The sequence below is a fragment of the Manis javanica genome, chromosome 7, assembly GCF_040802235.1.
Source record: "Manis javanica isolate MJ-LG chromosome 7, MJ_LKY, whole genome shotgun sequence".
Classification (NCBI taxonomy): Eukaryota; Metazoa; Chordata; class Mammalia; order Pholidota; family Manidae; genus Manis; species Manis javanica.
In genome coordinates, this window is record NC_133162.1 from 24,766,497 (window position 1) to 25,313,433 (window position 546,937).

The 546,937-nt window shown below is 40.1% G+C and overlaps 10 protein-coding genes and 4 long non-coding RNA genes across 57 annotated transcripts; 6 read left to right on the plus strand and 8 right to left on the minus strand.

Annotated features, from left to right (window-relative positions):
- The first annotated feature begins 686 nt into the window (after window positions 1-686).
- Window positions 687-31,415, plus strand: PCGF6 (polycomb group ring finger 6). The gene is made up of 10 exons (XM_073240485.1): window positions 687-1,152; window positions 1,842-1,941; window positions 2,032-2,128; window positions 2,904-2,959; window positions 3,060-3,119; window positions 6,472-6,580; window positions 11,056-11,083; window positions 16,109-16,207; window positions 24,552-24,638; window positions 30,237-31,415. Exons 1-10 carry the CDS (start codon window positions 781-783, stop codon window positions 30,291-30,293), a joined length of 1,065 nt encoding a protein of 354 aa, XP_073096586.1. The 5' UTR covers window positions 687-780; the 3' UTR covers window positions 30,294-31,415.
- A 7,443-nt stretch (window positions 31,416-38,858) lies between these two features.
- On the minus strand, window positions 38,859-49,643 carry INA (internexin neuronal intermediate filament protein alpha). Its single transcript, XM_017660098.3, has 3 exons — window positions 48,579-49,643; window positions 41,771-41,895; window positions 38,859-40,500 (listed from the first exon to the last, which is right to left on the minus strand). Exons 1-3 carry the CDS (start codon window positions 49,641-49,643, stop codon window positions 40,191-40,193), a joined length of 1,500 nt encoding a protein of 499 aa, XP_017515587.1. The 3' UTR covers window positions 38,859-40,190.
- Window positions 49,560-196,504, plus strand: NT5C2 (5'-nucleotidase, cytosolic II). 12 transcript variants are annotated; one of them, XM_037001339.2, is made up of 19 exons: window positions 49,560-49,699; window positions 124,850-124,971; window positions 155,705-155,778; window positions 181,221-181,338; window positions 182,136-182,231; window positions 182,556-182,579; window positions 186,257-186,348; window positions 186,480-186,537; window positions 187,566-187,659; window positions 188,247-188,300; window positions 189,826-189,909; window positions 190,897-190,938; window positions 192,037-192,144; window positions 192,422-192,488; window positions 193,209-193,379; window positions 194,760-194,811; window positions 194,930-194,990; window positions 195,104-195,280; window positions 195,753-196,504. In XM_037001339.2, the coding sequence occupies exons 2-19, from the start codon at window positions 124,874-124,876 to the stop codon at window positions 195,987-195,989; spliced, it is 1,707 nt and encodes a 568-aa protein (XP_036857234.1). In that variant the 5' UTR covers window positions 49,560-49,699; window positions 124,850-124,873; the 3' UTR covers window positions 195,990-196,504. The 12 variants fall into 12 exon arrangements, with proteins under 12 accessions (XP_036857234.1, XP_036857235.1, XP_036857236.1 ...); XM_037001340.1 differs by lacking the exon at window positions 49,560-49,699 and adding an exon at window positions 111,040-111,120; XM_073240487.1 differs by lacking the exon at window positions 49,560-49,699 and adding an exon at window positions 111,563-111,693.
- On the minus strand, window positions 98,460-102,205 carry LOC140850567 (uncharacterized). The gene is made up of 3 exons (XR_012133506.1): window positions 101,428-102,205; window positions 99,998-100,067; window positions 98,460-99,011 (listed from the first exon to the last, which is right to left on the minus strand). It is a non-coding gene; the product is annotated as an uncharacterized lncRNA (long non-coding RNA).
- On the minus strand, window positions 109,873-111,562 carry LOC140850361 (uncharacterized). The gene is made up of 2 exons (XR_012133055.1): window positions 111,453-111,562; window positions 109,873-110,133 (listed from the first exon to the last, which is right to left on the minus strand). It is a non-coding gene; the product is annotated as an uncharacterized lncRNA (long non-coding RNA).
- Window positions 196,505-197,020: 516 nt separating the features above from the next.
- Window positions 197,021-336,159, minus strand: CNNM2 (cyclin and CBS domain divalent metal cation transport mediator 2). Of its 8 annotated transcripts, XM_037001330.2 has the most exons (8): window positions 331,505-336,159; window positions 230,141-230,284; window positions 227,443-227,580; window positions 225,258-225,427; window positions 215,247-215,340; window positions 212,415-212,480; window positions 208,522-208,706; window positions 197,021-207,829 (listed from the first exon to the last, which is right to left on the minus strand). In XM_037001330.2, the coding sequence occupies exons 1-8, from the start codon at window positions 333,123-333,125 to the stop codon at window positions 207,620-207,622; spliced, it is 2,628 nt and encodes an 875-aa protein (XP_036857225.1). In that variant the 5' UTR covers window positions 333,126-336,159; the 3' UTR covers window positions 197,021-207,619. The 8 variants fall into 8 exon arrangements, 6 of the variants coding, with proteins under 6 accessions (XP_036857225.1, XP_036857226.1, XP_036857227.1 ...); XM_037001331.2 differs by lacking the exon at window positions 212,415-212,480; XM_037001332.2 differs by lacking the exons at window positions 197,021-207,829; window positions 208,522-208,706; window positions 212,415-212,480; window positions 215,247-215,340; window positions 225,258-225,427 and adding an exon at window positions 225,443-227,237 and having other exon boundaries at window positions 331,505-336,157.
- LOC140850362 (uncharacterized) lies at window positions 218,303-225,079 on the plus strand. The gene is made up of 3 exons (XR_012133056.1): window positions 218,303-218,798; window positions 219,568-219,729; window positions 224,489-225,079. It is a non-coding gene; the product is annotated as an uncharacterized lncRNA (long non-coding RNA).
- A 1,392-nt stretch (window positions 336,160-337,551) lies between the features above and the next one.
- AS3MT (arsenite methyltransferase) lies at window positions 337,552-377,736 on the minus strand. Of its 3 annotated transcripts, none has more exons than XM_017655835.3 (11): window positions 373,198-377,733; window positions 372,954-372,994; window positions 372,518-372,645; window positions 371,416-371,566; window positions 370,764-370,900; window positions 369,951-370,020; window positions 368,709-368,790; window positions 367,382-367,513; window positions 366,914-367,056; window positions 362,979-363,113; window positions 337,552-338,423 (listed from the first exon to the last, which is right to left on the minus strand). In XM_017655835.3, coding segments are annotated over exons 1-11 (1,026 nt in total). In that variant the 5' UTR covers window positions 373,199-377,733; the 3' UTR covers window positions 337,552-338,417. The 3 variants fall into 3 exon arrangements, with proteins under 3 accessions (XP_017511324.3, XP_073096591.1, XP_073096592.1); XM_073240490.1 differs by lacking the exon at window positions 337,552-338,423 and adding an exon at window positions 351,852-353,512 and having other exon boundaries at window positions 373,198-377,731; XM_073240491.1 differs by lacking the exons at window positions 337,552-338,423; window positions 362,979-363,113 and adding an exon at window positions 351,852-353,512 and having other exon boundaries at window positions 373,198-377,736.
- A 2,102-nt stretch (window positions 377,737-379,838) lies between these two features.
- BORCS7 (BLOC-1 related complex subunit 7) lies at window positions 379,839-409,222 on the minus strand. Of its 2 annotated transcripts, XR_012133054.1 has the most exons (6): window positions 409,026-409,222; window positions 384,078-384,140; window positions 383,933-383,976; window positions 382,943-382,963; window positions 382,278-382,407; window positions 379,839-380,538 (listed from the first exon to the last, which is right to left on the minus strand). XR_012133054.1 is itself a non-coding variant. In XM_037001216.2 (5 exons), the coding sequence occupies exons 1-5, from the start codon at window positions 409,161-409,163 to the stop codon at window positions 382,356-382,358; spliced, it is 318 nt and encodes a 105-aa protein (XP_036857111.1). In that variant the 5' UTR covers window positions 409,164-409,217; the 3' UTR covers window positions 379,839-382,355. The 2 variants fall into 2 exon arrangements, 1 of the variants encoding a protein (XP_036857111.1); XM_037001216.2 differs by having other exon boundaries at window positions 379,839-382,407; window positions 409,026-409,217.
- A 12,613-nt stretch (window positions 409,223-421,835) lies between these two features.
- Window positions 421,836-427,710, plus strand: CYP17A1 (cytochrome P450 family 17 subfamily A member 1). Its single transcript, XM_017681285.3, has 8 exons — window positions 421,836-422,241; window positions 423,670-423,808; window positions 424,036-424,265; window positions 424,943-425,029; window positions 425,420-425,635; window positions 425,942-426,111; window positions 426,688-426,791; window positions 427,257-427,710. The coding sequence occupies exons 1-8, from the start codon at window positions 421,945-421,947 to the stop codon at window positions 427,538-427,540; spliced, it is 1,527 nt and encodes a 508-aa protein (XP_017536774.1). The 5' UTR covers window positions 421,836-421,944; the 3' UTR covers window positions 427,541-427,710.
- A 6,763-nt stretch (window positions 427,711-434,473) lies between these two features.
- WBP1L (WW domain binding protein 1 like) lies at window positions 434,474-485,485 on the minus strand. 9 transcript variants are annotated; one of them, XM_073240493.1, is made up of 6 exons: window positions 485,297-485,485; window positions 451,036-451,107; window positions 450,262-450,378; window positions 448,781-448,883; window positions 439,969-440,130; window positions 434,474-438,085 (listed from the first exon to the last, which is right to left on the minus strand). In XM_073240493.1, exons 1-6 carry the CDS (start codon window positions 485,384-485,386, stop codon window positions 437,349-437,351), a joined length of 1,281 nt encoding a protein of 426 aa, XP_073096594.1. In that variant the 5' UTR covers window positions 485,387-485,485; the 3' UTR covers window positions 434,474-437,348. The 9 variants fall into 9 exon arrangements, with proteins under 9 accessions (XP_073096594.1, XP_073096593.1, XP_073096596.1 ...); XM_073240492.1 differs by having other exon boundaries at window positions 451,036-451,110; XM_073240495.1 differs by lacking the exons at window positions 450,262-450,378; window positions 451,036-451,107 and adding exons at window positions 467,062-467,240; window positions 467,589-467,748 and having other exon boundaries at window positions 485,297-485,483.
- Window positions 457,724-461,074, plus strand: LOC140850363 (uncharacterized). The gene is made up of 2 exons (XR_012133057.1): window positions 457,724-460,121; window positions 460,513-461,074. It is a non-coding gene; the product is annotated as an uncharacterized lncRNA (long non-coding RNA).
- Window positions 485,486-490,725: 5,240 nt separating the features above from the next.
- Window positions 490,726-509,583, minus strand: SFXN2 (sideroflexin 2). Of its 12 annotated transcripts, XM_037001257.2 has the most exons (13): window positions 509,290-509,363; window positions 504,276-504,336; window positions 500,554-500,738; window positions 500,164-500,388; window positions 498,763-498,861; window positions 497,926-498,001; window positions 497,532-497,617; window positions 496,211-496,271; window positions 495,759-495,825; window positions 495,061-495,110; window positions 494,683-494,732; window positions 492,541-492,744; window positions 490,726-491,918 (listed from the first exon to the last, which is right to left on the minus strand). In XM_037001257.2, exons 3-13 carry the CDS (start codon window positions 500,721-500,723, stop codon window positions 491,819-491,821), a joined length of 1,188 nt encoding a protein of 395 aa, XP_036857152.1. In that variant the 5' UTR covers window positions 500,724-500,738; window positions 504,276-504,336; window positions 509,290-509,363; the 3' UTR covers window positions 490,726-491,818. The 12 variants fall into 12 exon arrangements, 9 of the variants coding, with proteins under 9 accessions (XP_036857152.1, XP_036857148.2, XP_036857153.1 ...); XM_037001253.2 differs by lacking the exon at window positions 504,276-504,336 and having other exon boundaries at window positions 509,290-509,421; XM_037001258.2 differs by lacking the exon at window positions 504,276-504,336 and having other exon boundaries at window positions 500,554-500,731; window positions 509,290-509,360.
- ARL3 (ARF like GTPase 3) lies at window positions 509,583-541,425 on the plus strand. Of its 4 annotated transcripts, XM_037001262.2 has the most exons (8): window positions 509,583-509,723; window positions 515,711-515,854; window positions 518,970-519,086; window positions 530,698-530,748; window positions 532,376-532,561; window positions 539,235-539,355; window positions 540,513-540,603; window positions 541,148-541,197. In XM_037001262.2, the coding sequence occupies exons 1-7, from the start codon at window positions 509,721-509,723 to the stop codon at window positions 540,518-540,520; spliced, it is 630 nt and encodes a 209-aa protein (XP_036857157.1). In that variant the 5' UTR covers window positions 509,583-509,720; the 3' UTR covers window positions 540,521-540,603; window positions 541,148-541,197. The 4 variants fall into 4 exon arrangements, with proteins under 4 accessions (XP_036857157.1, XP_036857156.1, XP_073096598.1 ...); XM_037001261.2 differs by lacking the exon at window positions 540,513-540,603 and having other exon boundaries at window positions 541,148-541,425; XM_073240497.1 differs by lacking the exon at window positions 539,235-539,355 and having other exon boundaries at window positions 541,148-541,425.
- Window positions 541,426-546,937: the final 5,512 nt, after the last annotated feature.

Consider the following 546,937-nt stretch of genomic DNA (forward strand, 5'->3'; position numbering starts at 1 on the left):
TCCTCTCTCAAATGTAATTTTTGCCCCTCCACCCCACCCCACATAATCATTAAGGAGACTTTGACTTCCTCCAAAATCTGGCTTGCAAGCCTCATGACATTAGCTGGCATTATCTTAGTCATCAATGACAAAGTATGCCAACTCCAAATCTCTCTCTTAATAAAATTAGAGGGTGGGAGTATGTAGGTAGGTCTAAGTTCCTGCTAACAGTAGACCCTTAATAAATGTTTATTGAACTAAATGACTTTCCTTTATGTGGTTGGGGAATTGTGGATGGTCTTTGGGGACGAAATTTCCATATTGTGACAATACAAGATTTAATTCCTGCAAATAAATTAATTTACATATTTCAAAACAGAAATTTCATACTTCCTAATGGAAATAATCTCGGACGGAAGAAACGCATAATTGGTACTGAAACTGAAATCATTATTATTTGTAATGCAATATCAGTATAGCAACTATTTCAGGGCTCTCTTCGCATCAATCGATGCAGACAGAATATTGTTGTGTGAAAAGGCACTCATTTCGTCGTTTTTAAAAGGCAGTGGAGAGAGCATCAGCCTTTCAAAGGAAAAGGTCGATGAGATTCCTCAGACTGGACCCGCAAGCCCCGCCCAATATACATGAGCGGCGGCGCTCAGCCAGGTTCAGGTGAGGAGTAGCGAACCACATTTCCCAGCAGGCCCTGCAGGTCTCCAGCGCCTGCGCCCTAGCAGCGTAGGCAGCACCGCGGAACTCCCGCGCTACCCAGGCACTGGGTCTTCTCTTGCCCTGGGCATGGAGGGGGTCCCGGTGGTGGCGACAGGCTGCGCGGGCGCTGCCACAACCGAGGGAGCAGCAGCCGTGCTGCCCCCGCCTGCGGTCTCCCCGCCTGCCCTCACACCAGCGCCCGCAGCGGGTGAGGCGGCTCTACCGCCTTTGCCTGAGGCGGGGGCTCCCGGCTGCTCAGGCTCCCGGCCCCCTGAGCTAGAGCCGGAGCGCAGCCTGGGCCGCTTGAGGGGCCGCTTCGAGGACGAGGACGGGGAGTTGGAAGAGGATGAGGAGCTGGAGGAGGACGAAGAGGAGGAGGAGGAGGAGGAAGAGGAGGAGATGAGCCACTTCTCGCTGAGGCTGGAGGGGGGCCGGCCGGACTCGGAGGACGAGGAGGAGGTATTTCTGCCCAGCAGCCGAGGGGCCTCCTGGCCGGGACGGAGCCGGCCCCGCCCGCCGCCGCAGCCTGGCACTTGAGCCGACCACCAGCCCTCCGCACCCTGCCTGCCTAGGCATGCGGCGCGGACAGGCTTTCTGCCCCGGCTGATTCCCTGCCGACCCATTTTGTGAGGTTCCTGCAGATCGCAGGCTCTCCAGGGCCGACTCACTCCTTCTGTAGTTATTGAAGCTCCTGCGTGCCGGGCAGATAGGCGCCTTCTAGGAGCTTGCAGTTAACGGGGAAAACAGCCCATTTCTGCTGGGTGTTCAGAGAATGGTAAACCCTTCCCACCTAGTCAGTCGCTAATTGGGAAGTTTTTGTTTTGTTTTTATGTGGTAGCGCATACTTCAAGCTAGGTAATACGCCCAGCCAGTCAGAATTAATGCATTAAACACCACTATCTGGAAAGTTAACCCATTTTGTAATTCATAAGATGCCCCTCATCTAGCAATATACAATATATACAAAACAATGAGATCTTTCCGAAACATTAGTTTATATTATGTTATTGTAACTTTCAGAAGTATTTTAACATTTCCATGTTGTAAAATAAGTTACAGATTGTTTACAATGAAATTTTAGGATTTTGGTTAAAGAATCTGAGCAGGCAAGGACTTATATTTTTAAACTATTTCCATTCCGTTTGCAGCGCCTGATTAATCTCTCTGAGCTGACTCCATACATCTTGTGTTCCATTTGCAAAGGTTACTTAATAGATGCAACTACCATTACAGAATGCCTTCATACTTGTAAGCATATAGTTCACATTTCAGAATAATATATTCAATTTTTGAAATGTCTTGTAAGCATCCTAACTTAAGCATTTTCTTTCTCAACAGTTTGTAAAAGCTGCATTGTAAGACATTTTTACTACAGCAACAGATGTCCAAAATGCAACATAGTAGTACATCAGACACAACCTCTTTATAACATAAGGTAAGAGGACTATATAAGGAGAAGGTATATCTTAAGTATACTTTTTGTGAAAGCTTCAAGTTGTGTGGTTGGGAGAAAATTCTTGACCTGTCTTAAAATTAGAAGAAAGGGAACTACATATTCTTTGAAGAAATACATATAGAGCACTTACTGTGTACCAGGCACTGTGGTATCTGCTGGGGACATAAAAAAAAAAAAGGCATAGGCTTCTTTTCCTGAGTATTTTAATTCTATAACTCAAGTTAATGAGGCTTGTCATTTTCTGTATATTTAGAATTCTATTTTTTAAAAATAATACCTGAAACAACTGACCTCTTTTGAAAAGCCTGTCATAGGGCATTGTGGCTTATTAATCACATTTTCAGTTCATGGTTAATTTCCTAAGGGAAGAAAAATACTTAAAGTGGATTGCTTTCATTCATTCAGCAAAAACTGTTATGTTTTTACTACCTTCATAGCAGAATGCTTTGCAGATGATACACAGAAGTTCAAAATACAATCTCTGCCCATAAACTCATTCTCATCAAGGGAATAATACCAGTACACGTGAAACAATTTAGCAAACTGTTCAAGAATCTATGGTTACTTTTAAGTACATATAATTACTTGAGCTTCTCTCAGGTGAGAACCATGAGTGCTACCTAAAAGTAACTCACCTCTGAGAAAGGAGATATTCTCCTAAGAGAAAACATTTAACTTAGAAAGAGCATCATTCACTCTGTACAAAATGCGTTTTTCTGAATTTGAGGTGTTCTCCATCCTTTCCTTTTATTAGGTTGGACCGACAGTTACAAGACATAGTGTACAAATTAGTGATCAATCTAGAGGAAAGTAAGTTAATTTTATTACATAGTTTTGAATCCCAGAATCTCTGCTGACTCTACTAGTTACATTTTAAGTGTAATTTAGTCTGTGTTTTATCATTTTTTAGGAGAAAAAAAGCAAATGCATGATTTCTATAAAGAAAGAGGTCTAGAAGTACCTAAACCTGGTAAGTTTGGGTGTATACCATAATGTATTTATAGATTAAAGTATACTGACTTAATAAAATTTACTCCTTTTGAGATTCTTTTGGTGATAGCTGGTTATTTTATGATCAGAGAGAGATTTTAAAGGTAATGATGTAGTGTAATCCAATTTAATTATTTTTAAGAAGAGAGTACAGACTCAGGAACTAGACTCTGAGTTTGATCCTACCTTTGCCACTTTATTAGCTGTATGACTGGCAAATTACTTCAATGACTTAGTTTCCTCATCTATGAAATAAAGATAATGATAACACTTAATGACATTTTTGTAAAGATAAACTGAATAATACAAAGCACTAAAAACAGTGCCTGGAACATAGTAACTGCTCAAACAGTCGTTTTTTTGTTTTTTTTTTTGAGAGGGCATCTCTCATATTTATTGATCAAATGGTTGTTAACAACAATAAAATTCTGTATAGGGGGGTCAATGCTCAATGCACAGTCATTAATCCATCTCAAGCCTAGTTCTCTTCAGTCTCCAATCTTTTGAAGCATAACGAACAAGTTCTTACATGGTGAACGAATTCTTACATAGTGAATAAGTTCTTACATGGTGAACAGTACAAGGGCAGTCATCACAGAAACTTTCGGTTTTGATCACACATTATGAACTATAAACAATCAGGTCAAATATGAATATTCGTTTGATTTTTATACTTGATTTATATGTGGATCCCACATTTCTCCCTTTATTATTATTTTTATTTTTAATAAACTGCTGAAGTGGTAGGTAGATGCAAGATAAAGGTAGAAAACATAGTTTAGTGTTGTAAGAGAGCAATTGTAGATGATCAGGTGTGTGCCTGTATACTATGTGCTAATCCGAGCTAGACAAGGGCAATAAAACATCCATGGATGCAGAAGCTTTCTCTCAACACGGGGGGGGGGGGGGTGAGGTTCTAAGCTTCACCACTGTTGTTCCCCAATTTCTCACCTGATGGTTCCCCTGTGACTGTGCCTGTCTTAGGTTGTTCCTCCCTTGAGGAATCTTACCCGTCTCTGGCTAACCAGTCATCTTCCAGGGTCATACAGGGAAATGTAAAGTTGGTGAGAGAGAAGCCATATTGTTTGAAAAGGTTAGCTTTTTACTTCTTTGCAGATTTATGCCCTGTGGCTTCTATGCCCAGCACTTGTCTCGAGGTATCTTTACCACCTGGAGGAATTATGATACTCAGTAAATTCAATATGAGGCACGAATTCTATTTAAGGGTTGTAATTAGGAAGGAAGAAGAAAAGCTATAGAGGTAGCATATGGAAGAAAACATGGGAGGATTGATTATTTCTTTGACATATCTTCTTGTAGAGTACCTTAAGCATGTATAGGTTTTAAACTACTAACTAACTTGCGCACACATATTAACATAATAGGAATACGGTGACATAAACAAAGCAAATCTATAATTACCAGCCATCTCCAGTGAAGCCAAGAAAACCATTTAGGCACCCTAGGCATTTGTGAAAATTAGTCTATGATATGATGGATATTGTCCAACTGTACTTGAACAGTCTGAGAGAAGTCAGACAAATTAAAGCAACCCATTTCTGGGATCTGTTCACATCCCATATGTTCTTTTAACAGTAGATAGTCTATAGTCGTAAGATTTTGGAGTGCTACAACTTGCACCCCTCCCAACTCCTGATTGAGTTCCAACAGTACAGATCCGGTCAAATTCGTTGTCTCACTGTATGCACATGCCAGCCTAGACATCTCCCTCCTCATTCCAATGGCGAGTCCAGGAAACGGAGGGGTGGACGCAGCCACAACCGCAGCATCGCCCAGATCCCTGTGGAGGCTTTTTGATGATCATCCCCCGGCACTAGTCCTCCAGAGAGTGCTGATGCTGGAAGCTCCTCCTCATATCGTATCTTAGTTCATTTTCTGGGTAGCCAAGCTAGGCCTTGATCTTCTGCATAGAAACAAACAGACCCTTTGCCCACACTTTGACATGCCCTCTATACCACTGTGTAGAACTCATTGGAGGTCAGCACACAGGAACTGATTTTTTTTTTTTAATCTTTAATCTACACTTACATGAAGAATACTATGTTTACTATGCTCTCCCCTATATCAGGTCCCCCCTAAAAACCACATTACGGTCACTGTCCATCAGCATAGCAAAATGTAGAATCACTACTTGTCCTCTCTGTGTTGTACAGCCCTCCCTCCCCTTTCTCCCTCCCCCCCACTATGCATGCTAATTTTAATATCCCCCTTCTTCTTCCCCCCTCTTATCCCCCCCTGCCCACCCATCCTCCCCAGTTCCTTTCCCTTTGGTACCTGTTAGTCCATTTTTGGGTTCTGTAATTCTGCTGCTGTTTTGTTCCTTCAGTTTTTCCTTTGTTCTTATACTCCTCAGATGAGTGTAATCATTTGGTATTTCTCTTTCTCTGCTTGGCTTATTTCACTGAGCATAATACTCTCCAGCTCCATCCATGTTGCTGCAAATGGTAGAATTTTTCCTCTTCTTATGGCTGAGTAGTATTCCATTGTGTATATGTACCACATCTTCTTTATCCATTCATCTACCGATGGACATTTAGGTTGCTTCCAATTCTTGGCTATTGTAAATAGCGCTGCGGTAAACATAAGGGTGCATCTGTCTTTCTCAAACTTGATTGCTGCGTTCTTAGGGTAAATTCCTAGGAGTGGAATTCCTGGGTCAAATGGTAGGTCTGTTTTGAGCATTTTGATGAACCTCCATACTGCTTTCCACAATGGTTGAACTAATTTACATTCCCACCAGCAGTGTAGGAGAGTTCCCCTTTCTCCACAGCCTCGCCAACATTTGTTGTTGTTCAAACAGTCGTTTTTATGGTGATGGTAATCTCATGGTATGGAGGTTAGCTTTGGGTTTAGATTCTCGTTCTTCCCCTGACTGCATGGGTGACCTTAGGCAAATTGCCTAATCTCACTAAACTGTAATCTCAGTTTCTTTACAGTTTAAAAAGAAAAGCAGTACCTATGTCATGGGATTAGTTTAAATGAAATGGTGCAGGTAAAGTGCTGAGCATGAGCCCTGAGCCCTGGCTATAGTAATGTTTGTTAAGGGTTATCTGCAGTGTTGCTATTAGGATGAGCTCTCTGTGGCCCTGATAAACCATACTTGTCTGCCTTCCATGGTGGACTAGTCCACAGGCTTGCCTCTGATGTCACTGGCTTTGACAAATCAGCTGATGTTATTGAAGAAAGGGAGAGTGAGACTTTACGATCTTTTAAATAGTCAGTACAATTATAATATCTGTAATTGTTTTTCAGAGATCTCAATTTATGAAATTTTTATTCTAACTCAACTTTTTTGTTTGGCTATCAAATAGCTGTTCCACAGCCAGTCCCTTCAAGCAAAGGAAGATCTAAGAAAGTTTTAGAATCAGTGTTTCGTATTCCACCTGAACTTGATATGTCTTTATTACTAGAGTTCATTGGGTGAGTAACCTAAACTTCTACCTCTTGACCTTAAAATAAAGAATTCCTTAACTCCCAGCAGTTATGAAATCAACCTGAACTCAGATAAAATCAACTTTTTTTCCTATCCTTTGAAAAATTATGGAATTTCTAAGACTTAGAAAAAGGTCTAAAGAATAGTATAATAAATAACCACTTGTATCGTCATCATCTGGCTTAAGAAATAAACCATGCTAATAAGGCAGAAACCTCTTGGCTACTTCTTCCTGTTCACTCTTCCTTCCCTTTGAGGTTAATAACCACACTCTTAAAAGTAATAATTGTCATTCCCATGCATTTTAAGAATATGTTACTACATATGTATTTATTCCTAAGCAATATGTAGAATTGTTTTTGTCCATTAGAAACTTAAAGTTGGTATCATACTACAAATGTTTTCCAACTTGGTTTTTTTTAACTCAGCATTGTGTGACTCATCCATGTTGAAATGTGTAGCTCTAGCTCATTCATTTTCACCACTGCCTGGTATTCCTTTAAAATAGATATACCATAATTTATGTTTTCTTATAATGTTGAACATTTAGTTTCCAGTTCCTTTGCTATTATAAACAGTGTTCCTTTAAACAGTTTTGTACATAATTCCTTACCTATATGCAAGATAGTTCTCTAAGAGTGCAGATTTGCAAGTCTTAGGATATGTTTATCTTCAACTTCACTTGTTTTTTGCCAAATTATTTTCCAAAATAGTTGGATATCATTTGAATTCATGTAAAATGCTTCTTTCAAACTTTGTATGTAACATGTGATGCACTCTGTTATACAGCAGCATTGAAACAGACTCTCATGATGGCAGAGTGTATCAGTAAATACATAGTTACCAGAATAAACTATAATGCCATTCTTGGAAAATCTAGATTTTCTGTTTATGTCATTTATTAGACTATTTTACTTCTCAGTCACTTCTTCCTTATAATTTTATGTTACCTGTGTCATTTGTTTAATATCTAGCTTGTGCTGTGTTGTATTTATTTTTATGTATTTGTCCTGGGTTCTCAAATATTAAGGACCCAAAAGAGGTGAGAGGACTTTTTTATGCCTCTACAAAGCCCACGCAACAGTGGATGATGCTAGTGAAATGAAGATCTCTCTGGAGTAATAAGAAGAAACCATGTAATACCAAACTTTAAACCAGCAATTTGTTATTAAAAACAATGTTTTCCAACCTAACTATCCAAAAGGGGATTGGTTCAATAATGGTGTATAGCAAATGAATATGTGCTAGTATAATAACATATGCTAATGTGGAACAATCTCCAAAGTGTCTCAAGTGAAAAGAGCAGAATGCAGAAGAGAATATATAGCATATGCCCATTTATGTTTTTTTAAAAAGAGGGTAATAGAAAATATGTGTATATACTTATGTGTTTTATATGCATGGACCATTTCTGAAAGGACATATGGGAAAATGTTAATGACAGTTGCCTTTAGGAAAGGGCACTGGAGTATGTGAGTCTAGGTTGATGAAAAGTCTTGCTTCTCATTGTATTTGAATTTTTACCATATAACTTTATGTATAATGAGTTCGGTTAATTAAAACTTGAAAATTGAGAATAATTTTATTTCTAAAATTTATTTTGGGGAAATGTAACATTTTCCACAAATGCCCAATAGGAACTGACAATACGTTTTTTTATACCTTTCTTGAAAAGTGGCATGGATGCACTTTGAGAAGTGGCAGTAATGCAAAGATGGCATATATGTGATGGGTGTGCCACCAGTACCTCTTTGCCCACAGCAGAAATCAATAATTAATCATGGCAAGCTTTCCTAATGAGAGAGACTTGACCACAGTGCTCAAGGCAGTCATTACCACTTACCAAAGTTGTTGTATTAATAACATACATCTTACTGTAGAAAAAAAGAGCCTCCCCCTTGGAATAAGGAAATCAAAATTTAAGTCCTAGCCCCTGTGTTACCTAGCTTTGTAAACTTGAATGAATTGCTTTTTGTTTATTCATTAGATGTTAGTCCCTGCTGTGTACCAGCAGAACGCTCTGCTAGCTGCCAGGAATATAGTTTGAATAAGTCAGCCATGGCTCTTCCTCTTATGGAACTTTTAGTTTTAACTTCTCAGAGCTTTAGCTTCTCTATCTGTAAAACAAGAGAATTGTACCTTACATGTTGATGATTATGATGGGTGGTCTGTCTTACCTCATAATATAGTCCTTTATCTGTTTTAAAATGATTAAGGGGTAGAAAACTTCAAGTTTCTACCCTTTATCTGTTTTCAAATGGTTAAGGGGTAGAAAACTTCAAGTGGCAAAGAGTCCTTTTGAAATTCCCAGTTCCCAGAGTTAAATCCCCACATTTTTAGTACATGGAAAAGCTTTATGTTACCACAAAATTTAGGCAACTGAGGGTAACCCATAGGAAGCTCTTTCATGGCAGGACAAGTGGCAGATGAAGTTTAACCTGATGCAAGTGTAAAGGCAAATTTGGTCGAGCTGGTGGTGATCCTGTGTGGTTGCAGGAGCAAAAAAAACTGAGGTAGTTTCAGCCTGCAGACTGTAATTTTTCAACCATTGCAATATGAAATTAAATTCCCCTCTCCCCCAAATTGGGTATGATGCTGTGTGATCTTAAGATAGTCTCATATTTCTCCTTTTAATTCTTCATTTCTGATGTGTAAAGTAGAAGATTGTGAAAAGAAAGAGCCTCAGACAGGCAGTATAATGTGTATAGAAAGAACACAGGTTTTGAAGAGTCTAACTCAAGGTACGTAACCCTTGGGATGTAGCTTAATTTCTCTGATCATCAGTTTCCATATTTCTAAATTGGGGATTATAATAGCAATTCACAGGATTGTTGTCAGTCAGCATAATGGTAATCCTAACATGTCTACACTATTTCAACATGTGAATATTGACATAATGCAGGGTCGTTCAAAAATAAAGGTTTAAGTAGTCCATGGTGCTGTAATATGTACAGCGTCTGCCTAGTAAACAAAATGGACTCTCATGAGGTAAGTGTGATATGGCAAAATCTAATGCAGTCTTAAACTCAGTGGTGTTTAGTGAACCAGGGAGGTGATATCCCACTCTACGCTGTGTTAATCCAACTAGAATATTATGTTCAGCTCTGGGTTACTACCTTTTAAAAGAGATGTTGGTAAACAGATATAACCAGAATAGTAAATGGTTGGAAAACTATGTCATGTGTGGTAGAAGAAGAAACAAAAGTATTAAATCTGAAAAAGACAAAATAGTCATAAGCCCCTCAAGTCAATTTCAAATCTTTGGAGGCTTATCACATTAAAGAAAGATTAGATCTAATTCATAAGAGTGCCAAAAGGCAAAACTAGGACCAATGGGTATAAATTACAGGGAGAAACATAATCAGTGCAATTAAGCAATTTCTAACAAAATTGCTCACAAGTAAAATGAACTGACTTGTTAGTTAAGAAGCTTTATCTCTTTAGGTATTGAGGCAGATGCCAAATGCCCCATACATCATGGATTCATTAATGATAATTCTTGTAATGAATAGGATATTTTATAACTCTAAGATTATGTTATATTTATATATAATATGTATATATAAATTTATATTTTATATTTGTTAATTACTAAATTGTATAAAACATTCATAACATGTTATATCTTAATGTATTTTACTATTACATTTATATTATAAGAACACTTGTAGGTGATACAGTTGTGATCTTGCCTGTTCACAGTGTGATAGGGAAGAAAGAACATGGGCCTTTGATGCTGAGTACACCTAAGTTTGAATCCCAGCTTTATCCCTTATTGGCTCTGTGCCCTTAAGCAAGTTATTAAACTCTGAGCTTAATTTTGCTCATTTGTAGAATGGGAATACTAATACCTGATTTGCAGGGCTTTTGTGAGAACTAAATGAAAAACCCATAATATATGAAGACCTAATATAATACCTGGTACATAGTAGATGCTCAGCAAAAGTTAGTGCCCCGTGTCACCTCATGATATAAAATTGATTTAATCAAGAAATATCCCTGCACTTCTAGACAAAAAGCAAACTGAGTAAATTATGCTCAGGTGATTGTTACAAATGAAACAATAGGAACTATAGTAGACTTCTTGTAAGAAATCTGTCTTATAAAGGTTACTATAGAGAAAAAATTACATTAAGTATGATATAAAAATAAAAAAGTTTTACTTTAAGCTGGAAATGTTAGAATCCTACATGGGGGGAAATCTAAATTCTAAGAATACACTTTTAACTCCTGAAAGTAAGTATACTAAGTAGTATAAAATACTGGGTAAAACTGCCTTTGCCTTACCACTAGGTGGCAGAAATGATAATTAACTACATTTGGTTATTTCATTAAGGATAAGTGGCCTTGTTTTAAAATTACATTAATTTTCCTCAAATATTTATATTTGTGTTATTTTTCTATTATATGACTAACATACAGTTTAAAACATTTTATTGATTAATTTTCTTTATTTTTTCAGTGCTAATGAAGGTACAGGACATTTTAAGGTATTTTATTTTTCATTTACTTCACAAGAGGATCTTATAGCACACAAATAAGAGTCAGATTAAAGTTGTTGAAATATGAAGTACATTAATAATATTCTCATAATAGGCTTATGAGAAAAGAGTTATTAAGTAAGAATTTGCTATTAATTCAGAACAGTGCTCTAAAGAAAAATGGGTGAGTAGTTTTTAAAACTCTAAAACCAAATGCTATGTTAATTTGGTGATAAAATATTTCAAAGCATTTTTTGCATAGTTGGTATTTATAATTAAATATGAGCTTAAAATTTTATTTGCATGTAACATTTCTGGCTCACAAATGTTACTTAAATTGTTTACTGAACTTGAGAGGTAAGAATGAACTTCGTAACATACTTAAGTTCAAAGTTCTCTCAGGTTTGAGACATTAAATTTTCAGTTGTAACTGATGATACAGATGTTAATTTGCAGGCTTTATGTCTGAGAGGTGATGAATGTATTGTTTCAGAAACAAATGATCCTATTTTGTATTTTGTGACTACTTTTACTTTGCTAAAACAGTCTTTTATACTTTCTTAATTAACAAATCAGCAATCTTATTTTTCTTTTAATTCTGTATAATGGAGTTCAAGTTACATCTTTTGATATTATAGCTTAGTATTCTCTACTAAAAAAACTGTATTTAAATCTTATATTTGAGTTCAAATAAATGTGTCTGACTAGGATGATGCCTGGTTGTTAAAGTATGTAGGCCTGTGGCATGAAAATCATAAACCCTATTTCGTATATTCAATTTAAAAGTTAGTAATATAGTCCCGAAAATTTTTCCCAGGAGTCATTTTTTTAACTTTTAGTTATGAAAAATTTTAAACATACTGAGAAGTAGGCAGAATAAAACCTCCAGGTATCTGTCACCCAGTTTTACCAATTAACTAATGGCTAGTGAAGTAGACAGAATAAAACCTTCAGGTATTTGTCACCCAGTTTTACCAATTAACTAATGGCCAGTTTAATTTCTTCTATACCTCCATCCACTTACCTTCTAATATTATTCTGAAACAAATCCCCAGCATTTTGCCACTTCATCTGTAAATATTTTGGTATTCTTAAAAGATAAGTTTCTATTAATGACCGTGTATCATACCAAAAAAAAGAAAAATGTCAATGTCATAAGAGATAAAAATAAAGTGGCAGAACTATTACAGATTAAAGGAGACTACAGAAACATGATAACAAAATGCGATGTGTAATCCATTAGATCCTGAATTGAGATAAGAATAACTTGTAAAATACATTATTAGAACAACTGTAGAAGTTTGAATTTGGACCTATTTAGATAGTTGCATTGTCGTAATGTTAAATTTCCTGATAATTATATTGTAGTTACATAGGAGAATCCTTTATTCTGAGAAGTTAACTGCTGATACGTTTAGGTAAAATATCTCAATGTCTGCAAATAAATCTCAAATGATGCAAGAGAAAATATATATACACATATATACACACACATATATATTGGAAGAGAAGACAAATGTAGCAATATATTAACAGTTGATATAACAATTTATGAAAGGCTGTGGGTCTTTATTGTACTGTTCTTAGAATCTCATTGTAAATTTGTCTTTTTTTTCAAGAGGTTGAGGGTGGTAAATTAAAAAAATTAAAAGTTTCTTACTATCAGGTACATAGTTGGTGTTTGGACCTTTAATTGTCTTAATCGTAGTGGTTTTTTTTTTTTAACACTTTTAAGTCAGAATCCAAATAAAGTTCACACATTGTGATTGGTTGACAGGTCTTTAAATCTGTAAGTTTTCCATTTCTTTTTTCTAGCAATTGATTGTTGATGGTACTGAGTCATTTTTCCTGTTTCCTACGGATTGGGTTTTGATGCATCTGTGGAAAATTTAACATGTTTTTCTCTGTCTTATCCGTAAACTGGTAGTTAAGTCTGAGTGTTGATCAGGCATGCTTGATTTGGGGATAGTGAGAATACTTCATAGGTGGTGGTGTTTTTGTCCTTCTGGAGGCACGTGATGTCTGATTGTCTCTTTATAATGTTAGCAGCCATTGGTGCTAAGGCTGTTAATAGGGTTTGGAAAATGATTCTGTCATTCCTTCTTTTATTAGTTGAAATCATTCTGTAAAGAGTAATTTACCTTTGTCTATTTGGTTGGCCAGAGGTATAGTTCATATAGAAAAGACAGGTTAAGTGCCTGGTTCTTTCCCTTTACTTACCATGTTCAAAATAATGAGTTGGTTCATGAGTATTCTCCAGTCATGGCTGATTAGGTATTGCTTTTTTTTGTTTTTACTTTAAATATATTTGTGCTTTAAACCCATTTCAGTTATTATCCTTATTGATGTTCATATTGTCCTGTCATAGATACTATAGTCTGTGATAGCTCCCTTGCTGTCTGATATGATAAGATGTTCCGTATTCAACTTGTACATCTTTTGTTGTAGACATGGAATCATTCATTTCTATAAGGCATCCTAGTTCCTTTGGTATTTCAAAGTCATTGTTTGATTGCTAGAGATTCACCTTGCTACTGGGTTGGTAACTGTTTCTAGGCCTTTTTAGTTGACAGAGGTAGGAATTTTTCAAGGTAAAATATAATTATGAGTTGATATCTTTTTTTTGGTATCATGAATCTACAACTACATGAGTTGATATCTTTTTAAAAGACATTTTTAGTGGTATATATTATTTAAAGACAGTAAATAACCCAGTGTCTTTTAAATCTCCCTACAGATCTTAAATTAGCTTATTATTTCAACTTATCAAATTGTCCTTTTGTGTTACAGTTAGCAGGGAAGATTGCCATGGTTAATTTCAAATAAGTATAATTCAGTGGAATTTTTTTCCATTTATTTGTGGGTGGTAGGAGGCTATTAGGTGTAGAGGAAAAATAAGGAGTTGACCCTTTACATGGGAACTGGTTTTTTAGCATTAAGCAAAAAAAAACCCAAAAAACAGATTGTCTTCTAAAAGGGCTAGGTCTGAATTATATGGGGGAAAATCCTGTTAACTTGTGATCCTGAGATATGAAAACTAAGGTTAACCACATGAGAACCCTAACTTTTAAAGCCAATTTTCTTCTTTCAAATATGAGCAGATCTCATAGTTCTGTTCTGGGTCATTGTATTAAAAAGTACAGCAGTATTGATAACTTTAGCTAAATTGGACTAATTTTAACAAACACATGTGGTGAGATGCTCACCAGGAATTTGGAAATGAGGGAGATTGGACTGTCCTCTTCTGGTATACTTGGAGCCTACTATTAAAGTGGTAAGACCAGGAAATTGACCTTCAGTAATGCACTGATTGCCAGGCAGGCAGCTAGATAGACAGTCCAAAAGAGCAGATCCAGAATAGCAGTTTCTCAAGGCACTTGATGGGATTTCTCTTGTTAATAGGTACTGCTGCTTACAAAGAGTTCCCTTCATGGGACTCAACTGGGGCACTGCTATAGCCCCTTAGAGAGACTGGTTTAGGTTAATGAGATTATTCCTATACCTGCCTTAAAGGATGGTGGAACTGCCGTTTTTGTCTAGATTATTTATGTCCATGATGATAATTAGGCCCTCTGTAAGAGTTAAATTCCTTCACAGAAATAGCCAAATGGTCACAATACACCAGTAATAACTTTAAGTGCTTACTGTGTGCCAGGAATTGTTAATAGTTACATATATTAACCCACTTTCCTCATGATAATTCTATGAGGTAAATGCTATTATTATCTCCGTCTTACAAATGGAGACATTTGTAATGTCCGATACAGAAAGGTTCAAGGATTTGCCCAAAGACTTGCGGCTGGAAAATGACAGAACAAAGGTTTAAACTCGGGCAGTCTGTCTATGGAATACCTGCATGTAACACCTATGCCATCTGCTACACTATAGTAATAAAGGATAGATCTTTTGTCAGGAAAGGTCTTGAGAAACCAAACTACAGATAAGAAAGCTGAGCTCTGTTATATGAGAAAAATCTGTGCCTAACCTGCCCGGGTCTTCTTGGTAGCCATTCTCGGTGCCCTCTCTGTAACACTAGAAATATACCATGCAAGTTTTCCTAGAAAGTACTCTCTTTGTTTTGATTATCTCAGCTTTTCATTTGGATCAGATAGCAGTATCCTTAAAATTGCCTCAGAGAGGAAAGTGGTTGGGTGGTAAGCATTAGTTTCTACTTTAAAACTCTGTGGTCTCTGCACCTATTACCTCAGACCATTGGATCAGAGGCTAGCCACATATGGCTAAATGTTAATCTTTTTATTTTCCACTTAAGAAAGAAAACTGTTTATTATGGGAAATTTCAAACTCATACAAAAGTAGAAAGAACAGTGAAATGAACAGCCATGTACACATCACTCAACTTCAATAATTGTAAACTTAAGGCAAATCTCATTTCTTCTATACCTGTACCACTTCTCTTCTGATACAATTTTGAAGCAAATCCCAGAGTATTTATTATTCAATCTATAAATAATTCAGTTTGTTTCTAAAAGGACTTCTTATAAACATAATACTATAATTTAAAAAACAAGAATTCTTTAATCAAATATCCATATACTATTTAAGTTTCCAAGATTGTCTTAATGACAATTGTTTTATAATTTGTTTAAATCAGGACCCAAATAAGATCTATACATTGTAATTGATTGAGATGTATCTAATTTGTTTATAGGCCTTAAATCTTTTTCAAGTCTAGGAGTTCCTCCTTCTTGTTCTTTTTTCTTGCAGTTTGTTTGAAGAAACCAGTTGTGTTAGACATTTAATCTTGGATAGTCTTTATCTGTCAATAAATTTTACTCTTACATTTTATTTTTGATGAGGTATTAAACTAGTAAACCTTTCCATTAAAAAAAGTTGTTGACATACTTTTCAGAGAGGGGACGCTAAGAAATTCTTTTATTAACTCAAATTTTACAGTTATTTTTCTTTCATAAATCTGTTGAATCGTCTGCTATAAAATTTGTTTTTAAGGTTCATACATTTTATATATATATTTAATATGAAAATGTTTATTTATCTGTTTATTTATTTTTGTAGCCATTGGAAAAGAAATTTGTCCGAGTTTCAGGAGAAGCAACTATTGGACATGTAGAAAAATTCCTCAGAAGAAAAATGGGTCTTGATCCTGCTTGCCAGGTAGAGTACATGTATATAAAAAGACAGGTGAAGTTGTGAAATTACCTTTAGCCTATTGAAGAATGAACCATCTCTAGGATTTCAAGCTGTGGCTTTTGTTTTATGATAGTAGGTGTTGTAATTGTTAATTGAATATTGATACACTGATTCTCATCCTCAGCTTTAATCACATTTGACTTACTGTCTGCTCTTTGCTGCCATTGATGATTATCTGTAGATGTAAGAGAAAAGCTGATATAAGAACTATAGAAGAGCTGCTGGGGTCTCAGTTCCAGCTCTTTCCTTTCTGCTAGTAGAGCAAAAGATTACTTGTAATCCATCCAGTCCTCTTCAGAGGACATCCTTGCATTTATCAGTTCCTCAAGTATAACAAGCTAGCTCCAGACATCTAGAAGGGTGAACTTTCTATCTAATATAGACCCTATTAGTTTTTTAAGGATTGAAAAAGATCTCCCATTGTAGCTATTCAATATTTTCCTGTTATAAGATAGAAACCTCAAACCTCATCTATTGTTGAATATAAAGTGTAAATATACTCCTGGTTCTAGTAATGTGAACTACTGAAAATGTACATTTATATAGTCTTGTTGCTTTTTTATTAGTCAAATTTAAGAGATTTTTCTTATTCTCCATTTATAAAATTTCAGAATAATTTTTATCTAAAATACCTATTTGCTGTTGATTGTTGACAAATACTTAAAGTCAGCTGAAATTTTGCTAATGTTTTTAGTACCATTGTTAAATATACAGTTGACCCTTGAACAAAGTGGGGGGTTAGTAATACTGACTCCCTAGCAGTCAAAAATTCACATGTAACTTTCAACTACCCAAAAAAGTTAAGTACTAATAGCTTACTGTTGACCAAAAGCCTTACTGATAAAATAAATAGTTGATTAACACATATTTTGTATGTATATGTATTATATACTGTATATTATACTCTGAATAAAATAAGCTATAGAAAAAAATGTTTTTTCAAATTGTCACAAATCTCAAAAAAATTTTCCAGTATATTTATTGAAAATGTTCTCATGTAAGTGGACCTACATAGTTCAAACCTGTGTTCAAGGGTCAACTGTATATTAAATCTAATGAAATGTGACTTCTCTTACTGAGCTTGACATATGCTGGCTATATCTTAATGGCAACTGAAAACTGGAAGTGACTAATTTATCATCTTGTAGCCATAGCATACCTGACTGTATTCTTAGTCTTTGTTAAAAATTAGGTAGGTGCTTAGAGACTTTTGTACAAAGATTATGAGTGATCCCATAACAGTTTATTATTTCTGAAACCAGAAGTCAGAAAATTGGGTATCACTAAGTGGCACCCAGGAGAGCCTGCTTTCTCTAGGATATAGATTTCTTCTTCTGTGACCAGATATTGATCAGAGCACAATTCGCATTTGTAAGTTTCACATCTGGTGTTCTAAGAATTTGGTTGCCAAAGCTCTGAATTCGTTTTAGTGTGTAAAAATGTGAGTTTATTTTTTCTCATATCATAGAATTTCAGGCTTTTAGAATTTTGAAATCAAAATGATATAAAATTTGGTTCAGCCTTTAATTTTCTGTCAACTGTTGTCTCTCTAGGTAAATATTCCTTTCCTGTTCAGGTTCTGTATAGCTGATAACATTTGTAAGTTACTATTTCACCAAAATGTTAAGTAATTGAACAGAGAATTATCAAATATGCAGATCCATTAATTTGTGACTAAAATTGTTTAAGCTTTCTAAATCCAAGAGCAAAAACAAAAATACAAACAAAACATTGAGCTAGTTAACCATTGTCCAAATAAAATCCTTGGTGTAGCCAGTTACTTGAGCCTGCTATGCTGACTTTTAAACCAGTTAGTCCCAGGTAGGAAATGTGTGTTTTGTTTACAGATATTTGACCTTCACATATGGTTATTTACTAGCAGGAATGAATGATTACTAGAAGACTGTTAAATGATAAACTTACCTTTGAAGTTATTTGTGGCAGATCAAAATGAAAAAGCAAGACAGTTCTGAAAGATAAAAAAATACAGATCATATGTTCTTTAAAGAGATTTAAGTTAATTTAGAATCAGAAGTCAATAATTACCTGAATAGATTTCTTTCACATAAAGATCCCAGTGCCTCTGGATTGCCACAGTTGATTTAGTGATATTTTGAACTCATTTATGTCTTACTGTATTTTGTGTTATAGTTACTCTTGCATATCTTCATTGTACATTTTTTGATCTTTGGAGCTTATTTTGCCATTATGAAATGAAATTTAGAAAGTATACATCACATTGATCACTAAAAATTCTTCATAAAAGATGTGATATTAGATTTTGTTGTTAAGCCTGCCATAACTAATTCCATGTAAAAGATAGGTCCTTTTTTTATTATTATTTATTTAGTATATGACCTTGGCCCTACTATTAAATTGTTTCCAAATCAGTTTTTGAAGAGATTCTAATGTATTATATGGTATATCCCTACCATTCATTTATTATCTTATGATACAAATTGAGCATCTGTGTACTTGGCCTTAGGAGTACAAAGATGAGACAGACAATTCATGCTGTCAGGGGACTCAAAGAGTTGTGGGGGAAAGATATACAAATAAACAACTGAATGACAGTAGGACATAATAAGTACAACAAGAGCACAAGAGTGAATGATTTAACTCAGAAGGGGTCAAAAAAATGGATTTGTAGAATGGATAGGAATTTGCCAGACAACGGAAAAAATTTACTATTAAAAGAATATGTATGAACACAGTATGTATGTGTCACTGGTTCATTCTGTTAAAAATTCTATTTTGGAAGCTATAGTGTGATCTTGCTTTTAAAAAGGTAGAAGAGTTTTTCCTCCCTTCTTAAAACCACCCTCTCATTCTGATTTCTGCTCTAAAGTTCAGAAATATTATAGTTATCTTTCTGTTTAAGACTTGATACTCGAGGGCAGAAAGATTATGTAAGAAAGAGTTAACAAAGCAGACCTAAGGCTACCATCTTTAGAAGGGCCTGCTTATAAGGTTGGCTGCTGCCTGAGATACAGGAATGTGGCTTGTAAAAAGTTACCTACATGAATATGAAAAGTTCCCTAACTGATAAGAATGTTTCACTGCACCTAAACTGAACAAACAATGGATATACGATGGATATCTGTTTTTCTTCTGGGAGTCTGGAATTCGGTAGGTCATAGGCAGAGAATGACAGCATAACTAGTCCTCAATAAAAACCTTAAACTCTAAGCTTCAGTGGGCTTCCCTGGACAGAAATATTGCACAAGTTGGTTGTAGTTCCATTGGTAGAGGAAGTGGTACTATGGGTATATATCCTAGACTGGGAGGGGAGAGCATAGGAAGCCTGTGTATAGGTTTCTCTAGATTCCCCCTGTCTTTTTTTTCTCTTACTGATTTGGCTATGTGTCCTTGCTGTGTTGCTATAATAAATCATAGCTGTGATCATGCTGAGTTCTCTGGGTCCTTCTGGCAAATTACCAAATATGTGGGTCATATTTGGGGGCCCTCAAAGATGTGGCTGTTTGAATGAAGTAATTTATGAAATATTTATAATCAAGTAACTTTTAAAAATCAGCATGTAAAATCAGAAGCAATTTAATTGTTTATCAGAAATGTATATATAAATTGTAATACATCCATACAATGGAACACAATGCAGCTATTAACAAGAGAGCTACGTACTCCAAAAGATATCCATGTTATATTAAGATTTTGCATTTTAAAAAAGCAAGAATTGTAGGACAATATATGTGGCATAATCCCAGTTTTATAAAAACAAAAACAAAAACAAAACCCCAAATGCACACATAGCACCTAGCACCAAATTATTAGCAACTGGCCAACCTCTGGGGGTTAAGATTAAGTTGAAAAGAAAAATATACTAATCAAACATAAATGTATATCTTATGGTGAAGCCCACCAAGAGTGGTGGTCTCTGGATTGTTGAATACTTAATAAAAACATAACAGGTGTTCACATTTTTAATTTTTCGTGGATCTAAAATTCTGTGCACATGATCTGCTATCATTGCTTTCAGGTCATTTTGCAAACAAGTTGCTCTGTCAGTTTTAAAACTAGAAGGGTAAAACACAAAAGTTGTTACTAATAAGAGATTATGCATTATGAGATAGCACAAAGGTTGACAAACTGTATAACCCATGGGCCAAATCTAGCCTCCATCTGTTTTTATAAATAAAGTTTTACTAGAGCACAGCCATACGGTGGCTGCTTTCATGCTATAATAGCAGAATTGAGTAGATGTGACAAAGATCCTATGGCTCACAAAGCCTAAAATATTTATTATCTAGCCCTCTACAGAGAAAGTTTGCCAACTCCTGATAAGCACTTAGGCTTTGGAGAGAGAATGGGGGACAGGCCTGGGCTCAGATCTGGACCTTGCTGCTTATTAGCTTTGTAACTTCAGGAATGCTTAATATCTACACTTCTTGGTATCACTGTCTGTAAAACGGGAGTTAAAATACCCAGTTCACAGGAATATGAAGATAAGGTGAACATACGTCAAATACATAGTATAATACAGAGTATACATAGTGGCTGCTCAATTAAATACAACTGCTTTTACTACTACTCCCCAATCATACTGAAGTAAAACCTTCATTTAACATGTTGGCAGTATATAGATAGGACTTTTATTTTTTATTTATTTTATTTAGTTTTTTTCTTGGTTTGGCTGCTGGCCTTGAGAGGCTTTTTTTTTTTAAGGTATCATTGCTATACAATCTTATGAAGGTTTCACATGAGTAACATTGTGGTTATTACGTTCATCCATATTATCAATTCCCCCCCACACACCCCATTGCAGTCACTGTCCATCAGCATATTAAGATGCTATAGAGTCACTACTTGTCTTCTCTGTGCTGTACTGCCATCCCCGTGACCCCCCTATCTTATGTATGCTAATCATAATGCCCCTTAATCCCCTTCTTCCTCCCTCCCTATGCCCTTCCCTTTGGTAACCACTCATCCCTTCTTGGAGTCTGTGAGTCTGCTGCTGTTTTGTTCCTTCAGTTTTTGTTGTTGTTGTTGTCTTTTTTTGGTATCATTAATCTACAATTACATGGCAACATTATGGTTACTAGATTCCTCCCATCATCAAGTCCCCACCACATACCCCATTACAGTCACTGTCCATCAGTGTAGTAAGATGCTATAGAATCACTACTTGTCTTCTCTGTGTTGTACTGCCTTCCCCGTGCCCCCTCACATTATGTCTCCTAATCATAGTGCCCTTTTTTCCCCCTTACCCCTCCCTTCCCACCCACCCTCCTTAGTCCCTTTCCCTTTTGTAACTGTTAGTCCATTCTTGGGTTCTGTGACTCTGCTGTTGTTTTGTTCCTTCAATTGTATTTTCTTTGTTCTTATACTCCACATATGAGTGAAATCATTTGGTACTTGTCTCTCTCCACGTGGCTTATTTCACTGAGCATAATACCCTCTAGCTCCATCCATGTTGCTGCAAATGGTAGGATTTGTTTTCTTCTTTTTTTTATTTTATTTATTTTGGTATCATTAATCTACAATTACATGAAGAACATTATGTTTACTAGGCTCCCCCCTTTACCAAGTCCCCCCCACATCCCCATTCACAGTCACTGTCCATCAACATAGTAAGATGCTGTAAAATCACTACTTGTCACCAAGTTCACAGTCACAGTCCTTCAACATAGTAAGATGCTGTAGAATCACTACTTGTCTTCTCTGTGTTGCACAGCCCTCCCCGTGCCCCTCCAACACTATACATGCTAATCGTAATGCCCCCTTTCTTTTCTTCCCGCCCTTATCCCTCCCTTCCCAGCTGTCCTCCCCAGTCCCTTTCCCTTTGGTAACTATTAGTCCATTCTTGGGTTCTGTGATTCTGCTGCTGTTTTGTTCCTTCAGTTTTCTTTTGTTCTTATACTCCACATGTGAGTGAGATCATTTGGTACTTGTCTTTCTCAGCCTGGCTTATTTCACTGAGCATAATACCCTCTAGATCCATCCATGTTGTTGCGAATGGTAGGATTTGTTTTTTTCTTAGGGCTGCGTAATATTCCATTGTGTATATGTACCACATCTTCTTTATCCATTCATCTACTGATGGAACACTTAGGTTGCTTCCATTTCTTGGCTATTGTAAATAGTGCTGCAATAAACATAGGGGTGTATCTGTTTTTTTCAAACTGGGCTGCTGCATTCTTAGGGTAAATTCCTAGGAGTGGAATTCCTGGGTCAAATGTTATTTCTATTTTGAGTTTTTTGAGGAACCTCTATACTGCTTTCCACAATGGTTGAACTAATTTACATTCCCACCAGCAGTGTAGGAGGGTTCCCGTTTCTCCACATCCTCGTCAACATTTGTTGTTGTCTTTTGGATGTTGGCCATCCTAACTGGTGTGAGGTGATATCTCATTGTGGTTTTAATTTTCATTTCCCTGATAATTAGCGATGTGGAGCATCTCTTCATGTGCCTGTTGGCCATTTGAATTTCTTCTTTAGAGAAGTGTCTATTCATATTCTCTGCCCATTTTTTAAAAATTTTTATTAAGGTATGATTAATATACACTCTTATGAACATTTCACATGAAAAAACAACGTGTTTACTACATTCACCCTCATTATCAAGTCCCCACCCATACCCCAGTGCAGTCACTGTCCATCAGTGCAGCAAGTTGCCAGAGATCTACTATGTCCTTTCTCTGTGATACAGTGTTCCACCCATGATCTCCCACACCATGTGTACTAAACATAATACCCCTCAGTCCCCTTCTCCCTCCCTCCCCACCTGCTCTCCCATACCCCTCCCCTTTGGTAACCACTAGTTCATTCTTGGAGTCTCTGAGTCTGCTGCCATTTTGTTCCTTCAGTTTTGCTTCATTATTATAGTCCACGAATGAGGGAAATCATTTCTCCGCCCATTTTTTTAATAGAGTTATTTGCTTTTTGGGTGTTGAGGTGTGTGAGTTCTTTATATATTCTGGATGTTAACTAACCCCTTATTGGATATGTCGTTTAGAAAGATATTCTCCCATACTATAGGATGCCTTTTTGTTCTGCTGATGGTGTCCTTTGCTGTACAGAAGCTTTTTAGTTTGATATAGTCCCATTTGTTCATTATTGCTTTGGTTACCCTTGCCCAAGGAGATGCGTTCACAAAAAAGTTGCTCATGTTTATATTCAAGAGATTTTTGCCTGTTTTCTTCTAAGAGTTTTATGGTTTCATGACTTACATTCAGGTCTTTGATCCATTTCGAGTTTGCTTTTGTGTATGGAGTTAGAGAGTAATCCAGTTTCATTCTCTTACATGTAGCTGTCCAGTTTTGCCTACACCAGTTGTTGAAGAGGCTGTCATTTCCTCATTGTATGTCCATGGCTCCTAGATAGGACTTTTAAAATAAACAGAATTTGAGGGTAAGAAATCTGTTTAGGTGGTGATTTCAGTAGTTTAGGTCCAGGGACAACAGCGAAATGATACGAACGTAGGAGAGCTGTGATGAAAGGGCAACAGGACTTGGCAATGGATTGCATGTGAGAGGAAGGGAAAGGAGAAATAGCAGTCAGGTGATGTTCTGGTTTAGAGGACAAGGAGAAATTTCATTCCATAAATTAAATAGGGATGTTAGGAGATGGAGCCAATTAAGTAATAGATATTAATAAAATAATGAGGACCTGATCCCATTTTAAGTCAATGGGAAAGGAACATTCAGTGAAAGACAGAGAGATTAAAGATTTGCACTTCTATAGTAAACTGGAATCTTATTACAATATAATATATAACTATAAAACAATATCCTTCTTTCTAGAGCATTCTGTATAAAAGTAGATTTATATTAGAGCTTTGATATTACTAAAAGGCTGAAAAGACCTTGTGAAGACTGTTCCATCCATAAAACAGTTCCCTTAGTGTGTACTTTACATCAGTGTTAGACTTTCCGTTGTTGGAAAATGAGGGAGTCGTTATAAGAGAATTATTCAAATAACTAAGGATTGCCTTTTTAAGCATTATATACCCTTTTAATCATTTTATCATAGAACTATTTTTTAAAAATGTGCCTTCCTGTGTCTTCTTATGCTGAGTATATTAAATGTAATTTAACTTTTTATCAGAGATTTAAGGGAATAATTTTGATTATCAGCTATGCTGGGCTATTCTCTTGCTACATCCTCTTGTGCTCTATTTTACTTTATTTACTTTAGTATAAAGTTTTAAAAATCTTTCTTGAGAGTGTTGAATCAGTCTAAGAATAGCAAGGTCTAGTCTGGAAATAGTTATCTTGACTTTTCATAATTTTTTCAAATGGTTTTTTGAAGCAGAAACGCAGTCTGATTTGATCCTCTTTTCTGCCCACAGGTAGATATCATCTGTGGCGATCACTTGTTGGAGCGGTATCAAACTCTGAGGGAAATACGGCGTGTAATAGGTGATGCAGCAATGCAGGTAGCTCTTAGATATTATCATCCTTATGTCTGTTAGCAAGTTATTTAATGAAAGAAAAAGGTTCCATGTTATCAGTTAAGTTTTAATAAACATTCTACAGTGTTCTTAAAATTACCAGACTAAAAATAATAAAGCTAATATTTATTTAATGTTTACTGTGCATCAGGCACTTTTCTAAATGGTTTATAAGAAATTGTTCTTTTATTCCTCATAATTCTATGAGCTAGATATTCTTTTATCCCCCGTTTTAAAGATAAGAAAATTGAGGTACAGAAAGGCCATGTAATTTGCCCACAGTAAGCCAATAGGTGAGCCAGAGCTCACACCTCAGGCAGCTTGATTTTAGAGGCCTAGCTCTTTTTTTCTCTGTCCAGTACTATAGGAGCTTTGAAGACTACTGGACAAATATATCTACAAGGGCATTTCTGTAAGGAAAATTTGCAGCTATTCATTAGGCTTTAGAGCTTCACATACCATTTCCTGGTCAGTTGGTAAGATGCACCATGATAACTATTTTGATGTTTTAATTCGTCTGTAATGTGAATGGGAATATAATGTGAAATCTCCTTGTCAGGATAAATGAAAAGCAAGATAGGATCTACAGTTTTAATGAGGAGAAAAGCAAGATCCACATATTCTAGCATACCACTGAACCTAGAGTGGTAAATTGTTTTAGGAGCTGAATGGCCTGGAGTACTAATAAAGATTTGATGAGCAGCTTTCAGCTAAACAAATTTTTGTTTAGTTTGTTAAAAATGTAATTCTTTGTTTTGGTAAAATTGCCTGTGCTCAGTGAACAACTACTTAAAAAAAGATGCAGACTATTAATGAAAAGCTGGAACACTACTGTCACCGCCATAAATTAGTTTTCCTGTTTTTTTTCATTAGCAGTTTTATTGAGATACAATTAACATACTATACATTTGAAGTATACAATTCAATGGTTTTTAGTATATTTACAGTTGTGAAACTAATATCACAATCAATGTTAGAACATATTTATCACCCCAAAAAGAAACTCCATACCTATTAGTCCTCATTCCTCATATAACTCCACTCCCCCAGCCTTTGTCAGCCACTATATTTTCTGTCTCTGTGGATTTATCTATTCAGGACATTTCATATAAATGGAGTCACACATAAGTGGTCCTTTGTGACTGGCTTCTTTTACTTACAATGGTTTTAAGGTTCATCCATTTTGTAATATGTATCAGTACTCTATTCCTTTTTGTGGTGAATAACATTCCATTATATGGATATGCAATACTACATTTTCTTTATTCATCAGTTGATGGATATTTGGGTCGTTTACATTTTTTGGCTAATGTGAATGGTGCTGCTGTGAATATTCATCTGTGAGTTTTTGTGTGGACATGTTTTTATGTCTGTTTGGTATATACCTAGGAGTGGAATTGATGAGTCATACAATACCCCTATGTTTAACCTTTTAAAGTACTGCCAGACTGTTTCCAAAGCAACTTCACCATTTTATATTCCAAGGAGTGTGTAAGTGTTCCAATTTCTCTACATCCTCACCAGTATCTCTTATCTTCTTGATTATAGTCGTCTTTTTGGGTGTGTAGTGGTAACATTGTGGTTTTGATTTCATTTCCCTGATTACTGATCATGTTGAACAACTTTTCATGTGTTTATTGGCTATTTGTATATCTTGGGAGAAATTTCTATTCAGATCCTTTGCCCACTTTTAAAAATCGGGGTTTTTGTGTTTTTATGATTGAATTACAAGAGTTCTTCATATATTTTAAGTACTAGTCCCTTATTAGATACATGATTTGTGAAAACCTTCTCCCATTCATTGGGTTGTCTTTTCACTTTCTTCATGATGATCTTTGAAGCACAAAAGCTTTTAATTTTAATAAAGTCCAATTTATCTCTTTTTCCTTTTGTTCCCTGTGCTTTTGGTGTATATCTAAGAAACCACTGCCTAATCCAGGGTCATTAAATTTTTGTGATTTTGCTAATAAAACTTGTGTGTGAGTATTGGAAAGATGTTCCAGAGCTAATTGTTCTTTACTGCAATATTATAGGTTGTAGTTACCTTTCAGTTATAGGCACACTTATGTGATAACAATCAATTTGTCAGAGTAGCAAAAATAATTAGCAATAAAGTGATTAAAGACCATCATTTTATTAAATGGCTATCCATTAATTTATATTTCATATGATTTAAAAAGGAGAAGATTTAATCATCTTTCTTTTTAAGAGTAACTGGCTTTTCCATTTAACAACAGTTCTATTTCCAAAAAGAACATAACGAAGCATGAAATGTAATTATTTTTACAGTACAGCCCACATAGTGATAGAATGAGATGATATTAGGATTTAGTGAAAAAATTCTTCAAGCAATTTGTATTGGAAAGTGAACAGAAAAAGGAAAATCTATTTATCAACATGCAGGTTAATTGAGGAACAACAAATGTATGATATGCAATTGCTTATAACTAGGAGAAGGACAACATTAATAATAACTAACATTTCTTATATGTCACATACTGTATTCGAAGTGCAAAACGACATGTGTTACTTTGTGTAAGCCTCACAACAACCTTAAAAGATAAGAACAATTATCCCCTTTTTCTTTTTTAAAATATTATTGTAAAATAACTTAAGACTTAGAGAAAAGTTACAAAAATAATACTGAGAGCTCTATGTAGGTATCCTCCAGCATCCTTTAAAATTAACATCTTGCATAACTATGATACGCTCAGCAAAAAATTAACATTGCTACAGTATTATTAATAAAACTGCTGACATTTGGATTTTGCCCGTTTTCCTATGTTGTCCTTTATCTGTCTCAGGATCCAAATCCAGATTCCATGTTGTGTTTAGTAATCACGTCTCCTTGTCTTTTCCCAATCCTCTGATACATCCTTGTTTTTCATGACTTTGATGACTGGACAGTTATTTTATAGACTATTCCTCAATTTGAGTTTGTCAGATGTGTTCTCATGGCTAGATTGAAATTATGTGTTTTGGGCAGGAATGCCATAGAAGTAATGTGTCCCCATAGTATCATATCAAGAGGTACATAAGGTCAGTATATATTAATATTGGTAGCTTTTCCTCTTTGTAATTAATATCTTGGGGGGAGATACTTTGAAACTGTGCAGATATCCTGTTTCTCCTCAAACTTTGCCTTTTTATTCTAACATCCAGTTGTGACATTCTGTGGAAACCTGCGTAAAGAGGTTAAGTAACTTGCCCAAGGTCACTTGGTGAATTAGTGGTAGAATTCAGAAGTTGAACTTAAAGCTCAAGCTCTTAACAGAGGGGCAGCCAAATACTTTTCTGAGGGATTATTTGATTTATTGCTATTCATTTTTAGATATACAGCTCCTTACCAATGATCTCTATATTGTAAAAAGAAACAGTTCAAAAGAATCTTTATAAAATATGAAAGCAAGTTTATTTCTGGTTAAGTAAAGCATACTTAGAGATATAAACAAAACATTTTCTAAGAATTTTATAAGGTCAAATTTTAGAAATCTTAGAGAATGATTGTCTTTTTAAAAATTAAGCTTGATTAGCAATGTAAGAATGTAGGAGTAAAATTCCAAAGTCAGTGGGGTAGGTAGAAAATACGACCTCAACTCAGAAAAATACTTACAGAGGTCTATTCTACACACATGGGAGATTCAAAGATGAACAAGTCCCAAAACTTAAATAGCCCATAATATAATTAAAATCCTCTTTGATAACAGTGTAAGTTTCTTGGAATCTCAGGACCTCTTTGCTAAATGAATAACACATCTCCTCAGTGGGAAAGCTGGGATGTACTAAGTGAAGTAGAGAATGGTTAGGAGGTGGGATCTGGGCAGTCGGAATAAAACTATGTAGGATTTTATATGCAGTAGTATGAGCTTTGGATTCTAATTGAGTAAGGTGGGAAACTATTGATTGGAGAGATTTGAGCAAAGGACAAGTGACATAATCTGACTTACATTTTAGAAGACTCACTCTGGTTTAAGAAGCCATGAATGTAGACATCTAAATAATAGATAAATAGTTTTTATATATATTCATATTTATATAGGATATAAATATAATAGACATAGGTATAAATTTGAATTATAAATAATCATTTCATAAAATGTGATTTTATACATGTATTAAAGTTTTGAGATTTTGAAACAGCTTGTGAGCTATACTTCCAGTTTTTTATCTTGGTATATCAATACTGTTTTGCAAATGATGTTTTCATTTCTGAAACAACTATATGCAAAAAATTAACAGTATGTAAAATGTAACTTGTATTCATGTAAAAATGTTAATAGTGTGTTTCTCTTTGTATCATAATACAAATTCGTTTACTTTGATTAGTCTTAATTATTCTAGAACAGATCTGATGGTCCATGGACTAAACACAGTATGGGATTAAGATTTATTTGGCTTATTCTGAATTTCAAATATTTCTGAGTTTAAATTCCTTTAGTTAGGCATCTGCACTCAGATTTACCACTGGTCTCAACATTCCCTGTTGACTGACATACCTAAGTCAAATATTCATTCATGTTACTTTCCTGACCCTTGTGGGCATCTGAATTTGTGAACCCTTTTCTAGAATTCTGGTGTATTTTTGCTAGAGTTGCCAGGAACAGAAGCCAGATTGCAATGAGTTGTGTAGTGAATGAGAAATGAGGAAGTGGAGCCATGGAAAAGCTTAGCACAGAAGGAAGATTAATAAATAGCTAGAGCCGAATTGCAAATGCAAGTCATGCATAGCACCACTCTGTCTCTGTGTTGCTCAAAGTAGGCCTTTTGCTGTGGCACACTTCCCCAATGAGTCTTCCTCTTTAGCTAGTTTTCCAGTTCATAGTAGATTAGAAATAGCTCCTTAAAAAGTAGATTGCTCACTCGATGCAGCCTTGGTGAGAACACAGAGGATTAAGATGTAATATCAAGAGAGGTGACAGAAACCCTAAAAGCAGATAAAAAGAAACATGGTATCTGGAGTCATTTAGTATAGAGTTAAGTTGCCCAACAACCTATGAGAACATCACTGTTTTACAGCACAGTAAAGTTACTGTTATAATGATGACTTGGGATATCAAAGAAAGGTTAAATTGTATTGAATAGTCTTTTAAGGAGGAATAAAATGTATGATACATTAAATGAGTAAGAGTTCCACAATTTTCTCACTTGTAATAGCAATGAAGTGCACTTATGTGGAAATTTATGTTTCATCTCTAGCAGATCCATGGTGCTTTCTGACAATTGAGTCTTTTTTTTTATAGGGAATCACAATGCTTGGGTGGTCAATTAAGTAGTCTGTGCAGAAGGAAAGATGTATCTCTTTTAGATCTTTTCAGAGAACTGTTTAACCATAAACAACTTTGCCAAAGTACGGATACCTGGTAGTTTCAGAATTGTCTCCTGAGAGTCATTAAAAAGGCACATTAACAGGGAGTGTTTGGTGATGAGGTGAGTAAATAAGCAAGTTTATCTTGGACCCTTTGTTCTCTTTAAATCAAAGAATTTCACCTTAGTGTTAGTTTATGAAAAATAAACTGTCTTTGACTTGATCGTTTACATAACTGATACTCAAAAATAATGCGGAACGCCTCTTCTTCTTCTCAGGATGGCCTGCTGGTCCTTCATTATGGTCTTGTGGTTTCTCCTCTGAAAATCACTTGAAGATGTGAGGACTATTATGAGGCAGGAAACAAAACAAGGAGGCCTCTGCAGGATCACAGCTCACCAAAGATTTCCACAACACATGTATTACTACCACTTTGTGCTGTTTGAGACATAACTTACCTGTTTTCAGCACCAAGAATCATAGCATTTATAGGTACAACTTGGAAATGATGGGATGCATCTGTTTTACTAGAGATTGTATGTAAAAAGCATCCATAGCTCAGGGGAAAAATTTCAAAGCATTGAAGAATTTTTTAATTCCTTGTGATTTCAAATACTTTAACAATGATTTTGTTTCCTTATCTTTGAGGTAAATTGGTTACTGTTTTCTTCCTTGTTGAGCCATTTCCCTTTCAAATTGGTGGTTAGGACTCTGCTTTCTGGAATGGTATCAGTTGGGCAGTCATCCTTTTGGGAAAAAAGTATGCTTTTTAACTGAAGATTCAAAGCCAGTTTTTGTTAAACTATAGAGTGTACCTTAGACAAAGACCAAAACTATTGGCCACTTTTGTATGTTGCCATCATATTTTGAACTTCTCATTTTTTTTTTTTTTTACCAGCAATACTACTACAGATTGTTATTCACTTCTAAAAGGGATGAATTATCATTACTCTGTGTGAAGAAACTGTCTCCCATAGGGCTTATGGCTCATACCATAAGCCTTCAGTGTAAGACTTCTTTAACATATCTTACAACAAGGGGTGCCTCTTTGCAATAATATTATTTGAGTACATAGTGTGATTGTTGGTATCTTGTAGAGGCACTGCTTCTGAAAATAATAAATTTGAGAAGTTTACAGAATATTCATTGTTTCTTCAATAAGTCAGTTTAAGTATTTTTTCCAATTACTTTGTTACTGGAATAAAGAATACAGGTGTTTGAGATCTCATTTGCATGCAAAAATTTCAGTTTAAACATTATTTTACCTAAAATTAGCATTGTGATGCTTTCTTAAAGAAATATTTTGTAGACCCTGTTTCACTGCAAAATTGCCAGGTCTGCTTAGAAATGATTACAATTGGATATGAATTGGCAGTTATTTTGTAAGGAATTTGTGAATTGTGTATCTCTTCTAACATTTAATAAAAAAATTTTTGATAAAAATTTATTTTAACCTATTTTGAAATGTTTGTGTTTATTGCAGATTATAAAAAATAACCAACTGTAAACAGAGACAAGGTATCTGATTCAAAGTTAAATTTTGCCATCAATAGATATTTTGTAAACATCTTTACCTTTATTGATCATGCTAAATGCTGTTATTTGACAATGGACAGGATAGCAACTATTCATTGCCTTTTTAATGTTGTTTGCACAAATTACTTAATATATTCTTGTCTCATGTTAACGTAACTGTGTTGGGGATTCCCAAGACCACTCTCAGGTTCAGTGGTTCACTAGAAAGATTCATGGGACCTAGAAAAGCAACTATACTCATGGTTATAGTTTATTACAGTGAAAAGATACTGATCAAAATTAGCAAAGGGCAAAGATGTATAGGGCGGAGTCCAGGAGAAACCAGACACAAGCTCCAGTTGTTCTCTCTCAGTAGACACACAGAGACAGTGTTTAATTCTCCTAGCAATGATATGTGATACGTGAAGTGTTACCAGCCAGTGTCTGGAGTTTTTACTGGGAGTCACATAGACATATAGTGCCCATGTAATTGACTAGCCACTGAGGCTCTAGCACCTGCCCAAAGGTCAAACTGATGGAGCATGCCCTAGGACCCCAGGTATACAGAATTAGGTATTCACCATAAATCACACTGTTAGCATAAACCATTGGGTGTGGCCCAAAGTCTCAGACATACAAAGACAAGGTATTACAAGGGCTCAGAAGTTATGATTTATAGTAACACAAATAATTTTTTAAGTGGAATATTAAATTATTTATTTGATGACACTTCTGCAATGAGCAAGTCAAAAGAATTTATACTTGTTAGACAGTGTGTGGGAAAAATTAAAGAGGGTGATCTTTTAAGGAACTGAGTCTATGGGAAGAACACACATCTTGCAAAATCTTAGCAAAAGGCAGATACTGGTAAATGCTACAAATGTCACAAAGAACTCTAGCCTTTCTTTTTCCCTCCCTCCTGGTCTTTACCTTCAAAAATCCCAAAGAACTAAGTTTTATCTGGTTATATCTATTTGGCCAATTACCATCAGGCAGTAAACTAAGTAAAAATGCTGATTGATTAGTTTATAAATATGTACCCACACACACACCAATGTGATCATGGGCTACATTAACAGAAATACAGTTTCAGATCAAAGGAATTAATACTTCTAATCTCCAGTGCATCTTGTGTCCTGTGTTGGGTAACATATCTCAAAGATACTGATAGATGGGAGGGCAATGAAATAGTGAACAGTCGGAGTGAGAGACCCAGAAACCAACACCAAAAACAAAACAAGAGCAAGGGTTCTTGCTAACTTGGAGGCCAAAAACTTAGGGGTGAGGAGGCAATTCATAGTAGCTGTCTTCAGGTAACCAGAAGGTCAAAGACTTAGATGAGGGAAAAGCACAAGCAAGAACAAACCAATGCAGTCTGCTGCCCTGGGTCTGCCTTGCTGCCAAGAGCAGCAGCATGCATTTAGTTTGGTTGAGATAAGATGAAAACTTTTTCAAAAGTAATTTTTACTAGGAACATAAAGCAGAAACAAAAGTACTCAAATCTGCAGGGATCTGTACTGTGTCCTCTTGGAAGCCTCTGATAATAGTATATGAAGTACACATTCCAGAGCCAACTTCAATGGCTAAAAAAGAAAGATTGTTTGATTGGCACAACCCTCAGGAACCTTTGTTCCTCTCTGAGGTGATACTAAGCAAAGATGCCCAAAGGGATAGTTTGTGGTAGCTGTAGTTTTAACAGAATGTGTGCTTGGCAGGTTCCTCCCTGAAATGCCATCCAGTCTTTTGTATTGGCGTAGTATAGGCTCAGGTCATTTCCTCTGACCCTGGACTTCACTGAGCTTCCTCTCTATTTCCATGGCATTGCCCTTTCCTCTTGATTCAGTAAGATAGATCCTTAACCAGTCTCTAACAATCCTCCTCCAGAGGAGGAGCTAATGTAGACCTTGCGCATAGTGACTTCTGTAATGACTTTGGCTTTGAATTCTTAAAAGTAATGCCTCTGACCCATTTATTTGTTCTATTTGGCTTCCTCAAAGTATATAATCTGTGATTCAATCCTAGATGAATATTTCTGTAGGATCACCAAGTGATAATTGCGTATCAGATGTATATGTGACTAATTAAACATCTTCCACTACAGTTCTAATAGCTGTAACCTCTGAGGTGTACTTTGTCATCTTGGAAACCTCTGATAATAAAGAACATTCAAGCAGATGCTGATTCTGAATGGTCGTCTGTGTTTTCTTTAGTAGATCATGAGTGAAAAAGAAGTCCTCACTTTTATCCTTTTTCAGTATGTTCTGTTATAGATGAGTTTGATTATTGGTCTTTCTTCAAAACCGATGAAATCTAAATTTTACTACCTATTGAAATTAATAGTCATTTCATAAATGAAATGCAATATTGATCTCCTGAAATCCTGCCAGATATTTACTTACACGGAATGGATATTATGGTTTGAAATTTACTGCATTTTTATTTTGTTCTGATGATGTCTGGTTTTACAGAAGTTCTTATTGTGATACTATTTTCATTTAAATGAAAAAAGATTTTTTTCTTCTAATGTTTCTACAAAAACATTTTCCCAAGAGAAAAGCTGATTGAATGATATTTTAAATTGATTGATAAGACAAAGGTTGCCATGAACAGATATTCTTTTTTCCCAGAAAAACACGGTATTGCTAGTGTTTAAGGACAGGAATTGTAAAGACAGTCTGCATAGTTTTTTTAACCCCTAGCTTTGCTACGTGAAAGCTTGGGCTTGTTATAGAACTTCCCTGAGCTTTAGTTTTTCTTACCTGCAAATGGGAACAATGGTCTGTAACTCAGACTTGTTAGGAAAATTAATAAGTATATGAAGCCCTCAGAACAGTGCCTGGCATACAGTCAAGTCTATTACCAAGTTCAAATATGGTCCCTATGTAGTTGCTTCTTAGATTACTTTTCTGAATTAGTTCATATGTAATGAATAAAGGGGGTCCATTAAAATTAAATAATTAATGTTGAACCATGTAATTTTTCTTTTTTCTTAAATACTTTCTTCATCCCCTTCTATCAATAACTGGGAGGAAGTTGGGAATACAAGCTCTGAAGTTGGACCTGGACTCTGCTTTCACCCTAATTCTAATCTTCCCTCCACTGCTTCTGCTTTGCAGACTAGGTTAGTCAATGGACAGTTTCAGTTGCCAGAAAGAAATTCCTTTGTTGAGCTCAAATCTGGTTTAAGTTAAAGATTAAAAATAAATAAAGAATATCAAGAATGCTATTTGTCATCTATTTATCCTTATGCAAGGAAATCATGGGAGATGGAAGTCACACCTCACATATCCATACTTAACAATATAACAGAAGAACCGAAGTGAGTTAAATTTGTTTTAAAAGCAATTCTAAGGAAAAATGCTTTTTTTGTCCTGTGTAATAATCATCAATTAACTAGACTTGCCACTGATTGTATGCCAAAACTCCAGCCCTTATGGTAGTAATTTTGGTTACACTCTGCTGAGCATTCTATAACTGCTAAGAGCATGTGACAGAGCTGGAATGAAATGTCTCAGACTTAATTAGAACAGAAACCATCAGCCTCACTAGGGGAGAGAGTAGCCATGTGGTGATCTACAGTAATTAATCAATGAGGAAGCGAGCCTGGAGACCCCTCCAAGATCGATCTTCATTTTTCTTTGTAGCCTGAACTTTCTCTATTTTGTTTTATTCAAAATCACTGATGCACTATAGAAACGTAAATCTTTAGATATCTGCAGCATGGCTCACTCTGTTTTATTACAATTTTGGGTGTGAAGATATTGTAAGAAAGAATTTACAAATTTTAGCTGTCTTAACCCCCAACTAGTAAGCTTGTAAAATATCAGCATAAAACATGAGGGCAATTAAATCATCTTCTAGGCAACTGTTGGAGGAGGAAAGAAGCTCTTTGATCTACATAGTAACCATTCTTTTCACCCTTTAAGAGTGTATAGCAGAGGATGGTAATGTAATAACAGTCCTTTGTTTGGCTGGATTCAGGTACACTCACCCCATTGCAAATGGCATCTCCATGTGAGATACTTGAAACAGCAAAAGGCCTGATGGCATCAATTTAACCTGTACATTTAATTTAAACATGCAGCAAAGCCATTAATATATGTTCTATAAAGAAAAGTAAAATTTCATATATGAACTCTATGTTAAGATCTTACAAAGCCTCCCTCAGTTATTGTCATTTAAGATTACTGTGCTTTCAGGCATACCAATTTAGTTTCTAAGGAAAAAAATGTATTCTCACGATTTAGATGTTTTTCAGGACCTTACAGATTTCTGATGATATGCTAATATTAGATATATACTATGTACAGATGATATGCTAATAAAAATAACATTAGTTGGAAATGAGTGATGGGTGCTCATGAACAAGCAACATTTCTGGCTATTCTTTCTTTTGCTTATGTGCAGGAAGATTTCTGTTTTTTTTCTCCGAGCTCTGTTTTGAAATCAATACTCTTATTAGATCTGGCTTATGTTGTCCTAATGGATTTGTTCTAACGGTGTGTGACCCAGGTGGCTATACATAATATATCATAGTGGCCTCAGCTGGAACATGGTAGTAGACTTCGTAATTATATTTTTCTGATAGTTGCATAAGTTCTCTGTAAGTGGATTTTTTAAAATTGAGTTAAAATTTACATGACATAAAATTATTTGAAGGTGAACAATTCAGTGGCATTTAGTACATTCACAATGTTGTGCAGCCACTGCCTCTATCTAATTCTAAAACATTCCCATCATTCCAAAATAAAACCTCATATCCATTGACTGGTTAATACCTTCTTTCCCTTCTCTCCAGCCCTGGCAACTAGTCTGCTTTCCATTCTAATGGTTTTAAAAATACATCTTAAAAACGGTTGCATGTTTGCCTTTAGAGCTATGAATGGTGGTTCTGGGCTCCCTGCTTGTGTTCACAGATAAGTTCTAGAAGCTTATCCCCAGGATGCTGTGACCTGCATTATCTCTGGAGCTAACATTTGGACTCTAATTTCCAGACAATCACTCAAATCTTGCTCTTCCTCTTTAGCCAGTGCAGTAAAATGGACTCTAAGTATCCTGAATTTATTACCTCTTAAAGAAGTGTCCCTTCTGTCATACTCCCTCATTTCCAGGCCCTTTGATACTGAACTACAGAATTTCTTTTCAAAATTATTTAAAAAAAATTTTTTTTTAAAAAACAGGTGAATAGTACCCAATTCTACTTTGTTTTTAGCAGAAGCTGAGGTGACTCAGGGTGGGATGGGTCCAGAGCTGTTTTGATCTGTCACCACCTCACTGCAATGCCGGAAGGCCACAGGCTCAGGGAGTCTGCCACGGGTAGCAGTTGGCCTATGGGACTTGGTGTTGCCAAGGGCTTCTGGGGCAGAGACACCTTAACTGAAACTTGGTGAGAAAGGGGTGAAAAAGAAGATAAAGGTTCCTACTCCTTCAAGTGAAGGGACTTTATGTAGAGAGGCAACAGAGGAAAGAAAAGCAAGCACTGCAGAATCAGAGGACCAAGGGTCAACTCCCAATCCTGTTACAGACTGTGTGACATCAGACAAGGGTTTTAACTTGGTTGTTCCAAGGCTCTATTCCTCCATTTGTGAAGTGGGTACACAAATGTTACGTTTAAGGAGTGTTATGAGGTCTAAATGAGATAATTCTGTTTACTGCCTAGTATAGTGTCTGACACCATAAGTGGGGGTTGAGTGAATTACAGCTATTTTACTAAGTCTCAGGATGCAGAGGATCTCATTGTCTAGTTAATCGGAAAGTTCTGTTGGATATCGTTAATGTGCTTTGTGGACTGCTTTCCCCACAATGTCAGACTCCCTTTGTTGTCCTGTTCTGTCCTAACAGTTGATGTCGCTTCCCTTCCCTTCTCCTCCCGCCTTAGGATTCCGAACGCCATGTTTCCCTGGTTTTGTAATTGTTCTGATTTAAAATTTATGAACTCCATACAATGCTTTTAATGTCTCTTTTATAAAGGAGCTCATGGCAATTAGTGGCAACTCATTGAAAACAGAAGATACAAGTTAGAGCCAGAGATTATATAAATGGAACAAAAAGATTTTGGTTTCGCATAGACAAGATTCCATTAACCAATAGTATTCTTAGAAGTGCCAACCAATGTCTATATAGCAAACCAATGTATTGATGAGACTATAATTCCTCAATAGGCCCTAAAAGATGTTTTGGTTACTATTGTTATTGTTAGTACACAACTAACAGATCTCTTTTCACCAGCAATACCATTAATGTATCTTTGAGTGGCATGCAAGTGCCCTTAGCCAGATGCACTGAGAATGGCAGTTTGTTCAGGATTCAGCAAGCCCCAGCTTCTACCTCCAGCGTCAGCTGTGAGATGCATCCACAGATCCCCTCATTTGCAATCTCCATCCTGGAGCCTGGCATGGCATTAGGAAATCTCAACTTGGCATCCATGGCTTCTGGGCACCAGAAATAGATAGCCCTAGAGGGGTCACAAGCCCCTTAATCTGTACATAGTTTCATATATTTTTCTGGGAAAAGGGTCCAGAGGCTATCTCCAAAGTGTCTGTACTCCGCAAAAAATTAATCATCACAGTAGAAGAAAATTCTGTTACTGCCATCCATGTTCTTCCTAAACATCTGGGTTCCACAGAAGTGTAACCCCATTTTCAAAGAAGGAAAAGATTTTTATTGTTTCAAAGGACTTTCTGTCATGTGCATTCTGCCTTTCTCAGAAATGTTCACCAAGCTAGTGAAATCATTATCTAGGCACAGAATGCAGTCTTTCATCATTTGATTGATTCCCCCACTACCTGCTGTGAATTGTCCACATAGTGCAGTACGTGTTTCAGACCAGGCAGTCTGAAATAAATGCAGTTTATTGCCCCAAGGTTTTGGCAGGGGGAAAAAAACCCTAAATGTGGATGTACAGAGCAGAGAACATACAATTTGTGAATTATTTGGGGTACAGTCTCTCACTAACCAAAACAGCGCATCTCTTTGTTGAAGCAGCAAAAACCACAGAACACAAGTTATGTTTGTGGGATTCATGTGATTTTTAATGCTTATTTTACTAATGTTTTACAGTAAGTGTGGGGAGTAAAGATAGGGTGGAGTAAGGGAAAGGAAAAAGAGAAAAGTATCTTTCAAGGTCCTTGAACTATTGAAGCACGTGCTAGGATAAGAAAGTTCGGTAAAAGCATCATCTCCTTATCACCACAGAGCTCTTAATGGAGATGTGTGTCTGACATGGCAACTCTGTAGCTCTGGGGAAAGCGACCGTTGACAGAGACATGATCCTACATCAAGGCTGGCACCCGTGGAAGACTGGGCAATGCAGCTGCTACACAGTTGGGCAAATGAAAAGCTGGCTTTCCAGAATCTGCTCTCTAGAATGTGAGTAGGAGCATGTGTGCCCCTTCTCTGGTCTGAGTGTCTCCTCCCCAGCTGGGAAGGGAGACCATGTCAACCATGCAGCAGTGGGAAAACTGTTGGGCAAGACTCTTTTAGACAAGAGAAAGATTCTTTTTTCATATTTGCTGGTGGTGTTGATTTCACCAGAAGTGACTTTTTTACTTCTGGGCAGTAGCATTGTGTCCTGATGATAACATAATCTACACTTAGCACTCTTAAAAGCCACAGGAGAGTGAAAACGAGGCCTCTTTAAGACCTAGACTCGTGGGAAGGGGAATATATAGATTCTTCCTAAGGGTAAGTCAGGGCACGAAACAGCTAATTGTATATCACAATGAACTGGCACAGATAAATGAGACCTTGGCTTTTTCCATTCATACGAGTACTCACCTTTTCTAGCTTACACTACTAAACCTAAGGTCAGCTTAACCACAGCTTGGGGTAACTACTACTGTGCTTCTAAAATTAGGGTGAAATGCTACATTCTTAATAAAGTAGATTTTTTCCCTAATTAAATGGATCTCAATAAGCCAAAAGCCTAAAATCTAGGGACTCTTTTCATTATTGTATGTGTTGGGGGCAACCTCTAAAACTTACCACTGCCATGTTTTTAAACTTACAGACTTGGAGGGTTATGGAATGGGCAGGAAGATGTCATTACATGAATCAGAGAAATGGTCAACATGCATCTAATTTTACCCATTGAGCGAAGAGTGCTAAAGGGAGCAAGTTCTTTTGAGAAGAACCTAAATGTGTTTAAAAGGGAAGAATACTACACTAGTATTTTTTTTTCCTGAATTGAAAAAAGGACACATGGGATTGATCGATGGGGGTGAAGGGAAAGTGTCCATTAAACACCCATCATTTGTGAAACAGTTCTATCAGAGAGGTGTCAGGTGTGGACCCTGGTTTACCTTTTGGCAGTGATTTTATGATTCAGGTCTCTGGAGTGAGGTTATATACCTGCATAATGGTGGGGTATGGTGAGCTAACATAGGTTTTAATTCCAATGCACAGCAAATGATGACAATCACAGATTTAGCACCTTAGTCTGCACTTCCTCTGTATCTGTGTCATCTATTGCTGTGAAGCCTGAGCTTCAGGAAAGAAAGCTGTATTCTTAGATAACTCCTTTGTGATTGCTCTAGGATTGCTGTTTGCTTCCATCTAAGGGGTAGTTTTCTTATTAGAGAAAGTAAGTATTCAATGGTAGATATGAGCCTTGTAGACGTTTTATAGTGGTGACAGGTGTTTTGGTTCAGGAAAAGCCTCTTTAACATGTCAAATGCATTATTATCCCCTTAAGCATTAACTATTTTTAAGCAGAAGAATTACATTTTGGGGCTTGAAATGGTGCTTTCTTCTATATTTGATTTCTCTGTTTTCTTAGTAGATATTACTGTCTCCTCCAATATTTCTTCAAAACTTTCCCCTATCTGGGAGGTTTTCTTAGAGGCTACCTTAGAAGCTTCTTCCTCCTCCTCCTCCTTCTTCAGAGACAGCCCAGAGGCTGAGACTTTGGAGGTTGTAGAACTGAGGATTCTAGGTGGGAGCAGATAACCTGGATTGGGAACTGGATTCAGCCCTGAAATGCTCAATCCACTAGTGCTAAAACGTGTCTCTTCGCCTTCCAGCAGTTTCCTGTAAATCCAATAGAGAGAAACTCTCAGGAGGTTAACTCAAAACTTTTTTTGAAGAATTTAACCCTCTAGCAGCTATTCATTTCAGAAAGATTCCACAAAGTTTTGCAATTTCTTCATGAGATTGAGATACATAAATATTGAATTCCAAGGCTCAAAGAAATGGAGTTTATCCAACACACGCACATGCATGTACACATGCATGCACACACATTATCACATATCTTTAGCCCTGGCTGTGTTTAAAGCATGGTCAAAGGAAAACCTATCCTATTCACAAATACACTCAAAAAGGAAAAAACCTACAACTCTCGCCACCACACCCATTTTGGGCTCTTAGAGTCTACAAAGCTCTAGGGAGAAGTAATTTTACTAAATAAAACCTTAAGCGCAAAGGGATAAGGAGGTGAGAAGTACACAAAGGAGGAAAGAGCTGTCTAATTCAGCCTGAATTTGAGATTTGTGCTTTTTCCATATATAAGAGCTATAAAGGGAATGTAACCATCAATAACAAAAACCAGTAAATGAAACTGTTTCAGACACCAGACTGTTTCTCAGCCTGGCCTAAACAGGATCCTAAAAGAGTGGCCCCCATACTTTGTTTCTCATCAACTCTAATAATTTTTATCATCCTTTCTTTAAAACGAGAGACTCAAGACACTACCAAATATTTTTGGAGTTTTGTGTTGAAGTAGTACATATAGTGTAAAGAAAAAAAAATTCTCAGACAAATCTGGTGTTGAATCTGAGCTCTTCCACTTACCACCACTGTGACTTACAGCAAGTTACAGTTAGTTTCTGGTTCAAGTTTCCTCATCTGCAAGATGGGAATAATATGATCTGATACCTGGACAATTTATATGCCGTGTCCAATATCGTGCTGTCATTCAAAAAATAGTAGCTCTTCTTTATCATTACTTTTTAAAGATAATGATCACATGAACATTTCTTGAGAAGGAATCCAGGGGGATACCTCACCTATTAGGATGTTCTTTGTTGTATAAACCCTGTTTTTAAAGTTACAGTGCAACGGATATTTCAATCTCTGGGTACTCCTAGGATTTAAGGATATAGACTACTGCAGGGCTAATAAGGTGGAGGGGGCTATAACCAAGTTGAAGGACAGAGGGGTCAGCTCACCTGGAAGGGACCAGTGATGTTCTTCCTCATCCCCTCTCACCAATAAGAAATGGGAAAGACTAAAATCACTTATTTAGGTAGTGTTGCCCCACGTGACTGGACCTGCTTCGGTACGCATGCCCCTTAAGTACCTGTAAGCAGCTATTTCAATGTCAAGAGCCATTTTGACATTGAGCAAGTCCTGGTATTCTCGAAGGTGGCGTGCCATCTCACTCTTGGTGTTCCTCAGATCATTCTCCAGCTGCCCAATACTATCCTGAAAAGAGACATATTCAACTTATTTGAACCAGTTAAAATTCATCCAGAGTTCCACAAAGTAAGGATTCTCAACCCTGACAACACATAAAAAATCCAGGTCTGCCCCCAGCTCAGATTCGGATTCCTCTATTCTGGGGTGGGGTCCTGGCATCTGCATTTTTTCACAAAGGGCCCCAGAAGATGTGGAGGCTCGTGAGGGTTGAGAACCTCCACCACAGGGCACACGGTTCTCAACTGAACACTGGGGAGATAATGTTTTTTTTACTGACTTACCATCACTCCCTTGCTTGTTGACAGATAAGGAGGAAGCAGAAATACTCTGTGGAATTTTAAGAAATCCAAATAAAAGAATGCAAGTATAATTTTTTAAAAGAAACTAGGTTCATAAAACAGTTTTGCTCCAAATTCTTCTAGGCACAAACCCAGGCATAGAAGAAAAATATGCCAGATACTTAAGCAGCCAGAGGATCTTTTAAAAAACACAACAGATCATGTTGCTCACCTGCTTAAAACCTTCCAACAGCTTTGGAATCAAGTCCGAACTGTTGGGTATGGCCTCTGTGTGTTTCAGCAACCCTGGCTTCTCTTTCGCTCCTTAAACTTACCAAGTTCATTGCTGCCCCAGGCCGTGCCGGCTGTTTCCTCATTTGGAATGCACAGCGGCCTCTGTGTCATACAAGATTCAGTTCAAATATTCTCTACTCAGGTCTTTGTTGACATCCAATTTAAGTACCCTCTCCATACCAATGTAGCACATTATTTTACTTCAAGCCTGGGCAGCTACTAGCCCATGAAGGAACTTCATGCAAATTAGAAAAAGGCACTCCAGCGGGAGGACAAATTAGAAAAAAGCACCCACTTGAATGCAGGTGCTCTGCTGTGAGCTCTTATCATCTGAAGTTACCTCATTCACTTATTAGTTGATTATTTTTCTGCCACCTTCCTCTATCCCAGGGATTTCCAACCTGGGTACTACTGCCACCTGGCGGTAGATAATCCTTTGTTGTGGGGCTGGCTTGCAAGTTGTACTATATTTAGCAGCCTCCTGGCCTCCACCCACTGTACTTTCCCTCCCTCCCAGTTGTGATAACCAGCTGTCTCCAGACATTGTTAAACGTTCCCTAGAGGGCAGTTGCTCTCTAGAGAACTTCTGCTCTAGAATGTAATGTGTATGGGAGCAGGCGCCCTCTCTGTCTAGTCCACCCCAGAAGCCCAGAGCCTAGCACAATGCACACTGTAGATGCTCAATGAGTATCTGTTGAATGAATGATGCTACATACGCACTTCTTGTCTTATGACCTGAAAAGGTGAGCAAATAGTCCATAGAATTCAGGCGTAACTTTGTGAACATTAAGAGTGCAGTGAGAGTTATTTTTCTGAAATTATGATGCAGGTAACCATATCAGAAATCTCAGGGAAGTGCTGAGGGGCCCTTGTAACTTCCCTTGTGTGGGGATGACGAAGCAATGGTAAAGGGCAAGGCTGATACATCAGGGGGTGTGAACTTCCAAATCAAGAGTATCTGCAGAAAGAATTAAAATTCATACCACCTACCTGTTCTATAAATATTGACAGGAATACTGCAAAGGAGAGACTCAGTTAACTGAAGCGTACAGAGCAAGAAAGGATAAGCAGTAGGAAAAATACCTATTATACTGGATGGTGGTGGAAATATTTCAAAGTATGCTAAGAGATCATAAAGGCTTACAAGAAATTTCACTTGATAGTTGCTTTGAAGTTAAACTGACCTACACACAAGTTTGCTAATGATGCATTAGTGCTATGAGAATCATCATTACTGTGGTAAGGGGGAAAAGAGCTAGGGTGGTTAGGGGGAGAAAAAAAGGAGGAGGCATTCTCTATGCAAAGGAGCCAGAGAAATATATAAAGAAAAGAGGAGAATTTCATTGGGATCTTTGGGCTGTATTGTAATGTTTATTCTTCTATGAGGTGTTCCAAGATGCTGAAGTTAGGGTTCCAATTTGGTGTACTTCACATTATTATATGAGTCTATTATCTGTCCAATTAGATAACAGGCCTTAGAACAGCACCTGTCACATGGGAACTGCTCAATAAATGTTAGTTATTTTTATTATTGTTAATATAATACCCTTTTTATCATATGGACAAATTAATCATGAGCCCTCCCTTCAACCCCTAAGATTACTAAAGAAAGCAATGTATGATAAACTTCAATATTGGGTAGTCAGAGGTACATTCTTTCAAACATCAGATTTTTTTTTAAATAACAATTTTGAATAAAAACCTTTCTAAAGTGGCTTGTACCACTCTTAATTAAGGCATTAGTCATAATGTAACCTTTCTTAGCAACTACAGGTATGATAATGATAAATTATTTTCCTATAATTCTGGCATGTCTTTTATCTTTTAAGTCAACTGAGGTATATCAGACTGTTTATTTCCAACTACAGGTTATGATAATGATAAATTATTTTCCTGTAATTTTGGGATGTCTTTTATCTTTTAAGTCAACTGAGGTATATCAGACTGTTTATTTCTGCCCTAAATGGCCCCAAAGAAAAGTGTTTGAGTTAGTGTTTGCGATTTACTGGTTTGGTTTTCTTTGTCCTGAAAGTGGAACTGATCTGCATCTACTCATTCCTGACAATGCCCGACTCTAATATCCCTCTTCTCTATCTTGCAGCTGGCTTGAAATCCAAATGGCAGAGTGTTTTAGAATTATGTAAAGAATGAACAGGCTGGGGCCATCAGAGGGGCCAATTTCCTAATATATGATTTAGAGGTAGGTATTTTGTCTCATCAGCAGGTTAATCAAGTCCTTTATAAAACATTGTTTTTGTTTCAGAACTGTGTTCTTTGAGTAAGAGGTTGTTGGGGAGCTGAGTTCCAGTTAGATGAGATTTCCTTGAATTTTTACGCTACACATTTCGCAAGTCTATTTTATGGATCAAAATGGTCAGAAAAGCATGAATCTGCTCCATTCAGTTGGAATGGGGCTAACTGCTGACTACTGCTCTCCAGGGTCTAGTCTCTTTGTTAGCACTGTCTTCCCCACACCAGGCTGTGTCTTGCACTGCCTTTCAAAAGCCTGCCAAAGATGGCCTCCAGCTCGGATACTGAGCTGTGTGCTGCAGTCTGCCCCCGCCCCCAACCACGCAGCTGCTGATGGCTTAGCCTGAGGGAAGTGGAGAGAGGTATTCCCAGCTCCAGCTGGGGTCTCTTCTGGAGTAGTAGCCAAGACCAGCGCTGAGCTTCCTCAGGGATGGAAGGATGTAGGCTGTGGTTAAGACAAAGAACTGGCCACACGAGCATCTGCAGTGGAGAAAAGGAGAGACAAACTATGCTATGGATTTCACCACTTGTAGGGGCCCTCAGCCAGGGGAACAGAACTGGGGGCAGCACAATCTGACTGAAAGAGGCCATCCAGAATTACTGCTCTGTGTAACACACGTAGGCTGGGAAGAGGATTTTTATGTGGTCCATCCGTATACCTTATTCTCCCTCCTGTCTTTGCTTCATTCCCATTTTTGTTTTCTTTTTCTTTTTTTCCTATCATAGTTTAAAATCCTGCATTATATGAGCTGGTTCACACTGGGAAATGTGGATTAAGTCAGTGCACTCCAAAATGAGTCCGAGGAACAAGACCTGGTGCTTTTATGGAAAACGCATATTTCTGGGCCCTACCTGGGAACCCTTATCTTTGGGAATGGGCCTGAGAATATTTCTGTTAAGCCCCCAAATTGACCTTGGTGGGTCAGTGGGTTTAGGAATGACTAGTTTAAATTAATTTCCTTAAAGGAGCTACCATAGTGGCCCAGGTGACAGTAACATAACACAGTGGGGCAGAAAGGGGCAAAAACAAAACAAAAAACACATGAAAGACTTAGAAAGAAAAAAGGCCAAATGTAGTTTTTAAAATTCTGGTTTCAGAAATGGATCTATCAAGTTATATATTTATATGCACCCACGGCCACCCCCAATCTCCCAGGCGCCAGCCCCTTTTTGCTATTTCATTAGGCTATACTCCAATCTCATAGTGGAGACAAGAGGGCAGACTTGGCTCATCTCCCCAGAGAGCATTAACTAATAATGGTGATCTTGATTATTCAGCAAGGTCTTTCAAGAAAAGCGTGAGCTTTCTAAGACTGACGATAGTACTGGGCCAGTGTCCCCAGTATCCTTCAAAAATGTCCTTAGAGATCGTTGGCAGAACAGGGACAATAATGGTGAAGTTGTGGCTATGCAAGAACCAGGATTGCCCTGTGTCAAAAATGAAAAAGCCTTCAGCTAAAGAGGGTGGCTGCATTTGGCTTTTTGAAGCCAACAGCTCTACTAGCTCTTCACAATTTCTCCTGCTGGCTGATTCAGACTCTCATACACCATTGTGTACTTGCTATGTCACCTTGAATCATTCTTTACCCTTTCAAAAGTGTAAGAAGCTTTGCTTCCTCAAAAAGGCTGTCCATATTCTGGGGCAGGGAAAACATGACTTTAATGGGGTCTTGCTTTGCCTCTTAGAGGGTGGCAAGCTTGCAAAGGAAAATGTGCCTTTCATTAACCTCTGAAGCAGAAGAGAACAGCCTCCCATTACTGCAGTGAAAGGGGAGGAGGAAGGAGGTGAGAGGGCAAGCAAACAATGGCTGAATCTCACTGTGGAGGAGGAGGCTTTTCCTCCTGGTCAACACTGCTAAGATTGGTAGGGAGCACAACCAGAAGACACCCTTATGACTTCAGGCCTTTAGGATCAGCAGTTGAAGATATGAGCCCCTTCTTAGCCTTATGTTCCAAGGAATAGGCAATTGCTTTCCGTTGTCTGATCTCTTCCACCCTCCCAGCAGGTCCACTAAGGCTTTCAAAGCTGGAGGCAGCACTGCAGGGCTGCGGATGCCGCAGTTTCTGGTTTTCGTTTCCTGCGGACTGTGTCTGGATGACCCTACCATTGTCTAACACTGAAGGCCTTTTAAAGCAAACGAAACAAGCCAGACAATACTGTCACTACCCCTTAGAATGCAGGGATGTAACAAGCAAACAGAGAATATGGCAAAGTCCAATTCAGATGGCAGTTGTGGGTGTTACCTTTTTTTGTAGAAATACTGAGCTAGCCCCAGTAGAAGACCACCTAGTTCATCCTTTGAGGGTTCTAGAAGGAAACATGAAGTCTCAATTAACTAAAGGCAGTGAAAACTTCAATTTACAGATTTTAAAGTAGAATAGAAATATTTATTTGAATAGTAACATAATTCCAAACTAACCAAAATAAATGGTCTAAGCAAGCTTTATTCCTTTGTCAAAGGGAGTCACTTATAATGAACAGCAACTATCTACACACCAATAATAATTCTTTAGCTCCAGACTAAAATAGCAATTTTTAGGTTTCACTCCTTTCTTGGTTGTATTTTATTATGTTCCCAAACCCTATTAATTTCATCAAATGTAAACTTTGATCTTGGCTTGAATGAATTATTGCAAATTTCTGAATAGCCAGCATTCTATTGAATGGACTTTTATTGCACCTTGAAACTAAGCCGTGGTATTTAGATTCTTTTCTACACTTTTCTCCTTCCTCTGTGCACTTTGTGGTCATAATCCCAGAATGTCCTATATAGTAAAACTGAAGTTGCAGTGGCCTTTAGAGAGAAAAGTAAGAAAGAGTCAATCAACACCTTTGCAGGAGCTTAAAGGGCAGGTGAAGATGGAAGAAAATAAGTGGCCTATAGCAAAGACAGAACCAATCTCTATGGTTTATCACATGTACTTATGATGGAAAAGTGTTAAGGGGATGGGCATTTCCAAGTGGGACATCTCACTGCTGCTGAGCAGATTTGAGTGGTCTTTGTTAAGTGCTAAGCCATCCATGAAAGTGAAAATTGACGCTGTCCACGAGGTGACCTCTAACTGCAGGTAGCCAAGACCGATGTGTTGGTGTTGCAGGAAAAAAAAAATCAAAGCAGTTAATTGCCTAGAGAGTCATAACTGGGACATGAGACAGGATCAGCACCGAGGACAGCGCCCTGACCGTTCCCGTTCGCTAACAAACGTAAAGCTTCCTTTAGGAATAAGTATCACCGGTTGGCAAGGCAACAGAGAGAGAGAGAGAGAAAGTCGGTACAACATAGGCGTTGTTAGTAGTCCAATCACCCAGCTCGTTGCTTCCCAATCTCTACTCCTTTGAGGGCAAAAGTCAAGAAAATGGGGTAGAACCCTTCCCAGTTCAGGCCAGCATTCTTCCCCAACCCTATATCAGAACATACTCCATAAATATCAATTCCAAGGACTCACAGACAGCCTTTTAAAGTCAACCAAACAGGCCAGACAGTCAAGACACCACCCCCAACTACGGAGAGGCTGAAACCCACCCTTTAGGGCTCACTCCTACTTTGGGGTGGGGGCTGTTTTTCAGGTTATGCCTACTTGCTGACAGGGAGGTCTTGGTTAGATTTTCAGACTCCGAAGAATATTCGCTTATGAGCTTCTTTGTTAGAAGGGCTCAGACAGGGACGTGAGGGACAGGGCAAGTGGGCACGCAGGCCCCTAAAATTAATGTTGGAGACTCGAGGGCTTTTTGTTTGCCAACGCTTCCAGTCGGGGCTCCTCCTTTACCCTCCCCTAGGTTCTAGGGCCCAAATTTGCGGGAATGCGCAGGTAGTACGCCGGGCAGAAGACTGGGCAGCCCTCCCTGGGCAGCATTCCAGCCCATACCTGGTAGCTGGCCACCTCAGCACCGTGCCGCTCCTCCAGTTCCAGGATCTGCCTCTCCAAAGACTCGTTGGCTCCGCGCAGCCCCTCAATCTCGATGGTGCGTGCCTGCAGCTGGCGCCGGTACTCGTGGATCTCCTCGCGACTGGCCCGGATGGCCTCGGTGCTGCGCGCCGCCTGCTCGTTCAGGTTGGCGAACTTGGACTTGTACCACTCCTCGGCCGACTGCAGGTTCTTGGCGGCCAGGGACTCATACTGGGCGCGGATCTCCCGCAGCGCCGAAGTCAGGTCTGGTTTAGCCACAGCCACGTCCACCTCGGCGGCGGCCTGCGACGACGCCTGCAGCGTGGCCAGCAGCTCGGCCACCTCCTCGTCGTGCACCTGGCGCACGAAGGCGAGCTCGTCCAGCAGCGACTCCACCTTCTTCTCCAGGTCGAGGCGGGCCAGCGTGGCACCGTCCACGTCGCGCTGCTGCGCCTTCAGGGCGCGCTCGGCGTCTTCGCGCCCCCGGCTCTCCTCCTCGCAACGCGCCCGCAAGCGCTGCACCTCCTCCGCCAGCCCGTCCCGCTCCAGCAGGGCCTGCGAACGCGCCGAGCTCGCCTCCTCCAGCTGCGCGCGCAGCTCGCGCAGCTCGCGCTGGAAGAGCTCGCCAACGCGCGACGGCTCGGCGTGGCGCTGCCGCAGCGCGGAAAGCTCGGTCTCCAGCGCGCGGTTCTGCGTCTCCAGCTGGTGCACCTTTTCGATGAACACCGCGAAGCGGTCGTTGAGGCCCTGCAGCTGCTCCTTCTCGTTGGTGCGGATGATCTTGTACTCGTTGGTGCGCGCCGCAGCCTGACTCAGGTCCAGCCCGTCGGTTGCTGGAGGCCGGCGGTAGGCCAGGCCCAGGCCGAGGGACGGGGCCGAGGAGCAGGCGGCCGAAGAGGCCACATTGCTGCGGGACAGCGACTGCGAGCGGAAGCTACCCGCGCCACCAGCGCCGGAGAGGCGCGAGGACAGGCGAGAGCTCTCTCCGAACACCCTGCGGTAGGAGGAGGCGGCGCACAGGTAGTGCTCCGAGCCGAAGCTCATGGTGCCGGGTCCAGGGCAGAGAGCGGCTGCAGCAGGAGCTCCGAAGGAGAAAAGAGGTGCACCAAACTGGGCGCGGCCGGGCGTTGTGCACTGGGTTTTAAGGCGAGGGTGCTGGGGCGGCGCGCTGGGGGCGGAGCTCCTGCTCCGGGTCTGGAGGAGAGAGGGAAGGGGGGCATCGAGGAGCGGGGGCGGGGAAGCGCAGTGACTACGGCAACGGTGCGCGCGGCGGACCTAGGGCGCGGGGACAAAGCCATATGCGTAGGAGCCGCACCCTGTCCGCAGCTTCCCTCTCCGAGAATCGTCTGGTTTGGAAGTGACTCGAGCGGAGGGAAGCCTAAACGATTGGAGTTTCCCATCCGGAAACGACACGGCTCTGTCGCATCCCTTAACTCTGTCCTCCTCAGCCCCCTTTAACTCAGCGGACGGTTAAGGTTTTTGGGGGGAGGTGTCCCGTTCTTCCGTCCCTGTTTTTCCAGTTTGAGTGGGGACCTGCAGGGTAAGGCTTTGTCCCCTCCCTCAGCCCGCCTATTTTTCCCAGGGGAAAAATGGGTCTATGTCAGAGAGCATCTCTTTTCTGCTTGCTCTTCCTCTGCAGCTCATGGGTGCCCCTGGGGTGGGTGGCTGTGTCGAATGCTTGGGAAGCCCCAGGAAGAGAAAAGAGGTAGGTAAAGAATGTGGGCTTGAGCTGCAGAGAGTGGGAAGAAGCGGAGAGGAAGAGCTGGGATGGCCTCAGTGGGCGGAGCTGAGGTGCGCTTGCCATTGTGTAACTGTATTCTGTTCACCACAGTCCCCACGGCCCTGCATTGAATCAGGCCCACCTTCATAATTCATTTACTTTACCTGTCTGGCCCTGTAGGCATTTGAGATTTAAGTCTGTGTAAATCCTCATCTAGTTTAGAAGGGCCCCTTCATGTGGAGATCTATTTTCGGTCAAAAGAGTTCTCTGCAAACAGATTAAATTTCAGGAGTGGGGAATAGTGCTGGTTACTGAGCTGGCCTCCTTTACCACCCGTTGGGTGGAGTCAAATAGCGGGATCCGGAAAGATGGAGGCTGGAAGGAGTCAATGTGGGATCTGTAGCATGCACTCACCTTCAAGCCTACAATAGCTTTGGGGATGTGGCTATAGCTTTGGAGAGGGAGTAGGACGAACTCTTTAGTAGATTCCAGAATTCCAGACACAAGGCCTTTCTTGATCTTGGAATCTCAGAGATGTAGTTCTAGGATAAGTTTTAACCTTATGAGGGAAAATATTTCTTGAGGTAGGCCACTAAAGGAAGGGGAAAAGGGAGTCTTATGGGACTCTAGAGCATATCTCTTGGCTTTGTGTTTGATGTCATAGAGGATGGTCAGGCCCTGCCACAGCCTGTTCCCCTAGTTCCTTATCACAGACCAAGACCTGAGCTAGAGAGACTCAATTTCGAGTTCACTGGGCTCAGAAAAACGAGATTAAGGGGCAAACACTGCTGAGTAGTTACTCTCTGCTAAGCATTATGCCAGGACTTTTGCGTAAGTTTACCTCCTTCTGACCACTCTTCAAGGTGGCCTTTCTCCCCATTTTGCTGATAAGAGCAAAGCGCAGCTGCAGCACTGTGCAGGCGGTCACTAGCAAGCAAACATACATTCTTTCCTCACTACTTAATTCTGCTTCTTAGAGCAAAGGGTCTCATTAATTTCCATGCAGCCAGAATAAGGCTAAGGGGGTTTTAGAAGAGTTGTGGCCAGTAACAACGTAGCAGCTGGTTTGTAACTCAGAAAATTGGAGGGGATGGGTTTGAATTGTGGCTTGTGCTACTTACTAAGCATGTGGGAATAACAACACCTACCTCTCCAAGGGCATGAAAGACTGAGTTGTTGGATGGGAAGATGCTGAGTAAACTCTACAGGTATAAGGGGTTATTGTAATCATTGCCCTTGCATTTGCTGTCCCTTCTACCTGGAATGCATGGGTTACTCCTTTAAGGCTGTGCTCAAATGTTACTACATCATCTTGTCACACCAAATTAGAAAAATAGCCCTCCTCCCACCATTCTGTATCCCTCTCAACTGGATTCATTTTTTTTGCCATAACATTTAATGCCATCTGACATTGCATATTTACTTGTTATATATATTACACATTTTATTATTACCTGTTTCCTCTACTGGAATGTATACTCAGAAAGGTAGGAACCTTGTCTGTTTTATTCACAGTTGCATCTTCAGCAGAAAGAACAGTGCTTAGCTCTCGGTAGGTGCTAAAAAAATTTGTTGGGTAAATAAATGAAACATGATGTGAACAATGAAAAAAATGTCCTTTGAAAATAAAGGAATATTGCTTTGAATCTACCATCAACAGGATATGAGTTGGATTTAGTGATGGGATTACAGGAAACTGTCACAGGCCTGGAGGCTGCCCTTGGAATAAGAACACAGCCATCCTTGATTGTAGTACCAGGGGCCAGTGTGGCCAGTGTGGAGTGTGACTAAGTAGAAGCAACCACAGATAATTAGAAGATCTTTCTTCCGGGCTAAGATTCCAACCTCATTTCAGCCAGGTTATTCAGCAAAAAAACCAGCAAAATGTCATAGTTGGAGTTTTACCTTTCCTTCTCTTTCCATCCTCTTGTAGAAGCCGTACTCCGAAGGCAAAACACACATAGAGCAGAAGGAAGTGGGGCAAAAGGTCTGAATAATCCAACAAAGGGCCCTGGAGAATCTACAGTGCGCTGCATTTTGCAATTTCTGAACAGCTTACGTGAGATCCCAAAGAGATTTACCAGTGGGACTTAAACCTCTGCTTTCTTGGCATACCACCCCACAGGCCCAGATGTTTCGGCTTTAGTAATTTTAGCACAAAGCTGTACTACCAAGGAGTGATCTTGGCTTAGCCTCAAACCACAACTCCTTCCAACTGGCCGGGTCTCCTGAGGGAGTGCCCTGCCCTATGCCAAGGGCTGAATCTTCATCTTCCGGCAACCTCGGACTCAGGCCCTGCAGACACGTTGGCTGGTCATCCCCAGGTTCTCTCTTGTGCCAGTCCTCTGTGGCCTCTCTGGCAATTTGGCAGTGCTCACTACTCTACTTCATTTCAAGCATTCAGTTTTTGGCCTGCTGCTCTTCCCTCTTAAACTCTTTTTATATATATATATAATGTCTCCTCCCAGAGGCAGGGAGGCTTGTGGTAAAGTTTTGTCCCTCAGAGATCTAGTTTCACATCAATTTACAATTTACAATATTACTATCAAGTTACACAAATTACTATTAATTGGTGAACCTTAGTTTCTTCATGTGTAAAATTTTAATGAAACTATCCATCTGAGTGGTCTCTAAACCTGACTGCTCATTAGAGGTACCTGGAAACTTAAATTCAGATTCCCAGGCCTATCCGAGATCATTATATTTAGGTTTGGAAATCCTTTACCTACTACTCATGAGGTTCCTGTGAAGTTGAAATGAGATTATTTATACAAAGCAGGTATCACAGTGCCTATTGTGTGCTTACTCAATTAAATATCCTCCCTTCTCCAGAAAGTTTGGAGCATGTTCTTCCCCACCTGCCTTAGTAATATACTCATGCAAGCATCTTTTTATGGAGGTTAAGGAATGGGGTTATTAAAGTATTAACTTCTTTACTTAATTCATTCAAAATATTTACTGAGTGCAGGGCACTGGACTGGGTGCTAGGGATAAGGCAGATGTGAGCTCTGCCTCCATGGGGCTAGAATTCTAGCAAGAGACAGAGATTAAACAACTAATCACAGTTCATTGTTAGTTATAATTCTGACACGGGCTATGATGGAGACCACAAGTGCTGTGGGGCATATAACAAAATGCCTGAACTATACCCATGATTCCCAACTTACTATTTTCTGATTTCCAACTCCAAATTCACACATCCTATTACTTGTGGGACATCTCCTCATGAATGCTTGATGGTCTTCAAGTACTATACATCTTAAAGTGAATTTATAATTTCCCTCTAGCCTCTCCACCCCAGCCCACTTTTTTTTTTTTTAATTAGAGTATCACTGATATACAATCTTAGGAAGGTTTCGCATGAACAACATTGTGGTTTCAACATTCACCCATATTATCAAGTCCTCACCCTCCCTATTGCAGTCACTGTCTGTCAGTGTAGTAAGATGCTATAGAGTCCTTACTTGTCTTCTCCATGCCATACTTCCTCCCAGCCCATTTCTTGATCTTGAATTTTCTGCCTCACACCATTCCTCTCTTTGTACAGTTCTCTCTTCCTGGAATTTCTTCCTCTGCCCTCACTTCACCTGTTGAAATCCTTAAATAGATAAAGTAAGCAAAAAAGTAAGCAAAAAAACCTAGGATTGAACCAATGATGTTCAATCTAATGTTCTCCCAACTTCATCTGCTTGAAAGGTCTCTCTCCCCCTTCCCTCCTGCGTAGCAACAGGAAAATCTTGCTTATTCTTGAGTAATAGAAAAAAAGGTCAGAATTCACACTTTGTTGAGAGTATTTCAAGTGCTACTCAGAGTCCATGGTGTTACCTTAGTCATTAACAAACATTTACTGAACCTTGGCTATATGCCAGCTACTGGAATTACAGTGATGAATTTAGCTAGAAATGATTTTTTAAAAGTGTCACTTTTCTCAGCTTTATTTAAACTGTTATAAATATACAATCATATGCATTTTACATAGTGTTCTGCAGACTTCTTTTTTTACTTCAAAAATTGTAGCCATTTTCCCACATCAGTTATATGGATCTATTTACTTTTTACAACTTAGTGTTCTGTTATTTGGATGTGCCATAATTCATTTACTCAATCTCTTGTTGGAGTTTTAGGTTGTTTCTAGTTTTCCTCTGTGAAAAACACCCTCATTTTTTAAAAAAGAGAAAAAGAAACTGCATTACCTGAGTGAAATCCACCCTCCATCTCTACTTTGCCTTAAGCAGTCAACCAATCAACATTTATTGAACACTTACTGTGAGTCCAGCCGCATATCTGGTGCTGTTTGTGTGTTTGTGTGTTTGTGTGGGAGAAGATACGAGTCATGGTCAGTAACCCCAAGGAGCTCACAATTAGAGAGTTATGGCTAACTTGAGGTCCTAATTTAAGGACTACCATAGGGCAGTATGTGTTTGACTCCAGACTATATGTGCTAAGTACTCAGAGGGAAGCCCACCCTTTTTCTGTACCTGGCTTTAGAGTAGTTATTTTTTCAGCCATATTTCTTTGAACTCCATAAAAAATGCTTGCATGAGCATATTAGTAAGGCAGGTGGGGAAGAACATGCTCCAAACTTTCTGGAGAAGGGGGGATATTTTTTAACAAAGGCGCATGAAACAACATGAAATGAACTTACGTAATACTCCTATTTGTCCTCTGTTCATAAAAATTAAACTGTCTCTATCTACACAGAAGATAAAAGTAAAGACCTGTGAGACGTTTGGTATGGTTCAGTTGACGGTGACACATCATTTTATGTGGTTGTGGTTTTGTTCACAAATTTCTGTTTACACAGTTCTGCATTTCATTGTTTAATGCACAGCTTTCTCCATCTTTCTCTTGGTCTATATTTTTGCTTAGGGCATTTGTGGTTTCTTTGTGACTATTCTTATTTAAAAATAAAATAAAAACTAAAGTTTCTATGTTTTGGCTTTAACAGTTCCTCCACCTTTATAAGACTATCCAAAATGCTCTGTGTATTTGTGTACTTCTGTCTCTCATCCTTTCCTCATTCCCAGAAGTACCTCTTTATTCACCTCTTCCAAATTAGAATTTAGGCTGAACCGGAGTTGCCAGAGCCCCAGAATTAGGAGAAACAGGGAGGCTTACCCGTTAGCCACAGTTCAGGACCTCGGACAGCTCCCCGGTCTTCTTGGTTTGGGAACTTTTCCGTCTTCACAAAATAAAATGTCAGGATGTAATCAGATTTGAGACACCATTTGGTCCACCCCCTGCCTTTTGCTGATGCCCAGAGAAAGGATCCCAGCCAGCAAAATACTTTAGGATTATAAACTTCCTGGCCCTAGGAAATACAAAGGGCTTTGAGGGCTCCTTCTCCCCCCAGCATTTCTAATACCTATCTGTCTGCTGATGCCTGAAATATTCTTTAGTTCAACTCAGAAAATTTACAGGGATCAAGCTTTTTCCTCCCTGGAAAGAGACACAGCCTAAAACAGATACACTTTGGGAAGGAGAACAAAGGGACTCCAGTTTGAATGAGTCCACTGGGACTAGAGAAAGAAAGCACTAGGGCCTTGAGGCTGGAGAAGGAATGGCAGAATGCAATGGAGAAGAGGCGCATTCCGGGTTTCTGATGGGAAATGTGGTGAGCTTCACATTATTCACACCAGTGTGTCCTGAGCACACAGCCAACGGAGAAACCTCACCTTCCTAAATTGAGAATACAGGCGTCTGTGGTCTCTGCTTCCAAATACCCATAGCAAGAGTCACTGTACTCATTTTCAAATGATATTTATGTAATGATGCATTTTGTCTTCATTTTTCCTCACCAGAAACTTAGAAAGGATTTTATTATCCCTTTCTCAGTGAACAAACTGGGACACTGAGAGTAAATTTGGTAAATTGCCCAAAGTGACGTGGTTAGAAAATGGCAGGGCTGGGTCTTGATCCCAGTTTCTCTGATTCCAAGCTGGTGTTCTTTCCATCACACTGCACCCCAAATAGGGTCTTTCTGTGTGTGTGGGAAAATATACTAGTATGAATTTTACTATTTTAGCCATTTCAAAGTGAACAATTCAGTGGCATTAAGTACATTCACAATGTTTTGTGATCATCACCACTGTCTATTTCTCAAACTTTTCATCACCTCAAACAGAAACTCTGTAAGCATTAAGTAATAACTCCCCATTCCCCTGGCCCCCAGCCCCTGGTGATTTCTATTCTACATTCTGTCGATTTTATTTTTCACTATTCTAAGTACCTCATGTAAATGGAATGCCTTTTGTTCTTTTGCATCTGACTTATTTTATTTAGCTTGTTTTCAAGGTTCATCTATGTTCCAACATGTACTGCAACTTCATTTCTTTTTATGGCCTAATGGGGTCTGTGGTTGCAAAGGACAGGTTCACTCAAACCACCAGAACTGAAGAGGGGTTACTGTAAACAACTTTACAGAATTAAGGAAGACAGAAATTTCTGCCACAAGATTAGAAGTTCAGGAATATCCATATGACTGGGCTTTTGGGGGACTTAAATGCAATTTGGAATCCTATCAGCATAGCTCCAGGGACCAAATATCTCATTGCCCATTTAGTGTCAGGAATTTGCTGTTTTCTGATACTTAGCTGTTTTGCCAACTTAGTAATATTCTGCTTCCACAGCTCCTGTATGTTCTGGCAGGCACTACCAGCTACCTGCTTCTTACTCTGTGAAAAGCAGCGCTCTCTTTGGCTGACTCCAGATTTCTGCTATTTCAATGATATGCTATTTTCTCCCTCTGTACCATTCATCTCCTGTGCCCACTGTCAACTGGCAAACTCTCTCCAGAAATTTCTGATTTTGTTTTCTGATTGGCCTGGTTAGTTCCCAGTCATCTCATACTGCACCACCTCATAAGCCACCTAGAAATTAGCGCCTTTGAGTCAAGCATGTTTTCCTGCTCCAAACAGTTGTGGCCAGGGTGATAATTCACATGATACTGAATAAGTTTCTTAATGGTAAAGGTCTGCCTCTCTCAGGAGGCGATTGGAAGCATGGCAGGCAGGCACCCAGAGAGTCACTGACTTCATCCTTCTAATCAGCTCTCCCATACTCTGCTATGAGGCTGTCTATTCTACTTTAACCCTGTGGCCTGCATCTAATTCTGTGACTTCACAAGTCAAGGAACAGAGGTGTATATGTCTGAGTTGATATGTACTGTGTGAATATTTCTGCATGTAATTTTAGATTATACAAGTAATTGCCATATGGTGATACATAGTTTGGAGTTGCTTGAAATATCCCCAGCATACATCAAGCTGCCTACTTACAGTTTCTGAATAGGGTTTTTTCTCTCAAGACTGAAAATCTGTTTTTAGTTCTCCTGCCAAATCTTCAGGAACAGGAAGATAATCAACACAGGGTACACTGAGGTGTTAGCAAATCCATGAAGTAGGTTGACTTGCTAAAAACTGTAGGAAAAAGGACTGGATTATCTGACTCAGTCCATTTCTAGTTCTATAACAGTGACAAAGAATGTAGTGCTTACCAAATAGCAAAAAAAAAATCTCTTACCCACTCTCTTCCCACTCTACTCTTAAGTCTTCTTTGTAGCTAGGCTGGGGCATTGACTAATTCTGACCAAAAGACTGTGAGAGGAAGTGATACATGTTCTTTACACTTTGTCTTCCTGAAAGGTATGAATTGAATTGGCAGAACCCACAATAGCAGAGTGGGTCCCTGAGTCATCATTTGGAATGGTGCTCCCTGTGGGGGTCTCCTGGCCTGCAGAGGACGTTTTGGAGGAGGGGGTTTACAGAATCACTGTTACTGCAGCATAGCCTAGTCACCCTGACTAGTATAGTCACAAACTAACAGTGTGAGCTTGGACAAATAACAGTGTCTTTAGGCCTCATCTTTCTCTTCTGAAACAAAAGATAAATTCAAAGGTCACATTCTAAGATTCTCTGACTCCTGTGTGACCTCGTCCTGTTGACGTTTCCTGGGTGAGGTTTCTGTCCCCTTCTTTCCATTCTTATTGTCATGAGGTATGTTATTTCTCACTTAAGCCATTCCAAAAGACTTCTGATTGCTCCCCATGGGTCCCGGCTCATGCATTTCAACCTTCCCACTTCCTCAGTATAGATTATGTCAACTTCTTCCTCAGAATCCTTCAGTAGCCACCCACTGCCTGCTGAACAAAGCCCATTTGCTGTCTGACATTTGAAGTCCTTGATAACATCTAGTTGGTTATTTGTGCAGAGCTTTCTCCCACAATGGTACTCTAGGCTCCTTGAGATTCAGTGCCATGCATGTCTGATTCCGTTTATAACCTCCCAAACACTTATTGCCTTTTGAAATGGAAAGTCAAATATTTCCAAACTAGAACTGAAGGCCTAATAAAATGACAGAAATCACCAAGTGAATTTCAGTGATGATGTTTGCCATCAGCATGCCTATGTTCTGCACAGTGATAACATGCAGAACCTGTGTGTGTTAGAGCACAGAATATGTGTCAAAATTCACATCCAAGGTCCAGCGAAGACTATCTGAAAGGCATTGTGCAGTAAGCGAGACAAGGGAGTTATGAAGATGCAAGGCACGGTCCCTGCCATCCAGGGGGTAAGGGGCATGGGGGAAATGTGTGCAGGAAGCAGTCTACTGAGAACAGCAAAGGAGTCTGTAGTGGCTTCCTGAGGACAGCAACACAAGGAAACTAGTTATTTGGACTGGCCCTGGTGCAGCCTTCCTTCAAAGAAGTGCTGTGACTCAGACCCCACTGGCTTCACCCTTAGTATCACGGGGGACCCCTGGTGGGCCTAAGACACAGACAGAGAAGTAAAAATGTAGAAGATGAAAAGAGGAAGGGAAGAGGGGAAGAAGAAAAGTGAAGAATGAAATGAGAGTGAAGGAAGTGTGTTACTTAGCTCCGGGTGGAGGCGTTCCCAGCAAGTTCAGTATGAATTTGGTGAGACCAAATAATGACAATGGAACGTTTTAGGTAAAAAGGGGCTCATACCAAGCCTTATTCTCACAGTGGTCACCCGGCTGTCTACAAGCAGCAAGCCCACCTCTGCCTCTGGCCCCAGCTCCAGGCTCTGCCCCAGGCACTGCCTCTGCTCTGCTCCCTCCTGCTCTCTTCTCTGGGCTCCCTTCTGTCTCTCTAGCAGGGGGCTCTGCTGCTTCCCTTTTCCTTAGGCTCTGCTCTCCTGCTTCCCTCTGCTCCTAGTGCTGAGCAGAACTCTTCTTAAAGCAAAATCCATTGTGAATAGCTTACCGCCAACGAGCATGCGAGTAGGTGCCTGTGCAGCAGGCTAAGTATTAACTCATCGCACATATGCAGTGGGTAAGATTAGAATCAAGTGAGAATCCTGACATGAAATTTCTATTTTCTGTACAATTACCTAACAGTCTAACTTTTGCATCCTACTTCTTAGTTCAAACAGCATTTTTGCAAGAATCCTATGAGGTGGCTCTTAACATTTTTATTCTGCTGATGAGCAAAAACAATGGGAGGTCAAGGGACTTGCCCAGGGTCACAAATCCAGGCTTCTACCTCCAAACCTTTTACTGTGTTTTCCATTGCCTCCACTGCCTCTTCACCAAGAGAAAGTACCTCAACTCCTGTACCATGAAGTAAATTATGATAGTAATAGATTATGACCCAGAGAATAAAATAATCCATGAACTCATACTTATCTAATTAAAATATTGAATAAGTAAATAAATGGGGCAGAAGGAACAAATCTCCCTTACAGAAGAATCCCAATTAATACATGCAAAATGAATGAAACAGAACATCAGTGTTAGAGCACCACAGTAATAATTGCTGCAGGTAAGATCTACTGCTGAGGCTTATATTAGTGGGCAAAACTTTAAGGAGAAACAGGACATTTGCATAGCTTCAAAGTACATATAGACCCCAAAATATTTATTATCTTGTTTTTGACATATGTCCAAAAATGCTTTGATACTCCCCACACAATGTAAAGAAAGCTTAGTTCCTCTCCCTTTACACGTGGGCTAGATTTAGTGATGCTTCTGACAAATAGAGTAGGAGTCAACAAAGAGCCAAATAAGAACTATACTAGTCTCTGAGCCATACAAGCTCTTTTGCAACAACTCTGCTGTTGTAGCATGGAAGCAGCCACAGAAAATATGTAAATAAATGAGCGTGGCTGCATAACAATAAGACTTTATTTACAAAAACAGGCAGCAAGGTGATTCCGCCTTCCAGCCACAGTTTGCTGACCTCTGGAATTGCAAATAGAAAGGAAAAAATAGTAACTTTGCAACATGGAAACCTGGCAGACACCATCTTAACCAATGATTAAGGTTAACATTACCAATAATAAGTCATATTGAAGTAATGTCAGTGAAACAGCAGAGTAAGAAACTCCAAAAGTTCATCCCTTCATAATAATATCAGAAGAGGTGGCAAAAACTGCCAGAATCTATTTTTTCAGAACACTGGACACAAACCAAAAGCCTGCAACTACCAGGGGAATGCTTTCAAGGAAAACGAACTGTCCTAGCCACGGCAATTAGACAAAACAAAGAAATACAAGGAATCCAGATTGGTAAAGAAGAAGTTAAACTGTCACTATTTGCAGATGACATGATATTGTACATAAAAAACCCTAAAGACTCCAGTCTGAAACTACTAGAGCTAATATTGGAATTCAGCAAAGTTGCAGGATACAAAATTAACACACAGAAATCTGTGGCTTTCCTATACACTAACAATGAACTAATAGAAAGAGAAATCAGGAAGACAATTCCATTCACAATAGCTCAAAAAGAATAAAATACCTAGGAATAAATCTAACCAAGGAAGTGAAAGACCTATACCCTGAAAACTACAAGACACTCCTAAAAGAAATTAAAGAGGTCACTAACAAATGGAAACTCATCCCATACTCTTGGCTAGGAAGAATTAATATTGTCAAAATGGCCATCCTGCCTAAAGCAATCTACATATCCAATGCAATCCCTATCAAAATACCAACAGCATTCTTCAACGAACTGGAACAAATAGTTCAAAAATTCAGATGGAAACACCAAAGACCCCGAATAGCCAAAGCAATCCTGAGAAGGAAGAATAAAGTGGGGTGGGGGGGATCTCACTCCCCAACTTTAAGCTCTACTACAAAGCCACAGTAATCAAGACAATTTGGTACTGGCACAAGAACAGAGCCACAGACCAGTGGAACAGAATAGAGACTCCAGACATTAACCAAACATATACGGTCAATTAATATATGATAAAGGAGCCATGGACATACAATGGGGAAATGACAGTCCCTCCAACAGATAGTGCTGGCAAAACTGGACAGCTACATGTAAGAGAATGAAACTGGATCACTGTCTAACCCCATACACAAAAGTAAATTAGAAATGGATCAAAGACCTGAATGTAAGTCATGAAACCAAAGATCTCTTAGAGAAAAACATAGGCAAAAATCTCTTGGACATAAACATGAGCGACTTCTTCATGAATATATATCCCTGGGCAAGGGAAACAAAAGCAAAAATGTACAAGTGGGACTATATCAAGCTGAAAAGCTTCTGTACAGCAAAGGACACATCAATAGAACAAAAAGACCTCCTACAGTATGGGAGAATATATTCATAAATAACAGATCTGATAAAGGGCTGACATCCAAAATATATAAAGAGCTCACACACCTCAACAAACAAAAAGCAAATAATCCAATTAAAAAGTGGGCAGAGGAGCTGAACGGACAGTTCTCCAAAGAAGAAATTCAGGTGGCCAACAGACACATGAAAAGATGCTCAACGTCGCTTGTCATTAGAGAAATACAAATTAAAACCACAATGAGATATCACTGCACACCAGTAAGGATCGCCACCATCGAAAAGACAAACAACAACAAATATTGGCGAGGTTGTGGAGAAAGGGGAACCCTCCTACACTGCTGGTGGGAATGTAAATTAGTTCAACCATTGTGGAAAGCAGTATGGAGGTTCCTCAAAAAGCTCAAAATAGAAATACCATTTGACCCAGGACTTCCACTTCTAGGAATTTACCCTAAGAATGCAGCACTCCAGTTTGAAAAAGACAGGTGCACCCCTATGTTTATTGCAGCACTATTTACAATAGCCAAGAAATGGAAGCAACCTAAATGTCCATCAGTAGATGAATGGATAAAGAAGATGTGGTACATAAACACAATGGAATATTACTCCGCCATAAGAAAAAAACAGATCCTACCATTTGCAACAACATGGAAGGAGCTAGAGGGTATTATGCTCAGTGAAATAAGCCAGGCGGAGAAAGACAAGTACCAAATGATTTCAATAAGCCAGGCAGAAAAAGACAAGTACCAAATGATTTCACTCCAAATGATATATGCGGAATATAAGAATAAAGAAAAACTGAAGGAACAAAACAGCAGCAGAGTCACAGAACCCAAGAATGGACTAACGGTTACCGAAGGGAAAGGGACTGAGCAGGAGGGGTGGGAAGGGAGGGATAAGGGCAGGGAAAAAGAAAGGGGGCACTACGATTAGCATGTATAATGTAGGAGGGGCATAGGGAGGGATGTTCAACACAGAGAAGACAAGTAGTGAGTCTACAGCATCTTACTACACTGATGGACAGGACTGTAATGGGGTTGGGGGGGACTTGGTGAAGGGGGGAGTCCAGTAACCATAATGTTCTTCATGTAATTGTAGATTAATGATAATAAAATAAATATTAAAAAATAAATAAAATAAATAATAAAAAAACATAAATAAAAGAGCTCATGTACCTCAACAAACAAAAAGCAGATAATCCAATTAAAAAATAGGCAGAGGAGCTGAACAGACAGTTCTCCAAGGAAGAAATTCAGATGGCCAACAGACACATGAAAAGATGCTCCACATCACTAGTCATCAGAGAAATAAAAATTAAAACCACAATGAGATATCACCTCATACCAGTAAGGATTGCTACCATCCAAAAGACAAACAACACATGTTGGCGAGGTTGTGGATAAAGGGGAACCCTCCTACACTGCTGGTGGTAATGTAAATTAGTTCAACCATTGTGGAAAGCAGTATGGAGGTTCCTCAAAAAGCTCAAAATAGAAATACCACTTGACCCAGGACTTCCACTTCTAGGAATTTACCCTAAGAATGCAGCACTCCAGTTTGAAAAAGACAGGTTCACGCCTATGTTTATTGCAGCACTATTTACAATAGCCAAGAAATGGAAGCAACCTAAATGTCCATCAGTAGATGAATGGATAAAGAAGATGTGGTACATAAACACAATGGAATATTACTCCGCCATAAGAAAAAAACAGATCCTACCATTTGCAACAACGTGGAAGGAGCTAGAGGGTAATATGCTCAGTGAAATAAGCCAGGTGGAGAAAGACAAGTATCAAATTATTTCACTCATATGTGGATATAAGAATAAAGAAAAACTGAAGGAACAAAACAGCAGCAGAATCACAGAACCCAAGAATGGACTAACAGTTACAAAAGGGAAAGGGACTGGGGAGGATGGGAGGGAAGGGAGGGATAAGGTGGGGAAAAAGAAAGGGGGTATTACAATTAGCATGTATAATTAGCATGTAGGGAGGGGCATGAGGAGGGCTGTGCAACAGTGAAAACAAGTAGTGATTCTACAGCATCTTACTACACTGATGGACAGTGACTGTAATGGGGTGTTGGAGGGGGGAACTCGGTGAAAGGGGAAGCCTAGTAAACAATGTTCTGCATGTAATTGTAGATTATTGATAACAAAATTTTAAAAAAGCAAGACCCATCTATATACTGCTTACAGGAGATCCACCTCAAACCCAAAGATATACACAGACTAAAAGTGAAGGGATGGAAAAAGATATTTCATGGAAACAATAGGGAGAAAAAAGGAGGAGTTGCATTACTTGTATCAGACAAAATAAACTTCAAAACAAAGAAAGTAACAAGAGATAAAGAAGGACATTACATAATGATAAAGGGATCAGTCCAACAAGAGAATATAACCATTATAAATATATATGCACCCAACACAGGAGCACTGACATATGTGAAACAAATACTAACAGAATTAAAGGAGGAAATAGAATGCAATGCATTCATTTTAGGAGACTTCAACACACCACTCACTCCAAAGGACAGATCCACCAGACAGAAAATAAGTAAGGACAGAGAGGCACTGAATAACACACTAGAATGGATGGACTGACAGACATCTACAAAACTCTACACCCAGAAGCAGCAGGGTACACATTCTTCTCATGTGCACATGGAAGATTTTCCAGAATAGACCACATACTAGACCACAAAAAGAGCCTCAGTAAATTTAAAAAGATTGAAATTCTACCAACCAACTTCTTAGACCACAAAGGCATAAAACTAGAAATAAATTGTACAATGAAAACAAAAAGGCTCACAAACACATGGAGGCTGAACAATATGCTCCTAAATAATCAATGGCTCAATGACCAAATTAAAACCGAGATCAAGCAATACATGGAGACAAATGACAACAACACCACAAAGCCCCAACTTCTGTGGGACCCAGCAAAGGCAGTTCTAAGAGGAAAGTATATAGAAATCCAGGCCTGTTTAAAGAAGGAAGAACAGTCCCAAATGAATAGTCTAAAGTCACAATTATTGAAACTGGCAAAAGAAGAACAAATGAGGTCCAAAGTCAGCAGAAGAAGGGACATAATAAAGATCAGAGAAGAAATAAATAAATTCCAGAAGAATAAAACAATAGAAAAAATCAATGCAACCAAGAGCTGATTCTTTGAGAAAATAAAGACAACAGATAAACCGCTAGCCAGACTCATTAAGAGAAAAAAAGAATCTACACACATAAACAGAATCAGACCTGAGAAAGGAAAAATTACGACAGACCCCACAGAAGTACAAAGAATTATTAGAGAGTACTATGAAAATCTATATGCTAACAAGCTGGAAAACCTAGAAGAAATGGACAACTTCCTAGAAAAAAACAACCTTCCAAGACTGACCAAGGAAGAAACAGAAAATCCAAACAGACCAATTACCAGCAATTAAATTGAATCGGTAATCAAAAAACTTTCCAAGAACAAAGTTCCCGGGGCAGATGGATTCACCACTGAATTTTATCAGACATTGAGTGAAGACCTAGTACCCATTCTCCTTAAAGTTTTCCAAAAAATAGAAGAGGAGGGAATACTTCCAAACTCATTCTATGAAGCGGGCATCACTAATACCAAAACCATGCAAGGACACCACCAAAAAAGAAAATTACAGACCAATATCCCTGATGAACATAGATGCAAAAATACTCAACAAAATATTAGCAAACTGGATTCAAAAATACATCAAGAGGATCATACACCATGATCAAGTGGGATTCATCTCAGGGATGCAAAGATGGTACAGCATTTGAAAATCCATCAACATCATCCACTACATCAACAAAAAGAAGGACAAAAACCAAATGATCATCTCCATAGATGCTGAAAAAGCATTTGACGAAATTCAACATCCATTCATAATAAAAACTCAACAAAATGGGTATAGAAGGCAATTACCTCAACATAATAAAGGCCATATATGACAAACCCACAGTCAACATCATCCTTAACAGTGAGAAGCTGGAAACTTTTCACCTAAGATCAGGATGCCCACTCTCCCCACTGTTATTCAACATAGTACTGGAAGTCTTAGCCATGGCAGTCAGGGAAAACAAAGAAATAAAAAGCATACAGATTGGCAAGTAAGAAGTCAAAACTGTCACTATCTGCTGATGACATAATATTGTACATAAAAAATCCTAAAGACTCCACTCCAAAACTACTAGAATTAATATCTGAATTCAGCAAAGTTGCAGGATACAAAATTAATACCCAGAAATCTGTTGCTTTCCTATACACTAATGATAAGCTAACAGAAAGAGAAATCAGAAAAACAATTCCATTCACAATTGCATCAAAAAGAATAAAATACCTAGGAATAAATCTAACCAAGGAAGTGAAAGACCTATACCCTGAAAACTACAAGACACTCCTAAAAGAAATTAAAGAGGTCACTAACAAATGGAAACTCATCCCATGCTCTTGGCTAGGAAGAATTAATATTGTCAAAATGGCCATCCTGCCTAAAGCAATCCACATATCCAATGCAATCCCTATCAAAATACCAACAGCATTCTTCAACGAACTGGAACAAATAGTTCTAAAATTCATATGGAACGACAAAAGACCCCAGATAGCCAAATCAATCCTGAGAAGGAAGAATAAAGCAGGGGGGATCTGACTTGCCAACTTCAAGCTCTACTAAAAAGCCACAGTAATCAAGACAATTTGGTACTGGCACAAGAACAGACCCACACCAGTGGAACAGAATAGAGAGTGACAATATTAACCCAAACATATACGGTCAATTAATATATGATAAAGGATCCATGGATATACAATGGGGAAATGACAGCCTCTTCAACAGCTGGTGTTGGCAAAACTGGACAGCTACATATAAGAGACTGAAACTGGATCATTGTCTAACCCCATACACAAAAGTAAATTCAAAATGGATCAGAGACCTGAATGTAAGTTATGAAACATAAAACTCTTAGAAAAAAACATAGGCAAAAATCTCTTGGACGTAAACATGAGCAACTTCTTCATGAACATATCTCCCCAGGCAAGGAAAATAAAAGTAAAAATGAACAAGTGGGACTATATCAAGCTGAAAAGCTTCTGTACAGCAAAGGACACCATCAACAGAACAAAAAGACATCCTACAGTATGGGAGAATATATTCATAAATTACATATCTGATAAAGAATTGACATCCAATATATATAAAGAGCTCACACACCTCAACAAACAAAAAGCAAATAGTCCAATTAAAAAATGGGCAGAGGGTCCGAACAGACACTTCTCCAAAGAAGAAATTCAGATGGCCAACAGTCACATAAAAAGATGCTCTACATCGCTAATCATCAAAGAAATGCAAATTAAGACCACAATGAGATATTACCTCACACCAGTAAGGATGGCCACCATCCAAAAGACAAACAACAACAAATGTTGGTGAGGTTGTGGAGAAAGGGGAACCCTCCTACACTGCTGGTGGGAATGTAAATTAGTTCAACCATTGTGGAAAGCAGTATGGAGGCTCCTCAAAAAACTCAAAATAGATATACCATTTGACTCAGGAATTCCACTCCTAGGAATTTACCCTAAGAATGCAGCAGCCCAGTTTGGAAAAGGCATATGTACCCCTATGTTTATCGCAGCACTATTTACAATAGCCCAGAAATGGAAGCAACATAAGTGTCCATCAGTAGATGGATGGATAAAGAAGATGTGGTACATATACACAATTGAATATTATTCAGCCATAAGAAGAAAATATCCGACCATTTGCAACAACATGGATGGAGCTAGAGGGTATTATGCTCAGTGAAATAAGCCAGGTGGGAAAAGGCAAGTATCAAATGATTTCACTCATCTGTGGAGTATAAGAACAAAGAAAAAAACTGAAGGAACAAAACAGCAACATACTCACAGAACCCAAGAATGAACTAACAGTTACCAAGGGAAAGGGATTTGGGAGGGTAAGTGGGAAGGGAGGGATAAGGGGGAAAAGGGGGCACTACAATTAGCAGACATAATGTAGTGGGGGTAATGGGGAGAGCTGTACAACACAGAGAAGACAAGTAGTGATTCTATGGCATCTTACTATGTTGATGGACAGTGACTGTAATGGGGTATGTGGTGGGGAGTTGATGATGGGGGGAGACTAGTAACCATAATGTTGCTCATGTAATTGTAGATTGATACAAAAAAAATAAGAATTCTTAGAAATAAATTTAAGAAAAGAAATCCAAGACATACACTGAAAACTGCAAAACATAATTGAAAGAAATTAAAGATCTAACTAAATGTAAAGACATCCCATGTTCATGTATTGGAATACTTAATGTTCTTATGATGGCAATATTCCCCAAAGTGACCTACAAATTCAGTGCAATCTTTATCAAAATCCATGAAATTGGACATGGGCACACTGATTCTGAAACTCATATAGTATTACAGTGGACCCTGAATAGAGATAGAGAGGCCTCTGTTAGTTCCTATTTTTGCTAACCAAAAGAAATCCACAGAGGATTTTCACTTTTATGAAAAGTGGTGAAAATAAAAAATAGTTTCTGCATTTGTTTTTTTGCACCAAGCCCTTGTAGAGGCAGTGCACACTTGGAGAAGCAAGAGTGGCCCCACCAAGCTCCTTTCTTGAGGACCACATTCAAACTTTGAATTTAGAGCTTTGAATTGTTGTCTGTGAGGACCTGTGCTTCATCTTGATTTATTTTGTACATCTGTTAGCAAGGGGTGTCCTAAGGTAACAGAAAAACCTAAAAGAGGTTATTTTTGGAGTCTGGGAATGCACAAAGATTTTTCCATCTAAGTTGATGGGAATTGCTTCTTTGTTTTATGCCTTTTTGATAGATTTCATAGGCATACTCTATGTTTGGATAATGGTGGAAACCTGTATTTCTTTCCCTGTTTCTTTGGATAGCAGGACTAGGATAGTGGAAAACAAGAATCCTAAAGTACCTAGAAGGGCCCTTATCATTAATCAAGAATTATCACTGTACCCTACTATGGATCTTAGTATTCTTGAAAAAGAAACCATGCTCCATTCCTGCTCACCACAAATAGATGATTTTCTCATCACTTGAGAGAGTTTGCTTCTCAGCCTTTCCATCCTTATTGCTGCTTCTCAGTCTCCACAGGTGGATCCATTCTGAGTGTTCTTAATGAATGCTTAGCGATCCATCATTTATAGTGCTCAAATAAATTCATTTTTAAGAAATTAATTAGGATGGATTATTCCTGCTCTCGGACCTCATAATTAATGACTTGGTGCATTTACAGTGTTTCCTGGACATGCAGGCGGTGTCCGGACCTAATTTAAAGGCTTTTTTTTTTTCTGTTTCTTCATTTAGAACAACATATTTTCTTTCTCACATAAAAATAGGTTCAGAATAAGTAGGTAGGTTATAGCTATTCCTTCAGAGATTTTTCTCAGAATTAGGGCTCTTGTGATAATTAGAGAAATGCGTCTCAAGCTGAGCTTCCATCCAGCCTTGTGAAAAGAACAAAAATATATTTTTCCCTCTTGATTTTTTATTATAATTCTGTAGTATGCTTTTTTAAATTTAACTTTTATTTCCTATTTCTCATGTTGCTATACCATCCTCAAATATTTAAAAAATTATTCTCAGTTTTCACTTTTAATAGCTGCATTATAGCCCACCAAGTTAGCGTAATTTCTGTCATTCCTCAATAGCTAAACATTTAGATGTTTTTGTTCTCCAGTTTTTACCATTGTAAAAAACACTGCAGTGAATATTTTTCTATTTTTTTTCTTTTCAGTTATCTACTTAAGGCAAATTCCCAGAAGCAAGATCACTGTATTAAAGTGCACAGACATGGTGCAAAATTGTTTTATAAAACAGTTGCACCAATTTATCACTTGGGATTTATTAGAGTATTTATTTTGCCATACTCTCACCAACATGGAACCCTATAGTTTTAAAACTTTGCTAACTAGAATATATATATTTTTAATCCTGACTTTTTATTTCAAAATATTTCAGCTCTTCAGAAAATTTATTTGTAATATTGTCTTGCCTGAGGATTCCAGCCCCTGGCAAGTTCACTATGGATTTGGTGAGACCAAGAAATGGCAGTGGGATGATCTGGGGTAAAAAGGTTTATACCCGGCTTTATTCTTATGGTGGTAGGTTGAGCACTAGAATCACATCTGCATCCATCAGTCTGCAGGTCTGTAATCCTCCTCCGTCTCTGCCTCTGCCCAGAGCACTGGGAAGAGCTTTTTATATAGTGATTCAGACAATAATAGCTCATTGCCTGTGGATGTGGAAGCAATAGCCTACCAGTAGGTCAATTACATCATCAAGTAGTTTAGGGTCAGGTGAGGATCCTGGCAATAGGAACTTCTGCTTTCCCCACAAATACAATGAACTTTCCTTTCCGTAGGCTGAATGTTAATGTTTTGCCATACTTGCTTTAACTCACTATACAGATATATATACATACATACCCTTTTCCTAAACCATTTGAATTAGTTGTTGGTGTCATGCCACTTCATTCCTAAATACTTTAGCTAGTGTCTCCTAAGATCATGGGTGCTTTCCTACATAGCCACAACATGATTATCACCCTTCAACACTGGGAAATTTGACACTGATACAGTTTTATATCTAATATAGATCCATATTCAAATTCCCCTCATTTTCCTTTATAGCTGTTTTTGTTTTTTGTTTTTGGACCATACATTACATTTTGTTGTTGTATCTCTTCTATCTACATTACTCTAAGTTTTTCACTCTTTTTTAGTATTTTTTACATTGATATTTGAAACATCCAGTCTAGTTGTTTTGTCTGATTCTTTCTTCATGCTTAGATTCAAGATAGATACTTTTTTTTTTTTGAGAGGGCATCTCTCATATTGATAATATGGTTGTTAACAACAATAAAATTCTGTATAGGGGACTCAATTCACAATCATTAATCAGCCCCAAGCCTAATTCTCAACAGTCTCCAATCTTCTGAAGCATAATGAACAAGTTTCAAGATAGATACTTTTGGCAGGAATATCACATAGACAATATTGTTTTCTTCCTAGTGTATTACATTAGGAGGCTAGTGATATCAGATGGTCTTGTGATTTTAAAGCTTTATTTTTGCAATAGTTTTGACATACGCTTATTATTTCCTCGGAAGGCTAATACCCCCTCCAAACTACTGGCTGAGAGGAATCAGGCTCTGTTTCTAAAGGGAACAGAAAGGGAAGTAATGCCAGTTTAGCACTTACTGTATTCCAGGCAAAGTGCCAAAGGTGTTTATAGATTTAATCCCATTAAATCCTCTTTACAACCCAGTGGTTATTATCTACATTTCACACATATGGAATATAAGGCTTCAAGAGGCCAAGTAAGAGCTCAAAGTTCCAGAAACTGACGGAACTGAATTTTAATACAGGTCAGTCTTATGTTAAAGCTAATGTTTGTTCAATAGAACATGCCTTCTTAAAACCACATTCAGAATAAGGTGGAGTATCTTCCCATAGGCCCATCTAGCATAGTGGAATCAACAGGTGACAAATACAAGGCTTGTACATCACCGCTTTCAATGCCTCACTCATGGCAGACATTACTAATCAAACCCACCATTTATCCCTTTAAGCCAGATTGTTGTGAATTCTTTCCCAAGTCACTGTTCCAGGCAGATGCTAACAGTTGGAGGAGTTGGCATAGGAAATGAAATTTATTCTTTGTAATTTGTAATCAGGCACACATGAGTTCAAACCCAGACTGCCAGCTACTACCTGTATGACTTTGGGCAAGTCATTTAAACCTTTCTGAGGTTCAATTTTGTCTTTATATTGAGATAATACCTAATCTGCAGTAAAGTTGCATTAGAATTGTCATGAGGATTTGTGGAGTATAACAACAAAGCCAAACTGAAGGAACAAAACATCAACAGACTCACAAACTCCAAGAAGGGACTAGCGGTTACCAAAGGGGAGGGATGGGGGAAGGCAGGTGGGGAGGGAGGGAGAAGGGGATTGAGGGGTATTATGATTAGTATACATGGTGTGGGGGGGTCATGGGGAAGGCAGTGCAGCACAGAGAAGACAAGTAGTGACTCTGTGGCATCTTACTGCACTGATGGACAGTGATTGCAATGGGGCATGAGGGGGGTACTTGATAATATAGGTGAATGTAGTAACCACATTGTTTTTCATGTGAAACCTTTGTAAGAGTATATATCAATGATACCTTAATAAAAAAATTGTCATGAGGATTGAAGGAATGTTTGTAAAAGTACCCAGTGCTGTATTTGGCCCAAATTAGGCACTCAGAATGTACAGATTTTAAAGGAGCCCCTTAACAGGAGCCCTGTTGATCAATTCAGTTGATGCTCTGAAGAGCATGGGAAGGAAACATTAAGAAAACCAGGAAGTTACACCAAGGAACCAACGTTTGGAGAGACTGCATACAGCAAATAATCAAGTACAGGCTGTGAGTTCTATAGAGGTTAAAGGAAAGGAGTAGGGGAGAGCCTGGCTGGTGTGCTCCAGAGAGGTTTTCTGAGGAGGTGGGATTGAAGGAGTTTTAGGGTTCGAACACTAATGGGGAAATGGAAGCGCATGAGCCAAAGTATAAGAAAAAGTTAAGAGTACAGAACAGGGACTGATTCCTGTGGAACAGGGAGCCTTAGCTGGAGAACATCTGAGGATAATGAGCGTGTTCAGGTGAGAAGGGAAAGACCCTTGCGGTGGGAACTTTGGGATTCCCTGCCTGTCTGCTGCTGATCTTAACCTTATAATCAGCCCCCAAAGCACCCAGGAAGCCAGAGACTCTGCATGTTTCTTTCTAAACACCAGGGGGCAGTATGGCCCAACAACTTGGCGCTTCCCTGATTAGTTTTAGAACTTTTTTTGTTCCAGTCTCTACCAAGAGCTGAGCTAAAAGGTTTCTGTCCGTCAGTCTAAGGGTCTGATGTTTGTGGAATGCTTTGTGTGGAGGTTGTAATGTACTTCCCCTCAGTGATCTTGTCTAATACAACCCAGTGTGGTCTCTACAATGTATTAGCCTCATCCCCATGGAGGACCTGATGTTGAAGATTTTAAAATGAATTACTCAAGTTCAAATAGACTGTGAGGAATCCATCTGAATTTGAATCCAGGGCTATACTCTCCATTCTTTGCCCTCCACTACAACCTACAGCCTTTGTCAAGGAGATAGGAGCACAAAAATATTTAGCATAATGATAAGAGTTATATTAATAATTATTAAAAGCCAATGGCAGAATTTCATTTTGAGAAGAGAAAGTTCTGGAGAATGAATGGTGGTAATGGTTGCACAACAATGTGAATGTGTTTCATGCCACTTAACTGTACACTTAAAAATGGTTAAAATGGTAAATTTTATGTTAGGTGTATGTTAACATTTAAAAAATGACAACTATTATATAGCATTCATTAATAATCATTATTAATATTATATATTAGTAGCTGTCCTTTCAAAGCATTTATGAATTTATTAATCATTTAATTCTCACAGCCACCACTTGAGGTAGGTACTATTATTTTTTCCAGCTAACAAATAATGTAATCAGTAGTCCTGTTCTTACTCCCCACTACTCCAACAACTCCAGGATAGGATGTGATCTGTGCCTAAACGATCCTTGGTTGATCAGCATTGTGAATTGTGACCAAATGGAAAGACCATGGCCTTTGGAGCTGACTGACCTGGAGCTGATATGGACTCCTGCTTTGCTAGCTGAACATTCTTGGGCCAGTTACTTCATCTCACTGAACCTCAGTTTTTTCATTTGTGAAATAAATATAATAATAGTACCTACTTCATAGGATTGTTGTAATGAACAAATAGGACAGTATAAATGTAAAATGCTTAGCATAGTGCTGGTATGTAATAAGCACTGGAAAATGTTGGCTTTTCTTATTTGCATATAGTAGAGTGCTCTGAAAATAGTAAATAAATGGATGTGTGTCTTTGGAGAACTTAAATAGGATTTTGACCCTGCTTGGGGTATTGGAGGGAGAAGTCACACAGCAGGAGGGTATTCAGCCCAATTAGCTTAGCTCATAGAATGATAAGACTGGAAAAGGTTCTTTGAGTACAGCTCCCATCATTTTAAAGAGGAGACTGAAGCCCAAAAAAAGGGAGTAGTCTTGCACAAGGTCACTTCTTTATACCAATCAACCAGGAAGTTCCTCTGAGAAGCATTCTGGTGTGGTGAGAGACCCTCCCTGGGAGGCAGGCCTGTGTTTACAGACCTGTAAACATTAGATGGCATGGGCCTCTCCCAGGAACCACACAGGTTATCATCAAGCCTCTCTGGCCTAAGATCTCTTCTGAGAGGTGCTCACCTCTGCCTTCTTTCTGTAGGAGTGGCCAAAAGGATCATGAAACTGGGAAATCAGCAGTTTATCCCAGCTTTTACAACAGGGAAAAGCTGAGAGAGGCAAGGGGAGCGGCCGTAGGTGCTTAGCCTTAGCAGCACCTATGGTGAATATTTATTCTTTCTCCTTCCTTGGCCTAGAAACCAAGGGGAAGCTGAGCAGCGCCTTGTGAAGCAAGATCCAAGGGGCTCTGAGGAGCTTTTTCCTGTGAGAGATGACTCAGCACAGGTCTCAGAACCACAGGGAGCATCCCCCAGCCTGGATTCTGTATAGGCCCGATATGTGGGCTACCGCGGATGTGGCTGTTCATCTGTTCAGGGGGATTTGGTCTCCTAGGATCCTGAGGATGTCCTGGCAGCTCCGCCAGGACATCATTAGTCAGGGGCCTTGTTGTGGTTTGATCTCTGAATAATACACTTGCCCTTGAAGAAACCCCTTATGTCTTGCCTGGATGAAGGCAAGCCTCCTTCTCTCCAGGCTCTTGTGAGTACTACCTCCAGACTGGGCTTTGTAAAAACATATGTCATCTGGGCACTTCTAAAGGGTATCTAACTGCCTATAAATTGAGCTCCAAACTCCATAGCACAATGTGGTCCTGACCAAAATTTGTCAGCACTGTGCTTCAGCCCAGTGCCCTCTCCTTCCTCCCATCATGCACCTATACTCTAGCCCAGGGTTTCTCAGTGTTGTCTCTGGACCACCTTCTTCAAAGTCACTGAAGACACTTGTTTTAAAACACAGGTTCCTGGATCTACCGAATCAGTTACTCCTAGGGCCAGAGAATCTGCATTTTAGTGATAGGGATTCTTATATAGACTGCTGTGTAAGAACGACTGTTCTGCCACCAGACTGTTAAGATTCCCAACTCTCTAGGCCCTCAGTGCCCTTTCGCATGCTGTTCCTCTTCCTAGAATGCCCTTCCGGCATTTCCCAGCCTGGTGCACTCTGCACCTTTTTAAAGGTTTGTCTCACCCATCAGCTCTTCTCTGCTGCTTCCCCCAAATCCAGGTTCCTTTCTTTGTGTTCACATAACCACACTGTACTTTCTACCTATCTCTACTCTAGAATTTTCATATGTGTCAGGGTTGACTCCTATACATGTTTGTGAGCTCCCAAAAGACCATAGAGGAGGATTCATTTTGAATCCGTAGGGCCTAGGGAAATACCTGGAAGAAAGAAGGCATGTTTGCTGAATGAATGAGTGGATGGAGACCAGGCCCTAGTCTAATTAAGAAAGGTAGGTTTAACCAACTTGGTAGCTGAGGTAGCCAGCATTTATTGTGCAGCTGCCTACTTCACAGTTTCAGTCTGTTCAGTCTAAACATTTGGTCTGCTCTTGAGGAAGCTATGGGTTTTCATTTTGGCTAAAGGTATTTAGATATCAGCCATGAGTTAGGACTTAGAATTATTTTTAAAGATCCCAAAATGTGATTCTGTGTTAGGCTAAGGAGTTGCTTTCTCTTGATCTCTTTGACGGTAGAGCCCACCAGACTTCTTCTCCACCTCAGATCTGTTCCTGATAATTACACATGTCAAAATTCTTGACCTTTTACCTGTAGTGATTTAATTGCCACCTCAGCCGGGCACACCCTGGACCTTGTCATGACTGTTCCAGCTCAGAAATGCCAACATATCAGACTCTGGCCAGGACTTCCTTGCTTCGGCTTGCTCACATCCTCTACCCCCAGTTGACCTGCTCTCTGACTCTGACATCATGGATCTACGTGTCTTCTTACTAAGCCATGAGTGGCCTTTCTTCCCCCTTTTCCATAGGGAGGTGCCCCTCCTCCTGTCTGAGGCAATTCCTCACCTCTGCAATCGTCATTACCTCCCTTTGCTCCATCTTCAGTCTCCTCTGACTCTTTCCCTATCATATATAAACACAGTCAAGTTCCTCTCACCTTTATGGCTGTCTTCTTCCAGTTATTTGCCAGTCAAGATTGTGGGGATTTCCTCACACCACCAAGCAATTCTTGGACACCAGCAGGGTGTTCTACATTTTGACTCAATTCTGACACTATCTACCTGGAGACAGCATCAGATTCCAGCTAAAGGGCTCAGTCCCACAAGTTCCTCGGCCCTCACTTCCCCCACTTTCAGGTGCCAATGAGAAGCCCAGGTTGTTATCTGTGCTTCTGACCATTTGGTTGTAAATCAGAAGTTCCCAGGACCCCTCCTTCTACAGGTACTCACAGAACTCAGAGAAACATTTTACTTACTAGATTTCTGGTTTATTATAAAAGGATATAACTCAGAGTAAGCCAGATAGGAGAGATGTATAGGGCAAGGTATGGGGACAGGGTGCAGAGCTTCCATGCCCTCTCTGAGCATGCCACCCTTCTCAAATTTCCACATGTTCACCAGCCCAGAAGCTCTCTGAACCCTGTCCTTTTGGGTTTTACTGGAGGTTTTAGTTCATAGGCATGATTGATGAAATCATTGTTCTTGTCAATTGATTGAACCTCCAGTCCCTCTTCCCTCCCCAGAGGTCAGGGAATAGGGAGGCTAGACAGTGGGACTGAAGTTGTAACCCTTCAATCGCATGGTTGGTTCCTCTGGTGACCAGCCCCCATCCAAAGCCACCTCATTAACATAACAAAGGCACATGGCTCTCTCTTCAGTTAGGAAATTACAAGGGTATTTGGAGCTCTGTGCCATAAACAGAACAAGACCAAATATATATTTCGTATTATGGTCACAATATTACACCAAATCTTTCAAGTTCCCTTCACAGCATAGCTTATCAGAAGAGTGGGCCCCATCTGCCACAGCCCCTTTTCTGTTCTCACCACTCCAGTGGTTCTTCCCAAGACCGCACTAAACCCCATTGTCTACCAAAGATACAAACTTTAAAAAAATAACCACAATACTATTTTCATACTTTATTTAAAAATATGATCTTTTGAGATGGATTTGTACATCTGATTCCTATGAGATGTTGCCATCTGGATGTTCCCCAGGTACTTCAGACTCAACTCATCCAAAACTGTACTCACCACTTCCTTGGAAACCTGTTCCTCCCTCACCAAACTTGTGGTCCACATAGTGATGGATATCACCGCTCATCAGTCCCTCAGGTCAGGACTTTGGGAGTAGCGTTTGGATCCTCATTCCCCTTCACACCCTTTCTAGAAATCTCTAGTATCTGTCCCATATGTCTCCCTTGCCACTGTCTTACATCATTAGTCTCTTATTGGGTCTTTGCCCCTAGACGTTAGCTTTTTTTTTTTTTTGAGAGGGCGTCTCTCATATTTATTGATCAAATGGTTGTTAACAACAATAAAATTCTGTATAGGGGGTCAATGTTCAATGCACAATCATTAATCCATCTCAAGCCTAATTCTTGTCAGTCTCCAATCTTCTGAAGCATAACAAACAAGTTCTTACATGGTGAACAGTACAAGGGCATTCATCAAAGAAACTTTCGGTTTTGATCACGCATTATGAACTATAAACAGTCAGATCAAATATGAATATTCGTTTGATTTTTAAACTTGATTTATATGTCGATCCCACATTTCTCCCTTTATTATTATTATTATTATTTTTATTTTTAATAAAATGCTGAAGTGGTAGGTAGATGCAAGATAAAGTTAGAAAACATAGTTTAGTGTTGTAAGAGAGCAATTGTAGATGATCAGGTGTGTGCCTGTAGACTATGTGCTGATCCGAGCTAGACAAGGGCAATAAAACATCCACGGATGCAGAAGCTTTCTCTCAAAACAGGGGGGGTGAGGTTCTAAGCTTCACCACTGTTGTTCCCCGATTTCTCACCTGATGGCCCCCCTGTGACTGTGCCTGTCTTAGGTTGTTCCTCCCTTGAGGAATCTTACCCGTCTCTGGCTAACCAGTCATCTTCCGGGGCCATACAGGGAAATGTAAAGTTAGTAAGTGAGAGAGAAGCCATATTGTTTGAAAAGGTTAGCTTTTTACTTCTTTGCAGATTTATGCCCTGTGGCTTCTATGCCCAGCATTTGTCTTGAGGTATCTTTACCACCTGGAGGAATTATGATACTCGGTAAATTCGATATGAGGCACGAATTCTATTTAAGGGTTGTAATTAGGAAGGAAGAAGAAAAGCTATAGAGGTAGCATATGGAAGAAAACATGGGAGGATTGATTATTTCTTTGACATATCTTCTTATAGAGTACCTTAAGCATGTATAGGTTTTAAACTACTAACTAACTTGCACACACATATTAACATAATAGGAATACGGTGACATAAACAAAGCAAATCTATAATACCAGCCATCTCCAGTGAAGCCAAGAAAACCATTTAGGCACCCTAGACATTTGTGAAAATTAGTCTATGATATGATGGATATTGTCCAACTGTACTTGAACAGTCTGAGAGAAATCAGACAAATTAAAGCAACCCATTTCTGGGATCTGTTCACATCCCATATGTTCTTTTAACCGTAGATAGTCTATAGTCATAAGATTTTGGAGTGCTACAACTTGCACCACTCCCAACTCCTGGTTGAGTTCCAACAGTACAGATCTGGTCAAATTCGTTGTCTCACTGTATGCACATGCCAGCCTAGACATCTCCCTCCTCATTCCTATGGCAAGTCCAGGAAACGGTGGGATGGACGCAGCCACAACTGCAGCATCGCCTGGATCCCTGTGGAGGCTTTTTGATGATCATCCCCCGGCACGAGTCCTCCAGAGAGTGCTGATGCCGGAAGCTCCTCCTCATATCATATCTTAGTTCATTTTCTGGGTAGCCAAGCTAGGCCTTGATCTTCTGCATAGAAACAAACAGACCATTTGCCCACACTTTGACATGCCCTCTATACCACTGTGTAGAACTCATTGGAGGTCAGCACACAGGAACTGCTTTTTTTTTTTTTTTATTAAGAGAAAGGCATATTATCAGAAAAGAATACCTCCATAACCGATCATCTGACACCCTTTAAGTGATCAACATTAAGGATATTTAAAGCATGTGTTAATCTTTGACGTACCAATAGTTTTATCCTATCAAGGAGTAATCCCCCTTTTCTTTCTTTTTTTTTTTTTAAAATCTTTAATCTACACTTACATGAAGAATACTATGTTTACTATGCTCTCCCCTATATCAGGTCCCCCCTAAAAACCACATTACGGTTACTGTCCATCAGCATAGCAAAATGTTGTAGAATCACTACTTGTCCTCTCTGTGTTGTGCAGCCCACCCTCCCCTTTCTCCCTCCCCCATGCATGCTAATCTTAATACCCCCCTTCTTCCCCCCCCCTTATCCCTCCCTGCCCACCCATCCTCCCCACTTCCTTTCCCTTTGGTCCATTTTTGGGTTCTGTAATTCTGCTGCTGTTTTGTTCCTTCAGTTTTTCCTTTGTTCTCGTACTCCTCAGATGAGTGAAATCATTTGGTATTTCTCTTTCACCTCTTGGCTTATTTCACTGAGCATAATACTCTCCAGCTCCATCTATGTTGCTGCAAATGGTAGGATTTTTCCGCCTCTTATGGCTGAGTAGTATTCCATTGTGTATATGTACCACGTCTTCTTTATCCATTCATCTACTGATGGACATTTAGGTTGCTTCCAATTCTTGGCTATTGTAAATAGTGCTGCGATAAACATAGAGGTGCATCTGTCTTTCTCAAACTTGATTGCTGCGTTCTTAGGGTAAATTCCTAGGAGTGGAATTCCTGGGTCAAATGGTAGGTCTGTTTTGAGCATTTTGATGAACCTCCATACTGCTTTCCACAATGGTTGAACTAATTTACATTCCCACCAACAGTATAGGAGGGTTCCCCTTTCTCCACGGCCTCGCCAACATTTGTTGTTGTTTGTCTTTTGGATGGCAGCTATCCTTACTGGTGTGAGGTGATACCTCATTGTAGTTCTAATTTGCATTTCTCTGATAATTAGCGATGTGGAGCATCTTTTCATGTGTCTGTTGGCCATCTGTATTTCTTTTTTAGAGAACTGTCTGTTCAGTTCCTCTGCCCATTTTTTAATTGGGTTATTTGTTTTTTGTTTGTTGAGGTGTGTGAGCTCTTTATATATTCTGGACGTCAAGCCTTTATCGGATCTGTCATTTTCAAATATATTCTCCCATACTGTAGGGTTCCTTTTTGTTCTATTGATGGTGTCCTTTGCTGTACAGAAGCTTTTCAGCTTAATGTAGTCCCACTTGCTCATTTTTGCTGTTGTTTTCCTTGCCCGGGGAGATATGTTCAAGAAGAGGTCACTCATGTTTATGTCTAAGAGGTTTTTGCCTATGTTTTTTTCCAAGAGTTTAATGGTTTCATGACTTACATTCAGGTCTTTGATCCATTTTGAGTTTACCTTTGTATATGGGGTTAGACAATGGTCCAGTTTCATTCTCCTACATGTAGCTGTCCAGTTTTGCCATCACCATCTGTTGAAGAGACTGTCATTTTGCCATTGTATGTCCATGGCTCCTTTATCAAATATTAATTGAGCATATATGTTTGGGTTAATTTCTGGAGTCTCTAATCTGTTCCACTGGTCTGTGGCTCTGTTCTTGTGCCAGTACCATATTGTCTTGATTACTATGGCTTTGTAGTAGAGCTTGAAGTTGGGGAGTGAGATCCCCCCTACTTTATTCTTCTTTTTCAGGATTGCTTTGGCTATTCGGGGTCTTTGGTGTTTCCATATGAATTTTTGAATTATTTGTTCCAGTTCATTGAAGAATGTTGCTGGTAATTTGAGAGGGATTGCATCAAATCTGTATATTGCTTTGGGCAGGATGGCCATTTTGACGATACTAATTCTTCCTAGCCATGAGCATGGGGTGAGTTTCCATTTATTAGTGTCCCCTTTAATTTCTCTTAAGAGTGACTTGTAGTTTTCAGAGTATAAGTCTTTCACTTCTTTGGTTAGGTTTATTCCTAGGTATTTTATTCTTTTTGATGCAATGGTGAATGGAATTGTTTTCCTGATTTCTCTTTCTATTGGTTCATTGTTAGTGTATAGGAAAGCTACAGATTTCTGTGTGTTAATTTTGTATCCTGCAACTTTGCTGTATTCTGATTTCAGTTCTAGTAGTTTTGGAGTGGAGTCTTTTGGGTTTTTTATGTACAGTATCATATCAGCTGCAAATAGTGACAGTTTAACTTCTTCTTTACCAATCTGGATTCCTTGTATTTCTTTGTTTTGTCTGATTGCCGTGGCTAGGACCTCCAGTACTATGTTAAATAACAGTGGGGAGAGTGGGCATCTCTGTCTGGTTCCCTATCTCAGAGGAAATGCTTTCAGCTTCTCGCTGTTCAGTATAATGCTGGCTGTGGGTTTATCATATATGGCCTTTATTATGTTGAGGTACTTGCCCTCTATTCCCATTTTGCTGAGAGTTTTTATCATGAATGGATGTTGAATTTTGTCAAATGCTTTTTCAACATCTATGGAGATGATCATGTGGTTTTTGTCTTTCTTTTTGTTGATGTGGTGGATGATGTTGATGGATTTTTGAATGTTGTACCATCCTTGCATCCCTGGGATGAATCCCACTTGGTCATGGTGTATGATCCTTTTGATATACTGTTGAATTCTGTTTGCTAATATTTTATTGAGTATTTTTGCATCTACATTCATCAGGGATATTGGTCTGTAATTTTCTTTTTTGGTGGGGTCTTTGCCTGGTTTTGGTATTAGGGTGATGTTGGCTTCATAGAATGAGTTTGGGAGTATTCCCTCTTCTTCTATTTTTTGGAACACTTTAAGGAGAATGGGTATTATGTCTTCTCTGTGTGTCTGATAAAATTCCGAGGTAAATCCGTCCGGCCCCGGGGTTTTGTTCTTGGGTAGTTTTTTGATTACTGTTTCAATTTCTTTGCTCGTAATTGGTTTGTTTAACTTTTGTGTTTCTTCCTTGGTCAGTCTTGGGAGGTTGTATTTTTCTAGGAAGTTGTCCATTTCTTCTAGGTTTTCCAGCTTGTTGGCATATAGGTTTTCATAGTAGTCTTTAATAATTCTCTGTATTTCTGTGGAGTCTGTCGTGATTTTTCCATTCTCATTTCTGATTCTGTTGATTTGTGTTGATTCTCTTTTTCTCTTAATAAGTTGGGCTAGAGGCTTATCTATTTTGTTTATTTTCTCAAAGAACCAGCTCTTGGTTTCATTGATTTTTGCTATTGTTTTATTCTTCTCAATTTTGTTTACTTCTTCTCTGATCTTTATTATGTCCCTCCTTCTGCTGACTTTAGGCCTCATTTGTTCTTCTTTTTCCAATTTTGATAATTGTGATGTTAGACTATTCATTTGGGATTGTTCTTCCTTCTTCAGGTGTGCTTGGATTGCTATATACTTTCCTCTTAAGACTGCTTTCGCTGCATCCCACAGAATTTGGGGCTTTGTGTTGTTGTTGTCATTTGTTTTTATATATTCCTTGATCTCTATTTTGATTTGTTCATTGATCCATTGATTATTTAGAAGCATGTTGTTAAGCCTCCTTGTGTTTGTGAGCCTTTTTGTTTTCTTTGTAGAATTTATTTCTAGTTTTATACCTTTGTGGTCTGAAAAATTGGTTGGTAGAATTTCAATATTTTGGAATTTACTGAGGCTCTTTTTGTGAGCTAGTATGTGGTCTATTCTGGAGAATGTTCCATGTGCACTTGAGGAGAATGTATAACCTGTTGCTTTTGGATGTAGAGTTCTATAGATGTCTATTAGGTCCATCTGTTCTAGTGTGTTGTTCAGTGCCTGTGTATCCTTACTTATTTTCTGCCCGGTGGATCTATCCTTTGGGGTGAGTGGTGTGTTGAAGTCTCCTAAAATGAATGCATTGCAGTCTATTTCCCTCTTTAGTTCTGCTGGTATTTGTTTCACAAATGCTGGTGCTCCTATGTTGGGTGCATATATATTTAGAATGGTTATATCCTCTTGTTGGACTGAGCCCTTTATCATTATGTAGTGTCCTTCTTTATCTCCTTTACTTTCTTTGTTTTGAAGTCTATTTTGTCTGATATTAGTACTGCAACCCCTGCTTTCTTCTCACTGTTGTTTGCCTGAAATATGTTCTTCCATCCCTTTACTTTTAGTCTGTGCTTGTCTTTGGGTTTGAAGTGAGTTTCTTGTAAGCAGCATATAGATGGATCTTGCTTTTTTATCCATTCTATTACTCTGTGTCGTTTGATTGGTGCATTAAGTCCATTTACATTTAGGGTGACTATTGAGAGATATGTACTTATTGACATTGCAGACTTTAGATTCGTGGTTACCAAAGGTTCAAGGTTAGCTTCTTTAGTATCTTACTGCCTAACTTAGCTCGCTTATTGAGCTGTTATATACACTGTCTGGAGATTCTTTTCTTCTCTTCCTTCTTATTCCTCCTCCTCTATTCTTCATATGTTGTGTGTTTTGTTCTGTGCTCTTTTTAGGAGTGCTCCCATCTAGAGCAGTCCCTGTAGGATGCCCTGTAGAGGTGGTTTGTGGGAAGCAAATTCCCTCAGCTTTTGCTTGTGTGGAAATTGTTTAATCCCACCATCAGATTTAAATGATAGTTGTGCTGGATACAGTATCCTTGGTTCAGGGCCCTTCTGTTTCATTGCATTAAATATATCATGCCATTCTCTTCTGGCCTGTAGGGTTTCTGTCGAGAAGTCTGTTGTTAGCCTGTTGGGTTTTCCTTTATAGGTGACCTTTTTCTCTCTAGCTGCCTTTAAAACTCTTTCCTTGTCCTTGATCCTTGCCATTTTAATTACTATGTGTCTTGGTGTTGTCCTCCTTGGAGGTGCTGGGTTCTTGCAGGTGTGGATGTGGTTTGGATGTTGTCCTGTGTCCTCTGGTCTCTATTTTAGGAAGAGTTTTCTTTGTTATATTTTCATAGATCTATGTGGTTTTGGGAGGAGATTTCCACTGCTCTACTCACACCGCCATCTTGGCTCCCTTCCTAGACATTAGCTTTTTAACTGGTCTCTTCATTGAGTCTTTCACCCTGTAATCTACTAACACTATTGACAATAATTTTTTTCTAATAATTTTTTTTATTGTGGTGAAATATACATAAAATTTACCATTTAACCTGGATGGTTCAGCGATATCAAGTATATTCATGTTGTTATGCAATCATCACCACCATCCATCACTAGAACCTTTTTCATTATCCCAGATTGAAACTCTATACCCATTAAACAATAAATCTCCATTCTGTGCTCCATTCCCTAGCTCCTGGCAACCACCATTCTACTTTCTGTCTCTGAATTTGACAACTCTCAGTATCGTAAAGTAAGTGGAATCATACAGTATTTGTTCTCTTGTGACTAGCTTATTTCACTGAGCCAAATAAAGTTCAGGGTTCATCCATGTTGTAGCATGTGCCAGAATTCCTTCCTTTTTAAGGCTAAATAATATTGTATTTTATGTAAATGCAGGTTTTCCCTGCTATCTAAAAGTAGGATGCTCCTATGAAAATTTTTGTAAGCTAAATAGCATAAAGTGAAGAAGCAATTGTCATTAATTTATATGGAAAATTTTTGATTGTCCCCAGACCCCCAAAATAACCTCTTTTAGGCTTTTCTGATACCTTAGGACACATCTTGCTAACAGATGAACAAAATAAATTGAAATGAAGCACAGATGCTGATAGACACAGCTCAACGCTTTGATGGCTTGATGCCGAGATGGTGAATGTAGTTCCTGAGGAAGGAGCTTAATGGGGCCACTCTCACTACCCTGGGAGTGTGCTGCCTCTATAAGGGTCCACTGCAAAAGAAATGCTGAATACTACTTTGGATTTTCACCTTTTTTTGTAAAAGTGAAAATCCTTTTCAAATTTCAGTGAAACAGTTAAGCAGGTCTTTTGTAAAAGCAAAGTAGTGGAATGTGAACTTTCAAAAAGCAGGGAATACCTGTATTACATTTTGTTTATTCATTTACCTGTCACTTGGGTTTGCTTTTGCCTTTTGGCTATTATGAATAATGTTGCTGTGAACATAAGTCTGTAAACATTTCTTTGGATACATACCCAGTGGAATTTCTAGGTCATATGGTAATTCTATTTTTAAGTTTGTAAGGAGTCACCCAACTGTTTTCCATAGCAGCTGCACTATTTTACATTCCCTCCAGCAACTGGAACAAGGGTTCCAATTTTTCTACATTATCACCAACATTTGTTATTTTCTATTTTTTTGATAATAGCCATCCTACTGGCTGTGAGGTGATATCTCATTCTGCTTTTGAGTTGCATTTCCCTAATGATTAGTGGTGTTAACATGTTTTCATGAGCTTACTGTCCATTTGTACATCTGCTTTGGGGTATGTACTTTCAAGTCCTTTGCCCAAGTTTTTGAATTGGGTTGTTTTCTTTGTTGTCAAGTTGTAGGAGTTCTTTATATATTGTTTTAATAATCCCTTATTAGATATATGATTTGCAAATATTTTCTCCCATTCCATTGGTCATCCTTTTACTCTGTTAATAGTGTGCTTTGATGCATAGAAGTTTTTAATTTGGATATAGTCCACTTTTTTTCTTTTGTTGACTGTGCTTTTGGTATCATATCCTCCAGTAATCTTTTAAACACACACATTTATATCCTTTCACTGTCCAGTTTATAATCTTTTGATGATCTGGTCTCTACTTCTTCAGTCTTCCCTTTTGCTAATAGTTCCACCCAAGTGTACTTATCTAGTCATTCTGAATTATTACATAACTCTTGAGCATTTAACATGCTCTTTGACATCACCATGTCTTTACACTACTAGACTCACTTCTCCCTCTTCGCTTTTCATTTTTATTCATTCATTCATCTTTTAAGGCTTCTTATTTAAGACCTTTCATTCATCTTTTAAGACTTCTTCAAGTACCTTCTCCTCAGAGAAGACTTCTTTGACTTGTCCCAGAGTTAAGTGACTTCCTTGGCCTTCCATTGTTTACTTATACTGTAAAGGCTTATCAGATTGTGTTTAGTTGTTGGCTCACCTGTTTTTTGTCCCTCCAGGTAAACTATAAATTCCTTAAGGGCAAGGTCCCTATCTCTATCTTGTCATCTGCATGCTGCTCAAACTTCAATAATTGAACTGGGATTTCTGCAGCTGTTTAGTTGCTTTGACCTTTAACAAACTCGTCAAACTCTCTAGGCCTTGGTTTTCTCAGATTATTGTGATGATTAATTGAGATTATGTTTGTAAGATTGTTGTGATGATTAATTGAGATTATGTTTGTAAAGTACTTGGTGCTAACTCTGGCCTAGAGTAAATGCTTAACAAAAATTAGCTGTTACCATCAACTTGTTGAATTGATATCCCAAACTCTAGTCAGTTGTGTGACTGGACAAAATTCTCAAAACTCCTGGGGCCTCAGGCCTTTCCTTCTGTAAAATGAGGTGTTTGACCTAGATCATCTATAGCAGTGGTTCTCAAATGAGGCTGCATTTTGCAATCATCTGGGAAGCTTTAAAAATACTGATACTCAGATCCCTCCCCAAAAGATTCTGATTTAATTGGTGTAAGGTACAGCTAGGCATGGGGATTTTTCAGAAGCTTTCCTGCTGATTGTAACGTCCAACCAGAATTGAGAACCACTGATCTAAAGTTTCTGCCAGATGTAACAACTGGAAAGTTGAGCTGCTAGGATTCTTTGGAGGCACAGACGTAACACACTGGAAAGTTGAGCTGCTAGGATTCTTTGGAGGCAGGGGAAAGGAATGTCTCCCAGCATTCTTCTGCTATCACCCTTTATTAGCAGGCTCACTAAGCTGGAGTTCTGAGAGTATTTTGGATTCCTGAGTGTCTAATACTTTGCAGCTCACTCCATCCTGGAAGGACCTGGGGATTGGGGCTCTGACAAATAGAAAAAATTGGCTCTTCCCTACTCCACTGCTATAACCCAAGGCCTAGGAGTCTACCTGAGAGCAATATGCTATGGAGTCCCAGTCAGGCTGAAGGAGAGGGTGGAGGGAATATCCTTCATATAAACTTTAGTAGGGGAACTTGGGACCCTGACTAGAAGGGTGGGGGCTAAAAGTTACTCATACTGATTCCTTACAGTACTTTAACAGCAGATTGACAGCCATTACTAATTTGATTCCAAAAACAACACTGAGAAATGCAGAGCAGTAATAAACTGCTTCCCTTTTGCCCTGGAGAAAAACAAGGCTCTGAATGGTTAAGGTCCTCATAAAAAATTACGTAGTGGTTAGCAGCAGGGTCAACATGACAGCACCTGTGTCCTGACTCCGTGTCCTGGTCTCTCTCAGTGTCTGAGATGAAAACCTGTGCACATCCAGTGTGAGATAATAGAAGATATATATTGGTCTCTTTCCTTGGTTCCCAGCACAGAGCTCCTGAATCCCTTGGAATTTTCTGGGTGATAGGAGTGTCTTTTGTTCTAATGAGGTGACTCTGGGTGGGCTCCTGGATGAGAGCTGATCATTGGAAAGACCAAGTCTTGATTAGTAGTTTGGAGTTTCAGCCCAGCCTCCCATTGTCTTAAGAAAGGAGAAGGACTGGAAATGGAGTTAATGATCTATCATGCCTATGTGATAAAGCTTCCATAAAAAGCTCAAAAGTGTGGGGTTCAGGGAGCCTTCCATATTGGTGAAGACATCCATGTACCAGGAGGGTAACACAATCCCAACTCCATGGGGACAGGTGCCCCTGTGTGAAGACCCTTCCAGACCTTGTCCTGTGCACCTCTTCTTCTGGCTGTTCACCTATATTTTTTATCATATCCTTTAATAAATTGGTAAACATAAGTGTTTTCCTGAGTTCTGTGATCCACTCTAGCATATAATTGAATTCAAGGGGGAGGAGGTCATGGGAACCTATAATTTATAGCTAAGTCAGACAGAAGTTGTGGGTAACCTACTTGCTGCTTGTGATTGGCATCTGAAAGGGGCAGTCTCAAGGGATGAAGCCCTTACCATATGGGATCTGTTAAAAAGAATAACACAGGCCCCACATGGGGTCACTTCTCCTAGGCCAAGACACCAAACTGGGGCTTAATGCCCAACCTAATTGCAGTTTCAGACTCTCCCAGGAGTGGAATTTTAAACCAGTCAGCCTGGAACTTCCTAGTGAAGTCATCAGCATAAGCCCCCATTACCCCCCTAAGGGAGGGTGACCTTACTTGAAACAATCTCTAATATCTTCTTTTGATAGTGACTTTTTGCCCCACTCTCTTCCATACTGTACAACTCCTTGGAGCATTTCTCTACTTGCTAGAGGGGATGCTGCCTGATTCATGAATCACTTAATAAAACCAATTAGATCTTCAAATTTACTTGTACGAATTTTGTTTTTAAACAGATTTGATGCTGTCTCCAGGTAGATAGTGTCAGGATTGAGTTACATTGTAGGACACCCAGCTGAAATCACAGAGAAGTGATTGGTGTGGGGAAAACCCCACACATCTGGAGTCAGAAGTGTGGTGAGTGTGATAATAATGTGAGAGTGAAGAAAGAAACAAGAGGAAAGACTGGAGGTTTTTCCTAAAGCACCCAGGTAGCTCGGAGCTCAGAGTCCTTCTTGAAAAATTGGAATAGAGGCAGTGTTCTAAATGGCCCCATCAAATGCTACAGGAAACAAAATGACTCCACCCAGTTCCCCTGTGGTCCACCCACCTTTGAGCATAGCCACACTCTCTGGGATCATTCCCCAAAGCCTGCTGTGTTATAGTTTGGGGTATTCAGTACTAGCTTTGGGGCTTGGACATTCAGGAAGGTTAGAATGTCCAGTTATGTGCAGGAACACTCAGAGGGCCACATAGAGCAGTGTTAGCCAAATGCTGGGTCATAGACAGAGGTTGGCCCTTGATCACTGACTGGCTCAAGATGAAATGGAAAAACCAGGAAAGGGTAGTGATTTTTTACTAAGCTCAGTTTAATTTAAAGCTGTCTTTTATTCCAAGATTATGTCCTTCTAATTTTTTTTTAATGTTAAAATTGCCTTTCTTGGATAGTAATGATAGTAATTAAACAGTAATGATAGCAGATGGCAGTTTATTTTAATGTTCTCAATGGCATAGTTAAAAGATGGCCACCCTGTGTGAATTCCCAAAATTGCTTTTGAAATGTTAGTGATCCAAGGAATCCCAAATCTGATGCCCATATGACCGTAATTCCCCATGGGTGTGGGAGGCCACAGAGAGAGCCTCACCTTGAGAGCAGTGGTGAAACATCACCAATAAAATAATTAAAATGCCTGGAGTTGGGCTTTGCCACCCATAAGTTCATGTAGAAAGAAAAGTGCCAATGCCACTTTGGTTTTATTTCACAAACACTTAGAGCTGACTAGATGCCCAGCTCTGTCTCAAATGTTATACCAATATGATCTCACTTAATCCTCATCAAGCCTATAAGGTAGGTGTTATTATCTTCACCTCCTCTTTAAAGATGAAGAAACTAAGACATGAGGGTATTGAGAAACTTGTCCAAGATCACAGCTAGTTAGCAGCAGAGCCCGAAGTTGAAGCCAGGGAGTCTGGCTTTGTAGTCCATGCTCATAATCCCTACACCATGCTGACTGGTTAGAAGCAATTTTAAACCTTTTGTGGCATGTCATGATCTATTTTCAGCCTCTGATTCCATAGACAAGCTGCCTGTGGACTAAGCTGTCACTGATCTCTTTTGAGCCCTTTCCACAACACCACTGGAAGAATCAGAGTAGGTGGATGGCCCTTTGGCAGTCTGACAAGACAACAATGGCAGAAGCCATTAACTTTGGATAAGATCAGCAAGCCCTTGTAGTCTGCAACCTGTATATGAATTTGGCTTATCAAAATCTAATTTTTTAAAAATCCTGCAGATTTTCTGAATAGGTTACCTGTTCAAAGGCAAAGTTTCTGGAAAGCTCATAGGATGAAGGGTTTTGCCTAGGCCACCATTAGAGAAAAGGGTATATGGCACTGACTCAGAATGCCCACATCTGTTCGACTCTCTAGTTTATATCTGTTTCTAGCCTTCTTTCCTACCCCCTGTGTATTAGTTTACTGTTGCTGATGTAACAAATTACTACAAATTTAGTGGCTTAAAATAGCACAAAAGTATTGTTTTACTGTCTGGAGGTTAGAAGTCTGAAGTGAACTGCAGTGAGTTAAAATTGTGGTGTCACAGGGCTGTGTTCCTGTGTTCCTTCTGGAGGCTGTAGGGGAGAATCAGTTTTCTTGCCTTTTCCAGCTTTTAGAGGCTGTAGGCAATTCCTGGATCCTGACCCCCTTCCATCTTCATGGAGGCAATGGCCAGTCCAGTCCAGTCTTTCTCATATCGTGTCTGTATTACCTGAGGGCTTCAGCCCCGGGCAAGTTCACTATGGATTCAGTGAGACCGAGAAATGACAATGGAATGTTCTTGGGGTTAAAGGGTTTATACCTGGTTTTATTATCCCAGCAGTAGTTCAAGCACTAGAATCATGTCTGCATCCAACAGTCTGCAGGTCTGTAATCCTCCTCCATCTCTGCCTCTGCCCAGAGCACTGGGCAGAGCTCCTTATATAATGACTCAGTCAATAATAGCTCATTGCCTATGGGTGTGGAAGCAGTAGCCTAGCAGCAGGCCAGTTACATCATCAAGTAGTTTAGGTTCAGGTGAGGATCCTGGCCATAGGAACTTCTTTTTTTCCCACACTCCACCTCTCCGGGATTTTTGCCTCACAGTGTACACACCCTCAATCTTCTGTGATGGTCCCTGTGCAAGAAAGCTGAAGCATTGTAATCAGATTCCACAAACAGCAGCAGAGGATAATAACAACGTACAGATAATAACAAAAATTATGATACAGGGAACAAAACTTATAATATTCCTCAAGCTTGAGGAGATCAGTTGCCACCAAGTGGTCATCCCAGCTTTAGTCAAACCTGCTCTACTCAGATGAGTTCATGACCCACACTTTCTACAGGAGAAATCAATCTTTTGCAATGGTCACTGTGCAAGAAAACTGGAACCTTGTAACAAACAAAAATTAGAATAATAGTTATCCTCAAGCCTGAGGAGATTGATTGCCACCAAGCGGTCTTCCCAGCTATATTCAAACCAGTCCCAAATTTGCATTTTCCACAGGAGGCCAGTGGCAGTACTGTTAGGGAGCTCCATGCACCCCAACAAGTAGCAGTTTTTTGCTAGGGTGTGTGCCCAATCCACAAAGACGTTAGAGGAGATTAACCTTAAATGCAGTAAGACACATGTTTTAATGACACTGATTTAGGCAAATCTTGTCCATCAGGTAGGATGCATGCAAGAGAGTGGTCCTGTGATAGGACTGTGGCAGGAAGGTGATCCCGTCCAGGTCTAATATACCATACCTTTACCCCTCTCCCTGTTGGGGTTACTGAGGGGTCTATATATAGTGCTACTAGAGGTGCATGCACTGGCCATAATGATAAAACAAAGTTCCCCCATAGATCTCCTACCTTCTGGCTGTTTAGGATATATTATGGTGATCTTTGGGGGCTACTCTACTGTTACTTCAGGAATACACATGAGGCCAGCTTCCAGGCCTTGTCCCCAAGGTGCCAGGAGGGCCAGCCATTGTTGGTCCACGTGTCAAAATGTCCAAGGCCACATCCACTGAATGGAGTCACCAGAATTTATCGCAGTTGGTGCCGGCAGCAAAATATTCTGGTGGCCAAATATAGGCTTTAACGATTTCTCTATGGTTTGTACTTATAGTTGTATAAGAGAGGCAACAATGTGTGTTAGCATGTCTACAGGGCTCAATGCCCCCTTCCAGGGCTTCTCATTCAAATGCTGTAGCACTGTCCATTAAGTGGACTGACCATCCCCCATAGACCATTTGTGCCTTACTTTAGGCCAGATTTTAACAAAGCATTGTTCCTCTCTATCATGCCCGCCCTGGTAGAATTATATGTTATATGAAACTTCCATTTTTATCCCTAATTGTTGCACCCATTCTTATAGTGCATATCCAATAAAGTGGATGCCTTAATCACTCTCAATGATCTGAGGTCAGCCATAGGCTGCAAAGGAACTCTCCAGGGCTCTTTTGGTCATCCGTTGGTCTGCACAATGCATAGGAAAAGCAACCAAAAGTCCAGTAGCTGTGTCCACACAAGTCATGGCATATGGTACCCTTCTGACGTGGGCAGAGGTTCAGTATAGTCTATCTGCCACATGATGAGGGTTATCAGCCTCTTAGCTCTTGTCCCATGTTGCTGTGGGACTTGTTGTAAATCCCTTTTAGAGCCTACATTGCACTCGGTCCGGGCTCTGCTGACTTCTTCAAAGGTCAAAGGTGGGCTCCATCAATGGGGTACAGCCCACATTGTCTTTTGCCCTGCATTCAACAAACATTGATGTAGCCACTGGGCCACATTAGAGGCAGGCTTTCCTTCCAACCAACGTATATGGGCTAATTCATCTGCTTCTTCGCTTCCTGGGGATGCCAGTGGCAAATGGCCTGTTACATGATGTACTGTTACTGTTTTAGTTTGACCAGAGGCCCATAAGTCTTGCCACAACTCTTGCCTCCACAGGGGTTGGTGACCAACCAACCAGTTGGAATGGTACCATGGTGGTAGCCAGAAAGCAAGCCTTGATAGATAGCCCAGCTGCCAGTACAGACAACTACTGGGGAGGGCTCCTGGCTGATCACAAGCCACACTGCCCACAACTCTGCCCATTGACTGCTCTTCCAGTCACCATCTTCTGTCCATATTATCTCAGTCTTAGAATGGAAAGCTATGGCCCTCCATTTCAGGGGCTGCCTATGGCTGGAGCCGTCTGTGTACCATTTATCTTCAGGTATAGGGGCTTTTCCCTCCTGATAAGGGCTTTCTGCCACTAATGGCTCTAAAGAAAATTCTTCCTGCCTTTCACTGGCGTGTCACTGGACCCAGTAAACATTGGAGTTCTTCACTCAAGGGGTGAGCAGAGGGGCTACTAACTGCTGTAGGTATGCACCCTACTTGGCCAGTGTAGGCTTCTGTGCCATGCCACTCCATGGCTTTTGGATCCAGTCTCATACCCACACCGTGATGAGATAGGTGGTTATTACCTTCATTGGGACTGTTCCAGTGATGAGCTCTGTAGCCAGAAAAATGTGGCACATGGCAGCCGATTATTTCTCTGTTAAGATGTGCTGTACCTATGCTCCTTTCCAGAGTTGCAACCAGAATCCAATAGGTTGGTGAATTCATTCAAGCCACTTCCAGAGACTCCAACAACTGTCTTCAGTTACATGAACATCCAACTCACAGGGCCTTGATGGATCTATCACACTCAAGACCTGCAGAGCCTTGACTGCCCATTTTGCTGCAGTAAAAGCAGATGCACATGTCTCACCCCAGTCCCACCTATACACTTTCATACCAAATGATATCAGGGCTTCAGAATTTGTGCCAAGTAAGGGATGAACACTCTCCAGTAGCCTAAAAGACCCAAAAGCTCCTATAACAATGCCACCGTTGTAAGGATAGGGAAGGCCTGGACTTTATCTATGACTGCTTCTGGGATAACTTTAGTTTTACCTGACCAGATGACCCCCAAGAGTTTAACAAACCAGATCCCTAAATCTTGGTACTATTCACAGCCTATCCTCTTCCCTGTAGATGTTGCAGCAGTCTAGGTGCTACACCTTCTAGATCTGAAAGAGAATCAGATGTGAACATGATATCATCAATATAAAGGTACAGCCACACCGTTGGTAGTTTCTCCCATGCTGCCGAGTCCTGTGCTATGAGTCCATGACAGATGGTGGGACTGTGAAGGTACTGTTGTGGAAGGACAGTGAAAGTCCATTGCCATCCATCCCACGTGAAGACAAAGCTGTCGACGGATGCTTAGCATGTCCCCTCAGAACTGCCTTCACCACATGTGTCCTTAGTCTGAACTCACCTGCAGTGGTTTGCAGCCATAGGCCCTGTGGGATATCTATCCCAAAAATATACTCAGGGATGGGAGAGATACACACAGTATACTCCTTTGGGGGTAGATGCCCCCTATCCCCAATGGGATTTGGGCTTGTTTCACTCTGATAACCTTACCCTCATATCCATCTATAAGAGTGGGGGTCCTGGGAAACTGCCCAGAGTTTTTCATAAATCAGTGAACATTCAGCTCCTCTGTCTACCAGAGCGAGGACACATTTACATTCACTGGGAACCAATGAATTGATACTTCAACATGTGGCCTCCAATCCTCCCCTGGTCCCTTCCCTCAGTCAAACCATATGTACCTATCATCTTCCTGTGCAGGTTCAGGCAAGGTCATCTCACTCTCCAGAAGTCTTGCAAACACACAGGCCAGATTTGTGGCTCTGTCTCTGACCTCCATTTCTTGCTCCTCAGTGGCCAGAACTGCTGCTCCAGTTTCAGTTGTTTCCATAGCTCCCGTAAGATTCTACTTGACTTCCCATCCAGTTTCTCTGTCTGCTCCTGCCCCTATAAAATCAACCCCATTTGGATCCTCATGACCTTCATGGGGCCCTTTAAACTCTTCCTTTGAGTAATGGATTGTATTTCCTTCTGTACTATCATTGTTTCAGCATCTCCCAAGTCTGCTACCATATGGGTAACCTCACTTATGGGTTGCCCATAATGGCCACTAGGGACCCAAAGAGTGACATGTGAGCCATTTGAAGCACCATGTTTCTCCTCCCTGCAGTAAAGGGCTCCTCATCTGGACCATAATTCTCTGGAGTATAAATGGCATTTTTCATGTTTAACTTCCATAACACCTGTTGGAGCTCAGCATTTGTCTGCCATCTAGCAGGGGAGGATGGTAAATCATCCTGATTGGGCTATACAGCATGAAGTGTAGCCATAAGCCAATTGAGGAGGGTGTGATTTTCTGGGGTTTGATATGCATTTTGTAATCACTGCCTCAAGGCAGGATGAACTGTTAGGGAAGCCAGCTTTCCCATCTCTGATCCAGACAGAACGGCCCCAGGAAGATTCACTATGGATTTGGTGAGACCAAGAAATGACAATTCCATCCCTCCCCTCCACCCCACCACATCCCACAGATGCAGGAGCCAAGCTCATATCCACTTCAAGGTCTTCTGCTGAAACCAGGAGCCCAAATCCACCAGCTCACCTTGACTATAGTGGGGGAGCATAGAGTGCTCCATGACCTGGGGAGGGGGCTGCATCTCTCCCAGAGGAACCTGTAGTTGCTGCATCATTATTTTCTTGACTACAACTGGATGGGCTTTCAATAGAAGAAGGCTTCATCCTTCATTGGCTCCTCCTCCATTTCCAGGGCTGAGGCATCTTTCTCCTCCAAGCGCCTCCTCTGCTACATCCTTAACTATTCTACAGTGCTTCGCAACAATGCTAGCTCAGTCTTCAACACCTCTCTTACCTTCACCTCAGTGCGCTGCAGCTGGCATTCTCATGCTGCCTCTTCTTGTGCTTCTGGCAGGAGTACATCCTTCTCCTTCATGGCCTTTGCCCCTTCCACAGTGCCTTGCTGCACCACTGTCTCATTCTGCAAAGAATCATTTACGTCCTCCTCAGCACCTTGCATGCCTCTTCTTTTGCCTCTTCACGAGTATGTCCCTCTCCTCCGTGGCCTTTACCTCTTACACAGTGCTTTGCAGCAAGCCATTTCATTCTTCAACAAATCCACAGCACTTCTCAGCTTGTATTATTGTGCTACCATTTTCATGTCTCTTGCAGGAACACATTTCTCTCATCTGTAGCCTTTTTTAATACTGTGAGAAACAACTAGTCCATGGTTTCCATTGCCTTGTGGGAACTCTGTTTCTCAAAGACCTTATTATTATGCCAAGAGCCAATTCTACTGCCTCCTCTCCAACTGATTCTACTTCATCACCTCCACCTACCCCCAGTCCTGGGGAGGGACCCAGTCTTCTAGGAGGCAAGCCACCTCAGACCACATGCCCACTGGGGAACACTGGAATGTCTCCCTGTCCATAGGGGCAGACCACTGAAGCACCCCTCCCATGAGAGCAGCCTGTTCCATTCTTTGGTCTACAGCAAATCCTGTCAACTACACCAATTTTCTTGCCTGAGAGTTTCGGCCCCAGGAAAACTCACTGTGGATTTGGTGAGACCAAGAAATGACAATGGAACCTTCTTGGGGTAAAAGGGTTTATACCTGGTGTCTTGCCAGTAGGTTTCAGCCCTGGACAAGTTCACTATGGATTCAATGAGACTGAAAAAAATGACAATGGAACATTCTTGGGGTGAAAGGGTTTATACCCAACTTTATTCCCACAGTGGCAGGTCAATCACTAGAATCCCGTCCACTAAGAGCAAGTCTGCATGCAGCAAGCCAGTCTCTGCCTCTGGGCCTCTCTGCCCCAACAGCCACTCTCAGTCTCTTCCTTTGGCACTGCTACCACTCCAGTCTCTGCTCTCCTGCAGCCGTGCAGCCCTGCAGCCAATGCAGCTGTCCAGAGCACTGGGCAGAGCTCTGTATATAATTGAGTAACAACATTGCCCACATGTGTGTAGTAAGCAAGCGTACCAGGGCCAGGTGAGACTTCTGGCCATGGGAACTGTCACTTTCTCCACACCTGGTTTTATTCTCACAATGGTAGGCCGAGCACTAGAATCATGTCTGCAGCCAGCAGTCTGCAGGTCTGTAATCCACCTCTGTCTCTTCCTCTACCCAAAGCACTGGGCAGAGTTCTTTGTATAGGGACTCAGTCAGTAATAGTTCATTGCTAACGGGTATGGAAGCATTAGCCTAGCTGTAGGCCAATTACATCATCAAATAGTTCAGGGTCAGTGGAGGATCCTGGTCATAGGAACTTCTATTTTCCCCACAGTGCCCCTCTGACACTGACTCTTATCCTTCTCTCTTCTACATTCTGGGATCCTTGTAATTATATTGGATCCACCTGGAAAATTCAGGCTACTCTCCCTATATAAGGTCAACTAATTAGCAAACTTAATTCCATCTGCTGTCTTAATTCTCCTTTGCCATGTCACTGTAATTTACTCACAGGAGGTTCTCAGAATTAGGCCATTATTTTCTTTACCACACCTGCAAGTATTAGATGCAGATTCTAGGACTTAATAATTATCTCCTATTGGCATGGATTTTCCTTCAGATAGTATCTGGCTAAAAAAAAAATGGTTGAAAATAACTCTTTTGGGTTTTCTGAAAGTATAAGTAATGAATTCAACTACCATCCTCAAATGAGAGAAGATTTTATTTACTTTTTTAACCCAATAGGACACTTGTTCAAGAGTTCTATAGGTGCCAGTAAGGGAGCACTCCAGTTTGTGGCCCGCTTGGAAAACTGTCTGGGTCCTGGGACTACACCCTATTCATGCCAATGAAATGTAGTCATTGAGGGCTAGTATATGACATCTGCAGTGAAACCAAGAAAGAGGAGTAAGAGACTTGTGTTCTGAAGGTGAAGTGACAGGAATTTATTGTCCCTGATCTTGAGTCAGTTTCTTTGTTTGGGTCAGTTATATAGTTTCTGCTATCAGACGACTGTTTTTTCACAATGGCTCCTTGCATTGGTGAACAAGAAAAGTCACTTGTTGTCTGGGCAGCAGGCAGCAGGAGGTGGCTCAGATTGACTGCTGCCATAGCAACATTGTCACATGCAGGCATGAGTAGAATTAGCATTGTCAGAGAACACATGGACCACCTGCATCAGAATAACCTGGGGAGTTTGTTTAAATTTAAAATTTAGTCTGCCAAAGACTAGGAGAGGGCCTGGAATCTGCCTTTTAGAAAGCTCCCCAGGCAATCCTTATTCTTGGTAAAGATTGAGAACCATTGGTTGAAGAAAATAATGCATTCCTGTTACAAATCCCTGTGTATATCTTTGCATGAGACCTCATCTCTTGGTCTGAGACCCAGAGCCACTTTCTTGCTTACAAAGGCCCAGCCTTAGAAACAAAAAGTAGCTGCACTATCTCAGGAATTATGATGTCACATACTCAAGTTGTGTTGAGTGCTAAGAGTTAAGTAGGCCTTTCATGATTTCCTCAAGAATGGAACTTTTTAAAAAAAGGAATATCTATTAACAACTTACAGAACTACTTTGGGACTCCCGAAGTAAATTTCCCAAATTGGGAAATGCTATGCAGGACTAAGTCTTTGATACTATTGGGAGATACCATTCTCTCTATAGGAAAATGGGACTGTAGTGCATAAAGAACACTACCAAGAATGCAGGCTTCCTTATATTTCTGCTGTCATGAGCCATTGTTGCTGATGAGAGTGTGTTCTTACCCCTATGTGGTTTAAGAATAAGTGGATTAGTGGATGTTCAAAGTGTTGTTTTTGTATTTTTCGAATACGATTGTTGTAAGATAAATTTTAGCTGAAATAAGCAGGCGAAGAGAGGCAACAAAGGGCCAGGTAGTTTATTTGAATGCCACTCCTGGGTGATGTTCCATGGCCTGAAACACAGGCCAGGGAAGTCACACCCAGTCAGGGAGGTGGGGGCTCATAAGGGATTAGGAGGGGAAGGAGTGGGCAAGCTATCCTAGGGGGTTGGAGAGGTATAATTGGCTAAAGGTTACATAATAGACAACTAGAAACTTTTTTTCCTTCCAAGAGGGAGGAGGCTGACATCTGGGTCTTAGTTGGCACATCAGGATGGAATTCAGGGAGAGCTGTCCCCTTTCCATATAAGGCATGGACTTTGGGGTCTGGTCTGTTCTCCCCCTATGGCATCTCTGTTCTGTTCGCATGTCCTTGTTTTTCCTTCCTCCAACCTAACATTCCAGCCTTTTGGTCATAATGGGCAATGACTCGATCTGGCTACTTCTGGCTGACAAGGGGCATCATGGGGGTTTGAGGCTGGTATTAGGCCGAAGGAGGGGGTTCAGTGGGAAGAGGTGCATAATGGTGAAGTAACATCTGGTTGGTGGCGACCCAGGTTATCTGGGTTAACTGCTGTTGGAGGAACCTGAGGACACAAGGGGTAACCACAAACTGTTATTAAGGGGCCCAGTAGGGGCATTAGCCAGGCCATTATGGGGAACTGGAATTCTGGATCAAGTTTACATCTCAATGACTAGTATTAGAATTTAGTATAGATAAGACTGCATTATTGAAACAGTACTTTTCTCTAAAATCACCTTTATTTGTACAAGTAGCCAGATTAAGAAAATAATTAATACTTGGCTCTATTATTTGCATAAGTGCAGCAAGAAGAGCAATTGATTACATAGGCTCTTTTAAATGTGGTTTGTTGGAACTTTTTGTAAGGAATTTCAGATTGAACTTTTAAAGGCCTCTCGAGGCCTGAAAGCCAAGTAAGACTTGCCATCAAGTTTTGCCTGCAGTACCTGTAGATTTGGGTGATTCCTCTCTTCTCGAGGTCCCCAAGACATCTTGAGGTTCCTGCACCTGCCAGGAAGTGACTTTCCTTACTCACCTGGTAAGACTGCTGGGAACCCTGTAAGCAAGGTACCAGGCCAGTTCTTCCAAGGGGCTTTGTTGGCTATATAAAGTCAACCATAGTTCCTTAAAGCTGTTCATATCTGAGCTTTATGCACATGTCTCTCAGGTATGACATTCCAGTCAAAGCCTTGGTAGTATAATCTGTCTTTAATTGGTCCTCTTACAAGGAAAGCAGGTTCTTATTGAACTTATGCAAATACTGCCATGAAATATAAAAATACTCATTGAGAGTTTTTAAATTCTGGAGGGATCAGGTAGAAAGATAAATGTTTCAATTCTGCTTATAAAGGTATGGTCATTTACTAAACTATTGTCAGCTTAAGAGAAAAAGCTTAAAACACTTTATCAACAACATTTGAAACAAAAAGCCACAAAATTATCTTCCTTAGTTTACTTAATCCTATGTAACTAATACTTGTTCTGTTGAAATCTAGTTTTTTACTAGCTTAAGAGTAATAAAACAATGACTGTAAATAATAAAAGACTTACAAATGACAATGGTTAAAGATCTGATGAGAGCTTACTGTAAGACAGTTGACATAAGGAAATTCTGATATTTCTGTAACAGAAAACATTCAGTAACAAAGTTTAGTATTATTCTTTTTGACAGCGCTTTCTAGGTAATTAAGCAGGTAATTATATATCAGATAAATAAGTTAAATTAGCCAAATACTTTCTCCAATAAGAAAAAGTTCTTCTGACACATTCCAGGGGCCCTCTGGAAAATATCAGAGTTAACTAGAGGTAAAAGTACCTTTTTGAATTTGAAGAAGAAAGTTTCTTTGGCACTTGCATAAATAGGATTATAGGTTGCCATGAAGCAATACTTACCCAGTTAACTAGAATGACAATAAAGTACTTCAAAGGCAAATAAAGAAGGTTACACAGTTGTTAGCAAAGTTTAGCTTTTAGTCCTTTTAATATTAAGATCTCATTTTCTTAAAGACTCCGACAACTCACTGAGACTATAAGGATAAGAAACTGCTTTGATAAAACATTTAGAAGAACTCTCTGCAATCTTTCAATATTAAGAGCAGACTAACAGTTAAGAAAACTTTGTCTTTTTAACTGAAAACAAAATTCTAATTTTGCTGTGTACTTGGTACTGAGACTCATTTGCTTTAATTTTATTTAGCATGACCATATTAAATTCTTCTACAAACTTTTTATAACTTTCTTTTATCAAAAGACATATCTTTTAGCATGCAGAAATGTTTTCCTTGCTACTTTAAGTAGTTTTGATTAGAACTTAAAATTATTACTTTAACCTTCAGTGAACACTGAAAAATAGGCTACTGTTAACTGTTACACTAGCATTCTTCAGATTGATACATCTATGAATGTATATTATTATTTTTGGAAATGTGCTTTATAGCACAATTTCTTATTAGGCACAAAATATGTCTATATAATTTATCAAACTTTAAGAATTTTGGTTACTACAAAAATTCTCAGGCTGTTTGCATATATATACACTGTTATACATTAATATAATATTATTATTAAGATATTTATTTGCTAGGCTTGTTTACTTATTTTTAGCAACTATGCTAGATTACTTACAAAACCTTTACTGAATATTAGACAAAGCCAAGCCTTTAAGCATTTTATTCTTAAAAGATTTAGAGACAACATTGACTTAAATGACCTTAGGTAAACTTAGGCAGCTGATAAAGGACATGCTCACCTCAGCCAAACTCAAATTAGCATTAATGCTTAATATTTTTATCAGATTTTCTGGAAGTTTTAGAATGCCCAATTTTCACAAGCGCTTGTTTTTAAATAAAATATTTTTCATCTATACACTTAGACACACAAACACATAAACTGAGATACGACGACTACAGTCAGCAACACCCCCCACACAAAAACATATACACAGACAGACAAACCGATATAAAGACTTGAGTCACTGATACCTAATTGCCTTCCCTCTCTTCAGCTTCTAGAACCAGAGGGTGGGAGGAGTGCGTTCTGGTGGGGGAAGAGGGTGGTAAAGGTGGAAGGAGAGAGGGAGGGGTGGTGCAGCCACAGGAAGAGGAGAGCAGGACAACGGCATGGTTGAGAATGCAGGACTTTAAGATGGCAGCGACACGTGTGAAGACAAAGGACTTAAAGATGGTGGTGGAGAGAAGGGGAGAGGATCGTGAGCTGAGGGAGGTGGGCGCCTGAGGTCTTCTGGCAGATCTGAAAAGGAAGAAGGACTGGGCAGAGTAAGAGGCTGACAATCTTTAACTGGAGATCGGACCAGGAGAACCTGAGTCATTGAACACAACATAAAGGTCTGGACGGGAGTGCAAAGTCCAAAAAGCCTGCACATATGGGATTTCACTCTACTCTCCACTCCAGTGGCAATAATTAATCAAGGTGGTGAGGAGGCTAAAATTGAAAGTTCCCTCAGGGGACCAGCGAGATTGATTGTCCAAGGGATACTGAGGCCCGGCCTCAGAGCAAAGAAAGACTAGCTTCTATTTGCAAACTTCCCGGGACAAATATAGAGTAGCCAAATTAGAAATGAGACACCACAGCGGGGTCTGAGCCTCTACTTTTGAGGGCTGGTTCTCCATGTCTGTGCCACTCCCCAACTAATCCCGCTGAGAGGAGCACCCAGCATCCCAAGTGCACCAAGTCAGGGAAGACGTCCTGGGAGCCTGGGTGAAGGACGTCTCCCCCACTGCAGGGCCAGGGGCGGGCCGGATGCCCGAAGACATCCTGGGGCCTGGGATAGGGACATCTCCCATACCGCAGGGCCAGGGGCAGGCCGGATGCCCGCAGAGGGTGGGCCACCTGGACGTACGTATGATTTCTAATGGATCAGGTGAAACGGAGTTAGGGAGGGAAACAGACCGGGGGAAACTGAGGGACTCACCAGTAAATAGTCCATATAGCGGAGAGCAGTCTGAGGAAAGGGTCAGGGATAGAGGGGGCAGAGCCACCAGTGGCCGGTTGGGGCTTCGCACTCACACTCCTTCCCAGGTTTTTTGGCACCAAATGTAAGATAAATTTTAGCTGAAATAAGCAGGCGAAGAGAGGCAACAAAGGGCCAGGTAGTTTATTTGAATGCCACTCCCTGGTGATGTTCCGTGACCTGAAACAGGCCAGGGAAGTCACACTCGGTCAGGGAGGTGGGGGCTTATAAGGGATTAGGAGGGGGAGGAGTGGGCAAGCTATCCTAGGGGGCGTGGAGAGGTATGATTGGCTAAAGGTGACATAATAGACAACTAGAAACTTTCCTTCCTTCCAAGAGGGAGGAGGCTGACATCCAGGTCTTAGTTGGCGCATCAGAAGAATGGAATTCAGGAAGAGCTGTCCCCTTTCCATATAAGGCATGGACTTTGGGGTCTGGTCTGTTCTCCCCCTATGGCATCTCTGTTCTGTTTGCATGTCCTTATTTTTCCTTCCTCCAACCTAACACTTGTACCTCAAGGTCTGGGTAGTATGGTTTGCTAGTTGTAGTGGACAGTATTGACTGCTTACTTAGCATCCATTCTCTACCCCTTTTCCCTGTCAAAAATCCCAGTTTTGCTCAGATATCCTCTCCATCCCAAACCCAGGGACAACATCTGATTACCAGTGTATGATCCTTTGTGTTGTTTGAGGAGAATTGCCCCTGGGCAAGTTCACTCTGGATTATTCAGTGACACTGAGTAACAACAACGGAATGTTAGGGGTAAAGGGTTTATACCAAGCTTTATTGTCACAGTGGCAGATCGAGTGCTGTAATGACGTCTGCCTCTGAGGCAGTCTGCATGCAGCAAGCTTGTCTCTGTCTCTGGGCAGAGCACTGGGCGGAGCTCTTTATATAGTAACACCAACAATAATGGCTCATTGCCAACAGGCGTGTAAGCATCAGCCTATCAGTAGGACAGTTACATCATCAAGTAGTTTAGGATCAGGTGAGGATCCTAGTCATAAAATCTTTCATTTTCCCTACATCCTTTCTTGACAATGATTATTGGTCTAGAAGGCCTGCATGTGTTCTAATACATTTTAATTATGTTGATAGAAAGAACTTAGAGTTTGTGGTCAAGGAGGGGTCTCTCTTTTTATTCTTTTTATTAAGATATCATTGATATACCTTATCCATACAAGATATATCTTATAAAGGTTCCACATGAGCAACATTCTGGTTATTACATTCACCCATATTATCAAGACCCCCCCAACCCATTGCAGTCATTGTCCATCAGTGTAGTAAGATGCTATAGAGTCACTACTTGTCTTCTCTGTGCTATACTGCCTTCCCCGTGACCCCCTATATTATGTGTGCTAAGCATAATGCCCCTTAATTCCCTTCTCCCTACCTCCCCACCCACCCTCCTCACCTCCTTCCCTTTGATAACCACTAGTCCCTTCTTGGAGTCTATGACTCTGCTTTTGTTTCGTTTCTTCAGTTTTGCTTTGTTGTTATAGAGTGAAATCATTTGGTACATGTCTTTCCCTGCCTGGCTTATTTCACTGAGCATAATACCCTTTAGCTCCATCCATGTTGCTGCAAATGGTAGGATTTGTTTTCTTCTTATAGCTGAATAATATTCCACTGTGTATATGTACCACATCTTCTTTATCCATTCATCTACTGATGGACACTTGGGTTGCTTCCATATTTTGGCTATTGTAAATAAAGCTATGATAAACATAGGGGTTATGGGGAAGTTGGGGTTCCTATGGCCAGGATCCTCACTGAACTTAAACCACCTGATGATGTAACTGGCCTGTTGCTAGGCTACCGCTTTCACACCTTTAGGCAATAAGCTATTATTGTGCTATATAGAGAGCTCAGCTCAGTGCTCTGAGCAGAGGCAGAGATGTTAGTGCTCAACCTACTGCCGGGAGAACAAGCCGGGTAATAAACCTTTCACCCCAAAGAACGTTTTGCTGTCAATTTCTTTGGTCACACTGAATCCATAGAGAACTTGCCTGGGGCTGAAACCCATTGGCAAGACAGGGTGCATAGGTCTTTTTGAATCTGGGATCTTGTTTTCTTTGGGTAAATTCCTAGGAGTGGAATTCCTGGGTCAAATAGTATTTCTATTTTTAGTTTTTTGAGGAACCCCCATATTGCTTTCCACAATGGTTGAAATAATTTACATTCCCACCAACAGTGTAGGAGGGTTCCCTTTTCTCTGCATCCTCACCAGCATTTGTTGTTCCTTGTCTTTTGGATGTTGGCTATCCTAACCGATGTGAGGTGATATCTCATTGTGGTTTTAATTTGCATTTCCCTGATAATTAGTGATGTGGGCACTCATATTCCCATCACATTCATTTATTTATTTAAAAATATATATGGAACCCCCAGTGTGCCAGATCCTGGACAAAGTGCTGTATCCCTTCTCAGTGGACAAGACAGACACTGCCCTCCTGGAGCTTACAGCCTAATGTGGAGGCTGTTATAAAAGACACAATTGCACAAATACTTAATTGCAATTGAGGGAAAGGACTAGCAGGGAAGGGACAGAGCAGTATGAAAGAAAATGCTAGGGTAGGGAGATTGGGAAGGCCTCTCTGAGTAACATTTGTTCTAAAGCCTAAAGGATGGATAGAGTTCAAAAGGTGCTTTTCAGGAAGAGGAAACAATATATGTGGGACATGGGTTCCAGAAACTGAAAAGTGGCAATTTAGAAAGATCCCAGTGGATATGGGAGAACTGGTTCTATTGATGTGTTTGATTCGTTTTTTAAAAAGTTTTTTGAATTTATTTTTCTGTGATTAAAAATATATATATATAAAAATTTGCCACTTTAACCAATTTTAGCTGTACAGTTCAGGGATACTAAGTACATTTACAAAGTTGTGCAACCGTCACTGCTATTTTCAAAAGTTTGTCATCATCCCAAGCAGAAACTCTGTACCCCTTGAGCAATAATTCTCCATTCTTCCCCTTAGCTCCTGGCAACCTCTGATCTACCTTCTGTCTCTGTGAATTTGCCTATTGTAGCTATTTCACATAAGTGAAATCATATTTGTCTTTTTGTGTCTGGCTTAATTTACTTTGCATAATGTTGTCAAGGTTAATCCATATTGTAGCAGGCACAAGCATTTCATTTGTGTGGCTGAATAATACTCCATTATATGTATGCACCATATTTTATCCACTTATGTTGATGGACAGTTGGGTTGCTTCCCCCTTTTGGCTACTGTGAATAATGCTACTGTGAACATTGGGATACAAGTATTTGTGTGAGTCCGTTTTCAATTCTTTTGGGTATATACCCAGAAGTGGAATTGCTGGGTCAGTGGTAGTTCTGTTTAGCTTTTGAGGAATCACCAAACTGTTTTCCACAGAAGCTGCACCATTTTACATTTCTACCAGCAATGCAGGAGGGTTCCAGTTTCTGTACATCCTTGCCAACACTTATCTCCCCTAATTTCCATTATAGCTATCCTAATAGTGAAGTAGTATTTCTATGCATTTGATTCTGACTCCTCTGTCTCCTCAGAAATCCATCTCTCCTGAAGCTCTGAAGCTCTTTGGGGTCACTGATCTGGCATGGGGCTTATAATGACCTACTTTCTTCATATCTTACTCAAGTGCCTAATTTCCCCAGTAGACGTTCACAACTCTGGGGTAAAGTGTGGGTGGGGGATCATTTCGAATCTCCAGTGCTTACCACCTGGTAGGTGTTCAGTAAATAAAATGAATTGTGATAAAGGCTGCAGGTCTTGTGTCTTTCACATTGTAAACACCCAAAGCAAGTTTCCAACAGGCACCTAAGAGATTTTTCTTGATTCAAATGAATTAATTTTCATGCATGTATTAGGCAATTGCTTGGTTGTTTACATTCCATTTATTTAAACTGCAGATCTGATCCGTGCCACTCTTCTGCTTTATGTCCTCAATTACAGTTGACCCTTGAATAACACAGGGTGACTGGCACTGACTCTTGTTTAAGTGATAATCCATGTATAACTTTTTACTCCCTAAAAACTTAACTACTAAAGCCTCCTGTTGACTGGAAGCCTTAATTGGTAACATAACGGTTGGTTGCAGATCTCCAAAAAATATTCTAGTATATTTATTGAAAAAAATCCCCATTTTACTGGACTTGCACAGTTCAAACCTGTATTGTTTAAGGGTCAGCTGTGCTCTCCGGTGAATTTATGGCAAGATTCCAGATTATTTATATGGTCTACAATGCCTTCGAGATCTGGCCCTGCCTCTTCGCAGGACCTTTTTGCCACTTTTTCCCTTTCTCTCTAGGCTTCTGGTCATTCTGCAAGAGCACAAGGCTCATCCCTACTTTAAGGCTTTTGTACTTACCATTACATCTTTTAGGAATTCTCCACTCTGCCAAGCAAACCCCTCTCTCACTTTTCTGTTTAAGTCCTATTCATCCTTCAGGTCTCAGCTGAGACGTTATTTCTTCAGGGCAATGTTTCCTGACCGTCTCCCTACCTCAAAATCTAGCCCCTATTTTTTTTTCTCCCTCGTAGCTCCTTCTGCTTTTCCTGCAAAGCACTTAATGAAAATTGTAGTAAAATTATTATTTGTTTATTTAAAGCCCATCTTCCCAAGCAGTCAGAAACCTCTGGGAGGGCAGAAACTCATGTCTCTATTGATCAGTGTCAGGCACATGGTAGGAGCTCAGTACATATTTTTGAAGAGACATAGATGCTCCTGAGTCTTACATAGATGTCCTGTCTCTGAATGTTTTCTGATTGTCTCCTCGCATAGTGCCTTGTACTGGCATTTATCACAGTTAACTGATGACCCTTTGCTGTTAGAGAAAGAAGGCTGAAAAAAGAGAAGAGACCTCCAAGGTGGCTGATTGGATCTAAGACTGAAAGCTTCCTTGGAGAAAGATTTTTAGACAGCAGGAGGCTGTTTCTAGGTCGCAGGCCAGTGTGTTGAGCAATGTTTATGTCTTTCAGAGCTGCTAAGGATGAGAAAATTGATGAGTGAATGCTGCTCAGATTCTGGGGAAAATAGTTAATCAAAGGGGTGGGACAGCCGTGTAAGTGCTTGGGCAGGAAGTTCGGTGAGAGGCCATCCAAGGCCACTGTAGGATGTCAGCCTTGCCAAACGCTGCTCCGGCTTTTCAGCCAATATCAAGTTAGAGACCCCAAGCAAGCCACTTAAGGCTCCTCATTGCTTCTTTAGGCTCCCCAACTTGTTAGAAGGTTGTTTCATTGTTGGCGTGGCTTGTCCTATTCCTGAAAGTTGTGTGGCAAAATGTCCTGTCTTTTTCTTTCTTTTGCATTAAAAAAAATTTTTTTGGTTGCAAAAGCAATACATGAGTACATTTATCTTCTAAAACATTGAAACTAAAGCTAATACTCCCTTTGAACATTACCCCCAATTTTAGTCTTTAGAGAGAACATTTGATAAGAGTTTGGCATGTAGCTTTATAATCTGTTTAAAAAAAGAATGTATGAACTTCATGTGTGATTGTCTTAGTTTGGGCTGGTATAACAGAATCCCAGAGACTGGGTGGCCTGTAAACAACAGACATTTATTTCTCACGGTTCTGGAGGTGAGAAAGTCCAAGAGCACCGGCATCATCAGATTCAGTGGCTGGTGAGGGCCCACATCCTAGTTCAGAGGCAGCCATCTCCTTGCTGGGTCCTCACAGAGTGGAAGGAGACAGGGAGGTCTCTGGAGGTCTCTTTTATAAGGGTACTAACGCCATTTATAAGGGCTCTACCTTCATGACCTAATTACCTTCCCAACCAAGGCCACACCTCCAAATATACCATCATATTAGGGATTAGGTTTCAACATATGAATTTAGAGGGGACACAAACGTTGTCTATAGCAATAATGACAACAAATAACAGTATTTATGTTGGTGTTTTAACTTTTTATTTGAAATAATTTTAGATATACAAAGAGTTATAAGGATACAGTACAGAAAGCTTTGGTAAACCTTTCTTTGACTCAGGCTCTCCTAATAAAAACAGCTTACATAACTGGCTCATTGATCAAAACTAAGAAATTAACATTGCTACAATACTTTAAACTATAAGCTTTATGAGAACTTTACCTGTTTTTCCACTAATGCCTTCCTGGTGTTCCAGGATCCCACACTGCATTTAGTTGTCTTGTCTCTTAAGTCTCCTCCAGTCTGTGACAGTTCTCAGTCTTATCTTGGCTTTCATGATCTTAATACTTTTGAAGAGTCCAGGCCAGGTATTTTGTAGAATATCCCTCCATTTAGGTGTGTCTGATGAATTTTTTCATGATTAGACTGAAGTTACGCATTTTGGGGAAGAATTCTTTAAAAAATATCAAATATATATATATATATACATATAAAAAGCTGGAGTTTGCTCTTTCCATTCAACAATATGATTTTGAGATACATTTATATTAATATATAGATCAAAATCACTTCTTTTAAATTCTCTACAAAATCCCATTATATGAGTATTCTACATTTTATTTAGTCATTCCTCTGTTGGTGGGTATTTAGGGTGATTCCAAATTTCTTTATTAGCAATACTGTAGTAATTATCCTTGTGCATATCCCCATATGCACATGGAGTTATGGCGGATAACTAGAAGTGGTATTGCTGAGACATGGATTTAATACATGTTCAGTTGCTCTATGAAGTGGCTGTACCAATTCCAATTTACATTCTCTTACTATTATGAAGCTTGAAATTGTTACCAACCTCAGTTTTAATTTCCATTTCCTTGGTTCCTACTGAGGTTTGGCATCTTCTTTGTGCTGATTGGCAACTTGTATTTCCTTGCCTATTTATATTTTTCCCCATTTTTCTACAAGATTATTTTCCTTATTGATTTTTTAAGAGTCATTTATATGTTCTAGACACAAATTTTAAAAAATATATTACAAATGTTTTCTCCTAGGCTGTTATCTCTTAACTTTGCTTCCCATTTTTTTGTTAGTCCATCTCTCTGATTTTTAAAATTATTTTCTTCTGATTTATTTATTTTTTGAAACAAAGTTCTTGATTTTAAAAGTAATATAAAACAATGTAGAAAATCTGGGAAATTTATGGAAATTATAAAGAAGAAAAACCACTCCAAGTCTTGTTACCAAGAGAAAACCACTGTTAACATACTCTGTGTGTACATGCATACTTTTTTGCTCAGTTGAGATCACATTATATATATATATAATATATTTATTCAGTACCTTGGTCTTTAGACACAAACCTTGGCTTTTTTCCATATGCATCTAGTTTAAAGGTTGTGTTAGACTAAAGGAACCCAACTCCCATTCCTTTTTCCCACAGATCCTGAAAAATCTAGGTGAGAGGCCCAAGGCCTGTCCTCAGCTGACCTGAACTAAGTTGGCTCAAAAACACAAGAGAGGGTAGAAATGCTCTAGCAGAGCACTTACTAAGAAGTCTTGGAAGTTTTAGTTGACTACAAGCTCAGTGAGTCAATACTGCAGGTGCCAAGAACTTTATTGCATGAACGCAAGGCAGTTAAGTCCTACAAGGAGGAAGCTACGGCCTGTTTTGCTTTGATGGTACCACAGGCATTTGGTTCAGGCTTGAGTGACATGCTCCAAAGGAGCCACAATAAAAAAATCTAGGTGCATAGAAGAGTAAGGACAAAGACCCTCAAACCAGGGCATAGGAAGAACAATGGAAGGATTGGGAGATCATGGTTTCAGGTAAGAAGACCTTGGGCAGAAGTCTTCAAGTATCTGAAAAGTAGAAGGTTGAAGAGAGATTAGACCTGTTTTTTCCCCTAAAACTCCAAGAGATAGAATTTGGGCCAGAGAATGGGAGCTTCAGAAACACTTCCATCTAGTTACTTACTAGTTAAACACTACAACTAGGGTTAGCTTTAGGGTTAGGGTTAGAGACCAAGCAATGTATTGCTGAGACCAAGGAATGTATTGCTCTGAACATTGTGGGCTTTCTGTCGCTGAGGAGCCATCTTTCAGAGCAAACTGGTGGTGGATGGCTTGATATATCTAACATGTTTGAATGCTATGTGCCAGGACTGTGCTGAGGACCTTTCTCTATTATCTTATTTCATCCTATCAACAGCCTAAGGAGTAGGCACTATTGTTATCTATTTCTGCATTACAGATGAGGTGACTGGGTATAGTGAGGTCAGGTGGACTCACCCAATCTCGTATAATTTGTAAGTGGTAGAACTGGGATTCTAACTTGTTCTGACAAACTCCAAAGCCCGTACTTTCAGTCATCAGTGGGATTCAGGAGTGACATGGGGATCTGGACCAGAGGAGCCTTGAGGTCCGTTAGTCTAGAATATTCCGTGACTGTGAAAAGAATCTCCCCCTACTCCAACCCCTCCCCCGGTATACACGGAGAAGCACCGCGAGGTGGTCTGGCCTTTATTGAGGCGCCAGGGCAGAAGGCCAAGGATTGGAGACCTAAAGGCGATGGAATGGTTGTCAACGTGCGTCACCAACAGCTCGGCAACAACTGATACTGTTTGTGTGAAGATTCCCAAACCCGCGAGACGGACCGAGAGGCTCAGTCCAGCAGCGCAGCCAGGGAGCGACGCCGCGGTGTTCTGCGGCGGAGCTGGGGTACGCAACAGCGCGCCGGTCCCTGACTGGGCGCAAGCTGGGGGCGGCGCCGGGGCGGCGGGCGGGAGGAGCGCGCGCCTAGCGGCTGCGGCAGTTACACGCAAGGATCGCTGCCGTGCGGCGGGGCTGGTGAGTGCGGCAGGACCCGCGGACGCGCGGGGAAGGAGCGGGCCGGCCGGCAAGCGAGGGAGCCAGGAAGGGGGCGTGCGGCCCAGCGCGCGACCTGGGGCGGGGGTCGCCGCCTCCCCCTCCCCGGCCCCACCCAGACCGCCGCACCCCTCAGGCCCCTCTCCTTGGTCCGGGCGCCAGCGGACCCTGCGTCCGCGTTTCTGCACGCCCCCAGCCCCGGGTCGCCCCCGCCTGGCGCAGCCCCTTCCTCCGCGCCGTGGCGACGCCCTTGGCCCCGCGTCACGCTCGCGCCTTTGTTTCCCAGCGGGGGGGCTCACCGGCACCCGCCTTACCCTCGGAGCGCGGCCCTCGGCCACCCCGGAGCAAGCCTCGCCGCGTTCCGTGCTTTTCTCTCACCCGTGGTTGCATGCCCCGTCCCGCCTCAGACGAACACCCTTTTACTCAGTTCTTATTTTTTCCGGCCGACGTCGGGCTTCTCTTCCCGTCCGCACCCGAGGCCAGCCTTTCCGCCCCTCTCGATGGGCCTCACCTCTGCGCGTTCCCGTTTGACCCGGAGGAACAGCGGCCACTGTGGTAGGATGCAAGGCTGACCGCGTTTTAGCAAGAACCATTAGAAATTGCCAACTTGATAGCCCATATGCCAGTTTTGTTGTTTGCAACACTTCCTGGAAAGCTCACAACGAATTGCAAGCCTCCTCAAAAAAAAAAAAAAAAAAAAAAGCTCGTTATTTCCAAATAGCTTCGAAGTCAGGGGTCAGCTGTCCGGTGGCGGTCTGTTCCTTTCCTTTTCCTGTGGATCCCTGGAGCCAGTGAGAGCTGAGGTGAGATGCAGCTCGGAGGCCTGCATCGTCAGTTGTAAGCAGAACGTTTGGGGAGGGGGTGGGGATTGACAACGGTAGGCCTCAGCTTTTAAATCAGTTGGTAGAGCTTGGTGTCAGTCAGATATGTTGTTTTTCCATGCTGTCGGCTTTAGGGCCGTTATGCTTGCGAGATGCAGTATTGTAAAGTACCGTTCTCTGCAATTTCTAGTCACCAATATAGGGTGGTATATGTGTGTGCGCACGCGCGTGTACGTGTCCGGGTGCGCATAGGTTCTTGGTTGAACCGTACTTGTTTCATGTCTACACACTTCTTTTTGCCTCCTAAAGCAGTGTATGCAAACTGCTGCCTGTAATGTGAAAGGGAGAATATTGGAACAGTAACGTTTACTATGGAAACTTAATGTTATTAGGGTTTATTTTTAGATATTTACTACGACACTTTCCAGAAATGGTTAGACTTTATCCTGATAAAGACATCCAGGCCTGAAGAGGTTAAGTTCAAGAAGATACAACTAGTTAGTAATTAAAATCAAAACTATACATGCTGAGCTGATGGGTAGCACACAGACTTTATTTCTGAAATGCATTCTTATTGGGATATAAGCCACTACATTTTAGCACTATGGGTTGCTGCATTACTCTCATTAAACCAATTTAGATTTTAGAATTTAGTAATCAACTGATCTGTAAAACGAGAGGGCTGTAGGAGATGGTCTGCAAGGCTTCATTCAGTTCTTAGATTTGATTCCATGGTATGAAAATTGCAGTCAGCTACAAGTTTCCAAAAGTTTATAATTGTTAGGATTTATATAGATATTTATGGTATCATCAGGGCTTACTGGTAACATTAAGTGTATCTTCCAAAGAAAACCAAATTACAGTGGAATGTTAAGAGGATGGATGTACTTACATCAGTCTTTAGGCTGTTTCTACTGTTTTATGGGGAAAGAAAGGAACACACAAAATGTGTGTTTTTGGAGTATGTCTTGATTGCTTAACTCTCTTACCAAAAGATCTACAACTTTTCTTTTTCAATGCAATAGTAAAAAACCAAATATCGTATTTTTTATAATAGTGCTCTTTTCCAGTTCTTATCCAAACATAGTTTTTATGTAGATAAGATTGCTGTGTATGTATTAATTTTGTACTGACATATCTGGGAAGTTGGTGTATGTAGAGAATTCATCTACTCTAAATTTGTAGAGGCTCAAATGCATACGAGGCTTTCAGTACATTTTTGTTGAATGAATGTAGTGTTTTGAGCTGCTGAGATAACATCCACAAACATAAAATGTTAAATATTACAGGGCATATGTTAAGTGAAATATAAACAGTAAAGGCAGGCTAAAACTTCGAACCAGAAAACAGCATCGTATCTGTTGAAGAGCCTGGGTTTTGTAGTCTGGTTTTGAGACCTGGTTTGCCACTTACCATCCGTGCAGCTTTGGAGAACTTTAACCTTGAGAGCCTCACTCAGTTTCTCTCACTGTGAAAAAGGGAAACAGAGCAAATTTCACAAGTTTATGTGGGTTAAATGGGATAATTCCATTGAAGCAATACTGGCATACATTAAGTTCTCCATAAATGCTGGTTTAATACTGTTTCTTGGTTCAGAGTGGAGAGGTTACTGTCTGTTGGTGAGATCAGGGAAAACATCATAGACAGGGACATACTTAAGAGTAGGGAGAAGGTGCAAAAATTGACATAATTAGAGTTTAAGGAATAAAATGCTCTCACTAAAAGGGTTTGGTAGAGCAATAGTAGGAGATAAAGCTGGAGAGAAATTCTGATAAGCTTTTTACAAGATATGTTACACGAATTTTTTGCAGATAGAGCAGAATTAATGAAGTGAGATAACTTTTTAAATAAATAGTTGGTATTTGTTTTGTTTTTTAGGTTCAGACCTGAAAAAGTTACGGCTTTAAAGAAGTTAATAGCAAATTGTTATGGAGTGCTAAGGTCTTTACCATTTTATGCAGTAAATCTTGCAACTTTTAACCGTTTGAATTTTGTGTTTTGTGATTGCTTATAAAAATTTGCAGTGGCTGTTTTTTTTGTTGGAAGAACAATCTTATCAGCAAGCCAATAAAAATAGCAAAATTGCCAGCAGTGCAGCAAAACTGCCCTCTCTTTAGGCAGAATACAGAATCAGAAGGATTAAATTGACTTGGAGGGTGTTGAACTATTTGTTCCTACCTTTCTATGTCCCTCTTGGTTGTGAAGTATTGTTAAAAGTGTGATAAAACCCTGCTCTGTCAGGGTCTGCTTGGAAAAAGAGACTGAGTCTGGTGCCTGAAATTTAATGGCTAAAAAAAAAGTGTGTGTGTGTGTGTATATGTATATTAATATGTTTGTTTTAAATGTCCAGCGGAATGCATGTTTTTAAAAGCTGCTTGGTTCAGTTTCATGGGATTTCTTTAATGTCTTTAAATTAAAGAAATTCTTAAATAAATTTAAATTTTATTTTAAAATGTGAAATAATTCAAACATTCAGAAGATAATGTAATCATCTAAATATAGACTATTATGTTTACCTTTACTTTGTGTATGTGTGTTTTTCCATTTTCTAATTATGTGGTCTCTTTTACATATTTTTCAAAGGGATAAAATTACAGATGTAATTGAGGCCTGTATGAATCCTTGCTAATCCTATCCCCCTCTTGCTGTCTCCTAGAGGTAAACATGGTCATGAATTCATTATCCTTCCCATTGTATTTTTATACTTTTACTAATTTGCATATGTTTCTCTAAGTGCATATGTTCATCTTTAACATGTCATACATATGATTCTTTTATATTCAACATTGCCTTTGATATATATCCATGTTAATAGAGGTACCTTCATTTCATTCATTTTAGTTCTATAGTATTGCGTTATATGAATAAAACTGTTTATGCATATTTAGGTGTTTTTTTACTTTTCTGCTATTATTAACAATACTGTAATAAGCATTCTTGAGTATGTCATCTTGCTTACTAGATGAGAGAATTCTAAGCCTAGAGAATTCTTAGGTTCTAGGGTTTGAGGATCTTTAACTTTATTAGGTAATACCAAATTATTTTCCAAAATGGTAAGTAAATACAAAATACCCATCATCAGGTTATTTCCATTTTGCCATATCCATACAAACATCTAATTGTCAGATTTTCAAATTTAAAATAAAGTGAAATTTCATTTTAATTTTCTTTTTCTGGGTTATAAGTGAGATTAAACTTCCTTATATCCATAAATTGTTGTAAGGTTTTCTTTTCTGTAAGTTGCTGTTTATATCCTTCATTAGTTTGTAGCTGTCTTTATACTAATAATCTCTCAGATGGTATCGCAAATATCTTCGCAGTGTTTTGTTTCTCTTTTTGATGTGCAAAAGTTTTACATTTCTACTCCAACTTTTTATTTGAAAATTTTCAGTCCTACAGAAAAGTGCATTAATAGTTCAGTGAGTACCCTTATTTACCCTTTGCCTGGATTCACCAATTAACATTTTGTTACATTTACTTAATCTTTCATATATAAGTTTTTTCCTGAACTATTTTAAAAGTTGCAGATATTGTGACACTTCACCCTAAAAAAATCTACTTGAATATTCTAAAAACAGGGATGTCCTACAAACTGCAATAGTTATCATGTTTACATTGATGCAACATTATTATCTAATATTGGTGTATATTTAAAAACTTCACAGTTGTACCAAAAATGACCTTTAGAGCTATTCTCCAACCCCACCTTGGTCAAGAGATCATGAAATGCATTTAGTTGCCATGTCCCTTCAGTTAACTTTTTCCACAATAGGTCCCCAGCTTTTTGTTTGTTTTCTTAATATTGATACATTTGATGAGTCCAGACCAGTTTTCTGAGACTCCCTCAATTTGTATTTGTCGGATCATTTCCTTTAGTTTAGATTCAGATTAAATGTTTTTGTTGAAAAATTACTGTTAAAAGCAGGAATAAGCTTTAAATTTTAACATAATCAAGTTTATCCATCTCTTCCTTTATGGTCTGTGTTGCTTTATCCAAGAAAGCCCTCCTTACCTTGATGTCATTATAAAGCTCTACATCTTTATTTTTTTCTAAAAGTTACATAGTTTTGCTTTTCATATTTAGGTTTATGGACGCTTTTTATTTTTTCTGCTTAGTCTACCTTTAATATAATGTTCAGTTAACATTAGTGTTACACATTCTTTTTCTACCATTGTGTTTTTCATAAAATTCATAAGGAGAGGCAGCTTTTGTTATTCTAAATTTGGGCTAGAACATCATAGAAAGTGAAAATTTTGAGTTTTTATAGTCTAAACACTTTACACCACAGATTTCCATTACTCTATAGTATTTTGTCTAGTTTGTCTGTAAAGATGTGTATTACATGTATTTGACTATTATCCTTGAAAAATGGCAATTTTTTAAAACTGATCATGTTAGAGTTTAGTTGGGCATTTGTATGTGTATATCTAGCTTATGTTTTAAGAGCTCTAGGTAAACAAGGTAAAAGTGTGTAGGTTGAAATAGCTCAAACATTCTGTATCAAAATTATAAGAATTTTAAGATATAACTATAAGAATTTAACTGGTATCATGCTGTAAATAAGGCCAAGATCTAACTTAAAGAGTAAACATGGGAATCTTCCACAAATCTGAGGTCAGTAAATGCCATATTTTTAGCCTTGAGCTATTTACTTTTGTTGTGCCCAAAGTCACGAATCCCAGAAGACCACCAAGGAGCCAACACCGATGCAAAAGCAAACAGCCTTTATTCGAGCTAGCAAGCTAGCTCCAGCTCAATCTCTCATCTACACCAACGCAGTGGCAAGATGCCAGAGAAAGAGAGCGCGTTTTCCCTAGAACAAAGGTTTCATGGGTTTCCAGGGTGGTTTGGGAGGGTGATGGTCGTGGCCCTGGCTGATTGGCTGGGCCTGGGGGTAGTTGGGGGGTGATGAGTCATGGCTTTGGTCAGTTGGCAGGGTCCAGGGGTGGTGGGTGTTCTTGCTGACTGGAGGGGAGAGAGGGACTAAGCTCCAATTGGGTGAAATAGGATCCAGGTCCCAATTGGCTGAAATGGAATCTGGGAGCTTGCCCTTTCACTTTTGTAGTAGGTTTGATGAGATAATTCTATGTGGAACTAAGAACTTTAAAGAAAAAAAAAACCCTGTAGACAGTAGATTAGATGTGGATATTTAGGTTGATATGAAAAAAATTGTGAAATTGTGTAGCCTTTGGAACACAGTGAACACTCTCAAGTTTTGACTCAGAAAGTAGAAACCTGTTGTAACATTTCATCCAAACATAAAGGACAGCAGTCGTTCCTTATCTATAGGGCATAGTTCCAAGACCCCCAGTGGCTGCCTGAAACCATGGATAAATATTGAACTCTATGTATACTATGTTTCTTACTATACATACATAACTTCTGATAAAGTTTAATTTATAAATTAGGTACAGTAATAGATTAACACTAATAATAAAATAGAAAAATTATAATAGCAGACTTATAAAAATTATGTGAATATGGTCTGTCTCAAAATATGCTAGCATTTTTACCCTTCTTATTTTGATGTGAGATGATAAAATGCCTATAGGAGATAAAGTGAGGTGAATGATGTAGACATTGAGATGTAGGTATAGGCTACTGTTGACCTTCTGAAGGAGGATCTTCTGCTTCTGGGGACCAGGGTTGACCAGTGCATGACTGGAACTGTGGAAAGCGAAACTATGAATAAGAGGGGACTTCTGTATTACATTGTGCAGAGGCCACAGGTATTAAACGTTGTGGGCTCTAGCATTATAAATAATAATTGTTAAGCACTATGTGTTAGCCGTTGTTCTTGTCACCTTGCACTTATTAATGTGTAAATCCATGTTCCAACTCTGGCCATTTTGGAGTGGGAGAAACTGAAGTGATTGTATAATTTGCTCAGGCATAGAGCTGATTAGTTTTGGAGCCAGGTTTTGACCCCAACACAGTATAGTTCCAGAATCTGTACTTTTCACCACAAGTATAATTTTATGACCTTGGCCAAGTTATTTAACTCAATAAATGTTAGCTGCTGCTGTTATTAAAGCATTGAACTTATGTGTATCTCTGAATTTTTATCAAGTGGATTAAAATATAAATATGAATTTATATACAGAAAAAATGGAAGTACTATGTTGATTATTTCTGCCTTTCTGATTTTTATGTCTATTATTTTTTTAAGAGGGAAGAAAACAGCTGAAATAAAGTTAATGGTGAGCCAAGAGTTCATTGATAAGAAAATGAGCTCTTTTTAAAATAAAGGCAGAATTTTTTACCTGCTTTTAAAAGAATATTCAAGAGTTATTACTGAAGTTGCAAAGTATTATATATTGGTTGAATATAAAAACTGTTCAGCTGTTACCTTTATGCTTTTGAAAAACCATAGTTAATTGTAGGAGTGTTTTGAAGAAAAGGATTCATATGCTCAAGTTCAATTATTTAAAATACTTTCTTTACATGCTTTCTTATTCCTTTGTGTCAATAACTATGTTATTGCTGAAAGTCTGGTATTGCTCCAAACATTCAGTCAGAAGCAACCTTCATACGTTGATGTAGAACAAACAGCATTCTGTGTGAGACTGCAGAGGTAATGGACTCTAGGAGTAGCCGCAGTAGAATGTTCAGGAGAACATAGCAAATTCATGTCTTTTTTGTATATTATTGAAACTGAAGGAACATACAAAATTATATTTTCCAGTTACAGTTTCAGACTAGAGGTTGGAGTATGTTCTTGCTTGAAGGAGAAAAACAAATTGTCAAAGCAACAGGTACTGCATTTGTCACTTGACAAGGTGCCTTCTCAGTTTTGTTATTTTCCATCAGAGAACAAGGAACCTTTTGTTCCAAGGCCTGATGTCAAAATACCAGCAAAGTATTACATTTATCAAGCCAAGAATCTTACATGTTTCTGAACAAAGAGTAAGACTTCACACAAGATCCATTTAGAGCATTATAGGGAACTTGGATAATATTCTTGCATTTTTGGACTTACATCAGAATTAGCTTCTGAAAAGCAAAGTGCTGCAAATGTAGAGGTTGGAGTTCATTTATTTCTGCCTGTATGTATCAAGTCTACTGTTCAAGGAACTGGGGATACAGCAGCAAACAAAACAAGTCTCACCCTCATGGAGCTTATATTTTAGAGAAGGGATTGACAGTATGCAAACTGTCAAATATATTCTGTCTGGAAGTGTTAATGTCCAAAAAAAGAAGAAAGCAGGGTAAAAGAATATAGCAACTGATATGTGTGGGTATGTAAGTGCAATTTTATTAGTTGAAATTTGTTAGCCATCTGCATCACTTGCAAACTATGAATGTGGAATGTGCAGTACGGCTTGGGTAAATGATATAAAGAACTCTGAATAAAAATAAACAAATGAACAAAAAACTGTCATGAACTACTAAAAGATAAGAGGTAATGAAACATACAGCAGTTTTAAAATTTGATAATTTGTAAATTGATTTTTGGAAAAATTGATACTCCCTCGACTTAAAAGGTTTTATATAATTTCCTTCAGTGTATTTTATGATTAAAAGGAGCAAAGGTTACAAAAATACTTTGAAAGCTATCTGTTTCAAAATGTTGTTCTTGAGTTAGAGGTAGCACTATTAACTAGAGACACTATTATTTAGATTTTCAGCAGTACAGTTAGGCCGTTCATCTGAACTTGGATCTGTCTCATTTTCCAGGGAATGCATTTGTAAGTAAGTAGATTTGTGGCTGTGTTACAGAGGAGACCCTTGGCTGCAACATAATGATAAAACCAACTGACCACTGTATTTTCTTTTTTTTCCTTTTTTCTTTTTTATTAAGGTATTATTTATATACACTCTTACAAAGGTTTCACATGAAAAAACAATTGACCACTGTGTTTTCATGGTTTTACTTGTTTATCTGTTAAGGATTACCATTGTAAAGGGCTATGTGTAAAATGTGCCTATTTAGTACTGTAGCAGGCATACAGATGGAGGATATAGCTTTAACTTTTCTTTTTCCATAAACTAAAACCTCCTTAATATGTGTAATATGCAATTAAGGTTGTATTTATGAAAATTAAAATAAATTTCAGGCTGGTGAGAAAATCTGAAGAAACCATTCAGAAATTTTCCTTTTCATTCATATTTCAGAACAGTGGTCAGTGTTCTTAGAATGAGGATGGTTGATTAAAAAATTTATAAATTTCAAGTTTTATATTTTAAATACAAAATAAATTCCAGTGAGATTCAGTAAAACACTGAGTGTTCATATTACTTACTGTAATCATTACCCCATAATCTATGTTGACACACTTACTTCATTGAAAAATGAGTATTTGATTCACACTGCCACTTGGTAGACCTGGGCTACACATTTTAAGTCAGCTCACCTTTCTCAGTGAATTACTGACATGACCTGAAATGGCTTTGCTAACCAGGCTGGAGATTGCTAACCAGGCTTACCCTACTTCAGTTACTCTTTGCTTCCTGTTTTCAGCAGTTGCCTCCAGTTGTTGGAGCAGCTGGTTTCCCTTTTTTGGGGGAAGGGTGATGTTAGTGGTAAAAGGAACTGTGTATGTTTTGCCTATGAAATATTTTTAAAGGGTGAAACAATATTTAAGTCCTTGAAAATTCATTTAATTTGTTACTTTTCAGGTACATTATTTTGCAGGCTGGATATTTTATATCAAGACAAAGAATATAACTACTACTTGATATATATATAGATAGATAGATTTAAGCTTCTTGTTCAGTATTAGTCACTGTTGTACTTTACTAAAAAAACTCTCAAGTTCAACAGTAAATGGGTGACACATGAAATGTTTACCTATTTTTTTATTCCAGGTGATCATCATTAAATAAAACATTGATTTTATGTCACTGAAAAATAGTGAAGCTTTAGATAGAATAATTCTGTGGATAAAGTTAAAAAGTCTGGCATAGTAACACAGATATGTTAGATAAGATCATAGGAAAACTGTCCTATGAGGAATTGTTTGAAGGTGGCGATTTAAGGAAATCTCACCCCTTTTACCTTCATTTAACTGCATAGACTTCATGGCAGATTTTATCCCATGTTAGTGATAATATAGTTACTTATCATTTGCATACACATTTTTAGTTTGAATAAAGTTTTGTTACCTTTGCTGAGACTACAAGTTTTTTTTAATTTTTAATTTTATTTTTTAAATTAAGGTATCATTGATATACACTCTTATGAAGGTTTCACATGAAAAACATTGTGGTTACTACAATGTTTATTATCAAGTCCCCCCTACAGCCCATTGAAGTCACTGTCCATCAGCGTAGTAAGGTGCCACAGAGTTACTGCTTGTCTTTGTGCTACACTGTCTTCCCCATGACCCCACACACACCATGTGCACCAATCATAATACCCCTCAATCCTCTTCTCCCTCCCTCCCCATGCACCCTCCCCTCTTCCCTTTTGGTGACTTCTAATCCCTTCTTGGAGTCTTTGAGTCTACTGCTGTTTTGTTCCTTCAGTTTTTTTTTTGTGTGTGTGTGTGTGTGATTTATAAAAATGTTTTATTTTAGACATATACCACATCTGCACTCACATCTTGGTATAAAAACTTTAAGAATAAGAAGTGACAAGCATAAACACATACTTGAACAGGGAGGGAGCCTAGAGATCATTCTAGAACAACCTCATTTTGCAGATAAAAAATGTTCAGAATGGAAAGTGACTTATATGTAGAGAAAATGCAGTTTGGAGAAGACAAGGAAAAAATTAAGGGCAGTGGAGGGGGGAAGAGTGAAAAAGGTAAAAGCAACAACTACATACAGTAGATGTGTATATGTATGATAAAAGGCAGGAAGGCAACAACTAGAGGGTGGAAAAGTTACCAGTAGGCCTACAGAATGGCTGCGTTAGGTTTCATAAATTGTCCTGTACATCTATCCTGGTATTTATCCTATCCAAGGCATAGATCTATCAGATTTTGACCCTTGTAGCTCCAGAGGAAGGTACAGCCTTTCAAGTCCCAGAGATTCATGCTAAACCAGATCTTTATCTACGAACTGAGTATAGAACATTGCTTAAAAAAGAAAATGGGACTACGCTGATGGACAGTGACTGTAATGGGGTTTGGGGGGGGGGGAACTTGATGAAGGGGGGAGTCTAGTAAACATAATGTTCCTCATGTCATTGTAGATCAATGATACCAAAAAAAAAAAAAAAAGAAAATGGGGTCATATTGGCTTTTTCTAGTTTCTACATAAAAAGTACATTGAAAGATAATTTGTTTAGATTGTACTGATTTTTTTCTTTTTATTCAGGAGCTCATCTTTAAGTATCAATTGAGAATTTTCAATTTGTTCCTTCAGTTTTGCTTTGTTGTTTTACTCCACAAATGAGGGAAATCATTTGGTACTTGTCTTTCTCTGCCTGGCTTATTTCACTGAGCATAATACCCTCTAGCTCCATCCATGTTGCAAATGGTAGGATTTGTTTTCTTCTTATGGCTGAGTAATGTTCAACTGTGTATACCACAACTTCTTTATCCATTCATCTACTGATGGACACTTAGGATGCTTCCATATCTTGGTTAGCAGCATATAGATGGGTCTTGTTTTTTATCCATTCAGTAAGTCTGTATCTTTTGATTGGTGCATTCAGACCATTTACATTTAGGGTGATTATCAGTAGGTATGTACTTATTGCCATTGCAGGCTTTAGATTCGTGGTTACCAAAGGTTCAAGGGTAGCTTTACTATCTAACAGTCTAACTTAACTCACTTAATATGCTATTACAAACACCATCTAAAGGTGTTTTTTTTTCCTCCTTTTTCTTCTTCCTCCATTTTATATTAGGTATCACATTCTGTACTCTGTGTATCCCTTGACTGACTTTGTGGGTAGTTGATTTAATTTTGCATTTGCTTAGTAATTAGTTGATCTACTTCCTTTATGGTGGTTTTATTTTCTCTGGTGACAGCTATTTAGCCATAGGAATACTTCCGTCTATAGCAGTCCCTCCAAAATGCACTGTAGAGACGGTTTGTGGGTGGTAAATTCTCTCAACTTTTGCTTATCTGGAAACTGTTTACTCTCTCCTTCAAATTTAAATGATAATCTTGCTAGGTAGAGTATTCTTGGTTTGAGGCCCTTCTATTTCATTGCATTAAATATATCATGCCACTCCTTTCTGGCCTGTAAGGTTTCTGTTAAGAAGTCTGATGGTAGCCTCATGGGTTTTCCTTTGTATGTGATCTTTTTTCTCTCTCTGGCTGCTTTTAATACTCTGTTCTTATCCTTGATCTTTGCCATTTTAATTATTATATGTCTTGGTGTTGTCTTCCTTGGGTCCCTTGTGTTGGGAGATCTGTGCACCTCCTAGGCCTGAGAGACTGTCTCCTCAGATCGGGGAAGTTTTCAGCAATTACCTCCCCCAAAACACTGTCCCTTTCTCTCTCTTCTTCTTCTTCTTCTTCTTCTTTTTCTGGTACCCTTATATTGCAAATATTGTTCCATTTGGATTGGTTACACAGTTTTCTTAATATTTTTTTGTTCCTAGAGATCCTTTTTTTCTCTCTGTGCCTCAGCTTCTTTGTATTCCCTTTCTCCAATTTCTGTTTCATTTACCATCTCCTCTACTTCACTAATCTGCTTTTAAATCCCTCCATTGTATGTTTCATTTTGGAGACTGTATTTTTCAAAGTTTCTGTCTGTTTCTTGAATTCCTCCTTGAGGTCTTGAATATTTTTTCAGTAGCTCCATGAGCATGTTTATTATTTTTATTTTGAAATGTTTATCAGGAAGATGGGTGATTTTAGTTTCACTTATCCCTCTTTCTGGTGTTTGTGGGATTTTGGCTTGTAGCAGGTTCTTTTGACGTTTCATATTTGTAAAAATAACTTGGTGTAGGCAGTGCCCTCTAGTGCCCAGAAGCTCTACTCTCTGGATCTGCTCAGCCACTGGAGCAATGGCGGGGGTTACAGGCAAGCGGCGCTGGTGTCTTCTGGGAGAAAAGAGCTCTTTCTGGTTCCTGGCTGCATTGCCAGGGCCAGTGGGCCGAGTGCACAGGGAGGAGCCTCTACACCATGCACTTGTTGCTGCTGTAGGTGGAGCCACCCTCTGGCTGGCCTGGTTCAGTGGTGAGGGGCAGCAGGTTTGCAAGCTGGTGCTGGCCAGGAGGAAGGAGCGGCAGGCTGTGATTACAGTGGGGGACCTCAGAGCTGTGTTTCCAGCCAGAGGGATGGAGCACCTGAGGCTCCTGAAAGTTCCCAGCCTGCTGGGCTGAGTGTGCCGGGACAAGTGTATCCACCTGTCCTTTCTCCTGAGCAGCAAGCTCTGTGCAATCCTTGTCCCTTTAGCAGCCCTCTTGCTGTTGGGAATTCTGTCAGAGTGCCTGCCTCTCTTTTGTCCCAGAGCAGTAGGTTGTGGGTTCCTGTTCTCCACCAACGACTGAAATCTCAGTTTATTTCTTTTTCTAGTCTGTAGTTTTTAATACCAGCTGAAAGATGATTTATTATGGAAAAATATAAAAGCATGATATATTTAGGAATCATACATTCATTACTTGTACTGAGCATAGCATGTTGATCAGAATTAAAAAGTTGCTCACTTCAGACATTTTGAAACACCTGTTAACTGAAAATTATGTATTTTCACAAATCTGTAATCTCATAGAATGAGGATTAAAGTTATTGTTGGCAATCATGCTTAATTATTCGTGATATATATGATCTTTCTGGATAGAAATTACCATATGAAATCATGTTTCCTAAATTTAAATAGTTTAGAATGTCAGTATAGTTTTTCAGTATATTTACCATATTCAATATATTTAAATTGATAATTAGGCAATTTACAAGTTAAGAGTTTTTCTAATTAAAAAAAAAATCAGATGTGACTATATAGACACCAGTATTAAGCTACTAAATTACTGATTTTGTTTTTCAGAACTCAGCATAAAATTAAAATAAAATGACTTCTTGGAGTGATCGGTTACAGAATGCAGCAGATATGCCTGCTAACATGGATAAGCATGCCCTAAAAAAGTACCGGAGAGAAGCCTATCATCGGTAAGTATTTTGCCTGTTTAATTCTCAAAACAGCTCTATAAAGTGGGCAGATATTATCTTCATTTTACAGATGATGAAATTAATTCTCAGAGAAATTAGGTGATTTATGCTAATTCATATAGCTAGTTCATGGTTCAAACCCAGTCCTAACTCCAGACTTTTGGCTAGTAGGACACCACTGCTGCTGCTTTTTAAAAAAAATTCTTAACTACTGCTTGTATTTACTAATAAAAGTCCTTACAAGATATTTTCAAGTGAAATTTCATCTTAGTTGTAATAATGAAATTTTTAACTGACATTTATCACAAACTGATTGTAGTTTTTCAATAGATTTTAAAAATTGTGTCTACTGGCTATTGTTAGAATAATGCTAGATTGAATGTGGGTAACTTTGGGTGTTAGCAACATTTCCTTATATTTTAAGACTTCAGTTTTCTCTGAATCATTTTTCCTTTAAAAGTTTAAAATGTAAATATTTTCAATTTATTTGTCACTTTTAATAGATTCAACTAAATGGCTGCTTTTATCTAACTCCAAATAGCTAGGAGACTTGGAATAGGTACTGCGTTTAGGTATCATCTGTTTTTTTTCATAGAAATTAGAAGTTTACACTTTCCTTGAATTTACAGGATAGAGAGATCTGGGTTCTGCTAGAACCATCTCTTCCTCCAGTCCTGGGGATCCCAGAAATAAGTAGAAATGCTGATGTACTGGTAGTGCTAAAAAGTTGCATGGGAACTCCAGGAAGTCTACAACAATTCATAATTACTCATCTGTTCGTGGACTAGAGGAAAGAGGAAATATGACTTCTAAAATCATACTGAAAGTATGATTAAATTAGTTTATACAGATAAGGTTTTGTAAGCAGACAAAAAAATATTCTGATTCCATTTTTCTCTTGGTAGTAAAGCTAGGTCAGAATTAGGTAACATATTAGTTGTTCAGTAAGTATTTATATTGTGAAGAAAATAGTTACTTAAAATTGAATGTTTTGAAAGTTAATTTATCAATAGTTGATTTTTAAAGTAGGCTGGTGACATTTGCCTGACAGTAGGTCACTCATGTCGCACTTTTTTTCTGATTTACCACAATACTTAACTAATGTTAAAGTTACGAAAAAAATTAATGTAATATGAGAACAAATACTGTAAATACTACTTGTTATCCTATATAATAATCTTTTGGAAACTTGTATCAAGAGGTAGTTCAAGACACAAAATTGAAAACCGACTTCCAAAAGCAAAAAGCATTATATTCATATTAATTAACTCATGATATATACAAACTTTAATCACTTTTAGGTGAGAACCACACCTTCCTTCCAACCTGTGTCACATTGTTAGAGGGATGCAAAGGTGAACCCTGAACCTCACAAAATGTGCAAATTTTTGTAGTCTTGAGTTTAAAACATAGGTTACTGCCTTTCTAAATTCCAAATTATGTTTTATTCTGCTTTTTATTTTTGCATGTTAGGTTCATTGGGAGCACTCATAACTTCTACGTTCTTGATTTGACTTGGTCAAAGGGGTTTACAACAATTTCGAATGTTTTTTAAATGGGTTGAACAACAACTTCATGCAGTGGAAACCATCCTTTTTCATGAGCTTCATCTAATGTATATTTATATTTCACATACTCCTGGTGCTCAAGAATATGACCACAGTTAAACACATGAGATGATAACAAATCTGTCTTGGCAAGGTGGAATCTCCAGTCCCTCCCACTGTAGGCAGATGTAACCATTTACCTTGTTTCATGGCCTCCACCACAAGTTTTCTGTTTTGATCCCTTAGTGGTACAAATCTAGCAGGGAAAGAAAAATAAACCATATTTATACTAGTGGTATACTTAAAGGAACCAAAAAATTTTCTATTGTATCTTTGTATATAATTTTAATAAGCAAGATCTGTAGGAAATGCACACACCTGATTTTTATCTACTTTAAAAATGTAAAAATATCAGAGTCAGAGAATTTCTAATACACTCAGCCTGGGGACATTAATGAAAATGACAAAATACAAGATTGTAAGACCTCTCTGAAATTAGTTTTAAGCAGTGAAAAAGGAGTAAACAGTTGGAGTCAGAGAGTGCTGGGTTAAGGTTTTGTGATACTATGATCCTGGGGATCCAGTTAATCTCTCTAGGTGGTGGTTTCCTCATGTGTAAAATAATAGAGTTAAATAGTAAGATCTGTAAGGCATCTCCCAACTTTAAAAGACTGTGCTCAATAAGTGTTTGTTGCTTTGAACTTAATTGCTTTCTTGTGAGTTTACCCATACTGCATGGTAAAGTCTTTAATCAACTGATCCACAAGTGAAAATAGGCTCAACATACACTGAATAAACTAATCACTGGGCCAGCAAGTCATGATTTCAACGCTTATGGCAATTCTCTGGTGTGTGTGTGTTTATTCAAAGGGTTCAAGGTATTTCATGACAAACTGCTTTAACTATTAAGCAGAAACATCTGTTAACTATGTAGCATTTCTAGATGTTTAGGCTGCTGTTATTCCTTAAACATTGAAAAAGTAAAAAATGTATCAGGTTCTTGTCAAGGTATGAAGACTGAAAGTCAGTCATTGGGTACTAATGATCCTCTGAAATATGTGAGACATGTTAGATATGCATGGGAACTAAAATGTAAAATGCAGTGTTTTGTGTATCTATATAAATAAAACATAACACATACATTTAGAAGAGATATATAGAGAGGTGTTTTATACTTTCTGTTCAATTATTTGCTTAGTTTTTATGCAATAAAGTATATATTTGATTGTGATACAACCTTTGTCAGTGGAAACAAGGGCTAGAATTATGCAATGAAGAGAGATCATCTAGTAAACATTGAGTGTCTTAATTGTATTTAACATGGCAGCCTGAGTGTACTTCTGATTCATTTGGAATGATATTTCCTAGAAGATTTTAGACAGGCTCTGTACCCTACATTTTTCATATAATAGAGTGTAATCTGAAATAATAGAAACAGTAGAAAAAGCATCTTCAAGGTTTTGAAGTTTTAGATCATTTAAAGCTATCCCCCCTTTTTTTGTGGTAAAGTACACATTACATAAAATCTGCCATCTTTCTGTTTTTAAGTGTGTGTGATTCAGTGGTAGTACATACATTTATTGTGCAGCCATCACCACCATCCATCCCTGTAACTCTTCATCTGGTAAAATGGAACTTTATGCCTGTTAACTAATAACTCCCCTTTCTCCCTTTCCCGATCCCTTGGCATGGCAACCAACCATCATTATACTTTCTGTCTTTATGGTTTTATGATTTTAACTAACTACCCCATATAAGTAAAGTTATATAGTATTTGTCTTTTAATGACTGGCTTATTTCACTTAACATAATGTCCTCAAGGTTTAGCCATGTTGTAGCGTATTACAGGATTGCTTTTTAATAGAAAAAATGGGTTTCTTAAACTCTTGCAGTATTTGCTTTTGTTAATTCAATATTTTAACTAGAAGCCACTTAGAAGAAATTTATTTTAGTTTTCTAGTTAAGTCAATTTGTAGAGTGTTCTGTTTCCAGGGCTTTTTATTAAAGACATTTATTGGAGTTGGTATTTATCATTGGTTAAATTAGGCAAATTATGGTGGTCATTTATCATAAATTGTACATTGTATGTGATGCTTTAACATTCCCTTTTTAGAAGAAGCTAAATATTTTTAGTTAAGTAAATAGATATCTAACTTCCAGCCTTTTTCTTGCATAAGATTAATCTTCTAAATTTCCATATGAAAATAGTGGTCATGTGTCATTAAGAAACTGGCCTTCACCATGTATGACTGTTGTTCTTCCATTTCCTTATTATGGTTGTTGAGTCTTCTAGGCTGAGGATAGTCATCAGGCCAAACCCTTCATTGGAATATGTTTAGCTATGTGGTGAGAAGAAAGGATGAGCTGCTCAGATGTTCATAGAGGCTTGAAGGAGGCAGGTTAGAGAATTACCTCTTAAGTAGTTACTTGTTTAACGTCTGGACTTTTGACAGTGATCAGTACGGATCAGAATTTGTTATCTACCAAATCCAAGAATGGAACAATTAGATTTTTCATCTGCCGTCGATGTTGACGGTGCCCAGGAAGCTGAAGTCAGGTATTTGGTTTTTACCTTTGAAGTTTTGATGATTACAGTATAGAATTTCTGTAAGTGTATTGGCTCTTTCTTTATGAACACAGCTTTGAATTCAATGTTTTTTATCATGTTGAACTGAAATTATAAGTAATTGGATTTGTGAATTTTTGGTTAACCAGTCTTTTGCCTTATTTTAAAAGATACTGCAATCATTTTGTCTTTAACGTTTTTGTATATTTATCTGAAAAATTTTTTAATTGAAATTTAGGTCTCCACAACCATACCAGTGTTTATTTAAGCCTATTGAATAGTAGCTTTGCCAGTCTAAATAAATGTATAATATATGTTTAAGGAATAAAAGGAATTTGTGAACATATATAAAATTATTTTATAGTACCTATAGCTTGACACACTAGTAGAATTAGAAATGTTTATGGTTTATTGGAATCTCAAATTAAAAACAGGATCCAGACATCATACAGAGACTGCCAGATTGATAAATTTTAATTTCTTTTTCAATTAAGCACCTGTGAGTATAACATGAATGTCATTCAGCCTTTTAGTTGTGTCATTATCCAAGCTGAATTAGATTGTTATTTTAATATGGGTTCAAATATTCATATGGATAAATTGTTAAAATTTCAATTGCCATCTTATAAATTGAAAATCAAATGGAAGATAAGATGTTCTCAGGAATACCAAGGAGCCATATTCCTTAAATAATGTACAGATGGCATATATCTTACCAGAATAAGAAGAGTGGAGTATCAGAAGTATGTTGAAAATTTTTGTTAGTATATCGTTCTAATGCTTTAATTAGTGTTTCACATTCTTAAGGAATGCCAGGTCAGGATTCAGGGACTAGTAAGACTTTTTTTTTTTTTTTTTTTTTTTTTTAGTTTTATGTTGGTATCATTAATCTACAGTTACATGAAGGACATTATGTTTACTAGGCTCCCCCCTTCACCAAGTCCCCCCCACATACCCGTTCACAGTCACTGTCCATCAACATAGTATGATGCTGTAAAATCACTATTTGTCTTCTCTGTGTTGCACAGCCCTCCCCGTGCCCTCCCCCCACACTATACATGTTAATCATAATGCCCCCTTTCTTTTTCCCACCCTTATCCCTTCCTTCCCACCCGTCCTCCCCAGTCCCTTTCCCTTTGGTAACTTTTAGTCCATTCTTGGGTTCTGTGCTTCTGCTGCTGTTTTGTTCCTTTAGTTTTCTTTTGTTCTTATACTCCACATCTGAGTGAAATCATTTGGTACTTGTCTTTCTATGCCTGGCTTATTTCACTGAGCATAATACCCTCTAGCTCCATCCATGTTGTTGCAAATGGTAGGATCTGTTTTTTTCTTATAGCTGAGTAATATTCCATTGTGTATATGTATCACATCATCTTTATCCATTCATCTACTGATTGACATTTAGGTTGCTTCCATTTCTTGGCTATTGTAAATAGTGCAGTGATAAACATAGGGGTGCATCTGTCTTTTTCAAACTGGAGTGCTGCATTCTTGGGGTAAATTCCTAGAAGTGGAATTCCTGGGTCAAATGGTATTTCTATTTTGAGCATTTTGAGGAACCTCCATACTGCTTTCCACAATGGTTGAACTAACTTACATTCCTACCAGCAGTGTAGGAGGGTTCTCCTTTCTCCACAACCTCGCCAACATTTGTTGTTGTTTGTCTTTTGGATGATAGCCATCCTTGGTAAGATTTCTTTAGTCTATTTTTTTCACCCAAAACATTTGATCTATGGAATATTACTCAGCAATAAAAAGGAATGAAATGAAACACACAACTTCAGTATGTCAAGAAAGTTATGCTGAGTTAATAAACCAATCTCATATGGTTCCATGTCTGTTACATTCTTGAAGTGACAGAATTGTGGAGGTTGAGAACAGAGTAGTGGTTACTTTGGGTTAGGGTTGGGTTGAGTAGAGGGATGTGAGTATAGCTATAAAACAGTGATGCAGGGAATCCTTGTAATGGAACTGTTTTGTATCTTGACTCCAGTGGTAATTACACGAATCTACACATACAAATGTGTGCATGTGAAACTGGTGAAATCTGAATAAGGTTGGTAAATTGTATCAAGATCAATTTCCTGGTTATGATACTATACTATATTTACACAAGGTGTTCCCTTTGGGGGCAACTGGGTGAATGGTACAGGGCATCTGTCTGTATTATTTCTTACTACTGCATGTGAGTCAAATAATTATTTCAACATAAAAAGTTTTAATTTAAAGAATTCTCTTGGTGACATACCTTTTCTTACATCATAGGTGTTCCTGGTCTGTTCTAGATGCAAATGTTCTTTATAATGGTTGGTAATACTACTCTATGGAGTGCAAATTCTCTAAACTCTATTGTTTAAAAGAAGGTACTGGATACTAAAATATTCTCAATTTGTTTTTCTGCCACCATTTCTTCTATGCTGCTTACAAGAACAATATACCTTAAAGTAAAATTAAATAGAAAAGTAGTGGTTGTTGTGTTGGCAAGGAAGAGAAAGAATGAAAGATAGCAGATCCTTGATTTAATGAAACCTGTAATAAGAACCTCAGGTTGGAATGTTCATGTGTAGGCAGGGTATTTCATCACTGAGGACTCTCTTGTGTATGGCTTCTTTTATTCAATGTAAGTCTGATAGATTCATTCATGTTTTTGTGTATATGAGTAATTTGTTCTTACTTATTACTATGTGGCATTCCATCGTATCCATATATCACAATTTATTCTTTTTCTGTTGATGGACCTTTGGGCTTTTTTAACTTCTTAGCTGTTAAGTATAAAGCTACTACAGACTGAGAAAATATTTGTAAATCACACATCTGATAAAGGACTTCTGTCTACATTATATAAAGAATTTTTAAAATTAAACTATTTGCAAACAGTCCAATGAAGAAATGGGCAAAAGACTGGCCAGAGGATATATGGATGACCTAAAAGCACATCACTAGCCATTGGGGAAATGCAAATTAAAACCATGATGTAAATGCCTATTAAAATAGCTGGAATAAAAAATACTGACAATACCAAGTGTTACCAAGGATGTAGAGCAGAAACTCTGATACATTGCTGGTAAAAAGGCAAAACAGTACAGCCATTCTGCAAAACAGTTTGGTAGTTTCTTATAGTTAGAGACACTTAGCATTTGACCCAGAAATCTTATTCCTGCTAGATATTTACCCTACAGAAATGAAAACTTAGGTTCACACAAAAAAGTTGTACATATGTAATGCTTTTTTGTATCTCTATTTATAATTGCCTCAAACTAGAAACAACCCAAATATCCTTCAGTGGGTGAATGCATAAGTAAAATGCAATAAATCCACACAGTGAAACAAAACTCAGGAAAAAGGAACAAACTATTGATAACACACAGCAACTTGGATGACTCTCAGAGACATAATGCTCAAAGAAGCTAGTCTTAAAAGGTTTCATACTGTATGATTATATGACATTCTCAAAGACAAAACTAGTAATGGAGAACTCATCAGTAAGCTCTAGGACTTGTCAAAGGAGGGCAAATGTGACTACAAAAGGATAAATGGATGATGAAACTGTTTGATTCCAGATTCTGGTGATTATTACATGAATCTATAAATGTGTTAAAATTCATAGACATGCACAACCAAAAAGTTCAATTTTTATTTTAATTAAAAAGAATAATTCTTATTCTTACTCTTATTCTTGAACATGTCTTTTGGTGGATATATGTATTCGTTTCTCTTGGTTTATACCTAGGAATGAAATTGCTGGGCCATAGGGTAGGTACTGCAAAATAGAAGTTTCCCAGGAAGTTACTCTGATTTACATTGCTACGTACAATGTATGAGAGCAATGTCACCAACACTTTAATATTTAAAGTATTATGCTAGATATGTAGTAGCATCTCGTTTATTTTTTATTTTTTTTGGTGAATAATTAAGTTGATCACCTCTTTATTAACTAGCCATTTGGATATCCTCTTTGGTGACTTGCTATTCAAGTCATTTGCTAATTGTGTTGTTTTTTTTCTGATTGATTTGCCTTCTTTATTATTCTAAAAAAGACCAGCTTTATTTGTATATAATTAACATCAGTTAGCAGTATACAGTTCATTGGTATTGACAGAGTTGTGTAACCATCACGACTATCTAATTCCAAAACATTTTCATCATCCCAAAAATAAAATCCTGTACCCATTCCCTTTTCTCCCCAACCGTAGTAACCACTAATTTACTTTCTGTCTCTATTGAATTGCCTGTTTTGGACATTTCATATGTATGGAATCATATAGTGTGTGGTCTTCTGTGTCTGGCTTCTTTCACTTAGCCTAAAGTTTTAAGATTTATCTGTGTTTTAGGTATCAGTACTTAATTTGTTTTTATTGCCAAATTAATACTCCATTATGGATTTGTCACATTTTGTTTCCATTGATGGACATTCGGGTTGTTTCCATATTTGGGCTATTATGAATAGTGCTGCTGTGAACATTTGTATATGAGTTTTTGTGTGCATACTTATATACCTTGTGGACACAAGTTATTTATCAAATATATTTGTGATTGTCCCAGTCTTTGTCTTGCTTTTTATCCCAAGTAATCTTTTGACTAAATGTTGTTCTTAACTTTTAAAATTATTTTTTTTTATTAAGACAAAATACGCATGGAATAAAACTCACTCTTATAAAGTGTGCAGCTTAGTGGTTTTGGTGTATTCACAAGATTATGCAGTCACCACCGTTAATTCCAGAACGTTTTCATCAACCTCATAATGAGTAGGAATGTCATTCCCCTAGGAATGACTCTCCGTTCCCTCCTCCTCTTGGCAACTACTGATCTACTTTCTGTCTGTGTGGAATTGCCTATTCTGGACATTTTATACGAGTGGAATCCTACAATAGGTGGCCTTTTTTATGTCTGGCTTTTGACTTAACATAATGTTTTTAAGATTCACCCATGTTGTAGCATAAGTCAGTATTTAATCCCTTTTTTACTGAATAATATTCCATTGTATGGGTATACCACACTTGGTTTATCCATTTATTGCTTAGTATTTGGACCATTCCTACTTTTTGGCTGTTATGCATAATGCTACTATGAACATTTGTGTACAAGTTTATTGGACATGTTTTCAATTTTGGTGGGTATATAACTAGCAGTGGCATTTGCTGGGTCATGTGGTAACTTTATGTTTAACTTACTGAAGATTTGTCAAGCTGTTTTCCAATGTGGGTGCATCATTTTACATTCCCTCCAGCCATGTATGAGGGTTCCAATTTATGAACATCCTCACAATAACACTTGCTAGTTCTTTTTTTTTTTATAGCTATCTTAGTGTGTGTAAAGTGCTATCTCATTGTGGCTTTGATTTGCATTACCCTTATGATTAATGATGATGAGCATTATTTTATGTTCTTACTGGCCATTTGTGTATCTTCTTTCAAGAAATGTCTATTCAGATCCTTTGCCTGTTTTTTAATTTGGCTTTTGGTTGAGTTGTATAAGTTCTTTATGTAATATATTTTAGATACTACACGTTTGTCCAATAAATGATTTTGAAATATTTTTTCCCATTGTGTGGTTGTATTTTTACCTTCATAGTGAAGCAGGGATTTTTTTAATATTGGTAAAGTCCAAATGATCTATGTTTTCTTTTGTTGCTTATGCTTTGGCTGTCACATTAAAGAAACAATTGCTTAATGTAAGGTCACAAAAACTTACACTTACGTTTTCTTTTGAGAGTTTTATAGTTTTATGTTTTTGACCTGTTTTGAGTTAATTTTTGTATATGGTGCAAGATACTGTACCAAATCCACTCCTTTGCATGTTTATGTCCAATTATCCTAGCAGTATTTGTTGAATCCACATTAACTGATTTTGATACTCTTGTCAAAAATCAGTTGGTCATAGATGTCTGTGCTTATTGCTGGACTCTGAATTGTATTACATTGATCTATTTGCCTATCCTAATGTCAGTACTACACAGCCTTGATTGCTATAGCTTTGTATTAAGTTCTGAAATCATGATGCGAGCCCAATTTTGCTCTTCCTTTTAAAGATTATTCTGGTTATTCTGGGGCCCTTCTGTGTACCTGAGAATTTTAGGATCAGCTTGTAAATTTCAAGAAAAAAGCCAGCTGGGATTTTGATAGGGATTATATTGAGTCTATATATCAATTGTAGGAGTATTCCCATCTCAACAATACAATTTTTTTTTAATTTTGGTATTCTTAATCTACAATTACATGAGCAACATTATGGTTACTAGACTCCCCCATTATCAAGTTCCCACCACATACCCCATTACAGTCACTGTCCATCAGCATAGTAAAAGGCTATAGAATCACTACTTGTCTTCTGTGTGTTGTACAGCCTTCTCCATGCCCTCTCCACATTATATATGCTAAGTATAATACCCCTTTTCCCCCCTTATTCCTCCCTTACCACCCATCCTCTCCAGTCCCTTTCCCTTTGGCAACTGTTAGTCCATTCTTGGGTTCTGTGAATCTGCTGCTGTTTTGTTTCTTCAGTTTTTTTCTTTGTTTTTATACTCCACAGAGGAAGAAAATCATCTGATACTTGTCTTTCTCTGCCTGGCTTATTTCACTGAGCATAATACCCTCTAGCTCCATCCATGTTGCAAATGGTAGGATTTATTTTCTTCTTATGGCTGAATAATATTCCATTGTGTATATGTACCACCTCTTCTTTATCAATTCATCTACTGATGGACACTTGGGTTGCTTCCATTTCTTGGCTATTGTAAATAGTGCTGCAATAAATATAGGGGTGCATCTGTCTTTTTCAAACAGGGCTGCTGCATTCTTTGGGTAAATTCCTAGGAGTGGAATTCCTGGGTCAAATGGTATTTCTATTTTGAGTTTTTTGAGAGACCTCCATACTGCTTTCCACAGTGGTTGAACTCTTTTACATTCCCAACAGCAGGGTAGGAGGGTTTCCCTTTCTCCACATCCTCACCAACATTTGTTGTTGTTTGTCTTTTGGATGGTGGCCATCCTAACTGGTGTGAGGTGGTATCTCATTGTGATTTTAATTTGCATTTCTCTCATAATTAACGACATGGAGCATCTTTTCGTGTGCCTGTCGGCCATCTGAATTTCTTCTTTGGAGAATTTTCTGTTCAGCTCCTCTGCCCATTTTTTAATTGGTTTATTTGCTTTTTGTTTGTTGAGATGGGTGAGGTCTTTATGTAGTTTGGATGTCAACCCCTTATCGGATATGTCATTTATGAATATATTCTCCCATACTGTAGGATGTCTTTTTGTTCTACTGATGTTGTCTTTTGCTGTACAGAAGCTATTTAGTTTGATATAGTCCCACTTGTTCATTTTTCCTTTCGTTTCCCTTGCCTGGGAAGATATGTTCATGAAGAAGTCGCTCATGTTTATGTCCAAGAGATTTTTGCCTGTGTTTTTTTTTTTTCTGAGAGTTTTATGGTTTCATTCAGGTCTTTGATCCATTTTGTGTTTACTTTTGTGTTCATTCTCTTACATGTAGCTGTCCAGTTTTGCCAACACCAGCTGTTGAAGTGGCTGTCATTTCCCTATTGTATATCCATGGCTCCTTTATCGTATATTAATTGACCATATACACCTGGGTTTATATTAGGACTTTCTAGTCTGTTCCCTTGGTCTATGGGTCTGTTTTATGGCAGTATCAAATTGTCTTGATTACTGTGGCTTTGTAGTAGAGCTTGAAGTCAGGGAGCATAATTCCCCTGCTTTATTCTTCCTTCTCAGGATTGCTTTGGCTATTCACAGTCTTTTGTGGTTCCATATGAATTTTAGAACTATTTGCGCTAGTTCATTGAAGAATGCTGTTGGTATTTTGATAGGGATTGCATTGAATCTGTAGATTGCTTTAGGTAGGATGACCATTTTGACAATATTAATTCTCCCTATCCATGAGCATGGGATGTGTTTCCATTTATTGGTATATTCTTTAGTTTCTCTCATGAGTGTCTTGTAGTTTTCAGAGTATAAGTCTTTCACTTCCTTAGTTATATTCCTAGGTATTTTATTCTTTTGGATGCAATTGTGAATGGAATTGTTTTCCTGATTTCTCTTTCTGCTAGTTCATTGTTAGTGATGCAACAGATTTCTGTGTATTAATTTTGTATCCTACAACTTTGCTGAATTCAGATATTAGATCTAGTAGTTTTGGAGTGGATTCTTTAGGGTTTTTTATGTACAATAATCATGTCATCTGCAAACAGGGGAGTTTGACTTCTTCCTTGACAATCTGGATGCCTTTTATTTCTTTGTGTTGTCTGATTGCCATGGCTAGGACCTCTAGCACTATGTTGAATAAAAGTGGGGAGAGTGGGCATCCTTGTCTTTTTCCTGATCTTAAAGGAAAAGCTTTCAACTTCTCGCTGTTAAATATGATGTTGGCTGTGGGTTTGTCATACATGGCCTTTATTATGTTGAGGTACTTGCCCTCTATACCCATTTTGTTGAGAGTTTTTATCATGAATGGATGTTGAATTTTGTCGAATGCTTTTTCAACATCAGTGGAAATGATGATGTGGTTTTTGTCCTTTTTGTTAATGTGTTTGATGATGTTGATGGATTTTCGAATGTTGTATCATCCTTACATCCCTCGGATGAATCACACTTGATCATGATGATCTTTTTGATGTATTTTTGAATTTGGTTTGCTAATATTTTGTTGAGTATTTTTACATCTATGTTCATCAGGGATATTGGTCTGTCATTTTCTTTGTGGTGTCTTTGCCTGTTTTTAGTATTAGAGTGATGTTGGCCTTGTAGAATGATTTTGGGAGTATCCCCTCCTCTTCTACTTTTTGGAAAACTTTAAGGAGGATGGGAATTAGGTCTTCACTAAATGTTTGATAAAATTCAGCAGTGAAGCCGTCTGGTCCAGGAGTTTTGTTCTTCGGTGAGTTTTTTGATTCAATTTCTTTGCTGGTAATTGGTCTATTCAGATTTTCTGTTTCTTCCTGGGTCAGCCTTGGAAGGTTGTATTTTTCTAGGAAGTCCGTTTCTTCTAGGTTATCCAGTTTGTTACCATATAATTTTTCACAGTGTTCTCTCATAATTCTTTGTATTTCTGTGATGACCGTAGTGATTTTTCCTTTGTCATTTCTCATTCTGTTTATGTGTGTAGACTCTCTTTTTTTCTTGATAAGTCTGGCTAATTTTGTTTATTTTCTCAAAGAACCATCTCCCATGTTCATTGATTCTTTCTCTTGTTTTATTCTTCTCAATTTTTTAAAAAATCTCTGCCTGCATCTTTATTATGTCCCTCCTTCTACTGACTTTGGGCCTCATTTGTTCTTCCTTTTCTGGTTTCATTAATTGTGAGTTTAGACTGTTCATTTGGGACTGTTCTTCTTTCCTGAGGTAAGCCTGTATTGTAATATATTTCCCTTTTAGCTGGCCTTCTTGCCCACAGATTTGTGTTGTTGCATTATTGTTGTCATTTGTCTCCATATATTGCTTGATCTCTGTTTTTATTTGGTCATTGGTCCATTGATTATTCAGGAGCATGTTATTAAGCTTCCATTGTGGGCCTTTTGTTTTCTTTGTATGATTTATTTCTAGTTTCATACCTTTGTGATCTGAGAGGCTGGTTGGTACAATTTCAATTTTTTTGAATTTACTGAGGTTCTTTTTGTGGCCTAGTGTATCATCTGTTCTTGAAAATGTTCCATGTGCAGTTGAGAAGAATGGTTGTCCTGTTGCTTTTGGATGGAGTGTTCTGTAGATGTCCATTAGGTCCATCTGTTCTAATATGTTGTTCAGTGCCTCTGTCTTTTTACTTATTTTTTGTCTGGTTGATTTGTCCTTTGGAGTCAGTGGTGTGTTGAAGTCTCTGGAAATGAATGCATTGCATTCTAGTTCCTCCTTTAATTCTGTTAGCATTTGTTTCACATATGTTGGTGCTCCTGTGTTGGGTGCATAGATATTTATAATAGTTACATCCTCTTGTTGAACTGATCCCTTTATCATTATGTAATGTCCTTCTTTGTCTTTTGTTACTTTCTTTGTTTTGAAGTCTATTTTGTCTGATACAAGTACTGCAACTCCTGCTCTTTTCTCCCTATTAGTTGTATGAAATATCTTTTTCCATCCCTTTACTTTCAGTCTGTGTATGTCTTTGGGTTTGAAGTGAGTCTCTTGTAGGCAGCCTATAGTTGGGTCTTGTTTTTTTATCCATTCAGTGACTCTATGTCTTTTGATTGGTGCATTCAGTCCATTTACATTTAAGGTGATTATCAATAAGTATGTATTTATTGCCATTGCAGGCTTTAGATTCATGGTTACCAAAGGTTCAAGGGTAATTCCTTTACTATCTAACAGTCTAATTTAACTCACTTCATATGCTAGTACAAACACTACCTAAAGGTTCTTTTTTCTTTGTCCTCCTTTTTCTTCCTCCTCCATTCTTTGTATGTTATGAATCATGTTCTGTACTCTTTGTCTATCCCTTGGGTGACATCTGTTTAGCCTTAGGTATACTTCTATCTATAGGAGTCCCTCCAAAATGCACTGTAGAGATAGTTTGTGGGAGGTAAATTCCCTGAGGTTTTGCTTATCTGAAAATTGTTTAATCTCTTCTTCAAATTTAAGTAACATTGCTGGGTAGAGTATTCTTGGTTCAAGGCCCTTCTACTTCATTGCATTAAATATATCATGCCACTCCCTTCTGGTCTGTAAGGTTTCTGTTGAGAAATCTGATGATAGCCTGATGGGTTTTCCTTTGTATGTGATCATTTTTCTCTCTCTAGTTGCTTTTAAAAGTCTTTCTTTATCCTTGATCTTTGCCATTTTAATTATTATATGTCTTGATGTTGTCTTCCTTGGGTCCCTTGTGTTGGGAGATCTGTGTACCTCCATGGCTTGAGAGATTATCTCCTTCCCCAGATTGGGGAAGTTTTCAGCAATTACCTCCTCCGTGACACTTTCTATCCCTTTTTCTCTCTATTCTTCTTCTGATACCCCTATTATGCGAATATTGTTCCTTTTGGATTGGTCACAGTTCTCTCAATATTTTTTCATTCAGAGATTTTTTTTTCTCTCTATGCCTCAGTTTCTTTGTATTCCTCTTCTGTAATTTCTATTCCATTTACTGTCTTTCTACTATATCTGATCTGCTTTTAAATCCCTCCATTGTATGCTTCATTTAAGATATGGAATTTCTTAATGAGTGAATCTGTCTTAAATTCATTCCTGAGTTGTTGAATATTTTTCTGTACCTCCATAAGCAGGTTTATGATTTTTATTATTCCTCTTTCAGGAAGATTGGTGAGTTCAGTTTCATCTGGCCCTTTTTCTGGGGTTTGTGAGATTTTGGTCTGAACTATGTTCTTTTGACGTTTCATATTTCTCTGTGGTGCCCTCTAGTGCCCAGAAGCTCTATTCTCTGGAGCTGCTCAGCCCCTAGAGGTTGGGGGTCATAGGGGAGTGGAGCTTGTGCCTGGGGGGAGGAAAGATCTGTTTCCTGTTTCCCGTTTGCCATGCCTGTCTCTGGTATCGGAGCCAGTGGGCCGAGCACCCGGGTGTAAGCCTCTGTGGTTTGGTCTCTAGCTGTTGTAGGTGGGGCCTCTCTCTGGCTGGTTTGACGCCAGTGCCACCAGGCCAGGAGGAAGGCTCGGCAGACTGTGTGTCACAGTGGGGGGCCTTGGAGCTGAATAGGTCGCCAGGGGGATGGAGTGCCTGAAGCTCCTCAAAGTTCCCAATCTGCTGGGCACAGTACACCCAGACAACCTTGTCCCCCTATCCCTTCTCCTGCGCAGCAAGCTTATTTCAGACCCTGCCCCATCAGTAGCCCTCTTGCTGCTATAAAGCCTCTCAGCCTCTGCTGTCTGCCTTACCTCTGACACAGAGCGGCCCAGTGTGGATCCCGTCTTCCACAAACAGCCAGAATCTGTCTTTCAAGCACTCTGCCTGTCCCAGCCCCCCTACCTCCAGAGCACCACACAATGTAGGTTTCTGCTTGCAAAGCAGACCTCCAGGGCTGGGTGTTCATCAGTTTCAGGCTTCTACCCCCCTCCCCGCTCTGTTTCTCTTCCTTCTGCCAGTGAGCTGGGGTGGGGGAAGGGCTCGGGTCCCACCCGATAAAGGCTTTGATAAGTTACCCTGTTTTGTGAAGTCTGCTGTGTTCGTGAGGTCTGTATGCAGGTACAGCCTTCTTTCCTGTTGCGGGTTAGTTGTATTAACTATATTTTCATACTATTTGTGGTTTTGGAAGGAGTTCTGTGTCTTACTTGTCACACCACCATCTTGAATCCCAATTTTCACTTTGGGTTTCTTTTTATTTATCTTGCTTGGAATTTATTGGAGTTCTTGGTTCTCTGCTTGTCTTTAATTGGTTTTGTAAATTGTTAGTCATTACCCTTTCATACATTGTCCTTGTTCTATTCTCTTTCTCATCTCCTTCTGAATACTAATAAACGTATGTTAGACTTTATAATTAATACTGTGTCCTCTTCTCTCTTACCCTTTCTTTTGCATTTTCCATCCTTTTTTTCTCTCCATGTTACATTATGGAAGGTTTTTCCTGACTCACCTGTGAGTTCACTAATTTTCTTTTTAGTTGACTTTTAGGTGAATTCATGTCTTTTAGATGAATTTGTTCATATTTTTAATTTTGGCTTTTATAGTTTTATAGTTTAAGAATTTCATTTTGGAATTCTTATCTCAAATATGCTATTTTACTTTTTAACTTCCAGTTATACATTAAGCATTTAAATCTTAATGAACTTTGTTTTGGGAGCCGAAATACCTGAAGTACATTCCTGGCTTTATTCCCAACTGTCTTCTTTTAAAAGCTTTTTAAAGAGAACTTTAATTGTTGCCACATCTAGTCAGAAGTTAAACCATCTCTGAATATGACTACCATAAATCCAAGAAATGGAGAGTAATAAAAATATCAGTGCCAAATTTTAATCTAATTGAAGTGTTTAAAATCGGGTAATATATGAGTACATTCTTACTGTGCAGTATTCAGGAATATAGAAACATATATAGTCAAATGTGAGAGTTACCCTTCATTCACCCTTTCACCCCACTCCTTTTCTCATAGGTAATCACCATTAGTAGTTTGGAGATTATCCTCCTAGTCCCTTTTCAATCCATATTAAAGCACATACTTTAATATGAACCTGATAATAATTTCTAGATTCAGGCCTTTTTTTTTATTCCTGATAATACTATCCAGACTCTGGTCATCACTGTCTTGGATTACTACACTAGTCCCTTAGGTCTCTCTGCCTTCAGCTTTGTCTTCAAATCCATTTTTTAAATCATGCTGTATCACCCTGCTTGAAACCTTCAAGGGTGGGCATCACATCCATTGTGCTGTAGGATGAATTCTAAGCCCCTTAACATAGCACTTAAGGTGCTGTAAGACTGATTCTTTCCTTTTCACTTTTCATCTTGAGCAGCTCCCTTCCTCAAACTACTCCATCAATTCTGAACTGTGTTTGGTTTTTCACACATCATGTCTGTATCACTCTGCCTTTCATTCATAGTTCCTCTATTGAAATGTTCTCCACCCCCTCTCTTCCTCTTAGACTGATTAACACCTGCTGATCCTTTGAGCATGGTAGTTAAGAGATTGGGCCTTGGGTCAGCATTTTGGATCATGCCATCTAATTTCTTTAGACTCAGTATTTAACTTCTGTAAACTTTAATCATTTGTGAAATTGGAATAATTTCTACCTCATAGAAGTTATTTGAGGATTAAAAAAATAGATATATAAAGTGTTTAGTACAGTGTCAGTTTAAATTTAGACATCCTGTCTTTCAGTAAGACTCAGCCAAGAGAATATAGATGCCCCTCTCTGTTGTGCATATCTCTAATATTATAATTACACACTACTTTTAAACTGCTTGTGAGTGGGCCTGCTTCATTAGACTTTGAACTTCTTAAAATCAAGGACTGCCATGTTTGTCTTTGTATTACTGGTACCAGACACATGTAGACTTAGTAAATATTCCTTGAATGTATGAATGGAGTTTGAAAGAGCCAATCATCTTCAGACAATGCAGTACGTTTTACACAAGAAGCTCACATGTAGGTTACATTGTGCACATGTAAGTGTATATGCCCTCTGTTCAAGTGAGAATTTTTGTTTTCCTTTTTCTTTGCCAAGTTAGTAAACTCTTAAAATAGTAATTACTTTTATATCCACCACACTGATCTGTGATGCCAGAAGCTGAAAATCCAGAGAAGCCACAGGAAATTGGCACTCTCAACAATTAGATCATTTCTCCATATTCAGTATTCTTGTATTTATGGAATTTTGTTTGAGGAGAGTCAGTGAAAGTCCTTCATATTCATATACAACTTGGATTTTGAGAAAATGTTTTCCAAGAGACATTTTGGTGAGGTAATGCTTGACAATCTAGTACCTTCCCTGGTACCTCCACATTCCAAGTTATAGTAGTTCTTTGAGTGCTTACAAATGGCAGACAATAACCCTACCAGATGTTACGTCTTCTCTAAATCAAAAAATTTTAGGCTAAGGTTAAGTAACTTACTCAGAGTTTCAGAGCCAGAAAGTGGAGAAGCTGTGATTTAAACCTATTTGCTCTAGTGGTTATTCTCTTTAATCATACCATTCTGCTGTTCTAAGTCAACTGAAAATAATTTTAGTTGAGTTTTTAGTGTTAAATAGTACCTTTAGTTACTTGGATGACTATTTAAACATTTTAACAACTAATAGAAACCTTTATGGTAAGATATTTAGATAATATTTAAAAATAAAGTTGTTTTTGCAATTAAACTCTTAATTCAAGTAGCAGTTCTTTAATGTGTATTTTATTTTTAATTTGAATCACCACTAGGAGGATTTACTTTCCATCTCAGTGCTCTTAAGACTTTAGCACACTTGTTTATTTCTTCCCCTGTTACATAATGCCTATGCATTATATTGGTCAAGAGGCAGGAATGTTGCAGATGTTTTTCTTTCAAATTTCAGCTTGCTCTAACACTTGGAATGAAGCTTTAGCATGTTCTGAATTTATTCCCCATATGCCAAAGATGTGTAAATTTCTTTTCACAAGCTGAAGTTTTTGGACAATTGAGTAACATTTGTGAACACAGATGTTTTCCTTAAAAGCAGTTAGTGATCAGAAAAAAAAAAAACCTTAGTGTGGAAATACTTTTAGGTTCCTCATGTAATATAACCAGCACATAAGTACTTCCTTCTCTTACATTGTTCATTTTCAAAGGGCAGAAATAACTAAACTGATAATTAAAACATAGAATTTTTTTATCCACTTGATTTTTTTTCTCCTTCTAGAGTGAACTGAAAATGATTTGGACTGACTAGAGCTGTTTCAGTCTGTGAAACTCACTTTGTTTGTGTACTGTTGGCTGGCCTCACGAGGGGGTAAATTTGCTTTTTCTGTGTGTTTGCCAGTAACGATTCTAGGAAATTGCCATTTGGATTCTCTTTCCTAAACAAGTCATTCTCAGACAGTTCAGACCATAGTTATTTTTCCTGCTCTGCATTTTGCTTTTCTGTTTTTCTCACGTTTTCAAGTATTTAAAGCCAAGGATATTGGGCATTGAGATATTGCCTGGCTAGGGTTCAGCATTTTGCCCGAATTTGTTGGGCCTCCCAGGGCCTGAGTTCTCTGTGCTTTAACAAACGAGCTACAGTTCTCAAGAGATCAGTGAAGCTTGTTTGTTGATCCTGTATTCTCATCCAGAGGAAGTAGATCTTTGAGAATGCCTAAGGAAGGGTGAGTTTATTATTATTTTTCATCATTTTTCTCATCAAAGAGATGTTCTAGTCTGAGTTAATTGGAAGATTAAAAAGCATTGCTACTAGTCTGAGTGGTGGAGTTAGAGGGAGAGATTGAAGGAAATTCAGCCTAAAGTTTACATTGTTAGTGTTTCACATGTAATATACCAGAAAGTTAAAGTTGCTGTTTTTAAAGACAGCACTGAGTATGGATATAATCTTAATAGGAAAAGTGAAATATAAGCACCTTGTTTACCCTGTGGTAAACTCATTTTGTTCTTTTGGTAGAAAGTGTTTATGAAGATTGGAAGCAAACAGTGGTATCTTCTTACCAAAGAATTTTACATAGAAACGAGTGAATTTTAGAAATTCAAAGGCATTTTAAAATAACTTGTATGTTTACAAAATGGTGTGAAAGACTGAGTGAAAAGCAGCCTGTGATTTTGTTTCTTTCTATGAAGTATAGGCAAAAAATAATTCCAAGTAGAATTCTATATTCCCCTTTACTTTGCAAATATAAAATAGTTATGTGTTAGATTTTTAAATCATTTTTGTATTATTTTCTCTAATGCTTCAGTCTGAATTGTTAATGATGTTCTTTTTGTGACCACTGTAACAGGTGATATGTAAATTAATGACTGCAGTCTGTTAGCTATCTCATTTCTAGCCTTCAAGCATAACTAGACCTTAATTTCAGAAGTTGATTTAATAAGACATAGATCTCTCAAAAAAATCTTTAAAAATACAGTAAAACTTTTACTTCTGATTTTTTTTCTGGAAGCTCCTAATTCTTTTTCTAGTTCTTCTGTTAGAAATTTTGAGTTAGCTTCAGAGCCCTGAGTTTATAGTTTATTTTAAATAATTACATCACATTTTGGTTATGAGCAAAATAAAATTGGTCTAGTTTACTGATATTTTTAAATCTCACTAATGGCAAAAGAGAACAACCATGGGCATAAATAATTCCATATTATTTTTAGACCTCTCATGACATCACTAGAATTTTGAGGTTTCTTTAAATGTGAAATTTATGAAAGGCCTGCCTTTTTGTGTGTTTTCTTTCCTTCCAGCACTGGCCAACAATTTGCAGTTGTTAGACAATTCTTATGATAAAAGATTATCACAGATGCTGGTAGATTTGTCAGTTTTGTACACGTGGTTGTTTATAAAGCTGGTTTAATAGATTTAAGTTGTTTCTAGATGCAGTCAAAATTCTTGGGAATGTATTAGGACTGGTTTTCCCCCTGTGGGAAAGCATATGTCAAATTGGTTAGTTAGAAAGAGATCTACATAAACCAGAGGATAGTGTAAGGGCTGAGACATTAGGTTTATTTCTATTAGGGTTATTTCTGTTGCTCTAGGGCAATTCCTATACTGTCTGAATGGGTAATGAGCTAGCATATTTGAAATGCATGAGTGATACAGATGAAAGCAGTTAACTTTTATTCTCTTTTGATGCCTTTAGAAATAAATGAATAAATTTTATACCTTAGGATGAAAAGAATTTTATATTCACAGTTTTTATATGTGTGATATTTTGACAGTACAGTCTGTCATTTGAAATCTATGAAATATATCCCTAATAGTAATAGGAAAGGATTGTTACTAGAATGAAATCACCAAAGGGTGTTCTTGAGCTTTACATAACCTATGATAATCGAGACAGTGTGGCAGTAGTGTAAGGACAGACATAGGTAGATTATGAAACCTAACAGAGTCCATAAACCCACATGCATACAGTCATTCAGTTTTCACCAACAAGGCCAAGATAATTCATGGCAAAAAGTTAGTCTATTTAGCAGATGGACTGGAACAACTTAACATTCATATAGAATAAAATGAACTTCAACATTTACCTCAGACTGTATATAAAAATTAACACAAAGTGGATCACAGACCTGAATATGAAAATTAAAAGTGTAAGTGAAAATTTTGTTAACTTGAATTAGGTGAGAATTTCTTAGATACATAAAAATGTGAAAGGCAGAATTGATAAACTGGGTTTCATCAAAATTTTAAAAAATCCAAAACTCTGCTTTCTTGAAAGACATCATTAGGAAAATGAAAAGGCAAGTTGAAACAACATGGACTAACCTAGAAGTTATTATGTTACGTGAAATAAGCCAAGCAGAGAAAGACAAATACCATATGATTTCACTTACTTGTGGAATCTAAAAACAAAGCAAAAATGAACAAAACAGCAGTAGACTCAGACACTGAGAAGTGACTGGTAGTTGCCGTGAGGGAGGAGTTGGATGGATGATGGGTAGGAGGGATAAAGAGGCACAAAATCTCAATCGTCTATAAGTTGGTCACGGGATGGTAGGGCAGCATCGAGAATATAGCCAATGATTCTGTAACGTATTTGTATGTTGACGGATAGTAACTACACTAGTTGGCGTGAGAATTTAATAATGTGTGTGACTGTTGAACCACTGTGTAGTATACATGTAACCAGTATATCAACTGTACTTCAAAAAAAAAAGAAAATGAAAAAGCAAACCACAGACTGGGAGGAAATAATTTCAGTGCATATGTATCTGATAAAGGACTTAAATCTAAAATATTTGAAGAATTCTTACAACACAATAATAAGACAAACAGCCAAGTTTAAAAATGGGCAAAAGGTTTGTATATGTAGTTGACACACACAAAGATATGGCAGTAAGCACTTGAAAAGATGCTCTACATCATTAGTCATTAGGATATACAAATTAAAACCATAGTGAGATACCACTGCTGACCCACTAGAATGACTAACATATAAAACACTGGCAATGTGGAGAAACTGGAACTCTTACATTACTGGTGAGAATGCAAAATAGAAAACAGTTTTGACAATGTCTTTTAAAGTTAAACATACACTTACCAAATGACCTGGTAATTCCACTTTTAGGTATTTACTCAAGAGAAATGAAAGTGTATGTCCACACAGATTTGTATGACTGTTCATAGCAGCATAATAGTAAAAAACTTGAATAATCTAAAATATCCATTAGACTGAATGGATAAACATTATCTCTATGCAGTGGAATACTACTTAGGGATAAAAGAACTGTGATACATACAACAACATGAACGAATCCCAGAAATATGCTAAGAAAAAGGGGCCAGACGCAAACTACGTGATGTCTGGTTCCATTTATGTGAAATTGTAGTGATAGAAAGCATAGATCAGTGGTAGTTTGGGGCCAGGAGTTAGGGAGGGTGTTGCAAAAGGACATGAAGGAATACTTTGGGTTGATTATGGTAATTGTTACATAACTGGATAATTCTTAGTATTTTGCCAGAACTCACCAAACTTTACATTTAAATTGGTGAATTTTATTTTAAGTAAATTATACCTCAGTAAAGTTGGTGGTGGAATAACATCTGAGAAGCTCCTCAGTTTGCTTATTTAAAATTTTATAAGTAAAAAGGTTGTTTATTCATATTAAAGGAAATATATTTGAGGATATATATGTGTTCTAGGATGTGTAGTGCAGGAAGAAAATGCACTCTCCTTTCAGTGTCATGATTTAACCTTATTCCTCTAGAGTTGTTAGAATGCCTTTTTATTACTTGAGCTGCTGTCTTTTAGATAAGAGGCCAAAATAAGTTTTATTGTTTGTTTTTATTTTCAGTGCTCAATTTTGACCTTTCTGTTTCATTATAGGCACAGTCTTTATACTTGTTAAGTTGGCCTAACAATAACATGAATAATCATATTTTCTTATCTAATTTTTGTCCACAGAATTCAGCCTTAATATTTTGTTGCATTTTATAAATTATTGTCTATACATTGGTCTTTACTTTAAAAAGTTAGGGAGAAAAAGTGAAAAAGCATTTAGAGGAAATAGGATAAAAGGGTTTGGAACCTGTGTTTAATTAGATTGAGGTTTTGAAATAGTAAGTTTATTTTCCAAAGTACTGATATTGTCCCTTAGCTTGTGTATTCTTCTGTTAGTTCTGTCTTTTAATCCCTACCATCCTGCTCTCATTACTGCAGTTTCTTGATTTGAGAAGGAAGGTGAAGGGAATTTTAATGTCTCTTCCTCAAAGAGAACTGCCTTACAAAAGTATGCTTTGAAATCTTTGGTGCAAAGATAGTATTGTCAATATTCTTAGTATTTTATCACTTTTAAGATACACATTTTCACATCTCTGAAATTGGGCTGCATCTAGCCCCAAGTAGCCCATCTAGAATTAATTTGAGTTCCAGAGAGGATTTCATTTATTTCAGTCACCTAAGGGCAGTACTTGCCATCGTACTTGAATAAATTCAGACCACAAACCTACATGACTTAGTTGTTCAAATTCTCTGGGTTTTTCCCCGCTTCCTGGACACAGTGTCAAGTCAAAGATGTACAAATTTCCTTATGTGCTCCCTCTGTGTTGCATATTCATTTCTTCTTTTTCCTCATATTGTGGGTATAACCTTTTAATATCTTAGCTTTATGAGGCTCTAATATTTCTTGGGCATTTCCTCCCCTTTCTTTCTGGCACATAATATGGGTGAGTTTTACAATTGGTGGCATCTTAAATTTTAACCATCTTTAATTTTGTGCTATTCCTCCATATTCACTTCTTTTCACTGGAACTTTTTAATATTGAGTTGAATGAGAAAAATAAGTATTATAATTGATTTATGTTTTATTTCAGAAATTATAATATGCTTATTGCTCAGACTTCTACTAAAGTATAGGCTGCTGTTCTTCTGGAATAATCTGATAAACAAAATGTATTCCTCTTGAGGAAGTTCCTCAGAGAAAATACTCAAACAAACTAGTAAGAAGTTACTGGCTGGGATTTATGGAGACAGAAACTAATACACTTTTGCTTTTTATAATCTAGTCTAAAATTTCATTGAGTCTGTTTATCTTGGCATTTGAACTTTTAACTTTTTAAGCATCCATTTCATAAATGTAAGAAGTTCTTACCTATTTTTTTTAGATCACTAAGCATACCTTTTACTGATAGGGACATAAGGCGGACTGAGGGCTTGCCATTACATTTTTTAAGTAACAGCTTTATTGAAATATAATTTACATGCCATTTAATTCACTCTTCTAAGGTGTATAACTCAGTGGTTTTAGTGTATTCGCAGAGTTGTGCACTCAACACCACTGTCTAATTTTAGAACATTTTCATTACCACATTAGCAGGAACTCACTCTGGCAACCACTAACTGCTACTAAGTTTTCAGTTTAAATTTTAGTTCAGTTAATTATTGTGTCTTCTCTTCACAGGACCCTATGCTAGGTGTTGGGAAGGCAAATCCTGGCCTCAAAGTTTATAATCCAATAAAGAATAAGAGAACCACCACCTATTTTATGTATATGACAAAATAATAGTGTCAAAATAAAGAATTTTGAACAGTCAGAACTCTCACATAAATCATAGCTTTGTAAGAATTTTAGTTGTTGGTGAAATCTCTTTCATTAGGTAGAAAAGATAAGTGAGACCCAGAGGCATCATTGTCACATAGTTCTGTGACACAGCCAAAATAGTTTCTTGAAAAAATCACTTGGGATTGTGAGTCTTGAAAAATAGTATAGATAACTGAGGAGGATATTTCAGGTATAGGGAACAGCATTAATAAAGCCTCGGGGCAGCTTTAGAAACTAGGAAGTAGTTCATTTTGATTATGAGCAAAAGGTCCATGATATGGAGCAACGTGAGATAAAGCAGATTTTGGAAAAATGGTGAAAAGCTTTGAACTCCTTAAATATACAAAAAGTTCATTAGTTTGGTTAAGTAGTTGAGGAATGTCGAAAGGTTATTGAGTGGGAGAGCAAGATGATTAGAGCTAGGCTCTAGGACAGTGCTTCTCAAACTGATGGGACCAGCTTTTTAAAAATTGTTCTAATCTGTTTCAAATTGATACATTTATAAAGAATAATAAAAATGGATTACTAGAAAAATGAGGACTTAAAATTAAGTTCACATTTTTTATTACATTCAACAGACAAAACTCAATTGCTATAAAAGTTTTTAAATATTTGCAATTTCTGTATATATCATGTCTTGGATTATAACTGTTCACAGACCCACATTGGTCTGCGGGCCACACTTTGAGTAGCACTACGTCAAAGCAGATACTTTGGCATTAGTGTGCAGGCAGAGCTATTGGGAGATGATTGCTGAAGAGTTCATGAGGACCTAGACAAGATGTTAGCAGTGTGAATTGAGTGAAAGATGTGAATTTAGAGACATGTAGAAATGTAAATGAAGGCCTGTGATTGTGAGATGATGTGACTTTGAGGAAGAGGAAAGACTCAAAAGATAATAACTAGATGTTAGGCTTGAGTGGGAAAATGAGAATGCCAGTAACAGAAGTAGAAACTAGTTTGAGGAGATACAAAATTAGGTTTTCAAAAAAAAAAATCCACATTATAGCATTTTTCTATTTAGTGAAAATACACAAACACAGACATTTCATTTGGTTCATAAAATAAATTTGCACTCTCAAAAAAGCACTTAAAACTTTTCCTTAATTGTAACAAATTTTGAGTGTGTAATTTCACAAACCCAAAAGCCCAAGAAGATTTTATACTTGTATCCTTAGTTTCATTTGTTGTTTTAGTAACTGTTGCTGGGCAGTTGGCCAGGAAATTGTGACTCCTAGGCAGAAGGAGGAGCTAGGGATAAGTTGACCATTGCCAAAGAAATTCTGTTCCAAATGGATTTGTGTGGAGCAACAGTGATATCCAATGACAAGTTAAATTAGACACAGAGGTGTTTTTTCCAACACTGTCTCAGAAGATACATGCTGTTGAGGGGCCTGGTTAAGACTAAAACAGTCTTTGAAAGTCATATACAAAAAATTATACTAGGAACTTGAAGAAGAATTTTGTTATGTGACTTCAACATCTAACTGACTCAGTTTCACATTTCGCAGAACGGCAACCAGTGACAGATGAGGTAATGTTGCTTTAAGTTATGAGTTAAATCTCAAAACTATTAAGAATATACTGTTAACATAATTCTAGACTTAGTAAATTGCATGTTCATGTTCTTTAAGTTTGAGAATATTAGATCTCTATTTTTAAAGTACATATTAATAGTCTTATTTCTTGTGGTTAATATCTATATTTATTTGGATAGAATTTCCTCAGATTTCATACCTTACTGAAGTGGGATATGATAGCAAAAACTGTTAAATTTGTCTTTGTGTCGAAGTCTGTCTGGTTTTATAGTGTCCCTCTGTCCTGTCTCCTAAAGATTGCTTCTCTTGTTAAATGCTCAAGTCTGTATCTTGCAAATCACTTGTATGTAGGCGTTTCTGGCTGATCGTTGCATTTTAAGATTGGATGCTTAAGTTTAGTCATGCTTTTTTAGTGCAGCGACTTTGTGCTTTAAACAAGCTTTGGAAAGTTAATTTCACAAACATATTCAACTCTTGAAGATAGAGGTGGAGTATGTTCCACTGGTTAATAATTTAGAAAAGTGGTACAAGTAAACTGGCATTGGCAAAGATAAAGTCAAGATGCTAGGACCAATAGAAATTTTTGGTTTCCCCAAGTAGGTGTGATCTTTTTGTTTGAAATACACTGAGTCATCTTTTAATTGATATAGTACCCAACACTTTCTTTTGTTACAACAGTAAAGAATAGCATTAATTTGAGGGCAGGAGATTAGTTTCTCTTGAAGACTGTATCCTGACTGGAGACACAGTATTTCTGACTCAAGGCTGCCTCTCTGCTGATCAGTGCGTACTTTCAGCATTTGGATGTTTATTAGCTTTGTAAATCTTAGTATATGTATTGTTGCAGCCCTGTAACGGCAGCAGTTGAATTTTGTCATTATAACTGTGCTTATGCACGTTAGATATTTGTTTCCCTATTGCCCCCTTTCCATGTTTTGTAGCATAAATGAGGCAAAGAAAAGGAGAGATAAGAATATAGGTAAGTTTTTTTTTTGTTTGTTTCATAATAGGAATGAATTAGAAGGGGAGACAGAGGAGTGATTGTTTCTTTTTTAAGTTCAGAAATTGCTTCTGTGAGTGAGGGAACTTATTTTGCAGGAAAATGAAAAGACAAAGGATATTTGGTGGAAGGTCTTCATAGGAAAGTGTCTTATTTCCTTATTTTAGGCATCTAGAAAGTCCTAGCTCTAGCTACTCCCTGAAGGATAGTCGTGTACTGTATGTCATAACATGGTTCCTCCTTTGTAGTGGGCTTTCAGTGTATGTGTTAACTGAATAAAGTGGTTTACCTTAGAGAGGGAAGAGTGCAATTTGATGGATATTTTGTAGTGATTATTTTGGCAAAAACAGCAGATTTTCATATTCTTTATATGTGTCATTCCCAGAGAATTTGTATGGATAACACCTAAGGTGCATTATGATCTTTTATTTATTTATTTATTTATTTTTGCTATCGTTGATCTACAGTTACATGAAGAACATTATGTTTACCGGGCTCCCCCCTCACCAAGGCCCCCCACACACACCCCACTACAGTCACTGTCCATCAGCGTAGCAAGATGCTGTATAATCACCACCTGTCTTCTCTGTGTTGTACAACTCTCGCATTATGATCTTTATACCCTTAAAACAATGTAAGGAATACAGGCTTAATCTCTCTTCTGGCCAAGAAAGAAACTGGTGAAACTCTATTTCTGGGTCTGTTAATAGTTTCTTTCAACTTTTAGCACTGATTGAGTGATATTAGCAAAAAGTCTCTTTTCCTGTGATTTTAACTGTGCCTGAAACCAGCTCGCACCATTCTTAAATCAGAGTAAAGCTGTTTATTTTACTATATGACCCCATATATATCCCTCCTGGATTGTATCACAAGCAAGAAAAATCTTGCCAGTCTGTTCCTGAATTCCTGTAGAATATTTTAGGCATGTCAGCTGTTTGGGCTAGGGCTCTAACCAAGGATTTGATCCAGCTGGCCCCCTAGCCTGAATTCAGAGTGTGTTTGAAAAGCCTAAAACTGCAGTGACATTTAGTTTCCGAGTTAGAACCATTACTTTTTATATTTTGTCCCTCTTATGCCTTCAAAGGGATTTATGCAATTGAGCTAAGGTGGCAAAAAGATTCTCTTGTCAGTAAAAGCAGAGTGAAGTTTGGCAGAAGTGGTAAAGGGTTTATGATGATACTGGGGCTGAGGGGGTTTTAAAAACCATTTGTGTGGGTGTAATTTATCCTCTAGTCCTTTGTGTCTTTCAGCTGTCCATTACTCTTCTCCCCCTCCCACCTATTATTAACACAGGATAAAGTAAATACTGATTTTTCCAGAAGAACAGGTTTTCTTAGGTAAAGAAGTCTAAGTATTTTATATAGCATCTCTGTTAGGAACTAAGAGGTTAATAAAGTTAATTGCGGTATAAGGAATGAGTTTCATATTTTTCAGAAATGAGTAGTTCTAAATTTAAGGGCCTGTTGATTTTAAGTACTCAAAAGTATTTTTAAGCAAATATTTTACTATTTGCATTAAAATTGGTGATACACTCTGAGATGAGAGAAAAAGTTTTTCATTAAAATTTAAAAATAGTAATAGAGTTTTTACCTAGATCAGTGACTACCAAATTCTTAAATATTCTACTGGTTGGAATATGGAACATTCATCCCTATATGTTTATTCATAAATTACCTATTCTCCTGTCCATGTTTATATATAGTAGGAAACATACACAAATTAGACACTTCTAAATGATGCAGTAAATATCAGTAGAAGATAAAATATTTTCTTGTATCCCAGTAGATTCTTCTGCATCCCTTGGGTCACTCTGCTTTGGAGACTACTGACCTAGATCATTAATGGGGGAACCCAGCCCAGGCATCCTTATTTTTACCAAGTTTCCTAGGTGATTAGTAGCATTCGAATTTCTCAAAGTTACTTATGAAATGAAAGCAAGAAAAAGTTTGGTAATAAGAAGACAAACTACCCAGTAATTTTGGCCATCAAGGTGACGATCAGATGGAAAGAGTATCCTTATTTTCACAGATGATTTAAAGTTACACTGAAACATCATCATGGTGATAATCTACCAGACTCATATGTCTAGTGTCTTCATAGCGATCTTTCTGAAATTTTAATCTAGTTATTTTGCCTGCAGGATAGAATCCAAACTTGCTTAATGTCTTCATGATTCTGACCCCAACTCCTGCTCCTTTGCAAGACCTTCTTTTGAAAAAACAAACAAAAAAGCAAAACCAAAAATAACTCATCAGCTCCAACTGATGATAAATGTTTTATAGTTCACAGTAAACCTTGTCCTTGCCTGGTTATTCTGTCTGGATTGCCTTTCTTGCTTTGTCCTCCTACTGGAAAACTGCTGATTAAGATTCAACTCAGACATCTTGCTTAGTCTCTAAACAACTGCTCCTCTCTCCTCAATGTTATTTTGTAGTATTTATTGAAATTGCTCAAATTATTTACTTGTAAGTCTCTCTCCTGCTGGGCCAAATTCCTCCAGGGTAGAAACTGTAAGTTAAAATGTAAGTTCCATGAGGGCACATACTCTTGCACTGTCCAATCACAGTACCTGGCATAGAGTAGGCACTCAATAAGTATTTGCTGAATGGATCTATTTGTATTTATGTCTTAAGTATCTGGCATATGGTAGACTTTAAATGAGCCTCTGTTTATTAAATAAATTACAAATGAATGAATAATAAAATCTCAGAAATAAATTTATTTTGTGGAGTCAGACTTAGAAAAGGTGAAAAGGGGAGCGGATTCTCTGAAAATTTAAATACATAGCATTGTTAATAACAAGACGCAATAAGAAAATCCACATTTTGTTGGTATAATATCTGATTTCATTTATGGTATAAGAAGAACTTGAATAATTTTCATTGCAAATCTTAGTATTTAAATAAGAAGATATAGAAAGATAGCCAAATAATTCCACTAAACTTATGAATTTTTTTGTTTCAGTGTTAACTGAGATGTCATTTTTTTCTCCTTTCTTTAGGGTGTTTGTAAATCGAAGTTTAGCCATGGAAAAAATTAAGTGTTTTGGTTTTGATATGGATTATACACTTGCTGGTAAGTAGCACTTTTCTGATTGCTCAAGAACTACTGCTTTGGATGTAACACAGTGGGTCCTCAGACTGTTCAATAAACACTAGTTGATTTAATCATACATTCAGCTGTCAGAAGCTTTTATCAAACTGCTCCATTGAGATTTGTGAATATTGAAATTACCTGATATCCTTGGGATTTAGATTGTACCAATAGGTAGAACAAGTGCTGAATTATTTTAGAGACCCTGGTAAGAAATGGTATGGTTAAATCATACATTAATGTGTATTTTGGGCCATTTTTGGCTTTTACTGTTATTAAGCTGTTCTTAAAGGATGTACTTTTGATTCTCTAACTCTACTACAAGGTAGACTTTTTATCAGTTAAAAATTTTAATGTTTTTCTTAGGACAAATGGAGAATGTGTTCCTTTTCCAGTAAAAACAATTGCACACATACTGTTTAGAGACTTTTTAAAAACTAAAGCTGTTAGCTTTGTTCATTATCAGATAGACCTTAAACACCAGCATTGTGTTGTTTTCCATTTCTATCTCTGAGAAATATTGGAAATAATCAATGTATTAGTCAGTAGTTGCAACATCTTTTCAAAAATTGTGGTTTTTATTAAAATATTTGCAATCTGGTGAAAATATCATTTAATTTTAGAGTAATAGGGAAGAAGGATTGAGTTGAACATGTGTACATATATGTATGTGCATGCATGTGTATACACCTATGACGCTCAGAATCTTTCAGAAGTTTTCTCCATAAAATACTATCTTTAAGGACACAAAAACTTTAAAATGTATAAATACATTTATCTTCAGAAACCTTTTATATATACAGTATTAGAAAACTGACTTCTGTCTCAAATTAGACAAATCTCATTTTGGTATTCAATTTAGACTACAAATATAAATAAATACTCTTAAGTATACAAAAGTGAATGCATGTAGTTTACAGGTATTTGCCTTGTAGATGTAGCCATATTTACCAAACAAGCTATATATTAAAAATCTACACTGGCTTGATTTGAATTTCTTTTTCTTCCCTCCATACTCTGTTATTTATTTAGTTTTCTACTACCTGAAAGCTGTTTTTGCATCATTTTGATTCTTCCATATTTTCCTAATTGGACACAGAGACTTTTAGGAGCACTTACCAAAATGCAGGTAGAAATACTATACTTTCTCAGTGTATATCTTGCTGTCCATATTGGGAGAAAATCCTGCAATCCCTCTCCTTCTAGAATTCTAACTCTCCAGGGGAAGGAATGGTTAGGTAGTTTGACAGCTGAAAGGTATTATCTAAAACAGGAATAGAAGTTAATGGGGTCAAAAAGTGACAAACTTTTCCCTTGGTTTACTAAGACAATATCTTTGTATTGAAATAGTTGAATAAGTATCTACTGAAACTCTGTAATGTGCTCAGCACATTTTATTACTGAGCATTGAGATAACTATATATTCCCACAAAATAATGAAAATATGAATTCTCTAATGTAGTGAAAAAGGCCTTGAGTCTTCACCTCTAAACTTTAAATATACCTTATGATTTCTTCTTTTTATTTGATTTTTTGTAAATCCCACTTTATATAATGTTTACTCTTAGTCTAGACACTAATAGCCTTCCTTATAAGTACCTATTATATGCCAAGCCCTGTTCTGTTTTATACAGATGATTTCATTCAATACTGGATTAGCTCATTCATATCACTTTTTTTTTTTTAATTTTTATTTTTTTTGAGAGGGCATCTCTCATATTTATTGATCAAATGGTTGTTAACAACAATAAAATTCTGTATAGGGGACTCAATGCACAATCATTAATCAACCCCAAGCCTAATTCTCAACAGTCTCCAATCTTCTGAAGCATAACGAACAAGTTCTTACATGGTGAACAAGTTCTTACATAGTGAATAAGTTCTTACATGGTGAACAATGCAAGGGCAGTCATCACAGAAACTTTCGGTTTTGATCACACATTATGAACTATGAACAATCAGGTCAAATATGAATATTCGTTTGATTTTTATAATTGATTTATATGTGATTCCCACATTTCTCCCTTATTATTATTATTATTTTTTAAATAAAATGCTGAAGTGGTAGGTAGGTGCAAGATAAAGGTAGAAAACATAGTTTAGTGCTGTTAGAGGGCAAATGTAGATGATCAGGTCTGTGCCTATAGACTAAGTATTAATCCAAGCTAGACAAGGGCAACAAAACATCCATGGATGCAGAAGATTTCTCTCAAAACAGGGGGGCGGGGTGAGGTTCTAAGCCTCACCTCTGTTGATCCCCAATTTCTCACCCGATGTTCCCCCTGTGACTGTGCCTCATTCATATCACTTTTTACAAAAACCTTATGAGGCAGATACTACTATTATTGTCTTCATTTTACAGATAACTCTAAGACATTAAGGACTTTGTCCAAGTACATTTAGCTATGATACAGCTAAACTAAGATTCAAGCCTAAGCATATGTGTGTGTATAGTAAGTTTAAATTACCATTTTGAATAATGACAACCTACAGTGTGGAATAATTTCAAAGTAATAAGCCTCCCCCACTTAAAATGAGTAAACCAGGATTTAAGCACTCAAAAGGGCAAAGGCCTTTAAAGTAGTCTCCTTGAGAGTCTATACATTATTCCATCAATTTTGTGCTGGTTGAAAAACATTGTTAGTCTCTTGTTGCCTTCACCTCCTAAAAGCACACAGGAAAACAAGTTTATTGACTTTATACTTGTACTTGTTTTCCAGAATGGTATTCATTAAATTTATCTGTGAGTAACTTTTGGCTATGTAAACAAAGAGACTATGCTATTGATGTGCTAAGGACTTTCCGTCAGAAAAATTTGCCATGAAGTACAGAGATAAGACTAAAAGAGGTGTTTTTGAAAGCATTGAGTATTTGGGATAGATATCCCTGCAGTAAAGACAAGTCCTTGGAACAGGTCTGTATTCTTTCCGAAAGCTTCCCTGGGACATTGTCATCTCTCTGAAGTCCTAACACGTTGGTACATCATTACCTCAGACAACTTGTATGTCAGTTTCACCTTTAGTTTACTTGCTTATCTCCCCATTGGCCTGTGAATTCCTCTAGGGCAAAAACTTTCTGTTCACGTGTATATCCTATGTGTTGCTTAAAGCCTCCATATAGTAAGTAGATGCCCAGTGAACAGTTACTGAATGAACAATTTGGGTGCATAAGTTTTAATATGTAAGTTTAAGGATCAACTGAGGTACTTTAGTTATGCATAAAATACACACCAATTATTCAAGTGAAATACTTTTAAATATGTACTTTTAAAATTTTAATAAACTTTCTTGAGGGATAAGTTACATGCAATAAAACACATGCATTTTAATTGTGTAGAGTCTGACAAAATGTATACACCTGTGTAACCACCACCCCGATCAAGATACACCATTATCTTTATTTGGTTTATATTTTTATTAGGACCTATGTAGTAACCACTTTCATTTTTTACTATAATTTTTAGGTTTGATTGTTTTGCTTCTGTGTTGTAACAGTACCATTAACATGTGGTTAACCTACTTTTTTGTTTTAAGTGATGGAAAATGCCAGTTTTCTGTGCAGAATGAAATGTGGCTCAATGCATTTTTGCATTTTTTTCCCCTGTATATTTTGCCTTTGTAATTTGAGGGATTCAGAGAAGAATTGTTTTCTTAATTTTTTAAATTTTTAGCTCATTTTATTAATTGCTTAATAAATAGTTGTTACAATAAATGGTGACTTTCTTTGTGTACTACTATTCCTATCACAGAAAAGACATTCAATAAAAATTTGATTTTTTAACTCGGAGAAGGAATAACCCAGTAAATATTAATTTTCTGAAATGAAATAATTAAATATGCTATGAAACTGCTATCTGGCATAGTCTGATTTGGCTATTCTGGCAAACAGTATTTTGAGTGATGTGGAGTTACCTTTTACAGCATAGAGGGGATTATTAGTTTTCAGAGTTAGAATGTAGTGAAATTGATAGGCTAGGGTTAATGCTTCTCAAGTATCTGGATCATATCTCAGATGGCAGTCATGTTTTAAATGGTACATTTATTGGGAGAAAGTGGTTGTTGGCTCAGGCCTACCTATCACATTGTAAACTTTACCTAAATTTGTTCTGAGAAAACATACAGGTTTTCTCAGAGTTTCTTTTCCCTCGTTTTCAAGTGGGAAATGTATTTGACTTTTTTATGGAAAATGTTGGGGGGTGGGATCCCATTTCAGAGATTTTTCCAGAGAAGATCCCTTTATGATCAGCTATTCCTGTAATTAGAGAAAGCTATGCATTTTTAACATTTTTATGAATTTGTTTACAGGATTTCTATGTAAGATTGACATGTTTTTATATAAAATAAAAACAACCCCAAAACAGAACATTTGTCTATTGACAGAAACTAATTTTTCCTGATGGTCTTGGACCTAAACTCAGTTTTAATCCTGAATTCTGTCTATAGCATTAATGCCAGTATTGGTATTTAGCTCCTTACCTCTGTAATATTATAGATTAACACTTTCTTTAATGGAATTATGTATATCATTATGATTTAGCTAGTTTGTCTCCTAAGTGCAGATGAATTTATATGTGAAAGTTAATGTTTAGATTCTTGGTAATACTGAGTCTTAATATATCAGCTTTGCCATTGACCAATGGTGGACTTGCTTTCTGTAAAAAGTACCTATCAGGCCTATTTATAATTCCTCTCTTACGCCGTATTACTTTAGCAGTGTTTTTTGTGAATGATGTATAGTAGAAACTGATCCTTTGCATTTTTGGCTTCCTCTGTAGGTAACGTGTTTTTCTTTTCTCTTTCCTTGAGGCTTTTTCCTCCCTCAATTAGACTTATTGGGTGCTCTGGTTTCCTATTTTTCTAAGTTGCCCTAATGTAGGTGTTCTCTAGACCCCAGATTTTGTGTCTTTGGTGTTTATCTGGGAGCAGCCTTTAACGTTTTTATGCTTATGTGAGACAGACAGATGGGTCAGAATGGTAAGAGTGCCCAGGACAAAGCAAGCCAAAAAAGATCTAAAAGTCAGCCTAAGGTTAGGTCTTGGGACTTGTGAGAGAACAAGAAAATAAAAAGCCTGGCTCTAACCTCTCCTCAGGGTGAAGGGACTAATCTCTACTATCTGTGAATTTTGTTTCTTTGGTTTTGTGTGCATAGAGGAGTGCTAAAAATGTTATGTTGCTGAATTTATTGTTACTAGCAGTGGATAGTAGAATGAAAATAGAAAACAATTGGCATTTTTTAGGTTGTTTAGTGCTTGCTCATTTTTCAGGTGACATAAGCATAAACAGATTTGTATATTCCATTGCTCTTAGTTTTCTGTTAGTTTTATAATACTGTATCCAGAAATTTATTGCTGAGGATTCAAATGAAAAATTCTTTTCTGATTAAGTGAGTGATGCAAAGTACTTGTATCACCTCCTCATGGTTTTAGATCACTATCTGACAGACTGCTAATATACAAAATATGGTTTCTTTAACAAGCAAAATGTTAGCCAGTAGCTGTTAATTGAGAGTAATGAGTGCAAAAAAATGATTAAAAGAAGCCAGAATAATCCTGTTTCTTATTTAAAGGATAAGCTCCATACAGTCTTGAGTTTAGGCCCAGTCTTATTTTTATCTTTACCTCTGAGACTATGTGGTCAGAAAAAAAGCAGAAACCTCAGAGCATGTGTGATTGACTTGGGTTTGTATCCCAGCTCTACCTTCTACTCGCTCTTGGCCACCAGCATGTTACTTAACCTCCCTGAGTCTCAGTTTATTTATTTAATCCAAAAAAAAAAAGGGTGTGGTGTGGTGGTGGAGATAAACTGTTGGTATAGGTTTAAATGAAATAATGTATATAAAATAATGCAATGGAAGTAGTTCTCTTGCTCTGACTTGTGATACCAAAGTATTAATACTTCATACTGAATTTGAGCTCTAAGGTAAACATCTAAGGAATAAGAAGAAAAATACCAATATTAAACTCATTTACACTCCTAGATATTATGGAAAAACCTGGAATGCTAGACAAATGGCAGTGGAATAGTTAGTCACTCTTTTGTTTTTGAATTTTCTTCTTAAGTATTGCAGATAATCATAAACTTAATAGAAAGTTAAAGTTCTTTTCTGAGGAGATTATTAATGTCAAGGTGTATTTCTGTAGAAATTAAGCAGTGTTTCCAGTGAAGGGTTATTTCTTAATAGGATTATGCTGAAGGAATAGCTTTCTAAGGAAAGGTCCTGATTTAAATTTTAAAACTTTCCTTTATGATAAAGGTATCACTGATATACTTCTAATATGTGCAAGAAGAGTTACTTGTTTTTTGAAACAGTAAGAAACTTAAGTAGAAAGAAGTAGTTGACATTTGTGGTTGCATGGAAGACCTAAACATGCTGTAAGTTCTGTGACATTAACATCAAAATTCTGTATGTAGAAATGTTAAATTTTCAAGTCTTTATCCTAATGGAGAATAGGGCAACATTTTTGGCCAGGGGGAAGGTTTATTAATATTTATTTAATGCCCTTCATACAAATATAGAATGACTCTTGGTTCAGCATTATGAAAATATATTATTTCTGACTTAGTTTATTTAGGAAACCATCTTGATTTTTCTTTTCTGCAATTAAGTCTGCTTTTCTTCTGGAAGGAGGGAGCTTTTGGGCTCAAAGATCCAAAAAGAGACACATTTCAATGTTTTCCAGCTCCAATACCTTTTAGGTTTTGAGCCATTTTAGTAAGTCCAGCAATAAGTTCCTTATTTCTGTCACCATTTTCGTACTAGTGGATGCCATGGCTAGTGTCCAATTGCTCCTATTTTTTTGAGACATTGTCAGGAGGTAGAGGACAAAGATATATTAAGCATTTACTATTATGTGCTAGAAAATGTACTTTACACAGTGTACCTTTTAATCCTCACAACAGCCCACTGAGGTAGGGATTACTAGCTCCATTTTACAAATAAGACCACCAAATCAAGAGGTAGAATAACTTGTGCATAGCTAGCAATTGACTGAAGACTCACAGCTAGAATTTAAGCCCAGGTCATTTCCCATTTCTCATGCTGCTCTAACCATCAGAAGAACAGAAGTGATTTCACTAAACTCTAGATGAGAAATCAGTAAGAGAAAAAGCTCATGAACAAAAAAGATAATCATCCTGCATATTTTTTCCCAAAATGGAAATTCTCCATAGGGCAAAATGCATCTTTCTCTTATATTTGAGTGTAATCCAATATAACAGTTTTGCACAATTTTTCTTTTGTTTAATTTTTAGAAATCTTAAGAGAATGAAGCCTCAAGAATACTGTATACATGTTCTATTTTAAGTATTTTTAGAATTCTAGAATTGTGTGGGGTTTTTTTCCAATTAAAAAATCTTGAGAGGGTTTGAGAATATATTTTAGACTCCCCTTTTGAGTTTTCCTGTCCTCCTCTCCTTTCTCTAGGCCGTATTAACCATTAGAGATGAAATCCAGTTATTCCAAACTTAAGCACTTTGCATTAACAAGTCTAAAGTGGGGAGAAAAGATAGAATAAAGCTATAAGAATACTAGGAAAGAAATAAAGAGAAACTAGATCTTAATGTTGGTAAATCAGAGTTATCCTGCCGCTTGTATAAGCATCTCAGGACCTTTGGTCTGTTGTCCTGTCTTCTCATTCATAGCAGATGCACTGATCTTGTTTTGTTGTTGCTGGAATTGACTCAACTCAATTGGCATTTAAGCTAACATTTTTTTGCATGTGTATTTACTTAGACTAAAGTCCAGGGCAGTCAAATCATATTTCTGTCAGGCATTATATATCCTCACCAAACTTATTGGCATTAGAGGCATTTAAAGGTGTGAGAGAAAAACTTAAAAGTATTATACAGTATTGGTATAATTTCACTGAAGACACCCCCAAGGCAAAGTACCTTTTTCCTCCTTTTTAAAAATATTGTCAATTATATATAACAAAAAATTGCTATTTCATCTATTTTTAAGTGTATAATTGAATGGCATTAAGTCCATCCAGTGTTGTGCAAGCCTCACCACTGTCCGTTTCCAGAAATTGCTGATCATCTCGAATAGAAACTCTATCCATTAAGGAGTAACTTCCCAATCTCAATAACCCCCTCAAGCCCTATAACCACTGATCTGCTTTCTGTCTCTGTGAAATTACCTATTCTAGATACTTCATATAAGCAGAATCATACAGTATTTGTCCTTTTGTGCCTAGCTGATGTCTCTTAACATGTTTTCCAGTTTTGTCCATGATCATGATGTAGCATGTATCAAAATTTCATTCCTTATATTATATGTATTCCATTAGATGTCTGCACCACATTTTGTTTATCCATCATCCACTGGATACTTCAGTTACTTCCACCTTTTGGCTGTTATGAATAATGCTGCTGTGAACACTGATAATATAAGTATCTGTGTGAGTCCTTACTTTCATTTCTTCTGGGTATATACCCTAGAATGGAAATGATGAATTATATGGTAATTCTGTGTTTAACTTACTGTTTTCCACAGTGGCTACACCATTTTATATTCACACCAGCAAAACATGAGGGTTCCAGTTTCTTCACATTCTTGGCAATACTTAATATTTTCAGTGTTTTGTTGTTGTTTTGTTAATAGTCATTCTAATAGGTATGAAGTGGTTTCTCATGTGGTTTTGATTTACATTTCCCTAGTGGCTGGTGATGTTGAACATCTTTCATGTGCTTATTAGCCATTTGTATATCTTTTTTTGTGTGTGTGTGAGAAATGTCTAGTCCTTTGTCCATTTTTAACTGAATTATTTGGTTTATTTTGAGTTGTAGGAGCTCTTTAAATATTCTTGATATTAATCTCTTATCAGATATACAATTCACAAATACTGTCTTTCTGTGGTTTGTCTTTTCACTCTTAGGAAACAGAAAAGTTGTTAAGTTTTAATTAAGTCCAGTTTATTTTTCTTTTGTTACCTGTGCTTTTGTTGTCATATCTAAGAAGTACCATTGCCGAATCCAATATAATGAAGAGTTTTATAGTGTTAACTTTTATGTTTAGGTCTTTGATCCATTTTTTAGTTACCTTTTGTATGTGGTGTATAAGGTAAGGGTCCAAATTCATTCTTTTACATGCTGATATACAGATTTTTTCAACACCATTGAAAAGAAGATTACACTTTCCTCACTGAATGGTCTTGGTATCCTTATAAAAAATCATTTGACCATCTGTGTGGGGAGAGAGCACTTCTTAAAAAAATGAAACATCTGATAGATGTATGACTTCTGTGTCTGTGCTTCAGCATTTCTTCTTCAAGAAAGATGAGGTTCCTTGCAACAGTGATGCATTAAATTAATACTGGAAGATCATCTCAGTTGAACTTAACTGTGTGGTTAGTGTATAAACTGGATGTATCTGTGTGAAGTTCTTAGTGTGATAACAAGGTCTCTTAAAGGAGAGTATTTTATTGAAAGGTTTTTGGTACAAACCAAGGAAGATAACCTTCATCAGAAAAGCCAGATAAATTCTCACAGTCCCAAGTTCCAAGAGAGTACTCAGGGCATCCTTCTTACAACTTGGAAAAAGTCTGTCTGACTTGCACAATGTCTTACTCTGTAGTCCTCCACTAACAGATTGTCTATATACAAGATATTTTTGTGTTAGGGAATGAGCTCTTTCAAGTCAGTTATTAAGTTATTAACCTTTATCTGTCCTCTGACTTGTTCTGAGGGATTTATCAGTTTGTGAGTGGACCAAATGTGTACAATTGATGATTAAAGGAATACAAAAATAGGTGTACTTTGGTGAGTAAAATGTAGTCATTATCCCCCTTAGTGATCTTTTTTCTCCTTAAACCAGTTTTTTAACTGGGTTTTTTTCTTTTATTTCTGAAAAAGTAGAAAAAAGGGATAAGCTGAGTGTTTGAACAGAGAACATAGGGTAACAGATAAAAAGAAAAAAAAATGCAAAAGGAGTTGATCCTTTCCCAAAAAGGAAAAAAATTAGGATTGTAGTTTATAAAATTATTAATAAAAATAACATCAAACAAAATAAAAGTATAACCAGAATATTACACAAGCATAATATATATATCTAATGTATATTGCCTCAGGAAGTGATTATTTTAGACAGGAGAAGACTTGTTCTATTTGTCCTCAACTCAGAAAAGTTGTGAAGATAAAAAGTGATAATTTATTTAGTACTAGAATCCAATCATGATTTGTATCAAGGATCCAGTTTGAATAAGCTGAACTTGTTAGGGCCTGTGGTTAAATGAATTTATATATGGGGAAGGTTTGCTATTTATAGTTTTGGCTATAAACAATAAAATAAACCTTTAAGTAAAATCCCCAAAAGAGATTTGAGGTGACTTGCAAAACTAAACACATAAAATGGGTTAAAAGACTAAATTTTTTGTAAAGCCCATAACAAAATATGCTTCCAAGTAGATACTATCCTTCATATAGTCACCTTATAAGGGAAAATGTATTCCAATATTGCTATCATTTCTTAGACCTTTTAGTAATTCTGTTGGAATTGTTTCACAGCCAGTTTATAAACCGACAAGAAAACCTGTGTCACTGCTTTAAGTAGTCACACCTGCTTTTTTTGTTGTTGTTATCATTAATCTACAATTACATGAGGAACATTATGTTTACTAGACTCCTCCCTTCACCAAGTCCCCCCCACAAACCCCATTACAGTCACTGTCCATCAGTGTAGTAAGATGCTGTAAAATCATTACTTGTCTTCTCTATGTTGCACAGCCCTCCCTGTGCCCCCCTGACATTATACATGCTAATCGTAAGGCCCCCTTTCTTCTCCCCCCCTTCTCCCTCCCTTCCCACCCATCCTCCCCAGTCCCTTTCCCTTTGGTAACTGTTAGTCCCTTCTTGGGTTCTGTGATTCTGCTGCTGTTTTGTTCCTTCAGTTTCTCCTTTGTTCTTATATTCCACATATGAGTGAAATATAACTGCTTTTTATAATTTAATTTTTAAAATTAAAGTATCATTAATGAACAGTCATATGTTGGTTTCAGATGTACATCATAGTGGTTCAACAGACCCTGTGGTCAGCTTCTATCATGATTGGGACTTTGTGTGCTCTTTTATCTTTTATCCTCCTCCCCTCACCTGCTCTAACCACTCCTCCTTGGTAACCACTAGTCACCTCTCAGTGTCTGAGTCTAATGTTGTTTTGTTTCTTCTGTTTTGCTTTGTTGTGTTTTATTTATTTATTTATTTATTTATTTATTTATTTTGGTATAATTAATATACAATTACATGAGTAACATTGTGGTTACTAGACTCCCCCCATTATCAAGTCCCCACCATATACCCTATTACAGTCACTGTCCATCAGCGTAGTAAGATGCTATAGAATCACTACTTGTCTTCTTTGTGCTATACTGCCTTCCCTGTGCCCCCCCGCCACATTATGTATGCTAATAGTAATGCCCCTTATTCCCCTTCTCCCTCCCTTCCCACCCACCCCTGCCCAGTCCCTTTCCCTTTGGCAACTGTTAGTTCATTCTTGGGTTCTGTGAGTCTACTGCTGTATTGTTCCTTCAGTTTTTACTTTGTTCTTATGCTCCACAGATGAGTGAAATCATTTGGTGCTTGTCTTTCTCCTCCTGGCTCATTTCACTGAGCATAATACCCTCTAGATCCATCCATGTTGTTGCAAATGGTAGGATTTGTTTTCTTCTTATGGGTGAATAATATTCTATAGTGTATATGTACCACATCTTCTTTATCCATTCATCTACTGATGGGCACTTAGGTTGCTTCCATTTCTTGGCTATTGTATATAGTGCTGTGAAAAACATAGGGGTGCATCTGTCTTTTTGAATCTGTGATCCTGTATTCTTAGTGTAAATTCCTAGGAGTGGAATTCCTGGATCAAATGGTATTTCTATTTTGAGTTTTTTGAGGAACCTCCATACTGCTTTCCACAATGGTTGAACTAATTTACATCCCTACCAGCAATGTAGGAGGTTCCCCTTTCTCCACATCCTCGCCAGCATTTGTTGTTCCTATTCTTTTCTATGTTGGCCATCCTAACTGGTGTGAGGTGATATCTCATTGTGGTTTTAATTTGCATTTTGATGATTAATGATGTGGAGCATCTTTTCATGTGCCTGTTGGCCATTTGAATTTCTTCTTTGGAGAAGTGTCTGTTTAGATCTTTTGCCCATTTTTTAATTGGGTTATTTGTTTTTTGGGTGATAAAGCATATGAGTTCTTTATGTATTTTGGATGTTAACCCCTTATCAGATAAGTTGTTTATATTCTCCCACACTGTATAATGCCTTTTTTGTTCTGCTGATGGTGTCCTTTACTGTACAGAAGCTTTTTTGTTTGATGTAGTCCCATTTGTTCATTTGTACTTTTGTTTCCCTTGCCTGTGATGTGTTCAGGAAAAAGTTGCTCATTTATATTCAAGAGATTTTTGCCTATGTTCTCTTATATGAGTTTTATGGTTTCACGACTTACATTTAGATCTTTGATCCATTATGGAGTTACACAATAATCCAATTTCATTCTCTTATATGTAGCTGTCTACTTTTGCCAACACCATTTGTTGAAGAAGCTGTCTTTTACCCATTGTATATCCAGGGCTCCTTTATCATTTATTAATTGGCTTTATATGTGTGGGATTACATCTGGGCTAACTATTCTTTTCCATTTATCTGTGGGTCTGTTCTTGTTCCAGTACCAAATTGTTTTGATTAGTAAGGCTTTGTAATAGAGCTTGAAGATGAGGAGTGTAATCCCCCCAGCTTTATTCTTCCTTCTCAGGATTGCTTTGGCTATTCAGGGTCTTTTCTGGTTCCATATGAATTTTAGAGCTATTTGTTCTAGTTCATTGAAGAATGCTGTTGGTATTTTGATAGGGATTGCATTGTATCTGTTAATTGCTTTGGACAGGATGACCATTTTGATATTAATTCTTCCCATGAGCATGGGATATATTTCTATTTATTGGTGTCTTTAATTTCTCTAATGAGCATTGTATAGTCTTCAGAGTTGGTTAGGTTTATTCCTAGGTATTTTATTCTCTTTGATGCCATTGTAAATGGAGTTGTTTTCCTGATTTCTCTTTCTGCTAGTTCATCATTAGTATAGAGGAATGCAATAGATTTCTGTGTATTAATTTTGTATCCTGCAACTTTGCTTAATTCATTTATTAGTTCTAGTAGTTTTGGGGTGGATTCTTTAGGGTTTTTTTTATATACAGTGTCATGTCATCTGCTAACAATGACAGTTTAACTTCTTCCTTACCAATCTGAATGCCTTTTATTTCTCTGTGTTGTCTGATTGCCATGGCTAGGACCTCCAGTACTGTGTTGAATAAAAGTGGTGAGAGTAGACATCCTTGTCTTGTTCCCGATCTTAGTGGAAAAGCTTTCAGCTTTTCACTGTTAAGTATGATGTTGGCTGTGGGTTTGTTGTATATGGCCTTTATTATATTGAGGTACTTGCCCTCTATATCCATTTTGTTGAGAGTTTTTATCATGAATGGATGTTGAATTTTGTCAAATGCTTTTTCAACATCTATTGAGATGATCATGTTATTTTTGTCCTTTTTGTTAATGTGGTGTATGATGTTGATGGATTTTCGAATATAGTACCATCCCTGGAGTAAATCCCACTTGATTGATCATGATGGATGATGTTTTTGATGTGTTTTTGAATTTGGTTTGCTAATATTTTGTGTTGAGTATTTTTGCATCTATGTTCATCAGGGCTATTGGTCTGTAATTTTCTTTTTTTGTGGTATCTTTGTCTGGTTTTTGTATTAGAGTGATGCTGGCCTCATAGAATGAGTGGTAGTATTCCTTACTCTTCTACAGTTTGGAAAACTTTAAGGAGGATTGGTATTAGGTCTTCTCTAAATGTTTGATAAAATTCAGCAGTGAAGCCATCTGGTTCAGAAATTTTTTTTCTAAATAGTTTTCTGATTGCCAGTTCAATTTCATTGCTGGTAATTGGTCTGTTCAGATTTTCTGTTTTTTTCTTGGGTCAGTCTTGAAAGGTTGTATTTTTCTAGAAAGTTGTCTATTTTGTCTAGGTTATCCAATATATTGGCATACAGTTTTTCATAGTATTCTCTAATAATTCTTTGTATTTCTGTGGTGTCCATAGTGATTTTTCCTTTCTCATTTCTGATTCTGTTTATGTGTGGACACTGTTTTTTTCTTGATAAGTCTAGCTAGGGGTTTATGTATTTTGTTTATTTTCTCAAAAAACCAGCTCCTGGTTTCATTGATCCTTTTGTTGTTTTATTCTTCTCAGTTTTATTTAGTTCTGCTCTGATCTTTATTATGTCCCTCCTTCTACTGATTTGGGCCTCATTTGTTCTTCTTTTTCTAGTTTCATTAATTGTGAGTTTAGACTGTTCATTTGGGATTGTCCTTTCTTGAGGTAAGCCTGCATTGCAATGTACTTTCTGCTTAGAACTGCCTTCACTGTATCCCACAGGTTTTTGGGCTTTTGTGTTGCTGTTTTCATTTGTCTCCATATATTGCTTGATCTCTTTTAATTTGGTCTTTGATCCATTGATTCTTTAGGAGCATGTTGTTAAGTGTCCAAGTGTCATGGGTTTTTCTTGTTTTCCTTGCATAATTTATTTCTGATTTCATACCTTTGTGGTCTGAGAAGCTGATTGGCACAGTTTCAATCTTTTTGAATTTACTGAAGCTCTTTGTGTGGCCTAGTATGTGATCTATTCTGGATGGAACCTGTTCCCTGTACACTTGAGAAGAATGTGTATCTTGCTGCTTTTTTGTTGTGTAGATGTCTGTTAGGTCCATCTCTTCTAATGTGTTGTTCAGTGCCTCTGTCTCCTTACTTATTTTCTGTCGATTAATCTATCCTTTGAAGTGAGTGGTGTGTTGGTCTCCTAAAATGAATGTATTACATTCTATTTCCCCCTTTAATTCTGTTAGCATTTGTTTCATATATTTAAGTGCTCCTCCATTGGGTGCATAGATATTTGTAATAGTCATTTCCTCTTGTTGGACTGACCCCTTTATCATTATGTAATGTCCTTCTTTATCTCTTCTTACTTTCTTTGTTTTGAAGTCTATTCTGTCTGACATAAGTACTGCTACTTCTGCTTTTTTCTCCCTGTTATTTTTGTGAAATATCTTTTTCCATTCCTTCACTTTAAGTCTGTGTATGTCTTTGGGTTTGAAGTGAGTCTTTTGTAGGCAGATGGGTCCTTTTTTTTTTTTACCCATTGTGTAATCTGTGTTTTTTGATTGGTGCATCCGTTTGCATTTAAGGTAACTTTCGATAATGTGCTTATTGCCATTGTAGGCTTTAGATTCATGGTTACCAAAGGTTCAAGGGCAGCTTCCTTACTACCTAACAGTCTATCTTAACTCACTTATTAAAGTATTTCAAAGAAATCTAAATGTTCTTTTTTTTTCTCTCCTTCCTTCTCCTCCTCCACTCTTCGTATATGAGGTGTCATATTCTGTACTCTTTGACTAACTTTGTGAGTACTTAGTTTAATTTTGTATTTGCTTAGTACTTAATTGGTCTACTTCCCTTACTGTGGTTTTATTTTCTCTGGTGACGGCTATTTAGTCTTAGGAGCACTTCCATCTAGAGCAGTCCCTTTAAGATACACTGCAGAGACGGTTTGTTGGTGGTGAATTCCCTCAACTTTTGCTTATCTGGAAATTGTTTAATCACTGCTTCAAATTTAAATGATAATCTTTCTGGGTAGTGTTTCTTGGTTTGAGCCCCTTCTTTTTCATTGCATTAAATGTGTCATGCCACTCCCTTCTGTCCTGAAAGGTTTCTCCTGAGAAGTCTGCTGATAATGTGATGGTTTTCCTTTATAAGTGTTCTTTTTCTCTCTCTGGCTGCTTTCAGTATTCTGTCCTTGTCCTTGATCTTTGCCATTTTAATCACTATGTATTGGTGTTGGTTTCCCAGGGTTCCTTGTATTGGGAGATCTCTGCACTTCCATGACCTGAGAAGCTCTTTCCTTCCCCAGATTGTGGAAATTTTCAGCAATTATTTCATCAAAGAGACTTTCTATCCCTTTTTCTCTCTCTTGTTATTCTGGTACCCCTATAATGCAAGTATTGTTCCATTTGGATTGATCGCACAGCTCTCTTATTATTCTTTGATTCCTGGCGATCCATTTTCTCTCTGTGCCTCAGTTTCTTTGGTTTTCTGTTCTCTAATTTCTGTTTCATTTACCATCTCCTCTACCTCATCTAATCTACTTTTAAGTCCCTCCATTGTATGTTTCATTTCATATATGTACTTTTCAAAGTTTCTTTCTCTTTGTTGAAGTCCTCCCTGAGATCTTGTGTATTTTCTGTAGCTCCATGAGCATGTTTTATGACTTTTATTTTGAAATCTCTGTCAAGATGATGGGTGATGTCAGTTTCATTGAGCCCTCTTTCTGGCATTTTTCCCTGCAATTTTGTTTGGACCAAATTCTTTTGCCCTTTCATTTTTAAGTGTTTCCTATGGAATAATAACTGTGTACACAGCTCCCTCTGGTGCCTAGAAGCTCTGCTCTCTGGTGCTGCCGAGCACCTGCAGCAATGACGGGGGTCGCAGGCAAGCAGAACCAGCACCTGCCTAGAGGAAAGAGCTAGTATGGGAGGGTTTCCTGCCTTCCAGCTGTAATGCTGCCTCCACTGCCAGGTCCAGTGGGGCAAGCAGGCAGTGGGGGGCCTCAGGGCTGTGTCGCCAGCCAGGGGTATAGAGCATCTGATGCTCCTGAGAGTTCCCAAACTGCTGGGCTGAGCATGCCTGGACGATTTTGTCCACCTACCTGTTCTCCTGAGCAGCGAGCTGTGTGTAATCTTTGCCCCTTTAGCACCCCTCTGGCTGCTGGGAAGTCTTTCAAACTGCCTGCCTTTTTTTTGGCCCAGGGGTGCATGTTGTGCGTATCTGTTCTTCACAAGCGGCTGGAATCTGTTTCACCAAGTTCTGCCCATCTTTGTTTTCCAAACCCACTAATCTCCAGAAAACCATGTAATGTGGGTTCATGCTGCTGGACCAGATCTCCAGGGGTGGGTGGTTAGCAATCCTGGGCTTCTACTCCCTACCCACCCTCTTTCTCTTCCTCCTGCCTGTTGGCTGGGGTTGGGGGAATTCTTGGGTCCTGCCTGATGGAGGCTTTGCTACTTTACCCATTTCTGTGAGGTCTTCTCTTTTCCCCAGATGTAGGCAGTCTCTTCTGCAATCTTTGGGTTACTTTTTCAGGGTTAGTTGTATTTGCTGTATTTTCATGTTTTATGTGATTCTGGAAGGAGGTTTGTGCTTCACTTCTCATGCTGCCATCTTTTTTTCCCCCCTTGAGATACAATCTTTATATTAGCCACTTTTACTGCTTTTTTATGAACTTAAGGATTTTTTATACTATCTTTCTCAGGAAATGAAATACTGTTTTCTACAACCAAATGTTCGTTTGAGATGGTCTATGTTAGGAAAGAATTTAAAAAGGAGTAATACTACAGTGCATTACCTTACTTGTGGAAAAAAGTTCTTTGTATTAGTTGAGATAAATACCCTTAAGACTATTATTTTTAGATATATATTTATATTACATATAATACCTATTTTAGATATTGATTACTTTAAAGTAACTCTATTAAATATATATTTATATTTGAAGTCAAATTTATTACATATTATATATATTTATTATATATATTATATATATTATAAATAAATATTAATTTATAATTAAATATAAATAAGTGTGTGTGTGTATATTAGTCTGCACTTAATTTCCAAGCGTTGCTTCTCTTTATATCATTTCTGTATTACAGTTAGGGTTTTCACTGACTTTAAATTCATTTCTCTGACTATAGTCAATGATTTTGTAACATCTTTCTAAGTTGATAGTAACTGCACTGTAGAGGTTGAAGATTTAATAATATGGGTAACTGTTGAACTGCTGTGTTGTACATTTGAAACCAGTATAATATTGTGTATCAATACTTTAATTAAAAAAAAGATTTCTCTGAATTGGAGTATGTGGTTTGTTCCTAGGTAATTAGAGAATGTAAAAGATTGCTTAATAAAATGCAATTCCATCTCCTCCATTACATGGTGAGTGATAGAAATAATTAACCAATTATCAGTGTATGATCTTTACTTGCCATTGCCAGTCATAAAAACATTCAGAAGTAAGCCAGATGTTTTTTAGGACTGTCGTGAAGTATTAGTACATCACTAAAATTACTAAAGTATATCTTCCTTTTAATACTGTAGGACATTTTCTTCATGGGTAAACTTTTTTTTTTAAATTTTTTATTAAGGTATGATTGATATACACTCTTATGAAGGTTTCACATGAAAAAACAATGTGGTTACTACATTTATCCATATTATCAAGTCCCCATACATGGATAAACTTTTATCGAAATAACACTAACATAATTGCAAACTGATTTATAATCCCTTTTCTACTTCCACTTTCGATGAATGTTTGCTTTATCATGGAGTTAATGGGCACTGAGAAAAGGATGAATGATAATGGAGTCAAGCTGAATAGTGAAGGTTCAGGTTAAACATTAAAGTTAAAACCTGCTGGGTCAGGGAACTCCAACAGTTACATAGGCAGACTATGAAGTGATTATGATTCTTTATCACTAGGAACATTTGGTTTGACAGTCATGTAAAGGAATCAGATTCATGTAATTATAATTGTTATAGCATTATGATAGGGGACAAAATTAGGTGACTACATAAAGATTCCTTTATTTCTTAAGTTCTTTATCTACCCCCTCAACTTTTCATTTAGATGAATAAAATAACATTATCTAGGATACCCTGTGGTTATTGAAGAATGAATTTTTTCCACCTGGATTTCTAATTAATTAAGTTCCTAAATTCTGTTTACTTTTTAAAGACTTTTTAAAGACTTCAAATTTTCTGTTTGAAGAAGAGGGTAGCCAAAACATTACAGTTAGATAGGAGAATTCATGTGGAATTATGTGACCTAAAATATACACTAGAAGTTGCACACTGGTGGCCCATGGACCCAGCTCAGATCACAGACTACGGTTTGGCTCACATAGAATTTGTTGGTTTTTTAAATTGAGTCAGTAGTTAAAAATTGGGAAAGTGAAAATCTAGGCTGGTCTTTATTGCACGGTTGACAACATTTGCCTCTCATTTCCCGGGGAAAGTCAGCTACAGCTGAATAGCTATTTCCCCTTTTAGGCAGACACACACCAACACTTAGCCCATTTCACACATTAATTAACTTGCCTGACACTGTTATAGGTGTTTGGAACGTATTACCTGAATCTGAATCTCAGAAAGTTTGTCTGGAAACTTTATAGTACCTAGAAGAGACTGGTTATAAAAATGAATTATCTGTATAAACTCAAGTAAATTCATGTGTGGTTTTTAAGAAGACTTCCTGAGCTGGGTTAATTGGGTGCTTATTCTGTCCCTCTATGTATACCTTCTTAGTCAAATTATGTTATTTTGATCTAGAATTTATTATAAATATCTACTTGTATATTCCTGTAGTGCACTATGAGCTTCTTTAGGCCGAGGACCAGTTTTTGTTCTCAGCATTTAGTATCTGGTATACAGTAGTCACCCAAATGTTTGTTGAATTGCTCTAACTTTAATACAGGTATTTGAGTGCAATGAGCTGTTCTTATTTTTGGAAAAAATGTATATATATTAGCTATTCCAATTTTTTTTTTTTTTACTACAGGGAGCTCCTTTGGTTAAAGAGAATTTTTAAAGTTATGTCAGTAATTATCAGTTTTCCTGTTTTAAATTAAAATACATATTTATAGTAAGTGTACATGTTCTCAAAGGGAGAAATTTTGAGTTTGTTACCATTCTAATACTCTTAACATTAAAAAAATATTTCTTAATTACCATTTAATTTTGCTTTTGCAATGAATTGAAATTGGCAGTCTTTCAAACTCCTATTGTTTATATATCCAGCCATTTGGGAGTTGGTTTTATTTTATGTTACTAGTATTGCATAGTATCTAGCTTTTGTATTTTAAGTAAATTAAGACCATTTTTAGAAAATTTCAGTATCTTTTTTTGGATCGTTTGTGATCTCTTGGTTTACAAATAAATTCTTTTACTACATCTATGTTATTATTTTAGTATTTTCAAATAGTTCTGAAAAGCGGAAAAAGTCTGCTGGTATCTGTTTATATGAGAATTGGGAATATTTTATTTAAATTTTCCTTAATGAAAATGTGAAGTTACTACCTTTCTAGTTAGTCTCAGAACCAGCATCACATAGCCTAAATAAATAGAGAACATCGATGTTGATGACATTCATGGCATAAAAGTAAATAAACTGTTTTCGGGTGGTTGAGTTGGACTTTTCACATTTCTTTGTGGTAGGTTCTCCTTTTGTAATGTTTATAGGACTTGTAGACATTATATTTGGTCATTTTTGCTCTTCTGTTTAGTACCACAAAAAAAAAAAGTTGGAGGAGTGTAACTATGTTTTCAGAAACTAAACATCTACGGAAAATGACTCCCTATAAAGTTAAATATAATGCATATCTTAAAACTGTCATTATCTTAAGGATGTATGTATCTTCAAGTCAGTTATTTTGCTGGTAGGTAGTTTAACTTTATGAAAGTAGAATAATATGACTCCTTAGTAAGGGCAAATATCCACTGACAGATCAAAATAAACATTTTTTCCTTCTGTTCCATATCAGACATCTGGTTAGATTTTTAGCAGCATGAAGTTGGTTCTTGTCTCTTATCAGTATGACAAATTTTAGGTGTTGGATTAGATACAGGTAGACTTAATCTAAATGGGTACTTAAAAGCAAGATGAAACTCCTCTAGGTTATTCTTGTATCCTTTATTTAGTCTGTTTTATTTACTATAGTTAAATTTTAAACACTGTTTACCAGCTGCATTCAGTTTCTATCACATAAAACTGAAATGTACTAGAGAAAATAAACTAAGACCAAATAAATTAATTTTTCTGTTTGTCTTTTGTCTTAACATTTCAAGATCAGACTTGGCTTGTATTTCAGGCTCAGGGTGCAAGAAAAGTTAAATAATGCTCAATATTTAGGCTTATTTTTAATACCCTTGTTTTGTTAATGGCCACTTATAGTGTTTATTAGAGGCTTCTAAATAGAAGGGCAGTAACTCCTGTAACTACCAATTTCCAAATGGTGTCTCTCTGTTTCAGCCCATCACAACAGTTTTAAAACCAGTTTTTGTTTTTTTGTTTTTGTTTTGTTGCTTTGTTTTGTTTTTTTAACAGGAGAGCCAGTGTAACTCCTTCAAGACTGGAGTGACACTCTGCATCTGCGTCTGCCTCATGTGAGTTCTCATTTTGGCAGCAGTACTCTGCTAGGCTGGAACCTCTGTAGAGGTTTGCCCTTCCTTTTTCTAAATTCTGTGAACTACTACACAGTGAGTCTTGATGGCAAAGGGAAAAAGTGCATGAGAATTCCAGACTTCCCAGCGGAAAGTTTTAGGCTCACTTCAAAGAAACTGTCTCCTCTAATGAAGGTTCTATCTCGTATGAATAGCATTTACTCAAAACAGAGCCCACAACTTTCATTCCCACAGCGTGCAGTTGATATTTTTTGTAGAGCTGTTCTTTCCTTGCAGATACTGGAATAAAGAGTATCTTTAAATGCTCTCGTAGTTTCAGCTTTCAAAACTTTGGTTGTTCTCTTTATAGTCTAGTTGCGTGACTTGAGAACACTGTGTGCTGCCCTAGTGGCTGAGACAGCACTAGGACTCTGACCCTTAAAATAACTTCTTTCTTTGTCTTTGGATATTAGGTAAATTAAGATAGACCAATGGACTTTCTTGAAGAAGCAATAAGCAGTGAATGGGTGAGGTTAAGTTTACTCTGAAACTATTGGCCGTATTTTGGAAGTCAGTTGTAAGAATTGAACTTGAAGCTATGCATCATTTACTCTCCAGTTTTGTGAAAGAAGATGAAATTACAGCCTTTGCAGCTGTGGAGAGGCATAGAGCTGTACTGTTTGAGGTGGTATATATGGTTCTCCACTGTTGTCAAAACTAGCTTTGAAGGACATTGTTGATTAAAAAAAATTTTTTGCTTTCCCTCACTCTCCCTAAGGAGTAGTGGTACTTTGTAGACTTTAAGAATAGTCATTTTGCAGTAAGTCAGAAAAAATTGTGATTATTCCCAAGGGACACTTAGAATAAAACATCTACATGCTCTGTGCAGCTGCAATTCAGCTTCTCCAGCCCTGGGTGTACTGCATAGTTTTCTAGCAGATGATGTAATGGCCTAGGAATTTGTGTTACTGAAATGATTACCCAGGAAGCTTATGAGAAAATGTCAATAGCTTGTAGGTCTTACTGATTAACATGGAGCTTAGTGAAATAGATTGTGTTGTCAAAGTGGAACTTGGACTCTCTTTGCTAAATCCATTCCCACCTGTGACAGAAGCAGGTTTTTTTTTGATTAGGTGAAAGAATCTGGAGGGAGAGTAGTATGTTTCAGCACCCAAACTTAAATTCTGATGGTTTGTGTAATCTAGAAATTCATTTTTAACTGTGATAATATACCCCCCCAACAAAGAGCTTTGGATGAGTCTCAAACCTCAATTCTGGCTTTAGCTGATACTGTACATGCTATGTAACTTAAGGTCAGCAAATAGAGAAAATACATCATATTTTTGGGAAGTACCTAAACTCATTTAGAGAAAGGAAATTTGAAGTTTTTTTTATAGGTGAAATTTCTAGGTCACCTCAGTTGAATACTTGGGAAGTTCTGCCCTGGAATAAACATAGTGTGGCAAGTGTACAGTGTTTTTATTTTTCTGCTATCCTAGTGTTTGTGCTGGCAAAATGAGGATTTGAGAATTTCCCTCTTTTTTTTTTTCACTAAAAATTCAGAATAAATTGATTTGGGTTTCAATCCAAATTTTCTCATAGACACAGGTTTTAATCACCATTATATCATCACTGTATAATTACCTGATTTCTAACTAGGGAAAATTGTTCATTTAGGGGTGAGCTGGAGGGGGGTGATTAAGGTTTTTTTTTTTTTGGTCTCCCATTCTTAAGGCATATCCAGCAAATAATGCTTCTGAAAAATTAATAACTGCAAACATTTTATATAGCGCCACATCCTATAAGAATCAGTGTCAATGTATTATCCAAACTACTTAGCTATACTGGAATTTTGTTTCATTTAATTTGTTTGCAATAAGTGGGGCTTTGTTAGGATTGAAAATGATGTTTGTTTTATGGAAATTTTGTTAAAATGAGATTTATTTTCAACTGGGTGGAAGCACAGGGTTTGGTGAAAGGTGTTATTTTGTATTCTCAAAATAATTCAAATTGACAGCAGTGGATGCTGTGCTCTCCTGGTTTTGTGGTAATGCATCAGATCTTACTGTTAGAGTGTATGAATATATAGCACTTCCTTTACCACAGGGTACATCTTCTAGCTTTAAGGATTCCAAACTTAAAACTTCAAAAAGTTTTATTAGCGGGTGGGGGAAAGATGAGGCTGCAATTGAGAGGAGGAAAAAAAAAGAACCTATTTTGAAAATGTTAGCTGGGGTTAGCATTAACATTACATTATTATTACCTCTGAGACAACAAAAGAAATGATAGCTTCTTTTGGTAACTGTTCTGATGAGATGACTCACACATTTCCTGAAGGACCTTCAAAATTTTAGTCTTTTTAAATACGGCATGTTTAAAGGATTTCAAAAGCTTACCCTGCTTTTTAAATTTTTTGATTTAATTAAAAAGAATAAGTAAATACATTAATATGTTACAAGTTTGAAAGGTATAAAAGAAGGTCTCCTTCATTTCCCTGTTCCTTATCCACTCAATTCCCTACTGTGGAGGCAATCATTATTACAGGTTTCTTTTCTGTACTTCCAGAAATATTCTGAAGGATTGTTTTTAGAAAGGGAGAAAGGGAAACTTGCACTTATTATAATATTAGTACTAACTAGATAGGCAGACTAATTGCAATGAAAAGTCAATTTGAGCCACAGCCACAGGCTGGCTGTATGTGAATCCTAGAGAGAACTGTAATATTATAATAGTAGTTGCATTATTATGAGACATAAGAATAGAATGGATTTTTTTTTGGCCTTATTTCGTATTTAGCAAGATTGCAGGTCTTTTTATTATTTTTAATATTGCTTACCCTCTCCTAGAGACTTGTGGAAGGATGCTTACCTAAACATTGCATTTGGAAAAAAACCTGTTTAGAGGAGCAGAATTTTTGCAATGATGATTCTAAGAAGTTTTTTAATTATGGAAAATTTCAGATACATACAATAATAGAAAGAAATCCCCATGCTTTATTTTACCTGTAACTGACTCAGTATGATGCTTAGGCAGAAAAGGAGATCTGTTTATTTTATACACACTTGCACATATACCCATCCTTCTGTAATCACATCTAATAAAATGAGTCATAATTTAATTCTCTTTTTTAATGCTTTTTTCCAGTTTTATTGAGAAATAATTGACATACATCACTGTATAAATTTAAGGCATACAGCATGATTGTTTGGTTTACATATATAGTGAAATGATTACCCCAGTGCAGTTAACATCCACCTCTCCATATAGGTATCAATAAGAGACAGAAAAAAAAATAAAGGAAAAACAGTTTTTTCCTTGTGATGAGAGAGAGAACTCTTAGGATTCACTCTCTTAACAGTAGTTTAGCTATAGTTGTCATGCTGTACATTACATCCCTAGTACTCATTTATAACTGGAAGTTTATACCTTTTGACCACCTCCCTTCAACCCCCCTCCCTTACCCCTAGACATAATACTTTAATGTGTAATTCTCAGTTCACATCCAAATTTCCTTAATTGTCTCAGACATGTTCTTTTATGGTTGATTTTGCAGGAGTAACTTGTAAAGTGTAGTTTTGATGACTGTAATGTTGTTAGGGCTGATAAGAAAACAAGTTAATCCTGACAAATAAAATTATGCTGATTGGAGGAGTATAAAGCAGATACCAAGCCAAATAGGAATTCCAAAAATAGACTGGTTTCTTTAAAAAGCTCAGTTTGAAAGATTCCTGCACCAATTGTGCACATCAGTGAAGCCTTCAGCATACATAGACCTCTCTAGTTTTCTATTTAGTTATATTCTCACTCATATCACAGCTGTGCATATTGGGTTTTTTTCTGCCTGTAGATGGTGAGCATGAAAGAACAAAGAAATAAAAATGTTTGGACTTGGTTTCCTAAGAATGAAGGAACTGTTCTGAAATGTCTGATAATTCATCTTGTTGCTGCTGCTCCAACTAAAATATGACCTCTTTCCACAGACTAACAGTGCAGTTCTGTAATTACTCCGGGCAGTACAGAACATGGAGTTTTGGGGGGAAAGAAAAATGTCAGATTTAGGAAGAGGGAGGAACTAAGAAATAGTAGAAATTCACTCACTTGCCTTCTATTTTAACTGGCTTTTCTTTTAATGAGAGCCTCCTCTTTGTGCAGTGTACAAGTCCCCAGAGTATGAGTCCCTTGGCTTTGAACTTACTGTGGAGAGATTAGTTTCTATTGGCTATCCTCAGGAGCTGCTCAGCTTTGCTTATGATTCTACGTTCCCTACCAGGTAATGTTTCAAAAATTTTTTTGGGGTTAAGATCCCTCCCTCTGTCCTCAAAATTAATAATTCTAAGTATATACCTGGTCCAAAAAATAAAAAATATATATATATATGTTTGTTTTGGTTGATGTTGATTCTAAAACTACAATGGACTTTTCATGTACACCATATCTTTTGTTTTCTTGACTTGAGCTTAGTTTATTGTTTCTAAGGAAGATTCACTAATGGGAAAGAAAAGGAATTAATTATTCAAACTGACGGACAGTAATTACAGATGCTCCTGCCTTTGGCTATTGGAGAGCAGTTACATATTTTGCTACTACGTTTAACTTGGTCATCAGGAGCTTTCTTGGTAGTTTGTATTTCTTGATTTGATAGGAAATATTTGAGATTAAGAAAGATGATGTTTATTTGAGGTACCATCATATATGTCTTGTATACAACAGTTAAACAGAGGAAAATACAAGCTAGCTCAGTTGTCCAAGGAAGTTAAGACACTTAGAATGGAACCAGCAGTATTAAGAGGAATCATAGTTTATACTGTGTTTGATTAAGCTCTTACTTCTTTCAGAAATCAGTTGTGATATTTATCTGGCCAGAGTAAAAATTTTTTAGTTGTTCTTGGATTAATTTTTAAGATTTTATTCACTCACTTTAGCCTCAAGGGTTATATTGTTTTGGGGACATTCCTTGAGTTGCCATAATGCTTGAATAAGATAAGGTTGGTTCATGGTGATTGAGACTGCATAAGATTATTGCCTGTATTACTTTGCATTATTGACTATGTCTTCATTTTCACATAGGGGACTTGTCTTTGATACATTATATGGAAATCTTTTGAAAGTTGATGCTTATGGAAACCTCTTGGTCTGTGCACATGGATTTAACTTCATAAGGGGGTGCGTATGAAGAACCTTTAGCCTCTTTCTAGTGTTTTTATAGTAAAAAAACATGAATATGACATTGTCTCCCCAGATATAATATACTTTCCTATTTCCTCATCACTAAAGAGCAATTCCTTTTCAAAAGGATATTCAACAATTATTTATTAGGCAGTTAGGACCCAAACTGACTTATAGTTAGCACTTAGATTTTGTTTAAATTAAGTGCCTTCTAATTATATATCTTCTAACAAAACTAATCTTGAACTTGCCCAGAAAGAACTGTAGTGGCTTTGACTTACTTGAAATTCTAAGATTTTTATTTTCTCCTTTTTAATACAGTTCTCAGATAGCTGCTCAGAAGAGGTATGTACAAATACATAAAGTACTTTAAAATTTTAATACTACAGCAATGTATATGATTAAGATTTTTAACAGCTAATACATTATTTTTTATATTTTAATGAATAGCTTCAGATATTTGGTCATGTGGTTAAAATTTTTTAAAACATGGGGTTAAGAATGAAAACAGGGTGGTAATATTTAAAACAAGGATAAGCTTTATCTTCATATCAGAATATTTCCACTATTCTCACTAATTTGGACTTTCCACCCTAACAAACAGCAGATAAAATTTAGTGTCCATTATTTTTTGGTGAAACATTCCAATTTTTTCCTCAGAAATCACAATACCACATTGGACAATTTCTATAATTGTGGCTTTACAATTACACATTTTCTCTATTATACTACCTAATTTACTACTGATACTGTATTAGGGTCAGAACAATTCTTTAAACCAAAATAGGTTATGTGTCAGTCTCTTGTGTAACTTTTCCATACATTATTCATTCTCAGTGGTAAAGTAATAAAACTGCACTTCTACATTGAAATTGTTAAGGAGGCATTGTCTTTTTGGTTATGACAAGAGGCATAGTAAACTAACCGAAATTCTACCAGTTTCCTTTAAATCTGAGGTCACAGCAATGCTCTATTTGGAATTGAAGTATCTGATACAGGACTCTTCAACTGTAATTAAACAGGCTCAAAGATTTCCACGTATGCATAGTCAGAACAGTGTGAAGTAAACACCTCCACCTGACACATCTGGGCAGGCCAGTGGTTATGCCTGCCTTTTCACTGTTCCTTTCATGAGGGGTTTGTTAAACACCATGAATATGAGGAGGCAAGATTAAAACAAGAAGTGATTGCAAATAGCACTAGCAATGTAGGCTATTTACATATAGACATTGTCACTGTAATTCAGAATCCCAGTGAAGATGAACCAAGGTTCTATTTAATGTCTAAAAAGGGATTTTTATGTTACAGGGGAGGGGTAGTCAGAGAAGAAAAGGAAGAGAAACAGTTATATAAATTAGTATTACAGTTAGATTTACTAACCCAAAATCCACAGACCTCTTGTCTTCCCCCAAATAAGCCAGTAAAATTTGCAAATAGTTCCTTTGGAAGTATGTTTCCAAAAAAAAGTCATTTATGAATAAATGCAGAATCATTCAAACAGTTCTTAGCACTGTACAGTATTTAGGGTCAAAAGGAAAAGTTTGTGGAGAAGAGAGACTGAAGCTGGAGGGAAAGAGAGACACTGAAGTGGTGGTGAACATGGCTGGGAGGGAAGTTAGGCTCCAGCAGACATCACCTTACATGCCTTACTAATGAGTTGGGGCCTCTCTTTTGGACAATGGCAAGGGCCTTTAAAGATTTAGAATAGGATAATACTGATGTCAAGTCTTTGTTCTGTGGGTCGCAGAAAGTTAGCAGTAGTGTGGAATACAACTATTTTCCTCCCAAGACCCTGTCTAGCATTCCTTCTTTTATGATACATTTCCTCCCTCCACAAATTAATTTTTATTTTAAATATATACTAGCATGATTTGACAATTTAAACAAAATATAATTGCTAACTATAAATAAGTAAACAAATCTTTATATTTGAATTGCCTAATACATAACTGTTAACTCCTTATGTAAAGCAATTACTCTTGAATGGTGGAGGGATTCAGAAAGTCTGTTGTATTTAAGGGGACAATGTCATCTCACTAAACCTGACTAAGGAAAGCATATCATTACTATTCCCTTCTGCCTTAACTTTCATTATAGAAAATCTTGGAAGTCTAGATGGTGAGATAGTCTACAAAGTTTTCTTTTTTGGGAACTCTTATATCAGGAGGGTGACTAAACCAGGGAGCTAATGTAATTTTATATTCCTAACTAGAGTTTATGTCATTTGTGGTTAACAAACCCAAGCAGGAATTCACCCCAATTACTCTGAGTATGAACTTTAAATTTGGTGTCCTTTGTTTAGATTAATCTCCATATTTCACCATGAGAATTGTGCATTTTTCTATTTTAGTTTTTTTCCCTTTTGGTTTCTCTGTAATGCACTTATTAATACTATTCTCTTCTTCCTCATTCAGTGTTTCATTTCACTCTCCAAGGTTCTTGTGCATCTCTAACAACTTGTATTCATTTGATTGGCTTTCTTCTTTTAAACCCTAAATGTTCTCCATGGATCTGTTGATTAATTTTCAGTCTTTCCTTCTATTTTTGCACTCTAAGGGACTTCATCATTACATGTGCATAGATCACAGTGATGTCTTAAGTCTGAACCTTTGATTTAAATTCTTGACCTTTGTTTCTAATTGTCTGTAAAAACCTGTTTATTTTGAGCAAAACAAAACTCCTCTTACATCTACTTTTCCAATTTTCTTATTTCTGTTAATGGTACTGCCACGCTTTCAGGGACTCCTTAGTGTGAGCAGCATCACCTTTGACTCTTACGTTCCTCCCTCATCTGCCACATCCAGTCTTTTGCCTGGTCTTGTTCATGTTACCTTGGCAATTCTATTGAATAATTCTTCCCTTTAATTTCCTTTGCTACCACTCTATGACGGCCCCTACTCTTCTCATCTGGGCTACTACAATAATCATTTAACTGATTTCCCAGGTCTTTGTCTCTGTTGCACTTAGCTTTTGCTGTGTAATAAGCTACTTCAAAACTCAGCAGCTTAAAACAGTGGCTACTTCATTTAAAATGCTCAAAATTCTGGGAGTCAGCTGGGCAGTTCTGGGGTTGCTCAGTCCATCTAGAATGGCCTCACTCACATGTCTGGCAGTTGGGCAGTCTGTTGCCTGGGTGCCTCATCTCTGTATGTAACTTTTCACCTCTAGCAAATTATCTCACTCTGATTCACATAGTAGTCTCAGAGTTCCAAGTGCAGCAAGAGACAAACTCCCAACATACAAGTGTTTTCTAAGTCTCTGTCTGCTTAGATCCCATTTGCTGCTGTTCAAGCTTGTGTTCAAGGATGGAGAAATAGAGTGAGCCTCTTACTCAAGAGAAATTGCAAGGTCACATTACAAAGGGATAGGAAGAAATTGTAGCCATTTTTTTAACACATCAAATTTCTTTTTCCATTTTATCCTAAAACTGCAACTAATATTTTTACAATTCAGCTCTGTTGGTTTTATCCCTCTGCTTAAAAAACGGCAGTGGCATCCTGTTGCCCCAAATGAAGTGTAAGAGCAATTAGCATGATCTGCCTCAATTCTTTTTTCTAGCTTTATTTTTCTCTGTTCCCCTTTCACTACTCAAATTGGACTAGTTTCTGAATTGGTCCACCTAGCCTTTAAGGACCGTGTTCATATGCCACCACCTCCATGAACCCTTCCTAGCTTTTCCTTTCTTCACTCCCAGATTTACTTCTCTCTACCCTTCAGTTGAAGTGGCTCCTCTTTCTCTGTTTTCTCATAGCTCTTTGCACCTTTCTTGTGGCAGTTGTGATTTTTTTTTAAATCTTGTTATAATTGTATATGTGAGTCACCTCCCTTCCCAGACTCAGAACTTTTTAAGGGCTAGAATCTGAGCTGGTTCGTCTTCATAGCTGCCTATGTGTAATATTTGGAACCCTGCCTTGCACATAAGCCCCCAAAATATTTGAATGAATTTTTGAATGATGAATATTTCTCAGTTATTATAATGTTAATTTTTTTAATGTCAGTTGATTTTAAATTTTTTCTTTCAGACCAGAGACTAGAGAGCAGTATCCAAATAAATTTATCCAACGAGATGACACTGAAAGATTTTACATTCTGAACACACTGTTCAACCTACCAGGTAGACTCATTCTATGTCTGTCTATACTGATGCTTTCTCTTCTTGTCATCATTATTTGTCTTTGCTCAAGGGAGATAATAAGTTTGAATTATCTCATTATAGCTTATGACTATGTATTCTTCATTTTTCAGAGACCTACCTGTTGGCCTGCCTAGTAGATTTTTTTACTAATTGTCCCAGATATACCAGGTATGTATGTACTATAATTTTCTTTTTTTCCAATTGATTTTTTAAAATTAATGTACAGGGTTTTAGAGAACTGGCCATTGTAGGTCTTTTCTGCTTTTCTGAAGTGAATTTAGTGCTAGTGAGAGATGCCACATTGCCAGCCTGAGAGATGGGACAGCGCCAGCAGCTCCATGCAGGCTCTCACCTCCCACACGGCCCCTCTCCTTGCCAGTGTGCTGCAGCCATGTTTGGAAGGGACCACTTCTGATTGGCTTCTCCTGGGAATGAAGACGGCCAGCAGAGGTGCTAATTGTGACAACTGAGTGGGAGGTTTGTGTGATGATTATCTGTCCAAGCAGAATTACACTAAAACCCCCCAACTCATTTCACAGCAGCTACCCAGGAGCCATTCAGGGATGGTAATTTAGTTTCATTCCCAGGCCCAGCAAGATTTAATTGAGGAATAAATGCCGTTTGTCCTCCCTGAAGTAAAATTTTGCTTAAGTCTTAAGTTATCCTCTCCTTTTTATATAACCACTGCCGAAAGTTCAGCAATAAATGCCAGAGTTTTCTAACTTCTTACCTCTTTAGGCCTTACCTACTTCAAGGCATTAAATTGGTGGATCACTAAGTCACTGAGCTAAGTAGAAAATAGGCAACACCTAGTACCTAGAAACAACAACAGAAAAGTCAGGGTGGGGAGAATCTAAATTACCAATTTTTTAAGTTTTAAATGTTTCTTTGATGGGACCCTATTTCTTAAAAATGTTGAATAAAAGAATTGATATTTTTGGAAGCTGAAAGGCTCAGCTTCCATTCAGCATATTCTTCTATCACTTTGCATTTGTTTACAATCATTGTTTTCCATTGAACACTATAGTCATCTGTGTGGCTAAAAGGATTTTCATGAGGGAATTATTATTTTCTTAATTAGCCACAGCCTTTATCTATGTAATCCTGGAACCTTTGGGTCCCCTGGGCAGTGTCTGATACTCATTTTATTTACTGTCTTTTGGATTCCCTGTCATGTTCTTTTCATCTTTCCATAGCTGTGAAACAGGATTTAAAGATGGGGACCTCTTCATGTCTTACCGGAGTATGTTCCAGGATGTAAGAGACGCTGTTGACTGGGTTCATTACAAGGTACCTAAGTGTGGCTTCTTCACTTGCTCACTCTCTGCCATGTGTTTAATGGTCTGACATTAATGTGAAAGTATAAATAGAGTTGCCCCCCCTCTACTAGCTCTCTAGAATACCTTTGTTCATGTCTTTGGCTGTCCTGCTTTCAAAGGTGATGCTCATCTTTCTTCAGTGATGATGCTTGGCTTCTAGATCTTACTTCAGTTTGCATTTCCCAAACTTACTTAGAAGAGATTTTAGTGTTAAGGATGATTATGGTCCATTTGTTGTTTTGTTTTGTTCCAAATACCTCCCACTTGACTAATAACATTAATTAATATTTATTTACATTAATAGATTATAAATTGTTGCAAATAAAATAGATGCCTTTTGATTTCTAGTTTAAAATAAAAATAGATTTATATTTTAAGTACATTTTGGAGGCAGTGTTACAGCAAGCCACCTCTGCCACTTTATCCTGGCCTTCTCTGGTTTTCCATTTTGGTAAATACTTCAGAAACACATTTGGGTTGATAGTAGCCCAGTTGTTCTTATAAACTGTTAAAAATTGATTGTGTTCTTTTTTTGTATTTCCTTTTTTGTTCCACCAGGGCTCTCTTAAGGAAAAGACAGTTGAAAATCTTGAGAAGTATGTAGTCAAAGATGTAAGTAATAAAGGAGAAAATAGATCTACACGATAGTGTATTTTACCTATTACAGAAATGAATAACAAACCTATTTATAATGAATGGGCAGCGAATATATTTCTTTGGTTTGGCATAATATATGCCATGTATAATCACCAACAGTTTTCAGCCAGAGCATAGGTTTTACTAAGTTTTTTGTCTGTTTGTTGGTAGGCAAAAAGCTCCAGTCAGTAGTATTCATTTGTCCTTTTAGCTCTGATTGTAATAATAGCAGCTAGAGTGATTACTGTGTGCACCTCAGTCTGCTAAGTGATTACACCATTATTAATCTTACATGCATAACTTAATCTTCCATATAACCCTGAGTTTAGGAATTGTTACCTCTGCTTTATAGATGAAGAAACTGGAAGTAGAGGGATTAAATAACTTGCCCAAGTTCATACAGTTAATAAGTTGTAAAGTCAAAAGTCACACCTAAATGTAACTCAGGTCATAACCCCAGCACTAGATCATCTAAAGAATATATATATATATATGACTATTATTTGAATTGTCTATCAAAAAAGGATAATGAGGAAAGTTTTAAAATAGTGGAAAACCTAATAAATTTTTTTAAATCTGTAATTTAGTAACATTGTGCTAGTATTAATTTCTTAGTTTCAATAATTGTATTGTGATTACGAAAGATGTTTATATTAAGAGAAGCTGAATAAAGACTGCATGGGAACCCTCTGTATTATTTTCACAACTTTTCTAAGAGTCTGAAATTATTTCAAAATAAAAAGTAAACATATATACACACAGCCCTAAGATGAGAGACTCCTTCCTTTTCTTGGTAGTAGAATACAGTATTTCCTCAGAGTACTTATGGTTCTCAGTCTCTGTACCTCCTGCTTCCTCTCCACTTCCACCTCCACACTTGTTTCAAGAAAAAATACTGAGGGGTTCAGGAGAATTTGAATGAAGGAACCTATTTACTGTGAGAAAAGGAAAGACCATTTTTCCTCCTGGTCATATCAGAAATTAAAATTTTCGCATATAGTTGCCGATAGGTCTGGGCATTTCTAGGTTGCATCCTGCACACATTTCATTCTGGAAGGTGTCACATAAAATGAAAGAATGCACAATGAAGCTGTATCTAGTGCACTACCTGGAGTATTTTGCTGGTCATTTTTAAAATCAGCTTCTCCTGATCACTAACACACCTAATTCACATAGTTTAAGAAACTGTAACATAATTGCAACTCTTCCCTGAGGCAGGCATGAGGAAGGTAAAGATGTTTTTAATGTACTTATAATCGTGTATATGTATCACTATTTATAAATGTACATATTATATACACAATATATATGACATGTTAATGCTTAATTCATGCATAGCAAAAATGTGGTCTTTTAAATGCAAATTTGTAGTACCAACCAACCCTTAAAGGACATCCCCTATTCCTATTCCAATGGACAGAAATTCAGTATATGACTATACCACAGTGTAAATGAATATATATTTGTATCTTAGTGTTTTCTCATCATCATTATATTTCAGGGAAAACTGCCTTTGCTTTTGAGCCGGATGAAGGAAGTAGGGAAAGTATTTCTTGCCACCAACAGTGACTATAAATATACAGATGTAAGTCCTTAATGTTCATTATTTATACAGAGGAATTATTTTGGCCTAAAGAACTACAAAGAAAATGAGAAGGATGGATATTTAATAGGGTATTTTTTTGCCATTTCATTTTGAAAGCAGAGTGAAAAAAGCAAAATCCGTAGCATAAGGGCTACAGTAGAGTGGTTCTCAAATTTTTCTAAATATTTTCCCTGATTACAATTGACTACTTGAAGGTTTTGGTTTGTGGGTTGTTTAAATCATTTGTGGTGATAAAAATGGCTTCCATGTCTCTTCTTCAGATCCTTTATATAAATGAAAAGTCACACCCTTTATTGCATGTGTACATGCCCTTTTTGCCATTGGAAGCCATCAGCAATATGTTTTGACTCTTAACTATCAAAATTTACCCTGTTAAAGATTTTTTGCCATGATTAAAACATATAGAAAAGCTAGTTTAACTCCTTAACCTCATCTTACTTTTGCTAAGACAGATACAAGTTTATAGTACTAGCAAGCATCTCAGTGCTTCTGAGTCCTCTTTATGTAAAATCTTGATTTAGAAATTTGGTGATTTGGAGTAAGTAACCTTACAAAACCAGTGGTTCATTGGTTTGCTTCGTCTAGGAACAGTAATAGGCCAAGGTGTGTTATTTCCACATGAGTCATTAGTTTTCTCTATGCCCTCACTCAGATGTACCCCTTACCTCCAAATATGTGCTCCAGTCCACTAGCAGAATTGGTTAGGAATATATAGATGGATCTGTACAAAAACAGCTCCTAGGAGAACCCTGTGTCCTCTTGAGCATGTCAGCTTTTGTATGTTATGGTGAAGCATTAATTTCTGGCTTCCACTGCCATAATTTCATAAACTTTAGAGAAAACAAGATGTGATGAATCCTATATTGAAAAAGACATATCTTACAAAGAGTTTATGTGTCATTTTTAGGTGTTAATGTATCTTTTGTAGAAGTAATATATGGACCTTATGTTGGATTTTTTTTCCAGAAAATTATGACTTACCTGTTTGATTTCCCACATGGACCCAAGGTACTATATGTAACTTAGACCATTGCTTTAGTAATAATGAATGCATTTAATTATCCTGGAATATTGAGGGTAAGGAATTGGTCAGGACTTATCCATAAATCTTCATTAACATTAGAAGTAATGCGGGAGCTAGTATAATTTAAAGTCACTAGTAATTTGAAGACTTATTAGAAATAAAAGAGAGATACTTATGTGGTATTTAGTAGGATGGGATCAGAATAATTTCATGCCCAAGAAGTGCTATGCAGAGTCATTAAATTTCTGTGATAAAAGAAGGAATTTTCAGGTTGAGGAAGATACCTGATTCAGAAACAGAGAAAATGTGTATATTCTTGACAACTTCTAGATTCTGCTTTTAGCTATTGCTGAGGTTTGTGCCAGGAGAACAGTTAACCTTGATATTTAGCAGAGAAGTCCTCATTCCTGCAGTTTGGCTGCAGTTAGATTTAAGCAACACTCACTGCAACATCGTTGCACACTTGTGGGATTTTAGTCCTAGGCTTCTTTGAAAAATATCAGTAAATCCCTGTTTTGATATCGCCTGAAAGCTCTGTATGCAGTGCTCTTCAGCTTGGCCTTAAAAGTTAATGCCATGGTTCCATTTCATGATGGAAATAATGCTAATGGGCATAACTTCTACCTTAGTGCTGTGGTTAGGCTGCGATGTGAGCTCAAGGTGAGGGTGCACCTACAGCCATTATCCTGAGAACATAACCAATAACATTTGCTAATGATAGTTCTGATGCAGTTTGCCTGTTAATCTGTCTCTTGAGTACTGGTTTGTATTTCTCCTTGGCCCCTTTGTGCCTGTTTTAGTCCATTTCAGAGTGTGAGCCCACTTTCTTTCATATATTAAATTGCCAAGAAATAAAAGTAGTAGATGCAGTGACTTAAAATATAGAGATTTTACATTTTCACCCTGCCTGGTAACAAAAGGATGTAGCTTATAATAAAACACAATATGTTTTTGATAAAATAGTGGGATCTTCTGGTTCTAAACTTAGTATTTCTACATTCCTTGCATCTGAGTGAGATTGAGTAAGTATTAGTGTCTTAAGGTTAGGAATGTTTCAGTTTTTGCCCTTTCTCCTTCATCAGCCTGGGAGCTCCCATCGACCATGGCAGTCCTATTTTGACCTGATCTTGGTAGATGCACGGAAACCGCTCTTTTTTGGAGAAGGCACAGTACTGCGTCAGGTGGATACTGTAAGTCAAGAGGATGACTTGTCTGCTAGCACATAGTCCTTCATATTTGTGCTTTTCCACTCCCATTCTCTCTAAGGAAACAGGCATTTTTATTTATTATTTATTATTAATCATATCTCTCTCTTGAAATTAAGAGTTTTGGTCTTAGTAGACATAGACAAATAAATCAATGTAATACAAAAGTGCCATTCATTTGGCTGTCTAGCCAGGTAGCATTTTGGGTGGAGATTGTGATAGAATGATAAAGTATTACAAGGTCTGTATTTTCTTCTCATAGAAAACTGGCAAGTTGAAGATTGGTACCTACACAGGCCCTTTACAGTATGGCATTGTCTACTCAGGTGGTGAGTCACAGACTTCCTTATTTAGTGTAAGTCTTTGCTCAGACTTTACTGTGAAAGCTTTGGTGTCCTCCCAGCATAGCGCCACGTATATCTGTAGTCATTCTAAAGATATTGTTTCCATAAGGTAAAAACTTCAGTCATCCATTAATGCAATAGGAGTCAAAGAGAATGGCCGTAAGAAGTCGTTAGTATGTCCTAATGAATCTTTGATTTTCACTAAAAGGACCATTTCCCGCCATCCTTCTTTTACTTATTGGAGGCTGTTTCTGTGTCCTGGAATCATCTGGGGTGGCTCTTACAGGTTCCTCAAGGGGTTTTCCAAGAAGCTATGGACACAGATGGATATTTCACTGGAGTGAGAAACAGCTGAACAAAGCCGGCTTAACAGCAGATCTGAGATGAGGAATGACAGCTGGGCTTCTAGAGGTTATATTCACTACAACTGAGACCTGTAGTTTTGTTGCTCTTGGATTTGGTGATCGAGAGCTCTGGTCAGTACAGTGGACACGAAGGCCTTGTCTTAGAGGCAGTAAAAAGAATCACGAAGAAAGGATGATGGCGCTTGTCTTCTTTTAAGAAAGCTGAGCCCCTTTTCTAGTCTGTTATTTGCACAATTATAAGAATAAAATTAGCATAGTGCTTAATGGTTATGGTACTTGGAATGCTGGTTTTTAACCTGGGGACATCTTTGTTTTCTCACTGTTCATTCTGTTGTCTTAGGTTCATCGGATACAATCTGTGATCTGTTGGGAGCCAAGGGCAAGGACATTTTGTATATTGGAGACCACATTTTTGGAGACATTTTAAAATCAAAGAAACGGCAAGGGTGGCGAACTTTCTTGGTGATTCCTGAACTTGCACAGGAGCTGCATGTCTGGACGGATAAGAGTTGTAAGGAGTCATGACTCTTACTTTATAAATCTTTGACATAGCTAGGTTATATTTAAATGGCCAGCTGTGAATCAGTCCTCTTTGAAAAACTGTTACTTTGCATGCAGCAGAGCAGAGGTGGTTAAGACAGAATGATAATTGGATTCCTTCTTCCCATATAGCCAGATATTTTCACAGAACTCCAGAATTTGAGGAAATATGAAAGGTTATCTTGTTCAGCTGCCTTCTTGAATCCCTTCAAGGTTAAGTACAGAATGTTACTGTCCTCACGTAACAGCAGCAACTGAACTGAACTCTGTAGTCCTGTAGTGGCGCAACCATGCCTGCTAGTTCCTGCCTCCTTGCCACCAGCCCATGTCTGTGATCTGGGGGCCTTGTAGGCTCTGAGTACTAATCACGTCCTAGTGATTTTTACTTGCTCTTCTGAGAAGTAGAGCATGAGGCCAAACTGCATTCTGTGAACTGATCCACACTGTGTGCACTGAATTCAGCTGTGGCTCTCCACCTGGTCCTCGCTAGCCCCACTCAGTGTGGTGAAAGGCCCTGTCTCCCGATACAGCTGCCTTAGTAGTTACCCCGGCCCTGCCACTTAGGATCTTCATGTCCTGAGGCAGGTTACTGAGACACTGTGTGTACCTTGATTTCCTCAAATGTCAGAATGAGGATAGTAATACCTGTCTCATAAAGCTGAAGAGACTTAACCGAGATAAAGTCATATGTTTATAAGGACAGAAGTAACAACCCTTCTCAACCAAGGATTGCAAACCTCGTCATCTAGACCACAGAACAGAGAAATGATTTGAATGACTCATTTCTCCCAAAGACAGTAGATAAAGAAAATGTACTCTGTATGGTGGATATGCATGAGGGCTTCTCTTGGGAGCCCAGGTTGAGAAGGGCTAGAATACACAGAAAGCATGCAGCAGCTGCTGGAGTTTCCTGGCTAGCCGTTTGTCTACATTTTGAATTTTACACATGTGGAATTTTATAACTTTAGTTGATTTGGGTCTCTTTCCTGGACAAGTCACCTAATTCTCACTTTCATCTGAAAATGGAACTGTTAACACTTGGTTTTCTGACACATCTGAGATGGTACTTTGTAAGCTCAAAATCAGCAGCCAGTTGGAAAAGAGAATTGTAATCAGTGGTTAAAGTAGGAAGAAAGGCAGTTAAAGAGGAGTGTGGTATTCATCTGCTGCCAGATACCAAGCAAGGTATGAGTGGGTTTTCCTGAAGGGGGAGAAGGAAGTCATTTTATACACTTGCCTGTAGCTTTACTTTTCAGTTGTATCTGCAACCTTTTAATCTAGTTTCCTCAGCAGTTAAAAACTGGATTTTTTTATTTAAAACATTTTCCTTTTCCTTCCAAACCTTAACTAGCACTTTTCGAGGAGCTTCAGAGCTTGGATATTTTCTTGGCTGAACTCTACAAGTAAGTTTACTAATTCTGAAGGTTTCTTCCCTAAAAACCATTTACCTCTTTGGGAGTTACCTAGATAGTAAGAGGTGTCCTTTCCAGAAATTTTACTGGGTTTTTCTTTTGTCTCCAGGCACCTTGACAGCAGTAGCAATGAACGCCCAGACATTAGTTCCATCCAGAGACGTATTAAGGTATCTTAAAGGAAAACAAAGTTTATGATTTTGTACAGTGACTGGCATATAGCCAGTGTTTAATAAATATTTATTGAACGAGCTGAGAGATTCAATCTTGTTCTTTGTTTTAGAAAGTAACTCATGACATGGACATGTGCTATGGGATGATGGGAAGCCTGTTCCGTAGTGGCTCCCGGCAGACCCTCTTTGCCAGCCAAGTGATGCGATATGCTGATCTCTATGCAGCGTCTTTTATCAATCTGCTGTATTACCCATTCAGCTATCTCTTCAGAGCTGCCCATGTCTTGGTGAGTTAATACAGCCTTAAAGTACTACTTATAGTAAAGATAAACTTTTAAGGCCAAGATCTACAGCCAGCTTTGTGGGATCACACAAAAGAGTTTGGATCATTTCTTTCTAATGTGCAAAAGCCCATGGGCAGGTTACATGGTTGCACAAAAAAGGAGTCCTTTAGAAGTATGATCAAGATGCAATGTTAAAAAGTGTAACTTTACTCTGAAATGAGAAATAATCTCTTCTCTGCCATCTTACTCAATTTCAAGCTATAGTAAATGATCTGGGCAATTTTGAGGGTTGGGGAGGAGAGAAGGAGATAGACAGCTTTAGGTAGTTTTAGGAAGATACTTTAGTACCTAAATTCACTTGACCTGTGGCCCATGATAGACATCCCTCTGCATGGCCACCTAACAGAGAAGGGTTAGGATTGGGGAAACAGCAAATTTGCTCAGCCTCCTTTCTGAACCTGTGCCTTCGTTGTAGATGCCTCATGAATCCACAGTGGAACACACACATGTAGATATCAATGAGATGGAGTCTCCCCTTGCCACCCGGAACCGCACGTCAGTGGATTTCAAAGATACAGACTACAAGCGGCATCAGTTGACACGGTCGATTAGTGAGATTAAACCCCCCAACCTCTTCCCACTGGCGCCCCAGGAAATCACACACTGCCATGACGAAGACGATGATGAGGAGGAGGAGGAAGAGGAAGAATAAGGAGGAAAACGAAAACTCTAAGCATCCATTAAACAAGTTCTGGCAGGACTCACAGGAGCAAAGGATGTTCCTGTTTGGGTTCCAGTTGGGGAGGGTGGTGGGGACCTCCATCAAAGGCACATCTGGAAAGTTTCTGAAGACTTTAAAATATTGTAGTCATAGGGAGACACTTATTTTAGTTCTGTGTGTCTGCCCTCTTTGCAGATGGTTCAAAATTGTAATGGAGTCTGTACTGGAAGAAAGGATAAAGCCAGGCTGAACTGCATGCTGATGGCTCCATTGTGGCTTGTGACACTGTTTTTTCTTGTCTTATTTCATCATCAGTTAATCTTAGTGTATTGGATACACACAGGGTAGTGGAGAGTCTCAGATTGGAGCAAGGAGGAGGATGGGAAGAGGTGATCCAAAAAGGCTGTTCATGTTACAAACTGTGCTCTTACTCCAAAATCTGTCTTTTTCAGTGCATTACATAGTATTGTATATCAGTGGAGAAATACATTGTTTGCATTATCAAATGTAGTCTTCTGTTAAAGTCAAGGTTCCTTTTGCAAGCCTTTTAAGACTGCTGTCTGACAGTGGCTTTGCAGAAGTGTTTCATAGAACACTTCTAGGGCTGGTCTGGAACGGATTGCACCAATTTCACTTTGAGACAAAAGTCTTCATTTCTACATTTTTTTGATTGATAGCAAAAATGCTTGTTATCCAAAAACACTGTCTTTTTCTCATCTGGGATAAGTCTATAGAAAGAATTTAGCTGAAAGAAGATAAAGGAATAAGCCCCCATCCCTTCACCAAAGAAAAGGAGCTTCCTCCTTTTCCTATGACAGCATAACTGGGGGACCTCATTAGCATAGCTCATGCCCCCTAATGCAGCCTGCTTCATCCTCTTAAGTTTATTGCCGTATTTCAAAGTTGAGCATTAGAGGACAGGAAGAGAACTTTGTAAGCCAGAACCTTACTAATCCAGGGGGCACAATCAATCAGTGTGAATACATTCACTTCAGAATCGAAATCACTTGTTTTGAACAAGTACGGATCATTACTGTTCTCTAGGGTAGTACTAACTGCCTCACCAGTACAGTGAAAGTTGTACATTTTCACAGTGGTATGTACTCTTATTTTAACCTTCAGAGTTTCTTCCACTCTTACTGGCATTAGTCCACATGGGTGGGTAGATTAGCTGCTCTTGAATTTAATAAAGTATATTTCAATACAGACTTTGCCCCTTCCTATAGCACATCAGTAATGACTGTTGGTATTCAGGTAGGTTTAGGTTTGGCTTAGGGACATCAATTGGCATTCTCTTCTCTTAAAAGAAATAGAGTCTGGCATGGTTAATGGTTAAATTTGTAACAGTTAAATAGGACTCTTTTTCATAGGAATGTTTTTGGTATAGACTGAGGTGAGGTTTTTTTTTTTAATAGGTAAGGTACACAGCTCAGTAACTTAGCCATATTACCTTGCCACTTCCACTATATATGGCTTTCTAATAGTCACATCAAGAAACACACATTTGAACTAGTGTACCAGAAATATATGCTACTTCTAAGTATCAGATTAGGAATGCTATTGCAAATAGCAATTAGATACTATCCCTGTTCTAAAATTTAGAGTGTGTGTTTGTGGTCACCCCAGGTATTGTTCTCGAATTCAAGGTGGAGATGAAGCCCGGTTTCACCGTCTTAAATTTTCTCAAAGCCTAATAATTTCTAAGTGACTTACTGTAACTACAGAACTAACTTACTATAATCATACTTTATATATTTTCCTTTGTAGAGCAAGGACCAACATGACTACTTAAATTCAGCACACTTTAGTATTGTGTTATCTATGTAAGGTCTTACTACGTAAGAATTTTCTAGCCATTTCTCTCTCCTGCAGTGAGTCCAAAGACTGAGAAAAGCATGCAATTAGGATAAGTAAGGATTCCATAAGAGCCTAAGACCCAGAGCCGAGCGTTGCCTCTGAATATTGCTCCCGTTAGAAGTGTTCTGGGGAGTAAGTAGTCCATGGGTAGGCACTTAGGGCACCTGTATTTGGGCTTGTTAAAACATGAGTTTTTCTCTGCTGCCATTACTTAAGGAAGTTGAACTTAAATGTGCAATTTATTTTTTTAACCTGAGGCATTAGACTGAGAAGATGGCTCTTTGAAGATCTTCTCCCATTATAATCATACTGTACTGAGACTAACATTGAGAAAGCAAGCCCTTCAAGCTACCCTAAGGTACTTTAAGAAGTGGTTCTTAATAAGACTAGAATGACTTTGTGCTACAAGTCCTTTAGTCACATTAGTATTTTTTTTTAAGCAGCCACTTAAAAAAGCCACTTGTGACATGTCAGATTTGAAAGTGCTTTGTCCATGTTTAGTTATTTCTAAAATCAGATTTATTTACTTAAAAAATATTTTGTCAATAACCTTAAAGTCCTGCAATTTTTGCAAGGCTGCAGGAGCATTTAAAAATACCCTGTTTATTCACTGCAAATAGCTTGAGACAAACAACTGCATATCTAAATCTGCTTTAATGGTAGGAGCCTTGTCCACATTCCATGTTATGGAAACTATTTAACCTTTCTTTGATGGTGGGAAAAATGGTAGCTATGATCTAGCCACACAGTTAGCGGCCTGATTCCTCACTTGGTTTAGTAGTTTATCTCATGACATTCTTTATTGGTTAACTACAGAGCAAAGAACTCTTAAAGTTTTTCCTCAAAGGGAACAATGTCAAACCATACACAACTTTGTGAGGCCCTAGAATGAAATTTCTACCTAAGTAGCCTTGAAAATAAAGGAAAAGTGGTACACTACCACCAAAGAGCTGGGAGGACATGCAAACACACGGCAACCAGGCGGCTTCTGGTGACCCACGCCATCCCATCCTGTACCTCCACTAACAGTGGAAAGGGGCTCCAACTGCTCTCACTGCTGAGTATGTAGGAACAGCAGAAAGCAAGTCATCTAAAAGAATGCAGTGGTTTACAAAATGAACAAACCAGCTTTTCTATGTAACCTGGCGATCTCAGCCATTTTTCCATCCTCTGACCCAGTGTCTTCATCCCAAGGCTACAATGATCTGACTTGTTCCAACAAAGGGATATAGTTTGAAATATATAAGTACAGTTAAGTTCCTCTGAAGAGCTTTAACACAAAACAGGACTCCCAAATGAACACATTTTGTCTCAAGCTTGCTGACTCTGGTCCTGCAAGTGTAAGTATTCTATATTTTCCAATTTAAAACAAAATGACCAGTTTTTTAGTCTGGTCTTTTTGTGTTTCTTCCCACAAAATAAGATAAATCTTTTCTCCATTGTATTACTGGAAAAAAGGTGAATCAAATTGCTTCATCAATCAAGTTAGGTACAAATACGTTCCCAGATGCTCTTCTCTCCCACTGAGCTCTTCCCAAAGCCAGTCTGGCCAGGGCTGTAGTCGAGGATGAAGCATCTGAGCCAAGATAAACCTCACCACACTGATTGGAACTCAACATGCTAAGTGCACGTTCTTCTTATGAAAGCAGGAGTCCAAGTCTCACAAGGCCCTGAGATACTTTAGAGGATTTGCCAAGCAAACCTTCCCAACACTGAAAAATGTTTATTAAATAGCCAGTCTTTTTAGAGAGAGGGTTCTCACCAGAAGTAATCTTTGCCTTGTGGGTATGGGTATTTTGAAATCAACTTCATTTTTGGACCTATACCCTCAAGTCAATGTAGCAGAATTGTGGTAGGGAAGCTTGCTCAGTCATGTCTTAGCCTACTGTTGGAGTACCTCACAGTCACTAATACCTTAGCTGGAAAAGCACTTTGACAACAATTCTGGCAACTGATTTCCTCTTGCATGCTTAGGCCTTAAAACTATCTACCAGAGGAGATGGCTCACAATAATTCCCTTGTTCTGGGACTTACCGAAGAGCACAGATGTGAGGACCTTGGAAGGATAATGAATCATACGAAGAAAGGAGAAGAGTTTATAAGCCATCCAGTATAATCCAACCTTTTGGCTTATCTCTTTGTTAAACTACCTTCAAAAAGTATAAAGTTCAGAAATAAACTCCAGGCTATGGAAGGTCATTCAGTTTCTCTACAAGACTGATCACTATCTGTATCCTCAGAATTGCTGAGTTGAGAAGAGGCACTGGGAGACAATTTCTTACAGGAAATAGAAACCCCAGACCTCGTAAGGCTTAGAAATGAGCGTGGGCACCCCACTGATGCAGAGGAAAAACTTAGGTAAATCTCATCTGAGCAGGAGAAAAACCTCTATTTCCTGAGTTGAGCTCAGGGCTTATCTAGACAAAGTGAGGGAAGCAGGAAAAACTAGGCAAAGCAGCAGGGGAAATGATGTGCTGGAGAGTGTCCCTTCCCCATCCTCGCTTGCTGCTTTCTGCTTTGCTTCTAAGGAAACCAGCTAGGCTCTCAAGAAGGTAACATTTTGCTGGAATACAGATCTACTGTGTCCTACTTTCAAGAAGTTGGGAGTATTGATTGGGAAGGTGGGAGTGGTGGCCAGGTCAGACAATGTCTCAAAGCCAATCTTAGTCTTCACAGAAATGTTTCCATCCACAGGACAAGTGTAAGTAAAACAAGCCACAAACAACATAGTTAAACAAAATAACGGAAAATAAGGGACCAGAAATCAAGATGCTCAATTCTCAGAGCATGATCCTCCTTGGAATATAAAATAGAGATATAAGAGTGGAGGAGAAAAACGATTCCAAAAAGATGTGGTCTAGGAATGGCTCACAGAGGGGCTGTGGACCTCAACTGAAATGCTGCAGGGTCTGGTCCTGTAGGAGTGGGATAGGCAAGAAGGAACAGAAGACTTGAAGTGGTGATAGAAGAGGACATGGACCTCACGCTGATCAGGAATGCGATACCCACTGAATCCTGAAGAGCATCTGAACATGACTCACCACTCATGCCTGGTATTTTTAACTTAAAGGTGAACTGTCTCTGCTGCAACCTTTCTCCTCAGCTTCAAATAGCAGAGGATCTGCAGAGCCATTTTCATCTTCAAGAGCCAACTGAGAGGCTTGAATGAAGCCTTTGGTCTTGCCTAGGAAAAAAGACATTTGGCCAGCTGACCTGTGTACACATGACTGAGCAGCAAATGTCTGGGGGCAATTCAGTGGTAGTACATTTCCTTACTGAGAATGAACTCATGGGGCACAGACCACGATCCTTGCAGAGGAGAGCATGCCCCTGGAATTGGCTGTACCAGGCTGTAAGCTGGAGGCACAGTGTGAGCACCCACGTCTCTCTCAATGTAAGACTGTGTGGTGCATGCATGTCAAAGGAGACACCCTGCTTACTGCCATGCTGACAGTCCCAGATTTCCCACCAGTAAAGCCATGGAAGTAGGCAGGGGACCGAAGTTGGTGTTGCATAGGGGAAAGAGGGAACACACATCTGTTAGAAGGGTGAACAGAAAATCGTTTATCTAAATAGAATAGAAATGAACAAAAACCTTTTAAAACAATCACAAGATTTACAAATAAATTGGTACAAAATAAATAGGAAAGATTGCAAATCTACATCATCATTTGAATTATAAAATTCATTATGACAGCTCATGAAACTTACACATGTCATTTGTGCTTATTTAGGTTTATGTACACAGCTCTGAATACTGTGTTCAGAAAACTACTGAAAAGCATGAAATGTACACTATGATACAGTGAGTAAAGGCTAAGACAGATGAAAATCAGACACAAAGCAGGATCTTGAGGGCCAAGGCAATGTTGGCACTGGGCCTCAGAACTAAGGAAAGGCATATTAGAAGCCCAGATAGGCAGGTGGCTTCCATGATCCAGAGAGACGGATTCTGCAATCCAGGTGGGAATTAGAGGCCATCGCTATTGTGGGGCCACGCTGCTGACCTGGTTTGGGAGGGAGGGAGGCTCTGGTCTCACAGCTGTGCTATACCATTATACAGAGAATACACCCAGTAATTCACTACGAAACCACCTCTAAAGTATTTCACGGAGGTACTTGAGAGGCCCTGCCACAAAGCAGGAGACCTGCCTCCATCCTCTTCCAAACACTGGTCCCAGGGAGTAGAGGCGGGTCCAATAAAAGGGAGGGGGATGCTAGGGCCGACATAAGAGCAGCAACCTGTTTAAGACAAAAACAAAACTGCCTTCTCACCCACTTCAAGGGACAACAGAACCCTAGGCTCCATAGATAAGGGGCGCCAGAACAGATCTTGTCTTAGTCATAGACAATGTACTAACAGTAGAGGCGTATGTACATAATAAATAATATAAAATAAAGCATATACATTTGTGGACTTAAAGGACTCCAGGAACAGAATGTCAAGGGACCGATACACTCTACCTTCACAGTAGACTTCAGATGTAGGAAGTAATGACTCAGAAGCTAGGCTTGGGACTCGGAATTGACAGTCCTGGGACCTTGTTCCTCCCCAGTCCCTTCTACTCTGGGAACCTATGACCATTTGTTTATACCCAGTGAGCCTGGGCCTCCAACAAAAAGGGCAGACACCCAAGCCCCACCAAGTTCATTTGATAGTTCTCTCTGGGGTGAGGCTGAAGAGAATTCTGGCCCCAAAAGAATCAATTCCCAAGTGAATCTATTTAGTCAGATGTGAGCACATACCAGAAGATACCAAGGGAGGCAAGACAACACTCCCATTCTTCCAATTTGTTCGTGTTTAATACCCAGTATTACAGCACAAAAACGTACTCAAGTCCTTTTTATAGTATGTGTTGGATGTGTATATATAAACCTTAGCATACAAACTGCTAGAACCTTTTCATGTTGCTTCAAGTACAGCCTGGTATTTCCCATCAAAAGATACTTAAGACAATTCCAGTGAGATGATGTCAGCAACTCCAGCACATACACAAAGAGATCTAACTTGAGCTGAGCCACCGACAAAAGTCTAAGCAGCACAAAAAAAGGTCCTTGGCCCAAGGTGGTAGGAGGAAAGCTGCTCCAGGCTCTACGTTGCTATGAATTGCCATCTCCTCCTCCTGTCCTCAGGGCTGACCAGTGACTCCAGGTTCTCCCAACAGGGGAGAAGCAGACTGAAGAAAAGCCAGTGAGTAAGCACTCACTGCAGCAGAAAGCCTGCGACTGCTCGAGAATGAAGGCCACCGTCAGCCTTGAGGGACAGTGATCCCAGCAAGCTCACGGGTGCACTACGCACCTGCAAAAGGAGGCAAATGGACCTCATGTGAGAATTCTTCACTCCCTCTCCTATCGGCCTACTTGAATACAAAAAAGTATGAAACGATAAAGATCTGCAAATGGCCCTGAGGTATAAAAATCCACTGAGTAGGTTGCTCATTGATAAATTTACATTGGAAAAGTTACTGAATCCCCAAATTGCTTTCATATTGAACTCTCTAAATCCCTCCTAATTCTGAGTTAACCTACAACTCACCCAGATAACCTTGCCAGACAGAAGCACCACTAGGCGGGAGTCCAGAGTGGAACAAAGCCAGACCCAGGGCAAGAGCCTGTGTCCCCAGTTAGAAAGTGAGCACTGGTACCTCAGAAGCTTCCACACCCTAAACTGGCAGCTCAGCCTGGGAGTTTTCCTTAACATCCTGCAAGAAAAATCTTTCTGGGATCAAAGCTGAGAGGGAAGTTTTTCCCACTGCCCATGCCATCAGGGAGCTCGGGTTGGGTCATGTGCACCAAGCAAACTCTCCCTGGCAACTGCTTGCTTAGAATCCTAGGCAACAATGCAGGCGCCTTCCTGTGCCAACCCAGGTGAGCCCTATGCCTAGGACCACTGCTGGGGAACACCAGAAGCCTCTTGGTCCCCGGCCCAGGAAAGGCAAAGATGGCCACAAAGCCTTGGCTGGCTTCCAGAAGATGATAGGATTGAGTTATGGTTTTGTTTCTGACCAGCTAGGACAAAGCTCAATCAGTCAGGGCCTAGATCTGCTCCTCAACCAGAGAATTTGAGGGCAGAAGTTCATGGCCTGTGCTTAGCCCAAATTCCTACTGCTTCATTTCCTAGGGAAAACAATTCTACTTGTATCTACCACTATTTTCCTAGATTTGGAGAAGCTGGTCCTTTAGTCATATGGTACTGGGGCAGCACAGGTAAATAGATTCACAGTTAAATGTTCCATGTCAGAGTGAAGTTCTACATTCAACATTTCCACAAAAGTTCCTTGAAATAACATTTACAAAATGGCAAGATGCCCTACTACCTCCCATTTGGGGAAGTCAACCATGTCAGCATGGCCACTGAGTCCTCTTCTGGAAGTGAGGTGGGGAGGAAGGGAAGAACAGAGTTAAATGGGCTGTCCATTCAAATTCAGATTTTTCAGATTTTGTGAGAACCAAGGTTTAAGCTAGTTGATTAGCCCAAAACCCATGTACGAATCTTTGGAACCTGTTTCCCTAAGAGTTTAAATATATGATTTTGGACTTGCCTAGTGAACATGGAACAGAGAGAAAGAGACCTTGTCAAGCAGTAGGGGAAAAGCCCCTGTCATTTATAAAGAGAAAGCAGACTGTCCCGGGAACATCTGGATACTGGAGATCCAGTTCTAGGTGGAACCTTTGGGATGCCAGAGTGGTTGCTTAAGGGCAGGAGGAGGCCCTGTCTGGTCCCCCAGAGCTGGGCTCACTGAAGCAGCCTCAGAGGCCACTCTGAGGACAGTGAGGCTCTGAGTCTGACAATGGGGGTTCCTGCAGAATTCAGGACCCCAGGACCTACATCTGCCCCACAGCCGACTCCCCCACTCGCTTGCAAAGCAGAGAGGACAGTCCACCTATAGTGCTAAGAATTGGCTAATGCACATCAATATCTCGGCTATTTCATGGTCTTTCTCTGCCTGACTTCCATTTACTTTATAGACATAAACTGTAGCCAAAATCATTCTGCTGCTGCCCCAGAGAAGCAGTAAGCCGGCATTTCTCCTTCAACAGCCTGAAGTTTAGTTTCCAGCGGGAAAGTGTGGCCTGGAAGGAGAATCTGATTGTTCAGAGGTTGAAGGTTATTTGAAGTCTTGAGCTTCCCTGACAGATGTAACTACAGCCAAATTTAGCCCTCATTCCTTCAGGGACCAGACGTTATTTTTGGATTCCCTGTTGTTATAAAATAGTATGACTAACCAAAGGTAAAGAATGACTTGTAGAAAATAAATACAAACTTGGGAGGCTAGAATTTCATCTTCTTCGAGCCCCACCACAAAGCCAGCCTGCCAGCATCTTTAGAAAAAGGACTTTTCAAAAAGCCACCACACTGAATAGGTTAAGTATTGAGCAGTTAACTGTTTCTCCCTGAAGCCAAGGAGCCAGGAGCTGAACACTCTCTCCACTCCCACAGAGCTTTAGGATTCATAAAGGACGGTGGTGCTGTGAAAAAGATCCAACACACTAACTCTCATTGCAGAGGCTCCTGCCAGTAGCAGGGCACAGGGGGAGGACTGTATGTGGAGAAGAGGTCAGCTGGAAAGGCCGACAGGGCCAAGGTCCCGCAGGCCAGAGCAGCCACAGCTTGGCAGGCCAGGCTCCACCAGGGAAGGCAAGTGCCATCGGGCCATGGTGGTTGGGGGAGAAGCCTCTCCCCCTGCAAGGCCCAGGGATTCACTCTGTTATGGGGCACACCCTCCACACAGTCCTAGTTCCCATCACACAGGGGTTGTGCCCAGGTAGATGCATCTTAAGAAAAAGACCTTTTAACTTGAATGGATCTGTTAAATAAAAGGGAATACTCACAGTGCAGGGTCCCACTAACACCATGCACCACAGTGGGGGGCTTCAACCCATGGCAGCAGGCCCCTCAGCCCCCTTAGGGGGCACCCCTGTGACCATCTACCAGGTGAGGCCAGGACTTCCCTCACTGAGGGGTATGGCACCTTCAGAGGAAGACACTCCAGGACCGACGACCCAGAGGAAATACTGTGCTGAGCACGCAGGTGACACCAGAGCCTTCAGACTGCTCCCTGGGGGCAAGGCCAGACTGCTGCTGTTACTCCCCAGCTACAGCACCCAGCCTGGCATGCACTGTACTACCTTGATGAGGGAGAAGAAAGCCGTGGTTTGGCCCAAGGCTTCCCTTCATTCAGTGAGACCCAATAGAGAGAATATCTTCTTGGCTAGTGGCAGGTTGCAACGTGGACCAACAATTCTATATGAAAACTGCGGTATGAATTCATTTCAGGGTACAAATGTTGCTAACAGAATGCACAGACCCCTTGGGCTGACACTTAGCACACAGATAAGATAGTTAAGAGTTCACTCACTCAAGAAATACCTCCTGACATTAATTTCACTACATGTGATGAAACTGGTATTAAAATAAGACAGACACACATTAAATGGCCACAACACACATTTGGTTTCTGAATCCCTGTTTGGGGCCAAGCTGACCCTGGCTGTACAGGCAGCCTCTGGCTTGAGCCGCATCTGAGGCGGGAGGCAGAGGTCCTCGAGTGGGGATACAGCCACTGCTGGGTCTCACAGACCCAAGGACAGGAGAAGAGGGACAGAACTGGCCCCCTGGAAGAAGAGGCAGGGGCTGCCAGTCCCAGAGTTACCTCCTTCAAACACATGGGTCTAGACATGCCTTCTTGGTGGAGCACAGAGCACAGCTGGAAGGACTGGCTCCTCTGACAGCTACTTATGGCTCGGTGGGCAGGGGAGGGGCCTGACCTCCACACCACGTGTTTACTCAAAAGCCCCGTGGAAGATTTCCATTTGGCATTTGTGTAGCAGCATCTTGGGTTAACAAGAACAAGGATGGGGAGGTGGGTGACAGCGCTCCGTAAGCTGGGGCGCTGGGGCAGGGGAGAGGCCTGGCTGCACCAGAGTCCCAGGCTGAAGGAATGTCGGGATGAAGTCACCTTGCCTCTTGCCAATGATAAACCAGGGGTTTAAAAGTCATTAACATTCATCTTGGTGATAAGAATTCCTTAGTGTGGGAGAAAAATCACATTCCAAGCAAATGTTAAACCTGTCTGAGGGAAAGGGACACGGCTAAACATTAACTTAAAACAATGAGCTCAGAGAGGCAACTGCAGGTCCCTGTGCAGGCTCCACCCCGCAGTGCCCACAGACTCGCAGGTCTGCGTCAGCCGGCTTGCTTCATTCATCCTTCAAGTTCAACAGTGACACCCCCTGGGGCACAGAGGAAGGGGGCCCCCCGGGGAAGGTCACTGGAGGGGCAAATCCAGCCTATTAGGGTCACATCAGGGGGGCACAGCAGAGTTCAGACAGGACAACTTAAAACTCTGCTGTTTTAAGACTGTTTTAAAAGACACTTTTCGAAAACATTATCTCTTGAAAAAAAATAAATTGCAACAATTTTCAACTTCATGCAAATCAAGGGAGGAGGAGCATGAGTAATGCTAAAAGGTACAACTGAAAAAATAAACATGATTCTATTAGGGCAGAAGTTTGCCTCCAGAATCTCAAGTGCCACACCCTAGCTGTCGATTCCCTATCTCCAGTCTCCATTCCTACCCTCACTGTCCTTCTCTGCTGTTTCCAGGAAGGGGACAAAGTCTTTGGTCTCAGGATGTTGCAGGATGCAGCGTGGCACACAAGCTCACACTAATGGGATTCACGGTCAGATGGAGGCCAAGGCTGAGCACAGCCTGGCCCGGGGTCTCGGGAGTGGCCGGGGTGAGGGCCGACGGGGGGCCACCCTAGATGGCGCCTTCGTTGTGCAGGCTGTGATTGGCCTTGTTGTGAGTCACACAGTTCTGTTCATTGAGCAGGTTGGCCGTCTCATCTGGCAAACCGTCGTGCAGGTCCGTAAGAGTCAATTCAATTTTAGTGTTTTCACTGTCTGAAGACTGAGGAGTTTTGTCCATCCGGGATGCCATCAAGGCATTTTGGTATTGCTGTCTTGAGATCTGGGGCCAGAAGATGGTACAGAAGACAAACCAAGATCATGCTTATTTTCTTAGGTTTTCTTGTCTCGACATCATATTACACATTAGATGCCCCGAAAAGCCCCTAGGAGTTTCTCTAGGAGAAAATTATCCTCAAGGACAAACTGAGCCACTTTTCAAAGTTCCAGTTGACTCTGGTGAACAAGTCAGTTTTACTGATAGAAGCCATCTCCAAATTTTGTCTCAAAATTTCAGAGAGATTAAAAAATGGAGACAGGCTTCCAATGGCTTAAGCTGGCTTGTTCTCCAAAAAACATCTTTATTCTAGACTAAGAAAAGAAACCTATCTCCAGGGCAGAAGATAAGCAGAGGGTCCTTCCCACCCCATCCTGACAAGTCTTCTCACTCTCCGACCTCAGCCCTTTGGTGCCAACTGGAGTCACTAGAGCTGTGAGCTCGTGAGCACGCATCGAAAAAGGTTTACTCTTTTTCTCACCATCTCCAGCTCTCATTCCCTGAAAAAGCCACATGTGATTTGGCAATTCATTTGATAGAGCCACAGAGATAAATGAGTCGTGGGCACAGCATCTGGAGGCAGGGCCCGCCCAAAATAACTCAGGGCAGGCCCAGCGGCAGGGCTGCAGAGCCGAACCACTTGCTGTGCAAGTTGGCCGCCAACTGCCGGGTCCAGCCAAGCCCCTCTCTTCTCTCACCTTAACGAACTGAAGATCAGAAAGGGCTCGCACTGAGTAATCGGGGATGTAGACTTGGAGGAATGAAGAGCTGAGCTGATTACTGCTGCTCCCCAGCGTCGGTGTTACTGCATCAATCCGGTCACTTCGACTGAGAGAGTCTGAATGATTCAAGCCACATGGGCGTGGAGGGGACTTGTTTTCACCTGGAAAAGGAGAGAAAAGCCCAACAACATTTTAAGTGAGGTAGATACAACCAATAAAAGCTTTCTTTATTTTCCATATAATAAAAAAGTAATAACATACAAGCTCCATATACCAGCTGTAGGCCTGAACTGTCAGAGTGCCCTGCGACACACTCAGTGGCTTCCCGTCAGCAGCGAGTTCCCCTGAGTTCAGCTGCTGTGGCCTCGTTCACATGAACACAGTCCTTCCCAAGTCTCCAATAACAAAGCTCTGCAGCTGCTCCCTGATGTCAGGAGCACCACCAGGCACTAAGAAATGCACAGGCCAAAGGGGCACGAGGCCCACAGCACAGAAGCTACATGACACAAAACCTGGGCCGTGAGAAGGCAGCACTTCGTTACTTTACCAGAAGCAAAAGCAAAGGACTCCAGAATGTTCGTAAATCAGTACGTGTTTTAAAGGGATTGAAATAGTTCTGTCTGCTCGAACCATACCCCCAGCCAAACCTATTATCTTTGTCTCTGATGCCATAAAATCTCCATCAGGCAGCCCAAGGACATCTCAGGACTTCAGGGGCTCTAGAACCACACAACAAACCCTTAAAGGCCTGAGGAAGTCACCTTGGGTGCTACTACGGGCTTCTTCAGGGACCTGGGGAGTACTCTCTCATTAAAACAAAGCGAAAGGAAATTCAGTTAAGTCCATCTGTTGTTGCTCCTAAAGGTAAATTCACAGTAGCTTCTAATATAAATTAAAAAGACAACCTACCCTCTCACCAGTGGTTCCTCCATACTTGCTTTTACAGTCAAAACTATTCTACAAATATTAACTGGGCGCCCACATCGGACAGGTCCTAACTTGATTATGTCAAGGTCTAGGGAGGATCAATTCTCCCAGCTGACAGGTGGCTCCTCTTTGCAATGTGACCCTGACAGATACTCCCACCGAAGAGCTGCCCTCACTAGACCTGCCCTTTAAACTGGAAAGTCTGTTATGGTGCCCACCAAAATCTGCCTTCCCAACTTCAGATACCTGTCTCCCCCGAGCTCTATTCTCCTGGGCGACCGGCATTCCTCTGCCACTTGAAACAGCCCTTATAAGTTTGAAGAGAGTTTTGTTCTCAAGTTTCTTCTTCTCCAGGCTAACACTTCAGCCATTCTTCACCTCCCGTTTTACCAGCCCTCACCCATCCTGACCACCATCCCATTAGGTAAATGTCCCTCTTAAAATTTGACACCCAGAACAAAACATGATGGGTACTTGGGGAACCCCAAATGATGAGTTCACTCTCTCCTAAAATTTTCATGTCAGTTGCCAATTTTCCATTGTTAGTCAAAATTAAACTCAGAGAAACCATCCTCTTGTTGCTTCTACTTTTTCTAAGAAAACAAGGCAAATTAATAATTTATCGGGTGTTTTCTTTTAGCAGAATGGAACTTTGATCAGATGATCCAACTTTTCTAAGCATCAGAGTCCTAATCTATAAAAGGTAGAAAATAGTAGTACCCATCCTTCATTAGGCTTGAAGAGGATTCAAAATGAGGTAATACATAAGGTACTTATTAGCATGGCATCTGACACCGATAAATACCTGATAAATGAGCCGGTTAACATCGCTATATTCTTTCTTGTCAGCTTCACCCCAACCTCTTCACCATGCGCCCCCTCCATATTTGTGATGACTTCACCCAGGCTGACAGATGAAACAGTTCTTTGGAACAAGGGGATCCCACTGTATCCCTGGGCTTTAGCCCCAAATCATATCTCCATTTCTAAAAATACCTTCCAAATAGTGTTTACAGTTTATAAAAACAAAATATTTAAAGGGCACTTTGCTTATCGATCAGCCTCTGTGCATTGGCAGCTAGATGTTGGAGGCCTTAAGTAGAATTTCTGAGTTTCTTGATATTTCCTCCTGAGAAGGATTACAGTACAATTTCTCTGGTCTCCTAAGGTGCCCAGACTCATAGTCAGCTTCCTCCCAACCCACTGCCATCTGTTTTTGTGAGATGGGCCCTCTCCTGTGCCAGGAACACCCTGCCTGGTGTCACAGCCACTTTTTGGAAGCAGACCCTGTTCTCCAGGACGCCTCCTGCAGCTCGCCAGGGACCCGGCACACCTGGCCTTTCATCCACATGCAGTGAGGTGAGTGAGTATTCACACCAGGAGAGCAAAGACTGAGTGGCTGCTCCCACCTCCTCCCAGTTCCCGTCATGGTTTTTTGCCTAGGTGTATGTGCCTAAGTTTTATGACAGTAACTATGAAAAAAACTTGTGCCTCTCAAAATTGTTTCTTTCTGTTTTTTGTCTTGGCCTGTTTTATTCATCCTCCTTCAGAATCCTTTCTTTTTGCTAGTAAGCTAGAGAGATACAAGAAAGAAACTGTTCCAGCCTCTCCTTTGGAACAAGGCATCTTTTGGAAGAGGCTGGAAATCACAGGTTTAGTTCAATCCCCACTTACTACATATCATAATTATTGTAATGCCAGCATCCCCATGGTCTGGACCCACAAAATTCTTTTTTCTATTGCTGGACCAGGTGGAGTGGGCAGAGCTAAGAAATTCTAAGTTCTGTGGAAAAAGCAAAATACAAATGACATATCCATGAGCTTTGTCCAAAAGTCACTTCACTTCAGTACCTGTGATATTTTAAATAGATAGCAGATGCTAGCAAATAATGTGGGGAGAAATGCAAACCTATGCCCATGTACGTGTAAATAAATATTTATGTGTGTATATGTATGTGTATACATGCATGTGCATGTATGTATATTCTGCCTGCTGGTCTGATTCATATAGCTCTGTAAATAACATTTTATCCCCAAACACCCCAAACATTTTAAGAGCAAAGATTTGAGGGAAGATTAACTTCTTTCGAAGTATTTCTTCCTTTATCAAATACCAGCTTTTTAGAGTTTTGCTAAAACTGGATTATGAAGCACAAATTTCATTAGATTTAAAAATATAAGCTGCATGGAACTAAATAAATACAGAAAAGTTGTATTACCAAATAGGAGAGCCCTAAATTTTAATTAAAGAAAGATTAAACCTTTGCCTTTCTTTTTAGCAGCTGGACATACTGGCCAGGCGTGACCAGACTCTCCTGCAGGGCAACAACCAGTGGCTGGTTAGGAATGTGCACAGGGTTAATTTCAAAACAAAGAGGAGGCAACAGGCTAGGCAGGGCCACCTGACAGGGGGCAGAAATACGTGCACCCCATTTACATGGATGCTGGAAAAAGAACTGAAGAAACAGGAACATTGTGGGCCTCTGTGGGTGGGGTGCTTCTGTTCACTAAGAAAAGGTCACAGTCCTGAGGCTTGTGGCTGAATGTGTGTTGTGGAAGTATCCTTGAGTTTTGAGCCCCTGAGGGCCCCTGCAAACTCCACACACCAGGACTTGGCTGAGGTCAGAGAAAGAACAAAAAGAGCACCCTTTTGCTGCTCTGAAAAATCTCAGGTGGGCAGGCAGGAGACCTGAGGATCCATGTCAATCATTTCCCCATTTCCATTTCTCATCACTGTTCCCGTTCCAAGACTCACAGCCTTTTCCCACTGGCTGTGGGCTTATGCTTTCCTGGGTAACTCACCATGAAGTCATAGAAACGTGGGATTTTAGAACTCAAAGAAAAACTGAAAACGGCTTTGACCACATCAAGGGGACAGTCCTGTGGCAGCTAGTCAAGGGAAGCAACGAGAAGAATTATGAAAAGGAAACATGCAGAATTACCTGGAGAACCTGCTGCTAACAACTCTGTTCTGCTGACAACAAAGGTACGAGACAGGGACAAAGGAACTGAAAATGGAGAAAAACAGCATGAGACCGTATCAAAAGGCGAGAAAGGAGATCTCTGTAATCAAGGGACAGGAGTGGATAAATACGTCTTCTACCAATACAAGTATTCAATTCCAGAAATGCAAAAGCCTGTGACCTTATGCAAACAACAGGACAAACACTCCTTTGCAGGCAGAAGACTACAGGGAGGCTGAATCAGGAGAAATCCTGTTCAGATGCTTTTCTAACCCAGAAATCCTTTTGGCCATTAATATCCAATTGGGGTTTAAAGCTGCAAATGTGCTCTTCCTAAGGACACTTAGGTGGTAACCAGCCACACAAAAAGGGAGCTCGACTCAACCGCCGCAAGAGCGCGAGCCAAGGACCCCGTAACTCATGCGCCACATGGCTTCCGGTGCTTCTGAGGCAGGCAATTCTTCAATCATTTACATTCTTAATCAGTCTGACTGTCATTCTGACCCGATGCTCTGAATTGTTTTTGGAATACTCTGAAATTTCAAAGTATTAGAGGACAGAAAGTAAAGAATGAGACAACAGATTTCCTGGGAGTGGGAGACCAAAGCCGTCCTCACCGCTGCTAGGTACTCAGACAGGGAGCTGCGGCTCCGTCTGCTGGAGAAGGCCAGTCAGCACTGCCCTCCTGTGCGGGAGTCAGATTTTCTGGAAAGGGTTTCTTTTTTTTTTTAATTGAAGTATAAGTGATATACAATTGGGTAAGTCCTGATAACTGATTACTGTAGGATTTTTCTAGGCAATCAACATTAAGAAATACAAGTATTATATTGAGGTTATTTTACTAAATGTATCTCTCAATGAATACACAAAGTCCCAAATCCTAGTTGTAAAGTAGAATATTTTGCTTTGTAATGAATAATATGTTATTAATGAAATTCCCTTCCTTCCCAGCATTTCCAAACCAGGTAAAGCCATTGCAGCCCCACAGGTGTTGTATATGGAAGGTCCACTCTTCAATTCCTTTGCAGAATGGGGCTTACCCTTATATGAGTCCATAATTCAATATGAACTGGCTATTATCCAGGTTTTAGTAATCAATAAAAATGTACACCTTACTTTTCTAGCTTTCTTTTCAAAGCCACCTTATGATTCTGATTCCACTAACCTGGGCTAATGTGATATTGGTTGCCAAACAGAAGTCACAATCTCCACACCTGTTACACCAACATTTCCTCTTGTGCTTTAAAGGTTACAAAGCACCTGTGTAAGTGCCATCACGTTCTATTCTTCTAACAAGAGCGTGTATATTCTTTTAATAATGAGGAAGCCAAGGGGCTTTCTCAAAGTCAGGCATCCCCGGGCCTAGTTAAGAATCTCCCTCCCTGTCTCTGCACTAGCAGTGGGAACAGAAGATCACCTCCAAGTTTACAGCAGACGCCTACTAATTAAGTGGGCTTGGAGAGACCCCGTGTTCACTCTGGGTGTTAGCTGGGTGACTCAAAGTTCCACACCAGGATAGTGAAGATGCATCTGGGGCAGGGAGGTTTAGAAATGTGAGAGAATCCTCGATTTCCCTGGTTTCCAACTGTAACATCTTTGGGTGCCTAAGACATAGTGCAGCGCCATACATGAGGCCCAATGTCACAAGAACAGACTGTCTGAGACAGGTTTTGGGATGGGCTATTTTTAAGTTTGAGGTTTATAAAAGTCGTTCCCTAGCACAGCATATTATTTGGTATTGTTGCCACAAGATGGCACTCCAGCACCTCTGTTTACCTGCCTGCCCTGTTCCAGCCAAGACAGCAAGCAAAGCAAAGAGGGACCATTCAAGTCCCATCCCAGAGGTCAGCCAGGGATCTGTGTCCACGTTCCTACAAGCAAGGACAGACACCACTTGATGGCATCTTGTGCTCAGAGCACTCAGCCAATACCCCATGGCACACCCACCCTTAGCTGGCCGACTCAACTGGCCAGCACTCTAGGTAAGAAGAGCTGCCTATAGGCAATAAATATATATATTGACAACCGCATGCATACTTGGGAGAATGCAAATTTAAAGGCCTCCAGAATAGTTGGCATTTAAAAGATTCAACAACATCAAATGGTGAATGTGGAGTAACTAACTGAGGCTCTCCGTCAGCACAGGTAGGAGTGTGTGAACTGCAATAGCCACTGGAAAACTCTTGAGCAGTAGCCACGACAGCTGAAGGCATCATATACCCTAAGGACCCCATAAATCCATCCCAAAAGGAATGTACACGTGTTCGCTGAAAGACACATACAAGTGTTCGCAGCCACACCATTCACAGTTGGTCCCAAACGGCATCCCAGGGTCCATCAGCAATGAAAAGATAAATGCATTGCTGTATATTCACACAGTGAAATAGAACACAGCAATAAGAAGGAGATGCACACACAACACAGATGAATGTAACAAGGAGAAGCCGGACTCAGTGTAACACATCCTGTGTGACCCATTTACGTAAAGGTCAAAGACAGGCAAAATTAGTCTACACGTAGAAGTCCTGACAGCAGTTACTTTTGGGGGATAGTGACCGAAAGGGAGTGTGGTGGCAGGGGTTCTGGGATGGTTTGTGATGTTCCAGCTCTTGATCTGGGTACTAGTTTGCATTGGAGTGCTCAGTTTGTGAAAATTCATGGAGGCATATATACTTATGATTTGTGCAGGGTTTTTTGCATACATACTTCAATAAAAAGTTCAGGAAGTAAATAAATAGGGTTAGCTGGTTACAGAAAGAAAGATGATAGTAAAACATAGCCCTGCCCTAAGAGGCTGAGAAGGAAACTCACCTGGAGAGGCTGTAAGGGCCATTACACCATAGTAAGAAAAAGCACTGGCTTCAAACTTCATACCTTCTTTCCCAGCTTCTACTTCCACTTTCCCCTATGAATAGACAAGGGGAGCATTTTCAGTCCAGTTACATGAACCTATTTGTAAACTCTGTGCAAGATCCGGTCCTCCCACACATATTTGTCTAAATTCCTTTCCCAACAATCCCCAGGAAGCAAAGCTTCAGATAATCTATCTCACTTAGAAGAAAGAGTTAATTCATCTTAAATACAAAAATTGGATTTGGCTGGAGAGGCAGAGATGACAGAGCTGTGATGTAAAATTCTGGCGAGTCTGCTCAGTATTTTCCCAGCTACTTTAGTTACAATTCCTCAGCCCTCCTAGTCAGAAAATGATGGTGCTCTTGCTCCACCAGCGGGACCAACACTGAGAAGATGCTCAGTGGTGGTCACCCTGGCTGTCCTTCAGGCGTCTTGAGTTGGAGCAGAGTCGGGGCAAATGTGGCTTGTAGCCATGGAATAGAGAGGGCTCAGCAGGCTCCCAGGGGCACAGCCGACTCTGGTCTTGCTAGCACGGCATCCTGACCATGCAGCAGACAGTGCCCCGGACCCTCCAGGGGCAATGTGACACCGTGGTGCTTTCTCCTCTCTTGGAAAAGCACCTTAAGAAATCTCCTTCTATCCAATGAAACCTTTCCTAAGGTTTTCCCTTTTCTCCCCTCTTCTAACTTGTCTACAACTTTTCCTTCACTCAGCACCTCCTCTGGGACAGACAGATTCTGCCTTGTTCATTCTGCCGCCTTCAGGTCCACTATAATCCCTTCATGGCGGGTGCTCAGTCTAGTTTTCTGGGCCACCGAAATGCCCTAGTAAGTGAGCTCACGTCTAGATTTCCAAGCCAAGGGTTAGAACAGCTCTTGTCCATACCACCTGTAACTGCTTCTCCAATGAGAGGGCACCTTTCTGGTGCAGCCTTTACAATGGGTCAACAAAAATTAAACTCCCATTTATTGAAGAGGAAATGTGCTAACAATTCATAAGGTTTTATTCATTAGCGCTCAGAAATCTATGAAGCAGACACAACCATCCCCCTTGTGTACATCAGGAGAGTGGAGCTCAGAAAGACTAAGTAACCCAAGAACAAGCTCTTAAGCAATACGCTACACTATGCCACCCACTGACACAGACTATTATTTGATCATTCCCTATTATTCTGTACTAAATTCCCAATTATGGAAGACCTTCCTCAAATCATTTCCTCAGAGAACTGTACTATTGGTTGTCTCTCTTAGGTTTTCATTCACTCAATGGAAAGACAAGTTTTATCAATTCCTAACCAATTCTCTTGTTCTAAGAAAGGAACTGAAAACTCCATCTATAATATAAAGTTAACCTGCGAACAAGTCGGTGCTGAGAAGCCTGAACACACAGGGTCCTAGATGCTGTGGAGCCTTGTGAGAGGCCAGTTCTTGTCCTCCAAGAGCTTACAGTCCCATAGGCAGCATGGGAAAATCAGTGATACAAGGCAGTAAAGCCAAGTCCTACTCCAAGAAAAGGCCAAAAAGAATAAGGAATTCAGAGAAAAAACGTACTTCCTGTTCTTGTATAAACACAAAGTTTATACAGAAGGAAAATCTAAGGGGAAGTAGAACTTTTTTGAGCCAAGAGGAGGGAACAGTGTGAAGGGAGGTCAGAGGTGGGTGACAGCAGATGGCAGGCTTCCCTCTGTCGGGAAGAAGCTGAGACAGGTTTGCAAGAGCCCTCGGGCGAGCAGGTCAGAGTAGGACATCCGTGAAGCCCCGCTAATGAGCCAGGTTCTGGGCAGAGGGCACAGCTTCAGGAAGACGACGTCTGGACATACCGCAGAACGGGAACGACGGGACTGGGGGAAGACTGCTTGAGAGAAGCCACAGATAAGGAATCCACGTAATTTGGTGAAACCATTAAGGAGAAAGAAGTGTAAGGGAGGGGGCGGGGGAGTCCATGAGCCCACGAGACGTTCACTGAGTGACTTGGAAAACGGGGACACTGTGAGTGGAGAGGGCAAGTCGGGAAGGGCTGCATGAGGGCTGGAGGCCAGAAGGAAAGGACAAATCCCCTTTAAGAACAAAGCTTTTTAAGAGTCCATCAGAAAGGCTGAAATGGAAGAACGAAGGTCAGGAGAAAGGTCAGAACTGGAGGTGGGGAATCTGACAGCAGGTTAGAGGAAGTGAGTGGAGAGAGAAGAGACCAAAGGTGCCCAGGAGCAGGAGGAACGGAAACCAGCATGGGGCCCGGGCAGAGAGAGGGAGAACCGGACCTCTGAGGCTGCACAGGAACGGGGAGGGGAGGAGCCTCACGAGGGGGCCAGTCGGCCTCCAGGCGCTTTTCCTGGAGAAGCCGGGACTGGGGGAGGCAGCGCAGGCCGGAGCTGGCACGAGTAGCAGGTGGACAAGGAGAGAACCGCTTTGGGGCGAGGGGGGCAGCCGTTTGGGCCAAATGAAGGCTGCTCAGGATTAGGGAGTCCGAGGCACACACGCACGCAGCAGCAGAGGAGGGTTAGTTAGGGTGGAGGCAGAAGAGGTGGTAATTAAACGAGCAAAAGCCACAGCTGGCAGGGAACAACGGGATTGAAAGCAAAGTGACTGACCTCAGAGGAGGCAGGCTCCTTGAGAAGAGGGGGAAGCGAGGCCGGCTAGGGACACAAGAGATGGTGACCAATATAAATGTTAGTGCCTGATGGCCCTATCTTCTCAATTACTTCACCATTTCTTCGCGGACTAACCTTGATTATGTGTATCAGATGGTTAATATGCAGAAATATGCTACCTGAAATGTCTGTCTCTGTGGCTGTAAGCTCCGAAGTGGCAGCAGGACCATTTCTGTACTCTGAAATTCTAGGCAGAAAATCCGGAGGAGGTTCGAATGCAACTGAGCCTCCTAAGGACTTCCACCTTTACAGATCCCCAGTTGATCTGGATCATTTGTTTTAGAAGGGCCTTTTGTGTTCTGTGTCCTTGCAAATGGGAGTCAGGTCACAGTTCTTTTGTGATCAACTGTCAGAACCAGCAGGGCAATAGTCACTCCCCAAAAAAGACTTCAAATAACAATAGCCGGTCTGTCTCTTGGAAAGGAGCTGTTTGTTCCTCGGGCAGTACTCCTGACCCCCTGCTCAGAACCTCTGTCTAGTAAACTCAAAAGCAGAGATCCCAAACCCTTGCTGTGCACCAGAAACATCAGGGATTTAAAAAAAATACTGATGGCCGGCTACCACTCCCACGCATTCTGATTTAACGAGTGTGGGATGCAACCCCAGCATTAAGATTTTAATAAAGCTCTCTGGATGATTCAAGCACGCAGGGAAGTTTAGGAATCATTGCTTTAAGGCTCTATTTGCTTTAAGACAGCTCCAGCTCTGGAACCTCTGTGTATGCTGGCCTCTCAAGAAACTTCCCCAAAGTCCCAGCAGCCGTGAGTCTGCTACTTCAACAGGACAGCTGCATGGATCCAAAGCTCTAGATTGTAGCCATCTCAGCCCAGCTCTCCTCTCCTTCAAGACAGGCCTGCAGGCAGGTGAATGCTATCTTCCTTCTAAAGTCCACCTAGACTAGATCCATCAGGCTGGAAGGCAGATAGGCTGGGTCAATGGTTCCTGAAAGGTCTGGATTCCAAGAACTAGTAAAATGCACCTCCATCCTCAGAGACAGAGAGAGAGGTGCTAAATTTTTATTTGATAAAATATGTATTTTAAAACATACCAATCTACTGTTACCATCATTTAATGAAAAGACCAGACCCCCAAAACATAGAAAATATATAATTTCAGAATAATAGGTCTTAGAACACATACAGCTTCACGAAAAACTCACTGCAACTGTCTTTATTTTTCTCATTCTGCCTCCAACTGGTGAAAATTTTGTCAAGTACTAGCATTTATGAACCACTGCACTAGACTAATTCTACTTCATTTATAAAACCGCAGTAGATTGGAGGAACCCTGCAGTTCTTTCAGCTTTAACATTCTAAGTTTCTGTGAGTCCAAAAGTTTTAAAAACTGCTCATCTCTTCATCCTTCTCTATGAAGAGAAGCTTTTTTGGTAGGCAAGTTCTGGAAACATCCAGTAAATACCTTTTTTATTCATACATGGGTATTAGTGGCTCCAACTGATTATCATTTTCAAATAAACTTGTCAGTATGCAAAGTAGGGCCACAACTACAGGGAAATGGCTGACCTGATACAAAATCAGCCAGGTGTCTTCTTAGATAATGACTTTTTCCATTAAAGGAAGGAGCTACATACTAATTTTACTTGTGAATGTTCACAAATTTACTGTTCTCTAGCCTATCACCAAAAATATCAAGACAAGGCATGATGGCCTCCCAGAGGGAACTGGGGCTTCCTGCTTGTAAGCTGACTGAAGAGGAGAGGCCTTACCATCCCAAGCAAAGCTGGCTTCCCAAGCAAAGTTCCCATCACAGAATCCTACCTTTCTTCGGAAGAAGGTATTGGGTAACTCTTCTCAAAGTTTCTAAGCATCCACACAGTATTGAACAGTCTCAGGCTATACCTGGCCTTGGTATTTTTCAATCTGGAGCCTGCAGATGTAGTTGGGGGACTCTCAAGTTTGCTTCATTAGTGTTTAATTTTTAAAAAACATTTTGATAGTAAAAACTTAATTTAAACATATTTGGATTATCTTCTAACAAAGTGCTGCCACCAGATGTCAGTGCCAGCATTTGCCTTAGCATCTGCAGCACTACGGACATACTCACTGCTTGAATCATCATGGCTAAGCTTGCTCCTCAATCAACTGGGAGGGGGCTAGAAATGAAGCATTTCAGCCTCCACCCCAGACCTACCAAATCCCCCAGGGATTCCTATGCACACTCAAGTGTGAGAAGCAGATGAAGAAAGGAAAAGAGGAGGCTAAACTCTAAGTAATCCAGTCACACCTGGTGGAGGTCCATAATAACACAACAGACTACATAAACATTTCAAGAAGCTCAGCTGAACAAAAGGCTTGGGGGTGGGGGTCAGTCACCTGGGCCCATGGAGGCCAAGTGGGCTAAAAACCAAGCAGCCTGTCCTAAAATTAGACCTAAAAATTCATAATTGAAAAAAAACTGTTTTAAAATTGTTTAAAACTCCCTGACACGGTACTGGGCCCAGGGGCACCTTCCTATCAGCCAACGATCTCATCTACACATTGAGAATTTAACATTAATTACAAATTCGTTTTGGTTTATAGTTGTATATAAGAGTTCTAAGCTCAAAGAGTTAAAAGAGAGTTAATGCCTAGTTGTGTATTTACACATATTTAAGTATAATTTTTTTAAAAAACAGGGTCAACTCTGGATAACCAAGTTATTATTTTCCTTAAAATGGGTCTGTTATCTTTACTTGACTAGAGATTGAGGATCCATTATTCACTGGGACACATAGACACTGCAACTCAAAAATCTATGAGAAGGTTTAGTATTGAGGCTTAAACTCCTCTCCCAACAATTGATAAAATGGAATTAAGTATTGTCAAGGGCAGTATAAATTCTAAACCACTACCTGCCACAAAAGAACAGATTTCACTCCGTAGGGAACAAACCCTTTCGAATCCATGTCAGAAGCTCTAAAAGAGAGAGTGGATGGGGCAGTTGAACAGCAAATGATCTGAGGCATGAAATTGACAAGTAAGATTAACACCAGAAAAAAAAAGCCCGTTGCTCTCAATCTTAAAATTGGCAAAGAATAAAGCCATTCCTTTTGTTGGCCTATTATTCCTCATATTTACTAAAATCATAATCTGGTCATGTACTGTGGTAGAGCCATCATGTTACTTATTTGCTTAAACATTTTACTCCTCAAAGGACTAACAAATCCTTCACTGTAAATCACCAATTACAGAAATTATAAAGATCATTTATAATAACCATAATTACTGTACACACACTATTTTTACTTGACACATTTTTGTGTATGCTTTGCACTTCTTTCATGACTACTTAATGATCACTCGTTATCATATCAACATTGCATTAGCTTAGACATGTGGACTATTTCTCCTCCTTTATAATTAATAGATTTGCAACAAATTTTTGCATAGATACCTTTATATAACAATGATTTTGTTTGATGCAAGCATATGATGATTCTACATATGTATTCCCAAAAGGAGTGTGCCAGTTTAAGCACAAATGATCTGAGGCATGACTGGTTTGACAGCATTTTTATTTTCTGTTCACTATTGATCATAGATTTTTTACAAGGATTCTTTTGGTTTTTTGGTTTGTTTTCTAAAATCAAGAATGGATGCTTAACTTTGGCAGCTGCCTTTCTAAAATCTTTTGATATGAGCGTAAGGATTTTTTCTTTACTGCTTTCCTAATTAACGTGGCATATTTTGGTTTTGTTGTCCTTCTATTAAACTAGCCCTGCATTCATAAACTAAACCATCTCATGTGAATAACTCCTTGGGTATGTGGTCTCTAATGGCTCAGTAATTCTCCATCAGGGCTGAAGACAGAAACTGGCCCATATGATTAGACTTTAGAGTAAGCCACTTAGTCTTAAAGAATGTACAGGACTCCCAGCTATCTTGTCCCATTTGTAGAATACAGAACCTCAGTTCTTTACAGTTTCAGCTTTTTTTTTTCCAAACAATTTTTTTATTCTAGCTGCTTCATCAGGAAGGGGAGAACTTCTCATTTGGGTTTTTTTCTCTTTTAGCACATTAATTAAGCCAATAGAATACTGACTTTGTTTAACTGTTAAAAGAACCAAATCTTGATTTTACTTATGGATTGCAAGGGTTTTTCATTTTTAAAATTTATTTTCGTGACAATCTTTATTATTTAATTTGATCTTTTTTACTTTGTTGCTTGCTCTTTTTCTAGGTAATTAGATAACAACTTTTCTTATCTAGATACTAGAGGAATGAAATTTCTTAAAATGTTGACATATAGCATATATGGTATTTATATTATTTAAAAAGTCTTTAATGATAGTATATTTATTCCTCCCTAATTCAATTGCTATTTAGGGTTTTTAGTTTGCCACTAATTCTATTTTAAGCAATTATTTACTTATTTAAATAGGTAGTACATACACATAGTAAGAAATTCAAAGTCAAAGAGAGAAACAATTCTCCTTTTACCCTATTCCCAGTCTTCCAAGTCTCCTCCTTTGAGGCAGCCACTTGTACTAGTCTCTCGAGCAAACTTCCAGAGAGATTTCATATGTACACATATATGACTCCTATTTATATATGGATTTCATATATATATGAAATGCAGCTTTTTATGCAAATGAGAGCATATTATACACTGTTCTGCACCTCACATATAAACCTTTAAGAGAACTGATCACAATTTTTAAAAAACTTTTATTCAACTACGGATTTTTATGTCTAATTTTACTTCATTGTGGTCTATACAGGGGGTTCTACAAAATTTCTATCTTTCTGAATTTACTAGAACTTATTACATGTGACATAGTAAATGATCAGTTTTTATGAGTCACAGAACTTTTTTTTAAGTATATTTCCCTGGCTTTGTATTTAATTTTCTCCAAATTCCTGTTGATTTTATTATTTAGTTTAAAACTCCAACTTTTTTTCTTGGTATTCTTGCTCTTTTATGATAGTGGAAAGGAATTTCCACCAAAATTAGGTTCCTGTCCATGTCTGTTTTTATATATTTATTTTATTAAGTTAGGGCATAGAACCAATGAAGTTTTCTTTCGCCATTTACTCTGCTTTTACCACTGCCTTTATTGGCTCCCCAATACATTTTAGCTTAAAAATCTACTTTCTCAGATCAAACTTGAACTTGGAGCCTTTTTATACACATGCAGTGGATAGGTATGTGCTTGGTAACTTAGAGAATATTCTTTTAATTAAGCTTAAATGGTTTGCTTGAATAGACTATTTCATCTAGGATTTAAACTCAAAGTGATGTGTCTCTACTAATAACTATATTCCAAACATCAATTACTTAATAAAAGGATTTTTCCAGCATCTGCAGAAAAGGCCTGTTCACTAGCACTGGGGGCAGGAAGGGAAAGTGGAAGACACTGTGGCTTTTTTCTGATTTTATCCTCTTGAAATGCAGACCAACATGCTTAATGACCGGGCATTAGTGAACTTTCAGGGTGGAATATACTTTGTAAATGATGACAGGTATGCCAGGTTGACAAGGTATTACGGTACTTCATGCTGTTATATACTGGGTACCTTGGGTAATTGGCTGGTCTGCAAGAACATGATTGTCACCAAACTCTGTAGTTTAAACACCCCCATAAATCCTTTTAATACAGCAATACACTATTTATAAAATCCCATGGCATTAACAGTTCTAAAAATGTGTCACACTTATATAGTTAACATGAGATATGTATACAAATACAGGTACACACACATATATATAAATGCCTTATCAAGAATATTCTCATTTTAAATAATTACTTGTAAATAGACAAAGATTATGAAGTCCTTCTTCCACAAACATCTGTTTTTAGATCCATCAGCCAGGAAGGAAGTGCCTTTCTTATATACCAACAGAGCATTACTGAATCACAACTTCATAAATGCTAACTATGTAAAAACTGAAAATTGAAAGCCACAGTTTCTAATATTAGTACTGAAATTCACAATGTCATCCTCAAAGTTCCCCTAAATAACCACCTTTAATGTAGTTCAAAGTTTCTCTCAGTTTAAGGAATATTCAAATCTAGTTTTATGAGAAACATGAATATTTTATTTCCTCACTGCATTAAATAGCATTAATTCCTGACAGCTCTCTCAGAGTTTCAAGCTTGTCTACCTCCAGAGAAAAAGGAAAACACAATTTGGGGCTGAATGAGACCAAAATTAGAGGAATCAGGGTACTGAATTAGAAAACCTGCAAACCGATGTTTCTAAGAAAGGCTGTATGAAAGCAGCATGTAACCAGTTAATCCAGGATTTCCCTATAGGTCCTCACTTCTGCTTCCAGACGTTGCAATACCCAAATGTGGGGCATAAACATTTCACCTTCCAGAGCTTCTCATATCTAGACATCTGATGACAGTTGTTTTCAAAGAAAAAGAACCTTCTTAATTCACTTAGATAATTGAGATCTTGCTGGTCTCATAAATTGTACAGCCTACCAAGTACTAATTTTACTTTTATAATGATACCTCCAGTTCGTATCTAGGAAGTAACTAAGGAATAAGAGAATGTATAAGGGTCTAGTATTCACGTACTGAAATAATTTCCTATTTCCTCTAAAGGTAATTCTTCGATGAAGGGGTACAAGAAGTCAGTAAAAGCAGATCTCCATTCATTGCACTATTCATTTCGGTCTCCCTGCCAGAGACAGTGTTCTGCCCAATGATACTGTGATATAATATAATGAGAGCCTCCTGTCAACTTAAGCACTAAAGCCCCTCAAGGAGGGTTCAGAATGGATGGACCTCCTCATACAGTGGATTATGTTACAGCGAGAAGGAATAAAGTTGCCACTGCCACGAGAGGCCATGATTCTCACATCAGTTCCTCTGTAAAACAGACTGATCAGTAGCCAGGAATGAAAACAATAATAAAGGATTATTTTGATGGTGTTAAGGGAAGAGATAATAAGATATCTCTGGAAAGTTGTGGAAGACCAAGTCCTAATGAGGGGTGGGAGAAGATGATAGAGGCTCCACAGAACTCAAGACACATAAATTTCAAATACCCAGCCAAGATTTGGACATGTACAGGTAATTCCCCAAACTCTTCAAAAAATGACAATTGAATTCACCATTCTTTAAATGAATGCTTCAGTACCTCAGCAATCACTAAGAGCCCTTCAGTACTGGAAATTAAAATAATTAATGACATTGCTTTATACTGAAATTATTTTACAGATATGAAAACAGGGAGATTAAATTCTCCCATGTGTAAGGCTACCCCAGAAGTACGTAAACCTTGACACCCATTCACCTACACCGAGTCTCTGCAGAGCTGAAAGGATGGGTACTCAGTGAGATCAAACAACTATTGAATAATTCTTCTGACCTGCAAAATGAGAACGAAGTAGTCTACAGGTTTGTTTCGCTGGTAGAGGTAGTATTCTGGGGCTTTCTTGTTCTTCTCATCATACTTCAGTTCCTGGATGACATTGGGGTGCTTTAGCAGCCTTAGAAGGATCTTCTCTGACATCTGGGATGGGCTAAATGCTTCTACTTCTATAGATATAAACACAACTTGATATTACACTTCAAGTGGATGGAAAAAATCATACCAGTGATTACGGTGTTGATACAATATGGATTAACGAGACTTCCATTTGGTGATCCATTGGGGGGCAGATTACCTGGGAGAAATAAGAAAATCCTGAATTCTCATATTTGTTTCTTTAAAATTTTTCCTTTTCGACCTGGAATTGGTTTTAGTTCTCATAAAATACCCTACTTTTCTGACTGTTATAAATGAGAATCGACCAGACACAGGCTCCTGACTGCCAGGATGCCCTTTGCCAAGGCCACAATAGTCTGACTGTCCAACAAGAGCCAAAGGAAGAAGCAAAGGTCGGGAAGCATGTAGGTGTGGGTTAGTAGCAGGTGCACAGAGTGCTCCACCTCTCTCTTCCACTCAAATACCCTGAGAAAGCCTGGGAACAAAGGAAGGTAGGGATTCAAGATAAAAGCAAGGCACGTGCACACATCAACATGCACTCCAACTCGCTAAATTAAAAAACAACAACAAAGTAATGCTGATCTGTATTTACAAAGGTATGATTTTTCTTTAAAATAACAAAAACCCAAATTACTGACTTAAGGGTACTATGCTGAAACTGGACCTTGTGGTATCCCAGAGGCAGAGCAGTGTACGCTTGGTTTTAACTTGTGGTTCTTAAATGATGAAGAACAATATTATCAGAATTAGAAAAGAAGTAAGTTAAAGATACTGTTTATACATTTAAAAAATTTTTAATTGTTATATATGAAACCTTAAATAAATTCTATATTAGCTTCTGTGACCTTTCTGTAACAAAAAAAGGGAAATAGTATGTTGCAGAAATTTTAGAAAACACAGAAAAAAATGAAGAGGAAAATTAAATTACCTATAAGCCAACAACTCATAACCACTGTGAGCAATTGGTGAGCACTTCTTTCCAGGACCTTGCCTAGGCATGAGTGCCTGTATATATATTTGTACATACACATGAAAACAGAATGATAATTGTACTGTACACACAATTTTATATATTTTTTCTCACTTTAAATGAGTATTTTCCTATGTCAAAATTCTATTGTGAAAACATTTCTTTGTATTTGAAAACATGATCTTAAAGGGTGTGTAATATTCCATCCCGTGGTGGCTGTCAGCCTTCTTTTCAAAGTATCTTAAGTACACTGCATGCATTTGAAAGCCACTGGCTGCACAGACGTCTTCAACCGGTCTCTGGGTACTTTCAGATTTTCTCACATTTCCCCTGGCCAGCAGAGCTCACCCTTCATCTAAAGAGCCATTCAGGGAGGTGAGAAGGGTTAGTCATTCCCTTTAGTCCATTCAACCTTGACCCCTCTGGAGCGGTCAGTGCCGGCTGGGTTGGTGGCTTTAATAAAGTGAACACTTGCTTCCTGGAATGGCCCGACACAACAGTCTGATCTGAGGGGCCGCCAAGAAATCCATGTCAAAGTTCGTAGAATTTCTGACTTCATTAAAACCATAAAAGGTACAGATTTAATTTTCACAACCTCGTTTTCTTCTTTGCAAATCATAGTGCTTGTGTCACCACTGATGTCCAACCGCTCTTCCAAGGCAAGGTGAAGACAGAATCACTCAGCTGTCCAACACGCAATGAGGTTTGTCTCGTTCGTTCGCGCCGTCAGCCTGCTCCACCAGCTGGCTCTCCCCTGGCCGTGGCTGGGAGCAGGTGACCTGGCCTACTGTTCGCATGCAGTGTGGCACCAACATTCATCCTTACCTTTCAGACCAATTTTAAGTTACTGGTCCACCCCTGGTAAATGTCTCAGAGGGTTCATGCCGACACTGAACACAGGAGAGGAGAGAATTTAAAAAGAAAAGAAAACAAAACAAAACAAACAAAAGAAAAAAACAAAAAACAAAACACAAAAGTGGCATTACTTATCACCCCATTTCCCAGTCTCCACCCCCAGCCTCCCCCAGCCAGGGGTGGGAGAGAAACAGGCTCCAGGGTCCGTAGAGATTGCAAACTGTGATAAGCTGCACTTGCCTGTTGCTAGGAAACGGTGCATGGCCAAGAGAAGCTGTGGTGATATTTTAACCTTCATCTCGCTGTCTGTCTGCTTAAAGGCAGAAAAATCTTGCTTTCTTTCACGATGGGCCACTTTCTTTTTCGTTCTGTTATCGGCTAAGGGAAGAATGGGAAAAGAAAAAAGTAAGGAAATGCATCCCATTAGATCACAGCTCTTTCTGAATGAAAATGACAAAACACATTGGAAAAGCTAGACTCTCTCTCCAGATTATGGACGCGTCACGTACAAACACCACCTGGAAAGAGACACAATCCCCACCGAGTCAGTGCTGCATAGTCAGGACACAGTCCCAAGTAAACAATTAACAGGCAAGCTGATTAGCAGCAACTACAAACATACTTCATGATTTATAAGTACATTACTGGGCAGCCTTGGACAAAACCCTCAGAGAAACTCTGTAAGCCACAGGGAACATAGCTTGGGGTGCACACCAAGTCTCCTGCGGCTCAGTGTCACCCTGCTGCAATGGAGAACCACCACTGTGCTATGGGAGACAGAAGGGAAGGGTATCCCTGCCTTTCAGAGGCTCCCAGCCCCTGCTGGAAACACACAAACAAAACCTCCTGAGAAATGAACAAGACAACTTTCATAGAACAATATAGCAGTAATAATACCTGTTAGCTTCCTTTCCACCCCAGGCCATGAGATCCTTAAGGTCAAGCAAACATGAAGTGATCCAGAATAGAGGTCAGCAAACTTCCACTAGGAGTATTTCAGGCTCTGTGGGCCACAGAGTCTCTGTTGTAACTACTCAACTCGGCTGCTCAGAAAAGCAGCCATTATGTAAGTGAATTAACGTGGCTCTGTTCCAATAAAACTCTATTATGGACATGAAATTTCAATTTCACATCATTTTCACATGGCAGAAAATTATTACTCTTTCGACGTTTTTCAGCAATTAAAAAATCCTTTTAAGAAACAATCTTACCTTGTGGGCCATACAAAAACTGTGGCAAGCACTCATGATCTAGTTTGCCAAGTATTTTTCTGGACAAAGTAATGGTCAAGAAAAAACTGGGTTAAAGACAAGACCACAGTTGCTTGCTCCTTTCCCAGGAATCATGATTTTATGCTGCTGGCAAAAGAAACTGACTACTAGGCTTGTCCTGGGGAGAAGGAGGTCACGACTTATAATTTTCTTCTGTCTCAAATTCTTTTGAGAATCAGATAGTATAAAGCAATAAAAATTTTTTAAAAATTTCTTCTGGCAAAGGCAGTCCTCAGCCCTGATCTCCTGTCTAGATCAAGAATATACCTGAAACCACAAAGTCAGCATTTCCTATCAGTAGTCATGTTAGGCAACACTTCCGTATGAAACCAGTCTAACCACGGTTTAAAAGTTAACCGAAGTAAAAAAAGTAAAATCTCAGAAATGTCTAAATTATCTTTTTTATGATGGGTACTATCCCTGGGGAAACATAAATATAGAGACACTCGCGGTATTAAATAGGCACTGTGATAAAAAGAACAGAAACACAAAACAATATTCCCTATAATGAGAACCCCGACTATTCTCCAAGTGTCAAAAGGATAAAACACACAAGAACTCGTGTTTTTTAAAAACACTATACAGGTGTGAGAAAAAATACAAAAAGCAGGTCCTTACATAAATATAGAATTTATTGTCTTAGGGCGCATGGAAGACTCAAGTTTAAAATGAAACACATTGCCTTCTAGCAGGACTGAATAAAATCACTCTGCTCTGAGCTAGGCTGGCTTTGTCCCAGGTGCCCCAGGCCACCTGAACTGTCCATGTGCCCCTCCAAGTCATGTTTTAAAAGCCAAACGGGACAAACAGAGCCCAGGTGCTCTTTCTCTGACCTTTGAGAACCCCAAGCATATCAGACCTGGGACCATTTCCGACATTAAAAAATCTTGAGTCTTCCTTTGCCAACAGTGAGGCTGAGGAAGAAGATTTAAGCTCCAGTTTTGGACTTTAAAGAAATAAGATTCAATGCTCAGCCTAGGATCAAGCCCACTCCTGGGCAAACAGCTTTGGATCCTCCCCTCCCCCAGCCCTAAGCCAAGCCACCCCTGGCACACATCTACCCCTGTCCCCACAACGAAGGCAGAGAAGGAGAGAAAGGGAAAAGCACATTTTTATTGTGTACCCTTCTTCCCCTGCCCTGCCTCCTGTATCCCCACCTTGCCACCCTTGCCCAGCAAAACTACAGTTGCAAACCTCACCTCTAAACCTGGACCATGCATTCTGGAATAAGAAATGGACACAGTTGCTATCCATCAATTCAATAAATCCCCCTCACTTTTAAGTACTTGAATTATAACCTTAAGTAGAAAAAGTGTGAAAACAATTTGCCTAGATGTGTGAAATGAAAACTTAGTAAAGAATAGTTTTTTTTTCTACATGTAAAATAAATGTAAAAAACCAATAATGGAGTTTTCTGCTCAGGGCAAGTAATGCTCAGATCAATGGTTAGCAGCAGTTGAGTTGATGAACAAATGAAAAAACCACTACCACCTGACATTACAGGAGCTGGCTCCTCTTCTGAGGAAGGGAGTGGAACACTGTACGCCGCCTACGCACATTGCATAATTAGCATCAGAGGCAGACAAGTGCAGAGATAACAGGTGACTCACAGACACGACAAAAAACGCAAAGGCTTCGGGAAATTACACGCAGACAATGCTACTCACTGTATAAATCTGTTTCATCTAGAATCTCAGATTTGATGATTTCTTCAATCACATCTTCTAACGTGACAATTCCCAGAACTTCATAAAATGGATCCCCTTCTCCCTCATTGTTTACTCGCTGCACAATAGCCAGGTGAGATTTACCTTTAAAGAGAAGAAAACAGTTTAAGAGGTAATTTGCTGAATTTCCCCAATGAAGCTTTGAATGATTATGGTTAAAAAAAAAACAATAGCAGCAAACACAGGTAGCAGATTATCGAATCTGCATTTCAGCATTTAAAAATGGGATGGAAATATTACAAATGAAAAGGCTTCATGAGCCCTCAAAAGCAAGACCAGCTAAGCCAGAAGCGCATCATCTTCTGCACACTGCATTGCACCATGTTACATTGCTTCCTAGTGGATCTGGTCTTCAGTAATGTCAGCTCTTCCTTTGTGACCTTTTAGCAACTGCTGCTTTACTTCAGGAGAGCAGTTCTCAAAGCGTGGTCCTCCATGGACCCTAGGGATGCCCAAGACCTTCTTAGGAGGTCAGTGAGGTCAAATTATTTTCTTTAGAATGAAATATTCCTGGCCTTTTTTCACTGTCCTGACACTTGAACCAATGGTACAAAGATGCCTGAGCACAAATCAGTGGTAGGAAAATGTACTAAGTGGCCACCGTGTTCTTTTCTACACCACACACAACAGAAGGGAAAAAGAGCGTCTCTTAAGGAAGTCCTTGAAGCGGTAAAAATTAATTTCATTACATCTTAACCCATCTTTTGACACTGTGACAAAATGTGAAGGTTGCTTCTACTGCATCTCAAGTTCGACAGCTAAGTTGAGGAAAAGCACTTTGGAACCGTGCAACTGTTGGAACTGCAGGCCAGTCTCGCCACTCTTCTCACCAAACATCATTTTCACTTGAAAGAATGACCACCAGAAAAAGTATGGTTATTTAGACTTGGCTCTTTGTCAGACATTTTCTTGAAAATGAACAAAATGGCCTGTTTTATTAAGGAAAACAATAGCAGTGTTTCCTGCCACTGATAAATTCTGGGAAAATGTGAAGTTTGGGAAGCTTGTGTCCACCACTGTGAGCTTGAGAACTTCTCAATGAAGACTTTTCTGTTGAGATGGATGGTGACATTAACAAGTGTGACTTTGAACTATTTGAATAATGAAATGTGCCAACATTTATTTCATAGATCTGCAGAACTCAATGAACGGCTGTTTTTCCAATGACCGTGGCAATCACGCACAGGTCAACGATCTACTCAGAGTGAAAGACCTAACAACACATTTTTTTTAAATAAACTTTTCTTTTGGAATAATTTTAGATCTACAGACAAGTTGTGAAGATAGTACAGAGTTACTGTGCACCCTTTACCCAGTTGCTCCTATTAACACCTGATATTACCACGACATATCTGTCAAAACTAAGAAATTGATACTGACATGGTACTATTAACTCCAGACTTATTTTTCACCATTTTTTCCATCAGTGTCCTCTTTCTGTCCCAGTCTTCAACCAGGAGGCCACCTGGCATTTAGCTGTCACACACCCCAGTCCCCTCTGGCCTCTGACAGCATCTCAGCCTTTCCTTGTTTTTCATGGCCTTGACAGTCAAGGAGCACTAGGCAGGCGCCCTGCAGAAAGCCCGCTGATTTGAGTTTGTCTGATGTTTTCTCATGATTAAATTGGGATTCCGAGTTTTCTAGCTACATCACAGCAGGGCTCACATGACAGCTGCGTGACTTCACAGGCCATGTTCACCTCCACGACTTGATAAAGGTAGTGTTTTCCAAGTTTCTCCGCCTGAAGTCACTGATGTTCTCCTTTCCCTACCTAATTCTAGCCTTGGGGAAGCAAGTCATTAAGTCTGGTCCACCCTCAGGGAGGGGTGAGAAGTAGGAATTTAGCTCTGCCCCCTGAAGTGGGGAAGTATCCAGGTATTTTATTCAAAATTCTTCCATATGGAAGATTTCAGACCATAGGATTTTAATTTAATAGTGTACCAAAAGTTCACTGGTATAGTTACAGATTCTATATCGCAACTAATCTTTAAAAAGCTACCATTTGTGGAGTTTGGGTACAGCATCAAAGGAGAACATCCACAATTGTCCAAAAAGGCTATTAAAATAACCTCACCCTTTTCCAAATACATATATCTACATTAGGCCAGATTTTCTTCATACTTTTTACCTAAAACAGTGTACTGCACAGACTGAATGCAGAAGTTGTGAAAATCAAACTAGATATGCAAAAAGGTAAACCAATGACACTCTTCTATTTCTGTTTTGGAAAAACAAAAAATTTGTTAACATGTAACAGATTTATTATTGTCCATTAAAATTTTTTATGTTAACATGTAATGGATTATTGTCCATTAAAAACTAGGTAAGGAGATGTTTTAAATTCTCCATCTTACTTTAAAATACAGTAATTATCAAAAGAGATAACCCACATGAACAAAAGTTCAAGGATCCTCAAATTTTAAGAGTTTAAAAGGCTCTTAAGCCAAAAAAAAGTTAAGAGCTGCTGCCACAGGAGATGTCCAGAACAGTGAGGGAAGAACACGCCGAGCGGATGGTCTCGGATTTGAACTCCAGCACTGCCACTTACTAGCCATTACTAGCTGTGTGATCATGAGCAAACCACACAGCTTTTCTGAGCCTCAGTCTCATCTCTAAAACTAAGCTTGTACTAACTGCTGCCACACAGGATCACTGTGAATATCAGAGACAATGTTGGTGCCCAGCAACAACAGTGCCTGGGATCCACTGGGTGATGAATGAATGGTGATCAAGCTCTTATCTTCTTAACATTCTTCCTCAATTCTAAGGCTCCATCAACTTATTACCAGCCTTGCAAAAGCCCCACTACATTCAGTGTATACCATGGTTAAAAGATGCATTTCAATTTCAGAAATATCTTTTGAAACACTAAGTGCATCTCTTGGACACCCATATTGGTTTTCCATATCCAAGACACACGAGACATCTACAACATATCCTTGAGTTAAGTCAAGTAGACATGATCTGGAAATTTCATGATCCATTGATGTGTATGCTATTTTTTTAAATAGGGTGGTTGTGAGGTGGGGTGGGGAGTCCCTTAAAGTTTACTTAAGACTTTAAATTGGGTGAGTCCACTCAGACACAACCAGCTAGAAAAACTTAAACTATTCTCTGAAGGCCAGGTTCTCATCAAGTTTCCAGCACTCAGAAACTGGCTCTGGTTCTGTAGGTTTGTTGGTCCATTTCTATTCTGCCTCAGGCCCCTCTACAGGCAATAATGTCGGAAAGCCTAGAAGTTTAGATTGTTAGACAATTAGGCATCCTAACAATTTTCATCCTTAGCATGCTCATGCTCAAAGAATGAAAATATTTTGAGCAAATGAGACTAGGAGGGAAACTTACCAGCGATAGATATAAACTACCCATCAGGTCAAGTCAATGCTAGTCAATTCAGACCACTCAGTGGCTCACATCTGCTTTCCCAAGGACCCAAACATAAGCAGTTAAAAATTCTTGGTGAATGCTGTCTGTCGAAAGTTAAATTCTTTTGCTATTCCCAGCTTGTGATCATTTAAAAGGAATTTTCCAAAGCAAGGTCTAATATTAGACTCAAAATGAAGTTTCCATTCCACTGAGGCGCTATTCTCACCAAAGTAACTACCGCATAATCAGATTGTCTTGGAGCAATTCGTTTAAATGCAGATGGACATACTTGAAATACCAGCCCGACAGCACCAACAGATCTGACTGGAAAGCGCCTTACTCCAGGAGAACTTATGCATGTGAGTTAGGCTTCTTAGACTGAAAATTATTTTCTTCTGAGCTCACTTGCAGTCTTTCACACCCCGATCTCCAATGTTGAAATTTCTGCATCAGTCCCACAGCCACATTCTTTCAGCTTTGCAATTCCTGGTAGGAAGTCCTGTTTTCTGAACCTTCCCGGTAAGCAGAACCAAAAAAATGACACCCTCCTTCTATAATCTTGCTTTGGGAGAAGAGCAAGGCCATGCACATGCCCCCACTTAACCACTCGGTACAGGGAGAACATCTTTGGCCTTATCAATGGAGTGATCAAAAGGAAAATGTAAATAACTTGTCAACACAGAAATTTAAAAACTGAGCTCAAATAGAATCCGTTTTAATCTGGGCATGGGAGGAATTAAGTCAAGATTGAAAGCAGAATAGCAACTCTGGGGAAACTAGTAAAAGACCAAACCAAAAATTTTAAATATTATGAACCTATGGATTCCTAACTTCCAAAGAGAAGAGTAAAACTAAAGCAATCAACAATATACATAATCATAAGCATTAAGTAACACTAAAACTTTTTAATATAAACTAAATAAACATAATAAACCATATATAGAACAAACAAAGCATACTGCTGTCACACTAGAGCTTGGAGAGAGCCCTTTCTGGTGGCTCTAAGAGCTCCTGCAGTGTTCTGGACCTAAATACAAGCCCCCAGCTTCCCTCCTCCTAGTCTGGCCCTAGAAGTGGAGGAAAAGGGATCACTAAGTCAGGTGTAAGAGAACCTAAGCAGGCCTGTTTCCAGAGAACAGGACTCTATGAATACAACTACCTTCAAATCCAGAATCATAAATTATTATAAAAGTAACAAACTAGATTGCTCATCTTTCCGTAACTGCTGTGTGCTCAAGACAGCATGGCTGCACAGTTGAAATTACAAGAACATGTCTTTGTTGTGAGATGGACTGAGGAAATAGATGATCTGTGTGTGGTAAAACTGGGATCAACTTTCTGCCTCTGTCTGCTTCCACTGCTCTCCAACTCCATGTTTATTATTTGCACATTCTCTCTGGATTGGTAAACCAGCCCAGAGAGCAGCAGGCTGACACATTTCCACCTTCTAACCTTACCACAAATTCCAGGCCCAAAATCTGAAAGACAGACACCATCTGTGTGTTGATGGGAATGACCGCCTGGACCACCTGACAAAGGTACCTCCAGCGCGTCATGAAACATGGACTCATGTGCTGGCATACAAAGCTGATGTCAAAGAAGTGAAATGGAACAGCGGACTGATAAACTGAAATAGGTAAGGAAGAAAGCCAAGAGGAGGATGAAGTAGAGTGGAATTAGGAACAATGCAACACGGCTGTGCTCATCAAAAATGATAGTAGCCAAACAGACGAGCACAAGGCAAACAGAGAGTCCGAGGGGTCCTAAAATGTCACTCAAACAGCAGGAAGAAAGCAAGCAGAAGAGTCAATAATGAGAAACTTAAGCCAAACATTTTATAGTCACCATTACTGCTGTGTGGCACAACATGGGGTGTAGGGGCGGGGAGGTGTGCACCATTAGCACAGACAGAACGCCAACACCTAATGGTTCCCCTGAAGTTGCGCAATGCTTGTGACCCCTCACTAACCAAAGACCGGGCAAATAAAGTATTCAATATACCTTTGTTTTAACGGGTTCCCAGTTTATCTAACATAAAAATTAAAATAATTCAGTAAGTAGGAATCAATAAAGCCCCTAAGAGTGAGTTCTATGCAAATAGTGATGAAAGAAGAGCTCTGTAGTCAGAATTAGGGCCCATCTAAATGGGATGGAGGATATCTTTGCATGGCCATCCTTAAGGTCTCCCAAGAAAACCAGTTTGCATATTAGTAGTCAAGGAAGTCAATACACTTTAAATATAACTAGAATTAGACTTATATTTAAGTCTGATTTACACAAAATGAACAAACTGATCAAGTGAGATAATGTACATGAACCTAATTCATAAACCATAAAGTACAATGCTAGGTAAGTATCAGTGAACTAGTCACACAGTTCACTCATTTACTCCATAGATATTTACTGAATGCCTACTATAGACCAGGCTCAAACCTCAGACAACAAAAGAGAGCACCGGTTCTCAAAGAACTTTCTTAGTGAGAGACACACTGAAGGAAACAGACAATAACAAAGCATGTCAGATGGCGTAAAATGTGCTGTGCAGAACAAAATAGTAGGGGCAGAATTATTTAATATAGGATGGTCAGGGACGGTCCCTAATAAGGTGACATCTGGGTAAAGCTTAGGGGCATTAAGGAGCCAAATGAAGCAGAGGAGGGGTTGAGTAGGATATTTCAGGTGCGGGAACAGTAGCAGCCCTAAGCTCTCAGCTTGATGTGCTTGAGGAAAAAGTAAAGAGGCCAGTGTGGCTGGAGCAGTGAGCAAGAGGGGAAAGGGTGGGATGGGGGTGGGCGAGGGGGCGTGCAGATTGCACCACCATTATAAAGGTTTTAGCTTTTACTCTGAGGCAGGAAGTCACTGGAAGCTTCTGGGTCGAAGAGTGACATGATCTATGTAGTTTTAAAAGACATAATTTCAGCAATCCAAGAGAGAGAAGGTGACGCTGGCTCAGACCAGGTGGTAACAGTAGAGTTTGATCAGAGGCACTCATATTCCGGATCCGTGTTTTAGACGGAGCCGATAGGTTTTGCTGATGGACTGAAAGGGGCAGAAGAGAACAAGAAGAGTCAAGGCTAACTAAGGTTTTTGTCGGCCTGAGCGATGGGAAGGCCTGAGTTGCCATTCACTGAAGAGGACTGTGAAAGGTATGAGTTTGGAAGGAAGCAATAGGTTCAGTTTTAGACAGGTTAAGTGTGAGATGCCTAACAGACATGCTAGTGGAAATGTCCAACAGGCAATTACATACGTAAGTTAGGAATTCAAGAGGGCCATGGGGGCTACAGATGGAAACTGGGAATCAGAGTCCAGAGGGTAGCGAAGCTAGCAACTGGGTGCGATCCCTGGACAGCGCAAGGGTCCAGGCACTGAGCCTGGAGCCTGCCAGCACGTTACAGGTTAGGAAGCTGAGAAATAAGCGAACAGGAGGCTGAGGTGTGGCCAGTGGGATGAGCAGAGAATAAAGAGAACAGAGTTGTGGAAGACAAATTTTAAAAACTATTTCAAGAAGCAAAAAGGAGTCAAAAATATCAAATGTAGCCAAAAGGTAGTGAAAGATGATTTGGGTGACCAGTTATGGAGAACCCAAGGACCATCATTTCAGGGCACGCCCCAGTCCCTGTCTGGGGGACTCCACTACAACCCTGCCTGCTGCTAACACTGACACAGGCCTGCTTCTGCCAGGCAGCCTTAAGAAGCGGCCTATGCTTGGGACAGAGTCTGGCTTGTCCTCGCCAAAGTAACACCTCTCTGAGTACCCACTTCTGCAAATGATGCCATTAGATCTCCAATCTCCCAGGCTTAAAACTCTGTAATCATCTTTGCCTTGTCTCTCCCTCATTTCTTCCCATTCTTTTTAATGAAGAATGAATGAATGAACACATACATACATACATACAAGTGTGTAAAATGTGTAAGTCAATGAATCTTTACACAGGTATACACCTGTGGCTACACCGGTGGGAGTGGGGGGCCGGTAGGAGTCACAGCATAACCATAACAATGGTGAATGCGGCAGGTGGCTTGCGGGGGGTGCCAGCATCAGTGAATAGGGAACAGAGGGCGCCAGGAGAAGGGGCTGAGTAGGTTGCGCAGATTATGGGCTCCAAGGTGAATGTGGGCCACTCGGTGGCCTCACTGGAAGGGCCTCCTTTCCCCACCCCCTTCTCTCTGTTGACGGCATGTCCCAAAAGGACAGAGAAATCACACTGGGGTCCAGCAACCTGTTATTTCATGATGATGAAGTGGCAGTACAAAGAACAAAGGCAGCGATTCTCCTGCCATATTTGCCCTTATTTGGAAAATCGTGTTCAGGTCCGGGTCTTATACTTCACACGAAGCAAACCGAGGGGAGGACGACCCAAGACCCTGTGAGATGCGAGCGATGTCCCACGAGGGACCAACAAGGAGGCTGGAGACATTCAGCCAGAGGAGAAATCCGAGCGGGAAACGAGACCCGCAGCCGCCCTCGCGTAGCGAGGCGAGGAGCGGCCGTTTGGCCGCCGCGCCTCCCAGGCCCGCGCGCCCCGGGCCGGCCGTGCGGCCTCTGCCGCGAGCGTAACCGTCCCCCTGACAGGTCGCCACTGCGAGGGGGCCAGGGGGGCCGGGGATCTGTTCCTCCCCGGAGCCTGCTCATCCCCAGCCCCCCGCCAAGTCGGGCACGACTCCTGACACACGGGTCTCGTCCCCTCTCCCGTCCACGCTTGTCAGGCTCACTAAACCGGCAGAACCCTCTCAATCCATTACGCAAAGCTGCTCCTTCCCGTTAACTACCGAATTAAGGAGAACACGTCTCCGAGCGGGGCCCGAAGGCCGTCGGAACCTGGTCACCAGCCTGTCCTTCCAGCCAGGGGTCTCCACCCTCCCCTCGGGTGCTCTTCGTCCGGCCAACCCGGTGACCTGGTTTTCTCCAGCGATGGCCTCCACCGTTTTACTCATCTCATCCCCTGATGCGATGCTCTCCTCACTATCCTTTTTACATTTGAACCCTTGTTAATGTTGCCCTTAATTTACAACTCCATTCCAACATCACCTTTCCCGGGAAGCCGTTCCTGGTCCCCAAAGGTAGTAACTGTCTTTCCCACTTCCAACTCCCATAGCGCTGTCTTATTTTCCCTTAAGGCACTGTCCCTTTCTGCGGCACACACAGGTTTACGAACTTCTCTCCTGCTGGACTGGAAGCTCCTATTTCTCACCCACCTCCCACTCACCCAACCTGATGCCAATCCCACCCCCACAGAACAGGCAGGGAGGAGCCTCTCTCCTCAGGGGATGGTCAACAGCCACAGGGCCCAGCCCCTGCCCTCCTGAGCCCCCTGGGGCTGCCCCACCACACCCGGGCTCTGGGCGTGCCTGGGTCTCTAGGCCCACATTAGTTTCAGTAGGTCCATCTCCCTCGCAATTCCACAGGTCCAAAAGCAAACCAAACCGAACTCAAAACCCTGAATTTCCAGGCACATCACACAAACACATAAAGCCATTTTCACAGAGGTTTTGCAATAACTAAATGTATAAATTTTTATACAAGCCTTGTAGGTCCTTCTGACTGACAGATCTAATATTACAGCATGAGAACAATGGTAAAACTTCCTTAAGGAAAAGCAATATAATTTCATGTAGGGAGCTATCACCGAGCAATTGCTGCACTGTTTAAAGCTAAAATGAAAACAACACACTTCATGTGTGGTTTTTTTTAAGTACTTATTTTACCTTACCATCCCCGCCAGATTTGCTAAATGCATTTTTTCCAATTGACTTTTCCCACCATAAAATACATCAGAAAAATGTGACACAGATCTTAAAATAGCCTTATATAAACAACGCATGGGTATATATATAGAAGCACTTGCTGTATATAGAAATCACTGGTTTTAAATAACTGTTGCTATTCTGGGAGACAAAGCCCCCTTTTACCAAAAGTTTTACTACTTCCAAAAATTCCAATGGCCAGCTACTAAGGCTGACCAAAATCTTCCTGGCAGGACCACTCTTCATCCCAGACAACTGGGGGTCACCTCAGTCATCCCGCTACCTCACTCCCAGGCAGGTCATGTCTGCCAGGAGATCTACTGAGGCCGAACATGGAATCGTGGTTTCCTATAAAAAAAAACACCTCGTTTTTTTGGTGAGAGTAGGGGTTTATCTGACACAAATAATATTGCCTAATAGCACATTTCCTGGATAGAACCCTGACTTTATCTACATTAACTTAGATTTTATCAGCCTTTGGGGAACAGGCCTCCTGTCTGCTGGCTACTCAGACCCTGAAAGTAAGGAGGTAAGCCACTCATGGAGATCCTTAGCTTCCCAGGGACTTTTTTTAAGAAGCAGGGCTGACGCCTTCCCCAAGGTCAGTCCTGGGCACAATACATGGAGTCCCCAGGAGTCAGGCCAGGTTTACTGGGCCCAGCCCCAGCGCTGTGCCTGGAGCTAACCTCTTATTGTCCCAGGCTTCCTTCTATATGCTATAAATATCTGTTTCTTAACCTCTTCTTTTTTTTTTCTTTTTTTGTTTTTTGTTTCTTAACCTCTTAACTGAATTTGGTCCCACTTTCCCATTCTTAACTGCAGTTTTTTATTCTATATCCCTAAAATAGAAATATTTGAAAAAGAAAAAAATTTCAAGTTGAAAATATACTTTAAGACAAGTTTAAAAGAATGGTTGTAGATATCTTTAAAATGCTATTATTTAAATTTTTGTTGGCTGGTTAAATTTCACTTCTCCATAAAAATTTCTCGTGCAGTAAAATCAGAAGTAGCATACACTAAGAAAATCTAATCCAGGTAGGTCTCAGATTTTGCCAGTTGCGTCAGTGGACATCTGGGGTAGGTATGGCTGCCTTCAAGGACATCAACATTTACATGTTAGGGAAGTTCCTGAAATATATTAAAACTACAGATACCTGCCTAGTACACTGTAGGCATGCAAGTACTTTGCTAAACAGATGAAGCCACAATTTATCTAAATCCTTTTAATATATTTTTATTTTCAATCTATAAAACTTCCTGGGCTAAAATGATAATTTGTCCTAAAACCACCTTCTGCACATTGTTAGGTTTTCTCTGGACTTATACCTGATCTTAGATTTTTTAACTACAATCGTCTCTTCCCTCAGTCACCAGCACAGTAGAGTGAAGACTCCCATCTTTTTGCAATATGCCCGGTACTTCATCTGAGAATTCAACCTTAAATTTTACAGAACATTTTTATATTAAACACTACACTCAGTTAGCACTTACAATTTCCCATCAGGCATACTTGTCTTCCACTCATCATATGTACTGAATGTGTACTTTATTCCCAGCACAGGACTAAGTATATATATATATATATATATATATATATATATATAGGCATGCCTCATCTTACTGAGCTACACAGGTAGGCATTTTTGACAAACTGAGGGTTTGTGGCTATGCTGAGTCAAGCAAGTCTATTGGTGTTATTTTTCCAACTGCATCTGCTCACTTTGGGTCATGTCTTAGCAACACTTCAAACCTTATTAGTATTATATTTGTTATGGCAATCTGTGATCATGATCTGCTGAAAGCTCAGATGATGGTTTTTTTGAGCAATAAAATATTTTTGACCAAGGTATATACATTTTCATTTTAGACTTAATGCTACTACACACTTCATAGGCTATAGTGAAACCATAACTTTTATATGCACTGGGACACCAAAAAAATTGTTTGTCTCAGTTTATTTTGTTATTTTCTTTATTGCTATGGCCTGGAACCAAACCCCCAGTATCTCCAAGGTGTGCCTGCAGATAAAGGCGTCCTTGAGAAAACACTTTTAAAACGATGAAGTAGAAAATGACTCTCCGTATTATGGAAGGATTCTTTGTTTTACAAAATGGATCATTTCTAAGTTGGATTTTCATTTTGAGATAATTGTACATTGTTACGCAGTTGCAAGAAGTAACAAAGATCCTGAGTATTTTTACCCTGTTTCCCCCAATGGCAACCACTTTGCAATAATAGGAAGGCACATCACAACCAGAATATTGACAATGATACAGTCACCATACAGAATCTTCCCATCACCACAAGAATCTCTCATGTTGCCTTTTATAGCCACACATACTTTCCCTCCTACCCCCTAAAACAGATCAGTTTAATAACTTCTCTGATGAAGTAAGTGCTTAGTTTTCTACTTGATGGTGATTCTTAAGTTTTAGCTTTTATTTTAGATTTTATCTATTTATTTTTATTTTGGTATCATTAATATACAATCACATGAGCAACATTGTGGTTACTAGATTCTCCCCATTATCAAGTCCCCACCACATACCATTACAATCTCTGTCCATCAGCATAGTAAGATGCTATAGAGTCACTACTTGTCTTCTCTGTGCTATACTGCCTTCCCTGTGCCCCACCCCATGTTATGTGTGCTAATCGTTATGCCCCTTATTCCCCTTCTCCCTCCCTTCCTTCCCTTCCCACCCACCCTCCCCAGTCCCTTTCCTTTTGGTAACTGTTCCATTCTTGGGTTCTGTCAGTCTGCTGCTGTTTCGTTCCTTTGGTTTTTGTTAAGCTTTAGCTTTTAAGTTTACCCAAATATAAAAAAAAAGCTCACAAAACAGTAATCAATGAGAAAACAATTTCAATCAACAAAAATTTGTTTTATATGCAATTTTTGAAAACACAAGAGTGGGGTCCTGACAAGATGAGCCTAACCAGGCTTCCCGGGCTGAGGCGCATTATGGGCAGTTATGTAACTCTGGATGCTCAAACAAGGCTGTTGTTTTTAAAGGACAGCAGAGAAAACAGCCTTGATTTCATAAATGTCTGCAGAGGCACCTCTGTGGTAGAATTATTTTCCAGGCAACTTCTTTCTGGTTTCTCTCAATGTGATGGATTTTTGATGTGTTAGCTTGGATTGGCAAGAGTCCCCAGTTTTTCAATAAACACTAACCTAGGAGCTGTTGTGAAGGGTCTTTTGAAGATATAATTAAAGACCCTAATGGGTTAGCTTTGAGTAAGGGTGATTACCTGGGTGGGCCCAACTTAATTAGATGGAAGGCCTTAAAAGCAGGGTAAAGGCTTTCTAAGGGAAAGAAGAAAGTCCACCTGTCAAAAGCAGGTGAGGCCTGTGGGGTTCCAGCCTGCTCATCACCTTCCTTCCTGATGGCTGCCCGACTGACTTTGGACTTCCTTAGTCCTCACAACTACATCAGCCTGTTCCTTACAGTAAATTCCTTAATGAGTGTGTGTGTGTGTGTGTGTGTGCACGCGCACGCGCACATTTCCAGTTTCTGCTTGCTGAACCACGACTGACAGATTTGGGATCCATACCATAAAGGGATTTAGAAAGCAGATACCAAGAGAAAATTAGGATTAGAATAAGTTCTCATTTCCCAAACTCAAGAGGATGATTGACTGTCTATCATTTCCTGCTAGAAATAGCAAGTAACCTTTTGGAGCAAAAACCCATTAACCTAGACTAAATTATGGTTGTACTTAGAAGACAAGAAGCCTAATCATGTATTTCAACCCATCCAGGTGGACTATTTTATTAAAGATAGCCCTTTGGCCCTCCCACCCAAGTTAGGATTCCAGGCCACAAACAGTGGGCAGGCTCCCATTCCCACACAACCACAGGCTTGTTCTCTTTCTTTTGCTTGTCCTTCAGTCTTGCTGCCAGATCCTTCAGCCAGAAACCCAAAGGGAGGCAATTAATATAAGATTCCAGTCAGTATGTGACTTGCTTAGTGGCCCATCCAAATGATTTGTGAGAAAATCCGTGAACCAACAGAACAGAAACTGAAGAATTTTTTCCATTATTCTTCTCTCCCAGAGTATTTAAAGACTTGGATTTTCCCATCTTTTGGGGAAATATTTTCTTATAAATAGTGAGGCACGCTGGGCATCTCCACTTCATCTTTTTTGGTGGTCTGTAACACTCACTGTACACTCACTGGAATGTTTTCCTAGTAAATGATCAGCAATGGAAAACATGGCTAAGACAAAAGATAGCTTTTAGGCGGAGATGATGGGAACCTTCTCATCTTTCCCAAGAGACAGGTAGTTCTTCTATAGAACTGTGGGGTTTTATTTTAGAACCAATGAATCTATTTCTGTCTTTTGACTTGTAGCCTTCCTGAGTATGATAAATAAGGACTAACTATGCTAGTGAGGTAATAGTCCAACAGATTAGTAAGAGCCCAACATAGCCAGTAATAGGAGATTTCAAAAAGAGAATACCCATCTCCTACTAAGGACAAATATCAGTGTTTTAATTCTACGAGTTGCTCTTCTGGTCCTTCCTTGTGTCTTAGTTTTTGGACCAAGAACCATTTACAACTTTATTTTGCAGTCCAAACCTCTTAATCTCAACTAAACTAAATTCTTGGGTGATTTCTCAACACAGGTCGACAAGATTGGTTATTACATATATATAAAGTCATCCATAAAAACATGGTCTTCTTGTAATTTTCACAATGGACAAGAATTACCTAAGTTTCTGGACAATGTGCTAAAAAAAATACTTCAGATCAAACCACACCATGCATTTGCTTTAGAAGCAGGCATTTTAAGGAGAGGAATGAGGTCATCAGTTCCTTAAGCCTCCTGAAAGGGGAGAAAGTAAGGGTGGTTTTGTTCAAAGAAGAAAGACCTTATCCCCTCATCTTACGCAAGTATCTTCACAAAGTCCTTCCCAATGACCCCAAGGTGAAGTAAGGAAGTGGGATTGCTATTATGTGTTATTACACCATTAATTCAAGTTAAAAATTGTATATTATTACATAGTTAATAAACGTGTGATATGAGGAAAAAGGGCTATCTCAATTACCAAAAGTCACCAAGTCCTGGAAGGGAAAATTAAAAGTTATCTAGTACGAATTCTTATCCAATGTATTAATCCCGATTGCCTATTTGGTGCAAATAATAAACTTGAAAAAAAATGAAGGAGGCAGAAATATTTAGACGTTTTCTTTATTGTCCTGAGATAAAAAGAAGTCCTAGCATTTTGCTCTGCTGCTTCCTGTCCCTGGAAACCTCAAGCACTTCATTGTTGTTTCAGAGCAGAAAAAGGAAGCAATCAGGTATCTTTAAAAACCTAACATGTTCTATTACAAATTCCTTCACAATTCCTTCTCACCATTCCCATTGTGTCTTCGCCTCCCCCCAACCACCACCATCTATTAAAAATGTATTAGGGGTAAAGGAAAGAAGTTTCTCTACTTCTATGAAGAAAAATGTCTCCACCTAAATATCTGTCAATACAGCCTGGTTAAATAAATTCTAGTGTACCCATGCACTGGAATAGTATGCAGCTATTAAAAAGAATCAAAGTTGATTTACACAAACTGTTATGAAAAGTTACCCAAAATACATCACTATTAAGGGGAAAAAAAACCTGGAATGTTATAAATAGTATGATCCCATATGTATAAATTATGTATAAATAGGAAAATCCTGGCAAGAAATAGATAACAGTAAGTAGTATGTTGACTGAAATTTGAAGTACCGTTAAAGTTTTTGCCCTACAAACTGAGTAATTCTGATCAAGCAGCACTTCAAAGTCCTCTAGGCCCCACCACTTACTCCTGCCACAGCCACAGCGGCCTGTTCCCCATGTACCTGGGTTGGCTTCAGGCTTATGCAATCAGTATAGGCAGCGCCACCTCCTGGTACAGCTCTATGCGCCTCTCCCTTCCGCAGTGGGACTTCTGAAACCTACTCTGTAGTTATGCGTATGTAATCCAGTAACAGGGAGGAATTAACGCCCATGGGAGGATATTCCCACCCTTGTATTAAAACACATTTTGAGAGCATTTCAAGGCTTTTCAGAAGGTCCCATGTAGGACAGAACACCTGCTACCTTTAGCCGCAGCCAAAGCACTGTCGCATCCTTGAATTTCCTTCCCTCCTTCCCATTTCACTTTCCTTTTCCTGAACTCCTGGAATCCCATCATCAACATCCCAAATTAACCTCCCTGCATGCAAGCCTTTGTATCAGACCAACATTCAGGCTAAGACATCAACAGATGAGTGGAAAGTTTCTGGCTTCATACATTTCATCCTCTTCTGTTTCCATGACTCCAGCGCGATATGTGTTAAGACACATTCACATCCTGATAACCGTGAATGCTGGTCCTGCACCTTTGTGTCACAATACTGGGAGAGCTTGCACAGAGGGCAGGATTACTTCTCAATGTCATTCCCACACTGGGATTGCTAGCAATAACTATACATCAAAGAGACTGCAAGCCCAGACTAAATGTATTCCCAGCTCAACTTCCCCACAGCCAGATTCCAAAAAATGCCTGGGACCATTCCAACATCATGAGACACAAGAAGGGGAAGAAAGGGTAGTTCAAAGCAGCAAGAGAACAATCTGACCAATTACAGTAAAAATAATCTAGATTTTTCAGATTTTATAAAAACATATATATGACCATATTTGTTTGGGCCCTTTCCCAGTAACATTTGCTAGGGTCCTTTCCAGGGCTCATGCATGTGAGAAGCACTTAAATAAACTTAAATAGCTTTATGGTAAATCTGCTTCTCCCTATATACTAATCAAGTAACTGTAACAAAAAAGACATAAAATATAGACTGAAAACTCTCAAATCTGTATATTGCCACCATCTTCAGTCCAATCTTCCCTCCTAAACTTCAGATATAAAAATATCCCAATTGCCTACTTGATCCTCTTCACTTGTACTATGAGCATCTCAAGTTCACCACATCCAAAATTAAACCTATGATCTTTTTCACCAAACCTGTTCCTCCACATCTATTTCTCTTGCTGACTAATGGCACCATGATATACCAAATGTGAAATAGGAGTCATATTACATTCCTCCTCTTCTAGTTTCATCCTGCTGATGAGAGATTTGTTACCAAACATTGTATTAAGTTCTAGTAAGACCACCTCCTAAATATCTACAGAATATCTCTCCCATATTTCCATTCCCTTAGCTCACCTTAGTTATAGGTCCTCGTTACTTCTCTTCTGAACTGCAACACCCTCCTATCTTCTCTAACTTTAATGTAATCTCCTCAAAGCCATCTCACTGATGCTGTAGTAATCTTTTTGTAATGCAATTCTGACTACATTATTCTCCTCAAATTCCATAACGGCTCCCCTTATAGTTAGGATCATTTAAATGCTTCGGTATGGCCCACAATGATAGTGGTGACAGGATGCCTAGGCTCTTTCTCAAGCCTCACCTCCTACGTCTTTGCTTGTTTCGTGTCAGAGCACACTTTCTGCCATTATCCAAACTAGACATGCTCTTCCACAGTTCCCACTGCCAAGAACACCTTCCTGCTCTCGGCTCCTTACTCAATTCTTCCTCAAAGACGCAGTGCAAGCATCTTCTCACCCTGGACATCCTCCTAAGCTCACTGACGCCAGCTAGGTTTGGTTGGCCTGTCTGTGTTCCCACAGAGAGTTCACCAGCTACATCACAGCAGTTATAATCCTGTATTATAATTTCCTCTCTCCTCTACTAAACTGTAACATTCATGAAGGCAAGAGCTCTCTTTCATATCTAAAGCCTCAGAAGCTACCACAGTGCCTGGTATATAATACTCTCAATAAATGCTGTAAAAATAGCTCAGATTAGTGATAAGAAACTGGAAAGGGGGATGAAGAGTAGGAAAAAAATGGTATCTTTGCAAACTCCTGTCATAAGAGGAAATTGTTTTCTTCCTGGGACACAGTGCAGCAAACGAGGCCAATCAGTGTCCACTGGTTGACTGTAATTTTAGCAACTGTTTCCCAGAAGAGTGACCAATTGTTACCTAATCTAAGGCCTTGTATATAAAAGACTCTCATTTCCTATTTAATTTAATTGTACTGATTTTATTATTTTAACTTCTATTGGCACCAAATTCTAGAAATGTTACAATAGAACTTTGTCCCCAGATGAAGCCAGCTTGAAAAACAAGTAGAAATTAAACCCTGTGCTCCTTCCTGTTGAGCTTGAGAATATCTTCAAAGGAATTTTCATTGTCTTCTTAAAGACATAATATGAATATCACCTGGAAACTGAGACTCAGATACCCAAATATGATGACTTATCAAGTGAAAAAGGGCATGCATTTAGCTAACTGAATGAATGAATGTTCAAAAAAATTCACATTCATTTGCTTATGTAAAGATCTTTAAAAAACAGACCATCCTGTTGAGACATCTACTGATTGATGAAAATGACATCTTAAGATTTCTTAAGACATCTTAAGACACAACTTTCAAAAGATCTAAGTCAACCCGGTTCACTGATTCCTCACCAAAAAAGTCATGGTTTTTAGAGTTCAGATGTGTGTGGGGAACCCTAGAGAATACTGTGAAGTGCTTAAGGGCTTATGCAAAAATCAGACAGACCTGAGTTTGGGTCCCTTGCTTCTGCTGCGTACTAGCTGACAGAGGACAAGCCATTTACCCTCCCTCTCTTGGCCTCCCTCTTCAATCATCTGTAAAATACAGATACATGCTAAATTTACTCTGAAAATGGAATGAAAACAAATTTAGAATTTAACACAGAGCCAGACACATAGTAACTAATCCATAAGTGATAATAATTACGTTACTGATGAACTTTCTCCTGGTTTCGGAACTTCAAAATCATCTCATGCGTACATGTATATGGTACCTTTTAATATGTATAGAAACAGGACCTTGGGGTCACTGGGATTATTCAGCTACGGAGTAGCTTCTTTTAAAATAAAGGTTCTAGGCCTCTATCAAAGAGCATTAATTCTAACACCCGAAAATTCAATCCTACGTAGGCTTGTTTTAAGTCCTTCCATGTAGCAAATCTACAGATCATTCACTCTTCTTCTCAAAACTGTGATCCTGCAGCAAGGTGGATCTGACGGGCCATGGAGATCGTCCTCCCTCCCCTCTCACCTCTAGAAGTAGTTGCACCGCTTACTGGATGAGGCAGTGGGGAGGGCAGCCCATGATGGAAGCTTGTACAGCCACTGCCTTTGTCATATTTCCTCTGTGAAGAAACAGAAGACTTCAGTTCCTGGGATTGGTTAAGCTCTAGAATAGAGAACTAAGGAACTCTTTCGCACCTTCCTAGGAACCTCAGCTCCTGTGCACAGTGCCACTGCAGCTACACTGTTACTCTGTTTTGCATCTTTGTCAGGAAACTGGAATGACAATAAACACAGGTGACTTGCGATACACAACAAACTGAAGGAAGTTGGCACAGAGCAGAGAAAGATTCAAAGACTGAGGGGATGAGATGAGAAAAGAAAAACAATGGAAGAATAAACTACATGCAATGTCCATCCCAGCCCTGACGTTTGCACTGACACTGAGATTACTATGTTTAGGATCAGAATCCACTTGAGGTCAGCATGGGCTCCTCTGGTACTGGTCATGGATACATTCAACAAATATTTCTACTGACCATTCACCACATGCTAGGCACTGTACTAAGTAAGCACTAGAGATTAACACAAAATCACATACAATAAGACTAGTCTTTACTATCAAGAACTGGGAGTCAGTGGAGAAGACAAAATGAGTAAAATTACAATTTGGTAGAATCTCTCTTAAATTGACCTCCATGTAACAACTTGATTAACTGACACTCCATTCTCCCTGTAAAACACATAGACTGAGGTCCCGAACACTGCCTGATTTTGACTAGTAGGCCGCCATCTAGTACTCAACTCCTAGAGTTTAAGAAGGTTTTCTAAGAATGGGTAATTTTTGTTCCCAAAGCTATTTATGACATTTGTACTTGATGCTACAATCACATAATTTAAGTGTCACAGAAACTGGTGGGAATGAAAAGTTATTTCTATGGACACAATGGTGAATATTCTGGAAAGAATCAGCAAAAGCAAGTTGCTTAAAAAAAATCCTCAAAAACTGATAATGAATTAGGAGTTGGCAAGAGAATTATGAAAAGTGAGGAAAAATTTAGAAAGCTCCTGTGCTAGTATTGTTTCAAGATGCTTTGTACTGCTTGCTCCACTTAAACAAAGAAAAGAAAACGTATTGAAGATTTGGAGAGTTAGGAGAGGATTTATTGTGGATACGGTTCAGACAACACTGCAGACACCAGTCAGTGAACCCACACTCAAAGGAAATGCATTGGTCCTACATCAGAAGGATGGCAATACTATTTTCCCCTAATGCCTGTTGGAATAAACTGATTCAGGCAAAGAACATTAGCAGCTACTAAGTAGGGGAAAGGTTGATGGAGAAAAGAATATTCATGTGGTGCCAAAGTATTGCTCCATGGATTACTGGTAATCTCAAAGGGGAAAACATGTATCTACAATGGAGACAACTGGCAGTCACCACCTTCATCAAGGGATCAAATTAAACATCTTTAATAGTGGGAGACCACACTTTATATGCCACTTGATGTAATATGCTCTGAAGTACATTTCATCCTCTCTAAAGGATTTTTGCCAAAAATTTCTAATCAAGAATTTGGATCTAACTTCCAGTGTACAGGAAATACAGGAGATAGAGAAATGAGTTAAATGGTATCACTGAAAACAATCATAGAAACCCAAAATGTAGGACACCGCCAAAGAAAAAGTTTTGTGCCTTTTAAATCATGAAAAAGGTGAATGTATTACTCAAAATATAAATGAAATTAAAATCTATAAATCTCACGACGTGATCCTCTTGAAAGAGTCCTGCTCTTCTCTTACCTTAAGCTGCTAACCTGGTATGTTTGCAGTTAGGCATTCTTGCGTATCATTCCAAGCGTAAGAATTTAAGGTTGACAGCAGCAAACCAGTAAGAAAAGTTCCAAATCAGCACGCCCAGCCGACATGGCAGAGTTGCAGTCTCACAACTCTATCTAGATATAGAGAAGTCAGAATCTTGGCTGCCTTAGTACCCATGATATGGCTCAAATGAAGTCTTTAATCTCTCAGAATGCCACGGTTCACTTGAAAATACATTCATTCAACAAATCTTTACTGAGCACCTTCTATGTATTTAGGCCTAAGAACACAGAGATGAATAGAACACTCTCTTCAACTGTATGGAATTCTAATTTGGCCTTGGAAAGTCTCCATTACTAGGATTATCTAATCTTAGGCAACTATCTTTAGGCTGAAATTACTACTAAAATGCATACACACACATACACACACACGGTAGAAGCAACTCTTAAAGGAACCAATAGTTTCTCATAAATTCGCCAGAAAACACATTCTGTGAAATGAAACCTGTTTGAAACCATAAATTAGAGGTGTATTCTTCTGGGGAAAAAAGTCCCCAGAAAAAGGATAACATTAACATGATTCTTAGATGATTAACAGTGTTAAGTCCAGTTCTCTGCAGGACTCCATGCCTCCAGCAGCAGGAGTCAAGCGAAGCAGCAGAAGGCAAGGAGGAAATGCAACACTTGGAGTTAGACAGTTCCCCTGCAGGCCTCCCCCATTATCAAGGTCAAGTGGGAGCTCCAGGATTCTCTTTCTGGCAAGACACTTGTCTGTCTGCTCCACGATACTCAGAGCCCCTCCACCACTGCCTGCCTTGGAACCATTAGGACTAATTTCATCATGTCCTTAATGCCAGTCCCCACAAGAAGCGCAGGACTCCAAGGCCACCCCTTATTTCTCACCCCCTTGAGTGGCTGCCTCCCACAGATGCATTCAGTAGTACTCTGCTGAAGACTCTGGAGAGCCTTCTGCACATCCCTGGAGCTCTTTCTTCTCCAATATTCTGTGAATTCCAATCTCTTTGGCCTCCCTGACTTCTCAACTCTGTCTCATCAACGCAGGGAGACAGCCAGGCTGTGTTCCGGTCACCCCTCCAGGTAGTAAGCTGGGATAATCACAGGGCTCCTCTTTCTCCACGGCCAGTTTCCTGCACTGCCTGCTGGCCAATGTCTGAAAACCGTTGTTTCAGTTGTTTTGTACAACTGTGCACTTTGCACAATCTTCTGCTTGTTTAAGGAAAGAGGGTAAATCTGGTCCCTGTTACCCCATCATGGGCACAAATGGAAGTCTCTCTCTAATGTTTTTATTTTCCATCCTGACATAGTTAGCTTCTCTTAAACTTGTCCCTCACAATTACTGAAACTCCTCCCTTATCTCAATTCCAAACATCTATCCTCCTACCATTACCTCCTATCTTTTTAGATCCCTGGGGCTGGTATCTCAATCCCAACAGCCCTTCGCCTCACTGCCACTCTGGTGTCCGCTTCCCCTCCCAGTCTGGCTTCAGTTCATTCCCCAGTTATTTTAATTAGATGCTCCACTCCCAGGCTCCACTTGACTCACCTTATTTGCTCGGCAAACCACAACCCAGGTTAAATCTAACTCAGTAAGAAACAGTACAAATATCATATTTTATCTTGCTCACTGTCTTCTATGCCACTAGAAAGAAAGCTCCATGAAGTCAGGGACTCTCATCTGCTTTGCTTACCATTGTATTCCCAAAGCTGAAAATAGTTCCTGACACGTGGAAGACACTCATTAAATGTTTCTTAGTTGGTTTAAATAATAACAATTGCTCAAAGTAAGTACTCAAATTAAAATGCTAAAAGTGAGATGTCCCATCATATCTAGAACACCAAACTGCTTCTTCTGCAGAAGAGGTCACCATTAAAATAGAGACAGAATGTGTGTATACTTGCATCCTTTTTTTTAACGTCTCTTTAATGATTAAAAAAAAGTTATACATGGTTCTGACAACATGACAAACTACAGCAGGCTCCCAGGACAACCTCAGAAATTCCAAAGACAGGGTAATGAAACTGTCACACTTACATCAAAACATGAGAAGAGCCTCGGGCAACCAGGCAACCAGGTTTCAGCAGGCAGGAGAGGCCCAGGCTAGCCCAGAGCAGGTGCCACGGAGGAGACGGGACAGGGGAGAGGTTTCTCCAGGAATGTTTCTTTCTCTATGTGCTTATGCTTCCTTTGCCCCCACTGCTCGCAGCACTCCTGCCCGTTTAGTTCTAACGGCAGTAGTAGGGCGGTATGCTCGAGTGGGCTGGGCAGGGGAGCGGTTAAATATAGGTACACGCAACTGCAAAGCCCTACACATCCCTTCCTCTCCCTACCCACCTTCCCAGCCAAAGCAAGGTGACGCCTGTTGTCAGAGAAAACTCTCAGAGGCACAAACTGGTGCCTAAGCTTTGTCTCGGAGTCCAGGGATCCGTCAACAGATGAGATGGCTAATGTCCCGGAGAAAATGAACTCAAAGAGAAATAGATGAACCTGTCCTAGGGGCTCAAATACTAAGGAGAAAAAACAACAAAACCAAACCACCTCTATCAGCCAAACTCAAGTTATTGGCTCAATATGGAAAAGGATAAATTCATAAATATTTTCAAAGAAGACCTTAACCGGAAACGTGCAAGAAAGCTCAAAATAAGAACCAAAAGAAGTTAACAGTATGCAAATTCCACAATGAGAAGGAACAAAAATAAGAAAAGTGTAAGATCTGATATAAAGATCCCAATAGCAGGGGTGAAGAGCAGGTGAGAAAACTCTCCCCAAAGACATGGGGAAGGGACACAAATATGGAAAATATGAAGAAACACAAAGAGGTGAAGGACTGAATGGACGAGCCAGTGTACCTTCATAACAGGTACCTAGAGGAACAGGGTGGGGAAAACAAGAAGTAATAACCAAGATTTCCCAGATTCAGGAAAAGAGTAAGACCTCAGACTGAATGAACTCATAAAAAGGGAAGAGCAAAGCAAAGTTCACAACTAGCCACAGCATAACAAAATGGAAGAATTACAAGAAGAAAGGAAAAGCTTCAAAAGTTTACAGAAAAAATAAATCCTTTATAAAGGAACACCAAGATTCCGACTGACTCCAGAAAACTCAGCAGCCGCACTGATGCTAAGAAATCAATAGAGCGATATTTTCAAAGGTATGAGGAGAAAACTTCCAACTTAAAATGTACACCTAGTTACATTATCATTTAAACACCAGGGTAAAATCAATACGTTTCAAGTATACAGGCCTCAGAAGTCTTATCACACAAAGACCTTCTTAGAAGTATTCCAGCAAGAAGAAACTTATTTTGGAATACTATCAAATGGGAAAGTTATGTAAATAACTTATTAAGTTTACTATTGTCTAAATAAGGTAAAAAACAAAACAAAAAAGCAAATCCATAGCAATTCCAGAACTAAAATTCTTTAGAATCCAAGCACTTATATTGGGTGCAAGAGACAGAGAGGAAGGGGGGAACATCTAAGATACTTTTTTGAAGTGTGTTTGGGGGAGAAATACAATTACAGGTTTAAAACAGGAAGTTTCAAAGGAAAAACAAACATAAGTATGTACATTATCAAATTAAGAGCTAAAGACAACTACCAAAAGAAGACAGGATTTATGACTTTCAAACTAGGGGAATATTTGACTTATCAATAGGTGGTAGGAAAACAGGAAAGCAGAAATAAACAAAAAACTTTAAATAAAATGGCTTAAAAAGAGAATATATAAAAATATGTTATGATTGATATAAATGGGTTGAGCCCACTGACATATACTCAGAATGACTCTGAAGAAAGATATACACTCACTGTGGAGAAAACATGAGGGAGTAATCTGGAAAGCAGAAAGCAATTAAGAGTCCAGCGAAGAATTAAAAATCACCCATAATCCCATCTTTCAGAGATTTTTCTCTACTGATGCATTACATTTTCTTCCACATAAAAAAAGACTTTTTTGTATTTAAATCTTGAAAATATTTCCATATCAACATAGAACATTATGATCTTTCGTGGCTAAACAGTAGCTCTGTGCTGCACAGCCGTAACTGTTAGATATCGATGCATTTTAATTCCTCTAGGGGAGACATTTCAGTGTTGCCACTGCCTATTTCAAACGTACCAAGTTTGGTGCTTCCCCAGGTAAGCTCCCCTCTCCCACCGCCTCGGCTTCCCCAGGACTAGGAGGCCCCCAGTCACAGGGGAAGGCCGCCCTTCCATCACTGGGCTCGCCAGCTCTGTTGGATAACTCTCCTTACAGCACATTAAAAGCCTGAAATATTTCCCATTTTTAAAACCAAAAAACCAAAACACCTCTCCAGATCCCCGCTTTCCTGCTATCACTCCATTTCTCTACTTCTCTTTATAACAAAACCCTTGAAAACACTCTCTCCAGATCCTCTTTTTTCATTTTCTCGTCAACAAGCTCCAAATTAGCCTTGTCCAATGAAACCACTCATAAAGATCTCCAACAACCTGTCATTTAGGTAAATCCAACGACCGACTCTCAGCCCTCGTCTTGGCCAATGTTTGATCACCCCTTTCTTGAAATAATCTCTCCCTTTGCCTCCACCACACACACCCCGGTTACCCCCAGTGGGCACTCCACCTCAATCTACTTCCTGGTTCTGCTCATTCCCCCAACCTCTGCAAGTCAGAGCACTGAAGCTTCCTTCTTGAATCTCTCTCCTTCTTCGTGGGTACTAACTCATGGATACTAGTGATCTCCCATAGTCTCAACATTTTAAATAGCATCTATATGCTGTTGACCCCAGATCACTCTTCTGAATTCCAGACTTACATATCCAGTTTCCTACTTAACATGTTCACCGGGCTGTCTAACCAAGCACATCAAAATTACTTTCTTTCTCTGAATCTGTCATTCATCCCCGTGCTCACACCAAAAAGTGAAGCCTCATTCTTAACTTTTCTTTTTTTCTCACTTCTAAGCCTCAGAAAAATATCCAGAATTTGATCTTTTCTCACCACTCCCACCTCTGCCCCCTTGGTCCCAGCCACCATAACCTCTCACCCGCCTTGAAGCAACAGCTTACTAACTGGTCTTTCTGCCTTTCTCTCACCTCTCTACAATAAATTCTTCGCAGAAGAGCCAAAGTAATCTTTTTTAAAAAGTCACTAAAATTCTGTCACTCCTCTGCTCAAAACCCCCTAAACTCCCTGTCACATCTAGAGTAAAAACATCCCTTACCACGATCTGCAAGGCCTTGCTGACCCCTGCTGACCTTTGTGACCTTACCCTCCTCTCCTGGGCCTGGCCTACTTTCTCTGGACATTTCTTGCTGTTCTTTAAAGACACCAAACATATTCCTGTCTAAGAATCTTCACTCTCTCCAGTCCCACCTGACCTTCCCTGGATTTTCATGTTATTTCTCCCCCACTTCACTCAGGTCTCTGCCCAATGCCACCTCCTCATGAGGCCACCCCTAACCATCCTACCTAGAACAGCTCCTCCCTGCCTCAATCAATATGTTTCTTTCTATCCACTCATCAATATCTGAGATTGCATTTCATGTCTATTTGTATGCTTAGTATACTCTCCATGTAAAAGAATGCACAAAGGCAGGAACAATATCTCAGTGACACTACATCCTCCGTGTTTAAAACACCATCTGGCACATATCAGGCACCTAATCTTTTTGAAGTACTACTGACTGAACATCCTCAGCCACACATCTTCATGTATTTGTCTATTAAAAGCTAATGTTGCATCTTCTTCTACCCCTCCAAAAACCAAGAGATTCAAGCAATGTAAAAAATGTGTTATTACAAAATATTTCACACATAAACAGTACAAAAGAAAAGAGAACATCTATGTACCTATCACCCAGTTTAAGGAAGAAAACATCCTAAATATAGTTGAGCCCCATGAACACCCACCCAACGAGGCAAGTTGATATCAGGCTGGGAGAAAATGTAAAAGAGAGAAAGGACTTTTTCGATTCACCTCTTTTTTTCCCCACCTGTTTTTTAAAAACGGGAAGTAAAGCTATTTGACAAGTACTAAAGTATTAAAAAAAAGAGAGAGGGAGAAAGAAGTCCCACGTGGCAGTGAGATTTGGGTTTTTGGATGGAGAAAGCAAAAGAAAGGGAGGAAGCAAACCCTAGGGAAAAGGGCAGAAGGCAGCAGAGACGTGGTGGGCGCATGTTCAGGGACACCAAGAGGAGGGCAAGGTCACATTAGGAGCCAGATGCTGGTCTATCCTCCCTGCTAAACGTATGACCACAGAATGATTACAGGCGAAGCCTGGCTGAGGGAGCGGGATCTAATTAGGCACACAGCCAATCACACCAGAAAGTTTAGACAACACTGATGTAACCATGTCACTTGGCACGGCCGCATATATCCCGTCGGTAAGTACATGCGGTATGTGACAGAGGGGAAACAAGCTGCTGGCTCAAAATGAGTGGGAGATGGATGGAATATCTTTTCAATTAAAATAATACTTTAAGGATTAATAAAGTTAGAATTAAACTGGAAATACCATGACCCATTAAAAATAGATCTTTTAAAGCTCTGTCACTAAAAAGCAGTACCAGTAATCCAAAAGAACAATATCATATGTAATCAAATCTCTAACAGGTCTAATAGTATCTAATACTGTTCTGCCACAAAAGCTAGTGGATCCCTAGAGAATATCTGACTCTAGTCCAGGGAGAAAAAAAATCAAGATGGGACTGGAATATCTTGTTTTTTTCCAGAAAGTCTAGAAAGGAGCCAGTTTAAAGGGTCAAATGGCAACTTGGCCATTAATTCTGTGAAAATTCATGAGTCTTAATGATATTCAAAAGGGGAGAAGTCTTATGAGCTACTGGGTACCTGGGGTGAAGAAGGCAAGTGGAGGTTGAGACCCAGCCAGGCTTAGTTAGCTGAATCTTGACCTGGGGGGTCCCTTTTGTGATTATATCCTTGACTGAGAGGGGTAGCTTTCTCTTAATTCACACAAAGGAACTGTTTGTGCTACAGATGGTCCTGAGTATAAGATTCCAAGGTACATGAGTTTCCAATAATATTCATTTTAAAATGTTATGTATCAACCAAACCAAACTACTACATATGACTACTGGGCAAAGTTCTATCAATGCAAATCAAGCAGGAAAGTTGGGGTGGGATCTGCAAAATCTTGTCACCTCTAAAGTAGGTAGGAGGCTATGGTTAAAAACTGGGTAAGTACAACACACAAAAAAGGCACAGGCTTTGACAGCCTATGAAGAGGCTGAGGCCAATAAAAGAAGTCTGGAGTTACTGACACAGATTTGTATCTCCAATCTACAACCCTCTAATAAGTTTGAAGTGGTAATTCTGCCCACCTTGATTGGGTAGATAAATTTGTATGCCCTGAGCAAAGAGATAGTAGTGATATACTTTTGCATGACTCATATTTATACAACTGTAGTAATAACTTTTATAACCATTACACTCATTAGTGTATGCTCTCAAAATGTTTAAAATTCTTAAGAGACTCTGACTTATTAAATTCATATCCTAAAGACTTGCTTGATTTATGAGAAGTTTGAAGTACTTGAAGAAATCAGATATATTAAATTTGTAAGTATGGTTTGAAATGTTTAAGGAACTCTACTTAAGTTTGTAAATGGTATTGCAAATTTCACCTGTTAAATTTAGAAGTATTTGAGCATCAGTAAAAAACTAGCAAGCATGTATTTTAATATTAACACAAATATTGCCAGTGGATAAAAGTTGTGTCTTAAAGGATTAAAGAAAAATATGTTTTTGAAATCATAATAACGTAAACTCTGACCAGAGCAGAAGTAATTCAACGGCTGTCTCGCAGTGGAACCAGAGAGCCTACATTCAAAGACCTGCCCTCCTATGGCACTTTGGGCAAGTTTTTCAAGTTTTGTGCCTCACGGTCTTCATCTATAAAACAAAATAACTATAGTACCTACATCAAAGCCCATGTGAGGACTGAGTTAATATATATAAAGCACTTAAAGCAGTTATGGAATAAGTTTTAAGTGTTCTATAAATTTTAGCTACAGTGATCACTGATTGTTATTACCTGACAAGACTATGAATGCCTTGAGGCCAAGAATAATGTTTATTTGTCTCTATAATCCTAGTATTTAGCACACTGCCTGGACCCACCAGGTACTCAATAAATACTACTTGAATTTAACTGACTCAATTTTAGCTATTAGGTTGGGGGTTGCAAGGTGTGACACATAAAGGGAACCAACATGATAAATGGCAGTAACAAAGATAAGAGGGCTGATAAAAACAAGACCTCAAAATTTTATGTAGTTAAAGACTAGTTTCTCAGAATTTTTTAGTTTTTGTTTTTTATCTTGTTTTATGAGCTTCTCAAGTTTCAAACTGTACTAATGGAAGTTCGATTGGGATTGGATAGAAATAGTTGATCAAAATCTAGATCCTAGATCTAGAATTATACAAATTCAATATTGAATTTGAGATTTCCCAATAAATTTAGCCTAATACAGTTTACTGTAAATTTAATTCCTTCAACTTTTTCCAACCACCAAAACTTGTTTCTGAATTCAAGTATAATACTGTCTTAACCCATTCAATACAGGGTACCCTTCTTATTTTCCATTGCTCTTGGATTTTCCAGTTTAGTCTCATTTGGGTTAATTACCAGTACTCTAGATGGAAAATGTTCCTACTAGGTTGTTCCATTCAGGGCCATTTAGAAAGTGCTGCTTGCGTCAGACTCTGTTTTATGCTTGGAAAGGGGGCTGTTACTTCAAACCCCAATTTTTCTTGGTGTCCCACGGTCACACCTCACTGATTACACCCTGTGCTTGCTTTCTATTAATGACCTTTCAAAGCAAAATACTTTATCTAACCCACCAAGTTAGCAGATTTACCTTTCCTTAGAGCACTGATTAAGTTCAAAGAGGCTATAAAATTCCATCCAGACTTCACGTGGCTGCAGTAATAGTAACAATGATTCACAATTATTGGGGGCCTGTGTATGCCAAGATTATTTGATTATCCAAAAATCCCATGAAGAGGTGATTATTAACTCCATTTTATAAATCACAAAACTGACACTTAAAAAAGCTAACATTCCCTGGGCTTCTATTCTTCTTTCAAGCTTGTAGATCCCTCAAAACAGTTTCCTCTTACAGAACAGGACCCAATGAACTACAGTCCTCACTTCCTAAATTAGGAAAGGGAAGGTCAAAAATTGCATAGCTAAGAAGCATATAGACAGATCTGAATTCCGAATTCCATCTAAGATTCCAAAATCCATATTGTTGACTATTTAGTATGCTATATATACAGTTTAATAAGGCCTTCCATAGAACATCTTTCCAGTCTTAGCTAAGGAATAAACAATCTGCCTGAAATGGCTCTCTTTGTTTTGTATTATACTTGTCTTTATATGTTTGAAGAAAGATGGGGAAAGGAAGAAGACAAAAGGAAATGCTATTGTAACTTTACTTTTCAAAGGGTCTTAAACTCTTGTTTACAACAGCAGACTACACCAAACTGGCTAGAGTCACAGTGAAGTATCATTAAGTACTGAATCCTTTCTAGAACATTCTTTAATGTTTTCAGAATTTCAGGAAACTGCTTGGCTTGCAGGTAAATAGATTCAACCATGTTTTTGAAATTCGACTTAAAAATTTTTAATAGATGAGTCAAGTTATCTGTCTAATGTCTCAAAATCCAGTTACAACAGGTTATTCTGTAACATGTATCATATAATGGTCTATTCAGGTCAGTTTTGATTAATTTGCACTCACTTATTTTTAGAGAATTATTTTCTATAATTCTTCCTAGTTGAATCTTGAAAATGTTTTCTGCCTGGTATTAAATGCTCAATTTAACTCACTTAATAAATTCAAAGTTATACAGGTTATTTCTTAATAATGTCTAGCAAGGTTCTATTGTTTGTTTTGTTTTGTTTTCACTTTTTTAAATGAGCTTAGAATTTAAAATGTGAACTTCAAGGAAAATTCATGTATATTTAGAAATGATCACACTTCTGAGTTCAATAATTTTAATGTCTCCAACAACTAGAAAATTGTATTAAATAGTCCCAATCTGAAACCTGTTTTGCAATAGGTTTGCAAAAACATTGCAATCTAACCTTATACCAAAAAGTGCAGAAGCATCTTCAAATTTACAGCTTAAAAATGTTTTATAAAATTAAGCCAAATAATGTCCTAATTATATAAATTGACACCTCCCTCATTTCGGGAAGGAATGAGATGAAACTTGCTGAGCAATAGTTTTGATATTATGTGTCAATAGCATAAATAAATCTACTACAAATCTATTAGAGAACATTTAAAATAGTCAAGAGAAGGTTTAAAGTTTGGTACATACTGCACCAAACTACTTTCAAGAAAGAGTGCAAGATAAAGTCTGTTTTTTCAAACCCTTTGATTTTGTCGATCTTTATATTTCACTTAATTAAATGTATAAAATATGAGGTCTTGTTTTATTCTGATTACTAGGTTAGATTTAACATAGTTTCATGTTCATTGACTACTGATATTTCTTTTCTTGTCCATATCCTCTAATTCTTCTATTGGTATGTTTATCCCTTTAAAACTTTTATTTAAAAGCTCTTTGTAAATTAAATATTTTGTGCTATCATTTGTTTTGAAAATATGTATCCCAATCCTTGGTTGCCTTTTAACATCATTTACAGGTTATAGCCAAATCTGTCAATCTTTTTCTTCATGAATTCTGGATTGTGTGTAATCCTGGATGGGCTTTCCCCAGTGGGGAGTATGAAAATAACTTATCCTCCTACAGCTGATCCATCTGGAACTGGTTATGGTACAAGACATGGCCACCTGCTTCTTTTGAGTGTCCTATATACCCTAAGTTCTAAAATTCTAAGGCAAGCTGATCAAAAAGTTAGTGTATGCCACATTCGTATTTTCCACAATTAAAAAAATTTCATTATATTTCACCCTCATTAGTTGTCATGTTTTACTGAACAGCGATACTTTTATTTTAACCCAAGTCATCCTCTCAACTGTTTTAATTATCCTTTTCCTACTCGATCATGTTTTTCCCGTATTATTGTATCTAAAACTGAAACCAATACTGCAGATGTAACAAGTAAGATTTTAATACATGATAGGGTGGTGCCTCTGTTAGGTTTCACATTCCCCCTTAACAATTCCCAGGTACTTTCCATCAAACTACACTGAACCATTGTTTTCAGAATATGGGTTACAATAAATCTTAGCATTTATTCCTCTGACAAAAAGTATAGGCTTTATCCTTGTCCACAATGAATCTCATTTGTCAAGAGTTTGATCACTCACATAGGCACATACAACACTTTTGAATATTATCAATGATACCTAGAAAATAAAACAGCAATCCTACTATATATATATATATTTATACACACACACACACATACACACACACATGCACATACACACAGATATACTATTTGGCAATATATACTTTCCACTTGAAGAATATACATGAACATTTCCCTATATTATTAAATACAGTTATTGAAATGTTTTAAATTATTTTAAATCTAAGTAATATGTATGTGATTAAACATCCCCCTTTTCTCTTCTATAATGTTTTAACTTAATTATGAAACTCCTTAAAGTATTTCCACCCCTTTAATCTTTCTACCACTATTTTTTTGAAAATGTATGATTTTAACAAAATAGCCTTTGTTAGTGAAGTTCAATGAGATCCTTGCATTTCATGTCTCTACTGTTAAAAAAAAGGGAGGAAGAAAAAATGAGGCCCAAAGTCAGTAGAAGGAGGGGCATAATAAAGATTAAAGCACAAGTAAATAAAATGGAGAATAAAAAAATAGAAAGAATTAATGAAAGCAGGAGCTGGTTCTTTGAGAAAATAAACAAAATAGATAAACCCCTACCTAGACTTTTCAAGAAAAATGAGAGTCTACATACATAAACAGAATCAGAAATGAGAACAGAAAAATCACTATGGACAGCACAGAAATATAAAGAATTATGAGAGAATACTATGAAAAATTATATGCTAACAAACTGGATAACCTAGAAGAAATGGACAACTTTCTAGAAAAATACAACCTTCCAAGGCTGACCAAGGAAGAAACAGAAAATCTAAACAGACCAATTACCAGCAATGAAATTGAACTGGCTATCGGAAAACTATTTAGAAAAAAAATTCCTGAATCAAAAAACTACCAAAGAACAAAACTCCTGGACCAGATCGCGTTACTGCTGAATTTTATCAACCATTTAATGAAGACCTAATACCCATCCTCTTTCAAGTTTTCCAAAAAGTAGAAGAAGAGGGAATACTCCTAAACTCATTCTACGAGACCAACATCACTCTAATACCAAAACCAGGCAAAGAAACCACAAGAAAAGAAAATTACAGACCAATATCCCTGATGAACATAGATGCAAAAATATTCAACAAAATATTAGCAAACCAAATTCAAAAATACATCAAAAAGATCATGCATCATGATTAAGTGGGATTCATCCCAGGGATGCAAGGATGGTACAACATACGAAAATCCATCAACATCATCCACTACATCAACAAAAAGAAGGATAAAAATCACATGATCATCTCCATAGATGCTGAAAAAGCATTTGAAGTATTTGACAAAATTCAATACCCATTCATGATAAAAACTCTCAACAAAATGGGTATAGAGGGCAAGTACCTCAACATAATAAAGGCCATATATGACAAACTCACAGCCAACATTATACTTAACAGTGAGAAGCTGAAAGCTTTTCCTTTAAGATTGGAAACAACAAAAGGAGGCCCACTCTCCCCACTTTTATTCAACATAGTTCTGGAGGTCCTAGCCATGGCAATCAGACAACACAAAGAAATAAAAGGCATCCAGATTAGTAAGGAAGAAGTCAAACTGTCCCTGTTTGCAGATGACATGATATAGTACATAGAAAACCCTAAAGAATCCACTCCAAAACTACTGGATCTAATATCTGAATTCAGCAAAGTTGTGGGATATAAAATTAATACACAGAACTCTGTTGCATTCCTATACACTAACAATGAACTAGCAGAAAGAGAAATCAGGAAAACAATTCCATTCACAATTGCATCAAAAATAATAAAATACCTAGGAATAAACCTAACCAAGGAAGTGAAAGACCTATACTCTGAAAACTACAAGACACTCATGAGAGAAATTAAAGAAGATAACAATAAATGGAAACACATCCAGTGCTCATGGATAGGAAGAATTAATATTGTCAAAATGGCCATCCTGCCTAAAACAATCTACAGACTCAAAGCAATCCCTATCAAAATATCAACAGCATTCTTCAATGAACTAGAGCAAATAGTTCTAAAATTCATATGGAACCACAAAAGACCCCAAATAGCCAAAGCAATCCTGAGAAGGAAGAATAAAGCAGGGGGAATTATGCTCCCTGACTTCAAGCTCTACTACAAAGCTACAGCAATCAAGACAATTTGGTACTGGCATAAGAACAGACCCATAGACCAATAGAACAGACTAGAGAGCCCAGATATAAACCCAAGCATATATGGTCAAGTAATAAACGATAAAGGAGCCATGGATATACAATGTGGAAATGACAGCCTCTTCAACAGCTGGTGTTGGCAAAACTGGACAGCTATATGTAAGAGAATGAAACTGGATTATTGTCTAACCCCATATACAAAAGTAAACTCAAAATGGATCAAAGACCTGAATGTAAGTCATGAAACCATAAAACTCTTAGAAAAAAACACAGGCAAAAATCTCTTAGACATAAACATGAGCGACTTCTTCATGAACATATCTCCCCTGGCAAGGAAAACAAAAGCAAAAATGAACAAGTGGGACTATATCAAACTAAAAAGCTTCTGTACAGCAAAGGATACCATCAGTAGAACAAAAATACATCCTACAGTTGGGAGAATATATTCATAAATGACATATCCAATAAGGGGTTGACATCCAAATTATATAAAGAGCTCATGCACCTCAACAAACAAAAAGCAAATAAGACAATTAAAAAATGGACAGAGGAGCTGAACAGACACTTCTCCAAAGAAGAAATTCAGATGGCCAACAGGCACATGAAAAGATGCTTCACATCCCTAATCATCAGAGAAATGCAAATTGAAACCACAATGACATATCACCTCACACCAGTTAGGATGGTCAACATCCAAAAGACAAACAACAACAAATGTTGGCAAGGATGTGGAGAAAGGGGAACCCTCCTACACTGTTGGTGGGAATGTAAATTAGTTCAACCATTGTGGAAAGCAGTATAGAGGTAACTCAAAAAACTAAAAATAGAAATACCATTTGACCCAGGAATTCCACTCCTAGGAATTTACCCTAAGAATACAGGATCACAGATTCAAAAAGACATATGCACCCCTATGTTTATCACAGCACTGTCTACAATAGCCAAGAAATGGAAGCTACCTGAGTGTCCATCAGTAGATGAATGGATAAAGAAGATGTGGTACATATACACAATGGAATATTATTCAGCCATAAGAAGAAAACAAATCCTATCATTTGCAAAAACATGGATGGAGCTAGAGGGTATTATGCTCAGTGAAATAAGCCAGGCAGAGAAAGACAAGTTTCAAATGATTTCACTCATTGGTGGAGTATAACAAAGAATAAACTGAAAGAACAAAACAGCAGCAGACTCACAGAACCCAAGAATGGACTAACAACTACCAAAGGGAAAGGGACTGGGGAGGATGGGTGGGAAGGGAGGGATAAGGGGGGAAAAGGGGCATTAACAATACCACAATAAAAAAAATTTTTTAAGGGGAGGGATGGGTGTGCTTAAGCATGTGACAGCTACAGATCCAGACTGTAACAGGTGAGGCATACCTATGACAGCAAATACCTTAAATAGTCATAAACTGTAAATTTCCAAATAAGTAAACAGTTAAAGTCACTATTTCTTGACTTAGCCATTTTAGACACTGTCTTTAGATTTCAATTCACTACAGGCCATTTTGATCTCCTCCCTTCTCTAGTCCTCCATTTCCCGATATACTTTTTATATAATTGTACATCCTTTATTGGTCCCCTCCATAGCCTCGAGTAACAGAATTATACACTTTGCTTTCGTCAACTACAGACAGTATCCTTTGGCTAATCACTTCTAACATAATGATATTGGCACCCATTTTTCTGTTGAGCTCTCTTCCCCTCCTTTTCCCTCTCGCCTTCTCTAATCCAAATCTACTCTTTGATACAGTGGAGTTAATAACACCAGGTACCACAATAATACCATGTACCACTTTTCATTACATACATCACAATTAACCTGATTAAACCTCTACTGAATGTACTGTTCCTGATTTTTTACTCTTAAAAGTAATGCTGCAACATTCTTATATAAACCTTGTGAACTGTCTAGTTTTTTAAGATAAATTCTTAGAAACAGAACTTTCTGAGAGAAAGAAAGGTGAGGTCAAAATATCTTGCAGAAAGATTTACCCACATGAGAATACCAGTATGGATTACTTTTAAAGACTAGCGTTAAAAATTGATTAGAAAAATCATCATCCCTGAACTTCGTATGTTCTTTTATACTTTTCTCCCCCAAAATTGAATTTCATTGAAAGGTCTGGTTCTCATTAAGGGTCATACAGCAAAACTTCATTACTCATTTGCATATGTGTGCATTTGAATAATTCTTCTATACTATTACATTCTGAAAACCAAAACCACAGAAATTAAAATGGTATATTTACACATTTATAAACTGGAGATTTTAACAATTTATATAGAGAAGCCAAACTGGTTTTTTAAACAAAAATCACAATCAGATTTCTGCTCTAAGATATGACATGATTATTAATGCCTAAAATCAGTCTCTGTAGAAAAACTTCAAAGTTGATCAACTAATTTAAACACACACACACATATATATAGACAGACAGAAATATACATGCACACACAGAGACCACGCCTAATGAGACCATGCACTTTTTCTAAGCTTAAGAATACATTTTGCCCAAGGATATTTTTCCTTTAATTGCTGTCTCTAAAATCTAATTACTGAGGGGTACTTCTCTGGTTCAACCCAGTTTTTTAAAGTCTGATCAAATGTCATAAACCAACATGAAATTTCTCCTAGTTATTTGTATAAGTTGGTCATACTTTTAAGAATTCTCAAAATGTTCCCATAGTTGAGTATATCAGGTTGCCTAATCTGGTGGGCATTTAGCTAACATTATAAAAACTGTATAATTATAAATGGAAATTTGAAAAATGATTTTTCAAATGTTTGGAAATATGCATTTCAGAGTCCACATTCATGAAAGTACAACGTGAGCATTTTTAAAAGTCTTAAGAATTTATTTAATTTCTGACAATATTTCTAATTTAAAACTAAGCTACACACAGTGGCAACAGACAGAGATGGCTTTCTGAGCACACAACCTTTGCAGGTGTAACAGGTCCCACACTCCGAAGGGCCCCATGCTTAGTTTAATGCTCTTCTGTGCTGTCTTGAAATTCTTAATAATTTTTTAGCAAGGTATTCCCACATTTTCATTCTGTCTGGCGCTTCACAAATTATACAGCTGATTTGGGGTGAGAGTGAGGCTACCCAATAATTTGAAGCTAAGATAAATAATGTTTCCCTCTAGAATTAAACATGGAAACTAGTTAAAAAAAACAGTTCTGTAGCACATGAAATTGCAAATATGTAACTGAGAAGATATGAACACACAAACCCCCACTCAGTGGGATTCAGAAGCAATCTCAGAGAAACAAAGCATTAATGTGATTATTTTAGTGAAGTGAAATTTAATTATATTATATACAGCTTTATGAACATAGCTGGAAGAGCAATCCCTTAAAGAGGAGTAAGAGAGAAAAAATAAAAATGTCACGTTACACATTTCCAACCATAAATTGTTAGTTAACAAGAATGCCCTCACCACTCACATTTCCCTATCATTGAGGATTCACTGGGTTATCAGAGCTTAAGAACTCAAGAATCAAAATCATATAAATACCTATTTAAATAAAAAGTTAGATATGCCATAAGACAAGTTTCAAAGGACTAAAATCCTGGAGTGTTTTCTCTGATCACAGTCGCATGAACCTACAAAGCAATAATAAAAAGACAACTAGAAAATCCCAGTACAGTTCTGAGTTAGCTATAAGATGAAACTACAAGCAAATTAGAAAATATTTTAAGTAATAATTTAAAAATGAGACATATAAAAACTTGCAGGATGCAGCTAAAACTGTGCTTTAAAGGGAAATGTACAGCCCTAAAAAAGAAGGCTGAAAAGCAGTAATTCTGGTATCCATCTCAAGAAATTAGAATAAGAGCAGCAAATCAAACCCAAAGAAACTAGAAAAAAGGAAATAAAAGAGCAAACAATAATGAATTAGAAAATAACATGCAATAGGGAGATTCAATAAAACCAAAGTTGGTTCTTTGAAAAGACAATGTAATTGGTAAGCATTACATTTTTGTATAAGTTGGTCATACTTTTAAGAATTCTCAAAATGTTCCCATAGTTGAGTATATCAGGTTGCCTAATCTGGTGGGCATTTAGCTAACGAATCAAGAGAAAAACAGAGAGAAACATTAGTTATCAATATCAGGAAAGAAAAAGGCCGTACCTACAGGAAAGAAAAAGATACTTGTGAACATAGTTTGAACAATTTCAAATGTACACTTCAGAATATTTTTAAAAATACATTTGTAAATTTAAACAGATAAATTCCTAGTAAAACACCAAAAACTGATTGAGAAATAGTATAGTCCTATATCAATGAAATACATTAAATCCATAACTAAAAATCTTCCCTCAAAGACAACTCTAGGCCCAGTTGCTTCGCCAGTAAACTCTTCCAATCATTTAGAAAGAAATAATAGCTCTTACATAAACTCTTCCAGAGACAAAAAGTGGAATATTTCCCAATTCATTCTGAGGCCAGCATAAAAATCTGATAAAGATAGAACAAGGAATATCATACACCAGTCTCCCTGATTTACACAGATGCAGTAATTCTTAATACAATAACAGCCAACAAATCCAAAGATATATGTGTGTGTGTGTATATATATATATATAAGAGGGATACTACATACCAAATTCCAAAGTGGAAGGTTGGTTTAAGAATTAAAAACACAACCAATGCAATCCATCATATTAATAAAATAAAGGAGAAAAGTCATGTGGAAACTGATACAAATTGTAAAATTTAGATGAAAATGCACAGGTCCAAGGAAAGCCAAGATAATCTTTGAAGAAGAAATAAAAAGTTTGAGGACTCAGATTAGCAGATATCAAATCTTACATAAAACTAAAGTAATTAAGAGTGTGGTACTGGCGCAAATACAAAACTGATTCATGCAGCCGAAATAGGAAGTCCAGAAACAGACTCACACATACATAAACAAAGATATCCCATACACTGCCGGTAGGAATGCAAACTGACACAATTACTCTGAAAACTGTTTGGCATTATTTCTAACTGAACATAAATATATCCTCTGACTTTCCTACTTAAAGTGTGGTCCAGAACCAGTACAACTAGCATCCCCTTGAGCATGTTAGAAATGCAAACTTCTGGGCCCCATCCCAGATCTACTAGAGTCTGCATTTTAACCGCCCCAGGTGACTGATGTGCCTTACAGTTTGAGAGGCACCACCCTCTGATCCAGCAACTTCACCCACCGTACACACCCATCAGCCCTATATACAGGAGCCCACCAAAAGCATACACAAAAATATTCATAATAACACCTTTAATAATAGCCCTAAACAGAAAACTAAATGCTGAACAATAGGAGGAATAAACTGTGTTATAATTACAAGACAGAGTCCTATTCAGCAATGAGAAGGAACAGTGACAACTCACAGATACAATGCTGTGTAAAAGAACCAGTCCAAAAGAATGTATCTTGTATGTTTTCATTTACACGAAGCCCCCACACAGGGAAACCGACCAATGCTGCAGTCAGGGCGGTGGCTACTACCTTTAAGGGACACAGTGACTAAGAGGGAGTAATGCTGCTCTCTCTTGATACACATAGTTTCACATGACGGGAAAATCCATCAAGCTGTATATCCACATTTTGTGTACCTTTCTGCACATGTTATAATTCAACAACAAAGTTCATTAGAAAGTACTACTAGAAGGTTAAGTGGATCAACTATATAGTATATGAATTACAGCTCAATAAATCCTTTACTTAAAAAAAAAATACTAGAAGGAAATACATCGAAATCCCAAAGAGAGTTATCTCTAGGAAGTGAGATTTATAATGCTTATTTTCTTCTGTTTACTCTTCTATCTCATTTTCTACCACTCAGGACACTAATAGTTTTTTTTAAACAAATTTTGGTGGAGGAAGATCGGGAGATTATCCTTAGTGGTAACTTCCCAAGGGTTTCAGAGAAACTTCTGAATGACACTGAAACAAACCATCCAAAAACTAAATAAATTCTTATTATAACTGAATAAAAACACTCTAATTCTAAAAGCTAATTTATGGCACCTACATGTAAGGCAAATTAAAACAACATTTATTCTATGGCAACTGGAAAACTATGGTAATTTTAAAAGTTCCTAAGGAGAACATGAGCCCAGCTGGTTTAGGAAGAGAAAATGCAAACAATTTGTGAAACCTCAGTTTGAGTCTTTGAAAAAGTCTGTAGTCTTTGAAAAAAAATTTAACCAGGATATACAGTATATTACTTTTATATTGTTCAGCTATAGGCATCTTTTCTGGTCAACACTTTGAGATTCACCTTATCTTCTCTCCCCCTTTTTAAAGCAGCTATGAGATACAATACACATACATCTCACCCATTAAGGTTTACAATACAATGGTTTTAATATATTCAGAGTTGTACAACCATCACCACTAATTCCAGAATTTATTCATCACACCAAAGAAGAAATCCCTAGTAATCATCAGTCACTCCCATGTCCCCGAACCCCCTACCCTCATGATTAAGCACACACTAATTATTTTCTGCATACAGATTAGCCTATTCTGGACATTCAACAGTTTTTTGTAGTTTGCAGAATACAAGTTTCACAATTCTCTTATTAAATTTATTCCTAGGTATTGTGTTCTATTGTAAATGAAACTGTTTCCTAAATTTCATTGTCAGATTTATTGCAAATATATAGAAATACAAGTAACTTCATATACTGCTTTTGTATCCTCCCTGCCATCCTGCTGAGCTCGTTTACTAGTTCTAATAGTTTGGTAGTGGCTTCCTTAGGATTCTGTATGCAAGATCATGTCATCTGCAAACAGAGATGACTTCTTTTCAGTTTGGTTGCCTACAGTATCCCTTTTAAAGGGCTGTATATTACTAGTTCCATTATAACCATAATGATGTTTTAATGACCATCCTGCCCAGAGGCAAGCCAGTATTTCTTAAGTTCTTTGGATTTTTTTGAGTTAGCATATTATACATGAGGGATACATGTAACTTTCTACAATAAACCGGGAGCCTGAGAAAAATATGTTATAGTATAATACATGGAGTTACATTTGATAGCCAAAGAAAAGAGTGGAAAGTACTTATCTTTAAAGGTATTAAGTAGCTTGTCAATTATGCATATTGATGTGGTTAGCCAGGCCTTTCAAATTTCCTTTGCCACTAAATAAAGTCCAGAGGGGCTTCCTTGCTATAGATGCAGGTAAAACTACTCTGCAGATGTAGGAAGTATGTGTTCATGGAGTACCACCCCATTGACTGAAGTCACATTTGTATTACAAGTAAGAAAGTCATGTGTGGTTTCAGTATAAAGAACTAATTCTGCTTTTTCAGGCAGGATACATGCACCATGAAAACAAACTGTGAATGCTGACATAAGGCTATAAAATATGGTGTGTCCTCTTTAGTGCAAGCCATGTTAAACATTTTTTATTCTCAAGGAGGTATTTTCTCTGAATCTTTACAAAGTCTAAAGATAACGTCTCTTTATGTTTTTATTCTTTTAGTGTTTTATTCTTTTAGTTGCTGCACATTATGATACACTCAAGTCATTTTTAAAGGAGAAGAAAGTGAACTATAAAATCATGTTAGGAATCTAATGGGACTGCCAAGAAAATAAAAATAAAAAATAAATGTATCCTTCTTGCTTAATATTGTAGCTTTCTTTATCTCTGGATAAAATACACTACAATGATTTAACTTTATTTCTAACTGCAGAGAAACCACTGGCCTTAAGGAACTTGGATTGTGCCTTGGTAGTAACAGGCTACTGAGGGAATATGGTGCAAACATTCCTTAGATGAGGGATGAGCTCTCCAGGCAGGAGCAAGAATAACCATAATGATGTTTTAAAGACCATCCTGCCCAGAGGCAAGCCAGTATTTCTTAAGTTCCTTGGTAGTAACAGGCTACTGAGCAGATGGCCCCCCTAGGGCTCCAGCACACTCCACTGGCTCTGAGCTGTGCAGGAAACCCTGCTGCTACCACCCCCACCCACCCCTGACCTCCCCCACCACCTTTCTAACTAAATGCTCGACCTCACTTTTACTTACACTAGCTTTCTTCCCTATATGTAGTCCTCAGCTCTATTTACTGCTTCACCAAATGGATCATTGGAGCATTCTAAATTTGTTTCTACTTCCCTACCTGTTGTTTTCATGAGTGGGTTCCAGAACTAGAAAATATGCCTCAGGAACAAAGACCCACCAGGAGGGATCATCAAAATTAAATGTTTCAATACTGTGACAAGTGTTATTTTTCACATAGTTCAAACAGAAACCCAGCCAGCACTGTGCTACTCTTTTGTAATGCAGTGACGCAGAGTCCGCCTAATTTCCTCCCTCTTGGATCTGGGTGACACTACTGACTCACTTGTGACCAACAGAATGGAGCAGAAATGATGCAATTTCTGAGACAAGATCAGAAGAATCCTAGCATTTTCACCTTGCTCTCTTGGGATGCTTGCTCTCTGGACACTCCATCTCCAAAGGCTCCTGTGGGCTCTCCCTCTCAGAATGCAGCCACTACGCTACGTGGATTCAAGTTACATGGAAAGGCCAGCTGGGGGTCTCAGCTGAGCCCAACCTTCCCATCATCCCAGCCCAACCACCAGCTATGAGGGAGAGAAAGTCTCCAGCTGATTCTAGCTCCCAGCTGTCCGAGTCACCATCAGCCTTTCAAGTCTTCTCAGCTGACACCCTACCTAGATTTTGGGGTACAAAGCAAGCCATCTCAGCTACACCCTGCCTGAAGCCCACAGAACTTGTGGGCATGATAAAATAGTTTTCAAGCCATTAACTTTTGGGGTAGTTTGTTATAAAACGATCAGTAACTGTAACAGAGTTCTCATAGTTAACTGAGTTCCAGAAAGAAAACATAAAAGAGAAAGGGGAATACTATTAAAGTATTATTTGGAAAGAACATGCTTTCTCAAACTATGATGGCCTACTAACAGCCAATACAACAAATTTTAAAAGATCTTTATCAAGACATATTATTGTAATTTTTCAAAATACTGAATGTAAAATCAGTTAACTACAATGTAACAAGAAGTAACACAACACTGGCCTCCTCATCATTAAGATTGGATGGTAGCAGATAGTAAAGCAATTCTCAAAGAAGATTCTTTTCATACTAGAATTCCATGCGAACCCATTAGCCACCACATGTGCAGGCTGAATAAAAGGACTCAGGACATGTACTTCCTTGACATCCTTCCATAGGATGGTCCTTAAGTATATATTACATCAAAATCAGGGAGTATATCAAGAAAGGAGAGGATATGGGACCCAGGAAACAATCTAATCTAGGAAAGCAATAATGGTAATTCATAAGATGACTGCTATGAAAAAGACCTAGAGTCAGTCCAGTGTGGAGCAACAATGGGCTCCAGGGACGTTTCGTGGAGGGTAGGGAGAACAGAACTCAACAGAATATATTATAATTGGAGAGTCTGTGGGCATGATAAAATGGGTTTTAAACCACTGACTTTTGGGGTATTTTGTTACACAGTGATCAATAACTGTAAAAGAGTTCCCATAGTTAATTAATTAATAATATATTTAATATATATTTTAATAACACAGTTAATAATATATTTCTTAATATATTATAAAATAACAAAGAATAAAGGCAAACACCTCAAAGGAAAAAACTTTTTAAACACTACATGAGAAAGGGAATGTAATCAAGGTATAGTTTGAGGATGTAAATAATATTTTATAGTCATAATAATTTAAATTATTTTCAACTTTTAGATTCAACCTATACACAAATCAAAAACATCTTAAATGCAGTTACATTGGAGAATAAAATTTTACCAGCTTTGATAATATAAAAGTCCTTTACTTTTTATAATAAAAAGTACTAGGAAAGATATTAGAAGTTGGGAGTACAAGCCAGAAGATGAAATAAAGAGGCACTATTGTTCTAACCAATGAAAACAGAAAACAATGAGAAAAGTCAGTGAATCCAAACTTTGGTTCTTTGAAAAGGTCAATAAAATTGATAAATCTCTAGCAAGGCCAGAATAAAAAAGACATAATACAAATTATATCAGGAATGAAAAGAGGAGATATCACTACAGACCTTAAAAGTATAATTCTGCAAACAATTCTAGAGACATAAATTCAACAATTTAGATGAAATGGAATAATCCTTTCAGAACTACAAGCTATCAAACCTCATCCAAGATGAAATAGATAATCTCAAGAGCCCTAAAACTAATAACAAAATTTAATTGTAGTTGAAAAACTGGAGAAAAAATCTCAAGGCACACTGGTTTTACTAGCGAATTCTACCAAATATTTAAAAAAGAAGAAATACCAATTATATATAATCCCTACAGAAAATAGAAGGTACATTTCCCAACTCATTATGAGACCAGAATCAACCTGAGACAAAAGCTAGACAAAAAACTAAGAAACCTGTATCTATATCCCCTACAAGCCTAGATGCAAAATTCCTCAACAAAATATCAGTGAATCAAATCCAGCAATACAAGAGAATAACAATACATCATGGCTAAGTGGGGTTTATCCCAGGAATGCAAAACTTGTTCAGTATTTGGAGAAAAAAAGAGTACTCCACCAAATTATCAAAAGAAAAAGTACATGATTACATCAATAGATGCAGAAAAAGCATGACAAAATCCAATAAACATTCCTGACAGAAACTCTCAGCAAACTGAAGGTAACTTCCTTAACCTCATAAAAGGCATCTACAAAAAAGTTACAACTAACATCATACTTACTGGTGACAGATTGAATGTTTTCACTAAGATTCAGAATAAGGCAAGGATGACACTCTTATTCAACATCCTACTGAAAATCCTAGTCAATGCAATAAGACAAAAAAGACAAAAAGCACACATGGAAAAAAGAAAAATCATCCCTATTCCTGACAACATGACCGTCTAGGTAGAAAATCCTTATTAAAAAAAAAAAAAAACTAGAGAAGATCATTGGTTGCCAAGGGTTAGGATAGATTTAGGGTATCACTACAAAGGGACAACAGATAGGAGTTTTTCAGGGTGACGGAGCTGTTCTACACCTAAAGCACAGTAGTGTTAAGTGTTAAAGTTCATAGTGTACCAAGTCAATTTTACTGTATGTTAATTTAAAAACTAGAACAGTTACATTCTTCAGTGTTATTATTCAACCATGTTGTCCTAAAGAGATCAGTAGTATAATGAATCACGTCCAGAAACTTTAAACCAATGTGATGCCTACCATTTTTCCCCAACCTTCATCCCTATCAAACATAACACATTTCTAAAAAATTAGTAAAACTAGTAGCTGCAACATAATTAGTAAAAATTAGTAAAACTAGTAGCTGCAAGATAATTAGGAACATCTAATTATCTAATTCTGACTACATATGGTCTACAAAACCTGAAAATGTACCTAATATTTTCTGCAAAAAAGAAGCATTATCGTAAAGGCATAGTTGAGTTAGCAAGAAGGAGAAATCACTAGGTGTCAGAAGAGCAGAGGGAACTAAATAGCAAGTGCATGTGAGCTGCCCCTTTCCTCAGCTGGGAAGGTGGGTAAGGGATAGGGTTTTTTAAACTAAGTGGGAACATGAAAGGAGACTGTGATGATGTGGTGGATTGGCATTCAATATCCTTTTCTTTTTTTTTTGTAGGGTGTCTGCTCGGCACTGCAGAGACTGGAAAGCTAAAAACTGCATTTCCCAGACCCCTTTACAGCTATGGCTCCTGATGTGATTTAGCATGGATTTAAAGGGCAAAACTGAGGAGAAGACCAGATTCTGGGGCTCCTGCCACTTTGGAAAACATCACAGTCAAGACATTTGACCTTTCTGAAGTATCACTAGCAGAGTTCACAGTGTCTAGTAAATAGCTTCATGAATATCAGGAGGCAGGGCACAGATCTTGGTGTGAATCAAAGCATATAAGCATGACTCTGGAGCCAAAAGCATTAGTGGAGGTTTCCTGCTCACGGCAGTTTCCTGGCCGTGGCAATGGTGGCATGGTTCTGGTGTGGCCTTTACATCCCCAACTGAGTAGCTCTGTCATTGGCCCAGTTTTGTGGTGTATCTTTGGGAACTGTTCCTAAAGACTCAACCCAAAAGAATGTAAGCTCCCCAAGGGCAGGGACCTTTGTCTATTTCATTCACTAAGGTGTCTCCCAAGATCCCAGACCAGTGCCGAGCAGACAGTAGATGCTCAACAAATATCTGTGGCTAAAGTGAAGAATCCTAAAATCTATTTCTTGAACCACACCTCCCCCCTAGGAATTTTGTAGACACTTAATACTTTACCATAAATCCTCTCCTGCTTAAGCTAGAGCCTTTATAGGGATACAACTACAGAAAAAGTGTCAGTTATAAAAATATCTGCCCACCAAGCAAAGTGAGATGCTAAGGATGTTTGTCTGCCTCTGGGTAGAAGGGAGGAAACTGTCTACCATGATAATTAACTATGGGACCCGCACCTCACACAGGTTTTAGGTTTAAATTTTTATTACCTGAGTGGCCCTTAGAACCTCTAAGTCAAGACCTTAACAAGAAAAGATACATTCCCAACTAAAGCTACAAGGAATTCCCACAGATAAAGCTCTTCTGAGAACACACACACATGCCCCTCACAAACCAAAATAACAATAGGAGGAAACAATTATAAACAAAAGGCAATAAACAAAACAGAAGCAGAATTCCAAAACTTTTAGATTATAGAATCCTTTTCAAGAAAGTTACACAAAAGCTGCAGCAGTTCAAAACTTTTGAACAATTAAAGGATGAAATCAGATAAACTAGCCCCTGCTAGTTGCTAGTGTATAACTAGGAAAACGTGACCTCTCCTAGGAAACAACTAAAAGACAACCTTCTTCTTAGGAAAAAGTCAGCTTCAGGAAGTCAAACACCAATCTTGAGGAAGTCAGAGACAGATGCCCAGCCAAACATGTCAATAATTCAATCTGGCCATTGGAAATGTACAGGGCACACCATCCTCCACAGTAAATTTTAAACCACACAAGTTTTTCAACACATGTAAGAAGTAAACATAATGATCAGAAATCCAAATACTGTAATAGCTCAAAGGGGAGTAGGCACCATCTATTCATTCAGTTATCACTTCCTGAGTATCAAGTCTATGATCTAGCTACAAAAACAAGGACCACGTCCTAGAACCTACTACATACAAAAAGATATAGATACATATATGTTTTCAGTCAAAAAGTCCTTTTTCAGAAAGACTGATTGTGCGGGTAGATGATAAACTGATCTATCCATCAGTAGGATAAGGATCACCTGTTTTCCACTGTCAAAAATCCCTCCTGGAGTATATATACCCAGTAACACTATAATTATGATCCCCACGGCCAACAGGCACATGAAAAGATGCTCCACAACACTAATCACTAGGGAAATGCAAATCGAAACCACAATGAGATGTCACCTCACACCAGTCAGAATGGTCATTATCTAAAAGACAAGAAATAACAAGTGTTGGCCAGGATGTGAAGAACCAGGAACCCTCCTACACTGTTGGTGGGAATTGTCAATAGGTGCAGCCCCTGTGGAAAACAGTATGGAGGTTCCTCAAAAAATTAAAAATAGAAACACCACTCAACCCAGTAATTCCACTTCTGGGAATTTACCCAAAGAAAACAAAATCCCTGATTTGAAAAGATATATGCACCTCTATGTTTATTGCTGTATTACTTACAATAGCCAAGATATGGAAGCAACCTAAGAATCCATCAATAGATGAATGGATAAAGATGTGGTACATAAACAAAATGGAATATTATTCAGTCACAAAAATAATCCTGCCATTTGCAACAATAAATCTCAATCTAGAGGGTATTGTGCTCAGTGAAATAAGCCAGGCATTGAGAAAGACAAATACCACATGATTTCACTTATTTGTGGAATATAAATACAAAGCAAAACAGAATGAATAAAACAGTAGTAGACTCATAGACACTGAGAAGTGACAGGTGGTTACCATAGGGGGCTGGGGAAGGGGGTGGATGGGGAGCTTGAGGGGGATAAAAAGGCACAAAAATTCTCAATCATAATATAAGTTGTACAGCATGGAGAATATAGTCAATGATTCTATAACATCTTACTATTGACAGTAACTGTGCTAGTTGGGTGAGGATTTAATAGTATGGATAACTGTTGAACCACTGTGCTGTATACTTAAAACTAATATAAGATTGTATATCAATGATACTTAAATTAAAAAAAATTATGATTCCCCACTTTCTAGTTCAGGAAACTGAAGCTTGGAGAGATTCACCTGACTTACTCAAGATAGATCCCACAGCTGGAAAATGATAGTACTGAGGTTCAAATCCACAGCTAACACCAAAGTCCTTGCTTTTAACTACTGTGGTAACAATGTGGCAGGCCAGAGAGTCAGGGACACCCACTCCTGCCCACAAGTAGGTAAACAGTACACAGCTCAACCTAGCAGCCCACTCCTCAACACTCACACCCCTTTCCCATGCATTACTATTGCAAATAGAAAGGAACTGGAGCTCCTCAAACAAGGCTGCCCCACAAGGCAGGTTCTTAAGCAAAGTCTTTGGCAGATACGTTTATTTTGTGAGCAAGAAGAAAAATGCCAAAGCGTGTTATTCTTACCCTCAGAAAGCTCAGTCTAGTTTATACCCAAAGATTATCTGTTCAAATAGTCCACAAATATGTGCTCTAGATTAGGAATTTGACTTGTCTATCCTCACCTCTTTCACTGGCCCTGTGACCCATCCTACTTGAAAGCTTACCAACGTGAAATGTAAAGGGCTGTTACAAATGTTATTATTAAATGATTCTGTTCATATAATCACTAATTATCTTTAATGAGCCAGGAGTCCTACAGTTAAACAAATGAGTGAAGAACATGTTAAAAAACACCCGAAGTATCTTTATTCATTACTCTTAATGCAGTTAATTATTACTCACTTCAATTAAGAACCTGCATAAAGTAAAATATTTTTTCTCTCCTAAAAGAAATGAAAGTTACCTTCTCATTTCTTTTACCCCATCCCCCAATATAAATGGAGAACATTCATTATAGTTGGAGAGTAAGAGATCTCTCAAAACTGAGACCCAATTTTAAAATTTTCTACTGTGGTTCTAGGAAATTTTTAATTTTAAAGCTCAAATAAAAATAAAAATAAAAATAAAAGACTTTTGAGACTACTTCAGCAAATAAAGTATGGAAAGAAAAAGAGGACCTCAGCTAAGTTTTTATAAGAAAATAAAAGTTACTAACTGAATGATGAGTAATTTTCTTCAGGAACTGTTCAAGATGGCTGAAAAGATAAGGGAAGCTTCCCTACTCATCCTGACATTTTGCCAGGGCTTTAGCAACAGTAATTTGCTTATCTACATAGACAGAAGTGAAGAGGGACTGTGAAATTCACTCCTGTTTACCTAACAGAACTCAATATTCAGAATTAAAATTGAACCTGTCTAGTGTATAGAAAAACTAAGAGAACCAGAAAAGAGTAGAACTACACAAAATGCACAGGGCCTTATAAAAAAACCAAGGCTTCCAATATCCCTGTAGGCATAGGACTGTTCCTCCCATCAGGAGGTTGCGTATATTTCCTCCTACGTGAACCTGAGCTGGCCCTTTGACTGGTTTGATCAATGAAATCTGCAGAAGTGCCTGCAGTACCAGTTCTAGGCCTAGGCCCCAGGAGACTCGACAGCTTCCACTCTCTTGGAAACTAGACACCATGTAAAGAAGTCTAGGCTATCCTGCTACAGAGAAGGCCATGTGGAGAGAAAAGCCCTGAGGATCAGTGACCACGTGGCAAGCGAAGACACGGAGAAGCACAGCATTCCAGCTGACAGCCAGCACAAAGGCCTCAGACACGTGAATGAGGCCGCCTCAGAGCTTCCAGCCCTTCCAGCCATCAGAGGAATGTGGCCACATGAGTAAGCCCAACAAACACTATCTACAGAAGTGATAAGCCACCCTGATAAATTCCTTAACTACAGTATCATGACCAATAAAATGGTTGTTGTTTTAAGCAACTAAATTTTGGGGTGGTTTGTTAGGCAGCAATAGATAATAATGGAACAACACCTTAATGAGACTATGCTTTTCACCAAAGTCAGGAATGGTATCTTCTACATTTTTATAACCCTTTATAATGTCTATTATGGTTAGGTAAAAACTAATCATCCAAACAATATCTGATGAATTAATATTTATAAAACTAAATGAGGAAGAGAATTCTGGGAAGATGGCAGACTAGGTAGCAACAGCCATCTGTCTCCCTACCTGGACTATTACACTGGTAGAATCTGTCTGATGTAACTATTCTGCAACTCTAAGTCTCTTGAAGGTTTGCAACTTTCAGGGGAATAATTGGATGGTAAACTGCAGTTAGTTTCAATTTTGGTTTTAGCAGAGTAGGAGCTACCCATTTCTACCACCAGCTCCTTGGCAGGCAACTGTGAGTGTTACTGGAATGGCTTATACACAGCTTGTGGGCGCTAGGGTGGACCTCCAAGTATCAGGGATCTCTTGCTCTGACTGCTGATTGCTGCTTCTGATCAGAGAGCACAGAGGTAAGCAACCATTGTAACTGTACCTCCCCTCATTATTGCAAGCCCCTCCCCTTCTAGCTGAAGTCACTTCTAGGGTATTTAAAGGGCTGGAACCCTTTTCTCCCCCATGTTCTGCTTTTTCCCCTTTTGGGAGGCAGATATTAAAGATTAGGGCATTTGAAAACCACTGCATATATGGAGAAAATTAGAAAGTGACTGTGCATGCCCAAGGAAAGGTTAAGAACTGAGAAGACCTCAAGTTTACATCTCAGGCTGATTATCAGCATACAGATAGCCTACAACTAAAATAATACAAATAGAAATAAACAAAACAATAACTTAAAAAAAGCAAACTTTGGGGAACAGGGAACATCTGATTTCCAGAGTTACCACATTATTAGATTCAAATGTCCAGTGTTCAGCAACAAAATCAAAAGGCATACAAAAACAGGAAAGTATGGTCCATTCAAAAGGGAAAAAAAATCAACAGAAACTGACCTTGAAAAAGGCTTACTAGCAAGTATGCAAACACTTCAAAACAGTAGCCTTAAAGATGCTCACAGAACTAAAGGAAGATGTGGAGAAAGTCAAGAAAATGACATATGAACAAAATGGTAATATCAATAGACAGAAAACCTAAAAAGAACCCAAAAATCTGGAGCTGAAAAGTACAGTAACTAAAATAAAAAATTAATTAGATGATACAAAGGCAGATTTGAACAGAAAGAAGAAAAAATACGCAAACTTGAAGAGAGGACAATGGAAATTGAATCTGAGGAACAGAGGAAAACAAGATGGAAGAAAAGCACAGACTAAGGGAAGTGTAGGACTCCATCAAGTAGAACATGTGCATCACGCGAGTCCCAGAAGGAGAGAGAGAGCGGCAGAGAGAATATCTGAAAAAGTAATGGCTGAGTAACAGTGTATATCAATGATACCTTAATTTAAAAAGAAGAAAAAAAAGAAAAAGTAATGGCTGAAAACTTCCATTTACAAAAGCTAGTATTTTAACAATGGTTTGTAACTGTACTTTTTGTTTCTACATGATTTAAGAGACTAACACCATCAAAGAAAAAGAATGATTATTAGTGTGAAGGCTAGTGTTACTGTAGCTTTGGTTTTTAACTAAAAATCTTATTTTCTACCTAAGGATAATGTGCTTAATAAATAGTTTATGTTTTGGGGCACACATGTACAAAGATGCAATTTTCTAACAACTGAAAGGGTCAGGACAGAGCTGTAAGAATGTAGTTTTGTACACTACTGAAATTAAGTGGGTATTAATTCAAATTAGCATTATAACTTTAGGATATTACATGCAATCCCCACAGTAAATACAATAAAAATAGCTATAGAATATATACCAAATGAATTTAAACATTTCACTATCTAAAAAAATCAACTAAACACACAAGACAGTAATGCAGGAAGTGAAGGACAAAAAAGATGTAAGGCATGTGGAAAACAAATAGCACAATGATAGATGTCCCCCTTATCAAATAATTATTTTAAATGTAAATGGACTAAACTCTCCAATCAAAAAGATAGACTAGCAACATGTATAAAGATACATGATCCAACTGCATACTACCTACAAGAGACTCACTTGAGATCCAGACACAAACAGGTTGAAAGTGAAAGAATAAAAAGATATTCCATGCAAATAGTAATCAAAAGAGAGTAGGGGTGACTATGCTAATATCAGACAAATAGACTTTAAATTAAAAAGTTGGCAAGAGATAAAGAAGGATATTAACAATAAAAGATTTGTATAGGAAGAAAATGTAAGAATTATAAACATTTATGCACCTACTGACAGACCATCAAAACATATGAATCAAAAAGAAGTGAAGGGAGAAAGAAGACAATATTATAATAATAGTTGGAGACTTCAGTATCTCACTCACAATAATAGAATCAGACAGAAGTAAGGAAATACAGGACTTAACACAATAAATTAACTAGTTTTATCAGACATACAAAACACTCTACCCAACAGAAAACACATTCTTCTCAGGTACACATGGAACATTTTCCAGGAATGACCATATGTTATATCACAAATTAAATCTCAATAGGTTTAAAAAGATAATAAAAGCTATCTTCCCTCACTACAACAGGATGAAATTAGACATCAAAATGAAAACAAAAATTCACAAAATTGTAAAAATTAAACACTCGATGGACAAAGAAATCATGAGGAATTAGAAAATTCTTAGAGATAAGTGAATACAAAACACAACATGGCAAAACTTTATGGGACACAGTAAAAATAGTGCTAAGGGAGAAATTTATAGCTGTAAGTGCTTACATTAAATAAAAACCCTCTAGTCAACAACCTAACTTTACAAACTTAAGGAACTGGAAAAAGAACAAACTAAACCAAAGCTAGCAGAAGGATGGAAATAATAAAGATTAGAGCAAAGATAAATAGAATAAAAAGAAAAACAATAAAGGGAAATATAAATAAGTGAAACCAAGAGTTGGTTCTTCAAAAAAAACCAACAAATTTTTAGCTATATGGACTAGAAAAAGAGAGGTCTCAAATCACTAAAATCAGAAATGAAAGTGGGGCTATTACTACTGATTCTATAGAAACAAAAAGGAATATAAGAGAGTACTATGAACAGTTATACACCAACAAATAGATAACCTAGGTGAAATGAACAAATTCCTAGAAACATAAAACCTACCAAGATTAAGTCACAAAGTAGAATATCTGAAGAGACCTATAACTAGTAAGGAGGTTGAATCAGTAATCAAAAATCTCCCAACTCAAAAAAATCCCTGGACCTGATAGTAATACTTTAAATGTATGGCAGAATTCACCAGTGAATCTAGCACCACTCCTTTTCAAACTTTTCCAAGTTGGAAGAGGAATGAACACTTCTACACTCATTCTATGAGGCCAGCATCACCTTGATACCATAGCCAGACAAAGACACTACCAAAAAAAACTATAGACAAATATCTCTTATAAACACTGATGCAAAAATCCTCAACAAAATGCTGGCAAAATGAATTCAGAAGTGCATTAGAAGTACTATACACCACGACCAAGTGGGATTTATTTTGAGACTGCAAGGATGGTTCAACGTACAAAAATCGATCAGTATAATACAACACATCAACAGAATGAAAGAAAAAAAATTATCTGGATGCAGGAAAAGCATTTGGCTAAATTGAATACTCTTTCATGATAAAGACACTCAAACTTGAAATACAAGGAATTTACCTCAACATAATAAAAGCCATATGTGAAAAAACCCACAGCAAATATCATACTTAATAGTGCCAGACTGATCGCATTTCTCTCAGATGAGAAAATAGGCAAAGATGCCCATTTCTGTTATTTCCATTCAACATAGTACTGGAAATTTTAGCCAGAGTAATTAAGCTAGAAAAAAATAAAAGACATCCAAATTGGAAAAGGAGAAGTAAAAATATCTCTGTTTGCAGATGATACAATCTTATAGATAGCAAGCCCTAAAGATTCCACAGAAAAAAATGGTTAGAACAAATGAATTGAATAAAGTAGCAGGATACAAAGCCCCCGACACACACACACTCCAGCTGCTTTTCTATACATGAACAACAAATCTGAAAAGGTTATACAAAAACAATTCCATTCACAATAGCACCAAGAAGAATAAAATATTCAGGAATTAACTTAACCAAGGAAGTGAAAAGACTTGTACAATGAAAACTACAAAACATGGAAAGAATTAGAGAATACATAAAAAAGTGAAAACGTGTTCATGTATTAGAAGACTTATTATTAAAATGTCAATACTAGCCAAAGCGATCTATAGATTCAACACAATCCCTATCAAAACCCCAATAACATTTTTTATGAAAATAGAAAAACCCACCCTAAAATTCATATGGAATCTCAAGGGACCCTGAGTAGCCAAAAGCAATCTTGAAAAAGAACAAAACTGGAGACTCACACTTCCCAATTTCAAAAATTACTATAAAGCCACAGTAATCAAAACAGTGTGGTATTGGCATAAACACCAGCCTTTGTACCTTACTCTATTCTGGTTTTCTTCCTCTCTTTCCTTCAGCAGTTCCACTTCCTGCTTCTACCTCTTAAATATGAGCTTTCATAGTTGACCTTCTGCTCTCCTGGGAACGCCCTCCCTTGGCAATTTCATCTTGCTCACTGACTAACCATCACTAGAAATTTCCTCATCTTGTTCTCATTCTCTGCACTGGTCTGCATCTACTGGACAGTCACACATGAATCAAAAGGTCTCACCATTAGTCTATCACCTAGCCTACCCAACTCATATTCAGTGCCTGCACAAAATCTCTAAAGTTGCTATCTAGCTTCTGCTGAATGACTCCAAGTAATAAAACTATACACATCTGAGGGCAGAACAGAGCATTTTCAAATAACCCCACTTATGTGAAAATTCTACTTATTCTGGTCCCAGTTTGGGCTTCTGAGGTCTCACAAAATGCCACCCACACTCGAAAGGCATGATGACTTTCTTCACGTTAAAAACAGGCCAAGTAAAACAGTTCACGCCCTATAAACCAACAAGGCATTGAACAGTGCAGGTAAATCACAGAACAACATCCAGGAGGTAAGACACAGTTTACATAAGGAGGTGACTCCCATACTTAAAAAACTGTGGGTCTCCAAGTTGATGGATAATACACCAAAATCTGAATGTGCTAACCATCATCATTTAGGTGGTTTCTCCTCAGCTGAAGGGCAAGCTGGCTTTCTGTTTAGAGAAATAGGAAGGTCCTCCTCCTCCATTCTCCCAATCCTGCTTCTACTTACTGTCCCTTGAAGAGCCTGTTATTAAAAGATTACGTTGTAGCTTAAAGAGCTATTCCATCAACAGGTTCGAGTAATTTAAAAACCAAACAAAACCAGAAACATATTCTATTGTAGAGTAAGTCTTAAGTGCTTACCTAACCACTAGGAGCTTCTGGGTAGTCTTCAAGTTCGTGATCATGATGTTGGAGGAGTTGACAGCAAGAAGGAGTATGACTAAGAGCAGCCAGTTAGAACCCAAGGAACAATATGAACTAGGGCAGAGTGACAGTGTCAGCCACGAATATACCCAAAGGTACCAGAGAACGGAAATGAGACAATGGTCTTCCAGCCTGTTTAGGGCCATTCACTTGGAAGCAATGGGCCACAAAGATTTCCTCTATCTAGCTCTGATGGTGAGGAAATTGGTAGAAAAAGAAGCTTTGAGAATTCTAAATAAAGTCTTAAGAAGAATTTTGGCTGTATTGGACAAAATAAGATATGGAGGAGTCCTAATTAAATTAAACATGAGGGTGAGAAGGGGAAAAACATCTTTCAGATAGAAAGAAAAAAGTCAATTACTCAGATGCTTTTGGGAAAAAAACAGACAAAACAAACTAGAAAGAAAAAAGTCAATTACTCAAATGCTTCTGGGAAAAAAACAGACAAAACAAACTAGAGCAATTCAGAATTCTCAAGGTCTGCCAACGTTTTCCTACACAAAGGAAGAATGTTATCAAGTGGCTAAAAAGATTTTCCTTTTCATGTTAGAAAATATTAGCAAAATTCAGTCTTTTTCTGTCCTTAAAAGGGACTGTAATTCAACAGAGAACAAGATTATCACACAATTATATTTAAGTCATATTCTGGCTTTGACTGTCAACAGAACATCTCTTTCTAGAGAGAGTGTTTCCTAAGCCTTTGACACATATTTCTTTAAAGTCACTAATAACATCAATTTTTTTTTTCCAGCAAAAACTTTCTACACATAGAGATTTGGAGCTATTGCTATAGCTTAAAAAGATTACAATTCTCCTACTTGTTGGCTACTGGCAACTATAGAAATTATTTATATCCAGGTTTCTCTGAGTCTGTATCTATGTAATATTTTCTAAAGTCATTTTACTGTTCAGCTTTCTTAAATTGGTCAATTTAGCCTGGCTATTCCACTAATTGTATGATCACAAAAGTTTTAACCTCTCTGCCTTCACTCTTTATCCATAACATTCAATTGTTTATCATTCAACAAGTTTACTTAGCAACTACTTATTATTCAGAATAAGTGAAGAAGCCATCTGAGTGCTATATAAAATGAAAAGGCTACATAAGCTAAGATGTAGTCCCTTTAAGATCTAAAAATTCCATAGTTACATAACATAGCATGTAAAATGACTACTTAATCAGAACATTTTCCAAAAAAGCCAAAAACAAAAGTTTGTCATTATTAAGAAATATAAATAAATATTTAGTTTATATGTGAGCAAGGTCAGTTCCAATCCCAGGAGCAAATTTCTAGCTCTACGACAAGTTCCTGTCCTAATGATTAAAGTCACTATCTGTGTTGAGCAAACAATGCATCACGAAAATATGAATCTCTTTCCAAATTACGAAAGGGCTTTAATGATTAAATAGAACACCACAGATCGAATAGTTATTTAAACCTAAGTAAACTCATGCTTGAGGAATAGTTTTTTATATGAAGTTCTCTAATTCATTTGTAGAATGCTTTCTGTAACTTAGCTTAGTTTCATTAATTTTCCATACATTCAGAAGTTTATACTGTAGTGTAAGTTTACTGAATGCAATCACAAAACTGTACTGCAATTCAGTCACTATGAGTTTAAAAACATGTGCTCCAACCACTTGTCTGAAATAACAATGGAAGTACTGTCCTCTAATTCAGAACTCAACAACAGATATTCACATACACCAGTAGGAACGCTCTTGTTTCCAGATGTTTACAAGTTCCAGAGTCATAATTAATACACTGATGAAAACAATTACTTATATCTGAAAGCCCTGAAGCCACAAGCCACAAAATCTAACTACTAGTCAAAGGTTTATAGTCTTGATTACACAGGGGAATACAGCTCAACCCAGCAAACAGCCCAAAGGGAGCAGTTAATCTCTCTTGCAAATTGGTAATGTTCGTCCTCTCTTGTCTGCCAAGTTCCTGAAGAAGGAACACATTTCACATACAAAGATTCAAAAGAGAATCCTAAAAATACTTCATATTCCTGAGATTTAATCATTTCATTCACCTGAAAAGCACTCATTGTGAACTTACTATTGCAGACCCAATGATAGACCAGACCCTGTCTTCAATGAAGCTTAAGGTCAGTGGGATACACCAACATGAAACAATTAATAACCAGTGTGCTAAACACTGGGAAAGAACAGTAACAGAGTGCTAAAAGAGAGACTGAGGGGAGAACCTAACCAGAGAAGGCAAAGACCTCATTGAGAAAATGACATCTAAACAGACATCTGACTAATGGTAATTATCTTAAATTTTCTTCTCTGCACATCTGCACAGTTAATTTTCTTTGGTCACCAAATAAGTTGACTATAGCTCCAAAAGAGGATGTTTTCCTGAACATGCAGCTGGCATATTTAAAATAAGGAAAGCCTTTATGTGTATATTTGCCCTCCGCCGTCACCATGTGAAAAACACATATTGGCTAGATTGCTTAATCCCCAAAGGGGGATGAAATATATGAAGCAGAGCTAGGTCACCCCCGTCATCCCGCCCAAGACCATCCCAGATCAGCCCAGGGCCAGCCAGCTCCCAAACAAGGTCAACTGAACCCCCAGCCAACCACCCAGACATGGGACCAATGAACAATTATTGTATGCAAATGAGGTTTCTCAATGATCTGTCATGCAGCAATATTATTGCAATAGGTAACTGATAGGCAAGATTCAAAAAGAAAGGAAAGTTACTATTCCTGCATCTTTTTCTCTGGAAACTACTGAAGGATGTGTTCTCCCAAGATAAGTGAGTAAACCAAGAAAGACTCTCATATCCAGAAGTGAAGGATTAACATAGGAGAAGATATGAAGAGACTTTTTAGGTTAGCTTGTGAAGCTAGGTAAGATCCCGGGCCATAGGCCAGCACAGTTCCACATTCTGGTTGGCAGTTGTAGGAGAAATGCCTCCAAAACCACCTACAAAACTGATACATAACCTGATGGGTTTGCTTTAGAATTCTGGTGAAGAACATGGGATAATAAACTAGTGATGTGAAGAACAGTAGCAAACAAAAAAATAAGACTTACAGAAAATTCCAGAGGAAAAAAAAAGTGTGAGACAAGACATGTGATCATAAAAAACATTACTTGGCTCATGGTGAAGAATCTTTCCATGTTCATAATAATGTAAACACTCAACACATTCGTTTGACATGAGAAGTCAGGGAACTCTGCCCTGAGAAAATGACATCTGAAGACATCTGAAAGCATCTCTAAACTTCTGATCATTATATTGGGAGAATAAGGAAGAGAGGTAGGTGTTGCAGCAGAGGGAGGAAGTATAAGAAAAGAAGAACCTTATCTCCCAGGGTAAGAAGCCAATAAGTAAGACCTAACACTGAAATAAAAGAGCAGATTAACTACGAATTTTAGAAATACCAAGTTTAATATCATAAGAAACAACTAAAAGAGGTGAAGGTAGTTAACTTTGGGGAGTGGAAACTAGGAGGAGACAGAGGGTTGCTATTTTTACTCCTAAGAGCAGTGTCTTTTTAAGCTATGTATTCATTTTATAAAAATTAAAATTATTTTTTAAAAAATTAAAATTATTTTTACTCAGTTTTCAACCTCATTTGCCTTACTTTCGTTCTCCCCAAATGTCTATTTTCAAATTTCAAATTTCTAGCTATTTCCTTATAGCTATCACAACTACTCATGTATTCATTCACTTGTTTGGGGGGTAACTACTAATGTCCACTGTTTTTGATGAGAGAGATACGGCAATTAAGAAAAAACAAAGTCCCCAGTGGTGTGGAGGAGACAAATAAGTATATCATATATATGTAAGTCATACATATTTATTTTAGCTATATTCAACACAGACATGTCACATAGTGCTAAGAGGAAAAATAATGTAAGATAAAGGAAGAGAGTGAGATCGGAAGGGCTGTTTTACCTACACTGGTGACATTTAAGCCGACACCTGAATTTAAGCAGGCCATGCAGGCACGAGAGAAGAAGAACAAATGAGGTGGAGAACAGCCAGAACAAAGGCCTTAAGATATAAGTGTGCCTAGAATGTGCAAAGAAAAGTAGGGAGACCAGATTATATAGGGCTTTATATGCCATTATAGCACTTCAGCTATTATTCTGAGTTTGACAAACCACTGTTGAGTTTTCAAATGAGGAGTAACAGGAGTTAACATACATTTTTAAAGAGATCACTTGCTGGGGTATAACCACTTAAATATACATACTGAAATATATGTATATATATATATATATTTAGTAATACATACTGAGGCTGACCCTATACATACCCCACAAACCAGAAATCCCACTTGTAGGTATATACCCAACATAAATGCATACATATATTTGCCAAAAGACATGTACTAGTACGTCCATAGCACCATGATTAATAATAGCCAAAAACTGGGAACTACCTGAATGCCCATCAATAATAGAATGGATAAATAAACCATGGTATACTAACACAATCGATAGTGTACAGCAATGAGAAGAAAACACTATTTCATGCGTCATGGATGCATCTCACACATAATGTTGCATAGAAGAAGCCAGACTCAAATTACACATTGTATAATTCCATTTACATCAAGTACAAAAACAGACAAAGCTAACCTATGCCTTCAGAAGTCAAGACAGTGATCATTTGGTGGAACAGTGACTGGAAGGGAACAAGCATTTGTGGTAATGTTTTGTTTCTTGCTCTAGGGGCCCGTTACATAGGTGTAATCAGTTTATGAAAATTCACTGCAAACTCATAATGTATGCACTTCTCTGTGTTATGTTATTTTATCTCGACAACTGGAAGAACAGTGCCTTCACTGAAATGGAGAAGATCAAAGTATAGATTTGAAAAACATGGGGTGGGGTCGAGTCTAGTTTTAAACATCTTATGTTTGAGATGGCTCCAAGTAGAGCTGTGTTGAACACAGCATTGGTTACATGAACCTGGAGTTCAAGGAAGTGTGGGCTAGAAAATAAATGTAGGAGTTGTCAGCAAAAGCACATAATTTTAAAACCAAGGGAGTGACTACCTCAGCCAAGTGATCGAGGTTAACAACAGTGATTACATCATGTTGAGAGTATGTACCCTTGTTCTGAGGCCATGAAAACAGCACTTTGTGGTATTCCTCCCGAAACCTTTACAAATCATTCTACAAAAATACCTGACCAGTACTCCTGAAAATTGTCAAGATCATCAAAAACCAGGAAAGTCTGAGAAACTGCCACAGCCAATAAAAGCCTGCAAAGACAAGTCTACTAAACATAATGGAGGAGCCTGAACAGGCACCTGGAACAGAAACAAGGACATTAGTTAAAAAATGCACCTGAACATGGACTTCAGTTAATAATAATGTGACAGCATTGGTTCTCAGACTGGCAAGTGTACCATACAAATGGAAGGTGTTTTTAACAGGGGAAACCATGTGCCAGAAGGGTGGTACTAGCACATGGAACTGTCTGTACTATCTTGGCAATTTTTTAGTAAATCTAAAGCTAGAATAGATTAAAAAAGCAAACAGGCCTGGATGAGATCACCTGAGGGAGAGGAGGCAAAAAAAATCTGAGGAAAAACCACCAAAGACAACACAGGTGTGTTCTGGAGATTCTGGGGAGTCTACAGTCGCCCCCTCTTGAGCAGCGCTGTCCAATCGGACTTTACGAGACGATGGGAGGAGATGGTCTATATCCAGGCTGTCTAATACAGCAGCTACGAGGTACAGGTGTCTACTGAGCACTTACAATGGATCGACTGTGACTGAGGATCTGAATTTTTAATTTTATATAACTAACTTCCATTTAAATAGCCACATACAGCTACTGGTTACTATGAGGACAATGCAACTGCAGAGGTCAGGGTCTCCTATTAGATCCTTTCTTTTCCTGACCCTTTTACATACAAGCCATGATGATTCTGACTCTCCACACTTGATTATCTTGGCTCTGGAACATCTTTAAACAATTTACAAAGTCAGACTTCACTTAGCTTTAGTTATCTTTCTATACCTACACAGTATGACTAGAAAAAGGACAGAAGCCCCAGTCCAAATGACAGCCCTCGCTCACTGGCCCGCAGCTCAGGCCTCTGATGCCGCTAACAGATATTCCTGTGAACTTTAGGAGAGTGTTTCTTAAGTGGGAATTGTCAACAAGGGGGAAAAAAGATTCCCAGTGTTAACTATAAAAAGATATTAAAAACTCTACCAAATAAAACATGAAAATGTTCAAATTAATATCAACTTAGTAAGATAGGTAATGTCATTATTCTAAAACTACACTGTATTCACAATGTGGATACGGTATACCAACTCCAGCACACTCCTGCCACCTTCCTCTATTCAAGCAATTATAAAATCTTCATTTATACAATGTGTGTCTTTATAGCCATTAGACATGCAGACAATTCTATTAAGTCCTTTTCTCATTAGCAGTTATGTAATCTGTTACTGACCCAAAAATGAAGTGGCAGGACTTGGTGATACTGTGACCATCCAGAAGGTCCAGAGTATATTTATATTCACTTTGACAGATCACTGAATAAACAAATTTTTTTTTAAAAGTCCATGAGGAACTCAAGGATCCTGAGAATAAGTCCCCAGACCATTAGGGAACTCCAATTTGAGAAACCAAATATTCCCAGTTGAAATACAAACATCCATGATAGAGTAACTAATAAGAGCTGTCATAATTTAGCTATCACATGTTTTCCACCCTGCAGTCTCATGAGAACAGCTCTTCAGAAATTTACATAGGTTAATGTCTTTTTAAATATTTTTATGAGAGAAATAATGTAATAAACCCAACACCCAACTTGACCAAATATCAGCATGCAAAGGTTAAGTTTTATTAGTCAAGACAAGTTGCATGATGAGGCATGTCACCAACAAACAACTCAGTGCCGAGTCTAGGAAGTAATCCAGTGAAAGAGAAGGTAAAGAGGCTCCTATTTATTTGGCCAACAAACGTTTATTAAACCCTTACCATACAGCCAACCCTGAGTGTCCAAAGTCACAAACATGAGCCCTGTCTTCTTGAATCTTACAGTCTAAGGGGTTTGAAAACAACCAATCAACTATGAAGCAGTGCCTTACACAGTACAACAGGCAAAGTACAACACTAGGGTGGGCACCTCCCCCCAGACTTGAGATAGGGGGAAGCCTGAAAGCGTCTGAAACCTGAAGGGTGAGTAGGAACTTGCCAAGGACTATAGTTATGCATTACTCTTCACTAAATTCTTTTCACTAATCATTAGATTTTGTCTACTGTGCTTGTTCTTTTACACATCTACTATCCCTCCAAAGATTTTTGCAAATCTGAAAGAAAATTAGCACAAGCGTGCATGTTTTAGCCTATTTTAGGCTCAGAATGCTTCAAGATCACTGCTAGACCCATCAATCTGCTAATGATCTTATATTCAAACATGCTCATTCATCACACTCTTGTCTTCCAAATTTCTCTCAGGAAGGTCAAGCTTTCTCAATTGAAAGGACCTAGTGAGGTTCTTTCAAGACAAGAGAGAATTTCACTTCAGACCAAAGGTGGCCCATAATAAGAGAGGTTTACCACAAAGAGATTCTCATCTCCCCCGCGGCGAGAACATAATTCAAACTGATGACTTTGTTGTGTTTATGATCTCCAAAGCTATGGCCAAATTTCAGAGTGGCCAATTACAATCCACCTAAATTTTCTCATAATTTAATTGCTCTATAACCCTAAACTGCCAGCACTTATTACAGGACCATATACCAAAGAATTTTACAACTGGATGGAGTCCTGAGATCAATCATGTAGTGCAGTGGTTTGCAGTTTGTTCCAGAGAAGCACTTCATAGGCCCTGCTAACACAGACACTCAAATTTTAACATGCCAAAGAATTCAGTAATTCAGTTTTATGGAGACCTTGGCAGAAAGCTCCTCCTGTCTTCTCAGTGCACACATATTTGCAGGTTCTCATGAATGTGTTGATGAGAAAAGACTGTAACTCTATGGAGGGCTTCTTTTTCTTTTTTCTTTTTTTATATCCCTGTCCTGAACAGTCCACTCAGGTAAACCTGCTCAAGTAGATTCATTATCCAGTTCATGTCACCACTGCTCAGTTCATTATCAAGCAAGGCTGAAGTGCATCTGGCTGGCTCATGCTCTCTAAGAGCATTACCATCAGTTGCAAAACAATAAATGAACTTGATAACAAGTGAGGTCATGACAGTGCATTAAAATTTGAATGCCAACTTCAGGTGCTTATTGCCTTTTCAATTTATTATAAGGAAAAGTGAACAACTGTTAGTGATTCAACTTAAATCCCATAAAACAAGGCTGCCAAATGTTAGTCCACCAATGCTACACACCTCTATCAAGAAAGGCTTACTAGTCCGCTCAATTGTTACATAGCTTTCATTATAAATTATTCCTTAAATTGCGCTGTCTTTCTTCCTGTGGCTTCCATCCACTGGCCTTAGCTCTATTCCTGGATCTAAAAGGTACAAATCTTCTTCCTTTACAAATGTTTTACTGTGGTGTAGCCTCCCCTATGCTCCAGGTTCTATCATCTCCAAACCAAATATTCCTTCAATCATTCTTCCATATACGGCTTCTAGTCCCTGCACCATTCTGTATACTACCTCTGAACATGTTTTAGAATCTGGATTCAATGGTTGTATCCACCCCAGCAGAGAATAAAATAGCATTATCATCTCTTCCAATTCTACATATGCTTTAATAATATACCTGGGATTTGACTTTTTTGTTGCCACATCTCACTATTGACTCACACTCAGCTCTCAACCAATGCCCCGAGGTGCTACTGTACATCCCTCCCACCAACATCCTCCTGGGCTGACTTACACAATTGGTTTTATGGACCAAAACAGTAAACTTCACCTTATCGTAACCACTCCCTCAGCTTAGCTCAATAAAAACAAGACTGAATTCCAATCTGGCCATGTCCATGTCCTCTATATCTACTGTATTTTTTGGTGCTTTTATTGCTCCCTCTCCATTAAGAGAGAAAAGCCTGATCAGGTAGGTTACCTAGCTTCAGGATCACACATCCCTTCCTCCAATATCTTTCTTAAAACTCCAGAGTTCCTACAAAACTTCCCTGTTCCTTTTCAATAGCTATCTTTCACCTCCAGTAACATCAGCAGCAATTGCATGTGGGACATGGATGACAGAGAGGCTGAGCTGTAAAGGATGAGTAGAAATTAAACAGAGATTTGGGGAAAGCAATCCCAGGTAAGGAGTCAATAAGCAAATACGTAAAGGGTGAAAAAAATGGTTGTATGAAAGATACTCTTAGCATAGTGACCAAAAATGGAAATATGTGAAGAAGAGTAAAAGAAGGTTAGAAAGAGAAACTAATATTTCATTCAAAGGGTCTGAAATGTCATGCTGAAAAGTCTGGACTTTCTGTTAAAATCATTTGCTATTAAGTTATTGCATGAAGTAGTGATTCAATCAGAATCATATGATTTGATAACTGATCTACCAGCAGCAGTCTATAAACCTAATTAGAGGGAAGAAACACTAGAGGAGAGACCTCTGAGGAACATGAAGACCAATACAGGAAAAGTTACACAGATGGGCTATAGACACAAAAATGAGAATAGAAAATTATCCCTATTTCACTGAATCTAAGATGATTTTAAGATGTACGATTACTTCATGTACAACTAAGAAAAAAATGATGCCAAATAAATGATGACATACCATCATCCCAATTTCACATGTGTGAAAAATGCACACTTTATAATCAATTAAATGTAGCCCAATAGTTTTTGGTTTGTCTGTGGCAATGCAACTGGCTCAAGATCAAGAAACTTTATTATTTTCAGGGTACAATATACAGCATTTTTCTCCCTATCAAGTGCATGAAATCTCTACTTACTAATTCTCCACACCTAGCATAGGAAGGAATTCAATGAATGTGGGTGAAAGTAACCAACCAGCACCATTGCCTTCATTCTCTCAGAGTGAAAAAAGAAATCTGCTTTACCTACTGTGATGTTTGACCAAGGTTTCACATCAGCATCAGGAGGGGAGCTTCTTCCTCTCCCTTCAAAACAAAACACAGAATTGAACCCTACACCTGACCTACCAAGTAAGAATAGCTTAGTTGGAAACCATAGCTTACATATGGGAAAACATCCCCTCAGTTATCCTGATGCACCTCTGATGAGAAATCACTAAATTAAAAGACAGCTATACTTAAAACACTGAAGCATGGAAACTCTAAGTACAACTCCAAACCCAAAGCTATGAATGTATGGCAGATTTGACAACATAGTAATACGAAACTTTTGTAAGAAAAATTCCAACATCAATAATAGTGCAATAAAAATGATGTTTAAGAAAATACTTGCAGATTATGAGTTAATGTCTATAATACATAAAGAGCTCCAATTAAAAGACACAAACAACCCAAAAGAAAATTCAGCAAATTGCCATAGGCAACTTGCAAAAACACAAAGGGGCTAATAAGTGTAAGAAAATGTTTAGATTCACTTAAAGTGCAAATTATAATAATGAGCTATTTTTTGCTTATCAAGTAGGCAAAGATGTTAAAAGATGAATAATAACCACTGTTAATAAGCTGACTGAGGCATATGAGCATTCTTTCTTCAAGCAAAAACTTAAAATTTCATTAATGGTTGTGTAAATTATGGTAATACCATACAAAGGAACGTTGTGCAGCTGTTTAATATGGCAAACCTATATGTGTGCACGCAGAAAAATGTCCCATATCCTGCACTGAAATTTAAAAAAAGAAACTTTGATTTTACAATATATATAATTTCATTTTTGTAAAAAAAGCCACAAAACCCCGTAAGATTTGTTTATATCTGTAAAGAAAAATGTCTGAAAGTAAACAGACCAAGTTCTTAACAGCAATGACCAAGGCAGGGTACGTTGAGGGGGGCTATGGAGAGACTTAAGTCTTTATATACTTTTTCTATCATTTTAGTTTTCACATTGAGCAAGTTTTAAGTTTCTCAAACTAATTAAAGGGTACCAGCTGTACAACACCACTTTCCAAACTTAACCAAACAGCTAACACGATACCTTCAAGTCTCCAGAAGTTGCACTTCCTACCCCCTTTATTTTCTGGGAGCGTTCCCTGAAAGATCTCTAAGACTAAGTGAACCCCTCTGATTTCAGTCCCTTCCCTTCCCTTCCAGGGCGACAATACACAACCCGGACTTGGCTTTTTAGTAACAAACTGGAGAACCGACACAATACCTGAACCAAAAGGACAGGTGAGTAGTAAAATCTTTTTTGAGTCTAGGGAACATCTGGAATAGGTGAGAGAGAAATCAGACCAGGAGTCAGGAAACATTTCTGTAAAGGACCAGACATATATTTTAGACTTTGCAGGCCATATGGTCTCTGTCTTACTATTCAACTTTTGCCATTATAGCACCAAAGTAGCCATAGATAATATGTAAACAAATAAAGGTAGCTATGTTCTAATCAAAATTTATGACACTGAAATTTGAATTTCATGTTGGCATATGTCACAAAAGAATATTCTTCTGATTTAATTTCAACCATTTAAAAGTGAAAAAATTCTACAGGCATACAAAAGCAAATGGCAGGGCACAGGCAACAGTGTGCATTAGAGAATAACTTTATAAAATCTCAGACAATAAAAAACAAGCAAGGAGGTTCTAATAAAATACTGTCTGGAGTCTTTACACACAAAAATTCTTTCAAGAGCTTTAAAAATAGTTAGTGAACCACAGTACAAACTGTAATGACAGTCACTATTGTAAAAGCAGCTTCTCTCAAATGCCTGATAGAATTTGCAGTATTAAAAGGGATTCCTAGTCATTAGAAAAATGCAAATTAAAATAGCAATAAGATATCACTACACACCATTAGAATGGTTACAATGCAAAAGTATAATAATACGAAGTACTGAAGATGTGCAAAAACAGAATCCTCAAACACTGCTGGTTTGTAAAATGGTACAGCTACTCTGGAGAACAGCTTGGCAGTTTCTTAAAAACTTAAATATATACTTACTATGTGACCCAGCAATTTCTCTGGGTAGCTACCCAAGAGAAATGAAAATATATGTCCACATAACGACACTTAATGCAAATGTCCTTATGAGTGTTATTCATAGTGGCCCCAAACCTGAAATTAACACAGACCTCCATCAATACATAATGCAGTTTATCCATACAAGAGTACAATTAATCAGTAAAAAGGAACAACTACTGATAAAGACAACAAACAACATGGTTGACCCTAAAAAACACTATGTTAAGTGAAAGAAGCCAGACATAAAAGTCTATATAATGTTCTGCACTCAATTCCAGTGTATGAGTTTTCACACACACATCAGGCCATTCTCAGACACCAAGTGGGTGGGTTTCTTACAATTCAACTCAGTTCTGACATTATCTACCCAGAGACAGATTCAGATCTCAGTCCCATAAGGGTTAAGGGCTCAGTCCCATAAGACTGCCCTCCACTTCAGATGCTGCCACTCACAACTCCAAGTTGTGACCTGTGCTTCTGACCAACTGGCTACAATCAGAGGTTCCCCACCACCCACTCTCCTTGGGTTTGATTAATTTGCTAAAGCACCTCACAGAACTCAGGAAAGCAGTTTACTTACTAGGTTACCGGTTTTCTTAAAAAGAATATTAAAAGATATGAATTGACAGCCAGATGAAGAGACACATAGGGTGAGGTCCTGAGCAAAGGAGCTTCTGTCCCCGTGGAGTTTGGGGCCTGGCACAGTGGAACATGGATGGATTCTGATTCACCAACCACAGAATTCTCTGAACCAGTCCTCTGGGGCTCTGCTGGCGGCCTTATTACACAGGCACAACTGATTAACTCATCCGCAACTGGTGATTAAATGTAACATCGAAACCTCTCTCCCCAGAGGGAGGTCAGGGGTGAGCCTGAGAATTCCAGCCCTCCAATCACAAGGCTGGTCCCCTGGCAATCAGCCCCTTCCTTAAGTGCTTTCCAAAACTCACCGCATGAACGGAAACTCAGGTGTGGTCCAAAGAGCACACGAGTAACAAGACCCTCCTTTCCCTTTTAACACTCTGGAGCTGTTTGAGGACAAACGACCCAGTATAACAACAAGAGATTCTCCCATTGCTCTCCCCACTTAGGAAATTACAAGGGTTTTAGGAGCTCTGTGCCAAAAAGAAGAATGAAGACATAATATATATTTCTTATTATATATCACCGTATCACATGATCCCATTTATATGAAATTTCTAGAAAAAGCAAATCTATAGAGACAGAAAGCAGATCAGTGGTCCCTAGGCAAAGGTGTGATAGTTGCACAACTCTTATATTTACTTTAAAAATCACTGACTTGTACACTTACAAGGGGCAGATTTTATGGTATGTAAACTATACCCCAATGTTTTCAAAGTGGGAGGGAGACCCCAGAGCACCCAGTGGGCCTACCAGACTGCTCACAGCTCTCTGCCTCCCCCAGGCACTTCCCTGATTCTGTGCCTTTGCTCTGACACTCCCAGAAGGTCTCCTCAACTGAGAAGCTCCTTCTAGAAATGTTTCCATCCCACCTCACTCCCAAGGAGACTGCTTCTTCCTTTGAACCTCCACAGCACTTTGTGCTCAGCACTTTTTACCTAGACTCCTTTACTCCTAACCTCCTGATGCTGTGATAAATTCCTTGAGGACAGAACTGTGCATCGTGCATCTATCTATTCTTTATTACACCCTACAAGCAGACACTCAGCATTTGTAATATTGAATTACAAAATCTACAGGATTAGATACTGCCTAAACAAACCCTCTTCTACATAAGCATGAAGAGTAGCAAAAATCTGAGCCTTTAAAACATACTCCCCCCTACCTCCCACCCCCTCCTCTAACAAACCATTATCTAAGGCCCTTGCAATTTTTCAGAAAACATTTCTACTTTACTCATTCCAGATTTTTCCAATTTAATCAAGCAAATACAGAAATCACAAACCGCATTTCAATACTGAGCATGATTAAAGTTTTTTCAACTGAGTATGAAACCTGCAAGTGGGAAAGACAGTGGAACTTAATGAGACACGGGAAAATACGGTTCCAGATACCTCAACGAAAGCCAAATTTCAACCAGCATAAAATTTCCAAACCAGAAAGAATATTGTCTCGAAAAGTCTTTTTGGTAAAATCCTGACTAAGATGAAATGAAGCCTCTTAGCTGTGAAAAAGGCTACCTTTCATCTCAGGAAGTGGTATTGGTCACTTGTGCCTGAAACGGAACACAGACCGTGAAGCTTAGAAATGTTCTAGGAATTCTACAACTTCTCAAATGCTGGATTTCAGGGGGAGGTTTATTCCTTAAATAAGTAAGTTCTGAAAATCATTTGCTCTGACTTCCAAAGTGAAACAATGCAATTTCTTTTTGAAATCACAATTTGCGTCATATGGAATTTAACTCTCCCAAAAATGATTCACTGAAATAGAGTACATAAAGGCCAAACACTGATAAGGATTTAAAAAAAGCTGACTCAAGACTTGAGAAAACAAGCTTTTCAACAGTGAAACAGACACTACAAGGGATTAAGAGCCATTTACTGGTAATCTTGAATAAGAAATCACCGAGATTTTAGTAAATTAATAAGTTTGAGTGAAACACCCATACTAACTCTGGAAACAGTCTGAACTGATTACACACCCCTGGGACGGAGGCACACCACTATGCTGTGGCTAGGGAAAAATGTATTTGCCACTTGCCTTCTGACTCAGACCTGCAAACAATTAGACACCTATCCATATGAAATATCTAAGATTTTATTAAGTATAAACCCTCTGGTATTAAATATCTGTGATTTTATTAAGTAAGCATTAAGCCATCCCAATTTGAGAGTAAGAGGTTCACCTTCAGGAGGGAAAATAGAAAGAAATTTGAGAGTGTTTTTAAGTTTCCTTCCTTTAAGACAGATCCTCCAATCAGGCCCCAGACAGGGTGGGAAGGCACCTCATTTGTTGAGAGCTGACTATGTGTTAGGTGCCTTACATATAGTATCTCACTTAATCCTCACCAGAACCCTACAAGGTGTTTTCTTTTTGGGGGGGGGTCACTGGCTATACTTTTTTTTAATTAAGATATCATTGATACACACTCTTATGAAGGTTTCATGTGAAAAACATTGTGGTTACTACATTCACCCATATTATCAAGTCCCCCATATACCCCATTGCAGTCACTGTCCATCAGTGTAGTAAGATGCCACAGAGTCACTATTTGTCTTCTCTGTGCTACACTGTCTTCCCCGTGACCCCACACACACCATGTGTACTAATCATAATGTCCCTCAATCCCCTTCTCCTAGGAGGTGTTTTAAAGATGAGAAGACTAAGGAACAAAAAGGTGAAGTAGAATAAGTCCCAGAGCTAACAAGTAGCAAAGCCAAAATTTATGTTAGGAAGTTTACTGTATTACAGTATAGAAATATCACACTTCCTACTATATCATACCAACTACCTAAGGCTGAGTAGTTCATCCATTGACTAGCTCCAACTGCCAGTTCATTAATTACCAATACAAGTCTCTAATTTCTCCATTAAGAACATCTAATGAGTCCAATTAAGTATTTCTATAGGTAACTTTGAATATTACTTTATTTATGCATAAAATTACATCTCATTACAGTTGGTAAGCTGCAAAGTCCTGGAGGAAGGCTTAATAAATGTTTGTAAAATATTGTTTAAAAACCATTTAGCCACTCTGAAGTTCAGTATTTGTCTAAAGGATTCTATCCAAACATTTGCCTCTTTCCTTCATTTATCTTGAAGTAAAATAAAGCACATAAACAATGGTAAATTTGTTTAAATTCTAAAGAAAACTAGAAAAATGTGAGGAAGAAATAGTTGCTTCCTTTGAATTTCCACCTACTTTGTATCTGTCTCTCTGAGCACTTATCATCTTATATGTATATTAAAATCATTCTGGCAATGCTTTATCTTCTCTACCAGACTTTAAGCAACTTTAATGTGCCCCACAGCATCTAGCATAGCAGGTGCTGATAAATGTTTAAATGAAGAAAATTATTTCTATTTTTTCCCTACATTTCTGTTATATAGATGCTCAGAACCAATGTGGCTAATAAAAAATAAAAGATTTCTACAATAAAAATGAGATTCTCAGGAACAATCAACCTTGAATCAAAGTTGATTTCTGTCATCAGGTTCTAATTAAGAACGGCAGATAGAGCAGATGGAGAACAGCTTTAATCTTCATGCTAAGTTGATCCTACTCTGGTGAAAACACAGAAAAATTGTTTGGACAAGCCAACTGAACAAACACGATATTGGATGTCTAGAGGAAAGTCATTCTTAAAAGAGTCTTCTTTCCACTAGATGGCTATCTGAACTTTAACCAAGAGAGTTAGTCAAAGGGAAAGCGATCACTTAATGTTACTGTGCATTCCAGCCAGGACAAGGAAAGGGGGTGGTGGTAATCAGGGGGAAAAAAATCAAAGACAGGGAGGGGTTGTGGGTTTTTTTTTCCATTTTAAAAAGCTTTCCCCCTTTGGAACTACTTACTTAAGTCTCCTTACCATTTTACTTGCTCATATCCTTTATTAAGCAATATTCAAGTATTTTCATAGAAATGAAGAAATTCTGCCAAAGTTCTCATCCAAGAACTTCAAAGTTCACTTAAACTGATTTGCCATTTGATTTCTGATGCAAGCTCATAGGACTACACCTGCCAATCTAAGTGTGGAAATTTACCTACTTGAAATATTTCATATTTTTAATGCAAGGCTCCAAATAAATGAAAACATTAATTATTAAATGCTACCAAATAGTTTTTCCATTAAGTATAATGTGTTGTGATCCATATATTAAAACTGTGGCCATTTTAAGTGAACTACATAAGGTCATTTGCTCAAAATCATTATTTTAAACTGTTTATTCACTTCTTTCTGATTATAGAATAAAAAGCTTGTGAAGAAATTTTAAGAAATTTTGAAAGCACGTGTTTTTCTCTCTTAAAAATTTTTCTATGAAACACATATTATTACAAAGCATAATACTCTAATATATAATGTACAACATATTGCAAGAAATTTCCCATGTTGTTAATTATGCTTTGAAAGCATCAATTTAATAGCTATGTAACATTTCTTCATTTGGATATATCTTATTAGACACCTGAACTATTATGTCTGGTATGAATACTTTGATAAATGTCTCTATGCAAACATCTGTGTCTGAGTTAGATCAGGTCCTCAGAAAAGATGACTAGAAGAATAATCACAAGAATCCCAAATAAAAATGTTTATCAGAAAGGGTGTGTCAGTTCCCACCAGCAGTGAGAGCGCCCATGTCCTCATACCTGGGTCAACACTGAATTTTACCATGAAAACTTTTTTTGCCAATTAGTTAGGCAAAAACTGGTATTTGGCTGTTTTGTTTTGCATTCCTTTTATTACCAAGGTATAGTTTTTTTTCACTTTTAAAAATTTAAATGGCTTGTTTCAAATCAGAAGTCTGTTTCATTAGCATAATAAGACAGCCTTCTTTGAAACTGTAAAATTTTCAGCTGACTCTAAAAGACTTTATTCTATACCACAACAGAGTTGGTTATTCTTAGAGAGATTAACTACTGCAAAAAAACAGTAATATCTTTAAAACAGAAGTTTCAGATAATCTGTTAACTTCATTTTAAGTTTTACCATTCAGCTTTACAACTTAAATGCCAAGTTAGTTACACTGAATCAAAAAATGCAATTCAACTGCTAAAAACAATGTAAAATTCCCCATTTTGCAGGGAGAAAAACATTTCCTTTATAAAAGTGTAAATATTTCTTTTTATAAGACATGCTCAAAGTGAGTAACTAGGAAAATAGCTTCATCATTGCAAAAAATACAGTTCAGTCTTGAGAGTAAGTGCTCCCTCTTCATATTCCCAGCTACTTATGTTATAAACGAGGGAGGTTTCCTGACTCACCATGAACATTTGAATACCAGTTAAAACAGCAGGATCAAATTACTCAATGTTCTGTTACCAGAGCACGGTGCTGCGGGTTTTAGGTTACAATATTCAATGAAGAAAGGACAATATGGAGGTAACATCTAGTCTGATCCATCTGTTGGGAGGTTTCTGTGGAGCCATTTCAAATTATGTTGAGTTTAAGACAAAACATTAAATTTATGGCAGGAAAAAGATACAGCACTACAACCTCAATTATGTTAAAAATAAATACATAAAAGGTAAATAAATATGCACTGGAGCAAAAAGAGATATGCCAAAATGTTAACAGTAGTTTTACCTCTGCAGTGAAAACCCAGATGAAGAAAAACAAATGGCATTGCTTTCAAAAGTTAAATATTGGTTGTTTTATTGCTGTAAGATTATGCATGTAAGAAACGTAACAATAACAACAATTTCAAAATACTTTACTGAAGTGCCTCCCATAACCTTTTGGTCCTGACCTGCACAGCTACACCAGCATGCAGTAGTGTGCGCATTAAAACTGCAAAGTCAGTATACAAAGCAACCATCAAGGGTTAAATGAACTGCAAATAAAAGGCACAGTCATTGTTTTAAACTACTTTCACTGAGCACTTATGTGTCAAGCACTGTGCTGAGCACGTCACATGGATTAGTTCATCTAACGCTCTCCCTATCCTAGAAGATCTTCTTACTACTCTCATATTAAAGATGAGAACGCTGAGGCTTACAGACAAGCTCAAGTAACATGCCCAGTGACATACTGCTATGAAATGAATGAACCCAGGGTTCAGAGTCAGATGTTCGATTGCCAGTGCTCACACTTTTACTGAAAATGAGACTATGGCATTTATTCATTAATATCCAGACTGAGAGTGGAATCTCGAATATTCCAGATACAGATTCTGGATACAAACTGTAGCTTTCTGGATTACAAACACGACTCCATTTACTCTTCCACAAAAAGCTTGAGAATGAATCCTCCTGAGCTGAAATAACATACTCAGTTCACTCTCCATGAGTAGCTACATTGGTAAATGTGGCGTTTTGTTGAAAAACAAAATGATAATCTCACTCAAAAGTTCCAAAACCAGAATAACCATCTCTGCCTCTGAACGCAAACACTGAGTTCTGACTACCATCTAAAAGGGGTTTTTTAAAGTACCAATCTGAAATAGCTATCACAAGCCAAAGCTCAAAGTCCAAGCTGGAAAAAATGAACACAAGTTGCAGGAATTCAGAACAATTCAATTTAGACTCAACAGTCCATACAGGAAAAGGGAATAGTTTTAAGATGAGGCCATGCTCCAAACCCTCCAACTTCAAAATACACTCACTTTAATTCCTTTGCGTTCCATACAATATTGCTTGTTGAAACTAAGTATACAGAAGAATACCAAATTATTCAAAACGAAGAAAAAATGAAAAGCAGATCTAAAAAACACATAGTTGAGTACTTCCAACTTCCTCTCCCAAAGCAACTGTTACTTGTATCCTAGATTGTAGTAGGTGTAAGGATTTACTACAGAAGCAAAAAGTAATGCCAAAGTGAGCAGTCTACCAGTCTACCATAGTTTAAAAGACCAGATTAATTATAATATGGTACCTTAAACTGCATCAAAATTAAACAGAGAGACTGTGGCATCTTACTATGCTGATGGGCAGCAACTTCAATGGGGTATGGGCAGGACTTGATAATATGGGTGAATGTAGTAAACACAATGTTTTTCATGTGAAACCTTCATTAAAGGTGTATGTCAGTGATATCTTAATAAAAAAAAGTGGAAAAGCAAAAAACAAGAATAAAAAATTAAACAGAGATAGTCAGTGTCTTTAAAAAAGATGGTTTCTTCCATTAGCACTTAATTCCAAGGACAAAAGTCAAGACCTCAGACCTGTAAGAATTCCTGACCTACATAAAGTCTTTAGGGAGATGAAAAGCCATACAACCTTAAAAACAATAGTCTGTTGATTTCCTAATATATACACTGACTGAGTATAATAGATGCTTAATAAATGTTCATGAAAATATAATTACCTGCTGCATAAAGATCAAGTCACTTATCCAAGCGCTCAAAAATTTCACTTCAAGATCAGTGTACCTTTCCAGCCCCATTCCCCCTACTCTCTCTCCCTCGCCTTTCTTTCAAACCATCTCTCAAGAGGAAATGACCTCTCCCAAGGAAAGTTCCCGAGGAACTTTACCCGAGGAAATCCTACTCATCTTTCAAGGTCCTCCCCGAAAGTCATCTTCTCCTTGAAGTCTCACCTGCCCACACAGGGTTTTTAACAACATTTTTTACCTATCTCAAAGCACCAGCTCATCCATCAACTATTGGCAATGTCTTTCTCAGTTAAGACTGATGCAAATCCCAGAACCAAGGTGGAGCCAGGATTTCCTCATCTTTGCATTGTCCACATTAAGCCCAACAGCTGTGTGCAATGCTTTTTAATTACATTTAACAATTTAATCAATAAACACTTTTTAATAGATGTAATAAAAGACATTACAGGTTGCTCTGTATCAGGTCCCTCACTGTTTTATAAATATTAACTGATTTATGAACTTACAAAAAACAATTTTACAAACAGAATAGTATGTGTCTCTGAACAATTGGAGATTCAATTCTCATTCTGCCACTTACTCTTGGGAGTACCTTGAGTGGTTACTTGGCCATTCTGAGCTTCAGGTTCCTGACTTGTAAGTTAGGAATTACAATAATGTCTATTTTTTATATAACATCTATTTCACTGGGCTGCTGTCAGGTAAAATTAAATAGCACAGTACCTGGCACAAGTACTCAATAAATGGAGCTACAGTTACTATTACGTGAAAACTCTTTCCTTTTGCCAGGCAAATTTTAAGTAACAATCTAAATAAAACCTGTAACCAGCATTTTTTATTTTTCAGAACTTTATTTATTTAAGAGCCATACATAATATGTCCCACAGGGCTTCTAGCAGAGGATATGGAGTACTATGCTGCCCCAACACTAAGGTTCCACAGAAAACAAGCCCCAGTGTTCCTCAGTGCCATACTAATAAATCCCAGCTGGCTTATTTGAAATGGTTCTTATTTAACAACTTTTTAAAAGACTATAAAGATTAGTACCTAAAAAGTTTAGGCAAATAGCCACAAACCACATAGCAAATGAGAGGCAGATTCAGTTTGGCAAGTTCCCATTAAAAGCATGCAGGTTGTCCAAAGCTCCCAGAATGACCTGGGATTTTGTCCCACTGTCTTCAGGAAGAACTCATATTACAGAAGGGGAAAATAAGACACCAGTGTATCTTCCTTAAAGAAAGAGATGTTGTCTTGCCAATGGGTTTCAGCCCCAGGCAAGTTCACTATGGATTCAGTGTGACCAAAGAAATTGACAGCAAAACATTCTTTGGGGTGAAAGGGTTATACCCAACTTTATTCTCACAGTGGCAGATCAGTCACCAGAATCCCATTCAGAGCAAGTCTGTATGCAGCAACCCAGTCTCTGCTTCTGGGCCCCTCTGTCCACACAATCATCCCACACAGCCATTCTCTGGGCCTCTGTTCTCGACACTGCCACCACTCCAGCCTCTGCTCTGCTCTCCTGCAGCCCTGCCACCATGTCGTGCCCAGAGCACTGGGTGGAGCTCTTTATACAGAGTCAACAGCCATGCCCACAGGTGTGCAGTGAGCTAGTCAACCAGGGCCAGGTGAGAATCCTGGCCACAGGAACTCTCATTTTATCCACACTCCACCCCGCCAGGATTCTCTCCTCTCGATCTATGTGCCCTTAGTCCTCTGCAATGGTCCCTGTGCAAAGAAGCTCAAACATTGTTCTCCAGCCTCTCCAGCAAAAAGTCTTGCAGACACACAGGCCAGACTCATGGCTCTGTCTCTGACCTCTGCCCCTTTGGTCTTAATGGCTGGAACTGCTGCTCTGGTTTCAGTTGTTGCCATAGCTCCAGTAAGATCCTATTTGGCTTCCTGTCTAATTTCCTTCCATCTACTCCTGCCTGTATCAAATCAACCCACATCTGGGTCCTGGTAACCCTTATGGGGCACCTCAAATTCCTCCTGTAACAGGTCTTATTTCTTTCCGGGTTCTCATTGCTTCAGCTACTGCACGTGTCACCTTGCATTTTGTAATCGCTGCCTCAAGGCAGGCTGCACTGTCAGCGAAGACAGCTTTCCCATCTCTGATCCCGACAGAACAATTCCATCCACCCCCAAGTCCCACAGCCACCTGCTCAGCCTGAGTGTAGGGTGGACCATAGAGTGCTCCATGACCTTGGTGGGGGGAGGGCTGCTCCTCTCCTTGGGGAACTTTCAGCTGCTAGGTCTTAATTTTCTTTACAACCACTGGGTGTGCTTTCAGTACAGGAGGGGCCAGTGCCTCCAGCACCACCCCTTCATCCTTCCCCAGCTCCTCCATTTCTGGGGCTGATGGCACCTTTCTCTCCACTCCCCTAAGTGCCTCCTCTGCTACAGTACCTCACAACAGTGCCAGCTCAGTCTTCAGAAGGTGTCTTACCTTCAGCTCAATGCTTTGCAGCTGACATTCTCGTGCCACTTCCACCTGTGCTTCCCTCAGGAGTTCATCTTTTTCCTTGATGGCCTCTTCCTCCTTCAGAACACCTGGCAGCACTGCCGTCTCATCTCCAATGGCACCTTGCTGCCGACACTCTTGTGCTGCCTCCTCCTGCATCAATGCCATCTCCTCCGTCAGGGAATCCACAGAAGTTTGCAGCTTGCATTCTCATGCTGCCATTTCTTGGGTCTCCTCTGTAGACTTTTTTAATACTGTGAGAAGCAGCCAACCATAGTCCCTGCTGCCTCCCACACTCTGCTTCTCAAAGGATCTGCTTACTGTATCAAGAGCCACCCCTACAGCCTCAGGTGTCACCTCCACTTGCCTCCAGTCATGGGGTGGGGCCCAGTCCTCCAGGAGGCAAGCCACCTCAGTCCACAATGGGGGATGATCCATTGTTAACCCATTCACAGGGACAGTCCACTGAAGCACCCCTCCCATAAGGGCAGCCTGTCTTTTTCCATGGTCAACAATGAATCCTACCGACTACACCAATTGTCTTACCAATGGGTTTCAGCCCCGGGCAAGTTTGCTATAGATTCAGTGTGACCAAAGAAATTGACAGCAAAATGTTCTTTGGGGTGAAAGGGTTATACCCAACTTTATTCTCACAGTGGCAGGTCAGTCACTAGAATCCCATTCACTCAGAGCGAGTCTGTATGCAGCAAGCCAGTCTCTGCTTCTGCGCCCCTCTGTCCACACAGCAGTCCTCTGGGCCTCTCTGCACAGTCGTCCCGCACAGCCATCCTCTGGGCCTCTGTCCTCGGCGCTGCCACCACTCCAGCCTCTGCTCTGCTCTCCTGCAGCCTTGTAGCCCTGCTACCATGTCACGCCCAGAGCACTGCCATGTATTGCCCACAGGTGTGCAGTGAGCTAGTCAACCAGGGCCAGGTGAGAATCCTGGCCACAGGAACTCTCATTTTATCCACAGATGTGTTTGAACAGAGTTTCTGTAAAACAAATTACTTAAATGACTTTTACCTTGTAACTCTTGCATTATAAATATTTGTTGAAAAAAAGTGTCCCCTTAAAATTAAGACAGTTTGCCCAAATCAGTTTCAAAGAAAAGTAATAGGCAAGACGTGGAAGCAACCTAAGTGTCCATTAGTAGATGAATGGATAAAGAAGATGTGGTACATATACACAATGGAAAGTATTCAGCCATAAGAAAGAAACAAATCCTACCATTTGTAACAACATGGATGGAGCTGGAGGACATTATGCTCAGTGAAATAAGCCAGGTGGAGAAAGACAAGTGCCAAATGATTTCCCTCATTTGTGGAGTATAACAACGAAGCAAAACTGAAGGAATAAAACAGCAGCAGACTCACAGACTCCAGGAAGGGACTGGAGATTACCAAAGGAGAGGGGTGTGAGAGGGCAGGTGGGGAGGGAGGGAGAAGGGGACTGAGGGATATTATGTTTAGTACACATGGTGTGGGGGGTCACAGGAAAGACAGTGTAGCACAGAGAAGGCAAATAGTGAATCTGTGGCATCTTATGGATGTGAATCTGATGGACAGTGACTGCAATGGGGTATTGGTGGGGAGTTGATAATATGGGTAAATGCAATAACCACATTGTTTTTTCAGGTGAAACCTTCATAAGAGTGTATATCAATAATACCTTAATAAAAAAAAGTAATAGCTTTCTGATAAAATATTAATACCATACTAAACAATTAATTGTTACTAACTTTGTAAAAAAAGTACACAACGTTGATGAACAGTGACTGTAATGGGGTATGTGGTGGGGACTTGATAATGGGAGGAATCTCGTAACCACAATGTTGCTCATGTAATTGTATATTAATGATACCAAAATAAAAAAGAGTACACAGAAAAAATAGGTTAAAATGGGTTTTCATATTATTTCCACAGATAGTAATGCTTAGGGCAATTTAGCTAAGTTCTTTACCAACATGTAACTTAAATCCTTATAACTTAAAAACTTTTTTACCTAAAATGTATTTTCCCCTAGCAAATTAATAAACTGACTACTTGCTGGACATCTTGGACTGGTAACATCTGTATTCACCTCTTGAGCAGTAAATACCACCACATAATGAATGAAATAACCAGTATTTCAGGGTCCTTCCTGTGGGCTCCCAAAGAAAATGTGTGTATCTCCACAACAGGAGCTGCACGTTGTAATCAGATGTCTGAGTCCTTCCTCCCCTTGCAGAGAGCTCTGTAGTGGGCATATAGTAGGTATCTTTCTATAACTAAAACAGTGCCAGGAACATAGTAAATAAATAAATACTATCAAGCAGATTGGCAAACTGTGCCTTTATTGATAGGTCTGTTCTCAACCAAATAGTTGGAAAGGAGCGTGTTCCCTCATCAGAAAATAAAAGGGATTCCTATTATCATAGTATCTATGAAACTCATACCATCAGATATGAGTTTGTTGCCTAAATTTAGATTTAATGCCCAGGAGCTGAACATTTTAGTTGACGCGGTGTCAGCCAGAGAATAAGTTCTCCAAACTGAAGGTTCTGCTTCTTAAAGGTGGAGTGCCATAAAAGAGCAGCAGGTCAAACACTGAACTTCAAGTCCCAGGCCTGCTTCTGCTTACTTTGACTCCTGGGTGTCAATTTCAGAGATAATACCCCTATTTTGCCTCTCTTTCAGTATCAGCGCAAAGGGGTCCAGTAAAGCCCTGTCTTTCTCAGCATCTTCAGAATCGGTCCACCTCTTGCATCCCACCCACCTTCTCCCTAAGCCCAGCTGGCATCATCTCTCACCAGACTGCTGCCATAGCCCCCAAAGGCCAGCCTCTCTCCAGCCTTTCTCACTCCTCTACAACAGACTGTCCTACAGAGGACAACCATTTTTTCAAAATGCAGCTCTAACCATGTCATATTCACATACCCCCAGCATCTCTCAGGTACATTACTGCTCTGAGAAGAAATGGCAGGACTCTCAGTATAGCCTGCATTGGCTTGACTGGGATAGTCTCCCACTCCTCCGGCTGCATTTTGTGCCACACCTGCTCGCCAACACACACAAACTCTGTGTTCCAGCCACATTAATCTTCTTTCAGTTCCTTGAATATAAATGTTGCCTCCCTCCTTATCATTTCCCCCTGTACAATTCTCCTTTCCACACCCAAATTTCCTCCAGGTGACTCCTACACATCTGCCAGATCTCAAGTCACTCAGAAGTCACTCCCTCCCCTCCCCTCCCACCTGCCAATATTTTCTCTCAGCGCCAAGCCCTTTCCTCCAGAGCAGTCCCATGATGGTGAGTTTATTTGTGTGTTACCGGTTCGCATCAGTCTCTCCCACTGAACTGTCAGCTCCAAGAGGAGAGTGACAGTCTTACCCATCAATGAGAAATGTAGTACATGTTTCAAAGAAGAAATGATCTTTTGAAATTTGATAATAGAAAATTGTTGAGACCAGTGTTTTGATCTGTGTATCTTCACTGTTTTTCTACCTGTCTTCCTCATAAGGATTTTTCAAATATTTTTAAAATCCTAGCTGGCATCTAAAGTCATCAGAATGTGAAACACTGGAAGACTAACACATTTTTCTAAAACATAGAAACAAAGACATTCCATATCAAAAGCATTTGCCTCCCTGAACTTAGAGCTTTAGAACACTGTGAAACATGGCTATTAAATATAAAACTGAAACTTTTATAGGTTTATTTTTAAACCCAGAAAACTATAAAAGGATTATAGCACCTATGAAGCAGAGAGAAAACAATTAAAATGTATGCCAGAGAGAGATTACAAAACATATGACTGGGTAATTTACAACAACAAGGTTAGTTTCCAGAAACTTGCTCAGAGTAAGCCAGTATTTATTTAAAAAGAAAAAAGCAGTTCTTTCATGGTTCGCACATCCTCTCCTACCAACATTCACTGTGAACAAGAAGTTGTGGTATCTGGTGAAGAGTTATTCAACATAGAGGCAGAAGTATATTGTAAAGAAAAAAATGGACACTAATATATTAAAAATACATGTTTATTTCTCAGAATACAGTATTGTTTTCTACAAGTTGGTTTCTTGTATTAGTGTGTTCAGGAGTTTTCTTCTTATTTGAAAAGTAAATAGCTAGAAAATAAGTACCATGCTGAAGTCCCAGTCCTTTCTCAGTGGTGCTTGAAGTCCAATCCAGAGGTAAATCAAAGTACTTACGTAACTCTTTCAGGCTACAGAAAACACTGAAAATTCAGAATCAAAACAGTTATGCTTCTCAGGTTTTCAATTAGTAATGTATTCCCCTGGGGCTTAACCTATTAACCCAGGAGTGAAGAATTTGGGCTCATCGGAGTTGCACAAGCTGTGGAGAACAGACCTGAAAAAAAAGTATTTTGGTTGGAACAGATACCACACACAAGTTTTTAAAAAAATCTTCCATGGTAGAATTTACCCCAACAAGAGACTTTCCTAGAAATACAGATATTCAATTAGTATCAAAAAATCTATGCTACATATCCCTAAAAGCAAATGTCAAAGACTCAGGACAGCAAGCAATATGTACAAAGAACAACCTGTTTGTGCCATAGATATACAGATAGTGGGTAGGTAGGTAGAGTGACGGCAAAGAAACCCAAAGGCCAGTCAAATCAACTGCTCAAATTCTCCCAAACACAACTTCTCTGATTTTATGCCTTTCTTAATACTGGTCCTTCTAACTCAAATGCTCTGACCCTTACCTCAGCCTTTGGCCTCCTTCAAGACTATTCTAAGAATACTTCCATTCTCTCATTGTCAAAGCACGCATAATATCCCCTACAGCAACAATTAACTCACTCTGTTTTATAACTACAATCAGGACTTTCTCCCTGTGTTCCTTGAAAATTTGCATATCATATAAAATAGCATTCCACTTTCTATACTGCTTTGCAAATTATAGGTCAAATATTTATGAAAGCTACCAGAGCTGGAGAGACTTGAAGGTTTTAGTTGCAACCATGTCTTTATCAGAAATCAATCAATGACCAAAGCTGAAATGACTTCACTGATAAAAAATTAAATGACTTTCAAGCATGGAGATGAAACAAAATTCCTGACCTCAATGAGTTCACAGCCGGATAAAGGAGAACATAATTGTAAACACAATTACCAGAAGAAAAAGACAGATACATAAAGTGATACATGAGGTACAAACAAGGTCCTACAATAACAAAAGAGGACACCTAACAGCCTGAAGGTAGGTAGGTAAAGGCCTCCTCTGCAGAACTCAACTCAGCTCATGTAATAGTCAAAAAGAGAAGGAAAGTAGTGGAAGTTTCCTTGACACTGGTCTTGACAATGACTTTTTAGAATTAACACCAAAAGTGCAGGAAACAAAAGCAAAAATAACAAGTAGAGCTACATCAAACTAAAAGGTTTCTGCACAGCAAACGATCAACAAAATGAAAAGGCAACTTATGGAATAGGAAAAAAAAACATTTGCAAACCATATATCTGATAAGAGGTTAACATCCAAAATACATATAACTTAACAGCAAAAGAACAACTCAATTTTTAAAATGGGCAAAGGACCTTATATGTACATTATAAAGTACCTTTCTCCCTTACCACTGAATGAGTAATCAGTGGGATGGTATTTGGAGATCACCAGCAAGTATATGAGAAGACGTTCAACATCACTAATCATCAAGAAAATTGCAAATTAAAACCACAATAACTTACGCCTCACATCTATTAGGATGGCTAATATCAAAAAGTAAAAAGATTACAAATGTTGGTGAGGGTGTGGAGAAAAAAGAACCCTTGTGCTCTATTGGGAGGAGTGTAATTTGGTAAAGCTATTATGAAAAGCAGTGTGGAAGTTCCTCAAAAAATTAAAAATAGACCTGCCATTAGATTCGCCACCTCACTTCTGGGTATATATCCAAAGGAAATAATATCACCATCTCAAAGATATACATATTTACTCTCCATGTTCACTGTAGCATTTTTCTCAGTTGCCAAGATATGGAAACAACCTGAGTGTCTATAGACAGAGAATATACAAAGAAATGTTACACACACACACACACACACCAAACATACACACAGGGATATTACTCAAACTTAAAAAAAGAAAGAAATCCTGCCATTTGCAACAACATAAATGAACTCAGAGAATATCATGCTAAGTGAAATAAGGCAACACAAAAAGACAAATATTGTATGATCTCACTTATTGAAGACTCCAAAAAAAAAAAAAAAAGGACCTCATAGTAAGAGCAAGTAGAGTAAAATGATGGTTACCCAGAGGCTGGGGGGAGAGAGAAAAGGGGAGAAGTTGATCAAAGGATCTGAACTTCCAGTTTTAAGATAGATAAATTCTAGAGACCTAATGGACAGCATGGTGACCCAAATTAACAATGGTGGATTATATACTGAACTTGGCTAAGAGTAAATCTCAAGTGTTCTTACCACACATACATAAAAAAGGTTAACTCTGGGAGATGATGGGTATGTGCATTAATCTGACTGAAAATCATTTCACAATGTCAACATATATCAAAAAATCACATTGTACACCTTAAACGTATACAGTTTTTATTTGTCAAAAATAAATATTTATTCTAAAAAATAAAATAAAAGTAAGTAAGAACGAGAAGGGAAGGAAGACTAACAAGCCAAAGGAAGAGCACACAGGAAGACAAGAGGTGAGAGCACAGAGCTCAACTTCAGTAAGGCTACAGCTTGAAGGATAGGGAGTGGGTGGAGTGGGAAAGGGGCTGATTTGACTCTTTTGAATAATGAATAAAGAAACACATGCAAAAGAAAAAACTAATATATGCTTTCTTTCTGCTTGCAAAAACCGTATACTCTATTTGAAGTAATACATATTTCTTTTGTGCTTATATTATTGGTTAAGGATCAGTAAGTGGCAGCTGGAAATAGTACTTGGTTAAGAACCAGGAAAACTAGGTTCTAGTTCTGTCACTAACTATACAATTGCTCTTGGGCAAAACACTGAAGGCTTATCTAGAAAACAAGATGCTTGAACCAGGTTCACTACTATCTCTTCCTTCCTATCTCACACACCACCTATTTTCATGTTAGAATGGAAAGAACAGATTCCTACAGACAAGATGGCCAAGGGAGACTTTGTAGTATACTTTTTAAAAGGAGTGAGATGCCAAAACCACTGGATGAAAGTTTATGGGGATGCAGTATATGCATGCCATCTCCAAATATCACCCCACAGATTACTGGTTAATTACTAAGGGAGAAAGGTACTTTACAATGCAGTATTCCCCCCAATACCAAAAAAAAAATATTTAATCTTGATTTTAATTTTGAGAAAAAAAATCTGACAAATCTAGATTGTGAAACATCTACAAAACCATTAGGACTCCAAAAATGTCAGTGTCATGAAAGAAAAAAAAAAGGAAAGGCAACTATTTCAGTTAAAGGACACCAAGGATATATGACAATGAAATGAGTATGGGACTGAATATTATACAGTATGTTTATATTAACATTAAATTTCTTGAGTGTGACAATGGTATTGTGATAACTTAGGAGACATCCTTATCCTTAAGAGATACATGCTGAACTATTTATGAGCTGATTAGGAAAAAAAGACGTATATATGTACACACACATATATATATACATATATATGCATATGTACATATGCATATATATGGACAAAGAGACAAATGTGGCAAAATATTAACATATGGTGAATCTAGGTAACAGGTATACAGGAATTCATGTACTATTATTTAAACTTCTGTGTTGAAATTGTTTTTCAAAATAAAAAGGTGTATAGGAGAAGTTGAGTAAAAATTACACAGGCAGAGAAGAACAAGGAGAATCTTCCAGATAGACCCTCGGAGAGATACATAAGTAGCAATTTAAAGTCTGAAAAGAATTAAGAACTATGAGGTGTTATTTGCAGCACATAATTATAAATGGTGTTAAGAGTTCATAGATAAGCAGGGGTTTCAGGAAAAAAAATGGAATTATTAAGAGCAGAGCAGAGTTATAGATGAGCAGAACTAAAGTGTCCTTTAGGACAGAAATATGAGCATATATGTGTATAATATTAAACAATTTTATACTATATATTACATACATTAATATAGACATACAGATATACATATATGCAGTTATGAGATTAGTAGCCCTTTGGGACAGAAGGTATGAATTTGGGTTAAAGCTAGAGTATAAAGAGCTCTGCAAACTCTGGAAGGGTCTGGATAACATAGAGCAGATAATGGGAACTCCTGGAGGGTTTTTGAATTCTTCCCCTAAATAATAAAATTAATGCCTGCTTACTTTAGGAAATACGGAAATATATAAGATAAATATAAAAATCATCCCATCTTTATTACTAACATTTTGGTGTATTTCCTACCAGTATTTTACGTAGTTTTAAAAAGTGCTCTTTTCACTTAATCATTTCCCCATGTTATTAAAAACCCTATAAATGTTATTCTAAATGGTTGCATTGCATGTACAAACTCAGATTTGCTTAATTATTCCTCAATACTTTGTTCATAATTTTTTGCTGTTTTAAAAAATAGTTCCTCAAAATATTAAAAATGAATAACCATAGGATCCAGCAATTCTACTTCTAGGTATCTACCCAAAAGAACTGAAATCAGTGACTGAAACAGGTATTTGCACGCCCATATTTATAGCAGCATTGTTCACAACAGTCAGAAGGCAGAAGCAAGCCAAGTGTCCAATGATGGATGACTGGACAAAAAAGATAGTACATACCTATAAGGGGATATTACTCAGCCTTATAAAAGAAGGGAATTCTGACACATGCTGCAACGTGGATGAACCTTGATGACATTAAGCTAAGTGAAATAAGCCAGTCATTAAAGACAAACACCGTATGATTCTCCTTGTATGAGGAACCTGGTACAGTCAAATTCAAAGACAAAGCAGAATGGTGGGTGCCAGGGCCTGGGGCTCAGGAGAAGTAGGGAGTTCTCATTTAATGGGTACAGAATTTCAGTTTTGTAAGATGAGGAGCTCTGCAAATTGGTTTGTACAACAATGTCAATGTCCTTAATACTACTGAACTGTACGCTTAGAAATAGTTAAGATGGCAAATTTTGTGTTATGTGTATTTACCACAATTTTTTTAATTAATAATAGTTTAAAAATTTTTTTAATATATTTAGAAGAGCACCTCTGTGTTTTAAGTTTTACATGCATTTCTGATTAGTTCCTAAGTCAGATTTCTCCACATAGAGCTCCTAGGTGGAAGGATGTGCAGAAAGCATCAGGCCCTTAAGCACACTGCCAAACTACTTCTAGGAAAATTATACCAGTTCACAACATCAGTATTACAAAAACAGTACTTGCCTTGCACTACACCCTCAGTATTCACTTCAATCACTTAACAATATTTACTGAGCACCGCTGTGTCAGGCCCAGGTGTGGGCCTTGGGAATACAGCAGGGAACCAGACACACAGAAGTCTCTGCCCTCATGGAGCATGGAAGTTCTGGTGGGAGGAGGCAGGCCAAAAATAAAACAATTTTAGAAAATAAATAAGCAAAACATATAGTATACAGCAAAGAAGGAAAATCAGTTAAGTATTGCAGGGGAGGGGCTGAAATTTTAGCTAGGAAGGCCATAGACAGCTTCATCGGCTGGTGACATCTGAGTCAAGATCTGAAGGAAGGAAGGGGGTGAGCCACAGAGCTCATCGGGGAAAGGGCATTCCAGGGAGAGGGCAGAGGCCCTACCACAGGTGCGTGCCTAGAATGCCTGCAGTCCCCATACAAAGCCAGAAGGCTGCATGGCTGGAGCCCCGCTAGGGTACAAGCAGGAGGAAATGCAATCAGAGAAGGGGTCCATGTCTCATGGGGCCTTGGTAATCAGACATTACCATTTTTCTTTTCCTTTAATTTAATTTTATTATGGTAAGAATGCTTAACATGAGATCCACCCTCTTGAATTTTTAAGTGTCCAATACAGTACTGTTACCTATAGGTATGATGTTATACAGCAGACATCTAGAACTTATTCATCTTGCTTTTCTCATTTTTTCTGTCCTGGATATTTTGATAGGTGAAAAGACAATGTAAAGTCCACTTGGGCTCTCTGCCAAAATACCACAGATGGATGGTGTAAACAACAGACATTTATTCCTCACAGTTCTGGAGGCTGGGTAGTCCAAGATCAAGGCACTGGCTGGTTCAGTTCCTGGTGACAGCCCTCTTCCTGGGTTGAAGACGGCTGCTTCTTCACTGTGTCCTCACATGGCAAAGAGAGGGTGACTTCTCTCCTCCTCTTCTGAAAAAGCCACCTAACCCCATTATGAGGCCCCCACCCTCATGACCTCATCTAACCCTAATTACTTCCCAAAAGCCCCATCTCCAAAATTACCATCATACTGGGAAATAGGGACTCAACGTATGAATTGCAGGGGCAACGCGTGGGAGTGGACAGTTTGGTCGATAGCAGATAGTATCTCATTATTTTAATTGTAGGAGGTTTTTGACAAACTAGTAGGATGACAGTCATCTTTAAGGAAGGTCAACTTAGCAGAGCTCTACTTGATGAAATACACAAATAAGAAATGCTATCTTGGAAGTTTTACAATAATCAAGATGGACAGATTCATTCATTCATTCATTCATTCAAAATGCATTTATGGAGCACCTAAAATACCAGGGCACTGAACAAGGCACAAATAAGAGGGACCAAGGGCTGCAGTAGTAGCTGTGGGAATGGAGACAAAAAAAAAGTGTAAGAGGTATATTCAAAGTATGTCAATTAAATTTGGTAACAAGATACAGGGGGCAAAGTTAGTATAAATTCATACGTATTTCAAGTTAGAGAGAGAAATATATCTAATTCATCTTTACATCTCACTCAGTTCTTTATGGTGCTCAATAAAGGTTTACAGATTAAAAATGAGTCAAAGGAAGTTTTCTAAAGATAGAAAAAAAGACCATGGAGGGGAGAGAGAAGGAAAAATCTTGGGCAATGCTCAATTAGGAAGGGAAAGAAAAAATCAGGAACCTAAATGACAATGAAAGGAGTCAGAGACACCGGAGAAGAATCAAGACTGTGCCATGCCATGCCACAGAGCCACACTGGAAAGGACGGGGATTCTCACCTGAGGGCCGAAAGCAGCAAAGGAGTCCAGAAAGCGAGGAAGGCTGACAAACCTATAAGATGACAACCAAGACGTGGATTTGGCAATGAAGGATGTCATTGTTTGTGACAATTTACAGCCAAACTATAGAGGATGCAGATGAAGCCAGAAACAAAAAAAACAAGTAACTACCTATTCCTTAAGAAATCTTGCAGGAAAAGGAGAAAAGAAAAAATAGACAGGCAAGGATTCCCTAAGACATGAAACTCTGCCGGATTTGTGTCTAAACATACAGGGAGGCTACGCCAACGTTAAGGAAATATTAACAATTTCAGCCTAGCAGGGAGCCTCAAACAGCCAGATGGGTCAAATGAATACAGGACGAGATTCTACCTATACTGTGTCTGGAGAGGCAGCAGATCTTCACGTTTGCTACCAACAACTGGTTCGTAAGTGGCCCTAAGAGGTCACACAGAAAGTAATACCTGCAGCAATGACTGCTAGCTTATTGGGCTTCACCTGAAATGAGCTAAACCTGGTTTAGTCAATCACGCTTGTTTTCTGTTTGTCTTAGTCTCACTGTGAGACTGACTACCAGAGGCTCTCTTCAAACATCCAGAGATGTTCTGCTGTTCACTGATACTCAGGAGGCTCCAAGTTCTGTGTCAACTGACAATTTTCACTGTCCACTAACCATGCCAGAACTTTCATATATTTTTAAATATCAAGGAACTGAGTAAATAATAAAATCAACTGTCTTGCATAGAACTACTTAAAAGCACTACTGTCATGAATAAAGGAAACATCAATTTTTCTTCCTAAATGCTTAGTTTTCTTGGGAAGTTAGATAAAAGGAGTAGAGGCAAAAATTCGTCATTATTTCATGGCACTTAAAAACAGATTTTAGTATAGATGCCTAAATGACAGCTAACTGATCCTATAAATATAGTTTCTATATAAATTCAGGAAAGTCATACCTTTTCATCTGAGATAAATAATGTATAATAGATATGTAATATTATAGGAGTAAAACCAAATCAAACAAAACCTAATCCTTGAATTAAAAATGTCTTTTTATTTTAGCAAAATGTCTACGATAGTCTGGAAATTACTGAGCCCCAACCATGGGTGGTTCCAGAACATTCCTTTTATTTTTTTGTCTCCTTTTAATAATCATCACTGAATTTACAGTGATGATTTCTATAATAACAACATCAGTTTCCAGAATATCAATGTTCTCAAATGAGAAGTACATTGAGATTACAGCTTTATGCTAAAAGTATAAATCTAGCTGAAACTCAACTACTTCACTACTCTTTTATTTAATAAGGGCAGTCAAGTATCAAATAGCTTCATTGTATCTGTAGTCCAGATACAAACCTAAAAGAACTGAATTTTGTCACCTAACAATGTATTTTGGAAACAAATGCAACTCAAAAATCTAAATTCCTTTTTTCTGCACACAAAATTAATTTTACCAAGCTGTGCATGTACATGCACACACACATACACACATACACATCATATGGACTTTAAAATGCTATTCATTGTTTGCCCCAAACACTAAGGATTCCAAAGAGGGGACAGAATGGCAAACATGACAGCATGGTCACATTCTGACAAAATATTTCATATCTCCTAAGGAAGAATTAATTTCACCTAGATACACTGTATTTCACTTAAATACCTAAATCGGTGGTTCAAGTTACAAAATTTACATTTTTAAAAACATTTTAATAGACTTTGTTTCCCCCTAAACATTACAAATAGATGCTTTAAAAAAAAATTTGAAGCACACGGAAAAACATACTTCCTCCTCTAAAACTCACCATCCAGAGGCAGTCATTTTTTAGTTCACATTGTGGGGAATGTTCTTGTCTTTGCAGATAAATGTATGTAAATAGGAATAAGGAAATAAAAAATTTTAAAGAAAAAAAAGCTAAGCAAATGGCCCACACAATATGAGTATTTTACCTAATAGACTTGCTTCCAGTGGAATCCCAGCCCTGCATCCCAACTAACCCCAAGCCCCTAAAATATAACCCCTGAAGCAAGAAAAATATCTCTGCTCAGTTATCAACTCTACACTGACCAAATTATTCCTGCCACACCTTCAATCAAGGAGGTACGCTAGCAACTAAAGGCAACAAATCGTGAAGGGGATGAGAGAGCATGTTGTTTTATTCTAGCTGATTTTAAAGTTACCTTTTAAAACTTGCTCAAATATTTTCACCTGTTACATGGCTCTCAGGACTGCCTAAGCCCTAAAATGCCACTCTGCAGAGGCTCCAAGTTGCGTCCACACATTGTTTTTATGATTGATGATGGGCAGATGGAAAAACTGAGGCTCTGCACACTCCCATAAAGATACAATGCCCTCAATTTGTCTTTGCTAATGTGGGAAAACATTCTCCTCTCAGATTACCAGACCACCACCCACTCCATGCACTGCACACACACACACACACACAAAGAGAAAAAGAAAAAGAGCAGGAAGTTTCACTTTGTTTCTTCTTACCTAGTACCCCAAAACCTCAAGGATTTTGCTGATGATGGCACTATGAATGCAGTAACTAAGTCAGGGTTTTCACTAGTCTCTCTAAAAATGACCCAAAGAAAATCCTTGGGTTTTAAAATGGCCTGAAGAAGAAAGGCACTACAAAACCATATAGATATTAAGCAAACACAGTCCTTTTTCTATGCTCATTTCCTAGACAAATGCCAAGTCTCATACAAAATCACTCTTAAGTATCAGAAAGAAACAGATTACTGTTTGAACTCCCAGGCTCTAGCCAATGATATTTTTGGTCTTTTTGACTGACACATTTCATACAGTCTATTTCTTTTTTTTTCTACATCTAAAGAGAAAATTATTCTTTTCTGTCAAGTTTCCCAAAGAATGACACTGTCAATAACCAATAGTGGGTGTTCACTCTATACATGTGAAAGTGGCAAGCAAGAATGCTTAAATTTTTTTTAAGAAAAAATAAATCCACTACAGTCAAATGAAACAAACATAAGATAACCTCCCCAAACTCATGTTTTTAAAAAGCACTTTTCTATTTTAAAAACAATTTGTTACCTAATAAATGAATTTAGCAAGGTTGCAGGATACAAGGTCAATTTACAAAAATAAATTATATTTCTATATATAGTTGACTCTTGAACAACACAGGTTTGAACTTGCATGGGTCCAATAATACATGGAATTTTTTAAACAAGTATATTGGAAAAATTTTGGAAATACACAATAATTTGAAAAAACATTTTTTCTCTAGATCACTCTATTGTAAGAATATAGTATATAATATAGATAACATAAAAATATGTATTCATTGACTGTTTATGTTCCCAGTAAGGCTTCTGGTCAACAGTAAACTATTAGTTAAGTTTTGGGGAGTCAAAAGTTATATGCACATTTTCAACTGTACATGGGGTTGGCACCCCTAACCCTGCATTGTTTAAAGGTCAACTGTCCTAGCAATGAACAATCTGAAAATGAGATTAATGAAACAATTCCATTTACAGTAGTATCAAGAGTAAATTTATTCCTAAATATTTTATTTAGCAAAAGGATTGTAAGTAAGTACACTGAAAACTACAAAACATTGTTGAAGGAAACTAAAGAAGACCTACATAAATGGAAAGCTATCCCATATTCATGAATGGAAAATTCAATACTATTTTTAACACTGCGCTACTTCCCAAACTGACCAATGCAATCTCTTTCAAAATTCAAACTGCCTTTCTTGGAGAAATGGACAAGAAGATATATGAAAAATTCATATGGAAATGCAAGGGACAACCAAGCCTACCATGAAAAGGAAGGACAAAATTGGCAAATTCATACTTCTCAATTTCAAAACTTGTCATAGAGTTCATACCAGTGGTGTGGCATAAGAAAGATCAATAGAACAGAATTTAGAGTCCAGGAACAAACCCTCACATTTATGGTCATATCTGACTTGTGACAAGGATACCAAGACAATTCACGGGGGACCGAACAGTCTTTTCAACAAATGATGTTGGAATAACTTGAATATCTACATGGAAAAGGATGGAGTTGGACCTCTACCTCACAACACATACAAAAATTAACTCAAAGTTGATTAAAGGCCTAAATGTAAGAGGTAAAGCCATGTTTTCATATAAGGCTTATATGAAATATAAGAAAATCTTGAAAATGAAAATTTGAAAATTTTAATGAAAATATAGGCATAAATCTTTAGGATCTTGGGTTGGGTAATGGCTTCTAAGAAATGACAATAAAAACAAAATAACAAGATGGAAAAAAAGAAAGAGATTAACTGGACTTCATCAAAATTAAAAATTCTCTACTTAAAAGAGAATTCTACTGCCCAAAAAGTGAAGACACACAATGGGGAAAAACACAACCAAATCATATATCTGATAAGGAACTAGCATCCAGAATACATAAAGAACCCATACAATTCAATAATAAAAAGGCAAATAATCCCATTAAGAAATGGACAAGGATTCTGATTAGAATTTTCTCCAAAGAAATCTACAAGGAGCCAGTACATGAAGAGATACTCAATGCAATTAACCACTAGGGAAATGCAAATCAAACCCACTATGAGATACTACTTCACACGTACTAGGATGGCTATAATTGAAAAAAAAGAGTAAACAGAGTAGTTAAGGGCATGAAGGGAAGAAATTCATACTGTTGGTGGGAATGTAAAACGGTACAGCCACTTTGGAAAAACCGGTTGGCAGTTTCTCAAAGAGTTAAAAATAGAGTTACAATATAACCTAGCAATCCTACACCTAGGTATATATCCAAGAGAATTGAAAACATGTCCACACAAAAACAAGTTTGCCAATATTAATAAAGCAACAGCCAAAAACAGAAATAGTCTAAATATTCATCAACTGATAAATAGATAAAACAAAATGGAATATTATCTCACCATAAAAAGGAATGAAATACTGATACATGTTACAACATGAATGAACCTTGAAAACATTAAGCTAAGTAAAGAAACCAGACACAAAAGGCAACATTGCATATGATTTCATATACATGAAATGCCCAGAACAAGCAAATCCATAGAGAAAGAAGGTAGATTCATGGTTTCCATGGACTGTGGGGAATGAGGAATGAAGAGTGACTGCTAATGGGCACAGGCTTTCTTTCTGGAGTAATGAAAATGTTCTGGAAGTAGACAGTAGGAATAATTGCACAACTTTGTGCATACACTAAAAATCACAAAGTTGTACACCTTAAAAGAGGGTGAATTTAATGATATGTGAATTATATCTGAAGCTTTACAAATTTAAAAAGAACCATTTGTTTCAGTAGTAAAATGTTCCTAGGGAGAAATGGAACAATATGAGTTCCCCAATATGAATAAAGGTTAGTTTTCCCAAGATCAGGACTCATGGTCTCAGCAGATTTTATTTTTTTCCAGATATGTTATCATACAAAGTTAAAGAGATTTCTTCAGCCATTGGCTATGATCACCCTATCTTAACACATCAACAATTTTCACTTTTTCTATGTTCCCTTTCAGTCCGTCCATGTATTTATTTTTATGTATCTATGATCTGTGCAAAACAATTAGCATAAATTTTCCTATAAGGCTACATGACCTTCAAAATTATGACTAAATTGTTAATTAGTTGACATCCAGAATTTTCTTAACCCCTTCCCCTCATGCCCCCACCTTGGTATGTTGGATATTTATTTCCAATTTTTCACTATTAATGTTGCCATATACCTGCAACATTAAATGCCAACATAGCTCTTTTCTTCTCTTGAATTATATCACTGAATTAAGATTTCCAGAGGGAAAAAATTACTAAACCAAAGAGTGGGACATCTTTATGATTCCTGGGTTGTCTTCAAAAAGTTACAGGTTTACACTGTTATAAGCAACAATAACTTGTGATACTAGACATCATTTTTTATGCTTTTGATGTGATCAATGTTAAAAGATTTTATTAAAGCAACTTGAGATCTTCATTTAGTCTTCAAACTTTGCTTGTTCAAGAGCTTCCAAAATCCGTGACCACTTGCTCTATTTCTTTTAAACTTTGTTGTCTTTTTCAGTCATTTATACTCAAGGAGAATGAAATACTTTTAATACTTTTAAACTCAGTATTCTTACTCTAAGGAGGGTAGAACATGTAACTGATTGTTCTGTTTTCCTTAAAAATATATATGTCTGCAGCCATCTTGCCAAGCAACATCAACTACCAGAAAAGTAACAGAGCCTAGAATTCAATCACAGTAAGGAAAAAAACCTACAATAATTAGCCACTTTCAAGATGTCAACATCCATAACAACCATGAACACAGATGTCCCAAGGTGTCTCTTGACCAGCTATCCCTGTCTAGAGAAAGACCGAGAACAACGAAGAGCCTAGAGAATCATCACAACAAAAATAGTGGTTAACTGAGCACTAAGTATCAGGTACTTTAGAAACATTTTTACATTCATTATCACATTAGTTCTTACTAAGGACCCAATGAGTCTGACAATATCCCATTTTACTGTGGAGAAAACTGGGGCTTAAAGAGAGTAAGTTACTTGTCCAAAGTAGAACCAGGAAGAGCACATTTGTCTCAACCTTTGCATTGGCAAGTGGTAGCTTCCCCACAGGATAAGAATTCCAAAAAAAAAAACATTCTCAACTAGGTCTGACAGCAAGGGGGGGTGGTAAGTATGAAGAAATGAGAATCTCACCACCATTACAGCAGTATTTATCATCAATGGTAGCACTAAAAATAAAAGAGGGGAGAGTCACATTCCCATTATCTCCATCAACCCTTAAGCCAGCCTCATAAGCATACCATCCACAGACAGTGCCTGTTACCGGCCCCCTAGCTCCCCCTTCCAAAGCATGCCACCCTTAAGATCCCTCTATACAGACATTCTGGAACTGCCAGTATATGTGATGCTGAAAGAATGCTTCTTACTGTCTCTGCTTTTCAGTGTTGGTAGGACTGGGCATGTCTTGTTTGTGTTCTGAGAAAAAAATGAAAGGACAATACTAAAATAAACTGTACTCAACCCTAGCCATTCATTCCCATGTATTCATTTTAACAAATAGTCTTTACATGTCATGCAAATATTCCTAGAACTGAGGTGTACTACCAATAAAATATATGCATTTAGAGGAAAGGGCCCTTAGAAATATACTACTTTAGACATAACTAAGGTAAACATCTAAGTAGAGTCCAAAGGTTTGTTCTTAAAAGTTTAAGTAGTTCAAGAACAAGTAAACCATAAAATATTATGTTGGCTTAGTCGATTTTGTTGGTTTTCCTGGTTAATGGTAATTTGTGTATAGACGCTAATAATTAAAATTAACTAATCCCTCAGGGTGGTTTGGAATGTTTCAGAATTGAAATAATTCTGAGGCCCTTTGGGGGAAGAAGGCAGGTGGTATGTAATCCCCATAAAAAAATTTAAAATAAGGAAACAAGAGAAAAAGCAGAACAAGATCCTTTCCTATTTTGTCCAAATCAATACTAAGTCAGAGCCAGCATTCAATTATGGTGCCTCTCGACCTAAAAGGCTATGCTCAGGCTTCCATGATCCTATAACACAAACAACCTCAAAAAATCAGGCATGAGTCTCTGTAAAAATATAACTTACATCCGTAAAAAAAAAAAAAAAAACAGAAGAAAAGGGCACACAGATGCATGAATAGGACACATACTTCAAATGCTCTGATGACTATTTCAATGGAAAATGTAGAGACCTGCACTATGAACAAAATGAAAAGAGCCAAGGAAGTTTCACCCTAATGTCCCAAATCCAAACTGCATTATTCTCCTAGAGAAAACAACCAAAGGAAAGTACATCTTTCACAGCTATCCAAAACAAGTTAGAGCAAAAGAAATACCATGTATTTAACTACCTCACACTTCAAGTAATCTCAATATCCATTTTCTAAAATACCCTCCTAACCTAAACTCAGAGTAATAAAAAAACCCTCAAAGTAATAAGCTAAAATCAACGGAGTTCACACATTCAGAATTATTTTCTGTGAACGAAACACCTGTCAAAGATGACTAGAATCCAGGATATCAAAAAAACTGACATCAAAATCACAAGACAAATAAAAACCAATGGCAACCCTGAGTATCTGCTTTTTCAATGATGCCTGGTGACAGCTAAAGGTATCTTTAACTCGGGACCAGAGGACCTACTTTGGGAGTGGAAGGAACTCCAGTCTAGGGTCAGGGACATGGGTTCAGTCCTGCAGATGCTATGGCTAAGTGGAGAGCCCTAAGCAAGCGACTTAAGTTTCTCTCCATCTCAGGGTTTATCTTCCTTATCTAGAGGCTGACTGCACCAATGTTCCCTAAACTCCCACCTAACCATAAGAATTACCTCAAGGTAACTGTTGCTCCAGGGTACCCCTTCCCTAAAGATAATGGTTCAGGAGGTCTCTGAGAGGCCTAGGACCTTATTCTTAATAAGTAATCCAAGTAGTTCTTATCATCTGGTACATTTCACAAACACTGTACTAGATCCTCAACCTGTCTGCCTTCCACCTGTGATTCTATACTATCTGGATATTTCCTAATGATGTTTTAAAAACATGCAAAATTATAATAGTTTAACATGTGGTACTGAGCAAAATAAACAACGTGCAAGATCACAGGAACAAATACATCCACCCCACACCATTCATACCTTTAAAGACCAATAAAAAATCCTCCCAGATTCTAGGCAAGTGGAACACTTTTTTGGGAGTAAAAGGGTTTTAATATTAAACCTTCACCACATTAATATGTAAAAATTTGTGTTACAGGAATAGAGAAAATTGTATACCTAATGTTTTAAGTGGAAACTACACATTGCATTCTTCCCTTAACCTTATCTGGTGATCCTATATATTCCTAGCTAAATAGAGAAAAAAAACTAGAAAATAGCCTGGTCAAGTCCCTAGCAACTTAAAAAACAGCAGACTCTGCATTACTGGAATGCAACTGTTGCAAAACTAAAAGAAGCAAAAGAAAAAAACAATTAACTGGTTGCTAATTGTTCAACCCCAGTGGAGTCAAGTGAGTGGCCAAGAGTCTAGTGTTTTGTTAGGAAGATTCTGTCAGGTCAATGGAGAGCCTCTAGCGTCCTTCTGAACACAAAGGGAGCAACCTTAACTTTAACTTTTCTTTCCTCTACACTATTTTGCTTTAGACAGTTTTCTAAAATTCTCATAATCCTCTAGTGGGATTGACTTTTATTCTCTTATTTAGATTTATAAGTAACTACAAAACTAGCAAAAGAAAAAGAAAGACTGAGTGCATGGAGCAGAGAGGGGCAGCACTGTAAAGGCTGCTCATTAGCAACCGATTATTATATAGGTGGTACAAAGAAAGGAAATAAAAGCAAGATTAAAACACAAAACTGAGTTTGAGTCACCACTGCAACAGAAACAGGTAAGAAACCGAGAGTGAAACATTACTGCATACTTTGGCCATTGGAAAAACAGTTGTAGACTAGTCCACTAGAGTCGCACACTGGCACACCATGTTAGTGTAACATATTTTCAAAGCGAAATTTGATGCTTGGTGTGGAAATAGAATTCTTTAGATTTAGGATCACAAAGGCCAAAAAATTGATTTGTTTTAATGGCAAAGGTGGAGACACCAATTGTTACATACAACATCACACATGTACTGGGTTTAAAGCCATGTATATTTCAATATATGTCAGTGTTCGTTGCCCAGGAAGCTCTGAGGTGATGTTTTGAAAAAAAGACCAAGCCTCGTAATCAATAAAACAGAAATGTAAAATCAGTCTCAAGGGGTCCAGTGTAACAGAGTGGTTAAGAGCACAGTTCGGCTGTCATGAAGACCCGAGTTAAAACCACAAATCAATTTACTGTGTGACCTTGAACAAATCATTTAAGCTAAGCTTCAATTTCCTCATTTGTAAAATGGAGATAAATGCTTCACTGAGCCATTAGGAGATTTAAACAAGGTGATTCATGAAAAGCATTCCGCCCTGTACCTGGCACAGTAAATAAACAAGTAATAATAATAAGCTAACTGTGAAATAGCATAATTACTGCATTTCAACCTCAAGTAAAACTAAGTTTCCTGGTAACCAGGCAGAAAGTTCTAACCATTAGAAATACGGCATTCACATATATTTATATAAAGGTAGCTTTTCATTGCTTTCCACATTACAGAAGCTTAACCCCTCCTTAGTGAAGATAATTCAGACTAAGGATGTACAGCTATATTCAGGAAGGGCTTCAGTGCAGACATTCTTAATTAGGAAGGATAATTTTCAACGAGATCTGGATCAATGATCTAGCCAGTTGTGGGGAGTTACCATACATATTGTTAGAAGAAAGAGGAAAAGATAGGAAGAAAAAGCCTTTAAACCATCCCACACACCAATAATAGGTTGACTGTTCATTCACATTATTTCACAATTCAATTAGATAATGAAGAAAGAAAAGAAAGTCAGGTGAAATATTTTCACTCAGACATGAGAAAAAACTAACACAGCTTGTTGGTAGGGTTAAAATGACTAAACTCATCAAAAAAAGATTAAGAAAGGGAAAGTGAAAAATCAATTATTCCTATAGTTTAAGTAACAGACACTCACTCTACCCTTTTAAGATCATCTGCAACCAACTGACTGCCTGATCTTCTGAATATGCCACTAGCCTGAATGTAAGTTTAACTTGTACTCTCTTCTTAACTAAATACATCATTCCGGTTAAGGACAAAAATAAAATCCTGTGTATTACTATTTTTCTAGAATTCATGGGGAAATATCAGTAATTCAATCATTTAAAGAGTACATTTCAACAAAAACACTGAGAGCTAACATGGGGGAAATGTTCCCTGTGAAAATAAATCACAGGAAATAAATAGGATTATTGCTCAAGGGCAACCAAAAACAATTTTCAAAATCAGGCAAATCTTGAAATTGTGAGGGACAAGATTAATGAGTTGTGAGGTGAGAACTAAATTCTCAAAAGAAAAAAGACTTCAGCAGATAGTACATACCAGTGCTAACAATCCATCAGTAGATGTGCAAACATTATGAATTTTTAAAAATCGTAGCATAAATTATCTGTCTCAGTATAGCAAAACTTAGCAATGGGAAGAAAATTAAGTATTTCAGAGCCATTTTCAAGCACCTTTCTATATTTGAAATATTGCAAAATGAAAGAAGAGCCCGGTTCGATGCTCCAGTTAACAACTTAGCAGTGAAAGACTAATGACAGCCCTGAAAGAGGTTGTCATGTAGAGATAGTGGACATTTTCTTTTTACTGTTTACGAATCCAGAAGAATCTGCTTCTGCTTTTAAAAGTGCATTACCTATCTCAGAAGCACATTCTGCTCTATTCCTTTATCTGAAAATTACTGCAATGTTATCCCATTCCAGAAAGGACACAGTCAGCCAGGAAAATGGAATGAGGGCAACCACAATTTCAAGAGGATGTTCAGATCATCATACCCAGTGAGCTGCCACCACTTACACATGACCTTTTTCAGTGGAAAGACCATTATTGGTGACCAGAATTCTATTTGAAGAATACCCTAGTTTTGAGGACTACCAGTTCATTAAAGGTTATGTTACACACACACTTTAACACCTGCACATACACTAGCATCTTAGCAATTAAACAGCTCAGCACCCTTTGGTTTTTAAGTAATAATATCAACTACTTAACTGGAAACTTTTTAAAAAATAGAGTTCCTGAATGGTGGTAAGAGTTGCTATTTACCTGCCCATTTCAGTGTAAACAAACAAAAACACCACAGTGCAAGAAAGGTGAGCACATAGACCGCATTTCTCTTCCCTGTTAAAAGTCCCTGGAACAGTGAGCGTTGACTTGGAGACATACTTCAATTTAATATACCAGGTGGTCAAGGTTAAAAAGAACAGTTTTAAACTAGAAAGACATCTAGGTAATAGATAAACCACAATAGAAGGATCTGTACCATTGTTAAGGGTTCAAGCTTGCTGCCAAAATCACATGAGGTTTGGGAAATTTTATTTGCTGTCACGTAAATGTAAACAAAGCTAGCTAAGATAGCCTCATAAAAGGTTAACTTACCTCTAGTCTTGCTGAGTTATTTATTAATAACTTTAGGTTGGTTTTTTTTAAGCCCTCTTTTCTAGCTAAAGCAAGTCACATTCAAATGGGTGAATGTTTTTGGTGATACTTGTCTTACCCCTCAAAGGCAGACCTCAATCTTCCCCACAGATCGCCAGACAAGCCGAAAAAACTATGGAAAATGCACTTCCAATCTCTGAAACATTTCACTGAACGTTTTAAGGAGGAAGCAAAGGACTGTATTGGGCTTAGAAAAGCTATTTAAATATTCTCCAAATGTCTGTGATTAATACATGTCAACCAAATGGCATAGCATGGCATTAGCCAGCCCCTACTTTAGCCTTCCCACTCAGAACCCAGGCAACAAATGCAGCAGCTCCCTCGAGACGATGGGGGTAGGCATCCTGCACAGAAAGAAAGAAGCCTGCTTTTTGATAAGGGAAAAAGCAAGTGATGGCAATTTTGTGCTTTTAAAGGATCTAGAAGCGCTTACTAGTTCAATCCTTCCCCAAATCCATGCCACCCTTTCAACTTTGCAATTAAGAGAAAGGAGAAATTCCGGTCAACTCGCCTTGGGGGGGTTGGTCTGAGGAGTAGGGAGGGCTCAAGTAGGGAGGAGGATGGAGAGAGAAAGAGCAAGCCAATGAAAGTTACAAAATTTCCCACCTTTCTTAAATTCTTCCAGCATAGCGTCCAACTTGGTGTCATTGAAAACAAAATGCAAGGGGTGGTTATAAAATTTAGTGATGGTTTTCAGGGGAGTACAGTCATCTGGATCCACGAAAGCCAAGTCTTTGACAAAGAGGAGGTCCACAATGTTGGAGCGCTCTCCCTCAAATACTGGAATGCGAGTGTAGCCGCTCTCCATGATCTCCGACATGGTATTGAAGTCCAGGATGGCTTCCCCGGTGATCATGAAACAGTCTCGGAGGGGAGTCATCACGTCCTCCACTGTCTTGGTGCGGAGCTCCAGAGCCCCTTGGATGATGTTCAGCTCCTCCTTAACGAGGTCGTTGTAGGGGTCGGTGACCCGGAGCATCTCCAGCAGCTTTTCCCGGTTATAGACGGTGCCTATCTCCTGGCCCAGGACGCAGTCCAGCAGCTTGCTAACCGGGTAAGAAGCAGGGAAGGTCATCATCATGAAGAACTTGGTGAGGAAAATGGTGTTGGCCCCTACTGCCAGGCCATGCCGGGAGCAGATGGCCTGCGGCACGATTTCCCCGAAGATGACGATGCCGATGGTGGAGACCACCACCGCCACGAGGCCTGAGCCGGCGATGTCGTCGAGCAGGATGGTGAGCGTGGTGTTGACCAGCACGTTGCCCAGCAGCAGCGAGCACAGCAGGTAGTTGCCCTGCCTGCGCACGGGCTCGATGCGCTTGGCGTAATTCTTCTCCTTCTCGGTGCCGCAGTTCTGCACGATGCGCAGCTCCATAGGGTCCAAGGCCATGAGCCCCAGGTTAAGGCCGCTGAACATGCCCGACAGGCACAGAAGCAGCGAAATAAAGATCACCTGCAGCCAGAAGGGCAGCAAGGACTTCCTCTCCTCGCCCACGATCATCTTGGTGTCCTCGCCGTCGTGGTAAATCCAGGTGGTCTCGGCCCAGGGGGGCGGCGGAAGCCCGGCCACCCCCGGGCCGCCCTTGCCCCCGACCGTGCCACCCACGGACCCCGGGCCGCCGGTGCCCAGCGCTGGCGTGGACAGCGACGTGCACAGGTAATAGGACTTGCTCTTCTCCATCTTGCGCAGCGGTTTGATCTCGATCTCAATGATGCCCGAGGTGCGGCGGTTGAGAACGATGTAGGGCTGGATGATGATGTCTGAAGTGCGGATGCCGCAGCGCTGGGGACCGCTGTCCGGCTCTGGCGGCGCGGCGCCTCCGAGCCCGCGCTCGCCAGGGCTGTGGCGCTGCCGCTCTTCCTCGGTGAAAGCGATGCGGGACCACGTCTCGTTGTTGATGTTCTGCCCATACACCCGCAGCTTGACCCGGGTCCGCTCGCTCACCCGCAGCGCCCCCCCTTCCATGAATGACACGTCGTTCGTGTCCTCCAGCCGCAGCCCGATGATCACGGTCTCCTCGGTCTCGCCCGCCGCCGCGCAGCCGCCCGCGCCGCAGCAGCAGCTCAGCAGCAGCAGCAGCAGCAAGCGCCCCGCCGCCGCCTGCAGGAACCCCCGGCCGCGGGCGCTGAGGCTGCGGCGTGCCGCCATCTTCCAAGTGGGCAGTGCGGCGGCTGCCTGCCCGCCCGCCATCTTTACTTCGGGTTCACAAGCGCCACAGCCAATCATAGGGTGGCTGCTCCAGCTGCAGCTTCATCCTTTCCACCCGGCGGCGCGAGCGCAGGCACCGACGCCTGAGCAACACTGCGATGGAGAGTCGGCACTTAGAGCTCAGCGGTCCGCCTCCCTGCCTGACACTGACACGACCCCCACCAGCTGAGAAACCTGGAGGCTAGCGGGAGGAGAAAGGGGCGGGGGAAGAGCTAGCCGCTCCAGCGAGAGGCAGGCCAACCAGCCAATCATAAACGGGCGCCCGTCCCCCCAGTCAGGGGGCTGGGGTGGGGGCGTGGCCGTGAGTGGCGCCGCTGACCAATGGCAAGGTACGTGGGTGGAGCGATGGGCACTGTCCTCCTCAGCACGCCAAGTTTCCAACTGAAAAGCGCGTGACTCTTGTGTATGTGCGAGGGGAGGAGGTGTGGCCAGCTAGAGCCCGAGAGCCAATCACAGATGAGAGCTGAACGAGGGTGGGCGGGGCCTCCCGTCTAACTGCCAATGAGAAGGAACTGTCCGCCGGTACGACTCTCCCTGAGGGGCTTCGGTAGTAGATCCCAGCGTCTGGGTTGGCGGAGTTGAGCGAAAGTACTGAGGCGCGAGGGAATCTGTTCTCGCTGCCCTGCGTTGCCCGCTCCCCAGTGTTCACTGCGGGTGTAGAGAGGGTTGCCATAGTGGTCTGAAAGCTGACTAAGGACGGCTTGAGATGCGTATTAGCCGAAAAAGAAGCCAGGACACGACCCAGCCACCCACCTCTACTCGTGCGCACCGCTCCGCCTGCAGAATACACAAGCAGAGGTCGGTGGCCCCAAGCATCCATTGAACCCACTCCTGTGGAGCATTTCACCGCTCCCTAAGGGATACTCGGGCTCTGCAGCTCGCGGTCAGGTGGCGCCACCTGTCGGTCACATGGGCAACCTGCACTCTCAAGGTCCACCGCAAACCCAAAAGGTGTGCGGGAAGTGGGGAGGTCAGAATGAAGCAGTTTCTCCATCCTCCAGGTCGTAAGAATCCTCTCACTATACTAAGGAGCTGTGGTAACTAAAACAGTATGGTACTGGCATAAAAACACATAGATCAATGGAACAGAGTAGAGCAGAAATAAGCCCACACATATAAAATTAATTTACAATAAAAGAACCAAGAATATACAATGGGGAAAGGGTAGTCTCTTCAGTAAGTAGTCTTGGGAAAACTAGACCATCTTATACCATAAACAATAATTAATTCAAGATGGATTAAAGACTTCAAGGTAAGACCTGAACCATCAAAATTCCTAAAAGAAAACATAAGGGCAAGCTCCTTGACATTGGTCTTGGTAATGTTTTTTTGGATCTGACTTCAAACACAAGGGAAACAAAACCAAAAATAAGCAATTAAAACCTTCATCAAACTAAAAAGACTGCACAGCAAAGGAAACCATCAACAAAACAAAAAGGCCACTTACTGAATAGGAGAAGATACTTGCAAATCATATATCTGATAAGGGGTTAATATCCAAAATATATAAAGAACTCAAACGACTCAACAACCACACATACAAAAAAACCTGATTAAAAAATTGGCAGAGGATTTAATTAGACATTTTCCCAAAGAAGACATACAGATGACCAACAAACACATGATTAGTTGAACATCACTATCAAGGAAATGCACACCAATCACAATGAGACAGTACCTCATGCCTGTTAGAATGGCTACTATCAAAAAGACAAGAAATAACAAGCAACAAAGAGAATGTGTAGAAAAAGGAACCAGCTATTCCACTTATGGGTATTTATCCAAAAAATATGAAAACACTAATTCAAAAAGTTATATAAATCTCTTATGTTCATTAAAGCATTATTTACAATAGCTAAGATGTGGAAACAACCTAACTGTCCATCAATGGATGAGTGGATAAAGAAGACGTGGTATATGTATGCAATATAATACCACTTGGCCGTAAAAGAGAAGAAAATCTTACCATTGCTGCAATATGTATAGAACTTGAGGGCATTATGCTAAGTGAAATAAATCAGATGTGAAAGGGTATCTCGCCACGACCCTCCTTACCCAGAATGACTCAGGAGCCACAGGCCCACGCAAAAGACTTTATCTGAAGGAGAGAGTGGCTGCCCCCAGAGGAGGGTGGGGAGAGAGAGGGGTGGGGAGCAGGGGGACAGAGAGACAGAGACAAAGAGAGAGAGGGTAGCAGAGACAGAGAGAGACAGAGAGAGAGAGAGAGAGAGAGGGCAGCAGCGTGGTGCCTTTTATTGTGGTGGAACCCCTCGGCCGGTTGCCTTGGGGGAGGGTCGGGAAGTTCAGAGATAAGGCCGGGTAAGCCCAGTGAAGCCCCAGGCAAGCCCAGACATAATTCTCACTGGCTTATGTGCTTGGGACCATGGGGCAAATGGAGGATAAATTACTATATCCTTACAAGATGAAGAAAGACAAATATGATTTCACTCATATATGGAATCTAAAAAAATGAAACGAAAACAGATACAGAGTACAGATTGGTGGTTAACAGAGGGGAAAGGGGTTTGGGGGCGGGTAAAATGGATGAAGGGGCTTAATTATATGGTGGTGGATGGTAGCTAGACTTGAGCTGGTAATCACTTTGTAATGTACAAATATAGATTTATAATGTGCACCTGAAACTTATATAACATACCAATTTTACCTCAGTTACAAAAAAAGAATCCCCTTAAATTCTTGGCTGAAAATATATTTTTCCTGGACCCCATCCATTCTTACTGAAGGGGTAAGAACCAGGAATCTGTATTTCTTACAGGCACCCAGGCAAATTTGGGAAATGGGAGGGGGCATCCATCCTAAGCACACCCATTAAGGCTCATTCTTTTTTTTTTTACTAAGGTATCATTGATATACAATCTTATGAAGGTTTCTCATGAGCAACATTGTGGTTTCAACATTCACCCATATTATCAAGTCTCCCCCCACTGCAGTCATTGTCCATCAGGGTAGTAAAGTGCTATAGACTTATTACTTGTCTTCTCCGTGCTATACTGCCTTCCCCGTGACCTACCTTTATTATGTGTGCCAATTATAATGCCCCTTAATTCCCTTCTTCCTCCCTCCCTCCCTCCCTCCCCGTCCCAACTCCTTCCCTTTGGTAACCACTAGTCTCTTCTTGAGTCTGTGAGTCTGTTGCTGTTTTGTTCCTTCAGTTTTGCTTTGTTGTTATGCTCCACAGATGGGTGAAATCATTTGGTACTTGTCTTTCTCTGCTTGGCTTATTTCACTGAGCATAATACCCTCTAGCTCCATCCATGCTCTTGCAAATGGTAGGATATGTTTTCTTCTTATGGCTGAATAATATTCCATTTTGTATATGTACCACATCTTCTTTATCCATTCATCTACTGATGGACACTTAGGTTGCTTCCATATCTTGGCTATTGTAAATAATGCTGGGATAAACATAGGGGTGCATATGTCTTTTTGAATCAGGGATCTTGTTTTCTTCAGGTAAATTCCTAGAAGTGGAATTCCAGGTCAAGTGGTATTTCTATTTTTAGTTTTTTGAGGGACCTCCATATTGCTTTCCACAATGGTTTATATTCCCACCAACAGTGTAGGAGGGTTCCCTTTCTCCACATCCTCGCCAGTATTTGTTGTTCCTTGTCTTTTGGATGTTGGTAAGGCTCATTCTTAGTCACACTGACCAAACCCTACTAGGTTCATAGGTGGCTCAGCAGAAAAGAATCCTCAAGAACTAGCTCCCCAGGACTCCCAAGCCCACTGTATCTCAAGACACAGGAGCACAGCAACTGCCAAATTGACTTTTTCTTGCAATGTAAACACCCCAAAATTAATTGCTGTCTTATTTTTTTGTATTCTGCAAGCACATTTTTCCTCCCTTTTTGTTAACCAATCAAACGTTTCTGATTCATTTCTAATAGGGGTGATTGCCTCTTCTATACCTGTCCCCTTCCCTTCTCAACCCAGCAGCCTGAGTGGATTTCTTAAATCAGATCCTGTTGCTTTTTTGTTTGAAAATCTCCTATGGCTTCCCATCTCACCACAGTAAAGCCACAATACCTACAACATCCAACAAGGCTCTAAAGGGTCTACTGCCTCCCCTTGTTTCTCTGACCTCATTACCTGCCGCTCCAGCCACTTTCTCCTAGCTGCTTCTCATTCATTCTGGGGATGCTCCCTGGGAGTGTGTGTATGTGCTATTTGTTTCCCGGGCCTGGGCTTTCTTCCCCCAGATGTCAGCACAGCCCATCAGTTCCCCTCTCAAAGGTCACCTGTTTTTAAAACTTGTGAACATTCCCTGGACTCTGTCTCTGCTTTATTTTCCTTTATTTAACTTATCTGTCTCCTTCCACTAGAATTTGAGCTTCCCAAGGGCAAGGATTTTGTTGGTTTTGTTCACCACTGCATCACCAAGGCCTAGAATAGTGGTAGATGTTTGAAACAATACTGTAGAATGTTAAGGAAATGAAAGAATTTTTATTCTGATTATTTCAAGAAATGTCCCTAACTCTAGTTTGCAGCCCTTCGGTTTCTGGTGCTGCATTTCCCACTCCCAATTCTCTTACTTCTCTATTTGAAATATAGGTTCAGATGAAAAAAAACCTGATTCACAGACTTGGCATGCATTTTTAAAAACAGCATTTTAAAAGTTTAGAAGAAAAAGAAGTTGAGATGTGTAGGGATATCTGACAAAGGTTAAAGATGACTATGGTCTTTCTAAGTCAGCTGGTTGAAAATGAGACTGTTTTAACTTCATAAAAAGTGTGAGTACAAGGGTGTTTGAAGGAGCTAAGAGGGAAGATGATTAAAGACTCTCAAATACTGAATATACACTTCTGTACTAAGAGTGTGGAGAAGGAGGTGGGGGAGAGCTGGCCAAACCTACAGACATTCCTGTGCATTTCAGAGAAAGCAAGAACAGGAAACTGTGGCATTTAGCAATTCAGAAACAAGTTAGAAATTCAGGATTTCATAGCAAAAATGTCAGAAAAGGATCCAACATGACAATTTACAATGTAAAATAAACCAAGTTCAAATTCACACAGGGGATTGCTGAGTGATGTTTAATCTGGGTGGTATGGGGGTGGGGGTTGGGGTCATATTCTTCATGTATGCTCAAGACACAGAGCAATCTAGATACCCAAGCCAAGTAATTTTTCCTTAGCAAGAAGGATCTTTCAAGTTTGCAGGCTTTTTAGTTCAAGGGGTTATCCTCCCTTCAGTGAGGGCTGCTGGTGCAGGCTTCTCATGACTTCCAGGGGCCACCCAGTCTATCCGTCCATATGAAAGGAGGTCAAGGGCAACTTGCTTCTAGGGATCTCTCTAAGTCTGGAAGAAGAAAAAAAAAAAAAGGAAACTGAATTCTGATCATATGCCATCTCCAGAAAGGGCTACAAAAGGCCTAAGATTGGACAGAAGATTCAAGATGGCAGCATGAGAGGTGAGACAGAGAACTCCAACCAGAACCACAGATAGTATGAAAATATAGTTAACACAACTAACCCTACAACAGCAACAGGAAAGAAGGCTGAACCAGACTGCATACAGACCTCACCACCAGAGCAGACCTCACGAAACAGGGTAACGTAGCAAAGCCTTGATCTGGCGGGGCCCAGGCCCTTCCCCCACCCCAGCTCACTGGCAGGAGAAAGAGAAATGGAGCAGTGAGAGGGTGGAAGCCTGGGACTGCTGAACACCCAGCCCTGGAGGTCTGCTTTGTGAGACCTTTGAGGTACATTGTGTGGTGTACTGGAGGCTGGGGAGCTGGGACAGGCAGAGTGCTTCAGAGACAGATTCTGGCCATTTGTGGAGGACGGGATCCACACCCGGCTGCCCTGGGGCAAGGGAAAGGCAGGTGGTCTGAGAGGATTCCTAGCAGTGAGAGGGCTGCTGAAGGGACAGGGTTTGCACGGAGCTTGCTGTGCAGGAGAAGGGATAGGGGGACAAGGTTGTCTGGGCATGCTCTGCCCAGCAGATTGGGAACTTTGAGGAGCTTCAGGCACTCCATCCCCCTGGCTGCCTACTCAGCTCTGAGGCCCCCCCACTGCGACACACAGCCTGCTAAGCCTTCCTACTGGCCTGATGGCACCGGTTCACAAACCAGCAGTCACTGCGCTGAAGTCAGGCCAGCCAGAGGGAGGCCCCGCCTACAACAGCTAGAGACACAAAGCACAGAGGCTTACACCTGGGTGCTCGGCTCACTGGCTTTGATACCGTAGACAGGAATGGCAGACAGGAATAAGGAAACAGTTCTGTCCTCCCCCCAGGCACCAGCTCCACTCCCCGATGACCCCAACCTCACTCTAGGGGCTGAGCAGCTCCAGACACTAGAGCTTCTGGGCATGAAAGGGCAACACACAGAAATATGAAACGTCAAAAGAACATGGTTCAGACCAAAATCTCACAAACGCCAGAAAAGGGCAAAATGAAACTGAACTCACCAATCTTCCTGAAAGGGAGTTTAAAATTAAACTCATAAACATGCTTATGGAGGTACAGAAAAATATTCAAGAACTCAGGAACAGATTTAAGATGGAGATTCAATCATTAAGAAATTCCACATCTGAAATGAAACATACAATGGAGGGATTTAAAAGCAGATTAGATGTACTAGAAGAGACGGTAACTGGAATAGAAATTAGAGAAGAGGAATACAAAGAATTTGAGGCACAGAGAGAAAAAAGAATCTCTAAGAATGAAAGAATATTGAGAGAACTGTGCGACCAATCCAAAAGGAACAATATTCACATTATAGGGGTACCAGAAGAAGAAGAACTAGAAAAAGGGATAGAAAGTGTCATTGAGGAGGTAATTGCTGAAAACTTCCCCAATCTGGGGAAGGAGATAGTCTCTCAAGCCATGGAGGTACACAGATCTCCCAACACAAGGGACCCAAGGAAGACAACATCAAGACATATAATAATTAAAATGGCAAAGATCAAGGATAAAGACAGACTTTTAAAAGCAGCTAGAGAGAGAAAAAAGATCACATATGAAGGAAAACCCATCAGGCTATCATCATATTTCTCAACAGAAACATCACAGGCCAGAAGGGCACGGTATGATATATTTAATGCAATGATGCAGAAGGGCCTTGAACCAAGAATACTCTACCCAGCAAGGTTATCATTTAAATTTGAAGGAGGGATTAAACAATTTTCAGATAAGCAAAAGCTGAGAGAATTTACCTCCCACTAAGCTCCTCTACAGTGCATTTTGGAGGGACTCCTACAGATGGAAGTATTCCTAAGGATAAACAGATGTCACCCAAGGGCTAGACAAAGAGTATTGAATATGATTCATAACATATAAAAAATGGAGGAGGAAAAAAAAAGAATCTTTAGGTTGTGTTTGTAATAGCATACAAAGTGAGTTAAATTAGACTGTTAGATAGTAAGGGAATTACCCTTGAACCTTTGGTAACCATGAATCCAAAGCCTGCAATGGCAATAAGAACATACCTATCAATAATCACCCTAAATGTAAAAGGTCTGAATGTACCAATCAAAAGATATAGAGTCACTGAATGGATAGAAAAACAAGACCCAACTATATGCTGCCTACAAGAGACTCACTTCAAACCCAAAGACATACACAGACTGAAAGTAAAGGGATGGAAAAAGATATTTCATGCAACTAATATGGAGAAAAGAGCAGGAGATGCAGTTCTTGTATCAGACAAAATAGACTTCAAAACAAAGAAAGTAACAAGAGACAAAGAAGGACATTACATAATGATAAAGGGGTCAGTCCAACAAGAGGATGTAACTATTATAAATACCTATGCACCAACACAGGAGCACCTACATATGCGAAACAAATACCAACAGAATTAAAGGGGGAAATAGAATGCAGCATTCATTTTAGGAGACTTTAACACTCCACTCACTCCAAAGGACAGATCATCCAGACAGAAAATAAGTAAACAGACAGAGGCACTGAACAACATATCAGAACAGATGGACCTAACAGACATCTACAGAGCACTCCATCCAAAAGCAACAGGATACACATTCTTCTCAAGTGCACAGGAAACATTTTCAAGAATAGATCATATACTAGGCCACAAAAGGAACCTCAGTAAATTCAAAAGGATAGAAATTGTATCAACTAGCTTCTCAGATCACAAAGTTATTAAACTAGAAATAAATTACACAAAGAAAATGAAAAAGTCCACAAACACATGGAGGCTTAATAACATCCTCCTAAATAATCAATGGATCAATGACCAAATAAAAACAGAGATCAAGCAATATATGGAGACAAATGACAACAATAATCCAACACCGCAAAATCTATGGGACACACTAAAGGCTGGCCAAGAGAAAAATATATTGCAATACAGGTCTACCTCAGGAAAGAGGAACAATCCCAAATGAACAGTCTAAACTCGCTATTAATGAAACTAGAAAAGGAAGAACAAATGAGGCCCAAAGTCAGTAGAAGGAGGGATATAATAAAGATTAGAGCAGAAATAAATAAAATTGAGAAGAAAAGAAAGAATCAATGAACACAGGAGCTGATTCTTAGAGAAAATAAAATAGATAAACCCCTAGCCAGATTTATCAAGAAAAAAAGAGTCTACACACATAAACAAAATCAGAAATGAGAAAGGAAAAATCACTACAGACACCACAGAAATACAAGGAATTATGAGAGAATACTATGAAAAATTATATAGTAACAAATTGGATAATCTAGAAGAAATGGACAACTTTCTAGAAAAATACAACCTTCCAAGGCTGACACAGAAAGAAACAGAAAATTTGAATAGACCAATTACCAGCAAAGAAATTGAATTGGTAATCAAAAAACTACCTAAGAACAAAACACCTGGACCAGATGGTTTCACTGCTGAATTTTATCAAACATTTAGTGAAGACCTAATACCCATTCTCTTTAAAGTTTTCCAAAAAGTAGAAGAGGAGGGAATACTCCCAAACTCATTCTATGAAGCCAACATCACTCTAATACCAAAACCAGGCAAAGACATCACCAAAAAAGAAAATTACATACCAATATCCCTGATGAACATAGATGCAAAAATACTCAACAAAATATTAGCAAACTGAATTAAAAAATACATCAAAAAGATCATCCATCATGATCAAGTGGGATTCATCCCAGGGATACAAGGATGGTACAACATTCAAAAATCCATCAACATCATCCACTACATCAAAAAATAGGACAAAAACCACATGATCATTGCCATAGATGCTGAAAAAGCATTTGACAAAATTCAACACCCATTCATGATAACAACTCTCAACAAAATGGGTACAGAGGGCAAGTACCTCAACATAATAAAGGCCATATATGACAAACTCACAGCCAACATTATACTTAACAGTGAGAAGCTGAAAGCTTTTCCTTTAAGATCGGGAACAAGACAAAGATGCCCACTCTCCCCACTTTTATTCAACATAGTTCTAGAGGTCCTAGCCATGGCAATCAGACAACACAAAGAAATAAAAGGCATCCAGACTGGTAAAAAAGAAGTCAAGCTGTCTCTGTTTGCAGATGACATGATAATGTACATAAAAAACCCTAAAGAATCCACTCCAAAACTACTAGATCTAATATCTGAATTCAGCAAAGTTGCAGTATACAAAATTAATACACAGATATCTCTTGCATTCCTATACACTAATGATAAATAGCAGAAAGAGAAATCAGGAAAACAATTCCATTCACAATTGCATAAAAAATAATAAAATACCTAGGAATAAACTTAACCAAGGAAGTGAAAGACTTATACTCTGAAAACTACAAGACACTCATGAGAGAAATTAAAGAAGATACCAGTAAATGGAAACTCATCCCATGTTCATGGATAGGAAGACTTAATATTGTCAAAATGGCCATCCTGCCTAAAGCAATCTACAGATTCAATGTAATCCCTATCAAAATACCAACAGCATTCTTCAATGAACTAGTGAAAATAGTTCTAAAATTCATATGGAACCACAAAAGACCCCAAATAGCCAAAGCAATCCTGAGAAGGAAGAATAAAGTGGGAGGAATTTTGCTCCCTGACTTCAAGCTCTACTACAAAGCCACAATAATCAACACAATTTCCTACCGGCACAAGAACAGACCTGTAGACCAATGGAACAGACTAGAGAGCCCAGATATAAACTCAAGCATATATGGTCAATTAATATACAATAAAGGATCCATGAATATACAATGGGAAAATGAAAGCCTCTTCAACAACTGGTGTTGGCAAAACTGGACAGCTACATGTAAGAGAATGAAACTGGATTATTGTCTAACCCTGTACACAAAAGTAAACTCAAAATGGATCAAAGACCTGAATGTAAGTCATGAAACCATAAAACTCTTAGAAAAAAACACAGGCAAAAATCTCTTGGACATAAACATGAGCAACTTCTTCATGTACATATATCTCCCTGAGCAAGGGAAACAAAAGCAAAAATGAACAAGTGGGACTATATCAAACTAAAAAGCTTCTGTACAGCAAAGGATACCAGTAATAGAACAAAAAGACATTCTACAGTATGGGAGAATATATTCATAAATGACAGATCTGATAAGGGGTTGACATCCAAAATATATAAAGAGCTCACGCACCTCAACAAACAAAAAGCGAATAAGACAATTAAAAAATGGGCAGAGACACTTCTCCAAAGAAGAAATTCAGATGGCCAACAGGCACATGAAAAGATGCTCCACATTGCTAATCATCAGAGAAATGCAAATTAAAACCACAATGAGATATCACCTCACACCAGTTAGGCCACCATCCAACAGACAACAACAAATGTTGGCAAGGTTGTGGAGAAAGGGGAACCCTCCTACACTGTTGGTGGAAATGTAAATTAGTTCAATCATTATGGAAAGCAGTATGGAGGTAACTCAAAAAAACTAAAAAAAGAAATACCATTTGACCCAGGAATTCCACTCCTAGGAATTTACCCTAAAATGCAGGAGCCCAGTTTCAAAAAGACATATGCACCCCTGTGTTTATCACAGCACTATGTACAATAGCCAAGAAATGGAAGCAACCTAAGTGTCCATCAGTAGATGAATGGATAAAGAAGATGTGGTACATATACACAATAGCATATTATTCAGCCATAAGAAGAAAACAAATCCTACCATTTGCAACAACATGGATGGAGCTAGAGGGTATTATGCTCAGTAAAATAAGCCATGCAGAGAAAGACAATTACCAAATGATCTCACTCATTTGTGGAGTATAAAAACAAAGAAAAAACTGAAGGAACAAAACAGCAGCAGACTCACAGAACCCAAGAATGGACTAACAGTTACCAAAGGGAAAGGGACTGGGGAAGATCAGTGGGAAGGGAGGGATAAGGGGGAAAAGGGGTATTACGAATGGCACACATAATATAGTGACAGGGGGACACGGGGAAGGCAATATAACACAGAGAAAACAAGTAATGATTCTATAGCATCTTACTACGCTAATGGACAGTGACTGTAATGGGGTATGTGGTGGGGACTTGAAAATAGGGGGAGTCTAGTAACCATAATGTTGCTCTTGTAATTGTACATTGACAATATCAAAATAAAAATAAATTTTTAAAAAAAGGCCTAACATTGCCAAACGGTTGCTACAGATATCTAATCCTAGGTAGCTTCTGACTTTGACCTTAACCAAGTCCTTTAAGCAAAGCTAGAACCTCTTAGAAAATACCTTTCCAAAGTAACCTTCTGTCACCAGAATCCTTCACTGAACAGTAAAGGGGAAGAGTTCAATTATCTCAACTGCAAAAGATAAACTCCCATATCTGCGGGTTCTGGATTTGGGGAAGCAGCGCATCATGACCTAGAAGTCTTTGGAGTTTGACTTTCTTAAAGTTTCTCAAAATTTTGCAAATCTCTAAAGATTGCAAGTAAAACACCAAATAGCTCTCCACACATTGGGTTTCTCAACATAAAGCTCTAGCTTTATAGGGAAGCTTTTCTTTTCCCCAGAAAATCGCCTTGTTGTAGAAAACTATTCAAAGTTATTAGTTCAACAACGACATTTAATCACACGGAAGCACTAGGTTTTCTGAGGAAAAAAAGGAATTAGGTGAATGCTGAAGTTACCCAAACTTTCCCTGGAGTCAGATCTGTTCCCCCTGAGGCAACACTGTCTGCTTGTTTAAATACACAGGAACTCATGTAGCTCAAATGAAAATCTTTCACAATAGTGGGCAAAAAAAAAAACACACCCAAAATCAAATCAAATCGAATCAGCAATACCGTTTACCTTCTCTAGAGGAGTTTTCAGGCTTTTTTAGTAGGTTATCCTATGTTCCTGCTTTTCTAGATATTATCTACATAGGCACTGAGGTAGGAAGAGAAAGAAAAACATGGCTTTCTGAAGAAGTTGTGCGTAAATTCCGCACTTGAGAAGGGTCCAAGATCCTTGGGTGCAGCCCCTCCCAGGAATCCCAGAGCCTCGAGTCAGGCATTCGGGTAGGTGTGAGTACTTCCTCTCCTCCAAAAGCTCTGAATTTCTCCACAGTGGGGTCCTAGGCAGTGGACAGCACCCTACACCCCATTATCCCAGGGAGCCTGCCCCTCCTGCCCATCCCATGGGCCAGCCCCAAGAGGTTTGCTCTCTGTACCATCACCCATTTCTTTCCCCCACTTGACCTTCTGGGATACTCAGAGGGGAATGTTTCTGCTTCTAGAAGTACACTGTTTGCCTTGTTCCAAGATCTTTGTCCTCCTGACTGACAGGCCCTGGAAAAGCAGGATTTTCTCAAATCTTTTAGGGTGTTCTTTCTGACTGCTCTTCCAGCTCAGTCTTGGACAAAAGTCTAAGAAACATTCTGAGCTCGATTATCCTTATTGTGATGAAAACACTCAACTCAAGATCATGATAAATGGAGATAAGGAAGACTGACAGGATGGTAGCCCGGAATGGGACTTCAGGGGAAAGATCAGATCTTGAATATACCATTCTGAGCCCTCCCAGGAGATTCAGACCTGCACAGCCTGACACGGGAGCTTTGATTTATGATCATTACTCGGGTCATACAATGCCAGTTTGGCATATTGTTGCTGGGCAGCTGCATCTGGGGAGGTCTCTCCCTGTGCACTAGGTGAAGCACTAGGAGAAAACCTCAACCCGGATGGGGAGGGTTCTTGACTGAACGAGAAAGAATTCTCAAGCAGGTCAGAAGAGTGTAGGTAAAGAAGGAATTCATTAGAGTGAGAGCAGCAGAGAATGGCAGCTGCCTTGGAGGCAGCAGAGGACAGGGAAGTGAAGAGGAAAAGAGGGAAAGTTTTCGGTGTAGGGCAGATTCCCCTGCCAACTCCTGAAGCCAGGGTCATTGGGCATCCTGTGTCCACTTGGATCTGCAATGCATGGGGACTAGCCCCTACCACCCCAGGATTTGGGGGAGCCATGGAGCACAGGATGGAGTGAGATCATGTTCTGAGAATTTATCAAAGAAAGGACATTTTCAGGCAGGCTACTAAGAGCAAATCGCACAGCTGCAGTTTCGTCCAGGTCACCCAGGTGATGGAAACATGCAGGTCCAAATCTGAGCTCTTGGCAGCCCCTTCCTACTTATTAAAAGTAAAGCAGAGATAGGATGAAGACTTGGAAATACAATGAAATAGCAAAGAGACAAACCGCAATAATTTGAGCAGTGAGAAAGCTTTATTTGAAAGTACGTACTTAAAGAAAGGTAAGTGTGGGTGTCCTCAGAAAGGAGGCACACTGAAAGTTTGGGGATTCTATTTTTTAAGGCTTTCAAGGATGGAGCAAAGGGCAGACGGGGGTTGTTGGGTATAGGCTTGACTTGCAGTCTCAAGGTCCTTATCTTGGGGGAGAGATGCCATGTTGCCATTCCTTTATTACCAGTCCTCCAGCTAATTCAGCTAAAATAAACCCAACACAAGGGATTTATTTATCCCGTTCTTCTCTAAGATAGTGGTTACCCTCAAGCAGTGAGGACATACCAGTTAAGACTGCCTGCCCTGCCTTAAGATAGGCTGTTGGGTTATTATCTGATTACCAGAGAACATGTTAGGAATCTTACTTCTCAACTCTCTGCTTTTTAAAATGGAATCTTAGCCTTAAGATGGGGTCCCTCCTGTACTTACTGTACTGTTTACATCTCAGCAGTTTCCATCACAGGTGAGAAAAGTCTGTCATGACACTTGTCTCAGGCCCTGCTCTGCCTCGATGTCGGCTGAGTTTGCTGCCACGGCCTCTTTTTCACATCCTCTGAAGGTGGAGCAATGATTCTACTCCAATAAGCCAGGCCCCCTTGTACAAACAGACAACACATCAGACCTCAGCAGGGGGGAAAAAATCTGCCCCTATTTTTAGTTCCTCTGAGATATGTATTTGTTTTATTTTAAACATTACAAAACTGAAGACTTTTTTCTCCCCATTTATTAATACCACATCTCAAACCTCTGCTTCCTCCTTAAGGTTTAAGTAAAATTTTGTGTCTTATTTCTTCCCCCTTTTCTCTGTTTTTCCTTTATTCATTCATTCATTCATTCATTCACTCGTTCAACTAATATATACTGTGTATCTAATAAGTCCGGGCACTGTACTAGGCCTTGTGGAGCTTTAATATTAAATCAGATATTACCCCAAAATCTTACTAGCAAGGAGGTTAGGAAACATGTACTAAGTAATGACCATAATGCAAGATAGAACATCAAAAGGCTTAAAAAGAAGCACAAATAAAGTGGAAGGCATGAGGAAAGCTTCATGGTCTTTGAGTTGGACCTTGAAGAACAGATAAATTTTAGACATGCAGATGTAAGAGCTATCCAAGAAGTGTGTATAAATCTGCTGTCCACCGTAACAAAATACCATGTACTGGGAGGCTTAAACAACAGAAATGCATTTTCCCACAGTCCTGAAGACTAGACTTCCCAGATCAAGGTCCTGCAGAGTTGGCTTCTAGGAGAGTTCTCCTGGCTTGCAGACAACCCCTTTGTCCTTACATGGCTTTTCCTCTGAGTTTGAGTGGAGACAGAGTGTGAGCTCTCTGCTATCTGTTCCTATAAGGACACTAATCCTACAGGATTAGGGCCCCATCCTTAGGACCTTATTTAACCTTAATTACTTCCTTAGAGGCCCCATCTCCAAATACTGGGGGGTTAGGGCTTCAACATATGAATCAGGGGTGGGGGGGACATATATTCAGTCTGTGACAAAGAAATTGAGAGAGAAGAAAGAGAAAGAGCATTCTAATGAAGAGAAGAGTGAGAGGTGAGGTTGGAAAGAGAGCAGCATTTTTGGAACACCGTGTGATTGAATTTGATTCTAGAGCTCAAGAAGAGGAACATAAAGGATAAAGTTGTAAAGCTGCTAGGGGCTGATTTGTGGTGGGTTGAATGCTAAGCTTAGGAGTTCAGATCTCATTCTCTAGGCACTCAGGAGCTAGAAAAAGTTCTAAAAGAAGAGCTGTATTATAGGAATATTGACTGACAGGTGCCAATGCCATGATGCTGGGGCCCTGCCAATCTAGGACACTCCTGCCACTCAGAGTAGAAAAAAAACCTTCATGATTTACAAAGCCCTTTCTTATATATTCTCTTAACTGACCTTCACAATTAGGTCTAAGGGATACACCACTTCTCCAGCTACATGTAGGACAAAGAAACAGAGATAACTATCTCATGCTAGAGGAGTCCCCAGAAAACCAAGAGGGGGCACCACACCCTCCCTCTGTTCTGGAAGTCTACACTCAAATCCTAGCTACTGCCACTGTGTTCTGTGCAGTAATCAGGAATCTTAGAGCAAATGTAAGATTTCCCACGTTGGCCTAGACCCTGTCGGTCAAATTTGCTGATGTATTTTTTTGAACTTATAAATAATTGACATATAATATACATAAAAGTGCACAAAATATAAATGTATAATAGCTGACCAAATAATTTATCATCCAAAACAGAACCTGTTTGAGAGTGAAAAAGGGTGCTATTAATAATTAACCTAGTTTAAGGCTTAAACTGGGACAGTTCCAGGCACAGATGTGTTCATTTTGTAATAACTTATAATGGTAAAGGAAGCACCCCCTCATTGTGAAAAACCTTATGTAGCCCGTCTAGTTCACATCCCTCTCCTCCACCCTAGATGTAACCACTATTCTTACTTTTATAGTAATCATTTCCCTCTTCAGTTGCTCTATTTTTAAATTTGGGAATTCCCTAATGTAGAACAAGGACCCTGTAATACAATGGTATAGGCGTCAGTAGACCTACTTCTGGTCTTGGTTCTAACACTTTAGACCGTCCTCCCGTCATGCAAATCATTTAAATAGCCTCAGTCTCAGTTTTCTCTTCTGTAAAGTCAGAAAAATCGGTATTGGGAGGGAAGTGTAAGGGAGTTCTTTACGGCAAAGAAGTAACTTGGGATATTTGGCACGGCTTATAGCCACAATGAATCATCTGCATTACCACAAAAAATCACCATTTTTAAAGGGTTGCATCAATTTCCTGAGCTCCTGTTAACATTAGTTAAAAGCAAACATAAAAATAGCTCCTTCACAACATTTCTCTAGTTAGATCCAATTGAAAGGAAAATAAGGTCAGTAAGAAAAAAGAAAATAAGGACAGTTAATAAAAGATTAATTACTAAGCCTAGAAGCCATACAAATCCTTCTGCACTTGCTGTGCAAATCTTTCCTCCCTAGCAACCTGACATTTTGAGGCTTTGCTTTCTAGAAGATGCTCATTTAATATTCACAAAGAAAGATGTATGATGGAAGCTTGTTAACTCTGGGAAGAGAGAATCAACTATCCGGGCCACCTCACCTGACACCATTAGGCTTTTCAGTTATATGTCACATTATCATAAACAGCTCTAGCACACTTTGGTCCCCTCCTGCGAGGATCCCCGCCAAGCTCCACGTGCCTTCTTGGCTCCTGCTTGTGATGAATTAAATATATAAGTCAGAGTCCTAGATGAGACCATAGACCTGCCATCATTTGAACTATAATGGGGAAAAAATTCTCACTTGTAACTTGGATGAATCTGTGCTAATTCTAGTCCTAAACCAGGGCCACAAACTCAAAAGCCTACAGGGCTCAGTAAAGTTGACTAGGTAGGGATGGTGGCCAACTGTCCAAAGGGACATGCCTTGCTTGGAGGGGAAGTCATTATTCACGCTGACCACGCACCTGTGCAGAAATACAGGGCTAATGGTGCCGGCATCCCTAATTTTTCAAGAGAAGCCAGAACTTCATACGTCATGTAAAATCTTCTGATTTATAAAGATGCACAACTTAATCAAACTACTTTAAAAGCACTTTGGCCCCTCCAAAATCTATATCCATATATCTGTTTCTGAGCCTGGAAAGGAACTTTGAGTATACTGAGTTCAACACCCCTATTTTACATACAGGGCAAGTGAACCCACAAGCAGACAAATGATTTTCCAGTGGGCAGTAGTAACTAGTTCAGCAGCTAAGCCAGATCTAGGAAGAATACCTGCTTTCTTTCTCATGCACCACTTTTCATTCCACGAATGAGAGGAAAGTTAAGGGCTTTAGGTTAGGTTAAAAAGTTAGTAGACTCAAGTATACCCAGGCTTATAGTATACCCAGAACATCACCATTCTACTTTTTTACTTTCTCTGGCGTCTGGACAATGTCTCTGAGGCATTGTGCTATTATTATATGATGCAATGGAATAGCACTAGGGCAGAACATTTTTGTCCCAAGTTGATTTTCTCCTCACTTGGAGCATATCACTACTTCATGGCTCTGCTACATGAAATGAGGGGCTAGCAGGTTCCCCTTGGGGGAGGGGACCATACAAGACAAGCAAGGCTCACTCAGCAGAAGAGTAAGTACAAAACTTACATTCACGTAACACTCCCACTGACCTCAGTGGGGGTTGTGCTTACAGGAATTGCTGGATCAGCAGCTGAAGAGAGACTGGAATGAAGCAGTAAAAGTCAAATCATAGATTATTATTAGGGCAGTGTAAATCCAGCTTTATATTTGCAGAAGAGTTTGTTTTCATTATCTATTGAGGTCTCCCTCTACTAACTCTTAGGGCAGGAGCTACAGAAGGACGCTTGTTTAGGCCCAGATTGAGGGGTGGGTATGTATGGGGTTGAAGAAACTTGGCTAAGCACAGAAGTTAGGACAGGTGCCAACAAAGTTTAGAAACCATGCTTAGCTGTTTTTGTCCTGTTGGCCCACGGGGTTCATAATATTCCATTACTAGTGATCCGTGCCTAGGACAGTGCCCGGTACATAGCAGGTACTTAATATTTAGTGAATAAATGAAAGAACGGTTGGATAGATTCACATTCCTTGCCAGACTCATTTAATAGGCCCCCCAACCTGATAAGGTAGAATCAGTTACTACCTTCGCTGCTTCCTGGGAGCCATCCCATGAAAGGTCAGGAATCAATAGGAGAGGCAAGTTCTGCTGCAGTCTTGGCACAGAGCCATGACCTTTGCATACATGCCTAAAGGTGGGGATCCTGTTTGGGCTACTGCTGGGCCTCCCCACTAGGTAAGCTGAAAAGCCACTGTAGGCTCCATGATTTTTAAATAAATCCTCTCCCTGTGATAATGAAAGACTGGAAATACTGTCATTGATACAATAATCAATTAAAAGAAAATCTGCTCCTTAAACCATTAAGTCCAATATCTTTTGGAAAAGGTTTGTAGCTATGGAAGAATTAGGGCCCTGTTTCTGTGGCTCTGCCCTTAGTAAGCATAATATTAAAATGTATGAAGTGAATGCAGGATGTTAACAAATGTACAATCCAGGTGGTAGGTAAATGGGCAGTTGCTGCAATTCCTTAAACTTCTCTGTGTATTTGAAAACTGCCATAGTAAAATAGTGGGGGGAAATTTGCCTGCTGTTGGAAGAGCTACAGGCAGCTTCCTAAACCGCACTCTGGCAGCACAGGAAGCATTGGCCTTTAGCTGGTCCTGACATCACATGCCATATAGATCTAAACTAACAAGCTGAGTCACGTGCCATCCACTCTTTCAAAGAACTTCACTCTGAAAGAGGCAACCTCTCTTACAAAGGTTCTTTGTTCCCAGTTGTCTATTTCACCTATTTTGAATATTTAAATAACTGTTTATGGCATTTTTCTGGACAAAACATATCTACTTTAATTTTATATTGCCTAATACATATTTTTCCTAGATTCTAGGTCAAATAGGATTCTTAAAATATATATGTAGTAGTAAGTGAGGGTCTATAGCTGACCCACCTAGAAATCTGAGAATGTCTCCATTTTTAACAGCTTTATAAAAAAGGAGTCTGGCCTGTAGAATTCATTCCAATGTTTTACAAGGCCTAAAAATTCTCATACCCTTAACAAAAAATCTCCTGGGCCATGCCAGCTCCCTCCTCATTGTTTTGCAGAGCTCAGAGCAACTGGTTGAGATTGTCTTACTAAAACTCCTCATTGCTTAAAGGCTGTTATTAAAAAACAGAACTATAAGCTTCTGATGACAAAGACCATTGCTCATGTATGGTTTATACCTTTCTGCGTCCCCCAACAAAGTCTCCAAGTATAACTGAACTTCAGTTTATTTAATCACCCTCAAAACTTTAATGTTCTTAATTTCTAATGATGTAATCATCCTTGAAATAGTCCTCAATTTTCTCCTTTAATTATGGAAACTAGAGGAAAAGAAAACCTACCATTTTTATATCTCCTAGTTCTTTTAAAAATTATCAAACTCTTTTCCTGATTTGGTTAGAATTTACTAGAAATAGTCATTATGTTGTCATACATGAGGATGAACCGAGGTCAAAAAAACTTTTGATTTTTTTTTTTCACTGAATTGCAAAAAATTTTTTTAAGTGTTTGATTTAAAAGACCAGTTACTTCAAGAGCACTCCTACCAAATTTGATCTGGCAATCTTTTGGCATGACTAGCATAGTTTCAGTAGGAGCTTTGTTCAGTAAGCAAAGATGGTGAGAAGTCCAACAGGTGCTATGCAGGGCAGAAGTAAGATGTTTTTTCTGAGACTCTGCCAACGGCTTATTTCTGAAGCTTTGCCGGTTGGCCAGGCCTTGACTGTTTCTCAGTTCCATTTATGACCACTAGGTGGCACCAGAACTTTGAGTTAATTAAGAAAATTTTCCGCTTAACTAGCCCTTCGGTGATTTGCTGTGAACCTTAAATAAATACCTTCTAAAAATAATTTTTTTTTTCTCATCAGTGATCTACAATACGGTGGGCTTTTTGCCATTCATTATTTCTTGTGGTCTGTGCTATGGCAAAGAGCAGGTTAAAACACGTATATATTAAAAAAAAGACGTATGTGGCTCATTCCTTAGCCCACTGTCTTCTGGTTGGCTGCAGTGTTAGCAGCTTTTCTCTGTACCACAGCAGCCTCTAGCAACATCAGAGGGGCATCTGGAGTTGGCGTGGCCAGACTCTTCTGCAAGTTTGAATGGATCTGTGATTACATCCTGTCAAAAGGCAAACCAAAATGAAAGCACAAGTTAAAGGTGTTTTGATATACCAAGCTTATAATTCACTTTGATTCAGGCTGACTTACCTAGAAGGGAGATAAAATTTTTACAATTCCCTGGGCCCCTGAGAGTAGCATCAGTCATTCAGATGTAAGGCAGCTGTCTTGTCCTGAAGTTTCTATCAAGTTATTACTACTTTGAAGGTAAATTCATTTAAAGTTTCTTACAGGTGGTCTCTACTGGGCCAGAAGAGTTGATTTTTTCCTTTTGTGTGTATGTGTGTGAGTCCCCTTTTCATGTGCCTTTTACCCGTTTGGAACTGAGATAATGAAATGATGAAGCTTCTTCCTTTTCTTATTCTAATCTCCAGAAATACATGTGCAAAACAAGAAGGTAAAGTCCCAAATATCAGGGCCATCATTAGCAGTTGCTGATGCTCACAATGGCCACCAAGATTTCAGAACAAAGTAAGTGGGATTTTCAAATGACAAGACGGGCAGTTTTTTATTTTTTTCTCCTTTCTCCTCCAAGTTGGATAACTCCAATAGCAGCACCAGTGGCGTCAGAGAGAAAGCAGGCACAAAGGTGGGAAATCAAGAGCACGAACAAGGCACCCTAAATATCAATAATTAATTAATTAAGCAAATTTATACTCTTATTATTTATTGTTGCTCATTGCAAAGAGAAGGGTGTACAAGACAGGCACAGACCCTACATTCATGAATACAGTCTTATGGACCACTTCCTTTACTGAAGCAACTCACCAGTGACCTGGGCCTCTCTGGCCCCCAGTTTCTACCATTCTAAAATGAAAACTGGATCTGGGATACCCTACCACGCAGACTAGTATCTGGAAGAGGGGTACCTATGCTGGTTGCTGTGGCCAGGCCTTCACATTCACTGTATTTTCTCTTCTCAGTGCACTGCAATTCTGAAGAGTTAGCCTTTCCTCTTGTTCACACAGGAAAATTATTTTCTACAATCTTCATCCCACTGTATGTCCTCTCCACAAGTGATATCGGTCCCACTTCCCAATGCATGCTCCCTGCCCTAAAAGATTTCAAGACTTGAAGGAAATAAAAGGTGGGGCACCTTCATAGACAGTCCTTTCCAGCACCAACATCCTGTGATTCTAAGAAAAGTATAAATATGGAGAAGAGGTACAGCACAGTGGGTAAGACTTTCAGCTCTAAAATCAGACGTGGGTTGAAATGCACCACTTTCTAGCCACATGACCTTGGATTAGCAAACTAATCTCTCTGAGCCTCAGTTTCTTTATGTGTACGATGAGGATAATAAGGGTTATTGTGAGGACTAAATGACAGGGTGCCTTGAACATAGTACCTGCTCAACAAAGGTTAGGTCCTCTATATTATTACTAACGTCATTCATGTTATTACTACAATTGCTATTAACTGAAGTCTAGTAGTTCATAGCCCAAATCCTATTCACATCATTTCAGATGCTGCAGTGTTCAATAATGTCATACTTCAAATAGCAAAATACACTTTGTCAAAGTCAGAGTGAAGAAGAAGAAGGAAGAGGAGGGGGTGGAAGAGAAAAAAGAAAAAGAAAAAAGGCTCCAAAAAGTCATTGACTCAACCCTCAGTAAGAAATGATCTCTTTCATCCCGTTATTACAGCAACTGACTGGAGGACGTAAGTTCCAGCAATTCCTGCATGCCACTTGCCTGTACTGCCTGCATTCTAGGTCTTATCATAAAGGTCTCCCATAAAAAAGATAACAATGTCTTTCCCCAAGAACACAAGGTCATATTTCTAGGACACACAGCTGCTTCATTCTTCAAATGATCCTTTAGTGTCAATTGTTTCCATTTCAAAAAATTTGGAACTGATCTAAAGACATGCTGATCATCAGCATGCTGAAAGAATGAGCGCACAATAGAAAGAAAAGAGACCTGGTATAAACCAGCTCAAATGCATAGAATGTGATACAATTCATATCTGAGGTCAAGGCCCCTCCTGCACATGCCTGCATGCACACTGGAGGGAGAACAAGGAAAGCCACACTGGAAGAAAACCATCCTATGCAGAGGCCAACTCATTCAGCTATACCTTTTACAGCCAGACCACACTGGATATGGCTAGAGGAAAGACTGCCTTTACTTACTTGTAACTGTAATCTGCTGACAGCTTTTATAGCCAAGATTCAGGAAACCAGGTTACAAAAGAATTAGAATAATGAAAATGAATAATGGATTCTGCCCAGCAAAGTTTCATTATCAGTGAACTCCCAAGATATACAACACATTTTGAAATGCTTAATGAACTGTAAAGTCAGAAGTTGAATTTCTCTACTTTCTCTACCTTCTTAGAAAAACAGAAGAGTAATAAACAGTAGCAGAGTGCTCAAGAATTTTATAAAGCAATTAATACACAGATATATGTTGCATTCCTATACACTAATGATGAACTAGCAGAAAGAGAAATCAGGAAAACAATTCCATTCACAATTGCGTCAAAAATAATAAAATACCTAGGAATAAACCTAACCAAGGAAGTGAAAGGCCTATGCTCTGAAAACTACAAGACACTCATGAGAGAAATTAAAGAAGATAACAATAAATGGAAACTCATCCCGTGCTCATGGATAGGAAGAATTAATATTGTCAAAATGGCCATCCTGCCTAGAGCAATATACACATTCAATGCAATCCCTATCAAAATATCAACAGCATTCTTCAATGAACTAGAGCAAATAGTTCTAAAATTCATATGGAACCACAAAAGATCCCGAATAACCAAAGTATCCTGAGAAGAAAGAATAAAGCTGGGGAGATTATGCTCCCCAACTTCAAGCTCTACTACAAAGCCACAGTAATCAAGACAATTTGGTACTGGCACAAGAACAGACCCATAGACCAATGGAACAGACTAGAGAGCCCAGATATAAACCCAAGCATACTTGGCCAATTAATATATGATAAAGGAGCCATGGATATACAATGGAGAAATGACAGCCTCTTCAACAGCTGGTGTTCACAAAACTGGACAGCTACATGCAAGAGAATGAAACTGGATTATTGTCTAACCCCAAACACACAAGTAAACTCAAAATGGATCAAAGACCTGAATGTAAGTCATGAAACCATAAAACTCTTAGAAAAAAATACAGGCAAAAATCTCTTGAATATAAACATGAGCAACTTTTTCCTGAACGCATCTCCTTGGGCAAGGGAAACAAAATAAAAAATGAACAAATGGGACTACATCATGCCAAAAAACTTCTATACAGCGAAGGATACAATCAGCAGAACAAAAAGGCACCCTACACTATGGGAGAATACATTTGTAAATGACATATCTGACAAGGGGTTAACATCCAAAATATATAAAGAACTCACATGCCTCAACATCCAAAAAGCAAATAATCCTATTAAAAAATGGGTGGAGGATATAAACAGACACTTCTCCAAAGAAGAAATTCAGATGGCCAACAGGCACATGAAAAGATGCTCCACATTGCTAATTATCAGGGAAATACAAATTAAAACCACAATGAGATATCACCTCACACCAGTTAGGATGGCCAACATAGAAAAGACTAGGAACAACAAATGCTGGTGAGGATGTGGAGAAAGGGGAACCCTTCTACACTGCTGGTGGGAATGTAAACTAGTTCAACCATTGTGGAGGTAACTCAAAAAACAAAAATAGAAATACCATTTGACCCAGGAATTCCACTCCTAGGAATTTACCCTAAGAATGCAGCAGCCCAGTTTCAAAAAGACATATGCACCCCTATGTTTATTGCAGCACTATTCACAATAGTAAAGATATGGAAGCAAGCCAAGTGTCCATCAGTAGATGAATGGATAAAGAAGATGTGGTACATATACACAATGGAATATTATTCAGCCATAAGAAGAAAACAAATCCTACCATTTGCAACAACCTGGATGGAGCTAGAGGGCATTATGCTCAGTGAAATAAGCTAGGTGGAGAAAGACAAGTATCAAATGATTTCACTCATCTGTGGAGAATAAGAACAAAGAAAAAACTGAAGGAACAAAACAGCAGCAGATTCACAGAATCCAAGAATGGACTAACAATTACCAAAGAGAAAGGGACTGGGGAGGACAGGTGGGAAGGGAGGGAGAAGGGGGAAAGAGGACATTATGATTAGCACACATAATGTAGGGAGGGGGCACAGGGAAGGCAGTATAGCAGAGAAGACAAGCAGTGATTCTATAGCATCTTACTATGCTGATGGGCAGTGACTGTAATGGGGTATGTAGTGGGGACTTGATAATGGGGGGAATTTAGTAACCACAACGTTGGTCATGTAATTGCATATTAATGATACCTAAATAAAATAAATAAATAAATAAATAAATAATTTTATAAAGCAAAGAAAGTAAATCATTCTTCAGCACTAGAGGTGGCTTCTCTACTTAGCTTGAGCTTGATTTGTGCTGGTAATAGTGGCCCCAACAAAAACACATTGGCTCTTTTGGCTCTGGGATCCTTGCCTCTTGTGTTCAATTAAACTTTCCCAGATACAAATTTACCATTTTGGACAGTGATCTCTAAATAAACTACACTGTTAAAGACTGCTTATGAAGTAACAAAAGGAGAAGAAAAGGCACAAGAGTTACTAGTGTATCTGTATGCTTGGCATTATCCAAGTAATGTATGCAGAATTACTATGACATAAAAGCAGCAGAAGACAAAAATCTATGGAGAAAGATTACAGAATTTCTAAGCCCAGGAGAAAAGGTGTATGGGCGAAGGACCAAAGAATCCTGCAAAGATGATTAGATCAGACACTTCGGACACAGTTCCAAGCACTCAAGCATCTGAACAACCACAAATCCATAACTATGACCACCTTTGTTTCTTGAGCATATATTCTGTGCCAGGTGTAACCAGCGTGGATTGTGGAATCCCTTGGTTCTCATCTTCTGGAAGGAAAGAATTTAGTTGAGAGACCAAATAGAGAGTTAAAGCTGCCGGGTTTTTTATTTAGCAAAGTGAAGGGAAAGTACACTCCTAAGAGAGAGGAGCTGGCTGACCCCAAAGGTGGGTAGCGGTTCACTGGGTTTTGCACCTGGGTCTTCTATGGGGTGTGTTTGGTTTCCTCCCTCCCATTCTGTCATCCTCACACTATCTTTCGGATCAACTAGTTCCCTCCCCTTTAGCTTCTTTGAACAAGTATGTTTGTCATTTTTCTCATGAGCATCTACTAGAAACTCTAGGCGGAGCCCAAATTGGGATATAGATGATGTAATGATGACATGATGATGGCCTCAGGGTCATTAGCGACAAGGTCTTCTTTAAGTGCATATGCTCTAAAATCAGCAAGGTCCCAGTGACTCATATCTTTTGTTTATCAGTTTGTGTTGAACCGTGAAAGAGGCTGACCTAAGAGAGACAAGGTGCTTTCTGGGAGAAGACTGGGCGGCCTGCTGTCCTTTCTCCCCTCCTGTTCTTGCCTACCTGCCTACTCTAACACAGGCATTGGGCTCCCATTTTACATATATTACTCCTTTTGAGCCTCACAACCTGAGAGAAAAATGTGATCATTACCTTTCTATTACACATGGGAAACTAAGGGTTTAGAAAGGTTAGGTAAATTACCCAAGATGACACCTAAACAGCAGGCCCAAGATCTGAACCTAGTTTCTCTGATTCCAACGCCTGTACACTTGAACCCCACACAGTGCCACCGTCCTGCCACAGAAACATCAGCATCATTTCCCTGGGCTTCCAACATTCAGCACTGATATGGTTTTGGTGAATGTTAGAAGTTCTGTCTGCCAAAAGAGACTTGAAACCCATCACTAAGCCTGTTTTAAATAATGAAATATTATAAATTAATGAATGGATTAATAAAATAATTATGATAGTATGAATAGGGGAGAAAGTAAAACCACATGAGAAAGAAAGGTCAACAGGATGCTTGTATCTGTTATCACTCCCGTCTGCCTTCTTCATAGGGTAGTTACGAGAGATGATGCCAGGTAAATTGTGATAAAATGCTTTAGAAAATGCTATGCCAATATTTCAGATGCTAGAATAACTCCAAATATGAATCTAAAGTGTTTAAGTAGATAATCATCTTAGAAAACAGTGGAATACTGGCTCAAATGTGTACTTGAGAAATTAGGATATGATACAAATTAGCTTTTTAAAACAGTGGAGAAATGATTTAATAAATGAACAGGAAAATATGAGCTAGTTAATATTGAGAAAAATAGTCACAGCCTATCTCAATATTTAAGCTAAAATAAATTCCAGATGGATTAAAAATTTTAATGTCAAAAAGAAAAAGGCCCTCAGACTACCAGAAGAATCTTCACGACCTTGGATTAAGCAATGAAATCCTAGCTATGACATTCAAAGCAAGACCCAAAAAAAAAAAAAAAGATAAACTGGACATCATCAGGTTAAAACCTTTTGTGTGCCAAAGGACACTATCAAGAGACTGAAAATTCAGACAATACACAGAATGGGAGAAATTTTTGCAAGTCAAATATCTGATAAGGATATATGCCTGGTACCCAGAATATACAGAACTATTACAACCCTAAATAAAAGACAAACAACCCAATTTAAAAATGGACAGAAGAGATTTCTCTCAGACTGTTCAAGTTCAGTTGGACAATTATCTATCATATCATAGATAAATTTTCACAAATGCCTAGGATGCCTAACTGGTTTTCTTGGCTTCACTGGAGATGGCTGGTAATTATAGATCTGCTTTGGTTATGTAACTGTATTCCTATTACGTTAATGTGTGTGCATAATTTAATTAGTAGTTAAAACCTATACATGCTTAAGTTACTCTACAAGAAGATATGTCAAAGAAATAATCAGTCCTCCCATGTTTTCTTCCATCTGCTACCTCTATAGCTTTTCTTCTTCCTTCCTAATTACAACCCTTAAATAGAATTCGTGCCTCATATCGAATTTACCGAGTATCATAATTCCTCCAAGTGGTAAAGATACCTCAAGACAAATGCTGGGCATAGAAGCCACAGGGCATAAATCTGCAAAGAAGTAAAAAGCTAACCTTTTCAAACAATATGGCTTCTCTCTCACTTACCAACTTTACATCTCTCTGTATGGCCCTGGAAGATGACTGGTTAGCCAGAGACGGGTAAGATTCCTCAAGGGAGGAACAACCTAAGACAGGCACAGTCGCAGGGGGGCCATCAGGTGAGAAATTGGGGATCAACAGAGGTGAGGCTTAGAACCTCACCCCCCCTGTTTTGAGAGAAATCTTCTGCATCCGTGGATGTTTTGTTGCCCTTGTCTAGCTTGGATTAACACTTAGTCTACAGGCACACACTTGATCATCTACATTTGCTCTCTTACAACACTAAACTATGTTTTCTACCTTTATCTTGCATCTACCTACCACTTCAGCATTTTATTAAAAATAATAATAATAATGAGGGAGAAATGTGGGATTCACATATAAATCAAGTATAAAAATCAAACAAATATTCATATTTGACCTGATGGTTTATAGTTCATAATGCGTGATCAAAACCGAAAGTTTCTGTGATGACTGCCCTTGTACTGTTCACCATGTAAGAACTTATTCACTATGCAAGAATTTATTCACCATGTAAGAACTTGTTCATTATGCTTCAGAAGATTGGAGACTGACGAGAATTAGGTTTGGGGTGGATTGATGATTGTGCATTGAGCATTGAGTCCCCTATACAGAATTTTATTGTTGTTAACAACTATTTGATCAATAAATATGAGAGATGCCCTCTCAAAAAAAAAAATGGACAGAAGACTTAAATAGACGTTTCTCCAAAGAAAATATGCAAATGGTCAATAAGCACCTGAGAAGATTCTTAACACCATTAGTCACTAGGGGAATGCAAATCAAACCCAGTGAGGTTCAACTCACACAGACTAGGATGGCTACAACCAAAACAGAAAATAACAGGTGCTGGCAAGGATATAGAGAGATTAGAATCCTTCTACATTGCTGGTAGGAATGTAAAATGGGACAGCCATTGTGGAAAACAGTCCAGTAGTTCTTCAAAAAGTTAAATGTAGAATTAACACATGACCTAGAGCGTCCACTTCTAGGTATAGACCCCCAAAGAATTGAAAACAAGTATCCACAAAGGCACAAAGCACATGCTCACACATGTTTGTGACACACATTACTCACAATAGCCAGAAAAATGGATACAACCTAAACAACTATCAGCTAATGACTGGATAAACCAAAAGTGCTATATCCATACAATGAAATATATTATTTAGCCATAAGAAGACAGGAAGTACTGATGTATGGAAAAACCTTAAAAACATGATGGTAAGTAAAACAAGTCAGACACAAAAGACCATAAAGTTTGTGGTTCCACTAATATGAAATGTCCAGAATAGGCAAATCCAGAGACAGAAAGCAGATTAGTTATTGCCAGGGGTTGCCAAGAGGGGCTTTGGGCAGTGACTACTGAATAGGTATGGGACTTCTTTTTGGGATGATGGAAGTTTTCTGGAACTAGATAGTGGTGATAGTTGTACAACCCTGTAAATGTACTAAAAGCTACTAAATCATATATGTTATAATGATTTAAACAGTGATTTTTCTGTTATGTGAATTTGACCTCAATTTTTAAAAAGTACTTAGAGAAAAAATATTGGTAACTTTAAAATGTTCACATGGAGTGGGTCTTTCTAATCATAAAATCGGATGCAGAAACCATAAAGGAAATGACTACATAAAAATTGAAAATATCTATTCAGGGGAAAATAAGTAAATAAAAGGATAAATGATATGCTGAGAAAAAATATTTCCAACATGTAATAGACAACCTCTTACAGAGCAGTAAAAAAAAGGCAAGTAGCCCACTAATAGGAAATGATTAAAGGAATTATATAGGAAGTTCACAATGGATGAAATATAAATAGTTAATATCAAAAAGTTTAATATATGCAAAATAAAATAATAAATTATTTTTTGCCCATCAGACAGGCAAAGATTTTTTTAATTACACCCAATATTAAGAAGAGTGCAGGGAAAAGGTGTTCTCAAATATTGCAGGTAAGCATGTAAACTGCTACAATCTTTCCTGGAAGGCAATTTGACTATCTCTATTAAAGGACTTGAAAATATGCATGTGTAATTTGAATAATCTTTTCCAAGGTAGCTCTTAGCTTCTTTGTATCTGGACTCCTTTAAGAATCTGAGGAAAGTAGACAGACCATTTACTGAGAGAATACATATAATTTTAAGGAGCCCTGAAATCCAATCATGGGTGCACCAAGTTAGGAATCTGTCAGGATTGGAGAAATGAAAGTATGAAATTAATTCAAATCATTCTATAGATACAAATATGCTAGAAATAATTTACGGTGGCCAACTAAAAGAATAAAGATTTGTTTCTTGCTTTTAGTAGTCTGTGGCAAGTGTAACGATTGGCTCAGTGGTTCTCTGTTTGGGGCAGGGAACTGAAAAATAAACGAACCTTTGATTGTAAAGTAGAAAAGGATGTACATGCTGGCAACTTCTCTCCAGCTGGTCTGATCAGAAAGTCTTGGGCAAATCGTGAATGCTTCAAGATAGCTGCTGTTTCTTCATCCACTTCAACAGTTTCCCCTTTCTGAAGAGTAGCATGAAAAACACCTATTAAGAAATGCCACCTAAATCTCAATAGAAGAAGAATGCCCAAAGTTTCATTAATGAGCGGTACTGCAGGATAAAGATGACACTTTCTGACATGTTATTCTCTCACTTGCAGAGGCTGCTGCTAAGTTTCATGTCTATTTCCAGATGGAATTGACCAGTGTCATAATCAGTTTTTCTTTAGTGGTGACAAATCAAAAACTCTAGAGGCTGAGAGATTTCTGAAGGATAAGGATATATTGAGTCTTTACAGGTACTAGCCAGAGAAAGCACTGAGTACTGAGACGGAAGTTTCTGCTTCACCAGCAGCCAGGCCAGCTAACAAAAATGACGTGTCCATCAGACTCAAGAAATAGGGCACTTTTATAAGTGGTCTGAAGAATACAAAGTCCTCTAAATTTACGCTGGCCTCAGATAAGGAAGATGGGCTAATGTGAAGGTGGAAAGTCCTGGGATAGGAAAGTCCATAGAGAAGGCTCGTGGATTGGTTGGTGATGATGGTCAGGCACTGGTCAGAAGCAAGGGATATGGAATGGTTCTGATGATTGTTGAAATTCCTTCATCCAGGAGCATGGAGTTTCTGGCTAGCTATGACTGGTGGCTATTGACCAATTACCTTCTCTTATCTCTCTTCTTCATTCTCTAGCCCTTTGTGTCACTAATCCTGGACAATTCAGAATTTTTCCTTCTCAGTGGCAATGCCAAAAAAAAAAAAAAAGGACACTCATTACTCCAATATCTAATTTGTCCTGAGAGACAGATATAGAAAACCATCGCTCTCTGGGCTTCACCTTATTCACCGCTAAAATGAGGGCCTTGGGCTAGCGATTTTTCAAGTAAGTCCTAGGGTGCCTGAGAAGTATGAAATTGGTCCATGCTTAGGGAGCCAGGAGCAAGCACAGGAGAATCTGGGGTCTCTAACCCCTGCTCCCATCAGATAAACTGCTTTTAGCCCTTCATATATTGAGAAGGCATGAAAGCAATGCCTAACACATAGTAAATACAGGTGTTTTAAATATGATTTTGCTTTAAAAAATTATATTAATAATGGTTTTGTAAAAGCCACTAGATCAGAGCCATGGTTTCAAAGACCCTCCCCACTGATTCTGTGACTCTGTTGGGGCAGGGCCAATCTTTCAGTGAAAAAGCATTAATGGCTCCACTGCCCAGGGACTATTTCAGATATTTGAAGATACTATTTGAACAAAAGACTTGAATATAAACATGAACAACTTTTTCATGAACATATATCCACAGGCAAGGGAAACAAAAGCAAAAGTGAACAAGTGGGACTTATCAAACTAAAAAGCTTCTGTACAGCAAAGGACACCATCAGTAGAACAAAAAGATATCCTATGGGAGAATATATTCATAAATGACATATCCAATAAGTGGTTAACATCCAAAATATAAAAAGAGCTCATGCACCTCAACAAACAAAAAGCAAATAATCCTATTAAAAAATGGGTGGAGGATATAAACAGACACTTCTCCAAAGAAGAAATTCAGATGGCCAACAGGCACATGAAAAGATGCTCCACATCACTAATCATCAGAGCAATGCAAATTAAAACCACAATGGGATATCACCTCACACCAGTAAGGATGGCCAACATAGAAAAGACAACAACAAATGCTGGTGAGGTTGTGGAGAAAGGAGAACCCTCCTACATTGCTGGTGGGAATGTAAATTAGTTCAACCATTGTGGAAAGCAGTGTGGAGGTAACTCAAAAAACAAAAATAGAAATACCATTTGATCCAGGAATTCCACTCCTAGGAATTTACCCTAAGAATGCAGCAGCCCAGTTTCAAAAAGACATATGCACCCCTATGTTTATCACAGCACTATGTACAATAGCCAAGAAATGGAAGCAAGCTAAGTGTCCATCAGTAGATGAATGGATAAAGAAGATGTGGTACATATACACAATGAAATATTATTCAGCCATAAGAAGAAAACAAATCCTACCATTTGCAACAAAAGCTGGATGGAGCTAGAGGGCATTATGCTCAGTGAAATAAGCTAGGTGGAGAAAGACAAGTATCAAATGATTTCACTCATCTGTGGAGCATAAGAACAAAGAAAAAACTGAAGGAACAAAACAGCAGAATCACAGAACTCAAGAATGGACTAACAGTTGCCAAAGGGAAAGGGACTCGGGAGGATGGGTGTGAAGGGAGGGATAAGGGGAAAAGGGGGCATTATGATTAACACACATAATGTAGGGGGCTGGGTGCATGGGGAAGGCAGTATAGCACAGAGAAGACAGGTAGTGATTCTATAGCATCTTACTATGCTGATGGACAGTGACTGCAATGGGGTATGTAGTGGGGACTTCATAATGGGGGGAATCTTGTAACCACAATGTTCTCATGTAATTGTATATTAATGATACCAAAATTAAAAAATAATAATAAAATATATTTTTTAGAAAAAAGAAATAATACATTAAAACTTCCCCAAATGGAAGAACACAAGTTTCTTTAAAAAATTATATTAAAAATGGTTTTGTAAAAGCCACTAGATCAGAGCCATGGTTTCAAAGACCCTCCCCACTGATTCTGTGACTCTGTTGGGGCAGGGCCAATCTTTCAGTGAAAAAGCATTAATGGCTCCACTGCCCAAGGACTATTTCAGATATTTGAAGATACTGTTTGAACAAAAGACTTGAATAAAAACATGAACAACTTCTTCATGAACATATCTCCACAGGCAAGGGAAACAAAAGCAAAAGTGAACAAGTGGGACTTGTTGCCAAGAATGTTGCCTTTGTTGTACAGAAGCTTTTTAGTTTGATATAGTCCCACTTGTTCACTTTTGCTTTTGTTTCCCTTGCCTGCGGAAATATGTTCATGAAGAAGTTGTTCATGTTTATATTCAAGTCTTCTGTTCACTTTTGACTTTGTTTCCAGATTGAATGAAGTTTCCAGATTGAAAGGCCCACTGGAATCCAGTACAATAAAGGAAAACATATTTCATTCTGAAGTTATCAAGTTCTTCAGGTTATATGCTCTACCCAAAGGAAAAAAAAAATGCTATTTGAACAAAAGAAATCAGAGGAGGGAAACAGTAAACCATTACACCTTTGGAACAAGTAACAACTATGTCTTCTACTTACTGAGTTCCCAACCTGTACCAATATTTTGTTGTATCATTGCTAATCTATAGAAATTCTCTTGGCAGGTATTCTTGTTCTTACTTTTATAGTAGAGCAAACTTTATCTCAAAGAACTTTGGTGACTTATGCAAGAAAAAATAGAGCCAGAATTTGAACCAAGGTTCTTTTATTCCAAGCCTGTACTTTTCCATTTTGAGAAAACAATTCCATCTCTACAAAGAGTAGTAGAAATATCAATGTGTCATCTCTGAACACTAACAATCCCTTAATTTCATGATACAGCAACCAAAATACTGCTATGCAGTACTCTTATTCTTTTGCATCTGGCTTCTCTATAATTCCATTAACCTGACGTCTGAATGTTGCTTCAATAAAAAATTGTCTTAGGTATGATAATGCTATTGTGGCTACGTAGGAGAATATCTTACTCTCAGGGGATGCACACTGAGATATTTAAGGGTAAAATGCCATGGTGTCTACAACTCACTTTTAATGGTTCAGCAAAAGTATACACACACACACACACACACACACATACACGAGCACACACACACCCCAACACCTGAATAGTGAGAAGTAATGCAAGGTTAAGAAAAGGTACCTAGAGCAAGGGTAGGAGTAGAAAGAGTCCCGGAAGTCATGGAAATTTTTATTTACCTTAAATGTGAAATTTGCATCAAATACTAGTTCTTTTTCATGTCCCGTGATTCCTCCATTATAAATTACTTGGCATCTTGTGGCTGGTTCTGTGTTAGGGAGTTTGAAGAGGCGAAATGTTGCAGAAACAAAACGACAGTCACCTAAAAACAGAATTTATTCATGGTTCATCTCCAGCATCTGAGCTATAGTTTGCTTAGTAGATGAGAAACATACATGTTATAAACAGAATTTTCTTTTTTGCATGCTATCAGTTATCTTTCTGGACACTTCACTCCATTTATTGAATAACTTTAAAGTGCTTAATTAAATGCCAAACTTCAGGAGGTTGCCATTCAACAGGAGACAAGATGGAGATTTCCAGCTGATGCAAAGCCTCACTCAATGAGACTCACTCACTAGACACTTGATAATCACCAGATTGAACCACTTGGTGTGGTTACAATATTTGCTACTGCTGTTTCTTACCCATCACTCTTTCTAGTTCCTTGTTTTGAACTGTAATGAGATTGGCAGAGACCAAACGTGGAGGGCAGAACCCAATCTTTTGGGCAAAGATGGCAAGGTCCTTCCAGTACAAAGCACCACCCAGGCACTCACCTAAAAAAAAGAAAAATCACAGACCAATCAATACAATGAGGTATTAAGGGAATTACTCTTCTATGCAATTGCCCAGGATATGGTATTAGTTAAAACACGGGTCCTAGAAGTATAAGAAAGATTTGAATGTCCCCCCCGAGGTATAGAAAGTCACAGTTAAAACCAAGTATACAGTTAGCTAATGGTCTCTGGGAACCATTCTTCAGGACAGTCACTAATGCAGCGGTTCCACCCAGCTGCTATCATGATATTCATGTGTATATTAGGTCATACTCTGAAAAGTACTATGTAATATGAGTAAAAAAGCATAACAGAGAAATTACAAAATTGTCTTTTAGCTCCAGATTAATCTCATAGTGAACTGATCCTAAAACAAAAACTACTACCAATGCTTGTAAGGCATTTTTCAGTTCTTCAACAAATTAGAAACAACCTAAATGATCCTCAATAGAAAAATGGCCAAAAAAGTATGGGACAGCTATGTAATACAGTTGGATAACACAAACATTTAAAACATATTTTTTTTTAATTTGAGGCTTAGGAAATATGCTGAATAAAATTAGAAAATTTAACTCTCTCTATCATGTCCCCAATTTTATTATACACACACATAAAAAAAATAGGAAGGACAGACAGTATACTAAAATACTAAAGAGGCTATTGCTGGGTTATATGACTAGTAATTTTTTCTTCATCTTTTTGTATTTTCTAGCTTTTTAACAAAATCCATCTATCACTGTACAGTAAGAAAAATGTTAATTTATTTTAAAAGTAAGAATTTGGGATCTCACAGATTGACCACAAGCATGCATTTATCTCCTCAATTTTCAGAGATTCCATTAAAATGACAATAAGGGAACAAACATGGTGAGAACATAAGGCAACCAAGAGAGCATCCATTGCGGAACAGTTACCTGCATTTCCACACTATACAGTTTTCAAAGTGTTTTTCACATTCAGTAGCTCATTTAGTCCTTCTCAACAGCCCTATAAGGCAGACTGAATTATTTACATTATACAATTTGAAAAACAATGACTCACAGAGGTTAACTGCATTGTCCATGGTTATACCACTTTTGAATGGCAGAGGAGGGATGGAACCTAAGCCTCCTAACCTAATCCTACGTGCTCCCACATCACAAAGCCTTGTCCTGGAATTAGCAGAATGGAGCTGTGCACATAAATAAACACCTACCCCATAAAACTTTGTGTGTCCTGATTTCTTCTGGCAATTCAAGGCTAGCATAGACGTCACTGAAATACAGCTCCCCACCAAGCTGCAACAGCAGGATTAGTCCAAACAAGGTTAAAGATTACCTTAGTTCCAAAGAGCAAAGAAAGGAATGAGAGGGTAAAATCAACTTAATGAAACAGAAATGCTTGCGCTGACCTTTAGAGAACAAACACAGCTGCCTCCCTAGTGACGAGCAATAGCCTAGAGCCATGGTTTTTTTTCCATGCACTACCCAACAGGTAATAAAACAGCATTCTAAGAGTGTCTCTCTCACAAATAAAGATACTCAGGTTACGTAAATTTTTAGTCAACCTGAACCAAATGCATCCCCAGGTGATTATATAACTAACGGAAGCAGTAAACAATATTCATAAACTCTTCTCCCTTAAAAAGCTTATCTTTTGTAATGTTGTTATCTATTTTTATAATAATACATATGCTTTAAAAACATTGTCCTTAAAATCTCAGACATATGAGTAATCAGAAATTTTAAGATTTTATTTAGCTAATTTCAAGAGCATGGAGGTCTAGATTCTACAATAATGCCTTTACCTTTTACAGGTCCATCTTGGTGAAGGTAGTGAGCTAGTCTATAAAATGGCATATGAATTAAGACATTATTAAATCATTTCTACATGAATGTTCTTATTTGATCTCTATGACAGCCTTTTAAACCAAAAATCTCAGAATCTTTTGTCTTCTGCCATGAAGATACATATCTCATGATATATATTGAGGGTATGAAGCCTTTAGAAAGCAGTACGTGTAGAAGTGCCATCTTCTTAACTTCCCAAAGATCTGGAATCCTCATAGAGAGGAAATAAGTAGCTCTGAGAAACACAGTACGAGCTAGAAGAGTATATTCACAGCAACCATTAGCAGTCAGTGAAAAGGCCCTTGCGGCTCTGCAGATGTCTTCTAGGATCACAGAAAGCAGCAGGCAGGAGAGAGACAGCCAATAAAGAAAACATTTTAACATGTTCAGTGACAATCGTGACTCTCAGATTAATTATCTTTTGCAACCTGAAAGGAAAAAGAATCCATATCTAGGGTATTCCAGCCACTCCCCTTTTTTTGCCACCCCCTTTTAATTTGATAGATATTAAGAGTTTGTCTGAATTTTCAGCTCAAGGGGGCAAGAACAGGACAGATGCCGTCTGCTCACTGATGTTGAAGGATCCCTTGTCTCCCTCTGCCCCTCACCTTTAGCACTCGATATACCTCCCAGAGCACTTGTTGTTTATCAGGAACCAGGTTTATGACACAGTTTGATCTAAAATAGAACAAAGGCAATGACAAACAAATATGCACCCTACTCTGAGATCTTTAAATCCTTTTTTAGTCCCTGAAGGTGACTTCCACCATTCTCTCAAAGATACATCATTCTTCCTGCCTCCCTCCCCGCCTCCCCACACTCAACTTTTTCTCATAAGAAAAAGATAAGAGAAAGACAGAGTGTTTGAAGTCTCAATAAATTGTTAGCAAGTTTGAGTGTACAGAAAAAAAAAAAAATCAGGCATGCTTCTTACTTGCTTCTGCCCTGATGACCACCATGCAAAATGAAGCCTGGGCCCAGATGCCGACTGCATAAAGCATTTCTTATGCTACATGTCAACTGGCTAAATTCCTCAAAGGCAGCTTTGCTAAGGCTATCACTTGGGCAAGATTTGACAGGAACTCAAAGGAAAAAGAGAAACACAGAATCCTATAATTTGCCATGAAAATAATCCTAAAGATAACAGGGCAGTGTGTATTGTATGAGCAGACTCAGTGGTTTCGTTGGTCCTTTGGGCTTATTGGTTTATGGCTAAATTTAAAATAAGGTTCCTCCCGGGCTAGCCTGTTCTGTGGTCAGTGAGCTACAATGGCTCAGACCAGCTCTCTCCCTTTATTAAGTCGTGCTAAGTTTGGTGTAACACCCTGCATGACTGTTAGTCAGCAAGAAGTGGTGCCACTTGTGTTCAATAGGAAATGGGCTATATGCATAACAGTAAGGATATAGGGATATAGACCTACATAACAATATCATAACTCTCATTCTGGATTCCGGCCTCTTCCAGCTTCTCTATGTAGCCATGAATAAAAGTCACATTGGCTATCTGGAAGCCATATTTTTCCATGTGATATTCAATATGCTTTTTAGCCACTTCAACCTAAAGGAAGAAAAATACAGATTTGATAATCAACATTTTAAAAAAATACACACTTTTTTTCCTAAAATATTCCTATTGCTAATGGAATATACTTCCCCCAGACTACTTTGGCTAAGTATTCAAGGTTCCTCTGGGCATGCAGGATATACTACAGCCTGGGACAACTCAATGGGACATAAGCTCCCTGTTTGATACATGGGTTTTGCTTGAATAAACTCTACACTCAATAACAAAATCTTTCAAGATAGACAGCAGAAGGGAGGAAAAAATCAAACTCCACTGGATCATCGTGATGTTCATATATCAGCTCAAACCTCTGACTTTGTGTTTTCCCGAAAAGCCCCTAATGGTCAAAATTCCCAGCTTCCAGGGCAGGAAGCACTAGTTGTACCAAAGAGCATTGCATTTAGCAGCCTTCTTAAATTATCCTTGAAGGCTCACAAGGAAACGACTTTATCTCTAAAAGAGCACTTTTGAGAATGTTTTCCTCCTTATCCTCCAAATCATCAACTCACCTGACCTTCTGTCATGTCTATTCCAGTGACACGTCCCTTCTCACCAACCAGCTGACTAAGTGCATAGCAATCTCTGCCACTTCCACTACCCAGGTCCAAAATCCAGCAGTTTTCCAGATGCTCAGGGATGACCAGACCACAGCCATAATACCTGGGAAATACAAAATATATAGATATTTTCCCTCTAGAGACCAGAAATTGTGGAACCACTACATCTTATAAATCCTTCCTTCCTCCTTCCTTTTTCTCTTCTTTTCATCATTCTTTCAATTTCTGTTTGGGTGTTTAGTCTCCTCCACTAAACCGGAAGCTCCGTGAAGGCTGGGACTCCAACTGCTTCACTTACCATTGTATGTTGGGCACTGCACCAAGTACTGAGACAAGCTATGTAGAATACTGGTTAAATAAATGCATTTAGGCATTAGCTGAGCATCTAATGCAGGTTCAGGGCTGTGCTGGTTACTAAAGAAGAAATTTAGAACAATTTCTTGTCCATAGGTGTATTTAACTGCGGAGGTAACACGTGAGCACAGAAAACATTTTCCATGCGTCATTGACAAGCTGAGCGACACAGGCAGCGAGTCCTGTAGTGCTTTGAGGAAGCGGGGCTGGAGGATTGGAGAAAGCTTCGCAAAGCAGGTTAAGACATCGGTGGGGTAATGGATGGGCAAGATTTGGAAGGCCAACAGGAGAAGGCATTCCAGATGGTAACTGCACGCTGAGAGGCAGAGATCACCTTGGCGGTGCTGATGGCAAGAGGAAGGGAAAGTTCAGCGGAGAGTAGCATAGTGCATCACAGGGAGCCAAGGCTGGTTAGGAAGGGAGGGCCAAACCGGACAGTCTTCCATGTCAGGACTGAGTAGTGTGACTGTAACCTGCTAGTAAAGGCGGGTGCGGTGGAGTCATTGGCGGTTCTTAAACAGAGCAGTCAGGGGAGGAGGGCCGTGCTCTACCAGTTTTATGGGAGAGGCAAGCTGGCCGATCGGAGGTGGGTTAATCCCCTCGTGACTGGCATCTCTCCTCCCCGCCTCTCCCCTTCCCCCGCCCCTCTCTCTAAAGCTGCTATCTGGGGTCTTCATGGGGGCAGCAGAGAGCACTCTACCTCAAGGCTACTTCCTCATGTACGTTCTGCAGGGCTTCCCGGATGTGCTTGGGGACCGGCCTGGCTGTGGTAATGCAGGCATTAGTCTGGAGGTCCGCCGTTTTCTTCAGCACCTGTCCATAGTAGGTCTGACCCAGAGGCCAATAGTTGGGTAAGGAATAGGGAGAATTAAGAGCTGGAGCTGGTGCCCACTGGGAGAAGGGCCACCATCCCCCCACCCCCACCCATCTAGACCTGGCCGCCGTTCCTCCCAACAGAGCTCTGAGGCCCCACTCCGCCCTGCGCGCCCGCCGCAGCTCCTGGGGGCAGGGGCGCGGGCCTGGCCGAGCCTCCGAAGGCCTGGTGCTCCCGCGCCTTCCTTCTGCCAGACAGCAGACAGCACCATCTGCCTGGTGGGCCAGGCTCCGCCTCTGCCACTCCAGGACCTACTGGTCACCTGCACGTCCTTCCTGATCTCAGCGTCGCCAGGGGCAGCCACTGCCGGGAGGGGAAAGGGGGAGCTTAGAGGCGAAGGCGCCGAGCACCCGCGCCGGGAGGGCGTGCGCCCAGATTCAGGGGGCTAAGGGGCAGGCAGCAGGCCGGGGAGCGTCGGCGGAGGAGAGACAGGTCGGGGGACGCGGCAGGGCTGAGCGCCTGCGTGGGGGACCTGCCCTGGGAGCTGCGCGGGGAGGCACACTTACTGTCTCCCAAGTCTCCAGACTCTTGGACTTGGACCCTTGAGGCCCAGCGCTGCCAAGGCCCAGCCCCGCAGAGGGCAGGGCTGATCCCTGGCCAGAGGGCTTCCGACCCACTGGGCTTCAGGGATCCACTTCCGCTTCCACCCGGCGGCGGCCCACATCTCTGGGCCCAGTGTCATCCAGACTTCGTCTTTTCAACCAGGAAGAGGCTAGTACCATTCATACCATCTTCCTTTATTGTTCCACTGTATAAACCTCATTACTTTGACACAAATGAACACTGACACATATGATTTTCCCCTTTGGGGGATGAAGTCACCTTTTCTCCATCTATTTTTAGAAGTCAGATCACTGAGATACAATTCACATCCAGTAAAATTCATCTTTCTTTAGGGTACAGTTCTGTGAATTATGAACATCACCACAATCAAGGCTGTCCCGCAAAAGTTTCTTCATGCCCCTTTGCAGTAAATCCCCTGCTCCCAACCCCAACTCCTAAACCATAGAACTGTTCTCCCTGCTGTTCTAGAATGTTATAGCCATGGAATCATACAGCACAGAGCCCTTCTCAGTCTATTCTGATATGTATTTAGGAAAGCAATTTTGCTAAGTTCATATTTAACTAACATCTAGTAATTTTTGGTCAATTCACTTGTTTTCTAGGTATTGTTATTTGATCTTGCAGGAAGTTTTTTTTGTTCTTCTACCCCCATTATTTGTGTCTTGCTTCCTTTTGTGGTGGTGAAGTATTTCTATTCATTAGAATAGTGAGCTAAGGGGCTCCAGGTGAAAGATATCTACAGTGGAAGATTCACCATTTTTCAGTCTCATCTGCCAGGAACAATCTTCTCTGATGTCGGTTAAATATTAATGGGAAGGTATAGTATTTTATATCTTTAACGAGTTAAATCCATGGAAACAATCCTTGATGGAATATTTTTATAGGTTAGAGTATTTCCTACTATTGTGTAAAATTACAGATTACCAGATTTTTTGGCAATCATACAATGGTGAAAACACTCCTAAATATTAGTTTTCAAAATTCTCTTTCTATAAAATTAGTTCCTTTAGGAAAGCAGTCACTTTCTCACTCATTGTTAAAATGGTATCTTTATCTTCAAGAGGCAGATTAGTGGGAGGTTAAGGAAAGGGCTCTCTCATTTCCAACTTGTTCACTTGTACTGCTTGATTATATTATCTTCAATTTGTGGTTATTCACAAGAATCATTTGATAAACCTTAAATCCACTTAACCACACAGATAAACTGCAATAAAGCAAATCACCATCAAATTATTCCCAGTTTTCCCTTTAAAGTCTAGTGTGCAGGGTTGATTTTGGACCAGATTGCTTGTGACCATCTTTCATTCTGATTGGTCAATACCTCAGCCACAGGTTTTTGTTTAGTTTTGCTGGTTATTATCACCCTGTTAAATGACAGGTACGCTATGTAGATGGTATATACTACAAGACCAATTTACAGCTCTCATATCAAGCCATATTTTAAATATCAGAAGGAACTGATTTCTTTTTTAATGTTAAAACATAAGCAGAAAGTTTCATATTTTCTTCCCTTGCCTCCAGGGATGCCCTTGTGCATACCTCTTCACATCCCACCTTGAAGCTACTGGCCTGATAATTCCAGGATGGTCCAGAAAGGCGGGTTTCAGTTCAGTACACAGAATCATCTTTCACACAGAGCTTTCCAAAATGGCCAGCATCCCTAAGGATTCCCCCAAAATTGGATGCATTCAAGCTAGATGACCAACTGGAAGTTTACTTGCAAGCGATGCAGTAGCAGGGGTAAATGGCTTGGATCCAATTACTTCCAAGACCCTTTCTTTTGTAGTATGTTAAATGCTAGAAATGACAGGTAGCACCCTTGTTTCTATTTATAAGGAATTTAATACATAATACAGAGATAGACTAGTAGTCAAAAGACCCACCATCAAACTCAGTGAGTGACCTTGGGTAAGTTATTTCATTTCCTTGGCTATGTTCATCTGTGAAACATGGAAACAGAATTTCATCATTTTGGAAGCACCTTACAGCTGCTATTCTGGGGGTCTAGAAGTCTTCCTCCTTCATCAAATATTGTTATGTTGCTTCTTAGTTTTTGAAACATACTATTAGAAAGAAATTAGTCTTCATTAGAAATAGAAGCTGAATTTTTTCAAATGCCTTTTTGGTGTACATTACAGTGATAACACAATTTTATTGTTTCTTATTAATATAATGTGTCTTGCAGGATTATATCAACTTTGTAATTCCAGAACTATTTTGGCAATTCTTCAAAATGTTTCTCTATTCGATTTTTCTGAGATTTATGAGGACTTTTGCACCTATGTTCATAAGTAATCTCCGAAATTTCCTTGCTAATATCTTTTCTTTTCTTTTTTTAAAGAGGTTCACATTTACTTCAGCAAATGAACTGGGTATCTTACTATCATTTTCTATACTCTGGGAGTATTTGGAAATGATTTGTTCCATCATTGGAAAAGTTTCAGGAAAACCATTTTTCTTTTGGAAGAAAATGACAAGATTTTAATTGGTTATTTTTGACAATGTATGGATTATTTTTCATAACCAGTCTGGACATATTCTCTTTGAAATGTCAGTTTTGTAATATTACATCTTTGTATTGTAAGGAGGTACACATTTTGATACTAGTGTTACTAGACCCCCAAAGACCAGGTTCTTGAATTTCAATGTGATAGAAATAAACACCAAAATCAAAAGATAGAAAGCAGACAGAATTTACTACAGATAGCTGACAAGAAGGAGAGGTCAGGCCCAGTGGAAAGGGAAATGGTGTGGGGTTTATAAAGGCAGTCTCTGAAGGTCCAGGGGGTTCTGAGGTATGTAATGATCAATCTTTCTTAATGTTTTCCTGCCAATATGTCTTCAGGTAAGACACTACTCTGACGTTTGACAGACATCAGTTTATAATCTCACAGTCTGTTAGTCAAAAGGTTCCTTTTGATGCCCTAGAATAGAGGCTTTCAGGAGAAAACAATGTTAATAATAAATCGTCACAGGTCAAGTGACCTAAAACTTGTGCTTGATCAGGTGCTAATGTTTTCAAGTTAGGTACATGTCCCAAGATGGAGGCTCATTCCAAAATGCAGTCCCTCTTGTTCAATCGCTGTCTGCTTCATTTCCCCTCTGGGATTTTATTCTCCTTTTCATAAGGGGTGATGAAGGCCAAAGGTCTGTCTTCTGTAACTTCTTCCTGCTAGATGGGGCCATAAGTCCTCATACTCGGGAGGAACAGAAGTATCTCCCTGATTGACCAAAGGATCAGTAGAGGACTGGACCTCCCAGAGTTGGGACTGGCTGAAAGCTGTGAAGCATTATTAGCTAAAGCTGAAGTTGTTATAACCTGCTGTTGAAAATAAACTCAGGTACCCAGACTTCATTTTTCTAAAGACTGGCAACCTTTGAGATTCTCTGTTAGGGTGTCATAGAAACAATAACCAAAACCAGTCTTGAGAATAGGTCAGTTCAGTGAGTTGGCTGTATCTCATTTCAGGACACAGTCTTGTAGGCTGGCTCCCAAAGTTAGGCCTATCTTTTCTAAGCAATCAGAGTCATTTCTACAGGAGCAAAAGAAAAACAAGGTTGATGGTTGGAGCAAATCATAAATCCAGTGTCTGAGGCCTGAGTGCTGCCAGTGAGATTTTTAGATGTCAAACTTTAAGCATCTTCACAAACAGGGTGAGTCCATGCAGTGGTAATTTGATTTTCCTCCTTTGCAGTTTGGATGTCTTTGGTGATCTTTCTGAATGGCCCACACAGTAACAGGTATAGAGATTATCTAAACATGGGCTGTCTTGAAGATGCCTCTCAAGTCTGTGTCAAATCCCCTAGCTCTAGCTTGCAGAGCTTCAGGGAAAAACACAAGTTTAATTCTTTGTGGTTCTAAACCAAAAGGATGAGAGAAAATTGGAAACATTAATTTGGAGAGTCATAACCAGGTATTTGAGGAAACCAGGAGAATTCAAAATCTAGTACAATTTATCAAGCAAACAGAAAGCCCTCAAAGACAAATTAATCAGAGCTAGACTTGAATATGCCAAAAGGTGTGTTAATGAAACATAATTTTTCTCTCTAAACTCGCCCTATTTAAGAAAGATAACCATTTGTTTCCAAGTTGAGTCCAACTGTCATTAGGCAGCTCTTGTCTGGGTAGGTCTCACCCCTTGCGCTAGGTGAAACCTCAGCCCAGCCAGGGAAGGATTCTTGACTCTGATTAAGAAATCGACCAGGTCGGACAAGTTGTAGATAAGGAAGGAATTCATTAAGGTGAGAGTAGTAGTGAACGGCAGCAGCCGTGCAGGCAGTAGAGAGCAAGGAAGAGCAGAGGGAGGAAAGGGAACTGCTCGGCATAGGGCAGAGCCCTTGCCCACTCCTGAAGCCAGGGTTACCTGGTGTCCAGGGTCTGCTTGAATCTGCACAGCATCAGAACTAAGCCTCTACCACCCCAGTATTTGGGGGAGCCAGAGAGCACTGGATGAGTGAATTTATGTTCTGAGAACTTCCACTTCCCTACTGGTCTGAAATAAAACAGGGAGAAAAGGATTGTGTTAAGACTAGAAAGCTGAATGAAATAGCAAAGTGACAAAGACACTGACCACCAAAGGTGTAGGTCAGCGAGTTTTTGTCTTTATCATGGAAAAGAGTTCAGAGACAAGTGCTATCAGCTTATAGGACAGAAAATTTAGTTGATATAAGACAGCACACACTCCGAGAGGAGTGCAGGCAACCTCAGAAAGGAAGTACACTTAAGGACTTAGGGTTTGGGGTTTTATAGTGCCTTTTGGGTAGGGTTGAGCATGAGGCATTACGTATACAGGTGATTCATAATTCATTTAAAGTTTTGTCTCAAGAATAGGGTTATTTAGGTGACTGTGTTGGTCTGGATCTCGGCATTCTTTATTCACATAGAGGTCATTTACACTGCAGAGGTCTATACCCTGTCCTGGTTACAAAGGTATTTAATTGATTAAGGGGCTGGAAGAGGAGAACAGCATGTAGATTAAGTTAAAGAATAAGCTGAGCCCTTTTCACAGGCTAAGTAGGTTTTATAATGGCATGACCTTGTCCCATGTCCCTGCCCTACCTCACAATTATTTACGTAAGTGCAGCAAGAATAGTGATTGACCATACAGATATTTTTTAATCTGCTTTACTGTTACTTTTTCATAAGAAACCTCAGACTGAATTTTGAAAAGGCCAGGAAAGCCAAGCCAAGGACTTTGCTATCAGAGTTTGCCTACAGTACATACATGGTTTGGGTTACTTCCCCTCTTCTTAAATATCCTGAGGTTCCTGCACCTGACAAGAAGTGACTTTGTTTACTCGCCTGGGAAGGCTGCTGGGAACTCTGTAAGCACGATATCAATACTTCCAAGGGCTTTATTGGCTTCACAAGGTCAACCTTAGCTCCTTAAAGCTGTCTGATCATATTTGGGTCTATATCTCTCTCAAATATGACACTTTAGCCAAAGCCTTGGTAATACAACCAATGTTTCTAATTATGTCCTGTTACACGGAGAAAAAGACTCTTATGTAAATAACTATATTGCCATAAAAATGAGAATACTCACTGAGCATTTCTGAATTCTAGAGGGATCAGGTAGAAAGAAGATAAACTTGTTTTTCACTTCTGCTTATAATTACCAAATTGCTGTCCAGTCATAACTCAAGAGAAAAAGTTTCCTTAAATCTGGAAAGGAGGGAGGCATGCTGGAGAGGTGACCAGCACAGAGGTTCAGGTCGGGTAGTCTTTGAGCTGGAGTTTATGCAGGGGATGGCATATTCATCAGGATAGGTGGGGTTTCCTCCAAATAAAGGTTAGGGGCTATGCCTTTTTTTAAAATATCTGATTGCCCTGATAATGGTCAGCCTTGGAATTGTCATGGCACCAAGGGGTGTGATTTTTACGTCAATGAGAGCATAACGAGCTTCAGGGTAACTGGGGGTTATCTTTGTTTCCCATCTAGAATCTAGCTGGTGTGTTTTTGCCTCACCTGTTTTACTTGCTGGCCACAAGAAATGGCCTCAAGCTCCTAGTATCTGTGGTTTCTTAACTCGCCCAGGGCTTTTCTCATCCTAAACTACACTGCCTATGTCAAAATGATCTAAAACCTGTGCTTGATCAGGTGTTGTTCTAAGAGTATGTTTTCAAGTTAGGTACTCGTCCCAAGGTGGAGGCGCATTCCATAATGGAGTCCCTCTTGTACAATTCCTGCCTGTTTCACTAGCAATCAAATTTTTAGCATCAAGCTGACAGATCGCTATTTTAAAATACAATTGATTTATTTTATATACCTCCTATTCAATTAGAAATGTACTAATTTGTACTTCAGTGATTGAGCTGACTCTTTACCAATGTAATCAATAGGAACCAATTAATAGTTTCATATATTTTTCAAATTTTTGTCATTCATGCTTGGTTTGCTTATTCCATTTTGATCCCTTTTGTTCTCTTTCCAAATTCTAGCCACAAATTTCCACACTTATCCCTAATGCAGAGATTTAAGGTATGAATTTTTCCTTACAGTACTGCATTGGTATCATCACATAAATTTTCGTGTGTAGAATCTGAATTCTCATTATTTAAAAAGTGCCATCCCCCAATATATCCTCTACAATCCAGGTGCTATTTATTTGTTTATTTTATTTTTTATTAAGGTATGATTGATATACACTCTTATGAAGGTTTCACATGAAAAAACAATGTGGTTACTACATTTACCCATATTATCAAGTCCCCACCCTACCCCAATGCAGTCACTGTCCATCAGTGTAGCAAGTTGCCAGAGATCCACTATGTCCCTTCTCTGTGATACACTGTTCTCCCCGTGGTTCCCCACACCATCAGTCCCCTTCTCCCTCCCTCCCCACCTGCCCTCCCACACCCCTCCCCTTTGGTAACCACTAGTTCATTCTTGGAGTCTCTGAGTCTGCTGTCATTTTGTTCCTACAGTTTTGCTTCATTGTTATACTCCACAAATGAGGGAAATCATTTGGCATTTGTATTTCTCCACCTGGCTTATTTCACTGAGCATAATGTCCTCCAGCTCCATCCATGTTGTTGCAAATGGTAAGATTTGTTTCTTTCTTATGGCTGAGTAGTATTCCATTGTATATATGTACCACATCTTCTTTATCCATTCATCTACAGATGGACACTTAGGCTGCTTCCATATCTTGGCTATTGTAAAAAGTGTTGCGATGAACATAGGGGTACATATGTCTTTTTGAATCTGAGAGGTTGTATTCTTTGGATATATTCCAAGAAGTGGGATTCCAGGGTCAAACGGTATTTCTATCTCCAGGTGCTATTTAAAGAAGTATTTTTTGTTTCCATATATTTGATCACCATTTAACTCTACCTACCTGTTAATTTCCACATGGGACAAACTATCCAATTACAGATAAGTCTGCTTGTTCTCACATTTTTGGCTACTACTTTTCTTTCATGTATTTTGGCATTATGTTCTTTAAAATTACTAAATTCGGTACTACAGGTTTTCATTATTTAATGTAAATTTCCTCTTTATTCTCCATTAAAATTTTGATGTGAAATTTATTTTATCATATATCATGTAAACAATCACTGCTTCTCTGATATGTGTCCCAGCATGATGAGGAAAACTTGTATCATACTTTTGTTTTTTTCACGTATTTCTTTGCTTCCTGTATATGTGGATGATTGAACTTGGTTTTGTTTTCTAAATTGGAAACCCCTATTTTTAATCAGTTCTTGGATTGTCTAAGTAAATAACCCTACCATGTGATGATAATTTTATCTCTTTATTTTTAATAGTTATTTTTAATTTCCTAAAACTTATTTTTAATTTCTGCACTAGGCATGGCCTCCGGCAAAAGGCTAAATAGGAACAACATCCTCCAGTAATGCTTCAAATGTTTTACTCTTAGCATGACACTTGCTTAAGTTTGCAATTGTTCCTTTTAAAGGTAAACTGAGCAGGTTTACATTTAATCACTGTAATAAATATTTATAGAATGGATGCATGCATAAAAAAAACTAGGTTTTATTTTTTACCTTAAGTTAATGTGCATATATATAATGAGGAATAAATGCAATCTGAGGTTTTAGGTGACTTGATATATAATATGAACTAAATTGGGTTCTTATTTGCTTTTTTTTCTTTCAGTGAAAAGACCATTTTTTATGTCAGTTTTCTCCCAATCCATCAGTAAATGAAGAACTAAACTAGAACAGAATAGAGTCCCATTTCAAATTCAAAGTAAAGATATTCAGATATGACCACAGACAATGGTGATGCCATTTAACAAGATGAATTCAATGAACACAGATAAATGTCTACCTACAAACATATGATATTCACTATGGTACAATCCTACACTGCTATCACTCACAATAATTAAACTGCCTTCATACTGGCAATTATGTCATACAAGTGAATTTGCTGATGACTAGCAAAATTACAAAGTGAAGCCAAGGCCACCTACTCAAGAGTCAGAACAACAAAGAAATCTTAGGAATGCAGGTCAAGGCAGGAGGCTGCAGCTGGCTGGCCAGATATGATATAATTTGCCTAATTTTCACTTAGGATTTGCTACAATGAATAAAATACTATCTCCTCTAATTTAGTAGAAAAGAACAGAACAGATATTACCTATCACCATTCTGTGACCATGAAATTAAGATATTTCCGGAATGTATGATAAAAAGACAAAAATTTTTTTAAAAAGTATTAACCATTCCTACGTATTCACAACAGGAGCCCAACTTCTGAATTTAAAAAATTACTCAGAATTTGCCTAAGAACCACATTTAGACAACATGGTTTTTGACATATTAAAAATATATTTTAAAATAAGTAAGTTTCTATGGGAAAAACTAAGACAGCTTTTAATTTTGCTTCACCATCAAACTGAACAGAGCAACTTAAAAAGTCATTAAGAGTATGGGTTAGTTTGTTTCAAGAACTGCTTCCAGATTTCAGCCACCTAGCTTCTTGTCAGGATAAACTGTACTTCATTCAAATCTTTCCAACTACTTTTAGAGAGGAAAATGGAAAAATCAAACCTATAGCACAAGGGTCAAGCAAAGTACTTCCTCCTCAGTGTCAGGCACAGAAGTGCTTTTGTCCTCGTGTAAGCCATTCTATTTCAACAGATGGTTCAGCTGGGCCTGCAGATCTGAAGACTGCTCAACACTGGAAGTTAGAATCAAGAGAAAGTTTTATCTGGAATGAACAATAAAAACATCTCTTTGTACTATTTGTACTTTAATGCATAAGTACTGTTGAAATTAAGTCAAAATTCATATTGGTCAACTAGAGTCCCAGAAGTGTTTAAACTATGAAGAAAAGGTTTGTAAAGCCAATTAGTAGTGTAAATAATATTTCAAGGGACATATTTAATCCACTGGAAAAAAAATAAGGCTGTTGAATGACTTTAGGACACATGTACTCTACTTAAAGAGTATTACCAATGTAAAAGACTTTCTATTCCTTAAGGTTGGCTTCCACACCCTGGAATTTTTGGAAAGCCTTTACTTGCAGTGATTTGACTTACTGCATGCCTTTGAAATACACTGTTCTTTATATCCTGAATGAGCTATCCCAGAGGATATGTCAATTCAATGGCATATGTCAACCAGCGTCTCACATTGATCCTAGGCCCAGCTGTGTAATTCTCCCCAGCCTGCTTTAGTTGGTCCCCCACTTCCCTAACTGTGGGGTTACTTACTTCTTCTGAATAGCTTCTTGCCTAAATCAGAAAGGGAAAGAAGAAAATAAACAAGAAAACTCAGTAAACTGTGTAAGTTACTTATGGCCAGATAGATACAGGCAGAACAAATTTCCAGTTTGTATTACATTCTGTATTTCTGTCCAGCCTATCCTAAGATTGTGCTATTGAACTTCTATTGAAGATCTGATTGTAGAGTTGCTGAAAAGATGGATTCTAAACCTAAAGATGTAATAATACTCTATCAGAGTGAGGGGCTGGTCCAACAAACTATATACATAGCTCAATTTCAGTCTGGGTATGAGGAGTCAAATGGTCACATACCCGATATGTACACACCCAAAGAATGGACATTTAGCTATTTAAAAATCAAGAGTTAAACTCCCTAACATTTTCAATATAGACATAAGTATAATACCAACTACATAAAACATAAAGCAACATGAAGATGAAAAATTAATTTATTACATTACATTGTAATTACATCATAATTTATTCTAAAACTCTAATGGAGAAGGGGATCTCTAAACTCCAAAATTCCCTGGATAATTTATATGTAGCGAGGGTTGAGTTACATGCAGGAATGCAGAAATCAGGTCACAGTACCCCTGATTCCCTAGTGAAGAAGCAGACTCCTCAAGAGAGGCCTCACAGTCAATAAACGCTAATTAAGTGCCTATGGGGTGCCAAGCACTGTGCTAACATGGTCCTGGAATGGGCCCTGTCCTTATGGGGTTTACAGTTTCTGTCTCTGAGGAGACCTTCTATTAACATAGAGAGGTTCACAAAAAGTGGTCCCTGCTCCTAATCTCACCCCCTTCTCTAACTTCTTCTGCAGTCTCAGGCATCTTTTCGAGAGCAGATGACTAATCCCATCTCTTCTCCTAACTTCTGCCTCTACAGGAAAATGTGCTGAAGTCCAGAAGCACCAAGGAGCTGCCTGAGGATAATGATTTTGTAGCCAGTAGTCACCAGAGAGGGCATACTCACTGGTATTGAAGATGTGTTGTTATTATTGCCATTTTCCTTAAGCTCTGCATTAAAAAAAAAAACAGAGAAACAGAACATTTCACTTTCCTGTAGCCACCCAAATTATGTATATAAAACCCAAATCATAAAAGAACTTGGTTCTTACATCTTCTGAGTGCAAGATGGCATCTTCCTGCAGTACCATGTTTCGAGCTGCTTGGCCTAGCAGCTGGAAGACAAAAAGAAAATGGTAAGGGGTGGAGCCAAGATGGCGGCATGACTAGAGCAGCGGAAATCTCCTCCCAAAACCACATATATCTATGAAAATATAACAAAGACAACTCTTCCTAGAAGAAAGACCAGAGGACACAGGACAACATCCAGACCACATCCACACCTGCGAGAACCCAGCGCCTCGCAAAGGGGGTAAGATACAAGCCCCGGCCCAGCAGGACTCGAGCGCCCTCGAAGAGAGGAGTCTGAGCAGGGAGGGAGAGGGAGCCCAGGACTGCTGAACACCCAGCCCCAGCCATCCGGACCAGAGCGCAGTGCATGCGTGGGGTCCTGGATACTAGGGAAACAGGGCAGCAAGACCAGTGAGCGGGTATCGGATGCCAGCACCAGAGAACAAAAGAAAACCGAGCAGCCATTTCTTTTTTTTGTCGTTGTGTTGTTTTGGTGGGTGCTTTTTGGAAGTCTTAAAGGGACAGGGACCCCAATACTAGGGAAACAGGGCAGCAAGACCGGTGAGCGGGTACCAGAGGCCGGCACCAGAGAACAAAAGAAAAGCAAGCGGCCTTTTTTTTTTTAATTTTCTTTCTTTTTTAATTTATTTTTTATTTTTTTTGTTGTTGTTGCTGTTGTTGGTCTTGGTGAGTGCTTTTTGGAAGTCTTAAAGGGGCAGGGCGGGACACTTAGTCCAGAGGTAGGGAATCCGGGGATCTCTGGGCACTCTAACCCCCTGGGCAGCAGGGAGCACGGAGGTCCCTTACAGAGATAAATAGCCTCCTGGCCACTCCCCCTCCAATGCAACTCCACCACTTTGGAGGAGCAGCCCCAGCCAGGCCACACTCACAGCACCAGCGGAGATAAACTCCATAGCAGCCCGGCAGGAAGTACAAATCCTGTCTGCGTGCAGCTACTCAGCACAAGCCACTAGAGGTCGCTGTTCTCCAAGGAGAGGAAGGCCACAAACCAACAAGAAGGGAAGTTCTTCCAGCCGTCACTCATCCCAGCTCTGCAAACTATTCCTATCACCATGAAAAGACAAAATTACAGGCAAACCAAGATAACAGAGACACCAGAGAAGGAGACAGACCTAACCAGTCTTCCTGACAAAGAATTCAAAATAAAAATCATAAACATGCTGACAGAGATGCAGAGAAATATGCAAGAGAAATGGGATGAAGTCTGGAGGAAGATCACAGATGCCAGGAAGGAGATTAAAGAAATGAAACAAACTCTGGAAGGATTTATAAGCAGAATGGATAAGATGCAAGAGGCCATTGATGGAATAGAAACCAGAGAACAGGAATGCATAGAAGCTGACAAAGAGAGAGATAAAAGGATCTTCAGGAATTAAACAATATTACAAGAACTGTGTGACCAATCCAACAGGAACAATATCCATATTATAGGGGTACCATAAGAAGAAGAGAGAGGAAAAGGGATGGAAAGTATCTTGGAAGAAATAATTGCTGAAAACTTCCCCAAACTGGGGGAGGAAATAATTGAACAGACCACGGAAATACACAGAACCCCAAACAGAAAGGATCCAAGGAGGACAACACCAAGACACATAATAATTAAAATGGCAAAGATCAAGGACAAGGAAAGAGTTTTAAAGGCAGCTAGAGAGAAAAAGGTCACCTATAAAGGAAAACACATCAGGCTAACATCAGACTTCTCTACAGAAACCCTACAGGCCAGAAGAGAATGGCATGATATATTTAATGCAATGAAACAGAAGGGCCTTGAACTAAGGATACTGTATCCAGCACAACTATCATTTAAATATGATGGCGGGATTAAACAATTCCCAGACAAGCAAAAGCTGAGGGAATTTGATTCCCACAAACCACCTCTACAGGGCATCTTACACAGACTGCTCTAGATGGGAGCACTCCTAAAAAGAGCACAGAACAAAACACCCAACGTATGAAGAATGGAGGAGGAGGAATAAGAAAGGAGAGAAGAAAAGAATCTCCAGACAGTGTATATAACAGCTCAATAAGCGAGCTAAGTTAGGCAGTAAGATACTAAAGAGGCTAACCTTGAACCTTTGGTAACCACGAATTTAAAGCCTGCAATGGCAATAAGTACATATCTTTCAATAGTCACCCTAAATGTAAATGGACTTAATGCACCAATCAAAAGACACAGAGTAATAGAATGGATAAAAAAGCAACACCCATCTATATGCTGGTTACAAGAAACTCACCTCAAACCCAAAGACATGTACAGACTAAAAGTCAAGGGATGGAAAAACATATTTCAGGCAAACAACAGCGAGAAGAAAGCAGGGGTTGCAGTACTAATATCAGACAAAATAGACTTAAAAACGAAGAAAGTAACAAGAGATAAAGAAGGACACTACATAATGATAAAGGGCTCAGTCCAACAAGAGAATATAACCATTCTAAATATATATGCACCCAACACAGGAGCACCAGCATATGTGAAACAAATACTAACAGAACTAAAGGGGGAAATAGACTGCAATGCATTCATTTTAGGAGACTTCAACACACCACTCACCCCAAATGATAGATCCACCGGGCAGAAAATAAGTAAGGACACGGAAGCACTGAACAACACAGTAGAACAGATGGACCTAATAGACATCTATAGAACTCTACATCCAAAAGCAACAGGATATACATTCTTCTCAAGTGCACATGGAACATTCTCCAGAATAGACCACATACTAGCCCACAAAAAGAGCCTCAGCAAAACCCAAAATATTGAAATTCTACCGACTAATTTTTCAGACCACAAAGGTAGAAAACTAGAAATAAATTCTACAAAGAAAACAAAAAGGCTCACAAACACATGGAGGCTTAACAACATGCTCCTAAATAATCAATGGATCAATGAACAAATTAAAATAGAGATCAAGGAATATATAAAAACAAATGACCACAACAACACAAAGCCCCAACTTCTGTGGTACGCAGCAAAAACAGCCTTATAGCGATCCAGGCACACTTGAAGAAAGAAGAACAATCCCAAATGAATAGTCTAACATCACAATTATCGAAATTGGAAAAAGAAGAACAAATGAGGCCTAAAGTCAGCAGAAGGAGGGACATAATAAAGATCAGAGAAGAAATAAACAAAATTGAGAATAAAACAATAGCAGAAATCAATGAAACCAAGAGCTGGTTCTTTGAGAAAATAAACAAAATAAATTAGCCTCTAGCCCAACTTATTAAGAGAAAAAGAGAATCAACACAAATCAACAGAATCAGAAATGAGAATGGAAAAATCACGACAGACTCCACAGAAATACAAAGAATTATTAAAGACTACTATGAAAACCTATATGCCAGCAAGCTGGAAAACCTAGAAGAAATGGACAACTTCCTAGAAAAATACAACCTTCCAAGACTGACCAAAGAAGAAAAACAAAAGTTAAACCAATTACGAGCAAAGAAATTGAAACGGTAATCAAAAAACTACCCAAGAACAAAACGCCAGGGCCGGACGGATTTACCTCGGAATTTTATCAGACACACAGAGAAGACATAATACCCATAACTCCTTAAAGTTTTCCAAAAAATAGAAGAGGAGGGAATACTCCCAAACTCTTTCTATGAAGCCAACATCATCCTAAGACCAAAACCAGGCAAAGACCCCACTAAAAAAGAAAATTGCAGACGAATATCCCTGATGAATGTAGATCCAAAAATACTTAATAAAATATTAGCAAACTGAATTCAAAAGTATATCAAAAGGATCATACACCATGACCAAGTGGGATTCATCCCAGGGATGCAAGGATGGTACAACATTCAAAAATCCATCAACATCATCCACCACATCAACAAAAATACAGACAAAAACAACATGATCATCTCCATAGATGCTGAAAAAGCACTTGACAAAATTCAACATCCATTCATGATAAAAACTCTCAGCAAAATTGGAATAGAGGGCAAGTACCTCAACATAATAAAGGCCATATATCATAAACCCACAGCCAACATCACACTGAACAGTGAGAAGCTGAAAGCTTTTCCTCTGAGATTGGGAACTAGACAGGGATGCCCACTCTCCCCACTGATATTTAACATAGTACTGGGGGTCCTAGCCACGGCAATCAGACAAAACAAAGAAATACAAGGAATCCAGATTGGTAAAGAAGAAGTTAAACTGTCACTATATGCAGATGACATGATATTATACATAAAAAACCCTAAAGACTCCACTCCAAAACTACTAGAACTGATAACGGAATACAGCAAAGTTGCAGGATACAAAATTAACACACAGAAATATGTAGCTTTCCTATACACTAACAATGAACCAATAGAAAGAGTAATCAGGAAAACAATTCCATTCACAACTGCATCAAAAAGAATAAAATACCTAGGAATAAAGAAAGAAGTGAAGACCTATACTCTGAAAACTACAAGTCACTCTTAAGAGAAATTAAAGGGGACACTAACAAATGGAAACTCATCCCATGCTCGTGGCTAGGAAGAATTAATATCACCAAAATGGCCATCCTGCCCAAAGCAATATACAGATTTGATGCAATCCCTATCAAGTTACCATCAACATTCTTCAATGAACTGGAACAAATAATTCAAAAATTCAACAAAAAAAATCCGAATAGCCAAAGCAATCCTGAGAAAGAAGAATAAAGTAGGGGGGATCTCACTCCCCAACTTCAACCTCTACTATAAAGCCATAGTGATCAAGACAATTTGGTACTGGCACAAGAACAGAGCCACAGACCAGTGGAAGAGACTACAGACTCCAGACATTAACCCAAACATATAAGGTCAATTAATATTTGATAAAGGAGCCATGGACATACAATGGCAAAATGACAGTCTCTTCAACAGATGGTGCTGGCAAAACTGGACCATTGTCTAACCCCATATACAAAAGTAAATTCAAAATGGATCAAAGACCTGAATTTAAGTCATGAAACCATTAAACTCTTGGAACAAAACATAGGCAAAAATCTCTTAGACATAAACATGAGTGACCTCTTCTTGAACATATCTCCCCGGGCAAGGAAAACAACAGCAAAAATGAACAAGTGGGACTATATTAAGCTGAAAAGCTTCTGTACAGCAAAAGACACCATCAATAGAACAAAAAAGAACCCTACAGTATGGGAGAATATATTTGTAAATGACAGATCCGATAACGGCTTGATGTCCAAAATATATAAAGAGCTCACACGCCTCAACAAACAAAAAACAAATAATCGAATTAAAAAATGGGCAGAGGAGACAACATAGGCAAAAATCTCCTGAATATAAGCATGAGCAACTTCTTCCTGAACACATCTCCTCGAGCAAGGGAAACATAAGCAAAAATGAACTCATGGGACTACATCAGACTAAAAAGTTTCTCTACGGCAAAGGACACCATCAACAGAACAAAAAGGCATCCTACAGTGTGGGAGAATATATTTGTAAATAACATATCCGACAAGAGGTTAACATCCAAAATATATAAAGAACTTAAATGTCTCCACACCCAAAAAGTAAATAATCCAATTAACAAATGGGCAGAGGATATGAAGAAACAGTTCTCCAAAGAAGAAATTCAGATGGCCAACAGACACATGAAAAAATGCTCCACATCACTAATCATCAGGGAAATGCAAATTAAAACCACAATGAGACATCACCTCACACCAGTAAGGATGGCCAGAATGAAAAAGACTAAGAACAACAAATGCTGGAGAGGATGCAGAGAAAGGGGAACCCTCCTACACTGCTGGTGGGAATGTAAGCTAGTTCAACCACTGTGGAAAGCAATATGGAAGTTCCGCAAAAAACTAAAAATAGAAATACCATTTGACCTGGGAATCCCACTTCTTGGAATTTACCCAAAGAATACAACTTCTCAGATTCAAAAAGACATATGCACCCCTATGTTTATCACAGCACTTTTTACAATAGCCAAGATATGGAAGCAACCTAAGTGTCCATCAGTAGATGAATGGATAAAGAAGATGTGGTACATATACACAATGGGATACTATTCAACCATAAGAAAGAAACAAATCCTACCATTTGCAACAAGATGGATGGAGTTGGAGGATATTATGCTCAGTGACATAAGCCAGGCAGGGAAAGACAAGTACCAAATGATTTCCCTCATTTTTGGAGTGTAACAATGAAGCAAAACTGAAGGAACAAAATAGCAGCAGACTCAGAGACTCCAAGGAGGAACTAATGGTTAACAAAGGGGAGGGGTATGGGTGGGCGGGTGGGGAAGGAGAGAGAAGGGGATTGAGGGGTATTATGTTTAGTACACATGGTGTGGGGGATCACGGGGAGAACAGTGTAGCACAGAGAAGGCACATAGTGGATCTGTGGCATCTTGCTGCACTGATGGACAGTGACTGCACTGGGGTATGGGTGGGGACTTGATAATATGGGTAAATGTAGCAACCACATTGTTTTTTCATGTGAAACCTTCACAACAGTGTGTATCAATAATACCTTAATAAAAATGTTTAAAAAAAAATGGGCAGAGGAACTGAACAGTTCTCAAACAAGAAATACAGATGGCCAACAGACACATGAAAAGATGCTCCACATCGCTAATTATCAGAGAAATGCAAATTAAAACTACAATGAGGTATCACCTCACACCAGTAAGGATGGCTGCCATCCAAAAGACTAACAACAACAAATATTGGCGAGGCTGTGGAGAAAGGGGAACCCTCCTACACTGCTGGTGGGAAGGTAAATTAGTTCAACCATTGTGGAAAGCAGTATGGAGGTTCATCAAAATGCTCAAAACAGACTTACATTTGACCCAGGAATTCCACTCCTAGGAATTTACACTAAGAATGCAGCAATCAAGTTTGAGAAAGACAGATGCACCCCTATGTTTATCGCAGCACTATTTACAATAGCCAAGAATTGGAAGCAACCTAAATGTCCATCGATAGATGAATGGATAAAGAAGATGTGGTACATATACACAATGGAATACTACTCAGCCATAAGAAGAGGGCAAATCCTACCATTTGCAGCAACATGGATGGAGCTGGAGGATATTATGCTCAGTGAAATAAGCCAAGCAGAGAAAGAGAAATACCAAATGATTTCACTCATCTGTGGAGTATAAGAACAAAGGAAAAACTGAAGGAAAAAAAACAGCAGTGGAATCACAGAACCCAAGAATGGACTAACAGGCACCAAAGGGAAAGGGACTGGGGAGGATGGGTGGGTAGGGAGGGATAAGGGGAGGGGAAGAAGGCAGGTATTAAGATCAGCATGCATAATGGGGGTGGTGGGAGAAAGGGGAGGGCTGTACAACACAGAGAAGACAAGTAGTGATTCTACAACATTTTGCTATGCTGATGGACAGTGACTGTAAAGGGGTTTATAGGGGGGACCTGGTATAGGGGAGAGCCTAGTAAACATAATATCCTTCATGTAAGTGTAGATTAATGATAACAAAAAAAAAAAAAAAGAAAGAAAGAAAAGGGGGATTACTCCCTGATAGGATAAAACTGTAAATCAATGATTAATGCATGCTTTAAATATCCTTAATTTTGACCACTTAAAGGGTGTCAGATGATCAGCTATGGAGGTGCATTTTTCTGATAATATTACGTTCTCTTAAAAAAGAAAAAAAAAATGCAGTTCCTGTGTGGTGACCTCCAATGAGTTCTACACAATGATATAAAGGGCAATTCAATGTGTGGGCAAAAGGTCTGTTTGTGTTTATACAGAGGATCAAAGCCTAATTTGGCTACCCAGAAAATGAACTAAGATATGATATGTAGAAGAACTTCCAACATCAGCACTCTCTGGAAGAGTCATACCAGAAGATGATCATCAAAAAACCTCAACAGGAGCCAGGATGGCGGCGTGAGTAGAGCAGTGGAAATCTCCTCCCAAAAACACATAGAGCTATGAAAATATAACAAAGAAAAATCTTCCTAAAATAGAGACCACAGGACACAGGACAACATCCAGACCACATCCACACCTGCAAGAACCCAGCGCCTTGCGAAGGGGGTAAGATACAAGCCCTGGCCCGGCGGGACCCGAGCGCCCCTCCCCCCGGCTCCTGGCGGGTGGAGAGAAACCGGAGCGGTTTTTTTGTTTTTTTTTTGGCGAGCGCTTTTGGGAAGCCTTAGAGGGACGGGCCCCCGTTGCTGGGGAGGCAGGGTGGCGGGACCGGTAGGCAGGTGCCTGGGAACGGCGCCGGAGGACAAAGAATATCCCGCGTTTCTCCCTGCGGGACCGGCGGGTGGGTGCCTGAGACCGGTGCCTGAGGACGGAGGAGGTCGCGCGTTTTTCCCCTTTTTTTTTTTCTCTTTTTGGCGAGCACTTTTTGGAAGCCTTGAAGGGACGGGGACCCCAGTGCTAGGGAGGCAGGGTGGCGGGACTGGTGAGCAGGTGCCTGGGACCGGCGCCTGAGGACAAAGAATATCCCACATTTTTCCCGGCGGGACCGGTGGGCGGGTGCCTGAGACCGGCACTTGAGGACAGAGGAAATCACGCATTTTTCCCCTTTTTTTTTTCTCTTTTCTGCGAGTGCTTTTTGGAAGCCTAAAAGGGACAGGGACCCCGGTGCTAGGGAGGCAGGGCGGCGGGACTGGTGAGCGGGTGCCTGGGACCGGCACCTGAGGACAAAGAATATCCCGCGTTTTTCCCTGTGGGACCGGTGGGTGGGTGCCTGAGACCGGCACCTGAGGACGGAAGAAATAGCATGTTTTTCCCCTTTTTTTCTCTCTTTTTGGCGAGTGCTTTTTGGAAGCCTTGAAGGGACAGGGACCCCGGTGCTAGGGAGGCAGGGCGGCGGGACTGGTGAGCGGGTGCCTGGGACCAGTGCCTGAGGACAAAGAATATCGAGTGTTCCTTCCCTGCGGGACCGGTGGGTGGGTGCTTTTTGGAAGCCTTGAAAGGACAGGGACCCTGGTGCTAGGGAGACAGGGCAGCAGGACCAGTGAGCGGGTGCCTGGGACCGGCACCTGAGGACAAAAAAAAAAAAAAAAAAAATCGCTTGTTTTTTCCTTTTTTTTTTTCTTTCTTTCTTTCTGTTCCCTCTCTCATTGTTGCTGTTGTTGTTTTGGTTTGGAGAGTGCTTTTTGGAAGTCTTAAAGGGGCAGGACAGGTCACTTAGACCAGAGGCAGGGAATCTGGGGATCTCTGGGCACTCTAACCCCCTGGGCAGCAGGGAGCACAGAGGCCCCTTACGGAGATAAATAGCCTCCTGGCCGCTCCCCCTCCAACGGGGCTCCACCATTTGGGAGAAACAGCCCCAGCCAGGCCAAGCCCACAGCAACAGCGGAGATAAACCCCAAAGCAACTGGGCAGGAAGCAGAAGCCCTGTCTGCACACAGCTACCCAGCACAAGCAACTAGAGGTCGCTATTCTCCCAGGAGAAGGCCACAAACCAACAAGAAGGGAAGCTCTTCCAGTGGTCACTTGTACCAGCTCTGCAAACTATCTCTATCACCATGAAAAGGCAAAACTACAGGCAGACAAAGATCACAGAGACAACACCTGAGAAGGAGACAGACCTAACTAGTCCTCCTGAAAAAGAATTCAAAATAAAAATCATGAACATGCTGACAGAGATGCAGAGAAAAATGCAAGAGCAATGGGATGAGATGCAGAGAAAAATGCAAGAGCAGTGGGATGAGATGCAGAGAAAAATGCAAGAGCAGTGGGATGAAGTCCGGAAGGAGATCACAGATGTCAGGAAAGAGATCACAGAAGTGAAACAATCCCTGGAAGGATTTATAAGCAGAATGGATAAGATGCAAGAGGCCATTGAAGGAATAGAAGCCAGAGAAGAGGAACGTATAGAAGCTGACATAGAGAGAGATAAAAGGATCTCCAGGAATGAAACAACACTAAGAGAAATATGTGACCAATACAAAAGGAATAACATTCGTATTATAGGGATACCAGAAGAGGAAGAAAGAGGAAAAGGGATAGAAAGTGCCTTTGAAGAAATAATTGCTGAAAACTTCCCCAAACTGGGGGAGGAAATAATCGAACAGACCATGGAATTACACAGAACCCCCAACAGAAAGGATCCAAGGAGGACAACACCAAGACACATAGTAATTAAAATGGCAAGGATCAAGGACAAGGAAAGAGTTTTAAAGGCAGCTAGAGAGAAAAAGGTCACCTATAAAGGAAAACCAATCAGGCTAACATCAGACTTCTCAACAGAAACCCTACAGGCCAGAAGAGAATGGCATGATATACTTAATGCAATGAAACAGAAGGGCCTTGAACCAAGGATACTGTATCCAGCACGACTATCATTTAAATATGATGGTGGGATCAAACAATTCCCAGACAAGCAAAAGCTGAGAGAATTTGCTTCCCACAAACCACCTCTACAGGGCATCCTACAGGGACTGCTCTAGATGGGAGCACCCCTAAAAAGAGCACAGAACAAAACACACAACATATGAAGAATGGAGGAGGAGGAATAAGAAGGGAGAGAAGAAAAGAATCTCCAGACAGTGTATATAACAGCTCAATAAGCAAGCTAAGTTAGGCAGTAAGATACTAAAGAAGCTAACCTTGAACCTTTGGTAACCACAAATCTAAAGCCTGAAATGGCAATAAGTAAATATCTCTCAATAGTCACCCTAAATGTAAATGGACTTAATGCACCAATCAAAAGACATAGAGTAATAGAATGGATAAAAAAGCAAGACCCATCTATATGCTGCTTACAAGAAACTCACCTTAAACCCAAAGATAAGCATAGACTAAAAGTCAAGGGATGGAAAAACATATTTCAGGCAAACAACAGTGAGAAGAAAGCAGGGGTTGCAGTACTAATATCAGACAAAATAGACTTCAAAACAAAGAAAGTAACAAGAGATAAAGAAGGACACTACATAATGATAAAGGGCTCAGTCCAACAAGAGGATATAACCATTCTAAATATATATGCACCCAATACAGGAGCACCAGCATATGTGAAGCAAATACTAACAGAACTAAAGAGGGAAATAGACTGCAATGCATTCATTGTAGGAGACTTCAACACACCACTCACCCCAAAGGATAGATCCACCGGGCAGAAAATAAGTAAAGACACACAGGCACTGAACAACACACTAGAACAGATGGACCTAACAGACATCTATAGAACTCTACATCCAAAAGCAACAGGATATACATTCTTCTCAAGTGCACATGGAACATTCTCCAGAATAGACCACATACTAGCTCACAAAAAGAGCCTCAGTAAATTCCAAAATATTGAAATTCTACCAACCAATTTTTCAGACCACAAAGGTATGAAAGTAGAAATAAATTCTACAAAGAAAACAAAAAGGCTCACAAACACATGGAGGCTTAACAACATGCTACTAAATAATCAATGGATCAATGAACAAATCAAAATAGAGATCAAGGAATATATAGAAACAAATGACAACAACAACACTAAGCCCCAACTTCTGTGGGATGCAGCGAAAGCAGTCTTAAGAGGAAAGTATATAGCGAACCAGGCACACTTGAAGAAGGAAGAACAATCCCAAATGAATAGTCTAACATCACAATTATTAAAACTGGAAAAAGAAGAACAAATGAGGCCTAAAGTCAGCAGAAGGAGGGACATAATAAAGATCAGAGAAGAAATAAACAAAATTGAGAAGAATAAAACAATAGCAAAAATCAACGAAACCAAGAGCTGGTTCTTTGAGAAAATAAACAAAATAGATAAGCCTCTAGCCCAACTTATTAAGAGAAAAAGAGAGTCAACACAAATCAACATAATCAGAAATGAGAATGGAAAAATCATGACAGACTCCACAGAAATACAAAGAATTATTAAAGACTACTATGAAAACCTATATGCCAACAAGCTGGAAAACCTAGAAGAAATGGACAACTTCCTAGAAAAATACAACCTCCCAAGACTGACCAAGGAAGAAACACAAAAGTTAAACAAACCAATTACGAGCAAAGAAATTGAAACAGTAATCAAAAAACTACCCAAGAACAAAACCCCGGGGCCGGACGGATTTACCTCGGAATTTTATCAGACACACAGAGAAGACATAATACCCATTCTCCTTAAAGTGTTCCAAAAAATAGAAGAGGAGGGAATAATCCCAAACCCATTCTATGAAGCCAACATCACCCTAATACCAAAACCAGGAAAAGACCCCACCAAAAAAGAAAATTACAGACCAATATCCCTGATGAATGTAGATGCAAAAATACTCAATAAAATATTAGCAAACAGAATTCAACAGTATATCAAAAGGATCATACACCATGACCAAGTGGGGTTCATCCCAGGGATACAAGGATGGTACAACATTCGAAAATCCATCAACATCATCCACCACATCAACAAAAAGAAAGACAAAAACCACATGATCATCTCCATAGATGCTGAAAAAGCATTTGACAAAATTCAACATCCATTCATGATAAAAACTCTCAGCAAAATGGGAATAGAGGGCAAGTACCTCAACATAATAAAGGCCATATATCATAAACCCACAGCCAGCATTATACTGAACAGCGAGAAGCTGAAAGCATTTCCACTGAGATCGGGAACTAGACAGGGATGCCCACTCTCCCCACTGTTATTTAACATAGTACTGGAGGTCCTAGCCACGGCAATCAGACAAAACAAAGAAATACAAGGAATCCAGATTGGTAAAGAAGAAGTTAAACTGTCACTATTTGCAGATGATATGAGACTGTACATAAAAAACCCTAAAGACTCCACTCCAAAACTACTAGAACTGATATCGGAATACAGCAAAGTTGCAGGATACAAAATTAACACACAGAAATCTGTAGCTTTCCTATACACTAACAACGAATCAATAGAAAGAGAAATCAGGAAAACAATTCCATTCACCATTGCATCAAAAAGAATAAAATACCTAGGAATAAGCCTAACCAAAGAAGTGAAAGACTTATACTCTGAAAACTACAAGTCACTCTTAAGAGAAATTAAAGGGGACACTAATAAATGGAAACTCATCCCATGCTCATGGGTAGGAAGAATTAATATCGTCAAAATGGCCATCCTGCCCAAAGCAATATACAGATTTGATGCAATCCCTCTCAAATTACCAGCAACATTCTTCAATGAATTGGAACAAATAATTCAAAAATTCATATGGAAACACCAAAGACCCCGAATAGCCAAAGCAATCCTGAAAAAGAAGAATAAAGTAGGGGGGATCTCACTCCCCAACTTCAAGCTCTACTACAAAGCCATAGTAATCAAGACAATTTGGTACTGGCACAAGAACAGAGCCACAGACCAGTGGAACAGATTAGAGACCCCAGAAATTAACCCAAACATATATGGTCAATTAATATTTGATAAAGGAGCCATGGACATACAATGGCAAAATGACAGTCTCTTCAACAGATGGTGCTGGCAAAACTGGACAGCTACATGTAGGAGAATGAAACTGGACCATTGTCTAACCCCATATACAAAGGTAAACTCAAAATGGATCAAAGATCTGAATGTAAGTCATGAAACCATTAAACTCTTGGAACAAAACATAGGCAAAAATCTCTTAGACATAAACATGAGTGACCTCTTCTTGAACATATCTCCCCGGGCAAGGAAAACAACAGCAAAAATGAGCAAGTGGGACTACATTAAGCTGAAAAGCTTCTGTACAGCGAAAGACACCATCAATAGAACAAAAAGGAACCCTACAGTATGGGAGAATATATTTGAAAATGACAGATCCGATAAAGGCTTGACGTCCAGAATATATAAAGAGCTCACACGCCTCAACAAACAAAAAACAAATAACCCAATTAAAAAATGGGCAGAGGAACTGAACAGACAGTTCTCCAAAAAAGAAATACAGATGGCCAAGAGACACATGAAAAGATGCTCCACATCGCTAATTATCAGAGAAATGCAAATTAAAACTACAATGAGGTATCACCTCACACCAGTAAGGATAGCTGCCATCCAAAAGACAAACAACAACAAATGTTGGCGAGGCTGTGGAGAAAGGGGAACCCTCCTACACTGCTGGTGGGAATGTAAATTAGTTCAACCATTGTGGAAAGCAGTATGGAGGTGCATCAAAATGCTCAAAACAGACCTACCATTTGACCCAGGAATTCCACTCCTAGGAATTTACCCTAAGAACGCAGCAATCAAGTTTGAGAAAGACAGATGCACCCCTATGTTTATCGCAGCACTATTTACAATAGCCAAGAATTGGAAGCAACCTAAATGTCCATCGGTAGATGAATGGATAAAGAAGATGTGGTACATATACACAATGGAATACTACTCAGCCATAAGAAGTGGAAAAATCCAACCATTTGCAGCAACATGGATGGAGCTGGAGAGTATTATGCTCAGTGAAATAAGCCAAGCGGAGAAAGAGAAATACCAAATGATTTCACTCATCTGAGGAGTATAGGAACAAAGGAAAAACTGAAGGAACAAAACAGCAGCAGAATTACAGAACCCAAAAATGGACTAACAGGTACCAAAGGGAAAGGAACTGGGGAGGATGGGTGGGCAGGGAGGGATAAGGGGGGGGAGAAGAAGGGGGGTATTAAGATTAGCATGCATGGGGGGGAGGGAGCAAGGGGAGGGTGGGCTGCACAACACAGAGAGGACAAGTAGTGACTCTACAACATTTTGCTAAGCTGATGGACAGTAACCGTAATGTGGTTGTTAGGGGGGACCTGATATAGGGGAGAGCAGAGTAAACATAGTATTCTTCATGTAAGTGTAGATTAAAAATTTAAAAAAAAAAAAGAAAGAAAGAAAGAAAAGGGGGATTACTCCTTAACAGGATAAAACTATTGGTAAATCAAAGATCAACGCATGCTTTAAATATCCTTAATGTTGATCACTTAAAGGGTGTCAGATGATCAGCTATGGAGGTACTCTTTTCTGATAATATTCCTTTCTCTTAATTAAAAAAAAAAAAAAGCAGTTACTGTGTGCTGACCTCCAATGAGTTCTGCACAGTGGTATAGAGGGCATGTCAAAGTGTGGGCAAAGGGTCTGTTTGTTACTATGCAGAAGATCAAGGCCTAGCTTGGATACCCAGAAAATGAACTAAGATACGATATGAGGAGGAGCTTCCGGCATCAGCACTCTCTGGAGGACTTGTGCCGGGGGATGATCATCAAAAAGCCTCCACAGGGATCCGGACGATGCTGCGGTTGTGGCTGCATCCAGCCCACCGTCTCCTGGACTTGCCATAAGAATGAGGAGGGAGATGTCTAGGCTGGCATGTGCATACAGTGAGACAACGAATTTGACCGGATCTGTACTGTTGGAACTCAACCAGGAGTTGGGAGGGGTGCAAGTTGTAGCACTCCAAAATCTCATGACTATAGACTATGGTTAAAAGAACATATGGGATGTGAACAGATCCCAGAAATGGGCTGCTTTAATTTGTCTGATGGTTCAAGTACAGTTGGACAATATCCATCATATCATAGATAAATTTTCACAAATGCCTAGGGTGCCTAAATGGTTTTCTTGGCTTCACTGGAGATGGATGGTAATTATAGATTTGCTTTGTTTATGTCACCGTATTCCTATTATATTAATATGTGTGTGCAAATTAGTTAGTAGTTTAAAACCTATACATACTTAAGGTACTATACAAGAAGATATGTCAAAGAAATAATCAATCCTCCCAAGTTTCCTTCATATGCTACATCTATAGCTTTTCTTCTTCCTTCCTAATTACAACCCTTAAATAGAATTCGTGCCTCATATCGAATTTACCGAGTATCATAATTCCTCCAGGTGGTAAAGATACCTCGAGACAAGTGCTGGGCATAGAAGCCACAGGGCATAAATCTGCAAAAAAGTAAAAAGCTAACCTTTGCAAACAATATGGCTTCTCTCTCACTTACCAACTTTACATCTCCCTGTATGGCCCCGGAAGATGACTGGTTAGCCAGAGACGGGTAAGATTCCTCAAGGGAGGAACAACCTAAGACAGGCACAGTCGCAGGGGGGCCATCAGGTGAGAACTTGGGGATCAACAGAGGTGAGGCTCAGAACCTCACCCCCCCTGCTTTGAGAGAAATCTTCTGCATCCGTGGATGTCTTGCTGCCCTTGTCTAGCCTGGATTAATACTTAGTCCATAGGCACACACCTGATCATCTGATCATCTACATTTGCCTTCTTACAGCACTAAACTATGTTTTCTACCTTTATCTTGCATCTACCTACCACTTCAGCATTTTATTAAAAATAAAAATAATAATAATAATAGGAGAAATGTGGGATCAACATATAAATCAAGTACAAAAATCAAACGAATATTCATATTTGACCTGATTGTTTATAGGTCATATTGCATGATCAAAACCGAAAGTTTCTGTGATGACTGCCCTTGTACTGTTCACCATGTAAGAATTTATTCACTATGTAAGAATTCGTTCACCATGTAAGAACTTGTTCGTTATGCTTCAGAAGATTGGAGACTGACGAGAATTAGGCTTGAGATGGATTAATGATTGTACATTGAGCGTTGACCCCCCTATACTGAATTTTATTGTTGTTAACAACCATTTGATCAATAAATGAGAGATGTCCTCTCAAAAAAAAAAAAAAAAAAAAAAAAAAAAACCTCAACAAAGACCAGGCGCTACTACAGTTGTAGCTGCATTCATCCCACTGGTTCCTGCACTTGCCACGGGAATGAAGAAGGAGATATCTAAGCTGGCCTGTTGCATACAGTAAAACAACAAATTTGACTGGATCTATACTGTTGGAACTCAACCAAGAATTAGGAGAAGTGCAAGTTGTAGCGCTCCAAAATCTTATGGCTACAGACTATCTACTGTTAAAAGAACATATGGGATGTGAACAGTTCCCAGGAATGGGTTGTTTTAACTTGTCTGATTTCTCTCAGACTGTTCAAGTACAGTTGGGCAATATCCACCATATCACAGGTAAGTTTTCACAAATGCCTAGGGTGCCTAACTGGTTTTCTTGGTTTCACTGGAGATGGCTGGTAATTATAGGTCTGCTTTGGTTATGTAATTGTATTCCTATTATGTTAATGTGTGTGCACAATTTAATTAGTAGTTAAAACCTATACATGCTTAAGTTACTCTACAAGAAGATATGTCAAAGAAATAATCAATCTTCCCATGGTTTCTTCCGTCCACTACTCCTATAGCTTTTCTTCTTCCTTCCTAATTACAACCCTTAAATAGAATTCGTGCCTCATATCGAATTTACGAGTATCATAATTCCTCCAAGTGGTAAAGATACCTCAAGACAAATGCTGGGCATAGAAGCCACAGGGCATAAATCTGCAAAGAAGTAAAAAGCTAACCTTTGCAAACAATATTGCTTCTCTCTCACTTACCAACTTTACATCTCCCTGTATGGCCCCGGAAGATGACTGGTTAGCCAGAGACAGGTAAGATTCCTCAAGGGAGGAACAACCTAAGACAGGCACAGTCACAGGGGGGCCATCAGGTGAGAAATTGGGGATCAACAGAGTTGAGGCTTAGAACCTCACCCCACCTGTTTTGAGAGAAATCTTCTGCACCGTGGATGTTTTATTGCCCTTGTCTAGCTTGGATTAACACAGTCTACAGGCACACACCTGATCATCTACATTTGCTCTCTTACAACACTAAACTATGTTTTCTACCTTTATCTTGCATCTACCTACCACTTCAGCATTTTATTAAAAAAAATAATAATAATAATAATAATAAAGGGAGAAATGTGGGATCCACATATAAATCAAGTATAAAAATCAAACGAATATTCATATTTGACCTGATTAGAGTTCATAATGCGTGATCAAAACTGAAAGTTTCTGTGATGACTGCCCTTGTACTGTTTACCATGTAAGAACTTATTCACCTATGTAAGAATTTGTTCACCATGTAAGAACTTGTTCATTACACTTCAGAAGATTGGAGACTGATGAGAATTAGGCTTGGGGTGGATTAATGATTGTGCATTGAGCATTGACTCCCCTATACAGAATTTTATTGTTGTTAACAACCATTTGATCAATAAATATGAGAGATGCCCTCTCAAAAAAAAATTTAAAAAAACAAGAAAAGAAAATGGTAATAATCAAAACTTTCAAACTTCCTGCCATTTCTCTTGGCAGCTATTACACCACTGCCCTCTCCCCTCCCCCAACTCACCACCCCATACAACTACAAACAGTCCAAATGTAATACGGGATGGTTTTCTATTTGTTCATGTTGAAAATCCAAATTGACTGTCACTATGGCAGTCTGGCATGGACTGGACATGTGTTCCAGAGGCCACTGCTCGAGAAATCAGGTGCTCTGGTAACTGCTGACTCTCTGCGTAGTTTATTAATCAAGTGTTGAGAGGAGAAGGCTACAGAAACAACTGGCTCCACAAGCCCAGTAAAAACCTAACTTCTGATTCCTGAAAGGCAAGTTTGGGATTTGGGGTGGTGTGAGAGGAGAGAGGGGGCAGGAGTTAGGGTAGGGCTGAAAAGTCTAAAAGTAATGAGAGACGCTGAGGGGGGTAAAGGCCTGAGACGCTTGGAGTTTAAAGTGGAGAATGCCACATGAAGGACGGCCACATGGGGCAGGGGAAGAAAAATGTGGAAGCCGATTTTAATGAGCTCTCTGGGCCCTAAGACCAAAGAGAAAAGTTGAGCTCGGATTCAGCTCAATGGCCTGTGGTCAACAAAATGTGACTCAGCACTGAGAGGCAAGAAGAGATCATCAGAGGTTTCTAGCCTGCTGTTGCACCCCGGCCCTGGCAGACATCAAGTCCAGTCACGTAAAGGGAGCCACTGTTACGTGCGTCCCATCAACCTTCTCTGTTTCCTTGGGTCAGAGAGGTCCTGGGACTGATGATGTCAAATTAACCAGGAGCACCAGCATGCTACAGCCCCTAGATACCTTCCACCAGGGCAACTTTTTTATTTATTTATTTTTAAGGCTTAAAATTAATAAACTTTTTACATGCCTCTAAAATCACAACATTAAGACCTTCCATCCCTGTTCCTTCCCCTCCCTGTGCTCTCCCTCCCCTATGCATAATCATTTTTAAATTAGTTTTTAGTTTATGGTTCCATTGCTCCTTTTTAAAACCATGGACATATGTAATTATATTCTGCCCCTTTACTTAAAATGTAACCTGCTATATGCACTCTTCCACACCCTATTTTCACTTGACAATATATACTGAGATGGATCTGCAGCAAGACATACTGAATCTCTGCCTTGTTGTTTCATGGCTGCAGAGCAATCCACTGTCTGGATCACCCCCATGATTTTCTTCAACCAATCCTCTGCTGTGAACTTTGGAGCTATTTCAGTCTTTCACTATTATAAGTTGTCCTACAAAATACACCTTAAATATCTTTGCATCTTTTGGGGATATACCCATAGTATCTCTGCATATCTTTGGAATAGACTCATAGAATTGTGATTGTGATTGCTGGATATGAGGGTTTTAATGTTGCTACATACTGCCAAATTCCCCTCCTTTAGCGTTATACCATTTTGCATCCCCACCCACGTGTGAGAGTGCCTATTCCCTCCTGTGGCCATTTTTTTTTTTAAGGTATCGTTGATATACAATCAATCTCATGCTCAGGTTTCACATGAGCAACACTGTGGTTACTACATTCCCCCCTGTTATCAAGTCCCCATCACATACCCCATTACAGTCTCCTTGTGGCCACTTTTAAGTGGCAAACGCCAAATTCCCACAGACTGGAGATGGTGACTGACAAACTGATGGGAGAAAGAAAGGGTTCTAACAGAAACTTCCTCATTTATTGACTCAAGTCTTTCAACAAACATTTAAGTACTTCGGATAGGCCAGTAAGAGACAAAGCCCCTTTCCTTGCAGGGCTCACAATCTGGGGTTACAAAGAGAACACAGGCACTACAGTAGCTTGTAGGAAGTGCTGATGGGTGAGCATGGGATGCCCTGAGTACGTGGCTGGCAGGGGTGTTTAACTTATCATGAGGTAGGGGTTCCCAGGGGCAGAGAGGGCTTCCTAAAAGAAGTGACTTCAAAGCTGAAACCTAAAAGTTAGGTTTGTATTCTTAAGTGTAGTTTTACATAAAAGTGGCATGCTGAGATTTAGTGTTTCAGAAGTGTGGTCAGCAGAATGGATTAAAGAGAGGACTGAAGCAAAGATCCTGGGTAGGAGAGTGTTGCCGTGCTCAAGGCAAGCAATGCAGGTGGCCTGAAAGCACCTGCAGTTTGAAAAAAAAAAAAAAAGATTTGAGAGACATTTAGAAGACAGACTGGTGGGGACTTGGGATTGCCTGGAACACAGGGGCTACTAAGACTAATGCCTTTTCTTTGATGACAGATGATTTCACTGGTACGCCGCATCATTTTCCTATATAAACCCAAAATGTGCACATATCATCTAAGATGTCCAGTTTTGGTTTCTTTCAAGTGAAACAGCATCTTGAATACACTTGTAAAACAATCTGAATACAGCTTTTTTTATATTTCTACTAAGTTTTCCCTAGGCTTTACCAGTGTTTTGCTCACAATGAACTCAATGGCAGTCTTAGGTACTCATCTTCAACAAGTATTCTTACTAAGTTGTAGCCACTTATTTTCAACAAGATTTTCAACTTAGTTTGCATAGCAATATCAACTCTCTCTCTCTTTTTTTTTTGCACTCACACATCATTATTTCCCATATTATTTCATTAAATAATGTATTGTACATGGATGGAGCTAGAGGGTATTACGTTCAGTGAAATAAGCCAGGCGGAGAAAGATAAATACCAAATGATTTCACACATCTGTGGAGTATAACAACAAAGCAAAACTGAATGAACAAAACAGCAGAAGATTAGCAGACTCCAAGAAGGGATTAGTGACTATCAAAGGGAAGGGGGTAGAGAGGATGGGTGGGGAGGGAGGGAGAAGGGGATTAAGGGGCATTATAATTAGCACACATAAGAAAGGTAGGTCACGGGGAATGCAGTATAGCACAGAAAAGGCAAGAAGTAAGTCTATAGCACCTTAGTACCCTGATGGACAATGACTGCAGTGGGGGGAGACTTGATAATATGGGTAAATGTTGAAACCACAATGTTGCTCATGTGAAACCTTCATAAGATTGTATAGCAGTGATACCTTGATTAAAATAATAATAATAATGTAGTTGTAATAGCAAATGTAAGTGCCTTACACAGGGTTAGGAAAAATCACAATGGACCCTTACAAAGCACACAACTCAACTGGAGGAGCAGAAGTGCAGGTGTGCACAAGAGGAGCCATTAGTCACAAGCATTCACTGCCGTGTGCATAAGCTGGCATGCTTTTCCTCACTTAGGGTTCCAGCCTTGCTGGCCTCCTTGCATTCCTTACACATTCCCATCTCAAGGCCTTTGCTTTTGCCACTTCTGCTACTTGGGACTCTCTGCCTCCAGATGTCCACATAGCCTGCTCCCTCACTTCATTCAAGTGTCTGCTCAAATGTCACCTTCTTAGCAAACCCTTCCCTGACGACCCTATTTAAGCTAAATGCTTTCATCATTTCCAGCTTTACTTTTCTTCACAGTATTTACTACCACCTGATTTTTTTGTTTCATTTGTTTCTGTTAAATAAAATGTAAGTACATGGATTTAGTTTTGTTTACTATACTCTCCCTTGTACCTAGGACAGTTCCTGGTTCACAGCAGACACTCAATAAGTATTTGTTAAATGAATGCTGTGGAACGAGCGTTTGACACATGGAAATTGTCAGCTAATCAAATGGAATAGCTATTTGGCAATGCTCTATGGGCCAAAAAGGATCGAAAAGGAGGCTCTACATCTACAACGAGGACCCGAGCTTCCTTTCCCTCAGGACCGATCCCAGGGAGGTGCCCTGTGGCTTTGGGACAACCTCAGTATCAAATTGAAGAGCTAGAGAAGAAAGTCTAAGGAATAGAAAGAAGGTGTGGAGAAAAGAATTACCATTAGATCCCCAAAAGTCAGGAGCAAAAGTTTTTTTTGCATGAAAATCAACTGTAAACACTGAGACATGTTTTTCTCTGGGAGATTCAGCTCACTGAGCTCAGGACACTAATAAGAAAGTGAAAAGGAAACACAGAATAGGAGAAATATTTGCAAATAATATTTCTCATAAGCGATTAATATTCAGAATATATGAAGAACTCCTACAAATCAGTAACAAAAAAAGAAAAAAAATCTAACTTGGAAGTGGACAATGGACCTTCATAGACTTCTTCTCCAAAGAAGATATTCAAATGGGCAATAAAAACAAGAACAATACTCAAGATCACTAGTCCTCAAGGAATGCAAATCAAAACCACTGGGGGATACTACTTCCTATCTATCATGTTGGCTATAAGAAGTGGAAAATAACAAATGTTGTCCATGATGTGAAGTGACAGGAATATGTAAAATGGTGCACCCACTGTGTTATTAAACAGTATGGTGGTGCCTCAAAAGGTTAAACATAGAATTACCATATGACCCAGCAATGACACTTCTAGGTATGTGCCCAAAGTAACTGAAACGGGGTCTCAAATAGGTATTTCTGTGCCAATGTCTACTGCAGTATATTTACAAAGCCAGAAGGTAGAAACAACCCAAATCCCCATCATCAAATGAATGGATAAACAAAATGTGGTATAAATATACAATGGAATATTATTCAGCTTTAAAAAGGAATAAATTATGATAAATGCTACAAAAAAGGGAAGAAAAAGAAAATCAGTAAGACAATCCAAATAACCCATAGTCAGTTAAAGGCAAAAATATGTAAGTAACTATAGAAAAAAAGGCAATATGCTATATGATAAGTACCATATAAGAGATCCAGTAAAAAGACAAAGTTCAGAGAATTGAGAGTTGATGTGTCAACCCTGTCCCAGGAAGCTGGACTGATTTCATCTTAACTCACTCCACACCACTTACTGAGCCCCCAATCTAAATCTTCTACCAAAGAATCCATGTGAAAAATACACAAGGAGGGACAGGAGGGAACAAGTCACGTGAGGGCTGTTAGGATGGCACAGTGGCTTTTTGGCCACTTAATCCAGCTAGCACCACGAGAGGTAGCACCCAAGAAATCAGTCTGCCTAGGTTTGAATCCTACTCTTTCCCAACTACTCTGTGACCTTGGACAAGTTAAATTTCTCTCTGAAGCCTCTAAGTATCTCCTTATTAATGACTGTAAAGACTATAAATTAAACTCAGCATTATAAAACACAGCAGCGTCCAGTGTAAAGCAGATGCTCAATAAACTTAAGTTTAGTATGATGAAGATGAATGCTCAGTACACACTGGTGGTTAACTTTGAACACCACCTATTTTTTTTAATTTATATACTTATACCCTGTTTCTCCCCCAGAAAGGTTCAAGGTAATCTATAGCAAATTATGTATGTGTATGTGTACATATATACATACACATTTTCTTTTAAAGAAACAGAATCTAAAAGTCATGAGAAGAAGAAGGAAGTAAACACGTCTACCACTCAAACTGACTTAAGGAACTTCTGCGCAACAACCAAGGCAAAAGTAAAACCCATGAGTTGCATAATTCTTACTTAGCAAAAGGCTACATAATAATTGAAAAGAGCTATACTTCCCTCTGATAATGAATCCTAAAATGAGTATATCACATAGGACCTTACGCAAAACATATCTGGGACCCCCCAGATCAGCGACTTCAAAAATAGTATTATTTTTAGTAAATGTAAAACCTATCAGAGCCACTATTAATAAAAACTAAGGATATAACATAAAAAATTAATTCTGTACAGACAATTCTACTGGACCCTTAAGTAATACAAATAAGTTATGAACATTCAAATAGAAGCCCAAAGACTTATGGCCATATGTTTACTACTGTAACTATATAACTTAATGAATAAAGAAACTGATGAAATGAGTTTAAAAAAAATTTGCTCTTGTTATGAAAACTAAGTACTTGAAAATAAGAAATACTTGTTGAAAATGAGCAGCTAAGACATACTGCCATTGAGTTAACTATGAACAAGGCCTACAGGAGAAATTCAGAGAAATATAAAAAAAATGTAAAATTCAGATTGTTCTATAGGTGTATTGAAGATGTTCCACTTCAAAAAAAAACTGGACATCTTAGATGATGTTATGTGCAAGGTTGGTTTACGCAACAAAATGACGGACGTTTTCATGTCTGCTGGGTAGAGACCTAGGAGTGAAATAGGTAGCTCATTTGACCCGTTTTTGTTTGTCCATTCACTTGTCAGTGGGCATGTGGGTTGTCTCCAGTTTGGTGCCGTTACGGATAAAGGTGTTATGAACATGTACAAGTCTTTGTGTGGACATACATTTTCACTTCTCTTGGGTGAATATCTAGGAGTTCAATTTTTTTAGACAGAAAGAGACAGATATAAAGAACTTCTAGCGTGAAAAGCCACCAAATAATTCCATTCATGGAACCAGCCAGAGGACAATGCGGTTATCTGGGGAAAGGAGAAAGCTACTCTAAGAAACAGAAAACCAAGAATGTGGAGAGAACGACAGGTCAGAAAATAGTAAATCCACAGTCGATGCACAAGTGTGGAAGGAATCTGGAATCTGGGATGTTGAGAGTAAAACCATGTGGAATTTGGGGGCCGAAAGGGGCAGATACTCACTAGAGACAACCCCGAGAAACAAATTAGGTACTGGTTAGGTATCTTATCCGAAACAAATTAGGTATCTTATCCGCCGTTCTGCGGCAATCTCTGCTCTAAAATCACCTCGTCCCCTTCCCCGACCCACGCGGCCCACCCTACCCAAACGGGCTACACACCCACGACGGCAACACGCGCCCTCTGCGAGCAGGCGCTACCCTCTGCCGCCAGGGCCCAGCCTACAACACCCAGAAGGCAACGCGATCGCCTTCGGCGGCGACGGAGTCGGGGAGTCCCCGGCCCCAGGTCCAGGAGTGCGCTCGCAGCCTACCTCGGAGCTCCGGGAGCCCTTCAGCACCTGCTTGGTGAGCGCGATCACGTCGGTACCACAGGTGTTCACCTTCTCCGTGAGAAGCCCCTTCACGGACTGACCGAATCGCGCTTGCGAATCTGGCGTCCCAGTCGCCATTACCTCAACTAGTGAATGCCTCCGCACAGGGCGACGGCGAGGCGCCGGGGCCAAAATTCTCAAAGCGGAAGGAAACGAGGAGGTACCTCTTCCTGCGATGTAGAAAGGAAGGTGCCTGTGCCCGCTGGAGGTTGATATTTGCTAACTTCAAATTCATTTAAAATACTCAGTTGATATCCTGAGGAAGACAGGGCTCAGACAAACATCTCTGAAGGGATGGGGGACAACTTCAGTAAATGCATGGTTTAGTATCAAAACGCCTGATTACAGCCCCACTTAAACCGTTTAGTGTGGTAAATGATAGATGTATGACTGCTCATTACTCAACCTCTGCGGTGCGCCTTGTGCTCCTCATCAGTAAGAGAGAATAATGTTAAAGTCTCCAAAGGGTTACGAGAATGAATTAAAATAGTTCAGTTAAGTTTTAATAAACATTTCATGAACTAAGCAGCAAAATTTACTAGGCAGAGGATACAGAAAGAAATTGAGATATAGCCCTTGTCTGCAAAGAGCTCCCAGGCTGATGAGGTGTGTAAACAAAGGAACTAGAAAGAACAATCTATTTAAAAAACTGGCAAAGGACATAAATAATAATTAAAAAAAGAAATCCAAGCGCCTCTCGAAGGGGGTAAGATATAAAAAAAGAAATCCAAATGGCCAATAAATTTGAAAAATGCTCAACTCACTAGTGATTGTTAATGATAAATGACCTCTCTGTTCTATTAGAAGTAACCTGATTATCACCTTGCAGATGAATTAACGTGTGCAATGTTTCATATAGCTCTATTTCTTTTTTAGCTAATGCAACAGTCATACGAGAATATTGCAAATTTTGTTCAAAATCACCTGTACTCAGTATCAACCTTCCTTTCTCTTCCAAATGTCTAGATTCATGTCAACGTCGATTCTTTAATTCTTCCTCTTAATCAACTTCTTTGAATTATAAATTACATGCAACAGTCTTTTCAAGTGCACAATTTGATGAGTCTGACAGATATATGTGTGATCCACCACCCCTATTAAGATACAGAACATTTCCATCACCCCCAGAAGTTTCCAAGTGCCCCTTTGCAGTCCATCCATCCAGGCAGCAACTGACTTCTTTCTAGCACAACAATTAATTTGAATTAATACAGATAATCATACTATAGTGATATAGATAATCAAAGGAAGTATTCTCTTTTTTGTCTGGCTTCTTTCTCTCAGCATAATGATTTTGAGAGTCATCCGTATTGTTGTGTGATTCACTAGTCTTCCTTTTTATTGCTGAGAAATATCCCATCATATGGATATATCTCATTTTGTTTATCTGCTCACCTGTTGATGAACATTTGGGTTACTTCCATTTGGGGGCAATTAGAAATAAAGCTCTACGAACAATCATATACAAGTCTTTATATGGGTTGTTTTACCTGTGTACTTCCAATGATTGGGATGGCTGTGTAATATGTCAAGAAACTTACAAACCATTTTCCAAAGTTGTTCACCATTTCACATCCCCAACATCAGTGTAGGGGAGTCCAGTTGCTCTATACCCATAAACTTAGGAAAAGATGAATCGGTCTGTACCTACGGTGATAAGTAGTCATCTGTGGTAGACCAGCCACTGACAGGTGGCTTCCATGACCCCCACCTGCTGGTGTTCATGCCCTTGTGTGACCCCTTTCTCTTTCATGTGGGCATGATCTGTGACTTGCTACGAACCAATAGAATATGGGTAGGTAGTGGGAGATACATAATTACATGTACGTGATTTTATTTTTATTAAAATATCACTGATATGCAATCTTGTGAAGGTTTCACATGAATAACATTGTGGTTTCAACATTCACCCATATTATCAAGTCCTCACCACCCCCCATTGCAGTCACTATCAGCATAATAAGATACTATAGACTCATTACTTGTCTTCTCCGTGCTGACATGTACATGATTATCATGATGACATTTACAAAGACCGTATGGCCCATCTTTCTGGATCTCTCTCTCTTCCTTGCTGGCTATGAGGAAACAAGTGCCCATGCTGGAGAACGCCACATGGCAGTTCGTTGTGAACAACATCTAGTCACTGAGGGCTGAGTCACAGAACACAGAAATAATAAGATAATAAATGTGTTGTTTTAAGCTACTATGTTTGTGGTAATATTGTTATACAACAATAGAAAACTAATATACCACCAGTACTTGTTTGAAATCTGTTCAGCCAATGACAGTTTACTTCAGTGAATGCCTTTTGGAAATCAAGCTTTCAGTGTCTGCCCCTCACTCCTGAAAAGTCAGTCATCCTGGAACAGATTCATGCCAATAATCACCCCTGGGAGTGCCATCAATCAATAATAGCCTCACCCAAGCAAGGACACTTCTCCAGATGATATCAACCTACTTACATTCATCAATCCCTGAAGTCCATGCTTCCTGAAAACTATTATGATCAGCAGACTACTCTGCTTGGAGAGACTGCCAGTTCTCCTTTATTATAGCAAACAATAAATTCAATTTTGTCTTATTTTATTTATTGAGCTATAGTCTTACCATCTTTTGAAAATTCTAGAGGTTCCACCAAGATCATTTTGAAGACCGTTACTTGGCAGCATCCCAGGGGCCTTTGGGTCAACAGGTGCACTCACTGGATCCCTTATGTCCTATCTCTGTCCTTCAGATCACCTGCCATATGAGTTGGTCTCAACAAGAATTTGAATTCTGACTAGTTTCATTGAGCTCTTCTTGCTAAATGCATTTTGTTATCCAATGATAGGTAACCAAATGGGTCTTTGTATAAACTCATTAGACTCAGTTCTCTGTATAAGGCAGTTAGGCCTGGACTTTTGTATTAAATATTCGGGTTTGGAGATGCACCATTTAGTTATTTAATCTAGGTGTTTGTATAAGGTTATTAGACCTTTATATGGTTGGATATTGTTTGATAAATATTTCTGCCATTAACATGATAACTCACCTGCTGCTTACCTTACTTTTGCTGTTATTTGTCTCCGCACAGAGTTACATTTCAAGGGATTTTCCTTTTCCCAGTATTATATTTTTTCTTTTGAATTTATAAGGCTGTGTTCCACAGAGAATGGATGGAATCATAGGCACTAGAATTTCCAACTCAATCCAAACTGGCTCTTGAGGATTAAAGTTGAGGTCTGTTAGACCAGAGACTGGCTAATGTTACCCACATGTAGTAAATCCCTTTCACTAACTGAAACTACCCAGTATTTTTCTACTAGTTGATTAATTATGAATTGTTGTTTCATTCTCTGTCTCATGTTATCATCTGCTGGTATAACTTTCTTAATTTACAAATGCTATAATCTTTATCCAATGAAGGAGAATGCTAGATTGTGTTTTGGTAACTCAAGAAGTATCCATGACCGGAACAGAACTTTTGGACACACCAGTACTAAATCTTGAATAAAATATTGTTTGTTGATTGACCTCTTAGTAAATGTAAAAAGTGACCGTACCAGGCTTGATAAAGGTCACCTAGTCGCCCTTGTAAAATCCAATTCCTTTCCAGAAGTCAAATTGTCCAAATAACTGAACTGTGGACCTTTCTAGGGCATATCAAAATACTCAAAAGGGTCGATACATACCCTAGTAGCTGGTATGCCTTTAAAACTACTCACTTCTTTAAAATGCAATTTTTAAAGGTTTTTAAAAAGTTCCTCAGAAACTTTAAAAAAATTAATAACAAATGTGAATTACCTGATGTTTTGAAACTACCAAAATAATTTCTGGTCCTAAAAGTAGAGAGTCACAGTATTACAGAAACTGTAATACTACAAACTTACTTTAAAGATAGTGGTGCTATTTACAATAGCCAAGAAATAGAAACAACCTAAGTGTCCATCAGTAGATGAATGAATAAAGAAGATGTGGTACATATACACAGTAGAATATTATTCAGCCATAAGAAGAAAACAAATCCTACCATTTGCAACAACATGGATGGAGCTAGAGGGTATTATGGTCAGTGAAATAAGCCAGGCAGAGAAAGGCAAATACCAAATGATTTCACTCATATGTGGAGTATACGAACAAAGAAAAACTGAAGGAACAAAACAGCAGCAGAATCACAGAACTCAAGAATGGACTAACAGTTACCAAAGGGAAAGGGACTGGGGAGAATGGGAGGGAAGGGAGGGATAAGGGCGGGGAAAAAGAAAGGGGGTATTACGATTAGCATGTATAATGTGGGGGGAGCATGGGGAGGGCTGTGCAACACAGAGAAGACAAGTAGTGATTCTACAACATCTTACTACACTGATGGACAGTGACTGTAATGGGGTTTGTGAGGGGGACTTGGTGAAGGGGGGGCCCTAGTAGACATAATGTTCTTCATGTAATTGTAGATTAATGATAACAAAAAAAAAGTGGAATTCTTATAAGCTTCCAGTCTGAATTGTGGTATAAAGTAACACAAAATGTTTTACACTAATCATTTGTCAACACTGAGACCAAATTAAAACTGTAACAAAGACTTGGTGAATAAACCCAAAGAAGATTTCTTTGAAAAGTTAAAACTTCTGCAAAGCCAAGAAAAAATTTAGAAAATGCAGTATTTTAACAACTATGAATTACCAAAATTGACCTAAAGACTCAAAAGAGTTGAGGAGACCAATAACTATGGAAAAAACCAGCAATTAGGTTAAAGAATTATCTGTCCAAAAAAGTCACTAGGACCTGACACTTCTCATGTCCTTTATTTAGAACTTCAAAGAATAGAAAATTCTCCTGCTATTTAATCTGCTTTAGGATCTAGAAAAAATTGAAAGTCTCTCAATAACTTAATAAAACTAGTAAAATCATAATACCATAATATGATGATGCATAAATAAGAAAACTACAAATTTTTCATATGATGAGAGACGCAAAAGAAATAAAATCCTAAGTAAATTACAAAGAGTATTCAATTTAAAAAAAAAGTAGACACTCTAGATAAATTACAATTCTTCTAGGAGTGATTGAATACCAAGAAATCTGTTAATATAATGCACCTCATAAATACGTCAATATTTGTCACAGCCTTTTTTTTAATTGAAGTATTGTTGATATACAATCTTATATTGGTTTCAAGTATACAACACAATGGTTCAACAGTAACCCACATTATTAAATCTCCAACCCAATTGGTGCATTTACTGTCAACATAGTAAGATGTTACAGAATCATTGACTTTATTCTCCAGGCTGTACTACCATCCTCATGACCAACTTCTTTTATGACTGAGAATTTTTGTACTCCTTTATTCCCCTCACACTCCCAAATTACCCACCCCAACCCCTCCCCATGGTAACCACCAATCATTTCTTAGAGTCTATGGGTCTACATGCCATTTTGTTCATTTTGTTTTGTTTTTATTCTCCACAAATAAGTGAAATCATATTATATTTGTCTTTCTCCGCCTGGCTTATTTCACTTAGCATAATACCCTCTAAGTCCATCCATGTTGCCCCCAAATGGCAGGATTTCTTTCTTTCTTATGGCTGAATAATATTCCATTGTGTAAAGGTACCACCTCTTCTTTATCCATTCATCTACTGATGGACACTTAGTTTGCTTCCATATCTTGGCTATTGTAAATAATGTGGCAATAAACATAAGGGTGCATATATCTTCTCAAATCAGGAATTTTGTTTTCTTCAGGTAATTTCCCAGAAGTGGAATTACTGGGTCATATGGTTTTTCTATTTTTAGTTTTTTGAGGAGCCTCTATACTGCTTTCCATAGTGATTGCACCAAGTGATATTCCCACCAACAGTGTAGGAGAGTTCCCATTTCTCCACCTCCTTGCCAACATTTGTTTTATCTTGTATTTTGGATAGTGGCCATTTTAACTGATGTGAGGTGATATCTCATTGTGGTTTTGATTTGCATTTCCCTGATTATTAGTGTTGTGGAGCATCTTTTCATGTGCCTGTGGCCATCTGTATCTATTCTTTGGAAAAATGTCTGTTCAGGTACTCTGCCCATTTTTTAATTGGATTATCTGTTTTTTTGGTGTTGAGTCATATGAGTTCTTTATCTATTTTGGATGTTAACCCCTTATCAGATAAATCATTTACAAATATATTCTCCCATACTGTAGGATGCCTTTTTATTCTGCTGATGGTGTCCTTTGCTGTACAGAAGCTTTTTAGTTTGATGTAGTCCCATTTATTCAATTTGTATTTTGTTTCCCTTGCCCAGGGAGATGTGTCCAGAAAACAATTGCTCATGTTTATGTTCAAGATATTTTTGACTATGTTTTCTTCTAAGAGTTTTATGATTTCATGTCTTATATTTAGGTCTTTAATCCATTTTGAGTTTACTTTTGTGTATGCAGTTAGACAGTAATCCGGTTTCATCCTCTTGTATGTAGCTGTCTAGATTTCCCAACAGCAGTTATTGAAGAGACTGTCTTTTACCCATTATACATTCATGGCCCATTTATCATATATTAATTGACCGTATATGTGTGGGTTTATATCTGAGCCCTCTATTTTGTCCCATTGATCTATTGGTCTGTTCTTGTGCCAGTACCATTACTATTTTGATTATGTAGCTTTGTAGTATAGCACAAAGTCAGGGAGCATAATACCCGCCCCCAGCTTTGTTCTTCTTTCTCAGCATTGTTTTCACTATTTGGGGTCTTTTGTGGTTCCATATGAATTTAAGGATTATTTGCTCTAGTTTATTGAAAAATGGCATTGGTATTTTGATAGGGATTACATTGAATCTGTAAATTGCTTTGGGCAGGATGGCCATTTTGACAACTAATTCTTACTAGCCATGAGCATGGGTAGATTTCCATTTATTTGTGTCTTCTTTAATTTCTCTCATGAGTGTCTTATAGTTTTCAGAGTACAGGTCTTTCACCTCCTTGGTTAGGTTTATTCCTAGGTATTTTATTCTTTTGGATGCAATGTAAGTGGAATTGTTTTCCTTATTTCTCTTTCTGCTAGTTCATTGTTAGTATACAGGAATAAAACAGATTTCTGTGTATTAATTTTGTATCCTGCAACTTTGCTGAATCCAGTTATTAGTTATAATAGTTTTTTGGTGGAGTCTTTTGGGTTTTCCTTATATAGTGTCATGTCATCTGCAAATAGTGACAGTTTTACTTCTTCTTTACCCATTTGGTTGCCTTTTACCTCTTTATCTTGTCTGATTGCCATGGCTAGGACCTCTAGTACTATGTTGAATAAAAGTGGTGAGAGTGGACATCCTTGTCTTGTTCTCTATATTAGAGGAAAAGCTTTCAGCTTTTCACAATTGAGTATGAGGTTAGCTGCAGGTTTTTTGTATATGACCTTCATTATGTTGAGGTACATTCCCTCTATACCCATTTTGTTGAGAGTTTTTATCATGAATGGATGTTGAATTTTGTCAAATTCTTTTTCAGCATCTACTGAGATGATCATATGGCTTTTACCTTCTTTTTGTTAATGTGGTGTATCACATTGATTGATTTATCCTTGCATTCCTGGAATAAATCCCACTTGGTCATGATGGATGATCCTTTTGATGTATTTTTTAAATTGATTGGCTAATATTTTTTGACAATTTTGTTGAGGATCTATCATTCTTTTTGTTGTTGTTGTTATTGTGCCTTTGCCTGGTTTTGGTATTAGAGTGATGCTGGCCTCACAGAATGAGTTTAGTTCTACTTTTTGGAATACTTTTAAAAGGATGGATAGTTCTTTAAGTGTTTGGTAGAGTTCAGCTGTGCAGCCATCTGGTCCTGGACTTTCATTAGTTAGGAGTTTTGATTACCAATACAATTTTGTTACTGGCAATTGTTCTGTACAGATTTTCTGCTTCTTCCTGAGTTAGTCTTGGAAGGTTGTGCTTTTCTAGGAATGTTTCCATTTCTTCTAGATTGTCCAATGTATTGGCATATAATTTTTCATAGAATTCTCTAATAATTCCTTGTATTTCTGTGGTGTCAGTTGTAACTATTCCTTTTTCATTTCTATTTTGTTTATTTGTGTCCTCTCTCTTTTTTTCTTGATCAGTCTGCCTAGAGGTTTGCCTAGTTTGTTTATCTTCTCAGAGAACCAGCTCAGTTTCATTGATGTCTTTCTATTGTTTTATTTTTCTCTATTTTATTTATTTATGTTCTGATCATTATTATGTCCCTCCTTCTACTAAATTTGGGTTCCATTTGCTCTTCTTTTTCTAGTTTTTTAATTGTGAGTTTAGACTTGTTTATTTGGAATTGTTCTGGTTTCTTGAGGAAGTCCTTTATTGCTATGTACCTCCCTCTTAGGACCACTTTTGCAATGTCCCACATATTTTGAACTGTTGTATTTTTGTTTTGATTGGTCTCCATGTGTTGCTTGATTTTTTCTTTGATTTGTTCATTTGTCTGTTGATTATTTGGAAGCATGTTGTTTAGCCTCCATGTGTTTGTGGGGCTTTTTGTTTTGTGTAATTTATTTTAGTTTCATACCATTGTGATCTGAAATGATGCTTGATACAATTTCATTCTTTTTTAATTTGTTGAGGTTCTTTTTGTGCCCTAATATGTGATCTATTCTGTAGAATGTTCCATGTACACTTGAGAAAAATGTGTATCCTGCTGTTTTGGGGTGGAATATTCTGTATATATCTGTTAAGTCTATTTGATCTAGTGTGTTGTTCAGTGCCTCTGTTTATTTATTTTCTGTCTGGTTGACCTGTCCATTGATATAAGTGGTGTGTTAAAGTCCCCTAGTATGATTGAGTTGCATTCTGTTTCTCCCTTTAGTTCTGTTAGTATTTGTATTATATATTTAGGTGCTGCTGTTTTGGGTGCATAGGTATTTATAATGGTTATATCCTCTTGTTGGACTGATTCCTTTATCATTATTTAATGTCCTTCTTCATCTCTTGTTACTTTGTTTTGAAATCCATTTTGTCTAATACAAGTACTGCTACTCCTGCTTTTTTCTCCCTATTATTTGTCTGAAATATCTTTTCCATCACTTCACTTTCATTCTATGTATGTCTTCAGGTCTGAAATTAGTCTCTTGTAGGCAGCATATAGATGGGTCTTTTTCTTTATCCATTCTGTGCATCATGAAGATGTACCATCAATCTTTTGATTGGTGCATTCAGTCCATTTATATTTAAGGTAGTTATTGATTAGTATGTACTTATTGCCACCATTTCATTATTATTTTCTGGTTGTTTCATAATTCCTCTCTAATCCTTTCTACCTTCTTATACCCTTCTCTTGTTATTTGATGGCTTTCTTTAGTGTTGTGATTGGATTTCTTTTGTTTTGTTTCTTAATTTTTTGTGTATCTATTATAGGCTTTAGTCTTGCAGTTACCATAAGGTTCATAGTTTCCTAAATATATAACAGTCTATATTTGGTCAATTCTGAACACAATCTAAAAGCACTTCTTTTTTTACTCTTCTTCCCCCTCCAGACTTTGTGTATTAGATGGCATAATCTGCCCTTTTTGTGTATCCCTTGACTTTTGGCTGATACCTTTATCAGGGATCATGTGGCTTTTACCTTCTTTTTGTTAATGTGGTGTATCACATTGATTCATTTATGAATATTATATCATCCTTGCATTCTTGGAATAAATCCCACTTGGTCATGATGGATGATCCTTTTGATGTATATTTTAATTTGATTGGCTATATTACTCCTTTTGGGTTTTTTTCTTTTTCTTTTTTAATTTCATATTTGCTTAGTAATTGGCCTACTACCTTTACTGTGGATTTATTTTCACTGATGAAAACTAGGCTTAAGAACATTTTCATCCACAGAAGTCCCTTTATTATATCCTGTAAAGCTGATTTAGTGGTGGTGAATTCTTTTGACTTTGTTTATCTGGGAAATTTTTAATCTTGCCTTCAATTCTGAATGATAACCTTGTTGGGAAGAGGATTCTTAGTTGAAGGTCCTTCTGTTTCAATACATTAAATATTTCATGCCTCTCCCTTCTGGCCTGTAAAGTTTCTGCTGAGAAATCTGCTCACAGCACAAGTCTTTAAAATATGCATATATGCTCTTTGACCAACAATTCCACTCTTAGGGTTCTATACTAAGAAAATATTAATGGTTATGCCCAAAGGTTTCACAACAAAGATATCCCTTAATGATGTTTATATCAACAACAAAGACAAAAACAGAAATAACCTAAATGTCTAATAACATAATACAGGATAGTTAAATAAGCTATGATATACATGCAATAGACTAATATGTAGTCATTAAAAATAAAGTAGAAAAGTCTTTTAATAACAGAGAAGTATCCATGCCAAAAAACATGCAATATGGCCTCATTTAGGTTAAAAAATACTTTTTGATTTTTGAATTTATTTTTAGCTATCTATATTTTCCAGATTTCCTGCAATTATCATGTGTAATTTTCATAACATAGGGATGAGGATGTAAAGCAATAATTTTTTTATTCCACTTTTTGTTTGTGACTGAGGGTTGAAACATCAGAGAATCACCTTGGCTTTTATTTTAGGAACAGAAAATACCCACTCATATTTTTTTTACCAGCTAGCTGGCCCCAGTAGGCCCCTGCCTGGATCACAGGACTCAGGCCTCCCCTCTTCTCATCCAGCTGTCAAACGTTACACAAGGTCTCCTCATCCAGTCTACCACAGAACTGATACCAGATTCCCCCTCCTAGAACACCAGTGTCCCCATCATTGTCTTGCTGCAGAATTTTCAATAGCTCCTCTGCCTTGCCCAGCCTTCCATTTCAGGGCTCCTGAACATGGTTCAATGTACCCATCAAATATGTTTTCTCAGGGAGCCCTCACAGCATCTGCAGTCAGGATCACCACCATCCCATGCATGTCATGCCCCTTCCAGCCTCCGTACATCTGACTCTGCTGCTTTCCCTTCCAGTAGTGCCCTCAACACCCCAATCCTCTGCCTAATAGTCCTCCCTCTCTTTCAAGGCCTACCTCAATCCCCTTTCTTTCATAAAGGTTTCTCTGACTACCCCCGCCCATACCTCTGACCACAAATGGCCCTAAAAGTCTGAATCACAGTTGAACCTTTGGAGTAATGGCCAACCAGGCAGTCTGGCTTACAAGGCCTGGCTGACACATCTTCATCATGAGGTCCCCATCTGCTGCCTTCCTGCCTAATTCCAATAGCCCTCACACCAGTCTGTACTCTTCAAAGTACAGACATTGGCAGAACACCCCCAAAGAGGGACAGAAATTTCATCTCCCATCTTTGTGAGTCTCACTCAATGAGTCTTGGTTATCTGTCTGAGGACCCACCTCTTCTGTGATGACTGATGCCAGGAATGTCCTTGGGGCTTGACTTCATCTGGCAATAGTATATCATTGGTAAATATTGATAGGAACACTGAAAGTTTCCAGCAGAAGATAAGGATTTTGTCAGTCAGGAAGATCTACTAATAAGGGCTCAGAAAACTAGGAACCCCATTTTGATATACTAATGATAAGAATAATTATTGAATGAATGAACACTTAATTCCTGCTAGACAGCACTTGTACATGCATGATCTCATTAACTCACAATATCCTGATTCCATTATTATTCCTATTTTACCCAGGAGGAAACTGAAACTTAAAAGGTTAAGTCAACAGAAAATTACCATATGACATAATAATTCCACTCATGGATATATACCCAAAAGAATTAAAAACAGACTCAAACAGATACTTGTACACCCTTGTTTATAGCAGCATTATTTACAATAGCCAAAAAGTAGAAACAACTTAAGTGTCCATCAATTGATGGATAAACAAGATGTGGTTGATCCATGTATTATTCAGTCATAAGGAGGAATGAAGTTCTGATACATGTTACAACATGGGTAAACCTTGAAAACATTATGCTAGGCAAAATAAGCCAGACACAAACACAGACAAATATTGTATCATTTCACTTATGTCAAGTATCTAGAATTAGGCATATTCATAGAGACAAAAGTTAGATTAGAGGTTACAAGGATTTGGGGAGTTACTGCTTAATGGGTACAGTTTCTGTTTGGGGTGATGAACAAATTTTGGAAGTAGGGAGCAGTGATGTTAGTACAACTTTGAGATATATTTAATGCTACTGAATTATATATACTTTAAAATGGTTAAAATGGTAAACTTTGTATATTCTAACATAATAAAAACTTATTTTTAAAAAACAAACATACAGCTAGAAAGCGGCACATCTAGAATTTGAACCCAAACCTGTCTGCCTCTAGGGCCCATGTTTTCCACCCTAGGGCTTCACTGCTTCTTGGCAAGAGTTATGAACCAGGAGTCAGGACATCTGGGTTCTTACCATCACTATCTTGTGTAACATTATAAGCCTGACCTTTGAAAGCCTCACATTCTTGAGCTGGTAAGTAATAAGACTAGATAAATATCTTTGACAGAAACTACTGATTGTTATCCTCCTGACAATGTCATCTGTCCATTGATTTTTATTTTACAACATGGAAAGTCTTAAGCCTTGATTCCTGACCCAGATACCATCTGCTTCTGGCATACTCTGGGACACTGATGGATGGGGAGCTTCAGAGACAAGAGAGCAGCTGTCCTTCCCTTACCTAACGCCGCCTCTAGGGGTTTGCTCTGGAGATTAGCCAGCCCTTGGGGAGGCCTCCACTCCTCCTACCTCCCCCTTGTTCTGCGGGAGGGAGGGGCCTGGCTGTTCTCCAGGATAAATTACTACAAGGCAAGAGATAACACCAAATCAAGGTGATAATCAGGACAGCCCTTAAAAAGGCCTCCTGTGCGCTAAAGTGGCTGCAGCAATTCATTTCAGCTCCAGAGCTGTCTGTCTTCCTGATAACCAGTTGCCATGTGGGAGCTCTTGGTTCTCTTGCTGCTCGCTCTGACTTACATCCTTTGGCCCAAGGCAAAGTACCCTGGTGCCAAGTACCCCAAGAGCCTCCCATCCCTGCCCTTAGTGGGCAGCCTGCCATTCCTCCCCAGACATGGCCATCAGCCTGCGAACTTCTTCAAGCTGCAGGAAAAATACGGCCCCATCTATTCCTTTCGTATGGGTTCCAAGACTACAGTGATTGTCGGCCACTACCAGCTGGCTAAGGAGGTGCTCATCAAGAAGGGCAAGGAATTCTCTGGGCGGCCCCAAGTGGTAAGCAGCGCTGTTACCCCTCCTCACCGCCCCCTGGGGTTGCTAACTTTATCAGCCAAGAGCATGCCTGGAATGACCTTTTCAGCTCCAACAACCAGTAATTCTTCCAAAAACAGACTAGCAGGGCTGTGGGTGGGCAGCAACTCCTCAAATCCCCCAGCCAGCCTCTAAACTAAGCAGGAAGAACTAAAGGAAGACCTCATTTCCAGGGCTTTCTAGGTGTGGGGTGGGAGCACACACTCCAGTCATCTCACCCCTGAACTGAATGATGCTCTGTCTGAGCCTAGACTTCCCCAATTAACTGAGATATTGTATATAAAGAACTTAGCCCAGTGCCCAGCACAATAAGTGCTCAATAAATAGCCTTTAAGATGGTTAGTCTTCATGTGGGAAATGGGTTAGTGATCAATGTCTTCTATGGGCAGGTGCAAGGGAGCAGCCTGGCTCCTGGGGGGCTGGGGTTGCTGTTCCCCCAGAGCAAGCTGTCTGCAGCTGCTTGGGCTCACAGGGGTCTGACCCACAGTAGCATTTCAAGAATGTTGACAATCTATTCTACTGATCTTTCTGTGATACTTCCAGGAGACAAGGGGGGCTAACCATGCAGCAATACTGCCAACTCCCCCCACCCCCCATCCCACACCCTGCTGCTAAGTACTCTCCTGGACACCCTTGCAGGGACCCCCAGCTGCCCATTTTTGATCAAGCCAAGGGTTGACTCATTTTACCTTGGACCAGTCAGGCAGAGGTCTGTTGGCCAATTACCTCACTCCCAACTCTACTGAGCTCTTCTCTCCAGTGCAAAGAGGAAAGTAGGCTAGTCGGATGGGACTTGTAGGTCAGGAGATGTAAGAGGAGAGGCTCTGGACTCACCTTTTTGAGGTGCCTTTGGAAAGAGGCAGTTGCCCAAGTCCAAACTGGGTGGTAAGACATCTGCACTCTCCAGATGCACCCTCTGTGGGCATACAACCTTGCAATGGAAGGGTAAACAAAAAGGAGGTGAGCAGCTGTGCTGCCAACACCCCCAGAGGTCCCAGGGAGAGGGAGAGGTCTGGACAGGGATCAGTCTCCTGCAACCCACCTGCTTCTGCTGCCAGGACAGGTACAATCCAAAGAGTTTATCCCATCCCCAGTTGCACTGCCCGGTTCCAGAGGCTCAGAAGTCACCCTGTCATTGAACTGAACCCCAGCACTCCTGCACTCTAATTCAGGGCTCTTTCTCCCTCCTCCTTTGTCTCTCTGATGGAATTGGGAGTAGAGGGGCCTAATGCCCTACTCTGCCAAGGCCTTACAGTCACGGTTGAGTGGAGTAGGGATGGGGGTCGACATGACAGGTACTGGCCTTCTCCCCCGCTCCCAATGGTGCAGGAGGCCCAGGGCGAGGGCGGGTGGATAGTGTCTGATTCCTACAGCTTTTCCTGCTCTCCTAAGATGACTCTAGACCTCCTGTCAGACAACATGAAGGGCGTCGCCTTTGCTGACCATGGTGCCTCCTGGCAGCTGCATCGGAAGCTGGTACTGGCCACCTTTGCCCTGTTCAGGGATGGCAATCGGAAGTTAGAGGACCTCAGTGAGTGCCTGGCTGGCCCCTGGGGCTGATGGAAAGAGAAAAGGGCTGGCTGGGGAAAAGGAGTGGGAGTGAGGGTAAGGTGGGGCGGTAGGGGTATGGTTGGCTCAATCTAGAGTTTTCTTGACTACTGCTGCCACCTAGTGGGCATTTGCTACCTGTCCACATGAAGGTGGAACTGGCAGCTGGTGAGGAGGATTCCCCACCCTCATGCTGCTCTCTCCTCTCAGTAAATCAGGAAGCCACTTTACTTTGTGATTTCCTGGCCACCCAGAATGGACAGCCCATAGATTTGTCCGGGCCTATCTTTGAAGCGGTGGCCAACATCATTTGCTTGATCTGCTTCAACTACTCCTACAAGTATGGGGATCCTGTGCTGAAGACCATGCAGAGTTACAATTGTGGCATCCTGGATTCTCTGAGCAACGACAATGTGGTAGACATATTCCCCTCACTGAAGGTGAGGATTAGGCCAAGCCCCACCTTCAAATCTCAGTAGACCCTGATGGTGTCCCCAGTTCTTTCTTCTTACTATCCAGATTTTTTTTTCTTTTTACTGACCACCTCAGTCACAGTGACTTCTACCTCCTCTGACTCTTAAAATCTTGCTCTTTCTCTACAAAAATAGTTTAGCTTTTTAATCATGCATTTTCATAGTTGTGATAATGGCTCTCATTTATTTACTAATTGCCATGTGCCAGTATTAAGCACTCCACATGCATTAATCATGGCATTCCCTTAGGAGGTAATTTGCATTATCCCCATACAAATGAGAATACAGACTTTGAGAAGTTAAGGAACTTTTCCCTAAGCTTCAGGCTCAAGACTATCTTATTTTAAGAACTGGGCCCATGGCAGAGTCTGCTACAGAGACTCTCCATCAGTGCTTGATATTTGATTGAATAGGGGTGGGCATGAAGAGTTACTCCCTTCACCCTTGCTTGGAAAAATTGTCCTAGTTGTCACTGAAGGTCCCAGTCTGTGTCCCCATCTTACCTCCCATTTTGGCTGAAGGTTGGTGTTGCAGTGCAAACTCTCCAGAGACAGAAAGCTAAGATCTGCCTCTGGAAGGGATTCTGGTAGCTGGAGAAGCAAAATGGAAGAGGGATGGATTTGACATTTCTTTCTACTTTCCAGATTTTCCCCAACAAAAGCCTGGAAAAATTGAAGAGTTGTGTCAAAATACGAAATGAATTGCTATGCAAAATCCTTGGAAAATGCAAGGTAGGCGAGGAGCAGAAGAGATCATGAGTTAGGTTGAAAATGTCATGGCAGCAGAATAGGGGTCCATTTTGGACACTTCAGTATCTCCAGCACCTGGTAGAGAGCATGGCACATAGTAGGTGCTCAATAAAAACTGATTTAATTAATGAACAGGGGTGGGAAGTAAGGAATTGAAGAGGATCCTAGAAGGGACCCAGCCCCACCCCAAATTTAAAGACAGCCCAGTGCAACCTTCTATTCCACAAGTTCATAGGTCCTGCCTAGCCTCACTCCACTCCCTGACTTCCAAGTGGAAACAGCTTTTGTATGTCTGGTCTGGGACGGAGTCACAGCAGGGCATTTCAAGTGGGGCTCCTTCTTTCTCACTATCTCCAAACCTCACCCAACCAGGAGAAGTTCAGCAGCAACTCTGTCACTAACCTGGTGGACATACTGATCCAAGCCCAGATGAACTCAAATGGTAAGAACACTGGCCCTGACCAGGATTCAGCGATTCTCTCAGATAAACACATTCTCATCACAGTCGCGGACATCTTTGGGGCCGGCGTGGAGACCACCACCTCTGTAGTGAAGTGGGTTGTGGCCTTCCTGCTGCACCATCCTCAGGTGAGCTTCTCTTCACCCCTGCCAGACCCACCTCTGGCCACAGTGTCCCACCTCAGGGAGACATGGAATCCTCAGGCCTCTATGTAGGATGACTGGGCTGACCCATGCCTTCCCCAGGCGGTGGCTGGCTCTTGCTCTGGGGTGGAGCTGCCCCATCTTCTGACAGCAAAGCCTAGGCTACAGGGCCACCACTGGGAAAGGGCCAGGGCCAGCTCTTCTGGATATGAAAATAGGATTCTTCCAAGCCCATGCTTCTCCTGGCCTCAAGCACACTTAGGCTCACGTCCATCCTGCTCTGGCCCTCAGATGAAGAAGAAGATCCAGGACGAGATTGACCAGAATGTAGGTTTTAGCCGCATACCAATTATCAGTGACCGGAACCACCTCCTCCTGCTGGAGGCCACCATCCGGGAGGTGCTTCGCATGAGGCCTGTGGCCCCTACGCTCATCCCACACAAGGCTGTTGTTGACACCAGGTGTGTCTCCCCTACCAATAACGTCCAGCCCTACGACTCATTTAACACTGCTTGCCAACCCGCCTGGTTCCCCCACCACTCCTCCAACTCCCCAGCTTGCTAGTTAGTCTGTAGTCAACCACTGACTAGCAATCATCCTATCCATGACCCTATTGATGGACACAACCACCAGCCACTGACACTCACTGCCTGATCCGCAGATCTCCCTGACCTCCCTCCAAAGCAGTCTGCTACCCTGGAGATATGTGGTCGGGGAGGAAAGACTGGGTGCTCTGTGCTCCTGTCCAGTCCAACAGCTGCCATACATACACATGCAGCAGCTCAAAATGCATCCCCACAGGCCCTGACAGACAGGTGTCCGTGCACACGGGCACTGACACCTAAGTGCCTGTCAGGAAGAGAGGGCTGGAGAAGGGCTGGGTGCCCAGTCAACCTGGCAGAAGCTGAGTAACAGATGAGGGAGGAAAGGGCTCTTTTGCCCAGGGCAGGGCAGGGGACCGTGGAGGCCTGGGACTGAGCCAGCATAGAAGGACAGCATCCCGGACAACACCCCCCTTCCTCTCTCCCTCTGGGCAGCATCGGCGAGTTTGCCGTCGACAAAGGCACAAGCGTTATCGTCAATCTGTGGGCCTTGCATAACAGTGAGAAGGAGTGGCACCAGCCTGACCAGTTCATGCCCGGTGGGTCTCTGTTCTGTCCCGTTCCCAGGCCAAGCAGGCAGCCTGGCTTCTATGCCCCACCACCCCAGCATCCCTTCCCCTCTGCCAAGCTTGTTACTAGAAAACTCCTGGCTCCAACTATGGACATGGTGGGCCTGTTGACACCCCCATTCTGCCCTAGAATACCCAAGCCCCTTCCCACTGGGTTTCCCAGGTTCTCCTTCCAGCAACTACAAATCTCCTCTAAGAAGCCGTCTAGGCATATGCCTTCCATTAAGTCAACCCCTTTTCCCCTCGGATGGGGGCCTTTTCATCTGTAAATACTGCCTCCTTTCTATGCTTCCTGAATATTTCCTCTCCCCTGTGTCATTTAGGGCCCCCTGAGAGCAGTGCTCTCTCTCTCTCCCTTAATTAAGACTGTCCACCTCCTCAGACTGGGAGTGCGGGGCCGCCCTGGCCCTGCCTGACACCCCCTCATGTCCTCAGAGCGCTTCCTGGACCCCATGGGCAGCCAGCTCATCTCACCAACATTCAGCTACTTGCCCTTCGGAGCAGGGCCCCGCTCCTGCATAGGTGAGATCCTGGCCCGCCAGGAGATCTTCCTCTTCATGGCCTGGTTGCTGCAGAGGTTCGACCTGGAAGTCCCAGATGATGGGCAGCTGCCCTCCCTGGAGGGTAAACCCAGTGTGGTCTTTCGGATCGACCCTTTCAAAGTGAAGCTCAAGGAGCGCCAGGCCTGGAGGGATGCCCATGCTGAGCAGAGCATCTAGAGGCTGACCTACACCCCCTGACTTCACTCTGTGTGGCCCCACAGCACAGAATTAGAGGTACTGCTCCATCCTTCCCTGCCATTCTTCCCTCGTCCTGACCCACTCTGCCTTCTTTTCTAGCCTGCAGCCCTAGCAGTGATGTACATAAATTTGTTTTTCTTCACAAGGTCCCTAAGAAGCTCATTCCTTTATTCATTTGTTCACTCATTCTTTCAACAAATATTTAATTGCGTGCTTACTATGTGCCACTCGCTGTCTCTGGACATTCCAGCTCCCTGGTCTCGTAAAGCTTACATTCTCTTAAGGATTGACAAAAGAAGCATCTCAGAGACTCATAAGTGCTTTGAAGTCAGTTATACTGTGCGATGGTGACATCAGAAGAGAATGGCAGAGGTGGGTGGTGGCCACTGTTAAAAAGTGGTTGGGAAGGTGTGTGAAGACAGCAGGTGTCCCATGCTGGGGCAGCAGCAGGTGAGATGTTCTCACAGTGAAAAATCAGTGTGGCTGAGCAGGGCGAATGGTGGTCCCTGATGGGGTCAGAAGGGAGACAGGGGCCCGGAGCCACAAAGCCTCTATGAGCCACAGGAAGTAGTTTAGGTTTTTGTTCCAAGGATGACAGGAGGTCATTGGAGGTCTTAAACACATGCATGGGAAGGTCTGGTTTATATTTTTAAAGGATGGCCCCAGTTGCTGAATAGAGATTGGTCTGTAGAGGGATGACTGTGGGGCGGGGAGGAGGACATTGTGCTGGGCCAGGAGAGTGAGATGATGGTGGCTTCATTCCCGGCACCAGTAGCAGAGACGGCGAGCAGCGGTGGCACTGAGTGTATATTGTGGAAGTGGAGAGCTTGTTTGCTTTGGTCCGAAAAGGCATGGCTGCATGCACCACAGAGCTTCGGCTCTGGGAGAGTGTGTGTGACCCACAGACTCTGCCCACCACCGCCTGGCCCTCTTGTTTCAGTCCTCAAAGACAGCCAGCGCATCTCCTTTTCCTGTCCTTGGGTAAACACTGCCAGGAAAGGGCCTCCACGGCACATCTGCTTTAGTGCCAAGTTCTGCCCCTGCTCCCCACTTCCAAACCCCAAGAAGTCTGTAAGTGCCTCAACAGAAGATGAATCTCAGACTTCTTCAAGCCTTGAAACCAGTATCTTTAAGCCTTGGCTGCCGGCCAGGCTCCAAGTGAAAGACACCCCAAGATGCCTGGAGAGAAACTGACCCTCACCCTTTAGCTTAGAGGGAGGCCCCAACCCCAGTTCCCTGGTGCCAGCCAGACCAGGGTCAGATCATCACCCACCCAGTGCTGCCCTTCTGACTGGCAGAGGGCTGCGGAAGGGCCAGCAGGGCAAGTCTGAGACCCTGCCCAGACAAGTTTTCAGAGAGAAATCAAGGGATCCCCTGCAAGAATGCGGAGGGACAGGTCTTCCACTAGAGCAGCATCTTCTTTCTCCAGCTTCGCTAATCCAGTGGTAGTAGCCTGTCCCTGCTTCTACCATCTCCTACTGCCCCCGACTCAGTTCTGGCCTTCACTGGCCAGTAACCCCGGGCCTTGCTCCAGGGCCCACAGGAAAGTTTGTGGGCAGCTATGGTTAACCCCAGCCCCCATGACAAGCTTGGAAAGATGCTAATACCAACCATGAGCTGATGGGAAAGGGTTAAACTGGAGGTGGCCCCCTGCCTCTCCCAGGTTCCTCTGCCCCCACCAGTCAATGGTCTACAGCCAAGCTACCCTCATCTCAAAGCAGATTGTTTGGAGGAGAGTTAAATGTTCCAGAGTTGCTTAGAATTTAAGAGGCATTTTGCAGACTAGTGACAAACAGATAAGCAGCTAGCGGAAGGCCTGTGCCGGCAGCAGAAGCAATGGGTGAGGGTAGCTGCAGAGGGCAAACATCCATCCTCTAGCTGAGTCACTTCACTGAATGGCAGGGAAATAAGAGGTTAACCTTGTATCTGGAAGGTGGTGAGACAGGGCCAGTGGGGATGTGGGAAGGGGGCTCAATCTACTGCAAAGAGCTACTTAGCTGCAGGGCTGGGAGGAGAACCCAAGATTTCAATGACGCAGGAGGAGGAGCCAGGCAGGCATGCTTTCCCACCTGTCCTCCTGGGCCGTGCAGAAGGGCCCAGGGGTGCCTCCTAGGAAGGGTACAAAGTGGAGTCTCCTTCCAGGAAATGACCTCAGGAACTCTGACTCCTGCCCAGATTGCTGCTCTCCTTCCTGGAAGATCTTTTCCCACTGCCCTAAATATTCGCACCCTGAGCCTCAGAGTGAATGCCCTCCTCCAGGACACATCTCACAACTCCCAGCCACCTGATTGTACCCTTCTAGCACTCAGCTTCTGTTTCTTGGTATCCCACATGCTGAGCACCTGCCTGGGCTTAAAATGGGTGTGGGGATCCCTTGGGACACTGCTCACCCCTGTATCTCTGCAGTTCCAGACTGAGTCCTCACATGTCCTTTATCCTGCACATCAGCACCTGACATGTAGGTTTGACACACAAGAGGACCAACTAATATCCTAAAAATTCTCTAAATCACTTGACCAATTGGTCTGTGCAGAAGGAAGCCCAGATCTTTGCAAAGCTGGAAAGTTTTTGCTAAGACCCCACAGTCACCTTTCCAGCCTGACTGCCCTTACCCAACAACGTGATGATAAATGTTGGAACAACCAGCTCTCTGGTGTTGGTGGTGGGGACAGCCCTTATTTATAGTGTTTGCCAATTCCCATGAGGTCAATACTCCACCACAACCAATTTCAAGCCACCAATGTGACATCACTGAACAGAACTGGGAGGAGATGCACAATAGCATTACATGTTATTTGCCATTATATATTATATATTAATATATTATGTATTAATGGAAATACCATTATATAGTATTCCCACCACACACAGATATAATAACCTCAAGCACAGAGGTAACAGTAACATGCAGTAAATTAGGAAGTGATCAGTTTTGACTATTTATCACCTTTGTTTTTAATATAACTTATTCTATTGTAGGCTTACATAATTTAATTTTTTCTTATGGTTACTTAACAGCTCATGCAAGTCCTGAACTTTAAAAATCATCTGTGAGCTGTAAGAGCTGGCCCTTCTGGGAGAAACAGGCTGCCCCTGGCCTTCAGAAGAGCAGGTCCCCAGAGTCCCAATTCTGAGGGAGTGTTTATGTCACAGGCCCCTCCCCTGGTAGCCTTGTGTGGACTGTGGGTGGGTGAGAGCCGGGGATGTTCTGGTCAGCCCCTGGTAGCCACAAAACCTGAGGCAAACAGGGAGCCCTCTGTCTAGTCATACTCACAGGTATAAATACCTGTCTCTGGAGGACAGGAACCCAATCGCCCAGGCCAGACAGTGGGGATGGCAGAAGCCTAGAGGAGGAAGACCCAGGTTCTAGTCCCCCGGCTTCCCAGTTTCCTAGCCTTGGATCTTAGGCCTATTGCTAGCTTCTTGAATCCCCGTTTCCTCACTTGTGGAGTAACTACCACCCATGCAGCCCATCATCTGGGGTTCTGGTGAAGATGAAATCAGAAAGGGCTGTGTGAGCAGAAGAGTTCCCCACTGGTGGGAGTCAGAGAAGGTAAGAGGTCAGGCTGAGGAAGCAAGCTCTCCTGCACTGTCATTGACAGACCGAGGGGCTGTAGGCAACAGACTTGGCCTACCCAAACCTGTTTTCTCGTCTGTGATACGGGCAGCTGAGGTCTGAGGTGTGCACAGAAACAGCACTGCCAACCACGGAGTGCTGCTGGGGATCACATACGGACCGATGCTGAGTTTAGTGCCTCAGCAAGTACTGGCTTTATCATCACTGCCTGTCATCAGATCCACAGAATAGGTCTCTCTCTTAAGGGCTTTTCACAAACCTCCCAAAGGCTTGGTCAGGAGAAGCAGGTGTGTCCAGATGGGTCTCCCCAAAGGACAGCATCACCAGAAACCCACCCTTGCAGCTCCAGATGGCCTTGCCTGCCATGCCCCTTCCCCCTGGAGCTAGGGCAGGCTGGCAGCTGGGAAGTGGGTGGAAAGCCCAACTTCTCATGGTTGCAACACGGAGGAAGGGTATTTTGTAACATGTTCCAGTGGGATTGGGTTTCTTGAGGCTTCTTGGTGAGAAGACATGCAATGGAAGGCTAAACTGCAGTGAGAGGCAGGCTTATAAAGAATGAAGAGAAATTTCAAACAAAAAATCCTCTTTTCCACCTAACAAGCTTCTGGAAAGCTCTCTTTTTCTCTCTTCCCAGGAACACTTACAAGGAAAAGATACAAACAAAACCCAAACAGCCTTAACTCCTGAGAATTCTGCAGTGTTTCCAAGGGGTTACATGTCTCTGCGGAAGTTAACACTGATCTGCAGTGGGCACCACCCATCCCAGGTGGGAGACCATTTCGGGGCTGAGGGGCTCTGGCAGGTGAGGCCTAGGTGTGGGGGTTGGGGATGGACTTAGGAGAGGCAAGTGGGAGGGGGAAGGGGCCCACGAGGCTCACGAGTAAACCCTTCACCATGCCACTCCCCTGCTCAGTACACCTTTCTCTGGTTCCCTCACCTCTCAAAGAAAAATTTCTTCATGTGGCTTGTGAGCACCAACAGGTCCAGCCAACTAACTCCATGGGTTTTGGAGTCAACTGGTGAGGGTTCAAATCTTGGCTCTACCACTTCCTAGCTGTGTGATCTTGGATAAGTTAGTCAACTCCTGTTGAGTGCCTCAACCTCATGAATAAAACAGGATTACAATCCATACTTTAGAGGGCTATTTTGAAGCCAAAATGCGAAAAAAAAAAAAAAATGGAGGTAAGATGTTTATACAAGACCCACCGTTTAAATGATATTATTTTTATTACTAGCTTGCCTCTCCAGCTTCATCCCGTCACTTCCCAGAAAGCAATTTTCTAGAAAAATTTAATTGCTGCCAGCTTTAGATAGAACACCCACATGTTCCTGTTTCAGGCCTCCCAGGCCTTTTTCTGCTTTTTAGCACCTGGCATATAGTAGGCACTCAATAATCTGCAGAAGGAACATTTGTCTCCATTTCCTTTACACCTTTCTTCACCTGGCAAGCTAGGTTTTAGAGGTTCCTGTTTCAGGAAAGCTGCCCTAAAACCCCAAGTGGGCTCTATTCTCCTGTGTACATGTTCCCCAGTATTTACCATGTGCTAATATTTGCATGCCTTTCTTCCTCTCCAGGAGCCAGGTCAAGGCATACCTACACTCCCAATGCCTAGCACACGGTTGGTGCTCAGTAAATGTTCAGATCTTAAGCAAGCCTAGGTGCTTCTCCCCAGACTGGAAACCCACATTCCAAACACTTCCCAGGACCCACTGACTTTCCCAGTAGGTTCCACAAGAACCGGATTTCCAGCAGGTTTAGCCAACAGCCAGCCCAATCCACGTTCCACTCCTGAGTCAAACCCTGGGTTTTACCACCCTGGCTGCAAACAGGACACTGGAGAATGGGGAGTTTTGAAATTCTTGTCCATCAAAGCTACTGTTTCCTGTTTTGGGGTGTTGGCACTGTCCGCCCCTGAACTTGGCCGCCTGGGACAGTGGTGACAGCCAATGCTATACCTCGTTAGAGAAAGGCACTCAGTGACCCAGGAGCCCGGGGAGCAGTGACGGGGGCCCTACAGACCCAGCAATCAAAGGTGCATGTGGTCTCAGGCACGCAGCCTGCCAGAGCTGTACCAGTTTGTTCTTGTGCCACTCAGATATTAGCTTAAGAGGCAGGAATTATGTACTCCTCCAATTCTTCCTGTGGGTTTATAACAAAACTGTCTCTAGAAACTACCATCTCCCCTGGGATTACTTGCAGATGCCCAACAGTTTAGAAGGAACTGGGCAGCAACAACCTATTAGACATGGGAAGGCCAGGACAGTATGCTTGGGTCCAGGGTCAAAGATGGGGTGTGGGGGGCATGTGTCTGGCTTACACTGGACTCTTTGAAACAATAGTGCTGTCAGCCAAATCCAGGGGCTAGAGAGGACAGCGCTCTGCCAGCACCGCTCTCTGTGGGGAACCTTCTTCGAGGGCTCCAAGGCCACAAGCATTTTGCTCTGCCTGCCTGCAGCCACCCAGAGGGGAAGCCTTGTAGGGTCAGGGTGCTCCCCTTCCTGGCAGAGGTAGACTGCTGGTTCCTTACCTTCAGGCAGAGACTTACAGTTGACTCAAAATTCTAAGAGGACCAGCTTAAGCAAATGACACTGAGTCAGGAAAGAATCACTGGCCAATGTTAGCACACCCGTGGTTCCCTGTGGCCTAAAAAAACTCCATTTTGAGGTCCCTGCCTGGTGTGTAAGACATCAAGCTCCCTCCCATGACTCCTGAAGATTTCTCTGGGTCTGCACTGCTCACTTCATCTCAACCCACTCTCTATTGTCAACTGACTTTCTCAGAAGCACGTTTTGCCTTCCCGACTGTAACTTAACTCACAGAGGGCAGGGGTCTTTCTTCTGTATTTCATTTGCATTCTCCGTAGCATCCAGCACAGTGCTGGGCACATAGCGGGAGACTCAATAATGCATATTTTGTGTATTAAATCCAAGGCCAAGTGCCCACATACATGTCTATCATGTCATTAAAAGAGATCTCACAGAATGCTTGCTTCCTTTGAAATGTTGTTTTAGTTTCAGGGTATCTGACAAAACCTGTTTCTGCTTTTTGGGGTCTGATTTTAACCTGTTTGTGGGACTTTACAAAGTATTCCAAATGTCAGAAATACACTCTAGGCAGAGAGAAGGCCTGGAGGACATTCCTCAGGACAAAGTGTGGCCTTGGCAGTACCTAGCTGGCTCTTGGCCCAGGCACCTGTCTCCAAATGCTAGGTTACTTCCCTCAGCCTCTGTGGAGAAGGAAAAGCACTTGTGGTCAAGAATTTCGAGATGGAACTCCCTGAAATCTGAGGAAGAAGAAAAAGGAACAAAGTGCTATAAGAAAAAAAGCACAGGAGAATTTTTGGGATCGATTTTATTTCGGCTTCTCACAGTGGTTAGAGCCACTCTGTCTTCAGAACGATCACAGCACAGGAAATAAATCACTGAGACTGCCCAGAAGTCTGACCAGCTGGATCTTATTGCTTAAAATACACGTATTCACAATAACTGACAAATGGTGATGTGCCTCACATAGGAATGTGTTAGCATTTGCAAATCTTCCGACTGTAGCACCAAACCCTTGACTAACCCCTTCCTTCCTCCTTCACCTGGAAAACCAGACTCAGTCAACAATCCCTGGCCCCCTAACTAGTCCTTCCACTCCCATATCCATCTCTCTCCTCGCCAGGTAGTCTCTTGGAGCAGGGGCCAGGCAGTGACTGCTGGAATCAAGCCCAGCTCTGCCCGCTGTGTTTTCTTCTTCTGTGTCTTTAGGGTAGGACGCTGCAGGGAACCCAACAGTTAATACTCAGACCAGTTCCCCACTGGAACTTGGGAAGGAAACTTGGGAGGGCCAGGATTCATCCATTTGATCAGTTAACTGAAGAAGGATTTGTTTTGGTAAAACTTGCTCTTCTTTGAGACACTTCAGTGAGTTGTTTGGGATTGCTTGTCTTTTTTTAAAAGGTGGAAGGAAAGGCATCTGAAGGCTGCTGATGCACTCCTACCTACTCCCATGACACCCTGGCTTGCTTGCATGTACTGGACCTTGGTAGAGAAGATGAGCCCTATGGCACTGTGGTGCACACCAAACCCTCCAGGCAATTTGAGGCAGGGCCAGTGTCTGGGCCACAGCGCAGCCAAGCTTGTCACTGAAGATCCAACCAAACTTCGATCTGAAGTTCCACCTTTGCCTTCTATCCCAAGTGGTTGTGGACACCCGCCAGGGGATAATACCAAAGGCCAGGAGCAGCTGAGGAAGGCAGACAGGTTCGGAGCATGTTTCCATTTACAGGCAACAGAACACAGGCCTCCAAGTGTCCACGGAGCAATGTGCAAATTGCAGTGATGGGTAGAGTAGAACCTCTACTCCGAGCATGGTGTCTGTGGCAGACTCAGGGGACTGTCAGCAACAGTGCCGCTGAACGCACCTGGGTACACAGTCAGACACTGCTCAGTAAACAGTACATGTGTAAAATAAATTACCTTGAGAGGGCGCTATCTGCTCCAGACACATGGTTAATGCAAGCAGAATGGCTGCCATTCAAAGTATATTCACAGGAAAATGGGGCTGGGGGCTCACACGCAACAGACAGAGACACACAGGTTATCCCAGAAGTCACTGTATATGGACTCCACTTTGTTCAACATGGATTTTGGTTTTGTGGATTTCAAACGCAGACACTCATTCACCTCACAGCCTTGAATTTGTCTCTTTTTGTACATATATATATTTTGCTTGTTTTCCTTACCGTAACATCAATGCCTAGTCTGAATATCATCGTTCAAGAGTGGGAGAGGAAACAAACTCTTCATATGATCAGGGCTGGACAGGGAATGTTAGTTTGGGCTGTTTGCTTTCTCCATTCAGGTTATTCCTATCAAAGCTCAACTGGTTATCTGAAGCCAAACTACAGTAATAAGGATCCTGTGGTCTTTCTGGATGGCTGCCTTCATCCTCCTACCTGGGCTCTTTACATAGGCCACAAAAATTAGTTACCCCACTCAAAAGGGGGATGTGTGTGTGTGTGCGTGTGCGTATGTGTGTGCGTGTGTGCAGAGAAAGAGCAGGAAAACCACAGATAACCAAGGCATTTTTTCCAAGTGGTCATTTAAAAGGAAAAAAAAAAAACAACTTAGAAAATTCTGTTTGAGGGCCAAGCTACGGGGCTACCTTTTCTCAGGACCCACACAGGACAGTGAGACATGGAGGCCTGCAGACTGAGTGCCTGGGGTAGGGGAGGGCCCTGCTCATCTGCGGGCACAGGCCATCGGGCAGAGATGCGGAAGGCTGCATCACTGCCTACTGCCACGGCGGAGGGCCTCCTGTGCACTCAGAGAAGTTCTAAAACAGCCCCTACCTCAGGCTGCACACAAAACATCTTCTGGCTCAACTGTAGCCAGGCTCTTTGAAGGCCAACTTGGGAAAGAGCCACAAACTTCCCTTTTCCAGAATTGGATTCTTGCCTGCCCCCTAGTAAAATTCCTGTTGTCAGCTCACTTTTATTATTTTTTTAAAAGAAAAACCAAAGGGAAGTCAGTATAATCTTCCACATGGAACCAGTCTGCAGCCAGCCAGAAGCTGCCGGGAGGGGCCCAAGGATGTAAAGTGGTGCATCCATCCGTCTTGTCACCTGGAGCTGAAGAAAGCAGTAAGCCCCCTACCACTCCACCAGACGCTGCCTGTCAGCTCTCACCCTGCCACTGGCCCAAATCCAGCTCTGCGGACATTGGCAATGAGGGGTGACAATCTCTGGGTCCCTGAAAGCTTCCTTCTTCATCCAGAGCTGAGACTTACCACCTCTCCTGAACTGAGACACACACAGCTAGGTTCTCTTAAACTAACACCAGAGCAAAAATCCACTCCTTCACCAAGAGCCACCTCAGGGTACAGTCTCAGCCCCCTTCCTTGGGAGCTTCAAAACCTACATCTCTCGGACCCAAACAGGAAGTGTGGCTATGACTGGAAAAGAGAAAATAGGGACGGGTAGGTATGAGGAATGGGTCAACAGAACCAACCCACTTCACAGTCCTCGACAACACTATGCTTCTCTGGGGGAGAGGCACTGACACCCCAAACTGTACCTGGAGATGTAGGATGATGCAGGAGCGGAGGGGGGGGAAAAAAAAGAAGTGGCTGTACCACTTTCTCCCAAAGTCATTTAATGCTTCTCTCGTGGCTCCCCTACCCTGGTTGCTTTGCCAAGTTCTCCAGTGCACGCCGGGCCTGCTCTAGCTGGGGGAGCTGCTGCTCTGGGAGTTTGGGGAGTCCTGCTCATTGATGGTATTCAGCAGCAGGCATGCGGGCAGCCGAGGCAGGTGGGGGTGCCCAGGCTCTCGGGCCTGCTCCTCGGAGGGCTGGCAGAGCCCTTCCTCCTCGTCACCAGGGGACTGCACATGGCAGCTGTCGCAGAAGTCCAGGGGCCCGTCCAGAGAGTCATCGATGAGAGCACTGAACTCCTTGAGGTCATCATCACCGTGGCCCCGGTTGCACACACACACCTCAATGCCCGAGTCGCCAGTAAAGCGGCGATGTCTGCCAGGGGTCTTGTCTTTGCTGTCGGAGGGGATGCTGCCTGGCTCGGAGCTGTAATCTTTCAGTAGCTCCTCCTTACATTCGGAATCCTTGTCCAGGAAGGCCCCAGGGTCCAGCTCCCCCAGGCCGGCCACAGAACCACTGGGCTCCATTCCAGGGGCTTTGGTGGCTGCTGTGTTGGCTGGCACGTCGGAGGGCTCAGGGTCAGCAATGCTCGGGGGTCTCGTGCTGCTCCTGCTGGGCCCAGACAGAGGGCTGCTCTGCACCCCCTGGGAGCCCCTGGCAGGCTCGGTGCCTGGGGGGCTGCTGCCTGCAGGGCCACACTGTGCGGGCAGCTGCTGCTGTAGCTGGAAGGCACTGTACGGTGGGGGAGGAGTTGGAGGTCGATTCACCACTTCCTCATAAGGAGGTAGTAAATAGTTTGGCAAAAACCCTAAAATGGGAGATAGGGAGGAGAGATTACTGTGCTGGCAATTGTTCTAGGACAGACTGCAACACTCACACTAAACATATGTCTCTTCCCACTCCCAGCATACCTACCAAGTGACAGCTACAGCTCTTGGTTGTGGGCAGGGGAGAGGACTGTGGGCAATTTCGCAGACAAACAGGGACAGATTGGGAATTACCTAATCTAGTTTCTTGAAATCTGAGAGCACCTAAGGCTGTTTTGTAGGCAAAGACTTCTACCTGTCTGGAGTTAAGGGAGAGGGTTAGGCAAATGTGGACAGTCAAGGGATCATTTCTGCCTGGCATGGACCTGTTTCTGCCTGCACACGAGTCTCTCATTTCTTGTTCAGATTGTGTCCTCCACCTATGTCCCATAGTCCTCAGGGCTAGGGATCCCAATTGAAGACTTTCTGACCACTTTTTGCTTCCCTCCACCCTTCCAGATGTATACCATGAAAAGGGCCTTTTCCTGAGAGGTTATAAATCTGTTCTTGTTTCTCAGTCTAATGGAGCCAAAGGTGGTCTGGAAAGAAGAAGGAGACCTCACCCTGCCTCAGATCAACAGTGGTTGGGTTACCAGCAAAGGGTGAGGGGCCTGTTATCCAAGGCTTATTAAGAACATGCCAGGTGAGTTATCTTTTGAATGTGCTGAATATCTTTAGGCAAGATGATATAATTGTAACAACAATTGCTAGCATTTATTGAGCATTCACTATATGCCAGGCACTGTGCTAAATAAGCAATTATCCCTTCTAGATGTGGAATTCCACATTGTAACCTTTACTCTGAAGAATACACTGTACAATGACTTTGGAAAAACTGCATAACTGGGCCTCCACTGACCATTTGAAAGGTCATTTTTAAGGAGCCCCAAGGGAGTCAAGTAAGTACCCTTCAGTCAGTCATGAAGTTTCTTGGTTCTCAGGAAATCCCAATGTCATCCCCAACACCTGCCCCTTTCATGGCAGCCTCTGCTTGGGCATATCACAGGGCAATAAGCAAAATGGGTAAGATTTCAGGCCACCAAACTCTAAATTTTGATTTACACATCATATACCATCTGACTACCTGCCTTAAAAACATCATCTGCTTGAATGGATAAAGATTTGGTACATATACACAATGGGATATTATTCAGCCATAAGAAGAAAACAAATCCTACCATTTGCAACAACATGGATGGAGCTAGAGGGGATTATGCTCAGTGAAATAAGCCAGGTGGAGAAAGACAAGTACCAAATGATTTCACTCATATGTGGAGTATAAGAACAAAGGAAAACTGAAGGAACAAAACAGCAGCAGAATCACAGAACCCAAGAAGGGACTAACAGTTACCAAAGGGAAAGGGACTGGGGAGTATGGGTGGGAAGGGAGGGATAAGAGCAGGGAAAAAGAAAGGGGGCCTTATAATTAGCATGTATAATGTGGGGGGGGCACGGGGAGGGCTGTGCAACACACAGAAGACAAGTAGTGATTCTACAACATCTTACTATGCTGATGGACAGTGACTGTAATGGGGTATGTTGGGGGGACTTGGTGAAGGGGGGACCCTAGTAAACATAATGTTCTTCATGTAATTGTAGATTAATGATAACAAACAAATAAATAAATAAAAAACATCATCTGCTAAAGGAGCAGAGACCTGGTGGGAACCCAGCCCGTGTGGATTTGGAATGGCCCAGGGGCTTCAGGGAGCTGCTCCCATAGCACCTGCCCATCTGTGCTGAAGGTGAACGCCCCCTTGTTCCCATACTTTCTAGACCCTGCTATGTGCTGGGCAAGGGGGCTCTTGGGGTTCTCGCCCCTGCCACATAGTCTGTGCATCCTGGGCTCCTGAGGGTGGGGCTCGGGGCCTTCTGCTGTACGTACTGAAATAAAATGGCAGCGCTGAGTAATTGTGGGCTTCCCGGTAGGCGATCAGGTTGATTTCATGTTGCCGCTGCTGGGCCTGAAGGCGGTGCTTGGCTCGGCGGTGGTGGCAGACGCAGCAGCAGCTCAGGATAATGATGATGGTCCACACCAGCCAGAACCCTGAAGGCGGGCAAGAGAGAGGCACGCACACACAGTGAACACCGGCCAGGGAGGTCCCAGGCAGCACCTGCCTGGTGGAAGCTGGTTCTGTCAGGCCTCGCCTAGAGAAGTCGCATTTAGAACCTGTGGTCAATTTTCATAACTGTCTGTAAGAGCAAAAGACACGTAGGCTGGAAGAGGGCTGGAATATAAGAATAACAGCAAAAGCCACTCACTCTGGGCTCCCCCAGGGATGTTGGAGGAAGGGAAGAGCCCCTCTCCAGTACTGTTGGCCCTCTTGTATTTTAGGTTCAGTGGGCATTAAATATGCACACCTTTTAAGACAGCAACCTCTTCCCTTCCGAAGGGATCTCTGAGAAAATGCTTCAGGCTTTCTTGGTACCCATCTCCCATCTCCCAACCCTGCTCAAGGCCATAAGGATGGTTCCCCAGGCTCACTTCCTGCTGCTACACCAGGCTGCTTGACCAAAAGCAAAGAGCCCCTCAAAATCCCCACCACTAAGCAGATAAGCAACTGCACGGGGCCTCACAGGGCCATCTGCCAGTAAAGGAATTCTTAGGGTCTTTTGCTATCACCAAAAAGATCAGAGGCTTTTCTTTACCATGTATGCCTCCATAATACAAGAGTTGCTAAAGTTAGAAATGGAAAAATTCTAATTGCCTCAGACCCATCTCTTCCCTAGAGAGTGTAAATGACTTTCTCTGCTCTTGCTATAATCTGGTACAATTCCATCTTCCACTGTCACAAACAACCTACTCTCACCTCCCTTGGCCTGTGACTGCATTAGATTCACAGCCTTCAGCAGCCTCTCCTTGTCCTGCTCCAGAGAGGGGGGCAAGGGAACATGGGAGAAGGGCCACTGCGCTCTCCTCTCCTAGTGGATTACTTTTTCCTCATTTTCCACCATGTTGTCTTAGGTTATAACCAGGGAATCTTGGCAAACCCAAAGACAAGGCCCCTCCCCATTTTAAATGTATGCAGAAAAGGCTTCTAAATACTGTTTCCTAAATAGTGAGCAATTTTGCTTAAATACACACACACACACACACACGGGAAGGAAAGACTGGAAGGTAAAACAAAAAATAGTAACTTGTCTTCAAGTAGTAGGATTATGAGAAATTTTAATTTTCTTCTCCCAATTATTTTTTTCTTTCAAATGATACAACTGGAAACAAAGTAGACTAAAACTAAAAAGTATCTGTGACTGATTTTATTCTTGCTGGCTTTTATTTTTAAAAAAATTAATTTCTGGATAGGTTTTTTAATTCTTCTGGGTATATATTCATACAATTAAATGATATGAATCATTAAAAAAGATTCACAGAAGACTATTTTTTGACATATAAAGATGTTTCTGATATTAAATGAAAAGAGAATACAAAACAGTGTCAAATACAATTTTTTTGCCTAGAAAAATGAGTGTGTGTGTGTATATATATATATGTTTGGTCAGGAAGTTAATTGTGAGAAGACCTGTGACAGGGCAGCAGGTCTTCTGGTACTAGATCCCTCGTTTTTTGCTTACCTGCATTTCCTAATTTTTCTAAGATGAACATATATGACCTTGAAATAAAAAGAATATTTTTTTCTCAAAATATTTACCTGAGGAATAATTTTAAGGTGAGTTGCCATTGAGTGAAAATAGATTATTGTTCAATTTTCTTCCATTGCAAATACTACATGTATTTATCATCTTCTTTGTAATTATAAATCTGTATTTAGAATTTGTTAAGTATTTCCACATGTATCTCTGTCAGAATATGTTAATCTTGTTAAAAAAAAACTTCTTTCTCCCCCAGACTTGTAAATGAATAAACTGATTTTTTCCCTATTTGTACCAGAACACAATATTCTGAAAGATCCCACTGACATTTAGGGTGTAGCCTCTGGCAGTGGCTCTTTCCCCCAGAGGTGTGCCTGCTGACTCTCCCCACAAAGCCACCTGCATAGAGTGAGACAGGATGGTTCCGCCTGGCCCTGGCAGGCTGGCAATACCTAATTTCTTTCGGCATATTCAGTGTTCAACAGAACCTTCTGCTGAGCTGGGCAACAAGAGAACCACTGGAAGACAATGGGCTGAGGATTTTTTCCCCCTTTTCTCACTGGCAGACAGAAACACCCCATTCCTAACCAGACAACATAAACATGAGTTGAAGTTAGAAGTCTCCTTTGTGGTCCTTCCCAGGTTCACTACTGATGTTTGCTTAAACTTGTATTTCTCTCCTGCTGCTGACTGACTGAGGACTAGACACTATTCCAGGATCCTTCAGAAAATGGTGCTGAGGCCAGAAAGTTGTTCTGGGAGCCAAATGGCTATCTGATGCCATCCTATGACAGACATCTGCCCTCGCCTCTATGATTCAGGCGGCTCCCAGCCTCCTGGGCTGCACTAGAGAGAGGCAGCACAGCAAACACAGTGCATTGTGGGGTAGAGCCTTGATCCAAACATGTTTTACAGTCTGGTCTTAGAGCTTCTGGGCTGACTACTCTTCTGTATTACGTGCTCGTCTCTCACTTGCTCAGCATAATCTTGCAATCCTTTTTACTTCTGTGTTGCTTTATAATTTTAAAAGTACATTCTCCCCTTAGATAATTTGGCAGCTGACTCCAGTATTTCTTTTTCTTCCCAAGTCAGTTTTTCAGCAGTTTCTTACTTAAAGTAAAGCAACTTTTAACCTTTATGCCACAATACAGATGATCTAGGGCAATATTTCTCAGCTTTTATAACATCCTTTTTTTTTTCAACCCACATTTTTAATAACAAAAATCCCATGCATGGTTTTCATGTTCGCCAAATAATTCTGATTCTCCCCCTTCTGGGCATGCGGGTAGGCCTTGAACTTCCTGGACCCCTTATGATTGGGTAAAGCTTTGGGACTGGTTCTAACTAATGAATACAGATTGGAAGTGACTTACGTCACTAGAGGCCAGAACATTTCTTGCTTAAGTGAGACCAGCCATTGGTCTCCCTCAGCCATGGTAACTGTCAACATTCCAGATAGTGAACTTTGGGGACAGTCTGGCCCCAGAGGATGATGAGTGGGAACAAAGCTTCCATACAACCTGCAAAGAGTATAGAGTATGAGAAATAAGCCTGTTGTTTTAGGCCACAGGCATTTCTGGACTTGTTTGTTACTGAGCAAGATCTAGCCTATCCTGACTGATGTAGTATCTTCATAGGCTTTCTAGAGCTTATGATTTATTAAAGTGTTTGATAGGTTCTTAAGGGAATCCTTGATCCAGAAAAAGGCTGAGACCCACTGAACTCGAAATAAGAGATAAAGGGGCTTTTTTTTTTTTTAAAGGGAAGGGAAAAACTATGCAAGGCAGATGGAGACTGGGGGAAGAAATGAGACAACTGGAACACATACCCTTGGGAAAACTGTCTTATTCACCTCTAACATAGTGCCAGAAAACCCACATTCATTGGAATTCCACCACCCTACTTCTTGTCATGCAGTATTGTGGGTAGAAAGACTCTCCCAACCATGTACCAGTTGTATGATGTCATATAAGTCTCAAACTAAGTTCTAATTTCTTTACTTCTAATACAGTACCACAAAGGATGGGGTGTTAGTGTAGGTCCAGAAAAGACTCCTGATGAGCTGGTCCCACTTGATGAAGTTAATGTGAGAAGGCACAAGGCATTCTTGTCTGGCCCTCACAAATTCTCCCGGGAGCGATTCTAGTCAAAGTAGTACCCCATCACCTTTAAAAGAGGAATGTCCAGACTAGACTTTGTGGAGTTGTACAGACTTTTCATCTTTTCACTAGGTTTCATAAACAAGGAAGAAAGTTTAAAAATGGAAAACCTAATGAAAGGGACACACAGAGAAAGGCAAAAGTATGCCCTCCTCCCCAAACATACATCCACCCAGAGATTTCATTCCCCAGTGACAACTTTGGAAGATATGACCTCATGGTGGGGAGCACTTGTCATGCTAAGCAAAACAGAAAACACGTTTTTAAAAACAACCATAGTCCAATGTAGGAACTGAGTCATGTGCCCTGGAGTTCACACAAACTTGGGAAAGCACCACTCCCCAAATGGCAGGAAATTCCTCATTAGGAAGCTAAAGCGCACTAGTCAAAGTAAGTGAGCTCTCCTTCTACCCCACGGATTGGGGCTGACCTCCCTGGCCCCTCACAGTGCTCAGCAGGAGCTCCTGAGAAGGCCTGAATTTGGGAAATGAAGTCTTCAGAGGGCTTGCAACTTCATCCGGAAGACTGGGCCAGCTTTTATGGGCATGACTGCAGACTATGTTAATTTTAGAAGAGAAGAGGCAGGTGACCTGGCTTAAATCCCAGCTCACAAAAGCACTTCCCAGCTTTGTGACCTTGCTCGTTTTGTTTTCACTTCCCTCATCTGTAAAGTGGGGGAGAATGACCATCTCTACCTTACTGGCTCATTGTGAGTACTAAATGAGTTAATATATGTAGAATTAATACACGCAGAGTGCTCAGAACCATTCCTGGTATATGTATAATATGTTCTCTAGCTTGTTATTACCATCATTACAGGTTATGACCATAGATAGAAAGGATTTCCTGTAAATTTCTCTTTTAACCCTCAAAAGTTATCCATAAAAAGCAAGGGTGAAGAACAAGTCCAAAGTCTGCGTCTAGTTTCTAATCTTGGCTAAATTCACTGGAAAACCAGCCCACCTGCTACCCACCTGCCTTTGTCCAGAAGCCCAGCCTGCTAGGAGCTGGGGTCTAATCAGGGCTTAGAAGGAAGCCCAGTTCCCCACTTTCTATGCTGCTCAGTGTGGCAAGTGCCATGGGCCTTCCTCAAGAGCAGCTCAACACTGGGTATCTTAAGACAAACTACAAAGAAGAAAATTAGCAGGTAAAAAACAAGCTGGGCAGTGTTAACTGGATTTACTAATCGTCTGTTTCAGGTCACCTCAGGAAACTTTAGTCTAGAATGACTCCCCTCTCCCTCTAAAGCCCAAACCTGGGAAACCTGATGTCTGAGTGAAGTTCCCCCAAATTATCTCAGGAGCAGAAATGCCCAACTCTGACCTCTCCTTGGAAAATGTCACTTGGATGGAAAGAGCCCTGGGATGAGAACCAGGAGATCTGGATTCAGGCCCTCTGGCCTTGAGTGTGTTCCTGGCCTCCCCAGGTCTTGGTTTTCTTATTTGTTCTATCTGTTCCCTAAATGGCATCCTCAGGTGGAAATTAAATAAGCCTATTTAAGACCCCCTACAACTTGGGCCTACCATCTTTCCAGCCTGGTGCATGGAATTCTGGAAGGGGGGTGACATTGGAGTGTGGCACACTGACTATTACTCAGCTATAACCAACTGAAGAGTTACTTAATGCCAGAGAGACATTAAGTAGACATTAAGTATATGACTAAGATGCTATATATACCTAGCAGGGTTTTCTTGGGACAAAATGAGATGATGGGCAGAAAGCCCATACTTAGTGCCAGGCATGTAGGAGAGTTCTATGCACATTAGCACTCCATCTCCCACTTCTTCCCAGGCAAGCCCCATGGCCCCAGGGGAAAGGTTAAGGTGAATACATACTCTGTTCTTTCCCACGGTGCCTTGGCTATGGTGTTCCTCTTGCCTGACAAGTCATTCTTTCTCTCTCCGTGTGTTTAAATTCTACCTACCCTTGAAGGCCCATTTCAAATGCCACTTCTTCCAGGCAGCCTGCCTGAATTCTCTCTAGCGAAAGCAAACTCACAGCAGTCTTGGCACATACATTCTGGTCTCTACTTTGTATTATTAGCTGTGTCTCTTGTCTTATCTCCTCTCTGCTAGGAGATTCCTTTCTTGATGGCAAGGATATGCCCTCCTAGTATCAAAAGAAGAGGTCAACGAATCCAAATGGAACTTCTCAGGTCCACCTCAGACTTATTGAATTAAAAATTCTGGGAGTAGGGCCCAGAAATCTGTGTTTTAATAAGCCCTCTAGGAAGTTTAGTGGTTTTTGAGAACCACCAGAATACAAGTTTGCTGAATGAATAAATGATTGAATGATGAGCTAAAGTACAAGTGCCATAAAAATGCATGGGATATAACAATGATGACCAGTCCTTACAGCCTCAACTGCTTCACTGGTAAAACAGGACCTCTGCTTTCCATCTGATGCAGGCCCAGGAATGACTACTGGCTTAGGTTACAAAGGACTGAAAGACATGGGAGAAGGGGTGCTGGCTGAAGCTCAAGGTCTGCGTGTCTATGTTAAGTGGGCTGCATGTGTGTGTGTGAGAGAGGGGGGAGGGGGGAGAGAGTTCTCAGTGCACAGGAAAATTCAGGTTAGTAAAAGGGTTGGTAGAAATGCGTTTTTTCCCCTTAAAGGCAACTTCCCTATAGGCAGCTGTGGTTAAGGAGATACTCAGTCAAATGAAAATTCTGCCAAGGATTTCCTGGCTGAGATTTTTTTCTTCCAAAGGGAAGAAACAAACAGAGTAATGCAAAGCCCATTACTTTCATATTTCAGACAAAGTTTAGAGGCAATTAGAGGGAACAGCTCGAAAGCAACAAAAGAGTACACTTTGATGAGAAATGAAGGGACTTGTTCCAATCCTCAAGCTCCCTTCTATTCACACCAGGCAGAGGCCAGGAGCCCAACAAGTAGAAAAACCAAAGAATTCTGAGACAGACGGAACACTCCTTGGGTAGCTTGTGACCAAGCAGCTGTTTCTCAGCACAGATGAGAAGAGTTCTGCTTTTATAGTCTCTGTCCCTCCAGGACTTAGAGAGCCTGAGCCAATTCATAGAGTGGCAAGTCTTTTCTCCCCATCCAGATTCTGCCCTCTGTCTGGCCGCCTCCTTTCCCCCACTGACCTTAAGTGGCGAGATAATTAGCTATTCATGCTGCTCTTCCCCTAGCTTTCCTTCAGCCCTTGGGGTGAAGCGCTGGTTCCCAGACTGCCTCCCTGCCATCTGGGTCTCCCTGTCCCCACCCACTGCAACGCCCCAGCTTTGGTGACCTAATTCTGGTGGCTGCTGAGTCTGCTCTGCCAATGGCCCAGGAGGCTCTGTCAATCTGAGACGGGGCCATCAGCAACTCCGTTCTTTTCCACAACTGATGCCGCCTGGGCCAGGCCCCAGAAAAACAAACTGCAGCTCTGTGGCTTTTTGGCAGCCCAGCTTAGACTTTTGTTTTAACAAGGGGTGGGAAGAGAATTTGAACCCTGTGGTTATCTACATTTTAAAACATTTAAACAGAGTCTGTCCACCTGCTTGGCACTTTGTGTCTCTAAGTCCCTTGGTTCCACCCTTTCTAAAATAGCAAAAATTCTGGGCTCTCCTTTGCTGCTGCTTATATATACACAGAGGGCTGGTGGGGACATCCTGAGCCCTGGCCCTCCTTTGGGGGCGGAGTCTGCGGGATTCCTCAGAAAGGCAGATGAGCCAGTCCTCGAAAGGGAAGGGTGAGGGTGAGGAGAGGTCCTGTTTAGAGGAACCACTCCCACCGGGCACAAGATACATTCGCATTGAGAGGGAGAGGTGGTTCAGCCAAGAGTCCAATTTCCTTTCCATACCAAACCATAGCCCTTCTAGCTGCTTTCTGACCATATCACCAATGTGGGGGAAATAGGGAGATCAGAAAGGAGAAGGGAAAAAAGGGTGGGGGTGGCAATAAAGACATGGCTTGTCAAACTGGCCCAAAGTGTGTTTAGAGTGATGGAGGCTTAGAACTATCTGGGGAAACAGTCTACCATTTCCTCTCTCCACAGACAGTTATGAGAATGCTGGTCCCCTGGGAACTCTCTGCCCTAAGGTCTCTCCCACCCATCCTCCCATTCTTTGTCTAGCATCCTATAATATGTCATCCAAGTTCTAAGAAGATCAGAGTCCAAAATGTGTTAGTGAATTCTTTAAGCCTGGGTCACTCCCTGAAGACCGTGGCAATGTTACCACTCTTGTGCAAGGTAGGTACAAGGAAAGTACAAGTGGTCCCAGCCTCAACCAAACCAGTGGCAAGACAAGGACTGTCTCCATGTGGCAATTAGCTAATATAATAGGTTAAGTACACTGGTGATGCCTCTAGATACTTCAGTTTGAGAACTGGGGAAAAAACAAAGGGGGTTGAACCTCCAGATACCCTCTTTACAGGAGGGCTCCCAGGCAAGGACCCAGGGAAAGATTATCCCTTCGAGTGGGAGCCTCAGAAACAGAAGCAGCTCCTTGATGCTCTACAGGGAATTCTGGAAGCCCTGTGGTTCTTACAAGAAAGTGGCATTACAACCATCCACGGACCCCAGCCTGGCATTCATGGCAGCTTGGCTGCTGTAACCTCTCTTTGCAAAAATGGCAAGCCCGGGTGTCTGTGCTGGCCCAGGGAAGGATCTAAGTTGCTGTCACTGCTCGGCACACACTAGAGAAGACACCAAAGAGAGCTGCAGACAAGAGCCTCCACAGCAGACCTGGTAACCACAGCTCTAAAGGCTCAGGGCATATTTTCTAGTCTTTAGCCATGAACACTGCTCTTTTACAAAGGATTACTTCTGGAAACCAGGAACAGATTCTACAGAGGAATTGCTCTGGAGCCTGGACACAGAATCTACTCATCAGCACTGCTCCCAAGAGAATGAGAAAAAGGCTGACCGACCTGTGGTTTCCCAACAAGCAGAGGGAGTAACCAGGACCTGGGATGCCGAGACACCCCCGGGCAAGGACTTACACCAGAGTTCATAGTAGTAGTTGCAGCACTGAGACTGTCCACAGCAGTGTCCTGTGTCACAGATGTAGCTCTGATTGTTGGTACCCACACAGGTTTCCTTATCCTAAAAAAAAATCAAAAACCATTTTAGCAGATTCAATTATAGCTCTCAAATATGACTTCTCATCCTCCTCTTCCTGGTTGTCTGCCCATCCTCCCAAAGTTTGTACCATTAAGAAAAAAAAAATTTAAAAGAACCACAGAACATCAGATTTTAAGAGAAAAAAAAAGGCTTATTAAGCAGGAAGAGGCTTCAGCACACAAAGCTGACTATAAAGAGAGGAGATGGGTGCCTCACTTTTTTTATGTCCACACAGAAGCACTTCATATTCAGGTGTTAAACTTGGCCGGTAAGGAGATGATGTTTCTCCTATAATTAGTAGTGTGCATTAAATAAAACCGGCATTTCTGTGAAAGTCCCTGGAATAATTTATGTAGTCAGTATTCCAGGATTTGCACCAGACCATCCTTCAAAACACATGATCGCCAAGGTTAATTAGCATGATTCAAAAGAAGGCTAAAAAAAAACCTGCTACTAAAATTCTTCGCTCTTAAGAAAAGGGGTGACCTGCTCAGGTGACCTAGTCCAAGTTGGACCTAGTCCAACTTGCTAGATTATTTTTTGCTTATCAAGTGATCTCTTACTAATCTTGACTGGACCTAGGACTCACACTGCCCCTTATCAGGGACAGCTAAGGATAGGGCACTGCTGAGTAGCCATCCAGCAGTTTGCCAAATTCTATTCACAGCACCGGAATGGGGATAGAGGTGAAAAAGTGGTTTTGTATTTCACACTGAACCCTAGAATAACCCACCTGCCAACCTGAACTTGAGCCCCAAATGTAGTCTGGACCACAGTGCATACGATGAGACCTCTAAGTCATCTGTTGTACCTGGCTTTCAACATTTGTTTATTCTGAAGGGAAACACATGCATTTACTGGCCACTGTCTTTGTGCCAAGCACCATGATGGGTACGAGGGATGCAAACATATAGACCTCCCTCTCCTCAAGAAGCTTGGAGTTGTTAAGGGAAAAAATCCCGCTCAGCAAAGAAACTAAAACCACAGTATTGTGTTTGCTGCTCCTCAGGCTGGCCCTGCTCACAGGGTCCATCCGGGCAGACGCCTGCCATTGGAAACTTCAGTCACATGGTCGGCTCCTCCTCACTGGGCCTTGATGTCTACTATGCTGCCTACTTGGCCAGAGTATAAACAACGCACTCCAGTGACTGTCTACAGGGCTGAGGCCAGGCAGCAACAGTTCAGGCAACTGAAGCCAGAGGAAAAGGACAAGAGGAAGGACATAGCTAAAAACCAGCTCCTCGGCACGGTGCAGGTTTCCCCCACACACCCCCTGGTGTCTCCTGGTCTCTGAAAGCCTTACACTCTGGTGTAAAGGGGTTCAGGAAGGATACACGGGAAAGGTATCGTAAACTCTTACAATGAGGGTTTCGCAGTATTGCCAACAGAGTTCTTCCCTCTCTTCACCTTCTCGGGTCCACCATAAGCAAAACAGAATGCCTAGGGGGTGACTGGCTGGTGGATGTCTCCTCGAGGCCTGGTGCATGTGGTCAAAGCAGTTCTGTGCTCACTGCTTTTACTAGAGCACACCCTCTCTGACTTCAGAGCAAAATGCTGCTTTCGTAAGGACATCAAAAAGTTTCTCCCAAGTTTACCAGCCCCAGAAATGCCATTCCTCTGGCACTGGCTCACAAGAGCACAGTTCAAAGTGTCCACAGACTCTAAAAGAGGCTGTGCTGCCTACACCCCAACACATGAAAGAATCCAGCAACATTTCTGCCTCCAGAAAATTCAGGAGACAAGGTCCAGGCTCTGAACACAGGGCAGCCAACTGGTCTTAAGAGAGGCGTGGAATGGAACGCATCTGAAATCTAAACAAGCAGCATTCTAGTGGTGTCAGCTTTTCTTCTGGCTTTTACATCCCCCAAGGCAGGAAGCCTGGTATAAACGGGACCCCACTCTTTCCCTACTGTCTTTTTCCCAGGGAGGGCAGAGCTGCAATAGTACCATTTAATACAGTGTTTTTCAGACGCTTTTTATTCTGTGTATCCCATCCTGTGTTCTCCTCCCCCTGACCCCAGATAGAGTGCCCAAGCTGCCTGAGATAGTCTTGGTTATGGTAACTGTCACTTCCTGCTGCAGGAAAAAGGAAAGCAGGCAGGCAATTACAGAAGACAGGAAGTGGGCTCCTGACCTTTAGCAAGAAACAAAACGGGATTAGGAAGGTAGTCCGGTGTGAGTGTCCAGGTGAGTTCCTCAGAGAAACCTGCTGGTATGAGAGGAAAACCTTAGGAGCCTTGGGCTTGGTCCTGGCTCTTGGGTTTGGTCCTCACTGCAGAGGATAGGACTTGGAGTAGGCTCACAATGGCCCTAGGACTAGCTAAGATGCCTTCTCATGCCTCCTTCAACCTTTATTAGCCTACCCACCTCCCATCCCTTCTGATGCAGCAGGCTTGAGTCAATACAGGACACAAGAAATCCCCATCTCCCCTCATTCAAGAGAGCAAAGCACACTGGTGTGCAAATGCTGCTTAATGCTCTTCCACCCTTTCCTGTACCAGAAGCCTGATCAAGTGTGGATTACCCAGAGGATTCTTAAGGACCTCCAGGTGCTCAAGATCCACTGCAAAGCATTAGTGGTTAAGAGTTGGTCAGACATGGGTTCAAAGCCCAGCTCTTAATATGCTATGTTTATTAATCAACTGTATGAGCTTGAGTAAGTTACTTAACTTTTCTGAGCTCTTAATATCAATGTTATTCTGTGAACTATTATTACTGGGCGTGAAAGACCATCAGACAGCACTTTGCATTCACTTAGACTATTTCAGAATGACAGAGTACACTAGCAATATAGGCTGCTCCAGACACACAAAGACTAGAAAAAGGAAATGGAGAGAATACAATTGGAAGCTCAAATACAAAAAATTTTCAGCATCCTTTATGATTATTATTGGCTTTTCTTCCAAGCCTTTTCAAGCACTTTACACATATTATGTTGTTCAGGCCAAGTCTTGAGGAGTGTGCAGGAAAAAATCCCTTCCACCCCCTTTCTCTAGAGGTGAACCAGAGAATGAATTGTGCTCTCCCTATGGGCAGGAGGTTCTGTCTCCTTATCCTCAGCCCCCACCCCCAGTATGAGCACAGTGCTTGGTTTGCTTCATGAAACAGTGGCTATGCAACCTCCCTGAAGGTAGGTGAGCTGAGGAGAATAAAAATGCTAGAAATGGAAAACTTGTCATAAAGAAACTTTCTGTGATTACATGCGCTCTCATGCAGAGGAGTTTCACCTCAGGAATGACTGGCCATGACCACTAGGATCCTCATTCATTATAGGTATGTGCCTTCAGCCCTGATCCCAAGGTGACCAGCTCCAAGACACAGGGCACGTAAGGTCCCCAGACAAAAAGCACAGGCACAAAGCGAGCAAAACCAACCCTGAGTTGAAAGAACAATTTTTACAATGGAAAATGATGAACAGTATGCGTTTTGCACATATGCAAAAAATTATCTCATCTCTTTGGTGGCAGCGTGAACTGTGGGGCTAATAACATTTGCCTTAACAATTTCCATGTCTTATGGTTGCTATTCTTAGTTGAACCGCTATAAAGGTCAATTTAATCAGCATAAGAACTTCCTAAGTGCCAGCATAAAAAAAGACAATGGGCAGTAATGTTCCTGGGGGGATGGTTTTAATTTGCCAATTTATGAGGCTGGGTTTTACTAGCAACTGGCAATAGTATCTTCATGTCCTTAGGAAAGTAGTGACGTTTTAAAGTTTAAACATAAAAAATAAGAAAACTGAAATACTTCACAGGATGCTAACTATCTTGGCTGCTGGATATAAAAGAATTTGGAGCACCATCTCTGGCTTTCTCTACAGGGAAAAGGAACAATTTCCCTATGAGGAAATGGAAACATCCAATTCCACAAATCAAACAGCAAGTATGTAGTGATAACCCCTCCCAATGGACCAGGCACTATGCTAGATGCTACAGCTATAGCAATGAGCAAAGAATTCTGGGGGAAGAAATCTTGCTTCTGGCAGTATAACTAGGTAGATAACTTCAGAAGTTTTTCTATGTCTGGCTATACAACAATAGTCTTTTAATCACATAGCTGAGCTTACAAGAAAACAAGATCCCCTGGGGCCAAAAATGTTGGGGGACCTAAAAACCAGAGTGGTAAATGAGATAAGACCTTTCCAGTTGTGCTGAAGACTGTTGTTTACTGTTCTTGGGCCCACCTAAATCATGTAATTGGAACTGAGCCCCAACATAAAGTAATGACCTTCAAAGAGAGCAGACTACAAAAAATTAGCTTGTTGACACACAATGACAATGAGAAAGCTATGAATTGAGAGGAAAAAAAATATCTCCTGTAATAACCTGCAATCATAGGCCTTTCTGTAAGCTTATTTGATATTTTAATTATACCCCTATGTGGTCTGAGAAACCCCAAGCCAAAGTTTAACACAAAAAGTGGTACCAGGTCAGCAATAACCCTGACATGTGGCTGAAGAAATGTAAAACTTTGAGGAGACCTGCAATCAGGGCATGGAGGATTCCCACAAGTAAAGCTCTGCTGACAGTTAGCTCACAATAAAAATAAAAAATTTATGCAGAAATAATCCACCACAAACAAGGCTTGGGAAATTCAACAAATAGCACAATAAGACTCCTCCCAAAAAACTTAAGGTAACAGAATGATCAGATAAACTATATGTTTCAAATGGCAAAGTCAAAAAGAAAGAACAAACAACAAAAAAAGGAAAAAACATACTGAAAAAGACAGTGAGGTTTGAGGAAAAAAAGAAAACTTGCATAAAAAAACTTATTAAACTAAAAACAGATAGGTTACATAGAGATTAGATTAAATTAAAGAGAGAATTAGTGAACTGGATGGAGCACAGATCTGAGAAGATTGTGCAGCAAAGGGTTATACATGGAAATGAAATTAGCAAAGAAGAAGCTTGAGAAGGAAGTGAACAGAGGAGAGGCAATATTTAAAGAGATAACTGAAAATGTCCAGAACTGACTGAAATTTTCAGACAACAATAAATGCATACCTGGGCACACTGTTTGAAACTACAGAACAAAGACAAAAAGATCTTGAATACATTCTAATGAGAAAGACTGAAAACTGACAAATGAAATTAGAATTTAAAATAGTAGTAAGTTCCATGAGGATAATAAAGCAGGATAACAGGACAAAAGGCTTTATTTAGATGGGGCAGTCCAGAAAAGCCTCGTTGAGAAAGTGACATCTGAGTTGAGCCCTGAATGATGAGAAAGAGCCAGCTCAGGCAGACCTGCAGAAAGTGTTTCAGGCAGAGGGTACATCAAGTGCCTGCAGAGACACCAAAGCAGGAATGAGCTTGCTGTGCTAAAGGCAAAGAAAGAAGGCTAGTGTGGCTCAGTACAGCGAACCTCAGGGACAGTAGTCGGAAAGGAATAGCTGAAAATTCAGATAGAGGATAGGCCTTGTACCCCTTGTACAATAGTTCAAATAGTACCAGACCTCGTAAATTCACTGTTCACTATAAGGGCTAGTTTCTCCCTAACTGGTAGGGATTTGAGTGAGTAATACAACCTATTTTTGCAACTCTCCTATTTACTCTTCAACTCAGGCCTTTCTCCCCTTGCCCCTTTTTATTGTCCACCTCAGGTTGTCGCTGCTACAGCAGAATAAATAACAAAATCAACTTTTCTTCCATTCTTGAATCAGGAATGGCTTTCCAGAAATCAGACCAAATTCTAGCACTGCACATTTACTGGAGTGAAGTTCTATCTCATTTTGGTAACGCTCTGTATCCACAGGATAACAGACTCTAGGTAAACAAGACAGATACGAGATGATTAAATGAGAAAACACAGCAAGCAACATTAAGAATCAGTTGTGTTCTATCCTAGACAGAACACAAATATTCTAGACAGAACACAAATCTACAAATTCTGAAAATATAGTACTTTCAGGTCTGGATTCTGAGAAAAAGATTTGCAGCTGGTCATAAAAAATACTCTTAAAAATTCTGTGGACTTACCTGTATTTTTACAATAGGAAAATTAAGATTACTTTTCCCCTAATACTACTGGCTTTAAGGCTGTCTGAAGGGCTGAGGGAGAATTGTTCAAGGGCCTCCATTTTGCACTGGGTGGAAGGAGGTTACAGTGAATCAGGGATGAAGGAAAGAAAGCTCTGGAAGAGGAATGATTCAGCAGGAGTCCTGGCCTATTATTTCCTCTGTGTTAGTCTATCTTCCAATGGGGACTGTCACATACTACTTTTGTATCCTTCACAACATACACTATACATGACAAATATCCCTTTAAGCTTTACTACCTAAGAGAACTCAGTTTCACCCTTTCTTATAAAGGATAAGCCATTGTCAAGAAGTTAACCAAGACTGTCTTGTACGCTCTGGGACTAAGAATGAATTTTTATGCTATTTGGTTGAGTTCAGTAATTTTCCAAAAGGAAAAATAACCTGGGCAGGCTCCTCAAACCAAGCCAATAAATCTAATCCAGTAAGATTCAGCCTGACCCATCAGATTTGATAGCGCTTTACCCCTTAAGGGTTCTCAACTCCAGTTCCCTGGGATTAAAAGCACCCAGTCTCATATCCTACGTAAAGTACCTTAAAGGTAAAGCCAAAGACTGGAGCCAGTGACACACATGAGAAAAATTCAGAATGAACTGGGACAGCTACTGCTTCCAGATCTGGTTGCAGTGTGGACGGCTGAAGAGTCCCATGGAGCCTATTTACTTCAACCTGGGAGAGTCTCCTAGAACAGGTCTGTCTGGGATTCCGCAAGACTGTACTCTCCACGAATCTGAAGAAGGGTAACACAGTGACTCAGAAAAGGCCTCACAAATCGGGATGACTCACAAGTAAGTGAATGTGCCCCAAAGTAGCAATAAACACACATCAATAACATGCAACAAAATAGAGATGTGCATCCCAAAGTGTGGTCCTTGGGCCCCAAATCACCTGGGGTTATTTATTAAGAATGTAGACTAAGAACCTCTGGTGGCAGAGACTGAAGATTTATATTTTAAAACATACTCCCCTGATTATGTTCACATATATTCAAGTTTGAGAACTGTACCTGATTTATAATAAATGTACAATATACACAGTTCTTGCCCTGTAAAAGTGGAATAGTCTTGATTATTATTCTAGAATCCCAAACACATCCCAACACAGTTACCTCCACCAAGAGTAGCCACTTAGAGTCAAGGCACATAAAATTATTTTTACTCTCTCTGCTTTACTACATTAAAAATATATATAATAGATCATAAACATGATTTTTTATGAAACAATATTAAGTTCACTCCAATCCACACCAGTACTTCTACTGCTAAAGCTGCCCTGTAACTGGATCCTCATTAAACAGCCCCCAAACAGAGCAGCCAGCAAAGAAATTAAAATCCATTTCCTGTGCTGCTATTAAGAACCTTAATAACAAGCGCAGAGAAAGTCACTTGACCCTCATAGGAAAATCCCAGAGCAAAGATCCGAAGTTGCAACACAGCCCAAGGATTTATTAAAGACTACTTGTCCCTGTCCTAGATCATGCAGGCCTGTATCAGCTCAGGACAGTGGGTTAATGTGCCACTCTTGTACCTCTGGACACTTAGAAGGAAAATAGTCCTGCTTCGAGGTACCTCCAATACCCCCGCATCACTGGCCTCTTCTACCACAGAATAAACGCACGAGAAGTATGGCATCTTTAGCAAGGGTTGGGGCAGACAACTGAAGGGCACAAAAGCAGGTAGCATTCCACAGAGCAGGAGGGCAATTCAGTCGACTATGGTGTGCCCACAGCTGGTCCCACATGAGCAGGTCCTTCTCTTCCCATGTTGAATCATTGCCTCTCCTGCTTCAAAGTAGGGCTTGCAAACTGGCGGCCCGGGACCACCAATGAGTTCTTTTTCCATGTGGCACCGTTTTTTTTTCCAACTTTTCAAGAAAAGGAATTAACTGTTAATGTTTTAAAATGAGAAGGATTCATACAGAAATTTGTATTTTCAACTTCTCTTGAAAACTCAGGGCCCACTTCCCATAGGGGCTGTATTATTAGGCTAGTCCCAGGTGTACACGGGCTCTGATTCCACCATACTGCCCCCAACTATCCTTACTATCTAATAACCCCATATTCTTGACTCAAGTATGGCATTTTGCCTGGCCCCTGGGGGCATCTGATTAGCTCCTTCTGCTCTCAAGTTCAGTCCCTCATCTTGAGTTAAGACACAGTCCAGAGGTCCAAAATATAAACAGCAGACATCTGAATTCTCTACACTGAGGTTCAAGCCAACCTTACACGTAACATGTGAAATAGATATACCTGAATAAAGAGGGTCCCTCTCACTGCAAGAGGGGTCTATCTGGAGAATCAGGAAAACTTCCTGCCACAACACTCAAGGGATGCAAGAGAACCAAGTTCCTCTCAGTGATTGTGTTTATCAAGCAGGTGGCTAGGCATTTCTACCTTTGTTGTACATTCCTCTTTTAATAGAAAACCAGGAGTCTGAGATTCAGAGCGACCACACAGTTTTCTGGATTAAAAGCCCATTTTAATGGAAATAATATAATACTTGGGGGCTCTCCTAAACTTTCATGCTAGATGCTGACCGGCACAACAATGAGAGAGAGACTTTGCCATTGAAGAACTCTATAGCACCTAAACTGTTAGGTTAAAAAAAAGTCTATGCTTCAGTTCTTTTTGTTGAAAACTTTTCTGAAATATTCTGGTTCATCTTGTGCCTTAACTAAGTACAATCTAATCAACAGAATTCATTCCTTTTCTTCATAAATGTGGCAAAGCTTCAGGGTCATGATTTCCTGCAATGACGGTTATATACACAATACACACAGATATAAATAATGTTAGTACACACTTAATATAGGAATCTTAAGCTTTTTAAGCTTTATTAACGGGCAGCCTCAGATTTGAGCCTGCCAGCCAGCACCCTGTAAGAAGTCAGAAGGGCTACACCCTCATGTTATAAATATGGAAGTGATACAGCCTGAGGCTACAAATGACAGAATCAGGATTGTCAAAACCCGATTCTTCTGATTTTTGATTCAGTATTCTTTCTGTGACTACATTCTAGATTGTCAAAGTCTTTGCTATATCTAGACAATGGCTCTTGATCAAATAAAATACTTATTTGCCCAGAAAGCAGTAGAGTTTTCAAAGGGATCAGAAATACATGAGGTACAAGTTAACTTTTGCTGACCTACTTTAAAAGAGATTCATCATGTTTTCATTTGATTGTGAAAAGCATACATTTTTCTCATATGCCCAGAGACAATTCTCACTTTAAGCAAAATTCTAAATTTAACTCCATTTTTTCTCTGTAGTTTCATGCCACTGCAACAGGCTTTTGTTGAGAGCAAAATAATAGGACTCGTCTCGTGTGCCTGTCTGTCTGGAGACCAGCACCAGAAATTTATCGCCAATAAAAGTTTAACACCATTCAAGGCAACTATTTACTTCTACTTGGACAAAGGGTCACGTTAAAAATGGTCTCCCTGCAAACAGATACAAGATAACAAAAAAATCTTCAGAATCCAGAGGTTATGTTTCCAAAAGACTATGAATAAAGAACTTTCTGAACTCTTCTAAATCATGACGATTTAGAAAAGAGGGAATTTAGTATATCATCAGAGATAGGTTACAATAATCCCAAGCTACAGCAATAGGCACCTGGCTTGAAATAAGGCCTGTTACTAAAATAACTGTAGCCTAATTGTTCTTTAAGCTGTGTAAACCAATTTAGGCACTACCGAGATCCTATCCTTCTGGGAGTGGTTATCCAGATTATTCAAAGTGAGAGATAAAATGTCAGTTCCAGAAAGGCTTGATCTTACCTGCTGGCCATAAAATTGAATGCTACCTGCTCTTGACAAGACGCAGTACCTGCCCACTGGGGCGACCAAATGGTCGAGACTCTAAATCTCTGGGAAGATAGTTAATACATATTGCTTACAATTCAGCAGAAAAAAGTACACCCATGTTCCCTTTATTAAAACATCTCAGTCCACTTTCCCTGAGGCCCATGACTTATGTGACTGCTTCCTAAGCAGAGTGAACTACACCGTGCATGGGTGGTTTCTAGCCCAGTTTCCCCACCTTGGCCCTGCTACCCCAGGAAGCCTGATAACCTTCGCTGTGGGGACTACTGTGCGCTGCACGAGCTTTAGTGGCCCCCTGGCCTCTAGTCACTAAATGCCAGTAGCAACACCCTATATTCCCCTAGTTGTGACAAACAACAGTGCCCAATATTGCCAACTGTCCCATGTCTGGGGGGAAGGGGGAAGGCAGCAAAATTGCCCCTAGTTTAGAACCACTATTCCTGCCAAATTGTACCGCACAATTATGCCACAATCCAGTCTTGTTGCCTAACTGCCTTATGGGTTCCCCAACCACTCTATAAATTCCCCAAAAGCAAGACTATTAATCTTACAAGTATACCTATCCTAGCAAATAATCAGACATGTACAACTCTTCTGAAAGTGTGATCCTGCTGGCTAAATAAGCCCAGGGGCCTGTCCTGTGCCTCTTAGCTACAATGGCACAAGAACTGGCAGGAAGGGGTCCTCCGCGAGTAAGGCCAAGGCTGTAGTGATGTGTTTTCACACGACAGCTGAGATACCTTCCCAAGGCTCTCTGGCCATGACAGGCAGATTTACAGTAAACCAGCACAATCTGAGCTTGGCTCATAGTTCCGGAACCTCGCCCGCAGATGAGGGAGGGACTGCACATTCTCTTTTTGTTGGCAACCTGTCCCAGCCTTTCCTGGGTCTCCCACCACACTCCAGAGCCACACCCAGAGGGTGGGTACTCACACCACTGCCTGATGCATAACCAGGGATTTCCAAACCCTTAATGAAAACCACATGATCAGTTGAGCAGTATTTGAAACCAAGAATCAGACCATGTGTCATAGTTCAGTGGAGGCTCCTGAGAGTATGTGTATTAAGCAAGAGAACCAAATAATAAATATTCTAGCCTCCTTGATACTATGCCCAAGAGAACCGATGTCTTATGCGCAATATAATCCCAGCAAACCCTAAGGCACTTTCAGGAAAAGAAGTCACTGTGTCACACTCCAGCTGTTCTCAAAGCATGTGTCTCTCCTGAAAGGCACACAGCTTTCTGCCACTGCCCCTCCTCTCTCTTTAAAAGAACAAGATGGGTCAAGCAAGTCAACTCCCACAGTTGAATCCCCATATCCAGCAAGGAGCAACAGATGCCTCTTATAAGGTCCAGGGTAAGTCAAGCTGGCTACAGAGGGACACAGAAATGGCCAAAGCAGGTCCACATGAAGGGCTGTTTCAGCTCACTGCTGCTACAAATTAGCAACAAACAGAGCCAAGGAGTGCTAGGCAGGGAGAGTTAAGAAACTAGTATCTGGCTGCTAGGGACTTAGGCCAGAAGGAATTTTATAGCACAGTTTCTAAAGCAGCCCCAAATTACTCTGTTTTCCTAGACTAGAATTTACCTCTTCAAGGAAAAGGGGTGGGAGGGGGTGGATCAAACTCATGGGATATCACTGGAGGAAGTGAATGTTTTCTTTGGCTCCATCCTAGATAAAAGTTTCAAAATCAGCAGATAGTCTTCTTTTCCACTAAGTTACTGGTTTCTCTTTGCTTTGATAACAGGAATGCGATGAAAAAAGCAGCTTCTTGCAACAGAGATGGTTGGAACTTGAAAATTCGCCGGAAAGGGCTTGCATAAGAACCACCCCTTCCCACCTTTAAGCAGGGAACTGAGGTGCTCTGTGATGCTGTCACTTACAGGATTTTTATAAGTCAGTTCCGATAAGGATTTTGGCTTCAACCTCTGGTAGTATAAACAAGTGTCACTTTGGTTTTTGCTGCATTATATACAGCCAGTTCCCTTCTAAGCAGAGTCTTGCTTAATTTGTCCTGAACCTGGTAGAGAGAGACTAAGCACACACAGGAGGGTAATGGTGACTGGGGCACACTCAATCCTTTGCAGAACACTGGGCATGTAGGAAGCAGGTCTGGCAGCAGACTTTGGTACAGGTACCATACTAGAGCAACATGCAGAAGCAGGACAACAATGAGAAGATGTGGCCTCCAGGGACACCAGGGACACCGTGGCCATACATTAGCTACGTGATCTTAAGTAGCTAAATTCTTGATTATCAGTTTCCTCCAAAAAGGAAATAAAATACAGGAGATAAGTCTCCTGCCGTGTGGGTGGCTTTCATGATGAAATAATAAATGTATTATATAAATATTGGCTAATATTCAGCAGTTTAGGCATTTAAATTAGAAGTTTGCAAGTTCCCTCTTACTGGCTCCACCTTGCAGCTCTGGGCTTATTTACACCATAGCATTGTCAGTGCGCCCCCGTAAGACCCTAAGATCTCATACATCCAGGGGGTAACCAGGGCTTTACACTCTGGTGCCCATCACATTCAGCATCAAGCCAATCAAGGACCTGTGGGTACCAGCTCCCCCTTTTAAGAATGCCAGCAGCCCCTGGGGCCAGGAGTTGGTCCCCTGTGCCTCTATCAAAGACACACTTCCTGGGCAAGAGCACAATGCCTAAGGGGTTCCAGACTCACCCCGGTTTTGATGGCAACTACCCATTTCTAGTATCACAGATTACCTCACTTCACTGGTGAGGACAAGTTGGGGGACAGTGACCCCTCCCACAGAGCAAGGCAACAACTGAGACAGCTGGACTGTGGGAAGGGCCACAGACAGGAAATCATCTCTTCACGCTTCTCAACTTCTGTAGCACTCTGTGCCTCTCTAATGTCACTTGCCACCACCTGAAGAGAATGTTCCCGTCATTTGCGTACCTGCTACTTCCCCTACCTGACTGTAAACCCCTTCACAAGAGGGACGGAGTTTAAAACTCTTTGTATCTACAACATACTCTGACCTGAACAGATGCACAATACTTTTCAGATATAGAATGTTGGTCCTAAGAATCCTCCGGCATTACAAAATCAATGCCTTCTGAATCAAACATGAAATAGGATTCATTCAAACCAGAACACAAGGAATATTCTGTTGTAATCTTGTTCTCTGAAACTCAGTAATCCATCTGTTAGGTATACCTGATGAATTTTCTTAACCTGAAAGCTCATTTTCTGATTATACCAGTGAATAAGAGAAGAGGATAGTATACTCAATTGCGTGTTGTATCTAAAATTTGGTACAAGGTGCCATGCCCAGGAAGTTCAGCACATGACTGTCTTCTGAACTTGAGTCCTCTAAGGACAAAAAGACTGTTCTTTTTTTCCACATTCACATAACTTTTATTACAGTGTATTATTATAATTGCCTTATCTTATTAGTTATTTCTTACTGCGCCCTCATTTTTTAAAATTAAAGTATCAGTGATATACAATCTTATGATGGTTTCAAATACACAACACAGTGGTTCAACATCCACCCACATTCTCAAGTCCTTACCCCTCCACTGCAGTCACTGTCTATCAATGTAGTAAGATGTTACAGAGAAAAGGAATATTCTTTAATCAACACTGTAGCTTCCAGTGAGCTGCTGTCCCTTGCATGGAAGAACTAATACAGCCCACAGCCTATCTGCTCTTCACAGACACTAAATTCATGCCACACTCATTATAAGACTGAAGGCCCTAACACTTTCCTCATTCTCTGTGTCATAAAGGACACCAATATCTGGTGAGCCAAGGTCCTTGTCTTGCCTCAGATATACTTATTAATACCAAGACTCAGAGATAACTGTTTCCCTTCTCATCTGCAAGAGAAGACAATACTCCCAACCTGATCTCTCTGGAATGCTCTTTCCCCAGCTCATGTATCTGGTAAACTACTCATTCTTCAAGACTCACATCAGATACCACTTTCTCAGGAAAGCCTTCCAGACACACCTGCACACCCCCCTCACCTCCCCAATGCACTGCCTGACTTAGATGCTTTCTCACCCTCTGTTATCCTAGACACTGGGCATTCCTCTGTTATAGTCACAGCAAACTGTCCTGTAATGATTTCCCTTCTACTAAAGGCAGGGGTGGGGCAGGTCACCTCTCAAAGTGTGGCCAGAAACTACCTGTGCCAGAACCACTGGGAGAACTTAACAGAAATGCATATTCCTGGGCCCTAGACCCAGACCTGCAGAATCTACAGTTTAATAAGCCCTACTCACTGGTGATTTTTACACATTTTGAGAATTACTGCATTAGTGTGTGAGTTTCTTGGAAATAAGGATTGTGCTTTATTTATCTTTGCATCCTTTGTGCCTTGCATGGAAGAACATTCATTATGTGTTCAAAATCTCCGTGCAGTGGCATTCAGGAGATGCTGCACACATGAGTCTTCCAGAGTAAAATGTAAACAGGCACACAGAGACAGGCAATGTCTTATCTGGTACCTGGGCCACTTAGAAGCAACCTTAAGAAAATACTTCCCAACTAGAACAATGCATTAATCCTACTCCACTCTCACAGATACTGGTTAAAGCAGTCTAGGTAGTGAAGAAAAATTCCAGGCTTTAGAATCAAAAGACCTGGGTAAAAAAAAAAAACCTCAATTACCATTTCTCTAGCTAGATGGGACACTGTGAGCAAGTGGTTTAACTTCTATAAGCCTCAGCATGCACTTCTGTAGAAACAGGTTGTTATGTTGATGAAGGGGGGTGAACATACGAAGTACATACATGCTGTGTATGATAAAGACTAATAGCATAGACAGCTTTGCGTCATTTTTTAAAAACTGAATTATCATCAAGTAATCTTTAGAAGGCTGGCTTTTTTCCATAGCTCCAATAAAGAACATAGTTACACTGTCACACACACAGAAATGCTAGGAATATATACAAAATTATGTAACCAAAAATATTCAAGGTTTTTATAGGCAAAGTTTGAATCACAGAAGGCTAGGGCAGAGAGGGCCTGCAAGCAGTCCTCTAGGCCTGCCTTCTGTCACGAACCCTTTCAGAAACAAGAGCTAAAGATTCACCTGCTGTTGACCCTCTGACATGCTCCCCAAGACAACCAACCAGCCTTTCACTCTACTCACAACTGCATCTTCTCACTTAGCTGAGTGGAGATTAGTGTACATTAGCCCTGCCCCCACTGCCCCCTCAAAAGATAAGATTAACAGAGTATCGGTACAATATAGCAACAGCCTCCCAACTCTTAGTCAATGCAAACCGGTAATCGCCAGATGTCAGGGCTGCTGCCCACTACACCCTCCACCTCTGTAAAGGAATTGGTCCTCCAGCTTCTGGTTTCTAGTACCCCTGTGGTCCTGCATCCTCTAGGACCAAGCAGATAAAAATCAGTTACCATTTTACTAAATGTTTACTCTCAGCCAGCCAAGGTACTCATGTTTTAAATGGATTCTTTGGTGAAATCCCCCAATAACTCTTCGCATAGGTTTTATTATTTCCACTTCAAAGATGAAGTTCAGGGCAGTCAGGAGCCAGGATATGGATGCAGGTCTTTCTGGCTCTCCAGCCCTGTTCTTTCCACTGGAACAGGCAGTTTCCACCCGCTCCCTCCAACCTGCTGACATAGCAAGATAGGATGCTTCATCCATCCTATTTCTAACGCTGCTCAAAATCCTTGCCAGGGCTCGCTCTGCCCATAGGTTAATTAAAAGGACAGCATTTCTTGGGGGACAGAGGAGGTGCTTAAATGGGGCCTCCATTTTTTGCCTATCAGCTGCATCAAAAGAACACTGAAGATTAACAAAGGCAGTAATAGACTATATGGAGCTTTTCAGAGAAGCTTACTTTGAAAAGAATTTCAGGCAACCCAAGGGAAATTGGCTCACCTAGCATAGCACTTTTCTGAGAGCAAGATGAAACCAGTCCTAGCAGCGACTCTCTATAAGGGTTCTGGTTTGATCTCAGCTGTGGCTTTTCCTCACCAGGAACAGGCAACCAAGGGTGTGTGTCCATCCCCACCCCCTTAGAGCCGCCACTAGTAACAGCTACACATTCCGACACAGACATGCCTCTCAGACCAAACGGGGTGGGGGTGGCCAACTTTGAGAAGCCCTGGAACAAATAGTTGGCAACAGCTGTGTTCTCAACAGACAGCAGTTGGTTGCTCGCTACTGTTTTCTCATTCCACACTAGGTTACTGGCTATAGTTTAGTGCCCCTACTTCAAATAGCAGCCTGCAAGGCAATCAATTCTCTGCCACAGGGGTCTGTTGGCTCTGAAAACCGGTCAGGAGGGCCAAAGTGTAGTCAATCCCACTCCATCCCTCTGAGGTATCCAGGATGTCCCACAGCCACACAGCCGATCCGACCACATGCTTTAAAGGAAAAAGCCTCTGGGAGCCCTTCCCTTTAGAAGATCCCCAGGTCCCCAGAATCTCTTCAGAATGAGAGAACTGTGAAGAAATCTCTAACTAGCCAAATCAAAATGAAGAAGGAATAAAAGGGGGTCTGACTGAGAACCCCACTGTCTCTCTCCCTCCCCAGCCTCACCCCTCATAAAGCTTTGGAAATGGCTTTATGATGTTTAGTGGAAAATCAGACCAAACGGCCCCGAGGGAAACCTCAGAGATGTTGGGGGTTAGGAGTACCATGGCTCTGGATGTAAGAAGCAACTAGCAAACACAGAGGGAAGACTGGGGATTTCTGTAAGGGAGCTGGCCTGCTGTAACTGCGAAACATTTTCTAAAAGGTTCCCTCCACCCAAAGCAGTAATACAGTGAACAAGCTCCCACCCTTCATCCCTTCCCAAACCCAATCCACGTGTAACAGTTCAATTACCTGTCTAAGACCCAAAAGGAAAGGCATCCTGCAAGAGCATCGTCCACACTAACGTTTGGAACAAAGGGCTTTTAGAAGTTAAGGTCTTGGAATGAGCATTTCCCCTGGTGGGCCTGCGTGCTCAGCGGTCCCAGTGAACCGGCCTTCCTTAGCAAAGAAGAAAAGTAAACAGAGTGCTGGGACCAAGCAGGCACTCTCCCTCCTGCTCTCCTCCCGCCTGGCTCCAACCCACCCCCACCTTCTCGTGACCTATCTCAGACGCAGCAAAGCCCAAGCTGTCTGCCAAGCGGGAAATGACATCAGTTCAGGCACAGCAGAAAGAACTCCAGACAGCTGCTGTGGAATACTGAGGAGAATGCGCTGTAAATCCAGGGCAGCTAGCCCTGGGCCCACCTACCAGCTCCCCTCCGCTCCCCTCGCCTCTGAGCTGCTCCGGGTATATGTAAATCAAGTCTCTAAAGCTGGAAAGGGCTGCATTTCTCTGAATAAGGACTGGCTGTAGAGCTCCCAAGGTACTGTTTCTCCTCCTTGGGAAAGAAAATCAAGCCCAGTGACTCTCAGTTTCACAGAAACTTTTCTTCCCCCACCTCTGCCAGAGTGGGTACTAAATAATAGCCCATTAAGCTTGGCTGTCCCAACTTTCTCTACAGACTGAGGCAATTCGCAGAGAGGGCTTGGAGAGGCACCTTTTCCCCAGCTAAGGTAGGATGTGCTACCTTGGACACTGACCTCTCAAGTCCTCACTTCTACAGGAGAGTTTATATTTCATAAACATAGTGGGCATGTACAGGTGCCAACATCTTTCCTCACTTGTCTTACAAAAGGTACAGCAAGTCCCACTGCAGCCTCCAAGTTGCCAGTAAAGCAGATCATCTATATTTAAACCATACTCTTGCTTCTGAAAAGCTCACCAACTTAAGTTTATCATGCTTTCTTCTCTGAACTCAGTTTATGCAGAAAATGGCTAACAGCAAAGCTTTGCACAAGAAGCAAAGGCCCTGGGGTTGGCATCCTGAGCTGCATTTTCCTAGCCAGTGGTGGTGTAAGCCAGCTCTCACTTGGCTAGCCTTCCCCAGCAGCAGGTCACAACCGCTCTCTCTGCCCTGAATCCTCTACCAAAGATAACACTAGGAAAGAACAAAAGGTCCTTGTTTGGATTTTGTTATTGCAGAAATGACTCTTAAGGAGAACAATCTTCAAAGGAATTTTATAAATCCAAAGTTATTTTCTAATAAAACTTAAGTTGCAAATTTCTTCTATTTTCAATCACTCAAAACAAGTATATCTCATCTTTCTTTTTATTTTGTACAACAATTTTCTTCCAGGGACATTTACCAAAGGCCTCCACAGGAGTGGCACTTGCTGGGCATGACCCAGAGAAATCAGAAATGATTCTTGCAAATCAGGTTACCAATCACCCCCACCTAGGCCAGTAAATTAGCAGCAAACACAACTTACCATGGTGAGTTGCCAAAAGTACTCTTCAATCATTAGTGAATCCAGCCAGACACACAATGTGCTTGCTGCAGGTCTCCCACCGACAGTCAAGGTCGCAACTTTACTGACAAGGAAATGAATGAGCCAACCCAGCTGAGCCACTTCCTCGAGGCTTATGAAAATGACTTGCAGCCTCACTGCTATGGAAAAGAAAGAGGGTGATGTGTGGACAGAAGTGGCTTCTGCTGCTACAGGTGTCTGGGAACTAGGAAGCCATTCTTCAGTAAATATGTATTCTCAAGACACATCCCATGCCCTGCTACCACCCTCACATACAGGCCAAACTGCCAGACAGGCAGGCCCAGACATCGAGGCACAGCCACACAGGGAAGAGCAAAGAAACCACTTTCAATGCCCTCCTTTCCTTTCTTCAGTTCCCTGGCAACCTCTGACTACCGCAAAACACATGCGGCATTATTAACACCGTCAGCCAAACCGGAGGAAAAGGGCACCCTCAGCCCTTCATGGGCAACTCTGCCTGTACCTACCTCACAGGACACTGGAAGGAGTTCTCTGGAAGGAGTACCAAGGCATCGGTGTTCTTATTCACTTGTTCCATGCCTACGGAACGCGCAGTGTGCCAGGCACTGTTCCAGGTGCTGGGGAGACCACCACGAGCACAGCACTCAAGAAGCCCTGCTCTGATGGCTACAGAAACATTCCACACTTCTAAATAATAGTCATCAGCAGTGACCTCCGAATCAGTGGCATTGCAACAAAATTACCAGAAATCCAAAAGTAATTTTGTAGAAGTTCAACCTAAATTATCAGAATCACATAATAGGCTTCCTACTTTGCCCCTAATGAATCATCCCTTCATGGATGCTACTCAAGGCAGTGTTTCTAATCAGCATTGTCTACCTGTACCTTCTTACAAGATTATAAATTCCTGTGTGCAAAGCAACGTTACACCCAAAGCAATACACCTAGCCCAGTACCACATAAGCTCTATCAAAACGATTGCTAATAATGACTTGTTTCTCACTAATCTGCTCCTCCTTACCCCCAACCCCTTGCTAACTCTCACTGTGCACTGAGATTTTGGGGGATAAGGAGAAAAATAGGTTTGATCTGGCAAATGCAAGCATCCCAGGAAGGTGAGTTCACTTTTTTGCACATCCTACAAATATTACAACCCAGTGACAGACTAGTCAGCTTGGGAATTTAAGAGGCAAGATGATCATTAGTAATTTCTGCTAGTCTGAAAAACAAGGGTCCTTTTATGTAACTGATGCAGGCTCATACATGGCGGGTCAAAGGTAAGTCAAACAATTTTAATCATCTGCCTAATAATGCAGAAATTAAAAGAAAGTTTCTGCAAACCAGAATTAAGCAGGATTATGTTGTCAACTGTTTAACAACTATTTATGGCCCCAAGTAGTGTCTGAGGCATCCTTCTTCTTGACCCAGTCCCCTCCTCCCCACTTCAGAGAAGCCCCAAAGATAGTGATATTGAAACCTTCTGCATTCTGATTAACTATTAAAGAAGACTTACTACAACAGCATGTATGTTCACAGCTGGTGGAATTCAATCTTTCACTGTAGCTGATTTAAGAATTTTTTGACAACGTTTTCCAAGGGAGCCTATGCATTTATAGTCTTTCAGTTCTGGGATGGAGGCACAGAGAGATGGTTATTTGTTCAGTACTGACAATGAGCCAGACTCTGTGCTAGGAACTCCATTCAACCAACATCTCACTAAAGCCACAACTTAATGATGTAGGAATAATCCCTACTGTGGAATTGAGAAACTGAGGCATATGAAACCTTGCCCAAGGTCACACAGCTAGCAATAGGAGGGCAAGGATTTGAACAGTCTCTGGTTCCAAAGCCTCCTTCCTTTACAGTAATACAGGAGTCCTGTTATTAGACCAGAAGTTACCAACAGGGAAAAAGTCAGAATTGAGGGTCAGCCAAACACTAAGTAGATGGGTATGCACATCCATGGTCAGTGCCCCAGAACCCTACCTGTAAGACTGCCACTTACACTGGATCTGACAGAGGTGTTCCGAAGTGTGGTGTCAGAGGCCGGAGCCCCAAGACTCTCCTCATTCTGACCCACTTTGAGGCCAGAGTTCTGTGATGTAAATGACTGGGCAACTCCTGAATTTCTCACCCATCCCCAGCACACAGTTGGACCCCACACAAGGAGCACACTGGAGCAGATCTCCCAGGCTTTGGAGCTCAGGTAACTTGGGGACCTATTTGCATATGCCCGCCTTCAGACCGCTGAGGCTGAAGGAAACTAGGCCTGACTTCCGGGGGTTTCTAATTTCAAAATCAAGGAATCTGAATAAAAAGGTTTTTGTCAGAACAGATCAGCAACTTCCAGGCTTCTAGGGTAGGAAATAATCTCCAGACCTAAGGCCATTTTATTTCCACTAGCTTTGTAGTGGCTGCTATGCCGACACAGAACATCTCAGATAAGTGACCTTTCTTATCTTTCTTAGCTTGGGCCCAGGCATATTTAAATGCCTTAGAGTTCTGACTCAAAAAATTCAAACTGAACACTATCTCAACCCTCAAACCAAAACAAGTGCCACAAAAGAAATCAAACCGAGACATCTTCACGTCATGAATAGGAGGCTGGGCACCAATAAGAGAAGCCTGTGGTAATTATTTTGGGGAATGCCATGGGAAGAATTCCAAACCCAGATTTGCAAAACCTTGCCAAGAAGAAATGTAAGGACTGCCTGGCTGCCAGAAACAAGAACACTAGCTTATCTGCGTTCTGGGGCCGGACAAGGGCAGACTAGCAGCAAGCCTGCCGAGGCACGAAAACATTCTGCTTCTGGTATCTGAGCAGGACAAGGAGTTCTCCAAGTCACAGGGCTTGGTTCTTCCACAAGACGTCCATAAAAACCTGTGGATGCTTTCCTACTGCTGAGACTTCCTGGGAAGATGGCCCCACCAACAGCCTTTAACTAAAGTTTGTAATCACTTGCTAAATGTCAGATGATGTATTTCAGGGAGGGAGGACTCTAATGTATGTTGGTATCTCACTTTTTACAGAGGAAAAACGTGATCTTTGGTGAGGTTAGGTAACTCATTCGAGACATATCTAGTAGGCAATGGAGCCACCATTTCAACCAGGCCTGTGCGGCTCCAAAACGGCTTCAACATGCAAGGAGATAGTATGTTGATATTATTTTGACCCTTCCCCCGTCATATGCAACCTGAAATCTACATATGACGGGGCCACCCAGGATATATCAAGGAATGAGAAGGATGCACTACTGGACAAATTAGCCTTGCCCTGGAGGACTTATTTATTCACTACCCAGGTGGGGAGTAAGGACAGCAATGCAGAAACAAACACAGGCACTCTGTAATAATTGTGCAGGGAGAGGCAGAGACACAAGTGCAAGAAGTGCTCAAGGAAGGGAGGCTGTTGAGGGACAGGATGGCCAAAGAAGCTGCTTCAAGAGATGGATACCAAAATAACACAGAGGGCTTTGAGTGGGAAGATGAGCACATGAGGCAGGCCAAGCCTGGCCAGGAGTAGGGAAACAAGGACACAGAGGGCATCGGAGAAAGGCAAAAGATGGGGCAGGATCACTTTTAGATAGACACAGAGGCCTTACAAACATGTGCCTTTACGAGTACAACTGATGCACACATTTTTCTTTCTGATGACTACAGCAGCACCATGAATATCGCGGACAAGAATTTCTATTTTACGAAGTAACTTAGGCTCTCTTTTTGCTTGTTTAATTGTGTTCCCTACTAAAATACGATTAAATCTCAGAGTTGATTTTGTTCCACTCTGTCGGGTGGGGAATGTAGAGGGAAGATACCTATATCCATGGTACAGATCCAGTCCTTTCAATAGAAATAAAACTAGCAGAAGCTGAAACCAGTTTACAACAGCTTCCTAAGGTTTCTACCTCTTGCTTCTCAACCCTCTAATAAGAAAATCCTTATGTGTTGATAATGAATCACTCCATAAATATATATCATTTCATGGATAGACATTTACCGCCCGCTCTAGAGTCCAGGCGTCTCTGAAACTTACCACTGACAGAAGGCTGTCACTGGTGGCTGATGGGCTGTTACTGGATTTGCAACTTTAGCTTTATCAAGACAACAGCAGCCTTGTTTGTTTTTGTACCAAAATATTAGGTTCATTTTTCCTGCTCTGGAAAGAGTTCAACCCAACCAAAATGGCAAGTAGCCAAGAATTACATGAAAATCAGCAAGCTACAGCTCTACAGCTCAGGCTGTCCACCAACACATTTCACGTCTTCTCTTGAATTGCTCCCTAAACCAAAGACCAGAATAAGAACAAAAGGAGGGACATAGGTCACATCAACTACATGGTACACACTCAGACAAAACCTGGAAAGAGAAGTCTATCGGGAAAATTCATCTTTAAGGTCTCTACTCTATCTGACTTCATCTTTCCCTTTCATTTGAACTTTGAGCCAAAGAGAGATATGTGGTCCACTTTCGGCAGGAACATGGGTACAGCGGTGGCCCACAGAAAGGGCTAACACCATAGTCATTTTTATTAAAGGCACCTCAACCGAGTCCCTGGAAGCAGCTCTAGATCCTCTGGTGTAAGGTCTTCAACAGCAATCACTTGCATTATGCAGAGAGAGACCATCTTGGTTGTGCTGTTATATAGGAAGATCTATTCATTCTTTCATGTGCTCATAAACTCAGCATTTATTTATTCTCAGGCTTATCTCATCTTCTGAGGCATAGGTAACTTAAGGGAAAGACGTGTAACTTTCACTTCTGTGTCCCTTATAATATCAAGCAACTCCTTGCACAAAATAGGCCCTTGAGAAGACTGTTACATGGATGAAGAGACTGAAGAGATCATAAAAATGAAGCTGAATCCCCAAACAGTGGCGGCTGACATTTTCCTGGCTACAGAAACCTGATAAACAGCTCTGGGTCCAGAACAGCATGTGACTGTTACTCTGAGCTCATGGGGTTTGATGCACAGATTGGGAAACCTTCTGTGTGTCGCTATTACCTACACAAAGTTGGCCCTCAAGTAGGCTGTCCGTGTGTCTCATTATCTGTACCAATTAGGCCCTCTATGATTTTTCAGCTGAAGAATTTAAAGGACTTAAGCCATCTCAAAAACAAAAATCCCTTACTCAAAGGTAAACTGGGACATGACCTAACCCCCACAACAACAGTTTGCCGATTACAGGGAACAGGATGAAGCTGCTCCTGGTTTTGTCTCCCATTCACCAGGTAACTCCATTAGGCAACACCTGGAAACTGCCTTTTTTGCTAAAAAGGATTGTGAAACTTTATAATAAAGTCTAGCTGGAAATGCAGCTCCTGGCACCATGCCTTTGCTCATTTCCTGGATCTTATGTAAATCAAATATTACCTCCTCCCTCCTTAGGCTATTTGGTAATCAAATCTACTCCAGGTCTAGATTGTGTCAGTCAAAAACAGCAGAAGAAAATATAAAGACAATCATCCCTCCCACAGATTTACATCCTGAGTAAAATGATAAGTAAAGGTGGTGAAGCCGGAGAGGGCATCCCATCGGACACAGGACACACTGGGCCTTTCATCATATATGCCCAGTCCCAGGCCACACCTGAACCTGGTACTCCCAGGCCACAGAGAGTGAGGCAACCTAGGATGATGGCAGAAGGTAAACCACTTCAAAAACACCTTGACCCAGGGGCCTAATCATGAAGACAGCAGAAGTGAGCAGAGAGATGTTACTATATAGGCCTAAAGCTAAGGGGAAACCAGGTGGAAGGGCCTTTGAGAAAGCCTCCCTCATCAAAGCAAGAAGGAAAGTCAGTGCAAGCCATGCCCCTCCCTAAAAAATAGCAGCTGCCAATATCTTTCCACTTATATCCATTATTCCAACTCTTTCTTTCTGCTCAAGATGTACATTCTGGGCAAGGTGTGCTCAATATTGCTGAAAAGGTGGCACTAAACAGCAAGAGACACACACAGTAAGTCATCATCCTGGTAGAACTTGAGGTTTATAAACCACTTTCACATCCATTTTAGCTGTTCCTGTCGTCAGCTTAGGGCCAGGCAGCTGTTACTATCCCCATCTGCCAGATGCTACATGGAAGGTCTGAAAATGTGAAGAGACCTAGGACCAGACCTAGGTCTCCTAGGTCAAGGGACAGAGGTCTCCCATGGAACCTCTGTGAGAGACTGCCCAGGGGGTGATTTTCCTGTAAACTAGAATCTACTGGGGCTCTGGTGTTCTGCCATGCTACCACCTATTCTGGTGAACTCGGGCCAGTTACTTAACCTCTCTGAGGCTTCCTTACGGCTCTCAGCACTGCACAGAGACCACTCCAAGGCAGCCATTTCGGCAGTAAGAGTCCCACATGGTCAGAGAAGCCTGTCTCTTTTGGAGGCAGAGCAGGCATGTGCTTTTCAGTAAAGCCTCTGAAGAGCCCCACAGTTCAGAAGCCTGTTCAGCCCTAAACCTCCCGCATTTTGAACAGTACCACCTCTCTTACTGAACATTTGTTGACAGCATCACTATCTCTACGGTGTCTTTTAGCCTCCAAACTCTATGTTCCAGTTCTCCCTCAGCAGCGTTGCTCATCAGCCATGAGACACCCCACCCCAACCACCAAATACTGCCCCTGGAGGGCAGGCATCGTCAGCCAGGCACAGGAGGGGGAGTGCAGCTTACACCATTCGAGAGCTAAAAGAGGAGAAAATGCGCTGACAGGGTCTCCTCATTTTCTCAGGCTTCTCCAAACATTTATGCAATCTCAGATAAGAATGGGATTTTTCCAAAAATTTTCCCTAAACTAGAAATTGAGGGCAAAAGTCATAAGTTAATCTTTCACTTCATACACTGGGCAGAGGCTGGAAATAGTTATGTGTGTCCAAAAAGTGACAAAGAACGTTCTGAGAAGGGAAAAGGAGTTTGCCATGATTAAAACTCCACCTCTGGAGCTGATCCAAGTGAATAAGAGAAGGCTGTGGTTGGAAGAGCATTTCTGATTCTCAGGGGACTGAAGGGCACTGCTGGGGAGTAACTTCTTTTTTTAAGTCATGGAATACTTAGTGAGGGCTCACTAATTATGAAAACTGAAGAAAACTGTATATCAATGATACCTTAATAAAAAAAAAAAGAAAACTGAAGAAAATAATCAGCTGAATTTTCTTAATAGTATTTTTATCCCTGGATCTAATCCAAATTCTCACATCCAAGATTCTATCCTAGAGTATTAAGGAATTACTGTCAACATTTTAGAGTGTGATATGGTATGTTGGTTATATTGAGGAACAGAATCATTTTATCTTCCAAAGATTCAAGTGGAACTTTTTATGGTTGAAATGACATGAAGTATGCAGTCTGTTTGAAAATAATTTTACTAGGAATGAATGAAAGTAAAAGTGGATACATACAAAATTAAGACTGGCCATGATGATAAACTGAAGTTGGGTGATAGGTACGGGGGGAGGCTCATTTTACCATCCACGTTATTTTTGTGTATGTTCAAAACTTTCCATAATAAAAGTATTTAAAGGATTCTATTCTAAATAATGTTCATTCTTGACCCAAAATAATATTAAGCTTTAACAGAGACCCTAAAAGAACTAAGAAACACCAATGGCTCAAGCAGCAAAAGAAAAAAATAGATAAAATGAACTTCATCAAAATTAAAAACAGTTGTGCTTCAAAGGGCACCATTAAGAAAATGAAAACCAAACCAAACCATAGAATGGGAAAAATATTTGCAAATCACACATAAAGAATTTACACAGACTTCTGAACTGTGGGGCTCTAAGCACAGCACAGTCTACCATGAAGAGAGACAGTAGACTTCCTTGACCACTTGGGCCTCTTATTGTAGAGATGTCTGCCTCCGATGGTCTCCGGTCAGTGCTGACAGCAGTAAGTAAGGCTCAAGAGGTTATGTAATTGGCCCAGGGTCACGAGAATAGGTTGGTAGCATGGCAGAATGCTAGAGCCCCAGCAGATTCTAGTTAAAAGGAAAATCTCCCCCTGGGTAGTCACTCACTGGGGTTCCATGGGAAGACCTCTGTCCCTTCAGTCAGATAAAGGACTTTACAATGGGCAACAGATTGAATAGACATTTCTCCAAAGATGATATACAAATGGCCAATAAAGACATGAAAAGATGTTCAACATCCTAGTTTAGGGTAATGCAAATCAAAACTACAATGAGATAGTGCTTTGAACCTATTAGGATGGTTATGATAAAAAAGACAGTAACAAGTGTTGGAGAGGCTGGGGAGAAATTGCAACCCCCATACATTGCTCATAGGGATGTAAAATGGTGCAGCTACTTTGGAAAACAGTTTGGCAGATCTTCAAAAACTTAAACATAGTTCTTCAAAAACTTACCATATGACCAGCAGCTCCACTTCTAGATATATACCCAAGAGAAATGAAAACATATGTCCACATAAAAACTTATGTATCAATTTTCAGAGCAGCACTATTCATAATAGCCCCAAAGTGGAAACAGCCCAAATGTCCATCAGTTGATGAATAAACAAAATGTTATGCTCATTCAATATTAATGGAAAAAAGGAATGAAATACTGACAGATGCTATACAACATGGATGAACCCTGAACACCATACCAAAGTGAAATAAGCCAATTACAAAACACCACATGGCATATGATTCCATTTATAAGAATGTCCAGAATGGGAAAATCCATAAAGACAGAAAGTAAATCTACTTTCTGTGGTTGTCAAGTGCTGAAGGTGGGGGTGTGGAGGTAGGGATGGAGAATGGCTGCTAATTGATACAGGATTTTTTTGGGGGGGTGATGAAAATGTTCTGAGATTAGACAGTGGGGATGGTGGCACAGCCCTGTGAACACACCAGAAACCAATGAATTGTATACTCTGAAAGAGTAAACTTTATGTGAACTGTATCTCAATAAAGCTGTAATTATTTTTTTAAAAGCCTCAGAAACCATCCTCACCTCAGAACAGGAAGTACCAGGTGGAGGCTGGGGACAGGTGTCAAGAAGCCCCAGGGAGCCCCTCGTGTCCAGACAGTGCACCGTGTGTGCAGGGCAGGCAGGTCTCTGTGTGGCCTAGCTCTGTGGTTGAAAGAGATGACGAACCATGGCTCCCACACCAGAGGAAAAGGCAACTGCTTTACCAGTGGCAATCCCCCTTTCTTACCCTCACGGAAGAGTGCACACAGATATACAAATGGGAAGAACAGTATATATTCTAACATACCTGCTCTAAAAATAAATAATTTCATACTTTACTTTTGGAAAACAACTGCTGGAAAAATCCCTCTCATCTGATTGTCAAGACTGATAATATGGGAAGTGATTCACATGACTAGGAGTTAAAATATATTCTTATATTCCTCCACTGGAAACAGATCTTGGGTCAGGAGTAGGGAAGTCTTAAAACTTACTCAAGGCTTAAAAAATAAGAATAATAACAAAGGCTAGCATTTACAAAGTAATTACTATGTGGGCAGCACAGTTCTAAGTGTTTATAAGCACTAACTAATGAACCCTCACAATAACCCTATAAACTGGTCCTATTACCCCATTTTACAGATGAGGAAACCAACCCAAGGTTAGTTACATGGAGGCAGTTTGGCTCCAGAGTCTGCTAGTCAGCAATGCAAGTTTCAAGTGTCCCTTCTCCTGTGATGACCAGCACGGGAGGGTTGGCTGGGCACAGTTAGACTTGTGGGCCACACAGCAAATGGCCAACACCTCCAGGCCCCCTGCCTGGTATCTTCCAAGGGACCACATGCCACTTCCTTCAGCACCTGAGCAGGCCTATCCACCCTTCTCTAGCTACAGATTCACTGCCCTGGGTGAATTCTCCACAACAAAGGGAGCAACCAGTCTGCAGATGGAGAAGAGACTGGAAGCTAAGAAAATTAAAGACCATAGTGTTTTGAGGAAGTAAACTGAAATGTTCCCCAGGCTGAGTCAGAAGGCAGGGCTTCAAGAAGAAGCAGAGAGCCTAGTTGAAGAAATGCTGCTCATACATGTGTACGGAAACGAGCTCTTGCACACCTAATTGATCGAGATACAACCACTTTGGAGAGCAACTTGCCACTCTCTACCCTAAATTTCAAATGTCAATTTCCTATAATCCCATAATTCCCAATTCCACTTCTAAGAATCTAGCACAACTACAGAAAGAAGGAAGCATAATGTTCACAGTGCAAAATGGCAAAAACATGGGGTAAGACATATGTTTATCCACAGAGGAATGGTTTAATCAATCATGGTCTAAGGCAATAACACAGGCATTTTTTTTTAAATCAGAGGTACATATGCGATATGGAAAGAAGTCTACCATATATAAAGGTAGAAAAAAAGCACATGTTGTAAAGTACTACATATAAATTATCCCATTTGTTTTAAAAACCAACGAAACAAAATACAGAACCCATGCACACCAACAACTTTGTTTATAATGTGTTTATAGATGTATGAATTATATCTATAAATATGCAGCATAAGCCAAAGAAAACCCTCAAAACCACACCAAACCACATACTTTCACTTTTTACTTAAAGCATTTTCATGTTCCTATCTTATTTACCATTGTTATGAGCATGTGTTGATTTTGTGTAATTAAAAACTGATGTGAAAAGGTAAAAGGTACCTTAAAGCTCAAAGGAAAAGCGAAGGAAAATGGGAAGAAAGCCATAGCGGACCTTGCACCCAATCACACTGGGGTAGGTTTTCTGCTTCCCCACCCTCTGCAAATGCAGCAAGGGGATCTGCATATTTAAAGACAACTGACTCAAGAGAAAAGAAGGAAGTACACAGGATGAACCTCTCATACCACTCAACTCTATGTTCAAGTCCCAAAGAGATACAATGCTCTACATCCCAGTGTAGACAGCCAAATACTAACTTTCTCTCCCAAATAAACCACTACGAGGGAAGAAATATTTAGATCTGGTCAATAAACTAAACTGTGGGGTTTTTTGTTGTTGTTTGTTTAGTTGGTTTTCAATACAACTGGAGTGAAACTACCAGGTGAAATTTTATGAGTGAGATAATTTAGGAAATGGCAGCAAAAAGCAGCATGTAGAATTTTGAAAAGCACAAGTATTTTCTCCATGAATGCATGCCTCTGACCTGCAAGAATGTGTAATGAATAGTGTTATAACATGAGATCTGTCGTGATATTAAACAATCAACAAAGACATGTTTTTATAAGTTCACTCTAGGACCCACCCTCTAAGCCACAAATATTCTTGCAATGTCTTACATTCACTTTCACCTCTTTCAAAACAAGTTCAAATTTTTAAAAACCACCTAAGACAGTGTATCAAAACTTAGCCTTGACACTAGGAGAGTGATGGTGGCATGAGGAACAGAAAATAGACAACTCATGAGTCCTCTGTTTCCCACAGAAGGAAGTATGGAAAGAAGAAAACCAAAAATAAATAAATCGAAGTTATGGGAACGTAGCTGAGTAAGCAAAAGTATTCCAAACTCCCAGTCCATGCAAGACTGGCGATCTCTAAGTCTGAGAGAATGACCTACTTTAATTCCCACACTGGGAAAGCCCAGAATTGTATCAACAAACTGCAGAGTCAATAGGATGAGATTTGTTTCTCCTATCCTTACCTCCCAGGTTGCAACAGTCTGGATTTATTTGTATTTCTTTGTTTGTGGTTTCCACATGGCATGCAGTTTTTGGGCCAGACTTTGCTCCACCTAGTGGAAATACAAAGGATGGTCCAAAAGGGAGGTGCCCAACAGCCAGACCTCAGCCTCTCTGCTATATGCCACCAAGCAGACATGTGACTAAGACCCGCTGTAACTGCTCCCTGTCACTCAGTGGCTATTCTTATGGTCTATGCAGTTATAGTAGGATCAGTAGCCCAGGTGGTGTCCACGCCTGGGGTTGTAGGGCAATAAAAAAATGAACCCATGTCCTTACACCACCTGGATCCTGATAGTCCTCAAGTATTATTCCAACAGCTTAAGGCTATAAAGGAAGAGGACATTCAGGCATATGGATGGCCAGCATTCAAAAGGCAGCTGGAATCTTGAATCCAAAGCCATCTACAGTACCCACAGTATCCATAAAGGGTTGCAAACACCCACAGAGGAGCTGCATCCTGGGAGCCTGAAAGGGAGGGCTCTCCTGAAGTCGCACAGCTTCCCTGAGGTCCGGGACAGTGAGCCTCCCTCATGGTGACCGTGAGAACACCTAATGATTTCTGCAGGCTGAGTGTGTATGAAAACAAACAAACATCCACAAGGCCAAAAAGGAGAGTAGGGCCAAGACTTGGAATGGGGAAAGGAAAACGTCCTAAGAACACGACTCAGTTCAGATTGGTTATGGGAGCACAGAGGACACTGAGCAAAGAAAGTAAAGCGCCAACAGGCTTTCACTGGAGCAAAAACAAACACCTTCTTAAAAGGAAACCACAAGGGCAGCCCAAAGCAAGAGAAAAGAAAGTTCAAGATTGGGTGAATAAGGGAGGTTCACTGGCTTCTGAACCACAAACTAAAAAAATGTTTTTTTTTCAAAATGTTTGATGTTGCTATAACACATAGAATATAAACAGTAATACTGTAATATCCTGGTCTGGTAACAGGTTAAGTGCATCTAGTAATGTATAATCAATGAGTTACTACATTGTGCATCTGAAACCAATATAATATTGTATTATCAACTTTATTCCAATAATCAACAGATCAAAGAGTAATCAAGATTCTGGGTGTTAGGGTTTTATACTGATCCACCTACAATCTGTTGTCAGAGGTGGTTTCATACACTTCACGATGCCATGTTCTCTCTTCGAGGAAGGCTGACCTCAAACCCTGTGACCATGAGCACGAGCTCATAAGAAGAGAGCAGGCACCACTAAACCAGGCTTTCTCTACCGCGACACTACTGACATTTTGGACCAGACAACTCTTTGTTGGAGGGGGAGGGGCATCCTTTGCTGCGGGATGTTTAGCAGCATACCTGGCCTCCACTCAGTAGCTACCAGTGCCACTCCCGAGCTGTGACAACCAAAAGTGTTTCTAGACACTGACAAATGTCCTCTGGGAGAGGCAAACACATAGGTTCACCATGAAATTTACCAGCATAGATAGCTAAAAGATCACAGGGACAAATGTAAACTCAGATACAGAACAAAATCAAAGAAGGTACTTTCAAACTCCCCAAATCTCAGTTCCTGAGCTTAGTCTGGGAATTGAGATTAATTTACGAACCCTAAAGCACTGAGGGCCACCAGTAAGAAGAGTAGTGATAATTATTATTATATTTAATAACCATTAAATATATTCCAAGAACTTTACATATACTGTGTCTTTTCTCCTCAGAATAAACCTGTAAGGTACATGTTATTATCCCAATTTTATAGATGAGAAAACGAAGGCACAAAGAGGTTAAGTAACTTGCTCAAGGAGAGTTAAGTGGGAGAGTCAGGTCCGCAGCTCAGGTGGTCTGTCCCCAGAACCCATGACCTCAGCTCCATGTGTGACTATACTCCCCTACTCCCACACTGGAAAGCTGTTAAATTGGCATTGTCTAATAAGCAGTCAGTAGCCACATGTACCTATTTAATTTAAATTAATTAAAATTAAGTATCATACCACTTTGGAAAACAGTCTGGCAGTCCCTCAGAGGGTTACACATAGGGTTCCATATGACCCAGCAATTTCAGTGCTAGGTATACACCCAAGAGAAATGAAAACATATGTCCACACAAAAACTTGTACGTGCATGTTCATAACAGCATTATTCATACTAGACCAAAAGTGGAAACAGCCCAAATGTCCATCAGTTGATGAAGAGATAAATTAAATGTGGCACATTCATACAATTGAGTATTAATTGGCCATAATAAGGATTATTATGAAAGATCGATACATGCAATGATACCCTGATTTATGAACATGGATGAATCCTGAAAACATTATGCTAAGTGAAAGAAGCTAGTCACAAAGGACCACACAGTGTATGCCATTTCTTGGAACATTCAGAATAGGCAAATCTATTGAGATGGAAAATAGGTTAGTATTGCCAGGGGCTGAGGGAGGTGGGGACGGATAAGGTAGGGCCTGCTAATGGCTATGGGGTTTCTCTCTGAGGTGATGACAATGCTCTAAAATTAGAGAGCTGTGACAGTCACACAATTCTATGACTTCGTAAAAAAACATTTTAGGTACACTTTTAAAGGGTGAATCTTTGGGCATGTTAGTTATATTTCAATAAAACTGATATAAAAATTAAAAAGTTATTAAAAATTCAGTTGCTCAGTTACCCCAGGCACACTTCAAGTGCTCAATAGCCATTCGTGGCTAGGTGGCTACCAAAATGGACAGCACTACTATAGATCATTTGCGACATCCCACGAAGTTCCACTGGACAGCACTGCTTGGATGAATGGAAAGAAGACCTCCTTACGATTTAACTGCAACTTACCTTTCAAGTCTCATCTACTCTTACACCCCTCTACACACCCACAAAGAAAGCTCCCACTGTAGACTATGTGCCACCTCCAAATACATCCATTTTCACTCTTTCACACCAGAATAGGCTTTTCACCTTCCTGGTCTATGGGTATCCTACTTAATCTTATCAACTTTTAAAGCCCATCCAAATGCCTCTTCCTCTACAAGCTTTCCTTAAATCCCTCCTTCTCCTGGCCCTAGCAGAATCAATGGCTCCCCTGCCCTATGTCTGTACCTCCATTACAGCATTAATCCCTCTGGGTTACAAATCATGGTGTGTCATCTGTCTTTCCTACAAGATTATCAGCTCCCTGAGGACAGGGATTCAGTAATTCATGTGAGGATTCCCAGTGTCTACCAATAATAATGGCCTGCTGCAAAGAGTGGACATATCAGTAACTGTTTGCTAAATTCTACTGAAAGATTTACAGAAACTCAAGGTGTTGATTTTATACAACTGCTCACTTTAGTACACCAAACAGTCTAAGAAAATGAGGGAAATGGGGTTAGAATCTGGGCATCTCATATCCCACTACTGTACATGAAGCAATGATTTCAGTGATCACACCGAAATGCCTTTTTAAAAAATTGGGGCAAAGGAGGTGAGTAAAAAGATGGAATTGTGGAGGAGGGGTATACTACTGAAGGGTGTGGTGGGAAAATAAATATCCCTTCCAACTCAAAGTTTTAAGCATGGCAGAGGAAAGGTAAGGAATGCATCTCGAGAGATTTGTGCCCAGACCACTGGCTGAGTTACTTTATGTCTACTAAAATTTTATTTTAAATAACATAGGCAGATTTTTCTGGTTGAATTTAACCAACAATAGAAAGAAAGAAACTCTACGTATCTCAATCATTACTTAACTGGAAGAAACAAATGCCAAGACCTTCACTGTTTGTGGAGACTCTACTACTCTTTAATTCTTTTTGGATTCAAGGAATCCCATCTGAGTCACAGTAACCTATAGCAAAGTTACGTCTAAGTTCCCAATCACAAAAGGGAGCTACGCTGAGGAACCTTCCTGGGCCAGGATGGCAAGAAATGACTGTCCCAGTGCAGAGCTGGTAACAGAGAAAGCAAGCTGCCGAGTACCATATATTTCTGATATTAAATGCACATTAAAAAAAACAGTATTTGATAGAGCCATCTCAAGGAAAAAAAAAATGCAATGAGATAACCAAACCATTTTCAATGTGGAATGAGAACAGCAAGTCCTCCTCAATCAGAGGGAGCTGGAAACCACTTGTTGAAGTAGGGCCAGTGAGTACCTGAAGCAGATCCTATGCCCAAATAGTCACTGAATTTTCTTTAGTGATTTCTACAAGCCAAAAATCAACAAAAACCAAACCAAAACAAAAACCAAAATGACTAAATAGTGGTAGGTTCAGAGTTAATAATTATATAGTAACTTTCATTCCAAAGGTTCCAAACACACATCCCACTATAGTTATCTAATACGTGCACAGATAGAAAGAGACAAGGGGAGGCAGGGGCGGAGGAGAGTATATGTGGGGAGGGGTCAGGAAGGGGAGACTGTTCCTTACAAACTTTCCCTTCTCTGCGGGAACTGTAACCACGTGATAGCTAATGGTCAGTGTTAGGATCCACCCAAACGGAACAAAGTACAAAAGCCACCCTATCCCCAAAATAAGTATTGAGAGTGCCAGGGAAACGATAAGTGAGTGGCCTGTGATGAACAAACTGCAATTAGGGTGTGACAATGAAGATCCCCTCCCATACGGTGCCAACTTCCAGGTTTCCATGACCTGGCAGGAACCTCCACTATCCATCCTTTTCTGCCACAGAAGTGGATCTTGTTCCCCTCATCTTCAACCTGGAGCCGCACCACTGCTCTCCATTCGGGTGAAGCAGCGGGCCCAGGGCACCCCCTCCAAACGCTCCAGTGGTCCTACATAAGTACCCTCTCGCAATGTTATTTATTAGTTATTGGGAACAGCCTTTAGAGATATCTACAGAAGTACACAAGTACAAAGAAAAAGCAACTGTTACACATTTTGTTGTGTCATCATTGATTCATCTTAACTTTACCAATCCTGAGGACTATAATTTTTTAACAGACAAAGAAAATGTCTTTCTCCTGCCAGTTTCATCATTTTACACTGGGAAAACAGAGCACCCCAACAAAGCCTAAATCAGAAGGGTTCCAACCTTAGAAAAGGTATTACACTGGCCCAGAAAATGAGCTCTATTCCTTTCACGTTATTTCAAATTATACATATATTCTGGGGGAAAAATAGAAGACACTTCAACAGGTAAATGAATAAACACACTGTGGTATAGCCATGCAACAGAATATTATTCAACCATGCAAAGAAATGAAGTACTGGTACACGCTACAACATGGATGAACCTAGAAAACATTACACTACGTGAAAGAAGTCAGACACAAAAGGTCACATATTATAGGATTCCACTGATATAGAATATCTTGAATAGGTAAATCCACAGGAAAACAGATTGGTGTTGCCAGGAGCTGGGGGAAGGGAGAACAGGAAGAACTACTTAACAGGTAGGGGGTTTTCTTTTGGGGTGATAAAAATGTTTTGGAACTAGACAGACATGGTGGTTGCACAACCTGGTGAATGTACTAAATGTTACTGATTGTTCACTTTAAAATGGTTTTAAATGTTTTATGTTACGTGAATTCGTCTTATTCAAAAAATAATTTTCCAAATATGAGGATACAAATGGGCGAAACACAATGCATATGTGAAAAGGCAGCTTGTAGCTCGTAAACTTCTAGGGAAAAGACAAGTATTTTTACTGGCACTCTGCTTCTACTCTCGATCACAACACAAAGTTCAAGCACTAACCTGTATAGACAGCCATCCCGACGTGTGTGTGTGTGTGTATGCCTTTCTGAAAGGATAGGGAAGGGAACAGAAAATGAAGAAAACAGAATGGGAAAGGTCTGCCAACTGCAGGGGAAGGAGGGGTGAGTGACTCCCCCTACCGCACCCCACCCAACCTGGCACCAGGAGTTCCCATTAAGGTTTCGAAATGCCAGCCGGAGCTGGAATCGGCACAAGCCAGCTTCTCTGCCTGTATAAAAAGCAAGCCACCCAGCAAGAAAAGCTGGGATGCTCCATTTGCTGCCCATATTGGCATCCACCCTTTGCTCAAAAGCCCTGAGCTGGCCCGGATCAGTATCAGTCACTGGCTCTCCCAAGCAAGCCAGCCTAACAGCAAGAGCTTGTTTTAGCTCAAGTGTGCCCTCCTCCAGAAGGGTCCCAGTCTACTTCATCCCACCTGCCTTCCAAGAGTCCTGCCTCCAACCAATGCCTCCAGCCATCAAAAATGGGGCCAAGATGCCCTCAGAACTTTCCTTCCAAACTGAAATATCCTTAGACCCTCCTCGCTCTCAGGCTAGCTCAACCCACGTACCCCTACCCGCACAGAAATATACACATCACTGCCTTGGAGACCTGATACATGGAGCAGGGGCGGGGACACAAATGAGCCTCACACGCCCCAGCTTGGCAGCACTTATCCAGTCACAGTCACCCCCAGCCCACCTGACCTAACTTCGTCTCAAAGGCCCTCACTCGCTCGGCACCATGCCTCTGCCACCTCCCTGACACCAAAACAGGTGTCCCTCAGCTGAACACCGACGCCTCCTTAAATCCTGTCCACTCCAGGCATGGATGCTCCTTCTCGGGACCCCTCAACTTTGTTCAACACTCAGCCCCCTCCAGCCAGGCCTCGACGACCCCCCCAGGCCCCGAGCCTGGCCAGGACGCCTCCTCCCCCTTACCTGCGGGGGTTCAGCCCTGGCTGGCAGGGGACTGGGCAGCGCCTGGAGGAGCAGGAGCGCCATGCCACCCAGGAGCCTTCTCTTCTCCATCCCCCTCCTGCTCCTGCTCCTCCGCCACGGCGCCGCCACCTCCCTCCTCCCTCTCTTCCCTCTTCTTCCTTCTTCCCTTCTTTTCCTGTTTCACTCTCCCCTCCCGCTTCCGGCTCTGCTCCACCACGCCCCACCTCAAACACCCTCCCAGACATCGGGGAGGCTCTCCAGTTCCAATGCTTCACTGGCCCCTGCCCCTCGCCCATTGATCAAAATAGCTGTCGATCAACGCAGAGTCCCGCCCCCTCCCCTCATGAAGACGGACGACCAGAGATCCAGCCAATGAAAAGTAGGAGGAAGCTAGGCCATCTTGAGAGCTGCTTGGCCTGGTAAACACCTCCCACTCCACAGAGTGGCGGAAGTAGATACAAAGGGGGGGTGCGGAGCCACCTGGAATGCGTATTCAAGTGGCTACTTAGGATGTTGCCATCTTGAGTGAGGCGGAAGTACTAGATTTCCAGTTTAGCAAAGAAAGGGGTGAGATGGTTCTAAACGGTGTAGAAAATCAGTTGTTTTTTTTTTTTTTTAAAGGCATCCTGGCTTTCCTAAAGAAGAAAACAACTTCAATCTAAAAATCTTTTGATGTTTTTTGTATTGAAGCATAGCCACAGTACTAGGGTCCCTCTCCTAGTCAAACCGCCCAAGCAGAAGCATGGGTCATTGTGCATTACCTGTGAGACAGTGCCTTCAACCTGAGGCGCAGCGCTTTGTGTCCAAAGTTCCAGGGACAAAATACTATTGACTCTACCGCAGAATAGCTCTGAAATCGAAGCCCATTGCTTCAATCATGTTTTCATCTTCTGACTAAATACAAAAGGTCTTCCTGCAGCCCAGAGATTTGCCAATTCTTCTTCCCTCTAGAATTTCTTCCACATCACAAAAGCAAGGGTGTTCTACCACACATAAAATCAAACATTATTGTCTCACAGCTTTACCTCTTAAAATACTTCAAAATATACAGGATATACAGCCCAAACTTCTCAATATTGTCCTCTCTGTATCCTGGTCCCTGCTTATTTCTCTTTATCTACATTTTCCCACATCCCACTCACACAGAACAGTTACTACACTTAACTTCATTTATGCATTATACATACAGTTCCCTGTTTACAAACTCTTAATTCCCATCCCCTTGCTTCTTCTGGATTCACATAACACCTACCACACAGTATTTCTAATCTATGATATATGCCTGGCTGACTCCTGCCATTAGATTTGCACTTTTTGTATAGGACACCAGGTCTTACTAATTTTTTTAAGAAATCCCTACAACATCCTGTACCAGGCCCAATCATGAGCTCAATCAATGTTGGTAAAATAAAGAAGTGAAGACCCAGGGCAGAGAAACCAGCTGCCTGTAGCTGCCAATTTCCCTTCAAAAACCCACCAAAGTATTTTACAGGTTGGCCCAATCTTGCCCATAGCTGAGCCCAGAGGGAATTTGTTCTTGAGTTAAATGGTGGTGAAGTGGGAAACCGGTAAGAGTGAAGAAATCAGTTCTGCCTCAGCTTAGGAAGGTCTAGTTCTGCCTCTATCTTGATCCTGCTTTTCCCAAGTGCTGCAAAAGGTTAACAAGTTATTTTTTCCAATCTCAAATTTCTTAGAAATTCATCCATCACACAATCAAGAAGTAAAGACTGAGTACTATGCAAGGGCCAAATTCTTTTCATAGCAAAGGAACTCAATTCTGGCCTTAAGGAATATATGTCTTATATGAAGGCCAGGTGTCATCATCATTAGAAAACCCCACTGATTTCAATTTAGCAAACACACATTATTTTGCCCCAACTTCCCTTTCTGCCTTCACCCAAGAGCTCAAACTGACCTACGAGACAGGACAAAACGAAGCCCTGCCAGTCTGGACGATCACATCCCCACCAAGACATTTGAGTCACCATAACTTCCTTGCCTTCCACATCCCTCAGGTGCTAACTCAAACAAAGCAGAGACCTGACAAAATTGAGCCGAGATGCTGTTTGAGTGAACACTTTTAAAAAAGTGCCTCTGAACTTTGGCCACTATATACTGCAGATTTTTGTGAAAGAGTGATTGCCTATGAAGGAAAGAGGAATGCCAAGCTTAAGCAGCTGGGAAGGAATGGGGAAGGTTCTTGATTCTTGAAAAAACTTCAGTTAGTGTGGAACTGCTTCCAAGCTCTGGCTAGCTCTGGTAATGTTTTCCCTATTTGCCTTTGGAAATGGGCAAAGCTGGAGGTAAATCCCCTATTCCAAGAAAGCTAGCTCAAAGACACAGACTTTTCTGCTCACGTATCAGCTAAAACATGGATGAACTTTGAAATTATGTCAAGTCAGACAAAGGCCACATACAGTGTGATTTCATTCATATGTAATGTCCAGAATAAGCAAATCTAGAGACAGGAAGTAGATTAAGGGGTTGTGAGGGGTGAGAAAGGAGGGGAATGTGGAGTGACTGCTAATGGGTACCAAGTTACTTTTGGAGGGATAATGAAAATATTCTGGAATTAGTAGTTGTGGTCACCATTATGAGTCTACTAAAAACCATTAACTGACAACAACAAATGTTGGTGAGGATGTGGAGAAAGGGGAACCCTCTTACACTGCTGGTGGGAATGTAAACTAGTTCAACGATTGTGGAAAGCAGTATGGAGGTTCCTCAAAAAACTCAAATTAGAAATATCATTTGACCCAGGAATTCCACTCCTAGGAATTTATCCTAAGAATGCAGCAGCCCAGTTTGAAAAAGACAAATGCACCCCTATGTTTATTGCAGCACTATTCACAATAGCCAAGAAATGGGAGCAACCTAAGTGTCCATCAGTAGATGAATGGATAAAGAAGATGTGGTACATATACACAATGGAACATTATTCAGCCATAAGAAGAAAACAAATCCTACCATTTGCAACAACATGGATGGAGCTAGAGGGTATTATGCTCAGTGAAATAAGCCAGGCGGAGAAATAAAAGTACCAAATGATTTCACTCATATGTGGAATATAAGAATAAAGAAAAAACTGAAGGGAACAAAACAGCAGCAGAATCACAGAACCCAAGAATGGACTAACAGTTGCCAAAGGGAAAAGGACTGGGGAGGACGGGTGGGAAGGGAGGGATGGGGGGGGAACAAAGGGAGCCTTACGATTAGCATGTATAATGTGGGGGGAGGGCATGGGAGGGCTGTACAACACAGAGAAGACAAGTAGTGATTCTACAACATCTTACTACACTGATGGACAGTGACTGAAATGGGGAATGTGGGGGGAACCTGGTGATGGGGGGAGTCTAGTAAACATAATGTTCGTAATGTAATTGTAATGATAGCAAAAAAAAAAAACCCACAGAGATATCTTACATCTACTAGCATGGCTATAATCAAAACAAAGAAGGAAAGAAGTTAGGAAGGAAGGGAGGGAGGGAAAGAAAAGACCACATTGGTGAGGATGTGGAGAAATTGGAGCCCTTACTCACTGCTGGTAGGAACGTAAAATGGTACAGCCAGCATGGAAAATAGTCAAGCAGTCCCTCAAAAAATTAAACATAGAGTTACCATATGACACACAGCAATCTCACTCCTAGAGCAGCTGATCCTCATTACCTGTGGATTCTGTATTTGCAAATTTGCCTACTTGCTAAAAATTTTTGTAACATCCAAATAATCCTCATGAAGCTTTCACCATGGTTCAAACACGTGTATGCACAGTGGTGAAAATCTGGGGTCTTCTGACACACTCCCAGGAGAGGATGAACAAGGTGAGCTCTGTCTTATTTCAGCTCTCACTGCTAACAAGTGTTCTTTTCACAGTCCATTTAGTGCCATTTTCATCTTTTTGTGCTTTTTGTTGGCAATTTCATTGTTTAAAATGCCCCAAAGTGTAGCGTGCGAGCCGTCTACTGTTCCTAAGCTCCAGAAAGCTGTGAGGTGCCTGACGGAGAAACCTCTGTGTAGATAAGCTTCACCTAGGCTGAGTCACAGTGCTGTTGGTAATGAATCAACAATATACATCTGACAAGGTGTCTTGAAACAGAAACACATACAAAACAGGTCATGTATTGATTGGTTGTCAAAAATATGACCAGAGGCCAAAAGGAACCTAATCCTGGGTTTCCCTGCAGAGCAACAACTCAGTATTCACCAGCTCAGCATTTGCAGCAACTTTATGGAATATAACTACCACAAATAAGGGCAACTGGCTGTAGCTACACAAGAGAATTGAAAACATATGTTCATAAAAAGCCTGAACATGTATGTTCCTAGCAGCATTATCTGTAACAGCCAAGGAAAGACTCGACTGTCCATCACCTGATGAGTGGATAACAAAATGTGGTCCATCCCCCAGTGGGATATTATTCAGCCATGAAGCACTAATGCCTGCTACAGCATAGATGAACCTTGAAAACACTGTGCTAAGTGAAAGCCAGATTCCATTTACATGAAATGTCCAGAATAGGCAAGTCTACAGAGACAACAAGTGGATTAGTGGTTGCTTGGGAGGTAGGGACAGAGGATAGGGAGTGACTGCTAATAGGTATAAGTCTCTTTTTGGGTGTTAAAAATGCTCTGGAATTAGTGGTGATGGCGTATAACCTTGTGAATACACTAAAATCCACTGAATTTACATACTTTGAAATGGTGAAAAAAAAACATTAATTGTACACTTAAAAAGGATGAATTTATGTTATTTCAATTATATTTTTGCTTTTGAAAATAGGGGGAAAATTGCAGCCAGTACCTTGGGCTCAAGGAGGTGGCCCTTCCTCTTTGGAACAGTGGTACTTTAAGTATAATCCCCAGACCAGCAGAATTGGCATCACTGAGAAATTACTAGAAAGGCAAATCCTCAGGCTCCACCCCAGACCTACATAATTAGAAATTCTGGGGATGGGGCTCTACAACCTGTGTCCTAACAAGCCCTCCAGAGGACTCTGATACATGTTCTTAAGAACCATTGCTCCAGAGTAGGGGGATCTTTTTATTTAAAAGGCCAGAGTAAATCTTTTAGGCTTTGTGTGCCACATACATGAGGTCTGTCACATATTGTTTTTTTTTCTTTCGTACAATGCTTTAAAAATATAAAACATTCTTAGTTCCCAGGCACAAAAACAGGTAGCTGGCAGATTTGGACCCTTGAGCCATCATTTGCCAACCTCTGTTCTGGAGCAACAGCTCCCATTCTGGGAGACCTCTGGAGATCCCAGCAAAGACAGGTGGTTTTTTCTCTGTAATAAGGAAAATGAGCACGGGCCTGCAGTCACTAGACAGTTTCCCCCTTATAGTTTTGACACCCTCCTCCATATCAAGGCCAAAGTAAAACCAGGTCCTACTATCCATCTAGGCTTTAACAACTCAATCTGCAGACGTTTCATTGTGCTCTTTCAAGAAATTTATTTAATTCACAGTGATATTCTTTGAAAAGTCAGTAAATTCTACTGGGCAAAACTCATACAGACAACAGTCCCTCACCCCACCCCCGAAGCTTGAGAAATCACCTAGAGCAGCCAAGCTGGAAGGGTGGTGGCTGTGCTCTGCTGTGTGTCCTTTAAGGCTCTTTGGTCCCGCTTGATTTCCACTCAGAGGTGTCCAAATAAAACTTCCCTATCCTACTCTGTACACACTGCTCTTCCCTTGGTGTTTAACCCAGTATGAGGCAGGGAGGCAGTCAGGAAATTACACCCACTGAAATGTGTAGTTAATGCCTACATACATCCTTTTTACTCACAGTTAGTGGATTTACCTTTTAAATACAGGAAGATAAAATCAGACCCAATCAGAGGGCAGGAAAACAAGCCACTGTCAACAGACAGGGTTTGAAGCACCATGAAACTTTGCTGCCCCACATAATGTCCTTTTTAGTATGAAGAACTCCTGGGCTCCTGATAAAAAGTTTAACAGCACTCCCAAAGATACTTTCTGATGAGAGAGCTTTGGGGAGGAGAATGGGGAAGAGCAGAGCCCAGAGTGACAGAATTCTTCCCTCCCTCTTCCTGTGTTAGCTAGAGCTGCCTTAGTAAAAGGCCCCACAGTTTGGGAGAAGAGTGGGAGGGAGGAGGAAAGGGGGTAGAACTTCTCTTGGTCCCAGGAGGTCATCCCCAATCCTGGCTGAAACCAGAATTCCATAGGTTTCCTAATTTTTCCAGTTTGCTTGAGTGTCCCCGCAGGTCCCTGCAACTTCTCCCTGAGGGGGTCTCAGCTCCTGGTCTCCAGGGGATGGGGCTAAGGGGGGAAGCAGACAGAAGACTTGGTCGCTGCTCCCACTGTCGGCTTTTATCCCCTGGAGTCCAGTAAACCAGGTACCTGGATGGAAGCCAGAGGCACTTCCTGCCCCAAACCCACCCTGGCATTCAGGCCCTTCTGGCAAAGAGGAATGAGGGCACAGCTACACACAGAGCTGGGAGGAGCTGGTGAGTGTGGGTACAGACTGGTCCTTGTTGGAGGCCTGGGGGTGGGGGGCATTTAGAGACCCTTATTGAAGTACATATAAGGCACAGATTCTCCATAATTGGCCTTGATGGTGTCTTGGAGCTCTGGTTCCAGATAGGAAGCTGGCAATTCGCTGAGAAGAGAGAAGGGGGTTACGAGCTCGCCACCTGCACAAGCAGCAAACTATCCTCCAATAAAATCCAACCCAAATGCCACGTCCATGAGGCCCTTCTCGACCTCTCCAGCACAAATAGTAATGGCCTCTGGATACCACAACACATTGCTTTTACCTCTACTCAGGCCTTTGTTCTCCCTTGGGTTAACCTTCATCTTCTCCACAAAATTACAAGCACAGTGCTCAGACCACAGGAACCATCCAGCAGATGACTGCTGGACTGAGAGCTAAGGAGGGGGAGACTGGCATCTTCTCTGTATCTGTTCAAGCTACACCTGGGTCCCTAGAGCCAGTCGCCACCCCCGCTTCAGCCCCAACCCAAGCTGATACTTCCCTTCCTTTTAACATCACCCCCTCTCACCCCCATCCCCTGCCAGCATGAAGGGAGGTGGAGAGGTCCGAGTCATCCACCCTCTGGCAAACGAAGCCAAAATAAATACTATCTCCTTGTTCCATTCAAGTACAGGATCCAGCAGGGATGGAAAGTCTCTTGTTTCCCCACCTTCTTTTTAAAACAACCCTTGGGGAGAAGCAACTCATACCTCTGCCCCTTAGAGATCTGTTTTGGTTTAGTATTCACCATGGGTTAAGAGGCCCGGAGTTTACGCTGATAGACACTTGTCCTTGGACAAATGCTGTCTGTCCCCCCATCCCTCCCTGTCTCTTCAGGACAGCAGGCAGGTCACCGAGAGCAGGGACAGGGCGTGTGGTAAAACAAAGCGAGAAGAGCCAATACCATTTCTGTGGGAAGAGCCCACATGCCACAGGCACCATGAAGATGAGGCTGGAAGAAAAGAGAAACCAGACGTTAGGGGTACCTCCCCACAGGCCTGCCCATACCCCGCCCTGAGCCAATTCACCTGGCCTGCCTCCCAGCTGGCCCCATAGCTCCTCTACCTCCAAATCTCCTGGTCTCTCAGTGCCAGGATAAAATCAGACTCCACCTCCCACCCTTCACCCCACATCTGCCCCCTTGTTTAAACAGATGAAGATAATGAAATCACTAGAGATGTGGGCAGCAGCCTGAAGGTCCACAAGCACCTGCTGACAATAGAGGGGAAGCAGTGAGGGGTAAGAACCCCAAGGTCCTGCTCCTGTGTTCACTGAGCACCTGTGCTGTTAGGGAAGAATATAGGCAGGGCTTCTCAAACTTCACTTTGTGCTTACAAATAACTCAAGGAGCTTTGTTAAAATGCAGTGTGGATTCAGTAGGTCTGTGGAAGGGCTTGAGAGCCTTTTATTTCTAACAAGTTCTCAGATGATGTGCGTCCAGGACCATGTCAGGATGTGGGAATCTAACAGACCTGGGTTTGTATCCCAACTTAGCTGTACTTAGCTGTGCAATCTTGGGCAAGCTACCTCTGAGACAGCAGAGAAGGACAAGAGGGTCTACTCAGCAGGGCTGCTGTGGGGAGTACCTGACGTAACACATGGACGGCACCCAGCCCATGGAAACCGCTCACTCAGTGGTGACTCAATTAGCAGAAGATAGTACAATTAATTCTTGAACAATGCAGGGGTTAGAGGAAACAACTCCCCAGTCAAAAATTCACATGTAACTTTTGACTTCCCCAAAATTTAACTACTAATAACAGCCTACTATTGACTGAAAGCCTTACTGATAACATAAACCGATGATTAATGAATATTTTGTTTACGTATGTTATACTGTATTCTGACAATAAAACAAGCTAGAGAAAATGTTTTTTCAAGCTATCGCAAACCTCCAAAACATTTCCCAATATATTTACAGAAACAGGCTGTGTGCAAGTGGACCTGCGCAGTTCAAACCTACGTTGCTTAAGGATTAGCTGTATACAGCATATTAGACTGCTGAGAATCCATCTCTGCTCCAGCAATTACTAGCTTTGCACCTGTGGGCAAGTTTTCTCATCTCTCCAAGCCTCCATTCCTTCATTTGTAAAAAGAGATGATGACAGATTACTAGCCTTTAGGGGTGAGGGAATTAAGTGAAATTAAAGACATGAAGTATTAGCACAGTGGGGACACAAAGAAAACATTCAGTACGTGTAATTGTTATTGTTACTGTCATAAGTCCCACGGCTTGCAAAGCATGGTTGATCCCATGACACGTCTAGTCAGAGGCAAACACCTAAGTGCGGTGCCATGACTTGGGATGTTTCCCTTCTGGGCAAGGCTGGGACCAAATACAGCCTCTGGCATCTCATCGTTTTTGATGTCTCATCATGTTTATTTATTTTGTTAGTTTATACTAAGATATAACTGACGTATGCCATTGTGTAAGTGTAAGGTGTTTGTTGTGTGTATCCAGGTATAATTGTCATATACCGCTGTGTAAGTGTAAAGTGTACAACGTGATTTGGTAATTTATATATTACAATATGATTACCACATAGCACAAGCTGACATCTCTATCCCCTCACATAGTTATCATTTCTTTCTTGTGGTGGGACTGTCTCATCGTTTTTATCGCTTGTCCAGCCCTAAGGTCACAGGAGAGACCCTGGGACAGGAGGGTACCCAAACATATCCATGCAGTGTGTACATAGAGCCTAGCCAGCCTGATGCCCTCAAAAAAGATGGAGCAAGAGTGGTCCAGACAGCCCACAGGTGTTCTGAGCTCAGCCACCTTGGAGGTCAGGTGAAGGAATACATATTCTCCCCCACAGGCAACACAAGAAGGCATATCTTGGGTGTCCCAGACTCCACAGAACCCAAACCAAGGAGGCATGTTACTCACAAGCACCCAGACAGCAGCACTTGCAATGGGGCATGCAGGACCTTGGCTTTCTGCACAAAAACAAACAAAAGAAAAGACCAAGATACCTTAAGGTGAACCCCAAGCCTGCCCTGCTACTAATCAGCCAGTTAGAAACCCACAGGCATGAAACTCCTGGCCCTGGAAGAGGGGACAAGGGATTCTTCTTGCTCTCTGCAGCCAAAGCCAAATGACCAACCACACTGTCTAAAATGGGCAGCCAACAGGGACTGGAAGGGCCCTGCTTTAGTAGGATGAAAGATGGTAGCTAGAGGGAAAGGAGGGAGAATTGGGAGCTCCCAGACACAGGTGCAGTTGAAGGACTCTGGGCAGGAAAGATGAAAGAGGCAGCCCACTCACCTTTATGAAATGTAGTTTCTCCAGCCTTTCCATGATGATTGGCAGCAAGACTGGAAGAGACCAGGGAGAACTCAGAGAGAGAAAAGGCTGTAAGACTCCCCAAGTTCTGTTTTCCAAAGTCAGATGAGGGACTGAGTGATTCCTCCCCTTCCCTACAAGTTCCAGGGAATACTTTTCTTTTGGGAGAAGAACAGAAGACTGCATGGGCAGGGCCACCCCCAACCTGTCCTCCAAGTCCCAGCCTGAGGTGCTTCCCAGACTTCTCAACCTGCACACCTGTAATGACAGGACATGCACTGCATGCCCAAGGCATTCTTCTCAAAACTCCAATCTTCGGAGGCTCATGTAAACAAATGTTGTGCCCTACTCTGTAACATGCCTCTGCTAGAAGCAAGATCAGGCCAGGGGATTTATTTTCTCCCCCATCTTCTCAGCACCCTGCACACTGTGTCCAGCACATTGAAGGTACTTAAGGTATATTTGTTGAATGAAAAGGACTTTTCCCCCAAAACCTATGATTAATTGATGTTCCAGGAAATAACAGTGTGGCTCTCCTGTGGCTTTCCGTACTCAAGCAAACCAGTTTGAGAAGCATGACTGTAGTGTCTGTGTCCCACATCCCACCCAGAAGCTGAGCATGGCTGAGCCTCTATCATGTGTTCCAAGGTCCCCCAGAATGGGGGGCTTCCCCATCTTACTCATGCCAGGGGCTGCCATGGTGATCCGAGAAATAACCACTTGGGTGATGCCTAGGACCGCAGCTCTCTGAGGACAGAAAAGATTAAGTCATCAGCAATGACTTATACAGTAACCATGGGCTGCAACCCTCAGAGGGCTGGTTCAGGGTCAGGGTCAGGGCTAAGTCTGAGCTGGTAAAGGGCAAGGAATGGACCTGCCAGGAGCTGAACGGCCTCTCTCAGCCCTCTCCTATCCAGCCAGACTTTTTTATGTCTTCAGGACCAGAAATTATAGACAAAAGACATGGGAAGCTTGTTCTGAACAGAGAAACGTAGGGATAACTGAGGAGATCAAGAATGGAGTCAGGGAAATCCTATAATAATGGACCCAGGCCCACTCTGACCACTTAAAGACAGGACAGGGTATGAGAAGGAATTCTCTCCTCCCACCCCAAAGGGAAGCCTCTGCTCACCCGAGAATGACCAATCTCGTTGTGATTTCTGTCCTTCACGCAGATGCCCTGGATGAGTTCCCTAAACACAGACAGGAGTTGCTGGCCTCAGGAAAGAGAGTTGGAAGCCTACAAGCAATGAGACACCCAGAGAACCAGGCCAGGGCACTCAAGCTCTAGGAAGCCACCTCCCACAGCCTGGCCCTTTGACCTTCCTTCTGCACTCCAGTGAGTGGTAGCTCAGAAGTGACCCAGAGCAGCGGGTAGGAGAGCCAGCCCTGGGCCCAGACTGCCTAAGTTGAATCCTAAAAGTGCAAAGTGTCTGATACTAAGCAAGCCCCCTGGTCCTTCTAAAAACTCAGGTATCCTCATCTGCAAAATGGGGATAACCAAGGCCCTCACTTCATAGACTTGGTCAGAATTAAATGGGATAATGCTTACAAAGGGCTTAGTCCAGTGCCTGACACAGAGTGACTACTCCAGACAGTAGTTACTCTATTATTCTCAGGCCAGTTCTTGACAGCACTCAACCCAAGACCAGGTTAGGTGGCTGGGACTCATTCACTTGTTGGGAAGGAAAAACTGGATGGGGAAGGGGAAGAGGAGAGGAGCAATGTGTATACATGACTATTCTGGTATTGTGCTCTTTCTGCAAGGGCTACTGTGAAAACTGCCATTTGCTCATTGTCCCAAGAAAATGTGGCCTGGTGATGCCATGATGATAACAGTAGCGATAATAGCCATCACTTACAGTATCTGTTATGCTCCAGGTGCTATTGAGTGCTTTATGTAAATTACATAATTAAATTTTACAACAGAGGAACATCCATGTTTTCTTTAGTCAAGAAACAAGAACTTGAGACACAATGGGTTTCTCCTTCTACCTTTCCTGCTGTGAAGCTTAGAGCCAGGTGCCTGGAAAACATCTATCTACTTACTCCTCTGGCTTCTTTCAAAGCATCTTGGTTCTGTTCTACCTTTGGACACCTTGCTCTGCTACATTTCCTTCTGTAAGACATCTCCAGGGCTTCAGAAGTAGGCAGAGTCCACAACTGAAATGCAGTTGTGGTTGGAAGGACATGATCTACTATAAAATCCCACACATCCCACCAACTCCCCCATCCCATATCTAAAAACCGACTCCACAACACTCATCACAGATTAAAACTTGTCACCCACCACTCCAATGGCCATCCCCGCTGAAGCAGCCAATGCTCGGGGACTTTCCAGAGGCGCAACCCAGCAGCCCTCCCCACCCCACCTTGGCCCCAAGAAGTGGTTTCTGGCCCTTTTACCGCTAACCTTGTGGGTTATAGGGTAGAAAAAAGGTCCCTGTACTCACTGCTGTCTCATCATCGGGATGTTGACACAATTAGCAGCAGCCACTGCAGCAAAGGGCACCCAGCGGCCCACCAGGGGTGGAGCTTTCTGTTGGGGATAGGGACAATGAGAGTCATTCAGATTGACTGGAAGATGCAAGAGGAGGGGGCTTAAGGACAAGGAATCAGACCTCACTACTGCCACACATCCAGACACCCGGTGTGGGAACCCAAACTCCCTCAAAGACCAGGGAAAGACCAACCCGGGTACAGCCCTGCTATATTTCCAAGTACCTGGCTAAGCTCGGGCCATATCCAACCCATCCAGATGGCGGAAACGCCCTGCCTGGGGAAAGTTTTCCCTGGAACTTTGCTGCCCCCTAGCGGCCATCATGCCCACGGCGGCCCAGAGCATACCTTTGTCAACATGTTCAAGCCCACAGCAGTGGCCACAGCAGTGGTTGTGGCTGTGATGTAGGAAACGGCCATCTGCCTAGTGGAGAGAGATGCTTGGGAGTGGGGAGCCCTGCTGCCTAAGGGCAAGACCATGATTTGAGTGAGGAGGTCTGGGAATGAAGCTTCATGCCTAAGAAACTCACGTGATCCCTCCTCAGTCATCTGGTGACCTCCCCCCAACTCTTGATGCTCCACCCCTAGGCCTCCTTTCATTACTTTAAAGTGCTTTCCTGCTTCAGAAACTTTGCATGCTTCTGCTCCCTTCCTGGGGAATCTTCCTCTGGACTCTTGCTTGGCTAAATCCTTATCCTTCAGAACTGAGCTGAAATAATCAGCTTACAGAAAGGACTTCCCTCCCTAGTCTACCTACACAGACACCCCTCTGCTGTTCTCTATCTTGTCACCTCTTTATTTCCTAATGGCAGCAACCACAATCTGAATTATGCTTGTTTTCTTAAAAGACCTTAAATGCCATAAGAACAGGGGCCACACATCTTACTTAAATGTGCCCCCAGCACCTAGAACTATGCCTACTACAGAATACACATTCAAGAAATATTTGTATAATGAATGAATGAACAACTTTTGAGTTGATCTAGGAAGAAGTTACTCTCCTGGACAGCCTAAGAAAATACTTCCAGACCCTGAAAAGTGAGACTTGGTCACCTGCCCAGTGCAAGTTCCACCCAAGGAGGACTGACAGCCTGGGGACCCTTTAGAAGGGCTGTTTCCCCAAAGGCAAGAGAACAGCCATCTGGTTAAGACCCATGTGAACAGCCTAGGATTCAGGTCTCCTACCTGACCGAGGTAGGGGAAGCTGCATTCCTGTTGGTGTAGTTGACTAAAGCATTGAAGGACTGGTTCACCCACTGCCAAAAGATCACCGCCGGCATTGTCCTATAAGTAAGGGAAACCCAGAGAGGCAGAGGAGAGTCAGCTGGAGGGCAGGGCTTGGTGTACACCATCAAACCACATCACCTGCCACTCCCCAAACCAGTCCCATGCTGTCTTATGCCCATGAGCTTTGCATGTGCATGTGCTGACCCCTCTGCCTGGAAGAGCAACACCCCCCACCCCTATTCTTCTGTACATGGCTATATCCTGCTCTGTTGAGAAACCACTTCTTCCTTGGAAACTTCCCAACCCTTCCCCCTGCCCTTCCTGAGAAACAAGTGGTCATTCTATGTTCCTGCTCCCAAACCCCATTTTCTCCCCACAACCTACCACTTAGCAAGCTGGACTGTAACTCTTTACTTCTAGGTCTCCTCAACAAAAGTGGTAGCTCCTTAAGAGGAGGGACCAAAGTCTTTATATTCCCAACACCTGGCTCAAAGCTGAATAAATGGATGCATAGGGGAGGGAAGGAGAAGAGGGAAAAGAAGGGAGAGGGTGACACATCCTGGCAGCATCTACAGAGAAAGTTGATTCTCCTCCCACCAGGATGAAAGGGTCTTCCTATTTTTGACTGGGATATTACATTATAAAAGTGCATTAAATTCAAAATAGAAGGAACAAAATAGCAGGAGATTCATAGACACTGAGAAGGGACTAGTGGTTACCAAAGGGTGGGGGGGAGAAGGGGATTAAGGGGCACAATAATTCACAATCACAATATATGTTGATCATGGGGATGGTAGTACAGCATGGAGAATAGAGTTAATGGTTCTGTGACATTTTACTGTGTTGATGGACAGTGACTGCACTGGAGGGGGTGAAGGCTTGATAATATGGGTCAATGTTGAACCACTGTGCTGTGTATTTGAAACCATCATAAGATTGTATCAATGATACTTTATAATTATTTTTAAAAAGTGCATTAAGTTCGTTGTTGAATAAATACCTTTTAAAAAGGGAATTAGGATAGTGTATTCATTGAGAGTTCTAGAGAGGACTGCCTCAGTTAATATCCAGGCACCAATATTTCTTAACTGTGTGAACTTGGACAGTTACATAACTTCTCCAGAACCTGGGTTCTTCATCTATAAAATGGAGATGATAATAGTACCTCTCTGTAGGGTTGAAGAGAAGATTAAATTCAGTAATTCAAACATGCAAAGAAATTTACCACAGTGCTTGGTATCTGGTAAGGAATCAATAAAGATGGCCATTAATTAAAAAGTAAAAAGTAAAAGTAAAATAAAATATACTGATGTTCAACTCTTAAAAAAATGGCTATTATTATCATCAAAATATGGCTACCTGTCAAGCAGATCCAAGCAGCTATGTTTCCACTGCCTTGCTCCCGGGTCCCACCTGTAAAATTGGAGCATGAAGCCTGTGATGATCATGCCACCAGGGACCTGGAAGGACATCCGCCCAATGACGTTCATCTTCTCCCCAGTGTCAGGGTGGAAGGCTGAGTCATACAGCTTCTTGGCATAGAGCAACTGCTCCACTTGGGTGCCTGGGGGCACAACCCCCATCCTGCCATCCAAAGACAAAAGGCAGAGTTACCTCCCAGGCCCCAATCATCTGCTCTCACTTTTCCCTCTTTCCTGAGATCTCTGCCTATGCCCTCATCTTCAGTTTCCACCTCCTCCCTAGGGGACCTATCAGTATCACCTCCGGCCCCTTCTCCTAACCACTTACCTGCACTTCTCCACCATCACCTTGGCCCAGTCCAGCTCCTGCTCTGGTACCAGGACAGTGCGGGGGTCTGTGATATTGAAGAAGTGCTTCATCCGCCCCAGGAAAGTGCACTGGTCCCAACGGGGGGCATCGATGTTAAAGCCAGACAGGTTAGCCTCCATCTGGCTCATACATAAAACTGTGGACTTAAGGAACAGAGGAAAAATGAGGACTGCCCCCAAAATCAAAGCCTGCCCCAGAGACCCGGAGCATTTCCCACTACTGGAGACTGCCTGCTTTCATCAGCCACTGGCATCATCTAACTCAGCCTTGGAAGGCCCCAGCAAAGGACCCTGAGACAAAGCAATTGGGCACCAACATGGCCCACTAGTACCTAACTCTGGGTTTGATCATGCTGTTGGAGAGACTGGAAAAAGACAACACAGCTACTATCCTTGGGGAACTGAGTCTGACTGAGGAACAAGAGCCTAACCATGGAACAGTGTGTAAGATGTACAGCAGCAGTAAGTACAGGAGATGAGAGGAAGCAGAGACACAGTAATCAAAGGGGGCTTCCCAGAAGAGGTGGACTGTGAGTAAGGCCCCAGCAGAAGGAAGCAGAAGGAATGAGATCACACTGGATGTAGAAACAATCACAGACAAATCCGGAAATGGACACGGCAGGACAGACTTCATAATTTCAGTGCGTGTGTGTGTGTGTGTGTGTGTGTGTGTGTGTGGTGCACGCTGGTTCTGAGAGAGATCCTGGGCTACCATGCCGGCCCTTGAGGAATTACAGAGTGGGAGATGAACAGACAAGTAGATTAACAAGGGTAACAGTGTAAACCATGCTGTGACAGACCCTGGGAGCAGTGGAAAGTTGGAGAAGAGGGAGCTAAACTGAGGTGACACATCACCCAATTTGCCTGGGACCGTTGTCCTGGGGTAAGTATTAATAGCACCCCTTTCACTCTCAAAAGTGCCCCGAGATGGACAATAAATTACATGGCCACCATATCCATAATGGATGAGGGATTCTGAATACACTTTGAGAGAACAAGAAGTAAACCATGTTTTGAAGGATGCCTTAAATCTCAATAGATGGAGAGGAGGCCTCCCAGGCGAAACGAAGCTCCAGCACTGAAAGCACACAGTGCACGGGGGCCCTGGTGATGGAGGTCACAGCCTCTGCTATATGCTAGACACTCTGCTTGGGGCTTGCTATATATTTTCTGAATCCATCTCCACAATAACCCTAGAAGATAGATACTCTTTAATTTAACCCCATTTTATGAATGAGAAAACTGAAGTACAACTAACTTCAACCAAGTCACACAAGCATTAGCTAATGGCAGAACCAGCCCCTATTTACTTCAGAAACCTTGCCTATAACTGGGTTCTGGAATCCATGACTTGAAAAGCTAAGGCAAAGAGCTTAAAGTTATCGCTCCTGTCCGCAGAACAAGAAAAAAGCTGAACAAACTGAAAATCAACAACTTTTCTTAGACCCGTCAGAAAACTGTGGCCACAGGGCAAACCAACCCCCGCAAACCTGGAGAGACAGGCAGGTCCAGAGAATCACAGCTTACTGGCAACAGAAGCCCACCACTGGGGCATGTGCCATTGGAAAAAAACTGTTCAACCAACAAATTGCTGGAAGCTCAGTGTGGACAAGCTCAAGAGTTAAAAGTCCCAAGGGACTCAATCTTTGTGAGCTTTTCTTCCAGGAGCCCACTAAGTTCTCAGGGTGAAGATGAGAGAAAAATCCCCAAGTGCTTCTGGCAGGGAGATGGGAAAAGTAGCCTTGTCAAGTATAACCAGAGCCCTCTGTTCTTAACCAGGCCTGCCCTCAAAAGAAACCTAACCTATTTTACCAGAGACTAACCACCTTGGGTTCTACTAGACCCTAACCGACTTGGGAAAGGGAAATAGCCAACTCCAGCCTCTTCCAGCCTCCCAGTCTCACCTAATGGGGGTGGGGAAGCCTGAGAGGCACTTGGGAAGTCCCAGGGGTGCAGGCACCCTCAAAGATGGAAATCTAATCATGGGACTGCATACCACTCTCGCCTCTCTACTGCAGGCTATCAGCTCCTGTACAGTAACAGGGAGAACTGAGCAACAACAGAAAGAACTGCAAGTCTCAAACCTTACTGAAGAAGTCTCTAGAAACCCAAAGACAAAAACAAGCAGACCAAAGGAAATTTTAGCTTTTGACTCCTATAGCTTTAGTAAACAGTAAACACAGTTTAACTCTTGCCAGACAGACAAATGTAAAAACTCACATACATCTGGCTTTCAACAAAATAAATTACAAGGCATACTAAAAGGTAAAAATCACAGTTTGAAGACCCAGAGCAAGCATCAGAATCAGACAAGAGATTTAAGAATTACCAGATCAAGAATTTTAAATAACTATCATTAATACGATAGGTCTCCAATGGGTAAGTGGACAGACTGCAAGAACAGTAACACAATGTAAGCAGAGATGGAAACTCTAAGAAGGAATTAAAAGGAAAAGCTACAAACCAAAAATACTGTAAGAGAAATGAAAACGGCTTCTGGTGGGCTCTTCACTAGACTGGACATGGCCAAAGAAAGAATTAGTGAGTTTGAACATGTGTCAGTTGAAAATTCCCAAAGTGAAAAATAAAGAGAAAAAAAGAATAAAGAAAAAGAAGAAGAACAGAATATCCAAGAATCTTGGGACAATTACATAAGGTGTGACATACACATAACAGGAATATCAGAGAAAGAGAGAAAGGTACAAAAGAAATACTTGACTAAATGATGACAGAATTTTCTGTTATTAACAACAGACCCCACAAGTTCAGGAGGCTCACAGAACACCAAGCGGGGTAAATACCAAAAAAGTCTACACCTAATCACATCATACTCAACCTGCAGAAAAATCAAGACAATAGAAATCAAAGAAGTCAGAGGGAGGGAAAAAAAACACCTTTACCTATAGTGATGCAAAGATAACAATCACATGAGACTTCTCAGAAACCATGCCATCAAGAATAGAGTGAAATATTTAAAGCATTGAAAGAAAAAACCCCACCAACCTAGAATTCTATACCAGCAAAATTACCTTTTGATGTGGAGGAGAAAAACAGACTTTCTCAGACAAATAAAACTGAGGGAATTTGTTACCAACAGACCTCACTGGCAAACGTTAAAACAAGTTCTTCAGAGAGAAAGAAAATAACATGGGTCATAAACTCAGACCTACGTAAAGACAGAGTGACACAGAAGGAATAAATTAAGGTAAAATAAAATCTTTACTTTTCTTATTCTAATTGTTAACATTAACAAAAAGGTAACAGTGACAAGATCAGATGTGTAGTTCAACAAATACACTCTGGGCAATCACATGAGAATTACACACATTGCAGAAGGACCTTTAAGGATGCAGAGAGACCAGGTGGAAGGGAACCCCAATAAACAAAGAAAGAAGAGGTGGGGACCATATGAACCCAGATGCCAGAAAGAGAGGAAGGACCAAAAAAGAGGAGAAACTTTTAAAGAAGCAGACCCTAAAGGTTTGCCAAGCGATTGGGTAGAGGAGGAACATTGTATCAGTCAGGGCTCAACCACAGAAGCAGATTCAGAAGATACATATATACCCTTTATATATATATTACATATAATATATATATAAATACATACATAATATATATACACATAATATTGATAAATATATAAAAATGGATTTAGTACAAGGAATTAGCGAGTTGGCTCACATAATTTTGGGAGTTGGCCGAGTCTGACGCCAGCAGGGCAGGCAGTTAGGAAGGGAGGATCCTGAGGGAAAAGGAGAGCAATGTGGACCCCAGCTATGGCTGGAGTCTTTGACCCCAGGGGATGCCTAGCCCTTTTTTAAAGGGATTCCATCTGATTAAGTCAGGCCACGCAGGCTAATCTCCCTTTAGATTAAGTCAAAGCTAACCAATTAGGACTTTAATTACAATTGCAAAATTCCTTCACCACAGTAGCTGAATTAGTGTTCCATTCCATACCTGGGAGAAGTTGTGGGTGCTACGGAATGGCTGCTTCTCCCTCACAGTCCACTTTAACTGGAGACATACCAGAGAGGGAGTCCTGGACAGTTTTGTTTGGCCTAGCCAAGCTGACATGTCACAAGTATCTAGAGTGATAGCCAGGGTTTCTGACTTTAGCAATATTGTGCTGAGACAGAGAATATAGAAAAACAGGCTCTAAAGGAGAAAACTGAGTTTGATTTTCCATGTGTTGACTTTCAAGTGCCACTGGGACTTTCTTAAATGCAATAGGCTGCCACCTGTCTCAGGTCCTTTAGAAATACCACTCCCTGCCCAGAATGCTATTCCTTCCTCTCTTGACTAACACCTACCCATCCTTTTTTTTAGGAAAGATTTTCAGGTTTAACTCTTATTATTTTCTATGACTAGGTCATTGTCTTATTTCTTGTAAAATATCACCTTAACTTAGGACTTTTCATATATATTAAATTACAAGTTCACAGGCGCAGCTCGAGCAAGATTTTAAAAGTCACCTTCTTGAGTTATACAATCACCAAAATCCAAAAGCACTCACAAACTCAGCAAAACAAAGCCAGTATTTCTGCACATGAGGGAAAGGAAACACATTGCTGATGGAAGCCCCAGGCCTAGTCAAAGATAAAATGTTTTATATTAAATGGTCAAATGAAAGAGTTCTACCCAAGGCCACCACCTCAATAAAAACCCATGGGTTACTACTACTGCAAAGAAAATTACAGCAAAGACACCTCAGAATAAATGGCAGCCTTAAAATCAGATATATTAGCACATAATTTCAAGGTACCACCTCTGGCTCCACCCCGATAAAAAAAAGAAAGAAAGAAAGAAAGAAAGAAAATAGCTTTCTGCTCTCCAGGGACAGTCTAGAGTTATTTGCAAAGCAGTACCTACCCATCCTTCAGATCTTGGCTTAAAACCCATTTCCCCAGGGAGCCCTCTGAAGGTTCCCTAGTCCCCTCCCCTATAGCTACATCAGGTGCTCTACTATAAGCTCCCTTGGTGCCATACTATTTCTTCAGAGCTACACCAGTCTGTCATAATCTTTTGTGGTTTATCTTAATACCTACCTTCCCCCTAGGCCATAAGCTTCTGAAGCCAGGGGTTGTATCCCTTTTGCTCGCTACTGGTGCCTTAGTGCATAGCACAAGAATTCAAGTATTTGCTGAGTAAGAGGTCTGGTTTGTCAGCAGTCGGATATTTAGGCTTAAAAGAAAGTACAGAGGTCTGAGTTAGAAGTAAAAAAATGTGTCAGCAGCACTGAGGTAGTTTAAGATAGAGTTTTCCAGTGAGAATACACAAATGGGAAAAACAGAGAGCTGAGGACATACCTTGAAAAATCATGACATTTAAAAGACAAGCCAAAGAAAGGAACCCCCAAAAGATGAGAAAGAATAACCAGAGAGGCAGGAAGCAAGAGTCACCAACAAATGGGGTAAAAGGAAAGGTGGTTAGACATTTTATCAGGGTGGGGGAGACTTCAGCAAGCTCTCTGCTGGGGGTTGGACATTTCCTAAGAGGAAGAAACAAGGACGGAAGGAGAGCCCAACATGGAGTTTCCAGAGCTCCCTGGCCTGGCCCTGACACCACTACTGAGTGGCAACCCCTGGAGAAGTCAGAAGTCAGAAGCCAGGCAAACGTCCACTGCCAGAACTCTGACATCAGCCTCTCCTGCTCCACCACGGAGCCCCTAAGAAAGCTCTGGGCTCTGCTCTCCGGGAACAGGCCAACTTGGCCTCCTGCAGGTTGGCTCAAAGACCAAAAGTATTTTACCCAGTCCCAGCAGAACCCAGAGGTAGGAGAGGGATAAGAGTTTACTTCCCTGAATCAACGTGAAGCTGAAAGGAGTCAGCCTGGCTAGCAGATCACAAACCTTGGCTTACAGAGCCCCAGGCTCATACCCTTTGGTGATAGCAAAATACTCTGCCTTCCCCTCAACACATGCACACACGCACACACGTATGCACGCACACACACACACATGCACACATGCGCGCTTGTCCTTCCTGGACATCTCTCTCCACCCTCAACCCAGCATTGAAAAGTCCTCTGCCTTTCATAATGGAAGTACTTTTACCATGAAGGGGAAATTATTTGCTAAATTTCTCAAGAACCTTTGCCTTCATTATAGAGGTCAGCATAGGAACTGCCCAATCCCTGTCTTATATAAAACATAAAGCCAAAAAAAGGTCTAAATTCTATGTCTAGAACATTTCCCCCCAGTACCCACTGCCCCACTGGGTACAGTTCCATGACTTCAGGGCAAACTCAAGTCCTTCTGTTATAGAGGCCCATAGCCTCCTGTTCTCCTTGGCAGCATGCTGGGTTTTGTAACTGTCACTCTCTTGTTATTTACAGTTACTTGGGTAAGTCTGTCTCCCCTGAGAGACTGTAAGGTTTATGCATCTGCCTTCTCAATACTTATTGCCTGCCTGCAATGCATTCCAACTCATTCTTGGTTCTCTGGGCATCAAGGATGTCAGCTCTTTTAAGTTAAACTCGGAAGCTGCCTTGGCTACAGAGGTAGGAGTAATTGTCTCCTTTTCTATATGGAGCCCCATCTAGCCTGGAGGCTTTCTTCAATGGTCACTCTCCCTCTTCCCACATGAGCCATATCTAGTATTCCCAACAAAGGTCACTACCATGTCCAGGGGGAACGCATGTCTTAAGGAATGTGATTCTACTCCTGGAAACAAGGGGAGGGGGGACGGAAATCAAATAGGTGATTGACTAATACTTCCTTTCCTTTAAGGATGGATTCTCCTTTAGAGAATGTCACAGCTCAGTGCAATCTGGGATCCAAAATCTCAGTTTATAGAAGAAATTGATGCCTAGAAAGGTTCACATAGATTGAGCCAGGATGGTGAGCATTTGGGCACACACAGCCCAGCACGAAGAAGACAGATCCAGTCCTTTTATCCACCCAATGATCTGACAATAGCTAGGGCCTTACTTTCCCAAGGTCACAAGGCTTAGGGTCACTTAGATAGGTCCTCTACCCACTACAGGCAGAAAGAAAGAGAGAGAGAAAGGAAAAAAGAGAAAGAGAGAGGGTCAGGGAGGGAGAAAGAAAAAAGAAGGAAGGAAATAATTGACTACCTTTCCTGAAGTAATGCTCATTCTTCTCAGACAAGGCTGATTTTCCTCAAGCAAACAGTATCAGAGCTCAAAGAACAGGTTTCCAAACCTTCTCTGAGGTATCCTCTTGCAAGAGGGTAGAGCACCCAAGACTTCCCTGTTTGTATCCCCAGGTAGGGAGAAAAACAAAACATCATCACCGGTACTCACACTGGAGGAAGATAAAGCAAACAAAGACCCAAGAAACTCAGACACAAAGACGACTGAGATAGGCCAGGGTTGGTGTCCAGACTGCCCAGTGCAAGTTGAAGAATGAACTAATAATTAAACAAGCAGGCCCAGTACAGGCCTAACTACACTCATGTGACTCAAGGCAAGTGATGTTAGTTAGACACCAGACAACTCAGAAAAAAAAGTCTGCTTTGCCTTTTTCACAAAAGAGCCAACAGGCTAGAGAGGGATGGATTGTAGGAATACATGCTCTGAATTAACCATTCACCTGGAACCTACTTACTCAAAGTTCTGTAATGAGTTTTCTCTCCAAGGATCTGAAGCAGGTATGTAGGTAGCAGATGTTTTTAAAATACTTTCATTGATTGCATAAACAGCTAATCAATGGAAAAATCTGCCTTCATTCCAACGATCTTAAATAGACTGTATAGGAAGGAGCAAAGCCCAAAAATTTAGATGAAACTATTAATAATAGCTAAGCCCTAAATAGCCCTTCCTATGCACCAGGCAATATTCAATGGACTTGCATAATAATTCACATAATCCTCACAACAACCGAATGAGGTAGTGAAGAGGCACACACACATCTGCAAATGTCCAGGTCATAGTGCCGAGACTTCATCAACTTTGAAAAGTTCTGGGATTACATCACAAATATTAAGCCACTTTGTTTCTCTTACCTGGACAATACAATAGTGCTAAAATCACTTCAAGAGTCAGAATTTGGTTCAAGTCCCAATCCTATATCCCTTAAAATAACCAATTCCTAGAGTTGGGAGAATGAAATGAAAACTTGTGCGAAAAGCTTGTGTGTAGGAAAGATGTAATTTTTGTGGGAGCTGACTTCTGTCCCCTGCTGGGTCTCCAGTCTAGACTAGGGCCTGGTAAGTGTGACAACTCTTCTTCCTGTCCTCTGTGTGGGGAAGGGTGGGATGTGCCTCCCACCCCCACCCAGAATCCCTCTCGCTCTTCCTTGTTGGCCCATTTTTGCCTCCTCCGGGCCTACAGACTGTACACTGTCCAGTTCGGCGAAGCTTAACAAAACCCGCCTATCCCCAAACGCCTTTCATCCCCGCTGGCAGCTCACCTCAGCGCTCTGGGCCAGTCCCAGACTGCTTCTTGCCCTCCGACAGGGAGCCTCCCACCACTGGGCCTCCTCCCTCCCAGACTCTAACTCAGGGGTGTAGAGATAAGTGCGCATACATAACGCCCCGCCCTTCAGCCTGGCACTCTAAGGCGCCGGGGGCCATAAGGAGAGGTCCGCTACTCGCGCCACGCAGCTTTGGCAGGTGGAAGCCTAGCCCGCGCTGCAGCCCCGGCTGGGCAGAGTCAAGACAGAATCCAAGGTCCCTCCCGGAATGTGGGGACTGCAGATAGAGGTGGTGGGCTGCCTCCTCCCAAGACCTCTTACCTGGGCCCACGAGAAACGCACCGAGACAACTACCACCAGATGCAGCGCTCGTCGGAAGCCTGGCCTGGACCAACCGGTTGCCTCGCCCTGGGGGCTGCCCCTCCCCACGCTCCTTCTCTCCAACCAATCACAGGCTGGGCGGCCCCCGCCAGCCACGTGGGCGAGCTTTCCCCATTCCCGTGTTTCTACTCGCCAGCGGAGGCCGCCAGCCGCTCTAGCAGCCCGCCTGCGCAGTAGGCGGGCACTTTGGTGCGCTTGCGCACTTTGGGGAAAGAGGCACGCACCCCGCCCCATACGACTGCTCTGCTCCTCCGCTGGGAGTGCGAGGGACGTCGGGGGCGGTGCCGCAACAGTTGCCCTGGTAACGGGGGAGGCCAGAGGAGGAGGAGGCGGAGGAAGAGGAGGAGGAGGAGGAGGGACTCGGCAGGAGGATGGTGAGTGTGGGGGCTCCGGCCCCTCCGGAGCTGGCCGGTCACCCCCAGCCCCCTCCAGTTTCCAGGCCCAGGGCGGGGCACTGCGCTTAAAGCCGAGGAGGCAATGGAACGGCGCTCATTCTGCTGTCTGGGTCCTGGATCCGTTTCGGGGGATGGCGGGGAGCCCCGAGGGTGAATCCTGCAGGGAGACCTGGGCCTGGGGAGGAAGGCGGGGCTCGCGGCTGATCCACAGCTAGGGGAAGGGGCTGGAAGGGTGAGTGGCTGTTCCGGCGCGGAGCCCGGGCTCCACCATTACTGTGAGGGCAGGGAAGGGGGCGGGTCCGAGAGTCTCCGGGGGCAGCCTCCGCACGCAGGCTGACATCTTCATGGGGTATCGGCCTCCCAGCGCAGCAGGAGAGTGGGATCCGCCCGGGCAGTACCAGAAGCGGGGGAAGGGCCAACGCTGCCGTCTTTGAGGTCGCCCTGGCGGCACCAGGAGAGCCGGTAGCCTGGCTCTTCCTCGCGACGTGTGGGCCCCTTGGGAGAGGGGTGTAAATCCCGGGACACAAAGAGGAGCGGCTTGGAAGGCATACCTGGTGGATTTTACGCCGGCCGAGAGTCTGCGTTACGGCCGCGCTTCTGAAGTCCCGAGTTATTTATTTGCTGAGGGTTACGCAAGGTCTCGTTCGGTGCTTAATACATGTTAATGGAGGCAGATTTGCTGCACGGTCCTTACAATCTCCTTCAGAACCTGTTGGAACCTTCCTTTGCATATGACCGCACCAGAACCAAAGATTAAGATCTCAGTTTGGGTCTCCAAATTAAAAAAAGGGGGTGGGGGGATTAAAACTGGAGAGTGGCCGTCAATTGACTTTTCTGTTAGACCTAATCAAAGATTCCCCAGATTGTAAATTATGATGTATGAGATTTCTGTGCAGTTAGTTGGAGGGTATTAAAATGAAATTAAGTAGTTTTGAAGCTAGTCAAAGCAAAATTTATTTTAAAGCATTTAGAACAGGTTGATTTGCTTACTAACTGCAAAGTACCAGTGCTCAAACTTAGTTATGTCCCCGCCCCAACCTCACTCCCTTTTTGACTTTTAGAAATGTTGAACCATTTACACTGATGTATAAAGTAAGAAAGAGCTAGATGTCCAGGAGGAAAAAGTGCATATACTTTTGGTGATATTATCCAATGAGTAAATTTTTATAGGAAAATAATCTAAATTGATTTTACATTGTCAGATTGTTGCAGGAAGTAGAATTATTTGATCTGAAGTTGCCAATCACATTTCACACTTGGCTGCATTGCAGTTTTATTAACCTCAGGCTAAACAGATTTTTACATGTTTTCATCTTATTAATCATTTATACACGAGCTGTCCCTTTAAAGGCTAAGATTTCCTCAACAAATGAGTATAAACATAAATATTTACACAGAAAATAACTAGAATTGAAAAAGGCATGCCAAACCAGCAAGGAATGAGATGTCATAATAAATGAGAAATGCATGCGAGTTGGCTAACTTTTCCCAGTTTGTTTATCAATTAAGTGGACTGTAAATGTCATGATTGTTTAATTTATAATTATAGGCCACAATAAATAAAGTGCTGCTCATGTTTCCAGGTGCAAATTGACACTGTGTGCAACAAACTGACAGTGTATACCACACTGTTGTATACAACTCATGTATTCAGTGGTCAAGATAAATATTGTTTTTCTTTTTCTTTTTTTTCCTAAAGCGAACAATAAGAAATTAGGACAGACTATTCTGGATTCTTTATCTGGCTTACCAAATACATTTCTATCTCCAAAAGTATGAGCTATTCTTAGAACTGAAAGTAGAACATAATTTAAAGGGTCAGTGGTGTGATTAAGTGTGTCACTTCTGGTATCCCATGAGCCCCTCTGGTAACTGTACAACTGAAGAGCAGGTCCCAGGTTTTTACTTTTCTTTCAAAACCTTCAGCTGTAACTAATAAAATTTTTTAAAATTTGGGGTAGTGCAACAAAAGTCCTTTATTGGTTTCTCTGAACATTTAGGGTCAACTGTTTTACCGCTGCCTTATGATACCCAGTCCTTGGTGGAATACTAAGATGATAGTAATTTTAATGCATAACTAACTAATCACAGTTATCTAATAGATGACTCCTTCATTCAGGATTTATTTATGAAGCACTTTATACATATATGAACCTAGTGATAGTTATCCAGCATGTTCAACATTTGAAGATTATTTCCAACATTATGTGTTGTGGTAAGAAAATAGTGAAAAGTAAAAAAAATAAACACTGTTTTGGGTATCTACTATGCACTACGCTTTGCATTCATTACCTCTTTTAATAGCATTTTTCTTGAGATATAAATATTATTCCCATTTTCTAGATGAAACCGTGCCCATGGTTATACATATACGGAAGTTGAATATAAATTTACTAAATTCTAAAGCCCATAGTGTTCTTTTTGTTAGGACTCTCGTGAAGTGGTAACCCATGCTTCTTGAAGAGGTGCTCATATTTTGTTCCTCAGGAAACATGTATTTATTTGGTAGAGAGGAGGAGAAAGAAACAAGTTTGGGTGAGGTTCTCCATATCAAAGCTATAGAAGTTCCTAAAAATTAGTAAGGTCTCTGGGCAGCACCAATTTTTTTGTTATATTAAAGAGGTAAAAATAAATTAAAGTCAGTTCCATTTAAGCTAGTTATGGGAAGTGTATGTACTTGACAGTTGGCTTACTAATTTTAATGTTTAAATTTTAGCTGTTCCTCACAGCCACATACATTTTCCATATACCAACACATTCCTCTCTCCCCCTCTACCACCTCCATTTCTTTGAATGACCTAGTTTATATCATTTTAGGTCAGCGCACCATGCCTCTGCCAGTAGCTGAGTTTAAGCTTATTTTGAGGCAAATAAAATGTCTGTAGTCAGAGCACATCTATTCATTAATTTGCCTGTAGAGAAGTTTGTTTTAATGTTTTGTGGCTAAATCAACCACTTCTGTCCAGCAGGGTACAGATAACTTGTATACATACATACTGATAATACACAATATACAATTAACTGAAGTTCTGGTTTATAAATCCTACATAAAGATCATGTCTCTTTTGCTTACTGTTATACTTGGGGAATATTATGGGTATTTAATGATGAATGAATGAATGAATGAATGGATATTTTGACCAAAAAGACACTTTAAAAATTCATTTCCTTATATTTATAATACAAAACTCAGCCCTGTAATAAAATTAACTTCTAATGGCTATCTCCCTTCATCTGACATTTAAAATAAAGTACAAACATATATGGATAGAAACATAGATTAGACCTATTCTCTTCTCTTTCTTCCAGCCTCTTAAATCAGCTTACTTTGTACCTTTCAGGCAGAACCCTGATATCTATAAATATCCTCTTCCCTAGTTAGCAAACCTTGATAATCCTGTGTGTGATCCCCTGTACTCAGGGTTAATATATGCTGTATTGTATTTACATTTGTCTTCCCTAAACCATGCTTGAGATGCCATTTATCATTTTTCTGGTAGAAAATATTCACTGGACTTTCCATTTCTCTGTAATTTCACTTAAAGATGAAGCATGTGGAGTTACTGTTTCCTGATAAGGAAAATTACTCATTACAAATGTGCAAGCTTTGTTTTTTCATACCATTAGATTCATAAAGTTTAGCTATAGTTAGAATTGTTTCTTTCTCATCTATGCTTTGCTTCTCTCCTTTTAAGATAGTTAAAAATTATTTTTCTCAATTATTCAATTTCAGATAAAATGAGTGTGTAAAAAGCCTCAGCCTGCAGAAAGCAGTATTTTTACTTAACTTATTTTTTTTAAAGAGGAGAGACAATGAGGGAGTATAACAACAAAGCAAAACTGAAGCAACAAAACAGCAGCAAACTCAGAGATTCCAAGAAGGGAAGGGGTTGGGGAGGGCAGGTGGGGAGGGAGGGAGAAGGGGATTAAGGGGTATATGATTAGCACATGTAATGTACGTAGGTCACAGTATAGCTCAGAGAAGACAGTAGTGAATCTATAACATCTTACTATGCTGATGGACAGTGACTGTAGTGGGGTGGGGGTGGGGATTGATAATATGGGTGAATGTTGTAACCACAATGTTGCTCATGTGAAACCTTTATAAGATTGTATATCAATGATACCTTAATAAGAAAAAGGGGGAGACATGAGGAAAACCTTGAGACATTTCATTTTGAACCTTGAAAATAGTTTATAGGAAGCAGACTTATTATTTCTACACTAGCAAATAATGCTTGAGAATTTTACCTGTACTGCCACTTACTGTACATGTGACAAATTCCAGTTACTTTAGGATTTTACTGGAAGAGGTAATGAGGACATCTAATCAAGAGCTCAGAAGGAGTGGTACAATGTGTTTTCCCTGTTCTTCACCTTTTTATATCACCAGCCCCTGAGGATTTCAGAATTCTAATTTTAACCATTCTAAAAGGTGGTGTTATAAAGGAGTGATTGCAGTATAGCTAATAGAAGCCATGGAGACTTTTCATCATTATACTTTTAAAAAGAAATGGTGTCAAAGTAGTCAAGACCAGATAAGATAAAAACAAAAGAAAAAATGTCATGCCTTAATAAAAAAAGACCTGTGCATTTTTTGTTTGTTTATTTGAAGTCTGCTCAGTCACTTTTCCTCAGATCTTTTAGTTTAGAATTTGTTTTTCTGTCTTAAATTAAACCTTCCATTTTATTGCTTGAAGAAACTGAGGCATAGAGAAGTTAATGTGGTCCCCTAGCAAGTCAGTGCAAAAACAGCACTCATAGTGATAAAGAGTCTCTGAGGCAGAAAAGAATGCTTAATAATCAGGCATATTTGCATATCATTGTCCAAAGACTCAATTACTGAGAATTATTCCACAGAATTATTATTTGATGTTAGTGAAATTATTATTTGATGTTAGTTTGAATTATTGCTTGGTACAATGTGGATTTTAAAAAATAACCATTTTATATAATTCTAAGACTCAGCTTGAAGTAATTTCTGCTTGGGCTAGGAAGTGAGATTATATGCTCTTTAAACTATGGGATTCTTTGATTCTTGTTGTACCCATGCCTCACTGGAAAAAGACTGTCAGCTGCAGGACAGAACAAATGAACAAATAACTATCTTATAAGCTTTTTTTCTTATGTTAGCTAAAAAGCAACATGGTTAATTTCCATACATTAGAAAAATAATAAAAACAAGAAACAAATATTAGATTACCAGTCCAAAATACCCCAGTTACATTTTGATGCTTTTTGCTTCATGAGTGACTTTTACAATTCCCTAACTTCTCTATCAGATTCTTCATCTGAAAAACATAGATAATCTGTACTGTGCACCTATCATGTAAGGGTCATGTGAAAGATGATGATAGAGTATTTTGAGCAGTGAAATCTTAAATGTGAACTGAAATAGTCTTAAACAGAGAACCCAGACACAATTTTACACAAATCTTTTTGTACAGTATGTTGAACTCTTTCATTAACTTGGTTGGATAATTCTCTTTAATCAACAGCTGTTATCTGGTATCTGTCTAATAAGTGCCAGGCATTGCAGGAGACAGAAGGTAGAGTCCTTACCTGCAAGAAACTTCCCTCTAGTAAAGGAGAAAAATACAAAAATAAATTACATGCAGTCCTATATGATGAGTGCTCTACTCTAAGTATATATAAAGAGCTTTAAGAACTTGAGTTTGGTAGTAGTTTGTACTCCCAGGAAATTTAGGGTGACTACTAAGCTGGGTTAATAGGAGGAGAAGAAATAAGCCAGGCTAATTAAGTTGTTGAATTTACTAAAGTACTTCTGCCAAAACTTGGAAGGAAGAAATAAGTGGAAAAAATGACATTAAACTGGAGAATGATACTAATAGGTCTCTACAACCAGTAATTTTTTCAAAGAAGAGAAGATGTTCATTAGAACATATATCCAGTAATGTCAAAATCAGTGCTCTAAAAATAATATCTCTTTTTCATGGTTGTTCAAGGGCTTACTCTCAATTTTACGCAAATTGAAAAGTGCACCAGACCAGGAGGTAAGAATCCTTCTCCTGGGCTTGGACAATGCTGGCAAGACCACTCTCCTGAAGCAGCTCGCGTCTGAAGACATCAGCCACATCACGCCCACACAGGTGAGCACTGCCTCAGCTGTGGACGCTTGGATGACACAGGAAGATGGAAACAGCAATACGAAAGACAAAATGGGAAATACAGTTTTGTCCATTTCTAAGTTTTGTTTCTGAGAAAAGTTTATGCAATTTAAAAATAATCTCTAATTTCAAAAACATACCCAGAGAATTCATTCATATGAGGTACTTACTTATCAAATTCACAGAGACAGGAAGTAGAATAGTGATCACTTGGGACTGGGGGATTGTTTAATAGGCACAGAGTCATGTTGCAAGACGATGGGTGGAGGTGGTGCTGGCTTCACCACAGTGTATGTACTTAATGCCACTGAGCTGTGCACTTAAAATGGTGAAAATGGTAAATTTTATGTATATTATATAATTTAAAAAAGTAAATATTCATGATATGTATCAGTTCCCTCAGATTAAGTGATTGCTTTTTAAAATTAGCTTATCTTCTCTGATTAGGAAATTAATATATATATAAAATACAGAGAAAGTATAATGAAAAAAAACAGTACTGTGAGAAATACTACTGTTAATATTTTAGTGTGTATTTTTCAGACTTAATAATTATAAATATATATCAATTTTTTAAATAAAAAAGCAATTACCTATATTTTTTAATCCAGCCTCATTAACTTTCCTCTTTCCTAAGGCCAACAAACAAGTGAAGCATAAAGGATAAGGCAGCGGTGTTCCTCTTAGTGTAGAAGTTGAAAGACAAATCCTGATTGGCACAACCCCAGTAGGCTTGTTTAGACCTATAGGAAGTCCTGAGAAAATGTGACCTTTGGCCAAGTCTTTGGGTTTCCTAACTAGGGACAGCACAGCCCTGTGGGTCTTAGTCACTTTCGAGCGGTTGGACATTAGAGGTTTTAGCAAAACCGGAGTTACTTGGCATTTTATGTCACTGGACTGTGATAAGACCTTGGTGTGCAGTTTGAATGGCTGCACTGGTATGTGTACTTCATGCTCTTTAAGTCTTATTGATTCACAACTCTTTGCAGGAAAGTCATTCAACTGCTACCAAATGAGCAACTTTACAGCCTCTGAAAAAATTTAATGTATAGCCTAAGGAGGAGCAAATGACAGTAGTCTAGCCTAGAAGGGCTGAAAACATGTATTAGTGTGTCAAGATTTTTGCCAGAAAAAGAAGGGCTAGGTTTTTTTCTTTTAGTATTAGCAACATAGGCTGTATCTCTCAAGAACACAACTAAAATGAGGACTTCCCACTGTGAAGATGGGAATGAACTCTTACATTATGGGTCCAAAGTTCTAACTTTCAGGCTCTGTTTGATGTGTTTTGGTGACCCTGTTATTAGATTACATCAAGGTTTCATATTCTTGAAACAGATTTTTGTTATGTTTTTGTTTTATATTTTAAAAAGCAATAGATGTTTTTTGTAGTAAATTTAGGAAGTATAAATAAGTAGAATTGAGAAACTAGAAACCACCTATAATGCCCAGTTGGACATAACTACTGTTAACATTTAAGAATAATCCATTCACATTTTTTTTCGATGCATATATATGAGCATATTTAAAATAAATAAATATGACTTATAGAGAATATACTGCTTGATATTCACTTAAGAATAATGATGTATCTTGATCATCTTTCCATATTATTATATATATAAGTACTTAAGCAATGCACATCTCTAAATGCTTGTGCCCATTCATTATTATTTCCTAAAATAATTTCTTGGTAAATTTGTTGGGTCTCTGATGACTTACAGAATTTTAAGGCAATTGATACATATGGTCAGATTCCAGGATTTACTCTTACTTATTCCCTGCTTCATTTCAGAAGGATTTGATGTTACAGGGTTTGACATTTAATATTTTAGTTAAGTGAAGAATTTTTAAGCACACAAAATTGGTTTTGTCAGTGAGTCAGAGTGAAGCTGCCTTTTACAATAAGCTTAAGCCACTTCCCTGTAGAATCCTTAGCCTTCTAGTTTATTCAGCCACTGGTGTTTCAGAGGAGCTATAGCCAGCCTTGCCCCAGTTCTGCCACCTCAGCGGAGTTCAGGTGGCGGTGCTCCTGGACTGTTGCACGGTGCCTTATCCCTCTGTGCTAGGCAGTCATATTGGCAAGCTGCTGGATGAGGCAGTGCTTATGGATCCATTCCCCGACTCACTCACCTCCAGTTCATCTGGATGAAATGTCACTTCTGTGGTAGCAAGCTGTTGATTAGATTTTTCAAGTCCTGATTTCACTGTTCATTCATGCAAGATTTGTTTTTTGGATTCCTGCTGATGAAATAAATGCCTTCTCTCTGCACCCCAAAGGTCTTATTAATCCGTTTCTCTGCACACTAACTCCCAGCTCACAATTCTGCCTGCCCCTGATTTGCTCACCTTCCTCAAAGTTCCACCTTGAGTCACTGTCCTGAAAACAAATACTTTCTTTTCAAGTTCTTCAGAGATGCCTATTAAAGAGCAGTTTCGAATGCCTATTTGTTTTCATCAGTGCCTGCAACTGAGGGCTAGACTTCAAAGCTAGAACATGCTGTTTCCACAGGCCCTGCCTTCCTCACTGAGCTGATACTCCAGTTACAAACCAACCTCCCTGTAGTGTCCTGAGTTCAGCTCCTTCCTTTTCCTAATTAATCCATGGGAGGAAATCTTGGAAATTTTGAGCTGCTCTTAAGTAACCTAGTCTTCCAGATTTGTAGCTCTTTAAATTTAGAATTTGTCCTGTCCTGTTGAGAATTCAGGTTCTTGTTCTGTTTTTTATTAGTTATATCTAATGTCCCATTAAATTTTACCATCCCGAGGACTCATCGGGGGGAGTGGTCTGTGTTGATTATAAGAGCTATTCTCAAAGCAGTGTGTCCTCAGCAGATGTGTGTGTGTGTGTGTACACTCATTATAGAAAGCATCATGTTAGCCATGACATTATTAACACTGACTCCATAACCTGAATGAAGTAAGCAGCATGTATAAATACATTTCCTTCTTCCCTAGTACATCAAACTTTTCAGCATTACCAGTGTCACATCCGGCAAAGTATGTCATAATTAATAAATAACATGGCTGTTAAATGTAGCTTTGTCAGAATTATGACCTAAAAGTTTAATAAAACTTGGTGCTTTTGCCTCTGTTTCAGGGTTTTAACATCAAAAGTGTACAATCACAAGGTTTTAAACTGAACGTATGGGACATTGGTGGACAGAGGAAAATCAGACCATACTGGAGGAATTATTTTGAAAATACTGATATTCTTGTAAGTATTCCTACTGATGCACTAACTCATAGTCCTTTCTGCCATGTGTTAGAAACATTAACATGTAGTGTTCTTTCTTGTCAGTAATTCCATTGCCATAACATTAGTCACTATGAATGTAGGGCTAGCAAAAGGCTACTGATTGTAAGGGAGAAAAATCTTTGTAGGACTTGTGTAAGGTATTTTACTTTTGCCTAGTAGCAATGTGCCCACACCCACTTTGGCAGAATATTTATTGATTACCATAGTGATTTGAACAGCAGAAGGGAAGTTGGAAGATGCCACCGACTCCATTATCCCAAGGAGATCAATAAATCAAGTGCATCCCAAGAAAGCAACCAAGATATTGAAAGTCCTGGCAACAATGGTGTATATGGTTAAAAGACCTGATGGTGTTCTTCCTAGAAAAGCAAATGCTTGGAACTATCTTCAGTTGCTTCAAGAACCTTCTTAAGTCAGAGAGATTAGCCTCATCATGAACAGTTGTAGAGGACTGGGTGAGGAGTAGTTGGGGGCATGTGAGGTGGTAGAGTTTAACTCAGAATGAGGATGAAGTTCCCTATCATTTTAACTGTCCAGAAGTAGAAGCCACCATGCACTGGGGATGCCCTGGCTCAGGCAGCATTTGTTCAGGATGAGACTGAGACTTCAGTGCCCAGCTCACTGTTACATTCTCCAGGACCACTATTTCAGAATTCTTGGGGAGTTCACTGTCTGCATACAGTGGTCCCCCTTTCCCTGCAGTTTTGTGTTCCATGGTTTCACTTACCTATGGTCAGCTGGCCTGGAAACAGGTGATACTCCTGACATAGCGTCAGAAGGTCATAGTAGCCTAAGGCTACATCACAATGCCTGTGTCATTCACCTCACTTCATCTCATCACGTAGGCATTTTTATCATCTCATCATCACAAGAATAAGATTTTGAGAGACAGCGAGACCATAATTTTATTACAGTATATTGTTAGAATTGTTATGTTTTATTATTAGTTGTTGTTAATCTCCCAACCTCCAAATGTTGGGAGTGCCCGAGTTCAGGCCTGTGCTTTTTCTTCTCTAAGTCACTGCTTTGGCGACCTTATCCAATCCCAAGGTGAATCCTGGTGAATCCCAAACTTATTATCTCCAACTGAGAACTCTTCCTGGAACTTTGCTGCCTATTTGACCTCTCCACTTCAGTGGCTACTTAAGTCGCCTGAACTGCAACACACCCAAAACCAAATTCCTGTCTTCATCTCTCCCTGCCCAAACCTGCCCTTCCTACCATCTGCTCAGTAAATGGCAGTTCCGTTCATCCAGAAGCACTGGAGTCATCCTTGGCTCCTTTTCCTCTCATACCCCACATCCAGCCCAAATCCTGTCAATTCTGCCTTCAAAATATTTCTAGAATCAGGCCACTTCTTTCCATGTCCACTGCTGCTGTGCTTTGATTGTTGCAGTATCATCCTAACTAGTCTCCTTACTTCTGCCTTGCTTCCCTGAGCTCTCTTTGCAACACTATAGCATAGGATCCTTATGAAATATAAGCTTCCCATCTCAGAATAAAAGTCAAAGTTCTTTAGTGATCTAAAGGGCCTTCTCCCTTTTGGCTTTTCTTGCCCATCTTCCTCATCTCTCCTCTCTCTGACTTGGTGCCAGCCACACCAGCCTGCTTGCTGTTCCTGGAACTCTGGCATGCTCCCTCCCTTGTCATTGCTGCTTACAGTGCCAGCAGTTTTTTTTCCTTATATCCTCATGGCTTAGCCTCTCACCTCCTTCAGATCTTCGCTCACATGTCCCTTACCACTGAGACTTTCTGATTACTGTATTTGGAACTGGGACTCCTCTCCCCACCCTTCTGACACTTCGATTGTCCCTGCTTGATCTTCTTTTTTTTCCTACTTCCATCAGACCTGTCAGGACCTATCACTATCAGACATACTTTTATTTTTATCTTTAGAGTTACAGAACTTCTAAATTCTCTTCCAGCTCTGAGATTCTGTGATTCTGTACCACTGTGATCAAGTCCAAAGGGCTTGTTAATTCCTTCTATAAAATGGGTAGAGCAATTACTTCATGGTGGTGGAGGAGGGGTTTTGAAAAGTAGTGAACTCATTCACTCTCCACAATCCTTAAATGGAGAATAATACCAAAATATAAAATTGTGCTATCATGAAATCAGTTAACACATTTGAGATACTGAGATGAGTGTCCCACAGGTTTATCTTGTTTCTGGCCCTCAGTGAAGGTAAGTTCCTATATATTCCTGGTGCCAGGTTGAAGATTTAAATGGATGAGAATAAAAAGATGAGACACATGCATCCATCAGTTTATCCATCTAGTCAATCAGTTATTCTTCCAAAATGTATTATATACTGTCTGGGAGGATAGAAGAGAAATGTCAGAGGAAAAAAAACGTTTCCATTTAAAATAGAAAGAAACTTCTTTTGTAATCTTAAATAATGTGTCCATTCTTAAAATAAAATTTTTTAATTTTAGAAATTTTCAAATGTATGCAAAGATCAAGAAAGTAGTATAATGAAACCCCAGATACCTACCTACCCATTACCCAGCTTCCTTAAGTTTTGGCAATCTTGTTTCATCTCTCCTACCACCACTTTTTTTTAAAGTATTTTAAAGCAAATCCAAGAAAGCTACTATATTATTTCACTCACAAAAAACTGGAATGTAAATTTGAAAGATCAGTCTCTCAGTTGTGATATGAAACTACATATTAGAAAGCCTGACCATTAAAAGTCTTTCAAATCTCAAAAGCTAACAAAGTAGCTCCTTGAACTAATAAGTGATTATAGCAAATTTGCAGGATACGGGCCAATATACAAAAATCAGTTGCTTTCCGGTGGAGAAAGACAAGTACCAAATAATTTCACTCATGTGTGGAGTATAAGAACAAAGGAAAACTGAAGGAACAAAACAGCAGCAGAATCACAGAACCCAAGAATGGACTAACAGTTACCAAAGGGAAAGGGACTGGGGAGGATGGGAGGGAAGAGAGGGACAAGGGCGGAGAAAAAGAAATGGAGCATTACGATTAGCATGTATAGTGTGGGGGGGTACGGGGAGGGCTGTGCAACACAGAGAAGACAAGTAGTGATTTTACGCTGATGGACAGTGACTGTGAAGGGGTATGTTGGGGGGGACTTGGTGAAGGGGGGAGCCTAGTAAACATAATGTTCTTCATGTAATTGTAGATTGATGAAACCAAAATAAAAATAAAATCAAATAATAAAATAAAATAAAATATAATATAATATAATAAAATAAAATAATAAAATAAAAAAAATAAAATAAAATAAAATAAAATAAAATAAAATAATAAATACAGTTGCTTTCCTATATACCTGCAATGAACAATTGGAATTTTAAATGAAAAGCAAAATATCATTTATATTAGCACCCCCAAAAAAGAAATACTTAAGGATAAATCTAACAAAATATGTACATAATCTATATGAAGAAAACTAATAAAAGAAACCAAAGAAGATAGAAATAAATGGGGAGGTACTTCCTGTTAATGGATTGGAAGGCTCAATATTGTTATGGTGTCAGTTCTTCCCAACTTGATCTATAGGTTATATAGACCAACTATAGATTCAGTGTAATCCCAGTCAAAATTCTAGCAAGTTTTTTTGTGGATATTGACAAACCAATTCTAAAGTTCACATGGAAAGGCAAAAGATACACAATAGCCAGCACACTACTAAAGAAGAACAGAGTTGGAGGACTGATACTACCTGATTTCAAGACTTTATAAAGCTACAGTAATCAAGAGAGCATTTATTGGAGAAACAATAAACAAATTAATCAATGGAACAGGATAGTAAGCACAAAAGTAGGCTATGCTTCTACTGATCTTTGACAAAGGTGCTGAACAGTTCAACAGAGGAAGGATAGTCTTCAACAAATGGTTCCAGAGCAATGGGATATTCATATGTCAAAAAATAATAATGTGGACACAGTTCTTAGCCTGTTAACAAAAATTAACTCAAAATGGGTCTTAGACCTAAATGTAAAAACCTAAAACTATAAAATTTCCAGGAGGTAATATAGGAGAAAAATCTAGGTGACCTTGAGTTTGACAGTGAGGTTTTAGATAAAACACCAAAAGCATGTCATGAAAGAAAAAAAATTGTAAGTTGGACTTCATTAGAATTTATAACTTCTGCTTTAAGGAAGAGTCTATTAAGAGAATGATGATGAGCCACAAAGAACTCTTAAAACTCAACAATAAAACAAACAACCTAATTAAAAATGGGCAAAAGATCTGAACAGACAACTCACCAGAGAAGATACACATATAAGCATGTGAAAATTCAACTTTGTATGCCATCAGGAAATTGCAAGTTAAAACAACAGCGAAATGCACTACATACTACCTACTAGAATAGCTAAAATCCAAAAAAACTGACAATACCAAATGCTGACAAGGATATAGAGCAATAGGAATTCCTATCCATTGCTGTTGGCAATGAAAAATGGCATAACCACTTTAGAAAACAGTTTTCAGTTTCTTACAAAGTTAAACACACATGCTATGTGATCCAGCAATCACTCTTCAAGGTATCTACCCTATTAGTTGAAAACTTATGTCCAAATAAAATCCTTCACACCAGTATTTATATAGCAGCTTTATTCATAACTACCAAAAATTTAAAGCAACCAAAATGTCTTTCAGTAGGTGAATGAATAAACTGTTACATCCATATAGTAGAACATTAGTCAGTGATAAAAAAAAAATGAGCTATGAACCCACAAAAAGACATGGAAGCTCTTTCCCCCATCTTGGAGTTTGTGGAGGCCTGCTGAGAACAGGACTTCTAAACCAACTTATATGTCTGGAAGGCTATGGTCCAAGGCCATTTTTGCTGGCTATAAGCCGGGTCTCCAGAACCAGAGGGAGCACACAGCTCTTCTTAAAATTCGAGGTGTTTATGCTCAAGATGAAACTGAATTCTGTCTAGGCAAGAGATGGGCTTATGTATACCAAAGTAGAGGACAGCACAGTGACTCCTGCTGGCAAACCAAACAAAACCAGAGTAATCTGGGGAAGGTAACTCACGCTCATGGAAACATGGTGGCATGTTTCATGCCAAATTCCAAAGCAGACTCCATGTGATGCTGTACCCTTCAAGGATTTAAATTTACTGAAAAGTAAATAAATAAAGGTGAATTTGGAAAATAAAAAAGACATGGAAGAACATTAAATGCATGTTGCTAAGTGAAAGTCAATTTGAAAGGGATACATACTCTATGTGTCCAACTATGTAACATTTTTTTTTAAAGACAAACTATACAAATTAGTAAAACTGTGTATAAAAGATTCATGGTTGTCAGAGAAGTAGTGATTCAACAGCATCTTACTATGCTGATGGACAGTGACTGTAATGGGGTGTGTGGGGGGGACTTGGTGAAAGGGGAAGCCTTATAAACATAATGTTCTTCATGTAATTGTAGATTAATGATACCAAAATAAAAAAAATAATAATAAAATAATAAAAAGATAAAAAGACTTAAGTTCACAACCTAAGTGTCCATCAGTAGATGAGTGGATAAAGAAGATGTGGTACATATACACAATGGAATATTATTCAGCCATAAGAAGAAAATAAATCCTACCATTTGCAACAACATGGATGGAGCTAGAGGGTATTATGCTCAGTGAAATAAACCAGGCAGAGAAAGACAAGCACCAAATGATTTCACTCATATGTGGGGTATATATAAGAACAAAGCAAAAACTGAAGAAATAAAACAGCAGCAGACTCACAGAACTCAAGAATGGACTAACAGTTACCAAAGGGAAAGGGACTGGGGAGGATGAGTGGGTAGGGAGGGGATAAGGGGGAAGAGGCATCACGATTAGCACACATAATGTAGCCGGGGACAAAGGGGACACGGGAAAGGCAGTATTTACAGAGAAGACAAGTAATGATTCTATAGCATCTTACTACGTTTGATGGACAGTGACTGTAATGGAGTATGTGAGGGGGGGGTACTTGATAATAGAGGGAGTCTAGTAACCATAATGTTCAAGTAATTGTATGTTAATGATATCAAAACTAATAAATAAATAAATAAAAAGATTAGTGGTTGTAAGAGTTCTGGAAGGAGGGAGGGGAGGAATGAACAAGTGACATACAGAGAATGTTTAGAGTGACAATTATTCTGTATGAAATTGTAATGGTAGATGCATATCATTATGGGTTTGTCAAAACCCACAGAACTTTAAAACACAAAGAATGATCCTAATGTATGTATGACCCTAATTAATTATAACGTACTAGGCTAATGCAAACTGTTTTGGGGGAAACAGAGTACAAATGGAGGTATGGTAGGTATATGGAACCCTGTGTGCTGTCTAACCAATTATTCTGTAAATCTAAAACTGCTAAGAAAACTAGAGAAAATTAATTTTTTTTAAAGCTATAGATTCAACTCTTTCTGCTGGAACCTCCATCTTCCAGTATTTCGCCAAAGTGACCAACACAAAGGGAAAGAGGAGAGACACCACTGTATGTCCTCTAGACCTTTTAGAAAACATGGCATTGTTCTTTCAGCCACATACACAGGAATCTACAGAAAGGTGTTATAGTAGACATCAAGGGATGGGCACTGCTCCAAAAGGAGTGCCCCCAAATGTGACCATGGCAAAACTGGAAGAGACTACAGTGTTACCCGGCATGCGCTCAGCATTGTTGTAAACAAACAAGGGCAAGGTCCTTGCCAAGAGAATTAATGTACCTATTCAGCATATTAAGCACTTGTAAGAGCCAAGACAGCTTCCTGAGGTGTGTGAAGGGAAATAATCAGAAAAAGAGGGAAGCCAAAGAGAAAGGTACTTGGGTCCAACTCAAGCGCCGGCCTGCTCCCCCTGGAGAAGCACGCTTTGTGAGAACAAATGGAAAGGAGCCTGAGCTGCTGGAACCCTTCCCTAGGAATTCATGGCTTCATAGGTGTAGAGGCAATAAAAGTAAAAATGTTTCTCTTAAATTGAGTTAAGTGTGGTGTTCCCTCCACCCAAGAAATACTTAAAGCAAACTTTGTGTCTTAAAAAAAAAACAGCTGGATTCAAGTCAAATCATTATGCTCTACACTTAAAACGTATACAGTGGTGTATTCCAATTGTATCTCAGTAAAGTGGGGAGAGGGAAGCTGTAGATTCTCTTTTGCTTTTAGAATCAAGAATTGGGAAAAAGTAGGGGGCTGAGAGAAATAACAGTTCTATCTGCTCATCTGCTGGATTAAGATACTTTGAAAGAAATATCCAAATAAGAACAGTATATAAAGACATTAGTGACAGTGAGATTCCATAAGGAGGCCTCAGAAACTGTCTGGTCTACAGGTCAGGGTAATTTTAAATCCTAAACTCTGACACCTGAGGGTAGGCTGCAAGGTAGTTAGTTGTAATCTGACAGTGGATTCCACACTTCTTAGCTGAGAGTATCCAGGAATTACTGTACAAAGCAGTAAATATTTGTTCAGAGAAACCCTAAAGGAGCTTTCTCCAACTACATTGGGCTGCCAGTACCAGACAGTATTTTGGATTGAGAGTCCACCTTTCATTATTTTCCAGTGCCATTTGAAATTAAACAAGGCTTGGGGAGCAGCTGAGTCCCCAGGGTTAGATTCTGAGGCCTGGTGACTCTTGCCTCGTCTGTCAGTTCCATAGCAGCTTGGGGCAGTAGTGGGTGCTGGGTTATATTAGTTTGTTTGCCTGTATTTAATAGTCTCCCATTGTTGGTTGAAAAGACCCATTACACTAGACTCCACACTGCCTAGAAGAGCAGGATTGAGGCTTGCCACATTTAGTTGCCTGGTTCACTCTTTTCAATTATGTCTAGAGTCCCGTAATAAGTTCTTGCTTTAGAGTGGGTGTTGGCAAACGGATCCAGCCTGCCTTCTGTTATTGTATAGCCTGTGAGCCAAGTAAGAATGGTTTTTACATTTTTAAATAGTTGAGGAAAAAAGTCAAAAGAAGAATAAAATTTCACGACACATAAAAATGATAAATTCAAATTTGTGTCCATAAATAAAGTTGCGTTGGAACACAGCCATGTCCATTTTTTTATGTATTTTTTATGATTGCTTTTGTGCTACAACAACAAAGTTGTGAAAGAGATTGTGTGGGCCCCAAAGCCTAAAATATTAACTGTCTGAGCCCTTACAGAAAAAGATCACCAGCTCCAACCATAGAGCATTAAATGGTTCCCTAGAGGTTTGAAAGAGTCTGGGCAACAACTAAAAGTTGCTTAGAATTATTCTCAGGGAAGATGACACTGAGAACATCTGACTTCAGCTTTATTAATTTGGGGGAAGTGACTAAGCAATAAAACCTGAGGTGGGATAGAAGAGAGGAGATCTTCTGTTTCTCTTAGGCCAGGAAATAATAGCCTGATGATAGATAAAAATACACAATTTTTTTAGGTATATTTGCAGTACTGCTAAACTCCACCTACTTTATTATTTTTACTTCTGTGTTTAACTGCAGCATAATTTAAATAAAGTAACTTAGTCATCATTTTCACATCTGAAGCATAGGACATCAAGGGAGATAGATCTCCAACAACAGTCTCATTATTTCCATAGTATCACTCACACTTGAGCCTCAAGCCTCTAGAACACAAATAATTGAAAACCACAAGTTATCCAGAAACCCTGTCAGTTTCAACCTCCTCTTAGACTCTTGCTCAAGCTGTCATCAAAAGCCACACTTTTTAGTGTCATCTCTTCCGGTTATGCTCACCCCTCTGGTGGAGAAATCCTTAGGAGCAGTAAAATGGCCAAAAGGTGGCAGTAGGAGGGAGAAGGACTAGAAACTAGAGAAACAAAGAGCCCTCCAGTCACACCCTGGACAATCTCGAGTGGGCTGAACTTCCAAGAAAAATCTTCCTTCCACAACCAAATAAGAATTTCAAAACAAATGCCAAAGGAGGTGTGAATTGGTTTTGCTTAAAGCATTACTCTGAGTGCCGTGGATTATAACTTTATCTAGTTTAGAAAACTTGAGTTTTGAAGGTCCATAGTGTTTTAAGACAGTCAGAAACATTATAAATGTTTAACTTTCTCTGATGCTTTCTGAGTATCTTTTAACCATTATTTGGTTTTGGATTAAATTTTTTAAAAAAATCTTTATATGACTAATGAGCAGCTATGTTATTAAAAAAAAAAAAAGACAAAAAGCTGTCCTTATCCTTAGCTATCGACCAGAAGAAACCAGATACTTCCGTGAAGAAACTGGGCAGTGCGGAGGAGCAGGGAGGAGAATAAGCCCGTGCAGAAAAACATGCTTGTGGGCTCACTGCAGGCTGCCTTTGCTTGTGGCTTTTTTCACTTGGACCTGTTAATAAATGGGGCAGCTGTCTTATAGATTTCCCTTGGGAATTGTGTAGTAATTTTCAAGTTTTATTAAAGTCCAATGAGAAAAATGCTAAAGGACAGGAAAAATTTATGTGTAGTTTAGGAAACTCCTCCTTTTGAATCTTTTAATAGAAATGTTTCCTGTGAATTTCATGTCAAAGCAATAAATAGCAAATACTTAAGCAAGTAATTACAAGTAAAAGAAAGTATACTTTCTGCCCATTGGCCTTCAGCCTCTGGATTCTCTGGTATTTAACTGGTTGTCTTTCTTGCCTATTACTAAAACTATCTTTCCATCCCTCATTATTCTCCCAACTGTCTGTTTTTCATCCTATCAAACATGAATTTCTTAACTATATCTGTAATTGTATTTTCAGCCTTGTCTCAGCCCTCCTTTTCTACCCTTATCTTCTCGCTCACACCCTTTGCTCCCAAGCACGTTTTTCCTGCTCTGTAACCCCTTTCTTGCCCAGTGGCCTGCACACAGCCTTCAGGCAGCCCCTGGAGCCCAGACACCCTCCCAGGGCTCACATGAGCCTTCCTCCCTTCCTCACATCTTGTGCTGCTGGCTGAGCAAAGACCGTCTGAATGAATTCACCATAGACGCAGATCATGCTGATTAGGTCATTCACATTGAGTTTCCTTCTCCCACTGCAATCCCTCTTTCCACATCTATGTTTATACTCTGCCTGCTACTTTAAAAATGTGAGCCCTGCTGATAGAAAACTAAGGTGCCACCGTGTTCTGCATAGTGACTTATCAGACAGTATTGAATTTTGGGTGTCTGTGGTGTGCAGAGCCCATTTATGCCATGTGTTGACATTGAGTCAGAGTAATATTAACAATATTATTAAGGCTGCAAAATATATAAAGACCAAACACATTCATCCTTCCTCCTCCAATGATTCGCCATGAAACTTAAGTAGAAACATATTCTTTAGAGAAAAGGCTAAACTTGGTTCCTAGTGTAATATTTAGCACTAGTGACTCTAAATGAGGAAGCATTAAGCAAAGGAATTTTAATTTTTTTTCCTTTCCAAGAGAATGAGTTTTCCAAGTAGTCCAGAATTTGACTTGTATGCAGAAATGCCTAGGTGCATTCTTCTATCAATTTATGTAATTTAAGACATGTAAAGGTGAGAGCTAAAGATTATTTTTGGTGTTTTCGAAAGAATATGCTCTTTTAAAAGCATGTTTCTGTTGTACCATTAGTTTAATAACAACTCAATTCTTTGAAGAAAGTTTGAAATTTTGATAATTTTAATATTAGCAACTATTTAAATTATCCTTTAAGAAAAGGACTACAGAAGTGTATCTCTTAATTTTCTTTTTAAATTTACCTCAAGAAAAATCAGGGAACTTTCATAGAAGATTACAATAACTAATGTGTTTCAGTTCTGTAACCCCAGGTAATTTTTCTTTCTTTTTTGCTCTTACCTAATTTCCCTTATTGTTGTTATAGGATGTTATTTATGTAATTAATAAAATTCAGTGCTGGGAAAGAAAGCTTGGGATTTATAATTTACAGGGAATCTCAAGACTTCGCTTCCTTTTGGCAAGCCTGTGTCCTTCTGTTTCCAGTTTTTAATTGTAACCTCTGCAGCCTGTGAAGGTAGGAATGGGTGGAGATCACTAGGTCTCTGACCTCAGCACCTGAACTCAGCACATAGTTAGTACTGCAAAAGGTCATCTCGGGGTGATGATGTTCAAGGACTACGGGGTTTGTAAATGCCTCAAAACACTATCCCATCCTGACAGTTTGGAAAGCAGGATAGCAGAGTGCTTAAGAGCAGCCATGGACTCTACTTAAGAGTCAGCTGTGCCTGAATTTGAATCCCAATTCTGTCAAAACCAGATGTAACTTGGGCAAATTACTTAACTTCTTTGGGCTTTTGTTTATTTATGTATGAAATGGGAAAATAATGAAATCTTTATCTTATAAAGTCATCACAAGGATTAATAGGGTAAATCTAATGTGACTGTTGAGTGAATGCCGACCAAATGTGGCTGTTTTTATTATGCTTGCTCTCCTGACTGCCTACTTTGGAGCTTTGCTGGAGGTATTTTCTGGGCATCCCCATTTAATTAATTAACTTGTTTATTTTTGCATCCATCGATGAGGTGAGAGTTACCAGCTCAGCCTCTGTGTGCTGTGCTGTATCATCTGCCAGCTGGGGATCATTGGCTCCTTCTAGAGTTGCCCTGTCTTTTCCCATATCTGCTTATTGAAATGACCTTCTTCTTTTACTTTACAGATATATGTAATTGACAGTGCAGACAGAAAAAGATTTGAAGAGACGGGTCAGGTAAATAATTCTGTTCAGAAATTCTCGAAATAACTGGGTATTCATTAATCAGCCTTGTGAATATGTGAGAGGGAGGGAGGTATTTTTTGTTTAACCGTTGCAGTTTAAACAAGACAGTCATTCTGGCAAGCAGGCAAAAATACCAGTTGACTAAAAAGAAATTAGCTGAGAATTCTTTAAACAATTTTTTGATTAAAACCTTTTAATTTTAATCAAATTAAATAAGTAAGGTATAAGCAAATGGAACTTACCACCATGCCTGGGCAAAGCTCTTCAGTTTTCTTCCCAGGCCACATAGAAATTAACCCAGAGAAAAGTTCACTTATCATTTCTATGTACATTTTTCACCAGCCTAATTGATCCAAGGTGACTTTGACAAATTGGAAGGGATGGGAAGAAATTGCAATCCAGGACTAAGCTGCACGTATTTCCATGCCATGAGATAGGTATACTTTGAACCCAAACATGGCTTCAAATGCAGAGTACATGTCAACATGATTACACAATGCAGTTTTTGTACACAGTTTTAAATAGAGAAGCAGTGGGCATAGACCATTTTACCCAGACTGAGTACAGCAATAATAAGCAAAGGGTAGGTAGAGTGGACCTCTGGAGAAACATGCTTATATCTCATTGCAGTGTCCTTGGCCTGTGACCTAAACTACCACAGGTGGCCTTTCAAAGGTAGCAGCCCCCCCAGGTCTATGTTCCTTTTTCCTGGAAATTAGTTTGAGAACTCTCCAGACTCCTGGAGACAGCCCATCTCCCTTCCAGATCATGGTGGTTTATGGATCATCACTCCTATGAACCAATACTAAACATGAGCTTGGAGGTGCAGGGTATCATATAATGATCTGCCCCTTGAACCATTCAGTTCTCTTGGACAGCCCAAGTGTCTTAAGTAGCTAAAATGTGAGTTTAATAGGGTAAAGATGGGTCCTGACATTTAGGAAAGCATACATTTTCCCTGTACTTACTGCAGAGAGAAGCAACATATGGTTTAGACCCCAACCAATAACCCAAAAATCAGAGACCTTGCCAGATGCACTAAAACAGTTGTTTTAGAGTGTGGGTTTAATGAAGTATAATGTACGTGCATACATATTTTGAAGAGATTGATGAAATAATTACAGTCTCCAAACAATTGTCATTTTCAGTTTAAGTTTTAAAATGTGTTTGTTTACATATATACATAAATAAAACACATGTATATACATACACATAGGTATTTATTTACTTGTGTGTGTATATGTGCATTGAAAGGTCATGGCGGATAATAATAACCTTGGGTAACTTTTAAACCTCTAACCACAGCTTGTTTTCTCCCTTGAATAGTGTTTCTCCAAGTATGATCTATGAATCCCCTAGAGCAAAACCACCTGGAGAGCTTGTTAAACATGCAGATTCCTGGGCCCTGGCTCAGACTTTCCAAAGTCAGCATCTCGGGTGAGCCCAGAAATCTGCAAAGGGATTCCTCCACAGGTTCAAGTTTGAGAACCACTGCCCTTGAAAGTTGCTAGTTGATCAGCTTTACTCTTTTGGTTTTTTCTAATTAGAAGTGCGTGGTTAGTATCATAGATTGATTGATTTCATCTTTCCCACCCCATCCGTTCCCATAATGATTCAGGAACTAGCTGAATTACTGGAGGAAGAAAAGCTAAGTTGTGTGCCAGTGCTCATCTTTGCTAACAAGCAAGATTTGCTCACCGCAGCCCCTGCCTCTGAAATTGCAGAAGGACTCAACCTGCACACCATCCGTGACCGGGTCTGGCAAATCCAGTCTTGCTCAGCTCTCACAGGAGAGGGTGTTCAGGTGAGATGACCAACAGGCGTGGTTGCTTGGCAACATGGCAGCCAACCAAGGTAGTCTGCCTTATTGGTTGGACTGATCTAGATAGAAAAAAATATGAAACAAATAGCCTTTGATTGACAGACGAACCATTCTCGGATGTGAAGGGCATGGAGGAGTTTGGTTCTTTTCTCCTGAGGAACCAATCTGATATCATTAAGTATTCCAGGAAAGAAGCAGGTAGAGCGCCCACACAAGCCTCAAACTACCCCATAGGGTAGTCTTCTATTCAGAATAGAAGACTTCAAAGATGCTTTCTAACTCTAGGATTCTTTGATGATTGGGTTGGGGATTTTGTGTTGCATCTAATGTTATGGATGCTAAATACTTGTGCTCCCAAGGTAAGAGCGCCATCAACAGTCACGCACACTAGTTACCTGAGAAGTGTTTTGTTTTCTCTGATGGCTATCTCCACTACCCTGAGAGTTGATTTTAAATCGGTTTCCCACTGAGAGGCTCTGCTGACAGAAGCCCGCATGCTTTATACTTTATACTGAGCCCATAAAAGCAGTCTCCTCCTCATTTGATATTTAGGACAGAACCTGGTTGTATCCCAGGCACCTAAGAGGCTATATCATCAATGAATGATATACAGTGTCAGCTCTGAGGCCCCACGCAGGGCACATGTCTCATCTGGTGTACAGCGCTCTGAGAGCCAGGCAGCACTGCTCTATGGTGGTGTGGGAGATTAGCAACAGCCAAAGAAATGGTGCCCTCCCTCTTTGCCGTATGTCATGTGTCTCCAGAGGCATGACCAGTTTGCCAGGTTGCTTCTCTCTCAACTTGTGTTGGGACACAAGCCTGTGGTTTAATTCTCGATTGCTGTCCAGGAGCCTCTTTCCATTTCCCTTCTAACACTCTTCCTGCCTCTCTCCTAAGACATTGGACACTGATTTGTCTTGAAACTGCCTGACTGCTTTTCTCTCAAGCAAATAACCACTTCCTAGAATCATCTCAGTTGTCACATCAGTTTGCTGCTTGGTTTTTTTCTTTTCATTACATAAGCAGCAGAACCTGCCTCTGTGCTCAGCCTCCTGGTCTGAGGGCGGCAACCGGCACAGGACAAGTGCACCCCCTCCAGCCTCCGTGCTGCCTGCGCCCTCAGCTCTTCATGCATGCGTGCGTGTTGTGGGCTCTCAGGTAGCCAAACATGACCTTGGCTATGTCCCCCAGATGAGTGCGGGAGCTCTGGGGGTCTCTGAGGTTTAGGTTGAGGGGGTGGGGGGCATATGTTGAATCTTACTTATTTCCTTCCCCTCTTCCTAAATTCTGGTTACAAAACTAATACGTGTTCATTGTAATCATGTAAAAGTAAAAAAATTAAAAACTGAGTTCTTTTTTCTCCCCTAACCCCACTCAACAAAGGAACTAACTACCATTAACAATTTTATTCTTCTGGAGTCTCCTCTACAAAATTTCAGTGACATATGTGATTATATATCTGTAGGTTAACATAACTGCATTTTTCAGCTTAATTTACAAGCTAGTTCAACAACTGCCACCCAGGATGTTTCTAAATAGGTAAACTTTGATCATTTTATTTAGCTTCTCGTTAAAAAAAAAATCAAGTTTTGCCTAAGGTATTTCCCTTGTGCATAGGTAGTATTCAGGAGGCTCAAGGTTATTTTGGTGAGGATGAGGCCCAAGAGAAGATAGTGGTTTTCTTGTGTTTGTACAAATGACTTCAGCAAGAAGACTCTACCTCTCTAAATGGTTTAGAATACAGGAATGGAAAGCAAAGAACATCTTGAGGCTGGGGACTCCAAAGGCAGGGCCTAAACAAAATAAATTCATTTTGTGCGCATACATCTAAGACAGTGGGAATTGACAGTCCTACAGTCTTTCCCTTGGCCAGAGTGTTGAAAGGAAGAAAAAGCAAAGCTGGAATTAACAGCTTTGTTTCTTCAGCCAGACTTGGGGATGTAAAAAGAAGGACTAGGGTTTCTAGAATCAGTATTTAGCACAGTGGCATTCAAATCAAGGACGCTGCCTCAGAGAGCCTGGAGATTTGGGAAGGAGTGCTTGTCGTGCCTTCCCAGGCCCCACCCAGCCCTGCTCCTGCCAGAGATTACATGGATGGAGCTCTCTGTCCCCGGCCGTGTAACCACCACAGAAATGGCTTCTTCCTTTGAAGTCACAGGAGACAGTGAGCCTTAAGTTAGAGGTTGAGGGTAGGCAGTGGAGGACTTTCAAATCAACCAGCTTCTGAATCCAGTGAGGCAGTCATCTATGGTTTGATTTTGTTAAGACAGTGCTTCTCAGATCAGGGTCTTCAGCAACCAGGTTCACAGGAAATGTTATCAAGAGAGATCCAGCACAGAACTGAGCAAAAACGTAATGATTTTATATGGAGGAGACATAGTTTGAAGGTCACTTAATTAGTTTAGTAGATAGTACCATGGTGTATAGAATTGGGTAGTTAAGACTGGGATTTCAAGGTTAATGAGATTAGCTTATGGTTAATAGAATGATATAAATTTAGGGAATTTAACCATTATTTGAAATGGGTTATTTAATAAAAATGTTAATTAAGAAGGGAATCTGCTGTCTGTTGTCCTTTAATGGTAACCTTTGGGAACTGGAGAAAGACCGTGAAGTTTTCTGTGGAAAGGTTTTTCAGTGTGAGGCACTGACTGACCATGTCCCTCCCCGGGTAATGCCTCTGACCTAAGCTTTCTCCCACTCAGCGAGATTCTTCGTTTTCACTTTAAAAAGAGTCACTTAGATGGAAGTTTTTTTCTGCATTGCTTAGTTCAAGGGCAGGCGTTAGTGATGATTCTTATTAAATAAGGCTTTACATTATTCCTAAAAGTGAAAGAGTCACTAGAACAATGTCAGTAAGATCACTTGCAGACGTGGATACTATGTAACAACTACCAACATTCCCTAAATTTCTATTTCATCCTCTCACTCCACCCTCCCCACCTGCTATCCCCTGAAAGCTGCTCAGTAGTGGGCTAAGCTGCCAAAATGACCAGACATTAAATGGGTCAAGTGACATGTGGCACCACAGCTCTAATGACCCTGACAGAAAATGTAAGAAAGACCTGGAATTCCCACTACCGTTTTAGGTGTTTAGAGACAGCGTCTCCATTTATATGTTTGTGTGTATGTGTTTAATCACACTGGTGGAGAGACCTGGCTTATACTGAAACCTAACACCCTCAAGTAGTGAACAGCCACAGACCCACCAGATGGTGGGCTACACCCTCTGGATGAATAGGCAGGTCTATCACCTCTCCTTGGCTGAGCACCTGAAACACATGATTTGAGTTTGTGGAAGTTAGTGATTCCTGGGATGATTCCAGGTTCTTGTTCCACCTGATACTCTGAAGGCAAATTGCAGTCTTTACAGGACAGGCAATCCCATGTGGTGGTCAGCAGTCCCTGCTCTGGTTATGGAAACTGACTTTGGAGGGCTTCAGGAGAGGAGAGTTCACTGTCTGCCTGATTGATAGTGACCAGGCCGCCAGCCCATCATGTAATCAAAGCAGGTTTTCATGGGAAGCTGTCAAGGGCAGAGTGTAGGTAAAGGGCGCTAGAAGCTGAAGGAGGACATCAGTCTTGGAAACTCTGTCCTGCTGCAAGACCTGTAGTCCAGAGGAGTGATCAGAGAGACCCAGTTATATCAAGTAGATGAAAGCAGAAAGAGGAGAAACCGAGAAATGTCTGGGAAGGAAACCCTGCAGCCCCTCCATGAGATTGTGTCACCACACGGAGGCAGCCTCCCTCTCTGCCTCTGGGACTGGGCCAGCGTTGCTAGTGCCTCGCCTAGTGTGTAACTTCCGAGTCCTGGGACTCTCTTCTCTCCTAGAAAATCATGAACAAAGGGGTCTGGCTTAGAGCCAGAGAAAGATACAGAGAAATCAATCCCTCTTCTACCTATAGATCTGAATTTGAACTCCAAACCGCAGCTTTCCTTTGCTGTTGTAGTTTCAGGTGTTTGAAGACATTCCCTCTCTAAAGCCTCGTGTGTGTGTGTGTGTGTGTGTGTGTGTGTGTGTGTGTGTGTGTGTGTGTGTGTGTGTGTGTGTGTGTGTGTGTGTGTAATTAAAATGACACTGCATTAGAATTTCCTTTCAAAGCAGAGATCAGCAGTGTCAGCCTGGTCTGTAGCCTTAGTCATAACAGAGTCCTGTCTACACCAATAATCTGGAGCTAGTAGAAAATTCTCCTGGGTATTGCCTCCATGCCCCCACCTCATGCTTACCTTTTATTTTCATACCTCTCCCACATTCCCTGTCTTCCTGCTCTGAGCAAGAGTAGTGACCAGCTCACAGGAGTCACCTACATAGAAAGGACCACTAGCGGTCTGAGCCATACTTCAGAGTGCCTTGCCGATGAACAAAAACAGTCGAAAGCCCAGTTTCTTGGCTTTGTTTCTTTTTCCTTGGTCTAGGGGAATTTTCCCTTAATATGCCAACAGAATTCCAGTATTTTTTAAAATGACATTTACCACCTCTTTCAAGGCCTGGCATCAGTTACTTTTTTTTTTTTTTTTTTAAGAGGGCATCTCTCATATTTATTGATCAAATGGTTGTTAACAACAATAAAATTCAGTATAGGGGGGTCAACGCTCAATGTACAATCATTAATCCATCTCAAGCCTAATTCTCGTCAGTCTCCAGTCTTCTGAAGCATAACGAACAAGTTCTTACATGGTGAACGAATTCTTACATAGTGAATAAATTCTTACATGGTGAACAGTACAAGGGCAGTCATCACAGAAACTTTCAGTTTTGATCACTGGCATCAGTTACTTTTGACTCTTAAGTGTACATGGAACTGCTTATCTGCAAGTCAGACATCAAGTTTATTTTTAAATTTTCAAACCTCTCTGTAGACTAAGAAAGCAAGCTCAGGACACAAGATTTTGTTACCTCTCTGGTGCAGTGCCCTTTGTCACCAGAAAATTATTAATAGCAAGCAGTATTTCTGTATGCTGCATCCAACTGCTCCTTGACCCCGGGGCCCAGTGGCACTATGGGAGATGCTGCAGTGCTCAGCAAGGGTCTGTGCTCCTCACCATCTTAAAGCAATTCCTGATGGGACCGTGAGTCCTCATGGCATTACAAGCCAGGCGCACCCAACCATGGCTGCCTCTGCACCTTTCCAACCATTGAGCGTGATGGATGCATTGAGAGATCTAATTAAAAGGAGCATTGCAGACACCTCTCTTCCCATAGAGAGGGGCACTGCGCCTTTAATCCTGGAATGTAGAGATCTGTAATTGGTAGGTTTCCACCCTTATAGTTAAGGGCAGCCTTATATTCTCGCCCGTGATTATAGTAGGGAATAATACCATGACATGATAAAATTTATTTCCTCCGCATGAGACCAGACAAAGCTTAGTATTTGAGGTCCACTGTTTCTCTTTAGTCTCTGTCATTGAACTGAAGCTAATCAATGCAAATTCAGTTTCAGCAAGGTTGCTCAGGGGGAAGTGTGGTGGAGGAGAAAGGGGAGGACCTCCTCATCCCCATGGAGAAGATCGAATGTGCAGAAATTTGGTCAAACCAGTTTTTAACAATAAAGGTTCAACCATTAAACAAACCTATGAGTTTATTTCCTTTGGAAGGCAGAGCAGTAACCTACTTCAAGTAAACAATCACCTTTCTCAGTCATCTGTTTTAAAAACCTTTTTTTGTTTTGAAAAAAAAATCTTTGCCAAATTAAGGCAAGAGTAATGCAGTGCACTTATTTAAACATGAGAAGCAGAAGGCTCCTCCTCTTGCAATGATGTTGTGTCTAAATGTAGAGTTTCCACAGGAGGTGGTGGTCTTGGCAGTTAATATGCTGGGGTCACACAGCAAGGTAAATATGCAGGCTTCCTTAAGCATAGATACTTGGCAACCTGGGAATATGGAGAGTTGAGAGGCCAGAAACAGCCTCTGGCCCCTTCAGAACTGCATACAAGGTGCTAATCCAGTCTCTCTCCCCTACATTCCCTGGAAATGATAATGAAGAAAAAGCTAGAATTGCTCCCTTCGCCAACTTCAGTGTGACTCCCAACTTCTCTCTAAGCTTCATTGGCATTCACTGAGACACAGTAAATGGTTAAACAGCATGCATGCAGAATCTGGAATGCCCAGATTCACAGCCCACTCCTGCCACACACTACTTGGTGCCCCCATTTCCCCATCATAATGTAGAAATTCTAATAGTACCAACTTCACAGGATTGTTACAAGGACTAATTTAAAACATGTAAATTAAGTGTCTGTTGTAGGCCAGACATCACGCTAGGTTCCGTAAACACAGCCGCCAGACAGCCTGCCATGGACCTCCTTCAAGAGTCTTGCAGGGCACCATTGTCTTTTCTTTCCAGGGGCAACTTGGCAGAGCTTGTCCCTGATTTCACCAGAGGTATTGTCCCCTCTTTGAGGGTTTCCTCCCCAACACTTCCCCCTCCAGCCCAAGGTCTCCTCTGGGTAATAACATGAAGGGTCCAACCCCCCAACCTCCAAGCACTTCAGATCAGGGTGGCCTCCCCAAGGCAGAGCAGCCACAGGTCTTTGTCCCCACTTAATTCTCTCTGTGCTTCCCACACCCCTTCAGGTTGAAGGTGGCTGCTGCAGAGGTTCCAGGGCTGCAGGCCAGCTGCCTGGCACTGACCTCTGGGCGCCCTCTGTTGGCAGGACTGTGGACCCTCAGACATCTGGAGGACACTACCCCGAAATCCCCTCTGCCTCCATAGCAGATACGCAGGAGAAAGCTGCTCCTCACCCTCCATGTTCTGCTCTGGGTTTCTGCAGCTGAGTAAATATTTGTCCTATCTCTCTGAGTGGTTTCATGTTCAGTTACATATGATAGAAGAATGCCCCCACCCCATAATCATCCATAAAACAAGAGGAAAAAACGGTATTCGTAGAGTGTGGGAACACAGCTCTTGATCTCTCTGAGAAAATCATTTGATAAAATATTGCAAGTCTATATAGAGGAGAAACTACTGAGATGCACACCTTTGATAGTGTTTGTACGTGCTCCTGAAGATGGAAAGTGCTGAGCTATTCAGTTTTGAAAGCAAAGAGAAGATGGTTATCTCATTCATCCCTCTTCTACTTGTAAAATATTTTTTGTCTCCTGGCGGGTTATCATTTTTTTTCCTGGAAACCAATTAGCTACTGAAATTAAACATGCTTCTCTTTAAATTAATCCTTTTCATAAATGGCCTTAAAGTTGGCCTAAGCTTTTCAGAGTAAGTAGCTGACCCAGTTGTAATTGGAGATGCGTTTGGAGTTCACTTTTCTCCCGCCTTGGCATTCTCCCGCCCTCGGCCCCGCTGCTGCCTGGTGCTGTCCACCTTTGGGCTTTCAGCCTTGACCAGCTGCCTCTTGGCAAGTGACCTACGGTCTGCTCTGGGACAGCCATCAGATTATCTGGTTCTCCTGCCCAAGGGCTCTGATGGCCACTGGCAGAGTTTTAATCACTGTAAATTCAGGTTATGGTCAGATTAGCTGGGAGAGAGGATGCCTGCTGGTTGTTCCGCAGTGATGTATTGTTTGTGGGATTAATGCTCCGAATGGCCAAGGGTATCAGCTGATATTTATTACTTAAGCTGTCTCAGCTGTTCAGGTTCAACTACTAGCTCTCTGGTCATGGGAAATGTGGGGCTCTGCATGTCATGTATGCCCTGAGATGTGCAAATGTGACGGGGACCTCAGTGAGTTTGTGTTGGAGATGCAGGGGAAAGGCATTCATTGCAGACCCTCCTCTGATTTTGTTCTGGGCTTCTAAAGGGATTCTGTGCAGCCCTGAAGGTCGTGCAGAAACTCTGGGGAAGGAGAGCATTAGGGATGGCTCCAAGGGGGGTTGAAAAAGAGGTCAACTCTGGCAGGCCTGGCACCCATGAGAAATCATGCCGCCTGCCAGGTGGCTGTAGGCATTGTGTGGTTTTTACCTCTGTCTCTCTCCAGCCTTCTAAGAGAGGACGCTTTCAAGGTCACTGCCTTTAAGGGAACCTTCTCAGCCTCTCTGCTTGGTGGTGCTTAAAGCTGCAAGAATCAGGCCAGTCCTGTTTAAACCTATCTGTAGGGCTGCACGAACAGAAATGAATGCACATTGCCCCAGTGTGTGTCTAGTAACACACACTGCAGTTGGTTTGTTTTTCCAGAAAGAAATTTAATTTGACCCAAGTGTACACTGTCACACTGTAAACACACTGGGGCACCAGAAGGGTGGCTTATTGAATTTAATGCCCTGGCAAAGGTCAGCTTTTAGAAAAAGCCAAAATGGCTGGAATCTTTCCTGATAGCTCCTCAGTCAGGCCTTGGATCCAGGCAGATGTATTTATTTTTTCAGAGGGAGTTCCTGAAATTCACATTCAGGCCCTGGGAGCTCCCGCTCCCATCTCCCTCCTGTGCTCTCAGAGGGCACCCCTCATCACCTCCCCAGGGGGGTCACACCTGGTTGCCCAGGTGGGCCTCCAGAGCAGGCAAACTCCCTGGAGCTGGTGACTGGGGAGGGAGGACTCAGGACCCTCCCCTCCCAGACTTGGGGGCGTGCCTTTCTTACAATTAACACTGCCTTTCTCTGCCCATTTCCCCCAAAGGACGGCATGAACTGGGTCTGCAAAAATGTCAATGCAAAGAAGAAATAAAATCTAGATGAGTGAAGACGCAGGAGCTGCAGGAGCTGAATTCTGTCCTGAAAAACACTAATTTGCTGCTTTCTGACCAAATGTTTTCCCATCTGTGTTCAGCTGCAGCTGTTTGAAGAGACGGAACAACACAGTTTAAAAAGAATCCCATTCCAGCAGTAGATTTAACTGATCTCTGAGGTTCTGTATCATTTTTCAAATAAAGGAATTATATTATTTCCTCTGCATAATTGAAATAGTATTAAATGTCTCAAAGCACATGATTAGAAAATGAGATCTTTTAAATGAGCAAGAGACTGCATTGCAGTTTAGACAATTCCAGTGGGCTTTTCTTTAAAAAAAAAGAAGAAGAAGAAGAGGAAGAAGCAGCTTATGCTGCATTCCTTTATTTACTGACCTGTCCCTTACATTTCTCCCATGGTTTTAAAAGCACAGCATTTGCTGGTGTTGGTCAGTGATTTTTACCATCACCAAGCGAGCCAGGGCTGCAGTCTTCCTGGGCGGGTGCTGCTCAGGGAGAAGGGAAGGACAGCAGATGATTAAACTGTCTTGTCATGTAGGTAGGAGACTGTGTGTAATCCTCACCCTTTGGAGAGGAAAAAAATCTTTCCTTGCAAACAAGTCACCACAGAAACATACCCTGTCCCCAGCCCCCCAGCCTGTCACACAGGGAAGCAAATTCATATGACTTTTGACTGTAATGACATCTGGAATGTAAGGAGAGGTGGGAGGTTTAATTCCAGAAAAATTACAAGGTCCTTAAGAAGCCCTCACATGGAGGGCCCAGGCCAGCGTAAACAGGCTTTCTCCAGTTCAGTGGAGCAGGGAGCAGCCGAGACTGATTAGCTGGCTTCTCCATGGCCGTCCTACAGAAGGGATTTCTAAAGCTCAAAGAATTCTGTGTTTAAATGATCACAATAGGCTGCTGCTATCAGATTTTAAAAATAAATGCAGCTTTACCAGGAACCTGCTCCACTGAGAAAAGGCAGGCAGATCGATTTTTAAAAGAGATCAATTTTTACAGTCCTGGTAACTTGGCGCAGGATGCTCGCAGGGGGAGAGGCTTTGCTGCTGGGAAGAACATGGTGTGTGTGATTGCAGGGGCCTCGCCGGGAGAGGCAAGAGTCCCCCCCGCTGCTGGCCGCCTCTGCCTCTCTCCAGCAAAATGCGACCTCTGTGGGCCGACTGGACAGTAGACTTCTACCCCATGTTGCAAAGAGAGCTTGTTTCCCTGAGCCTAAAGAAATCAGCGGCTTCAAGCATGGGAAAGCAGGCCAGAACATCACCCAGCTCCTGAACTGAACTCTTCTGATGCCTGAGCGTGGGGGTTTTCAGAGAATGAGTAAGAGACTCTTCAGGGGCTGGTGGGTCTCCTGAGGCCAGCCGCCTTCCCTTCCCAAACTCACCAAGGCATGTGAGCCAAAGGGGCCCCCCCAACCCCTGGCCCTCAGTACTGGCTTTTTCTGGACAAAGTTGTGCAGGTGAGGCTGAAGCATGGCCAGCTTCAAAGGCGGTCTGGGGTGAAAGTCATTAACAGCGCCAGACATGAAAAGGTGCCCTGGGTTGTGCAGACGGATCTGTAAGGACTTGCAAAACAAAAGAAGGTGAGGTTTTCTAAACCGCTGAGCTACTTGTCCCCCTGCAACCACCTTCTCAGGTGCCATTCTCTCAGGCTCCTTTAATTGCTCTGAACAGAGGCAAAAGAGAATGATAAGAAACCAGAAAGCCCCCCTTCTGTAAGGCTGGAAAAGTGGCTCTAGCACTTGAAAATGTTTTTCCTTCCAAATAGTGCACAAGGGATGTTCTCTGAGGGGCAAAATGAGGTCTGTAATTTTGGAACCCTGCGATATGGAGCTTTGACCCTGGCCGTGGATGGTCTGCAGAATATCTGCGTTCTTTTACCGCCAACTTAGGAAACTGTTTGAAGGAGCCTTCCGAAGGCCTCGGCCGACAGGCAGAAGCCACTTGCCCTCTCCCTGGAAACACCCTCTGAATGTTCAGATTTACTTTTCAGCAGAAGGACATAGAGACGTTGCAGATGTCACAAGCTTTCACCTTCCCTTTGAGCCCTACCGAACCCTCCCGGGGCTCATGGAGTAGATGAGAGAAACCGAAAAATGCTGAGTTTGAAAGCTCTCATTTGTAAAAACAGAATGATCTACAAGCCCCTTTCCTCTTCCCAGCCCCACCCCTGCCCCCTATGGCAGGGACCAGAAGACAGAATTTGAAGCTAGAAAGATGGATACAGTCGTCCCTTCCTCCCACTGCCAGTGAGTCTGGGTGAGACTTGATCTGCACAAGGCTGCCTCTGAGTGCGGGGCGAGGGCTGGGGCCCGGGATGCGGGCGCCCTCCTGACCTGCTCTGAGCCAGGGGCTCCTTCTGGCTGCTTCCCCGCGCCCAGGGCAACACACCCTTTCCCCTTCACTCTCCCTTGGTTACTATGGAAACAAGGGTGTCATTGATGTGGGCTGAGCTGGGAAACATGTCGGCACACAGCTGAAAGTCAGTGATTATGCCGGCGGGGAGAAATGTGCCAGGGTTACAGAAGTCCGCAGAGCCGAAACTGCTGGAAGGACACAGTCCTGCCCCCACTCCATCTCTACTTCTCTCTCGCCTGGCTTTGGACAAATTTCTTTATTCCCCTCTGGGCTAAAGCGGTGGTTATTTTTGTGCCACTTTGTGCCCCACCCTGTTAGCTGCTCCTCATCCGGCCTGGCCTGGAGGGTGACACCACGCCACCCTCGCCAGGACCTATCCCTTGATTCCCGTCAGGGTTTGCTTTGATTTCTCTTTCCTTCTCAGGGGCCAGTTCTTACTTTCCTTTATTTTTAGCTCCGCACTCCGTGTGGTCTCAGGGTTTGGTCTGAGCCATCGAAAGGTCTTTTTTTATAGTCCCTTTTGAAAATGATAATCAAAGGAAGGGACGTGGTATTTGGTCATGTGAAAAATTCAATGTATAATTTAGACGTCTGTCAAAAATCTGACAAATAAAATTTGGCTGAAATGAAGGCAGCCTGGGATGTGCTGTCCTCTTTGCTGAAGCTCAGAGAGGGCCTGAGATGTGTGTGTCCTTTCAGAGGTCAGCATTCCTCAAGATGCTTTTTCCAGAAGGATATGATATTTATACCACCACCACCAATAATAATGGTAAAAAGAACCCTTTACTTGACCCCTCCTGTATACCAGCACTGTACATACACCACAGGGCAGCATTAGTCCCACTTAACAGTTCAGGAAACTGAGGCACAGTCCCCAGTTGAGAAATTTGCCCAAGATCACAGATCCATCAGTGCGGGAGAGGCCGGGGACCTGCATCTGAATGCTGCAGCAGGCTGCCACCTCTGTAGGACAAAGACAGTAATAGCCCCTTCCCAGCACCCTCGGGCCCTAGCCTTCCCAGCTCACACCATGGGTCTGCCCCGACCAGCACTGCTCCCCTGGGGTTCATTGTCCTTATGGCACACGGTCAGAGATTTTGTACCATCTTTCCCACAGACAGGAAAAAAGGAGAAGACATTAGGCAAGTTAGGGCTGGCAAATATACTAATTACCTAGTACCTCCTACTGGGTTTGCCTTTTGGAGAAGGTTCAGAGAGAGCAACAGACTTGCCCAAAGTCACACAGAAGGTAGCACAGCAGGGATATGTCCATGGCCCCACCCTCTGGAGCAGAAGAGCTTGATTTCCCCTTCAGCAGCCTAGAGACACACCAGCATGGCGGGGCCCAAGGGCCGCCCTTAAAGGCAAGCTGTTGGCAGAATAGAGGAGAGCTTGAGGCAGGGGAAGAAAAAAGGTCTAGGGTTGTCAGATAAAGAGCAGGGCATTTAGTTAAACTTGAGTTTAAAATTTAAAATAAATAAATAAATTGTTCTTAATGCAAGTATACCCCATGTAGTACTTGGGATCTACTTAACAATACTCAAAAAAAAAAGTCATTGTTCATCTGAAGTTCAGATTTAACAGGCCATCCCAAATTTTTGTTGTTGTTTTGCTAAATCTGGCAACTCTATTAAGAAACCTTGCTCAATAAAGGGACGGAGTGTTATAGTTAAAAAGTATGTTCCCCAGAGTCAGAGACACCCAGGTTCAATTCTTGCCATCTGTAACTCAGCTCTGTGATCTTGGGCAAGTTACTTACTCTTTTGAAGTCCTGCCCGTTCACCAAATGGGACCAAAGTGGTAGGAAGATTGAAAAGAGGTGTCATGTAAATAAAGTCCCTAGACTAGGGCAATGGCCAGCACATAGTAGGGCCACTCTGTGCCTCAGTTTATCCTTTGTAAAACGAGGTAATAATCATCTACCTGTGGAGTGCTCCAGGATTGGATAATCAAACAGATAATTAGATTGTGGATGCCTGGTGTATAGTAGGTACTAAATCATTGGAAACTATTATAATAGCTGCAGAAATTCGCAAGTCCAGGCCTTCGTCAGCAGCCAAGCCTTCTGCCCCCCACCTGCCTCTCCTCCAGCGTGGCTCTATAACTTCTGAGGCAACAAGCAAGAGGCCAGCAGTCTTCCTGGAGGTGCTGGCAGCCCCCTCCTCTCCTGGGGCTCCCAGGGCCACCCCAGCCACACCTTCTGCAATTAGATTTGTAAGTGGTAACGGGCTCTTGTCAGAGGCTCCTGACTGGCTCCAGGCAAAAACACAGTTTAGCGCTCAGTCAAGCTTCATTTTAGGGCTGCTGTCTCTCTCTCCCCCCTTACCACTTAATTGCAATCTGTTCAGTAATTTCCTTTTCCAATACTGCAGAACAGAGAGAAGCTTCAGCACCAGGAGCTGGATGGGAGGAGGGAGAGAGAACTCCTGCTCCCTGCAGTGAATCTGCTGGTCCAGCACTACTGCGTGCATGCGTGCGTGCGTGCGTGCGTGTGTGTGTGTCCAGACCCAGCTACACACATGGCATGTAGAGATATGGCCAACAACTAGGCCCTCACAGAGTCAGACCAGGCAAATTGTTAAGGGGGCACTCACCAGTACCACCTTACAGTTACTATTTTATTTAGTCCTTGCAACATTATTACCTATAGGTATTGTCACTGTTTTGGGGTAGGGCTCACAGATTTGGAATCACTGGCTAAAGATCCCCCCGAAAAGCAGGGCAAAGCAAGAATTTGTAACCAGGGCCTGTTTGCTGGGTCCCAAGTATGCATTGTGACACAAGTATTTCCTGCTTTCCAGAAGTTCTTTCTTGCCACTGCTTTTACAGGAGACCTGCACTGGTACCCATTTTCTCTCACGGAAAGAAATGTGAAGAAAATTTTCACTTTACCAAAAAGGCTGTTACTGTACTAATGTAGGGCTTTCATAAAAGCAGGTTGGCCTAACACAAACTTTCAGAAAGAGGGGTAGACTGCTTTATGCCACTTCAGCATAGGAAAGTTTCCACAGGAATGCTCTACTTTCAGATGCGGGTTGGGGAGCCTGTACTTTTTTCCCTTTTGGCTTCTAAGCCCTGAAAAGGAGCTAAGGAATCCTCCGGCACCACGGAACATGGAGAGGTTTCTTTTCTCAGAGTAAATAGCAGTGTCCCAGGGACAAAAAGCTGTTGCTAAAAAAATGAGCTATTAACAGAATTGCAGCGCTCAAGCTGAGTCTAAGAGGGGCAGGGTTTGTGGAAGAACTCACGTGAACACCTGACGCTGAAGGTCATAGGGGTGGGGGTGGAACTACTGTTCAGCTGAGCAAACCGCTGCTCCTTAGTCCTCCCTGGACTTGATCCTTCCAGTAGGCCTACAAGATA

Coding starts and splice junctions, on each gene's coding strand:
- PCGF6 (XM_073240485.1), top strand. CDS start 781: ATGGAGGGGGTCCCGGTGGTGGCGACAGGCTGCGCGGGCGCTGCCACA. Junction 2,960..3,059: donor AGTGATCAATCTAGAGGAAA/GTAAGTTAATTT, acceptor ATCATTTTTTAG/GAGAAAAAAAGCAAATGCAT. Junction 11,084..16,108: donor AAGGTACAGGACATTTTAAG/GTATTTTATTTT, acceptor TTATTTTTGTAG/CCATTGGAAAAGAAATTTGT.
- INA (XM_017660098.3), bottom strand. CDS start 49,643: ATGAGCTTCGGCTCGGAGCACTACCTGTGCGCCGCCTCCTCCTACCGC. Junction 41,896..48,578: donor CTGAGGTGGCCAGCTACCAG/GTATGGGCTGGA, acceptor GTCTCTTTTCAG/GATAGTATTGGGCAGCTGGA. Junction 40,501..41,770: donor ATTGAAATAGCTGCTTACAG/GTACTTAAGGGG, acceptor TTGGATTTACAG/GAAACTGCTGGAAGGCGAAG.
- NT5C2 (XM_037001339.2), top strand. CDS start 124,874: ATGACTTCTTGGAGTGATCGGTTACAGAATGCAGCAGATATGCCTGCT. Junction 124,972..155,704: donor CGGAGAGAAGCCTATCATCG/GTAAGTATTTTG, acceptor TCCTTTCTTTAG/GGTGTTTGTAAATCGAAGTT. Junction 187,660..188,246: donor TTGACTGGGTTCATTACAAG/GTACCTAAGTGT, acceptor TTGTTCCACCAG/GGCTCTCTTAAGGAAAAGAC.
- CNNM2 (XM_037001330.2), bottom strand. CDS start 333,125: ATGATTGGCTGTGGCGCTTGTGAACCCGAAGTAAAGATGGCGGGCGGG. Junction 225,428..227,442: donor GCACCGTTTCCTAGCAACAG/GCAAGTGCAGCT, acceptor TTATATCTATAG/AAGTAGAAGCATTTAGCCCA. Junction 215,341..225,257: donor ACTTCGTTCTCATTTTGCAG/GTCAGAAGAATT, acceptor GTCTATTCATAG/GGGAAAGTGGAAGTAGAAGC.
- AS3MT (XM_073240490.1), bottom strand. Junction 372,646..372,953: donor AGATCAGGAAGGACGTGCAG/GTGACCAGTAGG, acceptor CCTCTGGGTCAG/ACCTACTATGGACAGGTGCT. Junction 368,791..369,950: donor AGGTATATCGAGTGCTAAAG/GTGAGGGGCAGA, acceptor CTGCTGTTGCAG/CTTGGTGGGGAGCTGTATTT.
- BORCS7 (XM_037001216.2), bottom strand. CDS start 409,163: ATGGCGACTGGGACGCCAGATTCGCAAGCGCGATTCGGTCAGTCCGTG. Junction 383,977..384,077: donor CCATCTTGCACTCAGAAGAT/GTAAGAACCAAG, acceptor TTTTTAATGCAG/AGCTTAAGGAAAATGGCAAT. Junction 382,408..382,942: donor CAAGAAGCTATTCAGAAGAA/GTAAGTAACCCC, acceptor TCTAACTTCCAG/TGTTGAGCAGTCTTCAGATC.
- CYP17A1 (XM_017681285.3), top strand. CDS start 421,945: ATGTGGGAGCTCTTGGTTCTCTTGCTGCTCGCTCTGACTTACATCCTT. Junction 423,809..424,035: donor TCGGAAGTTAGAGGACCTCA/GTGAGTGCCTGG, acceptor CTCTCCTCTCAG/TAAATCAGGAAGCCACTTTA. Junction 424,266..424,942: donor ACATATTCCCCTCACTGAAG/GTGAGGATTAGG, acceptor TCTACTTTCCAG/ATTTTCCCCAACAAAAGCCT.
- WBP1L (XM_073240492.1), bottom strand. CDS start 485,386: ATGGAGAAGAGAAGGCTCCTGGGTGGCATGGCGCTCCTGCTCCTCCAG. Junction 448,884..450,261: donor AATACTGCGAAACCCTCATT/GTAAGAGTTTAC, acceptor ATTTTTTTTTAG/GATAAGGAAACCTGTGTGGG. Junction 438,086..439,968: donor AGCGCTGCCATTTTATTTCA/GTACGTACAGCA, acceptor CTCCCATTTTAG/GGTTTTTGCCAAACTATTTA.
- SFXN2 (XM_037001256.2), bottom strand. CDS start 507,689: ATGAGCATTACTTCAGGAAAG. Junction 498,862..500,163: donor TGCTTGGATCTGCTTGACAG/GTAGCCATATTT, acceptor CCTTACTTATAG/GACAATGCCGGCGGTGATCT. Junction 494,733..495,060: donor AGAAACTACATTTCATAAAG/GTGAGTGGGCTG, acceptor GTTTTTGTGCAG/AAAGCCAAGGTCCTGCATGC.
- ARL3 (XM_037001261.2), top strand. Junction 515,855..518,969: donor GCCACATCACGCCCACACAG/GTGAGCACTGCC, acceptor CCTCTGTTTCAG/GGTTTTAACATCAAAAGTGT. Junction 539,356..541,147: donor CTCTGGGTTTCTGCAGCTGA/GTAAATATTTGT, acceptor TTTCCCCCAAAG/GACGGCATGAACTGGGTCTG.